Source organism: Lutra lutra, chromosome 12, assembly GCF_902655055.1.
Source record: "Lutra lutra chromosome 12, mLutLut1.2, whole genome shotgun sequence".
NCBI classification, from domain to species: domain Eukaryota; kingdom Metazoa; phylum Chordata; class Mammalia; order Carnivora; family Mustelidae; genus Lutra; species Lutra lutra.
This window is the reverse complement of record NC_062289.1, coordinates 70,994,679-71,524,327: the sequence shown is the minus strand read 5'-3', so window position 1 is coordinate 71,524,327 and position 529,649 is coordinate 70,994,679. Positions and strand designations below refer to the sequence as shown.

The following is a 529,649-nucleotide window of genomic DNA, read 5'->3' as shown; positions in this document are numbered from 1 at the left end:
AAGCATCATAACTAACATTTATTGGGCATTTAGTATGTGCCAGATAATGTTCTAAGAGGTTTTTTTTATTAAGATTTTATTTATTTGAGAGAGCGAGAATGAGTGAGAGAGAAGGAGAGGGCGAAGCAGACACCCCGCTGAGCAGGGAGCCCAATGCAGGGCTCAATCACAGAACCCTGGGATCTTTTTTTTTTTTTAAGATTTTATTTATTTGACAGAGAGAGATCACAAGTAGGCAGAGAGGCAGGCAGAGAGAGAGAGCAGAGAAGCAGGCTCTTTGCTGAGCAGAGAGCCCGATGTGGGTCTCGATCCCAAGACCCTGAGATCATGACCTGAGCCGAAGGCAGAGGCCTAACCCACTGAGCCACCCAGGCACCCCGAACCCTGGGATCTTTACCTGAACTGAAGGCAGATGCTTAACCTCCTAAGCCACTCAGATGCCCCATAAGTATTTTTTTATATACATCCCATCTATTCTCCATAAAACCCTATGTACAAGCACAATTATAATCCTCGTTTTATAGATGAAGAAAGGATCATAGGTTAAGTGATTTGCCTAAAGCAAAGGATAGTAAGTGGAAGAGCCAGGATATGTACCCAGGCAGTCTCTTCCCATAGCCTGTGCTAAAACCTGCCTCACTGCACTGACAGAAGCCTGGAATTGCACAGAAGCCCAGTTCTGATCTCAACCCCTCTACTCCATCACTTAACAAATCTAATGATCTTGGGAAAGTTACTCAACATTTCTTAGCCTGCCTATTCATCTGTAAAATGGGGATGGTAATATATACTTTACAGGATGGTTGTAAAGATTATTTGTTATATACTCTGCACTAATGGGCATTCCATCAGTGTTGGTTTCTTCTCTTCCTACTCTGTTCTAAACACTAAACTGGTGGTAGAGATGGAATAGGAAAGCTGTGCCTCCTCAGGGTCTTTGTCTGAAGTGAAGAGGGAGGAGGAAGGAAAAAGGAAAGACATGGCACTAAACCATTACAATAGAATATAAGAAATGCCACTATAGAGAAAACATACAGAGAGAGGTACAGAGAAAGTACATTTTCTGAGTTGGGGTTAGGGCAAAGTTGGAGGAGTTTCAAGGCACCAGGGACATTTGTGTTAGGTATTGAAAGACAAGATACGATTGGATGAGGTAGACCTAGGACGTGAGTGTCCAGACAAAGGAGCATCATGAGCACAGGTGCTAAAGAATGAAAGACCTTGGCAGTCTGTGTTCTATAATGGCTAGGGGTTTGGTACGCAGTTGTGGATCAGGGATGAGATGGAAAATGATGATGACAAATGAGTTGCAAAGAGATGGACGCAAGCCTTCAGATTTCAGCATATTCCTGCACCATTAAGACCAACGACACATTTAAAACACATTTAGGGATGCCTGGTTGGCTCAGTCCGTTAAGTGTTAGCTTTTAGCTAAGGTCACGATCTCAGGGTCCTGGGATCAAGCCCCACATCAGGTTCCCCACTCAGCAGGGAGTCTGCTTCTCCCTCTCTATCTCCTTCAGTTCCTCCCTTCCCCAGCTCATTCTCGCTCTCTCTCAAATAAATGAAATCTTTTTTAAAAAATGTAATGAACTTTAGGAAAATTTATCAAAAAACTTATGAATGCTCTACTTGTTAAAATTGAGCTATAATTCACATACTATAAAATTCAATTTACAGCTACAATTGAGCAGTTTTTAATATATTAACAAGGTCATGCAACTATCATCACCATCTTATTTCCAGCATATTGTCACCACTCCAAAAAGAAACCTACTATCTGTTAGCATTCACTCTCCATTCTCCTTGATCTACTTTCCCTTTCTAGGGATTTGCCTATTCCGGACATTTCATATCAATGGGATCATACTATTTGACCTTTTGTGTCTGGCTTCTTTTCCTAGAAGTAATGTGTTTGAGATTCATCTGTGTCGCAGCATGTATCAGTAATTCATTCCTTTTTGTGGCTGAATAATAATATCCCTTGTATGGGTATACCACATTTTCTTGATCCATTAATCAGTTGGTGGTTTTTTCCACATTTGGCTATTATGAGTAATGCTGCTATGAACATTCATGTACAGGTTCTTGTTCAATATTTGTTTTAATTTGGGAGGGGGGATATATTCCCAGGAGTGGAATTCCTGGGTAATTCTGTGTTTAACTTTTTGAGGAACTGCCAATCCACAGTGACTGCTCCTTTACATTTTTATCAGCAATGTGGGAGTGTTAAAATTTCTCCACATCCTTGCTAACACTTGTTATTCCCACTCACCCCCCCACCCTATTTTATTATTGTCATCTTAGTGGGGTAAAGTGGTATCTTATTGTGGTTTTGATTTGCATTTTCCTAATAACTAATAACAAGATGTTGAGTGTCTTTTCACGTGCTTGTTGGCCATTTATCTTCTTTTTTTTTTTTAAGATTTTATTTATTTATTTATTTGACAGACAGAGATCACAAGTAGGCAGAGAGGCAGGCAGAGAGAGAGGGGAAGCAGGCTCCCCGCTGAGCAGAGAGCCCAATGTGGGGCTCGATCCCAGGACCCTGGGATCACGACCTGAGCCGAAGGCAGAGGCTTAACCCACTGAGCCACCCAGGTGCCCCCATTTATCTTCTTTGAAGCAGTGTTTATTACAGTCATTTGCCCATTTTTAAATTGGGTTGTTTGTCTTGTTTTTGAGTTGTAAGGGTTCTTTATACATTCTGAATAGATTTTTATCAAATATGAGATATTTTCTCCCAATCTATGGGTTATGCTTTCACTTAAAAATTTTTTTAAAGACTTAAAAAAAATAAATAAAGATTTATTTATTGATACAAGAGAGAAGCAGAGAGAGTGTGTGAGCAGGGAGAGAGGGAGAGAAATAATCTCAAGCAGACTCCCCACTGAGGGAAGAACCCAACATGCTGCTCGATCCCAGGACCCTGAGAGCATGACCTGAGCCCAAATCAAGAATTGGACACTCAACCCACTGAGCCACCCAGACGCCCCTTTTAAGTTTTTATTTATTTATTTGTTTATTTATTTATTTTAAAAATAAATTTTTAAAAGATTTTGTTTATGTATTTGACAAAGAGAGGGAGAGAGAGAGAGAGAGAGCACAAGTAGGCAGAGCGGCAGGCAGGGGAAGAGAGAGAAGCAGGCTTTCCACTGAGCAGGGAGCCTAATGGGGCTGGATTTTAGGACCCTGGGATCATGACCTGAGCTGAGGGCAGATGCTTAATGACTGAGCCACCCAGGCGCCCCTAAAATAATTGATTTTTTTAAAGTAATCTCTATACCCAACGTGGGGCTTGAACTCATGACCCTGAGATCAAGACACATTCTCTACTGACTGAGCCAGCCAGGCACTCCAGTGCTCTCATTGTCTTTTTTTTTTTTTTAAGACTTTATTTAATTATTTATTTACTTGAGAGAGAGAGAGGGAGAGAGAGAATCTCAAGCAGATTCCACATTGAGTGTGGAATCTCACATGGGGTTCAGTGTGGGCCTTGATCCCAGGACCCTGAAATCATGACTTGAACCAAAACAAAGAGTTGGACACTGAACCCACTGAGCCTCACAGGTGCCCCCTACTTTTATTTTGAAGATTTATTTATTGGGCCCCTGGGTGGCTCAGCCGGTTAAGCATCTGCCTTCAGCTCAGATCATGATCCCAGGGTCCTGGAACAAGTCCCGGATTGGGCTCCCTGCAGAGTCTGCTTTTCCCTCTATCCCTCCCTCGAACTGGTGCTCTCTCTCTCTCTCTCTCTCAAATAAATAAATAAAATCTGATTTTTTTAAAAAAGATTTTTATTTATTTGACAGAGAGAGAGAGAGAGAGACCACAAGTAGGCAGAGAGGCAGGCAGAGAGACGGGGGGAAGCAGTCTCCTTGCTGAGCAGAAAGCCCAATGTGGGGCTCAATCCCAGGACCCTGAGATCATGACTTGAGCCGAAGGCAGAGGCTTAACCCACTGAGCCACCCAGGCACCCCTAAAATCTGATTTTAAAAAAAAGATTATTTATTTATTTGAGAGAAAGAGCACAAGCAGGGGGAGGGGCAGGCTCGCTACTGAGCAGGGAGCCCAGTGCAGGGCTCCATCCCAGGATCTTGGGGTCATGACCCAAGCCAAAGGCAGATGCCCAACTGACTGAGCCACCACCACCACCCCTTTTTTTTTTAAAGATTTTATTTATTTATTTGACAGACAGAGATCACAAGTAGGCAGAGAGGCAGGCAGAGAGAGAGGAGGAAGCAGGCTCCCCACTGAGCAGAGAGCCCGATGCAGGGCTCGATCTCAGGACCCTGGGATCATGACCTGAGCCGAAGGCAGAGGCTTTAACCCACTGAGCCACCCAGGCGCCCCAGGTGTCACAACCCCCCCTTTTTAAAAAGGTTTTATTTTTAAGTACTCTCTACACCCAACATGGAACTCAAACTCATAACCCCAAGTTCAAGAGTCCCAAGCTCCATCCATCAACTGAATCAGCCAGGCACCCCTGCTTTCACTTTCTTGATAGCTTTTGACGCATGCTAGTTTTAAATTTTGATGAAATCTAGTTATTTTTTTCTTTGGTTGCTTATACTTTTAGTGTCATATTTTGCATATGTCTATCCAACTGTCCCAGTACCATTTGTTGAAAGACTATCTTTTCCCCCATTAAATGGTCTTGGTACCTTGTGGAAAATCAATTATCCATAGATGTATTATTTTATTTCTGGATTCTCAGTTCTATTCCATTGATATAAATATTTATTATCCTTACCGTGTTGTTTTGATTACTGTAGCTTTGTGACTTCTCTATGTTTATTACTGCAAGCATGCTTCTGAGTACATTTGTGTATTGTGATCAGTATTTTGTATTTTTCTTCTCACTTTTTTTGGAACACAAATTTCTGTGTGGATCATTTGTATAATCAGTACTCTTGTCATTTAAAATAATTATGAAGTGTTTGTTTTATTTCCTCGCTCTGCTGTGCATTTTTGTTAAGCTCTTATTTCACCCTGTTTTCTGGGTTGCTTTTAACTTTTCTAGATAACCTTGTTTTTGCACTGTTTCTTCTGGACCCAGACTCATTAGCTATCAAGCCTCATCCCCCTAATGTAGGAGAATGCTGGCTGCTGTTTTTAGGTCATGCTCATAGAAACACAGACCACTCCCATCTGCCTCAGCTCAGACCCAATACTTCCTGCCAGTTGTGAGTTGAGTCTCTGGGGTAGGAGGCCTGCTAAGAAAACCTCTTTCTTAAAGCAGAGCTCTCCAGAGATCAAGAGTGGCACCAACCTTACAATCTACTGTAGGCTTATTTGTAAATAACCATTCCTGAGATGTCATACTGATGAGACACATGGGAAAGAACCGGTCTTTTGAATTTTTCTCATGCTGCCAAAACAAACATCCACAAGTACGGTTTCCATATGTAATATGTCCTTGTCTTGAGAAAGGAGGAGTTTCCAGAGATTATGGGATTTGTTCAAGGTTGTCCAGTGACCTTACATTGCTACTGGGAACAGAATTAATCCCTGACTCCCACTGATCCCCTTCTCTTCATCATTACCACACAACTCCTTCCTTATTGGGCAACAGAAGATAGAATTTACTTCTCAGTATTTTTCCCAAGGGAGGATTTGAGTTTCTTCTTCCCCGCTTTGGTAAATAACACAGGTAAGGAGCCTCAGTGAATAATTTGCATTCATTGTGCCATTCTTTGAAGGATCAGAATCCTGGGCTCTGGCAACAGACCTATGAGAGAAGTGGGGACAAGAGAGAAAATGTCCACAGCCTCAGTGTGTTCTGTACTCTTCAAAAGTTTTGGATGAACAGAGATGTGTCTTCTGTGAAACTTGTCTGTAGAGGTTATTGACCAAGTTGTGGGTACATATGAACTTTTCCTATGAGAGTTTTCAAAGATATGCAAAAGACAGAATAATATAATGAACTAGCAGGTACCTACCTGCCACCCAGCTTGTGGAATCATCAGCATGTGGCCAATCTTGTTTTATCTCTACTTCCATCTACTCCTTATCCCCACTGGATTATTTTGAAACAAAGTCAGTATATTGACCAAGTTTTCAGTTTCTACTTGTTGAAGCAATTTCCCTTAGATACTGGGATGTGTGCTGTCATTCAGATTGCTATTGGCAGTTTTACTGGGCCTCACATTCTTTCTCTGGCAGTTTTTTGCATTGGTAGAATCAAAGGAGTTTTCTGGCCTTAAACTGTTCTTTTGTCTCTCCCACTCCCAGAGTTCTATAAAACTGGCCTGCATCTTCACTTTGATCCAAGTGCCTAGACCTCTACTTACCTATTCTTCCTCCTAGTTCACTAACCCTAACATATGAGGTTAGGGACTTCCAGCAGTCTTTGTCATTAATTACTGTATATGCAGTACCTAGGCTGGCATGTAGTAGATGCTTAATAAACAGTTGTTGATGACCGAATGGATGTATTCCCTTTGGCTTTCCACTCACCTGAATGTCACAATCAGTTGTTTTAACAGTGCACTTGGTTCTGTGTATCTTAAATGAGGAGAAAATTACCTGAACCTCTTGAGAAGTAGCTTTTGTCCTTGACCCCTTTTGTCTCACTGAAGAATCCGGATTTTCCTGGCTCCCCCTGCTGGTCTCTCCTGGGTAGTTGCATACAGGTGCCTCTGGTGGCAAAGGATTGGAGCCAGAGCCAGGTTCTGCCAAGGGAAAATAGAACATTGTTGTGGAGTGCCCTAGCCAGTCCAGGCAGGTCTGAGGAGGAAGAGAACAGCTTGTTGAAAACAGTTCAGGGAAGTGCAGCTTTCTGTATAAGGGGCAGGGACGGTAACCCAAAGCCAGCTAAAGTCAGAAGAGCGGGGTTGGGGCCTGTAGCACCTGAAGACAGGAGTACCATGATCACGTGTACCCATAAATGAGCTGGTCATTATGTGGGGATCAGCCTCTATGTTAAAGAGAATAGAGACATGCTCCTTCTCCCCTTAAGACAAAGCTCCCTGAGGTCAGACATAGTTATCACGCAAGTTGAATGGCTACTGAGTTTTCTTCTGGCCTCCTGTGAAAGTTGAACCAAGTGGGGTGGCAAATGTAGATGGGAGCGTCCCTAGAGTTCATGGTCTTATGTGACCTCCATCTCCCAACTCTTAAGACCAGTAACATCTCTGTGGATCTCCGGGTGTATGCTCTGCTGGGTCCTCCTCCCTCCACCCTCTGTAAATACAATAAATGCCCCACACCTACCCACTTCTTAAGTCACATTTCTCGGTTATTTACGTGTATTTGTCTTTACCACAGTGCAACTTCCCAGAAAGTGGGCTGTGGCAGAATGCATCCTGCCAGACTCCAGCCAGTTATAGACATCAGGAAGAGCATCAGAGATGGTCAGACACTATGGGCGAATCCCCTCCTCTTCTCTCCAACCCAAAACTCCAAGTGCCAGGATAATTACCACTTAAAGTTGAACATAGAAATGGGCTTTGTTACCCTTCAGGACCTAGAAGGAAGCATGTGATTTTCCCCAATACACAAAGAAGGGAACCCAATCCAGAAGAACCCAAGGGAATGAAAATTGCCACCGGACTTGGGCAGGTTTATCTATGAAATGGTCATTATAAAGAAATGCTTCGAAGGAATTCATTTCTTTATTTGGTATTAGGGATATAACACTGGTCAAAGTCCTGCATTTTAGTGGGAGAAAGCAGACCATAAGCAGATAAATATGTAACATGTCAGGGGTACTAACTGCTAAGAAAGGGGAAAAGGCAGAAAAGAGGGATAGGGCAAGAGTGTGTTGTTCTAAATTTGGTGATCAGGGAAAACAACTCTGTTGAGGTGAGGGAGCAAGCCCTGTGATCATCTGGAGAAGGACTATTCATGCCAGAGGAACGAGGGAGTACAAAGGATCATGCTTGGCTTGTGGGAGGAACATCGAGAAGATGGAGCAGCTGGGGCTAATTGAGTGAAGGAGAGAGTGGTAGGAGCATGGTCAGAGAGGAGACTAGTGCCCAGATCATAGACCTTGTACACCTTGGCAAGGGCTTTGGGTTTTACTTTGAGTGAGATGGAAAGCCACTGAAGGGTTTGGAAGCAAAAGTAATCTGAACCAACTTAGGTTTGACAAGGCTTACTCTGGCTGCACTGTGGAGCTGATCACAGGGAAGCAAGGGTAGAGAAGGAAGACCAATTAGAGGACAGTTGCCCGAGAGAGGTGAGATGGCTTGGACGGGTAGTAGCAGAAGTGGGAAGAAGCTATTGACTTGTAGTTTTGGTTTTAAAAGTCAGCACGGTCAGCTGAGGGATTGGATGTGAGTGGGGTGTGAGAGAAGGAGAGGGCCACAGCTACTCGCAAAGGTTTGGCCTGCATCACTGGAAGGATGGAGTTGCTCTTTAACTGAGACGGGGAAGACTGGATGAAGAGCTGGGAGGGGTTGGGGAGGGTGATATTCACCAGTTCTGTTTCTACCTATTAAGTGAAATACCTATTTGATCTCTAAGTGGAGGTATCCATTTCAAATAATAGTAGACATTCCGAATAATAGGCTCCTCAAAGTAATAATAATAGAGAATATTGTTTACGTAGTTTCAGCTTTACATGTTGAACTTTACATATTCAACTTTGCAGTTGATAGTGCTCCCACATATATTATTTTATTCCGTTTCCACACCACCCACATAACAGCATCTGTTTTCTTTCTATTTTACAGGTAAGGAAGGTGAGATTCAGAAAGTTCTGCACAAGAGAGCCAGTGTTTTGATGGTGCCAGACAGAGGAAGATGGAAACCAGCAGCCAGTTAGCCTTGAAGAGCAGCGGCCAACCATGAGAGAGACCATGGCTTCCCCATGGCTGTCAGATAGGAAGACCTGGGCCTCCCTAGCCCTTTCCCCAGTCCTCCCACGGAGAGGAACCAGCAGGGAAGTCGAGGACAGCCTGTGTTCCTCCACCCTTGCCTCAAACCACCAGAGCCACGGCCACGTCTGGGGAGGCTGTGGGGAGGCGGTGGGGCAGGAGCTTTGAAGGGGAACTTGAGACGGACATTTCAAAAATGAGTATTTTTATTGTGTAAACATTTAAAATTAATCTTAAACACCAGAAGGAGACTGACTATTCTAATTCCTGGAAGTAGCGTCCATCATTAAAGCCTACCCAGTGAGAAAAGGGCGGGTGACATTCTGTCACTGAGGGCAGCTATTGAAAAAGATCCAAAACCTTCAGGTTTATACCGGAGAAGATGCTGGAATAAACCAGTAGCAACTGCATTTCTTTCCAGTCTTTTCCCATATATCTTTTTAACATTGTTCACATCTTACCACATAGGTAATTTTGTTTTTCCATAACCTGCTGTTATCGCATCACTACTTTTGACACAAACATTTCCCCCCATGGTACTAAACATTTTTTGTAATAATCATTTTCAAATGACTGTTTATTAACCAGCCATTTAGGCTGCTTCCACAGTTTATATACACCGTTGTACATTAAGCTGGTGAAGCTTACTTTGTTAGGTATCTCCCCAAAAGTAGAAGTACCATTTTAAGAGATATAAACATTTTTAGGCTCTTGATAAATTCTAATGATTTGCCAGAAAAGTTTTGCTGTTGGTATAGAAAAGTAAGAGTGAGCCTTCTGATTCTAAATCTCAGGCTGTTTCAATTTTTTCTGAGCTGGATTTATGAACTTTGGTTTTCTTCTTGTGAAATGGAGACAAGTACATGTGTCATGGTCAGAAGCCTCAAAACTATGTCGTCAATAAATAGCAGTAGTTCTTGTTATAATGAAAGGAGATTTGCAGAATTCCCCTAGGAAATTGTCTTTGTTCAGTCACCCACACTGGCCCCCACACTGGAGCAGTCTGCCTTGACAAGCTCTTCTTCCCAATCTGACGGCTGGCTGACTTTCCCCAGCAGCTCCTTCCCAGTCTGAAATAGCCCTTTTCTCCCTCAACGGCATGAGGGGATTTGTCACTTTGATTATCAGCTGGTATCTGGACTTCAGATACTTCTGGGCTGGTATCTGCCCGTGCCCTTCCTTTTCTGAGCCCCCTTGCTCCTCCACCCGTCCTCCATCTTCAAGTCCCAAGGCTATGGCAGGGTCGTGCTCTAACAGCGTCTTCTCAGACCTGGCTGGAACATCATCCTTCTCCAAATCTGGAGAGGAGGGAGAACCCTCACCTCTCATGTTATATTGTCTCTAGTGGTACCGACGTCTGTTTATGGGTACATCCCATGTCCTGTACTACTCTGTATGCTTAAGCTCCTTAAGAACAGGAATTCAGTCTTTCTTTGAACACAGACAGATTATCTGTCGGATGAATCAGTGGTTGCTCAGTACCAAGCATTGTTCTAGGTATTGGAGATACAGAAATGAATTATGTTTGCATGAATCCCATTTTCAAAAAAGCCTGGTCTCATATGGGGAGATAGAGTCATAAAAACGTGACGCCAGAGTAGAAATATGTGCAGAACGGGGAGATGGCACAGAGGGAAACATAGTGATGGAGCTCTGGGCTCTACAGTCTGAGCAGGTCAGGATTCCAGTCGGCTCTGCCAGCTTCACAGCTAAGTGACATTGGTAGTTACTTGGTATCTCTGGGCCTCAGTGAGAACAAAACAGTAGCTACCCCTCAGGGCGGTTGATATACATAAGGCCTCTGGCTCATCGCGTGGGACATAGTAGTGAGGATAATAATTGAAAACTCTCGGGGCGCCTGGGTGGCTCAGTGGGTTAAGCCGCTGCCTTCGACTCGGGTCATGGTCTCAGAGTCCTGGGATCGAGCCCCGCTTCGGGCTCTCTGCTCAGCAGGGAGCCTGCTTCCTCCTCTCTCTCTGCCTGCCTCTCTGCCTGCTTGTGATCTCTCTGTCGAATAAATAAATAAAATCTTTTAAAAAAAAAATAAAATAATTGAAAACTCTCTTTCTTCTGGAGGAAGCAGAGAAAGCTGTACAGACCAAGGGGGCTATGTGAACTGAGCTTCTGAATAAAAATTCCTCAGGCACACAAGAGATAAGGACTTTATAGGCAGAGGAAACCACGTGAATGAGCATTTCTTTCCAAAAAGAAAAAAAAAAATGAACACAGGCCCTGCCACTTGCGGAGCTTGAGCTCCTTACCACGGGCGCCAAAGCATTCTGCAGTCTCAGGGCACAGATTTTGACTCAGAAAAGGAGAAAGTCAGAAGAGAATGCCCTTGAAGGAGGAAGGGAGATGTCAATAATCACACAGTTTCCTCTTCAGCGCTGCCACGGGCTTTGACCTCTGCCTGGTGTGGACTGCCCATGGGGTAGGGCACAGGATTTAGGGAGGGCAGCAGATTTTCCCCGAAGCAAAAATAAGTTGTTTTCCTGTTGTACCCATCCACAGTGATACAAAGAAGCTTTATTCAGAGGCACCTACCTCCACACTGCCCTGTCCTCAAAGGAAACATGTTTTGTTAGGACAGATTTCTTCTCTTAGATAAATATTTGGCATTTCCCGTCACAGCAGTTTAGCAAGAGATGCAGATCCAGACACTTACTGCTCTGCCCTCCTCCTCTCGAGCCCCAGTGAGAGCGGCTTCGCAGGGTCTAAAGGCAGCCTACACTCCAGGAGAGGTCCAGAGGAGGGTCAGAGGAGGCCGTGAGTAGGGGAAAGGAGTGTGCAAGGACTAGAATTCTGGAGGCTCTGCTGCCAGGCACTCAGTGGTCAGGCACCATTGTGTAAATTGGAGGAAATCCCACCAGCCTGCTTTTTCCAAGGCCCAGAATGGATTTTAGAGATGCTAGTAATAACTTCAGGCAAGTTTTTGGTAACTGCAAGGTGAGTGCTGACTACTGTCATTCAAACATAAGAGGGGGCATGACATGGAATTTCCTCCTGCAAGGGGCACTCAGGAGAACTGTGAATTTTGAATTCCAAGCTAGCAGCCTGGGGCTTCTTCATCTTCAGTCTTTTGGAGTCCAGACCTTTCAGAAAAGCCAGGAAGCAGAGACAAATAAGCCCCAAGGAAGAACTGGGGCAGGCAATAACACGGCTCTCTACAACTCCTTCCTCTTGCCTGCTCCCTGCCTACCTTCCTCCCTTGATCCTCCTGTTCTCCTTCTACCCCCTGGAGACATAATTGAAAACAAAGGGACCAGAAAACAGGGTAGGTGACCTGGGCAGGCCGTTCTTGTTCTGAGCACATTAGGCCCTTCTTTGCGTGGGCTCTGGAGTTCTTGGAATGACCTTGGTTGGGGATGTGGCATTGTACTCTGAGGGGATCGATGGATTGATCGGCAGACCAAGAAATCACAAGCCCTGGGTGTCAGAGCAGCTTAATTCACACGAACCATGAGCCCATGGTAGGCTGGGACCCCAGTCTGGGTAAAATCAAACATTTGCAATCCAGGGAGGGCGGAGAAATGGCCCTGGGCAGTAGTCAGTAACTAACTGTGGACGGGGAGCCAAGTCAGGCCTGCCAACCTGTTTCTGTACAGCCTGTAACCTATGAATGGTTTTTACATTTTTTTAAAAAGATTTTATTCATTTATTTGACACACAGAGATCACAAGTAGGCAGAGAGGCAGGCAGAGAGAGTGAGGGGGAAGCAGGCTCCCACTGAGCAGAGAGCCCGATTCGGAGCTCGATCCCAGGACCCTGAGATCATGACCTGAGCGAAGGCAATGACTTTAACCCACTGAGCCACCCAGGCGCCCCAGTTTTTACATTTTTTTAATGGTTGGGGGGAAATCAAAAGAAGAATATTCTGTAACATGTAAAAATTACATGAAATTCAAATTTCAGCGTCCATCAGTGAAGTTTATGTCCATCCATCTACCTATTGTCTGTGCTGGACTGCTCTCACACCAAGGGGCGGACGTCAGTAGCTTTGACAGAGACCATAGGGCCCACAAAGCTGAAAATGTTTACCCTCTGGCTATTTACAGAAAAAGTTTGCTGATGTTCATTCTTAAGAAGGTGTAGTTTGATGACGGAGATAGTACAGGTCAACTAAAAGGGAGCTTTTTGAGTGTTTCCTAACGCGCTCACAGGTATCAGTCCATGTAATCCTCACAGCGGCCATGTGAATGGGGAACTGTTATCCTTGTTTTCCACACCAGGAAAAGGAGACGTACCTGTCAAAGGTCACCCAGTTGGAAAGTGGTGGCACTGGGATCTGCACCCAGCTGGCTGTCCCTGGAGACTACCATGAACCAGGGCACAGTGGTGACGACCCAGGAGAGCAGCGCCAACAAAGGCTGTGAAAAGGGTTAGATTCAGACGCCCAGAGCTGCAGAGGAAGAGCCTTCCAGGCAGAGGGTGTTCCGTGGGTAAAGGCCCGGCCCTGGGAATGAATGGTGTGTGCTGAGAACGGAAGGCGCTGAGTGGGAGCTCCCAGGGCCGCTGGGGTCAAGCCATGGCACTCTTGCGTGCAGGGCAGGAATGACAGACTCTGGGCCTAAGTTCAGGTCCTCAATGTACCACTTAAAGCTATGTGTTTTGGGTGAGTTTCTTAACTGCAAAAATAGTGTCTACCTCTGTGGGCAGTTGTACAGACAGACTGAATTAATATATGTGAAGTATTCAGAAGGGTACCTGGCACTTGGTAAACACGACATATGTTGTTATTAAGGTTATTATTGTCAGAAACTGGATGTGACTTGAAGGTTGGCATAAGTAAAGGCCTGATACGGGAAAAATGAAAGCGCAAGTGGGGACATGTGCTTTGGGCATACCAAGCAGGGAAAGTGTGATTGGAGGCAGGGAAATACAGAGGAGCAAGTTGCTGTGGAGAGTCAGTTTTAGGGGGTCCCCCAAGGCTCTAGTGGGAGAATGGTAGAGAGCAGGAACGGGGGGGCCGGGCAAGGGACCAAAGTTCATTCTCACTCGTGGGGAGCCTGGCTTTGTGCCCAGCACCTGCTATACGTTATTAATCCTCACTACAACCCTTCCAAGGCAATCCTCCATCATCCCCACTTTACAGACAAAGAAGCCAAGCCTTGGAGAACTGCTGGAATTTAAAAGTATCTCAAAGTATATCCTGGGACTGGCCACAGCCCCAGACCTGCCAGGCCCCCAGTCCCAGCCACTTCTGCCCGTCAGTGGTCAGATTTCTCAGTAGCCCGTGCACCAGGGTTCCTTGGTGCCATGGGGCTTCCTTAATCTCTGCCAGGGGCAGAGATGGGTGATCATTGCTGAAGGGAAGTGGGACCAGTGCCCAGTCTTTGCCCAGGCTATCAGATAGTGGCTGGATGGGTTCCTGGTGTCACAGCTCTGCCCGGAGCAAGTGATCTGGAGTGGGGTGCAAGTTACCTCAGAGGGTCACCTAAGCATGAAGAGAGCTTACCCACAAAGCATCTCTGGGCACTCCTTCTGGCACGGGCCTGACTTTCTCCACGGCTTTCTTCTGCTGCACTGTGCAAACCCTTGACCTGAGGGCCTGGCCAGGTAAGGGCTTGCTCTGTGCCCAACATAGTAGTGGGTATTTACCTGTGTGTAAAGGCACTGTCACGGGAGCTTGGGAATAAAGATTCTGGATTCAGAGGGGACCTGAATTTGTATATGGGCTCCAACACTCACTATGCGACCATGGGGCAGAGGTGGGAGGGCTGCCTCTACTTCTCTGAGCCTGTTTGCTGATCTACAGGAGGGGAATGGTAATGGAACCAACTTAACAGGTTGTGCTGAGAATAAGGCACAGAAAATGTTAGCTCACAATGATCTCCCTTACTCTTCATGCCTATAGTACTGATGAGGAAACTGAGGCTCAGAGATCTGCCCAGGTTTGACGGCAGATGGTAGAGCCAGACAGCCTAAGCTCAAGCTCTTTACCCTTGACCATGGCAAAGTCATTCCATCTTTACGCACCCATGTTCTGCACAGCGTTCTTCCATGTGGCCTGATGGGTACAGGTATACAGAGGAGACAGAGGTTGGGGAGCAGGCAGGGGACTACTTCTTGCTGCTCGGGCCTCCAGGTGAGTAGTGCTTTTTAAGAAGCATCCTGCTTGCTTTGTAGTTCCCCTCCTGCCATGCACAGATACTGCTACCTAACTGTGGTCCCTGCCCGAACATGACATGATCAGGGGTTAGGAGGGGGGCAGGACTGATAATGTTTCAGTTCAAGGCCAAGTTCTCTGCTCTAATGCTTGACGGGTGCTACCCCTAGCTGGCAGACCTTGTGGTAGTCACAAGGCCACATTCACAGGGCCTCAGCATTTTAGGGTCACCCTTTCCTCTAATACTACTACCAAGTGACCTGAGCCTCCATCCCACACACTACATAGAACCCAGCAACTTACCCAAGATTTCATGTAGATGGCTTACAGGTTGTTATTTTTTTTTTTTTAAATCCAGCTCAGAGTCTTTGCCTTAAACCAGAGCAATGTAATTAATAATATAAATGTGGGTCTAAATCATTTTATGCCGTTTATCCTTCCTGGTCTATATCGAGTTTTCTCTCCTTTATCACTTTTTCCCCTACTTGTTGGGAGGTTAGATGTTGTTTCACCGAGTTGAGGAGTTTGCTTCTTCCTCAAGGTTTCTCAAGATGACCAGACTGCTTCAAGCTGGCCAGTTCCCTCTTGCTGTAATTCTTGCTCCCACTGCTCCCTTGTGTTCATTTCTTGCCTCCTGTTTGCTGTCCTCTTCCCCCTTCTCTTCATACACTCACCACAAAGGGTGCAGCAACCTTTTACTTAACCATGCAGGTAACAGAGGGTGGAGGGGGTTTCACATTGCTGAACTTCTTAGAGCCCCTTGGCCATGAGAATTCTCTCCGTGCCCGTGTCCCTCCTTAGTTCCTAGCGGGTTGCTACACTGGGTCCTCTCTAAGTCCAGATCTTCTCTCCCAGAGCCCCACTCCCTGCCCCTCACCCTCCTGGACCACTTACCTACCCTTCCTCTGTCACTGTTCTCACCTTGCCCGGTTTTTCTCCCTGGACTTCTTGTTACCTGAACTCATGGTTAAATCTGCTTACTTGTTAACAGTCTCTTTCCCAGTAAACTCCACAAAGGTGTCCTGCTCACCAAGGTGATCTGAGGCTGGGGCTGGCGCACAGCAGTGAGGACAACAAGGAGTGAGTATTTGTCGAACAAACGGGTGAATGCTGGCAGCTGGGTCCTCAGTGGGAACATCTACCTATCAGTCCCATTGCAGCTGATGCAAAGAGGAGGAAGAGAGGTCTCCTGGGATCCCAGCTCCACCCCAGGTGCCCTCCCTCTGGATTCCGAAGGGCCCCCCACCTATGGCTGAAAAACTGGACTCAGGGGAGCACGTAGATTAACGTACTAATGTTTTTAATACAGTCTGATCAGATCAATTCACATCACCAGGTCAACCTGGGCCTGCTCACATGTGACACAGCCGAGGTACACGATGTCCCCACCTGCCAGCTCTCCTGCCTTCCTGGCTACCAACAACATTGAAACCCCCTATATCTCCCTGATCAGACTGGCATTTTTAAAATTTTGCATAAAACTATTTCTTCCATAGACTTCAAACAATCAACTAGCCAAGTTAATTATGGTACATCTAAACAGAGTTTAATACTAACCCTAACGTGTGACTGCGGTTTACAAAGAGCTCTGTATCACCTGGGATAGCTTTCAGTAGCAATTCACTACAACTGGTCCTAAAAAATAATAACAATAATAATAATAATTAGAGAATTAAAACCCAACAGCAAGTTGAATGGTGAAAATCACATAAGAACTGGAATTTGGGGTGGGGGTGTCCTCAATAGCTGAGCTTGTCCTAGTAGCAAAATGCTAGCCTCCATGTAGGGCTCAGAGAAAGGTCTGGGGCCCTCCAGGTCAAGAGTCAAGCTCAGGGGCTCTCAGAGGGCATTCACCCCATGGTCCATGGGATGCTGTAGGCTTCCAGCTTCCTTGAAAACAGTTGGGCATCTGTATTTGTGTAAGTGGGTGGAGACCCTAGATGTGGTTTCTCTTGAAGGATGTGAGAAGGGGGAGGGGACCCAAATCACCGCGGTCCCAGAATGCCATCAGGTGTGGGTTTGGGATTGGGGTCACTAAGAACTGAGCACCAGAAATTCCAGCTTCCGCCCATTAGAGAAACCGGGACTGGTGTTGCCCTGGAGGCCTATGTAGTGTTTTCTGCCCTTATCCCATACCAGGTCTCGCAGATATTCCTGCAGAGTATCAGATGAGAATCTATTTCTAAAGACCACTGAGGGGGATGGGTGGTGGAGGGGAAGTGGGGGGTGATAGGCTGGGGGGAAGGGGGAGTTAAAAACGAATAAAAATCTCTCAGCTACAGAACCCAAAGACATTACTTCCCTCCGCATTCACAGCATTTCTCAGCAGTCCCCGGTGGCCATTTCCGTGGGGACACAGCATCTGCCTCACTTCCCCTCAGGCCCCATGGGTTGCTGGTCAACCTCAGGATCTACTAAAGATGACGCAAACGCTGACTGAACAATCTGAAACCCAAAGGACTCGAGGAGAGACATGTTCTGCTGGGGAGAGAAAGGTGAGCCGAGGGCAGGACCCAGGTCCCCCAGGGGGCCCCCAAGGGCCCGCACATGCACCTTCTGGATGTGTTTGTTCAAGTAGGACTTAGAGCGGAAGAAGCTCCCGCATTCAGGGCAGGGGTACTTCTTCTCCCCATCAGACTCCATTTTGTTTTTGGGGACTGCCATGTCACAGGAGAAGGAGCCATTGGTGCTCTGCTTCTCGGGCGTCTTCAGGTCACTGGCGTCCGAGAGGTCACCATAGGAGTCGGAGCTCTCAATCGGATCCTGATGTGAGCATTTCTGGCCTTCTAGGAAAAAACAAAACACATAGGAGAGATGAGGCCGGGCTTTGGAGATGCCCCCTCCTGGAGGGGTCGGGAAGGGCCAGCTCACAGGCCTGTGGAGGGCAGCGGATGGCCAGCCACCACCCTGGCAGAACCCCCGGAGGTTCAGCTGGTCAGTCTGGGAGCCTGGTGTGCCTACAGGGGTGAGACAGCAGGGCCCTGGGGCTGCCAGCCTCCCTCGCCGCGGACTCTTCATGCAGGTGCACGTGTATCGCTCACCACCATCTCAGCCTGCTTCAAGGAAGAGGGTACGGAGAGGGGACCTCCACTGCTTCCACCCAGAACAACTCAGAGACCCCCCCAGTTCCTAGGTGCTCTGTTGGCTGCCCTTGGGGGTAAGACGGCTGTTCTGAGGATGCTGAGCAGGTACAGCAATGGCCTGACCTCCACACCAGACTAGCTGCGCCCTAGCAAGGCAGAACCAGAGCCTAGAGGTCCTCAACCCGGCAGACCCCCCTGGTGGCTGAGACCAAAGCCAGTCCTTTTCCCAATGCTGCAAACACAAGCCCTGCCCTCACCGCCTTCCTGCTGCCAAAACCTACCCAAGGCCAAGCGGCCAAAGCATAGAGATTAAAAAGCAACTCTGAACAACTCAGTCAGCTGACTCTCCCCACGCATGGCTCAGGACAAGCTGGGCCTCGAGACAATCGTCATTGCTCTGCCCTGCCCTGCCCACACTGCAGTCCACCGATCAGCAGCTTCCTGCCTGGGTTCAAAGAGCCATGCCGGGAAGGGAGGTCTGTGATGGGAGCGTGGAGCATGCCATCTCTGCCATCTGCCAAGCCCCTGGCATCATCCCCAAGGCGACAACGTGAAATACCACAGAACAACCTGAGACAACAAGTGAAGGTGGGGCCTGGGGAGCTCTCTGCAGACCAGTTCCAAGTCAGAGGCAGTCACGTAGCTCATTTATCGCCATGCATCTCAAAAACGCAGCCAGAGGCCCTCCAGAAAGGGCCGCTCACAGCAACCAGTCACCTCTACAGAGGGGGAAGCCAGTCCTTGGCTCCCCCTTGCCCACAGGGTAGAAGGAAAAGAAAGCATTCAGCCACAGCTCCACACCATCCTTAAAGGCCACAGGCTACGGACAGGCCCAGAGTGACTCATCATGCAGGGCTTGTCTTCAGCCTTGGGCCCGGGGCATCCCTGCAGGGCTCCAGATGGTGGGGGCTGGCCAGGAGCAAGGGAGGAGGGCTGGGGAAGAGGAGGCGGGGGCTGGATCTTGGCAGTGCCCTAAAGCTTCACTCACGGCCCTGGAGTGAGATACCCACTGTGACTTTCGTCCTGGAGGCCACTGCCACTCAGATCTCAGAGCCTCCTTGAGGCGGCCAGCAAGCCGGCAGCCTTCCCGCCTCCCCACGCCCGGCCCAGCGCCCCCACAACACAGTCTGCGCAGAGAAGCAAAGTGCAGAGCAAGGGGTCGCTTGCCTTTGTTGCCATAGGTCCTGGCGCAGTGGAACGCTGCTCCCCCATTCGGGATGGGCTCCTGGTGCCTGGAGACCTGGGGAAGGGGAACACCGTGGTGGGTTTTAACATGGACCTTTAAGTAGGAGGCAGAGGAGAAACCTAAACAAGACAAAAGGAGATGAGATCCCGCGGCCAGCACAGAGATACCTCTCTGCTTCCCCCATGCCTCTCCTCTGGCCGCTCTGGCTAGCACTCCCAGGTCAGCTGCACCTAGAAGGGGCCCCCTTGTTGGTTCAAAGACGGATGCAACCACAGAAGCCACCTGGCTCAGGATAGGTGGCACTGTCCTCTGATCGGCTTCTCTGCAGAGCCCGCTCTGCAAGGTTGCGGTGGAGGACTGAGGCCGGCTGGAAGCGTGGCCTGAGATCCTGCTCCTGCCAGGGCTAGAGGCCAAACGCCTCTAGGCTTGCTTGGTGCCTCAGTAGTGAGTGGCTGGAGAAGATGTCTCACAGCCCCAGGTCAGCTGCAGAGACCACGGCTAGAAATGTCGTCAGAAAAGTCATGAGGCTCAAGGGCAGCCACAGGATGCCAGCCAAGAGAATGCCTGCGCGACACGTGTAAGGTAAACTGCACAACAGACCAGACGGAGGTAAGAGGAAATCCCGAAGGATGGCCTCCAGAAGTCTCCCTTCTTCTAGCTAGCAGGACATGTTCTATTTTGCTACTTTCTCACTTTCAGAATAACTGGATTTAATAACTCTTCAGACCTTCCGAGGAACAACAGAAATAGCAAGTTACGCTAAAGGGACTCAGTCAGATCTTATTCGTGGTCATCTTTCTGGTTGGGTTTTGGAGCAGCCGTCGGGATCGTCTTTGTCTTTACTTTGGAGGAGGCGCCGTCTAGCCCTCTTGAGGCTGCAGCAGCCCAACCCAGAGGCTCCGGTCAGTTGGAGCCGGGTGGCGTCTCAGGCAGAGTAGATCTTGGGCCAATTTCCACACCAGCCACAGGTCTGAGGGCATGAAACCAGGTAGGCCAGTCAAAGGATACGGACTTGGGTTTTGCAGAAAGTTGTGTCCTCCAGCTCCACCGTGGTCGAGGCTCAGAACATGCCTTCAGCAGGAACTGAAGCATTTTAGCATAAGGTCCGCCTGGAGCGCTAGGGCCCTTTAATCTACTCCAGATGTGGCTGACACATTCTCAAGTGCTTTTATTCCCCTTGAAAATTACAGTTCTAGGATAACAGTGGGATCCACTCTTAACAGGTCAGAGGCTGCGGAGTACTGTATAATGTCTGCATAAGACTTATTTTTTAAAAATCCGATTTGTCATGGCCTTTCAAATGCTGCTGGAACAGTAATAAAGGTTCACTTTCAGTAAGTGCTAATGGTGTGCCAGGGCCCAGCACACTGCATGCATTCTTCCGTAGAACTCCCCCAGCCACCCTATGAGCTAGAAATTGTGAGTACACCTATTTCGTGGATGAAGAAACAAGAGGGCTGGTGAGGTTAAGTAACTTGCAGTCACACGTGCAGCTACTAGACGGCAGAACCTGGGCTCCAACCCCAGGACCCTGTGCCACCATGTCCTTAAGCCGAGCAGACTCTTCAGTGGGCCCTGGCCCTGGAACCATCCCTTGAATTTCAGCGGTAGGTTTGTTATCATCATTTACACTTCTGTGCTTCTCTGCCATATTGGTGGGTTAGAACGGCAGCTGCTAGCAGACAGGAGCTAACCTGTGGAAATCTTATTCAACAAATACTCCCCTGGTGATGGCAGCTGGTGGTTTTGGAGGAAGGGGGGACTGAGTGAATTTTCCTTTCATTCCTGATGCAGCTACTTTATAGATTAGGCTGGTCCAGTTGCTGGTGTCCTGCCCTGCCTAGCACAGCGAGTTGTCCTGTGCTGGGACCAAGTAGTCTGCCTTGGGCCAATCACGGGGGACAGACTGGCTTAAAAGGGTCCCATACAAGCATCCCTAAGAGGGAGGCTTCAGTCAGGAATGAAGGGACAAGCCAACAGGAAAGGGGACCTTAGCACTGCCCCTGGGACTGGTGCTATGACCCCTGGCAATCAGCATAAGGTATCACAACTTTCCAGTGACACCATGACACCACTTTGGAAGGGATTTTCTTTTGCTTTTGAATCCCTGTGGAGCTTCTGAAGTGGTGTGAGGCCCTCTCCACGGTGTACCAGGGCAGGTCCACTGAGATTAAAGGGAACGGGAAAGGAGGGAAGGGGCACCAGGAATTATTATATTTACTCCCTGTGGGAAGAGATCTACTAGGGGAACAGAGCAGATGCTCAATGAAAATTTGCTGTGTTTTCCTGAAAAACAGTCTGAGGAACACATGGCTGGGTCCTCCTGACTTTACCCCAGCTGCAGACTGTACTAACTATAGCAAAACCACATGGCAGGGTGGTACGAGTGGATCCACAGCTGCCACTTAAAGCCCAGAACTTAAACACAGAGCCACTCAGCAGCCAAATGTTAGGCTAAAACAGTAGTCGAAATTCTGAGAAGAATGTATCTTTGAAGCCAGAAATGTTTAGCCGGAATTCTGAACTCGCCTGCCCATTCACCAGATTAACCACGAACCAAAGAGGCAGCGTGATCCAGGCACCAGAACAACGAAGACAGTGAGCACACACGTGACTTCACTACAGCCAACAAGTCGCCCTCCCTCGCACTCCAAAGATGAAGAATTTACAACCAAAGCTACTATTCCTGCACTGCATTTTCTTGCTCGGCACACTGCAATTTGCACTCCAGAAGCAAATCTCCTCTTACAAGTTTCACATCCACCCAGGGGTCAGGGACTGCTTTCTTCTTGTCCAAACCCTGACGGAGTCATGCCCAACAGAGCTGTGCTGGAGGGAGGCACTAAGCAGGTTTGTATCAGCTCAGTCCAGGGCGGTGGCAGGCTGTCTGTGTCTGTGACTGCCACAGGTAACAACTTGTGTGCTCACCTCTGACCGTGGAGAAGGCTTCTTCTACCTTTAAGCGTTGATGTTTGAGTCCTTTTTTTTTTTTTTTTTTAAAGATTTTATTTTATTATTTATTTGACAGAGAGAAATCACAAGTAGGCAGAGAGGCAGGCAGAGAGAGAGGAGGAAGCAGGCTCCCCGCCGAGCAGAGAGCCCGATGTGGGGCTCTAACCCAGGACCTGGGATCATGACCTGAGCCGAAGGCAGCGGCTCAACCCACTGAGCCACCCAGGCGCCCCGATGTTTGAGTTCTAATGTTGTCTCCATCAAAGGCAGATTTCCAACAAGCCATCCCTCTTTCTCATACCAGTACATGTGCACATACAAAGACCCTGCTATGGAAATTTAGAAAGTAAGGAAGAAAATCATGGCGCTCAACCAGGTCTTTCTCTCCTTCCCACCGTTCAACTCAACTCATTTCCTGATTTGCAAATGAGACAAGCTTTTCTAGCCATCAGAACTCCTTCCACTGCAAATAATCTTCCTCTATGGATGGTATGCCCCACAGTCCGGTACGTCTCTAGGACAAAGACAAGGTCATCTGTCTCAAATGTGTGGTTAAGAGCCAGCAGGTTGCCTCTGTTCTCTCTCGTGCTTCATGGCGAAGAGTCATTTGTGTGGCGAAGAATGGCAGATCTGCAGTAGTGAAGTTGTTGCTACTGAAGGGGTTCAAAAGGCACTAGATCCAGCCGCAACCATCTCACCATCTGGCCGACACCAGCCTTTGCTGGAACCCTTATGGAGACAAGTACATTCATTTATTTTGGCACCTTGTCCTGTATCACAGCCTTGGTGGTGGACAGGATGAAGGATGACCCAGAGTTTTCTGCATTCTGATTCTGGGGTCTTGATGTCTTTGGTATCCCTATCCTCTTCCTGGATAAACCACCTTCCTCTTCCTCTTTTTCTTTTTTTCCTTAGGAGTCATCTCCTCCTACTTCTGCCCAATAAATGAGTCTTGAAGTAGAATCCTGTTCCTTCTCTTCTGATACAGACCAAAATTGTTTTCTCTTCCTTCTGTATGCCTAGGGAGGGCCGGACCAGAGCTCTCTTTTTGTTTTCTTGGAGGAATGGGACTTCCCATTCTGACTCTGGGACCCAAAGGGGTTTAGCCTATGATCCAGATCAAGGCTTGGCTTTACTGAGAAAAGGTGGGCTCTGGTTTGACTCTTCTGGCTCCCCCAGCCCAGTCACATGGCCTATGGCTGCTGCCCAAGTCATGACGTACGACAGTAGTTGGCTTTGCCACATCAGCTGTCTCCTAACTGGGTCGACTTTCCCTGCTGTTCCCTGCTGTTCCCTGCTGTTCCCTGCTGCTCTCAGCTCCTCTTTCCTCCTGAGCTGGGCCCCCCCGGGCTGTGGCCCTGGGTCTCCCATCCAGTTTTTGCCCCACTCTGCAATCTGAGCTAGGCTCTGAGTTTCACCATTAACATCCTTCTCCACTCTCACTGGTTTCCTGCCTCTGGTCTCTGACCTCAGTTCTCAGATGGAGAACCTCAGGCTTGAAAACTTGACCAAGCGCCTGTGGACAGCATGTTGCCAGTTTAGTTATTTATGAGGCATGGGGGCGGGGGATGCTCTCAGGAAGCCAGGTTAGGATGAAGCAAGATAAGAAACCATTTTTTTCTAGAGCTGGGGCAGCCACGGTCAAGATGGTCAGCCACAGCCTGGTAATTCCCTGTGCGCACAACCTCGTTGCTCACTCAGGGGAAGCTCCTGCCAGAAAGGGTCCGACTGACACGTCAGAAAATAGGACAGACGCTTCAGAAGTTTTTATGACTGCCTCCCCGCTCTCACAGCAGGTTTCCTGGTGGTACAAATACCAATATCCAGTGGACTTCGTGGCAAACCCCAGGTGTGCAGTCCCAAGAAAGGCCCCAGCTCCAGGGCACCAAGGACACCCAGCGACCCTGCAGTCTCTCTCCACCAGTGGCCTCAGGCCACATGGAGACAGCACAGGCCCCCAAAGGTGCCAGCCAAGGACTGCAGGGGTGTTGTGCTCCAAACCAGAGTCAGTGAGCTGTGTCTTTCCTAACATGGTTATAGAGTGTAAGGACGGGACCTCCCAAGTGTGCAGCTCCTTGTGGGGAGTTCAGAGAACTTTCACCTACCTTGTCTCCTGGGATCATCACAACAACCCCATGAGGCGGGCAAGGTGCGGGTGTTCTTAACCCCTTTTAAGTGATGAAGAAACTGAGGCTTAGAAAGGGGAAGGGAGAGCTCAAGGTCACAGAGTGTAGGGCAAGGCAGGAGGGCAAGTTAGGAGGGGTGTGGACTAAACCCTGGGTCCCCTGACTCCAGTTCAGTACTCAGTCCACTAAGCCATACCCAAGACTTCCAGAGGCATCGGGACAAGACTGTCCCAGGAGAAAGGACTTCCCAGCAACGTCCGCACCTGGCCAAAGCAAGCGCACCGTGCAGAAGCATCTTCGCACCCACCACAGACGGCTGCCCCGACCACCTTCAGCATAGATCCGGCGCAAGCCTCCTCCGCAGACACTGTGCTTGCACGGCACAAACCTTAGCCCTCCAACCACCAACAAGCCCTGGCGGCAGCTCAGGGTTAGGCCTGACTTCATCAACACAGCACTGGGGCCACAGAGCCAGACTCCACCTAGGCCAACCTCGGCCTCAAGCACGCTGTCCTGCTCAGAGCACATTCCACTTTCCTGTCTCATCAAGGCCATAGTCTACTTGGGTTTGGGCTCTTTTCTGACCGTCTGTTAGAAACTTTCTGCCCCTTGTCCATCTCCAGACTCAACCTCCTTCCTTGGTTGTTGAATTTCACATGCCAGTGAATCAGCCAGCAAAAGCTCTCAAGCAGGACCCCCTTTTTCCCCACCTCTTGGGGCCTAACGACTCTCCCACTGACCTCAGGAGTTCAGTGGTGTCTACGAAATGTATCCATCATGCCATCTGTATAGCACATGTGTTAACGAGCCCAGGCTTGGAAACCGTGCTCTCTCCTTCCATTCCCACTTGCTGTTCTCCTGGGAACTCCTATTCCAAGCATCCCAAGGACGGGAAGGAAGAGGTGGGGCTAGCTGGGCGATGAAGGTGTTTATCGTTCAGTGGGAAGGGAGGGCCAGCCGTGCAAGGAGTGGAGTCTGAGGCAAGGTGATCAAGACACCCCTGGCCTCCCACACAAGCTCAGGCCCAGCCCCTGGAAGTGAGGAAATAGCAGGGAGATTACCTCGGTTACAGATACTGCAGAAGTTGCTGGGCCCCTCGCTGTGCTTCTTCAGGTGGTCTGCCATGTACGCTGCCCGCAAGTACTTCCCACACACCTGGCAGGGCACCTTATCTTCATGACAGGCCAGGTGGGAGCGCAGACGGTCTCGAGTGGCAAAAGACGCATTGCAGGTCTGAGGGCAGAAAGGAAAACAAGATGAGGTGAAAATGGGCATCACATTCCTGACTCCCCACCGAGCACACCAGGAAACAGAATCTGTTTCCCGCCAACGCAGGGAATCTCTGTGTAAAGAGAGCTTCACATGTGGCCCACGCTTCCTCCCCAGAAGGCAAGTAAGCTGCTCTTATTTCCAATGATGCCTCCTCATGAGACCCCTGAGTTGGCCACCACAACGTGCCCAGAACATGGCACACTAGGTGTCATGCTCCTTTACAAAATGAGGATGAGGCATTTGCTCACTCTTAAACAAGAAGAACTGACTTCAGTAGCACCGACTGTGAGTGAACGTATAGAAGGTAAGTAGGCATATGAATAGACTCCTGTCCTCCGTCCTGGGTTTTCCCTATTTGCTTTGTACAAAGAATTCAATTTCTCCACTTTATTCAAAAGTGATGTTAGAAAACAAAATCAAAAATCAAACGTGAGGGTGCCTGGGTGGCTCAGTTGGTTAGGCGACTGCTTTCAGCTCAGGTCATGATCCTGGAGTCCCGGGATCAAGTCCCTCATCGGGCTCCCAGTTCCATGGGGAATCTGCTTCTCTCTCTGATCTTCTTGCTCATACTCTCTCTCACTGTCTCTCTCTCAAATAAATAAATAAAATATTAAAAAAAAAATCAAACGTGCCATTAGTCTTGGCCACAGGGAAACGGAAAGGAAAGGCAGGACAAAGCACAGAGATAGCTCCTTATAATATTCTGGTGTTTGTACTGAGAAAGCAGCCTATAAAATGATAATGTCAATTCTGCTAACGTGAGAATTAGCAGAGAGAAGGAAGGCCACATGATTCAGGAGCATTTGTGGGACATTAAGCTGGGGAATTGCTGGTAATAACAAGAATGATACCACCCCACATTGATCGAGCGTGCATTCTACGCCTGCCTGGCATACGGGCACTCATCCTTAAGTCCATCCTTACAGGGGCCCTCCGAGACAGGCCGTGTTATTACCCTCCAAGAGAACGTGGCCATAGAAAACCATGGTGTGATCTCAGCCAGATCCCAGGAGCGGATGACTCAGGAGCTGAGGGTCAGCACCGGCATCCTAGGAGGCAGCCTCAGGTCCCCAGGCATTTCCTGTCCCTGAGGCCCTGACTCAGTCTCAGTCCATAACCTCTCCCCCAACAGCCCTTCTTCATCTGAGGGCTTGCCCAGGCACCCTAGCCCTGGAGGTCACAGAATGTCAGGGAAGTTGTTGGGGGAGTTCAGTCTGGAGACTTTCAAAACTATTTTGGTTCCATGGAGATGTTTCAGAGGTTCATGTCAAATTTGACTCCTTTCTCTGTGTGTGTGTGTGCTTACTATTTTAGAACTCCTACAAGAAAGCAACATTCACCTTTAAATGCGTTACAGCGCGAATATCAACCCACTGAAGAAGACCCACCACCCCATTTACTCAGTAGAATGGAGGTGCACCTGCCGTCTGTTTGACAGAGGCACCTCCTAAGATCCCAGGACCTCAGGGTAAATGTCTGATCACCGTCACCATGTACAAATGTTTATATCCTTACCGTATACAGTCAAAGCAAGTAGCCGGTATATGGGATACTGTCTTTGAGGCTAAAGACGCTGCGGTTCCTACTCCAGTCCCAAATGTCTGTGTGCATCAGGATATGCTCTGCTGCTTTCAGTCATCATCTCTAAGTAACTGCTACCCATTTGAACCAAACACCTTACTGCTAATGAAATACTGGCTTTATCTGTTTTATCCACTGAGTTGATTCATTTGACAAATGAGGAAGCTGAGTTTGGAGAATGATTGGCCCCAAGCACATGACTCAGCTACTAGATGAAGCTGTGGTCAAAACCTTGTCGCTGCCAGGCCAGCAGCCAACATACCCTCCCGGCTTCCCTGAGGTCTTCCTCCCTTCCCCACTCCACAGCTGGGCAGACAGAGGCCTGAGGAGATCCAGGCTGGCTGGGAGGTGAACCAGCCCCTGAGCCAGTGCTCTTCCCATCTCCAGACTCAGCTGGGATATAGCTTCTGGTGACGGAAAGGTACTGATGCTTCTTAACAGTGTGTGCGGTGGCCAGGACTCCCCTGAAAGGGAGAGGTGACAGCATTTGTGCAGAGAAACTGGAGCACTCAGGTGACTCAGGAAGCATCATGGGCCCTTGGTCTCCTGGCCACGGGTGGTCCCCTCCTCAGTCAGGGACCTCTTGACCCAATCACAGATGACAGTGGGGGAAAAGTTCCATCTTCCACCCAGCCCACCAGCCCTGTAAACCAGAGCAAGGGCTTCCAAAAACACCCCAAGGGAGGGGGATGCACCTGACAAGTTATCTGGGGATAATCTGCCAGCTTTGCCAACCAGTGACCTGAGGACGAGCCTTCCAACGAGAGGCAGTGTGGGCTATGCCTAAGAAGTCAAAGGAACCAAACATGGGCCAGGTTTAAGAAAATGCGGTGAAGGCACACATTCAGAATTTTCGGCGGTCCCTGGGAGAGGCACCACTAGGGGAATGTGAAAGCAACGCCTTGTTTCTCCTGCCAACCTCCTTTTGGGGTCTATCCCTTAGCACTGCCTGTCATACTGTGCTACCTAAAGATAACAGACAGACAAACCTCAATTATCCACAAGTGTATTATCCATTTGAGGGATTAGCTAGGCAAAATTAAAATCCCAGACCAAGCCGACTCCCTCCCCCCATTGATTATTTCTCAAGGAATGAAAGCTAACTTTAGCCTGAACAAACATAATTAGGAATGTAAATCTGCCACTCGGAGGGGGGAAAAAAAAACCAAAACCCACAAACACAACAAAAACTTTCACTGTATTACAATGCCAAGCTGGAGTTGGCTTCTCTGAGCCAGAACTGACCTTTCATGGCTAAGTCCCCAAGGTTTTCTGGGGGGGAATTGTTGAAGTGTACAAGCCCGAGTCTAGGCCTGTCAGAAGCTCAAACAACACAGAACATGAAGAGCCTGGTCACACGACACAGAAGAGTGGCCAAAGGAGAGACAGATCTCAAAGGGGACACTTAGAATCTGTATAGCGGGACCACTCAGGAGAAAGGCACTTCTCATCCTGGAGACAGAGAGAAGACACAGCGACCCTGATGGGACAAGAGTGAGCCAGGACAGCATGCTCTGATCACCCTTGATATTTGGAATGGCTGCCATCTTGGCCTCGGCCCTGTGCCCAGGCATTGTTGTTAGAAGCACACCTGCCAGGTCCCAGCCCAGCAACCCTGAGCTTGGGTCTCCTCTGGTCTTCCCCACTCAATACTGAGTCTCAGCCATGCTCTCTTCACCCCCTAACAATTTCTCCCCATCCCAGAATGCCTAAAGCTTTCTTCCCTAAGAGTTGAACAGCTCAGAAATGGGGCCCAAATGGTATTGGGGACACTAGCGTACACCCAACCTTTGGTGGCCTTTGAAGTCTGGCAGCCTGGAGGTGGGGGGAGGGGGTGTGTTCTCAAGCGGTCTTTTTTATAGCCCTGGAAAAGTCCAAGGGCAATACATGGAGGCCCAGTGCCATTGGCCTCACTGGCCCCTTTCTTCTTGGGAGTGTCAGGCCCCTTGTCCTCACTTCAATTCACTCCTTCTCTAATGAGCTATCCTCCAGCCCAAACCACCCCAACTAGCCCTTGAGAGGTGGGGTCACTAAAAGTATGGGAGAGGTCTTGAGTTGCTCTAGTCTCTTGGCTTCAGGCTGAACTCCATGTGGGGGAAATGTCCCAGCCCCACTGTGGCCATTAAGCCAGCAGCGGCGCCTGAGGCATCTGAGCCGGTTAAGGACACTCAGGCCAAGCCCCGAGGAGATTTGTGTGTCACTGACAAGCCTGAGGCTTCATACCCCAACATTCAGATGGTCTTTTCACTCAAGCTGTGGCACCAGTCTCTTTTACTGGCCCCTTCTGTCATCTGTGGCATCAGGAAAGGTGGAGAGGTATAACCTGGGCCCAGCTCTTGTCCAGGGAACCAACTCCCATAGAGCCATCTCTTCACCTCTCATGCTTTCAGAATATACACCATGCCAAACAGATGCCCCCGCTGTTTAACCAAGCGCTGACACACTGGCCAGCCTGCCCAGAGCAGGACAGCCAGCGTATCTTCACCTGCTGGGTCATCATTACGGGAGTTCTGGCTAATGGGGCTGGAGGTGGGGCCAGCAGGTCTGTGTACTGGAGGGGCAGGGTAGGGCGGGGGCGGGGCAGGAGTAGGCTCCCTACGTACACCGAGGGACAATGATGTCAGTGTTATGACAGAGACCAAGGACAAAACACACAAAGCCTCAAATGTTAGAATGAAAACTTTTATCATCACTCCTGTTATCCCCGCGGAGGCAGCAGGGGCTAAAGGGCATCTCACTGGGATCCGGGAAGGGGCAGGGGGAATCTACATCTGCTTTATCAGCCCCCAAAGCCATATATTGGGGTGACCCAGTATAAAGCTACTGGTTAGTCTAGTTCCTGAGCAGACCTGCTAGTAAACCTCAAAAACAAAGAAGTTGAATTCACTAGCCAGAAATGAAAGCGGGACCTGTCTGAGTGGGAAGGGAAGAGGGCAGCATGGGCTGACCCAGCTGGAGTTGCTCCATTCTCCTCTGGAGGGGAATTCACCCCTAGAGTTGGGGAAGGGGTGGCCAAGCCCCATTCTAGAAACCCCACACCTTACAGGACGTGATGCTAGGAGAGGGGAAGCTCGTAAGCCCATGACTTGGTTGTTGGGAAAGCACCAACCTCTACAATCACCCAGGCAAGGACAGATACCCAGGGGTGCCATCTGTTAAAGGGGGAGAAAAAGGCAAGAGAACCCAGAAAGAAACCTGGAGGGTGTGGGGGGGCCCAGAAAGGAGCTCCTTACTACCCCTGGGGTCCCTGAGCTGGGAAAGACTCCAAATCACACAGGAAGGAGCTGGGCACGGTGGGCAGGAACCATTTTGCTGGCCTCTCCCAAAAGCAGGGGTCTCAGAGCAACCGCCATTCCCATTCCCCTCCACAGAAAAACCTTCTCTGGGGAGGTCCAGGCTAGCCTACAGGCCACTGGGTAAAGGCCCGGCTGCCCTCTGAGGCAGTCCAGCCCTGCCTCAGATATCCCGGCGGGGCTGGGCAGAAGAGAGCGCTGCTGGAGTGTGCTGGGCCCAGGTTTTCGAGGGCTGGGAATGATTTTTTTAGAGAAAGGGAAAAGGCGGTGTCAGGAACCGAATGGGACGACCTCCACAAAGCAGGCTGGGCAAAGTCCCATGATGGCAGGTCGCTAGGAAGAGATTCCAGGGGCGGCAGGCCGCTGCTGCTCCCAACCCACACCTGGAAAAAGGGCAGAGAGTGCAGGTTACCCCCCTAGGCCACCGGGCACGACCCCACTGCCCTCTGGGCTCCTCCTACTCTGCCAGGCTGCTCAGCACACTACCTGGGAGTCAGAATGTGCTCTGTGATTAGAGAATCAGAGACAGAGAGAAGGCAGCGAGGCACAGATGGATCCCAGCATGCCCACCCAGGGTCGTCGTCCTTGGGGGGAGGCCACCTAGCCTGGCTGGCTGTGAACACTGTCCACACCAGGCCCCCTCGATGCCCGACTTACAGCACGTCCATTCCTCCCTGCAGGTCTCCCTGAACCCTCCCTCCTTGCCACCAACAGGACAAGAGAAGCAGGTTACCCTACCAGAGGCTATACCAGAACCCCACCACTGTTTCCCCCTCAGACGGCAGGAACTTGGCACTGGAAGGGGGATGGTCAAGGAGAAGATAGAGGTGTTTTCCATCCACACAGGAACGCTCAGTGGCCAGGAGAGGACATGCAATTTTCTGGGTACCACAAGGCCCCCAGATATTGCTGAAGCAGACAAACCAAGGGTAAGAATCTTGCCCAGCCTTCCCTACCCACTGCTACACAAAGAGCTCAAAAGGAGAGGAAGCCACCTTCTTCCCCAGTCCTCAGAAGTCCTGGCTGTTTGCACACATGGCTCGGGATGGGTTAAACAGGTGCCAGTGCTCAAAGAATGAGACCGTCCACTCTCGTCCTCCTACACTGTCATTCCTACTGCCATCCCTCGTGCCCTAAGCTCAAGGAACCCAGGTCAGGCTGCCTGGCAGACAAGGGGAAGCACTATTAGTTGGACCACCAGGAGCTCTTCACAAACACTTCCCGCTTCCCGCACCACGGTGGCTCCTGCAAACTGCTGGGAACCAGAACCTAGGCCCAATGGGGAGACAGTGCCCCCAGGACGACACTCGTGCAATGTGGCCCACCATCCAAGGAACTGGCAAATGCCAGGAGAGGAAAGCCAAGCAAAAGAGCAAAGACAGAGACAGGGTGGGAACCAGGACCCAGCAACCAGGAGGGAGGGGACATCAGCGGTGGGGGGGAGGGGGCTGGGGGGAAGAACAAAGGAGAAAAGCAGACGGAGGGTGGAGGGACAGAGGGGGAGGTGTGCAAAGCGGTGGTGGTCAGTCAGCCGGCCCAGCACACATATCAGCTGGCTTGTGGCTGGGCTGTGAGAACAGCAACATTCTCTTTCAGCCCATCTCTGCTCTGGCCCCGACCCCTACCTGACACTTGTGAGGCCGCTCAGAAGTGTGCACCTGCTTGATATGTCCGTTCAAGTGATCAGGCCTGGAAAAGAGAACCGAGAGAGACTTTTAAAAAAAGAATTCAAAAGATGGGACCACAAACTTGGCGAGACTCCCCACCTATACCTGCACACATCAATGGAGAGGACTCCCTCTTTCCCATCCCAGCATGACAAAGACAAAGTCACCACCCAGCTCCATAGGCCCAGGCCTCTCTACCCCGGTTTTTTTCTAGAGGGGGAAGGGAAGTGAGTGTTTGTCTCTGACCTTGCCTACCCATTCCCCCCCCTCCCCTGCCCCAGCTCAAATGATTTCTAGGACCAGAAGAGGTGGCTTTAGAATGAGACAAGGCTGCCTTACTGAAGCCTTTCTGGGAGGGGATATGTGTGACTCATTGTCCTTACTAAAGCCCCTTAGAAACTCAGTATTCCCCTCCCCCAGCCTCTCCCACCAGGGCAGCCAATGAATGCCACCCGGATGGAATTCACTCCCCAGAGGCCAAGGGATAGAGCCTTAAGTCCCCAGCTGGGCTGGTAAACCAGATGCCCGCCAGAGCAGGTGGGCAGGGGCTGCCTGACCGGTAAGACTGGTTTCTGGTTGGGGCCCCTCCAAGGGAGTTCTCCATCCGTAGGTTCACATACCCACAAGGTCCTCAGTATCCAGGCAAGTTAAAACCAGCCTTTTATTCTGAATATTCTCTTAAGAGGAAAAACAAAACAATCTTCTGCTCCCAGGCAAGTTCTCAGTTCCCTAGCAGGCTCACTAATAAGTGAATCTAAAAAGACATTCTGGCCCCCTCCTCTCTGTCCTAAAAACATAGAGGGTATCTGTGGGTCCAGTTAGGCTCTGGAGCCACCAAGTCAGAGCAAATCAAAGATTCTGGCGCTAAGAGATTCTGGGTACAGAACTCTGTGCCCCCTGATCCCATGAGGGTGTGTGTGAGGGACGAATCTTGAGTCTGCCCATCCAGGATAGCTAGTGCTCTGTGGGTGGGGGTGGGGGGATTTGGTGGCACGGAGCATAAGGAGTCCCAGATACACTTGTTTCAGTCCCTCCCTCAGCAGCCATTCAAGCAGGGAAAGTCGCTGGAGGAAAAGCCTCCCGCCCCCAAAGGGGGCCCCACGCCTGGTGCCGGAAACACAAAGGGAGCCCAGGGAGAAGAATGGTGAGGCCCGGTGGCTGTGGCCTGAGGAATCCAGCCCCTTCCCAAAAGGCCCAAAGGAAGACAGACAGTAGGGCACGCCTAGTGCCACAGAACTTCCCTGTGGGAAGAGAAAGCAGCTCTTGGCCACAAAACCAGGGCCATTAAAATTCTCTTCCCAAACCTGTTATAGCCCTAGAGGGTCAAGTGACTCCCACAAATCCCACACCCCCGATCTCAGCAAGAAACTGTCCTATGAGGCAGAAATAGGATAAGTCATGGGGTAGGGAGCACCATTCCTCACCTGGAGAAGCCTTTCCCACAGCTCTGGCAGATGTAGGGCTTGCCCACCGACCCGTCGTGGGATCGCACATGATAGGACATGCGATCTTTTCTCTTGAACCGCAGCCCACACACTGGGCAGGAATAGGGCTTCTCCCCCGAATGGGAAAGCTTGTGCCGATTGAGATGGTACACGTCACGGAAGATCTTGCCGCAGATCTCACATGCCACCTGCTTCCTGGTCCGGCTCCTCTTTCGGGGGCCGTCGGGGTCCTCAGAGATGGGTAGCCCATTCTCACCCAGCCTCGGTGGAGGAAGGTCGATATAGCCCAGCTGGAGGCTGGTGACACCATGCTGGGCCTCATGCTGCCGGAGCCGGTTGGCATCAGTGAACACCTTCCCACACAGGCCACATGGAAGGATGCCCGCCTCCCTCAGGCCCCCTGGGGACCCGAACATTGAGTCCAGCAGGTTGGCCTTCCTTGGGCGGCCCCGGCCTCGCTTGCCAGTCAGGGGAGGGGCACTGGATGCCACATTGGGGAATGGGGAAGTCAGCAGTTGGGGGGATAGGGGTCCGGCCACCATGGGCAAGCGGTCCACCCCAGGTAACACAGGCAGGGAGGCTTGGCTCGCAATCGCTGCACCAGCAGCCCGGGCTGCCTCCTCCTCGGGCTGCATGCTGCCTGCGATGCCATTGCTGTTGGCTGCCAAGGCTGCCCCGTTGGTCATGTCCAAAGGGAAGCCCAAGTCCGAGGTTCCAGGGGGACGAAAGAGCATGATGTCTGCCCGGGCAGGGGGCACCAGGATCTGCACATTAGACTGTTTGATGACTTCCTGGCAGATCTCAATGACCGACCTCATCAGTAGGAACTTGGCAGCCGTCATGAGCTCGGGGAAGCTCTCCAGGCGAACCACGATGCGGGAAGTGTAAGCGAAGTCCAGGATGTCCCCGAACACCTTGGAGCTGATGGTGTGCATCTCCAGCTCCCGGCTACCCCCAGCCCCGCCGCCTGGGGCTGCCGCTGCGCCCCCCACGTCAGCGGGACCCCCGTCTGCAGCTCCGCCGTCGCCCAACTGGGCGCTGAACACCGACTCAAAGTACTCGCTGCAGGCGGCCAGCACCGCGCGGTGCGCTGGGAAGCTCTCGTCGCCCACCCGCAGGAGCACGTCGCAGAAGCGCCCGCCGTTTTTGCGCTGCTGGTTCAGGTTGTGCAGCATCTCCGTGCTGTGCCTGCTCACCTGGTAGGTGTAGCAGCCCGATGGGCCGCAGGAAGCGTCGTTCACCCGCTCCATGGCCGCCGCCCCCTCCCCACAAACCGGGCCGCGGCACTTGCCCGCCCCCCTCCCTTCCCCTAGGCAGCGAAAAGCGGGGCGCAACGGACGTATCTACACTCCCCACACGTGCCGGCCCGGGGCTCTGTAGTCTCGCAGGTGCGCCGAGCGCACACGCACCCTGCCCGGATCGGACTGTCTAGACGGCAGGGCGCACCACCTCCCACATAGCTGCCCCCACCCCTGCTGGACTGAGCGCTCCTCTCTCTTCTCCGCCTGCCCGCCTCCCCTCCCAGGTCTACCTCCGGGGGGGTACGCGAGCAAAGAGGTGCGCCCCTCCTGCAAACGCGCCTGCCACCTCCCCTCCCGCCCGCCAGGCGGCGCCGGCGCGCAGCCAAAAGGAGCGCGCGCGCGCGGGGAGGAGGCGGAGGGGTCTGCCGCGCAGGCGTGCGCGCGCGCGCCGCAGCTTTTCCCGGGCCCGCTGGGGGCGCGCGCTGCGTCCCCTGCAAAGCGCGAGCCGGGGCGGGGGCGCCGGAGCGGAGGAAACAAAAGGCGAAGGCGGCGGCGGTGGGGCGCGCACGGGGGCGGCAGCGCGGGCCTGGTCCCGGAGCCTGGCGGGCGGTGGCGACGGCGAACGCTGGAGCGAGCGGGCGGTGGCAGCGGCAGGGTGGGCCCTTCCCCGGGCCGGGCGAAGGCGGCGGCGGAGCGGCGGCGCTGCGGCCCCGGCCTCCGTGTGTTCGGAGCGGAGGAAAGATGGCAGCGGCTGCACTTCCTCTTGCACTTTCACCCCTGGGGGGAGGAGAAGGAGGGGGCGATACCAACAACACCCCCCCCTCTCGCTTGCAGGGGAAAAAAAAAAGAAACGGCGAGCTCGGCGTGGGGGGCCCCCGGCGCCCCCGGCCCTGCACGTGCGCACCCGGATCCCTGGCCCGGGCCGCCCCGCACTGCAAACTTTCCACTTTCTTTGTGCCGAGCGCCCCCCCCCTCACCCAGCCGAGGATGCACGTCCCCCCTTCCCTATTTATACACCCCCCCCGCAGCTCCGCTCCCCCCGCTTCCTGCCCCCCCTCCCCATTCCCCAGCTCCGCCAATGCTGGCGCAGACTGAGCCCCCGTCCGGCCCCCGCCTCCCCACCCCGCCCGCGGGGCCGGGGGCTGCAGTCTCAGCCCCCCCGGACCAATGCAAACGAAGCACCAAGCCAGCAAACCAGCTCCCACTGTCCCTCCCTCCCCGCCGAGAGTGGCGGCGAGCGGACGAGAGGGAGGGGTGAGCGACCGAGGGGTGCAGATCTGAGCCCCCCCAGCCTTTGCTGTGCGCCCGTAAGTCGAGCGGGCGTCGGTTTACCTCCGGAGCCCCACTTTGATGCGCGGAATCCCCAGAAGTCGCCTGCGACCGCCTCCCTGCTCGCAACCCCAGCGAGGGCCCGGGGTCCTGGCTGGGGGCAGGCCGAACCGAAGGGGCTGCGTGCCTGGAAGAGCTGGGCAGATGAGGCCATCGTCCAGCCTTTCTCCCAAACCGCCACACGCTGAGCTTTGTGCCCCAGGGAGCGGGAAGTCACTAGCTCAGGGAGGCGACAACATAGAGGCAAGGGCGATGGACAGGAATACAAGGGTCTCCGCGCACCCCAGCAAGCCCCCGGGAACCGGGGATACTGGCGGTTCCGGGGAGCGCCGTAAAACCTCCTGGGGCCGGGAGCATCCCTAGCGCCCGCAGCCCAGAGAGTCGCCAAGCGCTCAAGCCACGGGCTCCGCCGGCAGGGCCAGGGTGCTTTGTCCCCGGCGGGCCTGGGGATGCTGCCGCGCGCGGCTTGGATACGGAGGTTCGCCGGCCCGGGAGGCGCGGGCGGCCACCAGCGGCCAGCCCGACTTGGAGCCCGGGACTGCAGGCACCGCGTGTGCGGAAAGGAAGTTCCCACAGTTGCAAAGAGGGAGCGAAGTATGTGTTCCAAACTTTCCACGGTTCCAAACTGAGCGCTTCCATTAAGAGAAGCGGTGTGCGGGGAAAAGCATTCTGGGTATTAGCATGCAAATGAACGGTCCCGGCTTCCAACTTCGCTCGGGATTCCCACAGCCGCTCTCCGGGACTGCACCGAGCCACGCGCGCCGTGGGGGGCTTCCAGGCGAGGCGCGGTGGCGAGACCCGAGTTCGAATTCGAGACCTCGGCTTTCTGGTTGTGTGTTCTGGTGTCACTTGGCTGCTCTGAAGCTTCTGTTAAACAGAGTCAGTTTCCTAATATAAACACCCGGGACAGCAACACCTGTCTCATGAATTGATGAGGATTCGAAGGTCACGTCTACACAGCACTTAATTCTATGGTGGATCTCTCTCCTTACACACCTCCGCCCTTTCTTTGGCGTAGCAGTTGCCAAACGCCTGTTGGAGAGAACATGTGAACTTAAGAGGCAGGCGATCTGTGTTCTAAGGCCAAATGAGTTGTGTGACCTCGGACTAGATTCCTTATCCTCTCTGAGCTACAGCTCAGAGATTCTTGGGCGGATCGCAGTAGCTGGCAGTATTTGTGTTCAAGAGCCATAAAAAGGAGAGGGATCTGATTATTGAGAGCTAAGGGTACACACACATCGTCTCTCTGAGGTGGCTGTAAGTACATTCTACTGCTGAAGAAACGGGGAGATGTGTGACTCGCCCAGGGCCCCACAAATCCAACCAGTTAACCCGCGTGTGCTCTTTCCACACGAGTACCTCATGAACTGGAGCCAGAAACTGGCTCCCATTGTACCGGGCTTCGGAGACTGTCCTGTGATTGCCTTCATCTCAGAGGGTTCGCCCAATGAAGATGGAATCAGAGTGCTCTCAGGACCCTCATGCACAGTGCAGTGAGGGTAACTGAAGATGCATCAGCCCCTTTCTGCAGATAGGAAGCCTGAGACTCAGGGAGCTTGAGTCAGTGACCCAGGATCCCACCGTGGAAAAGTGGCCAGAGACAGATCCAGATCTCAGTCCTGGCCCCAGCTGCATGTCACCTTGGCAGTATAATTGGGATGCGGGCAAGGCTGCTGTGATGATCTCTCAAATTCATCTCTAACTCATCCTTCAGTTTTGTTCATCTTTTAGGCTCCCAAGATTCCATTCTGTAACCAGGCAACAGGGTGTGCTTACAGGACAATTTTTTTTTTCCTTTTTTTGTAGTTGAGGCAAAATTCACCTAACAAAAATAAATCACTTTAGAGTGTGTAATTCAGGAGCACATACTATATTCATAATGTTATGCGACAATACCTCTATCAAGTTCCAAAACATGTCATTACACTGAAAGAAAATTGTGTATCCATTAGGCAGTCCCTCCCCACTTCCAGCCCCTGTCAATGACCAAGCTACGTTACGTCTCTATGGATTTACCTGTTGTCAATATTTTATTTAATACACATGGGATCATACAACATCTGATCTTTTGAGTTGGGCTTCTTTCACTTAGCATGTTTTTGAGGTTCATCTACACCAAACCAAAGTATGTCATAACTTTTAATGGCTGAATTCCATTGTATGGATATACCATCTTTATCCATTCATACACTAATGGTCTTTTGGCTATTGTGAATAGCACTGCTATGAATATTCATAGGCAAGTATTTGTTTTAATACCTGTTTTCGATTCTCCTGGGTATTTACCTACTGATAGGCGTGTTGGGTCATATGATAATTCTGTGTTTAACTTTTTGAGAAACCAAACTGTTTCACAGCTGTTGTACCATTTTACAGTCTTACCACACACATCTTTTTATAAGTAATTCTAGAGTTGGTCAAACCTATTTTATAAATGAACATGAGGCTCAGAGAGGTTAAGTAACCTGTCCAAGGTCACGCAGCAGGGTCCAGACTAGAACCAAACTTTCCTGAGTCCCTAGCCTTCCACCTGTTTCAAGACCCTCCCAACCTGTTTCAAAGACCCAAACTACCCATTCATTGATATTTTTGACGGGCCTATACAGTGAAGAACTGAGTTAACCATATTTATGAAGCTCCTTCCTTTCCCTCAACATTTGTTGAGAGAGCCCACTGCATGTTCCCAGTTTCCAGGCTGTACCTCGAAAAGATGCAGAGCTCACAATTCCTGCATCTGCCTCCTGCTGCTGGCCTGCAGCCCCTCTTCTGTTGCCATGGAAACCACGCACCTCAGTTTTGGCAGTGCACCAGCTGGACAGGGAACTGAGAGCACCCTTGTCTCCTAGGCTAAGTGGAGCTGTTAAAGTTATTCGCTCACCAGATCCGTATTTACTGAGCACCTACTAAGCACCAGGTTTGGGAGTTCTTTGCTTTAGATGCTAGAGATACAGCAGTGAGCAAGCTAGACCATGCATGGTGCCCCTGGGAGCCCACAGCCTAGGGAAGGAAACAGACAAAACACAAAGAAATAAAAAAATGTTGTTCTGGCTCCCATCCCCAGTTCTTTAAATTCTCCCATCTTTTCAAGGCCAGCTCAAATCCCACTTCCCCTGGGGCATCCTTGCAAGCTCAGATCCAAGTGATAGCTCTTCTCAACTCTCACAAAGCATTTTTCTTTTTCTTGGATTACAAATAATATGTCCATTGCAGAAATATGTAGAGAAGACATGAGAACACAAAGAAAAATAAAGCTCTCCTGTAATTTTACCACCAAGAGTTAAGCACTGTCAACATTTCCTTCTGTTTTTTTTCCCTTTCGACATATGTATAATATTTTGGGGTTTTTAAAAATACAATTGGCTCTGATTTTAGTGCTTTGTAATCTTGTCTCATAATAATATATTTTCTTCCCATCACATTTTGAAGTACCCTGAGGACAGGGACAGGGTGTTGATAATAACAGAGAACATTCATTGTGCCGTGGTTCTGAGTGCATTACTGAGTTGACCCTCTGTAATTCTCAAAACACCCTTATGAGATGCCTACTGTAGGATTCTCATTTTACAGATGGAGAAACTGAGGACTGGCCACATAAGGAAGGGAAAGTAATGGCCAAAAGCGTGCATGAGACAGAGTGGCCCCTGGACCTTGGTTTGCTTCTGGGGTCTTCCCCCATGTACCCCTGCTGCCAGGCTTTGTTGAATGATTGGCCATGAGCCAGGGACCCTACGGCTGGAGATAATAGAGTAAAGTGCAGAAGAGAGGCACTGTCGTTTCTGCAGGATAACAAGAAACCACCCCACTCACCTTTAATTTTTTAAGGTTCTCAATTTTTTTGGTAATCTCTACACCCAACGTGGGACTCGAACTCACAACCCTGACATCAAGCGTCCCATGCTCTTCCAACTGAGCCAGTTGGGCACTTCCCAACTTGGCTTTATTGGCCTTGCTTAGAAGGTATGGGAGGATAACCCACCTTCATGCGCTCTTTTCAATGTGGACCTGTATCTGGTTCTTTCTGGTTGTGGTGGTGTTGTTGTTGTTATTGTTTGTTTGTTTGTTAAGATTTTATTTATTTATTTGACAGATAGAGACCAGAAGTGGGCAGAGAGGCAGGCAGGGAGAGAGAGAGGGGGAAGCAGGCTCCTACAAGCAGAGAGCCCGATATGGGTCTTGATCCCAGGACCCTGAGATCATGACCCGAGCTGAAGGCAGAGGCTTTAACCCACTGAGTCACCCAGGCGCCCCTGTTTGTTTGTTTTTTAAGGGGGGGAGGAGGAGCAGAGAGAGAGAGCGGTACAAGCAGAATGCGCGTGCGCACTGAGGGCGGAGCCAAACACAGGGCTTGATCCCATGACCCTGAGATCTTGGCCGGAGGCAAAATCGAGTGTCAAACTTGAAACCAACTGAGCCACCCAAGTGCGGCTGTGTCCGGCTCTCTAACAATAGCGAGATTATTCGTGGTACAATCACAGTACCTTGTACAATGCAGAGCTCTGGGTTTGGAGCCAAACAGACGTGAGTTCAAGTTCCAGCTCTGCTTCTTGCCCAGTGTAGCTCTGGGTGAATGGTGCCAATGTATCTAGTCCTGCCAGCCTCCCTCTGAGGCTAAGATGACTGCCCCCCCTTTTAGAGGTAACTGGGAAGTTAGGTGGTTCATCCAAGCCTGCAGCAGTGAGGGATAGGGGCCAAATTGAGTGCAGGCCTCCCTAACTCTAACAGCCAGGCTCTTCCCACTGAACCCTGGGCCTCTTTTCTTTCTCTTGACAATTAGGGTTTCCTTTGTGACTGGAAGGAGTGTGCAAATCATCTGCCTGTTGTGTTCTTCCTGTTCTCTTTGATCCTCACCACGGATCCTGCAAGACCTACAGGCTCAGAAGCTCCTGCCTCCTGCCCCCACCAGGGTTATCTAGGGCCCTCTGTGCTGTGGTCTTAGGGGGTGACAGTGCTCTTGTGGGCCATGGCTTATCATCAGCACTATTTCCTGCCTCTGTGTCACCAGCAGGACCTTAACTCTTTTTCAGTTAATCAGGAACAAGAAAGGGGGAAAAAAATCCTCCTATACAATTGTTCTAGATTTTCTTTCTTTCTTTTTTATTTAATTTAATTTATTTATTTGAGAGAGAGAGCACGCAAGAGAGAGCAGGAGCAGGGAGGAGAGGGAGAAGCAGGCTCCCCAGGGGCAGGGAACCCGATGTGGGGCTCGATCCCAGGACCCTAAGATCATGACCTGAGCCGAAGGCCAATGCTTAACTGACTGAGCCACCCAAGCACCCTGTTCTAGATGGTCTATACTCAAATTTTTGAAGATTTTCCTTTTTTGTCCCTAAAGGAGAGTTAAGGTGCTGTGGGTGACATGGAAAAAGTTAATATCCTAAATGTCAACAGAGCTATTAAAGATGGGTTAAAAAAAAAAATCAAGATATTTCTTTTAATCTTTTTTTTTTTTTAAGATTTTATTTATTTATTTGACAGAGAGATCACAAGCAGGCAGAGAGGCAGGCAGAGAGAGAGGAGGAAGCAGGCTCCCTGCTGAGCAGAGAGCCCGATGCGGGGCTCGATCCCAGGACTCTGAGATCATGACCTGAGCCGAAGGCAGCGGCTTAACCCACTGAGCCACCCAGGCGCCCCTCAAGATAATTCTTTTACTGCTTTTTAGGCATTTTTCAAAATAAATTGTGAAAATTGTGAATGAACTTAAATGTCACTGAATTGTTCAGTTTTTTTTTTTTTTTAAGATTTTATTTATTTATTTGACAGGCAGAGATCACAAGTAGGCAGAGAGGCAGACAGAGAGAGGGGGAAGCAGTCTCCCTGCTGAGCAGAGAGCCCGATGCGGGGCTCGATCCCAGGACCCTGAGATCATGACCTGAGCTGAAGGCAGAGGCTTTAACCCACTGAACCACCCAGGTGCCCCAGTTTATTTTTTTTTAAGATTTAATTTATTTGTCAGAGAGAGAGTGTGCGTGTGCTTGCGCACACAAGTGGGGAGAGGGGAAGAGGGAGAGGGAGAAGCAGGTTCTCTACTGAACAGGGAGCCTGATGCAGGGCTTGATTCCAGGACCCTAGGTTCATGACCTGAGCCGAAGGCAGCTGCTTAACTACAGAGCCACCCAGGCACTCTGATATGCACACTTTAAGATGGTTACAATGGTGACTTTTTTTTATATGTGCATTTTACCTCAACTTAAAATTTCTTTTAAAAAAAAAAAAAAGAATGCCCTAGGGGCGCCAGGGTGCTCAATCAGTTAAGTGACTACCTTCAGATCAGGTCATGATCTCAGGGTCCTGGGATCAAGCTGCACTTGGGGCTCCCTGTTAAGTGGAATGTCTGCTTCTCCCTAGTCCTCTGCCCCTCCTCCCACTCATGCATGCTCTCTTTCTCAAATAAATAAAATCTTTTTTTTAAAAATAAATAAAATCTAGGGGCGCCTGGGTGGCTCAGTGGGTTAAGCCGCTGCCTTCGGCTCAGGTCATGATCCCAGGTCCTGGGTTCGAGCCCCGCATCGGGCTTTCTGCTCAGCAGGGAGCCTGCTTCCTCCTCTCTCTCTGCCTGCCTCTCTGCCTGCTTGTGATTTCTCTCTGTCAAATAAATAAATAAAATCTTAAAAAAAAATAAATAAATAAATAAAATCTTAATAAATAAATAAATAAATAAAATCTTAAAAAAAAAATTGGGATCCCTAGGTGGCTCAGTGGGTTAAGCGGCTGCCTTGGCCCAGGTCCTGATCCCAGCATGCTCAGTGGGAAGCCTGCTTCTCTTTCCCGCTGCCTGCCACTCCCCGTGCAGTCTCTCAGTCAAATAAATAAATAAGATCCTTAAAAAAGAAAGAAAGCAAGCCCAAAGGAAAAAAAATGTGCAAAGGACACCAGTAGACAACTCACAAAAGAGGAAATACAAATGGCCTACAAAAGCTAAATACTATTCCCAACGTACTAATTGGTCTCTGCTTAAATGCAGCTTCCTCAAAGAGGCTGCTCCAGACACACTCCTAGTTAAGTCCTACTGCATTTCCAGCAGAGCCCCGAGCTCCCCCAACACTGACACCACTACTCCTTATAATAATTATAATATATAGCATATATTATAATATAAATAATATAAATATAATATATAATAAATATATAATAATAAGCAGTAATAATGACCACTTAAGTTGTGTTCCCTCCCACTAGACTGAGTCTCCAAAGGCAATGTCTCCTACTATCTTGATCCCATAGCATCTCCATTGCTTAGCACGGTGTGTGACTCTCATAAATATTTGTTGCATGAACACAAGAAAAATCATTTTTGGCTGTCAAGGTATCAAATATTTTGCGACCTGTCACTCTGGCTGGCGATGGCCTAGAAGGAAGGACCCAGTGTTCTCATATCACGCTGCTCGTAGGGTACACTGGGGCAACTTTCTGGAAAGTGGTCTGGAGACATTTTAAAAGTCTAAGAAATACACTTAAACTTTTGACCCAGCAATTTCTCTTGTAGGAATCTGATGAAATAAGCACAGTTGTGCTTCACGACGTCGTAGGTTCAAGAGTGTTCACTGGAGCACTGTTTCTACTGATGAAAACCGGAAACCAGGGGCGCCTGGGTGGCTCAGTCATAAGTGTCTGCCTTTGGCTCAGGTCATGATCCCAGAGTCCTGGGATTGAGCCCCGTGTTGGGCTCCCTGCTCAGTGGGGAGTCTGCTTCTTCTCTTTCCGACTTTTCCTGCTGGTGCTCTCTCTCTCTCTCTCTCTGTCAAATAAATAAAATAAAATAAAATTTAAAAAACCAGAAACCATCTAAATGTCCAACAGGGCGGGCCATTTGCATCAACAAAGGTGATGGTGCTTGGATTAAGCTTTTAGCCGAGGATTTGGGGTGCTGTGTGATCCAACTAGCGGCTCCTTCTGAGCTCATTGTATGAGCACAACCACACCATGAAAAGGCAGAATGGTCCCTGGCATAGACTTTGGCTTAGGAGTTTGGGGTGTTAATCCAAACCAGTTAACGGTCACCCAGCTCAATCCCACGCTGGGACAAGGATAGGTGAGGGTACAAGCAGAAGTTTGTGATTCATGGTTCACATTTACAAAAATATTGCCAAGCCTTTTGAGATTCCTTCCTGGGATGACTTCCCAGCCCCGATCTATACAAACCTGACATTTCAAGATTCACGTGGGGAACTTGGAAAGCCAAGGTAATAGAGTAAACCCACATCCTCAGGACTTCAGGTCTCACTTGGTTCTGAAAATCCATTTCTAGTAACTGAGGGATCGAAAATAGGAAGAGCATCAGTTTCCTGTCAGACAGGAAGGTCTGAACCCACTTCCAGCTGTGGGATTTGGGGTAAATTTACTTTACTTCCCAGAACCTGGGGATTTTTATGGGGAATTAATGAGAATATTACTATGCACATTGTAAATGGGTAAGCAAATGATAGCCATTTTGTTGTTATTGCTTGCAATTCAGTGTTAAGTTCTTTGATGAAGGAAGCCAGGATTAAAACTCACGTCAGGAGTGAAAAAAACCCAGTCTAGGGAAGAGGGCAAGCTTCCTACAGGATGCCATTGACACATTCCGAATGGTAAAGGAGAAAGCCCAGGATATTTCTTTTCTAAACCATTCTGAGTGAGAATGTAGCATATTCTAATGCCAGGTGATTCCCAAACCTGGGTGGGTTAGGGGTGAAGAGGTGGAGGGTTTGGGGTGGTGGGTTATAGAGGGAACTGTTGTTCCATTCTCTCTGAGGCCCGTGGCATAATAGTAGGCTTTCGACCTTCACCTCAAGCCTGAGGAGTCCTGGTTTTCTGGTTCATAGCTTGTTCTCCTAAAGAAACACAGAACTGGGGCGCCTGGGTGGCTCAGTGGGTTAAGCCGCTGCCTTCAGCTCAGGTCATGATCTCAGGGTCCTGGGATCGAGTCCCGCATCGGGCTCTCTGCTCAGCAGGGAGCCTGCTCCCCCCCCCCTCTCTCTGCCTGCCTCTCCATCTACTTGTGATCTCTCTCTGTCAAATAAATAAATAAAATCTTAAAAAAAAATTAAAAAAAAAAAAAAGAAAAAGAAACACAGAACCGGGAGTTGTACCCCGGAAACTAGCTTGAGTCTCCAGTCTTTGTGACCCCAGCTGAATCCCTTCTTGTCTCTAGGATTTAGTTTCCTCATCTTGTAAAACATTGTGGGCAAACTCACATTCCTCCAGGCCCCAAGGGAACCTGGCGAAGTGTGTGGGCCCACTGGGGACTCCAGGGCTTAGGAAGGTACCACAGAAAAGGGCAGCCAGAGTCTAGCCAACCATGGGAATGTAGGCCCACTATTGTCAAGTCTTCCTGTTTTTCATGAAAATCTATAAATCTGAAAATCTCTCATTTTTAAATGTTTGGTAACTAGTCCAAACTTTTCAATAAACATTGTGCTGGCCAAATGAAACAGGTCTCTGGGCCAAAGTGGGCCTCCAGCTCCCAATTTATCATCTCTGGGATGACTCTTCTCACAGTCCTCTCACTCAGTTTGCCATTTTATGTGCCTGGAAATTGCTCCCGGGATTCCCAGGTGGGCCTTTCTCTGACAATAGTATGTAATATATGACCTTGGGCAGTGAGGTCAAGTGCTTTGAGCCTGCAGGCTGTACTCCCACCATAGAAGTGCTCTAAGATGGGGCTTGGGCCTTCAGATAAGTCCCCGGTAACCTCACGCAAACTCAGATCTTTCTTAGAAATTTCTAGAAGTTCTGGCAGAGTCCTCCAGCTTTGGAAGACTTATCTAATCCATTAGACCCAGGTGGCAGGTCAGAACTTGGATTCATGGGTAGCCTTATTCAGTCATCTAGTTCAATGTCACCATTTTGCAGACCCAGAGTGGTCTGTAAAGGGATAGTGGTTACTAGTGAGCACTCAGACAGGTCTGGGTTCAAATTCTGGCTTTGTCACTTGCCAGCTCCTGATGTTAACCTTTTTCAAGATAAATAAATCTGTCCCCTGATCCACTTGTGTTTCTCACCTTTGCCTTGCTTGATTTCCTATAGGAACTCCACTTTCCTTCCATTTTTCTCTTCTTTAAAAAAAAAAAACAAACCTTTTTTTTTAATAGTTGGCTCAGATTTCAACTCCACTCTGAAAACATTCGTCCATCTATTCATTTGAATAGGCAAGATATTCACAAACACACTCAAAATTCAAATGCGTGAAGTCCTTCTTGATCTCTATCTTCTATCCCAGTAGCTTTGACCTCTCCCACCATTAAGCTGCCTCAGTGTCCAGGATGGGGTCTTGCAATGAAAGGCGAATGGTTGTGAAAATAAGATTCAGCTGTGGGAGGAAATCCCATGCAGCTGTTAAAGACGAAGTAGAAGAATTCTGGAAAATACTTAAAATCGTTGCTGAGCTGAAAGAGTAGGTTATCCTTTCCTTTTTTTTTTTTTTTTCCTTAAGGTTTTATTTATGTATTTGAGAGTACGAGCAGAGCAGACAGGGGCAGAGGAAGAAGCAGATTCCCCACTGAGCAGGGAGCCAGGTGCCGAAGCTCCAGCCCAGGACCCCTGATCATGATCTGAGCCAAAGGCAGTTGCTTAACAGACTGAGTCACCCAGGTGCCCTTAGGTTACCCCTTCCCACAAAACAGTAGGATCCTAATTTTGTCAGGCAAAAAGAAAAAAAAAAAAAAAAGACCTAACTTAGGGCATTTAGTCAGGGGCAGAATTACAGGCAAAATTTCTTTTCTACTCCCCCCCCCCTTTTTTTAAGATTTTATTTATTTATTGACAGAGGGAGAGAACACAAGCAGGGAGGAAGGGCAGAGGCAGAGGGAGAAACAGACCCTTCCCTCAGTGAGCAGGGAGCTCCACTTGGGCCTTGATCCCAGGACCCTGGGATCATGACTGAGCTGGAGGCAGATGCTTAACCGACTGAACCACCCAGGTGCCCCTCTACTTCTCTTTTCAGGTTATTCTTTATTTTCAGAATTTTCTACATAATCATGTATTCATTTTGTGGTCATTATAAAATAACTTCTTTATACCATTGAATCGTTAATACTCTGTTATCACCCAACAACTGCTGTGATCAGTAAAGTGAGGACTGTTATTCCCATTTTACAGATGCACAGACTAAGATTAGAAGGGGACCTGGGGCTTGCCCAAAGCCTAAAGCTAAGAAGCAAACCCAGATCCTCCCAAGTCCTGTTCTTTGCTTTCTTAAGGGAAACCTCTCAGTCACTTCCTGCATTCCCCTAGCTGTGCACATGCGGCGTCTAAAGATTGTGCAAGGTGCAGAGAGGCCAGTGAAAACAGACTTGAGGCAACATCTTGTAATAGGGCAGGGGGAGTTTTGTCCAAAATTGATTTCCACAAACATATGGGCATATGTCAATACCTACATTGATACAAATGTGTTGTTTTAGTCAAGCTCTTTTGGAAGCAAAGATCTATTTTTTTTTAAAGATTTTATTTATTTGTTTGACAGAGAGAGAGAGATAAAGCGAGAGAGGGAACACAGGCGGGGGAGTGGGAGAGGGAGAAGCCCCCTCTCCGCTGAGCAGAGAGCCCAATGCGGGGCTTGATCCCAGGACTCTGGGATCATGACCCGAGCCAAAGGCAGACACTTAATGACTGAGCCACCCAGGTGCCCCCAAATATCTATTTTAAAAAGCTTAAGTGAACAGAATAGGAATTTACTGGAAGGGCACTGTCATGTCTTACTGAACCCAAAAGTAATGGGGCCTCAGAGGGCTGGAATGAGACAGGGGTAGAGCTCTTTTGGGTGCAGGTAACAAAGTCAACTCAAACTTGGTAAATAAAAAAACTCTATTGGAAGACTCTATTTGGAAGACACCAGGGTGTTTCCTAGAACAAAACGGGAATCTCAGAAGGTCCAGAAGGAGGGACAAGAACACTCTGGGGACTGAGGTAGTCCTTTCTCTCTGGCATTTATCTCCAACATGCTTTTCTCAGGCTGCAGACCAGTTACTCTGTTTCTCTTGTCTCTTTGCGGGGAAGAGAGCATGTCTGCCCCCAGCTTCCCAGTGTCACACGTGTAGTTCTAGCACACAGAGAGATGGGACCTCTCACCAAATTCCTAGGGGAAAGACTAACTGGCCAGACTTGGATCTGCTGCCACATGGGTCCAGTCAGCTGGGGTCAAAGGCAGGATGGTACTAACAAAGCTGCCAGGAGCTGGTTCTCATTTCTTCTTTCCCCTTGAGCATCCTTGCCCTCTAGAGATCGACTTCTCAAAAATTTCCTGGATTTTGCTATGTTCCCCATCCCAGCCACACTAGTAACTGACTAGAACTGCCGAGCCCAATGCTGAATCCCTTGGACAGAGAATTGGATGGGTCCAGCTCAGATCCGTCATGCAGCAGTGTGTGGCTAGGAGACAGGGGAAGGATCATGTCCTATCACATATTCGCCCTGGCTCACACGTGGGGAGAGGGCAGTTCTTGGAAAATGTGGATTGTTATGAGCTGGTCAGATGCCTCACAAGATGATGGTTCTTCCCGATGCAATTATATCACGATGGCGCGACTAAGCCTGAAAGCATCTTCATAAATGAGGCGCTTGCTTCATTATCTTCTCTGGAAGCCCCAGAAAAACCAGGGCATCTTTTCATTTCAAGGACACCAGGATTAGGAACCTTTGCGCACAGCGACTAATTCAATTTGGCCAACATACTGAACATCTACCTTGAGCGAGGCGCCGTGCCAGGGCCTGACCGTCCAAAGACGATCGAAGATCATCTCTGCTCAGGAGATCCGCCCCCCTGCCCCCATTATGGTGTTTATATCCGTCAGGCTCATCTAGAAATCTGTTATTTCCGACACAGCTGCTTTGGAACTTCCATCTGACTGCATTAGGAGACACTAAATTGCATGAATTCATCTGAGAGGCAAGATTACAGGAACTAATAATGTACTTGATCTCCTTACTCTGAATCATCATTTTTTAAAGCAAAAATCTTACGAAGGCCATTGACAGTGGTGAAATTAATATCCGGTTGGGATTTCCCAAGCAGCCATGGAAACCTGTCATTACGGAGTGGAATCTAGGCCAGACACACTCGTGATGCTCTCCGGGGTCTGTGTTAGCTTGTCGTGGAATTAATGGTTCGGCTGAAGGCATGAGGGGAGCACACACACATTACGGGAGACAGACCTCTCTTGATGTAAGTCCTGACTCTTCCCTGTACCAGCTGGGTCAGTGTGGACAGCTCACATCCTCTCTCTGAGCCTCAGTCACCCCCTCTCTGGAAAAGGTCCCAGAACCACAGGATAGCTGCTGATTCTTCTGGGAGGAGTGGGAATTCCAGTGAGCAGCAAAGGGACATTTTCTCATATTACTTCATCAGATATTGTCTGAGTTAACTACAGAGAGCGTGTGTTTCTGTTCAGATTTTCAAAACACATTTTAAAAACTCAGAGGAAAATAGACAAAGGCGGATTTTAAAAAGTTGCACATCAGCTTTTTTGTTGTTGTTTTCTCATGAATCGGGCAGCATCCCATGTAGTAAGCAAAGAGGTGCTCCCTACCTCTCAGCTTTTAATATGTCTAGGCACAGGTTGCTGCTAATCTCGGCTTGTACTCAAGCCAGGTAAATGGTGCTGGTGTCTCAGCTCGGTTGTTTGTTTGCTCTGTGTGTGTGTGTTTACTTTGAGCGCCTCGCTCAGAGACAGAGATCCTAGGATTTCTTGGATCTTGGCTGCCCCAGGGCTGGCTATATAATTTGTGGGATCCCATGCAAAAAGAAAATGTGGGTTCTCTTGGACAAAAAGCAGAGAAAAGGGTTGTTAAAAGTAGTAACAGGTACAGGTTTTTCCTTTCTTCTGCAATCTCTCGCCACTTCTCATTGCTTAGGTGTTATTTATTTGTTAGTTATGGCCTCCTCAGAAAAGAAAAAATAAAATGTTGTCATTAGCATGAATTTAACCGTTGAAATTTATCATGTGCTAAGCCTGTTTCAAATGCAAAAGATATAAAAGAATTAAAAAAAAAAGATTTTATTTATTTGTTTGAGAGAGAGCACAAGCAGGGGGAGCAGCAGAGAGAGAGGGAGAAGCAGGATCCCTGCTGAGCAGGGAACCTGACCTGGGGCTCGATCCCAGGACCCTGGGATCACGACCCGAGCCAAAGGCAGATGCTTAACCCACTAAGCCACCCAGGCGCCCCAATATAAGAGAATTGAACTCATGTGTGGAATCCCCAGATTTATACAGTTTGCATTTTGTAACAAGTAGGTGCATTTGTGTTTTGTTCTTGCTGCTGCCGGAAAATGCTGCACAAATCAAATTCTACTGTTTTTATCTCAGTTCTTGATACATGTCCATTTTACCAGTACTCTCAGCTCACCCGTGAGTGGGGACAGACTAAAAGGAAAAGCAGCCATCTGTTATCCTATCTTTCCCTTTTGTTCTGGCATTTGGGGCATAAGTAGTTTGTTGATGTGGAGAAGGCATGTGAGTAAGAATACGACAGGGTTCTTTGGTCATTTGTATTGGTCTATTTTTTTTTCTTAAGATTTTATTTATTTGAGAGAGAGAGCAAGCATGTGAGTGCGAGGAGGGGGAGGGGCAGAGACAGAAGCGGACTGACTCCCTGCCCAGTGGGGAGCCTGAAGTGGATCTCAATCCCAGGATCATGACCTGAGCCAAAGGCAGATGCTTAACGCACCGCACCGAGCCACCCAGGCGTCCCAGTCATTCATGTTTCTCAGAACATTAGTGACTTCTTTCTGTGTTCTTCTGATTCAAATGGAAGGCTTGTCCTCCAGAGCTGTGCCTCCACTTACTCAGTCTGTGAGTACCCCATCTTGTACTTGCTTTGAGTCTTGCTGAACTCCCATGCTGTGGGGGTGGGGGGGCAGTTCACTGGAATTCTATGAATTGATCAATGCAAAGATAAAATTATTAAAAATTTCAAGATGGTGGGGCACCTGGGTGGCTCAGTGGGTTAAGCCTCTGCCTTCGGCTCAGGTCATGATCCCAGGGTCCTGGGATCGAACCCCACATTGGGCTCTCTGCTCAGCAGGGAGCCTGCTTCCTCCTCTCTCTCTGCCTGCCTTTCTGCCTACTCTCTCTCTCTGTTGAATAAATAAAATCTTAAAAAAAAAAGAATTTCAAGATGGTGACAGCAGGGCCTTACATTTCAAGCTCAAGGCCCTTCTGGATGAGGAGCCCTGTGGGACTACATGGGTGGCACATCCATGATGCCAGCCTTGGCTGTCCCTTCCTCAGCACAGCAGAGGCCACAGGCAGAGAGGTCAAAGGCAGAGAGCTTTGGGTGGGGAGTTAGGAGTTATGTTCTGGCTCCAGAGATGCTGCTTTTGGCAGGAACTTGGATTACATATCTTTACTTCACTGGCTTCCAGATATACCTAGAAAGTTATTCCCTTGCTAGCTCCAAAACCTACCCCTGCCTCCTCTTGGTTTCAGGTCTCAGCTTAAAATTCATGTCCTTACATAGCTTCCCTGGACTAGCCAAACAAATTGTACCCTGACTGTTGTTTTTATCACTACACCCTCTTTATCTCCTTCAGAACATGTTCTCCAAATTGTGATCATACATTGATTTGTGTGTTTGGTTTTTTCTGTCTCCCCTACCAAAGTGTAAACTCTATCCGGCCAGGTAATATGTTGGGTTGGTTTCTGATAATAGCACAGACGAAGTGCTCAGTTAGTAACTGCTTGAATGAGAGTTGAACTCCAGAAGTGTTTCCCCACAGGGATTCTAATGAACCAAAATTGTTAACGAAGAGAAAAAGTGTTCATGACGTAATATTGAGTTCAAAGAAATAGGGGTACAAAATTGGTTTTGAAGAATGATTCCCTGGTGGTTGCCAGAGAGAAAGGGGTTAAGAGGTACAAACTTCCAGTTATAAAATAAGTAAGTCATGGCAAAGAAACTACAGCGTAGGGAATATAGTCAATAATACTGTAATAACTTTGGCAATAGGCAGTAATTACAATTCATAACGTATGGAATCGTTGAATTACTGCGTTGTATATCTGCAATGAATATAATATTGTACGTGAACTATATTTTAACTAAAAGTTCCAACCCCCCCCAAAACCCCAATGATCTCCAGTTTGGTGTAGAGAAAAATTAAATTCAGAAGAAAATGTCTGTAGGCTACATATGATCTTCATTTTCTTCTTTTTGTGTATCTGTTTTCTAAAGTTTCTGTAATGAATATTTATTACTTTTGTAATAAGAAAAAAATTAAATATAAACTAATACATGTGCATTGAAAGAAGACCCATAAGGAAACAGATAAAAATGATGATAGTGGATGGTGGGGTTGTGGGTGTTTTATGTTGTTTTCCTTATAGTTTTTGTTTGTTCCAAACTGTCTACAAGGAGACATTTTTATTTTTTAGTTTGGTTTTTGTGATCTTTTTTTTTTTTTAAGATTTTATTTATTTATTTGACAGGCAGAGATCACAAGTAGGCAGAGAGGAGGAGGCAGAGAGAGAGGAGGAAGCAGGCTCTTTGCTGAGCAGAGAGCCCGATACGGGACTCGATCCCAGGACGCTGGGATCATGACCTGAGCCGAAGGCAGAGGCTTTAGCCCACTGAGCCACCCAGGCGCCCCTAGTTTTGTTATCTTTTACAAGATTTTTTATTTTTAAGTGATCTCTACACCCAACATGGGCCCCGAAATCTAGAGTTGCACGTTCTACCAACTGAGCCAGCCAGGTGCCCCAAGATATTTTTAGTAATAATACTGTAAGTATAATTCTAACACTTACAAATAAATACAATTTTTATTTATTTTATTTTAAAGATTTTATTTATTTATTTATTTGACAGAGAAAGAGATCACAAGTAGGCAGAGCAGGCAGGTTTGGGGGGGGAAGCAGGCTCCCTGCTGAGCAGAGAGACCGATGTAGGGCTCGATCTCAGGACACTGAGATCATGACTTGAGCAGAGGCTTAACCCACTGAGCCACCCAGGGGTCCCCAAATAAATGCAATTTTTAAAAGCAGACAAAGAACTGAAGAGTCCCACCTTTATAAGGGATGCCTTTCTTTTCCTGACTCTAGGTTCAGTGAAATGTTCTTTTACCAAGATAAATTTCCAAAAGAGAATGGTGAGGTGACTATCATGTGATTTACACACTTGGCACAGAAGGGCAACATGGGAGCATCCATAGAGCCATTGAGACAAAATCCCTCGTTTTAACAGATTTCTTAAGGTGTATACACCATATATATATATATGATATATATAGATGTATGTATGGTATTACTATTTTAAAATATGTATTTCTAAATTTCAGAAGCACTACTGTACATACTTGTTTCAACAAGTGAAACAAATCTGGGGCATGCGAGTGGCTCAGTCAGTTAAGCGTCCGACTCTTGTTTTCCACTCAGATCGTGATGTCAGGGTCCTGAGATTAAGCCCAGCCTTAGGCTCCATGCTCAGGAGGGACTTTGTCAAAGCCTCTCTTTTCCCCCTCCCTTTGCCCCCTCCGCCTGCACACATGCTCTCTCTCTCTCAAATAAATAAATAAATAAATATAAATCTCAAAAAAAACAAAAACCCACAAATGAAACAAATCTAAATAATCTCTTCCCATCTGCCTCCATTTCCACCCCCTTGATGTGACCAGGATCCACCTCTTTCTCAACACTCATACCCATATCTATGGATAAATATAACTATATGTATACATATAGGATTTTTGAAAAATAGACTTTAATTTTTAGGACCACTTACTTTTTTTTTTTTTAAGTGAATGCTACACCCCATGTGGGGCCTGAACTCATGACCTTGAGATAGAGTCACATGTTCTACCAACTGAGCCCTATTTATTTTTTCTTCTTTATATTGAAGTATAATTAACATACAGTGTTATGTTAGTTTCAGGTGTACAATATAATGATTGAAAAAGTCTATACATTACTCAGAGCTTATCAGGATAAGTGTACTCAATACTCTTTATCTTTATACTTCACCCCTCCCCCAACATCTCCCTCTCGTATCCACAAATTTGTTCTCTGTATTTAAAAGTCTGTTTTCGGTCGCCTGGGTGGCTCCGTGGGTTAAAGCCTCTGCCTTCAGCTTAGGTCATGATCCCAGGGTCCTGGGATCGAGCCCCACATCGGGCTCTCTGCTTGGCAGAGAGCCTGCTTCCCCTCCTTCTCTCTCTGCCTGCCTTTCTGTGTGCTTGTGATCTCTGTCTGTCAAATAAATAAAAATCTTAAAAAAAAGTCTGTTTTCTTCTTCCTCTTTTTCTTTGTTTTGTTTCTTAAATTCCACATATGAGCAAAATTATATGGTATTTGTCTTTTTCTGATTGACTTATTTCCCTTAATATTATACCCTCTAGTTCCATCCATGTTGTTACAAATGGCAAGATCTCATTTTTTTAATGGCTAGTATTCCATTACACACACACTCACACACACACACCCCTATCATCTTTATCCATTCATCTGTGAATAGAATGGACACTTGGATTGCTTCCATATCTTGGCTATTGTAAATAATTGTAAATAATGCTGCAGTAGGGATGCCTAGGTGTCTCGGTTGGTTAAGCCTCTGCCTCCAGCTCAAGTCATAATCCCAGGATCCTGGGATTGAGCCGCACATCGGGCTCTCTGCCTCAATAGGGAGCCTGCTTCTCCCTCTCCCTCTGCCTGCCACTCCCCCTGCTTGTGTGCTCTCTCCCTCTCTCCATCAAATACATAATTAAAATCTTTTTAAAAATGCTCTAATAAATGTAGGGGTGCACATATCTTTTCAAACTAGCATTTTAGTTTTCTTTGGGTAAATACCCAGTAGTGGAATTACTGATTAAATGGTAATTCTATTTTTTTAATAACCATTTTATTTATTTATTTGACAGAGAGAGAGAGACAGTGAGAGCAGGAACACAAGCAGTGGGAGTGGGAGAGGGAGAACCAGGCTTCCCCGCTGAGCAGGGATTCCCAATGCAGGGCTCGATCCCAGGACTCTGGGAACATGACCTGAGCTGAAGGCAGACGCTTAGTGGCTGAGCCACCCAGGCACCCCAGTAATTCAAAAATTTTTAAAAGATTTATTTGTTTGTTTGAGAGAGAGAACGGGCCCAAGAGCAGTGGGGGGTGGGGGCGTTGGGATTGGGGGGGAGGGCAGAGGGGCAAAGGGAGAGAATCTCAAGCAGACTCCCCACTAAGTATAGAGTCAAACATGGGGTTTGATCCCACGACACTGAGACATGACTTGAGCTGAACTCAAGTGTCCGATGCTCAATGGACTGAGCTGCCCAGACACCCCATTCTAAAATAGAATTAAAATTCTATTTTAATTTTTTGAGGAATCTCCATACTGTTTTCCATATTGGCTGCACCAGTTTGCATTTCCCACCAACAGTGCACGAGGGTTCCTTTTTCTCTACATCCTTGCCAACACTTGTTGTTTCTTGTGTATTTGATTTTAGTCATTCTGACTGAGGTAAGGTGATAGCTCATTGTGGTTTTGATTTGCATTTCCCTGATGATTAATGATACTGAGCATGTTTTCATGAGTGTATTGGCTGGGACTCATAGATTTACAGAAAATCCGAGGAGATGGTATAGAGAGTTCGCATATATTACACATCCAGTTTCCCCTATTATTAACATCTTACATTGGGAGGCTACATTTATTACAATTAATGAGCAATAGCAAATACATTAGCAAAGGTCCATAATTTATTTAAGATTTTCTTGTTTTATTTTTTTTTGTTTTGTTTTTTACCTAATATCCTAGATCCCATCCAGGATACCATGTTACATTTAATTGTCAGGTTTTCTTAGGCTCTTCTTGGCTGTGACAATTTCTCAGACTTCCCATGCTTTTGATAACCTTGACAGTTTTGGGGGTGTACTTCTCAGGTGTTTTGTAGAATGTCTCTCTGTTGTGATCTGTCTGATGTTTCCCTCATAATCAGACTGGGGTTATTGGTTTAGGGGAGGAAGACTGCGGAGGTAAAATGTCATTTTCATCACATCCTATCAAGGGCACATATTATCTGCATGACTTACTGTTGATGATATTGACTTCAATCACCCGGCTAAGACAGTGTTTCTCAAGGTTCTCTGCCAAGGTACTCCCACCCACACCCACCCCCATACACTGTACTCTTCAGAAGAGTCACCATGTAAAGCCCACACCTAAGTACTGGGGACTTATGTTCTTTTTCCTTGTTGATGGAGTGTGTCCTTATAAATCATCTGGAATTCTAGGCAGATTTGGCTCTTCTCCCCCATGGATATATTTATTCAATCATTTATATCAGTAAGGACTTGTGGATACTTCTTACTTCTAATTCGGGTTATAATCCAATATTTCTATATTTATCTTGTTGCCCAATTGGTTTCAGCTTTGGCCATTGGAAACTTGTATAGGATTTTATGTGAGGTTTTTTGTTTTATTTTTACAAAAATTAGGTTAGCTGTACATATTACTCTATAAATTGGCTTTATATGCTGTATACCATGTATATAGCTCCTAGGAAAAATAACAAAGACCTTACCCATTCTTTTTTAGTAGCTATGTAACATACCTTATTGTTCATGTATGTAGTGGATTCTACTGTTCCTCTACTGATGGACACCGGATTGTTTCAGGCGTTTTCCTTTTCTTTTGTAACTACAAACAATACAGCCACAAATATTCTTGTGCTTATTCAGGAATTATAGGATAGATTCTCCAAAGTGGGAATGCTGGGTCAAAGGGTATGTATGTTTTACATGTTAGTAAATATTATCATTTTTATTTCCTGAAAGGATTGTTATCAATTCACCTTTTTAGTAGCAAGGAATGAGGGTGCCCTTTTTTATACATTCTTATTAACACTGGATGTCATTTTTTAAAAAGATTTTTAATTAAGTAATTAATTAGTTAATTAATTTATTTTAAAATATTTTATTTATTTATTTGACAGAGAGAGACAGCAAGAGAGGGAGCACAAGCAGGGGGAGTGGGAGAGGGAGAAGCAGACTTCCTGCTGAGCAAGGAGCCTGATAATGAGCTCCATCCCAGGACCCTGGGATTATGACCTGAGCAGAAAGACAGACACTTAATGACTGAGCCACCCACGTGTCCCATAAGATTTTCTTTTTTAAAGTAATCTCTGCACCCAGTGTGAGGCTCGAACTCATAACCCTGAGATCAAGAATTGCACGTTCCACCGACTGAGCCAGCCAGGCGCCCCTGGATGTGGTTTCTGTGTCTTCATTGGTATGATAGCAGCAGTATGCTCTCTCGTTGTTTCCTTAACTGGAATTTCCTGGTCAGTAGACAGGGTAAGCAGTTTTTCGTGTTTATTGACCATTTGAGTTTCTTCTTCTTGGAATCTCTTGTTCATATCCTTTGCTCACTTCTCCATTGGAATATTTTATCTTTTTTTGCAACAATTTATAGAAGGTTTTTTTTTTTATAAGATTTTTATTTATTTATTTGACAGAGATTACAAGTAGGCAGAGAGGCAGGCAGAGAGAGAGAGAGAGGAAGCAGGCTCCCTGCTGAGCAGAGAGCCCGATGTGGGGCTCGATCCCAGGACCCTGGGATCATGACCTGAGCCGAAGGCAGAGGCTTTAACCCGCTGAGCCACCCAGGCGCCCCGGTTTTTTTTTTTTTTTTTTTTTTGTAGGAATTGTAGGAATTGTAGTAGTAGTAGGAATTGTAAACTCTTGTCTTATGTGTTGCAAAAAAATTTTTTTTTTTTTACCAATTGGTCATTTATTTTTTACTTTGTTTTGGTGTCTTCTGCAGTCCAAAAATACATATTTTTTTAGTTAAATTTGCCAGTCATTTCCTTAAAGGCCTCTGGGTTTGCCTTATTTTAGAAGGTTTCTCTCACCCACAGTTTTATAAATGTTTTCAAACAGTTTCTTCTAGTACTTTAAATTGTGGTCATTTTTAAAAAGATTTAATATTGTACCATTTCATGTGAAATGTGAGACTGTTACAGCAATGTACAACTGACCCTCAAACAATGCAAGGGTTTAGGGATGTTGACCCCATGAGTGGTCAAAAATCTATGTGTAACTTTTGACTCCCTAAGAACTTAACTATTAGCCTATTCTTCATCAGAAGCTTACCAATAACAAGAACACCTGATTAACACATATTTTGTATGTTGTCTATGTATAATATATCGTATTCTTATAATAAAGTAAGCTAGAGAGAAGAAAATGTCATTAAGAAAATTGTAAGACACTCTTTCTACACCTGAAACTAATATTAAATGGTATGCTAGCTGGAATTTAAATAAAAACTTGGAAATAAAAGGAAAACAGTGTAAGAAAGAGAAAACACATTTACAGTATTATACTGTATTTATGGAAAAAATTCTGTGCATAAATGGACCTACTCCATTCCAATCTATGTTGCTAAAGGGTCAACTGTAATTCCATTTACACCCCCAGTATTATCTTTCATCCCATTAGTCTTATATTTCATGTATATATACAAACCTTGCAATACAATAGTACTGTTTTTGCTTCAAACAGTTGTCTTTCAAAGAAAATAAGAAGACAGGGGTGCCTGACTGACTCAGTGGGTAGAGCAAACGACAGTCTTGGGGTTGTGAGTTCGAACTCCAAGCTGTGTGTAGAGATTTAATAAAATAATAATAATAATAACAATAACAACAAGAAAGTGCCTTGTTGGCTCCCTTGGGAGAGCCTGCGACTCCTGATCTCTGGGTACTGAGTTCAAGCCCCACGCTGGGTTTGGATCCTACTTAAAATAAAAAAGTAGAAAAGGAAACATAAATAACAAAATTTCCAGTTTCACTGAGATGTGATTAACCTATAATTGAGAAGATAATACTTTTTAGAGATTTTGTTTATTTGAGGGGCGCCTGGGTGGCTCAGTGGGTTAAGCCTCTCCCTTTGGCTCAGGTCATGATCTCAGGGTCCTGGGATTGAGCCCCGCATGGGGCTCTCTGCTGGGGAGAGAGCCTGCTCCCCCCTCTCTCTGTGCCTGCCTCTCTGCCTACTTGTGCTCTCTCTCTGTTAAATAAATAAATAAATCTTAAAAAAAAAAAAAAAGATTTTGTTTGAAAGAGCACAAGCAGAGAGAGGAGCAGAAGCCCAGGGAGAAGCAGGCTCCCCACCGAGCAGGGAGCCTGATGTGGGGCTCAAACCCAGATCCCAGAACACTGGGATCATGACCGGAGCAGAAGGCCGATGCTTCGACTGAGCCACGCGTGCACCCTGAGAAGATAATTTTTGAAATATTTATCTACATATTTCTCATTTCCAGTGCTCTTCATTCCTTACTGCAGATCTGAGTTTTATCTGGTATTATTTTCATTCAGCCCAGAGGATTTTTCAGTTCAGATATTGTATTTACCTGTTCTATAGATCTCCTTTTTTACGTTCTCCATTTCTGTGTTGAGTGGTTCTCTCATTATGTTCATTTTTTTTTTACTTTAAATCATTGAACATGTTTATTATAGTTGTGTTAAATCCTTTTCTAATTCTATTATAGTTGTGTTAAATCCTTTTCTAATTCCAACATCTAGGTCCTCTTGGGGTCTTTTTCCACTGACTTTCTCTAGACTATTGATCTCATTTTCCTTCATCTTGCATATGTAAGAACTTTATTGTATGGTAGACATGAATGACATATTCTAGGGAGCTGCATTTTACTAAATTCTTTTCAAGGGCTTTGAGTTTTGTTCTTAATATATTTCATTTGTTTATTTGAGAGAGAGTGAGAGCGAGAGCGATCTCAGAGGGGGATGGAGAAGCAGACTCACTGCTGAGCAGAGAGCACAATGCGGGACTCAATCCCAGGACCCTGAGATCATGACCTGAGCCGAAGGCAGATGCTTAACCAACTGAGCCATCCGGGTGCCCCAGTTTTGAGTTTTGTTCTGATAAGTGGTTAAATTACTGGTGGAGTTTCTCATACCTATCAGGTTTGGTTTTAAGTTCTGTTTGGTACAGTCTCTTGGCTTTGTCTTTGGTTCTAGGGCATGGTCTTTACTCTAGGGTGTAGTCCTTAGTTCTGTAGCATGGCCTTTTGGGGTCTCAGCTGAATGCTCAAAATGTTCAGCATGTCTACTCTGGTTGGCCTTGAATTCTAACATGTTCTAGCATTGAGCAAACTCTGGTATTTCTGGTCAGTTCTCAGCCCTGAGAGAGCAGTCATTCTCTGCTAAGCCTCACGAAGTCTCCCTCTAAATCCCTCAGATTTGCCTACTCTGAACATTTCATACAAGTGGAATCATATAATATGTGATCTTTTGGGGCACCTGGGTGGCTCAGTTGTTAAGCATCTGCCTTCGGCTTGGGTCATGATCCAGGGTTCTGGCCAAAGACTCAAGAATTCCTGTGTGGACTTCTGCCTCCTCCCACCTCCTGTTGTGTTATTCCCTGCTTTTCTGTATACCCTGACCTGCAAATCCTGCTGCTTCAGCAGCCCCAAATACTGATTTCTCCCTCTCAAGTTCAGGAAGACCACTTCTTTGGGATTCACTGTAGTTGGGAAATTGTCCCCAGTAGAAAGCCAGGACAAACAGGGGACCCAGCTATATTGTTCTTTTCTCAAGAATTATAATGTATTTGCCCATTTTCCAGTGCCTGAAAACAATCATCTCCAGTTTTATAGTTGTTTAGAATTAGAGGATTAGAGATTAGGATTAGAGGATTACCAGAAGTGGAAATCCTACTGTCTCTGTCTTTTCATGAGTATCTTTTTAGAGGTATCATTGACATGCAATACATTGTACATATTTAAAGTGTACAATTGATGAGTTTTGATTTATGCGTGTACCCATGGAACCATCACCACAATGAAGAAATGAAGATAATGAACATATCTATTACTCCCAAGTTTCCTCTTGTTCTTCAAAATTGAAGATATCTCAGTTGTAAAACCGTCTGTACCTGGGGCCTTCTAAGATGATTGATACTTACCTTTTCAGTCTCTTTTATAGTTAGTTTACTTAGGCCTTCTTTCTCCTCTTAGAGGAATTATAGGTTGTATTTTTGTTGTTGTTTGGGATTTTTTTTTTTTTTTTTGCCAGGAAGTCATTTCCCCAAAATTTTCTAATTATTTGGCAGAGAGTTACAAATAGTAACATCTTTTAATTCCTATTATTGGTGGTTATATTACCTTTCTTATTCATGATTACTGTTTATTATTATTTTTTCTTTTTTTATTATTATTTTTTCTATACTTTACCCGTTATTAGGCTTGCCAAGATATTTTTCTCTTCTGTCTTATTGGTCCTTTCAAATCCTTTAAAATATTTTTTAAAAGATTTTATTTTTTTATTTGACAGAGAGAGAGAGAGAGAGCACATGTGAGCACAAGCAGGGGGAGAGGCAGAGTGAGAGGGAGAAGCAGGCTACCCGCTGAGCAGGGATCCCAACATGAGGCTTGATCCCAGGACCCCGGGATCATCACCTGAACCAAAGGCAGACACTTAACCAACGGAGTCACCCAGGTGCCCCTCAAATTCTTTGAAATATTTTTGACAAATAGTTATTTTATTTAATTTTAGATTTTAATTGTTTTGACTTTCCTTTTTCTTTTATTTTGGTTTATATGGCTCTTATACTATTTTAGATTTTGAATATTTAATTAATTCATTTTTTTTCAAATAATAAAACCTTTAAGCCTATACAATTTCCTCTGAGTACAGCTTTAGCAGTATTCCTATGTTAGGGATGAAGTGTTTTGCTGTTGTTTCATTTTGTTTCACTTTTAAGATTTTATTTATTTATTTATTTGAGAGAGAGAGAGAGGGAGAGCAAGCAGGGGGAGGAGAAGAGGGAGAGGGACAAACAGACTCCATGTTGAGCCTGGAGCCCTATGCAGGGCTCGACATGGGATTTGATCCCACAACTCTGAGATCATGACCAAAGCTGAAACCAAGAGTCAGACTCTTAAGCTACCTGAGTAATTACATATTACCTATGTAATTAATCTCTACTGTTTGGTGTATGTAATCTCTAATACTTGGACTATTTGAAAGATTTTAAAATATTCTTACTTTTTTTTTTTTACTACAGTGGCTTTTAGTATATTCACAAGTTTATGCAGCTATCATTACAATCAATTTTATAATACTGTCATCAAACCTTATATCCTTTAGCCGTCATTCCCCCAGCCCTCATTCACCAAAGTCCTAGGCAGCCACTGGTTTACTTCTTGTCGCTATAGATTTGCCTATTCTGAACATTTCATACAAGTGGAATCATATAATATGTGATCTTTTGGGGCACCTGGGTGGCTCAGTTGTTAAGCATCTGCCTTCGGCTTGGGTCGTGATCTAGGGTTCTGGGGTTGAGCCCCGCATCGGGCTTCCTGCTCAGTGGGAAGCCTGCTTCTCCCTCTCCCACAACCCCTGCTTGTGTTTCCTCCCTTGCTGTGTCTGGCTATGTCAAATAAATAAACAAAATCTCAAAAAAAATTTTGTGGGCCCCTGGGTGACTCAGTGGGTTAAGCCTCTGCCTTTGGCTCAGGTCATGATCTCATGGTCCTGGGGTTGAGCCCCGCATTGGGCCCCCTGCTCTGCAGGGAGCCTGCTTCCCCACCTCTCTCTGCCTGCCTCCCTTGTGATCTCTCTCTGTCAAATAAATAAATAAAATCTTTTAAAAAAATGTAATCTTTGGGACGCCTGGGTGGCTCAGTTGGTTGAGCGGCTGCCTTCGGCTCAGGTCATGATCCCAGCATCCCGCATGGGGCTCCTTGCTCAGCGGGGGACCTGCTTCTCCCTCTGCTTCTCAGCCTACTTGTGATTTCTCTCTCTCTGACAAATAAATAAAAAATCTTTAAAAAAAATGTAATCTTTTGTGGTTGGCTTTTTTCATTCAACATAATGTTTTTAAGGTTATGCATATTATAGCATGTATCAGTACTTCATTCCTTTTTCATTTTTGAAAAATCCATTCATGGATATACTACAGTTTATCCATTCATCTGTTAATACCCATTTGACTTATTTCCACTTTTTACCCATTATGAATAATGCTGTTTGCTTTTTGTTTGCATTGATTTGGCATATATTTGACCACATATACACCTATTTTCATTCATTCATTTTTTAAAATAATTTCTACACCCAATATGGGGCTTGAACTGAACAACCCTGAGATCAAGAATCACATGCTCTACAGTCAGGCACTCACATTTGTTTATTTTTAACCTTTCCTTGTCACATTGTTTAAATGGGTTTTCTCTCTCTCTCTGCATATATATATTTAAAATTCAGCTAGGGGTGCCTGGCTGGCTCAGTTGGTAGAGCATGTGACTCTTGACCTCAAGGTTGTAAGTTCAAGCTCCATGTTGGGTGCAGAGATCACTTAAAAATAAAAGTCTTAAAAAAATGAAATAAAAAATAAAATCCAGCTAGATATAAGAAATCCAATTTGCCAATATCTGTTTGAAAAGAGAACTCAGCGTGTTTATTGTATAACAGACGTACTGAGTGTTAGTCCTTTCATTCTATTTAATTCTTACTATTTATTCTACTTTATTATTTCCCTTTTGTCTTTTTCCTTACTTTTTCTGCCTTAATCCCATTTCCTTATGTCCCTGTTATTTTAGAAATCTCTACACCCAAAATGGGGCTCAAACTCACGACTTTGAGATCAAGAATCTCATGCTCTTCCAACTGAGCCAGCCAGAAGCCCCCATTCTCCGTTATTTTATTTTTATTATTTTTTTATTAACATACAATGTATTATTTGGCCCAGGGGTACAGGTCTGTGAATCATCAGACTTACACATTTCACAGCACTCACCATTGCACATACCCTCCCTATTATTTTAGAAGCTCTATTATGCTTTTCAATTCTAACATGGTTACCTTCCCATTGCTAATCAATGTGTATTTCTTTAATAACATCACAATTAAATAATCACTAAGACTTTAGGGGACATTTATTTCTCAATTTTTTCCCCACTGTCAATGTCTCCATTTTGCTACACTAGATTAACATTTCTAGTCAAAGTTTTTTGTTTACTTTTCATAGTCCAGGGTTTTTTGCCTTTTTTTTTTTTTTAGGATTTTATTTATTTATTTGACAGAGAGACAGCGAGAGAGGGAACACAAGCCGGGGGAGTGGGAGAGGGAGAAGCAGGGTTCCTGCCAAGCATCAGGCTTGATGCGGGGCTTGATCCTAGGACCTTTGGGATCAGACGCTTAACGACTGAGCCACCCAGGCACCCCAAGTCCAGGGCTTTTATCTTTAGTTAATTTCTTCTGTTTTGAGCATACTTAAGAACAAATCATTTTTTTACGTTTTTACAACTTTCTCAGAAGGCGGCTATGGAAGGAAGTGAATTATTTTTTTGGCAAAGTAGTATTTTGCTTTTTCAAAAAAAAAAAAAAAAAAAAGACTGCCTATGTGACCATATTGACAATCTTAGGTGAGCAAGATGTGTGCTGATGTTCAAGAATAATTTTCTGGTGTGTCCAGGTGGCTTAGTCAGTTAAGCAACTGGCTCTTGATTTCAGTTTAGGTCACGACCTCAGGGTTGTGAGATCGAGCCCCATGTTGGGCTCCATGCTGAGTGAAGAGTCTGCTTAAGATTCTCTCTCTCCCTCTCCCTCTGGACCCCTCCCCACACGCCACTCCCTGTCTAAAAAATAATAATGAAAATAATCTTCTGTTTTGGAAAGTCAGCATATACACTCTGACCCAGCCTAGTGACATTTACAGAGAATGCAGATGTGTGCCATGTCTCCCTTGGCCCTGCCCTAATTTGTCTACCTGAAATGTTTCCTTTCTACCACTTCCACTTCTATCTTCCAAGGCTAGCCCTTTTCTGACCCAAACCAGATGTGGGCGCTTCTTCCTCTGAACTCAAGATTTACCTTCCTTCCTCTCTCTCTCCTTCTTCTTTCCTTCCTTCCTTCCTTCCTTTCCTTCTTTCTTTCCCCCTTCCTTCCTTTCTTTTCTTTTCTTTTCTTTTCTTTTGTTATTTATTTATCCGAGAGAGAGCAAGAGAGATCAAAAGCAGGGGGGAGGGGTAGAGGGAGAATCAGACTTTGCTGAGCAGGGAGCCTAATGTGGAACTCCATCCCAGAACCCTGGGATCTTGACCCAAGCCGAAGGCAGACGCTTAACGGACTGAACCACCCAGAAGTCTTCTTGTTTATATCTCTTCTGACACCTCCCTCACTGGGCCTTGTATTACTGAGGTTTGGGTATCTACATACCTGCACCTCTCCCCTCCACTCTTCCAAGGAGGAAAAACAAAGTATCCTGTCTTTGTAACCCCACTGCCTACCACAGTCCCTGGCACATAATACATACTGAACTGAAATGACCAGAACATATTATATGGGTCAAGGAATCACCCACCCACTTGGGGAAAAAAAAAAAACAAAAAACAGACTCTGATTTAGTGAAGACTTTTTTGTACTTTTGTTGTTTGCATCTAAGAAAAAAGTGTTTGTAGAGAATTATCTTCATCATGCCCTAAATGACCACATTCTCCAGAAACCTCCTTCTAAAAGCAAAACATTTATCACTTACTAATGATATGAATAACTATCCTTCATCAAGGGCTTCCTACTCTCTATTGCTACAGTATCCTGGCAATTTTGATCTATTTAGAAGCTTGGCTTAAAAACGTGGTAGCATGGATTTTTCATGTGTCATCCTGTTACTTCTCACTCTATGAATGAGAACCAGGTGTTTAGCTCTTAATTACTATGGTGTCTGTAATAAGATTTAAGTGCTCATTTAGGGGGAAAAATCATTTAAATACCTCTTCTGCTTCTTAACATTTTTTCCCCTGTCTCTTTGTTTTTATTCCCATTCTTGAAACATATGTTTCAAGAGCTAGGGAGAGCGGTCTACATGCTGGTGCTGGAGATATATATCGCTTCTCCCTCATGAGGACATGGGTTAGAGCAGAATCAGACAAAATCAAACAAGCAGAGTGATTGTGCTCTGATGGAGTGAGCACCTGTGACTGGAGAACCTAGAGATGGACCAAGGATGTTTCTCAAGGACTACAAATCTCAGAAGGCTGTAAGGTTGAGGATGAGTTAGCCAGACATGGGTGGTAGAAGAAGAAAAGGGTGGGCAAGTAGGATACTGAGCAGAAAAAACAAGTGCCAGAGAACACCTGCACATTGGAAGAAGTGCAATTATTTCAGAATGGTTGGAGTGTTCTGGCAAGAGATGAAGCTTTTTTGTCTGTCTTGTTTCATTATTATTATTATTATTTTTAAAGAAATATAGTGCCAAGGCACTGGTGGTTTAGCCATATGGCAAAACATTTGCAGTTAGTACAAAGCAGACCTGGGCTAACTATGGCTCTTAGGAGCTGAGCTTCAAGGTTTGGCCTTGGCCTCCTAACCTAGATACTTCCTAAGTGCAGAAACAGTGTCTGATTCACTCGGCTCTGTCCCCAGCCCTGGTATGGTGCCAGCTAGCAGTCAGAGCTCAGTAAATATTCTGACTGGGATGAATAAGATGGTCACCCAGAGAACCCTGGGGGAGATATTACCTTTTGGTACAGCTTGGGGCCCCTGAGGTGGGTTCTGGGGTGTCCTTGAGCAATGAAGTTTTTAACTACAGGCCTTCTATGACAGATTTGCTAAGGAGAACCTACTCATGGAGCAGTGATGCCCTTGATACTGTCAGCCAATTAATTCCTTAAGTACTTCAAATTAGGAAAGGCCTGCTGATTTGATTTTATCTGTCCTTAAGATTGATCTATCATCATATTCCATTCCAGCTGGACTTCCTCTCCTCTTCTTCCTCCTCCATTACTGATGGTACAGGATCTAATTACCTCACCACCCCTTAATTTATTTATGAAAAGGCTGAGGTTAAAGACAAGAATGAAACTCCTGGGTCCTATGGGGACCTTCTGTAAAAGCCTTCCTTTCCCCATTCCTTCCCTTAAGCCTGATAAAACCACCTTTTCTGTTACTGGCAAGTTGGAATTGTTCTTACTTACAAATTTAAATAAATAAACTTCCCTCCCAGGGCTGAGTGGAGGCCAGCCACGTGGGTTAAGCCTAGCCTGCAGACTCCCGGTGGATCAATCAATCTATCATCAAGAATTTATTGATCCCACAGGAAGCAGCTTTCAAAACCAGCATGTAGCTCCTAATGTCCTGGCTTCCTCTTCACAAGACACTTGGGGAAGAGGAGTCTTTTGAAATGTTCAATTTTATTATTACACAAGTAATACAGGGACAACATTCATCTTTTAAAAAATTCAAGACACAGATACCTAGAATAACAAGTGAAAAGTCTTTCTCCTTCTTTCCTTGCATCCCACTGTTAAGAGCTTGAGACCATATGCTTTTATTCAGACTTTTAAACAATGCACTTTCATACAAGCACACCTATGTAAACAACTCATTTAAAAAATAAAATAAATGGGATCACAGCATAGGTGCAGTTATTCTCTTTTAAACGATATGTCCTGGACATTCTTACAGTCAGAACACACAGATCTATGTTTTAATGGCTGCAACAGTATTTTACAGCATAGAGGTACCATTATTTATCCATTCCCTACTGATGGGCCTTAACATGCTTCAGATTTTTCAGTATTACAAGCTATGTTTCGAGTCCTGGTTCTCTGGCAATTATCCAATCAATCACCCATTTACTACAGGCTCACCACCTGCCACGCTGTTCTGGGGTTGGGGATAAACAAAACATACACTTAAATATAGTTTTGAGTGATTGAAAGGGGGCATTTTCTTTTTTCAAGTGAGCCAGTGAGGCTGAAGATTAGTCTCTATTCAATCCAGAAGGCTGAGGAGTCCGCCAGGGTGTGTCCCTGGCTGTGAAAAGGGGGCCTTAGTGTTGCAGAAGTTCTGAGGTGACCGAGAAACTCAAGCAGCAGCGGAGAGCTGGGAGAACACAGTTTTATTTATTTATTTTTTAAAGATTTTACTTATTTATTTGACAGAGATCACAAGTAGGCAGAGAGGCAGGCAGAGAGAGAGAGGAAGGGAAGCGGGCTTTCCGCCTAGCAGGGAGCCCGATGCAGGGCTCGATCCCAGCACCCTGGGATCATGCCCTGAGCGGAAGGCAGAGGCTTTAACCCACTGAGCCACCCAGGAGCCCCAAGAACACAGCTTTATTAACGCCAGCGGGCTCAGCAGGATCGTTCCCAAAGTCTGAGCACCTGGCTATGATTGGGGCAGATATTTATAGGCAAACTAGGGATTTTTCGCTGGGTCTCATAGCTGATTGGCTCGGGGTCACGCAGCAGTTCTTAAAGCTATGTGGAAGTGACTGGGTGGAGAAGTGCCAAGTCAAGTCATCCGCGGGGGGTTCCTTATCTCAGTGAGGCGGCCATTTTGGGCTTTTCCGCCTCATGTCCCCCCCCTCTCTTTTTTTTTTTTTTTAAAGATTTTATTTATTTATTTGACAGACAGAGATCACAAGTAGGCAGAGAGGAAGGCGGGGGTGGGGGGAAGCAGGCCCCCCACTGAGCAGACAGCCTGATGTGGGACAAAAATACAAGTATGCATCCAGAGCTGGTGTCATCTTTGTCACAGCACCTAAAGAGAAGGTTGTCCTTGCAGGAGAGAAAGATGCTGGGGGGAACGCAGTAAGGAAGGGGAGCTGTAAAGTTAAGGCAGCGGTCATCTGGGGGTTGAGAAAGGCCTGGGGGTAGTAAGCAAGTAAGACTGGGTGCTGGGGCCAGGGGAATAGGATTGCTCAGAGGTCTGATGGTTACAGAAGAGTTGGTGACATTTGGTAGTGGCCTGCTGGGCAGAACAGGAATCACGAACACAGCTGACCGGGTGAGGGGGAGACAGACCCAACAGGCTTTGTTGGTGGGATCCTGAGAAAAAAATTAACCATAGTTGATAGCTGGCGTTGATGAGTTGTTTTGTGAGTCTCTGGGTGTCTGGAAGTTGAGTGAGGTCAGGTTGATTCCTCGGTAATGAGGCTGGGGTGCTGGGGTTCGGCTGGCTAGATCCTTTAGTTGAGTCATACCCTGCTCTCAGAGGGCAAGATCTTGGCCACCGCCCCCATCCGAAGAACCAGCCTGGGCTAGATAGGTCCTACATACTGGACTCAATTTTGGATATATTGTACAGGGGGACCAAGAGGTCTGTGTCAAGGTTGCCATCCAGAAAGTCTGGCCAGGACCTTGGGAGGAGGTGCAAGTAGTCGGAGTTCTCCCCCAGTAACAGGCCTGAGGCATAGGGTAAAGGATTGAAAGTATCAAGACCTTCCAGAGCCTCTCACACAGTTATATTTGGTGTAGGTCCCTGGCAGGAAAAGGCAGGAGAAACTTAATAGCCCTAGTATGAGGCCCCAGCTGGGTCAAGGAAAGAGAAGATGTATTGTAAAGTTTAGGGGCCCTTCTTTAAAGTGACCTTCAGAAAGTTGGATAGTGATGGATGTGGAGTCCAGGTAGCTTGGTCTGGATTTGTCTTTTTCACTCTCGAGTGGTGGATCCATGGTGTGATGTTGGAGACCTTGAGGGTGGTAAGGGTCATAAGGATTACTGTATGTGAACTGGTCCAGGTCGGGTGCAGGGGTTCATGTTTCCAATCTTTTACCCAGACCTCATCCCCAGGGTGGAAGGAATGGATGGGAGTTCCTAGAGATCCGGGGGCTTTAACAGGTGGGCATGTAGCTTTGTGAGGACTTGTCCTAGGGATTTTATTTGACTCTGGAGGTGTACATCTCCTAGGACATTGAGATTGCCTGGGATGGGAATTAACGGGGTGGGGGGTGGTCTGCCATAAAGCACTTCAAATGGAGAGAACCCATGTTTTTGTGGAGTACAGTGGGAGCAGAGGAGGGCTAAGGGGAACAATTCTGTCCACCCCAGAGTGGTTTTGGCGTGTAATTTGGAGAGGGTTTTCTTTAGGGTATGGTTCATGTGTTCTACTTTCCCTGAACTGAGGTAGATAGGCCATATGGAGTTTCCAGAAGATGTTAAGGGGCTAAGTTAGTCCTCGTAGAACTTCTGAGATGAAAGCAGGGCTGTTGTGACTGTGAATGGTGAGCGGGATCCCATATCAGGGAACAATTTCCCGGAGCAGTACCCTGGTGACCTCTTTGGCTCTCTCAGTTTGGGTGGGAAACGCTTTGACCCATCCCGAGAAGGTGCAGATTAAGACCAAAAGATACTTGATACCTTGGTAAGGGTCATCTTGGTAAAGTCCATTTCTATGTCTTCAAAGGGAGTTGCCCCTATGCGTTGTATCCCTGGGGGTGGACCGGGTCCAGTTTTTGGGTTATGTTTTGCACAAGTGACACAACGTTCCCTGACTGACTTACATAGATTTGTGAGTCTGGCAATGTAGAAGTGTTTTGCCAGAAGTTTTTCCAAGTCCTGTTTTTCCTAAGTTGAGTGTTGTTCCATGACCACATGAGGGGTGAGGGCTGCCGGAAGGAACAATCACTCGTCAGGGAGGATCCACCACCCTGCGGGTGCTGGATTGCTCCTTCGGTCTTGGCCCAGCTATTCTCGGCAGCTGTGTACGTGGGATTTTGTAGGGAGGGAGTGACGGATGCTATGATGGCTAGTTGCCCATTCTGTGCAGCTTCTCTGGCCGCCTGATCAGCCAGGCCATTTCCAGTAGCAGGCTCGTTATCCCCTTTCTGGTGTCCCTGACGGTGAATGACAGCTAGGCTCCGGGGCGCCCATACCGCCTCTAGCAATTGGAGAATTTCCCTTTTATTTTTGATGTCTTTCCATGTTAGGATGTTAGGAGCTCCCTTTCTTTGTAATTGCCCCGTGTACATGTTAGGTGGCGAAGGCATACTTGAGTCTGTGTATATGTTGACCTTTTTGTTTCTTGATAACATAAGCGCCCGTACTAAGGTCCAGAGCTCAGCTTTTTTTTTTTTTTTAAGATTTTATTTATTTATTTGTCAGAGAGAGAGAGAGAGAGTGAGCATAGGCAGACAGAGCGGTAGAGGGAGAAGCAGGCTCCCTGTGGAGCAAGGAGCCCGACACGGGACTCGATCCCAGGACGCTGGGATCATGACCTGAGCCGAAGGCAGCCGCTTAACCAACTGAGCCACCCAGGTGTTCCCAGAGCTCAGTTCTTTGAGCAGGGAGGGCTTCAGCTTCCAGGACCTCCGTGGCTGTGGTGACCACATAGCCCGCTTTTCTTGAACCGTTACTCAGGAAGCTGCTGCCATCAGTGTATAGGGTGAGGTTGGCATTTGAGGTCCATCCTTGAGGTCTGGACCCAGTGCATACACTTCAGTAATGATTTCCAGGCAGTTATGTTCTGGTTCTCCTTCTGCTGTCAGAAGGTATGTGGCTGGGTTGAGAGCCTGTACAGTCTGCAAGGTAATGCGGGGCTTCTCCAGGAGTATCCTTGATACTGAGTGAGCTTGGTGTTCGGTACCCATTTTTGACCTTGGCAATTCATTAGAGTTACTACTGAGTGGGGAATCTTTACGGTTAGCTGCTGTCCAAGGGTGAGCTTTTCAGCTTCTTTGATAAGGAGTATGGTGGCTGCCAGGGCTCGCAGGCAAGGGGGACATCCAGAAGCGACAAGATCTAATTTCTTGGACAGGTACGCCATGGGCTTTCCCCAGGGGCCTAAAGGTTGAGTTAGAAGCCCTAAAGCTGTTTTATCCTCTTCGTGGACATATAGGCAGAAAGGTTTTCCAGTGTCAGGTAGGCCCAGGACTGGAGCCTTTCCAAGTAGGACCTTAAGTTGGTTAAAGGCTTTTTCTTGTGTGTTTTTCCACTGTAAAGATTGTGTCTCCGGTCCCACTAGTAGATCGTGTAGGGGTCTGGCTATGACTGAGAACCCTGGTATCCAGATCCGGCAGAATCCTGTGGCTCCCAGGAGCTCATGTAGGGCCCTTCTAGTAGTTGGCCATGGAAGGCTATTTATTATAGCCTTCCGTTGTACGCTGAGGGCTCGTTTTGAGTTATTATGAACCCTAAATACTTGACTTCTTGTCTGCATAGCTGAGCTTTCTTCCAAGAGACTTGATATCCTCTTTTTGACAAGTGATGTAGGAGGTCGAGTGTTGCTCGGTGGCAGGTCTCTGCAGTTGAGCTGGCGATGAGGAGGTCATCGATGTACTGGAGGACCGTGCATTCAGTCTGGTCCTGGGGAAAATTGGCTATGTCAGAGGCTAGGGCTTCACTGAATATTGCGGTAAGTTTTTAAATCCTTGTGGGAGCCAGGTCCAAGTGAGTTGCATTTGGCGCCCTGAGTTGGTGTCTGTCCATTCAAAAGCAAAAAAGGGGCTGGCCTACTGGGGCCAAGCAGATGCAGAAAAAGGCGTCTTTCAAGTAGAGGCAGGTGAACCAGGCAGCGCCCGGTGGGATCTGGCTTAAATAGGGGTTGGGCACCATTGGGTGTAGGGTTTCCATTGGGAACAAGGACTTTATTTATTTTTTTTAAAGATTTTATTTATTTATTTGTCAGAGAGAGAGAGGGAGAGAGAGCAAGCACAGGCAGACAGAATGGCAGGCAGAGGCAGAGGGAGAAGCAGGCTCCCTGATGAGCAAGGAGCCCGATGTGGGACTCGATCCCAGGACGCTGGGATCATGACCTGAGCCGAAGGCAGCTGTTTAACCAACCGAGCCACCCAGGCGTCCCGGGAACAAGGACTTTAAAAGACCCTTTGCCCCCAGTTGATTCACAGCATGCAAGCCCTGGATGGGTCGGTAGTCACCATTGGGTTTTTTGACTGGGAGCAGCAGGGTGTTCCAGGGGGACTGGCACTCAATTAGGATGCCTGCCTCTTTCAGCCGCCCCAGATGAGCCTGTATGCCCAACTGAGCTTTCTGTGAGATCGGATATTGTCTCTGACGCTGAAGTTGAATTCCAATTTTTAGTTCTATAATAACTGGGGCTCGCTGGACGTGAGCCTGGGTGGGTTATCTTCTGCCCATACATTGGGAACTGTGGTCTGGAAGGCTTCAGGGTTGGTTTCAGGATGATCTTGTCCAAATAGTCTCCATTCCTCATCTCAGGGTGTGTTTAAGGACATGATTAATCCCAGGCTTGGTGGGGCTTAGATTCATGGTGGCCCGTCTCGACTGCTCAAAAGAAATCTCTGACCCTAATTTTGAAAGTAAGTCTCTTCCCAATAGTGGTAGTGGGCAGTCTGGAACATATAGGAATTCATGGGAGACTACATGTCCTCCCAGTTTACAGGTCTGAGATTGACAGAAGGGTTGACTTGTGGCCCAATCCCCTCTGGTCCCCATGATGATTATGGTGCGTCCTGTTAGGGGTGCCACTGGTGTGGTCACTACTGAGTGTTCTGTTCCGGTGTTGACTATGAAAGTGATCTTTTGGCCTCCAAAGTTCATATCAACCATGAGCTCCCGGGGGCCTAACATCACAGCCCGGTCCCTGTCAGTCTGGATCTATATTGGCTAGCCCAATGAAGTCAGGATCTTGGTTTGCCTGAGCCTTGGGTTGGGTGGAGGGCTTGTTTGATCTGGGCTTCTGATTCCGGCATTCATTTTTCCAGTGTCCCATTTCCTTGCAATATGCACATTGATCCTTTTTGAGGGTTCTGCACTGCTGAGGTCATGCCTCTGACCATCCTGTTGTTCCACGTAGTTGGGAGTCTTGTTGGAGGGCCGCAGCTAGCAAAGTGACTTTCTGTTTCATTTTCTTTTCAGCCTCTGGTTTGGATATGTTGTCTTGGTTGCGGTAGACCTTGTTTGCTATTTCTAGTAGTTGGGTGATGTTCATCCTGGTGAAACCCTCAAGTTTTTGGAGTTTGTGGCGGATATCAGCGGCTGACTGAGCCATGAAGGCTGCATTCACCATCCATTGATTCTCTGGTGCCTCTGGATCAAATGGAGTGTATATGTGGAAAGCCTTGCGGAGCGGCTCATAATTACCAGGCATCTCTTCTCCGTCCTGAGTCACATGAGGCATTTTTGACATGTTAGTAGGCCTTTTGGCACCTTGGTGGAGGCCCCACAGGATAGCATCTTGGTAGCGGTTGATGGCATTCCAGCCTTCCTCTGTGTTGAAGTCACAGCCAGGCCGGTTGTCCGGGGCAGACTCTTGGGACCATCCCTCAGGGTTTAAGGTGCCGACTGGTGCCACCTCTTCGAGCCATTTACGTGTCTCCTGGAGAATTATTCTTTCCTCAGTGTTGAACACAGTGCAAAGGAGCTGTTGGCAGTCTTCCCAGGTTGCTCAGTGGATTTGGAAGATGGATTCTATGAGGTTGATCACTGCCTGTGGTTTTTCCGAATAGGCGGGAGTATGATTTTTCCAATTTAGGAAGTCTGTGGTGGTGAAGGGATGGTAGTAGATAATGGGTCTGCCTGGTTGGGGGTGCCATCTACTCCAATTTTGTCAGGATCTCAAGTTTCTCAGAGGGGCACTGGGTAAGCAGGGATTTCTCGCGTTTGGAGGTGGTGTGTGATGTTCCATGGCTCGCTTTCTGGGGAGGGGTCCCTCTCAGGAACAGTTGGCGAGGAAACTGGTGCTGGCTGAGGGGTCACCGGCATCTGGGGAGTTGGAGGCGGTGGGGAAACAGTTGTCATTGGCAGGGCTGGGGACACCAGAAGAGGTATTGATGGTGTTGGGAGCGAGAGGAGGTGGGGAGGGTATGTCTGGTGGTGAAACAGAAGGTGGCGGTGTGCTGGGTCCCATCTCAGGTGCAGTCAGGAGGGCCAATGCAGTCGGGAGGGTTGGAGGTCCATAGGGCGGTGGGAGTTCATCGTCTGGGTCCCCTTGGCTTATGGCCTTACTTCGGATGCCCTTGGTCGGTTGTGCGATGAGAATCCTGCACTGTCCCTTGCCATTGGCAGAGAACGAGGGTCCTGGCTATTTCTAACCAGGAATCAATTTATGGGAACTGGTCCAGATGTCTTGGGTTTCCCATGACTACACAATAAACTTGCCAGACGGTGGGGAGGTCTAAGGTTCCTTCTGAGGGCCAGCCAACTTCAAAAGCGGGTCACTCTAGCTCACAGAGAGTCCTCAGTTTTCCCGGGGTCATATGTACCCCGTATTCGGCACTAAAGACTTTCCTTAAGTTTTTAAGCATACAATCTAAGGCAGTGTGGTTTACTGGGTTTCCCACCCATTGTGAACAGTGTTGCAAACGAAGGGTGGGGTATTTTCCGGTGCTGTCCTGCTCACATCCCTCGCAGGAACTTAGGAGCGTCTTAGCTAAGGTCTATTGGTATAAGCTTCGGAACAGGCTACTCGGTGGAGTAGATGACCGTTATGCCCTATGCCGCTCCGTGAGACTCAGGGTGCAGCCCACTCCGTAGCTGAAGCAGTGGAGCCATACAGACACACTCATACACTCAAACGTTCCTCAGATTCAAACAGGTTGGATAACCCCCCCTCTGGGTGTCTCTGGCTAATGGGAGGTGATCAGTCTCCCCTCCCGTCCTGACGGACGGGTCTGACTCGGACAGTGGCCCTGGGGCTTACCTGGTCCAACGGGTGGATCTGGCCAGCTGTCCCCGGTCTCCTATCGCTGGTCCAGCAGGGCGGAGACGAGCCGCAGCTGTCAGGGAGAACCCAGCCTCGGGTCCCTCGAAATCAGTGGGGCGCACCCAAACCCTATGCTAGGCACTCCGCTGCCCATCATGGCCCATCTCCGGTCCCACACCGGTGGCACAATGGGCTAGCGGGATTCCGTTTCCCGATCAGGGAACCAAATGTTGCGGAAGTTCTGAGGCGACGGAGAAACTCAAGCGGCACGCAGAGAAGTGGGACACAACACAGCTTTATTAACACCGGCGGGCTCAGCGGGATGGTTCCCAATGTCTGAGCATCCAGCTATGACTGGGGCGGATATTTATAGGCAAACTAGGGATTTTTCGCGGTATCGCATAGCTGATTGGCTCGGGGGTCACACTGCAGTTCTTAAAGCTATGCGGAAGTGACTGAGTGGAGAAGTGCCAAGTCATTCTGGGGGGTTCCTTATCTCAGTGAGGCGGCCATTTTGGGCTTTTCCGCCTCATCAGGACCCAACGCTGCTGGCGAGGAAGAGGAGTAGATGGCCTGAAAGCGCTTATTGCTCACGCCCTCGGTCCTAGGGCTGCGGGTCTAGCTGTCAGTAGGGAGAAACCACTGCTCACACACCAGGCGCTGGGCGGGGAACAGTGCGTGGGCGCAGGTCCGGCGGGGCGGGACCGAGCGGCGCGCGACCCTCCGCGCGCTCAGGGAGTTACAGACCCGGGCGGCCTCTCTGGCCCCCACTCCCGTGGGCTCTATGACACCGCGCTGGTTCGCGGGACGGGGCGGGGTTGGTTGAGGGGGAGGAGACCTCTTCAAGCTGTACATCTCGCGGTGAGTCTCGAGCGGAACTATCTCGCGAGACGTAGAAAGTACCGCGCTTGCGCGTTGCAGTAGCGCCTGGTAGCCTTGGCCGGTACTCCGACCGTTGTGTGAGGAGAGGTAATCAGTTCGGAGGATACTGCGTTTTCTCCACAAGTACCCGTGACTCGCTACCATGAGCAGCACCTTAGCCAAGATCGCGGAGATTGAAGCCGAGGTAATGGGCACAGGTGGCGCTTCACTCTCCTTCAGAGTGTTCCTCTTTAGGTAGTGTTTCTCTTACCTATACTCCCTTCAGCGGCGTCAGGACCGGCCCAGCGTTCTTCGACTCCGCTTTTCCCGATCCTGCGTTCCCCGACTCCCCTCCGCCTTCGCTGGATCCCCCCGACTCTCTCAGCCGCGTTCCACACCCCTGCTCCTTGGTTGGTACCCCGTTCCGTGTTCGGCTCCTGTCCGAACATCGATCCTCTCAGTCTTCCTTTTTTGAGAGCAACACCTCTCCTCTCCTCTCCGCCCCCCTGCTCCAGCCCTGGCCCGCTCACGCATTCAGTATCTTTGATCATCACCCAAAACCCATCCCCCTTTCCCAATCTTTGAAGACAGCGTTTCCCAGAGTATTGGTCCCAGGAATGGATCTGGGATAACATCTGCAGTAGATGTTGATTCAACCTGAATTACTATGTGATTCTGTTGTTTGAAATGCTCAGAGCATTTTAAAATTCCGAAAAGTGGTGACCTTACATCAGATCGTGCATGCCAGGTACAAGCAGTAGAAGAGGACTTGGCATCTGAGTTTTAGTCTGATCTGTGGGCGCTGATTGCAGTGACCGTGGTCATGTCTCTTCTGTTTGGGCCTCAGTTGTTTACTTTGTAATGAGGGAAATGGGGTGGGTAATGAAGAGGATGACTTTTACTCTTTTTTATGTCTGACTAAAATGGGTATATTGGCATCAGGTAGGATCTAGAAAAAAATCATTCCCAGCTCGGGGGTGGGGGTTCATTCTGGGTATTTTACCCTGTAGGAACTGCTTCTGATTTATGGCTGTGATTTCCTTCCTTACAGATGGCTCGGACTCAAAAGAACAAGGCCACAGCACACCACCTAGGGCTGCTTAAGGCTCGCCTTGCTAAGCTTCGTAGAGAGCTCATTACCCCAAAAGGTGGTGGTGGTGGTGGGCCAGGAGAAGGTTTGTGTTTTTCTTCAAAAAAAAAATTTTTTTTGGTGTAATTTCTGGCAAAATAATATAGGTGTATCGTTTAAGGTAATTTTAAAATTTCTATGATAGTAGATCTGATTTTCTAATCCTTAATTCATGATTTCAAATCTGATTTCATTTTTAATTCTGCTGATTTCAAAGGCAAATGAATATTGTCTGTGATAAACTGAGTTTTATGTATATACTGTATTTTTTTTTTAATTTATTTTTTTAAATAATCTCTGCACCCAAGGTGTGTCCCGAACTCAAGATCTTGAGATCAAGAGTTCCATGGTCTTCCAACTAAGCCAGCTGGGCATCCTTAAGAATATCCTCTATTGATCCAAAATAGGTTTTCATTGACTTACATGAATACGTAAATACATCAACGAGGTAAAAAATAAGAAAGAAATTGATACAAAGAGAAGTGAAGGTAGGAAGAATAATTTGAAGCCAAGGGAGATAAGGTAGGACCAAAAATAATGTCATAAAATCTATATACTTCCCAGAGGAGGGCCATGAATTTGGCTTCATTTGCAGACATTTAAAAAGAAAAATAAATGAAAAAGAAGGAAAATCCAGTCAGTCATACAGTTCTTAGAGTTTGTAAGACAAAAAAAGAAACCCATTTTTATTTTATTTATTTTATTTTATTTTAAAAGAACTTTAGCTTATTTTTTTACTTAAAATTAGTTTGTAATTCTAGTAACATTAACAAACAGTGTTATATTAGTTTTAGGTATACAATATAGTGATTCATCAATTCTATACTTACTCAGTGAGCATCACAATACATGGGATTTTAATCCCCTTCACCTATTTCACCCATCCCCCCCACCTTCCTTCTAGTGACCATCTGTTCTCTATGTTTAAGAGTCTAATTTTTTGTTTCTCTTTTTGCATTTGTTTTGTTAGTCCACATATGAAGAAACTCATTTTTAAAAGATTTTATTTATTTGAGAGAGAGAACACATGTGCATACACACACAAACGGGGGTGGAGGAAATAAGGATAAGCAGACTGCGCTGAGGGCAGAGCTCTGTGTTGGGCTTGATCTCTTAGCCCTGAGATCATGACCTGAGCCAGAATTAAGAGTTGGCCGGGCGCCCCACCCATTTTTACATCCATTATAATAAAATGTTTGTTAAATACTGTGGGTACCAGAAAGGTGTATAACTGTAAGTGGTAGAGGAATAAAGTTTCTAAATAAATACTCCACTAAACAGTGTTAGGGGCACCTGGGTGGTTTAGTCAGTTAGGCATCTGCCTTTGGCTCAGGTCATGATCTCAGAGTCCTGAGATCCAGCCCTTTCTGGGTCCCTGCTTCTCCCTTTACCCCCCGGCCCCCCGCACTTGTGTTCTCCCTCTCTCTGTGTCAAATAAATAGATAAAATCTAGAAATAAATAAGCAATGTTCTTGCTATTTTGTGTGGTTAAGCTCTGGAGAGGTAAACTGTAGAAAGTTGGAGAAATATGTTCTAGATGGATAGACTGCCAGAATGTGAAAGGAATTTCATGAATCTCAACACTTTCTTCTTTTTGATATTTATTGATGTTTTAGGTTTTGATGTGGCCAAGACAGGTGATGCTCGAATTGGGTTTGTGGGTTTTCCATCAGTGGGGAAGTCAACACTGCTTAGTAACCTGGCAGGGGTATATTCTGAGGTGGCAGCCTATGAGTTCACTACTCTGACCACTGTGCCTGGTGTCATCAGATACAAAGGTGCCAAGATCCAGGTGAGTCAGGCCTCAGGCCACAGATGGAAAGAAATCCATTCTTTCATTCATGTAAAAAGCACTTTTGGAAGCTCTCTTTATGGCAGACCTGATCTTTGATCTACGAGGCCCTTCCTGTCTAGCAAGGAAGATAGAACAGTACATAAAGACAGTAACGCAGTGGGATAGTGTTTGTGAAAACACAGAGAAAGAAGGAACTATTTTTTCACCCGAGGATATTGGGGCAAGGTCTGGTAAGAGTTAAAATAAGCTTCATGTAGAAAATAACAGTGCAGGTGGGTCTTGAAATTCAGGTAGGATTTCATCAGCCAGAGAAGGTAAAGGGCAATTTCAGGCAGCCATAATGGTAAATAGCTTGCTGTGGTACAAGCTGAGGCATGGGACAGGAATGGTAGAAACTGAATCTGGAGAAGTAGGTTGGAGCTGAATTATGAAGGGCCTTGTGTGCCTGCTAAGGCAATTGAATTTTCTCTTACCTGTAGCTAGGGACCATTAGAAACTTTTTAATAAAAGAAATAATGTAAGATCCTTTGTATTTTTTGATGAGATCCTTTTTAGAAGATAATTCTTGTCTGTGAGGCCTAATGAAGTTATGTCCTGAGAAGTTTTTCTTAGGTGATGGATTTAGGGGTAGCAAATAAAGAGTCCCTTTGGGTATAAAAGAAGGTATATGTGGGGCACCTGGGTGGCTCAGTGGGTTAAGCCTCTGCTTTTGGCTCAGGTCATGATCTCGGGGTCCTGGGATGGAGCCCTGCATCGGGCTCTCTGTTCAGCAGGGAACCTGCCTCCCCCCCCTCTGCCTGCCTCTCTGTCTACGTGTGATCTCTCTCTCCTTGTCAAATAAACAAATAAAATCTTTAAAAATAAATTAAAAAAAAAGAAGTTAAAAAAAAAGGTATATGTAAATGTAAGCTTTAATGGGTCATATTCTTACTGGCTGCATAGCTGAGAAGGCAAGATTCTGAATTCCATGACATTTGAGTTTAGGCCAGAGGTTCCCAGACTTTCTTCGCTCACAGCACCCTTAGTGTCTCAGCAGTTATTTCCTGACACCTTTTCTTGTCCCAGTAATTTTTTTTATCATGCTCCAGGCCAAAAGAAATACCTAATGTTTCTGTTTGTTAGGTCCAGACAACTTAAGTATTTATGTCCTTACAGCCACAGTTATTTATTTACCAATGGGGTGTGTGCACTGTTGGGTACCACATAATTTCTCAAACTTTGGAATCAGACTGGATACAATCACATTTGTTAACCTTTTCCACATTGATTTTTGTATGGTGCTTTTTTACCATAGCGACTAATGAAAAATCTTAACTTCTCAAAGATTTGGATATGACAGCTGAAAGCAATGTAGTTCGATGTAGTGTTGAAATTGTGAGCTATGTGGAGCTAGTAGTTCCTTCATTGTGTGACATATATCAAGAATTACTGATTCTCTTGGAAATTTAGAATATCCCGTGCCACCCTTAAGTTCCATGTGGTGCTCCAGAGTCCCTTGGCTCATTATTTGGGAACTGTTGGTGTAAGCATTTGTTTTCCCCCCTACTGAGCTACACAGTGAGTTGTGAGGTACATTTGTGCTTCTTTATTGATCTGAAGTAGGAAGGGACCAATGTCCTGGTGTTACTTCCTTTTTTTTTTAAAGATTTTTTTTTTTTTAATTTTTTTTTATTTGACAGAGATCGCAAGCAGGCAGAGAGGCAGGCAGAGAGAGAGGGGGAAGCAGGCTCCTCGCTGAGCAGAGAGCCCGATGTGGGGCTCGATCCCAGGACCCTGAGATCATGACCTGAGCCAAAGGCAGAGGCTTGACCCGCTGAGCCACCCAGGCGCCCCCTTGGTGTTCTTTTCAATGGCTTTTTTTCCTGGCAATGCAAAGACCGTGGTGGGACATGGACCTTTCAGGGACTCCATGTCCAAATGTATATAACAAGAATGAGGATGCTTGAGCATATCTGGACCACTTCTTGATGCCATCTGGTTTTAGAGTCTTGGTGATAATCACAGTTTTAGCAGCTCATAGAATAACTTCTTCCTTGATGAGATGTTCTTGACACCTCTTTCAGAGCTTTTGAGTATATCAGAATAAAAAAACTATTTAACCCTCTCTTTCCTTTTCTTTCCCACGAAGCATTCCTTTCATTGTCTCCTGACCTGTTAGGTTCTCCCCCCCCCCTTTTTTGCATGATGCTTGCTTTTCTGCCTGTGCACTTTCCTTCTCCCACAGCCCCCACCGACTTTAGAAACCAAGTTAAGGTGTGCATGACAGGATGAAAATGAACACCTTTGAATTTTTTTTTTAATGTTTTTTAAATAGCTGTTTTGTGGCAGAGTACTCATTATCTGTGACATGGATGAAGAGGTATACAAAACTAGAACCATTTAATAAGAATTATAAGGAGGGAAATTTCTGGTTTTTTGTTAGGAAGGATGATGGTTTTAACAGTAAAGTTGCCTAAAAATGGAATGGTACCTCTTGAGGTAATAAATTACTCTGTGTAGAGGTCTTTTAGGTAGTGACTGAACCACCACTCACTGGGGATGTTATAAAGCAAACTGATGTTATCACATAGGCAGATACTAGCCTGCAGAATGGATGTTCAGTTTTAAAAATTATGGGGCTTATTTTCACCTTCCTAGGGTCCCTAGGACTCCTCTTGTCCTGTATAAATAATTGACTTGTATATGTATCTGCTTTAACCGCTAAAGGCATTTGAGTTTGAGTTAGTTTAATATTGAATTCTTAAAATCCTACAGTTTCATGATTAAAAAAAAAAACTACTCTTGTCTCTTGGTTGTAATATGAAATTCAGATGTGTAAAGCATGGGTTATTTTTTGAATGAAACTTAGTTGCCATGTCTACAGCCATAGCATCCTGATATTGTCTGAAATTTAGTCGCCATGTTTAAATAGTTTGCTGTGGGGTGCCTGGGTTGCTCAGTCATTAAGTATCTGCCTTTGGCTCAGCCCGCATCAGGCTCCTTGCTCAGTGGGAAGCCTGCTGCTCCCTTTCCCACTCCACCTGCTTGTGTTCCCTCTCTCTTTTTCTCTGTCAAATAAATAAAATCTTAAAAAAAAAAAGTTTGATGTAATTTTAAAAATAATTTCTGTCAAGAAAAGTTAAATTAGGTTGTATTTTTACTTTTGTAGGGGCTTCAATGAATTTCCCCGTGTTCAGTTACGATAGTTAGAAAGGCTGTGCTCTTTTCTCTTAGCTTAATATTTTCTCTTTCAGATGGCCTTTTATAGCCGTATTCTAGGTTTCAGAGTTTTAGATTATCCGATGGATTTTCTTTTTTGTGTTTTTGAGAACATTAGCTAGGCTCAGTATACACTTTTTTTTTTTTAAATTTTTAAAAAAGATTTTAATTTATTTATTTGACAGAGATCACAAGTAGACAGAGAGGCAGAGAGAGAGAGAGAAGGAAGCAGGCTCCCTACTGAGCAGAGAGCCCGATGCGGGGCTTGATCCCAGGACCCTAGGATCGTGACCTGAGCCGAAGGCAGAGGCTTTAACCCACTGAGCCGCGCAGGTGCCCCATCAGTATACACTTTTAAAGCCTTTTGCTGATATATGTGTGTATATATGTATTTTTTTAAGCAGAAGTAATATATATATTTTTTTTAGTAGACTGGGATTTACTGAGTGTTAGAAATAGATGGGAGTGGGGCGCCTGGGTGGCTCAGTGGGTTAAGCTGCTGCCTTCGGCTCAGGTCATGATCCCAGGTCCTGGGTTCGAGCCCCACATCGGGCTTTCTGCTCAGCAGGGAGCCTGCTTCCTCCTCTCTCTCTGCCTGCCTCTCTGCTTACTTGTGATTTCTCTCTGTCAAATAAATAAATAAAAATCTTAAAAAAAAAAAAAAAAGAAATAGATGGGAGAATCTTTGGGAGAGTTGAAGTAGACTCTAGACTTAATTTCTAGGAACAACTGATAATGTTCAAACATCTTTATTGAGGTATAATTCACATACAATAAACTACAGATAAAGCATACAGTTTGCTAAGTTTTGACATAGCTATATACTAGTGAAAATATCACCACAATCAAGATCATAAACACACCATCCCCAAAAGTTTCTGTATGCCGCTTCCCTCCTGATGCCCTTTATCTCCAAGCCAATTACTTATCTACATTTTATCACTACAGATTAGTTTACATGTTGAGTTTTACATAATTAAGACCATGTGTAAATATAAATGTACTCTGTTTTAGGTGGCTTCTTTCATTCAGCATCATTATTTTGAGGTTTATTATATCATTCATGTTGCTGCCGCTTATGTGAACATCCTACCTAATTACAGGAGAATTAGCAGGAATAGATTAAACTACAGACCTTATTCAAATTTTTACCAATTTTCCCACCAATGTCCCTTTCTAAGATTTTATCTGGGATCATCCTGTGTTGTGTTTATTCTTCCTTATTCTCCTGCCATGTGTGATAGTTACTCAGTCCTATCCTTTAAGACCTTGACACTTAAAGAGTATTGATTAGTTGTTTTGTAGAATGTCCCTTAGTTTGGGTTTATCAGATGTTTTCTCACAATTAGATTGAGGTATTATGTATTTTGTCAAGAATACAATGAAATGATGGTGTGTCCTCAATGCATCTTACAGGATTCATGATGTTATATGTCTTAATTGGTGATGTTGACATCCATCAGTTGGTGGTATCTGCAGGATTTCTCTACTGTAAATCTATTATCTTTCTTTTTAAAAAAAGTTATTATCTTTCAGGGCACCTGGGTGGCTCAGTGGGTTGAGGCCTCTGCCTTTGTCTCAGGTCATGATCCCAGGGTCCTGGGATTGAGCCCCGCATCCGGCTCTCTTCTCGGTGGGGAGCCTGCTTCCTCCTCTCTCACTCTGCCTGTGTCTCTGCATACTTGTGATCTCTGTCAAATCAATAAATAAAATCTTTAAAAAAAAAATATTATCTTGGGCGCCTGGGTGGCTCAGTGGGTTAAGCCGCTGCCTTCGGCTCAGGTCATGATCTCAGGGTCCTGGGATCGAGGCCCGCATCGGGCTCTCTGCTCAGCAGGGAGCCTGCTTCCCTCTCTCTCTCTCTCTGCCTGCCTCTCCGTCTACTTGTGATCTCTCTCTGTCAAATAAATAAATAAAATCTTTAAAAAAAAAAAAATTATCTTTCTGGGGTGCCTGAGTGGCTCAGTCAGTTAAAGAGGCTGCCTTCGGCTTGGGTTATGATCACAGGGTCATGGGATCTAGCCCCATATCTTGCTCCCTGCTCAATGGAGAGTCTGTTTCTCCCTCTCCCTCTGTCGCTGCTCTGCCTGTGTGCTCGCTCTCTCTCTCTCTGTCAAATAAAATCTTTAAAAAAAATTAAATTATTTTTCTTTTTATAGGCAAATATCTTGGGAGAGGTACTTTGAGAAGATACAAATCCTCTCTCTCAAACTTGCCCACTCATTTTAGCATCCATCTGGATCCTATCTGTAGCAGTTATTACTCTGCTTTTTGCCTAACGCTGATTCTTTATTTTTCTTTCTTACTACATGTTATTAATTAGGATTCTGTTTGGAAGAGCTGTTTTTTCTTTCATTTATTTATTCAATAATATGTATCAGTGTGGGCTTGTGGATATTTTATTTTATGGGTTATAATCAAGTACTACCATTATTTGTTACTCATTTTGTTCCAGTTTTGACAATTAGGAACTCCTTCAGGTTGGCTCCTGTGTACTTTTCATAAGCCCCCATCTTTTTGTGAGTACTTTATTTTTTGGCATGACACGATGTTCCATGCTAATCTTTGATTTTTTCCTGCTCCAGGACCGAAATCAACCACTTCTGAAGGAGCTCTAGTTTCTTTTATTGGAAAATGGTATTTAGAAATCAAGAACTGGTGTGCTCATTACTTCACATGTAACCTTGTAAATCAGCATAATTAAAGTTCCCAAGTCAGGGCTGATTTAGTCAACATAAATTATAAAAGAGTAGTTCAGTTTGGTGTGTTGTATTAGTCTTAGAGGTGTAACATTATTTAGCGAAGAATAGGGAAGAGCTTTGAGTAGGAAGGAAAAGTTGAACTAAGAGCCTCCTGAATTAGTTCTTTTTCATTTTGGTTTATTTAGCTATTTTAAAAATTTATTCATTGTAAGTTATCTCTACACCCATCATGGGGCTTATTAAGACTCAGAGATCAAGAGTTTTAATGCTTTTCAAACTGAGCTAGCCAGGCACCCCCATGTGGTTTATTTAATGTGAAATATATTTTTAGAATGTCAGATAGGCTTATAGCAAAGGCTGGTTTTAAATGTTTTGATAAGCTGCCACTCTGTTTCTGGTCCATTTATGTGGATAATTCAATATTGGCCATATAGATGACCCTTGATATTTCCATTTTATATATGCTCTTAACTGTTTTCAGTGGACTCTTTAAGGGTTTATAAATAATAGTTTTAATTTTGCTGAGATGTGCATGTGATTTGTGTGCTATGAAGTTGGCTTTTATGTTCTTATGTACATACACTATGACTTCTGTGAAGTTTTACCTTTACTGCGTTTTCTGGGCTTAAACAGTCATTTTTCAACTGGGACACATCAGAGTCACCTGTGGAACCTTTTGAGGTACAGATTAATATCTGAACCCTACATTGCCCTTTTAAATTAGAATTTATAAGGATGGGGCTTGGATATCTGCATTTTTAATAGTTTTACAGGTGATTATTATGTGCTCACCTGGTTAAGAATGACTGCAGACCCCTGGGGCTAATAATACATTATATGTTAACAAAAAAAATTTAAAAATTAACAAATTGAAGAACAACAACAAAAAAAGAATGCAGAAATTTTTGTAAATTGGAGGATTTGCAAAGCTCTCAGTATGTATCACGTGAATATCAAGATTCAACTATTATCCACAGTAAGGAATTGGTGTGGAGGCTCAGCCTTCTGAAAAGAAGTGGTGTATATATATATATGTATGTATTTAATATATAAAATATAAATATAAAAATATATATTATATATATAAAATATTAAATATATATATTTATTTATTTATTTTAGAGAGGTGGTGGGGAGCAGAGGGAGAAAGACAGTCTTAAGTAGGCTCCACACCCAGCATGGAGCCCAACATGGGGCTGGATCTTACAACCCTGAGGTGACCTGAGCCAAAATCAAGAATCAGACACTTAACTAACTGAGCCACCCAGGCGCCCCTAGAAAATGATAATGTAGAATAATGGGTTTGGCCTTCAAAATGTGAGTTATAATCTTACTTGATTTATTAGGATTGTGATTTTGGGCAAATCACTTAACCTCTGTGAATCTCAGCTAATATCCTTATCTCAGGGTTGTTAGGCATTTTAAACTAGGTAAAATACATAAAAAACTTACTAAAAAGTATATAAAAGAACTGACATTTAAGTGCATAGTACACTCATAAAGAAGGTTGGATTTGGATCTTTTATACTTTGGATACTTGAAATCATTCTGTTTGTTCAGATTTATGACTTCTTTTTCTCTTCTCTTCTTTATCCTGTCCTTAATCTTGCAGCTCCTGGATCTTCCAGGTATCATTGAGGGTGCCAAGGATGGGAAAGGTAGAGGCCGTCAGGTCATTGCAGGTGAGTGGTCCAGAGCCACCATCCTGGGATATCATCCCTTTATTGGGTACTGTTCCTTTAGTTGGGGATTCTTGGACTTAACATGGTTTTACCTGACTTCTTACTGGAGTAGGATGTCAGAACTTGAAGGGACTTCAGAAAGTAAGTCCACATCTCCATTTGAGGAGAAACACTAAGGACGAGAGAAGTGAAGTGCTTCAGTCCATTGTTGCCCTAGTTGTGGCCAATTCAGAACTAGAACTTGGGTTTTCTGACTCCCACTCATGCCTTTTCCTTCTTTTCTTCTTTTACTTGAAGTAAAGTATTATAAAAGGGCCATCATTAATTGCAACAATCTGCTTTTCCACTTTTCCTCACCTCCACAGTCATTCCCCATTGGCAACTGTTATCAACTCTTCAGCTGTTCCTTCTGTTACTCATTTCATATTTTCATATATTATGCTTATATTGCTATTTCATGATTAATTAATTTTAGATGTCATTTATTAGTTTCATGTTATGGTGGAGAATTAGCTCTCTTCTATACCTTTTTTTCTTATTTCTTTTTTGAAGATTTTATTTAATTATTGAGAGAGCATGAGCAGGGGGAGGGGCAGAAGGAGAAGCAGGCTCCCTGCCACGCAGGGTGTCCAATGCAATGCGGGGCTCTATCCCAGGATCCTGGGACCATGACCTGAGCCAAAGGCAGTTGCTTGACTGGTTGAGACACCCAGGTCCCCCCATTTTTTTAATTTTAATTTTAAGTAATCTCTGCACCCAACATGAGGCTCAAACTAGCAACCCCTAGGTCAAGAGTCACATGCTCCACTGACTGAGCCAGACCCTCCTTTCAAATAAATTATATCACAGTTTTTAGTTAACTTACCAGTCATAGTTTACATTATTATCTAATGAATATGTAACTTTTGTTCAATGCTAATTCTTTTCTCTTGAAGTCTGTTTTTAAAATTTTCATGGAGGGGCGCCTGGGTGGCTCAGAGGGTTAAAGCCTCTGCCTTCGGCTCAGGTCATGATCCCAGGGTCCTGGGATCGAGCCCCACATCGGGCTCTTTCCTTGGTGGGGAGCCTGCTTCCTCCTCTCTCTCTCTGCCTGCCTCTCTGCCTACTTGTGATCTCTCTCTGTCCAATAAACAAATAAAATCTTTAAAAAAATTTTTTTTCATGGAATTAATGATTGTTTCTTTTTTTGTTTAATTTACTTTTCTGTGTTTGCTAATATTTTTTAAATGTTCTAACAGATCAAATGCCTATTAGTATTTTCCTAGATAGTTAAATATAGCTCCAAATAAGTCTTACTGAATCCGTTCTTTCCCCACAACCCTGACAGTACCCTTGTATACCCTGTCTTCTTGCTTTAATCTGGATTGGTTGCAGCACTGTCCAATAGAGGAAATGGTCTGACTCTGTGCTCTCCACAGTGGTAGCCCCTAGGCATGTGTGGTTATTGGGAGTGCTTTAAATGAGACTAGTGTGATTGAGAAACTGAATTTCAAATTTTATTTTATTTTAATTAGTTTAAGTAGCCCCAGGTGGCTAGGGAGTCTGTATTGCACAGTGCAGCTGTAGATTTTTTGCATGGCTATCAATCTGAGGCTTTCTTCTATGTCTTTGTGTGGGCTCCCCTATTTCCTGGAGTCAGTGTCTTTTTTGGGGTCATTTTCATGTTTTTCTGAAGCACAATCTTTAGTAAACTTCCAGGAAAAGGATAAATGATAGGTAAATTTTTGTCTTTGCATGTTTGAATGTATTGTATCCTTATATTAAATTATTCATTTAGCTATTTATAGAATTATGTATTAGGATAATTCATGGATGAATATCAGAAACATTATGCTAAATTAAAAGAGCCAGGCACACAAGACTATATTTTGCATAATTCCATTTATATGAAATTTTTTAAAATGTAAACTAACCTGTGGTGACCGCAGATCAGTGATTGGGAATCAAGGGGAAGATTGATTTCAGAGGTGATGGAAATGTTCTCTTACTTCCCTGTGGTGGTTATATAGGTGTATACATTTGTCATTAAACCATATGCTTAACATGGATACAATTTGGTTTTTTGTAAATTACACTGATAATATATATGTAATATGTATATGATATATATGTGTGTGTGTATATATATAATTACACTGATAATAAAGTTGGTTAAGAATTTGCCAAGCATACAGTCTTATGTTTTTAGAATCTGTTTTAAATCTTTCTAAACTTTTTCAGGGATTTAGGTTAGTGCTCGGTTCTTACCTTCATTCTGACTTGTTTTTCAGCTAGTGTATCTAGAAGTTAACACATCTTCTAGATATACCAGTGGAAAAATGAGGCACACATTGCAAATTGATTTCTGGCGTAGACTTTGTAACCTTAAGAACTTCATGTATATCTGTGTATTTATAAAAAAAAAAAATCCTTTGTCTTAATGGAACTCCACTGCCCGCCACCCTCGCCAGCTTTTGAGTATTTGGCTTAGTTTTCAGTGAGCTTTGCTTGGATATAAATTATTTTTTCCATTCTTCAGTGGCCCGAACATGTAACTTGATCCTGATTGTTCTGGATGTCTTGAAACCCTTGGGACATAAAAAGATAATTGAAAATGAGCTGGAAGGTTTCGGCATTCGCTTGAACAGCAAACCTCCCAACATTGGCTTTAAGAAGAAGGATAAAGGAGGCATTAATCTCACGGCCACTGTAAGTGGAGATGATATGGGGCAGGCTGCTGAAGGGACTGGGGTCAAGAGTGGATTGAGGCACAGGGATATTGACCTTTGGAAATCACCTGGCTTCTGCCAGCCCTAACAGAGGTAACACAGTGACCTTCTAACTTTCAGAGTAGGACAAGAATCAGTCTCAGACTTAACTTCATTTCTTCTTTTGGGTTATTTATTTGGTGTGATATGGGAGTATAGACCAGTTTTATTTTTATTTTATTTTTTTTATTTTTATTTTTTTTTTTTAAAGATTTTTATTTATTTATTTATTTGACAGAGAGAGATCACAAGCAGACGGAGAGGCAGAGAGAGAGAGAGAGGGAAGCAGGCTTCTTGCTGAGCAGAGAGCCCGATGTGGGGACTCGATCCCAGGACCCTGAGATCATGACCTGAGCCGAAGGCAGCGGCTTAACCACTGAGCCACCCAGGCGCTCTATTTTTATTTTTATTTTTTTTTTCTTTATAGACCAGTTTTAATGCTTACATGAAGTAGGTGGCTGCTAATGTGTTTTCATTCATTCAGTGCAGGTTTATAGGGTGCCCACCATGAACCAAGCATTGTTTTAGGCTCTTCTTGGACAGAGGGATAGGTTGGAAGAAAGAGCAAAATAGGCAAAAATCTCTTTCCTTACATTCTATGTGGAAAAGTAGTGAACAAAATTAATGAGTTAATACAATATATTAGATGATGTTAAATCTAAGGACAAAAATAAACTAGGAAAAGGGATGGAGAGTTTTGGTGGGAGAATTGGCTAGAGAAGTCTTCACTAAGGTGAAGTGAAGGTGTGAACAGAAGGTCTGTCTTGGGATAGAGCATTCCAGATAGAGGGAATATCTAAGCGCAAGGCCCTGAGATAGAGCATGCCTTTGTATGTTTGAGGAACAGCAGAGTGAGCAAGTAGGACAGTGGTAGGAGATAAAGTCAGAACATATGTGCTTTTACTTTGTAGGAGATGGTTAATTCTTGGTTGGGTTCCTTCAATGGAGTGTACATGATTTGATTTAGGTTTTGGTGGAATCAGTCTAGCTGTTTGTTGAGAATAGATTGGATTGGGTTAAGAACAGAAAGAAGAACAGAAGCAAAGAAGCCATTTAAGAGTTTATTGCAATAAGCCAGTCAAGAAGTGATGTTTCTCAGACCAGAGTTGTAATAGTGGGAGAGATGAAAAGTAGTTGATTATCAAAAGATTTTGAAAGTAGCTGGTAGGACTTACAATTACTAAACTGGTAAGACTTTGAATAGGATAAGATTGGAGGGGCGGGGAAGATAAGGGTATTCAGTTTGAGATGTTAGACACCCAAGTATTAGGATCAGACAGGCATATGAGGAATTATCTAGGCTGGAGGTATAAATTTGGTGTATAGTAACTCTAGAGCCATGAACTCATCTGAGATAACTAGGAAATGAGTATAAATAGAAAAAGAGGTTCAAAGATTGAGTCTTATGGTCCCCCTCCAGTGATTATAGGTTGAGAGTTGGGAAGAATCAGCAAATAAGGTTTTTTTAGACAAAGAAGGAGGAAAACCAGGAGAGTTTGGAATCTTGGAAGTCAAGTAAAAAAACTGTTTTAGATTGGAGGAGTGATCAACTCTATCCACTTCTGCTTGCTTCTCATTATAGAACATTTAACATTCAGAGGTCCAGGTGATATGACTAGCACAGAGTTAAGCTGTCCTGCCCAGAAGATCTTTCTCGTTATCCTGTTATAATGGTTGAATTTGACCATTTAGTATTCTTTCGTGTGTGTGTGTAAACATTTAGTATTCTTTATTTGTTTGCTAAGGCTATCATAATAAAGTATCATAGATCGGGTGGCTTAAACAACAGAAATTTAATATGTCTTAATTCTGGAGGCAGTAGGTATCTGAGATCAAGGTATGAGCAGAGTTGGTTTCTTCTGAGGCCTCTACTTGGTTTGTAGATGGCTATCATCTCCCTGTGTCTTCACATGGTCTTCCTCTATGTGTCTGTATCCTAATCTCCCTTTCTTCTAAGGATGTCAGTCACTTGAATTAGGGTTCATCCATATGACCTCACTTTAACTTAGTTGCTTCTTTCAAGATGCTATCTTTAATCCTAACAGTCACATTCTGAGATAACTGGGGTTAGGAGTTCAACATATGAATTTGGGTGGGAGTGATTCAGTCCAAGGCACCTTCACTTGAGTTTGGAAAGATTATTAGTTTTCAGGTATTTCTTGATGAAAGTCAGTTACTCTCATCCAGAATAACAGATTTTAGAAATGAATTTGTACTTTAGGATTATCCAGGTATGATGATAGATACTTTTGGGAGATTTTTTTTTGCTCTGTGACCAGTTACTGTCTTCTGTGCACATGCAGTGCCCTCAGAGTGAGCTGGATGCTGAAACTGTGAAGAGCATTCTGGCCGAATACAAAATTCACAATGCTGATGTGACGCTGCGTAGTGATGCCACTGCAGACGACCTCATCGATGTGGTGGAAGGAAACAGGTATGACTAAGTGTACAGTCTGGTGCCCAGGTTTGAATTTGAAGTCTTGTAGTGGAAACAGTATTGGATTATTAAGCTGGAAGACATTGATACTGTCTATGCTATCTCAAATAATAGTGGGCCTTGGTTTTGTTAGCTGTAAATCAAAGGGTTGGTTTTGATTTCTAACATTCTTCTTTGGTCTGAGATTTGATTATGATGGTCAAATTCTCCACTTCTGTTACTTGCTATGAAGTAGGCCGTTCCCTAAGCTGTGTCATATGATAGTGGAAGAGAGCAGTTCTCAGTCTGCTCTCTCAGAATTAATCCATCTGAGAAATCCTATATGCTGTTGTATAGCACTCAGAGCTTGCTGGGCTGTATCTGTTCTTTCTAAGGGTAACCTAAAAGTATGTAGCTGAAGCCCTATTCCATGAAAAATTACTATTAGTATTTTAAATCAAATAATTAAGCCACTGTTAAAATTTTTTGGCATTTGAGCATAATATTCTTCAGTTGCTTTCCTATTCATTTGTTCTTTTTTATTTGATAGATTTATTTGATTCTCATTTGAAAACAAAGGCAGTTCTTTGTGTTAGGCATCGTATAAGTGGAGGCAATTGAAGCCTGAAAAGTTGTGGCTTGCTATAAATTATTAGTATCCTTAGCTGCCGTATTGATATGGACATTAGGATGGGACATTGTTAGTTATTTTTATTTTAAAAATTTTCATGAAATATATTGTTAAAATATATTTACACTTATAGTTTATAAAACAACTTTGTGGGAAATTGACTCTCAGACTTGCCCAAGGGATTTAGATCTAGGAAGTGACAGAGCTGGGAGTAGGTTGAGTCTGTGATTCCAAAGCTTGTGTTCCTTATGATACCTCTCAATTAGCTGCATGGCTGAGACTTGGGCCTGAGTTTTGTTACTTCTCAACTCATGGTTCACTTTTTGGATATTCTACCTTACTTTGATAGGAAGCCTTTTGGGGGGTGGGGTTGAGGGGTTGATCTGATGTTTTTCAAGTCTATGATTTGGGGTCCTGGGTCAGGGGATGCTGATATTCACAGAGAGTCTTGTCAACAGATCCAGACTAATGTCCTGTTTTTCTTTTACTTCTGTAGAGTTTATATACCTTGTATCTACGTGTTGAATAAGATAGATCAGATTTCCATTGAGGAATTGGATATCATCTATAAGGTGCCTCACTGTGTACCCATTTCTGCCCATCATCGCTGGAATTTTGATGACCTATTAGAAAAGATCTGGGACTATCTGAAACTAGTGAGGATGTAAGTCTTAGTAGAAAGGGTCATATTGCTGTAGGAATTAAACCAGACTATCCTAAAAAGATACTGTCTGGAGCTCATTAACATAATTTGTCTCTTTTCGGAGATATAAATAAGTAAATTTCTGTTATCTGCTAGGCCATATTGAGGACACTTTCTTCCTTAATTGGAGGTTATCTATGTCTGATCTTTTCAGGGGTGATGGAGGGTTGATTTGCATTTAATACATGGAACATTCTAAGAAGTAGGCAACCTCTGCTTCCTCTCTGTTCTAGTTACACCAAACCCAAAGGCCAGTTGCCAGATTATACATCTCCAGTGGTGCTGCCTTACTCTAGGACGACAGTGGAAGATTTTTGCATGAAGATTCACAAAAACCTTATCAAAGAATTTAAATAGTAAGTATCATGGACAAGTAGTGCCTTCTTTTCACTATGAGCTCCTGATTCCAATAACTAGCAATTCTTGGGGTACCGTTAAAGAAAATGGCTTCAGAGGAGCTGCAAAAATGCTTGCTTGGGTAGAACTCTGCAGTGTCTTCCCAAAAACATGCCAGGTTGGAGCAGGAAGTGCTCTAGAAGCCTTGTCAGGTCAGGTGGGCTGACGGGAATGAACAAATGTTAATTCTTTCTGCCAGCATCTTACTGGCCTCCAGTGGGTACTGAGACCCCTTCTAAACCTTAAGCATGCTTTAATGCCCCTAAATCTCTTTCATATACTTTCATTGCTGATATAGGCTGAAAAAAAAAAAGTTCTGACACCTTATTTTGAGCTCATTGAGCTAATTTTATTTACCTTAATTTATTTTTCTAAAGGTTTATCTGTGAGAGAGTGTGCGTGTACATATGTGTGGGTACAGGGCAAAGAGAGAGAGAATCTCAAATAGACTCCTTACTGAGTATGGAGCCTGACACAGGGCTTGATCCCACGACCTTGAGACCATGACCCGAGCCTAAACCAAGAGTTGGATGCTCAACCAGCTGAGCCACCCAGGCACCCCTGAGCTAATTTTAGACTTACAGAAAAGTTGAAAAAATAGTACAAGGAGTTTCCTTATATCCCTTAACCACTCTTCTGACATTATCAGCTCACATAACCACTGTAGAACAATTTTTGTCTATCGGTTGGTGAATGGATAGAAAGATGTGGTGTTTGTACACACAATAGGATATTATTCAGCCCTAAAAAAATGAAATCTTGTTATTTGCAACGACATGGAGGGAGCTAGAGAGTATAATGCTGAGTGAAATCAGTCAGAGAAAGACAAATACCATATGATTTCACTCATATGTGGACAGGGGGATAAAAAGAGGAAGTAAGAAACAGACTCTTTAACTATAGAGGACAAACTGATGGTTACCAGAGGGGAGGTGGTTGGGGGAATGAGTGAAAGGGGTGATGGGGATCACACTTGATATGAACAGAGGGTGATACATGTTGAATCACTATATTGTACACCTGAAACTGGTATAACACTGTTACCTGGAATTAAGATAAAAACTTTAAAAAAATACTTGTTTCTGATCCTAAGAAAGATTGAAGACCTTTATCTTACATTTCTTTTATCCAAAACAACTGTATTCCACGTGCAGCTGCTAATTTCCACTAACCTTAGACCTTTACATTTTGGCATATACTTGAATCAGCAAAGGAGAGTCTTGTGAAGTTAGATTAGTTTCCTTTTTCAAACTTCATAGATTTCTATATAAGTCTTGCCTTCCATGGTGGCAGAACACTTTTCTAAGCCTCTAGAACTGTAAGTTAATGAAGGAATTAAATGAGAAGGGAGAAAAATATTTTGAAGAAAAGACATTTCAAAGCAAATGGAATTTTATTTGGTAACTATTTTCCTGTTTTTTTGTTTTTTTTTTTAAATTATGGAACAAATAACCTTTTAACCATCTTAATAGAAAAAAATTTCAGCTTTAGACCTGCTAATTACAACATTTGTCCTTGTTGCATTCTGTTTGTGTCGAATACAGGCACATGTCCTTTGATCATTTACTATGTGTTTTCTCTGTTACAAGATTCACGTCATTTTTATAATCCCGTTTTTCCTATTTATTGCTACTTTAAATAGTTTTCTTGTCTTCACGCACAGACCTTTCCCTTTTAATTTCTTTAATCCAGGATTAATGATAATATGGTCTTTGATATATTTTGCTGCATTGCTCCAAAAGGGCTGGACCTATTTACATTGTCATCAACAAAATGGGAGGCACTGATGTTAACTGCAGGCATTGAATATGATTGCTAAAAACTAGTTTTTTGGGTGCCTGGGTGGCTCAGTCGGTAGTGTCTGCCTTCAGCTTGAGTCATGATCCGAGGGTCCTGGGACTAAGTCCCGAATCGGGCTCCCTGCTCAGCAGGAAGTCTGCTTCTCCCTCTCCCCTCCCCCTGCTCATATGCTCATGTTCTCTCTCTAGCTTGCTGTCTCTTTCTTAAGTAAATAAATATTCTTGGAGTGCCTGGGTGGTTATGTGTTTTCTGTGTTAAAAGATTCACATCATTTTGGTTGGTTGAGCAGCTGCCTTCAGCTCAGGTTATGATCCTGGAGTCCTGGGATTGTGTCCTGCATCAGTCTCCTGGCTCAGCAGGGAGCCTGCTTCTCCCTCTGACCCTCTCCCCTCTCATGCTGTCTCTCTCTCTCTCAAATAAATAAATAAAATCTTTAAAAAATAATAATCTTTATAATTAAAAAAAAAAAGACAAAAAACTAGGGCGCCTCGGTGGCTCAAATGGTTAAGCATCTGTCTTTGGCTTAGGTCAAGATCCCAGGGTCCTGGGATCAAGCCCTACATCGGGCTCCCTGGGAGCCTGCTTCTCCCTCTCCTTTTACTGCTACCCCTGCTTGTGCTCTCTCGCTCTGTCAAATAAATAAATAAAATCTTTTAAAAAAACAACTAGTTTCCTGGTTTAAGATTATAAAATAGTGACATTGCATTTACCTTGTTAGTGCATTGAAAATTTTATGTCTTATAAATGCTTTTGTATTTCTTCCTGTTACCTATTTTTTGTTTTTTGTTTTTGTTTTTTGCAAAGTGAAATCTTACTCAATGATTTCTTTTTGGAACATAGGTTATTATTATTTTTTTAGATTTATTTCTTTTAGAGATTGGGAGAGAGAGCACATGCTTGGGGGTGGAGGGGCACGGAGCCCTATGTGGGGCTCTATCCTACATCCCTGAGATCATGACCTGAGCCAAAATCAAGAGTTGGACACTTAACCAACTGTGCCACCCAGATGCCCCAGAGCATAAGTTTTTAAAGATGTTTTGTTGCAAAGGCAACAAATGGTGTGGCCACCATTTTCTATCCCTTGGTACATAGTTCTTAGCCTTTGTGAGGCAGGCCTCAGTGTCCATCACTAACATAACATATTTTTAGTATTGGAGGCCTATAGATAAAAAAAAAATTTGCTGGCTCAGTCTGCTTCTCCCTCCCCCTGCTCCTGTGTTCTTATTTACTTTCTATCTTTCTCCCTCTCAAATAAATAAATAAAATCTTTAAAAAAATTACTTTCATAAATTCCAAAAAAAAAAAAAAAAAAAAAAATCTGGAGAATATACCAGTTATGGTATCTTGGAAGGGAGAGAGATTCTTCCTAGCAAGGCTAAGGAGAGAGGTCCTATATTTCTTAGTACCCACTGATGGCTTAAATAGATCCAATAAAAATTGGTGTTCTGTAGCAATCTATAACTGACACCATAAGAATTTCTAATCTGAATTATTTCAGAGTATTTTTCTACAATCCATGCTTTCTTCTTTTAATTTTAAGCAGTCTTGTTACATTTCTCATTTGTGTTTTTTCTCTTTGACTTTCCTAAATTGACTCTGGAACAAGAGGAACCACACAACTTCCAGAAATCTTTGCCATTTTGTATGTGAAGGCTCCATTGTGCCATACTGCTGGGGAAGCTAATGCCTATGGGCTTTGAATGTAGTCATTGACTGGGGTGAGGGCATGTTGCACGCCTAGGGTTCTTTTAAGAGGTGGAATGCTAAATCTAAGCAGAAAGGTGGCACCCTGGTAGCTAGGGTAGAAGCTAGGTGATTATTTACACTGACTTTTTTTTTTTTCCCCCTTCCATACAGCGCTCTGGTCTGGGGTCTCTCTGTGAAACACAATCCTCAAAAAGTGGGTAAAGATCATACGTTGGAGGACGAGGATGTCATTCAGATTGTGAAGAAGTGAAACCTTCCCCCTGCCCATCTGCTGGGCCAACCATAGCAGCTATTCCCATAACCAAGCTATTCCCTACCCCAAACCCTTTTAAGCTTTGGCATCCAGTGGATCAGGATTTAGGGGAGGGAGATGAAGGCATCCAAGCTGGAACTTTACTTGTCTTAACTTGGTGTCACCTTGTAAATTAACTGCATAAAGGACCTGGTAGGCCAAGCCAGCCATGTGCAGTTCATGTGTCGTCAGAATTTGTTTTGGGTTGGACTGAATGAGGACGGGTATGTACTGTGAGGCATCTGCAGAAGGGGTGCTTGGGAGCTTGGTCTGAAGTGTGGAATGGATCAGAATGTGACTACAACATCTTATTTGATGTTTAGTCATGAGAAACCCTTCCAACTGGATGTGGCCTTCATTCTTTTCAAGTGGTCTTTTGCAGGTGATACTGGAAAGAGGAAGGACATGATGTAAGTTAACTGGTAATTCCCTGCAAGGCTGGTCAATTTGGGATATAGTGTCATGTGAGAGTTGAGTAAAGTACTCTAACCAGATGCATTGAGTTTGAATTGCATGGCCACTTCTAATTAGCTGTGAAACCCTGCATAAATTACACAACCTTTATAACTGTCCCATTTCCTTATGTAACACGGAGATGGTGATAGCACTTACCTTCTAGAGTGGAGACTGTTAGTATTAAGGGAGAGATGGTAGTTGTAAAATTATTTAGTGTAGATCTGGCACAGAAGTACTTAGTGAATGTTGGCTGTTACCACTGGTCACTTTCCTTTACCTGAGCGGAGCAGGTTTGTGTATATGTGTATGTATGGAGGTGGGATGTTATAAGGGATGGTGGGGTCGGGACTACTTGAGAGGGTACTGAGGACATAATGAGAGGTTTTGGGCTGGGAATACAGGAATATAAAGGGATCATCCTGGTACTAGGAAATTCATAGGCAAAAATCTTTGTGGTAGACTGGGTTGGTGGTAATAATGGCAGAGGGAGGGTGTGGTTATGTAGGTAGGTACACAGAAGTCTAAACTTGGTAATTGACTGACTTCCTCTTTGGTGAAAAAGAAGTCAAAAATTATTTCAGTATGGATTACAGGGATGATAGAGAAGGGTAGTCCCTGAGAAAATGAGGAATGGAAACAGATTTGCAGGAAGACAGTTTGATTTTTAGATGAAGTGAGCTAGAGCTTCTAGCAGGTTGTGAGGGATGGGGATGTGGGATTATCCACATCAGACTCAGCCTTTTCCAGTACAGTACTTGTTATTCATGCTACCTTAGTAACAGTTGCTTCTCTGATCATCTTTCTGGAGCTTGGGGTTAGCATTGTCTCCAGACCCAGGAGATATGCCTGGTATCCCAGTGACTTTGCAGGATATAAACTTTGATATCACTGTTGCATTCATGATAGGTATCAGACCAAAATCTGGACCTACCCCCAGCTCTTTAGAGAAACATTGGCTTTCTGAGCTATGGGATTTCCAGCAAGGTTTGCTCTCCAACCAGAGCAAATACTGGATTTCAGAGAAATCCTCATGTTCAAAGTCACGTCATTGAGCAAGGATTTAGCACTGCCAGGATTTGTGTAGAAGAGGTTGCTGAAATCTAGTTCGTCAAAGACCTCAGGATGTGCTTTGAACAGGCCTTGCTTCCATCATTCAGCATCCTCCTCTCTGCCTGTCAGTGACCCCGATGCTTAAGGAGAGCATTACCCTACCATTTTCCTTTCTTTCCCTTTTGGGCTTAGACTTGAGAGTTCTGGGAGAGGAATCCTGTCAGGGGTAGGGCTGCTAAGGAGAGGCATTCCTTTAGTAAAGGCTTTCTCTTCATGGACTCCCAAGATTACAATGGTTTGGCTGTCACAGCATGGCTCGAATTTCCTATATGGTTACACATTCCATTTCTTTTGTGATTTTTTAAAAAAGTTCATTTATTTAAGCAATCTCTGCACCCAGTGTGGGCCTCTACCTCATGACCCTGAGATCGAGAGCTACATGTTCTACCCACTGAGCCAGCCATGTGCCCCTTTCCTGATTTTTTTGTAGCACAATGTAACAGAGTCACTGTTCTGTGCCATTAGTTAGAATGCCTTTAACTGTGTTCAACAGCAAACACTAACTTAACAAGCTGAAGTGGAAGGAAACTTGATCTCTCATCTAAGTTGTAACAGTGCTCAGATGGGCTCACAGTAGCTGTGGTGCCATTGAAGATCCAAATTTTTTCATCAGTCAACTCTGTCCACTGCAGTTTATTGGCTTTGCTGAGCAGCTGGGTCCCCTCACAATCAGAATGTCTGCTGCAGTCCCAGGCTTTACATCCAGCATCCAGAGGATAGTAATGAGGACTGATTCTTACTGTTGTGGGAAGCTGTTTGCCAGAAACTGCCCAGTTTGTCCTTGTGTCTTATGTCCTAAATTGGGCACAAGCCTGTGCTTGAATCAGCTGTTGAAGAGAATAGAATTATTGAAGAGTTTACTCCTGTAAGTTATCTTCATTCCTGGATTTTTTTTTTTTTTTTTAAGATTTTATTTGACAGAGATCACAAGTAGGCAGAGAGGCAGGCAGAGAGAGGCGGAAGCAGGCTCCCTGCTGAGCAGAGCAGAGAGCCTGATGCGGGGCTCGATCCCAGGACCCCAAGATCATGACCTGAGCCGAAGGCAGAGGCTTAACCCACTGAGCCACCCAGGTACCCCCATTCCTGGATTTTGTTTGCTCATCTTACTCATTTAAAAGAAGGGCCGGTGACCCTGCTGCTCCTCTTAGTAGAACCTCTTAAAGATACTCAATAGCTGTCTCCTGAAAGAAGGGCTGGCTATACTAGCCTATTTTTTCCCCACTTCTTACTGGTTACCCTGACTTCCTATGTACTCGCTGCTCAGCTGCTTCCTTTGGGAGGCATTTTCTTTGCTCCTACCTGACCCACCCTCAAAGGCAGGTCTTCCATGAGGCTCTTTGTGGCATTCCTTTTTTATTTTGAGGCTGCCTTCCACATCCTGATTTAATTGTAGTTGACACACAGTGTTACATTAATTTCAGGTATACAACACTGATCCAACAAGTCCACATGTTAAGCTCACAAGTGTAGCTGTCACCATGCAGTACCATTGCCTATATTCCCTCTGCTGCATCTTTTATTCCCATGATTCTCTTGACCTTTGTGTTGTACATCTTTCTAGTCCTGATTGCTTCTAAACACCTCAGGCCTGCTAGACTTCCCAAAGTTGTTACATATATGATGACCCCTCCTGTTAGCAGAGACATCATTTCCTCCTGCCCTGACCCTTTTATCAGGCTCTTAGCTCCTGAAGACTGCAATAGCTTCCTCTTCTGCTTCCATTCCCTCCCCTGCACCAAAATAATTTTAAAATCCACCTTCTGCTGTGCTAGTGTTTGCAACATTCCCTTACTTCCTTCTGGCTCTATCTCACCAACCACTGGCAAATGGCTTTGCCCATTGCTTGGTGCCTACATTGTTCATTTCAGTCGTATCAGCTTCTGGTCTGAAAATTGGCAACTCAAGCCCAATTCTTCCGCCAAACACCTATAACTCTTGGTTCAACATGAAGCGGGGGAAGGAAGTCAAAGAAGATACAGGAAAGGTGGAACTGGATTCAGGCATCTGTTTTCTATTGTCTTTAGACTGCTTTCCAGCTTCTGTTTGTGGAAACAAAGCATTTGCAAGAATTCTAAACAAAGGCTTTATTTCTAAAGCTAAGAATTCCCAAGAGCAAATCCCATGAGGGCCTGGGGAGTGGGAGGACTGATGAAGTACAAGACAGACCTCATGCTCAGTCTATAAAGCTAGGTTTTGCTGAAAGGCAATCTAGTTTCTTGTGTTCCTGGAAGTAACAAGTCATGGTGGGCAGCTCCAGGCTCATAGGCAACACTCCTTAACACTGACGACTCAGGCTATTTTTTACCCTTGTAATCAGTCACCTTGGCCTTCATCTGTGAATCAGAGAACTACCTCATTATTTGACCCTCTGGCATGAAGTCAGAGTAGTGTTGATGGCCCTACATGGACAAGTATTGAGAACTAGGGCAGATGGATTCAAGTTTGAGAAATAAAAGTTATCACTTCAGAGAGTAGGACTGAAAAACCTTCAGTCAGGAAAGGGGGCTCAAGACCATAGCTAAAGTATTCTGGTAGAATACTGTTTTCTAATGCTGTGCATACAGTTAAGATGAATAATGAAAATAATTATGAGCTGAGGAATGAGACACAAAACACAAAGTCTGTTGACACAGTCTTGAGGGCAGTTTCATATGAAAAAGACTAATTAATGGATTGAGTGAGAACTCTCCGGTCCTATTTTTCTTTTATAGGGGGCTTATGAGCTGGAGAACAGGATGTTGACAGACTATTCACTTTTGCCCGAGTAAACATGGATTTGTTTGGGAGAAGCTACCATATACATGATTACCCAATACATTGTTTTCACTGGGTGGTTTTAATCGAAGACTGTACATGTTATAATCTGGTGTTAACTGCAAGGTTTCCTATTGGGTCATTCCAGCCTAAGCTGGCCCATTAGGGTCTTTAAGGCTCAAAAAAGATGGCCAGTGCTTCTCCCTTCTAAATGAGGTAGAGTTTAATTCTTAAGTTTAAGAAAAATTAAAACTTCAGATCATTTCCCTTGGGGAACCTACTGAACCTCATAGGTTAGCTGGCTGTAAATGAGAAGGAATGAATTCAGAAAGAAATACAACAATGTCATTCACTTCATTCACACACTTAGCATATGCAACTTTAATCAACCAAAAGAAAAAGTCCCAAATGTACAAGTGGAAAAAATCAAATTGTTGACACAGGCTTAACTAATATCAGCTACTTTTATGTACAGCTGTATAAGTTCAAAAAAGCTATCCTATATGTATATACAAAAGTTGTTTATACACAAGTCTGTACATAGGGTCTATACATTTATTTCCTCAGAACCCTTAGGTGCCACCTCTTGGTGAAGACACCAACACTTCATTCACATATCTTACAAAAAAAGACTACTGCCAGGATTGACAACAATGTGCATCCTGTATTCAGACCACATAGGCTCCATTCGATTGGTTAAGATACTTCCCTCTGCAGACCACACCAGGTGCCTGGGCTTCCCTAAATAGCTTCACAGAGTGCTCCAAAGTAAAACTCCATAAACCAACCCGCAATGAGGAAGCAGAGTCCTAATCAAGGTGCCACCGTAGGTCCAGGCACAGGTTAGTCTGCCTGCCCTGTTCATTGACGATACTCCAATTCATCTACACTGATGACTTTGGCAGGCATGGAGGGCAGGGGCTGCTGTAGCACATCTGAGCCAAACCATTTGGCAAGGCCCACGGGGGAGCTGCTCCTCTGGCTGGGGCGATGCTCCAGCTGGGAGTGCACGTGGGGCAGGCCTGACCTGGTGGGCACATTCTGAGGGGTCGTCTGAACGCTGACAGCTGCTGCCTGGGAACCAGAGCCTGGAGGATGAAGAACTATGGGGATAAGAGAGAAGGTTATCATTCAGAGCATGTAGGGGAACACAATTCTGTATCAGGCCTTGCCTCCCTCAAATCCTTACAAAATGCCAGAAGACCGCACCTTGGAAAGCACAACTATTCAGAAGCCATCATAAATGACATGACCACTACTGCCCATAACAAGCAGCCCTATCACAGAAGTAATAACATTAGCTGCTGAGAGGGCATCTACTCTGGATAATCTCCATGCTAAATCTGTCAGCCTCCTCTCCTTAAGAGGCAGAGGACCAAAAAAAATGCCAAAAGCATAGTCGGCTCTCTGTCTATAGGAATAGGAGTTCCAAATCCCATAGAGGTTGGTTTACTTCATCCTATTCTCTGGTTATCTCCTTATCCTACTCTTGCTAGGATAAGTTAAAGAATGAATCACATAATTCATCCCCTCACTGGAAACTGGTCCAAAAGCTTGAAGCCTACTCAGGCCATCCCCTGCTCCCCTGGCCCAATCCTGAGCCTACCTGAGCGCTGTAGCTGCTGCTGCATCATTGCCAGATGCAGAGGTGTCCCAGGGCGAGGGTTTAGGAGAGGGTGACTAGCTGCAGGTAAAGGGTAAAAGGGTTGACCCAGGATTGGGCCAGATATTCCCTGTAAATGAGTCAGGTCCATCCCAGGAGGAAGTACACCTGTTGGGCAAGGGCGGGAAAAAAAAACTGTAAGACGTAATCTGCCTGGAAATTTTCAAGCTTTGCTGATCCACAAGTTGATCAGTGAGCAATGCTTAAGCTAGCTTCTTCATTTTTCAATAGACTAAGGGATAGTTTGGATTGGACCCACTACCCACCAGTTAGATGGAAAAATCTAGCAACATTTTTCTAGGGATAAAAAAACCTCTCAAAACTATAGTACTTCATCAGTTCTGGCAACTGCTGTCATGCAAGGTCAGAAACTCACCAGCTTGGAGCAAACTTGGAAGATGCTGTGGATGTACTCCCTGGGCCAGCATCCTTTGGACCAATCCTGGGTGAAGCTGGTGAGCAGGCCGCACGATCGGGACATGGGGGACAAGGGGAACTTGGTGGACAGGGCGGAGAAAAGGTGTTCCTGGAACTGGGGATGCCAAGGTGGGTGTTTTTCTCCCAGTTGCTTTAGGTCGATAATCTTGCTCTTTGGTGTAACGGTTAGTCTGAGACAGTGGGGTAGAACATGAAGACCGCTGCAATGTTGGAAGTTTGGGATTTGTAGTGGGAGAAGAGTCCCGATCAGCACTGGGCACAGAGTTCGATGACAGCAAGTTCTCTGTAAGGACCCAGAGAATATTTTGGTATTGGCAAACTTCACCCAAACATGGCCTTCCCAACAATCTAGCAAATCTCATTTCTTAGAAAGTTTACAGTCCTTAATTGATCCCCTCAGCAGATTTAGAGGATTGTATAAAAACCGTCATTTTTGCCTTATGAGTAGGCCTAGTCAAGGTAACAGGAGTAGTTAGAACAGAGCTGGAACTACACCCCAGGACTGCTAGTCTCCAAATACCTTGCTGGAACAGAGTTTATTTTTCTTACAATCCTCCCAACCCAGAAACCGCTATGGGCAAGTGAAGCTGGGTTAAGGTCTGGCTGTCTAACTTAGGCACCTTGCTCTGCCTGCCCATATGGCTGTGGTTCAGATCTGTGTGGGAACTAGTACTGTCCTAGTCAAGTGCTTGGGATTAACACGCTTTTTTTTAGCCCAAGGAGAAAATCAAATGAAAGTAAAATTATACAAATCCATCACAACAGAAATAGAGTCCAGTGATGGAATCTGAACTGCCTTTTAGTAGAACCAATAGGATTTCCTTTTTCCCAGAAGCTTTCTCACAGGCAAAAAGCTCTCAAACCAATACTGTAGACTTGTGTAAACCTAACTTACTAGAATCTATTTCACCACATCCTTGACAGTCCCAACTGTGCAACATTTTCTATATACTTTTTTTTTTTTTAAGATTTTATTTATTTAGTGAGCAAGTGAAAGAGCATTGCACACAAACAATCAGAGGCAGAATCTCAAGCAGACTTCGAGCTGAGCAGACAGCCGGGGCTCCATCTCATGACCCTGAGGGCATGACCTGAGCCAGAATCAAGAGTCAAGACGGTTAGCCAACTAAACCGCTCAGTTGCCCCTTCTACATACTTTTAAAAGGCTCTCCACACCTTATGCTTCACCCATTCCTGGGTGAGGAATCTGCCTGGAAATTTTCCTGGGTGAGTCTCCATAGACTAGAGAGAACATTTCAGAAGTAAAATGGGTTGTACCATATTAATTTGCCAAATAAATGTACTAATAATTCAACTTTGAAGCCTCAATAGCATTCGAAACTAGGGGCACCTGGGTGGTTTAGTCGGCTAACTGTCTTGACTCTTGATTCAGGTCATGATCCTAGAGTCCCAGGATGGAGCCCTGCATCCAGGTCCCTGCTCAGCAGGGAGTCTGCTTCTTCCTTTGCTCCTCCCACAAGTTCATGTTCTCTCTCCCTCTCTCTCAAATAAATAAAGTTCTTAAAAAATGATTCTAAACTAAAACTCACTCTTCCTCATACTAGCACTCATACCACTATTAGGTTGGTCAGAATTTCAGAGGGCTAAGCAATTGTGAACTGGTACAGTGCTTTTCCCACTGTCAGACACTGAACTATGGTCCAAAGCAGCAGGAGTTTTGTGTAGGGATTTGCCAAGAATCAGATCAGCTGGTGAACACTCAACCCTGTGCTCCGTCACATACTTTCTTGGGCAGTACACACTCAAGAGCTCTGCATTACCTTCACTGGCCTTCTGAGTGTCGTCTTTACTGTCACCAAGAGCTGCTTTTCCGGATGCTGGCTCCTCCTTGCTTTTCTCTTTGCTCTCATACATCTTACGAATCACTGAGGTAGGGGTGAAGGAAGGAGAAAGCTGCAGAGAAAAACAGTATTAGCGTGTTCTCTAAATGTCTTTCCTAATCAAGCCAGGCTTAACTCGTCAAGCTGCTCAACAAGCTGAAGAGCCAGTCCCCTGATTAGCTACACGTGGCAGAGACCAACTCCAACCTTCTGGTGTCTAGCTGCTGGAGGAAGAGAAACAGGATGGACCAGACAGGTGGTGCACCAAGTGCACCGTCGCTTGTTCACATCGCATTTTCATCAAAACCTAGATTTAGCTCTAGCACAAAGGTAGTTAAAGCATGGAGCTTCAACCTATCCACCTGTCTGTGTCTGTGGTGATAGGGGCCTACCTATGGTAGCCCTGCTTCAACCATCTCCCACGCCTGGGATTAGGCTGAGAACAGGGAAGAACATGGCCAGAAGTATACCCTAGAGCAAGAGCTTTACCAGCTGGGGAAGTTCAAAGATAACCTCAGAACCTAAATTTTTCTATACTCTTAACATATCCCATCTTAACTTGGCTACCAGAAAATTCACAATTGTGTTAACAGTCTCCTCACCCCTTAGGATTCACCTTTTGGGTTCATTTCTTCCCATCTCTTCAATATCCATTTTAACTTTGATCATTGTGCATGTGCCTTTTCTCATTAACCCTAACTCCTTAATGGCAGGGGACAGGGCATGAATTATGAATAGAGAACCCCTTCTAGACCCTGTCTTCAGAGTGCTTGGTGCAAAGACCCACTTGGGGTCCAGAAGCAGAGTAACAGTTTTTCCCCTTCTCTATCAGCTTTGATGGTGATAGAAGTTTCTGGGGGATAAAACTTAAAAAAAGAAAACGAAAAGCTAATATATGAATGAGTCAGTTGTAAAACTAGATTTAACAACACAAATAAGCAAACTCCTTTGTCCTAGCTTTAATTCATATCACAGACCTGAATCTGTGAAGTCCCCAACATGTTTCACTTGATTCCCCATGATCCAACCCATTCACCCCATCCATCTCACCACCTATCTTTCACCCTATCATCCTCTACTCCCTACTCCAACTATTCATTTGTTTGAACATATAGTATCACTTGGTATGTTTTAGTCCATACTCCTCCACCTGCTGGAACATACCTTCCCCAATGTAGGGGCTTCACTAGAACCCCAAGAGTTAAGACTGCATCCTGAAAGGGGAAGATCAAATAAATAAGCAGGTATGATAGACTATTAAGCCAGTTATTCCTATGAAGGCACTTAAGGATATTTTGGGGTACACGGCGATATAATATAAGCACAATCAAACGGAGAAGCCTTCACGTCATTTACAAAAGCAGAGGTCACTGACCATGCTTGTGATGGAGGCAGCGGGGGCAGGGGAAGAGGAATTCCCTCGGTGCACGGGTGCTGGTGACTTGGTCACTCGCTGTTGCCTGTGAACAAACCAAGTAGCAGTATGAGCTTCAAGCTGCTCGAACTCCAAATCCTAAAACCAAAGAATACTCAAGACCAGCATAGGACTTGGATATCCCATTTTCCTCATCCATTTAAACTTTCCAAGCATTTATTAAGTGCCTAACATATGTAAAACCACATGCTAAGTTCTGAAGGAAGACAAAAGATTAAACATGGTCCTGGGCCTTGCAAGAATTCTTCTTGTCTAGTGGGGAGACACTAACGAGGGCAAACTAAGGCACGTAGATATTAGATAACAGTAAAGTGAAATGGAAAATGAAGTAGAGAAGGAGTGACACAATACTCCTACTGGAAAGACTCCGGGAAAGCGTCTCTGGGAAGGAGCTGCATTAAACTGAGTGGGACCAATGAGAAAGCTGTAACATGGAGAACAACAATTCAAGCAAAAGGATTAGGTACAAAGCCTTGGGAATGCAGGGTTATCCAGGACTGGCGTGTAGTTGATTTGTAGGTTATGTCAGTGGGAAGCTTATGAGTGAGTCTTCATTCTGTGGGCCAGGCTGTGCTGAGAGTAGGGAGCAATACTGACGCGAACAGGGCCTGGTGTAGAACTGCTGCTATGTAAGACACTGCTTTAAATCAGAGCACCAAGAGTTTCAGCTATCTCAAGACCCAAGAACATGCAGCATCCCCCATTACTCCTGGTCCACAGACAAGGTTGATCCCAGGCCTCCCAAAGTTCAAAAGAAGAGACTTCCCTTTACTCCCCATTCTACTCATTCTCCCTTCACTTGGAGAAAACAGGAAACAACTGATGAAGATATACAAAGGCTGAGAGAAGAATGAATTATATGAGCTCCCTGGCTAATGAGAGTTTCACTCACTTGAGCTATCAGACCTTGTACCATGAGGGCCAAAGCCTTAGTGATTCTGGGAGTTCCTAAATCATAAACAGAGAAACCCATGGCTTCTTTCCAGTCTGTACCAGGTAAGCTGCACTGCTGCCACACTGTGAATCTGAGCAGGACAATGAGGGAGAAACAGATCGGTAGTACTCTGGAGTGATCAGGGGGAAAACCCCAAGTCTGGTGGTTCTGCACACCTATCATTTATTCCTTCTGATGAACATATTTGAGCATCTGCTATGTGCTAGACACTGGGCTGACGTGTGGGAGATACAGCAATAAATGAAACAGACAAAAAAATCTCTGGCCTCATTACATTCTTTTGGTTGTAGGGTAAAGGGGTTACTATGGGGAGAAAGATAGACAAAAAAAAAAAAAAAAAAAAAACAAACAAAACAAAAACTCAGAAGGTGGTAAGTACAATAAAAAAAATAAAGTCTGCTGGGGGACACAGTGTACACAGGGTGTTCAGGTAGGGCCTGAGAGACTGACATTTGATTCGAACAACATGAAGGCTCTGTGGACAATGACTTAGGTCTACTTATTAGTTTTGAGGAACTTGCATTTAAAAAAAAAAATCTAAGTTTCTGTATCTGTAAAATGCAGTTATTTATACCATCTCCCTCACAGGGTTGTTACCAAAAGCACATAAAGTTCTGGATATCAAAAGTGCTTTCAAGGTCAATAAATCAAGTCAATGAGTTAATGAGAAACTACGTTACAGAGAGAAATACAGTGAGCAGGCCAGTCCTGAGCTCTCTGTTTAGGCTGAGGGCTACTATATAAAGATAGAATACTTATGTAAGAATACAGGGTACTTACTGGTTTCAATGTTTTCTAAAAGTGTCAACATATAAAACCAGCTGAAGCAAGACGAGACACTGATATGACAATTTTAAGAATCACATAAAAATATAAGTTTTTTTTTTTTTTAAAGATTTTATTTATTTATTTGACAGAGATCACAAGTAGGCAGAGAGGCAGGCAGAGAATGAGAGAGGGAGGCAGTCTCCCCACGGAGCAGAGAGCCCGATGTGGGGCTTGATCCTAAGACTCTAGGATCATGACCTGAGCCGAAGGCAGAAGCTTAATCCACTGAGCCACCCAGGGGCCCCAAAATATAAGTACTTTTTAACTACCAAATATGCTGTATGGGCAGGACTTAACGTTCAGGGATAAAAATATTGGTGATAAAACTGAAAAAATTAAAGTGGTATTTACTTTATTTTTTTTTTTTAAAAGTAATCTGTACACCCAACGTGGGGCATGTACTTATAACTTGGAAATCAAGAGTCTGCAAGCTCTTCTGACTGAGCCAGCCAGGCACCCCGGTATTTACTTTTTTTTTCCTCCCGCCCCCCGGTATTTACTTTTAAAGGCTGGATGGAATCTGAGAGAGGGAAGAGGTATTACCGGAAGAAGACACATAGGGAGCTTCTGGGTAGCTAACAAAGGAGTCTATCTTGTAATAAGCTACACATTTGTTTAGTGCAGTTTTCTGTTTTATTTTATAACAAAAAAGAATGGTATTGCTGCCCCTTTTCCCTAATTTATTGTTCATATTACTACTTATTGCAATTATTGGAGGAAACAGGAGGAAACTGAAATCAGTAATCATTTGTTTATAGCTTTGGTCAACAAACCCATTACCTCTGACCAACAAATAATGGATCAGCAAACCTGTATCAAAGGACAATTTGGTAACTCAACAAGGACTCTGTAGGGGTGGAAGCTAGGGGAAGTTTTACTTTTCATCATCTTGTAACAACAAGTAAGAGCTATGCCCACTAGCTACATTTGTAAAAATGATTCCTTTAAATCAAGAATATAAATAAAATTATATAGAATGAAAAGCCTATGCCCCTGCAGAATTCTATCATTTCACTTCCTCTACAGCACATTTGGAGATGGAATTCTCACCATATATTGTACAAACCTATCAGTGTGTACCACAGAATTTCACTGTGGATAACTAATTGCTTATCTGTGGAAAAGTGATTTGCAAATTCCCACAAGGGTAGGATTAGTTAGTAAACTTACCTGTTTCTGAATCCGTCTCTGGTTCTGTCCACCTGTGGTTTGCCAAAACCAGGCTGGTAGAAGTTGGCTGCCTGCACTGCAAGGTCATGTGGCAGGGCCAGCCCCTCCAAAGCTGCCTGTTGCAATTCTAGCTGGCTCATCTGCTGAACAAGGCGGTAGAGGAAGATCAGCAGAAAAATGAGGATAGTCCATGCACTTTCTATGGAGGCTCTCTTCACTTTCAGAAAGGTATGTTTAAGCAGCAGCTGAAAGGGGGCACTGCAAACCTGACTAAATTGTGCTGCCAACCTCTGAACAGGACTTTATTTATTTATTTTTTTAAGATTTATTTATTTATTTGATAGAGATCACAAGTAGGCAGAGAGGCAGGCAGAGAGAGGGGGAAGCAGGCTCCCCACTGAGCGGAGAGCCCAATGCGGGGCTTCATCCCAGGACCCTGGGATCATGACCTGAGCCGAAGGCAGAGGCTTAACCCACTGAGCCACCCAGGCGCCCCTGAACAGGATTTTAATGAAGTAGGCCTTTAATTGTTCACCAATCTTCTAGCCTTTGCTGAGCTCAAATTGTCGTTCAAAACCACTTCTAGGCATTGCAACGATTCTCCATCCCACAGTCAATAATAAGGTTGAAAAGCAAGCAAGTAACTTAGAGAAAAAGCTCAGACAGACCTGGGCCGTGACGGGGCTCATGGGCTTGCGCACGCCTTGGAATGGATCTCCGAGTAGCTGCTGTGGTCCTGGTGTGAAACCTGATGGGAAAGTTGTGTACCAGTGTCAAGAGAGCACACACCCATGGCCGCAAGTCTGCTTGTTTAACGCCATCTCTTTCAGGCAAGTACTGGCTCCTGGGCTGACCATGTCCCTGTTCTTCTGTGCCTCCACACTGGGCTATGTGGACCTAATCAGAGCACTTAATGACCCAAATTGCTGGTATATTCATCTACCCCACTAAGCTGTCAGCTTTGTCCCTTTCAGAGCTGAGACCTCTATCTGAGAAAGAAGCGCTTTTCTAGTCAGTGATTTGGCTCATTATCACTGAGCCAGCTGGTAAGTAGAGTCAAGTCCAGGGCTTTGAGGTTTATACTCTTTCTATTCTATCTAACTAATTGGGGAAGAACAGGACAAAAACTTACTCTCAAGGTATGACTGGCAGCAGCCTGAAGTGGTCCAGGGTGACAGAACACTGAGATTTTGCGCAACACTCATGTTAAGACAGCTTTTAGCCACAAGACCTCACAGTTGATTATGTACCAACTTCATTAAGTTGGTGGAGAGCCACTACCCTGACGTCTACTCTAACAAGGAAAAATCAAATTAACTTCTTTGAATTCCCAAAATAAGGAATAAGACTAAAAAGCTGGATCAAATTTATACAATTTTGATCAGTCTTAGGAGAAAAAGCTATGAGTGTATTTATCTAGAAGGGCAGCCAGATAAATTATCTTCTAACTTTGTGCCTCACCATCCCCCCAAAAAAGCATAATAGATTCACTCATTTCTTTGTAAACTCTTCAGGGATGCCCATGAAAAAGACTGCAAGTTCTAGGGGACAAGTATAACCTTTGTGGGAGGCTGGGGGAGAATGGGCAGACATCTATGCACAAAGGGTTTACCAATTGGTGATGGTATTCTAGGACGAAGGTAGTCTGCCGAGGCTGCTCGTGTCTGAAACACCTGTGACAAGGGAGGAGAGGGTGCTCTTTGCCCCAGTAAAGATGCTGTAGGCTCCAAACTCCCCATAAGGCCACTCAGAAGATTGGAAGAAGCAGGTCTCTGAACTGGCGGACCCAGAAGTTCCTAAGGGCAAAAAAAGTCATCCTTGTGAACAAACCTCATTCTTCCTCCTAGTCAGAGGCTGTGAATTATGGATTAACTTTTGGAAGCCAAGGATGAATCTCCCTCATGCTCCACTGAAGGACTTGGCACATGTACATGCAACACATTTCTGTCACTGTGCAGCTAGCAACATTTGCTTTAAATTAGTGCATAAATATAGGTGAGATACTTCTAATTTCCATAGAAATTGCAAACCTGTAAGCTGGAAATCAAGGGCTTACTTTGTCATCTTCAACCACCTCCCCACCCCACGATGAGATTAAAAGCAACACAGAACTACGTCAGGTAGCAGCACTGTATCCTCGATTGCCAGGCCCCACGGATCCTTCTCTAAGGCCCAAAGCTGGACCACTACACAAAACCGGTTCAAGGGACTAGTGTTCAGGACTCCGAGGCCTTGGTATAAGATGGTGAAGTACCTGCAGGATGTTCTTAGGGACAGGCTGGCCTGGAATCTCAGCAGGGGACATCAAATGGCTTTCAAGGTTTCGCTAAAAAAGTCAAAGGAAAACTGGTTTTAACCTTCTTACACACTTGACTCACACGTTCATTGGGGACCACAAGAAAGCATTAAAAACTCCCCAGGGAGTTGGCACTTAAGCGGAATGATATCTAAGGCACAGAAAACTAACTTAGATCCACTTGCTCAACTTGCTCATTACATGGTCCCAAAGATCTGGACATGGAAAGAATCTTCACATGTATATGCAAAGTCCACTCAGAGACTCTCAGATGGTGTTTCCTCCCTGTGGTAACCCTAGTGCATTTAACTGTTTCTAACACTGTGACCAAAATAAGGGAGAAAGAATATGGTGAAATACAGGAGCACTTCGTAAGAAGCCGTAATTTATAGATTTTATCAAGGCAACCTTTGCTACCCATTATCTTTGAAACAAGATTTACAGATCACAGATCAGTAGTTTTAAAAAACCTAGTAAACAACATGAAAGTTTGGCTGGAATTGTTATATTTCAGAGTTTCACATTTCAGGAAATTTTAACTTTATTTTTAAACAAGCTGTTCCAAAATGGCTCTCATATACAAGGCAAAATTCAGACCCTCCACTCTTTGTTCTTTCAGTGAAGCAGCAGTTATCCCTCCTGCACTCCAGGACATTCTTGTGCCCATTTAGCTTTGCCTGAAGTGCTTTCTCTGGTACAGCTTCCCTCTACTAGGTGAAGATGCAGAGGCGTGACAAGAGCCCAAAGATAGCCCAGTCTTTTATTGTCGGTTTAGGAATTGGGACTGCCTTTTTTTTTTTTTTTTTTTTTTTTTTAAATAGGCTCTGTATCTAGCTGGAGCCCAACTCCAGGCTTGAACTCAGGACTCTGAGATCAAGAGTTAGATGCTCAAACAACTGAGCCATCCAGGTGTCCCTAACTGTAGATGCTTTTAGTAAGAGATCTTGAGAGTCATTTAATTCCATCTAACAAAAATGGGCAACTTTACACTACACATGTGGCTTACTATATTTGGAAGACAGAGCCTCTATAATCAGTTTGAAATGGAGTTTAGATTGAAGCTAAAAGATGGCGGCAGATCAGAAGTAGTATACATCACACATACAGCCATAGTAATTGAAGACTTGATTTTGGAATGGACCATAACTTGACAACATGCAAATTAAGCAATATTTTGGGATAATATCTGGTGTGCTTATTACATTACTTTCCTTGTTGATTTCTTTCCTAGGTTAGTGTTACTTTTTGTGTAGCAACTTGAATTATATTATCCATCCCTTTACACAGGTGTCTGAGGCTCCCTCCCTTGTCCAGATATATTTCAGAGCACCGAAACCTCAACATCAAACCAGTTACCTTCATACAACACAGGGTCAACTACATCATATCAAGCCCTAGCCTCATATCTGAAACAAAATGTTCAAAACATCAGGTAAACTACTGAATCCCCCTGCTCCCACTTTTTACTCATTCACACTAAAAGAAACTACTTACAAGACTGAGTGCTTATACATAGCTTGGGTCCAATCACCAAGATCCAAATGAATAGGAAGAAAGGACAGTTTGCAATCTTTTAATCTAGTCCTCACTCGAAAAGATGTATATCTAATAATTCATTGTATGGAAATAACTCTTAAGTAATTTATTATGACAGCGGTTTAAGAGAAACATTCTCCTATAATTGGCATGGTGTGGTCAGATTCAAAGAAATAAGTCTGCCTGAGATGGCTCCTTTCAGAGGTAGAGTCAGTCCTGGCGATAAGGCCAGGAATAAACGGCACCTCTGTTGGAATCTACTGCCAGCTTCTGGTCAGATAAAAAAACACCAGTTTCCTTCCCTTGGTACAAGGCACAGTGAATCATGAAAAACTACTGATATCATGACCAACTTGTAGTTCCCAGAAAAGATGATGTCAGGAGAAAACAAGAGGCAAAATTCAATTAAATAAATTTGCTGCAACTGAGCAACAAGAAGAAATCTATGTTTATGTTTTTATTATTCAGGTTTGTCAGGCATCCTGTATCACCTTTATTATCAAGGGATGGCAATACTGACACAGAGGTCATGGCGGAGAGCCACCGCTAATGTGTTATGACAAAGACCAGTATGTGCTACGCACCTGCATTTACTGACCTACAGTCACGACACGCACAACCCAAATTCATGCCCCAAAATGTTTTTACGAGTCACAGCTTTTTCTATTTAGTAAGTTGACAGAATGCAATGGTCTTGAAAAATCCATCTTGGACGTTTTACAAATGACATGTACAACAGCCAACTGCCTAATCAAGAAAGCAGGTAATTCCAGGTATATGGGGTGATTAAAATATGTGAAAAGACTCTACTATAAAAAAATGGTGAGTTATTTTCGCTTAAGTAGCTGAATAAACAAAAAAACCTCTGGAGTGCATCCAAAAAATATTTTTTCCAACCCCCCCTTTCTTTTTTAGCAGTCACTTAAAGTTATATCCAAATCTTTTAATCGTTACACTGTCACCCATAAAACATACAGATTAGCCACAAGCCTTCTTTTTCTAGTAACAAATAGCACAGTGATAATTAAAGAACACACAAAAGCATCAAGGACCAAATGACTATTAAAGAACTTCCAACTTACTCAGAATACCATTTTTTAAGTCCATTTATTATAGTGGGAAGTGGAATAGAAAGGGAAAAGGAGAAAAGGCTGGGGATTGTGCCAAATACTTACGCTAACTTTGGGCTGAGAAGGCAAAGTCCCACTTGCCTTCATGGTGCTCACTAGTTTGTTGAATGCGGTCATATCTCCATCTTTCTTGAGCTGTCGATTACTGGTTACAGCATTCAGGGTCTCCTCTAAGTGTTCTGCCATGAAGGGAGTCGAATTCTTCACTGGCTGGTCAACCTTCAAGCCCTTGAGCCCCGCTTCTACCTCTTCCACTGACAGCACAACTCCTGAATGCGCTGAAAGATTCAGAAAATCCAGATCAAGCCAAGCCAGGGTGTATGTGTTGGGAATGCTCTTTGGCAACCATGATGGTCAACGTGAAAATAATTTATTTCACAGTTGAACTGAGTTCAGAAAAGGTTGATACCAAAACCAAACAAACTGAAGACTCTTAAAACCATGGTTGCTCAAGTGGAAGTAAGGCCATAATTATATACTTAGGAAGAGGGCATAAAACTAAGGTCTATGTTGAGGGTGCATAACCTAAACAAGAACATGGCAGACTGAGGCAAAGGTGTGAGAAGCTGCCAACATATCCCCAGGAGGACTACAGCATTAACTGGAGTATAATGATCAAGCTCCAGGTAAGGAGGAGGACTTGGAGGAAAAGCCCATGAACCACCAACTAATAGCTTCTCAAGGAGGTGGTACTGTTTGATAAAAATTTTTGAAATACATTAAATAAAAACCACTCACTATCTGACTTTTGATGAAACAGCAGTATGTTAGAACCAACTGCCCTAAGACTGAGATCCACACTTTTTCAATGCATAAAGGAGACTCTAATAAACACTTACAGCTCTCCTTAAGCTTTTCTTTATTTGCAGAAAGACTGGAAAGAAGAGGTTTTAAATCCACTTTGGCTTTCTGTAGCATTTCTAAAATATCCACTTTATTTTCAGCATGGTCTTCCAGTGGGATAGGAGCAAAATAATTCCCCGAGTTTTGCCCAGGAGAGAGGATGGCTTGTTCCAGACCTAATATTGTAAGTAAATATATTCATTAATTAACTGGTCCCAATAAAGCACAGAAACAGATCTTCAACAGTTATTAAAAGGGCACAAATTGAAGTTTTTTTTGTTTTGTTTTAAGTACCCAGAGACTCTTTAACCCTACTGTACCCTAACGAAGACAGAATGAACCATGTCAGAGAAGGCTCAAAACCACATTCAAAGTCAGAATCTGAAGCCATTTTACCTGCTAGTCTCTCCAGTTCTTCATGTGGTGTTGACCCAAGACTGCTGGATCGGCTTCCTGACCGGCTTGGGTTAGAGAACCACCTACTGAACCTACTGGCGGAGACTGACCCTTCTCCCAAAACATCTTCTATCATCTAAAAAGAAAGACAAGGAGCTAAAATAATGGTTTCTAGGTGAAAAGAACAACAAGGTTCAAATTTTTAGAAAAGTTCACTTACTTTGAAACTTCCTTTGATGCTGCTGACCTGAAGGTAAATACCCTCAGAATTTATGATTTTCATTATCTTTAATTTTTCTTCCCCTCCAGAGTCATCTCTGAGTAACCCAAAGGTAGGCATTACTGACCATGTACTTTCTGATCATACAATGAAAAACCTCTGTGTCACAGAATATGTTTTGGTTTTCTATCCTTTGCCTCTGTAGAAAATTCATGATCTACTTAATAATCTCAGAGGACACAGTTTCAAAATCAAAATCAGCACCACAGTAAAGCATTCCATTGCCAAGCTGCTGGGTGCCCTTCAACTAAATATCAAGTATGGAGAGATGATGAAAGAAAGCCCTTGCTTCAAATTCCAACTTTTTGTTTCTTTTATGAAGATCATAAAATTCAATGGTGATAATTTCAGAAGCTAAGAAGTAGAGCTTGTAGAGATCATAATTCCAGTCCAAGTTTACAAAGTGTCAGAAAGTAAAAGATGAACTTTTAATGGATCTCTAGTATGTTTGAACTTAATAAGGAGTTTGCAGGTTTTGTTTTCTTTGAAATCCAGCCGCAGTAGTTTTCAGTTAACAAGAATAATTGATGTGCTACAATCAGATATAATTTCTCAACACTGTTTCATAACAGTAATTTCCATTATCAATCCTTAAAAACTAGATTGACACATTAAAAAAAAATTTAATTCTATTCTATCCTAAGTCCAGTTAAATATCCAAACTGGTTTTTATACAGTGTTCTTATCCATATTTAGAAAAGACAAGGTAAAGCAAATGTCAATCCAAAAAATGAGGCACACTTTGAAAGGCATAAACTTTCATTTCTATACCAATGATAAAGCAAAAACAGGTTTTCCCCCAAACTAGCATGAGGATGGCAAAGCAGGACACTGTTTTATCTAAAGACAGGAACCCACCATTTCCAGTCAAAATTCAGTGACAACAGGTTAGATTTCTTATTTTATTCTCATCTAGAAAAATCTTCTCATAATGTACCCAAACTAAGCCATGAAATACTTCTCTTGAGCACAAGAATGAGAGATTTTAATTCATGATGCTAAGTTATTATTTGTGGTACTTCTGTTTTCTGGAGTATTATTCAGTTTCAATCACTCACTTGTAGACTAGCAACTTTGCCATAATTAGAAGAGAAGCATGTAAGAAGTAAATGTTTCATTGTGGAAAATTGAGAATTGTACCTCAAATATAAAGGATATAATATAAGGGATAAAATATAAGGGATATCCTTAGGGATAAATAGGAATTATTTTAAAACTAAAAGCTATAGCCATTAAAAAGGTTTTAATGTTGAAAAGAATGTGAAATTTTACAAGTAGCCAAAAATCTCTTCGCATTTTAATCCTCTTATTTCCTCTGATCATAGTGTATCCGAAAATAGAAGATACACAAGAGCAACATGAAAAAGCAAAGGACATGAATATAAAGTATCTGGACATTTTTTAAAGCCATGACAGTAAGAAACTCATTTCCATATTTTGATCAGTGACCAACTTTGTTTCTGTTAGAGCTGTTTTATTACAGCTACAACATAAAAAGTAGAACAAAAGTTACTCTTACACACATTTACTAGAAATGTCAATTTCAAGAAGCTAAAGTATTTTAAGCCCAAAAGGAATCCTAAGAGGATTTATCTAGTCAGTCATTTTTACCACACAGCAAGCAGGGACGATCTAACAGCAGTGAGATTTCCTGAACCTTGGTACAGGAAATGGAGAGGTGGTACAGGCTGCTCTAACTTCTTAGTCAAGACATCCTCTGCTACCTTCTTGTCAGCCATCAGCTGGTCAAGATTAGCCTATGGACTGCAATCTGGCATGTTTAAACTGTTACTCCTGCATTTTTAACAACATTTAAAAAAAAGATTTTATTTATTTATTTGACAGAGACAGACACAGCAAGAGAGGAAACACAAGCAGGGAGAGTGGGGGAGGGAGAAGCAGGTTTCCCACAGAGCAAGGAGCCCGATGTTAGGCTTGATCCCAGGACCCTTGGGATCACAACCCAAGCTGAAGGTAAGTGTTTAACGACTGAGCCACCCAGGCGCCCCTTTTAATAACATTTTAAGGTAACTTATGACTGTTAGTCTGGCTCTTCAAACAAGGTCATTTAGACAAGTCATATCTTAAGATTCATATTATTCTGATTGTCAAACAGACACTGTAAAATATTTTCTCTTTATAAAAAATATTTTCTCTTTGACAATTACTAGGTTTTACTGATCAATGCTCTTCTTCTAGTACTTTCCACTTTTATGGAAATTTCTATCATTTTGAATTTTTTTCACTCCAGTATGATTTTTGGGATTTGTAACAAAGATATACATTTTCTTCTGAGTACACTTTTGATTATAACACTAAGGTTCTTCTATGTCATGGTCCTTGTTCATCACTCTAAATAGTTTACTATTTCCACTCCGAATTCCTTTTTCTTCATTCAACATAAGTAAGCACCTATTATGTGTCATGCGCTGTAGTAAGACTTCTATCATATCTAAAATAAACTTATTTTTAATTATTTAACTGAAATTACTTGCACATGTGATCCAAATTTTCAGTTTGAGTAGATTTTTTTATGACTTTCAATTTCCAATGTGTTGTAATGGCAGTAAATATAGCCTACAAATATAGGTATAATTCTGTTTTTATCTATTAATACTTAACACTGGTGGAGCTTACTGAGTGCCATGTACTATTTCAAGCACTTTTTTATAACATTTCTCAGTTGACACTCAAATCCTACATAGTTCTTATTTTTCCTAATTGGTCATTTATTGAGCATAATATTAGAATTACATGGCACAATCAGGGCATTTGTTTTTAACTGATCCCAGTTTTGTTTTTAAGTAAACATATTATATACACCTTAATGAGCAGGACCTTTATGAAAAACATGGAGAACTCCTAGCCTAGTAGCAACTACTGCTCAGCTTTAGCCAAATTTTGATTGAGGGTAAGGGCCGAAAGATAAGATATCGTGAAGCTCCCACAGTGCCTGTTATGCTTCAGAGGCAGTATACTTGTGGGGCATTAAAAACAAAGACCCTTAACTGAAACTGCTAGGAGTCAAAGTTCAGTGTCTACCACTTACTGGATGTGTGACTTTGGGCAAGTTACTTCAGCCTCTGTGCTTGTTTCCTCATCTGTAAAATGGAAATAGTAGTAATCTAATTTACAAGGGTTTATGAGCATTAAATGATTTACTATATGTGAAGGTTAAAGCAATCAGCACTCTAATGAATGTTACCTGTAAGTAAAAGTTTAGTTTTGAACTCTTCTGTGCAAGCGCATGGGTTAAGTTTCACAGGTGTTCACATTTGGAGTCAAGAATAGGCCTATAAATTTTGACCTTTTGTGGTGAAAACTTTTACAGTAAGATTTCCACCTAAGGGGGGAAAGAAAAAGCGACTAATGTCCCCTTAAAAGCTAAGAATTTTCCACCAAGGAAATTAAGCTCCTGTCTGAATGCCACGCTTCTGCTCAGTGAGCCGAAGGACTACTGCCGACTAGCTGATTGGAAGCGAGGTGTCTGACTGGAGACTTACAGCTACAACTGCTGCTAGAACTTAAGGAACAGAACCAGCCACACAGTTGCCAGTTGATTTAGAGCCACACTCCACAAGCTCCCGAAGGGCACTCTAGACAAGTGTGCTCTTGGACCACATGGAGAGAAGTTCAGAAAGTCAAAGTAAATGTTTAGATACTTTTATAGCAATAGAGCACTGCTGTGACTTTTGTACTTTATACGAAAGCATGGTCCTCATGGACTGGAAATACAACTTGACCCCCATCATGGAGAACTTCAGAAGTGCTGCTCTAGAACTCACCTGCAACCCTGTACCTATCAGTGCTATGCAGTGTCTGCTTGCCTATTCTGGGTGGCCATCTTCTGGGGACAGGGGCTGCACATGACAAAGGTTCTCCTTTGTCATGCACAGTTCTCTCTACTCATGCAATAATCAAGCAAGGAGCCGCTACAGTTACGAAGTAGAGTCATTTAAATTCCATGAACCACCAATTTTAAAGGACAGGTTGAATGTATTTGCTGTATTTGGTGCTATAAATGAGATGTCTAGATCATACAGATGCTTTTGGGCAAATGTGGGTTTTGGTTTTAAGAGAGAGAGGTCGGGGAGGGGCAGAGGGCGAGAGAATCTTAAGCAGGTTCCATGCCCAGCATGAAGCCCGATTCAGGGCTCAATCTCACAACCCTGAGATCATGACCTGAGCCAAAATCAAGAGTCAGATGCTTAACCAACAGAGCCACCAGGTGCTCCAAATGTTTTTTAGGATTCTGTTTCATCATGGAGTGCCTTGGTGGCTCCACTAGTTAAGCATCCGCCTTCAGCTCAGGTCATGATCCCAGTGTCCTGGGATGGAGCCCTGTATCGGGCTCCCTGCTCAGCGGAGAGTCTGCTTTTTCCCTTTCTCTCTCCCTCTGCCCCTCCCCCTCCTTGTGCTTACTCTAGCTCTCTCTCAAACAAAATCTTTTTTTTTTTTTTTTTTTAATACTTTATTTCTTTGAGAGAGCTAGTGAGAGACAGCATGAGCCGGAAGGAGCGGGAGAAGCAGAATCCCCACCAAGCAGGGAGCCCGATGCGGGGCTTGATCCCAGGACACTGGGATCACGACCAGAACTGAAGGCAGACACCTACCAACTGAACCATCCAGGCACCCCTCAAATAAAATTTTTTAAAAAATTGTTTCATCGTGATTCTATACACTCTTTCAATAACCACAGAAGAAACTCGTTTCTGTGTGCACAGGTCCGAGTTCTATCTTTTATCCAACTTGTGAAGCTACAGTAATCCCTGAAGGACCAAAGACGACAGGAGCAAGGGCTGGTAGCAAGTGAAGATTTGGGATGTCTTACTGCTTCTACTTTGAAAGTCAAGAAAGACTGGACCTCAACAGTTTAACAGCAACACTGATAATATTTCAAGGTGCTTTTCACCAGGTTTTCAGAACTATCACACCACAAAGTTACCACCTAACTAGTCAACCTTACGCAAGGATACACATCAGCATGATGCTAATCACCAGTTATAAAAATCTACCTCCACAGCAAGTCTATAACGAACACTTAACTATTTAAAAATAAAAGCAGACAATGTTCTTAACATCTGAAGAATTCTTAGTCTAATGCTGCCAGCCTAGAAAAAGAGGGTAACTGGTAAATTCTCATTTGGTCATTTCCACTAGGCCTCTCAAAACAAAGCCATGAAAACTCAAATAATATTTACGAATAAAAGCCTAAATCCCCAAACATCTAGCAAAACAATACTTTAAAAAGAGTATCCTAAATATTCAGGTCAAATTTAACCATACAGTTGCTCCATCTCGTTTGTAAGTGTGCTGCTGCACTCACCGAAGCCAAGCCTGGCACCTTATCAAGGTTAAAGAACTCATTAAAGTCAAATTCTCCTGGGGACTGCTCAGGCAAGACGGCGTCCCTTGGCACTTCCTGATCAGCAGCAGGCTCCTGTGCGAGGATGACCTCCACCTCATCCTCTTCGGCCACTCCTCCATTGCATTCGACTATGCCTGAAAGCAAAACCAGGACAAAAAATGATCTGATCAAGTGAACCGCTCTAGGCTTAATCTGTGGCCTCAGCCATCAGCACACGTGCAAAAGAGCCACAGATAACTTTAAAGGCAAATCTCGTGTGCTGAGACAGCATCTGCAACAGCAAAACCATTCCTTTCCTATGGGAGCTAGGGAAGAAAAAAGCCTTACTCACAAGCCAGAACACCAACACAATGCAGGAAGGATGATGGTCACTCCGCCACCCATTCTTTAGGTTTTTTTTTTTTTAAGGATAATTTTTGCAAGTCTCTTACTGCTTAAAAATGGAACCACATTAATTTGGCTCTGCCTTCATCCAGGTATCTGCACCATCACTTTAAGTCAGAGTTTGGCAATCTAAGGTGTTCCTGTGAACCTAGCATGAGGGCAATTTACACATGCCTACAGGTTGGCTGTAACTCATCCTTCAAGGTGAAGCTCAAATGTGACCTCTTCTGGGAAGCCTGACCTGCCTACCCATTTTTACCATGCCCAGAAACATCAATCACTGCCTTCTCTGTAACCCTTGTGTTGTCTCTCAGAGTACTTATCACACCGTCTAGTTAGATAATTGTCTAGGGATACTGAGCTCTCTGAAGAGAGGTAACCTGCTTTACTCAGTTCTGTCCTACTCTGTGGTGCCAGGTAAATTTAAAACTAAGTATTGTTCAGCTGTTGTCAGGATGTGAAGGCAGGATCTAAGTGAAGCTACCAAGTGTTAACATTTAAGGAATCTAATACCTTCGTTTTAGCTGGAATATGGGAAAAGGCAAAATCCTTAGGATAAAAATTTTTTTTTCTTTTAAGTAAGTAAGTAAGACATTCAACTTTTTTATCTGAAGAACAGGACACCCAAAGGCCTAGCCTGCAAAATCACCTAGTAAGAGCTGCTTATAGTTTCAAGATCTATGGCAGACAGAAGTCCTCCTGGGGGTGGGGGGTGGGGGGGGAAGAAGCCACCTCCTGGGCACATCCCTTCTTAAAAGTCCCCAATAGTTACTTCAGTCTCGTTATTAATCAGACCAAGAGACACTAAACGCGATCATCTGCTTTCATTCTAGTAATGCTTCAGAAGCTAGCCAGCAAAGCAGGGGACTCCAACTGAAGGATTAAGTGGTTTCCTGACCCAAAGTCTCAATCCCAGCCAAGTGGCAGAAGCTTCAACCTAAGATGGCCACCAATGCTGTTCCACACCAAGCCGTGTGTATCAAGGTGGCACCGCTCCTCCATAGGGGTGACTACCACAGGACTACCCCGAGCTCTCAGAGGGCCTAGAGCAATCAGTGAAACAGAAAGTTAGTGAGCCATGGGCAAGGCAATCAGCAGTCTCTCCAGTGGGTTGACACATACTTCCTGCCAAACAGAAGCAAATACTGTTCCTCCCAGACTGACATTTAAACTAAAATGACTGCTTTGGTAGAGATATTGCCCTCACTCTACAAAGAAAGGGAGCCCTAGAAAAATGACCAACTCAACAGCCTAATCAATGCCCAGACTAGAGCACTAGAGCAGTACTTCTTCCTGACCCATTTTATCCAGCAGAACCTGCCTGCCCCTCAGGACTGACCAGTGACATTTTGCTGCAGTTTTGGCTCCCAACTTAAGGATGAAAAGTAGAAACAAGAGTCTGTACTTGGCTCATACATTAACAAAAGAAACTTTAATACTTCTCCTACCCCTTTTATTTTGTGTCAATATGGCAATATCTCTTAACAGATAAATAGCTTTTGCAGGCAGCAGGAGTGTCTCATGCAATTTTATGCCATTGTCAAGCTCTCTTGAAAGCAGATGGGGTCAACTGAGAGTGGGTATGAGTGGGCAGAGATGTGCACCAGCAGACAAACACAACTGGCCATTTATTATGACAGACTCAAAAGGTAAAGACTTCGGAAAGAGAACTAGGGGGATGTTTTATCACATTCAGAAGGACCATATACCTTCATTAGAGAGGGTGCAATTTAAAATGTTTTTTGGTTTTTTTTTTTTGAGAGAGAGCACATGTGAGCTATGCAGGGAAGGGCAGAGGAAGAAAGAGAATCTTAAGCAGGCTCCATACCCCAGCATGGAGCCCAAAACGGGGTTCGATCTCACGACCGTGAGATCATGCCTAAGCCAAAACCAAGAGTTGGATGCTAAACTGACTGAGCCACCCAGCCACTCCTAAAATGTTCTTTTCTATCAATGGAGGGTTTTGTCCATCTCTAACTTCTACATTTTTTTCAGGTTACAGGTGTAATGCGTATTCAAACTGTTCCAATTACTATTTACATATCACTTAGGACTGGGCCCTGTTTAGAACAACAGCTCATTACACATCAGTCTTAAAATCAAACAGGCAAGGAATAGACTTGTCTTGCTCACTGCTACATTCCCAGCACTATGAGGCCTGCAGAGAAGAGCTATATAAAATAATTCTGTGGAGGGATGCCTGGGTGGCTCAGCACGTTAAGCGTCGACTCTGATTTTGGCTCAGGTCACAATCTTGGGGTTGTGACACTGAGACTTGAGTCAGGCTCCGTGTTCAGTGGGGACCCTGCCTGAGTTTCTGTCTCTTACTCTGCCCCTCACCACCCTCCCCCAACTCTCTCTAAACAAACAAGAAATCATGGAAAGCTAGAGTACAGATATAAACATGGACTAAAAGGTACTCACCATCCCTCCCCTCCTTTCATTCTTGCAGCCAAGATGAAATTACGGGGTACCTGTTGATCCTAAATACAGTAGCTAGGACGGCCTAGGGACCTTCAGCAATTAACTTTTGTTTGTTTGTTTAAGATTTTATTTATTTGAGAGAGAGAGATCGAGCAAGAGAGGAAGCACAAACAGGGGGAATGGGAGAGGGAGAGGCAGGCTTCCCACTGAGCCTGGAGCCAAACTCGGGGCTCAATCTCACATCCCCAAGATCATGACCTGAGCCAAAGGCAGACATTTAATGACTGAGCCACCCAGGCATCCCTGCAATTAACTACTGGGATGAGTGAGCTAGGACCCCTGGATTCCACTCAAGGGGCTGCCATGAAATCCATGTGACAGGGTCTTGGGTTGTTCTTTCTTTCCAGGACTGTCTCTCTTTGTATTTTTAAGGTAAGGAGGTGACACTCACTCCATCTGGCTCATACATTTGTTGACACAAGAACGGGTAAAATTCAGATTGTACCAGTTATGAAAAACACGTGTTTTTCACCAGAAGCCTTATCTTTATCTTATGTAAAAAGACCACACTTGGCTGGTGCTGCTTTAGTGTGCGAATGACACAAGGGCATGTCTCAAAGACTATTTTAGAGCAATGTCTCCCAAGTTACCCATCAATTTCCTGCACCGCCCCAGGGAACAATGTGTAACAGCATAAAAATAATGATAATGTCTACTGTATTTCAAAGATATTACAAAAAAAGGGCAAGTGATTTCTACTTTCTCCTAAATAAATTCCACTAGCTTATTTTTTGTTGAGATTTATCTTAGCCTCAAAATATTAAGATGCCATTGATTAAACACATATTAAGACAGATTTCTACTTTTGTTAACTAGTACCTGCCAAAAGGTGTTTTTCAATTAAACCTGAAAGCTGAAGAGAACTAGAACTTATTCAAGAAGTGCCCACAAGAGGCTGAGCTCTGATTTCCTCTGATTTCACATCTGTTCTTTAATGCTAAAAGTAACACTTAAAGTTATGGAGTAAGCAGTGTCTTCACCTTATAAAGAAACAGACCCACCTCAAGAGTTTTATCAAAGATTATCCCTTCGTAACAGCAGCCCCAATACTTAAACCCAGGCTAGCTAGCCTGGCTCTTCACCACCAATTCTCCGGATCATCAGCCCAGGACTGGCCACCTTGGAGCCAGGCTACTGCCCTGAAAATAATGGGCCTCCAACCCTACACCAGGCAATCTCACATTAGCTCTGGCTTCTTCAGTTTAGCAAAGGAGATACCTCACCTCATCTCACAGCTGAGTCTGGGAGAAGCTAAGTCATAAACAACTCCTGTAGGAAGGTCTAACCATGGTGACGAAGGTGGGCTCTGAAGCACAAAAGGACTCGTTCAACTCCCAACTTCACTACTTACTTCATCAGTGTCCACAGAGAAGTCCCTCAGCCTCCTGCTCTCCATTCACTCATCCATAAAAGCCCCGACCTCATAGGGCTGTTAGAAGTGGGATTATACACACAAAATGCTTACCACTATGCAGAGTGCTCAAAAAGAAGACTCCTTCACTATTTCTACTATGTTTCTTATCTCTAGGGAACCCTTTTGTGTACACAGTGCTCCTATAGGGTAATGTGAGACTTCTGCTTAGCTCCGCGGGCAGAACAAGTTGAGGATAGAGTATGATATACACCTAGGAATTCACACTGAGGAAGCAGTTTCAAAATCTGGCTGCAACGTTAGAAACTTGCAACTGGTACATCTCATATTAGAACAGTTAGCTTCCCTCTCAAAGTCTTTGCTTACCTTCCTTCATGGAAGCTGTCCGTCGCCTTGTTCTTTTTCTCCCCTTGTGATCTTCTTCTAGTATTTTATCATCAAAGCCAGTCAGCTCAATGGTCTCAGACTGACTTGTGGGTCCAGCTGAGAACCATTCTGGTTCTTCTTCTGTGTAGGAATCATTTCTTCTTCGCTCACCAAAGACGCGCTTACTATCCCCAAACTCCCTCTGGAAAAATACACAATGCAAGATAAAAAAATAAGGTTCTAGTTAAGGCATTTCTACCTCAGTTAAGGTCCTGATGAATTAAGTAGTGCTCAACACAATGAAGATATGATGCTGCAGACTTGAAGTCCCTCCCCGCCCCCTCAGCACACACTCTGTTCTTCTCTATCTGAAGAATGGGGTGTGTTCATCCAGCACCTCAAAATAACCTGGTATAAATGAAGAGCATATCATGTCCCTAAGTACACGAAGGGCCAAAGGATCTAGAAGACAAACCCTAAATCGCTTGTCCTTATAGTCCCTCTCTCGATCTCGGTCTCTCAAGTCCCGCAGGTCCTTATCACTAAGGCGGTGATCCTTCTCAAAGGTCCGAGCAGAGATTATCCTCCCACTGCCAATCCTCCGTCCGCCAAGCAGGCGAAGCCCATCACTGTCTTTTTCCAGTGGGCTTCCTGAGTGCCGGGAACTAACAGCAGCCGTCACGTGGCAGCCCCCCCCAAAGCTTCGTCTCTGTGGGCTGAGAACAACATCTAAGTCATCTTCTTTCACACGCTCCCGTGGATCTGGAAAGATGCCAGAAAAAGAAAGGTAAGCAAACCGGCAGGATATTCTTCCTTTCTCAGTGGTTATGTCCACAACTAGTGGTGGTGAGGGTATTGAAAAAAAAGAGTCACGGGACGCCTGAGTGGCTCAGCTGGTTAAGTGGCTGCCTTCAGCTCAGGTCATGATCTTGGGGTCCTGGGATTGAGTCCTGCATGGGGCTCCTTGCTCAACAGAGAGCCTGCTTCTCCCTCTGCCTGCTATGTCTGCTGCTCCCCTTGCTTGTGCTCTGACAAATACATAAAATCTTAAAAAAAAAAAAAAAAAAAAAAAAAAAGGAAAAGTCACCACTGAAACAGCTACAGAGTGACATGAACATTACATATTTAAATAAGACTGACTCTTTTGCTCTTTCTCCTTGGAGCAATAAATGTATTTCATAATCAACGATTTTCCATGATCAGTCTCCATAACCCCTTATTATTTTTTTTAAGATTTTTATTTATTTGACAGAAAGAGAGATGATGAGAGAGGAACAGAATCGGGGGAGTGGGAGAGGGAGAAGCAGGCTTCCTGCCATGCGGGGAGGCTGATGCAGGACTCGATCCCAGGCCCCTGGGATCATGACCTGAGCCAAAGGCAGACGCCTAACTGTGCTGCAAAACAGGTTGGCAGTTTCTCAAAATGTGGAACATACATTTACTATAGGACTCAGTCATTCTACTCTTAGGTATTTACTCAAGAGAAAAGAAAGCGTATGCCTATATAGAAACTTGTACCTGAATATTCATAGTAGTTTTACTTAATAGTCAGAAACTAGAAACAACCCAAATGTCCATCAACAGATAAATGGATAAACTGTGGCAAATTCATACAACGGACTACTAATAGGCAATAAAAAGGGACTATTTATACACGCAACATCATGACTGAATCTTAAAACTATTCAAAGTGAGAGAAGAAGCTACCCAAAGAGTGCACATTATAAGATTCCATTTATACTGAATTCTAGAAAATGTAAACTAATCTGTAGTGACAGAAAGCAAATCAGTGCTTGGTGGGAGGTGGTGGGGGGAATGGGGGAGTATGAGGAAGGACTCAGAGGTACCAGGAACTTTTGGGGGTAATGGAAATGCTTGTTACTTTGACCATGGTAATGGGTTCACAGGTGTATACACCTGCCAAAACATCAAATGGTACACTTTACGTGCAGTCTATTCTTTGTCAATTATATCTCGATAAAGAGCTGAGGAAACCAAACATGTCACCACACAAAAATTCTTCCTAGAAAAACCAGAAAACTGAAGTCCAAGTGAGAAAAAGTTCCTTTAATCTTCTCACCAGGAACAGTACCTAAAACATATGTACTTTTCCAGAATTTCCATGGGGTGTCTCCATGTTTTCTAAAAACAAGACATAGTATAGACAAGTTTCCAATTTACAGCTGAACAATTTAATACTCCTACCTATAGACGTACCAAAGTTTATGTAACCCATTTCTACCCCTGGACATTTAGGCTGCTTACTAGTTTTTGTCATTTAATACAGTTTCTGTGTAATCTTTAATGATTCTCCTAAAATCTGTTCGAGGGACATTACTGCACTAAGTGTACTGTAAGCTGTGTAGAGGGATCTCATATCTCATATCTCAAACTAGAGTCACCCCTATCTTCTTTGCCAAGTGCCAAATTTGTTTTATGATGGGTTTTCACTTATCTCAAAAGAAGTCCCTCTTGCAACAAGTTCCTTGACTACTTTCTCCACTGCCAGCTCTCTACTTCACTCCTCAATCTCTTATTGCATTTAAAGAGTAAAGGTATAGAAAACCAAAAGCCAAACTTTAGTCCAGTCTCAAACTATATCCAAACCCTGTATTCAGACCATAATCCACTATTAAGAACTGCCAGAACCAATTTATACCTGAGGACTACTTTCATATAGCAGACTAAGTATAAGTGGATTTCCAGCATTGTTTTATGCTCACTACCATTCTGCCCATCACATCTCACTCAGTTATGCCGAATGATGAAGGGTAGCAGTACTTTTAATTCCAAAAGCACACAGTCTAATGCAGCTACTTGCCACTGCTATATAGGAAAGCTGATTTTTCTCTGCTAATCAGATAAGCCCAGTTAATAAATCAGCTTCCTGAAAATGACATTTTTCCCTGAATGCATAAAACTCTCAGCTAAGAAACCAGCAGCAAACAAATTTGTTGCTCCAAAATCGGTGCCCTGACTTCTACCCACTCACCTACTATCCTGCGCACAAGGGAAGGCCGGTCTGGATCCAACTCTTTCTTCAGACTTTCCACTGGTGAATTCCGCCCTGAAGCTGGGTAGAGAGAGGCATGCCACTTTTCCGGGTCCCAAACGCCATCACTACGAGTCAAAGGGTACACACAGTTAGCACTTGAACCTGCGGACCACATATGTGGTCTAAATTCTAAATTTCTTCGGGTGGTAAGTTATGAAAACCCCTTTCCAATATAAAACTCCATGGTTGCCATCAGAATGGTTAGCTCTTTTTTTTTTTTTTTTTTAAAGATTTTATTTATTTATTTGACAGAGAGAAATCACAAGTAGGCAGAGAGGCAGGCAGAGAGAGAGGAGGAAGCAGGCTCCCCGCTGAGCAGAAAGCCCGATGCGGGGCTCGAACCCAGGACCTGGGATCATGACCTGAGCCGAAGGCAGCGGCTTAACCCACTGAGCCACCCAGGCGCCCCGATTAGCTCTTTTAACGGGAAAACGAACAGCTACAGATGGTCCCTGACTTACTATGGTTCAAATCAAGAGGGGTCTACTTGGCGGCAGTGCACATTTAATAGAAACTGTGCTTCAAACTGTAGACGTCTGATCATTGCTCAGGCTAGCTATGTGTGACATAATGACCTCCTGAGATGCTGTGCAGCGAGCGGCAGTGAGCACAGCCACAGCTCCCGGTTGGCCAGTGTGAACACAAGCGTAAACCACACCATTCTGTGTTTTACTTTCAATACAGCATTCAATAGGTTATGAGATATTCAATACTGTATTATATAATAGGCTTCGTGGTAGCTGATTTTGCCCAACTATAGGCGAGCAGAAGTGTTCTGAACACTTTAACATAGCTAGGCTAAGCTAAGATGTTCAGCAGGCCAGATGTTTTATATGCATTTTCGACTAACAGTATTTTCAACTTACGATGGGTTTATTGGAACATACCCCATTGTACACTCAGGAAGATCTGTATTAATTCAGTAATATTTTGTTGTCTTTGTTTTTGTTTTTCATAGAGCACCAACAGTCACTTGAAAACCAGTGGTCTGGGGCACCTGGGAGGCTCAGTGGGTTAAAGCCTCTGCCTTCAGCTCAGGTCATGATCCCAGGGTCCTAGGATTGAGCCTTGCATCGGGCTCTCTGCTCAGCTGGGAGCCTGCGTCCCCCTCTCTATCTGCCTGCCTCATTGCCTACTTGTGATCTCTGTCAAATAAATAAATAAAATCTTTAAAAAAAAAAAAAAAAAGGAAACCAGTGGTCTGTTATAAATGAAACATCAGACACACACCTTGTGGTGCATGGGGATTACAGTAACCATGCTGTCCTACACAAAGAAGATGCTCCATAAATACTTAAGTTTACTGGAGGAAAACACCCATTTGACTGAAGATCAGTATATGGCAGAGAAAAAGCTCTCACTTGAAGTAGTTCTTGGAATGCCTGGTATGTACTTTTCCAGAATTTTGATGCATACTGTTTCAGTTTTTCTCCACAGGCAGGACAGAAAGCTCTTAAGAACATAAAATGTGTGATCTGGGTTCTAGTTTGATACTCCCTCTCTATTGATAAGGTGGTAGAGTGTGCAGAGCAGGAGCTCTAGAGTCCAACGATCTGGGACAGAATTCTAGTTTTGCCATTACCACTAGGGACATCCTGGATAAGTTAATAAGCTATGCCCTTTACTCTTCTTTTGAAAGGACTTCCCAACCCCTAGATCAGACCAGACTGTGCTAAACACGAGTAGCAGGGTACTCTGCACTTGTCCTTCACTGCCTGTAATGGTGGTAATGATAAACTCCGGAGTACCTCACTATATCCTTCCACTGACCAATGCTCCATTAAGGCAGTATCTGATAGCACCTGACATAGTATTTGCCACACAGCAGCAGGTACCAACTAAGCATTTCTTGAATAAGTGAGTCAACCTGTCAATCTCAAACTCCTCACACTAAAGAAAATATTACCTATCTTCTGGTGGTGTTGTGAGGATTACCTGGAATTTAAGAATCAAATAAGTTTTAATTCTGAGAAGAGAAATACCAGGATGGGAAGGTCTTTTCTCTTTCTCTTTATTTTTATTATTATTATTAGCACATTTCCAGGTGAGAATAAAAGTATGTGTACCCTCATAATTTTATGCCAAGAACAGTTGTTGTTGTTGTTTTTTTTTTTAAGATTTTATTTCTTTATTTGACAGAGAGAGATCACAAGTAGGTAGAGCAGCAGGCAGAGAGAGAGGGAAGCAGGGCTCCCACTGAGCAGAAAGCCCAATGCGGGGCTTGATCCCAGGACCCTGGGATCATGACCTGAGCCAAAGGCAGAGACTTAACCCACTGAGCCACCCAGGTGCCCCATACCAAGAACAGGTTTTTTTTTTAATTTTTTAAAAAATATTTTATTTATTTATTCAACAGAGAGAGAGATCACAAGTAGGCAGAGAGGCAGGCAGAGAGAGAGAGAGAGGAGGGGAAGCAGGCTTCCTGCTGAGCAGAGAGCCCGATGCGGGGCTCGATCCCAGGACCCTGGGATCATGACCTGAGCCGAAGGCAGAGGCTTAACCCACTGAGCCACCCAGGTGCCCCCATACCAAGAACAGTTTTAACAAGAAAATTCAACTTGAGGCATAAAAAAGATTGACAGCTTTAATGAAAAACAAACAAAAAACAGCTTATCTGAGACCTATTAAAAAAATCCTAACCAACTAGAACAGCCATTGTTCGAGTACCACCTTCATCAGGGGAAAGTGGTGAGGAATTGAGACTTAGCAACATTCTGAAGAGTAGACATACAAATAAAAATAGTATGTCCTATTCAACCAATTAAACATAATACACTTTGTATATTAAAACTGAGGGCCATATGAACCATCTACCTTGATATTTAAGAAGTGACCTTAAAGTCCTAAAGTGGCCATAAGGAGTGCAATGCAGGGTTATTACAAAGATTTTCAGACCATTATTTAGCTCTAGTCTTCTCAGACCAAAGCCTTCTACCTTTTAGGAAGGAGCCCAAGATGCAAGAGGGCTAACCTAAACAGCTGAATGGTTTTTCTGGCTGGGGGCAAGGAGCGAGGTGGACCAGTACTGCAAGGGTCAGAGTCCTCCTGATCAGCTTCCTCAAGGCAGGCCCTTGAAGGACCCCCAAAGCACAGTGCAAAAACAACCACCAACAGCAAAAGCCCTGGAGAGGACTCCTGTGTTCAAATCTTAATCCTGCTTTCCGACTATGTGCCTCTGACCAAGTCATTTTCTAACTTTAGTTTCATCATTAGTTCTTTGAAAGGGAATTGGTTTAATAGTCCTTAGTCCCATGAAGCTCAACTCTGAATAGTTTAAAGCTAATTAATAATAAAACTGATGAAGACAATGCAGTAAGATGTTACATCGCCCACAGTTTATCTGTGATGTATATGAGCAGAAGCCCAACTTCATTACCCTTGAAATCTCCCCACTCACCATTCCACCAAAAAAACTCAAACAATTCTTAAATTACCAAGTTTGGTGTAACAAGAAGTTGACTAGAGGGAGCACACCCCTCCCCCTGCCCCCATACCTGTCATATTTTTCTGAGAGGCATGATGGCCTTTGTTTGGAATGAGGGCGTTCTTTTATATCCAAGAGTTCCTCCTAGAAAGAGAAACCAAATGGTGATTTTTGAATATTTCTCATACCATGTATTTTCAACTTATATTTGTTCTCAGTAATGACTGGAGTGCCTATCTTATGGATGTCACACAATTATTTATTTACACCTGGGCTTATTCCAGAAAGGACTGGAGTTAGCTCATCTTACAAGAAGAAGCTCAAGCAGAATTGGCAAATAACTTCATAGTGATCAGTTTCTTGCTAAAAAGACAATTCTCTCACAAACTGCCATTCAAAAATATAGTTGGAGTCTACAACACTGAACGCTTATCGAGATATGGAAGCTTCAGGCTTAAATAAAACCTCCAGTTAATTAATATTCTTAAATGCATTCGATTTACAAGCAGATAGATTTTGTCATGTAAAGTTGCAAGAAAACAAAGCACTGAAAACATCCATTTACCATTTCTCTGATTTGCCTGTTAACATTTTCTCCCATTTAATTTAGCATTTGGGCTCTCTATACCTTTTTTTTTTTTTAAACCACAGAAGAGTAAATTGCATACTCATGGTCCTTAACCCTCAATACTTCAGTGTTTATTTCCCAAGAATAAGGATATTCTTTCACAGTCTCTTATCCAGTTCCATGAGAGAATGAAGCCCTACAGAAAATAATTTAAGTGACTAGTTTTCCATTCTTCCACAGACTGTATTTGGCCAGTATCACTGTAGATGCATAAAAGAGAACCAAACCCATTACATGTAACAGATGCCTTAGGGCATAAGGGCTTACCTTCTACAAAACCTGGTTGAGAAGGGCTGCCTGTTTTATACAATCAGTTGTCAATAATACTTTTATTTAACAATCCCTCCCAGATTCCAATTTGTCAACTAACCCAAAATGTCCTTTATATTGTTTTAGCCTCCAAAGCAGGATACAGTCTAGCATCAGATATTGACTGTCATATTTCTTTGGGACATTTCTACAACTGGAACATCACTATAATATCTTCTTTTAGGACACGGACATTTCTAAAGAATACAGCCTACTTTCCCTCGCCCCCAAAAGAACATTATTCATTTGAGGTTTATCCAATGTTTCCTTGTGATTACACTGAGGCTAAGCATCCACGGAAGAGAATACTAACATTAGAAATGTTGTGTCCATCTCAGACCATCACCTATAGATACTGTGATGTCCATCTGCCCCTTAGTAGTGATCCTGATTTTGATCACCTGGTCAAGGTCAAGGTATTCTCCAGTTTTTCTACAGTTCAGTTACTACTTTCCCACTTAAAACTAGTGTGCAGGGACGCCTGAGTGGCTCAGTGGGTTGGGCCGCTGCCTTCGGCTCAGGTCATGATCTCAGGATCCTGGGATAGAGTCCCGCATCGGGCTCTCTGCTCAGCTGGGAGCCTGCTTCCCTCTCTCTCTCTCTGCCTGCCTCTGTCTACTGTGATCTCTGTCAAATAAATAAATAAAATCTTTAAAAACAAAAACAAAAAAAACTAGTGTGCAGATTGCGAGAAGACTGCACATATCCTGGTCTTCGTCAAAATTTCCCCCTGAACTTAGCATCTATTGATGAATCTTGCCCAAACCAATTCTGATTTCCCAACTCTAGGCCTCTGTCCATATCTACCAGTCAGCAGGTGGCATTTCATTGGGAGGGAAAACACAAACCATCCCTCTTCCCCCATGTATTTACCTATTATTGGCATGGACTCATAGATTCCTAGTTTTTCCAATGGTTTAGAATTCATTCATGTCCTTAATTATTTGGGGCTTTTTGGGAGCCTCCTCAAGCTGGTTCCTGTGTCTTCTGACATGCCCCATCATTTTTTAAAAAGCACTTCCTCACTTTGTTTTATCTTGTACCCATCCTAGCCCTTGTGTCAGTCACCTAACTCAGAGAAATCTGAGTTCCTTTAAGTGAGGAATGGTATCAGGACCCAAGGTCTGGGAATTAGATATCCTCACCAGCTTCTCAGTCCTTTCGCCAGAGCTAGGTAGTAAGTGCAATTACACATGCACACGTATACCATGCACATATGCGTTAACATACACACATCTGCTTGTACACATGCAGAGACACAAAAAACCATTGCCTTCTTGTTATTTACATTCCAACATTTTCTTAACAAAGTAAGAAAGGCAATTCCCAACCTTTCACTGCATAAAATGCTACAACTGCCTTGCATAAAACTATATACATACCACTGTGCATGACCTCAGTAATACCCCCATCTCAGGCCTCATAATAGAATGCCTGCTGCTTCTCTGATCACTGCTTCCCATATCCTGGGGTAAACATGGAGGAATAGATTTACTCTCTCAGCCTATAAGGAATCATTGCACACAAGCATGCCATGAGTTCACTCAGTGTCTTTAGACACTTCAATCATCTAAATATTTTCTTCATGATAGCAAAATGCCCTAGGACCAGATGACATTTTGGTTTTAAAACCAGCATATCCATCATTTGATCATCTGTCTCTTTGATAGAGAGAGTGAACGAGCAAGTGAGTGTAAGAGCACAAGCAGGTGGAATGGGAGGGAGTGGAAGAAGCAAGGACCCCACTGAGCAGATGATCCCAGAATGCTGGGATCATGATCTGAACCAAAGGCAAACACTTAACTGACTGAGCCACCCAGGCACCCCTATCATTTGCATCTTCTTAGGATTTATTAATGTCTTTTTAATTGGGAAAAAATACCTAGAAAAACCTAGAAGGCTGAGATCAACAAAATTCCAAATAAAAGAAAATATCTAAAAACTGCCCAATATTCTGAAAAAAACTGTCAAAGCAATGACTTACAACCCAGAAATCACCAGTAAAGACTGGAGTCCAGGGAGATCATTAGGACACTGTGTCAGTGATGCAGGGTGCATTCAGTGGTGGGTGAAGGGTGGCTGGACCAACAGTAGTTATGATGATAGTAAACATCACAGTACAGAAATCCTGAGGACAGGAAGGCTTAAAACATATTCCAGTAGAAACAGAAGGACCTTATAATATAGGAAATACTTATACTACAGGAAAAAAATGCTGCAAAGCAATTGTCTGCTATTAGAAGAAACCCACAGATTATTTCATATTTCTTTACCACCCTCAAATCCAAACATTAAACTAAGAACCCTAGTACACTATTAAACCAAGAGAAACATATCTTATACTTAAATATGTATACTCTCAATATACTAAAGTTTCTATGTAATAAGGCTTTATTTGAAACTTTTAACTGCCAAAGATAATAGGGAGCCCAGGTGATAGGTGTTTTCTCTTACTACCACACCTGTTGGCTGAATCTAATGATTTTACTTATTTATTTAGGAGTCAACTGGAAGAGATTAACATTTTAACATACCCACAAAACATGCAGGAGGACCAAAAGTTCTATTTGTGGGGATCAAAAAAATGTTTTCACCAAGGTAACAATCTTACAAAAAGGGAAATGGGGAGATTAAGGAAATATGATGATTCTAATTAATGTGGAATCCCAAATGGGATTCTGGAACAGAAAAAGGACATTAGATAAAGAAAGGAAGGACAGATGAATAAAGTATGGATTTTAGTTAATAACAATGTATTAACATTGCTAATTGTAACAAATATACCTACTAACATATTAACAGGGAGAACTCTATGATCCCAATTTTTCTACTAATCTCACACTATTCTAAAAAATAAAATTTCTACTTCATACCATATACAAAAATAACTCAAAATGTATCAAAGACCTAGTCATAAGAGTTGTAACTATAAAACTCTTAAGAAGAAAATGCAGGTGTAAAAAGTTCATGACCACAGATTAAGCAATGTTTCTTAGCTGGGACATGGAAAAAGCATAAACAACCAAAGGAAAAAAGCAGGTATGTTGGTCTTTAAGTTTAGGAACTTTTGAGCTTCAAATGACTATCAAAGTAAAAAGGCAATCCACAGAACAAGAAAAGATATTTATAAATCATGCATCTGGTAAGGTCTAGTGTCCAGAATATGGACAGAATGTGTATAATTCAACAACAAAAAGACACCCAACGACCCAACTTACAAATAGGTAAAAGGTTTCAAGAGATTTTTCTCCAAAGAAGATACACAAATGGCCAACAAGCACATAAAGAATGCTCAAAATCATTAGTCATTAAGGAAATGCAAGTCAAAACCACAGTGAGATGCCACTTCACACGTACTAAGATGGCTATTAAAAAAGGGAAAATAACCAGTGGCAAGGACGTGGAGAAACTGAAACCCTCGTGCATTGTTGATGGGAATGTAAAACGGTACAGCTGCTGTGGAAAAACAGTGGCAGTTTCTCAAAAAGTTAAGCACGGTTACTCTATGACCCAGCAATTCCATGCCCAGGTATTTATCAAAAGGAACTGAAAAGATTATATCCACACAAAAACTTGTACACAAATGCTCAGAGCAGCATTATCCACAAAAGCAAAAAAATGGACACAACCCCATATGCCCATCAACTGATGAACAGAAAAAATGTGGTAAGCCCATACAATGAATCCATTTTTATTTGGCAACAAAAAGGAATAAAGTATTGAAACATGCTATAACACAGACCTTGAAAAGATTAAAAGAAGCCAGACCAGGGGCCCCAGGGTGGCTCAGTGGGTTAAGGCCTCTGCCTTCGGCTCGGGTCGTGATCCCAGGGTCCTGGGATCGAGCCCCGCATCTGGCTCGCTGCTCAGCAGGGAGCCTGCTTCCTCCTCTCTCTCTGCCTGCCTCTCTGCCTACTTGTGATCTCTGTCAAATAAATAAATAAAATCTCTTAAAAAAAAAAAAAAAAAAAGAAGCCAGACCAAAAAAGCCACATACAGTATGATTCTGTTTACATCCAACATCTAGAATAGGTAAATCCATGGAGTCAAAAAGAGTAGATTAATGCTTGCCAGGGACTGGGGAAAGAGGATAATGGAGAGACTACTAATGGGTACAGAGTTTCTGTATGGGGTGATGAAAATATTCAAGAATTAGGTAATAGTGATGATTATACAACTTCGTGAATTTACTGAAAACCACTGAATGGTACACTTTCAAAGGGATGAATTTTATTATGTGAATTATTTCTCAATAAAAATTATTATTTTTTTAATTTTTATTTTTTTAAAGATTTTTATTTATTTATTTGACAGAGAGAGATCACAAGCAGGCAGAGAGGCAGGTAGGGAGAGAGGAGGAAGCAGGCTCCCTGCTGAGCAGAGAGCCCGATGCGGGGCTCGATCCCAGGACCCTGAGATCATGACCTGAGCCGAAGGCAGCGGCTTAACCCACTGAGCCACCCAGGCGCCCCTCAATAAAAATTATTTTTAATAAATCAAACTAAGGTGCTGTTACCAGAGATTAATACTTTAATTTCTTTTCTTACAGACTTACTGCCCTAATCACAGACTGATAAATGCCAACAACCCTCAGATACGAGAGTTGCTCAGGTTGGTAAAAATGGTTTAACTTTCCCTCCCATATTATTCCAGTTGACTTTACTATGCCTGGCTTATATGAGGTGTGAATAAACACTCTGGCAACCGACTACACAACCTGATGGGGTTCCAAGAGCACAGGCAGAGCAAATAGCCAGTTATTACACTGGCATTAACTATGTCAGCCGCAAACGGGGCTGCTGACCAAGCGGCTAAGACATAGCTCACCTGTCTAGAGAGGATGAAGAGCTATTTTCTTTGGTAGTAGGTTGTTAATTGGGAAATCAAAACAACGGTTCTTGGATAGTAAAAGTTGCTGGCCATAACTTCAAACATCTAGTAAAATTATACTGTTCTTGAAAGCAGGGCTTCTTAAACCAATTTCATGGCTCCAAGGAAACCCCTATGCAAAACCGTGCATTTCTGCGATTCCTGCAGTGAGTATTCATACCTTCAAAAGATCTCCAATGGACCCCAAAGAAGTTAAGAAGTAGTACTTTTTTTTTTTAAGATTTTATTTATTTATTTGACAGAAATCACAAGTAGGCAGAGAGGCAGGCAGAGAGAGAGGGAGAAGCAGGCTTCCCGCTGAGGAGAGAGCCCGACGCGGGGCTCGATCCCAGGACCCTGGGATCATGACCCAAGCCAAAGGCAGAGGCTTTAACCCACTGAGCCACCCAGGCGCCCCAAGAAGTAGCACTTTAAATGGATGTTTCTGAAAATGTGGTCCAAAGTCCACCTGGATATTTAGGGACAACGAGAGGCCCTCTTCATGGGGTTTAAAGAGTTAAATCTGTTACTTTCCACCAATGTCTTTTAAGTTGCAAAAGATAGTATTCCAGCCTACAAGGTCCCCCACATAAGTGGGGAGGGGAGAAACCATGAGCTAAGTCAATACAAAAATTGCTCTCTTCATAGCTGTCCCGAAAACATTTCCTGTGTGCCAGGCTTAGTATCTAGCCATATGCAGATGACTCATGGCCCTGGCCCCATGGCTCTCCAGTCTCTCAAGAGAAGTGTTCTTGAACTTGCCATCTCATCAAGGGCCCTTAAGAATAATATTCCTGAAAAGGCACCCTTTTGGGGTATTTTCAAAGAAAATCTTCAACTTTGGCTAAAGGCAAAATACTTGGAAAGTGCCTACTCTAAGCTGGGAATACTCTCTCCGTATGATTATTACAGGAGGAAATAGGAGAGTACCCTTTTGCAGAGTCCTAAGAGCCCACAGGAACTTACTAATTATAAACAAATTCACTACAATCACCATCTGGACAGGAAGAGTTAATATCTGAAAACATTTTTGCACAGGTTTTAAAACCTGACTAAGCAAGAAATAAGCCGCTAATGGCCCAAGAGCCATACAGCCAAAATAGTATAAACACATTTTCTTAGTTTTAGCAGCCTTCCTCAAAGAAAATTTGTCAAGCTTCCCAAAACAATCTATTTGGGAATTACTAATATGGATACCCACTTATGGTGATCAGTTTTGAAGGAGAAAGCAAATGAATGTGAATATAAGCCCAAAACAACAGTGGTTAAAACCCACATCCAGTTTCTTGTTGCAGAAATCCCATGTAGAAGCAGTTATGCATTTTGATGACATTCTGACATTACAAATTTCAGAGAAGTCCCTTACATAAGATGAAAAGGAAATATTCTTTACCTTTGTAAGCTAAATTTAATTCTTAAGAGTAAAAAACACAACTTTTAAAAAACTAACATATATATTTTGTAAAAAAACCCAGAGTTTTATTTCATTGTTAGTGGTCAAAAGACTCTAGAAGTGACCCAGTACCTTACCTGTGTGTGTGCCTGGCTCTTCCTAAAGAAGGCAAATGTCCCCAGAGCAGTATTTGGGTTGGGTCATCTGCCTTTGACCTCCTGTCCCAGTCCCCACCCTCCACACACCCACTAGCATTGGGGTTGGTCATCAAGCTCTTAGACAGTTGCTGACTGACCAGATATTCATTCTGCCAAGTCAGATGACTTTTCTGAAAGGATCAGAAAGCTGTTAAAAATAGATCACAACATAAAAAATTTAAAAATGTTAACTAAAAAAAAAAAAATAAAAAAAAAATAGATCACAACAGAGTAAGGGTACCCAAAGATGATAGCCAATGAAACGGTGAACTAACAACATAGAGGGTACATGGGATACATTCCACCATTTACCACCTATGAAGTCTGTTGCTGGAGGCATCATTTACAGCACTTCTTACAGGCAGGTCAGGATTTCAACAGTCCTGCAGAGCTGTTAAGCAGGACTCCGCACCTGGATTCATCTAAGCATCTAATGGTGGCTGATCTGATGCAAAGACTTTCTTCTACTGAAAGATCTGAAACTAAGGAAATGGGGGGAAACTAAGGGTCTGGGGGAAAAAACCCAGAAAAGTCTGTTTTCTCTGTTGATCTGGCCAACACAATAAAAATAAACTTTGGCTTCTAAAAGTGTTCATACAACTGATTAAAACAATGTAAAACTTTACGTAGGTAAAGACTAGAAGGAAACTTAAAATCATTTTCAGGGTGGTGGCATTATGTATTCAACAGGACTTTCCGGTTTCATATTAAAATGGAAATGGTTACTGTGACATTTAAAAAATAAGCATCTTGATCTAAAGTTGGGACCTAAAGAAGGTACCTTGAGTATGCCTGTCAGTACATCATAAACAGTTTTCATATTTCCTGTGTGCCAGCCACTTTTCTAAGCACTTGACATGCATTTTTCTCATTTATTCCCCATAAAAATCCTATGAAGTAGACGGTATTCCACCCACATTTTATGGAGGAAAAGGATGAGAATCAGAGAAGCTAAGTATATAGCTGAAGACCGCACAGGGTAAGTAAGTGGTAAAGCAGAGGATCCTAAACCAGGCAGTGGGGCTCAACACCCTAATCCTTCTCTCCTCATTGCTCCTCTTGAGAGGACAAGGGAAGGGGCATGACACCTCCCAGCAACTGTCACTCAGTGTCGGGTTTGTCTCTGCTCAGTGGACTACTGGGAACTCTGAATCAAAATGCCTCATCCTTAGGCAGGATTCCCTTAAGCCTGCCTCCACTCACAGCACCTTTTCCTGAATCAAAGGCCCTAGCCACAAATTTCTATGTTAAATGACCGGTTCTTTATCTAGCTAGAAGTTCCCACCATGAGCAAATAGGAGAGGATACTCATGGGCAACAGCCCCGAATTCCAACTTTTCAAGATGACTGTTCCAAGAATGAGAACTGGTACGAAAGAATAATCAGAAGACAGTGTTGGTGGTGGTGCCAGCTGACACGCCCTAAGAACTTCCAGTTAGCTAGATTTTCTGAACAGCTGAAACTTTAAGATTATATAATAATTTCTCATACCATAATTTTGCCTTCCCAAAAGACATCCTTATTTTTATATTAGCTTAAGAAGTTTGTAGCAAAACATGTCCCTGAAATGCCACCTGTCAGAGGTTACTTCTCAACTCAGTTTTTGGAAAATATCTATCAAGTTACCAAATGAGATCTCTTGTAGAGTTAAACTTGACCATCTGACTGCTGACTTCAACCCAAGATTTAAATCCTACTTCCTCTCTTCTCAGAGGCTGGACTCCAGTCTTGCAACTGATTCTCTCCAAGAAGGCTAGAAGGATTCAAATCAGTCCATTTTAGGTGCTTGTCTATTTTTTTTAATGGTTTTTTAAATGGTTTTAAAGCAAAGACACAGGGGCGCCTGGGTGGCTCAGCTCAGGTCATGATCTCAGGGTCCTGGGATCAAGCTCCATGGGCTCCCTGCTCAGTGGGGAGATTGCTTCTCCCTCTTCCTCTGCCCCTCCCCCGACTCATGCTCTCGCTCTCAAATAAATCTTAAAAAAAAAAAAAAAAAAAAAAAAAAAAGCAAAGACATAAACATGGCTGTATCACTGCGACTAACTGCCCATCAGCTGCAAATTAGGGTGGACTCCTTTGAAGAGCCGTATAGACACTGATTAAAATGGTGCCAATTTATAACTAATCAAAGCAACACAAGAAACTAAGCTCAGATAATCCAATGTCTACTTTTTAGCCGGTAGATTTAAGGTAGATGATTAACACTGCTCAGTATCAAGCTGAAGGTTATGGGTATTCCCTGCTTTTTATTTATTTATTTATTTAAAGATTTTATTTGACACACAGAGAGAGAGATCACAGGTAGGCAGAGAGGCAGGCAGAGGGCGGGTGGTGGAAACAGGCTCTCCGCTGAGCAGAGAGCCCAATGCAGGGCTCCATCCCAGGACCCTGAGATTATGACCTGAGCCAAAGGCAGAGGCTTAATCCTCTGAGCCACCCAGGTGTCCCTCCCTGCTTTTATATACTGCTCAACTGCTAGGTGATAATACTTTATAAGTAATCAGTGGCAAGATACAGGAGCAAAGGAGGAACAGCACCAAGTATGTATACTCTAAAATCAGTCTGTCCACTCAAAGAAAAAGAACACGGATCTGAATAGTGGAACAGTCCAAAGCATTTTTACTCTGTATTTGACGAAGTAAATGGTATCACTAATAGCAGGTACTACACAAGAACTGGTAAAACAAGGAACTCTGATGAAGGTAAGCTGGTGGGTCCCAAAGTTTTTCCATTAATAAACATGACCACCTCATATTGTTTTCTAAACTGATGGTCCTCAAGCTTGAATCAGTCAAAATTCCCTAAAAGACTTAATACATGTGGATGTCTGGGTCCTACCCCTAAAATCTGATTTAATACCACTGAAATGGGACCTGAGATTTTGTATTTCTAACTGGTTACTAGGCGGTATTAAATGCTAGTTTAGGGACTACTCTTTGAGAACCACTGTCTAAAAACACTTTCAATCCATGATTTTGCGCTGAGGTCCCACTCCGTAGCCTCCAAAAGTCCTTCAACATAATTCGGTCTCTTTATAAATGCCACATTTAAGTATCACCAGAAAGAATTTTTGGTCTTAGCAACTTGACCTGGCAAAATGGACCTGAGTGGGCTTTTATATTAAGAGCTCAGACTCTCAGGATAACAGGTGCCTATGATAAATCCACTTATAACCATCCCAACTAATCATCACTAAGGTCTAGGGGTAGGCCTGAAAGTATCTAATGTGATTCTAACTTGACTTCCTGAGACATTCATGGAAACACAACAGATACCAATGGAAACCTAGAGAGTAATTATGCATCTGAGTTGCTTGACAACATCAAGACCATATACCAAGTTTTCCAAGGAAGACTAAAGCCTTGCTACTCAAAGTATGGTCAGTGGACCAGCAGTATGGGCACCACCTGCAAGCAGGTTAAAAAGCTAGATTTTGAAGCCCACTCATGATCTAACAACCAGAACTCACACTTCACAAGGGTTCATAGATAATCTCCAAACATATCAACATTTAGGAAGCTGGAGTAAAGAATGCCACAACACACAGGAGACTCTGATGTTACCTGAAAAGCACGAAGCCAAACTCCTGGACTACTCCACCCTCATAGAAAAAAAACCCCTAGAATTCTGAACAGACTATTAATGTTATCTCATAAAACAAATGGATGCTAAACTAAGAAAGGTCAAAGTTTAAGAAGCCCTCTCATCTGGTGAATGTATTTTTTTGATCTTGTAGTAAACATCCTATGTTTACCAGTTTTTACAAAGCACATAACTTATTAAAAAAAATCACTGAGGACAATTTCCTTCTCTTCTAAACTTTCTAGCCCATGAACTTGAAGCAGCAGAAACATTACTAAATGCCTTTTTTTACACCAATAGTCTAATCTCAATATGGAGATAAGGAGTAGGATGGCTCAAGTATTATTCTAGTTGTGCAACAGACCATTTATTATAGTTCTCAGAACACAGGGTTGTTTCAAGCTTTCTTCAAAGAGAAAGGCTTAGTTTGCCTCAAGTACCACATTACTAGAGTATAAGAAACGTATGTATGAAAGCACCACCCAAACACTGCCTAAACATGATTCTAAAATTGCCATTAACTAAATCTTCTCTAATGGAGTGGACAGTAAACCAACTTCCAACTAAATCTGGTAGAGAAGACCATTAAATCTAAGCTGCACTGTCATTAATTTAAAAGATCCTTTTCTTAATCATTTCTTTGAGGCACATTTATCTAAGTATGACAGAATTCTGAGACTAGATTATCAAAAATGGACAATATTGAGCTTCTTAATCTTTAGACACACGTAAGTTCTAGCCTAAGAAAGACCAGTATTATCTTCCCCCAAAATGACTTAAGCTAAATATGGTTATACAGAAAGATGACATATACATGCCATCCTCTGATCAGTATGAAAGTGACACAAAAGTCTCTCTGTGTGGACTCTACAAGCAGAATACCAGTAAGAACTTTTATTCAAAAAGTGCTAAGAGAACTAAAATCACAAAAGCTTATGAAAGCATTTCAAATTAGTTCCCCTTCATTTAATAAGCTTTTCTCCATTCAGAATTCACCTGTCAACCTTTTAGACAGTGAATTTAAGTTGTGAAACATTATTCAAGTACTCTCAGGTTTGAGAAAAACTACATTTGTGGAGATCAAATCTGAATAAAATGCCATCTTTTTTTTTTAATGCTAAAAATGAATATTGCTCTGATAGCACTAGACACTTTATCAAGTAGGTCTGAGCAGTGGCATTAGTACACAAACAAGGCCTGACTTCAAATATTAACCAGTCAGTATTGTGGTAAGTCAGGGACAATAACCACATCAGAACCCCTGATTAGGTCCACACTTAGGAAACAGAGATAAGAGACCAACTAGAATATGACTCTTCCCATCAGAAGTCCCAAGCACATTTTTTGTACTCTGCCCAATACATTTCAAGGAATGAGAAATGAATTCACACCTCAAGGAGTCCTGTCAACCCCTTCAGAAATACCCAGAGGCCCACAAGATACTGAAGCAACAACTTCAGTAAGTACAGGACCTTGAGTGATTTGCATGCCAGAACTGGAATTCTTATTCTAGAGCATAAAAGTCAGTAACATACCAGTTACACACAGTTGTTACAGAACATGTGTGCTAACATATGCTGATCCACAAATTCATATGCCATATGAGCCAATATTTCCTCTACCCAAAAGCTAATTAGAAGCAAATCCTAGTTTAAATTGCATATTCACACTTGCAGAAGAAATTCAAAGCAATGCTTTATTAAATCTAGTTAATATTTAGTCTATATAGTCAGAATGAGACTTCCACTTTAAATAACACTAATGAAATACCTACATAATGTTACTAATCTCCCCACCTATAAAGAAACACTATTTCACTAGTAACAATACTTACTTTTGTATAGCGATGTGGGGATTTGGAGGCTGGTTGCTTCTTCAGGTCAAGGAAAGCATCTCCATTTTCTGTTTCACCCAAACTTCTCCTATCCATGGCTCCTTGGTCTACAATTCTTTGCACCTGGAAGATCAATCAGCAAAACTGTCAGGGGGAACAATATATTTTGAGAAGTCTTGACCGTTTAAGACACCGAAACTCTTTAATCTCTTAAAATGACTACCTTTAAAAAACAAAGCCTCACCCAACAAAACCAGAACCCATTTGGAAATAGAATGATTGTTTTTTTTATCTCTTCTAGTAACGTGCTCTAATAATCAAAAAGGTTAAGGAAAGCCTAAGTGGAAGGTACCCAATCAGGGCACAGTCTTTAAGTAGCTTTAAGACAAAAAGAAACCAAAATTAGTCATTGCCACCCATGAGGACCGTTCAGACAGTAGTGGGGAAGTTTCCCAAGTGGGGGCAGGTAGGAGACTGGTTGGGGATCCGGGAAGTCGGACTGTGGTATAGTGCCTGTCACTTGCCAATGGACGCCGCCAGCTGCCCCTTGTTATCCAGGGGCCAGGGGCTGGGGCCCGAGCGCCCCTCACCCGGCCCGCGGCACCTGTGGCCATGTCAGGGGCGCCGGTGGCAAGGAAAGGGCGAATGCCGGCTCCAGCTCGGAAACTCGGCTTTCCCGGGCCGCGACCCCAACCCCCGGCCTCTCGCGCAGGCCCCAGCCCAGCGGCCTCCTTCGGAGGAAGGGCGGGGACTGTACTCACGGAGGGGAGGCGGGCCGGAGGGAGCGAGGAGGCCGAATCCCCCGGCCCAGCCGCTCCGAGCTGGAGCCGGCGCAGGCCCGCCGAGGTCCGCCCCGGCCCGGCGGCTCGGGCCCCGCCAGCCCGCCCGCCTGCTGCCCGCCGGCCGCCCCGCTGGCCTCGCGCCCCAGCCCGCCCCCCGCGCGCACCCCGGCGCTCGCGCTCACGCACGCGACCCCAGGAGCAGCGCGCCCGCGCCCCTGCCCTCCTTGCGGCCCTGGGCGCGAGGCGCCCCGGCTCCCGCTGCCGCCGGGCCCTTACTCGGTGCCTCCGCCGCTCGGCGGCCTTTCGCCTCGGCCGCCGCTCCCCTCCCTGCCGCCGGTGCCGGTCCGAGGGCTGCTCCGCGCGGCCTTCGCTCTCGCCCCCCCACCCGTTCGAACTGTCTCTCTTCAGCCGCCGTAACCACGGCCCAGCCCTCAGCCCCTCCTCCCAGGCCCCCTCCCCCTTAATAACTCCCTCCACGCACCCGGGCCCCAGCACCGCCTTCGCCGCTGCGCGCCCGGAAGTGAGGTGACCGCGGCGGTGCCGGGCGGAAAAAAGACACATTGCGGCGCGCTCCCCGGGCGCCGGCCCCAGCGTGCGCCCGGCGGCGGGGAGGCGGAGGCGGGAAGGAGATGGCGGCGGCGGAGAGGGGGCTGGGGCGGCGGCGGCGGAAGCCTTTCCCGATGCGCGCAGGCGGTCGTCCCGGGCAGCCCTGGGAAGGACGCAGCGTTCCCACGCGTGCTTCGGGGCGGGGCAGAACGGGGCGGGCGGTGCTGGAGCCTGCGGTCCGCGCCTGGCAGCTGTCTCTGGAAGGCGGTGGTACCAGCCAAAGTCGGGGTCTGGGGTCCTGGTCCGGGTTCGACCTGGGAAGCGCGTTGACTGCTGCGTTTGCATGGTTCGCGACGGCGGGAAACGTGGGGCTTCGGCGGTGGCAGTCTAAGGCGAGCCTGGGGGCTTTTGAGCCTGGCGTTTGTGGGCTCGAGTCTCTGGTTTTATCATTAATGGTGTGATGTTGGGCAAAGCCCTGACTTGAGTTTTCTCTCTTCTCCTTTCTAAAATGGCCCCTCTTTAAGTGTGTGTGATTCTGTTTTGTTGCATTAACAAATTTGCCACGATTGCTTTTGATTGAGCTAAAAGTGACTGACAAGTCATTGAAAGGGGTTTTTTTGTTTTTTGTTTTTTTGTTTTTTCCCCACTCATAACCGGAATCTTTCCATAGCCTGCACGGGAAGGGGAAGTACGAGTGTATTTGGGTGAAAATGAGACAGCGAATGTGAAGTGCATAGTACACATTGGCGAGACTGGCAAATGAGAGCACAGCAGTGCAAACATACTTTCCCTACTCTGAGAAATGAGAGTAACTGCCGGGCTGGAGAGGAACCCTCTGTAAAGGTTTGACGAAGATCACCTGTGAGCCCCGTCTGCAGGAATATCCCCAGCCCCAGTTTCCGTCCCGTGCTTCCTCCCGGGGTTGGTGTGAAGTGATACCTGGGTGTAGAGGGAAACGCAATTTTTTTCGCTAAAGGGTAGTGAAGTCTACATTTCTTTGAAGGGGCCTGCTTTCTTTGAGCTTCACTAATAGAATAAGGGGATTGGGCATTGAGTGATCGCTGAGTTCCCTTCCTGTAAGCCTTGGCAACCGAGATAATTAAGAAAACGTTTTTCTTTTTGTCTGTAATATTGAATAAAAAAAATTTTTTTTTAAATAAAATGTGTTAACTATCTGCGGGCAAGAGGCAGAGGGAAACATTTGCAACCCAGCTCTGCCACATCCTACAGACTGGGGCAAATTAGGCCAGTTCTTTATCCTTAGCCTTGGTTTTCTAATCTGTAAAATTGGAAAGATGATAATCCAACTTGATAACAGGGGCTGTTATCAAGATTAAAAAGGATAAGGTGGGTAAAAAGCCTTATACAACCTTCGTGAAGCTGCTGGTTTTTTGTTTTTGTTTTTGTTCTTGTAAGGCCTATTCAGAGGCACATGGTAGGTAATCACACCATGCTCATCTTAATATTTTAGAAATCAAGCTGCTTTTGGAATCAGGGTCTTCCTAAGATTGAGGATAATGGTATAATCCTTTCGCTCTCAGGTGTAATGAAGAAGGCCCATTGCTTGAAGCTCTTATATTCTGGTTCTGCCACTTGGCGTGAAATCTGAGCCAGTCATTTCATTTCTCTGGACCTGTTTACTCCTCTGTCAAAAAGGGATAGCAGTACCTACTTTTCAGGCTTGTAGTGGGAATTAGTCATCTATTGCTGTGTGATAAACCACCCCAAAACTTAGTGGTTTAACTCAATATGTATTTTGCACCTAAACTTGCACTTTAGGCCACTTCTAGCTGGGATACCTGGTTTCTGCTGCATTCAGATGGGTAGAAGGCTTGCGCCTAGGGTCATTTAATGGCTCGCTTACATATTTGGTGCTTGATGGCGGCTCTCAGCTGGGTCTTCTGGAGCTGTTGGCTGGAACGTTTATACATGCGCTCTCTCTGGGGCTTGAGCTTTTTTTCACACATGGTGGCAGGATTTTGCAGCAGCCAGTTGCTGAATTGTCCTTTCCAACCTAGCCTTGGAGTCCGTGTTCTTCCACATGCCATATTCTATTAGAAAAAAGTCACTAAGGGACGCCTGGTTGGCTCAGTTGTTAATCGGCTGCCTTCTGCTCAGGTCATGATCCCAGCTCCTCTGGTCAAGTCCTACATTGAGCTCCTTGCTTGGTGGGGAGCCTGCTTCTTCCTCTACCTCTGCCAGCTGCTCCCCTGCTTGTGCTCTCCTTTTCTCTGACAAGTAACTAAAATCTTAAAAAAAAAAAAAAAGAAAGAAAGGAAGAGGGGTGCCTGGGTGGCTCAGTGGGTTAAAGCCTCTGCCTTCGGCTCAGGTCATGATCCCAGGGTCCTGGGATCGAGCCCCACATCAGGCTCTCTGCTCCGTGGGGAGCCTGCTTCCTCCTCTCTCTCTACCTACTTGTGATCTCTGTCAAATAAATAAAATATTAAAGAAAGAAGTCATAAGGGAAGGAGACTTAGACTACTTTTATATAAAAGTGTCAAAGAATTCATGGACATATTTTTAAATGACCGCAAGTACACAAAATCTGCTCAAGGCATTGTAGCTACCATGAGAGAGGCCTGGCCGGAGCTAATTTCCCGGGTCCTCAGGTCTCTCCTAGTTGGGATGCACGCTTCCACCAAGCTGTCCTTTAGTGTCGTGTAGAAACTTGGTCTCAACTCACTTATCTCTCAGAGACTCAATTTGTCCTGTGAAAGGAGATGCAAATTAGCACCTGAGAATAAAGGTAATAATTTACTAAGGGAGGGTATCTATGAATGTCTTTCTCCTGTATCATGCAAAACTTAGATGCTTGCAAATCCTTGTTTCATTGTAGCTTTTGAGTATTCTCAGTAAGAATGATAATTTGTAATTCTAAATGCCCATTTTGGAATTAATGAATTTTCAAATACCAGTATGAGAAGCTTCTTTGAGAGAATAAGAGAAATTATTGACTCTTGTTCTTTACTAAATATTTCTAAGATCTTAGTTTAGGTTCAGTTGTTCGTTCAAAGTTTGGCATAAGGGGACTCAAAAGTTCAGTCAGTTGAGGAGTCCAAGAGCAGTAGAAAAGCAAATGAAAATATGAGAAACCTAGTAATTCTGAGAGCAGCCTCATCTCAGAAAGTTGGGATTACACCTCAACTAGTCAGTGTCTCCCTAAATGGGCTTTTTTCCTATTCATTTTTTCTTGCTCTAAGGGTAATCCCTGGTTCTAAGAAAAGATTTCAACAGTTTCACAGGTGTGTGGCATCATGTACTCAGTTTAAGGACTGTAAAGAAATTAAGGGACCTTTAGAACCACACAAATTCTTCAAAGAGCCTCTACCCTTTCTGGTGCTTTACATGCTTGCTTTCATTTATGGGAAGTACTTAAGACAAAACCAACTGAAATCATTAAGTGCTGCTGCTCTAGCTGTTGTTAATCTATACTGTTCTAATCTTTACTGACAGGAATAATTATTTGCATTATAACTCAAATGAAAATGCCTTTCATCCCTTCCCAAATCAGTCAAAGTTGATGGTAGTAAAGGTACATGACAGGAATAAAGCATCAGCAAATCACCTAGAAAGCATAAAGTACTTATAAGACTAATTTGACAGTAAGTATTAGTGCTAATTAGGGCTTTAAAACTCACTAAATTAGTCATCCCTAAAAGATTGGTTCCTGTGTCCCGCTAAAGTGGAACTTTTCCTTTTAAACACCTGGTGTGTTTTTTTTTTTTAGAACAAAAATTAGCATATGTAGAAAATGGAAAATGCAAACTACCTGTGTCACTTTAATCCTGGGACACCCAACAAATTATTTTACCTCATAATTGTAGTATAAAAATTGTAGTATAAAAGTCTTTCGGGGTGCCTGGGTGGCTCAGTTGGTTAAGCGTCTGCCTTAGCTCAGGTCATGATCCCAGGGTTCTGGGATCCAGTCCCACATTGCGCTCCTTGCTCTTTGGGGAGCCTGCTTCTCCGTCTTCCTGCCTTTCCCCCTGCTTGTGTGCGCTCGCTCACTCTCTGACAAATAAGTAAATAAAATGTTTAAAAATAAAAATAAAAAATCTTTCAAGCATTTAAGTACATAATGCTTGCCTTTACTCTCTACCAGAAGTCTTGTGTGCTTTCAGATGTTTTACAAAGCACAGGAGAAAAGTATATAAAAATGCCTCACCTACCTTCCCTTACCCCTATTTTCTAAAAGATGTTCAGAGATTTTAAAAAATTTATCGACCATTTACTAACAATTAGTGCTTGTTAACTATATTTTTAAAGGGAGGCTTCAGAGAAGATCCCAGCCTGGGGTAATTCAAATTCGGGGACACGAAACGACAACTTCCTTGCCCCTCCGATTGACAGCTTCTCTGGTCCCTGCGTGCGCGTGTTCCACGCTTGCACCGGCTGGGAACCATGGAGAACCAAGAGCCAGAGAGGCTCACGCGTGAGCCTGGAAATGGGGCTAAGGAGGACCTTCGTCTGCATGGGCCTCCAGACAGGAATCTCATCCCTAGTCCTTGCCGCGCGAGGCGTAGCTCGGAAATTCGATTCGAAATGACTCCTACTCCTCTTGTCTAAGAGTGGCTGTAGGAAGCTAAGCTCTGAGAGGAGCTAGTGGGCCAAGGAGGCCTAGAGCCCTCCTCGGGGTTGCCCAGTTCATCCGCGGACTTTGGGGCCAACTCCGTTTAGCCAGCCCCCCTCGGCTGCCGGAGGCGGGGGCGTGTCACCTACCGGACTGAGGCTGCGCGAACTCCAGAGTCCGGGGAGGGGCGTCTCACACGCTCGCCGAGTCGCCGTGGAGACGGGGGCGGGGCCGGCGCGAGACTTGTGCGCAGAGACGCTGGAAGCGCTGAGGCAGGTGTGGGTCCCGCGGGTCAGAGGAGCGCTAGCGGCGCGTGTGCCTACTCCCGCCGGGACTTCGCGAGGCGGGAGGCCGGAGTGCTCGGCTTGTCAGGTATGAGGCCCAGTATATTGTTTCCAGTCTGTGAGTGGCTCGGCCTCCTCGGTTTGGAGTCCAGCGGCGAGCGGACGTCCCTCGAGCTGGACCCCGTGACTCTTTTCTCCAAGCCTCCGCTTCCTTGTCCAGGAGTGCAGGCGAAACTGCCTACCCACAGACTGTGATCTGGGAGTGGAAGAGGTGTGAGTGCTTGCGTCCTTCTTGCCGGGTGCTGCTTCCCTTCAGCGTCTAGTCGCCCGGGGGCCACTGGGCACCGCTTACTCCCGCGCGTCTGGTGCTGCAGGCGGGTACCGGTGCGTGCGTCGATGCAAGGCTCGTGCGCGGATCCGAATCAGGAGTTTCTGGATCTCTCCTGCGTGGCCAGCTAGGGGCGAGTGTGCACAAATCTCGGGGGCCTCATCTGAACCCAGAGGGCCAACAAGGCAACAACAGCGAAGCCTCCCCAGCAGCGGGACATAAATGCTTCGTTTTTATCTCATGGGTAGCGGTTCAGGTTTCTGGTCAGCCTGTGCAGATGCATAGTAAATATTTGTTGAACGAATGGTCTTAGGGACCTGCATACTGGTCCCAACCCTACCACTTAGCTAATGACCTCAACTAGATACTTCGTCTCTTTGACCCCTGTTTAGGTGGTTGTTAAAAGGCAGCTTATTAATGAAAAATGCTTAGTACTATCTATACCTGACACAGAGTAGTATCCTCTCCATAAGTGGTTTTTTGTTTTTTTTAATCTATTCGTTTTAGATTTCATGGTACCCGCCTAAATGCCATGAAAGTATGAGGCTTGGAGGTGTCAGAGAAGGATTCCTGGAAGAAGTAGTTGAAACTGTTTGGGGGCTTAAAGATATAAATTTAGGTCTTTCCTTGCTTTTCTTTACTAGGATCGTTGATTTCTCAGTCATTGTTAGCAGCTGCAAAATGCTGTAGAAACTTCTTTAATTTTTCAAGTTACCATACATGATTTTAAGAGCCAGTATTAAAAGCTTATAATAGAAAATAGCCCCATGCCCCAGTTATAATTTACATTATGCCAGCTGTTTCTCCTGATCTTCTTTACAAGTTGGAAGTAAATATCCTTATGGGCGATATTTCCTGATTTTTTTAGTTTTACACATAAAGTGTCCACTGTTATTCGTGGAAGATAAATACTTCGCTCACAGTTTTCCTTCCATCCTCTCACCAGTGTGATTATGTATTAATTTATTTTTAAATTAGTGGCCAGTGGTTTATAACATTTCACAGCTATACCAAGCAGAGTATAGCAACTGTTCTTTCTTGTACATCCTATTATTCTATTATTTTCTCATTTGCCTAGTATTCATTCAGGCCCAGATTAAATTTTCTTCCTGAATGTAACAGCATTTCTCATATGCCCGTCTAATTTTTTTTTTGCAAAATGACTCTCAAAACTGTCCATTTCATCTTTTTCTTGGAGATACTTCTCTGCTCTAAAATGATCTGGTGGCATAGAGCCACCATCCATCTGAAGACAGATCTGCTGTTCTCAGTTCTAATCCTGAAACTTCTTTTCTCATCTATCATGGGATTTGCTTCTTTTTGCTATTCCCTTATGTTGAATTCGCTTTTGCCTGGGTTCCTTTTTTTCCCCTCAATTTGCTTCCTTGGTTTTTGGGATACATTTTCCTTTAATAACTACTGCTTCTACTTTTTCATCTCTTCCTTTTCTTCTTTTAACAGTTTTATTATAAAATAATTCACATAGAATACAATTCACCAATTGAAAGTGTTCATTGGTTTTTAGTCAGTTTTGCAACCATGACCATAATCAATTTTAGAACATTTTCTTCACCCTGAAAAGAAACCCTTAATGTTAGGAGTCACTCCCCATTTCCCTTCAATCTTTCGTAGGCCCTAGGCAGCCAGGAATTTACTTTATGACTCCGTAGATTTATCTGTTCTGGACATTTCATATAAGTGGAATCATATGCTGTATGGTCTTTGTGATTGGCTTCTTTCTCTTAGCATGTGCCAGTATGCATCCATGTTTTAACATGTAATAGTACTGCATTGCTTTTTATGGTTGTGTGATATTTAATTGTATGGATTGTATGGATATGCATATTTTGTTCATCCATGAGTTGGTGAACATTTGGGCTTTCACTTTTTTTGGCTATTATTAATAGCCAAATTATTATTATTATTAATAATGCTGTTAACATCCATATACAAGTTTTTTTAAAAGATTTTATTTATTTGACTGAGAGAAAGAATGAGAGACAGAACACAAGTAGGGCGAGTGGGAGAGAGAGGAGCAGGCTTCCGGCCAAGCAAGAAGCCTGATGGCAGGGCTTGATCCCAGGACCCTGAGATCATGACCTGAGCTGAAGGCAGATGCTTAATGACTGAGACACCCAGGTGCCCCCATATACAAATTTTTGTATAGACATTTGTTTTAAGTTCTCTTGGCTCAGTTGTGGGTATCCAACTCTTGATCCAGCTCAGGTCTTGATCTCAGGGTTGTGAGATTGAGCCCTGTCTTGGGCAACGAACTCAGTGTGGAGTCTGCTCGAAATTCTCTCTCTCCCTCTCCCCTGAGCTGAGATCAAGAGTCTGACACCCAACCAACTGAGCCACCCATGCACCCCCCCCCAAATAGGAATTCTTTAATAACTCATTAAAATATTTTTTATTTATTTTTTTAAAGATCTATTTATTTATTTATTTGACAGGCAGAGATCACAAGTAGGCAGAGAGGCAGGCAGAGGAGAGAGGAGGAAGCAGGCTCCCTGCTGAGCAGAGAGCCCGATGCTGCGGGCTCGATCCCAGAACCCCGGGATCATGACCTGAGCCAAAGGCAGAGGCTTAACCCACTGAGCCACCCAGGCAACCCTAAAATATTTTTTAGATTAGAAAAATTTTTAAGTTTAAGTTTCCCTGATTGTTTAGCATTTTTTTGAGAGTTGGTTTGTAGTTAGTTAAAACGAAGATCCAAGATCCATACATAGCCTTTGATTGATCTACATCTTAAGTGTCTTTTAATGTGTAAGTTTCCCCCTCTTTCTTTTGCAGTTTATTTGTTGAGGGAACTGGGTTATTAGTCCTGTGTCATTTCCTACATCATCAATTTTGCTGATTGCAGAACCATTTTTTTTTTTTAAAGATTTTATTTATTTATTTGACAGAGAGAAATCACAAGCAGGCAGAGAGGCAGGCAGAGAGAGAGGAGGAAGGAGGCTCCCCGCTGAGCAGAAAGCCCGATGCGGGGCTCGAACCCAGGACCTGGGATCATGACCTGAGCCGAAGGCAGCGGCTCAACCCACTGAGCCACCCAGACGCCCCAGAACCATTTTTATTTGTTCCCTGTATTTTTTATAAGTTGATACTTAGTTGTGGATGAGGTCTGATGATATTTAGATTCAAGTTCTTGGTAGGAGTACATTACAGGTTGTGGATTTCCTCAGATTTCTTTGGTCGCTTTGGTCTTTTTTTTTTTTTTTTTTTAAGATTTTATTTATTTATTTGACAGACAGAGATCACAAGCAGGCAGAGAGAGAGAAGGAAAAGCAGGCTCCCCGCCAAGCAGAGAGCTCGATGCGGGGCTCGATCCCAGGACCCTGGGATCATGACCTGAGCCGAAGGCCGAGGCTTCAACCCACTGAGCCACCCACGTGCCCCTGCTTTGGTCTCTTTTTTGCTGGAGGTCACATCTAAATGTCTTGTGAGTCTTGATTATCCATTCATACTTAAGTGTCAGCAACTGAGAAATTAGTTAGAAGCTCCCAGTGTCAGAGCAGGACTAGTAGATTTGTGAGCTGCTCTTTAGGGACAAGCCTGATTTTTCACTGAGGGAGATGGGGCACAGATGTGAGAATCTTGAGGCTTTTAGTTCTTGGCTTCTTCTGCAAAGATACTTCCAGTCTCCTGATGGAGATACCAGTTAAGCTGCCAGAATTCTGGAAGCAGGGTGTGGAGAAGGAGCTGGATACCCTGCCTGGCAGGGTTGGGAAGGAGACCAGAAGCCCCAAATGCTTACCATGTAGACTTCCATTCAGTCCCCTCCTCTGTGGCCTGTGGCTACAATTCTAGGAGCCATTCTTTGTTCCTTCTAGTTCTGAGCTCTTCTGCGATTCTGTGGGCCTGCTTCTCATTCGTATCCCACTCTAGGTATTCCAGAGAATCATTATAACAAGACATAAATCCAAGACAGTGACCCATTTATTATAGCAGTATTTAATAAAAAATCCCAGTTTGAATTATCCTTTAATTTATTTACCGAAATTGGGGCGCCTGGGTGGCTCAGTGGGTTGGGCCGCTGCCTTCGGCTCAGGTCATGATCTCAGGGTCCTGGGATCGAGTCCCGCATTGGGCTCTCTGCTCAGCAGGAAGCCTGCTTCCCTCTCTCTCTCTCTCTGCCTTCCTCTCCGTCTACTTGTGATCTCTCTCTGTCAAATAAATAAATAAAATCTTTAAAAAAAAAAAATTTATTTACCGAAATAGTCACTAATGGCGACCTTTGTTACTTAGAGTGTGATACCAGAAGGAGGAGGACAAATGTTTGATCTCAATAAGGATTATTCATTTTGTATGGATTAACTCTATTTTCTGGCTAATTCTTTCTCTGATTGTCATTGAAATATGTGACCTTAGTTATGAAGGGTGATTTCATTCTTTTAGAATAAATGTCTTACTATAAATGCCTCACAGTTACGCACAATTACACATAGGACAAGTCCACCGTATTAGCCTTCTTCCACCATGTACTTACTCCTTTTTCTTTCTACTTGAATTTGTTTCCAAAGACTGCTCTGACAAAGTAGTATACACTTGGTAGCTTATAAACAACAGAAATGTATTGTCTTATAGTTCTGGAAACTAGAAATCTGACATCAAGATGTCAACAGGGCCATCCTCTTTCTGGAGGCTCTGGAGGAAGATCTGTTCTGTGCATTTCTCTTAGCTTCTGGTGTTGCCAGCAGTCCTTGGTGTTCCTTGGCTTGTGGACACATCATTCTAGTCTCTGCTTTCATTATCACATGCTGTTTTACCTGTATGTCTGTCTTCACATGGCATTCTCCTTTCTGTGTGTATCTGTCCCTGTGTCTCATCTCTCCTTCTTTTTTTTTTTTTAAAGATTTTATTTATTTGAGAGAGAGAGAGAGAGCCCACAGAGGAAGAATGAGAGGTAGAAGCAGACTCCCTGCTGAGCAGGGATCCTGATGTGGGTCTTGATCCCAGGACACCCGCAGCAAGACATCGTTGCCCAACCACATTGCGCAGTCCCTCTTCAACAGAATCTTCATGAACTTGTGCTTTCTAGGCCTCATGGCATTCACCTACTGCATGACCCAAGCAGAAGGCAGCCGCTTAACTGACTGAGCCACCCAGGTGGCCCTCATCTCCTCTTTTTATAAAGATGTCAATCATATTGGATTAAGGGCCCACTTTACTCCAGTGTGACCTCATCTTAATTACATCTTCAAAGAATTTCCAAGTCAGGTCAATTCATAGGTACTCGGGGTTGGGGGACACGATTCAACCCACAACATTGCTATTCTTTGCACTAAGAAATAAATAAAAACTATGTTGCTTATTTGGTTCATGATGAAAATTACTGGTAGAAATTATCACCAAATGCAAATGGAAACTGTACACAGTAATTTACTATTGACCAAAACTGCCCAGAGATTCTTAGAGGTAACATTGACAACCAAAAAAATTAATCTAGGCAAAAAAATAGGAAATCTAGGCGTCTCCTAGTGTTCTTACAAAGGGAAGTTGGAGGTCTTAGAGCATCACTGGGACAAGAAAAATGAGCCAGTTATAGCCTTTTGAGTGTCATCCTCTCTCCTCCCAGTTTCCTTTCTTATAAAATAACTTTTTAAAAATGCATTAAAACATTTCAGAGACTTGCCATGTTCATCTAGTGTTGAATTAAGAGGAGATTAGGAGCTAGCATGTAGCTGTTTGGAAATATGGCTCAGATAATTTACTCCCCTTTTCCCTCTTTCTCTTACAGTTAGTAGGGGAAGATAAAAGATTTTGATTAATGAAGAACCTGCTCACTAAGAAGTGTTTATCAAGACGCTGCCGAATTTCCATCAGAAAAGAAGTAAGCAGAGAATGCAGAGGAAGATAGATTCCAGGTGAGTGATAGGATTTGATAAAAAAAGGTAACTGAAATTGTGGCCCATATAAAAACCTGTAAACATTTTGTGTGTAAAATGATAATTAAAAAAAAGTAGTTTCTGCCTCAATCATGAGTGGTGAGAAAGGAACTTTGGGTAAGGATTTTTTTGTTGATATTTTGGGTTTCTCATCTAGAGTATAATGTACATTTCATACCTAATATTACAGTTCAAAACGATTTTGTTCCATTTTGAGAGTGTGGGAATATCCATCATTAAAATTACGATTTTGAGCAAGAATGGGGGTGATTTTGCTGAGATTGGAAGTTCCTTTTTTTCCCCCACCCACAAATGCTTTATTGAATTCAGTTGCAGATGTGTATATAAAATGCTGTGAAAGGAGTGACAGCTTCAGACCATGGGCAGCTGCTAATAGCTTCCATAATATTTTATGTTCTCTGAAATTGCTTAGAAAATTATAAGTGAGCCAGTGGCAAAATTAATGATGACTGTCGGGCTCCCTTCTTAGTGGGGAGTCTGCTTCTCACTCTGCCCCTACCTCCTGCTCATGCTCACTCACTCTCTGTCATAAATAAATAAAATCTTTATTTTTTATTTTTTAAAAGATTTTATTTGTCAGAGAGAGAGAGAGAGAGTACATAAATAGGGGGAGCAGCAGGCAGAGGGAGAAGCAGGTTCCCCGCTGAGCAGGGAGCTGGATATGGGACTCGATCCCAGAACCCTGGGGTCATGGATGACCTGAGCCTAAGGCACACGCCTAACTGACTGAGCCACTCAGGCATCCCTACATAAAATCTTTAAAAAGGAAATACTGATGAACATAATGATCAGAAGGGGGCCGAAGACCATGGCCTAGAAGTTCAGGCACTTGGTGGTGGAGGCATAGGCCTGGGTCCTGGTCACATCACCCACCATCTGGTCATTAGACTTCATGGAGTAGGTGCATACCATGAAGCCCAGGAAGCACAAGTTCATGAAGATTCTGTTGAAGACGGACTGGGTAGTGTGGTTGGGCAATGACATCTTGCTGTGGGTGTTGATCATGGTGGTTGCCATGGGAGCTAATCTCTAGGACTCCCAGAGTACAGCCACCTTATGTTCCTCCTTGAGCATCTCATAGGTTGTGGGTATGCCAGTGTGGCGCCAGGAAAGAAGCACTGGGAATTGCGGTTTGTGGTGCATGGTGGAGCAGCTGTGAGCCCTCCGTTTCCCCAGTTGTTTTGATTTCTCCAAAGATTCCTTTTTTGGTGTTTGGGACATCCTGAGGTTGGAAGTTCTAACACCAAAGGCTGACTGGATGTTGGATCTTTCTCCTGCTTTTGACCATGGTTACTTTCAGCCTAGATGAAAGTTCTTTTGATTCCAAATAGCAGAATCCAATTCTAGCTAGCCTTGACAGAAGGAAGGAATTTAGAAGAAAGAGTGCAGTTTACTAACAGACCTCAGACTCACAGAGGTGGGTATATGGCTTGTAGCTGGCCAGTCATGAGTGTCCCACTGCCCTGGGCATGGTGATTGGTTCAGGTGTGGGCACATGACTGGCATTAGCAGAGGCTAATCAGGGTTTGTTTGTTTGTTTGTTTGTCTCCCCACCCCTCCCCGAAAGCTGAGACAGCCATTTAAAGAGAGGGTTGCTCTCTATTGCTGAGGTTGCTGGGGAAGCTGTTATAGCATCCACCAAGCAGAAGCAACAGAACCTTGTGCTGGTAAGCAGGTCAGCACATTGAGAGAAGCAGGAAGATCTAACAATGCTGAGACACCAGTTCTAGTTCTTAAATATCTACTGCAGAATTCTTCCAGAGTGCAAGAGCTAGGGAATTACCTCTTTGTGCTGGATATCTAATCTCCACTCAGTGTAAGAAATTAGCCAAAGAGGAGCTCAGCAGGAGGTATGAGGGAGGGAGAAGAATGAGGCCAGAGTATTTATTCCCTTGGCTCCCTCCTTGGAAGATATTTTGGGTTGGCTGTATCCCTTCACTGAAGCTCACAGAGCACCTCATAAGGCAACAGACTCTGACTCTCCTTCTTTGTTCTGGTAGTTATTTCCTTTTCTATCCCTTTGGGCCTAGAGGTGGCACCAGCTTAGCCTCTACTAGCTTCAGGTTCCTGCACTTTCCCTTGTGGTTCCTCTATACCCACACCTTTGTAAATATGCCATCCTCAGATTATCCTGTTTTTAGTATATCATCAGTTTTCTTTGGGAATCTTGGGAATTTTTATCATGACCAGTGTTGGATTTTGTCAAATGGTGTTTCGCATCTCAAAATGATCTTATGGTTTTTGTCCTTTATGAATAGGGTATATTACATTGATTTTCAGATGTTAAACTCACCTTGCATTCCTAGGATAAATCCAATTAGTGCATGGTGTTTTTTGTATGGTTCTTTTACGTTGGATTTGGTTTACTAATATAGTTTGAGGAATTTTGTGCTAACAGTTCTGTTTATTAGCTATTGGTGTGTGTGTGTGTGATTTTTTTCTTTAAGATTTATTTGAGAGAGAACACCAGTGGGGAGGAGCAGAGGGAGAGGAAGAAGAAGACTCCCCGGTGAGCTGGAGCCTGGCATGGGGCTTGATCCCGGGACTCCAGGATCATGACCTGAGGCTGAAGGCAGACACTCAACCGACTGAGCCACCCATGTGCCCCATTGTGTGTGTATTTTTGTCTGTCTTTGGTATCAGGGTCTAATACTGGCTCAAAGAATGAATTTGGAAGTGTTCCTTCCACCATTTTTTTCTGGAAGAATTTATAGAATATTGTCATCATATATTTTTTAAATATTTGATAGAGGGACACCTGGGTGGCTCAGTTGGTTAAGCGGCTGCCTTCGGCTCAGGTCATGATCCCAGCGTCCTGGGATTGAGTCCCGCATCGGGCTCCTTGCTCAGCAGGGAGCCTGCTTCTCCCTCTGCCTCTGCTGCCCCTCTGCCTGCCTGCCTGTGCGTGTGCTCTCTCTCTCTCTCTCTCTGACAAATAAATAAATAAATAAAATCTTTAAAATATTTGATAGAATTCATCAGTGAAGCCATCTGGACCTGGGCTTTTCTTTGTAGGAAACATTTTAATTACTAACTCAATTTCTTCACTTGTTATAGGTCTGTTCCGAGTTTCTACTTCTTTTTTTTTTTTAAAGATTTTATTTATTTATTTGACAGACAGAGATCACAAGTAGGCAGAGAGGCAGGCAGAGAGAGAGAGAGGAGAAAGCAGGCTCCCTGCTGAGCAGAGAGCCCGACTCGGGGCTCGATCCCAGGATCCTGGGATCATGACCTAAGCCGAAGGCAGAGGCTTTAACCCACTGAGCCACCCAGGAGCCCCCCGAGTTTCTACTTCTTGAGCCAATTTTAGTAATTTGTGTTTTTCTGAGAATGCGTTCATTTCATCTCAGTTATTTAATTTGTTGGCAGAGAGTTCATAGTATTCCTTTATATTTTTTTTCTAATAAAATAGACTTTATTTCAATTTATGAAAAATTGGTGGTAATGTCCTCTCTTTCATTCCTATTGTTAGTAACTTGCTAAAGGGTTGTCAGTTTTGTTGAATGACCCTTACTGTTGTTACACTCTTTTTTTCTTATTCCAATTTGAATTGGATTCTTATTGCTTACAATAAGAATTTATTGAATTATTCCAATTAAGAATTATTATAATATGTAAGAATTATATTATTATGCATGTAAAAAATTTTAATATTTTATTATATTACAATATATAAGAATTATTCCAATTTGAGTTGGATTCTTATTGCTTGCAACCTATGATACTAACACAGAAATTTTTTGTGGAACCTACTATTCCTTGGGCAATGTAGAAGCCAGGGTATAGTGGGAGGGACCTATCTAGCAGTTGTTTGGACCCTTCCTTCTGAGTGGTGCCATATTGGTGCTTCAGCCCAACTCCTGTTCAGTCTGTGTCTCAGCTCCAAATTCAGTCCTGGGTAGATGAATCTGGTTGGTCCAGCGTGAGTCAGATTTCTCCTCCTGCTCCAATCCATCAGGGATTTGGAGAAAGGTCATGGAGTTCCAGCATGGCTGCTGCGGTCTGCCCCTGCTGATCCCATGGAAAAGGGATCCTTGAAAGCTGAATCAGCACCCTGACGGTGTTTCCAGTGTGATCTGTAAAGTACCCTTCAGGCCTGCCTCATTATATCCTCCAAAGCAAATTAACCATGGCTTAAAATGAAGCTCTGTAGCCTCTAACTCTGGTTTATTTTCCCCAATTGCTTTACGGCTTTAGATGTGGGACCTAGAGAAGAAAATGTATTTGCTTAAAAAAAAATTTAAACTGTTAGCACAGTTTAGATTCAGAAAGGTACATAAAATATACTGTTTATTATATCATTTTGAAACAAACATGGAACCATCACACCGTAAAGAAATAGTGTATTGTCAACACCTCAGAAATCCCTTTTTCTGTATTCTTTCCTAATCACACCCACTTCTTCTTCTCTAGAGTAAACCAGTGTCCTACCTTAATAGTAATCACTTTTGCAAATTTCTTTATATTTTTACCAGTTAAGTATGCGTTCCAAAACAATATAGTTTAGTTTTCCCTCTTTGCCTTTATATAAACGGAATCATATTGTATGTATGTCTTGATTCTTTCTCTCAATATTTTAAGATTTCTTCACGTGATAGTCCATAGTTGTGGTTTGCTCATTTTCCTTGCTCTGTGATACATTCTAAGAATATTACACAGTTTATCAATTCTGTTGTTGAGCATTTGGGTTGTTTCCAGTTTTTGAATGTGATGGACATTCTCATGTGCATAGTTTGGCACACAGTGGTTCTCAAGTTTGAGCCTGCAGCAGAATGCCCTGGAGGGTTTGGTAAACACAGATTGCTGGACTCCACCATCAGAGTTCTGATTCAGTAGATCTGGGGTCACGCCCAATGATTTGTATTTCTAGTAAGTTCTCAGTTGATGCTGATGCTGTTTTGGGAATCACACTTTGATAACCACTATTTTGGGTATATAATTAGGAATAGGTTGCAGGACCAAAAGAGAAGAGAATCTTCAATTTTTCTAGGTAACGGTTTTCTAAATTGGTTGTACCAGCTTGTGCTCTCACTGGCCATGTATGGGTGTGCTGTTGGGTTTTAATTGGGATTAAACAAAAGCCGTTGGGGTTTTAATTGGGATTACTTTGAAGCTATAGATCAGGTTGGGAAAAATAACAATTTTGGTGAGTCCTAAAATTTTCCCTATAAAAATGTTTACAGGGACACCTGGGTGGCTCAATAGGTTGGGCCTCTGCCTTTGGCTTGGGTCATGGTCTTGGGGTCCTGTGATTGAGCCCCGCGTCATGCTCTCTGCTTGGTGGGGAGCCTGCTGCCCCCTCTCCCTCTGCCTACCTCTCTGCCTACTTGTGATCTCTCTCTCTGTCGAATAAATAAATAAAATCTTAAAAAAAAAAAAAAAGTTGTGAACTTTTTTTTTTTGGGTGAAGGTAAGCCCTTCACCCAACATGGTGCTTGAATTCACAATCCCAAGATAAGAGTTGCACGCTCTACTGACTGAGCTAGCCAGACAACCCAAATGTTTACAACTTTAAAAAAAAAAGATTTATTTATTTATTTGAGAGAGACAGAGAGTGAGCAGGGGAAGGGGGAGGGGCAAAGGGAGAGGTAGACAAGCAGACTTCCCATTGAGCAGGGAGGCCGACACAGGGCTCCATTCTAGAGTCAGACGCTTAACCGACGGAGCCGCTCAGGTACCCCTGGAACTTTTGTTAGATTTACTCCTGTGCTTGGTGTTTGTGGTTTGAAAACGGTATATAAATAGCTTTATTTTTTGTTTATTGTCAGTCTATAGAAATATATAGAGATGATCCTCATTCGTAGATTCTGAATTTGTGAATTCACATAATTTCTGCCCCAATTTCCAGAATTTATTTTAACCCCCAGATCTCTCAGCTCTCAGGGTCGTTCTCAGACATGTGTAGAGCCTTATAAAATTTGAGTTTCTTTTTTAATTTTTTTTTAAAGATTTTATTTATTTATTTGAAACAGAGAGAGAGATCACAAGTATGCAGAGAGGCAGGCATAGAGAGAGAGAGGAGAAAGCAGGCTCCCCGCTGAGCAGAGAGCCCGATGTGGGCCTCGATCCCAGGACCCTGAGATCATGACCTGAGCCGAAGGCAGAGGCTTAACCCACTGAACCACCCAGGCGCCCTAAAATTTGAGTTTCTTGACAGGCACATTCTCAGCTGAGATGAAACAAGGAATGCTAGGCCCTTTTTTTTTTTTTTCTTAAGTTTTTATTGTGGCATAATTGAGGTACAATGTTATGTTAGTTTCAGGTGTTCAGCATAATGATTCTGTATTTGTGTGTATCAGGAACTGCTCACCATATAAGTCTAGTTAACATCTTTCACCATACATAGTTACAGAATTTTTTTCTTGTGATGTGAACTTTTAAGATTTACTTTCCTAGCAACTTTTAAATATGCAGTACAATTATTAACTATATCATCACATGACCTACTTCTTTTATAACTGGCAGTTTGTAGCATTTGACTTCTTCACCCATTTTGATCACCCACCCCCATCCCTGCCTTTGGCAACCACCAGTCTGTTCTCTGTGCCTGTAAGCTTGTTATTTTGTTCTGTTTTAAACTTCTACATATAAGGGAGAACATAATGATATTTGTCTTTCTCTATCTGACTTGTTTCATTTAGCACAGTGCCCTCAAGGTCATTCATGTTGTTGCAAATGGCAAGATTTCATTCCTTTTTATGGCTGAAGAATATGCTATTGTATATATATACCACATTTTCTTTATCCATTCACTTGTCAGCGGACACTTAGGTTGTTTGTCTTGGCTATTGTAAATAATGCTGCAGTGAACATGGGCATGTGTATATCTTTTAGAGTTAGTATTTTTTTTTCTTCTTCAGGTAAATCCCCAGAAGTGTGGACCATATGGTAGGTCTCTTTTTAATTTTTGAGAAGCCTCCTTATTATTTTCCATGGTGCCTACACCAGTTTGCATTCCCATGAATAGTGTATAAGGGCTCTCTTTTCCCCACATCCTTGCCAACAGTTGTTATTGCTTGTGTTTTTGATATAGCCATTCTCACAGGTGTGAGGTGGTATCTCCTTGTGGTTTTGATGTGCATTTCTCTGATGATTAGGGATAGTGAGCATCTCTTCACGTACGTACCTTTTTACCCTGTGTATGTCTTCTTTGGAAACATGTCTATTCAGATTCTCTGCCCATTTTTAAATTGGATTATTTGTGCTTTTTTGTTATTAAGTTGTAAGAATTCTTTATATTGTTTGGATATTAACCCCTTATCAGAATGATTTGCAAATATTTTCTTTCATTCAGTAGATGGCTTTTTCATTTTGTTGATTGTTTCCTTCACTGTGCAGAAGCTTTTTAGTATTAGTTCCCTGTGTTGATCTTTGCTTTTGTTGTCTTTGCTTTGGTGTCAAATCCAAAAAAATCAGCACTGAGACCAATGTCAAGGAGCTTACTATCTATGTTTTCTTCTAGGAGTTTTATGGTTCCAGGTCTTACATTCAAGTCTTTAATTTCTTTTGAGTTAATTTTTGTGTATGATGTAAGATAGTGGTCCAGTGTTATTCTTTTGCATGTAGCTGTCCAATTTTCTCAATACCATTTATTGAAGAGACTGTCCTTTCCCCACTGTGTATTACTCTTGGTTCCTTTATTATAAATTTAATTGACTACAAACTTGAGTTGATTTCTAGGCTCTCTATTCTGTTTCATTGGTTTGTGTATCTTTTTATGCCAATGCCATACTGTTTTGATAACTATAGCTTTGTAATATAGTTTGAAATCAGGGAAAATGGTGCCTCCAGCTTTGTTTTTTCTCAAGATTGCTTTGGCTCTCCAGGGTCTTGGTTCTACACATACTTTAGGATTATTTGTTCTATTTCTGTGAAAAATACCACTGGAATTTTCATAAGGGTTACATTGAATCTGTAGATGGCTTTGGGTAGTTTGGATATTTTAACAATATTGATTCTTCTAATCCATGATGTGGAATATTTGAGGTGACTTTATAGAATATAATCTGTGAATAATAAGAATCGACTGTATATAAATATTAATTTTTTAAAATTTGTATTAAGGGGCACCTGGGTGGCTCAGTGGGTTAAGCCGCTGCCTTCGGCTCAGGTCATGATCCCAGGTCCTGGGTTCGAGCCCCACATCGGGCTTTCTGCTCAGCGGGAAGCCTGCTTCCTCCTCTCTCTCTCTGCCTGCCTCTCTGCCTACTTGTGATTTCTCTCTGTCAAATAAATAAATAAAATCTTTAAAAAAAAATAAAAAATAAAATAAAATTTGTATTAATTTATTAGACAGAGATCACAAGTAGGCAGAGAGGCAGGCAGAGAGAGGAAGGGAAGCAGGCTCCCTGCTGAGCAGAGAGTCCGATGTGGGGCTCGATCCCAGGACCCTGGGATCATGACCTGAGCCAAAGGCAGAGGCTTTAACCCACTGAGCCACCCAGGCGTCCTGTATATATATTTTTGATACTGCTTTTGTATAGAATAGTTTTGCTAGATTCTTACAAATTTTTTTTTTAAGATTGTATTTATTTATTTGACAGAGAGAAATCACAAGTAGGCAGAGAGGCAGGCAGAGAGAGAGGAGGAAGCAGGCTCCATGCTGAGCAGAAAGCCCGATGCGGGGCTCGAACCCAGGACCTGGGATCATGACCTGAGCCGAAGGCAGGGGCTTAACCCACTGAGCCACCCGGGTGCCCCGATTCTTACAAATTTTGATAACTTACCTGTAGATTCTTTGGGATTTTCCACATGCATAATCATGTCATATGCAAAATGACACTTTATTCCCCCTTCGCCAATCTTTAGGACTATAATTTCTCTTTTTTGTTTTGCTCTGCCAGCCAGGACCTTCAGTACATTGTATAGAAGTGGTCTTACATGTCCTGTTCATAATCTCAAAGGGGAAAGCTATGAGTTTCAGTTGGTACCTGCATATTCATATATTGATTCATATGAATATATTTATATTCTATATTCAGTATGGTATTTGCGTAAGTTTTTCTTAGATAGCCCTTATCAGATTAAGGTTTCTCTTCCTAGTTTAAGACTTTTTGTCATGAATGGATATTGAATATTTTTTAATCAACTGTCTTTTCTGCATCTATTGAAATGATTATTTGTCTTTATGGCTGATTTTTCTAATGGTAACCTTCCCTTTCTGGAATTAAGCCTCCATTATATTGTATTATACTTTTTCTATGTTGCTGACTTGAGTTAGCTAATATTTTGTTTAGATTTTTACATCTGTATTCATTAGTGAGATATAAATTTTTCTTTCTTAAAATTTCCTGGTTAGGTTTTGATTAAGGTTATGGCTAGTCTCCTAAAGCCATGTGGTTTTAAACAGATTTGGGTGGGTAGTGTTCTTTTTTAAAAAAGCAGTCTCAGGGGAGTGCCTTAGTTGTTTGAGTGTCTGACTCTTGATTTTTGGCTCAGGTCATGATCTCAGGGTTGTGAGATTAAGTCCCATGTCAGGCTCCATGCTGAGTGCTGTGTGCAGAGCGTCCTTGAGGTTCTCTCTCCCTCCCTCTGCTCCTCCCCTGTTCTCTCTGTGTCTCTTTCTCTCAAATAGAATAGAACAGAATAGAAAAAGAATTCCTTTGATAGTTTATGTGAGATTGGCATGAATTTTTCCTATCATTTTGGTGGAACTTGACAGGAGGACCATCAAGGCCTGGATATTTCATTGCAAGAAGGTTTTTACTATTGTTTATTTTTGCTAATGGTTATTGGACTGTTCACATTTTATACTTCTTGTGCAGTTTTTGGTAAGTTTTGTTTTTCTAGCTACTTATCCATTTTATCTATATCTTCAAATTTATTTTTATCGAGTTATTTACAATATCTCTTTGCATTTCTAATGATGTGTTTCCTTTTCCCCCCTAATATTGGTTTTTGGCCTTCTTTTTAAGAAGAGATTCTTGATCAGTTTCATTGACTATTTGTCAGCTTTATTAGTGTTTTTAAAAAACTCACTTTCCTTTTTGCTCTTCTCTGCTATGTTTTCCATTCATGTGAAAAAGAATGAACATTGCAGGCCTGAGACTGCTATTCTTAGAAAGTCCTGCTTACAAGGTTGGTCCTTGACTGGTGTCTAGAGACTTAGATTTCAGGATGATTCTCACCATTCCCTGACTGATAAGGGTAGTTAACTGTGCTAACAATGTAGTTTATACTGAGCACCAGCTTTTTTTTTTTTTTATTTTTTTTTTTATAATTTTTTTTTATTTTTTTCAGCATAACAGTATTCATTATTTTTGCACCACACCCAGTGCTCCATGCAATCCGTGCCCTCTACAATACCCACCACCTGGTGCCCCCAACCTCCCACCCCCCACCCCTTCAAAATTCTCAGATCGTTTTTCAGAGTCCATAGTCTCTCATGGTTCACCTCCCCTTCCAATTTCCCTCAACTCCCTTCTCCTCTCCATCTCCCCTTGTCCTCCATGCTATTGAGCACCAGCTTTCTTAATAGGAATCTAGAATTTTGGTATGTGATAGGAAGAGGGTGCCAATAGGACCAGCCCCCATAAGAACTTTGGCGACTGAGTCTCTGATAAACTTCCCTGGTAGATGACATTTTACATGTGTTCACATAATTCAGTGCTGGGGGAATTAAGGGTATTCTTTTTTTTTTTTTAACGTTTGTTCCTGCATTTTATTTTTTTTTTCCTGTTTTAAAAATTTTTTTATTTTTTTATTAACATATAATGTATTATTAGCCCCAGGGGTACAGGTCTGTGAATCACCAGGTTTACACACTTCACAGCACTCACCATAGCACATACCCTCCCCGTTGTCCATAACCCCACCACCCTCTCCCTATCCCCCTACCCCCAACCCCCCTCAGTTTGTTTTGTGACATTAAGAGTCTCTTATGGTTTGTCTCCTTCCTGATCCCATCTTGTTTCATTTATTCTTTTCCTACCCCCAAGTCCCCCAAGTTGCCCCTCAACTTCCTCATATCAGGGAGATCATATGATAATTGTCTTTCTCTGATTGACTTATTTCGCTAAGCATAATGCCCTCTAGTTCCATCCATGTTGTTGCAAATGGTAAGATTTCATTTCTTTTGATGGCTGCATAGTATTCCATTGTGTATATATACCACATCTTCTTTATCCATTCATCTGTTGATGGACATATAGGTTCTTTCCATAGTTTGGCTATTGTGGACATTGCTGCTATAAACATTCGGGTGCACGTGCCCCTTCGGATCACTACATTTGTATCTTTAGGGTAAATACCCAGTAGTGCAATTGCTGGGTCGTAAGGTAGCTCTATTTTCAACTTTTTGAGGAACCTCCATGCTGTTTTCCAGAGTGGTTGCACCAGCTTGCATTCCCACCAACAGTGCAGGAGGGTTCCCCTTTCTCCACATTCTTGCCAGCATCTGTCATTTCCTGACTTGTTAATTTTAGCCATTCTGACTGGTGTGAGGTGGTATCTCATTGTGGTTTTGATTTGTATTTCCCTGATGCCGAGTGATGTGGAGCACTTTTTCATGTGACTGTTGGCCATGTGGATGTCTTCTTTGCAGAAATGTCTGTTCATGTTCTCTGCCCATTTCTTGATTGGATTATTTGTTCTTTGGGTGTTGAGTTTGCTAAGCTCTTTATAGATTTTGGATACTAGCCCTTTATCTGATATGCCCTTTGCAAATATCTTCTCCCATTCTGTCAGTTGTCTTTTGGTTTTGTTAACTGTTTGCTTTACTGTGCAAAAGCTTTTGATCTTGATGAAGTCCCAATAGTTCATTTTTGCCCTTGCTTCCCTTGCCTTTGACGATGTTCCTAGGAAGAAGTTGTTGCGGCTGAGGTGGAAGAGGTTGCTGCCTGTGTTCTCCTCAAGGATTTTGATGGATTCCTTTCTCACATTGAGGTCCTTCATCCATTTGAGTCTGTTTTCATGTGTAGTGTAAGGAAATGGTCCAATTTTATTTTTCTGCATGTGGCTGTCCAATTTTCCTAACACCATTTGTTGAAGAGGCTGTCTTTTTTCCATTGGACATTCTTTCCTGCTTTGTCAAAGATTAGTTGACCATAGAGTTGATCTATTTCTGGGCTTTCTATTCTGTTCCATTGATATACATATCTGTTTTTGTGCCAGTACCATGCAGTCTTGATGATGAATTAAGGGTATTCTATGTGGCCACTGGGAGAGGACTCTTGGAAGCATGCACCTGATTTCTGGCAGTCTTTGTCCCCTCCCCCTTTTCTCTTTACTGATTTTGCTTTGTGCCCTCTTGCTGTGAAAATCATAGCTGTGAGGGCAATTATATGCTGAGTTCTGTGAGTCCTTCTATCTAATCATCACTGAATCTAGGGGGTAGCCTTGGGGATGTTTGGCTGACCATTGTGAATGGGAGGTATTTTTGTCAGAGATTGGGCTACTTATTGTTCTTGAAGCATAGTTACTCTCAGCCAGTCTCATTTTGCTTATCTATTTAATTTCCCTTGTGCATCAAAAGGGAATGCAGAGATAATTTGATTCTCTCCTTGCAGAGATAATTTGATTATGCAGAGATAATTTGATTCTCTCCTTTCCCCATTGCTCCTCAAATTTAAGGTCTCTTAAGGATGGTGCAGTTAAGAAAACTTACCCTCCAAAGGTACTGGCCAACCAGAAGTCTTCTGCCTTCTCTGGGATCCGGAGTGAGAAACCTTGTGCCACTCATCCAGTTCAGTATCCTGCCTCACATGGTTGGACCCGAAGGAACCGGTTACGAGAATTGCGTATCAGGTGAGCTTGCACGTTGTCACCTGCCTGCAGTGGCTTTTCCACTGTTCACTCTTCTTGGTTAAAATGAGGGGATAATTCTTATTCTCCTATCTCAATTAGTCGGAGACTTTGACGCTTATTCTTTGTGGCAGAATGTTAAGAAGAAAAGGATATTTAGGAATCTACAGACTTAAAGTCTGTCATTCTGTGTTTTCATTCCCATTCTCTAGTTGTTCCCACAATGTGTAAGCTATAAAGAGTCTTCCAGAAAAAGTCTAAACATAGTCTAAGAAAAATCATCATTTTCCACTCCTCTTGATTAGGTCTATCAAAGGCATTTATTCATTCAGCAAAAAATTTTTTAAAAGATTTTTATTTATTTGAGGGGGAGAGAGAGAAAGAGCAAGAAAGCAGGAGCAAGGGGGAAGGGATGGAGGGAGAGGGAGAAGCAGACTCCTCACTGAGCAGGGAGCCCAATTCGGGGCTCGATTCCAGGACTCTGGGATCATAACCTGAGCCAAAGGCAGACACTTAACCAACTGAGCCACTCAGGTGCCCTCAACCAAAATTTATCAAGCTTTTTCTTCTTGAGGACGTGGCAGGCATCTCCTATTCAGCATCATGGCCTTTCTCTGACCTCTGGTGAAGCCCAAGATTGTTACAAAGAGGACCAAGAAATTTATCCGGCACCAGATATGTCAAAATTAAGCACAACTGGAAGAAACCCAGAGGCATTGACAGTAGGGTGCACAGAAGATTCAAGGGCCAGATCTTGATGCCCAGCATATGTTACAGGAACAACAGGAATACCAAGCACATGCTGCCCATTGGTTTCCGGAAGTTCCTAGCCCACAGTGTCAGGGAGGCTGAAGCTCTGCGATGTGCAACAAATCTTACTGTGTAGAGATTACTCACAGTGTCTTCTCTAAGAAGCACAAAGCCACTGTGGAAAGAGCAGCCCAGCTGGCCATCAGAGCCACCGATCCCAATACCAAGCTGCACAATGAAGAAAATGAATAGATAGCTTATGTGCATATTTGTGTTAATAAAACCATAAAACTACCAAAAAAATTTATCAGGTGCCTACTTGGCCAGGTGTTGTGCTAGATGGTGAGCATATAAGGTGAATAAACATTCATAGTCCATGACCTCCCGAAGGCTTAAAATCATGTAGGCTTGACTGACTGTTGAGTCCCACCAAGAAAGCAGGATAAATACTAGAAGACGAGAGGATGTGGTGCTGCAGGCCCATGTGGGTAGAACAGCCCCACTAGTGTAGCCAGAGGAACTTCCTGGAGGAAGTGGGGTTTAAGATGAGCCTTAAAGGATAATGTATGAATAAGCCACATAACGAGTAGGAAGAAGAAGAGTGTTCCAAGCTGAACCTGGAGACTAACTGGCCAAGACAAGCCACCTTTTTTGCATGTGTATCAGGCGCTGTCCTAGGTACTTGAGATACTATAAGACTTGGTCGCCATTCTCAAGGGCTTACTTAGAGTGCAGAGGGAACAACAGGTCCCCTGTGAGCCGATTACTGTGATTTGGTGTCATAACATTATATTATACTAAGGGTTGAATCAGGGTGTTGAGGGTACAAGGCTACTCACCGTGTTTGGATTGGGGAAGGTCCGGGAAGGCTTCACTTAGGAGCAGGCATTGAAGGTGAGCCTTGATAGGTAAGTGGGCATTTGCTAGGTGTTTTAGACAGTAAGAATAACGTGAATAAAAGCATTTTCATGTACTTGCTTCCTTTTCCTCGACTCTGAAGTCTTCATTGACAAAAGACTTTATATTGAAAGTATTTTTCAAAAATAATCGGCTTGGGGGTCGCCTGGCTGGCTCAGTTGGTAAAGCATATGACTCTTGATCTCAAGGTTGTGAGTTAGAGCCCCACAATGAGGGTAGAGATGACTTATAAAAATAAAAATAATAAAACAATCTGATCTTGGCTTTATAAATCTGTCCATCCTATGCTCTATTTGATGCAAGAATAGCTGTGATTCACCTTTTGACTCATGCTAGCGTATCTCCCCGTGGGACATTAATTTCCCTCTGCTTTCCAGAAAATTGATGAAATAAGTCAAATGGAATTTTAAAATGTGTATGTATATATCCTTTCTTTCCTTCTTTCAGATGCGTGACCAGAAAGTTCTTATATTTGTGGATTCGAATGACTTTTGGAAGAGTATTTCCCTCTAAAGCCAGGTAGTATTAGCTCAGAAAACCAAATTCCTCTGAGTTTATTCTAGGTTTTTGTTTTGTAGTAAGTCCATACGTAACCTTTGTTATGGCATGTGTTACATTCTCCTTACCTCTCCCCCAGCCTCTAGCAGGCATATGATATAATAGTAACCTAACACGCCCTCGTTTGACCCAATGAGTGTATGAAGGAATCCTAAGTAAACCAGGGTAGCTAAGACCCTCTCTGAAAAAAAGGATTTGCCCAGAAGTAAATAATCTCTTTCACGGACTGACCACATTGACTTGATCTAGGACAGAACCTAGGGGGAAAAGTTGGCATTGGCAAGGGGAGTGAAATTTTAGTATAGAAAGTCCCTGTGCCCCCCACTTCACTTTGTATGGGGCACTCCCCCCTGCTGCGGGTTTGGTTAAAAGAGCTTCAGCTGCAGCACAAAGAGCGAAGAGCGGATTGCAGTGGGGGCCACCAGGGTCAGGGACCCATGGAGGAGCCGGTGGGTTTGGAGACAAGGGGCCAGTGTAGGATATATTGCAGAGGAAAAATTTACAGCCATTGAGATGTAAGCATTTTTTTAAAAACAGAAATGTTGTGGGCTCTTAACCCCTCTACTCTTCCCTTATTACAACTTTTCTTGTTTCATTTTTCTGATGTTGTGGCTTTCCTAATCTGGAACATCATCCAAGTCTCTTAAACAAATTTGGCCTGTGGGTGTCCTCTGAAATCTTTGCATATACCCGGTGGGGAGCCATGTTCTTCCCATCTCCTGTGTGTGTCTTTACCAGTCCCAACCTCACAGGTTAGGCAGAGTTCTCCTCTGCTTTTCCTTCTTCTCCTGGACCTTGGCCCTGTCCTTTTTCACTTGCTTGGTAGCTTTTCAGTACCTTCAAATAAAGTTGTTGTTGTTGTTTTTAATTCAGTTGAATATTTTATTTATTACCCCACCCAAACTTTTATTCTTCTTTTAGTGACTGTCCTAAAGCATAAAATATATATGTTTAATTTATCAGTGTCTAATGTTAATAGGCCCTTTTGCCCTCTTCCCAAACAAGGCAAGGTCCTTAAAGCAACCTTTAACTCTGTCTGTCCCCCCTCCTGACTTATATGCCGTTTCTATAAGGTATTTTAATTCTGTTTATATTTGAAAATCTGTAAAACATTATTTTTTTCTTGTTTTATACAGCTAATATTCACTTAGATTTATTCACATATTTATCCTTCCTGTTTTTTTCCCCTGTGTCTCCAGTTTTCCATCTGTGATTATTTTGCTTATGTCATTGGAACAGCCTGATCATTTGCTTCAGAATAGATCTGCTTGTGATGAATTCTCTCAGATTTTGTCTAAAAATGTTTTTATTTCACTTTCGTTTTTGAGGGATATTTCACTGCATAGAGAAATCTAGGTTGCCAGTTTCTTCCCCAGCATTTTGAAGATAGTTCATTGTCTTATGGCTTCCATTTGTAAGTTGTTAGTCTAACTATTGCTGTTTTGAAGATTCATTATCTTATTTTTCGGAGTTTTAATATGATATGCCTAGGTATGGATTTATTTTCTTAAAGTCCTTTAGTTCATTCTGAGATAATAGCTGACAGGGTTTTGTATTTTTGCTTTGTTTTGTGGACACAGCTTTCTGGCATATTTTCTTAGTCTATAAGCATGTTATTCTCCTTTTGCTTTCCCATAAAATAACTTTGTGGAGGATTTGACCTCATATTTTGTTGCTCCTTTTTATGTGGAATTGATCTTTCTGGACTTTTTAGAATGAGGCAAGATCAGTTAACTTTCCTATTTCACAGAGCTCCCACTTCTGTCTCATTTGTAGTATTGAAAAATATGGCAGCTTGCTCTATGGGATATCCTGGTTCTGTTCCCCTAAAACACTTGGTCTGATCCTCTTTTTCTTCATCTCTCATATATCTCCTGCTCAATTTCTATTCTACTTCCAACAGGTTTTCCTCATTCTGAAGCTCTGGCCTAAAAGGGAGCCTGGCATGTTGGTTCTGAGACTAGGAGCAGGACTGCTCCAACTGTTTCAGTTCTGTCTACATGAGCCCTGGCAGTGGAGTGGAGAAAACTCCTCTCAGGTTCAGCTGCGGGGCTCAGATGGAGCCTTTGCAATTTGTAGTGACCACTTAATGGCTGTTTTGGGTCCCCCCCCCCATTCTCAGGTTCCTTAGATGCCAACCTCCTTGTTCCTTCTTCTCCTGTAGAAATGTTAAAACCATGCAGGTCTTTTGACTATGGATGTTTGTCTTCATCTGCTTGCATTTTGATTTTATGGGATAACTTGTCCCATGGTTTTGTTGTAATTGGTACGTGAATTTTTGGTTTTGCTACATGGTTGCTGTTTGTGTTTTATGGGGAATTAGAGACTGGAAACCTCTGTTGTCCCCTCCACTATCTTCCCCAAGTTCTTTTCCTCTTCACTTTTATTTAACTTATTATTTGACCCTACTTAACTAGAAATGTTTGTTTAAGTAATGCCCATTTATAGTCCTAGTACTTGGGAAATGCTGATTATATTAGAAATGCATTCAGGGGTGCCTGGGTGGCTCAGTGGGTTAAGCCTCTTTGGCTCCGGTCGTGATCTCAGGGTCCTGGGATTGGGCCCTGTATCAGGCTCTCCATCGGCAGGGAGCCTGCTCCCCCCGCCCCCGCCTACTTGTAATCTCTGTCTGTCAAATAAATAAATAAAATCTTAAAAAAGAAAAGAAAAGAAATGCATTCAACTCTAAGTAAGAGAAAGTCTGACAGTGTCTTTAACAAATTGGGATTTGCTTTTTCTTGTAAGCAGTCTGGAGGTTGGTGTTCATTTAGCTGCTCAGGGAGCCCATCGGAGACTCAGGCTCTTAGTACCTTTCGAGTTCACCATTTTTAACGTATTGGCCCTTTTTCCTCAGAGGTGACACTACATTGTTGCAAAATGACTGTTCTGTTTTACACAGGAAGGAGTAGGGAAGGGTAGCGTCAGATCTCTCTTTTACTCAGGAAAATAAAACTTTCCTGGAAGCCTTCAGTTGCATTCTGCTTTTTTTTTTTTTTTTAAAGATTTTATTTATTTATTTGATAGACAGAGATCGCAAGTAGGCAGAGAGGCAGGCAGAGTGAGAGGAAGGGAAGCAGGCTCCCTGCTCAGCAGGGAGCCCGACGTGGGGCTCAATTCCAGGACCCTGGGATCATGACCTGAGCTGAATGAAGGCAGAGGCTTTACACTGAGTCCCCCAAGTACCCCTCTGCTTCTGCCTCATTGTCTGAGCTATGTTACTGACTGCCTTGTGCTACAGAGGAGGCTGGGAAAGAAAACTTTCCAGCTTCTGCACCAGATGCCCGTGAGGAGGCAGAGGCTTGATAGTGGGTGTTGTGTTAGCCGGTGACTGATGTCTGTTATACTGCTTTAAAATCATCCTGTTAGGGTGCTTGGGTGGCTCAGTGGGTTAAAGCCTCTGCCTTCGGCTCAGGTCTTGATCCCAGGTCCTGGGATCGGGTCCCCAATCGGGTTCTCTGCTCAGCAGGGAGCCTGATTCCCTCTCTCTCTGCCTGCCTCTCTGCCTGCTTGTGATCTCTCTGTCAAATAAAAAAATAAAATCTTTTAAAAAAATAAAATCATCCTATTACAATCTTTATTTTCTTTGCTCATGAGTGGTAGCAGGGTCTGGAGGAATGATACTGGACTGGAATTTGGGAGACCTGAGTCTGGGGCCTAGTCCAGGCCCTAGCTAATTATTTGACCTGGGGAAAGTTATGGCTCTGGGCCTTAGCTTCTCAGATTGTAGAATGAGAGAGTAAGAATACTGCTTGTTCTCTAACATCCACCAGAATTAGAATTCTGATACTGTGTTGACTTAGAAATTTAGGGTCGGATGTTTTTGTTTTTTTTTTCTTTAAGTTCTAATCTCTTTTTATTTTTTTATTATTATTTTTTTCATTTTGTAATCTCTTTTTATTTTTTATATTTTTTATTTTTTTAAAGATTTTATTTATTTATTTGACAGAGAGAGATCACAAGTAGACGGAGAGGCAGGCAGAGAGAGAGAGAGAGGGAAGCAGGCTTCTTGCTGAGCAGAGAGCCCGATGTGGGACTCGATCCCAGGACCCTGAGATCATGACCCGAGCCGAAGGCAGCGGCTTAACCCACTGAGCCACCCAGGCGCCCCTGTAATCTCTTTTTAAATCAAGTGAGTTGTTTGTTACTTTGGGGAAGATTGGACATATTGATTTTTGCTTTTTTTTGTTTGTTTTCTTCGTTTTTCATGTTTTTCCTCACTTTTAAGAATATTAGAGGAGAATTAATTCATACCGGAAAAATGCAGAATAATGCCTTTATGTTCTTGGAGATTGTTTTAACTTTTACTAACTGGCGTTGTTTTATCATTAATAAACTGAACCAAAATGACCAAAAATAATACAGTATATGTCCATATATAAGGTACTCTTAAATGTGAGGTAGTCACTTACTTTCCTGAAGAGAAGATCTGAACAGTTTTGTGTTGTTGTTTTTTTAAGATTTTATTTATTTATTTGACAGAGAGAGAAAGATCAGAAGTAGGCAGAGAGGCAGGCAGAGAGAGGGGAAGGGAAGCAGGCTCCCCACTGAGCAGAGAGCCCAATGAGGGGCTCGATCCCAGCACCCAGGATCATGACCTGAGCAGAAGGCAGAGGCTTTAACCCACTGAGCCACCCAGGTGCCCCCTGAACAGTTTTTTTGACTAACTTGAGAAGTAGGTAAAACAGTCATGTCCTTCTATAGTATTTAATTCATCAAGCTTTCTTCCTAAGATTTTTTAGCTAATGGCCTTGCTTCCTACTTTCTTGATAGAAACAACAGAAGAGGGGCACCTGGGTGGCTCAGTGGGTTAAGCCTCTGCCTTCGGCTTAGGTCATGATCCCAGGATCCTGGGATTGAGCTCTGCATCAGGCTCCCTGCTCAGCAGGGAGTCTGCTTCTCCCTCTCCCTCTCCCACTGCTCATGTGCTTTCTGTCTCACTCACTTTTTCTCTCAAAATAAATAAATAAAATTAAGAAAGAAAGAAAAGACACAGAGGAGAACAGCCTAAGCTCCCTCCACCATATCCACCCACCGTCAACATCTTTCACTGTGCAAGCTGCTTTCCCTACCGTTAGGCAGGTGAATTGTCCTTGCTCTCATCTGTGGCAAAATCCTTGGCTTTTCACCGTTTTCTTTGTGCCTACTCAAGGCCATTACCCAAGCAGTTTTTTTCTCTTTTCTGCATCAGTTTTTTGCCATTTACTGGGTCATTTGCACCAGCATATACCCTTATTTCTCTCAACCTGAAAAAAAAATCTCTTTGACCATATGTCCTCCTGCATCTAGCACCTCGTCTCTTTGCTCCCCTTTACCTCAACTCCCCTGGCCTTACTCTGTCTCCAACACAGAGTATGGATTTGTAGTCTCTCTCAAATCCATCCTACTAGGCTTTAGACTGGCCCTCCACCAGAACCGTTTTTGTTTAGGTCATTACATCATCTTTGCACTGCTTCTGTGGAACCTCACAACCGTGACAGTCTTATCAGCTCTCAGGATGATTCCCAAATATATACACCCCACCCAGACCTCCCCCTTGTCCAAACTGCTACATACGTAACAATCCATTGTGTCTAGTAGATGTCACAATTTAGTATGTTCAAATCCAAAATCTAGATCATCCCCACAAACATCTATCCCAAGTTTTCTCCTGTTAATGGAAACTCCCATCTTTCCAGAAACTCAGGTCAGAAGCCTGGGAGTCACCTCTGACCTCTCTTACTCTCTCACACCCCAATCTGCAATGCCAGTGCCGTAATTGTGGTGACTCAGTTTTCAAAATGTGTTCAAACTCCACCTCTCTTCAGAACCTCCAGTTATCATTGTGTCTCCCCTGAATGACCCCGGTGACCGCACTGGTCTCCTGCTTCCAGCCCTGCTCCAGTCAGTCTCTTCACGACAGGTATTCTGAGTAGATCAAGTCCTGTCTCTCCTGTGCTCATGTGGCAGGTGGCTTCCCTAGAGGCTGAGAGAGCATAAAACCGTAGTCCTTACTTGGTGTATAAGGCCAATCACCTTTTTGTTGCACCCATCTGTGGATTTTTTTTTTTAAATTTCTGTTGTCCTGTTTTAAATTTCCTGCATCTCATTTTGTTCTCTGAATATTTTTAAAAACATAGCACCCTGAAGGTTCTTAATTTTTTTAGGTTAATGTAGCAATTTATTTTTAAGATTTTGCTTATATTGTCTGTTTCTCCTGCGCCCCCTTTTCTCTGTTCTTTTGGTCACTGTCTCATATGGGAGCCTTTCCCTAAATGTCAAAAGACCCTTTTGTTGTCTGTTCATATTTAAGAGTTAAGCACTAAAATATTAATTTTGGAGGCTTTTCTGTGTATGCACAGGGACTTGTAAATTGAAGGCTTCACTTTAGGTTTTTGAGGCAGAGACAAGACAGTTTCACGGGGGAACCTCCAGCTGTCAGTATCTAAAAGCCTTTTCCCTGGGAGCACTTGTGGGGGCTCAGTCGGTTAAGTGTCTGCCTTTGACTCAGTTCATGATCCCAGGGTCCTGGGATCAAGCCCTGCTCTGCGGTGAGCCTTTTCTGTCTCCCTCCGCTGCTCCCCCTGCTTGTGTGCATTCGCTTTCTCTCTCGCTCAAATAAAGAAATGAAATCTTAAAAAAATAATAATAATAAAAGCCTTTCCCTTAAATTGATCAATTTTCCCCAGAGGAGAGGAATCCTCCAAACTCCTTCTAGGGTTGAGTAGCTTGGCGGCGGTTGGTGGTAGTTATAAGTTTGGCTCTAGGCAGAGGAGAGGGAATGGGGGTCTCACTGTTGTGTATGTAGACTCCGTTGAAGACCCTCTCCAGAGCTCTGCCTGGTATTCTGCAGTCCAGTGGTGCTCTGTTCAGCCTCTCCAGAGAGAAACCTGAGTCTCTGCTTGGGTAAATAACAGGACCTGGGGCCTAATTGATTATGCCTGTCTACCATCCAATGTTTCCATCTCCAGCTGGGCTCCCCTGTTCCTGATGCCTCATGTTCCCTGCTTTTCTGTCTGTGCCACCAGCTGGGTGCGCCTCGATTCCTCTGCTTTCTCTGATCTGTTGATTCAGTTGCCCCTCGCCTGCCTGCTCTCTATCATGTAAAATTTGTTGACATCTCTTGTCTATCATCGTTGCTCCTATTCTCTGTCTTCGTGGGCTTACCCCTCAAAATATATGGGCTGTTATTTTAGTAGGGTTTGGGGAAGGAAGGAGGTAGGTGGACAGTAGTAGTTGGTAGAAGGAAGTACATATACAAATGGAAGTGGTTCATTCCCATTAAAATTTTTCTAAATCACCGATGCCTGGGTGGCTCAGTTGGTTAAGCGGCTGCCTTCGGCTCAGGTCATGATCCCAGCATCCTGGGATCGAGTCCCACATCGGGCTCCTTGCTTGGCGGGGAGCCTGCTTCTCCCTCTGCCTCTACCTACCACTCTGTCTGCCTGTGCTCGTGCACATGCTCTCTCTCTCTCTAACAAATAAATAAATAAAATCTTTAAAAAAAATTTTTTTTTCTGTATCATGAACAGAGTTGTTGTTTAAAAAATTTTTAGATATAGACATGTGTAATAGGAAGCAGCGGTCTCCTGTAATCAATCTCTCCCTGAGAGATAACCACTGGTAATAGTTGGGTATATTGGAAACCTTTTCAGGCTTTTAATATGTATAATATAATCATTTATATATGTACACACAATGCATGCATGTACACATAGATGTTTTTATGTATGTATGCAAATATGTGTACATACATATTTATATGTAGATATATGTAAATTTAGTATGTATTAATTCCAACATACGGGTACTGGAAGTAAAAAAATTAATTTTTAAAAATGGTGTCATACATACTTTATGAGGTAGCTTTATCTTTTCACCTCACACCTTTCCTGGAACATCTCTCCATTTCAGTTGTACTTAGCTCTACTTCATTAAAAAATGACTAGATGGCATTGATTGAATTTAACCTATCCCTTTTTGAGGGGCATTTCTTATAATTTTCTTTTTTTTTTTTTAATTTTTATCACGAACAATAGTGAAGTGAATTTCCCTGTTTTTGCTAGCTAGAAGAAGCCATGAGTGGCGAGGAGGAAGGACATGTTAGTTAAAGGACACAGTTCTGCAGAACCGTGAATAGAAATTCAGAGTGACCGACAGGCACAGAGTTCTTGAGTTCTCAGTCACCTCACAGTGCCTGTTAGCATCAACGCAGTGTGCCGTTGCTCTTACTTTCTTTCTAATCGACTTTTGCCCCTTTATTTCCTCTGCCTCTCTTTGGCTGTTTTTATAACTCCTCTGGCTAAATTTCAGTTAAACTAATATGCTGTGTTCCTGTAAGTACTAGGAATACCATTAGGCATTTGCTTATAATTTTTAATCTCCTGTATATGTAAATGGGAAGTGTAGCTACAGCTTTTTACTAATAAAAAATATTTTTTAGTTTGATGAAGGAAAACAAAAACTGGAGAATAATTCTTAACTTGGAAACTTGGAAAGTCAGATTTTTATTTTACCTTAACCTCTCTAATTGGTAAGATCTGTAGTATAACATTTTTTAGTTTTCTTTCTGATTTAAATAGTTCAAAGATTTTGATCTAAAAAATGTGTTTTTATTCTATTCTGGTGTTGTCAAATAATGAGCCACACTTTTCTATGAGATAGTAAAGGCAATATGAAACTAATTTGGAAATAAATATCATAATCATGGATCTCTGATTTTCGTTTATTGCTGAAGGTTTTACTATGAGCAAAGAATACTTCGGAAGACCTTTGAAGAATGGAAAGAAGAGTGGTGGGTTTTCCAGCGAGAGTGGAAACTCTGTGTTCGAGCAGACTGTCACTACAGGTCAGGTTTCATGTTATATTACTTGAATTTTATTGATACACATTATTAAGTAGTTAATTGTTAGCATGTTTCTGGTCAAAAGGTGAGAGATTTTTGGTGTTCGTTTTCCAAAGATTCACTTATTTATTTGAGAGAGAGAAAAAGTGTGAGCAGAGAGAGAGAGGGAGAGAATCTCAAGCAGATTCCCCATTGAGCAGGGAGCCTGACATAGGACCCGATCCCATGACCTGAGTCAAAGTCAAGAGTTGGACACTCAGCCGATTTCCCCAAGAGGAAAAAGTTTTTTGCCCCCAGTATTATAACATATAATTGACATATTATCACTGTATGAGTTTTAGATGTACAGTGTAAAGGTTTGACTTGTGGAATGATTACTAGAGTAATTTTAATTAACATCCATCATCTCATACAGACACAATAAAAAGAAATGGGAAAAAAAGAAAAGAGCTGGGTGGCTTATTCTGTTAAGCATCTGACTTCAGCTCAGGTCATGATCTCAGGGTCATGGGATCCCACTTGCACTGGGCTCCCTGTTCAGCAGGGAGTCTGTTTGTCCTTCTCCCTCTGCCCCTGCCCCCACTCATTTTCTCTCTCTCTCTCTCTCTCTGTCTCTCTCAAATAAATAAATACAGTTTTTTATATAAAACTTTTTTAGTTATAATAGAAAGTCTTAGGAGTTATTCTTTTTTTAAAAATATTATTTATTTATTTATTGGAGAGAGAGAGAGAGAGAATGAGAGTGAGCTCAAGCAGGTAGAAGAGCAGAAGGAGAGAGAGAAGCAGACCACCACCTAGCAGGGACCCCAACGCGGGGCCCGATCCCAGGATCCTGGGACCATGACCCGAGCCGAACGCAGACACCCAACCAACTGAGCCACCCAGGCATCCCAGGAGTTATTCTCTTAACAACTTTCATACATATCATACAGCAGTGGTAACTATAGGCATCATGTTGTACATTTCATCTCCAGTACTTCTCTATTTTATAATTAGAAGTTTATGCCTTTGACCACTTTCCTCCAGTTCCCTCTCCCACCCCTGCCTCTGGTACTACAAATACGATCTTTTTCTATAAGTTTTTTGTGTTTGCTTTTAGACTCCACATGTAAGTGAGATCATAGAGTATTTGTCTTTATATGACTTAGTCACTCAGTATCATGCCTTCAGGGTTCATCCATGTTGTCAAAAATGGCAGGATTTCTTTGCTTTTTATTCCATTGTATGTATATATATGTGTGTGTATATATATATATATATATATATATATATATATATATATTTATATACACACACCACAACTGCTTCCATTCACCCATCCGTGGACACTTAGGTATTTATGTTAACTTGTGTCTTGACTATAAATAATGCTGCTGTGAACATGGGAGTACAAATACCTTTTCAAGTTAGTGTCTTCATTTATATCAAATATATTCCCAGAAGTGAAATTGCCAGATCATATGGTAGTTCTACTTTTAAATCAATACTTCTTTTTTTAATTTTTAATTTTTTATTAACATATAATCTATTATTAGCCCCAGGGGTACAGGTCTGTGAATCGCTAGGTTTACACACTTGGTAGTTCTACTTTTAATTTTTTGTGGATCCTCCATACTGTTTTCCATAGTAGCTACAGCAATTTACAGTCCCACCAACAGTGCACAAGGCTCCCTTTTCTCTGCATTCATGCCAGCATTTGTTATCTCTTGTCTTTTTGATGATGTGACGGGTGTGAGATATGAGGTGATAGTTGGTTCTAACAGGTACGAGGTGATAGCTCCTTGTGGTTTTGATTTGCATTTCCCCTATGACGGGTGATGTTGAGCATCTTTTCATGAACCTGTTGGCCTTTCACATATCCTGTTTGGAAAAATGTCTATATTCAGTTTCTTTGCCTATTTTTTTTTTAAGATTTTATTTATTTATTTGACAGACAGAGATCACAAATAGGCAGAGAGGCAGGCAGAGAGAGAGGGAATCAGGCTCTCTGCTGAGCAGAGAGCCGATGCGGGACCCGATCCCAGGACACTGGGATCATGACCTGAGCCAAAGGCAGAGGCTTTTAACCCACTGAGCCACCCAGGTGCCCCTCTTTGCCTATTTTTTAATTGGAATATTTGGGGGTTTTTTTGCTCTCAAGTTGTATGAGTTCTTTATATATTTTGGATATTAATCCTTTATCAAATCCTATGGTTTGCAAATATTTTTTTCCCCATTCCATAGGTTATCTTATTCACTTTGTTTTGTTTTGCTGTGCAGAAGTTTTTTTGGTTTGGTGGAGTCCCATTTGTTTATGTTCGATTTCGTTGTTTGTGCTTTGGGTGTCATATCAAAAAAATCATTGCTAAGACCCATGTGAAGGAGCTCTTTTCCTGTATTTTCTTTTAGGGGTTTCATGGTTTCAGGTTATATTTAAGTCTTTAATCCCCTGTGAGTTAATTTTTGTGAGTGGTTTAAGATGGGGTCTAGTATCATTCTTTTATACGTGCATATTGAATTTTCCCAGCACCATTTTTTGAAAAGATTGTCATTTTTCCATTGAGTAGTCTTTGCTCCTTTGTCAAATATTAGTTGACCATTTATACTTGGGTTTATTTCTGGGCTTTTGATTCTGTTCCATTGGTTTGTTTTTATGCCAGTACCATACTGCTTTGATTACTAGAGCTTTATAGCATAGCTTTAAATCAGGAATTGTGATGCTTCCTGCTTTGTTCTTCTTTCTCAGAATTGCTTTGGATATTTTGAGTCTTTTGTGGGTCCATGGAAATTTTTGGATTGTTCTACTTCTGTAGAAAATGCTACTGGAATTTGATAGAATTTACATTGAACCTATAGATGGATTTTGGTAGTATCATTTTAATAATTTTAATAATATTAACACTTAATTATGTAATTAAATGACATAATTTAATAACATTTTAATAATATTAATTCTACCTATCCATAAATATGGGATACCTTTCCATTTATTTGTGTCTTTGATTTCTTTCGTCAGTGTTGTATAGTTTTCAGAATAGAGATCTTTCACCTCCTTGGTTAAATTTATTACAGTGTTTTATTGTTTTTGATGTTATTATAAATGGAATTGATTTGTCAGATAGTTCACTGTTCGTATATGGAAATGATACTGATTTCTGTGTGTTAATATTCTATCCTGCTAAGTTTAGCTTTTTATTAAATAGTTTTAGGTCTGAGTCTTTAGGATTTTCTGTATATAAAATCATGTCGCCTACAAATAGAGATAATTTCACTTCTTCCTTTCCAATTCTGATGCCTTTTATTTGTTTTTCTTTCCTGATTGCTTTGACTGGGACTTCAAATACTATGTTGAGTAGGAATGGTGAGAGAGGACACTTTTGTCTTGTTCCTCATCTTAGAGGAAAAACTCTCATCCTTTCTCCTTTTGAGTATGATGTTAGCTGTGGGCATGTCATATATGGCCTTTATTATATTGAGATATGTCTGGTCTATCCATAATTTGTTAAATATCTTTATCATTAGTGATTATTGAGTTTTGTCAAATGCTTTTTCTGTGTCTGTTGAGGTTACCCTATGATCCTTTTTTTTCATTCTGTTAATGTGATGGATCGCATTGGTTGGAGAAACGTTTTGAATCCTATTTCTGTTTTTCTTCAAACTCTTTTTAGAATAAGATCAAAGTCCTAAATTAAACCCAAGCACATGTGCACATGGGCACACACACACAGAAATACCTCTTTAAGTAACCATTATGTGTTGCTCTTGTTAATGATTTGAATAGGGTTTTCTTTTTTTTTTTTTAAGATTTTATTTATTTATTTGACAAAGAGAGAGATCACAAGTAGGCAGAGAGACAGGCAGAGAGAGGAGGAAGCAGGCTCCTCACTGAGCAGAGAGCCCGATCCCAGGACCCTGGGACCATGATCTGAGCCGAAGGCAGAGGCCCAGCCCACTGAGCCACCCAGGTGCCCCTGAATAGGGTTTTCTCACTGACTCTCACTTACGTATAATTTCTAATTCTGAGAGTGTTCCATGTTTTTAAAATAATAAGTTGTTTTAAATTTTATTGATTATAGGAGAAAATATGTGCCCGATATGGAACATTAAGAAAGTAGAAATAGAAAGAAAAAACTAAATCTTTACATTGGTACTCCCAGGGATAAGTAGAGGAAAAAGTAAAAATTGGAATTCTATCAAATACACATTTTATACCTTTTTTATACAATAAAAAATTGATGTATCTTACACATTGCATCTTTTAAAAATAGTATTTACTCTCATAATCACTTCTTTATTTAGGTTCTTTGGGTCAGGGTTTCTGATTTGTGGATATTTCAGATAAAATAAAGACAATGTTGAATCATTCTAATAAGCTTGTAGAGTACGAAATCAAGTCTTGCGGGGCGACTGCCTTTGGCTTAAGTCATGATCCCAGGGTCCTGGGATTGAGGCCTGGATCAGGCTTCCTGCTCAGTGGGAAGCCTGCTTCTCCCTCTCCCACTCCCCTTGCATGTGTTCGCTCTCTTGCTGTGCTGATCTCAAATAAATAAGTAAAATCTTAAGAAAAAAGAAATCAAGTCTTAGGAAATGGGATAGAAAATACGGAGGGACTGACAGTCTTAATGTGTATAGTGTATGTATTGAGAAGGAAAAGACAAAGGAAAAGTGTCATTGACCATGTTTAGTGCAGAAGAGAGGTAATGTTTTATATTAATAATGTGGATGATTAAGGTGATAAAGGTATGACTGTCACTCCAAATGTCACAACTTTGTGATGCTGAGGGTGAAGTTATTCTCATATAATTCAAAGCCCATTTTTTTTTCTTAGTGATACTTTAAGGTAAGGAGAATGTGAAGTTATTCGCATATAATTCAAAGTCTATTTTTCCTTAGTGATACTGTAAGGTGAGGAGAACGACTCTCCATCAAGGAGAATAAGTTTCACTGTGACTATGGGAAATAAAATTTTAACTTAAGATACAGATATGTGGGATGCCTGGGTGGCTCAGTGGGTTAAGCCTCTGCCTTCAGCTCGGATCATGATCTCAGGGTTCTAGGATCGAGCCCCGCATAGGGCTCTCTGCTCCATGGGGAGCCTGCTTCTCCCCCGCTTCTGCCTTCCTCTTTGCCTACTTGTGATCTCTGTCTGTCAAATAAATAAAATCTTCTAAAAAAATTAAAAAGATATAGATATGGCTTTTTTGTATTAGAAGTATCCGTGTTACTTTCTGAGTACAGAATGGACTGGGTATATTGAATTAGGAGTTTTGTTTGTTTGTTTTTTGTTTTTTTTTTTTTAAAGATCGTATTTATTTATTTATTTATTTGTCAGAGAGAGAGAGAGAGAGAGAGAGAGAGAGAGAGCACAAGCAGGCAGAGTGGCAGGTAGAGGCAGAGTGGCAGGTAGAGGCAGAGAGAGAAGTAGGGTCCCCACTGATCAAGGAGCCCAATGTGGGATTCGATCCCAGGACCCTGGGATCATGACCTGAGCTGAAGGCAGCGGCTTAACCAACTAAGCCACCCAGGCGTCCCAAGAGTTTTTTTGGTTTAAAGAAATGCCACTTGGGGCACCTGAGTAGCTCAGTCAATGGAGCATGCGACTCTTGATCTCAGGGTTGTGAGTTCAAGCCCCATATTGTGTATAGAGATTATAAATAAATAAACATTTTTTAAAATGTTTTACTTTTTTTTTTCCCCTCCTCAGATATTACTTGTACAACCTGATGTTCCAGACCTGGAGGACCTACGTGCATCAGCAGCACGAGATGAGGATCAAGTACATTAGAGCTGAGAATCATGGTGAGAAAAGGGAGTACATGTTTAAAGAAAATGCCTTCATTTATATGATTTTCTTATATGAAGACTTAATTTTTTGAGAGCAGTTTTAGTTAGGTTCATAGCGCAAAATTAAGGGGCCGATCGAGTGATTACCCATATACCTCTTTCCCCAAACATTCCTAGTCTCTCCCACTATCAACATCACTCACCAAGTGGTACGTTTGTTACAGTGAACCCACATCAACACATTATAATCACTCAAAGTCCATAGTTTATACTAGGGCTCACTCTCTTAGTGTTGTTCCCTCCCCCTTTTTTTTTTAAGATTTTATTTATTTATTTGACAGATAGAGATCACAGGTAGGCAGAGAGAGAGGAGGAGGCAGGCTCCCTGCCGAGCAGAGAGCCCGATGCGGGGCTCGATCCCAGGCCCCTGGGATCATGACCTGAGCTGAAGGCAGAGGCTTAACCCACTGAGCCACCCAGGCACCCCAGTGTTGTCCCTTTTATACACATGTATTGATCATTATGGTATCATGCAGAGTATTTTCAGTGCTCTAAAAATCTTCTGTGCTCTACCTGTTTAGCTCATCTCCCCTTGGCAACTTTTTTTTTTTTTTTAAGATTTATTTATTTGAGAGAGAGAACATGAATGGGAGGGGCAGAAGAAGAGGGAGAGAGAATCTCAAGCAGACTCCGTGCAAAGCATGGAGCCCAATGTGGGGCTCGATCCCACAACCCCGAGATCATGGCCTGAGCCAAAACCAAGAGTTGGATGATCATTCAACATACCACCTAGGTGCCCATCCAAGCACCCATCTTCCCTGTGCCCAGCAACTTTTTACTGTCTTCATAGTTTTGCCTTTTCCAGAATGTCATATGATTGAAATCATATAGTATATAGCCCTTTCAGATTGGCTTCTTTTACTTAGTAATTGCACTTAAGTTTCCTCCTTATCTTTTATGGTTTGATAGTTCATTTCTTTTTAGTGCTGAATAATATTCCCTTGTCTGGATGTACCACAATTTCTTTATCCATTTCTGAGAAGGACATCTTGGTTGCTTCTAAATTTTGGCAGTTACAAATAAAACTTTCCAAGTGCAGGTTTTTGTATGGACATAAATTTTCATCTCCTTTGGATAAATTCCAAGGATTGCAATTGCTGGGTCATATGATAAGAGTATGTTTAGTATTGTAAGAAACTGCCAAACTGTCTACCAGAGTGGCTGTGCTATTGTGCATTCCCACCAGCAATGAATATGAGTGTCTGTTGCTCCATATCCTCACCAGCATTTGGTGTTGACAGTGTTTTGGGTTTTGGCCATTCTAATAGGTGTGTAGTGGTATCTTGTTTTTAATTTTTATTTTCTGATGACATATGACCGGGAGCATCTTTTCATGTGCTTATTTGCCAGCTGTATACTTTTGCTGAGGTATCTTTTGTCCATTTTTTAAGTTGGATTATTTTCTTGTTGAGTTTTTAGAAATCTTTGTATATTTTGTAACAATCTTTTATCAAATGTGTCTTTTGCTAATATTTTCTCCCAGTCTGTGGCTTGTCTTCTCATTCTCTTTACATTGTCTTTTGCAAAACAGACATTTTTAATTTTTTTTCAAAGATTTTATTTATTTGACAGAGAGACACACAGTGAGAGAGGAAACACAAGCATGGAGTGTGGGAAAGGGAGAGGCAGACTTCCCACCCAGCAGGGAGCCTGATGCAGGGCTTGAATCCCAGTACCCTGAGATCATGACCTGAGCTGAAGGTAGACGCTTAATGACTGAGCCACCCAGGCACCCCAAAACGATTTCATTAAAATCCAGCTCATCAAATTTTTCTTTCATGCATCATGCTTTTTGTGTTGTATCACTCCCAAGGTCATCTGAGTTTTCAACCTTTGTTATTGTCAAGGAGTTTTATTGTTTTGTGTTTTACATTTAGGCTAGTAATCCATTTTGAGTTAATTTTTCTGAAGAATGTAAGATCTGTGTCTAGATTCTTTTTTTTTTTTTTTTTGCATGTCTAAGTCCAGTTGTTTTTGCACTATTTGTTGAAAAGACTGTTTTTGCTCCATTGTATTGCTCCTGATCCTTTGTCAAAGGTAAGTTGTCAACAACCTGGTATTTACATGGGTCTGCTTCTGGGCCCTCTCTTCTGTTCCATTGATCAGTTTGTCAGTTCCTTCACCAATATCATTTTGTTCTGATTACTGTAGCTTTATAATAAGTCTTGAGGTCTGATAATATCATTCCTTCAACCTTGTTCTTCTTTAATATTGTGTTGGCTTGGGGTGCCTGGGTGGCTCAGTGGGTTAAAGCCTCTGCCTTCAGCTCAGGTCATGATCCCACGGTCCTGGGATCTGGTCCTGCATCAGGCTCTCTGCTCAGCAGGGAGCCTGCTTCCTCCTCTCTCTCTGCCTGCCTCTCTGCCTGCTTGTGATCTCTGTCTGTCAAATAAATAAATAAAATCTTTAAAAAAAAATTATTGTGTTGACTATTCTAGGTCTTCTGTCTCTCCATGTAAACTTTTAATCAGTTTGTTGATACCCACAAAATAACCTGCTGGGATTTTGTTTAGGATTGCTTTGAATCTATAGATCAAGTTGGGAAGAACTGACATTTTGATAATATTGAGTCTGCCTATCCATGAAAATGGAATATTCCTCCATTTATGTAGTTCTTCGATTTTGTTTGTCAGAGTTTTGCAGTTTTCCTCATATTGACATTGTATATATTTTGTTAGATTTATACTTGATGATTTCATTTTTGAGGGTGCTAATGTAAATGTTATTATGCTTTCAATTCCAAATTCCATTTGTTCATTGCTGGTACATAGGAAGGCAATTAACTTTTTTTTATTAACTTTGTATCTCAGCCTTGCTATGAATTGCTTATTAGTTCAGGAATTTTGTTTGTTTGTCATTTCTTTTGGATTTTCTATACAGACAATTTTACTGTGAACAAAGACAATTTTACTTCTTTCTTCCCAATCTTTATACTTTTTTTTTTTTTTTTTAATTTTTTTTTTTGACAGAGAGATCACAAGCAGGCAGAGAGGCAGGCAGAGAGAGAGGAGGAAGCAGGCTCCCCGAGAGAGCAGAGAGCCCGATGCGGGGCTCGATCCCAGGACTCCGAGATCATGACCTGAGCCAAAGGCAGCGGCTTAACCCACTGAGCCACCCAGGCGCCCCAATCTTTATACTTTTATTGCTTTTTCTTGTTGTATTAGTTATAACTTTAAGTATGATGTTGGAAAGCAGTAGTTGAGGGGACCTGGGTGGCATAGTCAGTTAAGTGTCCAACTCTTGGTTTCAGCTTAGGTCTGATCTCACCGTTGGTCTTGAGATTGAGCCCTGTATTGGGCTCTGCCCTCAGCACAGAGTCTGCTTGTGTTTCTCTCTTCCTCTCCATCTGTGCCTTTACCCACCCCCCACCCCCCCGCCCCTCTCTTTCTCTCTCTTTCTCTAAAATAAGTGAAATAAATCTTTGAAAAAAAGAAAGGTAGTTGAGAGGGGTCATTTCTGCCTTGTACCTGATCTTAGTGGGAAAATTTTGAGTTTCTTATCATTAAGTATGATATAGGCTTTTTGTAGATATTCTTTATCAAGTTGAGGAAGGCCCCTCTCTTTTTCCTAGTTTCCGGAGAGCCCACATTTACTTTTACAGAAGCTCTTGGGGAAGACAAGTACATTACCTCTGAGAGAAAATAACTCCAGGTCAAAGGGAACATTTGTTTGATCCCCTTTCCTATTATCCAGAATCTTTATCTCCGAGCAAGAACTCCTCTACGGTCATATCCCTCTGGTTTTCTCCATATGGCATGGTTTTGGCACCTACAGCTCATTTAAGCATGATTTCTTGAACTGGCTCTTCTTGCCCTCCCACAGCACCTGGGTGGTTGTCTAGCTGGTCATGTGTCAAGTTGCAGTGCTCACTTCTAGTCTTCTTTGTCCAGGTTGCCCTTTAGTGATCTTATGGCCAGTTTAGCTCTGGTCAGTATCTGGTTCCTCTGTGAGTTGAGTCCAGAGACCCATATTGGGAGTCTAAGAGAAAAAGGCACTGAGTTTCAGAAAGATAGTTCTGCCTGCATTAGCAGTTGTCTCATACCCATTTCACGTGAATGCTTTGCAGCCACCTCCAACTCAGCAAGTTACAAATAAAACTTAACTGCCCCACATTTAGATCTGCTTTTCCTCCTACTTTTCCTAGCTAAGTGAGAAACCTTACTGAGGCATGGCCTATCCATTCTTCATGCCTCATGTCATTCATTTATCTGTGTTTATAATACGGCTCTCCGACGTGTCACTTGCATTCATCTTTTCTTCACTACTGCCCGATTCATCCTCTCCTTTCCCCCAAAGTTTTATAAGTTCCTCTTCCTTCATCTCTCTGCATTTATTTTCTTTCCCTTCTCATTGTCCACACGGCTATAATAGTGGTAAGACATAGGTAAGATCATGTCACTCCTGGGCATATAAATTCATTTGGCTCCTCTTGGCTAATAAAGTCAGCACTCCTTGGTATAGCATACAAGGTCTTCACCTTTTCTCTTTTTTACCTTCCATACACCGTATGCCCTTGCCACACTGGATATGTACTTTGATATCTTTCCGTGTTTGCCCCTGCAGTTCTTCCAGCGGGCCCATTTCTTTTTTTTTTTTTTAAGATTTATTTTTTATTTATTTGACAGAGAGAGAGATCAGAAGTAGGCAGAGAGGCAGGCAGAGAGAGAGAGAGAGGCAGAAGCAGGCTCCCTGCCTAGCAGAAAGCCCAATGCGGGGCTCAATCCCAGGACCCTGAGATCATGACCCGAGCCGAAGGCAGAGGCTTAACCCACTGAGCCACTCAGTCGCCCCCAGCGGGCCCATTTCAAGTATCATCTTCTCCATGTAGTGTTCCCTTCTGTCCCATGGGTTCTTCCTTCCCTTGTCTATTTTCCCAAAATGTGAGAAGCTGTTCCTGAGGCAGGTGCATTCAGTATTTAGCTGGTAAGTTGCTCATGTTGTGTTGTGTCCTTTTTAATTTATACAAAGTAAGAATCACTCTTTTTGGTATGCAGGTCTTTGAGTTTTGAGGAATGCATAGCTGTGTAGCCACCACCACAATCAAGTGACAGAAAATTCCATTACTCCTGACCTTGTGCTAACCTTCTATGACACCTGCCCTCCGCACTTGATTCCTGGCAACCACTGATCAGTTATCACCATAGACTTTCCTTTTCTAGAAGGCCATATAAAGGGAAACATTTAGTAGGTAGTATTTTGGCACTGCCTTTTTTCAACTAGCATAATGCATTGGACATTCATCTGAGTTGTTGCATGTTTCAGTAGTTGGTTCCTTTATACTGCATAGTAGGTGTGTATGAAAGTTTGTTTATCCATTCCCTGATTGAAGGACATCTGAGTTGTTTCCATTTTAGACAACTATGAATTATAAATCATAAATATTTGTGTATAGTTTCCTATGTGAATACTTTTCTTGGGTAGATTACCTAGGCATAATTATCTAGTGTGATTGGGTGTAAGATTGCCGGGATCTTACAGTAGGTGTATATTTAACTTTATAAGAAGCTGCCAAACTGTTTCCCAAATGGTACTGATTGTACCATTTTGCATTCCTACCAGCAATTGATGAGAGTTCTACTTGTTTTGCATCTTACCAGCACTTGGTATTAACATTTAAAATAAAATTTTAACTATACATATAGGTGTGTGGAAATACTTCATTTAGGCTGTAATTTGTGTTTAACAATTAATGATGTTGAGTATCTTTTCCTATGCTTACTTGCTTTTTATATCTCTTTTTGGTGAAGAGTCTGTTCAAGAGCTTTTGTCCTTTCAAATTGGTTGTTTTCTTGTTGAGTTTTGTTAAAAACATGTTCTGATTACTACAAGTCTTTTGTGAAAAGCATGATTGGCAAATACTTTCTTCCAGAATGTGGCTTGTTTTTTTATTCTCTCTCTCTCTTTGTCTTTTCATTCATTTAACAGTGTCTTTGCAGATCAAAAATTTTTAATTTTAGTAAAACCCAATTTTTTTAATGGATTGTTTTTGATACATATTGGATTGTTTTTGATATGGATGTTTTTTGGTATAGGAACTCCACCTGCTTCAAAGTCACAAAGATTTTTTCCAATGTTTTCCAACCTTGCTAAGTTCATTAGTTATAGAAGCTTTTTTGTAGAGTCCATGGGATTTTTTTAAAAAGATCTTATTTATTTATTTGACAAAGAGAGATCACAAGTAGGCAGAGAGGCAGGCAGAGAGAGAAAGAGAGGGAAGTAGGCTCCCTGCTGAGCAGAGAGCCTGATGCGGGGCTCGATCCCAGGACCCTGAGATCATGACCTGAGCCCAAGGCAGCGGCTTAATCCACTGAGCCACCCAGGCACCTGTCCATGGGATTTTTTTTTTTAAAGATTTTATTTATTTATTTGAGGAGAGTGAGCACAAGAAAGCACAGGCTGGGAGAAGGGCAGAGGGAGACTCCTTGCAGGACCTTGGGATCATGACCTGAGCCAAAGGTAGATACTTAACTCACTCTGTGGGATTTTCTATGCAGATAGTTAAGTGATGTATGAACAGAGACAGTTTTTTCCTTCCTTTGCAGATTATTTTTATTACATTGGCTAGAGCTTCTAATAGAATAGGAGTGGTCAGAATGGACATCCTTGCCTTGTTCCTGATCTTAAGGGAAAAGCATTCAGTGTTTAATCATTAAATATGTTGTTAGCTCTATGTTTTGTATAGATGTCCTTTGTCAGGTTAAGTTCTATTTCTGGTTTTCTGAGTATTTTTATCAGTAAGAGGCATTAAATTTTGTCAAATGATTTTTTCCAGTATCTATTGAGATGATCTACTGCTCTTCCTTTTTAGTCCATTAATATGGTGAAACAGAGCAATTTTCAGATTTTGAACCAGCCTTATATTCCTCAGATTAATGCCATTCTTCATATATTGCTGGATTCAATTTGCTAACTTTTTTGTTAAGATTTTTACATCTGTGTTCATGAGGATATTGGCCTGTACTTTTCTCTTGTTATAATGTCTTTGTCTGATTTTGGTTTGTGGTAATACTGGCTTCATAGAATGAGTTAGGGAGTGTTTCATTGTCTTCTATTTTCTAAAAAGGATTTGTAGAATTCATAGTATTTCTTTCTTAAATATTTGGTAAAATTCTTTAGTGAATTCATCTGGGTCTGGAGTTTTCTTTTGTTGAAGAAGTTTGAACTTTGAATTCAAGTTTTTGAGTAGATGTAAGACTGTTTAGGTTACCTCTTCTTTCTTGAATGAGTTTTGGTAATTTGTTTTTCAAGGAATTGGTCCATTTTATTTTATTTTATTTCACTTTTTTTTTTAAAGATTTTGTTTATTTATTTGACAGACAGAAATCACAAGTAGGCAGAAAGGCAGACAGAGAAAGAGGGGGAAGCAGGCTCCCTGCTGAGCAGAGAGCCCGATGCGGGACTTGATCCCAGGACCCTGAGATCATGACCTGAGCTGAAGGCAGAGGCTTAACCCACTGAGCCACCCAAGCGCCCCGGAATTAGTCCATTTTAAATATGTTGTTGGATTTATGGTATAGAGTCATTTGAAGTATTTGTTCCATTATTATAATGTTAATGTTTGCAGGATTTGTAGTGATAGCTCCTCTCATTCCTAATATTGATCATTGATGTCTTTAGCCTTCAATTTTTGTAAGTGTGGCTAGAGCTTTATCCGTTTTATCCACCTTGTCAAATAAACAGCTTCTATATTCGTTTTCTGTTGATTTTCTGTTTTCAAGTTCCTTGATTTTTGTTCCTGTTTTTATATTCTCTCACTTCTGCAAGGTTTGGTTTTAATTTGCTCTTTTCTTTTCTAGTTTCTTAAGATGCAAGCTGAGATTGATTTGAGGCCTTTCCTTTGTTCTAACACAAACATTTACTGTAATTAAGTTACCTTTAAGCACAGCTTTAACTGCACCCCTCTGATTTTAATATTTACAATTCTGTTTCATTCAGTGAGAAATGTTTTCTTTTCTTTCCTTTTTTTTTTTTTTTTTTTTTAGATTTTATTTATTTATTGGCCAGAGGGAGAAAGAGGGAGAGAGCAAGAGAGCACACAAGTAGGGGGAGTGGCAGGTAGAGGGAGAATCAGGCTCCCTGCGGGACTCAATCCCAGGACCCTGAGCCAAAGGGAGATGCTTAACTGACTGAGCCACCAGGCATCTCTGAGAAATGTTTTCTAATTTCCATTCCTTTTTGACCCACAGATTATCTAGAAGTGTGTTTAGTCCTATATTGGGGACTTTCTAATATCTATCTATATTTATAGTAATAGTTCAAAATATTTTTTTTTAAGATTTTATTTATTTATTTGACAGAGAGAAATCACAAGTAGGCAGAGAGGCAGAGAGAGAGGAGGAAGCAGGCTCCCTGCTGAGCAGAAAGCCCGATGTGGGGCTTGAACCCAAGACCTGGGATCATGACCTGAGCCGAAGGCATCGGCTTAACCCACTGAGCCACCCAGGCGCCCCTAGTTCAAAATATTTTTATTAATTTTCTAGTTTACCCCAATAGGAATGAGAGAACAGACTTAGTGTGATTTCAGTTCTCTTAAATTTGTTAAGTTTTTTTTTTATTTATTTCAGGAATAGGCATTTTGCTATCATATTATTATTTGCAGTTATAATAAATAAAGCTATATTATGGAGTAGAAAGAAAGATCATTTTAATTCTTCAGGTAAAAAGAGTTCTTTCTGGGGGTGCCTGGGTGGTGCAGTCTGTTAAGTGTCCAGCTCTTTGTTGTGGCTCAGCTTGTGATCTCAGGGGTCATGATCTCAGGGTCATGAGAGGGTGGAGTCTGCTTAAGACTGTCCACCCCCCCGCCAATGCTTGTGTGTGTGTGTGTGTGCATGCGTGGGCACTCTCTCTCTCTCTAAAATAAATATTTTTTAAAAAGAAGAGTTCTTTCTGATGTATGACAATTGTCTCGGGCCATGCCCACTGACCTCAGGGAGTGTTACTTCATTCTTGCACTGTTCTTTTAAATTAAATTTTTTTAAATTCAGTTAATTAATACAGTGTATTATTAGTTTCAGAGGTAGAGTTCAGTGATTTATCAGCTGTATATAACACCTAGTGCTCATTATATCACATGCCCTCCTTAATGCCCGTCACCCACTTACCCCATCACCCCACTCATCTCCCCTCCAGCAACCCTCAGTTTGTTTCCTATGGTTAAGAGTCTCTTCCAGTTTGTCTCCCTCTCTGATTTCATCTTGTTTTACCCACCCCTTCCTCTGTGTTCCTCTGTTTTGTTTCTTAAATTCTACATATGAGTGAAATTATATGATAATTGTCTTTCTCTATTAACTTACTTCGCTTAGCACAATACCCTCTGGTTCCATCTACATCATTGCAAATGGCAAGATTTCATTTTTTGATGGCTGAATAATATTCCATTGTATCTATACACCACATTTTCTTTAGCCATTCATCTGTCAATGGACATCTGGACTCTTTCCAGCTATTATGGACACTGCTGCTTTAACATTGAGGTGCAGGTGCCCCTTTTGTATCTTTGGGATAAATACCTAGTAGTGCAGTTGTTGGGTCATAGGGTAGCTCTATTTTTAACTTTTTAAGGAACCTCCATACTGTTTTCCAGAGTGGCTGCAATAGCTTGCATTCCTACCAGCAGTATAAGAGTTTTCTCCTTCCTCTACATCCTGGCCAACACTTGTTTCCTGACTTGTTAATTTTAGCCATTCTGACTGGTGTGAGGTGGTATCTCATTGTGGTTTTGATTTTTACTTATTCCCTAATGCTGAGTGATGTGGAGCATTTTTTCAAGTGTCTGCTGGCCAGTTGTATGTCTTCTTTGGAGAAATGTCTGTTCTTATCTTTTGCCCATTTCTTTATTGGATTACTTGTTCTTTGGGTGTTCAGTTTGGTAATTTCTTTATAGATTCTGGATACTAAGCCTGTATCTGAAACATAGGCAAATATATTCTCCCATTCTATAAGTTGTCTTTTGGTTTTGTTGACTATTTCCTGTGTGCAAACGCTTTTTATCTTGATGAAGTCCTGATAGCCCATTTTTGCCTTTATTTCCCTTGCTTTTGGAGACATATCTAGCTAGAAGTTGCTGCGGCCGTGGTCAAAGAGATTGCTGCTTGTGTTCTTTTCCAGGATTTTGTTGGATTACTGGCTCATGTTTAGGTCTTCCATCAATTTTGAGTGTATTTTTGTATATAGTGTAAGAAAATGGTCCGGTTTCATTCTTCTACGTGTGGCTGCCCATTTTTCCCAACACCATTTATTGAAAAGGCTGTTTTTTCCATTGGATAGTCTTTCCTACTTTGTTGAAGATTAGTTGATCATAGAGCTGAGGATCCATTTCTTGTTTCTTTGTTTTGTTCCTTTGATCTACGTGTATGTTTTTGTGCCAGCACCGTAATGTCTTGATGATTACAGCTTTGTAATAGAGCTTGAAGTCTGGGATTGTGATGCTTCCAACATTGGTTTTCTTTTTCAACTTTCCTTTGGCTATTCAGGGTCTTTCTGGTTCCATACAAATTTTAGGATTATTTGTTCCAGCTCTGTGAAAAATGTTGATGATTTTTTTTTTTAATTTATTTATTTGTCAGAGAGAGAGGGAGAGAGAGCAAGCACAGGCAGACAGAATGGCAGGCAGAGGCAGAGGGAGAAGCAGGCTCCCCGCCAAGCAAGGAGCCCGATGTGGGACTCGATCCCAGGACGCTGGGATCATGACCTGAGCCGAAGGCAGCTGCTTAACCAACTGAGCCACCCAGGTGTCCCGTTGATGATATTTTGATAGGGATTGCATTGAATGTATATATTGCTCTGGGAAGCATAGACAGTTTAATAATATTTGTTCTTCTAATCCATGAGCATGAGATGTTTTTCCATTTCTTTGTGTCTTCCTCAATTTCTTTCATGAGTATTCTGTAGTTTTCAGTCACTCTTGTACTGTTAGATAAAAACGTAGCAAGTACTTTCAGGCCTTAGGGAAGTGTGGTTCTCAGATTGTCCAGAATCAGGGCAGAGAACATTAATGCAGATTCTTGGGTACCACCCTCAGAAAATAACAGCTTGTATTTATCGGAGACACTTTTTATCAGTGACCTCATTTACTCTTGGCAAATACACCTTTAAGGAAGGTACCATTTTGGAGATGTGGAACTTCTGCGAGGTTACTCAGCTCAGTGGCAAGTTCATATTAAAACCTGGTTTGTCTCACTCAGGAACCCAAACTCTAAACCACAACAGCATTGCCCAAGGGGCCTGAGGAAGCTACATGTTAAGTTCTCTATGTTTTGACTTGACTTGTCAATTGCTATGAAATATAAATATAGTTCTCATCCTGCTAATCACATTTTGGAGAATCTCCTGAAAATGGTTGACATAATTTTGCTTTCTCCTTTTTGTTGTAAAAAGAACAGAAATTTATTTCATTAGTGATTACTTTGATAATGAAAGATTTACCGCCAAGGGAGACCTATGGACCTTTGCAGTTCCCATATCTAGTAAAGTCTCTTTTCTCCAGGATCATTACTGGTCCCTTTTATTCTGTTTTTTCAAGCAGATATAGATGGTATCACGTTCTTTTGTCTTGCTTATTCTACTTTACAGTTATCGTTTCAAACAGTAGGTTTTATGACATGATTTCTTCTTCTCCTTTAACTTTGTACTGTGTAAAATCTCAAATATCTACAAAATTAAAAGATGGAATAATGAACCTCCATGTACCTGTCATCCAGCTTCAACAGTTACCAACTCAGACCAGTCTCATTTCTCTGCTTTTTGTTATTCACATTATTTTATCTTTAAATATTATAGAACATATCTCTAAAAATAAGGGCTTTAAAACAAAAGATTTCTGAACAGTGCAGTATATTGATTTTCCTGTTTTATAAATGTCATCCCTCATAGAGCCATTCTTCACGTGTGTTTGCATCCTTATTTATTTTGTAGAGCTTCACAACTTTTCCACCAGGGGGCACTTGAAGTCCAGAGGAATTTAGAACTTCGAAAGGAGGGATGAATACAGAATGCCCATGAGCTTTTATCATAACCCAGAGTAATGTATCTCTCCCTACTCCTTTTTAAAAATCTTTTTGGTGCATCTAGATGCAAGGCAAAAGATGCGGCAGGCCTGGAAGTCGTGGCTGATCTACGTGGTTTTTCGTAGAACCAAACTTCAGATGCAGACCACCGCCCATGAGTTTAGGCAGCGGAGTATTTTGTGGTGAGTGCGCTCCTTCGCCCTACAGATTAGCAGCCATCATCTTACCTTAGCCTTGTCTCACGAAGCATAAAAACCCACCTTAAAAACAGTGCTTCAGACATAATTGATGCTTAATAAATATTTATTGACAACTTGTTCAACTATACAATCAGAAGTAACACTAATTGAGTACTCGCTGTGTTCTAAACCTGTGTTGAGTTTGTGTGTGTTAATTTTTCTAATGTAAATTCTCATATAATCGTCACTGTAAACTAAACTACTGTTTTTTTGAAGATGAAGATACACACGAGTCTCAGAAAGGTTGAGTAACTTGCCCAAGCTCATATAAGCTGTATTTGGCAAAATAGGGCTCACCTACCCATCTTTCTGATGCCAGAGCCCATGCTCTTAACTGCCTTGCCCAGCCTTTCATCAGCTCTGTGCACACCTCGGAGGGACATGAGTTAGATGACTTCGAAAGCCAGACATGTGTAACAATGAACTACTTTATAATGGGACTGATCCCGCTGCGTGTTACCTCTGGTGGTCCTTTGGTGTCCTGAATGGCAGCATATTAAAATCTCAAAAGAGCTGGATCCTCTATGTAGTATGGAAAAGGGCAGAAACTTTGACTTTAGACCCCTAGACTGACACGGTCAAATCCATGTTAATGCAGTGTTGGGTCCTTTCACCTCTCCACAGTACACTTTCCTCATGTGTGAGACAGGCTCACCAGTAAGTGTCTTTCAGGGTTGCCATGGGAAATAAATATGGTAATATCTAAAGTATTTAACACAGTGTCCAGAACATCAGTACACCTAAAAAATCTTTATTTTAAATAACTTATTTAAAATTTATTTGGCAAATTTTTAAAAAGATATTTATTAGAGGGAGAGTGAACATGAGTTGGGGAGAGGGGCAGAGAAGAGAGGGAGGAACAGATTCCCCGCTGAACAGGGAGCCCGACTTGGGGGAGCTCGATCCCAGGATCCTGAGATCATGACTTGAGCTGAAATCAAGAGTCACACGCTTAACCGACCAAACCATCCAGGCATCCTGGCAAATATTTTTAAATGTTTAATAAGTATGCATTTCTATTAGAGCCTGTGGGAGATATTTTTACATAATTTTATTTATTCAGTGTGTATTTATTGGGAGCTTAAAATTTCCTAGTACTGTACTGGGTGCTGGGGCTGCATCCAGGGAACTTGTAATTCTCTAAATGCTTAAAAAAATAAGTAGTAATGTAAGATTGTTTGAGATTTTGAAGTGAGTGTTGCAGCTATGCCTGGCCCAGATTAGGAGGACTGAAAGATTTTCCTAGGTTAGAGTAACTGAGCAAAGTGAGTGTTTCTGTGGGAAAAAAAAAAAAGTTGCAAACTCTCATTTCCTCACTACTATTTTCCTACAGCTAATTAGAAAATAAGCAGAAAAGAAGCCAAGACTGAAAATCTAAAAGCCATGTGTTTTGCAGATTATTCTGCAAAATCTCCTGTTTTTTTAATGTTGGCAATAATTTATAAATACATTTTTCAAACCTGTGTAGTTCCAAATAGAGCATGTCTATAGTTTCTAAGGCTGGAACCTTAGGAACCATCAGTTTCCAAGCCTTAACTGGCTATTCTAGATCTACTTCTCTATTTTTTTTTTTTCCAATGGTGGTTCCAGCAGATGTCAGTCAAGATGACTGGCACAGAGAGGGATAGGGACTTGAGCCGAGGATCCTTCGCTGCCCTTCTCTTTTCTGGGTGGCTTTTTTTTGACTGGTTCCATCTTTGATTTGCTCTTTGGCAGGCTGTGGTGGAGCCAGTGGAGGCAGCAACTGGGACAGGTGCGTGTGGGCCACACCCTGCTTGCGTCAGCTGTGAAGCACAGGGCCCTGAGCCTCCAGCTGCAGGTGAGTGCAGCCGACTGTGGTTTTGGTATATTCTGTCCATGTGGTCAAGCCCTACAACCACGGAAGGTGGGGTTGGACTCCCAAGCAGAGGGCTGGCTGTCATGCTGCTGCCTCTGTCCTGGGCCCTCCCTGCAGCGAAGGGAGCTGGGCAGGAGGTGGAGGGCAGAAGCAACACAGAAGGCTGGGGTTCAACGGAAAGAAGCTGCTAATGGGAAGATGCTGAATGGGATTCCAGTTGGTTTGCACAGTGTGTCTGCTGATCATGGTGCTGGGAAGGGATTTATGAATTAGTTATAAATACGATTAAAGAAAGAGCAGTATATTCTTTATTTCCTTGTTACTGTTTTCCTGCAGCAAGTTGGAAAATAATGAGGGCAGAAAAGAAACTAAGACAATAAAGAAAACCTGGCTGCTAAATATAATTTTGCTTATATTAGAGGAAACCTCTAGTTTTTGGTCAGTAATAAAGGCCTAACATCTGTACCAAGACGATGCTGTAGTGAAACTTTCTTATGACCTTTGATAGACTGAGTTTCTGTTACTTTTGGGGTCTTCTGGGTATTCTGAGTCTGCCAAGTCATTTATAGAGAATATAACAGGAAATAGGGGGAAAAAAGGAAGTGTCTGTTACTATACTAAATCTCTTTTTAATCTGATAACGTTTCATAGGCTATGCGAACGTATGCAGTATGTGGAAATCACATGCAATTCACATATGCAATCATCTAGGCTAGGGGTCCACAAACTGGCCCGCAGGTCATATTTGGTGTGCTGTCTGTTGTTATAAATAAAATTTTATTGGGATACAGTTGTACCTTTTCATTTATGTATTGTCCAGTGCGGCTTTTAGGCTACAAGGGCAGAGTTGAATAGTTCCCACAGAGAGACCATGTGGTATGCAAAGCCTAAAATGTTATTATCTAACTTTTTTTTTAAAAGATTTTATTTATTTATTTGACAGAGATCACAAGTAGGCAGAGAGGCAGGCAGAGAGAGGGGGAAGCAGGCTCCCCACTGAGCAGAGAGCCTGATGTGGGGCTCGATCCCAGGACCCTGAGACCATAACCTGAGCCGAAGGCAGAGGCTTAACCCACTGAGCCACCCAGGCGCCCCTATTATCTAACTTTTAAGAGAAAAGAAGTTGCTTACCTCTGAACTCATGAGGTCTTCAGAGGTAAAAAGAGGCAAGGAAATAAGATATTTTTTGACAGTGATAATAATAGTAACAAGAACAGCAGCAATGGCAAATAGCATTTGTGATGGTCTAACTGAACCCTAGGTGTTGGACTAAGTGCTTTACATGCATTATTTCAATTAGTTTTCATAATTCCTTTTTTTCCTTTTGTTTATTTATTTATTTTTTTAGCAATCTCTACATCCAATGTGGGGCTCAAACTCATGACCCTGAGATCAAGGGATGCATGCTCTTCTGACTGGGCCAGCCAGGTGCCCCTCAGTTATTTTTTAAAGTCCCATATTATTAATTATGGAAACTAAGGAGGTTAAATAACTTGAATGCTAGTCAGACACCTAGCAAAGGTCAGATCTAGGGTTTAAACCCAAGCAGCCTGACAGCTGCAGAGCCATTCTTTTACCCATCCTGCTGGATTGTTCTTAATAAACTTGTGATCTCAGGAAGGAGAGGAAACTGACAAATGTGAAAATGCCATCAACATGGAAACATAGACTGACTTTCTGTTCCTGGGGGACTACAACTGTGTGAGTGTTCTTTCTTTCAAAGAGCCACTCTGAGGGCCTATAAATTCATTCTGCTGGTGCTACTATTGCTTAGAACACTTTCAGAATTCCCTTTGGACTGTTGTTTTCAAAGCTTGCTACAGATTTGATTGAATATTTTTAGTGATAGCAGGTTTTCATGGTTAGCAGTTGGATTTAACATATAAAACAGCCAGGAGTCACTTAGAATCAAATCCAGTGAAAAATGTGATGATCAAGATCATACTGATGTGGACCAAAAGCTGTGTGAGAATCTAAGACCAAATTTTAATTGTGTGGATTATGAGCAATGATGCCTTGTGTCTAATAAGTACCATACAGCTTACCAAGAAGTTCCGCTTAAGGCATTTCTTTGAACCCTCAAAACATCTCTGAACTAGACAGGGTAGAGCATCCTGAGATACAGGAAATTTTTATAAATGTACTTAAAACATAGAAAACTAAATATAAGACATTGATAAAAACATGAACAGGTACCCAAGTACCCACCACCTAGATTAAAAGGTGTTAGCACGCTCCACACCTGCCCAGACATGGCTCAAACCCTACCTTTCCCCCTTTCTGCCACCGTTCCACCTCAGAGGTGGGCCCTGCACGGATACAAGGTCATCATTCTCTTGTGGTCTTTTGCACTTGTAGAAGTACGCGCATACGTACCCACAAAGAAGAAATGTTCCGGTTTCGTGTCTTTAGGAGATCTATGGATGATGTCATCCTGTACATTTCCTCTGCAGTTTCCTTTTTAGAAGCAGCAATGTGTTTGTGAGGCTTACCCTTGTAGGGACGTAGATACCTGTTAACCGTGTGCACTGTGCCGTTGTATGGGTGGGCACAGTTGATCTCGTTCAGTAGTGGTACCACTACTAATGATGAACTACGGATTACTTCTACATTTTTGCAATTACAGACGCTGCTGCGGAGAGCATTCTTAAACATAGATCCTTGTGCAAGAGTCTGAGAGATTTTCCAGTCTGGTTCCTAGAAGTGACATGGTTGGGTCATTGCTTATTCATCTCTCCATCCTTACTACAGATTGTCCAGTGCTTTCCAGTGCCAGTTTACGTGGTTATGTTTCAGTTCCCCTTTCTTCCAGTCTCCTCAGCACTTTGCATAGTCAGACTTGGTCCTCCTCAGCAGTGGGATGTGTGTGGAGTGGTAATTTCATTGTCGCTTTAACTTGTATCTCACTGATTCCCAGTGAGGCCCGGCATCTTTACAGATGCTTGTTTGCATTTGGGTTTCAGAAGGGTTGGTTCACATCCCTCCATCTTTTTTTTTTTTTTTTCTTCTTCTTTGGGTTATTTGGCTTTTTCTTTTTGAACACTGATTTGTGGACATTGTTGTAGACTCTGCTTACTCATCTTTTGAGTGTTCTGTACTTTCCAGGAGCTTTCTTCCAATCTGTAGTAGCTTGTTTTTTTGCTTTGCTTATGGTACCTTTTTTTTTTCATGCAGATATTATTAATCTCAATCTATTATTAATCTCAATCTAGCCTAATTTATTCTTGTATCAGTTTGGTCTTTAATATATTTTGGGTTTAATTTTATAAATTGTGTGAAAAAGGTCTCAGTTTGTCATCTTCCATATGGGTAATTAATTGCTGTAGCACTGTTTGCTCATTCATCCATCCTTTATCTTTTTTATACCGGTTATTAATCTACCTTCATTATAGAGCCAGGGTCTCATTTCTTCATGGGTCTGTTCTGGGCTCTCCATTCCATTGCTCTGTATTGCTGTCTCTGAGCCAATACCACACTGTTTTAGTTGTGATTTAATGAAGCAGGTGTTTATTTAAGCAATCTCCATACCCAACATGCGGCTGAAACTCACTATCAAGAGTCCCATGCTCCTCTGACTGAGCCAGCTGGGCACCCTTATTTCTTAAGTTCTTATATATGGAAAAGGATGATCTTTTTTATTTTTGTTCTTTTTCAAATCCTTTTGGCTATTCTTCTTTACTCTTTCTCATTAATTTTGGGATCAACTTTCAAGTTCCACATCAAAGCCTACTAGGATTTTTATTACAATGCACCGACTTTTTACATTAGATTGGGGAAAATTGTTAGGTTTATGATACTGTGAGTCATCCCATCCACAAACTTGATATATCTTATGACATGTTGATGAGCATGAGAGAGAGAATAGGAAGGATTAGGTCATGAGGTAACAACGCAGGAGACCCTTGCGCCCATAAAGGCTTTACGTTCTTGTTCCAGTGGAGGTGAGAAGCTGCTGGCTTTGAGTGAGGGTGATACGATCACATCTCCTTCTTAATGGGATCCCTCTGGTTCATTGTGTGCTGCCTTTGGGGAGGAAAGGGGGTGTATGTTTATGTGTGTGGGTGTGTTTGTGTGCACTTAAATTTTAAAGAAGTAATTTTAAAGTAAGTAAATTTTAAAGAAGTAATTTTAAAGTAAGTAAATTTTAAAGATGTAATGGAAAAAATAAATCCAAAACTAACAAAAAGTGGTTACACATAGTGGGATGGAGGGAACAAAATATTTTTGTGAATTTACTTTGTTATACAGTTTTAACTTTGGAACCATATAAATATTTTATATAATTAAAAAAATACAAGCAAATCAAAAAGGAGAGACATCAATCCCCAGAATTTTAAAACACGCTGAAACAGGGGCGCCTGGGTGGCTCAGTGGGTTAAGCCGCTGCCTTCGGCTCAGGTCATGATCTCACGGTCCTGGGATCGAGCCCTGCATCGGGCTCTCTGCTCAGCAGGGAGCCTGCTTCCTCCTCTCTCTCTACCTGCCTCTCTGCCTGCTTGTGATCTCTCTCTGTCAAATAAATAAAATCTTTAAAAAAAAAAAAAAACACGCTGAAACAAACCTAAGCTCGTAGCCATGACTACACAGAGAAAATAATTACTGCAAGTAACTTTAAAATGCAATATTTTGGCTCTTCATCCCTAGTGGAATGCATTCTAAGGACACAAAGAACTGCTAGGAAATCTGAAACCTACATTCAGTAGTCTTATTGTTAGTGGCAGGTTTAGAATAGTCATGTTGAAACTATTATAGCTACATTGTGAGATAAAACAAGTAACTTACGGCAGTGTCATTAGGAATCATGATTTTTAGTGTCAAGGAAAAGATTACAAATATAAAAGAAAGGAAATAAAAGCCCTATAATCTGAGATTGGAAATGTTAATATCGGTAGGGACTTAAGATGTTTTTTAACGTTAAGAAATGTATTTCTCATTTTATTTATGGAAAAGTTAGAAGGAGTGAGCAGCAAAGAATATATGGCATTTAGTATTCCCAGTGCCCAAGTCATGGGCTCTGTTATTTCGTGGCTAAAAGAAACAGAGGCTTTTTGGAGAAATGGCTGATTCCTGGTCTGCAGCAAGATATGCATATCACCCACGTCATAGGCCTAGAATACACTTTGCTGGAGAGTGAGGAAATGAACAAAGGTTAATGGGCTTGTGTCAGAAGGACTCAGGAGCCAAAGGACTTTCCTAGACTAATGATAAATCAGTTGGGACATCCAGAAGAATAATGACTGCAGTGAATTGAAAGCGCATCAAATATATAAAAATTCATGCATGTATAATGAGGGGAGAAGAAGGAACTCACTGGTCACATATTGGGGTTGTTAGAGCATTAACTCAGTTTGAAAATTAGTGAAGTCAAAAATCAAGCATTTATCCTGCCTTTCCTATATAAGCTATATCTTTCAAATCCTGAGGGTTAATGAGAGTAGGCTTCTTTATAGAATTCTAGTTAGTAGCTACAGGAGTACTGGAATGAGAAAATTGCTGTTCTGCAACCCCTATTGAGAAAATGGATCTAAGCAGCAACCACAGAGTGGGAGGACAGTGAGAAAATAAAATGGAGGGATCAGGTTGACATCTGAAGCCACGGATCGTCTTGACATTGTTAAAACTGTGGCAGCCAGCTGTGATGTGCCTCATGATGGCGAGGTAATGGGCAGTCCCCAGCACCATGTGAGAAGTGTTCTTGCCTAGAAATTTGAACATGATTCCAACCAAACCTAACATGAATCTTTCTATCAGTTTCCAGGAAATACAGGAATCAGGGGAACAAGGCAAAGACACCTTGAGACAATCAGCCGGACCTAAAGTGTGGGACATTTTATGGGATAAATGACCTAGTTTCTCAAAGAAATTGGTGGCCTGAAAGAGGAAAAAGGGCAGGGAGGAAAATTGTCCTATAAAAAGGAGAGATTGAAGTGACATAATCAAAACAAACCAAAAAGGATTGCTGTGGCTTTGTAGCAAGCCACACGAGAGTTCATGTGTCCAGTGTGCCGCAAGCCAGTAACAACTGACACAGGCTTTTGCAGGGAAGAAAGATAGACTATTTGCTGGTGTGGTGCCACCCAAGAGAACAGGGAGTTAATGCTCAAGAGTCCAAGACTCCCTTATGGCTTACAAGCAGGGGTGGGGGTGTTAAAGGGTGAAATTCAGAGTAAGGGTCTCAGGGTCTTGGATCATGCTGATTGATTAGGGTTAGGTCAGCTGTAACATTTTTTCCTTCTTGTTCATCTTCTCCCTTCTGGCATGTCCCTGTCTGGTTTCATTGTGATTGTAGTGAGGTGGTTGTTCTGTTTCAAGGACCCACTTGTTCCAGGGGTCCAGAACTGTAAAACAAAACTGTAAAACATTCTTAGCAGAAGACATTAGCAGTATCCTCTCTAGAGTATAAAGGCAAAAGTTCCACATCCTGTGATTATCACTAACCTGCACGCTATTACTATTTTTTCATGCAAACACAGCACATTGTGTCTGTTATCTCAGGTGGAACAGCATCCCACAGACTTTTCAAAAGGCAAGTTTCTGTTATTCCCGAAGGCATTTTTACAGGTGTTTTGTTTTGTTTTGTTAAACAATAAGTAAGGGCTCTGTGACTCTGGTCAGAGGTAGTTAGGAGCCGTATGGCTAAATTGTGGGGTCTAAGAGGGGCTTGCATCCCTGGTTTTGGCTCTTGTGTTAGGAAAAGACCATAGAGGATCAAGGATGAAAGCAGGGAGAACAGTCAAGAAGCTATTAGAAAATCCCAAGTGAGGGGCACCTGGGTGGCTCAGTGGGTTAAAGCCTCTACCTTCGGCTCAGGTCATGATCCCAGGGATCAAGCCGTGCATCGGGCTCTCTGCTCAGCAAGGAGCCTGCTTCCTCCTCTCTCTCTGCCTGCCTCTCTGCCTACTTGTGATCTCTGTCTGTCAAATAAATAAATAAAATCTTTTAAAAATAGAAAAAGAAAGAAAGAAAATCCCAAGTGAGATTCTACACAAGGATGGTAGCAAGATGGTGTTGGATTCTGGGTGTACATTGAAGGTAGTGCTGACAAGACTTGCTAATAGATAGTTAAGACCTGAAGTTTCAGAGAAAGAATCCAAGGTGACTCCAGGTTTCTGGCCTGAGTAACTGGAACAGTGGAATGGCCATTTAGTAAAATGGGGAAGAAGGAGGGAGAAGCAGTTTTGTCCGGAAAGATGAGCTCGATTCTGAGCGCCACATCTTCAGCCTGATAGGCCTTTTGAATATCCCCCAAGGAACTATACAGGAAGCAGTTGGATATTTGGGGAGTATGGAGGATGGGTCGAGACCTGAACTGTAAATTTGGGAGTCCTGAGATTGCAGTTGGTATTTAAAGTCATGAGACTGCGTGAAAGCACACAGGGAGTAAGCATAGCTAGAAGAGGGGTTGCAGGACCCAGCCTGGGAGGAATAAAGGTGAGACTACAGGTAGCCTGGAGAATCCACAGGCATGACTGGCCTCATCACATGCTTCTGGCAGGTCAGGGAGGGTGAGGAGTGGGATTTGACCTTTGGATTGAACAATGTGGAGATCACTGATGGGATTGGGAAGAATAGATCATTGATGGGCTTGGGAAGAATAGTTTCAGTAGGCCTGAAGGGGAGAGGGTTCATGAGAGCCTGCCTGGGGGAAGAGAAATTAGAAAATAGACCACTCTTTTGAGGAGTCTGGAAAGGAAAGAACTCGAGAATTAGCTGGATGCCAAAGTGGTCTAGTGGTGGCTTGCTCAAAAATCTGATTTATTCCTTTCAGAAAGCATTTCTGTGACCCTAATCTTTTCCACCCAACTTTTTATTTTTGACAAATACCAAATGACGGAAAAGGTAGATACTGTAGTCACTAGTTTAACCCATTGCTAACATCTTGCCACATTTGCTTTCTCTAAGTATATCAATACATTTCTCACATTTCCTGAGTGGCTTTAAAGTTGCAGACATAAAAGTTAACTCTAAATACTTCAGCTTCTGTCTCCTAAAATTAAGGCGTTCTCCTACATAATCACAATATCATCTTATCCACGACATTGAATATTGATCTAATATCTAAAGTACAGTTCATATTCAAACCATAGATTATTGCTATTTTACGGGCAGGTCTAGGGTCCAATCAGAGGTTGTATCCCTGAAGAGATTTGCTTTTGAGGATGGGAGAAATAGTAGCACATTCATATGCTGCTTTAGAAAACCTAGTAGAGGGTGAAAATCTATGTGCAGAAGGGGGAATTTGCCAGTGATAAGCTTGAGAAGGTCAGAGACGATGGGATGTGTCCATCGTTGGGAGTGACTTCTGATTGAAGAGAGCGCGGACACTTTATTCAAAGTAGCCAGAGAGAAGGCAGAGCCTGTGGGCAGGTGGGTGGGTAGATGGGGAAGGAGCTTGGGAAAATTCTCTTTTGATCGCTTTTATTTTCTTGGTGAAATAGGAAGAATGGTATTCAGCTGAGAGGAAGGAAAGGAGAAGAGGTGTTACAGGTTTAAGGAAAGAAGGTAATGAGGTCGTCATCTGAGACTTTCCACTTCAGACTAGGGATGCATATTGCCAAGCGCACACAAAGACTTTGCTAAGGGTGCACATTTATAGATAGTCCTGAGGGAATCCTTCTGTAGGCCCTCAGCTTCCATAGCTAACTCTTCGCAGAAACTAATGTGCTTGAGACAGTAGGCTTCCTCCCACTTGGAAGGAAAAGGTAGACCCTCCCCTGTCTCAGATCAGATTTAAGTATATCACCCCTTAGGTTTTCCCTGCCTCTTGTCTACTAGTTGATTTTATTATTCCTCTTTCCCTTGTTGCTCTTTCATTCATTGTTCTTTCATCCATCCTGCTTCCAGAAGTAGAATGCCCTTCTTAAAGAGCCCTTCACTGCAAATTCCCGTAGATCATGATCCTCCTTGAGCATTGCCACGTCGTTGTTTCCAGTTTTAGCTTCTCCAGTGTGTCTCTATTTCTCTTTTCCCTGACCCATACCTCCCATCTGTTTTCCTGCCTCTTCTCTGATTGTCTCCTTTTCTCTGGTTTTCAGGTTTGGTCACAGTGGCGGGAACAGCTCCTACAGGTCCAGAGGGAGAGACGGAAAATGGTCTTGGCAGTGAAACACCATCAGCACTGGCAAAAGTGTAAATCCCTGAAGGCCTGGCTCAAATACTTGGGGGCCCGAAGAGTGAAGAGACAGCGGAGGGGTGAGCAGAAGGTCCCAGGCTCTAGAGATAGAGGGGCACGTCACAATTTCCACTCTTGCTCTGCCAGTGTTGCAAATTTATTTAGAAGAGATACAATCATATTATGCCACAAATTTGGCGGGGTGGGGGGAAGAGATCAAGGAGAAACATACATCATCTTCAATTCACATTTAAGTTATTTCCTTCTGGCCTTCTCTTCCACACATATTTTTTTCCTTTTTTTTTTATTTTCTTTTTCTTTTTCTTTTCTTTTCTTTTTTTTTAAGATTTTATTTATTTATTTATTTATTTATTTATTTATTTATTAGAGAGATAGAGAAGGGGAGGGAGGGAGCAGGAGCTGGAGGAAAGGCAGAAGGACTGGGAGAAGCAGTCTCCCCTCCCCACTGAGCCGGGAGCCTGACGCAGCTCCATCCCAGGACCTGAGCCAAAAACAGATATTAAACTGACTGAGCCACCCAGGCACCCCCCCCTTGTTTTTTAAGATTTTATTTATTACGTATATTTTCTCAATAGGATTTAATTCTCCTATAAGTAGTGTGATTATTATGATTAATATGATACTTAAAACTTTGTATCTTGCTTTTTTTCCTCCACAACTAACAATATTTCCTATATTTTTAAGTAGTCTTCATAAATTTTTTTTTATTGTCTGCATTTTGTGGAATGGTCTACCTTAATATGCTATCTAGCCATCCTTCTATTGACATTTGGATTGTTTCTGTGTCTCCCCAGTGATGCAATCCATGTGATTTATGATGTTGATTTTTTTTTTTTTAAGATTTTATTTATTTGTCAGTGAGTGCAAGCACAGCAGAGGGAGAAGCAGACTCCCTGCTGACCAAGAAGCCCAATGGAATTTAATCCCAGGACCCTGGGATCATGACCCGAACCCAAGGCAGAGGTTTAACCAACTGAGCCATCGAGGCATCCCTGATTTTTTTTTTTTTAACACTATTCTTACAGCTTAGTTTCCTAGTTAGTGTTTGTACGTGATAATACATAGGTCACAATTGTTGGTACTTTTTGTACTTTGGTTTCTGGAGCCCACACAGAAGTGAGTGAAGCGGTGTGCTAGACGCTGGCTGGCTTTCACCTCCGCCTCCCTGCAGAAACCTCCTGGGTTGCCAGGCCAGCACTGTCTCTTGGGAGAGTTTGAATGTGTCTGTTTGAAGATAATGGCCAAAGACCCACTGTCTGGTTGCCCAAGCCTGGAAGCTGAAGACCTTAAGCTCTTTAGTGTGATAAGCTGTAGACTAATGTGCCTCTCATTTCAGCATCGAATTCCAGGACCAATTCCTCCCACTTCCTGGACTTAAGTTAGTTCATCAGACCATTGGCTAATTAGTGTTAAAAGCAGGGGACCCTGGCAGCCAGGATCAGCCTGGCTGAAAGCTAGCAAACACCTTTGCCAGCATGGTGACCAAGTTGTGTCATTGACCTCACTCCCCAAAGTCCTACCCGAGAGACAAAGAGTAAGAGTCAAAAGTAAGAGTCATCTTTGAAAGCAGCAGCTGCCATTCCGGCTCCTCAGTAGCTAACTAGAAGCCTCAACTCTTTGCTATAACTGATTTTATAGCATCTCTTCCCTAAAATAACAGACCTTTTCTCTTGGAAAGAAGAGGTATAACTAAGAGCTTCCAAATAGCCCTCCCATGCCTAAACAGACTCTGATTTTAGGATGCTTTGTAAGAACAGCCTTGAATCCCTGCTGTCCGCTGGTAGTAGGGTACAGCTTATCTGAAAGATGCTTCCAGCTCATCTCAACCTTGCAGGGGGCTGCACGTGGTGATTTTCTTTGTTGCAGAGATGGCTGAGCGATTCTACCGGGTCACTGTGCTCCAGACACGCTTCTGTGACTGGCAGTGGGCCTGGGAGCGGAAGGAGAGCTTGTACGCCCAGCAAGCCAGGGTGGAGGGGCTGGCCCGGAGGATGGCTCTGAGGCGGGCATTCACTCACTGGAAACACTGTATCCTTTTCATCTGTCCCTCCCCCCACCCCCTAGCCTCTTCAGCCACCACAGCAGGGCCTCCCTGGAGCTCAGCAGCCTGTAAAACAAAGGGCTGGGGATATGTAGGAAACCATTACTGAACAATGGAAGGTGGTCCTGATGTCTGTTGATTTCTTTTTAAAATGTTTCTGTTTAACTGGAAGTATACTTTCAAAACAGTATGTATAACATACATTTACAGTTTAACGAATAGTAATAAAATGAACACCCATATACTCACCACCCAACGTAAAAATTAGAACATTGCTAATACCCTATCTGCTCATTCCTGATTGCATTCCCTTTTCTCCCCTTCGGAGAGGTAATCCCACTGTCCTGAATTTTACATTGTCATTTCGTTGCTTTTCTCTACCCACTAGGTGGTCTTTTTTTTTTCAGCCCTAACGTTATGACCGTAGCTTCCATTGTCTTTTACCACATGCGGACGTTACGCGTTATCTCTTTAATCCTCAAAATAACCCGGTGGAGTAGATGACACTATCCCCGTTTTACAGATGAGGAAACAGAGATTCAGGGGTTTAAATGATTGCCAAAGTCATGGGTGATCATTGGCCGAGCTGGGAGTTTTGGACCTGGGCCTTTGGCACTAGACACGTGCTACACTAGGTGCCCAGCTATGCAGATTTGGACCACCCTCGATGTCCATCCACACGTTCATCTGTTCTGCAGACTCTTGCTTTGTTTTAGCCTCCTGCCTAAGTTCTGAAATATAAGGAAGCTCAGAGGTAAATGGTAGTTGGTTGTCTGTGGGGTAAAGAGACATGAAAACAGGGCTTCACAATGTGGTGCAGAAAGTGCTGTCATAAAGGTCCGTATCACGTCCTGCGGGAGCTACTGTGCAGATTCGAGCTTTGTCCTAGAGGGTGACAAGGTCACCTAGCAGAGAAGTTGGGGAGGGTGTTGCAGGTGGAAGGAATGGCATTTACGCAGGTAGAGGTGAGGAAAAGACCCAGGGACAGCGAGGGGGGGGGGTCTGTTGTGAGTCGAGGGGCATAGATGGCGGTAGGGCAGCGCGGGCGGAGGCGGGCTGGGGCAGCTTGTAGCACCCTGTGTACGGTGGTTGGAAGCTTGGGCTTTCTCCTAATGGCACTGGGGAACCCCTGGAGGTGTGTAAGAAGAGAAGTGGTGTGGCAGGTTTGTACGTGAGGGGACAGACTGGGTTACAGGGGCAAAGCCAGCTCAGGGGGAGCAGTTACGCAAGGCTCTCACCAGTCTGTGTGAGGGGCAAGTCGGATGTCCTGCGGGGCACTGGGCACGGGAACAGAAGAGCCGGAGATACTTCAGAGGGGAGCTGATGGACTTGGCAGCCCAGTAGATGGAGGGAGTGGAGTAAAAACTACACGGTTTTTACCTGAAACATTGGACTGGGTTGTGGCACCCAACAGAGGCTGCAGGAAGACAGGAATGCTTTAGATGGCATGATTTGGAAATGTTTACTGTAATCTGTGGCAATTTATCTTAACTGTTTTTGCCTGTCATCAAATGGGCATCAGTGGGGAGAAAGGCAAGGACAACTCTTCGATAAGCAACTCAATTTCCCTTTGCTTCCTCTTCTCTGGGTCATCAGGAGGAGACAGGTGGACGGCAGCCCACCTGTTATCCCCCACAGCCAAGACCCTTCTGCTGGGTCCCTAGGATTGCAGTGTGTGGGGATGGGGACATTTTTGAGATGAGGGGCCTTCACTCCCTGCCAGACATGCTGCTGTGTGCTGAAGAAGCATCCCAGTGGAAGGTGGCGGAAGAACACAGGAGGCACAGCTTGCTGGTAAGTGTGTGAAAGCCTCCTGAGGCTCTTTTTTCTTTGCAGGAACTGCCAAAATTTGAGTGGTTAATATTTAACAGCACAACTGGCCAAAGTCCTAAGATGTGAAGGTACCATGTTCAAGAAGCTGGGGGGAGAAATCACTCTATGAACTATAAAGTATGTGATAAGGAGAATGCAACCTTTTAATAGAAAGCCTGTCTACACAGAGTAGCCATACTTAGCAGCCTTGCTCAGGCCTTCACGTTTGGAGGACCCAGGCACACAGCGGGCTGTTCAGGTGTATCTGGTTGTGGGATTAGCTTCACTCATGAAGCCCTGCTCTATTCCAAGTGTCCCTGTTTTCATGGGTGGGATCAGAAGGTTCTGGAGATATAAGGGAATCTTGGAGGTGATCTAGTCCTGCATTTTTTTTTTTTATCCACATGGTCGGCCTCCTTTTTATTTATTTATTTATTTTTGAAGATTTTATGTTTAATTGATCTCTACACCCAACATGGGACTTGAACTCACAACTCTCAGATCAAGGGTCACATGCTCTACTGACTGAGCCAGCCAGGTCCCCCTTCATTTTTTTTTTTTAAGTAACCTCTACCCCCAACATGGAGCTCGAACTCATCACCCCCAGGGCAGACTCCCTTTTTATTTTTATTTTTTTTAATCAATTTTTAAAATTTATTTTCAGCATAACAGTATTCACTGTTTTTTGTACCACACCCAGTGCTCCATGCAGTCCGTGCCCTCTCTAATACCCACCACCTGGTTCCCCCAACCTCCCACCCCCCACCTCTTCAAACCCTTCAGATTGTTTTTCAGAGTCCATAGTCTCTCATTGTTCACCTCCCCTTCCAATTTCCCCCAACTGCCTTCTCCTAACTCCCCATGTCCTCCATGCTATTTGTTATGCTCCCTTTTTAATGTTGGGAGCCTCATCTGTAAAATTGATCAAAGTAGATGCTGTGGGTGAAGCATCTACTGCTGCTTTTCCCGACCCTTACCACATGAGGAGGTCTTCAGACACATTCAGGGGCCTTGGGTTCTACAAAGCACAATATGGAAACCCCTGATCGCTTCACTTCTGTCTCAGAAGACTGGAACCCAGGGCACTGGAGAAAAGGCTTTACTTAGGTCACATGCGAGGCAGTGTAGATGGAGCTGGAGGCAGTCCCACGCGTCTTGCCACTGCCCCAACCCCCCCTACTGACTCAACCCCCCCTACTCAGCACTTCCTTCTCTACCTTCTATTCTGCTCGTGCAAAACTACATTTGGAATTGCATAAGTGTGCACACTGGACACCCCCACCCCACTGCCAACATGGCTTTAAAAAGAAAACAAACAAAAAAACCCCCACCATAATCTAAAAGTCTTTTCCTGAGAGGCAGAGTTGATATCTTTAACCTTTGTCTGTCGTGTTCTTGTCTGGGCCACGGGGATCTCTCCTGGTCAGAGGTGATGGTGTGTTTGTCCCAGGGCAGTATCGGTGGATAGCCAGGGAGCAGTTCAACAGCTACTTATTAAGTGCCTACTGTGTATCAGACTCCCAGGTGAATCCTAAAGCAGAGAAACATTCCAGGATCCAGGAGCAGCTGTGAATATCCGTGCCCGGGCCTCTCCCTACTGTACTCGGGTTCTGCTCTTACTGGTACACACGCTGCTGATTTGTAACTGCTTGTGTCCTTCCTTCTATTCACAGCACTTCTGTTTTCGAGCCCTGAAAGATAATGTGACGCATGCCCATCTCCAGCAAATAAGAAAGAACCTCGCTCACCAGCAGCATGACATCATGGTGAGGGTCATCTGTATGGAGGAAGCTCATGTCCATTATCTTTTCTTTTTTAACCTTTGTGCCTCAAGGTTTGCCCAAACCTTTCAGACTCCAAAACCTTAGTGTCCATTTTCTCTGGCTACCCCTACCAGCTGGTAGAGGAACCCTTGGTTTTTCCTAGTTTAATCCGTTTTTTAATCTGTTTGCTAAGAAACTTGATAGTTGACTCAGAGGTCAGGGACTGTGGATTCCAACCCTGACCTGGGGAGTACACATTGAGTTTTGCATTCCAGGCGGCTTTGGTTGTATTTGCACTACTATAAGTCTCTTGTCTTCAGTGGTTGATTTACCTGAGGGCAGCAAACATTCTATCTCTACTTATAGATCATGTTTTTGGGTGTAGGAGGATGTTTTTTTTGTTTTGCTTTGTTTTTCATTATGAAAATGTTCAAATGTGGGGCGCCTGGGTGGCTCAGTGGATTAAGCCGCTGCCTTCGGCTCAGGTCATGATCTCAGGGTCCTGGGATCGAGTCCCGCATCGGGCTCTCTGCTCAGCAGGGTGCCTGCTTCCCTCTCTCTCTCTCTGCCTGCCTCTCCGTCTACTTGTGATCTCTCTCTGTCAAATAAATAAATAAAATCTTAAAAAAAAAAAAAAGAAAGAAAATGTTCAAATGTATGGAAAAATTTAAGAATAGTAGAATAAACACCTTATACTTACCATCTCAATTCAAATATTAGCCAATTGTTAATATTTACTCCTTTTTTTTTTTTGCTGAATCATTTCAAAGTAAGTGACAGACATCGTGACACATTATGCCTAAACATCTCAGCCTGCGTTGTCCAAAAATCACATTTTCCTTCATAACCACAGTATCGTTACCATCCCTAACAAAATGAACAGTAATTCCCTAATCTTATCCAATACCCTGCCCATATCCAAATTTTCACAGTTCCCCCCGAAATGTTCCGTTTTAAACCAGGACTCAGCCAAAGGCTGATTACTTACTGTATCTGGTTATGTCTTATGAGGCTCTTAATAACAGTGTCCCCTCTCCACTTCTTTTGTTTAATACGTTTATTCTTTAATTGTGGCAAAATACACATAACAATTTATCATCTTAACCATCGTTAAGAGGACAGTTCGGTGACACAAAGCACATGCACATTGTGCAATCCTCACCACCATCCATCTCCAGAACCTGTTTCATCTTGCAAAACTGAAACTCTGTCCCCATTAAACAATAACTTCTCATTCTCCTCCTCTCCCCTGCCCCCCAGCAGCTGGCTGTCACCTTTCTCCTTTCTGTCTCTGTGAACCTGACCACTTCAGGGATCTCATATTTACATGCCCTTTTGTGCGTGGCTTATTCCACTTAATGTACTGTATACTTCTTTTTTTCAGTGACACTGATTTTTGGAAAAGGAAGGCCAGCTATTTGGCATTATATAATATTCCATATTCTCAGTTTATCTGTTTCCATTTGATGTCATTTGATTTTTCCTTTTTTAAATGTCATTCCTATAAATTAGAAGTTTGATCTAAGGGCTTGATTAGATTGAAGTTAAGCACTTTTTTTTTTGGCAAGACTACATCAGGAGCAGTCAGAGGTGATAAGATCAGTTTTAAGTTTTAAAATGGCATCATTGGGGCGCCTGGGTGGCTCAGTCGTTGGGCGTCTCCCTTCAGCTCAGGTCATGACCCCGGGGTCCTGAGATCGAGCCCCGCATCGGGCTTCTTGCTCCTTGGGGGGGCCTGCTTCTCCCTCTCCCACTCTACCTGCTTGTGTTCCCTCTCTTGCTATGTCTCTCTCTGTCAAATGAATAAATAACATCTTTAAAAAATAAAAATAAAATGGCATTGTCGGGGTGCCTGAGTGGCTTAGTGGGTTAAAGCCTCTGCCTTTGGCTCGGGTCATGATCCCAGGGTCCTGGGATTGAGCCCTGCGTCGGGCTCTCTGCTCAGCATGGAGCCTGCTTCGCCCCCTCTCTTTGCCTGCCTCTCTGCCTACTTGTGATTTCTCTCTCTGTGTGTCAAATGAATAAATAAAATCTTTTTAAAAAAAATTAAAAAGGGGCGCCTGGGTGGCTCAGTGGGTTAAAGCCTCTGCCTTCAGCTCAGGTCGTGGTCTCAGGGTCCTGGGATCGAGCCCCACATCAGGCTCTCTGCTCAGCAGGGAGTCTGCTTCCCCCTCTCTCTCTGCCTGCCTCTCTGCCTACTTGTGCTCTCTGTGTCAAATAAATAAATAAAATCTTTAGGAAAAAAAAAAGTAAAAAATAAAAAATAAACAAAATGGCATTGTCTTCTATGAGGCCCAGATGAGGAATAGCTTGAGCATCTTGATTCTGATTTCCGTAGATGGGGAAATTCATCTTTTTGCCTTTTATGTTGGCCTAGAATAGCTCCATATAACTTAGCCACAATTATTTTGTAAGCCTGTTATATGTCGGTTACTCTAAATTGAGGTATAATTCCTCCTCTGTCAGAGCTAATAGTCTCTCGGTGCAAGGATTTGCTAATAGGTTAGGAGAGATCATTTCACCTTTTGCCTTAATAATTAAACTTCCATTTCCTTTCTGTCTTGCTTCAGCTGCTGCACAGATTCTGGGACCTCTGGCAGTCTCGGATTGAGCAGAGGGAAGAGAGAGCACAGCTTCCCTCACTGTGTGCTGCCCAGGACCACTGCAGGTAGGGGCTTGGCCTTCTCCTTGTGCTCTCCAGGGACTGACTGTTCTGTAGGAGAGAGCACTTACCCTTCTGTGCGGTGCTGGCGAGCTTCAGAAAGGCCCTGCTATAGAGCAGTGGTTCCTAAGCTTGTGTTTCCCTTTTGACTGATTAGATGAGAGGTAGAATAGAGATGTTTGTACTGGTTCTTGGTCACCATAGTTCGGAATATGTGCCAGCTAGCTCCCTGCCTCAGAGTTTCAGGCTTTAGTGACATTCACATCTTAGAATTCAAGCACTGATAGTGTTAAAAAGCGGGCTCAGGCAAGTGGCTTATTCTGGAAGAGTGGAGAGTGCCCCAAATTTTAAATAAAAGCACCACATGTCTATAAGGAAAACTCAATGTATAGGAAGGTAGGTATAAAGTGAAAAATAAAAGTTGCTTGGATCCCTCCCTCTGATCCCTTAGTCTTATTTCAGAAGTAACTACGCTTCACTTTTCTCCCTGCCGGAAATATTCAGTATACCCTCCCTGCAGCCAATAAGTCAATCAATTGAATTCACATAGAGGTCCCGTTTTGGAGCATTTTTTTAATGAGTCGGTGAGAATCTCCGTATTTAACTATATTTGGAGTTACTAGGGTCAATCATTATTTTAAATCCTGGTTTACAGAACTGAAGGCAGTTCTCACTCTGGATATCACTTTGGTGGAAGGAGCTTGTCACAGACCCAGGTGGTCCTAACACAAGCCCCAGAGTTTGGTCATAAAACCAGAAAGTTCATGATAGGGGATTTCGTACATATTACCTAGGTTCCAGAGACACTGTGCTTGGTGGTCTAATTAGGTTTATAAGAAAATTGTCAAAATTTGGGGGCAAGCCATAGTCCGAAATCAGTGGCTGACAGATATTGTGTTGAATGATAGGTTCTTTTTCCCCCTGTCCTAGAATGAAACTGACAGGATGCCTTCAACGCTGAAGATGTAACTACACCCAGATTTTTTGGCCTTAAAAACAAACAACATTTTTAAAACCCACACCTGGACATGCAGTAGGCAGTATGTGTTATGTTATGTGTTTTATTTCAGAATAACATTGCTACGCAAGTGTATCAAATCATGGTCACAGTATATTCAGAAGAGAAGATACAAGCAGGTATGGAGTAAGTTCATAGTGAGTAACTCCACAGGCTTACGTTGTCGGAGCCATTTACTTTGGAAAGATTCTTGGAAAAGACCTTTGCTAAGAGGTCTTGGTGCTGCTGTGAAAAACTCAAAGATATTTCCCCCAGTTCCCTCTAGTGATACTGGAAAGTCTGCGTCAGCCCCCTTCCTTCACGTGCTGTGAATACGCAGCCATTCCATTCACATCGTTACTCATTTACTCTATTAGTTAGCCAGCCTTTAGGAAATACTGGGGAAAGTGTAGAACATAGTGCCACGTTCTCAGTGCTGAACGGTGTGAGGCCGGTACCCATAGCAGGCGGGAGGACATGGGGATCAGGCTGGCGAGTTAGGAAAAGGCAGATTGAGGAAGGATGCAGTTCCATTTTTTAGAAAAGCTTTATTTAAGTGATGTCTACATCTGACATGGGGCTCCAGCTCACAACCCTGAGATCAGGAGTCACATCCTCTTCTGACTGAGCCAGCCAGGAGCCCTGGCTTCAGTTCCGTTTAAGACTCACTGAGGAGCGTCTGGGTGGCTCAGTCGGTTAAGCATCTGTCTTTGGCTCAGGTCGTGATCCTAGGGTCCTGGGCTCGAGCCCTGTATCTAGCTCCCTGCTCCACAGGGAGTCTGCTTCTCCCTCTGCCTGCTGCTCCCCCTGCTTGTGCTCTTTCTCTCTCTCTCTCTCTGACAAATAAAAAAATAAAGAAAAGAAAAAAAGAAGGAAAGACTCACTGAGCAGCTGCTGTGCCTCAGATACTGTGCTAAGCACTGGGGCTTAGCTGTGATGGAAAGCAGACAAAATTCCTCCTCCCACAGGCCTTGTAATTTAGCCCCAGGATGGCAATTAAGTGCAATATTGCAGGCCAGCTCAAATGATGGCCGCAGCTGTCTAGAGTGCTGAACCGAGAAGGGTTTGGAGGCCACCTTTAGGCTTGGGGGCATTTGTGTTCAACTGGTAGTGTCTGCACGGGCCTTGTAGGGGTTAGCGTGCTGCCTGGGCCTGGTTTTGGCCCTCCCTGGTGAAACAGGGAGATGAAAGCCAAACTCCTGCCTCCCCCACCCCCACCTCCATCTGTCGCTTAGAGTCTAACATGAGAATCTAAAGAATTTGGCTGTTTACTCATAGTGTTGAGAGAGAATCTGAATTTTCTAGTAAGGTGTATAAAATCCTGTGGGAGGCGGCCTCTGGTTAATTTCTGTACCCTTCCCTGTTACCTACTTCTTCGTTCCTTCACAGCTGTGCTCTGGCCAGTTAAGCTGCCAGTCCTTCCCTGAATGTGCTTCTCACTGTACATGCGGTTCTCTGTCCCTCTTGGCCCTTTTGGCTCTGGTGTTACCCCATCCCCCGGCCCCCTGTGTGGCTTTGTCAGTGTATTCTGTGCCTAGGTGTTCTCAGCCCCTCTCCCTGCCAGTCTGTGAGCTACTTGAGGGTAGACCCTGTCTCTCTCTTCTCCTTAGCACTGTGTGGACAGAGGGTAGGTGCCACTAATACTTACATGACTGAATGAACGAACGAGTGAACAGCCAGATAAACTGCCATGGGTTGCTACTGAGTTTTTCTGAAGGATCATCTCTGTTCTTGGCATCTGGGCGGTGCCAACCCAGGACATGGCTTGCCTTCCACACCTGGAAAATGGTTAGAATTGCTGCGTTCTTTGACATTCCTTTGGATGACGTGACTCTTTCTGAAAGGACGTTGCTACTTGGTTTCTTAAACCCATTTAATGTAAGCTCAGCAGAAGGTAGAGACCATTTAGAAAAGGAAACTGAGTGCCAGGGTCAAAAGATTGTGTTTATTCAAGGTGGAAAAGAAGCAGAGTCTCTTAATTTCCCCCTGGAAAAAGAGCCCCTGACCCTGGGGCCCAGCAGTGGTGGAAGGTCAAAGGTCAGTGTTCTTATCTCTCCACACTGCTCTTGCATGGCCTGCATCATATAGAAGGTCTGAAAAATAGTAAGAGCCCTGTTTACTTCTGGGAGGTTTTTTTTGTTTTTTGGGTTTTTTTCCCAGATCTTTTGCTAAGCTTCTGACTGTCATCTAAGGAGATGACATCAGAGAACATCAAGTTCGCTAAAGAGAACATCAGTTCTTTCTATTTCAGGAAAAGATAAAGATATTTTTTATTGTGGGTCTCTTTCTTTTTAAAAAGTAATACGTAGAGAATGGCAAAACGTTTGCCAGTTATTGAAGCTGGATGTTAAGTTCATGGGGATTCGTTATACTGTTGCTTCTACTTTTATTTACATTTGAAAATGTAAATGCCCAAAAGCAATATATAGACATTGTAATTTGAGATGTGTAGGAAGAGATAAAAGAAAAAAATTATAACACCCGTAATCTTAAATTACATTTGGTGAGTAAATTTGGTATCTTTTTTCCTCCATGTGCGTGGGAGTATGTATACCATATGTTCACACACACACAGATGCTTACTGTTCAGTTATCTGTTGCTATGTGAAAAAAATCACCCCGAACTCAGTAGCTTAAAACAACAAGCGTGTTATTATGCTTATGGGTTCTGGGGCGCCTGGGTGGCTCAGTGAGTTAAAGCCTCTGCCTTTGGCTCAGGTCATGATCCCAGGGTCCTGGGATCGAGCCCCACATCAGGCTCTTTGCTCAGCAGGGAGCCTGCTTCCCCCCCCCCCTCTCTCCCTGCCTCTCTGCCTACTTGTGATTGGTGTCTGTCAAATAAATGAATAAAATCTTAAAAAAAATAAAATAAAAACAGATGACCCTTTATACTTATGGGTTCTGTGGGTCAGAAATTGAAACAAGACATCACAATAATGGCTGGTCTCTGCTCCATGATTATTGGGGCCTCAGCTGGGAAGATTCTAATGGCAGGAGGTTAGCATTCTCTAGAAGTTTCTTCACTCACATGGCTGGTTCCTGGACTGGAATAACTCGCGAAGAGTGGGCACATCTGGGACTATTAACCAGAGAACCTACATTGGGCCTCTCCAAGAGGCTTGGATTGCCTTTGAGCATAGTGGCCTCAGGGTAGTCAGACTTACTGTGTTGCTGCTCACTCCAAAAGTGTCTCAGTGAACATACAGAGCTGTATGGCCCTTTATGACCCAGTAGCTCATATGGTCACTTTCACCATTCTCTACTGGTCAAAGCAATCACTGTCCTGCCCAGATTCAAGGGGAAGGGACTTCTCAGGGAAGGAGGAAATCCAAAGAATTTGAGGTCCTATTTTAAAAAGCACCGCCATATATATATGCTTTTATCCCCACAAAGTTTTGGATCATGGAAGCATGTATATATTTTTATGTCAGTTGTCTATCTTCCTACTGATAAACAGTAAAATAGTAGTAGCCTTTTGTAATTACAGCAAAATCAAAAGATATATTACAGCATGGGAACAATGTTGATAATACACATGAGAAAGGATTGATAAATTTCTTAAGATTCAAAAAGCCTATGTATATCACTGAGTCAAACACTAGCAGTCAGAGAGTGAAACAGGCAGTGGGTATGAACACTTAGTTCATAGGACAAAACACTTAGATACATCCATGTATATACACATGTGTATACACACACACAAATAGGTAGAGATGCTTAAACTTTTTAATTAGAGTAAAAATTTCTTACCCATCATATTTCATTTTTCACCTATCATGTAGATAAAGATTAAAAATAATGATTTTAATCATTTTCTCAGTTTAGTGTAGAAAACAACCCTCCCTCTAGAATGTGACCCTGAAAGGTTTTTTTTTTTTTTTTTTAAACTTTATTTATTTATTTGACAGATCACAAGTAGGCAGAGAGGCAGGCAAAGAGAGAGGGGGAAGCAGGCTCCTCACTGAGCAGAGAGCCTGAAGTGGGGCTCGATCCCAGGACCCTGCAATCATGACCTCAGCCGAAGGCAGAGGCTTAACCCACTGAGCCACCCAGGGCCGCCACCCTCTCCCCCACTTTTTTTTTTTTTTAATAATGTAAAGTACAAATAAAGGTCATTCTGTTCACTGTAGTGGCTGCGGTCCAGAGCAGACAGTCACTTCCAGCAGAGAGCCCTTCCTGCAGCCTTCCACGCATGGAGAAGATTCTGGCGATGGCACCATCAGGAAAGTGTTCTCATTGCGAGAGCAGCACGCTTTCACAGGTATGCCATGCCACTCCTGTCTGGGCAGGCTTCTCGGGCTTCTGCTCCCCACACAGCCATTGGTGGTGGTGTTCAGCCTCCCAGCCTCCCAGGCCCTGGTTCTTCCTGGTTTTTCAATTATGTGGGCTCATTGATTTCATCTAGCAGGAAAAGCCAGCCAGTATTTCCCCTGGGAAAGCTTTTGCTCAACTTTATTGCAAATGCTTTCAGAGCAGCCTGAGTTCTATGCCCCTGTCCTCAGTGCAAGCCAGTGTGAGCTCCATGAATGCTGCCCATTAGCGTTCTGGATCAGAGCGTGGTTGGACCTTGCATTGCCCTGGCAGGCATTCTTGAGTGTGATTTCCCTGAAATGCTTGCTTCCTGTTCTGCTAGACCTGGCTTTTTGAAGTCTTGAAATACAGTTGTCAACAAAATTAAGACGGGCAAGGAGCAGAGCTATGTCTTTTTAGCTCCCACAGAGCCAAACTTGCCCAAAGCAGGTCCTTGCTGCGTGTTGGCAGAAAGCAACAAAGAAATTACTCATCGCCAACTGTATGTCTGCCCCTGTGGTGGGCATGCTGTGATGGGAGAAGGGAAACAAATACATAAGCTCATTCGCCTGTGACGTCAGCAACTTCATTAATAATTTCCTTCTCATAGCAGTCCCGAGAGAACAGGTTCAAGATGACTAATGACTCCCCCATGTAAAGCAACCAGTAAGTGGCAGAGCCAGAGTTTAAATTCAGATCTCCTTGACACCAGGGACTTTCTGCTAGATGAAAAGGAAGATCTTTTTGATGACTCTGTAGAAACTTTGAATCTTTGTGAGGAAGTAAAACTGATACACAAGAAACAATTGAAGGACACTTCCAGAGAAGGGATCCTCATGTCCTCACTTAGGTCAGCCCTGAGTTCTTCTAGAGCTACTGAGGAAAGTCCCTGGAGGAAGGCATGCTGTGAGCCTGGGGATGAGGATGGATGGCAGGAGTGGGCAGGATGAGGAGGGCCAGGCTGAGGGGCTTGCCTGAGCCTATAAAAAAGATAACAGATAAATGTTTGAGCAAGTGCACGTAACTAGTAAACTGATGGTTTTGGAGATTGGCTGAGAACAGTTCCCATCAATTTAGGACAGAGACGAGAGGGAGGGACGTGGGAGGCACGCTGGGAGAAGTTGCAGTGGTCTTGACTTCGAAAGAGTGTGAATGCTAATCTGAGGGGATCAGCCAGAACTCTGAGAGTCCTTCACACAAAATCCAAGGAGAAGCTTTTACAGGGTAGCTGTGGGGAATTGGAGGCTGGCAAAGAGAGTGACTTCACCTTTACCTACTTTCTGTACTGAGGTCTGGTTTAAGATTCCATTGGAAAAATGGCTTTACTACTTAACACACACGCACTCCTTCATTTCTTCTGCAAAGTCATGATTGACTCTGTTACTTCTTTTATTTTTTTGGCATGCCATAGGGATTTTCAAAAGTTGAGGGTTCTCATAACAGACTCAATCTCAGAGAACAAACTGAGGGTTGCTGGAGGGGAGGGGAGGGGAAGGCTGGGTGGGAGGGATAGGGCGGTTGGGTGATGGCCATTGGGGAGGGTATGTGCTATGGTGAGAGCTGTGAATTGTGTAAGACTGATGAATCACAGACCTGTACCCCTGAAACAAATAATGCATTATATGTTAAAAAAATATTAAGGGCTCTTTCAAAATAGCCAAGAGGTGTTTCCAAGAGGATTTTTGTTGGGGATCATTCTTGAGACAAAAGGGTGGTGGGTGGGGTACTTGGGTGGCTCAGTGGGTTGAGTCTCTGCCTTCAGGTCAGATCATGATCTTGGGGTCCTGGGATCAAGCCCCGCATTGGGCTCCCTGCTCAGCGGGGAGCCTGCTCCCCCCTTCTCTCTCTGCCTGCCTCTCTGCCTACTTGTAATCTCTGTCAAATAAATAAAATCTGTAAAAAAAAAAAAAAAAGGGTGGTGGGTGAATTGGAGACAGGGTGTAGCCAGGAGGTTTGAGGGAGAACCAGGGCCTGATCTGGATTTGGCCTGATCTGGATTTTATCTTGTTTTGGTTGAGTTGGCTCTTTTTAGAAAACTGAAGTTTTTTTAGGTTCCTGCCTTCAGCTCATGAGGGAGCAGAGTGATGGGGAGCCTGGCTTGGAAGCTGGAGAGCCCTGAGTTCAGACCCTTGCTCCACATTGCTGGCTCCCTAACCCAGAGCAGGCCACTTGGTCTCTCTGAGCCTGTTTCCTCAGATGTAAAATGGAGATGGGTTGATGTAATAGTCCTGTTTCATAGGGTTGTCATGAAAAGTGAAATAATGCCTGTGGAATACAAGCAGAACGGCAGTACAGAATATCAGCCTTCCCCACCAATCCCTAGTGATTTGTGACTCTTAAAGTAAATGAATATTCATAGGTTCGGTTTGGAGTTTAGCAAATCAGAGTTCCCCCAAAATATATATGTTCTATCTTTCCATAATTCTTAGGGTATTTGTTTAATATTTTAGGAATGTGGACAGAATTTATAGTGGGGTCTCATGAATTATGACCAAAAATGGTAGTTTCTTAACCTACCAGTAAAATAGTATACTGAGAATGTCTTTTAGTATGCTGATTTGTCTTTTGTTTTTTTTAATTGAGCCTGAAGTTCATAGTGAAAGGCACAGGTGTTAAGTAAACAGTTTGGTGAGTTTTTACAAATTGGATACCTGGATAATCAACAGCCCAGTCAAGGTCTTAGAACATTTCTATCACCCCAGAAAGTTCCCTCATGCCCCCTTCCAGTCAATTTGCTCCTCCCCCCATCCACCACCATAGGTAACCACTGCTTTGGTTACTGTCATCCATCCCAGGTTAATTTTGCCTGTTTTTGAACTTTAAGTGATGGGATCATACAGTAGGTGTTCTGTCGTGTCTGGCTTCTTCTGAAGTTCAGCATAATGTTTTTGAGATTGACCCCTGTTGTTGGGTAGGAGTTCAGTCTTCGCTGAGTTGTATTGAATGAATATAAGGCAATATTTTCACCCCTTTTAACGTGGGTTGTTTCCAGTTTGAGGCCATTATGAGTAAATCTGCAATGAACATTTAAGCGGGTTATGTTTTCATTTCTCTTGGGTGGAAACCTAGAAGCGGACTCTGGCTCTCAGGTGGGGACATGCTTCCTCTTACAGGGGGTCACATCATTTTACACCCACCAGCAGATAGAATGCTGGTTGTTCCACCTCCTCATCAACATCTGGTTTTGACTGTCTTTTTTTTTTAATTATTTTTATTAACATATAATGTATTATTTTCTCCAGGGTACAGGTTTATGAATCATCAGTCTTACACAGTTCACAGCACTCACCGTAGCACATACCCTCCCCAATGTCCACAACCCAGCCACCTTCTCCCTACCCCCCCGCCCAGCAACCCTCAGTTTGTTTTGTGAGATTAAGAGTCTCTTATGGTTGGTTTTGTTTTTTTTTTAAGATTTTATTTATTTATTTGACAGAGAGAGCACAAGTAGGCAGAACAGCAGGCAGAGAGAGAGGGGGAAGCAGGCTCCCTGCTGAGCAGAGAGCCCGATGCAATGTGGGGCTTGATCCCAAGACCCTGAGATCATGACCTGAGCGGAAGGCAGAGGCTTAACCCACTGAGCCACCCAGGTGCCCCGAGTCTCTTACGGTTTTTGACTGTCTTTTTAACTGAGCCATTCTGGTGGATGTGGAGTTCCATCTCATTTCCCTGCTGACTAATAATATGGAGCATTTTTTTTTTTTTAAAGATTTTATTTATTTATTTGACAGAGAGAGATCACAAGTAGACAGAGAGGCAGGCAGAGAGAGAGAGAGAGAGGGAAGCAGGCTCCCCGCCGAGCAGAGAGCCCGATGCGGGACTCGATCCCAGGACCCTGAGATCATGACCTGAGCCAAAGGCAGCGGCTTAACCCACTGAGCCACTCAGGCGCCCCCAAATATGGAGCATTTTTTAAGGCCTAATCAGCCAGGATCAAAATCCTGTAGTTGGTAGTACCAAGTCAGATTGATTGCCTTGAAGGAAGGAATTCCAGAGGAATTCTGGATTGGTGCTGTTCCTGAGGGAAAGGAATTTGTAGAGTTTGAATCCTACGAAAGGATTCTGAAGGGGGGGAAGAGAAACAGGGATTGGTTTTGGATTGCTTGCTATTTCTGAGGCAAAGGTAGGAGGGATGAGAAATGGGGTTCACTAGGGAGTACAGTTATGTGTACCCTCAGGAATAAGTGAAAACAGCAAAGCTTGTCTGGGGCATCGTTGGCAAAGAAGCAGTAACCACTCCGAAGGTATTTTACAGCTGTTGCCTGGCATTTTACAGCTGCTGCCTGGCCTTTGGAGAAACCATGTTTCCTCGTAGCTGGCTTTATCAGTGTCTGTCCTGATCTAACAAATGGTTAGGCTGCTTTTCCTCTTTTCTGAGTGAAATCAGTTTGAGCTAATTTTCTTTCTTTGAATTCCAGACAGATTTTGACTGATTCAACCTTTACCATGTGCTTATTGACCATTTGTATATCTTCTTTTGTGAAGTGTCTATTTAGTTCTTTCCGCTACCTTTTAAAAAAATTGGGTTTTGTGTCTTTTTAAAAAATTATTGATTTTTCAAAGTTCTTTATATATTCTTTGTTGGATATATGTATTGAAATATTTTCTTCCAGGGTCGCCTGGGTGGCTCAGTGAGTTAAGCATCTGACTCTTGGTTTTGGCTCAGATCATCATCTCAGGGTCTTGAGATCAAGTCCAGTGTTGTGCTCTGAGCTCAGTGGGGAGTCTGCTTGAGATTCTCTCTTCCTCCCCCACTCTCCCTCCCCATGTTAGCATGCTCTCTCTGTGTCTCTCTCTCAAATAATAAATCTTTAAAAAAAGGAAAAAGAAGAACATTTTCTTTTGGTAATGTGGCTTACATTTTCATTTTCTCACAGTATTTTTTTCGAGAGCAAAGTGGTTTTATATATATATATATGGAAATGATCACGAGGTGGGGATCTATATATTAGCTAATATATATATTGAAATAAATTAACAGTATTTTTTTGGTGAGCAGAAATGTTTAGTTTGGTTACAGTCCAGTTCATCACATTTTTTTCTAATCATAAAAGATTAGTGATTTGGGGGTTTTCTCTAAAATATATTTGCCTACAGCCAGGATCTTGAAAGATATTTTCCAATATTTTCTCTGGAAGCTTTATATTAAGTTTTACCATTTACATTTAGGTCTGTGATCATCCTGAATTTTTTCCATATATGGTATGAGGTAAGAGCCAAGGATTGTTTTTTTCTGTTTTTCAGGTTTTTCCTTTTTGTTGAAAAGACTTTTTTCATCCCCCCCATTGAATTGCCTTGGCATCTTTACTGAAAATCAGTTGTCCTTCTAAGTTTGTATCTATGTTTGGACAACTTTCTCTTCTGTTTCATTTATCTGTTTGTTTATCCTTATGCCATTATCACACTCTCCTGATTTTTGTATCTTGATAGCAAGTTTTGAAATTGGTTCTTCAACTTTATTCCTCCTGGGATTTTCTTTTATTTGTTTGGGATTGCACTTAATCTGTATAGACATTTAGGGGAGATCGGACATCTCAGACTTACTGAGTCTTCCATAAATGAACATACACTTCTCCATTTATGCAGTTTTTCTTTAATTTTTCTCAGTGTTTTATAACTTTGCATAGAAGTTTTGTATATATATTGTTCAATTTATTCCTAAAGACCTTTTTTTTGATACTCTTGTGAATAGAATTATTTTTTAAATCCATTCACTGTTTGTCCTAGTATATAGAAATACAGCTGAAACTTTTGTTCTGTGACCTTTCTAAATTTACTTAATGGTTTGAGTTTTTTTTTTAATGACATAGAGTTTTCTGCATAAATAATCCTGTCATATGCAAATAAGGACAACTTACTTTATCCTTTCCAGTCTGTAGGCTTTTATTTCTGTCTTCATTAGCTAGCATCTCTAATGAAGTATTGAATGGAGGTAATGAGAGGATACATACTTGTCTTTTTTCCAATCTGAGGGGGAAAACAAAAGCAGTCAGTATTTCACATTGAGTATTTTTGTAGATAACCCTTTATCGGATTGAGAATGTTGCCCTCTATTCATAGTTTGTTGAGAATTTTTATTATGAAGGGTGGTTAAATTTTGTCAGATGCTTTTTCTGCATTTATTAAGATGATCATATGGTTTTCCTGATTTCACATATTAGATCAGCCCTGTATTCCTGAGATAAACCCCACTTGGCCATGATATATTATCTTTTTCACATGTTGTTGATTTTTATTTTAAGATCTTATTTATTTATTTGACAGAGAGGGATCACAAGTAGGCAGAGAGGCAGGCAGAGAGAGAGGAGGAAGCAGGATCCTGGCCCAGCAGAGAGCCCGATGTGGGGCTCAATTCCAGGACCCTGAGACCATGACCTGAGCCGAAGGCAGAAGCTTAACCCACTGAGCCACCCAGGCACCCCAAGTGTTGCTGATTTTGATCTGTTAATGTTTTCTTAAAAATTTTTTACATGTATTTTCATGAGGGATAGTGGTTTTAGTTTTCTGGTATTTAAATTTGTTATGGAATTTGCTAGTGAAATTATCTGGACCTAGAGTTTCCTTTACGGAAAGGTTTTTGATTACAGATATAATTTTGAAAATAGATACAGAGGGGGTGCCTGGGTGGCTCAGTGGGTTAGGCCTCTGCCTTCAGCTCAGGTCTTGATCTCAGGGTCCTGGGATCGAGCCCTGCATCAGGCTCTCTGCTCCGCTTGGAGCCTGCTTCCAGCCCCCTCTCTCTCTGCCTGCTGTTCTACCTATTGGTGATCTCTTTCTCTGTCAAATAAATTAATAAAATCTTAAAAAAAAAAAAAAAGAAAAGAAAATAGATACAGAGCTACCAAGAGTTTCTTTTCATGTTAGTTTTGGTAAGCTCTGTTTTTCAAGGAATTTTTCATTCTATCCAAGGTGTTAAATATATTGGCAAAAAGCTTTCATGAAAGTGCCTTAATATACTTTTAATGTCTGTAGAATCTCTGATGATACCTCCTTGTACATTCCTGATTTTGGTAATTTGTATCTTTTTCTCTTTATTCTTTAAATTTTATTTATTTATTTCCCAGAGAGAGAGGGAGTGAGAGAGGGAACACAAGCAGGGGTAGCAGAAGAGGGAGAAACAGGCTTCCTGCCAAGCAGGGAGCCTGATGCAGGGCTCGATCCCAGGACCCTGGAATTATGACCTGAGACTGAGCCACCCAGGTGCCCTTTTCTCTTTATGCTTGATCAGTCTTGCAAGGAGTTATCATGGGTTATTTTTTTTAACTTTTGCTTTGCTAATTTTCTTATTGTATATTTTTCTTACATTGATTCTAGCTCTTTATTTTGTATCTTTCTACTTACTTTGGATTTAATATGCCTTCCTTTTTTTTTTTTTTAATATTAAGACGGAAGCACAAGGACGCCTGGGTGGCTCAGTGGGTTAAGCCTCTGCCTTCAGCTCAGATCATGATCCCAGGGTCCTGGGATCGAGTCTCGCATTGGGCTCTCTGCTCACCGGGGAGCCTGCTTCCCCCCGCCCCCCGACCCCGTCTGTCTCTCTGCCTACTTGTGAACTCTCTCTCTGTCAAATAAATTAAAAAAAAAAAAAAAAAAAGATGGAAGCACAAATCACCCATTTTATTTTTAGAGTTTATTTTATTTTATTTTATTTTATTTTTAGCAATCTTTATACCCAACATGGGGCATGAACTCACAACCCTAGATCAAGAGATTCTGCTCCTACAGCTGAGCCAACCAGCATGCCCACCCATTCTTTTGTTATTGGCAGTAAATTATGAATTTTAAATCTTTCTCTTGTGAAAATTTTAAGCTGTAAGGTTTCCCTCCGCTTTAGCTTTATCCCACAAATTCTGACATGCTGTATTTTTATTATCATTCAACTAAAAATATATTCTGATTTCCTTTGTGACTTCTTTCTTGACCTGTGGTTTATTTAGAGATATGTTATTTGAGGGGCACCTAGGTGGCTCAGTGGGTTAAGCCTCTGCCTTCAGCTCAGGTCATGGTCTCAGGGTTCTGGGATTGAGCCCCACATCGGGCTCTCTGCTCAGTGGGGAGCCTACTTCCCCCCGCCCCTGCCTGCCTCTCTGCCTGCTTGTGATCTCTCTCCCTCTCTGTCAAATAAATAAATAAAATCTTTTAAAAAAAGAAATCTGTTATTTAATATTCAAATAGGAATTTTCTTGATACATTATTGTTTTTAATTATTACTTAATCCATTGTGGCTAGAAAGCACCTTATATAACTTTAGTTTTTGAAATATATTAACATGTTTTACAGCCGAATATATGTGGTCTGTTTTGGTGCACCTTCCATGTGTACTTTATTTTTTCCCGTGTGTATTTTAAAAGGATATTTATACTATACTTGTTGGATACAGTGTTCTATAAATGTCTGTTAGGACAAGTTGGTTGGTAGTCATCTTCAAATTTTCTGTATCCTTATAGGTTTTTGTTTGTTGTTGGGTTTTGTTTGTTTTTTTTCCTGGTTATTTCGTATTTTATTGGACTTATTACATTTCACCATTTGAGACATAAAGCTAACATAAGACTAAGAATGTAGAATAGGAAAGTGGGAGAAACCATCCACAAATTTGAGTCAACTTGAAAAGTCCATAAATCTTTGTGTTTGAATTGAAGGAAAAATCTGTTCAGAGCTGAAGGGAGGTCCTTGGTTTTTAACAAAAATCTCCTAAAGCCTTTATTAATACAAGAGTCAGTTTATGGAAAAACTCCAAATTGTGCAAAATCCCATTAGGCAGGAGAAATGGGCAGGATAGAAGGACATGGGCAGTGGGGGCAACCAGGCTGGAAGAGAACTGTAGAGGCAGAGGTTAGTGTGTTCACTCAGTCAAAGCCCTGGCTTTCCAGTCAGTCTCCAGGATGCAGATGCTTTCCTCAGGCAAGGTATTTGTTTGTTTTTTAAATATTTTATTTATTTATTTGAGAGAGAGAGATAGCAAGAGTGAGCATAAAGCAGGGTGGGAGAGAGAGAAGCAGGCTCCCAACTGAGCAGGGAGCCCTATGTGGGACTCGATCCCAGGACCCCAGGATCATGACCTGAGCTGAAGGCAGACAGTCAACCAACTGAACCACCCCCCACCTTAGTTTTTTTGTTTGTCTATTTTTTCTGTCGATTACTAGAGAGAAGTGTTAAAATTCTCTAGCTATGATTATGGGTTTTCTATTTTTCCTGGTAATACTACCAGTTTTACTTCATGTGTTTGGAATCTCTGTTAATTGGTCCATGTACAGTTTAGATTGTTATGTTTTCCTCATGAACTGTCCCTTTTTATCATTTTGAAATGAACCTCCTTATTTTTGGTAATATTTCGTTTCTCAAAGCCTGCTTTGACTTTTATTAAAATATCCTCAGCAGCTTTGTTTGTATTTATAGTTTATGTGGTTTACCTTTCCCTCTATTTGTCTTCATATTTAATAAAGCTTTCCTCCTGTGTCTTTTTTTTTTTATCTAGTCTGACAATCTCTGTTTTTTTCTTTTATTTATTTATTTATTTATTTGAGAGAGAGTGAGCAAGTGAGCATGAATGGGTTGGGATGGGTAGAGAGAGAGGGAGAGCCTCCCAGGCAGTCTCCACACCAAGCATGGAGCCCAGCTTGGGGCAGATCCCGTAACACTGAGCTCACAACCCAAGCCAAAGCTGAGTCAGATGCTCAACTGACTGCACCACCTAGGCATTCCTGAAATCTCTGCTTTTTAATTAAAGTGTGTGGTTCATTTACATTTAATGTAATTGGTGTGGTTGGGCTGAAGCCTACATCTGTTTTTTGTTCTCTGTTTCCCCTTTTCTGCCCTATTTATTTAGAATCTTTTAATATTACATTTTATTTCCTGCATTGGCTTTTTTTGCCTTTTGTATTTTGTATTTATCATTATTTTATTTTATTTTTAAACGTTTTATTTATTTGATAGAGCAGGGAGAGAGAGAGAGAGCACAAGCAGCGGGAGCAACAGGCAGAGAGAGGAAGAAGCAGACTCCCCACTGAGCAGGGAGCCCAATGCAGGGCTTGATCCCAGGACCCCAGGATCTTGACCTCAGCTGAAGGCAGACACTCAGCTGACTGAATCACCCAGGTGCCCCTCTTTTGTATTTTTTTTTCTAAAGATTTTATTTATTTATTTGACACAGAGAGAGATCACAAGTAGGCAGAGCAGTAGACAGAGGGAGAGGGAGAAGCAGGCTCCCTACTGAGCAGAGCCTGATGTGGGGCTTGATCCCAGGACTCTGGGATCATGACATGAGCCGCAGGCAGACACTTAACCGACTTAGCCACCCAGGCACCCTTCTTTTGTATAGAAATTAACAATACACATTGTTAGACTTACTACAGTTCTATTCAGTTCTGTTGCACCACTTCATATTAAATATAAGAACATAAAAACTGTAGAATTCCTTTCCTCCCCATCATTTTTTTTTAAGATTTTATTTATTTATTTGACAGAGATCATAAGCAGACAGAGAGGCAGGCAGAGAGAGAAGCAGGCTCCCTGCTGAGCAGAGAGCCCGATGTGGGGCTGGATCCCACCCATGAGACCATGACCTGAGCCGAAGGCAGAGGTTTAACCCACTGAGCCACCCAGGTGCCCTGTCTTTTCGCATTTTTATACTATAAGTCAGCTGGAGAGAAATTATCTCAGCTTTTGTTCATAGTTGTTTCACTCTTGGTCTCATTTTTAAAGGACCTTTTCCTGGATATAAAACAATGAGTTTCTCTACCCCTCACTCCTGAATCAGTCAATCTATCTGTCTAGCTTTCTTCTCATATATATATATATATATATATATATATATATATATATATATATATATAATTTTTTTTTTTTAAAGATTCATTCAGGAGCGAGAAAGTGAATGAGCATAGGAGGGGCAGAAGGAGAGGGAGAAGCAGACTCCCCACTGAACAGGGATCCCTATGTGGGGCTTGATCCGAGGACTCTGAACCAAAGGCAGACCCTTAACCATCTGAGCCACTCAGAAGCCCTCCTAAGTCTTTTAAAGACATTCTTCCCTTGTCTTCTGGCCTCCATTATTTCTGGTATAAAGGCACCCATCATTTGTATCATTGGGGTATCATCATTACCCTAAATGTAATCTGTCTCTCTTCTTTTGCTTTTAAGATGTTTTTGTTTATCTTTGGGTTTTTGTTTTGTTTTATTTTAAAGATTTTATTTACTTAGGAGCACCTGGGTGGCTCAGTGGGTTAAGCCTCTGCCTTCAGCTTAGGTCATGATCCCGTGGTCCTGGGATTGAGTCCTGCATCGGGCTCCCTGCTCATCGGGGAGCCTGCTTCCTCCTCTCTCTCTGCCTGCCTCTCTGACTACTTGTGATCTCTCTCTCCTTGTCAAATAAATAATTAATATCTTTTTTAAAAAAGAGAGGGAGAGAGGGAACACAAGTAGGGGGAGTGAATTTCCAGAATTTTTTCATCATCCCTAACAGAAATTTCGTATCCATTAAACACTAACTTTTCATTTCCATCTATTCCCAGCCCTGGGAACCTCTAAACTACTTTCTGTCTCTGAATTTGGCTATTCTAGATGTCTCATATATGTGGAATTGTGTAATATTAGACCTTTTGTGTCTGGCTTATTTTACTTGGCATAATGTTTTCAAGGTTTATCCATGTCATAGCATGTATCAGAATTTCATTCCTTTTTATGGATGAATAATATTTCATTGTATGGATATACCACAGTTTGTTCATCTGTATGTTGATGGACACGTGAGTTTTTACCTTTTAGCTATTGTGAATAATGCTGCTGTGAACACTGGTGTACATACATCTGTCTAAGTCTCTGTTTTTCATTCTTTTGGTTGTATACCTAGAAGTAGAATTACTGAATCAAATAATTCTGTGTTTACTTTTTGAGAAGCCACCAAATCATTTGGTTCTTTTTTGCTTTTGGTTCTATTTCTCTGCCAAGATTCCCTGTCTTGGTAACTAATTTTGTTCATCCTTCATTTAAGTACACACACTTTAATAACTCTTTCTAAGTGTTTGCTGATTCCAACATTTGGGTCATTGTTTTTGTAGACCGCTGTTTTTCCTTTAAAGGGTTTTGCCTTTTATTCTGGTAGACAGTGATTGCTCTTTATTCTCCTGATTCCTGTTGATCCTATCAAGTGTGGTTCTGTTCATTCTTTGTGTGGGTTGTGTGTGTGTGTGTGTTTTAAGATATTTTTTAAGTAATTTCTACACCAAGTGCAGTGCTTCAGCTTACAACCCTGATATCAGAGTTGCACGCTGTACCATGTGCCCCATGTATGGGTCTTTTTTGATTTTTGTCTTCAGAGTTAGGGCATGGCGCTTATTCCTGAGGCCACCCTTTCTGAATTCTGGGGTTCCCAGCAAAGTCTCTTCATTCAGACTAGGCTAGAACTCCCATCTCTCAGCGCTTTCCAGCTTCTGGTAATCTCCATCCAGCAGTCAGCCCTGAAGAGGCCACTCTGCTAGGTCTCTCAGAGCCTGCTTGTATAGCCTTACTTGTGGACCGGGCAGACTCACAGAGAAAGTGAGGTACACACTTGCAGAGTGTGCAGGGTATGTGTGAGAGTGCCTCTGAGGTCTCTACAGGTTCTAGAAAGCCACAGATGCATACAGTCCTTCCCCTGCAGTCTTGAACTCTATTCTCTGCCCCAGCTGAGTGAGACTGTCCTGTTCTGCTTGGACTCGGTGGCCCTGCCCCCGGTGTTCAGAACATGCCCTCAAGGCAGAAAGCCTGGGCGGCCACGGGGCTCACCTTACTTGCTTCTCAACTCTAAGGATCACAGTCTATGTTGCCTCTTGTCCAGGGCCTGAAAACAGTTGCCTCGTGTATTTTGTCCCATGCTTTTGCCAACGCATGGGTCCTAGTGGCTGTTGACCAGTTGTCCCAGTGCTGCGTTTGCGGGCCTTCACATCATTGCGCTAAGTGGGGAGGCCGAGGCAGAGGTGATAGAGCAGTGGTTCTCAAATCTGTCTCCCTGTCTACCTCACGTGGAATGCTTCTTTTAAATATTCTTTCCTGGGGCCCACTTCAGACTTGCTTGGTCAGCCCTGGAGACCTGGCCTCTGTTTTTAACCACTTCCCCTAAGGATTTGTGTAACAGCAACCAGGCCGGTCAGCCCGGACTAGAAAGGATTTCACTACTGACCATTGAGCACTGTTGGTATTTCAGTGTGGAACTGAACTAATGAAGAGCCAGCATCTCGAAGTCAGTCTTATTCATACTGTGCAAATGCTTGGCTGACACTGGAAACAACTTGGAGAGTACTGGGTCGTTCATGGGGCTTTTTGGCCACTGCTGTCTGCTTTCCTTCTCTTTCCTTCCTCTCCTGTCTCAACTTATTCACCTCTTAATAGCCTAAGAAAAAAAAACCCAATTATTTGGAACTTCTCATTCTTTTTCATAGTGATTTTGTTTTATCTTCAGTGCTTTGTTTCCCATTATTGTTATTATTTATCTTTTTAGGGAGACGTTGGAGAAGCAAGTATTTGCTATTTGGTGGCAAAAGATGTTTCAGCATCGAGAAAACCGCTTAGCGGAGAGGATGGTAAGTGGCCGTCCCTGAGGAGGTGCCTGGAACGGGCAGGACTTGCTTCGGACTTCGCGCTCACTGTCTCCTCTGCTCAGGACATCACCCAGACCCACATTGCGGGGCGTCCTGCCTGTGACCAGGACTCACAAGGCAGGGCAGGGCCTGGGGCATTTGTTGCCCTTGTCAGTGGAGTTTACATATGACTTCTGGGCCAGGGCAGCTCGTTAATGCCCATCTCTTTGCCTTGGTCAGTAATTGTGGCCTATAGACTCTTCCTGGCTTCTATGACCCCCGCGGCTGGACCGACTGTTCTTTCCCTGCCATCCTGCCCCAGGCCATCCTTCACTCAGAGCGGCAGCTCCTGCAGAGGTCCTGGTCCGTGTGGCACCAGCGGACAGCAGCACAGCACCGGGAGCGGCAGCGGACAGCAGTGGCCTGGGCCCACCGCCGCCACCGCCAGCTCAGGAGGGCTTTCTGCATCTGGAGAGACAGTGCCCGAGGGCTCAGAACAGAGTGAGGGGCTGCTTCTGCCCCTGAAGCTCTTCCCCTCTCAGGCCAGCTTCGACCATAGTGGTAGACTCTCAGCTCTGAGTGCCTGTTGGAGGGTTGTGTTAGCCTAGATCCTGGTTTTAAGTTCCAGAAATTTTGCCTAATTCAGTCTATATAGAACCAGGGCTGTAGTGGGAGGATCCTGGGGTACCTCATGGAGATCCCAGCCTCAGGAACTCGACTAGGGACAGACATGCTCCATGAATCTGAGGTCCTACCCACTGGATGCATCCCGCTCACTGGGTGGGGCCCAGTGTGACCACATCCAGAAAATAGACTGATGAGCCCGTTTTAGGATAGCTGAGCACCAGGACCAGCAGCTGTGGCCTAGGGGCAGGTGGTGGCAGTTTTTACCACACTATATGGTTGGAGACAGGGAGGGGCAGACAGCCCACATGGACATGGCAGACACTGTCCCGCTTTAATGCTGTTTTGTATCCACTTTGTGCTGTGAGGATCTCCCCACTCTCAGATTCTGGCCACATTTAATCTCCTGAGTCACCAGTACATGAGTGTACTTCAGTGTACTTGAACCCTGTCAGGTTGGCTCCGAGAATTTGAGTAGATGCTCACTTTCCTGAGGGGAGAGCCCAAATCCTTTGGCAGCTCTTCAGAGGTCTATTTATTTATTTATTTATTTATTTATTTATTTGAGAGCATGAGTGAGAGAGCGTGCACACAAGCAGGGGCAAAGAGAGAGAGAGAATCAGGCTCCTTGCTGAGTAGGGAGCCCAACCCAGGGCTTGATCCCAGGACCCTGCGATCATGACCTTTAGCCAAAGGCAGACACGTAACTGAATGAGCCATCCAGGCGCCCCCAGAGAAGGTCTTGATTCCTCCCTCCCCACTAATTTAAGAACCACTAGGCAGGGCCCCAGGACCGTGAGGGGTGTGGGTGGAAAGAGCCCTGGCTGGGTCCAGGCTGCAGTGCTGACTCCAGCCCTCCCCACAGGAAGATGGGCCTAGTGCTGGCTGCAGAGTTCCACTCCGCACGGCTTCTGCACTGGGCCTGGAACAGGTGGAAGGAGGTGAGGCTTAGCCCAGATGCCACCACGTATGGTTGTGGACAGGTGGAGCTGGGTGTCAGCGTGACTCGGAACGGGCATGTGGGCTTGTCTTCTGCCCCTCAGCAGCCACCTGCCTCTGAGCATGGGAGACAGGCTGGGCAGCAGAGGTGCCTGAGGTGATTGGCTCAAACTCCCATGTTCTTTGGTTCCGGTCTGAACTCACTGAACCTAAAATTCTTGGTCTCACCATTTGCAGGCATCCTGCTCAGGGTAAAAAGTGTGTCAACTGCCACATGGCTTGAGCGTTTACCCTGAGTCAGGCTCTTGCCCCATCTGATCCCCACAAAGCCCCTGAGAGATACCTAGTCATAGATGAGGCCTTGGCGGGGTGGGTGGGGCAGGTGAGAACCCCACGGGTGAAGATGGCGGCATGGCTGAGCCCCTCCTGGCCCCCCCTCTGTCCGCAGGGCCTGGCTCTGTGCACTGCCGAGCGGGGGAAGCTGACGCGCGCCCGCCTGCACCACCGGTGCACCTCGCTGCGGGGGGCGCTGCGCTCCTGGGTGGTAGGGGCTTCTGCTGGTCCCTGGATCGCCCCTTGCTTCGGGCGGGATGGGGGGGTGGGGATCTTGTGTCCCTCCCTCGGCCTCCCTGCCCCTCCCGGAGGAGTCCCGCAAGCCTCCGCATGCCCAGGACGGTGGGTCTCTCGGCCACAGGGCTGAGCTCTGGCATCCTTGCTTGGCAAAGTAAAAACGAGTGCCCTCTGGGGGGCCAGCCTCCACATCAAAGTGACCCCTTGTCCAGGAGGCCAGTGGCCTGACTTGCTCGGTGAGGACTTAGCAAGACCATCCTCTCTGTTGTCCGGGCGCTCTACTGGCGTGGGACTCGGAGCTCTAGGCCAGTGCCCACCTCCAGCATCGCACCCCCTGGAGGGAGGGCCCCGGTTGAGGGAGGGACAAAGGAGGGAACTGGGCTCTGCACCCGCCAGTCCTCTCGGTCTCCCACAGACTTATCAGAGCCAGGTTCGGAGTATCCTCCAGGAGGTGGCGACCAGGGAGAGGCAGCACAAGGGGCAGCTACTGCGGTGAGTCTCCACGGCATCTCCCACAGGGCCTGAGGATCAGGGCTCCCGCTCCAGCCCCAGGCAGGGCCAGGTGTCCGGACTGGTGTGGAGCGAGGGCAGCCCAGCTCCTTGCACTGCTCACAGCGTTGTTGGGCTTTGCCATAGCAAGGACTCCATTCATTGGGTCACCCCGGGTCTGGAAGCTTCTGTGTGCAGACTGGGGCCTTGAGGAGGCAGCAGTCAACCTGGGCATCTGGGAGAGCTCCCCCTTGTCTTGCTCCTGTCGACACTCTTCCCTCCCCTGCGAGATTCTGTGTCTCCTGCTCCAGAGCTGCAGGGACCCCCTGTGCCTCAGCCTCCACTCAGTTGCCCCCCTGCTTGGCTCTCCAGGCCTTCCGCGGATTTCAGAGGCATCTCTCACGGTCTTGGAGGTCACTCGCTCTCTCTGTTCCAGCTCCTGCTAAACCAACCTCTAACACTCTCCTTCCCGGCAGGCCTCCCTCATTCCACTCTTTTTCCTCCCTCTGTATTTGTTCAGCACATGGTATTCCAGGCCGCCTGTGGGAGGTGGGCCTTGTGGACTTACCACTTCTACCCTCCCTCAGGGAGGTCCTCATCCAGCCCCTCAGGCAGAGGGAGTGAGAAAGATGGAGTCACTGAGCGAACTCTGCAGCAACTGCGGGACTGGGGCCGATGGCCCTCCACCACCTCCTGTCTCTCTGTGCCTTACTGTGGCATGACTCACCTGTACTGTCACTGCCTGGTCACCACTGTGTGTCACGTACATGCACGAGGACGTAGTATTTGGTCTTGTTCACCGTGGTGCCCCTGGGGCTCCCCCAGTGCCTGGCACAGAGCAGGGGCTCACCAGCCCTGTGTCGAGTGTGTCACCATAAATATGGCTGTTGGTGAGACTGATATTCTTAGGTACTAGAAGTCCTCAATTGAGGAGTGGGCTGAAGAAGCGGGAATGACTCACAGGAACCTCCCCCATCTCATTCCCACTGGTGACACCCTCATCTCCCGGGCCTGTGTTCCTGCAGGAGTGTGTTCCGTCGCTGGAGAGAGAACACCCTGGCCCGTGTGCATGAAGCCCAGCAAAGCTCCCAAGCACACGCTCACTACCGGCGAACCTTGTGTTCCAAGGTGAGGCCTCAGGAGACCAGCTGGTCGCCCAGGAGGGTTTGGGACCTTGCTCCTGTGAGGGGGTCACCCCAAAGCTAGGCTCTGAACAAGGAACCCAGGACATGGGCTCACTCACCCTCCTCCATGCAGGTTTCATTTTTTTTTTTTTTTTTTTTTTTTACTGGATTATAAACCAATATCCGTTAAAACAAAAACACAGTGAGCAAACTGGTTCTTGTCAGAACCAGTACTTCCTACACATGTGGAATTTTCCACTGGGACAAACTATGTCAATGTGGCCCTCCTTCTCTTCATCTGTCGGAGGATGTTCATTGTGGCTGATTTTATGGCTGCAGAGGCTTTCTCGAAAGTGTCGAGCACCCCGGGAATGTGAGATTGTTGGTCATCGTCCGTGGGAAGTGGCCCCAAAATGCCACCTGGTGGGGCCTGTCCTATGTGCTGCAAGAGGGAGGGCGTGCCAGCTCACGACCCTGGGAGGAAGGCGTATTACACAACAGGGTAGTTCAGAAATGAAGGGACAGGGGCGCCTGGGTGGCTCAGTGGGTTAAGCCGCTGCCTTCGGCTCAGGTCATGATCTCAGAGTCCTGGGATCGAGCCCCACATCGGGCTCTCTGCTCAGCAGGGAGCCTGCTTCCTCCTCTCTCTCTGCCTGCCTCTCTGCCTGCTTGTGATCTCTCTGTCAAATAAATAAATAAAATCTTTAAAAAAAAAAAAAAAAAAGAAATGAAGGGACGGCAGTAGTCCCGGCACTGGGGGCTGTTTTAGAGAGAAGGATTTTTGCCAGGAGCTCTGAACAGCAGTGGTTCTCCCACTGGAAGGCCGGGGGAGACTGGTCCTGACAACTCGGAAGCCTCCAGAGGGTGAAGAACTGTGACAAAGTCAAGGCCTAGTCTGCTGTCAGACTTGCTTGGCTTCCGGCTGGGAAGGGAGGCCTTTTTTTGCAGAGAATGGAATTTGTGCCTAAGGAGCTGGGGAGCAGGCAACCCCGGCTGCTTGACTTCTTTGTAAAGTGCTCTGCTAGTGTGATTTCATGTGTGTCTCAGTTTGAAAGGCTGCAACACATCTAATGTACAGCTTCGTTCAACACCTAATAATGGAACAGATGCCCATGGGATGCCTTGACTTGTTGATGGCGTGCTCGGAAGTTGAACTCCTATAGTATAGAACAGTCCATCGCCTGGGATACTTTGCTTCCTGTGGGGACTAGGGCTTTGGTCTGTGGCCTGGGGTCTGTGCTGCTGGCCGGTGTTTTCCGGAATGTGTGTGGGTGCCATGTCCCCGCTCAGTCCCACAGCGCTGGGCGTCCCGGGAAGTCAGGCTCTGCTCTTCATCTGTCCCTTAGGTCCTGGTGCAGTGGCGGGAGGCTGCATCCGTGCAGATATACTACCGACAGCAGGAGGACTGTGCCATTAAGGAGGCCCAGAAGGTGCTGGATAGGGGTGAGTGGAGTTCCTGGCAGCTGGGGAGAGGGCTCTGAAGGACATAGAACTGTCTCGTGTTCCATCTCCTCCCCCTCAGTCTTTGGATTCTTCTACCCTGTGTGAGGTTCCTGTTGCTGAGATAACAGTACCGCAGACTGGGAGGTTTCCACCAGCAGAAGATTGTTCTCTTGGCCTTCTGGAGGCCATGTCTGAAACTGGGGTGTTGGCGGGGCCATGGTTCCTGTGAAGGCTGGAGGGGAGAATCCTTCCTTGCCTCTTCCAGCCTCTGACAGCCCCAGCAGTCCTTGGTGTTTATTGGCTCGCAGACCCATCCCTCCAGCCTCGGCCTCTGCGGGCACAGGGCTATCTGCCCTGCGACTATGTCTCTCAGAAGGACGCCAGTCCTCCTGGGTTAAGGGCCCGCCCTGCTCCAGGGTGGTGTCGGCTGACTGCACTGACCATCTTGCCGAGTCACAGCAGTTCGGAGGTTCAGGATGAGGTTCCGGGTTTGGGAGGAGGGGTAACCATTCAACCCAGCGCGTCACAGCGTTCTCTTCCCAGCCAGTTGCCAACCAGTTGATGTTCAGGTGTAACACCGAGGCTTAGTATCTGATTCGCATGAAGGAATCAAGGAGAGGGAGTCCGCGTCCTTGTGTCACTGGACCCATGTGTGTTCAGGGAGTATGGCCTTGGGCAGCCTGACTCCCTGCTGTACAGAGAGCCTGGAGAAGATGGTCAGACAGGAGCACAGATAAGATGCAGGGAAACTGAGGCCCATGGCCCTACAGTAGGGACATGAGCGGTGGTTAGAATAAATGACAATACAACTGGAAATGAAAACACACAGAAATTGTTTAAATCGGAATGTAGGGAAGACAGGTCAAGTTGTTGGTTTGCTCCAGGACAAAAACTGATAAACTGGTTTGGTTCTGACTGCACTCTTTATGTGGATAAACACACATCTCTGCTTTCCTCTGGACAGAACCCTGGGGGTCAAACATCCCGCATGTACTCCACCCCAGTATGCTTCTCTGTGTCCTCAAACTGCCCCCCCACCCCAGAAACCAGTGCTGTGTTTCCAGGTGTCTCCCAAGAAAGAAGCTGAGGGGTTTGGCCCATTCTGGGGCCTCTGTTTGGGCAGAGCTTTGGCATCAGTGCTGCAGAGGCCTTGCCAGTGGGGGTCAGGTGGCCACAGCAGGTGTTAGAGGGGACAGGCACAGGCTGCACCCTGGACTGCAGGACCGAGGGGCAAGCAGCTTTCCGTGGAAAGTGTTGGGTGGCACACGGTGGGCCCTGGGATTGCTGTGTCCTTTACAGGTGCTACAAGGATTTGGGAGACCCACAAGACAAGACACTGTGTTCTCGGCACATAGCAGATGCGCACTCAGTGCCTGCGGAACCATTTCTGGGCTTAGTTAAGGCCTCGAGTCTCAGGTACACCTTGGCAGCCCGAGCAGGGCTGAGTGCTGGAGGAGGATGAGTTCAGGGTAACGTGTCATAAGACACAGTCAAGGGCGCCTGGGTGGCTCAGTGGGTTAAGCCGCTGCCTTCGGCTCAGGTCATGATCTCAGGGTCCTGGGATCGAGGCCCGCATCGGGCTCTCTGCTCAGCAGGGAGCCTGCTTCCTCCTCTCTCTCTGCCTGCCTCTCTGCCTGCTTGTGATCTTTCTGTCAAATAAATAAATAAAATCTTAAAAAAAAAAAAAAAAAGACACAGTCAACAGAGTGTCTGATACGGGCAGGGTCAGGTGCTGGCTGTGTGGCCCCATGAAGGCCTCTCTGAGCCTCAGTTTCCCCATCTGCAAAATGGAATAATAGTAGCTGCCTCGTGGGGTTGTCGTGAGGACCCAGTGAGAGGTACACCCTGGAAGCAGTATGCAGGAGGTATCAGCACTTGGTCCTAAGGCTTCGCCTCCAGGCCTGCAAACCTGCCCTCCCTGCCCCCTACAACAGTTCCCAGAGGACACCCCCATCTTGGCATCAGTGCCTTAGTATCTGTTGTCTATAAAAGAAATTGTCTCAGGGCTTAAGAAAAGGGAAAGACCTAAAAGGAAAAAAAAAAAAAGAAGGAAGTGCTTGCTCCCCCTTGAGAGAGAATCTGGTGACACAGAAACAAAACGCGTGCGGTAGCCTCCGCCTGCCTGCAGCACCCAGAACAGCGGACGCTGTGCCTCCTCCCAGGCCTGGTTGGAGCAGCTTAGACTCTCTGAGCCTGGGTTTCCTCCCAGGCCAAACAGGGCCATGGCCCCCCATTCCTTCAGACACAGGGTCTTGTCCTCCACGTGTCCAGTGGCCTTCCGTGGGCCGCTCCATGGGGGTACTGCAGACACGTGGCCACCGTGGACAGGCGGGTGGTTCTGGCTGACCCTTTGGGGGCACAATAGTAAACGGCACACCAGGTTCTGGTCCCCAGGGTGCTCATGGCCACTGAAGGTGGCCACAGCTGTTGACAAACAGCGGCCACCGTCCCCATGTGGCAGTTTCACCGAGTGGGGGCTGACACCCCAGCTCTACCCCGACACAACCTTTTCAGCTCTCTGAACCTTGCAGATTGGCTTGTAGAAACCTCCAAAAGAGTAAACTCTGACTTGGATCTGCCTTAGGTTGTCTCAGGATGTGGTTTCGGCGCTGGCGGGACCGAGGCCAGAGGGCGGCCCAGCAGAGAGCCCTGCTCAGAAGGGCGGCTGCACACCACGGCCGGCGGCTGCTGCTGCGAGCTCTGGCCCAGTGGAAGGCGCACCATCTGGGCTCCATCAGGAAGCGGGTGAGGCAAGCGGCGCCTCCCGGGCCAGGAGACCACCACCTGGGGAAGAGGCGGGCTCTGTGGCAGAACCCACGACCGCCAGGATGGGTGCTGGGTGGTTGGGGTCCTGCAGGCACAAGGCTGCAGGGACCTTTCTGGGAAGGCTGAGGGAAGCCAGCCTCTGGGTCGGGTCTCCCCCAGGCACCAGATGCCCCAGGGGGGAAACCTGGCCCATCCTGAAGCGTGGGGTGTCAGAGCTCCATGCTCCTGCCTGGTAGAGGAAGCCTTGGCTTCATCCAAGACTCTTCTTGGAGATGGGAGGACAGTTCTCTTGGGCCGAGAGCCTCTCACCACAAGGCTGCGCCCAGATGATTGGGATGCAGGGCCCTGACTGCTTTTAGCTGCTCTCTCCCCAGCTCCTGCAAAGGCAGGGTGCCCAGCTCCTGGCCCAGACCCGCAGCCGGGCCTGCTTCCATCAGTGGAAACAACAGGTGGGAGCCAATGAGAAGCCCCTTCCCCCTCCCACTGCCTCCTCAACCCACATTTATTATTTTTATTTATTTAATCTCTATACCCAACATGGGGCTCAAACTCATGACCCCAAGATCAAGAGTCACATACTCCATGGCACCCCCACATTTTAAATTTTAAAATTCCACCCTTGTCTGAGGGCTTCCCCAACCCTGGTCATTTCCCGGCACTGCCCAGTTCCTTCCATCTGTGACCTATACAAGCCCATCACTTCAGGGCCCTGTTTCTACAGTGTCACATTAGGGTAATATCCAAAAATTAATATGAATGCATTTTAAGTCTTCACCAAGGACATGCTAAAACACCAGGCAGGGTTGCATCATGCCCAGCAGACCTTCATGTGCCCAGCACTCTGCCCCCACTTGCTCCCTTCCCCCAGAGCTCTGCCTTTGTTCTTCCCAGAGGATCACTCCTTGGTCCACCAACTCAGGGCCAGGCAGCGCTGGGCCTTTCCCAGTGGAGGGAGGGCAGCCTTACTAGAAAAGGGTCTCAGAGTGACCAGGTCCCTGTGGTCAGAGTGGCCTCCCTGACTTCCATAATCTTCTTTTTCTGGCCCATAGCTGGCGAACAGGAGGCAGGAGCAGCAGGGCACAGCCCGGGCCCTGTGGTTCTGGTCCTTCTCACTACAGGCAAAGGTAATGGGGCACCACACCCAGCTGTCCCTGTACGCCTTGGTGGAGGCCAGGGTGGGTCATGGGCACAGCCCTGGGGGGACCCTTAAGCAGGGAGAACTGGGCCTCCTTGCCTTCTCTCTCTGGAGGTGTGGGCCTCGTGGCTGGGCTTTGTGCTGGAGAGGAGAAGAAAGAAGGCGCGTCAGGAGCAGGCCATACAGGCCTACCACCGGCAGCTCCTCCGGGAGGGCACCACACGCCTTTTACGGTTCGCGGGCGGCATGAAGGCCCTCCGGCAGCAGCTGCATGCCCAGCAGCGGGTGCAGGTGAGGGTCCCCCGCTTTCTCGTGGGGGAGCGGGTCAGACACAGCGCGACTTGACCAGACTTGTTGCAGGCGGCTCACAGTCTCCACCGTGCGGTCCATCGCTGCGCCATGCTCTGGAAACAGAAGGTTCTGGGCCGGGACAGGGAGACTCGTCCTCCCACATCCACCATGACCAGCAGGAGAGTGACATTTGACAGTCCCCTTTCCACCTATGTTGCGGCTGGGGCTGGGGATGCTGCTCCGGAGACCAAGAAGCCACCAGTTCCTCATGAGCCCTGGGGGGCTCGGAGCAGCCTGTCCCTGGCTGCTTGGGACCCCCACCTCCTAGAGCTGTGAGTAGCCCATCTCTCGCCGCTTCCTCCTTGCTTTTTGCCTGGAGCAGAAATTTGCACTATACAAGGAGGGAGGTCCCAGCTGAACCGTGTGGACCCCTAGCAGGATCCTGTCCCTCCCATTCCATCAGCCCCAAATAAAGGGACCGCAGCCTCTGTTCCTGCAGAACGTGGGGGAGAGAACATGTAGTTTTTAAAAAAGGAATCGGCTGTCGGGCAGCTCCGCCTCACGCCCCCAGACCTGCCAGTCACCCTCCTCCTCCCCTTCCGACCAGGAAACCCCACTGTTTGTAACCTGGCCCATCCCTGCACACTGGGCTCCCAGAGTGACCGGCACTGCCTGAGCCTCAGTCTGCTTCCCTTGGCACCAGATCCCAACAGGGCCTGACCCGGAAGAGTGTGCTCCCCCTCTGATGTGGGAGGGGCACCTGTGTCACTGGGTAGCTGCAGAGGTCAAATGAAATGAGGCAGGTGAGGCACCCCCACGATATCAGGCTCACTACATTGGAATTACTGAAAGGACTCTGTGGCCCAGGCCCACTCCCCGTCACCTGCAGACCTTAGGCCAGCAGTTTGTTTCCCTGTAAGACTGGAGGGGTGGGACTGGATGCCCTGGGTAGGCGAGAGGAATAGGCCTGTTTTTCTTCCCAGCAATGATGCCCGCTTGGCAAGAAAGCAGCCTCGACGCCCACATTTCCTGCTGGAGCCGGTGCCGAGCCAGAGGCCCCTGGGGTGTGGCACCCTTGGGGGGAAAGGGTATTTGGTGTGGTCCTAGGGTGGGTGGCTTCCTTTCCTTCCTGCTTCTCAGGCAGGTACCAGGGCCTAACTAGCTCCTGTCGTCCCTCTGCTTAGGCCCAAGGCACCACAGGAATGTGACTCAGGCATGGCCCAGCCAGCAGGCCCTGCCCTGATGAGGCCTTTCCTGCCAGCAGCCTGGACAGCCCTGGTCCCAAGCAGCCCCCTGCCCCAGCCCAAGGTGCTGCTGAGTCACTCTGGCCCAGAGCTGCCCCCCGCGTTGAGTACAGGACCAGAGCTGCTGCCTCCTTCATCCTTTATGCCATGTGTGGTAGAAGTCCCTGCCAGGGTAAGTCCTCCTGTCACCTGGGGTCTTGTTCTTTGGTCTGGCCTTCAGTGCTCTTCTCACGCTCTCAGTGCTATAGCCACACTCACTGCTTCCAGAGCACTACCGGCTCAGGGAGATGGAGGGAGGCCACTCATGCCTTCACCAAGTAGAGGTGCCCCTGCCCTAGGGACACAGTAGGGAAAGGCTGCTGGGCCCCTGCTTGTGAAGCTCATGTCGCAGAGGTGGGAACCAAAGAAGAGCCCTGGACATGGATGAAGACACTGCAGATCACAAGGGTCCTGCAGGCCCAGGGGAAATACCTGGATTTTCAGTAGAAAGCGATGGGGGCCGGTTGGCAGCTGTGATCCCATGGGCCAGCACAGGGTGCCAGGTGCCAGGATTAGGTGGTGACTGTGGCTGTGGGCAGAGCCCATCGTGGGAGGCAGGCTAGGCAGGACCTGCTCCGATGGGTTTGATAAGGGTGAGGAAGGAATCCAGGATGGCTTTTGGACTTCTGGCTTGAATAACTTCAAGAATAATGAGTTCCTTACTGAAAGAGGGAAAATGGGGGGTGGGTGGGGGGAGAGGCCTGCTTGGGATAAAGCCTGAACAGTCTGTCGTGAACCTGTTAAATTTGAGATAAAGCAACAAGATTCTGAGTGTGGCCCTCGGGAAGGTGGTCAGGGCTGGGGAGCAAAACTGAGAGTCTGCAATGTAGTTGTTGAAGGTAAACCCCTGGGAACCAAAGAGGTCGCCTTGGAGAAGGCAGCGGCTCCCTGGGGCATATGACAGCCAGATGGAGGAGTCTGGGCAGGGACAGCAAGGGGATGCAAGAAGGCACAAGTGCTCAGTAATAGAGGAGACAGCAGCAGAGTTGGGGCCCCCCAAGAGTTGGTGCCCAGAGAGCTGGTCGAAGGTCACCAGTAGAGGAAGGGAGGGTTGGGGATGTGTGGTCTGACCAGGACAACTGCCCTGGACCACTTTTCCTCACTGAAGTGCAGGGGCACAGCTCAGAATGGGGTAGGGGTCAAACAGCTGCTCAGGATGGGCTGAACCAGGCCCTAGGGTAGGGGTGGGACTGGACTGCACAGGTGTAGGGTGTTCCTTGCACTGCTTGTGCAACTTCCTCATGTCAGGTCTGAAGAAAGGGGCAGGGCCAGGCCCGGCCTGGGTGAGCTGGTCAAGTCCAAGACCTCACCCGCCCCCCATACCCCTGCAGTGGGCGACCTGGTGCCTCTCCCCCAGCCTTCCTCCCTGCTTCTGTGTTCATCTGTTCTCCCTTTACAGGTGTCTGCACAACCCACCACCCCTGGGCTGACACGCCAGGCCTCGCCATCCCCAGCCAGTGTCCCTCACTCCTGCCTCCTGCTTCCTGGGGACTTCACAGGCACGGGGCCTGGGGCTGGCTCCACAGCCACGTGGGTGCACCTGAAGCCTGACAGCACTGTAAGTGCTCAGGCCACTCCCAGTACCTGGGATCCCTCCACTCAGCCTTGGCCTAGCCGCAAGGGTGGTCAAGATCCAGCTTGTTCTGTCACCAAGAGCCACATGGACCTGGAGGCTGAGCTTGAGAGCATCCAGAAGCAACTGCAGGATTACCAGACCATGAAGCAGAACCTCTCGTAAGACCCAGAACTCTCCCTAGCTGTTTCCCCAGATCTGGCTGTGAGGGTCCTTGGGCCCACCCAAGGTGCTTGCACAGCTGGGTGGGGGAGGGTGGGGGAGGCTGGCAAGGGAACAGCTCTACCCTCCTCGAGCCTCCCACCCCCAGAAGTAGCAGATAGGCTGCTTCCCTACCTGGAGGGAAACAAAGCCAAGGGCCTGGACAGGCTGGCAGCATGTGTCTCCCTCTGGCAGGTCCTGCCAGCGACAAGCAAAAAGCCTGCGCCGGTGGCTGGAGCTGAGCCAGGAGGAGCCCAGGCCTGAGGACCAGGAAGCAGAGCGGCAGGTGCAGGAAGAATTACAGGAGGTGAGGCCCCAGGCAGCCCTGGCACAGCTTCCCCCCTCCCCTCCCCTGGTCCCCCACACAGCCTCCGCGCCCCCTCTCCCCAGGTGGAGCGGCAGATCCAGCAGCTGGCCTCTGAGGTCCAGGCCCAACGCCAACCCATCCGTGCCTGCATCGCCCGGGTCCAGGCCCTGCGGCAGGCTCTGTGCTAGTCATTGCCCCAGGGAGGCCTCAACCCACCTCCAGGAACAGAACGCAAAGCTGCAATGAGTTTTATTTTTTATTTCAAAAGGTTGCAATTAAATGAATTACTGTTCAGAAGTCTCCCACTTTTCATACAAAAATACTGTGCTACTGATACAGTTGAAAGAGTTCAAATGGCTTCTCCTGCAGGAGAAATTCACAGCGTCCCCGGGGAAACCTGAACCCCGCCCCCCCCCCCCCCCCCCCCGTCAGTGGCTCCCTAAGGACTGTGTACCTGTTACCTGGGGACAGGTGTTGTAGGCACTGACACCCCCCCACACACACACACCACGGCTCTTCTGCTGCCAACACAAGCTCCTGAATCAATAGCAGCAACTTACCGTGTTTCTGTGGGTCTGGATATGTGGAGGGGGGGCATCCCCCCCACACCAGGCCACCACTACCTGCCTGTCCATTCACTCTGGACCCATTCGGGGGTTGGGGGTTCAATAACTGGCCTTGCCTACTAGAACGATGTCTCACCAGCTCTGGAAGGTCACTCACTGGGGCGTGTCGAGCGCCACCCCCTCAGTCCCCCTCAGAAGATGCTGGCGGAGTCAAAGATGATGTGTTCACAGCCACAAATGCAAGGAGAAAGCTCTTCCCAAACAAGTGGGGGGTGAATTGGGAACAGAAAGCGGTTGTGTTAAAGGCCACATGGCGCTGCTCTGGGGGCAGCACAGCCTGGTCAGTGCAGGGGAGGCAGTGGGGAGGCTGAAAAGCAATTATGAGAGCAGCAAGAACAGATACAACCACTTCTGTCTTACAACAGAAATCAAGACCAACTGAACACCCAGCCAGGAGACGTAGGGTCTCCAGTTTATACAATAGGTTAAAAAGAGTCTCCAAAAGGGAATCTGAGATCATCTTGACCTGCATGTTCTCTTTAGATGGGAAGAGGGACGATACAGGTCCAGGCCAACAAGGGCTCTGACCTCACCCACACCTCAGGACGGTAGGAACTAGTGACCCAGGTCCCGCCTGGTCGGGCTCCATAGCCCTGAGACTGTCCCCTCCCTATACAGCCGTGGAGGCTCCCCAAAAAGACCCTCCCGTTTCTGTTGAGAAAGCTCCTTCAGCAGCCGACGTCAGGAAGAAGGCTCTAGAGGGAGCCCAGAGCCTCTCCGAACCGGATCTTCTGTCCCGCTTTCAGCTTAAAGTTGAAGTCCTTGGGGGCCTCAAAGATGAGCACGATGGTGGAGCCCAGGTTGAACTCGCCCAGGTGCTCGCCCTTGCGCATAGGGATGCCCTCCTTGTTGGTATGTGTCACGAAGCTGAAGTCATTGTAGGAGCCCTTGCTGTAGCGTGGGCTATTCGTGTGCAGGTCCTGCAGGAGGCCCAGGGTAGAGCATGTGGAGTCTGCTGCTCGACCCCAAACACCTCTGTGCTGCCTGTCCCTAACCCAGCCTGGAAAGGGAGCTGGGCACAGCGACTTGGCCCACAAGCCTAACCAGAGAGTCGCCAGTAGAAGCTGTGAACTGGGACTGGGGGGGACACAGAGGATTCAGATCCCACCCTTCTCTAGCACCCAGAACAGGTAAAGGGCAGCCATAAGCTGATACCGAGAAAGGCAGCCCTGCCCCCCGCTTCTCAGGGAGGGATGGCCACTAGCCACCCCCTCAGACACTGCCTTCTGGTCAGCATGCTCCACTCTGAGCTCCATATTCCCCTTGGGTTCCCAGCAGAAGCAAAGTACAGGCTGGAAGGTGAACCCCCTCCCTCTCCAGCCATTTCCAGATAAGCAATGATAGCATATAGGGGTGGGGGCTGGCAGAGCGGGGCCAAGCCCCTCCTTGGGGCAACTGTTCCACAGAGCCAGGCCTGGCCAGGAACACGCTCTTCTAGAACTTAGTCTTAACAGATCTGGCTCCATGGGAGAAGGGGTGGGGGAGACACCAAGTGGCCCAGCCCTTGGACCTGACTCTGCTTACCCTGTCAAAGTAGATGCGTATGGAGCCCACGTTGGTAGCCCCCACAGCTGTCAGCGAGAAGAAGCCGTGTTTCCAGTCCCCAGTGAGGACCACCCGCTCGTTGTGGCAGAAGAGCTCTTTGATCCAGCGTGCCATACCAGGGTTCACAGACATCAGGGAGCCTGTGGGAGCAGAGACACTGCCATTCCCCACCCAGCAAGACCAGCCTCCCAAAGCCCCCTGTCCACCTATATCCTTCCAAATGCAGAGTGGGCTAGACCCCAGACTGCCCCCTGCTGCCCTCATGCAGCCAGACTAAAGCAGTCACCTCACAGCCTCAGCACTCCAAGTGTGGAGCCTCGGTCCCCTGACACCAAAAAGCTTAGGACACCAAAAAAATTGTAAGGCTCTGTCCAACCTGGGAAATGGCGCCGGTGGGAAACGGTCCAGTCAGTGGGGGAGTGGAAGCAGTGGTAGTCCCCGGGGGCCAGGTAGATGACACAGTGGTAAAGCTCATTCCCTTCTCTAGTGACCAGCTGGTTCCTGAAGGAGCCGCAGGGGGTTGCTGCAGGAGGCAGACATGAGGGCCAGCTGTCAGACAAGCACCTGAGCCTGTGCAGTCTGGACATGGGCTTCAGGGAGGCCCCAAAGCTCCACGAAGCGATTCCTAGCCCTTCCCTCCCCGATGACCAGCCCAGTCACACTGCCACAGGGTCTCAAGGCTGCCACCAGGCAACAACCCACCTGGTGGAAAGGACAGATCATCTGTGGAAGTACGTGGACCCAGGAACGACTCCAGCGAGTAGGTGACCCCCTTAACCTGCTCCACCTCACAGTTCTTCACCTGCCCGAAGTTCAGGATCTTCCCATCTGAGGGGCTGATCTGGAAAGGCCAAGAGAGGCTTGCTACCAGGGAAGCAGGGAGACTGGGGGCAGGGTCTCTACCTCCCTGGGGGCCCCAGCCTGGGAGGAGTACTCATGGGCCACCTGAGGGGACTGCTGGGACTGGTTGCCAAAGGCAAGGGCAAGAGTCCCATTTCCGGGGGAGGGATGGAGGGCAGGGCCAGGCCTCACCACGCTGTGCAAGCCACAGACAGGCCGGGCCTGCGGCTTCAGCTTGCGCCGGAAGAACTCGCTAAGGTTGCGGTAGTGGTGCAGGTCCTCCACGGCGGCCTCCTTCATGTTCACCCCAAAGGTCCAGATGTACAGACTATAGACAGGCCGGCGCAGCCAGTGCGGCAGCTCCACCTGGTTGAGGCGGCCCCAGGCCCGCGACAGCAGGCGCGTGGGCACCGACTTGTACAGGGCCACCTGTGGGCCACAGGCAGACAGATAAGCAGATGGCCCCGCGTGCCCCCCAGTCAGCCACCCACCACCCCCAGAGACGTGGGCACCCTGCCATGGCTTTGTGATGTGGTTGTTGCCCATTAGGAACCAGACTGAGCTTCCCAAACACTCCCACAAACTGAGTACTGGCCAAGACTGACACAGTGACTTAAACCCAGCGGTTTCAGTCACTCAATGCACCAGTAGCAACTGCCCCCATCCCCAAGAACAGACTGGCCGACGAAGTCTGGTCTTCCCTCTTTAGGAAAGGTGGGGGGTGAACAGCTCTGCTACCTGCACCAAGAGGCTGTGGCAGAAAGGGGCAGGAGGGCCCGGGGGCATGGGAAGGTCTACAGCCCAAAGCACACGTTCTAATCTGAAGAGGAGGCAGAGGAAACCCCCCACAGCAGGTGCTCTGGACAACGGTCACCAGGGGCGGGCTGCTAGGGCTCTGAGGCACTTTACTGTGAGGGCACCGGGGGCTGCTTCCTGGAGGCAGAGGGGACTGGGCCCTGGCCTCCCCCAGCACCCCCGCTATCTGCTGGTACCCCCAGCCAAACCCTCAGGGCCAGGCGACCTGGAAGGGGATGCCTTTCAAGTCTCAGGTGCGGCTGCCACAGCAGAACCCGCCTCTAACTGGCAGCTGCTGCTTGTCAGCCCAGCCCAGACACCAAGTCCCTAGGGTGTAAAGGCAATTTCATTCCAACTTTAAACACCTCTACAGTGTAGTGAGTGAGTGGTGCCCCAAACTCTTCCCAGCTGACGCCCATGAGAGTCCAAGGTTCCCTGCCTGGGGTCAGCCCGCCCAGAGAGCCCAGGGCTAGGGAGCCGGGCAGCCCTCGAGGGTGCCGCGGCCAGGTCGCTCAGTCACCCAGCACTGCCTGGGGCTCCCAAGTCCATCCACACCCTAAGGGGCCCAAACAGGCATCAGTCCTCCTCAATCACCCTCTGGCACCCAGGAATTAATTTGCATTCTTCTCAAAATCACCTCTAAGCTCTCCTCTGCCCAAACACAGGAAATCAGACACCATTTTCTGAATTCCCAGTGTGGGTTCCTTCCAGAAGCAGAGCCCCCAAATGGCACAAGTGCAGGCAAGAACAGGCAGTGCAGAGCAGGCCATCAGGGCCACCAGCCTGCCTGGTCTTCCCAACCAACTTGCCTGTCAAAATGACCATCCCGGAGGGCTCAGCACCCACACCATCAGCTCTAATCTGACAAATGTCTCCTCTGTTTCTGTGGGCAGGGTCCCAACCTTAGGCCTACCCCTGGAGAGTGGGGAGAGGGAGCTGGGCCAGCAGCCTGTGCACACTTACCCTGCTCACGGGCCTCCATCCCACCCGGCTGAGCGGTCTGAGGGCACCGAAGGGCAGGAGGTAGTAGAGGACCGTCAGGGGCCAGGAGCGCAGTTTCAGGGCAGGTCTGGACATACAGCTCAGCTGTCCCAGCCTCCGCCTCAGAGCCAGCTGGGGGAAGTGCAACCTGCAGAGCAGATGTCCATGCACAGCCAGGTCAGCCGGCAGGGTCTGGGAGGCCCCACCCCGCCCTCAGCAAGCCTGCCTTGAGGTCCCTCAACCCAACCCCAGGCTGAGGTGGGGGCTCATCTGCCTCTGTTCGGCAGACTCCCATCCCAGTCTCACCCACCTGCCTACCAGCTAAGGAGGACTAGGAATTGGGGGCAGCACAGGAAAGATGGGGTGCACAGCCTGCATGCCAGCCCCCCACTCCTGGGCACTCCTGGGGCCGGCTGTGGCCACAGGGGCACCAGGGGGAGACGGTTGGAGTCAGAGCCCCAGTGGTGCAGCAGCACACAGCAGTGGGGTGCAACTGCAACCACTGCGCGGTAGCATCTTGGAGAATCTTTTCCTGGCGCTAGGCCTCGTTTCCTTATCTGATAAATGAAGGGATTGGGCCTGACAAGATCCCAAAGGAAAAGCCTAGGAACATGCACCTGCACACACGCATACCCTGAACAGCTAAAGCTCCATCCACCTGCCTGGTCTTTCTACATCAGATCAGGTTCTCCAAAGGAGACGCAGAGGCTGTGGGGGGAACCCCCCTACCAGCCCTCAGAACACCTCCCAGGTCTGCTGGGGACACACACCTGAGCCAGCCCCCTCCTTTCGACAAAGGTCCCCACCAGCCAAATTCAGTGCATTTTGCACAGGCTCAGCCTCGTGGGGAGCTTAGAGGCGGGGTGGACATTTCCACCAGAACCCTGGTTTCCTGAGACACAGCAGACCCAAGTCCCCTGGTCTCATGCCTCGGCACTAGAAAATGCTCCTGAGGCCCAGTGCAGCCACCAGGCAACCACATTCCCATCCATTCTGGGAAGGTTCCCAGGCCTCAGTTTCCTCATCTGCGCAAAGACTGCATTCAACTGGATAATCTAAGGCTCCCATCTGCGCCTTTGTGCTCTCAGAGAAGCGTGTCCTGTGCCTCCAGTTGCTGAACAAAGCAAGGAACAAAGAGGCATCTCAGCTGACACTAAAAAGAAAAAGTGGGAGAACCAAGCTGATGGCTGGGATGGCAATGGAAGATGCTTCTTTCCACAGCTCGCCCGGCTCCCTGTGTTCCTCTTCTCCCAGCCGACCCCACCCCACCCCACAGTATTTTCAAAAGGTCTGTTAAGGGGGTAGGGACCAAACAAAGCTGAACAAATCCCTGCTGTCCCCAGGGCTTCCCCCACCCGCCCTGATCACTGCAGAAGCCAAGGGACCAATCCCAGAAGAGCAGCCCCTCTCCGGGAGCTGGGGGGTGGGAGGACAATCGGGGTAGGGGGGCCTGGGAGCAGCAATTAGGGTGCAGCAGACACAAGGCCACCAGCCCACTCCGCCTCCCCCAGGTACCTGAAGCGGGCTCTCCGACTCAGGCCCCCCGGGCCGGGCCCCTCCAGCCTCGGGGGCTGATGCCCTGGCCCCCGGCTGCCACCTCCACCACGGGGCCGCTGGACATGAACTCTGACCTTCCGGAGGTTGTGGCGGGGCACAGAGGGGTTAGGACGGGGCCGGCAGCATCTCACCATTTCGCCGCTGCTCGGAGCTCAGGTCCTCGCCGTGCCTCTGACTGACACATGGTGGGCGGCGCCAGGCACACTCGCCTTTGTTTCTCCTCCTTCCTCCCTTCCCCCCAGCCAGGAGCTCCTGTGCTGTCACCACTCCTCTGGCTGGCCGCCTGGTGGCTGGTGGGCCTCTTCCCAGCTTGGTTGGGTCCCGCTGGCTCACGGGGCGCAGGTTAGAGGCTGGGGCTATTGCAAAGACAGGCACTGGTCACACCAGCTCAGGAAGCGGCAGAGACCTACCGCCTGGGACACAAGCCCCTGCCTTCTGCCCACTCTGTCCCTAGGCTTGGCCAACTGCCTGCTCCAGTGAGCTGATGGCAGGGAAGGGACCAGACGGTTATGAGCCCAAGAAGCACAAGTGGGAATCTGAGAGCCCTGTGCTCCAGGCGGGCGCCCAGCGTCGGCCTGTCTGCAGCTTGGGCAACCCCTCCCTCCCCAGGACCTGACCCATTTTCCATTCAGGTGATGAAGTAACATCTGAGGAATGAGAGAGCAGGAAGGCAAGAGAGGCACAATGGGTGAGACGCTGGACATCTGACCTGCTACAGCTCTTTCTTTGCTGCCCCCCAGGCCTCAGAGCCTCCCATCCCTGATACCAACCCCCACAAGCCCTCCTCTGCAGATGAGCACGAACATGACCTGACCTGAAGGAAAACCAACTAGCACTGAAGCCGGAACCAGCTCCCCCACCAGCAATCTTTGCTTTGGACAGCACTTTGACTCTGCCTGGCGATCTGGGAGGACACGCCCAGCCTCCACAAGGCCCTCACAGATAACAGGGAAGGAGAACAAACATTCCACAGTTGTTGCTGTCTAAACCCTAGAGGAGTCAAGGCCCCACCCAGCCTGGCCTCCAATCCCAACGGCAGGCTACAGGGGACGGTGCCGGCCACCATGGTTAGATGCAGAGATGCGGGCCCCAAGAGAAGCTCCCAAGGCGGAGAACTGACCCGGCCGTGGATGCAGTCCCAGGCCAGTGCTGACCACCCCGCCCCCGCCACATCCAATGGACTCACAGAGCAAGAGGCCCCACTTAGACATGGCTCCACCCACACTAGTGTGAAATGTCTGATGCCCCAGCAAAGCCACCTTAGCCAGAGGTGAAAAGGCTAGGCCCTGGAGGTTCGCGCTGAATCCCTGGGAGCATAGTATGCAGAGGGAGACTGCACTGGGTCAAGACTGACGGAGGTCTGAAAGCAAAGCATGGATTTCCAGCCCCAACCAAGGAAGTGGCAAAGCCTGGGCAACCCCAGGCCCAGACCCCTCCAGCAGAGATCATCTTCCCAGGCCACTTGTCTGGGTGGGCAGAACAGCTCACTGAGGGTGAGCCAGGTGGGATGGTGCCCACCACCCAGTCTCACCAAAAAGCCGACTTGGACACAAGCCTCCTCCGCCCCAAAGGCCAGGCCCAGGGACCCATGGACACCCCCGTGTCTATCCCCCGCCAAGGCTCAGCCTCCTAACTTTCCCATCCACAACAGTCAGATCACCTCAACTATACTGCCCACGTACTGAGCACACACCCCGCCCCTCCATGACCCACCAGGCCATGGGGGCCCCACACTAGTTCTCTGTCAGCTCCCCAGGAAAACAGGCCCCGAGGGGTGACAGGCAGGTTGGGTTGGGCACAGTGCTTGGCTTCCCAGCACTCTTTCCCCCACCCCCCACTCTAGAAAGCTCGGAATGAATGCACACCTGGGGTTCACAGTGAGGCCTTGTGGGAGAGGACGGGAGCCCCCATCTCCTCTTACCCATTTTCCTCTCTATCCTATCACACAAGGCAGCAGCCACTGCAGCATGAGGCTAGAAAGGCACCTACCAGGACCCAAACACAAACCTAGCTTGGCCCCAAACCTCCAGTCCTCAAAGCAGATTCCTGTCTGTGCCTCTCCCATTTCATTCATCCCAGAGCCTCCGGCCTAGGGACTTGGCTAGGCCACACAGCCCGCCACGGCAGTGCAGGGTGTTCAAGGGGGCCAGCTCAAGTTGTTGCTATCTTAGAGACTCTAGAAACTGCCCCAAAGGTCTGGCAGAATGTCTTCTGCCCTCCATTCTGTCTCCATCACCACTCTACTTACTCTCTGGAAATGGGACAGGGACCAGACTGTCAGGCTTCTTCCAAATCACCATGCATGGGCAAGAAAAGTTCCCCAGAAAACAGACATGAATTCACCAGTCCCCCAGGGAACAGGCCTGGCACCCTCTGTTCAGTTCAAAGCTGCAAGATGGAGGGAAGGGGGTCCCTAAGGGTCATTCCTTCCTTCCTGATTCCCAAAGGCTAAGCGCCACTTCCTAGGCCAACAGTGCTCTTGCCCTCCCCATTTCAGTGCCTTCCCCCCACACCTGCAATGACCTTGGAGCCCAAGCCAGAACTTTGTTGCTCTCCAGCGTGCTCTCTGGCTCCCTGGAGTGGGACTAGGGGCTCAGGCCCAGATGAGGAATCTGCCAGGAGCGTACCCTGAGGCGAGGAAGTACAGACACCCTCCCTCACTCCCTAGTCTCAAGAACACTCTGTGGAGAAGAGCTGTGAGCTGTGACCAGTAGGAGTTTAAAGTTATCATAAGGCCTAAGGGCCAGCCACAATGAGCAGGAGAGCTCAGAGGCTTTGGTAGGGGAGGGGGACAACTCAATTACTGCAATCCTAGCTGTCCAGCTAGCCCTGAGCTGGGAGAGGCCTTGCAAGTCACAGGTGCTCTGAGGCTATCAGTTTCCTCATCTAGAAAATGGGAAGGGTCACTCCTTCTGCTCATCCCCTCCAGGCTCAGATCATAGCAGCGACCCTGGTCCAGAACTCTGCTCTGTTCAGAAACACCACGCCTCACTTCTACCCAAGACCTTGGTGCAGCCTCATCCCCTGGACCTGAATCCCAACCCCTCACCTCTGTTTCCAAACTCACACTCTGGAGGAAGGAGGTTCACTCCCACTGGCGAGATGAAGGCACAGGGTAGAGGTAGCAGTTCTGAAAGAGCCCAAACCACAGTAACACTGGCTGCCCCTCTGAGGAGAAGCAACGGCCCAAGAGGACCAGGTGGGGGGGGGGGGTGTCACCTTTGTCTGGATGTCCCATTCTGGGGGTTCTCCTTGAGCAGTGCTCAATGTCCCCATCTACCCCTCACAGCCTGTGATGAAGGCAACACTACCCCCTCAGTGGAATGGAACATTCCAACTGAAGTCAGATGGACAGACCCAGGCCAGTTACCCTTGCTAGAGGTGTGGGGGCAGGGGACTGCAGGAGGCAGGCTCCTGCCTGGTTCCCTTGGACTTTGGTGGATTCAGGTTTGAGTTTTGGCAAGTCCAGGAAGGCAGGGACAGAGTCAGGACTGTCTGCCCCCAACAAGCACTCCCTGAGCTCCAAAGGCCTTGCAGCTAGGCACAGGTCCTGCCAGAGACACTGAGAAATTTGCTCTTGCTCCCTGAGTGGAACTCTCACTAGGTGCCAGGGTCACTCCTCCTGAAGCCTCAGCAGAGAGCGAGCCTCAGAGGCCTCACGTCCTAGATCTACCTGCCTGCCTTTCTGAGCCCACTTTCACCCCAGAAGGCAGGTCAGGGTGGCTGTCGTCCTGCAGCTCACCTGAAGCACATACAGGCAGCTGTGTTCAGGGGGGCCACCAACCCTTCCTCCCTGTGTTCCAAGGCTAGAAGCAGACAAAACTTCAAGAACTGGGAACAGGGAAAATGGATTCTTGCCAGGTGAAACGGGCGAGCCATCTTGGGGAAGCTTTGGGCAAGAGAAGAGGAAGCAAAGAGAAGGGCCCAGAGATGCTTCTTTAAAGCCAAAGGCCAGGAAAAGGGGGTGGGGGGTGGGAAGCTACTCCCCACAGCGTAGGGCTTCCTTAAATCTCCCAAATGAAAGGAACCCTGACGCGGGGATGGGGCTCTGCGAAGGGCAGCATGTCACCCCCTCTCCGCCCCTTGGGTGAGGAACTGAGAACACCTCGGGTCCCACCCAGGAACAGGGCCGCACTGAGGAAATCACCCGGAGCTCCCCGCACGGAAGAGGACACAGAGCCCTAGCCCAGCGTTTCCCCTTTCGGCTGGAGGGCCAGGAGATGCTACCAGACGCGGCGGAAATGAGCTCATCCCGCGCGGCCCGTGACCCACCATGTGGGGCAGGAGAAGCCCACAACGGGATGGAGACTGTGGGGTGGGCTCTCCGGCCCAGGGTTCCGCAGTTCCATGGGGCGACGGGCACCCATGACGCCCGCTCCAGGGAGCCCACCGCTCCCTGGCTCACTCACCCGCAGGTGGTCCTGTCCGGCGGGGCTTCAGGGACCGACTCTCAGGGAGGTGCCGCTCCTGGGAGGAAGCCTCAGTGGGCAGGGACTCGGCTCCGGCCACTGAGGCCGCCAGGGGCGGGGACAGAGGGCGGACATGGACAACGGCAGACAGACGGCTCCTCCCTCCCGCCGGGCGCAGCCACCGCGCCCAGGGCCCCTTTAAGGGGAGGGGCTGCGGCCCAGGGACCAACCCCTCCGGTCACGGGATTTCCCAGGCAACACCTCCTGGGCCTGGCTGAGGGCCTTCCTCCCTGCCCACCCCCATCTGGGTAGTCTCAGGCCTCCACGTGCGGCTCCCCTCACCCAGGGCCGGCTTTCCAAGACTGAGAATGCCACCCCCAGCCACCTTTTCTGGCCCTTGAAGCACACACAAGGCATCTAAGTCTGGCTCTTTCTCACACCCCATCCTGAAGGTACAAGCTGCCCCTACTCCCACCCCTGCCCCCTCTTCTCCACTATCATACAAAACACCTGCCACACAAAATCTGGCACAGGCCACGGAACCAGACCCAGTAAGCAAGGTCCCCTCTGGCCTCGGGCTGTTTAGAACCTGTGCTGCCGGCGGGGACAGAGGGGAATGCGGGGAGAGATTCCTACAGTTGCCTTTCTACCCCATTAGATAGCAGGGCCCAGCCTGGGGAGGTCAGCACCTTATCCCCATGCCCACCAAGCACTTGCTCCACAAGGGATGGAGAGAAGGAACCAGCTTAACATTTTCTAGGCGAGACAGAGTGTCTGACAGGAACACCGAGGAAAGGGTGTGGCATTCGGGAGCCAGATTAGCATCTGGTAGGTCAGCACCCCCTTCAATGGTCAGACTGCCTCTGAAGGCTCAGTCTTACCACTCTAGGGTACTGATCAAAGGTACATACCCTAGGGTCGCCTGGGTGGCTCAGTGGGTTAAAGCCTCTGCCTTCGGCTCAGGTCATGATCCCAGGGTCCTAGGATCAAGCCCCACATCAGGCTCTTAGCTCCACACGGAGCCTGCTTCCCTTCCTCTCTCTCTCTGCCTGCCTCCCCGCCTACTTGTGATCTCTGTCTGTGAAATAAATAAAGAAAAAAATCTTTACAAAAATTGTAAAATAAAAAGGTACATCCCTAGCTTCTTATGACCATGGAGAATTTGTTTTTTTTTTTTATATTTTTCATTTTTATTTATTTATTTGACAGAGATCACAAGTAGGCAGAGAGGCAGGCAGAGAGAGAGGAGGAAGCAGGCCCCCCACCGAGCAGAGAACCCAACTCAGGGCTCCATCCCAGGACCCCAGGACCACGACCAGAGCCGAAGGCAGAGGCCTCAACCCACTGAGCCACCCAGCCGCCCGCAGAGAATTTGATTTCTAAAGCAACATTTGGAACACAAAGAAAGAGCCTTCTGGCTTATGAGATGGGCGGCTGGGCCCAGGCAGCCTGGAAAAGGACATGGTGCTGGGCAGACAAAGCCCCACACACCTGTCCTCCTCATCTGGCTCTATCCCAGCAAGTGCTCTGTGAAAAGCTACAGGCCTGGAATGCTGCAGTGGGGAAGCCAGAAGACAGTTAGGGTTCCTCCTCATGGACTTCCATAACATTGGAATACCACAATGCACAGCAGTAACAGGCCAGCAGGGATGCCCTATGTTGAGTTCCAGCACCCTGGGGCTCAGGTTCCAGCACAAGGCTGGTGAATACCCAACATGGGCTGTACCTGGCAGCTCCTAGTCTAGACCCACAGCTTTCTCTGAGCCTCAGTGAGACTTAAGAGACCCTCTTCTCACCCCAGAGCTCTAAGCAAACACACCATGAAGCCTGGATAAAAAGCAGTTAAAGCACAAGAGGATAACACAGAATCGTGGCAACACTAAATTCCAGAACCAGAAAGATCCTGGAGGACCATTCTGACTTCCCCAAAGCTGCCACTACTTCCAGACCAGGTCTAGTCCAAGTTACACTCGGGGGAGGAAAACAAAAGCCCGGGTTCTCATTTGCTGAGCAGCCTTTGAAGCACCAATGCTCTCCCTGTAAAATGAGGAACACTGCTCCTCCATGTCTACCAGAGCTCCTTTAAAACCATTCTAAGCCTCTTGGGCAGACTGGTATTTAGAAAACTCATAAACCAGCCCACAGGTCTGTCCTGAGATCAGCCTTCAAGCATGACTTTCACCTCATACGTTTCAGTAAGGAAATGCCTTCTAGATTCCAGACAATAGTTAATAATGATTTCTGGGAAAAACAAAAACCCTTTGGTAAGTTTGTGTTCCCACCCCGAACCAGGTCCCTTCCAACCACCCTGCTGGGACTCCCCTGTGTGAGAGTGCCACCTAGTGCCACTTCAAGGCTCTGCAGGCCTTAGGCCTTTTGGCCATAAGCACCTGAGGACAGGCGTCCCAGGTGAGTCAAGCCACTGGAGCTCCCTACAGACTGAACTTCATGCACTGCTGTGCCAGGCGATGAGTAATGGTGGGGCAAGGGTGCCAGGTGTTCTTGCTAGTTCTCATTTCCTGCGGGCCAGGAGAGGCCTCCTGAGGAAGACCTAATGGCTGGTGTCTCACGGCTGGCACAAGGAGTCATGGACAGCGCCCTCATAAAAGTCTGGCCAAGGAGCCAGGACAAGCATGAGGTGCCCTAGGAGATCTCTTCATCTGAAAGCTTCTCCCAGCCCTGCCAAACTCCCCCCTCAAACGTGAAAATGTTTCTTAGCAGTCCCACCAGCAGCTCCTAGAAGAGGGGGCCCAGAAGAGGGGTGGTCTGCAGCATGATAAAGGAAACAAAGTGATTTTGGAAGAACAGCCTAGCAGAAAGCTCCACACAGGGCCCTGAAGATGTCTGAGTCAGCCACCCTGGACTCCTTCCAGTCCCGAAGCTCAGCTTTGTCTTGTTCCTCATCTTCTTCAGGCAGAGTCCTGGGCTCTTCCACACATTGGCTGCTCAAAGCCTCAGGAGCCAGGCAGTTCCCAAATGGTGAGTGGTACAGGCACAGAGCTGTCCCAGAGGCGGGGGAGGCAGGGAAGAGGCAAAGGCTGGAGCGGGGGGCGGGGGGGGAGTGCAGCAACACTCTGTCACAGCCTGAGCAACCTGGGGGAGAGGCTGCCACAGCCCCTCCCAGGTAGGGGCCCTGAAGCCACTGATACACCCTCCTGCCCTTGAATGAGCCCAAGACTCTGAGGACAGAGCTGGGCTGTAAAGTAAACTGTATTTGAGTGGGCGAGGGGGATCTACTTCCCTGCCAACTTGACTGTTTGTCCACTTCAACATCCACATTTCCTCAACACCTATTAGGCAAGAAGTATAACAGTCTAGGCATACCTCAGAGATGGTTTGGTTCCAGCCTACTGCAACAAAACAAGTATCACAATAAAGCAAGTCAAATGAATTTTTTTATTTCCCAGTGCATATAAAAGTTCTGTTTATGCTATACTATATATTAGTATATTAAATATGCAATAGGATTATATCTAAAAAAGCAATGTATACGGGGTGCCCGGATGGCTCAGCTGTCTAAGTGTCTGCCTTGGGCTCAGGTCATGATCTAGGGGTCCTGGGATCAAGCCCCACATTGGGCTCCCTGCTCAGTGGGGAGTCTGCTTCTCCCTCTCCCTCTACCCCCGTCCCCAGCTCGTGCTCTCGCTCTCTCAAATTAATAAAATCTTTTTTTTTTTAAAAAGCAATGTATTTAATTTAGAAATACTGCTAAAAAATGTTAGCTATCATCTGTACTTTCAGCAAGTTGTAGTCACTGATCATAGATCACCATAACAAATATAATAATGAAAATGTTTGAAATATTGCAAGTATTACCAAAATATGACACCGGGACACAAACTGAGCAAATGCTGTTGGACAAATGGCACTGACAGACTTCCTGGACATAGGGTTGGCACCAACCTTCTATTTGTAAAATGAATGCAATTATCTCTGGAGCACAATAAAGCAAAACACAATAAAATAGGAGTGCCCAGATGTACTGACTCTACTCCCTGCCGGCATGGGACAAGGTATTTATACATACATCCTTCTCATTTAACAACCTTATGAGGAACTTAACAGCAGCCTGTTTACAGAAGATAAGAATAAAGCTATAGTGACTACATAAAGTTGTAAAAAGTGCAGATCGTGCTCAATACTGTCCAGGGTCCCAGACACCACAGCACAGCCAATGGGGCTCCGGGTGCGTGGGCAGGAGCAAGGACACAGGGCAATTGTGTGGGCACAGGCTGCTCTGTCCTCATTCCTTTTCACAAACTGGAATGCTGTACCATACATTTTTTAAGGTTCTGAACTAAGGCTAGAAATCAGAAAGCAGTGCTAACACAGTAAGTGAGCGTGGATGCGGCTCCAGCTGATCCTGACTGCGGCCTATTGTCTACGTTGCTGGTCCTATACACCTCAACCTTGCCCAAGCCCCCATGGCCAGGCCAAAATTGAACAACAAAACCAAGTTGTTGTTATGCTCAGATACGAACTAAAGTATTTAGAGTTGGAAGTTCCACAATGACTGTAATGTACTTTCAAATGGTTCAGAGAAAAATAAAATATCTATGTGTGTGTGTGTGTGTGTGTGTGTGTGTGTATATATATATATTTAGAAAGAGAGAGATAAAGCAGATATGATAAAACATTAACTGTTCAATCAAGAGGTGTGTATGTGGGTATATGTCTATTCTCTCAACTTTTCTACTCTGTTCAAAAATGTTCATGGGGCGCCTGGGTGGCTCAGTGGGTTAAAGCCTCTGCCTTCGGCTCAGGTCATGATCCCAGGGTCCTGAGATCGAGCCCCATATGGGGCTCTCTGCTCCGCGGGGAGCCTGCTTCCTCCTCTCTCTCTGCCTGCCTCTCTGCCTACTTGTGATCTCTCTCTGTCAAATAAATAAATAAAATATTTAAAAAAAAATGTTCACAATGTGAGAGTTGGAACAGTTTGCTTTAAACCACAGAAAATTCTGGGAAGCCTGGGTGGCTCAGTTTGTTAAGTGGCTGCCTGTGGCTCAGGTTGTGATCCTAGTGTCCTGGGATCGAGTCCCACATCTGGCTCCTGGCTCAGCAGAGAGCTTGCTTCTCCCTCCCACTCTGCCTGCTGTTCTTCCTGCTTGTACTCTCCCTCTTTGTTAAATGAATAAATAAAACCTTAAAAAAAATTCTTTTGAAAAAAGGAGGGGGGGCGCCTGGGTGGCTCAGTGGGTTAAAGCCTCTGCCTTCGGCTCAGGTCATGATCCCAGGGTCCTGGGATCGAGCCCCACATTGGGCTCTCTGCTCAGCAGGGAGCCTGCTTCCTCCTCTCTCTGCCTGCTTCTCTGCCTACTTGTGATCTCTGTCAACTAAATAAATAAAATCTTAAAAAAAAAATAAACTACAGAAAATTCTCTAAATTCTGTACTGGGGAGAAAAACCCAAGACCACATTCCATCTGCAGAGCTGCTCCTGCTCTTCAGTGAGGCAGGACAGCCAGGCCTGCCCTCAGCACCCACTGCTGCCACTTCACACGGAGGGCCTCAGGTCCGAACCACTTATTTGCTGTCCATACAGCCCGGGTATATTCACACCCGCAAAGCCAGGCTCCAGGCTGGAGACAGCCCTTTGCACCTGATAGGATATGTCAGGTGCCAATCACATAGGCCCAGCCCTCTCTGTGGAGTCACATCAGAGGCCAGCAGGGAGAGGGACAGGAGGACAGCTTCCTCCCTAAAGAGCCCACCATGTCCACCAGTCCAGTTTTCCCACCACACTGATTTCTGTCCTTAGGTCCAGTGGTCAAGGAAGAAAGGACAGCCTGGAAATGCTGGAGACTGAAGGGAGTCTGTCACTGGATGTCATCCTGCATGGAGCTCAAATCACCTAGGTGTTCACAGGAAACCCTGGAGTCAGCAGGCTGCAGAGCTATGTGCACGACCAACTTCCACCCCACCTTGTTAAGAAGTGCCCATGAAGGTTTTGGTTCCCTTATTGACAACAAGGACAAAAGGACAACAAGGACACAAAAACAGAGTATCTGGAATCACAAATGCCACACAAACTCAGAACATGTGACAGCTCCAGGCACACCTGGTTGCCTTCTATCCCCGTGCTGTTCACTCAAAGCCAGCTCTCTGCAGAGACCCGTGTCAACCACCCTCATTTCTAAGGCCAAACACTAAGGCCTAGGCAGCCTAATTGAAGAGGCACTTTGACCACAAACCCAGAGCTTTTCCATCATCGTGGATTTCTGAAAAGAAACTCCTGGAAGCAGCCATACTACCGGTGCCCTGACTGCCTTGGCTCCTGCTCTAAGGGCAGGGCATCTTCATGGCTTGACAAGGCTGGGAGCCCTGTTTTTGGAGCAGCATGGATTCCTTGCTCCATCCCATTCAGTGTAAATGTAAAAATTACAAATACTCTGAGCCAATATTAACAGAACAAACGTGAAAAATGCTGAGGTCGACTCACATTTAAAGAAAAGCTTAAGTTACAACCTGAATTAACATACCAGGGTCTAGCTGTTCCCTATTTTTCCCACAGCTCTATGTGAAGAGCTACTCCACCCCTCCCTCTGCTCAAGTCAGAAATCCTGAATCCCTTCCCACCTCCCTGCATTCAAATCCTTCATTATATCCTGTCCACTTTCCCCTCAAAACACACCCAGAATCAAGGCCTTCCCCACCCCAAGCTCCCACTCTGACCCAAGTAACCCCCGTTTGCACTTTCTCTCTCTCCCTCTAAAATAAAATGAAATAAAATAAAATAGTAGATGTCCACAAGGGTGCCATGACCATCCAATGGGAAAATGACAGTCTTTCCTACTAATGGTGCAGGGAAAACTGATAACCACATTCAAAGGAATAAAGTTGGACACTTACCTTACACCATTAAAAAAGAAACCCTTAACTAGGGGCCACTGGGTGGCTCAGTTGGTTAAGCATTTGCCTTCGGCTCAGGTCATGATCCCGGGGTCCTGGGATTGAGCCCCACAAATGTATCAAAAACCTAAACATAAGACCTAAAACTTTTTAAATATTTTGCTTATTTGACAGAAAGAGACACAGTGAGAGAGGGAACACAAGCAGGGGGAGTGGGAGAGGGAGAAGCAGGCTTCCTGCCAAGCAGGGAGCCCGATGTGGAGGTTCGATCCCAGGACCCTGGGATCATGACCTAAGCTGAAGGCAGACACCTAATGACTGAGCCACCCAGGCGCCCTAAAATTTTTCTTAAAAAAAAAAAAGAAAAAAAAAAAAAAGAGAAAAAAAAAAAAAAAAAAAAAAAAAAAAAAAGACCTAAAAATTCCTTAGAAGAAAACAGGAAAAAAATCTTCACAATATCGGATTCAGCAATGACTTCTGGGATAGGACACCAAAAACAAAGGCAATAAATGTAAAAACAAATAAACTAGACTTCATTAAAATTAAAAACTTTTGTATATCAAAACATACTATTAAGAGAGTGAAAGCACAATTTATGGGAAAAAAATATCTGCAAACACATATATCTGGTAAGGGTCTAACATCCAGAATATACGAAGAACTCCTACAACTCAACAACAAAAAAACCAACCACCCAATGTAAAAATTAGCAAAGAAGTTGAAGAAACAAACATTTATTCAAAGCAGCTATATAAATAGCCAATAAGCACGTGAAAAAGATGCACAACATCATTACTCATTAGAGAATGCAAATCAAAACCACACTGAGATGCCAACTCACAGCCAATAAAAGCTATCATCAAAGTGAGTAAGTGTCGGCAGGGATATGGAGAAACTGGAATCCTCCGTACTGCTAGTGGAAACGTAAAATGGCATGGCCGCTGTGGGAAAGTCCAGCAATCCTTCTAAAAGTTAAACACTTATGACCATGTGATCCAGGAATTCTACTCCTAGGTACACACCCAAAAGAGCTGAGAGCAATGACTCCAGTGTGCTCTTGTACACGCAGTGTTCACAGCGGCACTATTCACAACAGCCAACAACCCAGTAGAAACAAGCCAGTATCTATCAACAGATGACTGGATAAATGAAATGTGGTATACATCCATACAATGGAATATTACTCAACCTTAAAAAGAAGTGAAACTCCAATAGATGCTACAACATGTATACCTCTTGAAAAATACAGGGCAAATGTTGTCTGATTCCACTTATATGAAGTACCTAAAATAGGCAAATTCACAGAGACAGAACCGGTGGTGACTAAGGGTGGCAGAAGCCGGGGGCAGAAAAAAAAAACAGTATTGTTTAATGAGTACAAAAGTTTCTGTTTGGGACAATGAAAATGTTCTAGAAATAGACAGTGGTAATGGAAAGTACTACGAATGTACTTACTACCACTGAATTGTGTACACTTAGAAGTGGTTAAAATGGTGAATTTTAACCACCCAAATTCATATGTTGAAGTCCTAATTCTTAAAGCAAAGGCATCTGGAGATGGGGCCTTTGGGAGATAATGAGGTCATGAGGGTAGTTTATCAAAAAGTGAAAAAAGAAAATAAAAAGATCAAGACTGTGGGTAAGTATATAACACCAAAATATTCTGGGAGGAGAGGAAGAGAGTTGCTGTTAGAACAAAGAGCAAAATGACTTAGAGAAGGTGAGGAGAAGGGAAAGATGCAGGAGGGGTTTGGAGAGAGCACACCAATGAACACAAAGCCGGAGACACAGAGAATGTAGAGACAATGAGAAGAGTGTACAACAGAAGTGAGGCGAGAAAGGGTATCTCCACGTCCCTCTCCTCAGTCCCTCTCCTCATTCCTCTCCTCAAGCTGCACTCCCCAGAGATTATGGATCAACAGTTTCATGTTAATGTGACCTGTGACCTCTCCTTTCCTCCCAAACACTTCTCTCAGCCAGTGAGGAAAGTGAAATCACTGGTTAACACCTGTAAAGGACATGCTGGAAGGCTGCAGCATACAGAAGGGGGCTCTGGCTAAACTCAAAGCACAAGGGCAAAAGGGCAGCCAGTGCCTTACCACTGTAACAAAGGGGTAGAAGAGTCTTAAATGGTGGTGACAGCTTCTATAAGCAGTCATTCCTGATATACAACTGTAATATTGTGGTTTGTAAAAAATATGTATTTGGTCATTCATCTGAGCAGAGCACATTTCTCATAAATAATTGGTCGCTGTTCCTGGCTCTCAGCTCCCAAAACCCTTGGAATTTCCTGAGTGACAAGAGCAATGGAAGCATCTTTTGTTATACTGTGTGGTCTTCTGTCTTCGGCTCCTAAAATCATTTGACAGCCATAAAACTGAAATGGGTGTTTTGTTAATCGTAACAACTCTCTCTCCATCACTACTGGATTTATATTAATGAGTTGACTTCTCGAAATCCTGTAAGGATAGGGAACTGACCACAAAAGAGAGGGGGAACTTTCAGACCCACCCCCTGACCTCGGGGGAGGGGAGAGGGACTAGAGGCTGAATCAATCACCACTGACCAGTGGCTTAATTAATCATTCATACCTATGTAATGAAACCTCCATAAAAACCAAAAAAGATGGGGTTCGAAGTGCTTCCAGGCTAGGGAACCAGAAGGCTTTTATGTGCCACAGTACAGAGCCCCATACTCCATGAGAACCGAAGTTCCTTCTTTTAGGACCTCACCCTAGATATCTCTATCCGGCCGTTGATCAGTATCCTTCAATATCCTTTGTAATAAACTGGTAATCTAGCAAGTAAAATGTTTCTCTGAGCCCTGTGAGCTGCTCTAGCAAATTAGCTGAACCTTAAAAAAAAGGTTATGGAGACCTGCGATTTATAGCCATTCAATCAGAAGCACCTGGACTTGCAACTGGCATCTGAAGAGTTAGGAAGGCAGTCTTGTAGGACTGAGTTCTTAACCAGTAACTCAAAGCTGGGGGGGGGGGGGGACCTCCAACCTATAGCTAGTCAGTCAGAAGCACAAGTAACAACTTCTGAAAGCACCTGGGGTGGAGGGACAGTCTTGTGGGACTTGAGCCCTTAATCTGCAAAATAGGATGCTATCTCTGGGCAGATAGTGTCAGAACGGAGCTGAACTGTAGGACACCCAGTTGGTGTCAAGGGCCCTGCTTATTGGTGTAGTGAAACACAACCTCCCCCACCCCACAAGCACACACATTGAAATTGGTTCTAGAACCTTTAAAGATAAAACAGACCCCTTCAAGTGTCCCTGTTGAAATGAGTTCTGCTTGTTTGTAATGAAACCCAAATGACTACATCAATAAAGAGCTAGGTTCTCGAAGGCAGAGAACCAGAAAGGAGGAAGCCATGCAGAAAACTCCGAAAGGGATGCCTGGGTGGCTTATTTGGGTAAGCATCTGCCTTTGGCTCAAGGTCATGATCTCAGGGTCCTGGGACAGAAGACTGCATTCTCCCTTTTCTGCTCCCCCTGCTTGTACGTGCTCTCTCACTCTCTGACAAATAAATTTTTTTTTAAAAATCTATGAATAAATAAATAAGTATATCCCATCTGTTAAAATCTCTTAAACGACAAATCTAATTCATAGTGACAGAAAGCAGATCAGTGATTGCCTTGGAGCCATGGGTAGATACTGACTACAAAGGGGCACATGTTCCCTATCTTGAGTGAGGTACTGATTACACAGGTATATATATTTACCAAAAAAACCCCAATGAAATGATACACAGATGAATGGAACAGAATAGAGTCCAGAAATAAACCCACACACAATCTGTAATAAAGGAGGTGAGAATAGACAATGGAGAAAATGCCAACTCTTTAAATAGTTCTGGGAAAACTCAACAGCCACATGAAAAAGAATGAAATTGGTCCACTTTATTACACCATATACAAAAATAAACTCAAAATGAATTAAAGTCCTAAAAGTAAGACCTGAAACCATAAAACTCCTAAAAGAAAGCATAGGCATAAACTCTAAGGTTGATCTTGGCAATATTCTTTTGAATCTGTCTCCTCAGGCCAGGGCAACAAAAGCAAAATTAAACAACTGGGACTACATCAAACTAAAAAGTTTTTGCACAGCAAAAGAAAACCATCAACAAAAAAGAAAAGCCAACCTATTGAATGGGAGAAGACAGTTGCAAATGTTACATCTGGTAAGGGGTTAATATCCAAAATACATAAAGAATTTCTACAACTTGACACCAAAAGAAGTCAGTCAATTAAAAAGTGGGCAGAAATTAACATCATTAATCATCAGGGACATGCAAATCAAAACCACAACTTGTTATCACCTCACACCTGTCAGAATGGCTAATATCAAAAAGACAAGAAATAATAAGTGTTGGCAAGGATGTGGAAAATAGGGAACCCTCATGCACTATTGGTAGAAATGTAAATTGTTGCAGTCACTGTGGAAAACAGTCTGAGAATTCCTCAAAAAATTAAAACTAGAACTGTCATACAACCCAGCAATTCCACTCCTGGGTATTTATCTGAAGAAAATGAAAAACCTAATTCAAAAAGATACATGCACCCCTATATTCACTGCAACAGTATTTACAATAGCCAAAATATGGAAGCCACCTAAATGTCCACAGAGAAATGAATGGATAAAGAAAATGTAGTATATACACATGGTGGAATATTATTTAGCCACAAAAAAGAATGAAATCTTGCCATTTGTGACAACATGGATGTACATGCAAGGTACTATGCTAAGTGAAATAAAGACAAATACTGTATGATTTCACTTATATGTAGAATCTAAAAACCAAAAAAAAAAGCAAAACAGAAACAGACTGGGGCACCTGGATGGCTCAGTTGGTTGAGTGTCTGACCTCCAGGTCATGAACTCGAGGTCCTGGGATTGAGGCCCAAGTCAGGCTACCTGCTCAGCGGGGAGTCTGCTTCTCCCTCTGCCCCTCCCCCTACTCTCTCTCTCTCTCTCTTCTCCCTCTCTCTCTCAAATAAAAATCTTTAAAAGAAATTTTTTTAAATAAAAAAATAAAATAAAATAAAAAGCAACAATGAACTATATGCTTAAAAAGGGTATGTTTTACTATATGGAAATAATACCTCAGTAAAGTTAACTTAAAAAATTAAATCATCGGGGTGCCTGGGTGGCTGGCTCAGTCAGTTAAGCATCTGCCTTCCACTCGGGTCAAGATCCCAGGGTCCTCCCTGTTTAGTGGGGAGCCTACTTTCCCCTCCCATTCCCCCTGCTTATGCTCTCTCTCTGTCAAATAAAAATGTTTTTAAAAAATTAAATCATCAGGGGCGCCTGGGTGGCTCAGTCGGTTAAAGCCTCTGCCTTCGGCTCAGGTCATGATCTCAGGGTCCTGGGATCGAGCCCCGCATCGGGCTCTCCGCTCAGCGGGGAGCTTGATTCCCCCTCTCTCTGCCTGCCTCTCTGCCTACTTGTGATCTCTCTCTGTCAAATAAATAAATAAAATCTTTTAAATAAATAAATAAAATCTTTTAAAAAAAAATTAAATCATAGCAACATTATTTACAATGGCCAAGACATCGAAATAACCTAAGTGTCCAACGGATAACACACACACACACACACACTCTGTATATATGTACATACATACAATAGAATATATTATTCGGCCAGAAAAAATGAGGAAATCCTATACTTGCAACAACATGGATGAACCCTGTAAGCATTACACTAAGTGAATTAAGTCAGAAAAAGAAAGACAAATACTGCATGATTTCATTTATATGTGGAATCTAAAAAAACAAAAGGTTAAAAAAAAAAGAAAGAAAGAAAAGAAAAAGGACAAGAAAAAGGAAAAGAAAAAGAAAAAACCAAACTTGGAGGAAAAGAAATCGGGACTCCAGGGAGTGGAAGGACACAGGGAATTGGAAGAAGGTCAAAAAGTATAAACTTCCAATTACAAGAGAAATAAGTACTAGTGATGGAACGTACAACCTGAAGCCTAGAGCCAACACTGCTGTCTATCACAGAGGAAAGTACAGCGAGGTAATCCTAAGAGTTTGGGAAAAGTTTTTTTTTTTTTCTCTCTTCTTTTTTTTAAATTCTATCTAGAGAGATGACGGATGTTTGCTGAATCTATTCTGACAATCATTTCGCAATATATGTAAATCAAACCATCATGCTATATACTTTAAACTTACATAGCGATGCATGTCAAAATTAAATCATCTTTGAATAGCCAAAAAATATGTAAGTAGAAACATTCTGTAAAGATGCGCTAATGTTAAAAATGCTTGTCTGCTTCTGAAGAGTGGAGATGAAATTAGTAGAAGGGGCAGAGAGTGGAAGACATCTTCATATGTAACCCTTCATTAGTATTTGAATTTGTACATGATTGTGTTTTATTTAAAAATTTTAAAACTATCTCATTTAAAATAAAAATTAACAATACATATTCCTAAATACCCTAAACCCCAAAAGGGCTAAGTTCCCCAAAATGTGAACTGTGGTTTCCTGTGAGTTGTACAATCCTGGGTCATCACTGTTTCGTCTTCACATTTTATAATGCTTTCTAATTTTAAAAAAAGTGAGCTATTGGGGCGCCTGGGTGGCTCAGTGGGTTGGGCCGCTGCCTTCGGCTCGGGTCATGATCCCAGGTCCTGGGTTCGAGCCCCGCATCGGGCTTTCTGCTCGGCAGGGAGCCTGCTTCCTCCTCTCTCTCTGCCTGCCTCTCTGCTTACTTGTGATTTCTCTCTGTCAAATAAATAAATAAATAAAATCTTAAAAAAAAAAAAAGTGAGCTATTTCCCCATTGGGGAAAGTGATGCCATATAAATATAAAGACAGAGCGGAGCTGCTGGAACCTGGATGCTTCTGAACACTCTCAACAGGCTACTCACTTTGCTGCTCGTTACAGAGTTTCCTCATCCCATCAAGCAAACACATAGGCTTCATTTCTACTCAGCCAACTGCATGAGCTTTTTTTGCGTACATGACTCTTAGAGCAAGCAAAGATTTTCTTAGACCTATAAAAACAGAACCTAGTGGGCGCCTGGGTGGTTCAGTTGGTTAAGCACCTGCCTTTGGCTCAAGTCATGATCCCCGGGTCCTGGGATCAAGTCCCACATCAGGATCCCTGCTCAGCGGGGAACCTGCTTCTCTCTCTACCCTTCCCTTATGCTCATGATCTCACTCTCAAACAAATAAGATCTTTTAAAAAAATGAAGGAAGGGGGTGCCTGGGTGGGTCAGTCATTAAGCTTCTGCCTTTGGCTCAGGTATGATCCCAGGGTCCTGGGATTGAGTCCCATGTCAGGATCCCTACTCAGTGGAAAGCCGGCTTCTCCCTCTCCCACGCCCCCTGCTTGTGTTCACTCTCTCGCAGTGTCTGTCTCTGTCAAATAAATAAATAAAGTCTTAAAAAAAAAAAAAAAAAACGAACCCAGGAAGATGAAACAGGCTGTCAAGGTGCTACAGCTGAGCTCAAGTCTTCAACTGTGTCTGACACCTGCCTTCCCGCTGCCCCTCTGCAAGAGCTGTGCCCTCTCCCCACACCCCCGAGCGGAGTTTGCAGTGAATGAGGCGGCGGCAGTTTGGAGTTATGGTTTCTTCTATACTGTTGGAAAGGGAAGTGAAGGGAGAAGGGAGGACAAGGGAGGGAGGAAGGAAGGGAGGGAGGCAGGAAGGAAGGACAGACAGACTTAAATTGAAATAAAGGAAAGATATGGGGGAGGGGGTTGGAAAGATATGGGTATAAATCCTTAAAGAGTCCCAGGGGCTCATCTTGGCATAAGTACCAGCCAGTCCTCTTTCAAGCGCTAGAGATGCCACACTTGACCCAGGGATATGAAGAGATTATATTCCAGCAAAATTAGCAGCAGCAGTTTTCATCTGCCATTCAAAAAAAGAGCCCTGAAGGGAAACTTACAGCTCATCTGCCCATGATTCCTAAATCTGGCTTATCATCAGAATCACTGAAGGGACTTTTTAAAAACAAAGATCTTGAGCTTACCCAAACTTTCTAAATTTCCAGGGGTGAGATCAAAGAATCCGTATTTTTTAAAGCTCCCCAACAATTCTGATGATCGACCAGATTAGGGTACTCTCATTTTTCATGAGCTGACAGTGATTAGATGGGGCAGGGGCAGAACTAGGATCCAGTTCGAGACTGCCAGTCAGCACTCTCCCTTCTCACAACCTACTGTCTCTCCTGAAATCCTACAATGTCTACTCAGAGTCCAGACCATTTCCCCTTCAATGAAGTGAAATGCTGGCATCCTGCCTGTAAACCCAACAGTCCTGTGCCCATTTTACTCCACCAGAAGAACAGTATCTAACTGAAACCCAGCCCTTAACCAATAGGGGCTTCAGATCTCACACTCCACGGGGCCACTTGGATCCAGGCCCTAGAACTTATAAGCCAATCAAACCTGTCCTCCCTACAAATGGTTGTCTTTCAGGTATTGGCTCCTACATGGCAGTAATACTAATTATGCAAATGGTGAATGCTAAAAAAAAATACTACTGACATTAGTCTTTATGATTTTGGAAGTCACAGATTTCTTCCAAATGTAGATTCTCTTGGAAGACCTTTGAAATGGGTGGGAATTTGCTGAACAAGCATGCAAAGTTTGTCACAGCGTGACTCAGTCTGCAAACACATGGCGTCAGAGGGAAGCTACCTTGGGTCGAACACGTAAGTGGCGTCATATGATCACAATCTAACAAGTAGTTTATTAGCATAAAGGAAAAGGTATATTTACAGAGGAAACCACCAATGTCATGGGAAATAGAGTACAGCAAATTTTAAAAGTGTGACTCACATACTACACAATTATCCTTTGACAAAAGGATTTTGTCATATACTACCAGAAGACAAAAAACCTTTTTTCATTTTTGGTCTGAGATAGGCTACTATAAAGTCCAAGATGTACGAACAAGCCAAAAAAAGGGTAGATATACATGGGCAAGCAAAAAGGTACCTCTTGGGGTAACACCCACATCTGGATCTGTAGGGCCGGCTGACTAAGTCACAGTTTTACAGCTCTGTTGGAAATCAGAGGAAATCTTTACACTGTATTCTACTGGAGGAAGAGGGTCTAAACCAAAATTCAAAATAGGATTGTGGGAGGAAGCCTGTAATGCAGCATGTAATGCCAATGCCAACAAATATTCCTAGATAAACTCTGCTAGAGCTAGAAGGAATCTCAGAGGGGTTCCAATCCAGCCTGCCTTATAGTTGTTTATACTACTTATAGCAGAGTCACACAGAGGACCGGACGGCAAGTGACATGTTCACACAGCTATTGAGGGACATGGTTGGGACTAGCCTTCAGAACCCACATGCCCTGGCCACTGGATTCAAACGAGCTGAATTACCAATATAGAGAGGCTCATGAAGAAACCCAAATGCATCATTCCAAATGCCATAAAGTCTCTACTTTCACTCCCCTCACTTTTGCCCAGGCTACGAGATCTACTGATGTTTCAGATTTTTCATTTATTACATTCTGGCTGAAAAGAAGGCATTTTTAAATTTACACCTTAACGTTCAATTTCAACATTTACTGAATGTCTGCTCCGAGTTAGGTATCATCCGGGGCCACCAGAGCGCAACTGAATAAGACAGTTCATTGTACGTCACGCGTGGCTCAACAACATCAAAGCCTGCCCTGTTGTGGGGGAAGCATTTCAAGCAGTAACAATAAAGTAATTTGATTCTTTCAGTCTGGTTCCTGGTAAGAACTTAACCACATCACAAAAGTCCCACCGTTTCAGCTTATCCTCAGATAGAGCAGGGCATAAACGACTAGGATGTCAGGCCCCACACAAGGCATGAACTCTGAGGACTGCAACTGCAGGTAATTGCTACTCAGAGCCCCTGGAGAGACCAGGGGTAGGTGTGGACGCCGAAAAGAAGCCCAACATGACGCCAAAGGCATAACCTCTGTGTCTGACCAAAAGCCCACTGGAGACACAAGCTCCAAAGAAGCACATTTCATTTTTTCAAACATTTCAACTTTGAGGCAATTTAAAAAGTGACAGACAGTTGTGCTAAATGAGAACTCAAGGTGGTTCCACCTTTATTCCTACCTCCCAGTGACCAGCAAGTTTGGGTGGAATCTCCAACCCCAACTTCTCCAGCTCTCGCTCCCTGTATTTCTCATATTGCCGGTAACCTGCATACCCGCCGCCTGTCACCAACAGAATGGGCAGGGGACGCAGCAGAAATAAGGTACGAGCAGGGGCAGTGTGGACTCTTCTGGCATCTGTAACAAAAAAAAAAAAAAAATAGGAAAATTTTGAGACTGGGAGAAGCAACAAGGATGAGTCATGCAAACGGCACTAAAACGAGGTCCAGGAAACACCAGCACATCTTTGATAGGCAGGTGCGACCTTGAGTCACTATTGAGACCCTTCTGGGGCCGCCTGTGGCTCAGTCTGTTGGGCAGCTGCCTTTGACTCAGGTCATGATCCCAGGGTTCTGGGATTGAGCCCCACATCTCTGCTCAGTGAGAAGCCTGCTTCCCCACTCTCCTTCTGCCCCTCCTCCAGCTTGTGCTCTCTCTCGTTCACTCTGTTTCTCAAATAAGTAAAATTAAAAAAAAAAAAAAAAGGAATAAAAAAAAAGACCTTCTGAGGGGCGCCTGGGTGGCTCAGTGGGTTAAGCCGCTGCCTTCGGCTCAGGTCATGATCCCAGGTCCTGGGTTCGAGCCCCACATCGGGCTTTCTGCTCAGCAGGGAGCCTGCTTCCTCCTCTCTCTCTGCCTGCCTCTCTGCCTACTTGTGATTTCTCTCTGTCAAATAAATAAATAAAATCTAAAAAAAAAAAAAAAAAAAAAAAAGACCTTCTGTCTCCAAATTCTACCAATATGTAAGGGACAAACGTCTTTGGGCGTGCGTGCGTGTGTGTGTGTGTGTTTTATTTTTTATTTTTTAGATTTTAGATCTTATTTATTTTACAGAGAGAAAGAGAGAAAACAAGCAGGGGGAGCAGCAGAGGGAAAAGGAGAAGCAGACTATCCGCCAAGCAGGGAGCCCAATGCAGGGCTCAATTCTAGGACCCTGGGATCATGACCTGAGCAGAAGGCAGACACTTAAGTGACTGAGCTACCCAGGTGCCCAAGGGACAAGCATCTTTCCTATGAAACTACAATGCACCTCAATTGCGACCACAGCCAGAGAATGTAAGATGAAAATACTGAATTACAAAGAGGTCAAGAAACTAATCAAGGTTGCCAGGCTGGCTACCACCAGATCCAGAACTGGGAATCGGGCACCATTTCTCACCCAGGACTCTCTGACCTTACTTCTACAATCCAGACCCAAATCTGACTAGACACAAGTATTCTCAAATGCAAACTCCCATAAGATCTTATGATTCAGGGGCGCCTGGGTGGCTCAGTGGGTTAAGCCACTGCCTTCGGCTCAGGTCATGATCTCAGAGTCCTGGGATCGAGCCCCGCATCAAGCTCTCTGCTCAGCGGGGAGCCTGCTTCCTCCTCTCTCTCTGCCTGCCTCTCTGCCTGCTTGTGATCTCTCTCTGTCAAATAAATAAATAAAATCTTTAAAAAAAAAATGTTAAACATAAAATTATCATTGTGACCAGCAATTCTGTTATTAGGGATATTTCTGAGAGAAATGAAGCCTACATCTACACAAAAATTATACAAAAATGTTCAGTAGCAGCCAAAAAGTAGAAACAACCCAAATGTCCATCAACTGGTAAATGAATTAAAATGTGGCATATCCATACAATGGAGTATTATGTGATAACACAAAGGAATAAAGTACCAACACATGATATAACATGAACCTTAAAAACCTTATGTGAAAGAAGCCAACCACAAAAGGCTGCATATTGTCCAGTATAGGACATGAAGTGTCCAGTATAGGAAACATACTAGAGAGACATAAAGTAGGTTAATGGTTGCCAGGGGCTGGGGCCAGGGAGAAATGGGGAGTGATAGTTTAAAGAGTCAAGTGTTGTTACTGGCTTGGGGAAAGTGGGGGAGGGGGGGATGAAATTCTAAAATTAATAGTGGTGATGGTTGCACAATTCTGAATATACTCAAAGCCACTGAACTGTACTTTAAAAAGACGAATTTTATGGTATATGGATTATACCTCAATAATGCTGTTATTAAAACAAAATCTCAAGAGCGGAATCACCAGGAGCCTATATAAAACCAGAGAATACCCTTCTTACCACGTGTAAGCCCTCCTTCTCCTGACATCACCAGCTCCCCTGACCGTGTTTTGGGTGTTGCTGTTTCTTCTTTTAATGGAAAGTGTGGGTGTCATTAATCTCTTCCATCTTCTAATTATTCCTAATGAACCCTTACTAGTTCACAACTAAATATTCTGCCTCTGACCAAGAAAGACTGACCATAAAGCAACTTTTTTCCCTCTTTCTGAAATTACTGATGACAAGCGAAGTGCTATTCCCTCCTCACTGCAGTGAGCCCCCACCCTAGATGGACTAGTCACGTTCCTCTGAATGCTGCCTGCTACACTAGCCCTTTGACTACGTGTCTTGCCTTCTTAGGGGCTTACTTTGCCTCCCCAAAAAGAAGTTGTTAAGTAGAGACAGCCCTCCACTACTGACCACCTCTCTGCTGGACTTGTCACTTTATAAAAGCACAGCTTCTCTGCAGATCCAAGATCATGGCTCAGGTACTGTGGCTCCCCTTCTATTCTTCTCATGATTCCCATGTGGTCCAGCTTGCAAGTCTTAACTAAATAAGGAACACCCAGATGTGCTGCTATTAACTACTGTTATAAATGTTTTGTTTTCATTATTCATTCTCATTAACAAATGTGTTTTATTCCCAAGGTCCTCTCATGGTCAGTTCAAAATGGCTTCTGGTATGATCGAATAAAAACGATATCTTACAGAATCAAGCTCCTTACAAAATCAAAAGTCCATAATCTAGTTTTGATGAGGGTGTGGGGAACTGAGGTACTCATGAGCACCTCATGCTCATATGCACACAAGCTGGAACAACCCTCCTTGAAGAACAATTTGGCCTAAATGCCATCTTGTAAAATACATAAATCTTCTGCTCCAGCGATTCTAGCTCTACAGATTTATCCTGAAGCTGCACCAAGATATGTTACCACAGAAATGTCTATAGTAGAAAAAGCCTAGAAACAACCTAAAGGTCCAACACCAAATGGTAGTCTTCAACAGAATACTATTCAGCCAGTAAAGATGATGAGTTAATAATCACTAGGGCTCCAGTGATGACTACCTACCAGACACTCTAAGCACCCCACAGATATAAGCTCAGTTAATTCTACTAACAACGCAATGAAATAGGAGCTGTTTATCCCAGTGTACTGATAAGCAAACTGAAGCACAGAGAGGCCAGCCACCACCTCTAACTGCCCACTTACTTGTGTAGAAGGCTCTGACAGGCAGCTTCCTTAAGGACTGCAGGAAGTGGCTCACGGCAGTGTTCTCACAGTGAAGGAGGCTATAATCAAGCAAAAATGAACCATTAAACATTTATTTTTTATAAAATGTTTTTTTAAAGATTTTACTTATTTATTTGACAGAGAGCGATCACAAGTAGACAGAGAGGCAGGCAGAGAGAGTGAGGGAAGCAGGCTCCCTGCTGAGCAGAGAGCCCGATGCGGGACTCGATCCCAGGACCCTGAAATCATGACCTGAGCCGAAGGCAGCGGCTTAACCCACTGAGCCACCCAGGCGCCCTATTTTTTTTTTTTTTTAGAGATTTTATTTATTTATTTGACAGAGAGAAATCACAAGTAGGCAGAGAGGCAGGCAGAGAGAGAGGAGGAAGCAGGCTCCCTTCCGAGCAGAAAGCCCGATGTGGGGCTCGAACCCAGGACCTGGGATCATGACCCGAGCCGAAGGCAGCGGCTCAACCCACTGAGCCACCCAGGCGCCCCTGGGTGCCCTATTTTTTAAAAATTAAAAAAAAAAAATTTTTTTTTTAAGAAGGCTCCTTGTCCAGCATAGAGCCCAACATGGGGCTTAAATTCACAACCCTGAGGATCAAGACCTGAGCTGAGTTTAAAAGTCAGCCACTTAACTGACCGAGCCATGTAGGAGCTCCTATTTAAAAAAAATTTTTAAGATTTTATTTATTTATTTGAGAGAGACAGAGAGAGAGAGAGAATGAGAGAGTACAGGGATGCCTGGGTGGCTTAGTCAATTAAGCGTCTACCTTTAGCTTAGGTCATGATCAAATCCCACGTCAGGCTCCCAGGGAGCCCATTTCTCCCTCTACCTGCTGCTCCCTCTGCCTATCGCTCCCCTTGCTTGTGTTCTATCTCTGACAAATAAATATTTTTTAAAAATTACTTTAAAAAAGGGGCGCCTGGGTGGCTCAGTGGGTTAATGCCTCTGCCTTCGGCTCAGGTCATGATCCCAGGGTCCTGGGATCGAGCCCCGAATCAAGCTCTCTGCTCAGCGGGGAGCCTGCTTCCTCTTCTCTCTCTGCCTGCCTCTCTGCCTACTTGTGATCTTTGTCTGTCAAATAAATAATAAAATCTTTAAAAAAAAAATTACTTTAAAAAATGTTGGAGCACCTGGGTGGCTCAGTTGGTTAAGTGACTGACTCATGTCATGATCCCAGGGTCCTGGGAATGAACCCCACATCAAACTCGCCATTCAGCAGGGAGTCTACTTTCCCCTCTCCTTCTGCCCCTTCCCCCTGCTCATGCTCACAGGCTCCCTGGTACATGCATGCTCTCTCTCTCTCTCAAATAAATAAATAATATCTTTTAAAAAGTTTTTTTAAACGTGGATCGATTGGCAAAACTTGAATACAATGTATAGATTCAATAAGTCTTATATCAATCTTAATTTCTTAGTTTTGACCACTGTACAGTGGTTGTGTGAGAAGATGATCTTATAGGAAAAAAAGCTGAAAAGTTCATAGTAAAGAAGTACCAAATCTGTAATTTTCTCTCAAGCATTTTACAAAAAAAAAAAAAAAAATATATATATATATATATATATATATATACACACACACACACACATACATGTGTATATAGAGAGAAGAGGAAGGGAGAATAGTAAAGCAAACGCAGTTGACATTTGGGAAATCTGGGTGAACGGTTTTCGGGAATTCTATTCATTATTTTTATAACTTTTCTGTTAAGTCTGAAACTATTTCACAATAAAGTTATTTTTTTCTTAATTAACATAAGGTCATAATAGACAGTAAACCCAGCACTCTTACAGAAAGCCTTCTATTTCCATACCACAAAAGAACAACTGTACTTGTAAACCTATAACTCCTACTCATTAAGGAATCTAATACTGGTAGCTGAAACTTTAAATTTTAAATGTCTGGCCTGGAAAAAAAATGGCACAATCAACCACGTGAACTATTCTAATATACTTCATGTCTGGAAGGCTCACTTAATTTAGAATTTTTGAATTCTCTTTTGTGGCTACTTTGCTATTTTGTCAAGCTAGTTTGACAGAGTAAAAAAAAATTACCAACAACTTTTCACAGCTTTCCACTCTAAGAAAACATTATTTCTTTTTTTTTTTAAAGATTTTATTTATTTATTTACTTGACACAGAGAGAGAGAGAGAGAGCGTGATCACAAGTAGGCAGAGAGGCAGGCAGAGAGAGGAGGAAGCAGGCTCCCTGCTGAGCAGAGAGCCTGATGTGGGGCTCGATCGCAGGACCCTGAGATCATGACCTGAGCCGAAGGCAAAGGCTTAACCCACTGAGCCACCCAGGTGCCCCAATAAGTAAAATCTTTTTTTTTTTTAAGATTTTATTTATTTGACAGAGATCACAAGTAGGCAGAGAGGCAGGCAGAGAGAGAGGAAGAAGCAGGCTCCCAGCTGAGCAGAGAGCCCAATGTGGGGCTTGATCCCAGGACCCTGGGATCATGACCCGAGCCTAAGGCAGAGGCTTCAACCCACTGAGCCACCCAGGCGCCTGATAAGTAAAATCTTAAAAAAAAAAAAAAAAAAAAAAGGAAAGCATTCATCCACTTTTAAAAATTGGATCTCCCCTAATCAAAGAGGAAATATTTCCCTTTCAATTCAGATAGCACTTCGGTTTCACCCTAATTTGACCTGAAATCTGAAGTAAAGAAACTCCTTGCCAGTAAGTGCTTCTTTCTCTGCTGGAGCCCTTTATGATAGAAGCAGTAATTTAATAAACATCTACATTGGCACTTTTGTGGAAAACAGAACTCTGTGTATGGTCTTCCTACAATAATATTTAGTTTCAAGGATATTTAGTATTTACATCTTATATAGATAGTCTGCAAACATGATCAGAATTGACTTAAAAACACCCTCACAGCATGGTGCTAATATGGCTAATGTGATGAACCTGATACTCCAATAGGCGAGTCAGGTTTGTATGAAGATAAAATATGGGACCATGATAATCACCACCACAAAGGCCAGAGAGAAGTACAGCTACTAACACAAAAAAGGGTGAGGTTCACGGGCTCTCTTCTCAGCGGGGAGCCTGCTTCCCTCCCCCCACTGCCCGCCTGTCTGTCTGCTTGTCATCTCTGTCAAATAAATAAATAAAATCTCTAAAAAAAAAAAAAAAAAAAAGAAGGGCGATGTTTCAGTATATGAATGTTCTTTCAGCATTGAACAATGCTCATTTCTTAGACTAAAATCTCCCACTACAAAAGCTAAACGCCTCAAACCCTGCTTTCCAAAAAGAATTAGAACAAGAAGTATAAATCTGACTAAAGGTACACTGTTGTCTTCTATACACTGCTGTGTTATGTGTCCCAGAATGAATGCTGAACCCCCCAACTAAAGGATTTCTGTATACTGTTGAATAAGGCTTCTTTTTTCCCTCCCTTAGCTGGGGGAGGTATGAATCAGAGAGAATCGTCTATCCACTGGAACCAGACACACGGCACACAGGTGGTTTCTCTTGCATGTAGGTCTTCCCCCTTGGCAGCCCTACTCCAGAACACAAAGCTCGGCTCTCTTGTATACCGCCTTAGCCTCAGCTCCTAGAAAAAATGCCCAGCAAATGCGCCATTACACCAGTTTGTCTTTTATTACTGGACTGTTTCTATCCTTATATAAACCCTATACTTTCTCTAATCTTACATAAACACTGTCCACCATGCATCCTGGTCTAGCTTCCACCCCACCCCACTTTTCTTCTCTCCTTCGTAACAAGCTCTTAAAAAGAGCTAGGTTCACTCTCAACCATAAAAATCCTAGAAGAGAACACAGGCAATAATTTCTCTGACATCAGCTGTAGCAACTTTGTTCTAGATAGGCCAAAAGCAAAAATAAACTACTGGGAATACGTCAAAATAAAAAGCTTCTGCACATGGGTGCCTGGGTGGCTCCGAGGGCTGAGCCTCTGCCTTTGGCTCAGGTCATGATCTCAGGGTCCTGGGACTGAGCCCCACATTGGGCTCTCTGCTCAACGGGGAGTCTGCCGCTCCCTCTGTCTGCCTCTCTGTCTACTTATGATCTATCAAATAAATAAATAAAATCTTAAAAAAAAAGTGAAGGAAACAATCAACAAAACTAAAAGGCAGGAGGTAGGAGGATGGGGTGGCTGGGTGATGGACACTGGGAGGGTATGTGCTATAGTGAGTGCTGTGAATTGTGTTAAGACTGATGAATCACAGACATGTACCCCTGAAACAAATAATACATTATATGTTAATTAAAAAAAAAAAAAAACAACTGGGGCGCCTGGGTGGCTCAGTGGGTTAAGCCTCTGCCTTCGGCTCAGGTCATGATCCCAGAGTCCTGGGATTGAGCCCCACGTCGGGCTCTCTGCTCAGCGGGGAGCCTGCTTCCCTCTCTCTCTCTGTGCCTGCCTCTCTGCCTACTTGTGATCTCTGTCTGTCAAATAAATAAATAAAAATCTTTAAAAAAATAAAAAATAAAAAAAAATTTAAAAAACAACTAAAAAGCAACCTATGGAATGAGTTGGGAGAAGATATTTGCAAATGATATACCCAATAAAGGGTTAGTATCTAAAATATATAAAGAACTTATAAAACTCAACACCCAAAAAACTAATAATCCAAATAAAATATTGGCAGAAGACATGAGCAGACGTTTCTCTAAAGAAGACATCCAGATGGCCAACAGTCATATGAAAAGGTGCTCATGATCTGTGATCAGGAAATACAAATCAAAACTACAATACAAAAAATATACAAATACAAAAAAAATACAATACAAAAAAATACAAATCACCTCACACCTGTCAGAATGGCTAAAATCAACATAAGAAACAACAGGTTTCTTCTGACAAGGTTGTTAAGAAAAAGGAACCCTCTTGCACTGTTGGTGGGAATGCAAACTGGTGCAGCTACTGGGGTATGGAGGTTCCTCAAAAAGTTAAAAACTTATGATCCAGTAATCACACTTATGGATATTTACTCAAAAAATACAGAAACACTGGGGCACCTGGGTGGCTCAGTGGGTTAAAGCCCCTGCCTTCAGCTCAGGTCATGATCTCGGGGTCTTGGGATCAAGGCCCGTGTCGGGCTCTCTGCTTGGCGGGGAGCCTGCTTCCTTCCCTCTCTGCCTGCCTCTCTGCCTAATTGTGATCTCTCTGTCAAATAAATAAATAAAATCTTAAAAAAAAAATACAAAAACACTAATTCAAAGTAATACTTGTACCCCTGTTTATAACAGGATTATTTACAATAGCCAAGATATGGAAGCAGCTCAAGTATCCACCTGATGAATGGTTAAAGATGATGTGGTGTGTGTATAGACATATGTATGTATATATACACACACGCCATACACAGGCAATGGAATATTATTCAGCCATAAAAAAGAATGAATCTTGCCATTTGCAATGACATGGATGGAGCTAGAGAGTATAATGCTAAGTGAGATAGGTCAGAGAAGGACAAATAACAAATGATTTAACTCATACGTGGAATTTAAGAATCAAAAAAATGAAAAGAGGGCAAAAAAGAAAAAACGGGAGAGACAAAACAAGAAACAGACTCTTTATAACTACAGAGAACAAAAACTGATAGGTACCAGAGGGGAGGGGAGTAGAGGGATGAGTTAAATACGTGATGGGGATTAAGGAGCACACTTGTGATGAGCATTGTGTGTCGTATGGAATTGCTGAATCAGTATATTGTTGAAACTAATATAACACTGTAACACTGAAACTAATATAACACTGTATGTTAACTAACTGGAATTAAAATAAAAGCTTAAAAAGGGCACCCCGGGTGGCTCAGTCAGTTAAGCGTCTGCCTTTGGCTCAGGTCATGATCCTAGAGTCCTGGGATGGAGCCCCACATCTGCTCCCTGCTCAGTGGGAATTTGCTTCTCTGCCCTTCCCCTGGCTCACACATATTCTCTCTCTCACTCTCACTTAATAAGTAACATCTTGAAGTAAAATAAAATAAAAAATAAAAACTTAACCAAAAAAAGACCTAGGTTCACTTCCCACCCTCTCTTAATCCTGCTCAACCAGGCTTTTGTTCCTATCCTGTCACCTCTTGTCAAGGTCACCAACAACCTCTGTGTTGCCAGCACACAATGCATGTTTCTTGGGTCTCATATTATTTGACCTCTCACAGCAGCATCTGCCACAACTAATCCCTTTCTTTTTTTAATTGAGGTATGACTGTCATATAACATTGTTAGTCTCAGGTGTACAACATGAGTCAGTATTTGTATACATTGCGGGGCGCCTGGGTGGCTCTGTAGTTAGGGGTCTGCCTTTGCCTCGGGTCATGGTGCCAGTATCCTGTGCCAGCCCCAAATTAGGTTCCCAGCTCAGCGGAGAGCCTGTTCCTCCCTCTCCAGCCCTGCTGTTTGTGTTCCCTCTCTTGCTATCTCTCTCTCATAAATAATAAAATCTTTTTAAAATTTTGCATATATTGCAAAATGATCACCACAGTAAGTCTAGTTAACATACGTCGCTATGCAGCTACAAAACTTTTTTATGATTAACTACACATCCCCATCACTTAATTATTTTACAACTAGAAGTTTGTACCTCTTGACCTCTTCACCCTTTCTCCTTCCTGAAACACAACTCTCACATGGCTCTAGGACGCTGATTTTCCTCCTAACTTTCTGGCCTCTCCCTGCCTTCAAACTGTTGCCATGCCCACGTTCAGATCTCATCTCTATCTACACTCTTCCTAGAGTTGCTCATCTAGTCCCCTGCCTTTACTTTTTAAAATTTTAATTCCAATATAATTAACATACAGTATTATATTAGTTTCAGGTGTATGATACAGTGATTCAACAATTCCACACGTCACTCAATGCGCATCACAATAAATGCATGGCTTAATCCCCATCACCTATTTCACTCAGGCCCCAGGCACCTGTCTTTAAATAGCCAGACACTGATGATTCCCTCACTGCTCCTTCAGAGATGTCCAGATCCATTTTTTTTCAACTGGCTACTCAACATCCCCACTCTTCATCATCTCAAATTGAGTTTGTCCAAAACACAACTCTTAACCCTCCCTAACTCCCCTTCAACCTGCTCCCCACCACCCCCAGAGGTGTCCACCTGCTGTGTGACTAGTCTGTGCTTATCAAATCCATGTCTTCTTCTCCCTGGACACCCAAAACATGGAGTTTCCCAGCTTCCTCTGCAGTAGGGTGTGACCACAAAACTGCGTTCTAACCAATGTGAAGACCATTCAGGTTTTCCAGGAATCCACCTCCAGGCTTTCCCCTTCAGCTGGCTCACTGCAGACAAAAGTGCAGAACTTGGGGAGCCATGTGCTAAAGACAGCGGGAGCACCTTTGAATTACTGTTGTCCCACTAATCAGAAGGACCCACTGGGACTTTATAAGATCAAGACATAAACTTACTGTGTTAAGTTAGAGATCCTGGGGTTTACCTGCTACTATAGCAACATTTCTATTAATACACAATCTCAGCAAAAGGTACCACCCCTCACACAGCTACACAAATCAAAACCCTAAGACTCATTCTTATAGAAGTCCGTCCTAGCTTTGCGCAGTGGCAGTATCGTAGCCAATGAGGTTTATCCGAGGCGCAATTATTGCTAATAGAAGTCCGTCCTTTCTCACTATCCATATTCAGTACACTAGCAAGACAGGAAAACTTCCTTTAAAATATATTTATCTGGGGCACCTGGGTGGCTCAGTTGTTAAGCATCTGCCTTCGGCTCAGGTCATGATCCCAGGGTTCTGGGATCATGCCCTGCATCAGGCTTCTTGCTCAGTGGGGAGTCTACTTCTCCCTCTCCCTCTGCCTACTTGTGCTCTATCTCTGTCAAGTAAATAATTTTTTAAAAAAATTAAATAAAATGGGCGCCTGGGTGGCTCGGTGGGTTGGGCCGCTGCCTTCGGCTCGGGTCATGATCTCAGGGTCCTGGGATCGAGTCCCACATCGGGCTCTCTGCTCAGCGAGAGGCCTGCTTCCCTCTCTCTCTCTCTCTGCCTGCCTCTCTGTCTACTTGTGATCTCTCTCTGTCAAATAAATAAATAAAATCTTAAAAAAAAAAATTAAATAAAATATATCTTTATCTGCCAAGGGGCATTTGGCTGGCTCAGCTGGAAGAGCATGCAACTTGTTCCCATGGTCTTAAGTTCAAGACCCACGTTGAGTGTAGAGATTACGTAAAAAATAAACTTAAGGGGCGCCTGGGTGGCTCAGTGGGTTAAGCCGCTGCCTTCAGCTCAGGTCATGATCTCAGGGTCCTGGGATCGAGTCCCGAGTCGGGCTCTCTGCTCAGCAGGGAGCCTGCTTCCCCCCCCCACCCTCTCTCTCTACTTGTGATCTCTCTGAGCAGAGAGCCCGATATGGAGCTCAATCCCAGGACCCTGAGATCATGACCCGAGCCAAAGGGAGAGGCTTAATCCACTGAGCCACCCAGGTGACCCTATTTTTTTTTTTTTCATAGCACTTCTTGCTACCTAAAATGAACAGATTACATATATACGTGTGAGTATGTATGTGTGTGTGTGTGTGTATCTATATATATAGATAGATATAGATATATCTCCACCTATTTGTTTATTGTCCATGAACCTTTTTTTAAAAGATTTTATTTTTTTGACAGAGAGAGAGCGAGAGAGAGCACAAGCGGGGAGGGGGGGAGCAGTAGGAAGAGGGAAAGGGAGAAGTAGGCTCCCCGCTGAGCAAGGAGCCTGATGCAGGGCTTGATCCCAGAACTCTGGGATCATCACCTGAGCCAAAGGCAGACACTTAACTGTCTGAGCCACCTAGGCGCCCCAACTGTCCATATTTCTTGATGAACATAGGGGTCTGCCCTCTTACTGAACTCCAATCTCAGTGGCGAGATTAAGCCCAGAGGGATGAATAGATAAGTTTAATCAGATGTCTCTTCTGAAGCTGGTTACTCATGTGGGTATCCTGCAAACAGGTGATTAAAGCCCATGACTGAGCATACAAGTCTGATTGTATGGCTCACTGCCACTCACTAGCAGTGTGACTTTAAAAACGTAATTAATTCTAAGCCTCAATTTCTCCACCTGTAAAAACAGGACCTACCTCAATAAGATTACCTGAGACAATCATGAAAAACCGGCACCTAGTTACATATACTATTATTTAAAGCAACAGAGTTTAGGGGCTCCTGGGTGGTTCAGCTGGTTAAGCGTCTGCCTTCAGCTCAGGTCATGGTCCTGGGGTCCTGGGATGGATCCCTGGGTTGGCCTCCCTGCTCAGCAGGGAACCAGCTTCTCCCTCTCCTCCCCCATTCGTGCGAACACGCTCGCTCTCACTCTCTCTCTCTCACACTATCTCTGTCTCCCTCTCTCTAACGGATGGGTAAAACCTTTAAAAATAAATAAATAAATAAATAAATAAATAAATAAAATAGCAGTTTATGGGGCGCCTGGGTGGCTCAGTGGGTTAAGCCGCTACCTTCGGCTCAGGTCATGATCTCAGGGTCCTGGGATCGAGTCCCACATCGGGCTCTCTGCTCAGCAAGAAGCCTGCTTCCCTCTCTCTCTCTCTCTGCCTGCCTCTCTGTCTACTTGTGATCTCTCTCTGTCAAATAAATAAATAAAATCTTTAAAAAAAAAAAATAGCAGGGGCGCCTGGGTGGCTCAGTGGGTTAAGCCGCTGCCTTCGGCTCAGGTCATGATCTCAGAGTCCTGGGATCGAGCCCCGCATCGGGCTCTCTGCTCGGCAGGGAGCCTGCTTCCTCCTCTCTTTCTGCCTGCCTCTCTGCCTACTTGTGATCTCTCTGTCAAATAAATAAATAAAATCTTTAAAAAAAAAAATAGCAGTTTATATTCATTACCAATTGTCTATGACCAGGGGCTCAATCAGTGGAACATGTGACATGTGACCTCAGGGTTGCAAATTCATGCCCCACGTTGGGAGTAAAAATTACTTAAAAAAAAAAAAATTGCCTATGACCAATGTCCATGCTGATTGGTCTGTGCCCATACCGTCACGGTTATAAAATCCTTTAAAATTGGGGCGCCTGGGTGGCTCAGTGGGTTAAGCCACTGCCTTCAGCTCAGGTCAGGATCCCAGGTCCTGGGTTCGAGCCCCGCATCGGGCTTTCTGCTCAGCGGGGAGCCTGCTTCCTCCTCTCTCTCTCTCTGCCTCTCTGCCTACTTGTGATTTCTCTCTGTCAAATAAATGGGTAAAATCTTTAAAAAAAAAAATAAATAAATAAAATAAAATAAAATCATCTATGGTGGTGATGCTTGAACTGTAGTCCTTCTATCACCCCTTTCCGAAGTTATGAAAACTCTCCTAAAAACGGACTGGCAGGCCTTCTGAAGGCCTTATTCCACATTCTATCTTGTATTAGTGTTGAGTGTTTTCTCTCTCTTCTACTAAACTGCAAAGTTCCTTAAAAACAAAGCTTATTCCAAATACTGTATCTTATAATTTGTTTCTTTCCTCCCTTCCCCCATGGTTCTTGGCACTATGGTTTGCAGTGGTAGGAATATTATAAATATTTCTGAATCAAAGTCTTGCATAAGCAACCACTACCTAGTTACTAAGTCCATACTTACCTAAACCTGAGAATCATCTGAAGCACTTTCAGCCCCAAGCTACTACACCTACTGAATCTGAATTTGGCAGCAAGGTGGGGAGATATCTGGGAATCTCAATTTCTAATAAACATCCACCCTATTATTTTATCAAATAAGTTTGGAAAACATGGCCATTAATTATCACCCAAGATGTTGCTTTCTCTTTGTTCTATCACCTGCCACACATCACCCAGTTACCAAAAACTCCCCTGCAATACGAGGCTTTCATCTATATGTCTCACAGACATACTTTACTTAAAACCTAAGAAAATACTGTTTTTTTGGTTTTTGTGTGTATTAATATATAATACCTTTGAAAATTAAAAATTCTTATTGTGTTCAAATCCTCATCCCTTCCAACCCCCGCACCTAAATCCAGTCTCATTTAATATCCATTGATACTAAAGTATGACTCCTCCCGCCTCCAACCCTTTTTTTTAAATGATGGTGAGTAATGTTCCCCATCAGCATTTTTTTTTAAATATCTGAAGAGTGTCATTTTTAGCGTTCTAACTCATGACACAGTTTAGCTGAATTCATGGCTGGTATCAATATCAAATCAGCACAGATGGTATCAATATCAAATCAGAGACCCTCAGTCCAAATCCCAATAGTTACCCCACACTGCAGAGCCTTCTCCTAAGAGAACTACACCATTTCTGAATAGTCAGTGAGAGCAGAGTAAAGCTTTCATGGTAAAGCCAATGACAGTTTCTGTTCCCTCTCAGTCCAAATCCAGTGTCCTTTTACTTGCCAAATTACAATGACAGGTCACCATCTCTGGTCACAGAGCAAGTTTTGGTTAACGCTGACAAAATTAACCCTGCTGGAAAAACAAAAATCACTGTGCATCTCTCAAACCCTCACTCTCTGAAATGACACCAAGCAGACAACTCTGAGTCATAGCTACCAACATTTTAATCCATTTTCCGGGAGTCCAAATGCTCCCAAGCTATTTCTGAATAATAACTGCCCTGATGTTGGGCAGTCTGGGGGAAAGGTCCATGCATGAGGCTGGTCAGGGTCCTGGCTCAGCTACTAACTGGCTGGGTAAACTGAGCAAGTCTCTCCCACACTCAAGGCCTCAATTCTGCGAATTCGAAAAACAGCTGGATTTAGATGATCCCTCAGATCTCTTTCCAATTCTAAGAACCTAAGAGGTGGGAGTTAGTCCCCAGAGTAAACAAGACCCTAATTCCTTACAGTTTATTTGGGATCACCCAAATTTGGGATCACCTCTTTGCTTCAAAAACCAAGAATTCGAGATGAAAGTCCCCGACTTCCAATCCAAAGCTCTTCCCACATCGTACTGCCCTTCCAGGAACACAAACCCCGAAAGAGATGTCCAGCCTAGCCTCGACTCTAGTGACGGCACCCTATTCCATCTGTTTTGTTTGTTTGTTTTGTCCCTTCTGCACTTTCACTTAGCTGGAAAGGGCAAAGCGAGAGCGCTCAGGCCAGACCCTAAATAAATCCGGACCTCCCTAAGCACCGGCAGTCGCACCTGCTCCCGAGCTCTACGTGAAGGTGGATGGCTGTCTTTACCCGACCCTTTCTTAGCGAGCCCGCAAAAGAGAAACGGTTTTTCCCTCCCGACACTCCGGCTCGGACCAGGCCGCCTCCCACCCGAGACAGCCTCTCCAGGCAGCTGTACCTGCTCCGCCACGGTGCGACCACGCGTAGCAACCTCAGGTACCTCGACCTCACGGACGTCGCCATCTTGTGTCCTCCTTCTTGGTGGGCCACGCCCCCTTTCCACACTTGTGGCGCATGCGTGTGACGTTACGCACATAGAGCTCACGAGACCAATGAAGAACGCGGTGGGCTGTGGGCGGAGACGGCTAAGCTCCACCCTATGGCTGCTCCCAGCCGCCTCAGCCAGGCTCTTTGGCACCTCCAGAAGCAGGTTGGGTAGTTTGCTGCTGTGCTGTATTGGGGCCTGGGTGCAAAGTCCGCAGTCTTTCTTCCTACTGGCGTGCGATTCCTCGTGCGCCTGGAGGATGAGTCACCCAAGCAAGCTCTGAGAATGTATCAGCTTAGCCAATACCCTTAATTACAAATGGAGAAGCTAAGAGCACCCATCACTCCTTTTATTCCGTGCTTCCTAAGTGCCAGGCCCTGTTCTGAGCACTTTGCGTGCACGGTGTGTCGTTCTTACTTTCCCAAACTGAAGAAGCACAGATCCACTTTTTCCTCCCCCAGCCTGCTAATCACAGTTGTCTTCACTGGACATTTGACACAAGAGGATATATTGCCTGATGTCTGCAATTATTTCTGTGCGGTTATTTAAGCACAGATCAACTGGTGCCCAACCAGCCCTTCCAGGGAGCCTAACAGGCATCAGGTTTCCTGTTGGAGGAAAGACACCTCCTTCCATAGGCCTTTAGAATATGAGATGGGAAAAAGAAGTATAGAATTGGTTTTACTATTCAACTGAGACAACTCAAAAGGAGAGACTTAATGACTGAGCCACCCAGGCGCCCCTAAAATTAAAATTTTAGTGCACCAAAGGACACTGTCAAGAGAATTCAAAGACAACCCACAGAAAGAAAACATTTGTATATCCTGTATCTGATAAATATCTAATATCCAGGATACAAAAAGAACTTCTAAAACTCGGGGTGGCCTGGGTGGCTCAGTGGGTAAAACCTCTGCCGTCAGCTCAGGTCATGATCTCAGGGTCCGGAGATCGGGCCCCACATAGGGCTCTCTGCTCAGGGGGAAGCCTGCTCTCCCCCCCCCCCCCAACCCCCCCCCCCCCCCCCCCCGCCACCTGCCTCTCTACCTACTTGCGATCTCTTTTTAAATATTTTTTTAAAAAGAACTTCTAAAACTCAATTAAAAAAAAAAATTAAAAACTGGGCAAAAGGGGCGCCTGGGTGGCTCAGTGGCTTAAACCTCTGCCTTCGGCTCGGGTCATGATCTCAGGGTCCTGGAATCGAGCCCCGCATCGGGCTCTCTGCTCAGCAGGATGCCTGCTTCCCCCTCTCTCTCTCTCTGCCTGCCTCTCTGCCTACTTGTGATCTCTGTCAAATAAATAAATAAAATCTTAAAAAAAAAAAACTGGGCAAAAATGGCCAGTCATTTCTCAAAAAAAAAAAAAAAATCATACAAATGGCTAATAAGATGCTCAACATCACTAGTCATTAGGGAAATGCACATCAAAACCATAATTAGATACCAACTTCACATCCATTAGGATGATTATAAATTTTTTTTTAAATGGAAAGTAACAAGTATTGGTAAGGATGTGGAAAACCTAGAATCCTTGTACATTGCTAGTGGTAAGGTAAAATGGTACAGCCACTATGGAAACCAATTTGATAATTCCTCAAAAAGTTAAACACAGGGGCGCCTGGGTGGCTCAGTGGGTTAAGCCGCTGCCTTCGGCTCAGGTCATGATCTCCGAGTCCTGGGATAGAGCCCTGCATCGGGCTCTCTGCTCAGCAGGGAGCCTGCTTCCTCCTCTCTCTCTCTCTGCCTGCCTCTCTGCCTGCTTGTGATCTCTCTGTCAAATAAATAAATAAAATCTTTAAAAAAAAAAAAAAGTTAAACACAGAGCTATGATATGATCCGGCAATTTCACTCCTACATATACACCCAAAGGAACTGAAAGCAGGGACTCAGATATTTGTACACCAATGTTTATAGCAGCGGTATTCACAATAGCCAGAAAGTGTATTTATAGAAGAACGGATAAACAAAATGTGATCCATCCATATAGTGGAATATTATTCAGCTATGTAAAGGGGTGACGTATAGATACATGTTATATCATGTATAAACTTTAAAAACATTGTGACAAGTAAATTACCCAGACACAAAAGTACAAATATTGTATGATGCCATATGAAGTACCTAGAATGGCAAATTTATAAACAGAAAGTAGAACAGAGGCTACCAGAAGCTGGGCGGAGGGGAGACTGGGGAGTTGATGGGTACAAGTTTCTGTTCCGGATGATGAAAAAGTTCTGGAAATAGTGGCAACTGTTGTCTAACATTGTGAATATACTTGATGTCACTGAATTATACACTTAAAAATGTTATGTATATTTTATCACAATTTTTGAAAACAAAGTCAGTTCTCCCTCTCCCTCTGCCTCCTCTCCTCCTCCATCACTTGCACTTTCTCTTCTCAAATAAATAAAATCTTAAAAAATACATAAAAAAGTAAAAGTTAGTTGATAACAAATATTGAGAAGAATATGTGTGGAGAAATCACAACCTTCATACTCTGCTGGTGGGAATGTGAAAAGATGCACCTTCTTTGGAAAACAATCTGTCAGTCTCTCAACAATTAACCATGGACTTACCACCATATATCCCAGTACTTCTACTTGTAGGCATATAACCAAGAGAAATGAAAGTGTATGTCCACACAAAAATCTGTACACAAGTGCTTATAGCAGCATTGTTCATAAAATCCAAAAGGCACAAATGTCCATCAAATGACATAGACATGGTATGGATAAGCAAAATACGGTGCATCTGTACAACGGAATACTATTTGGCTATAAAAAGGAATGAAGTACTCATTCATGTTACAACACTGGTGAACCTTGGAAACTTTATGCTAAGTGAAAGAGCCCACTCACAAAATATTGTATTATTCTAGTCATAAGAAATATCCAGAACAGAGAAATCTGCAGAGACAGGAAACAGATTAGTAATCGCCTAGGGCTGGGGAAGAGGGAATGAAGGGATGGGGATAACTAAAGGGATGAGATTTTTCAGGGGTTGATGAAAATGTTCTAAACTTGGCTGTGGTGATGATATACATATCTGTGAGTATACTAAAAACCATTGAAGTGTCACCTTAAAATGGGTGAATTTGGGGGTGTTTGGCTGGCTCAATCGGTAGAGCATCTGACTCTTGATCTCAGTTCAGGTCTTGATCTCAGGGTTGTGAGTTCAAGCCTCACATTGGGCTCCACACCCAGCATGGAGCCTACTTAAAAAAAAAAAAAATAATAATAATAATAATAAAATAAAATGGGCGAATTATATGGTATGTGAATATCTCAATAAAGCTGTTTAAAATTTTTATTTCTGTTTATTGCTAGAATATAGAAATATACTTTATAAATACTTTATTTATACTTTATAAATGAGCTTGTATCTAGTAGGATGTTTGGTTTTTGGTATTTATAATAGATATTTTTCTGATTAAAAGTCTTCCCTTCTAGGGGCGCCTGGGTGGCTCAGTGGGTTAAGCCTCTGCCTTCAGCTCAGGTCATGATCTCAGGGTCCTGGAATCGAGCCACACATCGGGCTCTCTGCTCAGTGGGGAGCCTGCTTCCCCCTCTCCCTGCCTGCCTCTCTGCCTACTTGTGATCTCTCTCTCTCTCTCTCTCTCTCTCTCTCGTCAAATAAATAAATAAATAATATTTTTTAAAAAGTCTTCCCTTCTAATCCTACTATTGTGCAAAATTTTTATCATAAGTGAGAGTATACAAATGTACATTTTGGCATATATTAAGATGAGCATATATTAGCTTTTTTCCTTCTCAATTCTGTTTATGTGGTGACTTACATTGATTTTTTTTTATTTTTTAAGACAAATGTATTGAGATATAGTTCACATACCATACAATTCCCTCATTTTAAGTGCACAACTCAATGGCTTTTAATATATCTACAAGGATTGTGCAACCATCACCATAATGAATTACATTTCATCACCCCAAAGAGAAACCCCACACCCTTTAGCTATCACCTCTATGTCCCCTATTTCTACTTCCCCAGACGTAAGTAAAGAGTTCCCTATTCTGGATTTTCCTATGAAAGGAATCAAAATAATATGTAGACTTTTTAAAAGAATTTATTTCTTTATTTGAGAGAGAGGGCAAGAGAGAACACAAACAGGGTGAGTGGAGAGAGAGAAGGAGAAGCAGGCTTCCCTCTGAACAGAAAGTCCAATGTGGGGCTTGATCCCCGGACTCTGGGATCATGACTTGAGCCAAAGGCAGATGCCTAAACAACTGAACTACAGAGGTGTCCATAGACTGTTTTTGGTTTTTTAGATTTTTATTTATTTATTTGAGAGAGAGACAGAGAAAGCACAAGCAGGGGAGGGGCAGAAGGAGATGGAAAAGCAGACTTCTCACTGAGCAGGGAGCCTGAAGCAGGGCTGGATCCCAGGACCCCAAGATTGTGACCTGAGACAAAGTCAAACATTTAAGCGACAGAGCCACCGAGGCACCCCTAATGTGTGGATTTTTGTAACTGGCTTTTTCACTTAGCATAATGTTTTCAAGATTCAACCATGTTGTAATATCTATTGGTACTTCATTTCTTTTTATTTTATTTTAGGAGTGGAATTCCTGGCTTGTATGTTGATTGAATTGTTAATTGTTTGAGGAACTGCCAGATTGTTTCCCAAGATGGCTGTACCGTTTTAGGTTCCCACCAGCAGTGCATGAGGGTTTTGATCTCTTCACATCTCATCAACACTTGTTATTTTCTGTTTTTTTTTTTAATTATCATTATTACATCCATCCTAATGCCTATGAAGTGGTATCTCATTTAGCTTTGATTTGTATTTCTCTGATGACTAATAATGTTTAGCATCTTTTCCTGTGTTTATTAGCTATTTGCATATCTCCCTTGAAGAAGTGTCTATTCAGATCCATTTTTATTTTTTATTTTTTTAAAGATTTTATTTATTCACTTGACAGAGAGAGACACAGTGAGAGAGGAAACACAGGCATGGGAAGTGGGAGAGGGAGAAGCAGGCTTCCTGCTAGAGCCGGGAGCCCTATGTGGGGCTCCATCCCAAGATTCTGGGATCATGACCTGAGCCGAAGGCAGATGCCTAATGACTGAGCCACCTGGCGCCCCAGATCTTTTCCATTTTTAAATTGCATTGTCTTTTTATTAAGTTGTAAGAGTTCTTTATATATATTCTCGTATAATTCCTTAATCAGATATGTGATTTCTCCCATTCTGCGAGTTATCTTTTCATTTTTTGATGGTGTCCTTTGAAATATGAACGTTCTTAATTTTGATGAAGTTAAATTTATCTACTTTTTCTTTTGTTGCTTATGTTTTTGATGTCATATCTAAGAATCATTCACCAAAATCAAGGTCATGAAGATTTACACCTATGCTTTCTTCTAAGAGTTTTATAGTTTAAGACTCATTTTAAGTTTAAGATTCATTTTTTTTAAAGATTTTATTTATTTATTTGACAGAGAGAAATCACAAGTAGGCAGAGAGGCAGGCAGAGAGAGAGGAGGAAGCAGGCTCCCCGCCGAGCAGAAAGCCCGATGTGGGGCTTGAACCCAGGACCTGGGATCATGACCCGAGCCGAAGGCAGTGGCTTAACCCACTGAGCCACCCAGGTGCCCCTAAGATTCATTTTTTTAAGATTTATTTTTATTTATTTATTTGACAGAAATCACAAGTAAGCAGAGAGGCAGGCAGAGAGAGAGGGGAAGCAGGATCCCCATTGAGCAGAGAGCCTGATGCAGGGCTCGATCCTAGGACCCTGGGATCATGACCTGAGCTGAAGGCAGAGGCTTAACCCACTGAGCCACCCGGGCACTCCGAGGTGCATTTTGAGTTAAGTTTTGTACAAGTTGTGAAGTAAGGATCCAACCTCATTCTTTTGCCTGTGGCTATTCATTTGTCCATTGATTGATTTTCGTAGTTAAATCAACCTTGTGTTGCTGGTCATGGTGTGTTATCCTTTTAAATATATCGCTAGATTAAATTTGCTAATATTTCGTTTAGGTTTTTTGTATCTACATAGAGAGAGAATGGACTATTATTCTTTCTTACGTTCTTGTCAGGTTTTTGTTATCATAAATGAAAGTGCCCTTCTCTTCTTTATTTCTCTGGAAAGTGTAAGATTGGTGCTACATCTTCCTTAAAATTTGGAAGGATTCATCCGCAAAGCTACATGGACAAGGAAGGAGATTCAATCACAGATTGAATACATTTAATCATTGTGGGGCACCTGGCTGACTCAGTCAGTGGGGCATGCAACTCTAGATCTCAGGGTTGTGAGTTTGAGCCCCACTTGGGTGTAGAAAGTATTTAGAAATAAAATCTTTTTTAAAAAGTTTAACAGATGTGGTATTTGTTCAGGTTTCCTATTCTTGTGTTGGGTTTTTAATAAAGATTTTATTTATTTATTTGACAGACAGAGATCACAAGTAGGCAGAGAGGCAGGCAGAGAGAGGAGGAAGCAGGCTCCCCGCTGAACAGAGAGCCTGATGCAGGGCTCAATCCCAGGACCCTGGGACCATGACCTGAGCCCAAGGCAGAGGCTTTAACCCACTGAGCCACCCAGGTGCCCCCAGGTGCCCTATTCTTGTGTTGGTTTGATAAGTTGTCCTTCTTCTAGGAATTTGTTCATTTTATCTAAAATTTCAGTTAATTGGCACAAACTTGTTCTTAACATTCTTTTTTAAAAGATTATTTATTTATTTATTTATTTGAGAAAGAGAGTGAGTGAGAGAGAGAGAGAGAGAAACCATGAACGGGGGCATGGGACAGAGAGAGAGGGAGAAGCAGACTCCCTGCTGAGCAGAGAACCCAATGTGGAGTTTGATCCCTGTACTCCAGGATCATGAGCTGAGCTGAAGGCAGATGCTTAACCTACTGAGCCACCCAGGTGCCCCCTAACATTATTTTGTATTCTTTCTCATGTTTATAGGATTTTTAGTGATGTATTCATGTTCTTTTCTGACATAGGTGAATTTATGAAGTGTCTCTTTTGTTTTTCTTCTCTTGGTCAATCTTGCTAGATGTTTATTAACATTTTTTTTTCAAAGGACTCATTTAACTTTGACTATTTGATCAATTATACATTTGTTTTCTTATTTTATTAGTACCTACTTAACTGTATTATTTTTTCTACTTTCTTTGGGTTCAATGTGCTGTCCTTTTCTAAATTTCTCAGAATACTTAGAGGATTTGTTTTTCACCAATCTTTTCTAATATATGCATTTTAGGCTGCAACTTATTTCTTTTTTTTTTTAAGATTTTTATTTATTTATTTGACAGAGAGAGATCGCAGGTAGGCAGAGAGAGAGAGGAGGAAGCAGGCTCCCTGTGGAACAGAGAGCCAGATGCGGGGCTCGATCCCAGGACCCTGGGATCATGACCTGAGCCGAAGGCAGAGGCTTTAACCCACTGAGTCACCCAGATGCCCCTATAACTTATTTCTAAGTAGAGCCTTAGCTATACATTCTATTTTGAGCTACCATGTTTTCAATATTACTCAGTTCAAAATACTTTTTTGAAAAAAGATTTTATCTGTAAGTAATCTCTACACCCAATGTGGGGCTTGAACTTACAACCCTGAGATCAAGAATCACATGCTCCACCCACTGAGCCAGTCAGGCAATCCCAAAATACTTTTTATTTTAAAAAGTTTATTTAAGGGGTGCCTGGGTGGCTTAGTGGGTTAAAGCCTCTGCCTTTGGCTCAGGTCATGATCTCAGGGTCCTGGGATTGAGCCCTGCATCGGGCTCTCTGCTCTGTGGGGAGCCTGCTTCCTTCTCTCTCTCTGCCTGACTCTCTGCCTACTTGCGATCTCTCTGTGTCAAATAAATAAATAAAATCTTAAAAAAGAAAGAAAGGAAGGAAGAAAATGCAGCCTCCTTAGAAGACTCATATTAACTTAAGTTGCATTCAGCGATGATCCCCATCACAGCCTTAAGCACAGTGTCTGGCTCTAAGTAAATGCAGACAGCACGAAAGATGCTGGCTGTGCAAAACTCTCCAAAAGTTCTGTTCTGTCTCCAAACTGGGAAACCTAGAGCATTACTGTAATTCTCACTGCTGGAGTCCCCCATCCCAACAATGGGAGATCTGGATAAACGGGGTTCTTCCATAGTGTTGGGCCATGGCTGGAAACCAACTGTCCAACTAGTCATGTGACCCTGGTTAAAGGTCTTAAGCGCCTTGAGTCTCGGTGACTTTTCTGGACATTGAATATCACTAAGTGCATGGGATTGTGAAGATGAAACGATACAGGACAATTTCAAAGCACCTGGAAGGTGTGAATTATCCAACAGCTACTGCACATTCATTTCTTTTTTTTTTTTTTAAGATTTTATTTATTAATTTATTTGACAGATCAGAAGTAGGCAGAGAGGCAGGCAGAGAGAGAGAGTGGGGGAAGCAGGCTCCCTGCTGAGCAGAGAGACCGATGCAGGGCTTGATCCCAGGATCCTGGGATCATGACCTGAGCGGAAGGCAGAGCTTTAACCCACTGAGCCACCCAGGCGCCCCATGCACATTCATTTCTTCTGAAATTTCTCTACTACCACTAGGGGGCAGAGGTGGCCTAGGATTTAAGAACGAATTTGCAATCCCCCTGAGATTTAATATTTTTTCTTTCTTTCTTTCTCTTTCTTTCTTTCTCTCTTTCTTTCTTTCTTTCTTTCTTTCTTTCTTTCTTTCTTTCTTTCTTTCTTTCTTTCTTTTTTCTTTCTTCCTTCCTTCCTTTCTTTCTTCCTTTTTTAAAGATTTTATTTTTAAGGGGCATCTGGGTGGCTCAGTCCTTAAGCGTCGGCCTTCGGCTCAGGTCATGATCTCAGGGTCCTGAGATGGAGCCCTGCATCCAGCTCTCTGCTCAATGGAGAGCCTGGTTCTCGCTCTCTCTCTCTGGCTCCCCCTGCTTGTGCTGTCTCTCTCTGTCAAATAAATAAATTACATCTTTTTTAAAAAAAATATTCTATTTTTAAGTAATCTCTGCACCTAATAGGGGGCTCAAACTCACAACCCCGGAATCAAGAGTCACATGTTCCCCCAACTGAGCTAGCCAGCCAGGCACTCCTCATTTTTCAACTTTTAAAGATGTTTTGCAAACTGTGGATGGTGGTGGCCATAGTGCATTATAGCTTTTGTGAGTCCTAAGCACTTCTGCCTTAATGGAACCCTTCCTCCATAAAAAATAAATAAATAAAAATAAAAAATAAAAATCGCATTTTACAACTGTATTTATAGAAATACAAAGGAATCCAGGCCTGGTTCGTTATTACAATTATATATATTCCCCTATTTTAAATAAATTAATATTAGAACATTGCTGTGGGCCCCTAGCAACATCACAGTCCCTACATTTTTTTTCTGTTTTTGTGCCTAGTGATCAAGTTGGCCTAGGGTGGTAATGGAGAGGGTATGCCATCACTCCTGATAAAATGAGCGAAGCTTGGGCTTTGAGAATGTCAGAGTCCTCACTGGGCTTCCTATAAGTGATGTGTACCAGCCAGCTAATGCTGACATAACAAAATGCCACAGATGTGCTGGCTTAAACAACATAAACTAATTTTTTCCCAGTTCTGGAGGCCAGAAGTCCAAGATCACGTTATCAGTAGGTTTGACTTCTTCTGCTGCTTCTCTCCTTGGCTTATACAGATGGCTGCCTTCTCACAGTGTCCTCACATGGTCTTTCCTCTGTGTGTGCAAATTCTTGGCATCCCTTTGTGTGTTTTTATAAGAAGAGGTTCTTATAAAACACCTCTCAGATGGGATTAGAGCCCACCCTAACATCTCATTTTACCTTTCATCTTTTTTTTTCTTTTTTTTTTCTTTTTTAGTAACCTCTATACCCAACATGGGGCTCCAACTCATGACCCAAGACTGAGTCGTATGCTCTACCCACTGAGCCAGCCCTAACAGTCTCATTTTAACTGAGTCACCTCTTTAAAGTTTCATTTTAGGGGCGCCTGGGTGGCTAAGTAGGTTAAAGCCTCTGCTTTCGGCTCGGGTCATGATCCCAGGGTCCTGGAATCAAGGCCCGAGTTGGGTTCTCTGCTCGGCGGGAAGCCTACTTCTTCCTCTCTCTCTGCCTGCCTCTCTACCTACTTGTGATCTCTGTCTGTCAAATAAATAAATAAAAAATCTTTAAAAAAAAAAGTTTCATTTTATTTTTTTTAAGATTTTATTTATTTATTTGAGAGGAAGAGAGAGATATAACAAAAGAGAGAGCTGAGCAGGAGGGAGAGGAAGAAGCAAGCTCCCTGTTGAGCAGGGAGCTCGATGTGGGACTCCATCCCAGGACCCTGGGATCATGATCTGACCTGAAGGCAGGTGCTTAACTGACTGAGCCACCCAGTGCCCCTAAAGTCTAATTTTAACTGAGTCACCTCTTTAAATACAGTCACATCTTGAAGGCCCTGGGGGTTAGGACTTCAACATATGAACTCTGGGGGGAGGAGGCACAATTTAGTCCATAACACAGTGTGACCTTGAGCAGTTGGTTAATGTCTCAAAGTTTGTCCTTCCATCTGTTAAAATGGGGCCACATCCGGTAACTGCTTATGCACATTATTGTATTCTGGGGTGATGAAAATGTTCCTGAATTAGGTAGAGATGATGGTTGTACAACATTGTGAATATACTAAATGCCACTGAATTGTTCACTTCAAATGGCTGGGTTTAACAACCAAAAAAACCAAACAACCCAATTTAAAAAGAGACAAAGCAGGTGCCTAGGTGTCTCTGTCCGTTAAGTGTTTGCCTTTGGCTCAGGTCATGATCCCAGGCTTCTAGAATTGAGCCCTATATCCGGCTCCCTGCTCAGCAGAGAGCCTGCCTCTCCCTCTCCCTCTGCCAGCCACTCTGCCTACTTGTGCTCTCGGTTTCTCTGTCAAATAAATAAATAAAATCTTAAAAAACGTTAAAAAATGGGGCACCTGGGTGGCTCAGTGGGTTGAGCCGCTGCCTTCGGCTCAGGTCATGATCCCGGGTCCTGGGTTCGAGCTCCACGTCGGGCTTTCTGCTCAGCGGGGAGCCTGCTTCCTCCTCTCTCTCTGCCTGCCTCTCTGCCTACTTGTGATTTCTCTCTGTCAAATAAATAAATAAAATCTTAAAAAAAAAACGTTAAAAAATAAAAATGGACAAAGAACTTAAACACCTCTTCACCCCCATTAAGATGACTATAATTAAACAAACACACCAACAGAAAACTAGTGTTAGAGAGGATGTGGAGAAATTAGACCTCTCGTACAATGCTGGTGGGAATGTAAAATGATGCAGCCGCTGTAGAAACCAGTCTGGCAGTTCTCAAGAAACTCAAACATAGAATTACCTTATGATCCAACAATTTCACTCCTAGGCATCTACCCAAATTAAGTAAAAGCGGGGACTCAAACCAATACTTGTACCCTAACCTTAACCCTAACCCTCTGCTTCCAGCTTGATCTGGGTGGGCATGCTCCAGCTCACAGCTGATGGAGAAGCTGCCTACCTGGAAACCTACCTGCTTGTCTGCTTTCAGTGGCTGTCTGGTCTAGTGGCACCTCTGTGTCACTCTGTTCCATCTGTTTTATTATTATTCATAAGCCCCATCACTACCCGACATGACATCATGTGCATTATCTCTTTATTATACATATTTCCCACTAGAATATAAATTCCATAAGAGGAAAAATATTTATTAAACAGATGCCCAGGGGTGCCTGGGTGGCTCAGTCGTTAAGCGTCTGCCTTCGGCTCAGGTCATGATCTCAGGGTCCTGGGATTGAACCCCACATAGGGCTCCCTGCTTGGCGAGAAGACTGCTTATCCCTTTCCCACTCCTCCTGCTTGTGTTCCCTTTCTCTCTGTGTTTCTCTCTGTCAAACAAATAACACAACTTAAAAATCTTAAAAAAAAACAAAAAACAAAAATGGATGCCCAGACCTCATCTCCATAGGTAGCATACTCATGGACCAGGGCTCCCATTAAACATTCTCTGTTTAGGTCTGAATATTCTTGCCTGTTCAGATATTTTACTTCTGAGTGTGTGTGTGTGTGTGTGTAGGGAGGGAGAGGGAGAGGCAGGCTCTCTGCTGAGCAGGGAGCCAGATATGGGGCTCAATTCTAGAAGCCTGGGATCATGACCTGAGAGAGAGAGAGGGAAAAAATATATAATAGGAAAGAAGAAAGGGATATATATATATATAAATATTATATAAATATTAATATATAATATATATACATATATACATATACACATACATATATGTTTTTTCTTCTTTATGTAATAGTGAGGGAAGGAAGCACTTAAGAGTCAGAACCCACCTTAGACACTGGGGAGAGGAAAATTCAGTTATTTTTTAAAAAGATTTTACTTACTTATTTGACACAGAGAGAGAGAAGGAGAGAGGGAGAGAACGGTCACAAGCAGGGGAAGGGGCAGAGGGATGGAGAGAAGCAGGCTCCCGGCTGAGCAGGGAGCCCAACACAGGCTCCATCCCAGGACGCCAAGATCATGACCTGAGCCAAAGGCAGATATTTAACCAACTGAGCCACCCAGGTGCCCCTTTTTGGAAAAAAAAAAAAATTAAGATTTTATTTATTTATTTGATACAGGGGGTGGAGAAAAGTCAAGCTAAATCAACAAGGGGAATCAGCATGTATAATATGAGTTCAGTAGACTTTTTGGTGGTAAAGCAAAGGCTGTTTAGATTGAAGAACCAAAAATCAATATTAAGTGTGTTTGAATAACCCAAGTACAACTAACTCTATGAGAAAACTTCTGTTTTTTGACATTATACTCAACACTCACTAAAAACAGTGACTTGGCAGTTTGTGAGAACCTTTATCAACTCCCTGTGTTTTCCTTCCTAGCACTCATCACTTTGTCATTGTCTCACTACTTGCTACAATTTAAAAATTACCACTTAGCTCTGTCTCCTTCCCCCAGAAGGCAGAATTTGAACCTCTGTTTGCTCATTAAGTCCCTAACACCTGCTACACTGGGACATAGGACAAGGGAGGTGCTGAACAAATACTTGTAGAATGAATGATTCAAAGCAAGTTGTGCATAATTAAGTGATCCTAAACTGGGGCCCAAGTGCTGGGAAAGTTGAAACAACTGCTCTCTGAGCACCATGCTTGGGGACCCTGGGTGGCTCCGTTGGTTAAGCATCTGTCTTGGCTCAGGTAGTGATCGCAGGATCCTAGGATTGAGTACATCATCGGGCTCCCTGCTCAGAGGGGAGCCTGTTTCTTCCTCTCCTCCCCACTTGTGCTCTCTCTTTCTCACTATCTCTGTGTTATTCTCTCAAATAAATAAATAAAGTCTTTAAAGAAAGAGAGGAAGGGAGGGAGGGGGGGAGGGAGGGAAAGAAAGAAAGAATCATGCTGTGGGTACCTGGGTGGCTCAGTGTGTTGGGTGTCTGACTCTTGGTTTTGGCTCGAGCCCTGACTTTGTGGGTTGTGGGATCCAGCTCTGCATCGGTCTCTGCGCTCACCTGAGAGTCTGCTTGAAGATTCTCTCTCACTACCCATTCTGCCACTCACTCTCTCTCTCTCAAATAAGTAAACAAATATTTAAGAAAAAAAAAATAGGGGTGCCTGTGTGGCTCAGTGAGTTAACCATCTGCCTTTGGCTCAGTTCATGATCTTGGGATCATGGGGTCCTGGGATTGAGCCCCAAGTCATGCTCCCTGCTTGTGGGGAGCTTGCTTATTCCTCTCCTCCTTCTACCCTCCCCCTAACCCTGCTCATGTTCTGTCTCTCGCTCTCACTCAAATTAAAAAAATAAGTGAATAAATCTATAAAGAAATAAAAAGTGAGCCATGCTTTTGGGTAGTGGTCCATTGAACATGAGGAATTTATCCCATTTCTGTTGCTGTCTTCCTAGCAGTCTTTCTTCAAGGTCTCCTGATAGCCCCCTGACCTGCGACAGCCCCTGAGGCCAAGGAAAGGAGTAGAGAGGGTGATGCCCCTTTGTTCATTCAAATACAGCTTCTTCAGAGACCCAGGACTGTTGGGTCTAAAAGGCTTCTCTGGATACTCCCTACCCCCACCCATTGCAGCAAACCCCCAAGGAGCAGTCCACCCTGTCCACTGTGTTGATCCCTACTCCCCAGGACAGCGCTTCAAACCAGATCTGAGCATATATATAAAATACAAAAAGACTCCAAAAGGTAGAAAGAGGCAGACTGTTTAGGTAATAACTCAGGGTACGAGTAACACATAGTGGTGAGTTCCCTGGGTTGGGTGTTTTTTTTTTTCTTTTTGCCTCATATACCTCAGACCTGGAGCTGAAAATGCTGGCAACTAGAAAATGCCAGTGGGTTCAGACAAAAAATAAACAAACAACAACAAGTCTGTGGTCTCTGGCCAAAGGACCAGGAAAGGGGGAGCCTTTCAGAAAAAGATGGACAATAGCCATTCTACTCCAGCCAAACACCATAGATAAAACTATGGTCACACTCCCACCAGCAGAGGCTGAATGGGGAGCCTAGACTCCCATCTTCAATAGACCATTATGAAGCCTCTCAACCTTCCTACTGGGTTGGTGTCAGAGAAGACCAGGCCAAGTAGGGAGCTAGGACTTCCATCTCCATCAGGAGGTAACCAAGCTCACTTTCTTCACCCCCACAGTATCATGGGGACCACATGGGGAGCCTGACTTTCACCTATCTGGCAGGATCAAGGCACCCTTTCCCTTCCCATTGGGCTGGTGTCACAGGAGATTTAGTGGGGAGTCAGAACTCTCAACCACTGACCAGCAATAACAAGGCCCCCCTGCCCCCAACTCTGTGGTATCGGTGGAAGCCACATGGGGGCCAGTAATGAAGCACTCTTACCCCTCCCAGCTAGGGAGGTGTCCATAGGGTCCTCATGGGGAGCCAGAACTCCCACCCCAATCCAGTAGTAGTGAGGAGGACCCCTTCAGGTAGTGACAGAGGCTGGTTAATGGGAAACCTGGCCTTCCCCTTAAGTGGCAGTAATCACTAGAAATTAGCTAAAACAGAAGTTTTCATAAGATGCAGGGTCTCATAACACCCAAAATGTCAAAGTTTCAGTGAAAAATCACTTGCCATACCAAGAACCAAGAAAATCTCAAAATGAATTTAAAAACAAAATGAAACAAAACTGATCAATATATACCAACACAAAATGGCAGAGATGTTAGGATTATCTGACAAAGAGGAAAATTTTTTTTTTTATTTTTAAAGATTTTTATTTATTTATTTGACAGAGAGAGATCACAAGTAAGCAGAGAGGCAGGCAGAGGGAGAGGGGGAAGCAGGCTCCCCGCTGAGCAGAGAGTCCCATGCGGGGCTCGATCCCAGAATCCTGAGATCATGACCTGAGCTGAAGGCAGAGGCTTAACCCACTAAACCACCCAGGCGACCCAGGTGAAAATATTTTAAAAGCAATCATCATAAAAATGTTTCAGTGAACAATTACAAACACTTTTGAAACAAATGAAGAAAATAGTAAGTCCTCACAATGAAAAAGAAAGTCCTAGCGGGATGCCTGGGTGGCTCAGTGGGTTAAGCCTCTGCCTTCAGCTCAGGTCATGATCCCAGAGTCCTGGAATAGAGCCCTGCATTGGGCTCTCTGCAAGCAAGGGGCCTGCTTCCCCCTCTCTCTCTGCTTGCCTCTCTGCCTACTTGTGATCTCTCTCTGTCAAATAAATAAATAAAATCTTTAAAAGAAAAGAAAAAAAAAAGTCCTAGCAGAGAGGGGGGCCTGGGTGGCTCAGTCAGTTAAGCATCTGCCTTCAGCTCGGGTCATGATCCCAAGGTCCTGGGATCCAGGCTCCCTGCTCAGAGGAGAGCCTGTTCTCCCTCTCCCACTCCCCTGCTTTTGTTTCCTCTCTCACTGTGTCTCTCTCTGTCAAGTAAATAAATAAAATATTTTTTTTAAAAAAAGAAAAGAAAGTCCTAGCAAAGAGAAGAACCAGAGGTGCCTGGGTGGCTCAGTTGGTCCAGCATCTGACTCTTGATTTCAGCTCATGATACCAGAGTCTCATCAGGCTCCACGCTCAGCAGGAGTCTGCTTGGGATTCTTTCTTCCTCTTTTCACTCCTCCCCCTTGCATGTGTGTACTCACACTCTCTCTTTCTCAAATAAATAAATATTTAAGAAAGAAGACCCAAATGAACATTTTAGAACTAAAAAATATACTAACATAAATTAAAACAAAACAAAACAAAACAAATCTCAGTGCATGAGCTCAGCAGGAGAATGGAGGAACAGAGGCAATAACGAACGTGAGATGGAACGATAGAAATGACCCAATCTGAAAGAAATGTACTGTATCTTGATAGAAATTATCTTGCTTATTCAGACTGTTATAACAAAATATAGACTAGATTTTATTTATTTTTTTATTTTAAAAGATTTTTTAAATTAATTAATTTATTTATTTATTTGGCAGAGAGATAGAGCACAGTAGGCAGAACGGCCGGTAGAGGGAGAGGGAGAAGCAGGTTCTCTGCTGAGCAGGGAGCCCCAGGTAGGGCTCATCCCAGGATCCCTGGACCCTGGGGTCACAACCTGGGCAGACATTTAACTGTCTGAGCCATCCATGCACCCCCAGACTGGGCAATTAATAAAAAATGGAAATTTATTTTCTAAAGTTCTGGACACTGGTAAATCCAAGCTCAAGATGCCAGTTCGGTCAAGGTCAAGTGAAGGCATCTTCTGGGTTTCAGACTTCCCATTGTGTCCTCACATGGTAGAAGGGGTTTGAGATCTCTCGAGCCTCTTTGATAACGTACTAATCCCATTCATGAGGGCTCCACCCTCATAATTTAAGCAGATCTCCAAAGTCCCACCTCTTAATACCATCACTTTTAGGGGTTAGTACTTCAATATATGAATTTTGGGGGACGCGTTCAGACCATAGCAGAAATGCATTGTTTTGCAAGATGTTACATTGGGAAACTGGCTTCCTCTGTATTATTTCTTGCAGAATGTGCATGTGAATCTACAATTATCTCAAAATCAAAATGTTTTATTTAGAAAATCTCATTTCAGGGGTGCCTGGCTGGCTCAGTCTCTTGATCTCAGGGTTGTGAGTTCGAGCCCCAAGTTGGGCATAGAGATCACTTAAAAAAATAATAATAAAAATAAAGATTTTTTTTTAATCTTTAAAGATTTCATTATTTATTTAAAAAAAAAATAGGGGCGCCTGGGTGGCTCAGTGGGTTAAACTTCTGTCTTCCACTCAGGGTCGAAGGGTCCTGGGATCGAGCCCTGCACTGGGAATCTCTGCTCAGCAGGGAGCCTGCTTCCCCCTCTCTCTCTGCCTGCTTCTCTGCCTACTTGTGACCTCTCTGTGTCAAATCAATAAAATCTTTTTTTTTTTTTATTTTTTTTATTTGACAGAGAGATCACAAGCAGGCAGAGAGGCAGGCAGAGAGAGAGGAGGAAGCAGGCTCCCCGCTGAGCAGAGAGCCCGACGTGGGGCTCGATCCCAGGACTCCGAGATCATGACCCGAGCCGAAGGCAGCGGCTTAACCCACTGAGCCACCCAGGCGCCCCTCAATAAAATCTTTTTTTTTTTTTTTTTTTTAAGATTTTTATTTATTTATTTGTCAGAATGAGAGAGGGAGAGCGAGCGAGCACAGGCAGACAGAGTGGCAGGCAGAGGCAGAGGGAGAAGCAGGCTCCCTGCTGAGCAAGGAGCCCGATGTGGGACTCGATCCCAGGACGCTGGGATCATGACCTGAGCCGAAGGCAGCCGCCCAACCAACTGAGCCACCCAGGCGTCCCTCAATAAAATCTTTTAATAAATAAACAAATAAATCTCATTCCGGACAGATTTGAGCCGGACTTCTGTCCCCTCATTCAAGCTACGTCTGGAATAAAACCTTTCCTTGATGCCTTAAGAAAAAAAAAAAAAAAATCTCATTCTGGCTGCTGTGTAGAGTTGGATTTTCGGGGGAGGAGGGTGAGAAAGAGTGGATGTGGGTAGATCGCTCTTGTGCAAGTCTTTCATTTTTTAGAGAGGTCATGTGACTTTCTAAGATTCACGGGGTCAGTAAATGAAATGGCTGGCTATTACACCCAGATTGTCCAAAAATTTTCCAGGATGACTTTTTATGAATCCTATGCCTTCCAAAGAATACTGAGACAATGGGGGTTCTGAAGGGTAACAATAGAACTCTGTTGCTGGTAACTGAATCCTGAGCTAAGGTAGCCGGGTGGGTGAGGAATGCCAAAGGCATTTAACCCCATTCAGCAAACACAAGTTTTGTTACATTGTTGTGGGAGCTTTAACATCTGAGTGATTTGCAGCATACAGTCCTGAGAAGAAATTCCAAGGGTTCCTGCTGAGATTTTCATTTTTGTGACTTTGAAGCTGGGGCAAAAACTTGTTTGGTAAAGCAGATTTTTTTTTTTTTTTGCTGTTCATAAGATTACTTCTCAGAGCAAGTTTTTGGCTATTTCTGCCCATGATTGTTATCAATTTTGTTTTCTTATTCACACTCTGGTAGGTTGAATTTTTACCCATTTGCCCCAGTTCTTTATACTTCCCTGTATTACACTCATGTTCTTTCCCTTGTGGCTTTGTGATTGATTCGTCCTACTATGGGTAGAATATTTTCCCCTGCTTTGTTGATACTGAGGTTGGCCATATGACTTGCTTTGGTCAATGGAGCATGGAATGATGTGAGGAGAGTGGAGAGGCTTTCAACGTACTTGTGTGGTTTGGCTTGGTTCTCTTGCTCTGGGAAGCTATTGGTGCAAGGAATGTGAGAGATACTTGGACCAGACTAAAACCTAAACTATAGCCAAACCCTGCTGACCTGGAGTCTGAAGCTGATCCCCTGAACTGAGCCCACTCTAGATCAGCCAAACCACAGTTGACCTATACAGATCTAAGAGCAGGATAGTAGGGGCACCTGGGTGGCTTAGTGGGTTAAAGCAGAGGGCCCAGAGCATTCCTGCTCTTTTCCAATAGACTGCACCATCTCTCTGAATCCCTACTGATGCAGAAATTCTCCAATTATGCTTCTATGATGGTCTATTCTATAGTAAGGGAGAGCAATGACCCATATCTACATATATCAATCCGAGTAGGTCTCCAAAATAAAATGTCATTTGAAAATAACCAAGACGCTAAATGACACATACTCAGTAGACAATTGGTGCACTTTAAAAAGAAAATAACATTGAGTGTGCCTAGGTGGCTCAGTTGGTTAGGTGACTGCTTTTGGATCAGGTCATGATCCTGGAGTCCTGGCATTGAGTCCGGCACTGGGCTCCCAGCTCAGCAGGGAGTCTGCTTCTCCCTCTGCCCCTCACCCCTCTCATGCTCTCTCTTTCTCTCTCAAACAAATAAATAATATCTTAAAAAAAAAAAAAATACAGGGCGCCTGCATAGCTCAGTCGGTTAGGCACTGTACTCTTGATCTTAGTTCAGGTCTTGTTCTCAGGGTTGTGAGTTCGGCCTCCACATTGGGCTCCATTCTGGCTGTGGCACCTATTCAAGAATAAAAAAAAATAGGGGCACCGTGGCTCAGTGGGTTAAAGCCTCTGCCTTCGGCTCAGGTCATGATCCCAGGGTCCTGGGATCGAGCCCTGAATGGGGTTCTCTGCTCATCGGGGAGCCTGCTTCCCTTCCTCTTTCTCTGCCTGCTTGTGGTCTCTGTCTGTCAAATAAATAAATAAAATATATAAGTAAATAAAATTTATAAAAAAATAAAAACAATAAAACCAAAATACATATCCTTTCTATCTGTGAATGCTGGCAAGTAAGCACTGTTCAAGTTTCTCCTCCTGCTGGCATGTCGAAGTCAGTCTCCCAAAGATTCTGAGCAGCTGCAGAGTTCTTCATGGGAGCTTTCAAACAGCTGATGAGTCTGAGCCATTTTGAGCAATGCAGAAAGCTCACGGACTATGTGGTATAATAAGAGAGCCAAACACTAAGTGCTTCAGGGGGCGGGTGGATTGGAGAGTTGTGGAACCAAAGAGAAGATTCTCAAAGACCTGGTGCCCACTTACCTGTGAAAAAGATTTTTTGTTGGTGACATTAGAGAAGACGCTGAAGAACATCACTTAAGAGATTATTCTGAACACTATGGGGAAATTGAAGTCATTGAAATCATGGCTGACTGAGGTGGTGTCAGGAAGAGAGTTTTTGCTTTTGGGACCTTTGATGACCATGACAAACTGTTGTGGTCAAACTGTCATTCAGGAATACCACACTATGGGGTGCCTGAGTAGTTTAGTTGGTTAAGTTTCTGCCTTCAGCTCAGGTCATGATCCCAGGGTCCTGATATTGAGCCCCACATCAGGTTCCCTGCTCAGTGGGGAGCCTGATTCTCCTTCTCCCTCTGCTTGCTGCTCTGCCTACCGGCACTCTCTATATCTCTCTGTCAGAAAAATAAAAATTTTTTTTAAAGATTTTGTTTATTTATTTGACAGAGAGAGATCACAGGTAGGCAGAGAGGCAGGGAGAGAGAGAGAGAGAGAGAGGAGGAAGCAGGCTCCCCAGTGAGCAGAGAGCCCAATGCGGGGCTCGATCCCAGGACCCTGGGATCATGACCTGAGCCGAAGGCAGAGGCTTTAACCCACTGAGCCACCCAGGCACCCCAGAAAAATAAAATCTTAAAAAAAAAGAAAAAAAGAAAGAAAGAAAGAAATACCGTACTATGAATGGCCACAACTGTGAAGTGAGGAAAGCCCTATCTAGCAGGAGATGGGTAGTGCTTTGACCAACCAAAGAGGTTGAAGTGACTCTGGAAACATTGGTGGTGGTCATGGAAATGGTTTTGATGGGAATGACAACTTTGGTCATGGAGTAGTTAGTGGTTGAGGTGACTTTGGTGGCTGCCATAGTAGTGGTTGCATATGGTGGCAGTGAGGATGGCTGGTAATAATGGAAGCCACTATGGAGGTGGCAGAAGCTATGATGATTTTGGCAATTACAACAATCACTCTTCAAAATCTGGATCCATGAAAGGAAAACACTTTGGAGGCAGAAGCTCTGGGCCCTGTGGTGTTGGAGGCCAATACTCTGCCAAACCACAAAACCAAGCTAGTGATGGTGTTAGGGTCTGTGATTAAAGGAATGAGACTGATATAAAGCGAAAATCAAACAAAGCTTTATTTCATGCCAAGCATCAAAAGTCAAACTGACCGGTCAGGGCTGTCTTTTACGAAAAGATGACGATGATGATTCCAACAAGGTCACTCCCAAGAAGGCCGCTCCGGACGAGGCTGCTCCGCAGATGAGGCCGCTCCCCAGTTGGAGCCGCTCCCAAGAAGAGGCCACTCCCAAGAAGGCCACTGCTGGTGAGGTCGCTCCCCAGGCAGGGCCGCTCCCAAGAAGAGGCGATGACGACAGCAACCATGACAGGGAGGACAACACTGATGACACAGATTCTGCTCCCCATGATGCCACTCTGACAAGGCTGCTCTGGCGAGGCTGCTCCCCAGACAAGGCTGCTGCGGTGAGGCTGCTCTGGAGGAAGCCTCTTCCTGACCATGCTGCTTCCGCAGGGCCATTCACCGAGGAGGCCTCTTCCCAGACGAAGCCGGTCCCCGGAATGACACAGCTCTGGCGAGGCAGCGGCTCAGGGTTCCCGGCGAGGTTGCTGCCATCTAGGCCGTTCCCCTGGCGCCGCTGCCAAGGGTCGCAGTGTGTGGGCGGGGCCGCTGGCATTGGGGCCACTGGCTTCTCGGTGCCGCAGGCATCTCGGGGCTACAGGCGTCGGTGCGCTGGTGGCACGGGACCGCCAGTGTCAGGACCGCTGGCATCTGGACCGCTGGCGGCTAGGGGCCACTGGCGGCATGGGACCGCCAGTGTCGGGATGGCTGGTGGCTCAGGGCCGCCGGCGGCACTTATACCTCTTACAAGAGCTGTTACAGCTCTTCTTCTTCTCCCGTGGACTTTTCTCTCTGCTGCTCCTGCTGACTCTTCTGCTGCTCCTGCTCCCCCGACTCTTCTCCTGCTTCTTCTTCCTTCTTCTTCTGACAGCTCTCCTCCTCTTCTTCGCCAGCCTCACAGACCAACCTTTATGGGGGTGGTTGAGCCCCGCCCCTACACAGGTAGCCAATTGAATCCTAATTCACCCCGTGGATATACCCACACCACACCGATTGGACGTCTCCACCCAGCCTGCCCCGCCCCTACTTCCGGGGTCCACAAGCTAGTTCCTGGGGGGGGCAGGCCCTTACAATGGCAGTGGCAGAAGGTTTCAATTATTGCCAAGAAATAAAGCTTAGAGAGAGAGGAGAGCCAGAGAAGGAACAGGGAAGCTACAATAGATTTATTTGTGAAACCCCCCCAAACACCATGGTGGCAGAACCTAACTGCTATAAAGAAGACAAGTTTTGGGGCACCTGTCTGGCTCAGTCAGTGAAGCATCTGCCTTCAGCTCAGGTCATGATCTCAGGGTCTTGGGGTTGAGCCTCGCATTGGGCTCTCAGCTCAGAGAAGAGCCTCCTTCTCCCTCTCCCTCTGCTAGCTGCTCCCCCTGCTTGTGCTCTCTCCCTGTGTCAAATAAATAAATAAAATCTAAAAAAAAAATAGGGTAAGTTTTAGATAATATTCATGTGTATGGACAAAAAACATAAGGACTGTATTTGTGACTAATTTTATAATAGAGGTTTTTTGTTTGTTTCTGTCGGTAAAAAGTTGAAGCATTCCAATAAAGTCTTTTTTTTTTTAAGATTTTATTTATTTATTTGAGAGAGAGAGACAGAGATAGCCATAGAGAGCAGGAACTGTGGAGAAGGAGAAGCAGGTTCCCCACTAAGCAGGGAGCCTGATGCAGGACTGGATCCCAGGACCCTGGGATCATGACCTGAGCTGAGGCAGAAACTTAACCCACTAAACTGTTAGGGTCCGTAATCAAAGGAGCAAGACTGATACAAAGCGAAGGTCAAGCAAAGCTTTATTTCGCGCCAAGCATCGAGAATCAAACTGACTGGTCAGGGCCGTCTCTTGCAGAGAGGCGACCCCTCCCCACCTCACAGACTAACTTTTATAGAGGTAGTTTAGCCGGGCTATACACGCCAATGAGATTGCAATACACAGAGAAAACTGCACAGTCATGCTAGGTCTGCCACACACAGAAAAAACTGCTGGGTAACACACAGGTGGCCAATTGAATTTCAATTTACCCTAGTAGATATATGCATGCCCCACTGATTGGATGTCTTCACCTGGCCTGACCTGTCCTTGTAGCTAGGCTTTGCAAGTAAATTCCTCTGGGAGGGGCGGGGTCAATCTAAGTTCACTGTGTAAACACAAAATGACTCCCTCTGGCCAAGCAGGCCCTTACAAAACCACCCAGGCACCCCCCAATAAAGAGTCTTAATATAGATTTTCTTTTTGCATCCATACTTTTCATTGCTAAATGTAATCATCTGATCATGATGCTGAATAAATGTGTCTTAAAGCCAATACAGAGGCACTTAGCGGCCTAGTCGGTAGAGAATGTGACTCTTGTCATGAGCTCAAGCTCCACACTGGGCACAGAGCTTACAAAACAAAATAATATAAAAATAATATTGTAAGTTGCTTATAGAGAGAGAGAGACAGGAGTTAGGGGACTGAAGGACAAATACTAACCTTCTGACAGTGGCTGTCTCTAAAGAGTGGAGCAGGGATGTAATAGGGACTGATCGTCTCTTTGGACTTTGGTGATATCCATAATGGTTTATTTCTTTTAAACATGACTGGAAGCAATTTGAAAAATACTAACCCTTGTTAATTCTGGATGGTGGAAATATGGGTGCTTATTATGTTCTTTATTTTTTTTCCCCTGCAACTTTTATATTTCTTAAAAAAAAATATATATATATTTTTTTTTCTCTCCCCACAGCACTCCTACCTATATCCTAAAACTTGCCAGTCTGCCTCCTATCAGTTCCTGATCTATGTGTCTCTCTCCCCTACCTGTCCATGACCTTCCAGAGGACTGGCTATTTTGTGTCCCATGGTGCTCAGGCAAGCCATGATACATTGATCTGTTCAATAAGCAGTTATTGAGCACGTGTGTGCCAGGGATGTGCACGGGGCTGGGGATGGCAAACAAGACCTGCTCTCCTGAAGCTCACAGGGGAGGAGGATCCTGGGGAGTGAGAAGGCAGCTCAGAGAGTGGGGGAGTATATGCACTGAGGAAGCATGTAAGAGGGGTGCCTACTAGGCAGTGGTGGGGACAGAGCCGGAAGGGGCTGGGGGAAACCTTCAGAGATCTGAAGTACAGGCAGTTCAACGAAGGGGTGGAAGAAAGAATATTTCCAGCCAATGTGACAGCTTTCCTGCAAAAGCTTCAAGGGAAGAGACAGCATGGAGGATCTGAGAAACTAGAAGAAATTCAGGGTGCTGATTCAAAAGGGAATGAGGCTGGAGAGGATGATGTGGGCAGAAATGCTGATTTTGATAACACAGCCTCACAGTCAGGAGGAGGCCCATTTCCTCATCTACAAAATGGGGATTACAATGATTTACTCCAAGTTGCTGTGAGAATTCAAGGAGAACATAAGCACAAACTGCTTGGCCCTTGGGCAGGGCTCAGTAAATGGCAGTTATTATCTTTATTTGGGTGTGAGGACAAAGCCATGAAGAGATTTTAAGAGGTGGTTCTGACAAGGGCGAAATTGTGTTTCACAAAGATGGCTTTTGTAGGCAGCAGTAGGGGAAGGCAGCCAGACTCATCAACTGCTGCAATGCTTTGGGAATTTACTTCTCTGTTTGCACTATTTCAGGAACCATTTCACCATCTTCAAGATTCTGAGATTAAAAATGCAAAAGAATGGGGCGCCGGAGTGGCTCAGTCAGTCAAGTGTAGGCCTTCAGTTCAGGTCGTGATATCAGAGTCCTGGGATCGGGTCCCATATCAGGCTTTCTGCACAGCGGGGAGTCTGATTCTGCCTCTCCCTCCGCCTCCTCCCCGCTTGTGTTCTCTCAAATAAATCTTTAAAAAAAAATGCAAAAGAAAAAGGAGAAAAATTCCCAAGACGATTCCTATGCATGGGATTTTCTGCCTTCCAGCACCCCACACTTATGTCCTTGGGCCAGGGATGCAGTCTCCAGGTTGGGTTGCAGGTACCAGCTCCCAGATTGTTGACCCCACTGCCTGCTGCCTCCGCAATGGGTAACTCAACTGGCCCCTCCCCGCTTATGAGCTACAGCCAATCAGAAGGCGTGAGACCAGCCGTAGGTGTGGCTGCAGCTGGAGCTGGGCAGAGCTGGGCAGAGCTGGGCATCAGAAGAGTTGACCAGGGGTGCCTGGGTGGCTCAGTCAGTTAAGCATCTGCCTTGGGTTCAGGTCATGATCCCAGGGTCCTGGGATGGAGTCCCACAGCGGGCTCCCTGCTCAATGGAGTCTGCTTTTCCTTCTTCGCCTGTCACTGCCCATGCTTGTGCGCTCTGTCAAATAAATAAAATCTTAACAACAACAACAACAACAAAAAAAAAAAAAAAAAAAAAAAAGAAAAGGAAAAGTTGATCAGTTCTACCCTTTGTATCTGGGTAGCCACAGGCTGGGTCCCTTGAAGAGTCACTGAAGGGAAGAATTACAGGGCCTTCACATAGCCAGAGTCAGGGGGTTGAAAAGGACTTCACCAGGTCTGTGCGACAAGAAGTTTTGTGAAAGCAGCTTATTCCTTCACCCATGACATGTTTACACAGCTCCTCCCATAATATGTGAGGGGCTGTTTAAGGTGCTTCAGGAGCCAGGAGAGCCCAGGGTGAATAAAACAAAGTTCCTGATCTCAAGGAGCTTACCTTACAGGAATGAATATGTACAAAGTTATAGTAAGTGCTGTAGAGTATAAAGTACATAATGGTGATGCAGAATGGGTGGGGATACACCTTTAGGAAGGGTGATCTGGGAAGGCAAAGCTCTGAGGGAACATATAGAAACATGGGAGACACCCCTTCCACACGATCACGCTGAGCTAGTACCCGCACCTGGAATCGGGTCGCAACCTCAGCTGCGCCTGCCGCCTGCCACTGCCTCCAGACCATGGACCCCTGCAAAGTGAGCGAGCTTCGGGCTTTCGTGAAAATGTGTAAGCAGGATCCGAGCGTTCTACACACCGAGGAAATGCGTTTCCTGCGGGAGTGGGTGGAGAGCATGGGGGGTAAAATACCACCTGCCACTCATAAAACTAAATCAGAAGACAGTATCAAGGAAGAAAAAACCAGATAGTAAGAAGGCGGAGGAAAACATAAAGAAAGATGAACCATCAAGTGAGGAGAGTGATCTAGAAATTGACAATGAAGGTGTGATTGAACCAGATACCGATGCCCCTCAAGAAATGGGAGATGAAAATGTAGAGATAACCGAGGAAATGATGGATCAGGCAAATGATAAAAAAGTGGCTGCCATTGATGCCCTAAATGATGGTGAACTACAGAAAGCCATTGACTTGTTCACAGATGCCATCAAACTAAATCCTTGCTTGGCCATTCTGTATGCCAAGAGAGCCAGTGTCTTCATCAAATTACAGAAGCCAAATGCTGCCATTCGAGACTGTGACAGAGCTATTGAAATAAATCCTGATTCAGCTCAGCCTTAAAAGTGGCGCGGGAAAGCACATAGACTTCTGGGCCATTGGGAAGAAGCAGCACATGATCTTGCCCTTGCTTGTAAACTGGATTATGATGAAGATGCTAGTGCAATGCTGAAAGAAGTTCAACCGAGTGCCCAGAAAATTGCTGAACATCGGAGAAAATATGAGCGAAAACGTGAAGATCGAGAGATCAAAGAAAGAATAGAAAGGGTTAAGAAGGCCCAGGAAGAACATGAGAGAGCCCAGAGGGAGGAAGAAGCCAGACGACAATCAGGAGCTCAATATGGCTCTTTCCCAGGTGGCTTTCCTGGGGGAATGCCTGGAATGGCAGGGGGGATGCCTGGAATGGCGGGAATGTCTGGGCTCAATGAAACTCTTAGTGATCCGGAAGTTCTTGCAGCCATGCAGGATCCAGAAGTTATGGTGGCCTTCCAGGATGTGGCCCAGAACCCAGCGAATATGTCAAAATATCAGAGCAACCCAAAGGTTATGAATCTCATCAGTAAATTGTCAGCCAAATTTGGAGGTCAAGCATAATGCCCTTGTGACAAATAAAGCCCTTGCTGAAGGAAAAGCAACTTCGATCACCTAATGGATGTCGCAATAATACAAACCAGTGTACTTCCGACCTTCTCATGAAGAAAGCTGGGGTGCTGTGAAGAGAATCCCTACCCCTCTGCTCCCCATGCAACTGAAACATTCTACAATTGTTGCCATTAGGATATTCATTCAGATAATGTTTTCCTACTAGGAACTACAAACTTTAAACACTTTTTAAACCTTAAAAATATTTAAAAACATATTAAAAGGGTGTGTTAGTCCCTACATTTTTCTTTAAAAAAAAAAAAAAAAAACATGGGAGAACATTCTGGGCCCTGGAGATAGCAAATCAAGTGAATGTATCATACAGTAGGAGCATGCCTGGTCTGTATGTAAGTTCTATTCAAACTGCTTCTATCTCCTCAGTTTAAAGGGAGAAGACACTGGAAGTGTAAGATGTTATGACTCATCCATGACCTTGGAAGTTGCTTAAAAATTAGAATTTTCTGGGGCACCTGGGTGGCTCAGTGGGTTGGGCCTTTGCCTTTGGCTCAGGTCATGGTCTCTGGGTCCTGGGATCGAGCCCCACATGGGGAATCTCTGCTCAGCAGGGAGCCTGCTTCCCCCTGCCCTCCGCCTGCTTCTCTGCCTATTTGCGGTCTCTGTCAAATAAATAAATTTTTTAAAAAAATCTTAAAAAAAAATTAGAATTTTCTATAACACTTCTCGAGAAAAGTCCCAGAAGCAACTGCAGAGATGAGGTGTCTGTCACTGCAACAGGGCAAGACACCACAGAGGATTCTTAATCGGCATGGACCAGTCCTTATTCTCAGGAGGCCCTACCAACCTAAGATTCTGTAATGGGATTCGCTAAAGAAAGAACACTTAATAGATGATTAGTCTCTCCCTTCTAAACAAAGAAAATGTGTAGGAGTACTCTTCTCAAGTGATTGTGAAAACTATCAGAAGCACAGCTGCAAGGCAGAATGTTCCCCAAATGTAGAAGACTACATGGATGGAATTGTGTTGTAGAAGCCCAAGAATTAGAAAAAGCTAAGAAGGGACACTGGGCACTGCTTTTCCTCTGGACAGAGGAAGAACATCCTCAGAAATCATGCTTCTCTCTGGGACATGTCGGTGTGTTAGAGAGCCATGTTTTCAGTCATCTGCTAGCTGCCATTGGAGGAAAGAGGGAGCTGAGAATGGAGGACTCACAGCCTAACTCATGGATGGATAGGAGGATGCGATAAAAGGCAAGACCCTTTTTACAGTAAATGAACGAACTTATTTATAGTCTATCTAGTTTCATTAGCAAGTCAAGCTCTTACCCGAATAGGCTAGTATTTGAAACATATTTGACTTGAATTTGTAACTACTTTCTTGCCCCTCTGCCAAATGAGAAAATAAGGTGCACTATTTAAAAATCATACCTAGGGGCGCCTGGGTGGCTCAGTGGGTTAAGCCTCTGCCTTCGGCTCAGGTCATGCATGATCCGAGTCCTGGAATCGAGCCCTCCATCGGGCTCTCTGCAAGCAGGGAGCCTGCTTCCCCCCCTCTCTCTCTGCTTGCCTCTCTGCCTACTTGTGATCTCTCTCTGTCAAATAAATAAATAAAATCTTTCAAAAAAATAAATGAAAAATAAATAAAAATCATACCTAATGAGTGCTGTGAATTGTGTAAGACTGACGATTCACATACCTGCCCCCTGAAGCAAATAATACATTATATATTAATTAAAAAACCCATCACACCTAAAATACTGCTCAGCAACCCTACCCCACTTGGTATGACTCAGATATGAGAGTCTCAGTGGTTTCCAAATACCAAATTCTCTCACAAGATAATTTGTTACTACTGAGTAAATTTTATTTTATTTTATTTAAGACTTTTTTATTTACTTCAGAGAGAAAGAGTGAGAATGAGCTCAAGGAGGGAGGGGCAGAGGGAGAGAGAAAGAAGTAGACTACTGGCTTAGCACAGAGCCTGATGCAGGGTTTGATCCCACCACCCCAAGATCATGATCCGAGCCAAAACCAAGAGTTGGATGCTCAACCAATTGTGCCACCCAGGTGTCCCCCACTGAGTAAAATTTCAAAGGTTCACTGCAGGATCAGAAGGTCACCCAAAGCAAGAGTCCTTGGGGCAGTCTTCAGAAAATGGTGAAAACTCACGACATTAGAGGTAAAATTTTAATCTATTACCAAGCTGTAAGAATAAAATAAGAGGGGTGCCTGGCAGTCTCAGCCGGTAGAGCATGTGACTCTTGATCTTGGGGTTTGAAGTTTGAGCCTCAAGCTGGGTGTAGAGATTACTAAAAAAAAAATTTTTTTTAAAAGATTTTATTTATTTTGGGAGAGCGAGTGAGCAGAGGCAGAGGGAGAAAGAGCATCTCAAGCATACTCCATGCTGAGCACAGAGCCCCACGTGGGGTTTGATCTCACAACCCTGAAATCATGACCCAAGCCAAAAATCAAGAGTCAGACACTTAACCAACTGAGCCGCCCAAGTGTGCCCCCCCCTTTTTTTTTCCCCAAAAGGATGAAATAACAGCCTTGAGAGTTATTTGAAAGGTTTTCAAAAAAAAATTTTATTTTCATAAATTAACACACATAACAGTGGGAATTTTAGAGTCACAAACTACCAAACAGAAAAGGAACTGCAGGGGCATCTTGTATGCCAATGTTACCGAAAATGTACAAATTTCACTGAACTATTGACCATGATAATATATAAACACTTCAGGCAGCGATTTACTGGCCCAGACCAGCCCAAGGAGATGCTGAGGCCTCTCACCAGGAATTCAAAGCCAATTCAGCACCAGGGAGGGGCTCATGAAGACACACAATGAACAAGCATCAAATCTGAGAATATGCTGTGCTAGACGGAGGGCTTTATGGGGGGACCCTCACTTTATAATCAAATTAGCATTTGCTGCTCAATTTCTGGTTAAATGATAATGTGAAACTTTGATTTTTGTGAAACTAAGCCTTCCTCCAAAGTCAGCTGTTTACATTAAGAAGTGCAGTTGTGGTAAGGGGCCCTTCCCGTGGATGAATCCAGGAAAGGCTATTCTATACCTCTGGCCAATTATTTAGACTTTGGATACCGCTACCCACCATGTGGTGTTTAAGAGGTCCTTTCCATGATACCAGGGGAAAAGCTTCCAGAAACAAAACAAAACAAGGGAATTAAAGAAAGCACCAACTGGGTACTTCTCCCTCGGGTGGTGGGAGAAAAGTATCACTGACTAAAAGTTGGTCTTTCGCAGATCTTACTATACATGGAATTATGAGATGGAATCCCAGCCTGGGGATGGAGCGCTGGCTGTGCGTTCCATTAGGCTGTGCCAATGCCTTGGCTCTGCTGCCCTAGTCCCGCACACTCCACAGGCTCTCAGTCTGGTGGGCAGGGAGTGAACCCTGGGGGGAGGGATCATGCCCAGATGGTAGGATCTGGAATTTAGCTCAGGTTGGCTCTGGTGCCCACGCAAAAGACCCTTTCAGGCAAAACTGTGACAAAGTGTCATGATTTTCACAGCTCGTGAAGGAGCACTGAGTTTTGGGATTCACAGCATGAGTTTCTAAGCTCTTCAGGCTCCAAGTAAGGCAAACGCTACATGTCTTTCCATTGTACCTCCCTCAGCTGTAGCTCTTAGAGTAAGGTCACTAAGAAAAAGTGGACATAATCTGCTTGAATAAGTGATGAGGTACATTTAAACGAATGGAGAAATGAAGCTGGAAAGGTGATCAAAAGAGAAGGGGAAAGTGGGTGGGGAGCAGATGAGAGGAAAATGTAGCTATAAACTGAAAGATGGGGAAAACAAAAACAAAAACAAAAACCCAAAAAACAAAACAACCACCCATCTTTGAAGTTTCAGTGAAAAGCTGATGGGCAGAACCCTGATTGGACCTGAGATTTCTCCTCTCTTTCCCGTATTAAAAACACTAAACCTCTGGAGTTGAGTTATAGCTGAGTAAATCATAGTTAATTGTAACTTCCCACCACTTGGGGTAGGAAGTCCCCATACTCAGAAGTTGTACCAGCCTCCAACCCAGGAGACCTCCAGTAGCTCTGGCTAGGTGGTGTGCCAGCAACCGACTAATGCCTCCCATTGCAGGCAGCTTCCACAGGCTCCGAGGACCACAGAAAGCATTGAAGCTGGCCAGGCCAATGATGAAAATGGATGCTAAGACAGGCTGGCTGAGCGTGGTTAGAAGTTGATGTGTTGACTTCAGGCAAGCAATTTCAAGTTTGCAATGGGGGCCCCTTCTTAACTTTGGAGCAGGGGAAAGCCCCTAGTCAGGGGTCAGGCCAAGATTTTCAAGGATAGGCAGGGCTGCCTCAGAGCTGCTTCTCTCCCACACGGCCAGGACAAGGAGAGAGCCCAGGCCTCACTTCCTCCATCCCTCCAGTGTTCCAAATCACTGCTCCTGGCTCTTCTAAGTGCCATGCCTATAAAGGGCAAACTTGAAATTGTGTTTCTGTAATGGTGGTGATGCCACAGCTGTGCCCACTCAACTTCAGTCTGGTGGATGACATGGCTGCCACATTACTAACTTGTCTACACTGGCAATGGAGCTGGCAAACAGGGCTCTGTTGAGTTGCTGGGAGTTTACACGCTGTCCAGCAGCACTCCCTAAAAACATCTGTTGGAGGATGCAATGGATTACTAATCCCACTCCTTTAGGCAAAAAGACAGAGAGAAGCATTTAGTGTCCAAGGACCTTGTCCCAGGAAGGGAGAGGTACTGAGGTGAAACACAGGTCGTGTCTATACAGTCTGGGCAAAGCGGATGTAGAACGACAGAATCTGGTTCACATCATTCAGAGCCAGTGTGGAAGTGTGGCCCTCTTCTAATGCTATTTGGCCAAGGCCTTAGAAGCCTCCGTGGTCACCAGGTATGTATCTCACTTACTAAATGCTATGTCTGAGGCAGTGGGCCTAGAAGACAGACGTGGCACTTTTTTTTTTCTTGCTCATGTCAGTTCTTCTGCTCCAGTGCGGCATAGACTGTCAACCTGCAAAGGAAAGGCACATAGAGACCCCCCGCCCCCACCCATCTCCCCATCCACTCACAAATGGGGAGACAAAGGAACCCTAGGAGACACACTCCAGGACGGCACCACTCATTCTTCTCTAACAGACTGGCTTTGAAAATATCTCTGGAGTTCTGACAGTCTCGAGGGGCGGATGCTTCCCAGCAGAGGCTCCTAGGAGAACGGGAAGAGGTGACCAGTGTCCTGAGGCTGGGTGTCGCATCTCACTCACCAGCCAAGGAATGTTAATTCTCTGAACTTTAGTTTTGAGAGCAAGAGAGAAAGAAAGATAAAACACAAGGGAAGGAGGTAGGGGGAAGCAGGGCAAGGGCACACAGGAGTTAAGTGGAAAAGGAATGACACCTCTGGGCCTGGCTGACCCACATAGTGTCCTTCTAAGCCACGGACTCCCGCAGGCCCACATAAAGGACTCTGCTAACTCTGGCACTCCACAAAATTTCCAGTAGGTTTGACACAGCCCCAAATACGATGGTGTCCTCAGTGAGGGCTGGTGGTAGAATTTCATGATCCCACCACAAGGATGCATCACTGGGTCTGAACCATGCCCTGTCTCACTCCCCACTTCTGGAGCACACTCTGGGTTGACCTCTATCACAGCCTGAGCTGTTATGCCCAATTTTGTTATATACTACCACTTCGGATATAACCCATTAAGACCAACATTCATATTTTTTAAAATGGCTGGGAGGAAAACCTGCTCTTCCTCCCATCATTAAAATAAACACATCAACTTAACGAGCAAGAATGAGAACCCAGATGAAAAAGTACTCCCTCTAATGAGTTACACTGGAAGGTAGAGATGGGGAAGGGGCTGCTTGAAACACATGATGGAAAAATGTCTCTCCATTGTCCCAAACCATGCACTGATACACTGGGTCAAATGCCTGTCATATATTCTGAAGACGTGTATTGTCTTTCTCCTTGATGTCTTAAAAATTTTGTTTTAAAATCACATTTAAAGGCTCCAAACATGCAGCAATAATACAAAAAAAAAAAAAAAAAAGAAATAAAACAAATGAAAATAATCAACACCACAACATTAAAAAGTGCAACTTACTTCGAATGGGGCCTGGACGGGCTCCTCTGGCACTAGTGACCCACAGTCACAGAGGGGAGAAAATGATGGGAAAAAGCCACACACACGCACACGCACGCACGCACGCACACATGGTTCTAGGCAGACAGACTCAGAGGATTAGGAAACACAACAGCTCATCTTTCCTCAACTACTGAAATGAGCCGGTGTGACCACACAAGACAGGACGCCAGGTCCCCCTCCCTAGGCCATGTCTCTAAATAATCTTGGTCTAGCACCACCGTAAACAATGAAGAACTTTCACACGGACGTGCAAATGCTGTGAGTCCTTGGAATCCTAGTGTTACTGAAGGTGTGCTGTGTCCTCCTCCTGAGGATGGCGAGTGGGGGGGGGGGAGGAGGCCAGATGTCATTCAGGACCATTTCTAGGATAAAGGGAGCATTCCTGAGGTTCAATACTCAGCAGTAGAAGTAGAGGACCCTCCTTCACCATTTCCTAAAAAGGTTGCACCTTAAAATAGGTAAAAATCCATGGACTGCATCTTGAGTAGTTTGGGTGGTAGGGCAAAATTAGGCAACTTCTTCCAAGGAGCCTGGAAAACCTAAAATTGAGACCCCCAAACTGAATTGCTTCTCAACAACCAGATGGTCGCTCCTGATCCTCCTCTTCCTTGGCAAAAAATGTCTCCAATTCCATGAGTTTCTGTATCAACAGAGCATCGAGCTCCCGACTCTGCAGAGCTGCCTTCTGCGCCCTGGTAAAGCTGCCTGCCACCTTGACCTTACCACGAGCTCTCCTCTTTCGTGGGACGGTAAAATCCTGAAATTCTAGAACTCGTTTTCTCTTCTGTTGGCTGATTGAGATTAGCGTACCATTTCGTTCCTTAGGTTCCTCAAAGATGGTCTCCAAACACCTGAGAGCAAAGCACAAAAAACAATCAACACGCTGACTCATGTGGCACGTCTCCTGGGCCACCAACCCTTCTGGTTAACCGGGGCTAAAACAACTAACAACTACTTACTCAACTGTCTCCTCTGGCCAATATTTCTCTCTTTTGTCTGAAAATATGTATATATGGGTATGTAATATATGAACACATAGTGAAAAAACTGCAGCTGGACAAAAGGGTAAAGAATAAAAGGCCAGCCCTTGTCAGCAACACCAGCAAATTTTTTTGTGTATCCTCCCAAAAGTCATTCAATGCACAGACACACATAAATAAGCATTTATTATCAGAGGTGAGCTCTTTTACGTAAAATGCCAGAGTAAACATTTTAAAATTAATAAGCCACATAGGACTCTACTACATACTCTTCTTTTTGTTTTTAAACAACTCTTTAAAAATGTAGAAACCAAAAAAAAAAAAAATGTAGAAACCATTCTTTGCTCATAGACTATAATAAAAAAAAAAAAAGGAAAGAAAAGAAACAGGCCATTGGCTGAATTTGGCCTGTAGCCTGTTGACCCATGACATTTATCTTCCACTTTGAGTTTTTTCCCTCTTACTCAAATGGTAGCAAATTACGTACACTATCTTATGCACTGTGCCTCTCTGACTTGCTAATAACTTTTTTTTTAAAGAAAGATTTTATCTATTTGACGAAAAGAGACAGAGAGCACAAGCAGGGGGAGCAGCAGAGGGAGAGGGAGAAGCAGCCTCCTCACTGAGCAGCTCGATCCCGATTCATCTTTTTTGTTGTTGTTGTTTTTAAATAATTTTTTATTTTTTAATTAACATACAATGTATTATTAGCCCCAGCGGTACAGGTCTGTGAATCGCCAGGTTTACACACTTCACAGCATTCACCATAGCACATACCTTCCCCAATGTCCATAACCCAACCATCCTCTCCCTCCCTCCCTCCCTCCGGGCAACCCTCAGTTTGTTTCTGATTTATCTTTTTAATGACTATACAGTACATTCCATTATAAGGCTGGATTACAGTTTAATCAAAACTAGATTAGTGGATATTTTCAGTTGTTTCCAATCCTTTCCTATTATTTAGTAATGCTGCAATGAATAATCTGTACAAACGTCTTAGAGCAAATGTTCAATTTACAGGATAAAATCCTAGAAACTCTCTTGCTACAACCTGAACACAACAGGAATTTAAAAAATGTTCCCTGACTTAAACTGAATTCAGACTCAAAGGCAGCCAATGAAATCTGTTCTGTATTTGGAATCATATCTGAAGACTGACCATTATTAGTCCTGAAGAAGAGAGCTGGCATGTTTGCTAAGAACACAAGTACAAATTGAAATAAGACGTTTTCTGTACCTACATCACTCAACACACATTCTTGTCCCATCCTACCACCAACCCCAGTCCAAATGCTGGGAAGTAAAATAACTGAACATAAAACCCTTTCTGAAGTGAAAGGATTGGAGATTTGCATTGATCATTTCAGAAGCCCTCCCAGTCTATTAACTCCTACTCATGTACCCACCTGTTTGCAGGAGGAGACTTATAATTTTTATTGGTATAGATTTCTTCTAAACTAAACTCCTTTTTCTTTAACCTGAAAAGAGAACAAAGTAAGTCCTTCATGCTTTTTTTTTTTTTTTTTTTAAGATTTTATTTATTTATGAGAGACAGAGAGTGAGAGCACAAGCAGGGGAGAGGGGAGGAATAGACTCCCCATTGAGCAGAGGATCCTGGGAGCATGACCTGAGCTTAAGGCAGATTCTCAACCAAGTAAGCCGCCCAGACGCCCCTCTCCACTGAAAGATAAACTCCTCAACGTGAGGCAGGAATCCATCAGAATCCTAGAGGAGAACATAGGCAGTAACCTCTTCGACATCGGCCACTTCAACTTCTTTCAAGATATGTCTCCAAAGGCAAAGGAAACAAAAGTGAAAATGAACTTTTGGGACTTCATCAAGATCAAAAGCTTCTGCGCAGCAAAGGAAACAGTCAACAAAACAAAGAGGCAACCCATGGAATGGGAGAAGATATTTGCAAATGACAGTACAAAGGGCTGATATCCAAGATCTATAAGGAACTCCTCAAACTCAACACCCAAAACACAGATAATCATGTCAAAAAATGGGCAGAAGACATGAACAGACACTTATCCAATGAAGACATACAAGTGGCTAACAGGCACATGAAAAAATGTTCATCATCACTAGCCATTAGGGAGATTCAAATCAAAACCACATTGAGATACCACGTTACACCAGATAGAATGGCCAAAATTAATGAGACAGTAAACAACGTGTGTTGGAGAGGATGTGGAGAAAGGGGAACCCTCTTACACTGTTGGTGGAAATGTAAGTTGGTGCAGCCACTTTGGAAAACAGTGTGGAGATTCCTCAAGAAATTAAAAATAGAGCTTCCCTATGACCCTGCCATTGCACTACTGGATATTTACCCCAAAGATACAGATGGAGTGAAAAGAAGGGCCACCTGTACCCTAATGTTCATAGCAGCAATGGCCACAGTCACCAAAATTGTGCAAAGAAGCAAGATGCCCTTCAACGGATGAATGGATAAAGAAGATGTGGTCCATATATACTATGGAGTATTATGCCTCCAACAGAAAGGATGAATACCCAACTTTTGTATCAACATGGACGGGACTGGAAGAGATTATGCTGAGTGAAATAAGTCAAACAGAGTCAATTATCATATGGTTTCACTTATTTGTGGAGCATAAGGAATGACATGGAGGACATGGGGAGATGGAGAAGAGAAGGGAGTTGGGGAAAATCAGAGGGGGAGACGAACCATGAGAGACTATGGACTGTGAGGAACAAACTGAGGGTTTTGGAGGAGGTCTTTCAGCCCTTCTGCAATGAGTTTTAGATGGCTCATCTGCACAGCACAAGCTAGATTTTTCTTTTCTAGGCTGCCAATTTTCAGCTTTATGAAATTTTGTCCATTTATACTTACTGGCAATGATATAACTGTATTTGTATCTATTATTATATTTTACAGCTTCTTTTAATCCTACCTTTTCAATGTTTTTCTTCTCCTTGACTGTTTACTTTCTCTTTTTTATCCCCCCCTTACTGGCTTGGAAATTATACATTCTTCTTTTAGTGGTTGGCAAGAATTTCAGTAAGTATTTTTAACTTAGAAAATGAAGTATATCATTTTTACCCTTTTCCCAAACACAGGTCCCTGGAATTTTTTTTTTTTAATATTTTATTTATTTGTCAGAGAGAGAGGGAGAGAGAGCGAGCACAGGCAGACAGAATGGCAGGCAGAGGCAGAGGGAGAAGCAGGCTCCCCGCCGAGCAAGGAGCCCAATGTGGGACTCGATCCCAGGACGCTGGGATCATGACCTGAGCCGAAGTCAGCTGCTTAACCAACTGAGCCAACCAGACATCCCAGGTCCCTGGATTTTTTTTTTTTTTTAAATTTTTTTTTTTAAAGATTTTATTTATTTATTTGACAGAGAGAAATCACAAGTAGGCAGAGAGGCAGGCAGAGAGAGAGGAGGAAACAGGCTCCCTGGCTGAGCAGAAAGCCCGATGCGGGGCCTGAACCCAGGACCTGGGATCATGACCTGAGCCGAAGGCAGTGGCTTAACCCACTGAGCCACCCAGGCGCCCCTCCCTGGAATTTTTAATCCCAATCAAACCCATCTCAATTTGTATGTTACTCGTGTTCTATTTTGTCTGTCTCCCTTTTCATTTTGTAATTTATTTGGTGAAGAAACCAGGTTGTTTGACCTGTGGCTTCCCCAGTCTAGATTTTCTCGATTACACCTACACAGTATCATTTAACCTGTTCCTCTGACCCAAACATATGGGAACTACTATAGGTATTTCCTACAGACCGACGATTAGATACAAATGATATAGATGCATAATCAGATTTAGGTGTTTTGATAGGAAGATTTTTAGATGGTGGTATATACTTAAATCATGAGGGACCTGTTGTTGACTTTTTTTGCAATACTAATAGCCACTGAAAAAGGTTGACTACACTTATTACTTCTTTAGGGTCATACATGGTGATAGTCTATCACTCCTCCAATCATTAGGTAGAATTCTTCTGTCTAAATTGAAAAACCTCATGCTCATCAATTACTTGGTAATCCTGAGGTACAACATATGCAGGAAAAACAAATCATACCTGGTTCTTTCCCCTTATTTACTGATTTCCAAAACAATTAATTGGTTCTCTAATCTCATCCAAATATGGCCAATGGATTGTAGGGGCATCTGGGTGGCTCAGTCAGTTAAGTGTCTGACTTTGGCTTGGGTAATGATCTCAGGGTTTTGGGATCGAGCCCACACAGGGCTCCCTCCTCGGCTGGGAGTCTGTTTCTTCCTTTCCCTCTGTGGTCTCTCAAATAAATAAAATCTTTTTTTAAAAGTGTCATTATAGGGGCACCTGGGTGGCTCAGTGGTTAAGCCTCTGCCTTCAGCTCAGGTCATGATCTCAGGGTCCTGGGATCGAGTCCCACATCGGGCTCTCTGCTCTGCAGGGAGCCTGCTTCCTCCTCTCTCTCTCTCTGCTTGCCTGTCTGCCCACTTGTGATCTCTCTCTGTCAGATAAATAAAATCTTAAAAAAAAAAAAAATTTAAAAGTGTCATTATAAACTATAGCACTTAAACATATTTCTTGTGCTTTAATCTTTTCAATGCTCAGACCATTTCATCTGTGGCCAATGGGAGTTCCAAACTGGTTCCTGATCTATTACCTTAGTAGTCTTTGAGAGCTTTAGCACTTCCTGGTAAGAAAAGATATTCTATATGCATCTTAAAAAAAAAAAAAACACATTTTATTTACTTATTTGAGAGAGACAATGAGCGAGCAGGAGCAGCAGCAAAGGGAGAGGGACAAGCAGACTCCATGCTGAGCACGGAGCCCAGTGTGGGACCCAATCTCACAACCTGGCGATCATGATCTGAGCCAAAATCAAGAACGGGATGCTTAACTGATTGAGCCCGCCAGGCGTCCCTACACTCATTTTGTACATTTTCTGCTACAGAACTTTAATCAGTCCTTGAGAAGTCTTGGTTCATATACCATAAAATTCACTCTTTTATTCATTTGCTTGAGTATACTCAGTTCATTTTGGCTACTATGTGGAAGAGGATAGCTGCAGGTCACCACACTTATCTAAGTAGAAACTTATTTTCAGAGAGCATAACTTTTACATTAACTATTATGAAAGAGCAAATCACCACAATGTTTCTGTATATTTTAAACCTGTCATTCAGATAAGAAAAATAGTCTGCAGAGCATGTCAATTAACTCTGGCATCATGTTTTAGTTTCTGAAAATCTTATGAGGTTTTGTTTGGTTCAATTTCAATTCAGCAAAGAACATGCTCAATGGAAGGTACACATAAATAACAACACATATATAATTTTTAATAGTGATTAAGCACTGGCATTCCAACAGACAGCAGCTACTCTGCTTCTTACTGGTAGCAACTGCTACATTAAAGATGTCCGATGGGCAGTCTGAAAGTGAAAGTCATTCTGACTGGCAAATCAGGGCAGTATGCGTCATTTCTGCGCTGAGGTGAAAGATGGTAAACAGAGCTCAGATTCTGGAATTTCTGGCCCTTAACAAACTCTGCCTTCTTCAGAGAGGCTTCACTCACTGTGATGGTGCAGTCTGCCTCAAAAGCCCATGCTCTGTGGAGGAGAGACCACCTTGCCCAGAGTGGTTTTGGCGAGAGTCTACATTTGAGTATCTTCCCATCTGGTGGGTCCTCTCTCCCTCATCACTTGATTTGTTTTTATGACTTGCACCAGGAGGAAGGCAATTTCAGAGAAAACTCTCTGCGTAAAGTGTGGTCTTGGGGCTGAGATGTGCTGATACATATGCTAAGCAGAATACAGCAACAACTTTTGATGGCACCTGTTTTCTGGCCTAGAAAATGACTAGGGACATTAAATCCCTAAGGTGACCAAACTGCTTGAGTAACAATGACTTTTATATTCTGAGGCAGAGAGAACAAATCTCTATATACAGCCAAAGACAAAACATCAGGCATTTGGGGGGCAGGTTCAAATTCTCATTTTGAGCAATTACATCCCTCATTTATAAATGTTTATAGAGGACATGGCTGCAGAAATGGCCTATATAAAACACAGAATTCTTAAGAATTCCTATTTCCCTGTTTTATACAATACAGTACAATACAATACAATTCCTATTTCCTGTTTTATACAAATGGCAGCATTCCACAGACAATTTTTGTTCTAGCTAACATTACCTTAAGACACTGATTATTTAAAATGGTACATCTTGGTTTTTTGAAAGATTATATGGCATTCTGTTCTTTTGAATAGATGTACCATAAATTATTTGATCAGGCCCATATTTTTCTTAGTCTTCTGACATTATTATGATGTTGAGTTTTATACACGTCATTTCCTATACATGGAAGTGTATCTGTATCAGAAATTCCTAGATATCCAAAGGGTCTGCACATTTCTAATTTTGATACAGCCCTCCAAACAAGCAATGTGGTGTTATGATCATTTGTTCCATTTGGGTAAGAGCTATTTTCACTTCCTTACCTGTGGGCCGTCTATCTAGTCACATCCTTTGCCCAGTTTTCTGTGGGGATTTTCATTTTCTCTTATCAATTTGTAGAATTCTGGTGTGTTTGTATGCACAAGCATGTGTATGTATGTAAATTAGCCTTTTGATAGGAGTTCATGGTTTCTTAAAATTTTTAAGTTTTACTGCTTTTTTTTTCAGCTTTATGACATATAACTGACAAATAAAATTGTAAGACATTTAAAGTGTACATCTTGAGGCTCTGTTATGTGTATACATTGTGAAAGGCCTCCTCCCATCTAGTCAATTAGAAGTTGTGGATTTTTGGGCACCTGGGTGACTCAGTGGGTTAAGCCTCTGCCTTCGGCTCAGGTCATGATCTCAGGGTCCTGGGATCGAGTCAGGCATCGGGCTCTCTGCTTAGCAGGGAGCCTGCTTCCTCCTCTCTCTCTCTGCCTGCCTCTCTGCCTACTTGTGATCTCTGTCTGTCAAATAAATAAATAAAATCTTAAAAAAAAAAAAGTTGTGGATTTTTTTTTTTTTAAGTTTTTATTTGAGACAGAGCGTACGTGTGCAAAAGGGCAGGGGGGGGGTGCAGTCTCACCAAGTGCAGAGCCCGTAACCGAGGCTGTCTTAGGACCTAAGATCATGACCTGGGCTGAAACAGAGTTAGGCACTTAACTGACTAAGCCACCCAGGTGCCCCACAAATTGTGTTTTGACTTTGTTTATGGTATTTCTTTTTCTAGCAGAAGTGCTAGATTTTTATGAAATATATTTCTCAGACTTTTATTTTATGGCTCTGGACTTTGTATTCTAGGCAGTCACTCCAGTTAGAAATTTCCTATGGGCAGGGGCACCTGGCTGGCTCAGTCAGTGAAGCATGTGACTCTTGATCTTGGGGCCATGCTGTGGGGAGAGTTTATGTTAAAAAAAAAAAAAAATTCCTATGGTTTCCTCAAGTATTCTTACAGTCTGATTTGTTTCCATTTAAATCTGATTCATTTGGAATTTCTTCTGGTAAAAGGTCTAAGATACAGATTCAACTTTATTATTTTTTTGAAGATTTTATTTATTTTTGTAAGATTTTATTTTTTGAGAGAGAGTGAGTGAGCGAGAGAGAACATGAGAAAGAGGAGAGACAGATAGAGGAGAGAGAGACTACCCACTGAGCAGGGAGCCCTACAAGGGGGTCAATATTCCAGGACTCTGGGATCATGACCTAAGCCACCCAGGTGATCCCAAAATTTTACTTTTAAGTAATCTTTACACCCAACATATGGCTTGAACTTACAGCCCCGAGAACAAAAGTTGCATGTTCTACTGACAGCCAGGCAACACTCCCCACCAAGTTTATTACTTTTTTTTTCCAAGATTTTATTTATTTATTTGACAGAGAGAGATCACAAGTAGGCAGAGAGGCAGGCAGAGAGAGAGGGAGGGAAGCAGGCTCCCTGCTGAGCAGAGAGCCCAAATTGGGACTTGATCCCAGGACCCTGAGACCATGACCTGAGCCGAAGGCATCGGCTTAACCCACTGAGCCATCCAGGTGCCCCAGGTTTATTACTTTTAAAATGGCTACCCAGTTGCCACTGATTTGAGGGGACACCTTGATCACATACTAAATCTGTGTTTGTGTCTAGTTCTGGACTTTCTATTTTATCAATTTGTATGTTTATGATCTGGCACTACACCATTCTTATTTACTGAGACTTTACAATATATTTAATATCTCTCAGGATTAGTACCTCTCTTATTTCACTCCTTTTCTGAATTTTCCTCTCTATTCTTGCTTCTTTATTCTTCCATGTGACTGTGTTAAATACCACTTTTCCATTTATTCAAATCTCTCCTTAAAAGGACAGTCTCTTGGTCAAGTGAACTGCATTCATATTTCTGGTGTATACTGGCATGTACCAGCTATCAAATTATTGCTTCTTAGATTAAAATGTACCTTTTAGTACCTACTCTGTGAAAATGGAATCTTGGACTTTCAACGCATTTCTTCTTTACAGTAAGTGTGACGCTAAAAGCTTTGGCAGAAGAGGGCAGTGAGGCAACACTGTAGGAGGAAAGGAGCTTCTCTTCCTGGTTCTGGTAAACTCCCCCCAGTCCCCGTCACTGTGCGTGCTTGTTGGGATGTCAAGGAGGGGCATCTGGAGTAGGCTCAGCCCTAGCTGTGTGGACAGAGCATGTAGTCCTTCAGTGCTCTGGCAACCCTAGCCTGGTGATCATGTCACATGTTTCCGTGTCAGGAAATACGTGGCACTCCAGGCTATAAGCTTGCACTCCAACTTCCTGAGGGCTGTTTCCTGTGGCCCTCCTGAAAGAAATACCACATGTTCCAGGACTTACATCCAAAGCAGTATCCCCTTCCCCTGCATGCCCACCTACATCAGCTTGTCTGCACCCTGCAAAGTTGCTATTTCCTGCTTGCCTAGCTCTGGCCTTAGCAACCCAGACATCCAATGGGTTGCAACTATACCCTCTCCAACAAAGTCTAAATGGCAACTTAAGGAGGTGTCCCCTCTTCCAAGTTTGTCCTTCTTTGATTACTTGCCCTCAGTCTTTGGGTACCCTCAGAATTCTCTGTACATCTTGTGGTTACTCTCCTATTATAGTTTAAGATTTTATTTTACCATTTCCCTATTTAACATACTGTGTAGTTTGTCTGGTTGGACTGACAGACACATGAACTCCCAAGAGCTAAATAAGGTTGCTGTTAAATACCCTACACCAGTGGCATTCACACCAGTGTACCAGAAGACATGCCACAGAGTACATGAATACCCTGTTTTAGTGGAATCTATCCCCCAATCTTTATTTTTTTTTAATTTCTTTTCAGCGTAACAGTATTCATTGTTTTTGCACCACACCCAGTGCTCCATGCAATACGTGCCCTCTCTAATACCCACCACCTGGTTCCCCCAACCTCCCATCCCCTGCCCCTTCAAAACCCTCAGATTGTTTTTCAGAGTCGATAGTCTCTCATGGTTCACCTCCCCTTCCAATTTCCCTCAACTCCCTTCTCCTCTCCATCTCCCCTTGTCCTCCATGCTATTTGTTATGCTCCACAAATAAGTGAAACCATATGATAACTGACTCTCTCTGCTTGACTTATTTCACTCAGCATAATCTCTTCCAGTCCCGTCCATGTTGATACAAAAGTTGGGTATTCATCCTTTCTGATGGAGGCATAATACTCCATAGTGTATATGGACCACATTTTCCTTATCCATTCGTCCGTTGAAGGGATCTTGGCTCTTTCCACAGTTTGGCGACTGTGGCCATTGCTGCTATAAACATTGGGGTACAGGTGGCCCTTCTTTTCACTCCATCTGTATCTTTGGGGTAAATACCCAGGAGTGCAATGGCAGGGTCATAGGGAAGCTCTATTTTTAATTTCTTGAGGAATCTCCACACTGTTTTCCAAAGTGGCTGCACCAACTTGCATTCCCACCAACAGTGTAAGAGGGTTCCCCTTTCTCCACATCCTCTCCAACACATGTTGTTTCCTGTCTTGCTAATTTTGGCCATTCTAACTGGTATAAGGTGGTATCTCAATGTGGTTTTAATTTGAATCTCCCTGATGGCTAGGGATGATGAACATTTTTTCATGTGTCTGATAGCCATTTGTATGTCTTCATTGGAGAAGTGTCTGTTCATATCTTCTGCCCATTTTTTTATATGATTGTCTGCTTTGTGTGTGTTGAGTTTGAGGAGTTCTTTATAGATCCTGGATATCAACTTTCTGTCTGTACTGTCATTTGCAAATATCTTCTCCCATTCCGTGGGTTGCCTCTCCCAATCTTTAATTTCCTAGAACTTCTAGTCATATGTTTGAGAAGTGTCCTTGAATGTTTATGCAGATTTCTCCATCCCCACGAATTCTTTCAGAACAGCACCTACCCATCCCGAATGTTACTTCAGTAAATGAGTCAAATCAGTGATCTTGCTGAGTCCCCTTCAGTAATTAATGAAATCACAGTAAACTTGTATTGGATTGGTATTTCCCTATCACATATAGTTCCAGTAAGAGAGGAGTGGTTTTAGAAATAGGGTACTTTGGCTGGTGTCAGAATATTCAGGTTTCATATATGCTGCAGAATGGGATTGTCAGGGTGACCCTACGTCATGTGTCTCCTGATTATTATCAAACAATGCCTCCTTAAGAAGAAGGGTCTACTTAACAGTCAATTCTTCTTTCTTAAAATATACCACTGAAATGTTTACCAAGACTATCAAACATTATTAGATGAAGTGTGTAAAATCCACAAACAAAAATTTTAAGTAATTTCCTTCAGTTAAAGAATAAACTTAACAAATCACATTAAGAAAAATTTATTTCGATTATTTAATCCTCATCTTATTTTAGCTTATAAAACGTTGTAACTTCGGGGCACCTGGGTGGCTCAGTGGGTTAAAGCCTCTGCCTTCAGCTCAGGTCATGGTCCCAGAGTCCTGGGATCGAGCCCCGTGCATCGGGCTCTCTGCTCAGCAGGGAGCCTGCTTTCTCTTCTCTCTCTGCCTGCCTCTCTGCCTGCCTCTCTGCCTACTTGCGATCTGTCAAATAAATAAATAAATAAATAAATCTTTAAAAAAAAAAAATGTTGTAACTTCTACACCTGTTAACAGCAGCAAAAATTACAGAATACTGCCATGCAAGTTGGTTTCATAGTACATTTTCTCCTACATTAAATATTGAAGCAGTCCTAAGATTTACATAAGTAGGTTTATTTGATGTTTTACATGACTCTTAATTGTTCCTAAAAGTCCAATAACATTGTTTGATTCATGTATGCATACACATTTACTGAAGCAAGTATCACGCTTTTACCACACTCCTCACTTCATTATTTATTTATTTATTAAAAAAATATTTAATTTATTTATTTGAGAGAGACACAGCGAGAGAGGGAACACAAGCAGAGTGAGCGGGAGAGGGAGAAGCAGGCTTCCCGCCAAGCAGGGAGCTGAATTCGGGGCTTAATCCCAGCACCCTGGGATCATGACCTGAGCAGAAGGCAGATGCTTAATGATTGAGCCACGCAGGTGCCCCCTCACGTCATAATTTATTATTCTAACTACACATTACCTTAGTTTATTACAAATCCAGTAATGACAAACAGCATTACCATGTTATTTTAATAATGTGCTACTAAAATAAATTATATATTTGTTATATATGATTTTAATTTTGACTTACAGCTTTTACAAGTAGGATATTTTCAGAACTTATATCTATATATAAATGCAAGATATTTTACTGGTAAGATATGTTCCATAATTTATTTCTCAATGGTTTGCATAATTTTCTTAAGTGTGAATTAATACATTTACTTGAATTGGAAAACAAAAGTTAGGGAGTAAGAATGATTTGGCTGATGGGCTTGAATAATAAAACCTGTTTGCCAATTTAGTTATAGGTTAAGGGGTGGGGGAATGTGCAAAATGGGTAAAAGGGAGTGGGAGATTAGGATTTCCTGTTATGGAATGAACAAGTCACAGGGATAAAAGGTATAGCACAGGGAATATAGTCAACGGTATTATAACAGCATTGTATGGTGACAGATAAGAGTTACAACTGTGGTGAGCACAGCATAATGTGTAGTCTTGTTGAACCACTGTACTGCACATGGGAAACTAATGTAACATTGTGTCAAGTGTATTAAAAAAAGTTGAATGTCTTTTCCATACATTTACTACACTAAAATCTGTAACTTCAAGGTTTTTTGACAAAAGAGGATGGGAATAAAAAGCACTTTATCAAAAGGCATCTTAGACGAAGGCTTGTTAAAAATCTTATTTTTTCAACCTCTTTCATTATACTGACTTAAATAAAGTATCTCTAACTGAAAGACCAGCATACAAATTATTGGGCATCTGACACTTACTGGTCAGATCTTTTTGGTGTGTTGCTTGTACAATGAAACACTCACTGCTTCAATGCCTGGTAACAGAACCTATATGAATCAGCACTTGTCAATTCTTTGCTTTCAATAAAATTAGGTGATAAATCATTAAATATAATTTGATGATAGATCACTCTGTGATTTTTGGGCTAATAATATTACTTGAAAGAAGTTTAAAGGACTGAATGTCATTACTATATTAACTGTCTCTACTCCAAACTACTTATTTATCATAAAAAGGTTTTTCAGAACTTATATCTATATACAAATGCAAGATAGAATACATCTGATTTTGAATCCTATTTCATTCTAGTAATAAGTACTATTCAACCTAGGATATCTGAAATATTTAAAATATTCTCTTATAAAGACATATGGTAGGATGATCAATAAAAGAACAGTAAGATAAAAATACATTAAGACAAAACCATGTGGGAAAAGTAGGTCAATTATGATTATAGTAATAATTATTGCATTTGTGTTGTGTGAAGCAATGTAACAGGCACAGTACACATTTTTTCCTCAACTGGACTGTACAGCAATCTTAAGTGTTAGGAATTCTTACTACACTTTATAGACACATTCTTAAAGTTCAGGAAGGTTTAATAACTTACCTGGAGTCACTTAAGGGACTACTGTTAGGCTTCTATTTGCCAGTGAGAAATGAAGGAATGAAATCTACCACAAGAAAATGTAACTCTGGAGATCTTTTATAAAATGTTATTTTCCTAGTGTGTCTGTATAATGTACAGTACACCAAACACCTAATTTGGTAATCTGTTTTTTCTTTCCACTTCCTGTTTCAGGGTTAGCAATTATCTCTGTCATAAAAAATAAATCTTTAGAAACCAAGTTTTTAAAGGCCATGATATAGACCATAGCATGGATCTGGCATTTTCTTAAAAAAAAAAAAGAGAGAGAGAGAAAGAAAAAAAAAATTCAACTTCTTTCTCTCATGACATTAGGTCCCTTGTCAATTTGCACCAGCATGTTGTGAGCTTGGGCTGTGGGTTCAGGTAAAAACCATGTGAGAGAAAAGCCGCCTGAGCCACGACTGACACCAAGGCCTAAAACAGGTGTCTTAAACATTAAGCCCTGGCATCCTCAACTAAACCTGGGAGCGACAATTGCGCTGACCTCTCAGCACCACTGGGGGACAAACAGACTATGTACACAAAGGGAGAGAATAATATCTGGCATAGTGAGCTTGATAAAAATGATTAAGAATACAGAACAATATCCCTGGCACATAAATCTCTGGTTATATTACCAATTAACTGTTTTGGATAAATTCCTAGAAGTATAATAAATAGAGTATATGACCATTTAAAAGGTCATTATATTCTACCAAACAATTTTCCAAAACAGTGGACCTATGTGTATTAGAGAAGGAGCTCACCTTTTGGGTCGAGGAAGGCCCATAGGGGTAAGATTAGGGTCTGGCTTAGGAATGGTTTTCCGGATACGAATCTGTGAGACTTTCTTTGGCCTCTTCTCTGGCTCAGCCTATTTTTAAAGATTAAGAAGAAAGATGGTCAAGTTGTAAGACATTTTAAATACATAAAGTCCTTTTTCTTGACACTCTAAGATTTTGCTTCCTCAGTTTATAGATGACTCTAACTCATAGTTTATGACAAAGCTCTACTTACTCCTGCTGACAGTGTTCTCAGCAACCACTCCCTTTATATTATTAGAAGAGAATCCGTACATTCAGCTCAGATATTGAGATTAGCAATATGAAAGCCTGTTAACTGTTGGAGACAGAGAGAGATTGCAAAATTGAAGAATACCATTGTTCACTCATCTTTGAATGCATGAAGCAGCTCTTTGGTCTAATACTCTAAATACTGTTAAATGCTATCATCGAAAAAAAGGGACCTGGAAAACAATGCTGATTCAGAGATCCAGAGTAGCCTTCAGTGGACAAGGAGAAAAACCCCTGCTTTGGTAATCTCCAGCACTCAGCTGAAGCTAACAGTGATAAGCAAAGACACCCAGGGGCCTGTGTACCCATCATGTGATCTGCGGACCTCAACGGATGCTTCCAGTACTGCCCCCGACTCTATCAGCTCTTTACATTTACCTCCTTCTCTTCTGGAGGGCTGCTCTGTGGATGGGGGCATGACGCTGCCACACTATCCAGCTCATCAAATTCAGGAACCTGGAACTCGGAGGCTGAAAGCAGGAGCTTGCTGACAGCTGAGTCTGTTACCAAGCAAGACTTTGGTACCAAGGCAGGGAATGGAGGCTCTAGTCTAGCACCATGGAAAGAAAAACGGAAAAGGAACATATGAGACAGGTTTTGCTTTCTACCTGGGCAAATACAACTCCTTAACATCAGACTAAGGTTAAAGATATTCCTTTTTCTAGCAATGATGTTTCCAGCCAAGGGATTCTCTAGTTATTTCTGGACAGAGCCTGTGTCTACATACTTAAAAAAATTATGTGGATGTGGCCAATCCTTTCCTTGGTGTAGAAGAGTTTTATAAGGAAAAATATAAAAAGGAACAGACTCTTTGGAGGAAAAAGGCATTTAGTGAACTGAACAAAAGAACTGTGCTCAGATAAGATCAATCCCATCAAGGCTATGAAGATGGCTCTATGACCAAGAGACAGCTTGACAGGGAATCTGTGGTTGAATGATCTGGCTAATGATTTTGACTTTTTTTCAGTAAATGGTACTGATTACACATCCTTAGGTGCTACTTAGGATAAAAGATATCTGAATCTCAGATCACGTCTGGAAGGAAAAGATGTCAGAATCATGCTGTGCTCAAGGTACACCATCTGGCAGCACATCCTCTCAGGTGCTGTGTTTGCTTGCACATTCACTCTTTCCTTGGTCTCCCACACATGCACACACACTCGTTGCAAGCCCTCTGTACCAGGTGCTGCTGGAGGCTTACCTCATCTGACTGCCACTGGTGTTATAAGAAGCTTCCATGCCTGGAAGAGGCACATATGGTAACATGGTGTGGCTGAGGTGGAGCAAAAGTACAAAAGCAACAGGTTAGGGCAGTGGAACAAGAGGAAAGTTTTGATGCCACTGTGGTACTCAAAGGTTTTGACACCGTGATGGCACATGATATGCAATTAGGCCCCAGGAAGACAAGAAATGTCAGTCACTCAGAAAGAAGAAAAACCGCCTCCAGTTATGAGAATTACATTTGCGTGCCCACCACTGGAATGGAGGCAGGCTGATGGGAAGATATTTTCTAACTTATATGGGAAGAAGATAGAGAGAGTAACGAAGAGAGGACAGTAAGAGAATGGAGGGGAACAAGGATGACTTTGAGTCTTACACCTTCTGTTGTTAAATATATATCTCAAAAGATTTCAAAAAACGATTCACAGATAAAAAATCTTATATTATTCATCTCTTTATTAATGCTATTAAAATAAAATCTAATTTTTAAAAAAAGATTTTATTTATTTGACAGAGAGAGAGGGAGCGAGAGAGATCACAAGTAGGCAGAGAGGCAGGCAGAGAGAGAAAGGGGAAAGCAGGTTCCTTGCTGAGCAGAAAGTCTGATGCTGGCCTTGATCCCGTGACCCTGGAATCATGACCTGAGCCGAAGGCAGAGGCTTAACCCACTGAGCCACCCAGGCACCCAAAATAAAATCTAATTTCTATACCCTTAGAGAAGATTATGAAGAAACCTTGTTTTCTTTAAAGCCAAGTTCCACAGAAAACATGGTTATGTAGAAGAACACCACTAACAGGGTTAGCTCCTTTGTAATTAAGCTTTTATTTTTATAAATGAAGCAATGGTATTCATCACTTATAGACACATCAATACGTGATGGTGGAGAGCTTTTTGTGCCTCTCAAAGTAAAACCTGTATCAGTTTCTACTGAATTTGGAACACAGTACAGGTTTAATTAACAAGGTGTTTGTATGGCCATAAAACAATTCATCTTCTCTTAGAAGTAGATTTGTTCAATGTCTAGAAAATAAAGATAATTCAGATTTTTAGAAGGTTTAGCACTAACTCAGGATTCCTTGACAGGTACTGATAAAAGGAAAGAGGCAGGGTGTATACTGGAAAAGGAGCAGACCAAATCAGAAATCAGGAGACCCTGCGTCCAGGTCTAGTTCAGCTGAAACACTAACCTGATCTGGGTTAGAAAAAAACATGTGCCTCAAGATCATCATCTATAAAAACAGCGAAAAAGAGGCCCATTCAACCTATATTATTGAGTGCTTAAGGTTCAAATAAAATCTTATGGGGGTGCCTGGCTGGCTCAGTCAGAAGAGCAGGCAAGCTCTTGGTCTTAGGGTCGTGAGTTCAAGCCCCACACTGGATGTAGATTAAATAAATACAACTTAAAAAAAAAAAAGAAATCCTATGGGCTGCCTGGGTGGCTCAGTTGGTTGAGCATCTGCCTTTGGCTTGGGTCATGATCCCTGGGGTCCAGGGATTGAGGCCCACATTGGGCTCCATGCTCAGCAGGAGCATGCTACTGCCTGCCTCTCCCTCTGCTGCCTCACCCTCCTTGTGCACTTGCTCTCTCTCTGTCAAATTAAAAAAAAAAAAAAAAAAAATCCTACAAAAACAAATTAATTTAACATTTGTTAAGTCCTGCTTTCTTGGATTACCCAATTTATCATGCTTAATATTTCTAAGTGTGTTTAGAAAAACAGCCAACTTCTAAACTTAAAGTCAAGGCATATGATGTTAAGTCACTTCTAGAACCAACAAGAAGGAAAAGTCCCTACAAACAGCCCCCACCCCCACATTACGCTTGAACTGAACTAAAATAAAACAAAGTAAAATGCTAGACAAAGGAAGGGAGGGAGAGAAAAAATATCCCACACCAGGAAACAGAAGTCAGGAGGGAAAAGAGTTCTGGATGAAGGAAAAGGCCAAAGGCCACACATCTTCACATGGTACAACAAAGAACTGGCCTGCATTCGAACCTCAGGCATGAACATAGCGTAGAGAAGGTACAATTTAAAGCTGTGTGTCAAAAATAAATAAATAAAGCTACATGTCAGACACTGAGCAAAGTGTGGTTATGAGATCATAGAGGCATACTGACAAACCAGACAAAATAAAAGGAGTACACTATCATTTAAAACAATCTGAGTCAGGGGTGCCTGGGTGGCTCAGTCAGTTAAGAGTCTGCCTTTGGCTCAGGTCACCATCTCAGGGTCCTGGGATTGAGCCCCGTGTCAGGCTCCCTACTCAGTGCGGAGTCTGCTTCTCTCTCTCCCTCTGCCCTCCTGCTTGTGCTCTCTCTCTCTTGCTATCGCTCTTTCTCTCAAATAAATAAATAAAATCTTTGAAAAAAGTTAAATAAAAAAATAAAACAATTTGATTCATTGCAGTGTATTTTTTGTGACTACACTATACGAACATTTTCCTATTAACTACAAGACAAGTACTTAGAAGAGCATTCATCTCTCAATTTCCATCAGCCACATTCAGGTTCTGGGGTGTTTTTCTGAAACCCTTTGATTTAGTTAGTTTTCTGCTAAGACGCTCAGGGAACTTTGAAATATACGCCAGATAGCATTTTAGTGACACAGAATGATTCTGCACAAGAGACTGCATAGACACACAAAAAACAAGGCCTCTTCCAGGCTATTTATAATTTTAAGGCTTTGATGGTGCTGAGTTTTTAAGTTATAGCAATGATGAAGGCTAATTAAAAAAATGTTCAGTTTCTGTTGAGGGATTACAAATAGGATTTATTATGTCTGAGACAGATCTTTGGGAATTTAACTCTCAAATTCTTTTTCCTCTTATTTTTATAAGGAGGTAAAATGAGGGGCACCTGGGAAGCTCAGTCGGTTAAGTGTCCAAATCTCAATTTCAGCTCAGGTCATGATCTCAGGGTTGTGGGACTGATCCCCGTATACGGACTGGGATCAGCAGGGAGTCTGCTTGAGATTCTCTCTCTCCATCTCCCTCTTGCCCCAACTCCCTCTCTAAAATAAATAAATGAAATCTAAAAAAAAAAAAAAGAAAAAAAAAAGAAGGTAAAATGATATTGGTGAAATTATTTACAACTATTCTAAGTGGTCAAACCCCTCTTCTCTGGCTCACTTAAAATTCTATAAATTGTACAACTATAGTATGTAAATGTCAATCTTTGAAGCCTCTCTGCTCCAGGGAGAAATCCAAAGGTTTGTGAACTAGATTTGGTGATGCCTACATAATTAGTTTATTTACTTAAGAAGTACTTATTCTGAGGGTGCCTGGGTGGCTCAGTCGGTTAAGTTGTCTGCCTTCAGCCCAGTTCATGATCCCAGAGTCTTGGGACTGAGCCCTGCGTTGGGCTCTCTGCTCAGTGGGGAGCCTGCTTCTCCCTTCCCTTCTGCCTACTGCTCCCTATGCTGTGCTCTCTCTGTGTCAAATAAATAAATAACATCTTAAGAAAAAAAAGTACTTACTCTGTATCCTTTAGACTCTGTATCAAACATCAAATCAGTTGCTGACTGAATAACACTTTTTCAGTAAGATATAGTTAGAAGCCATTGTTTGTCACTATTTTCTTTTTTAAAAGATTTTATTTATTTGACACAGAAAGAGAGAGATCACAAGTAGGCAGAGAGGCTGGCAGAGAGAAAGGGTGAAGCAGGCTCCCTGCTGAGCAGAGAACCTGACACAGGGCTCGATCCCAGGATCCCATGATCATGATCTGAGCCTAAGGCAGAGGCTTAACCCACTGAGCCACCCAGGCGCCCCTGTTTGTCACTATTTTTAAGTCTTTGACCTGTAATGGTGTTTGCTCTTTGCAAGGCAGGGGCATGGATAGAAGAGATTCAAAAAATCTGATGGTTTGCGAATGACATGGACAGAACATAGAATGGTAAAAAATGCTTAAGACTTACAGGTACATTTTCTCAGCAGAGATTTGTCAAGGTAAACAGAAAATGCAGACACAAGAACTCTAAATAGCCTTCCATTTCCAGCCCCCTCAACTTTCCCCAGAGGTTGAAAAGCAAACATGGATTTTACCTGCTCGTGGTGCTCAGAGTTGGCTGCTGCTTGCTGTGAGTGGAATGAAGAGTAGAGATTTCGAAGGGGCAAGCAGAAGGCCCATGCTGGCTCCAAATGGAAAGTACTCGGCCCACCGAGTAGGGAAGAGAACAGAAGACCTTGTCTGCTATGGAGGCTGGAGATCTTAACCCTTTTAAGCCCTGTGTAAACTGGGTCATGAAGAGCCTCTGCATGGTAGGCATGTGACTAGAGAAGCTCCGTTTTTTTGTCCAGATTCGGTAACATCCAGGAGAACAAAGTGCTAGAAGTGTGTGAAGGCCAAGGACAGAGCAGCCTGCTCTGGTCTGGACTATGGCAGTGCCTCCATAGTCTTGGAGAGGACCTGGAGACTGTGAAGGAGCCTGGGCATATGCCTGACCATGGAGGCCAGTGTCTTCCCTGAATGTGGCCATCCCAGGACAACTGTGGGACAAGAAAAAAGAAAAGGTCCACTTGGGAGGTTGAGACAGGCACCTGGGGGCCTCTCCTAAGGCGAGCCTGGCTGGAGCACAGTGCTCAGGAAAAGTCCTTGGGGACTCGGTCATGCACTCAGAGCCCGATTTCATGTGAAAAGATACCGGGAAAACTCCCGAACCAAACAGCAGTGATGGCACCTTGTTGCTCAAATCTATGAAGCTCATTTTGAGGGCTTCGAGTGAATAAAGTGTCAAGGACTTACTGTTAGGTCTCTTATCCCATCCACCAGCTGCCAAATAGGGATTCAGCTGCATTGTATTGTATGAAAATCCATCCAGAAGCCTTTTGTATCTGAGCCGCTTGTAGCTTTTAGCCACTGGAAGAAGTTCAGAGGAACACCGCCGATATCTTAGTTTCTGGGTCTTTGTGGTTGGGACCAGTTTGGAGGCAAGAATGGACAGCTTGCTAAGTAAGGCTGATTCTTTGGTAGGCTTCCTAACATTCAGGCTCCTCAAGGGATGGCATGGAGTCGCCTTCTGCTTTGGTATGTGGCTCGTTAAGCTCCTGGTTGGTTCTCTTTCAGGTTCCAATTGTTCAGGTGCAGGCACGGCACATGAACTGAGAAATCTGTGTGCTTTTGTGGGGACGGTTTCAGAGGAACTCTTGAAAAAGGCAGAGCTTCTGATTTTACTTATTTTTTTCCCCATGTTGACTTGCTCCTGATAGGAAACTTTCTTACATGTTCGATGGGGCTGCTTCTTTAAGGGAAGCACTCTTTTCTGATATGAAGTGTTCCCAAAGGCACCGTGTATTTCATCACACCCAGCAAAATTGGGGTCTTGTGCTTTCTGAGGGGCACCATGAAGGCAAGGACCTGTGCACGACTCCATGGCCCTTTTTAATGGATGACACAAGCTTTCCTCCTTTGGATCTTCCAACTTCTGGAACTGTGCAGCTCTGCTGCCCTGGGCCAGCTTTGCTAGGGTGATTTCCTTCATCATGGTGGACCCACCTCTGCAATCTTTAGCTTGGTTCTTATCTTGCAACTCATCTGATAACATGTTAGATGATGTGTATTGTTCCAATATCGTGTGTACTTCTTTTTGACATATACATTCCTCTTCATTCTGCAACATATAGTCCAAAGCCCTCTGCCTTTGCTGCTCTTCATCACCAAGCATCTTCTGGGACTTAGAGGGGGTCTCTCTTATTTTATCACCATGACCAGCTTCTCTGGTAATCATCTCCTCAGACTCTACGCTGACAGTTAAGTGACCCACGGGTCCCCTCCGATGTTCTTCAGTTTTTTCTCCTCTCAATTTAGTTCCTGTTTCTATTATCAAAGGCAAATTTTGCACACCAATGTCTATTCTGACTCCTTCACTAGAATTACTCCCATCTCCTGGTGCTCTTTCCTTCGTCTCAAGCAGGACGGTGTGATGCCCCACGTTTTCACAAAGCATTTCACCATCTTTTGGTTTAAAAAGATTTTCCAGGTCAGTTTCTTCACTATTAACATTACTTTCTGAATTTTTGTGAGAAGACAGATACGAAGGCATTATCTCAATGGATTTCAGGCTCCCTATGGGAGCAGGGTTCTCATCTGGACATCCAGAAGATAGCAACTCTTTCGAGGAAATTCCAAAGGTACTGTCCTTATCAAACTCAGAATTTATTTCCAGTCTTGATCCTTTAATCATTCCTTGTGTTTCTCTAAGAAATGTTTCTTTAGCTTGCTCTTCATGATGAATATAATTTAAGGACACATTTACTCTATCCAGTGTTCTTGTATTTGGTTCATGATCTGCAACAGACTCTATATCATGGGCACAAGAGTCTGGACACACTTCCATTTCACAATCTTTTAATGATCTGCTTACTTTCTCTTCACATGATTTTTTAATTTCCAGAGGCTGCCCTGTAGAGGACGTAGCATCTGGGAAATCTGAGTCCTGGCCAATCATTCCGATAAATGCAGCATTCAGTTCACCTCTCTGAGACAGAGTACTCACCAAGGTTTCCTGTAACATCAGTCTATCTTGCCCTGCACCACTATCAAGAGTACTAGATGCTCTGAAGTCTAATATGCCTTCTGTAGACTTTTTACTGCAGTTCATGTAGATGATGTCTATCATGTCATCTGCGGACTCCTCACTACCAGAAATACATTGAGAGTCTCCTTTCAAACTGCCTTTCTTTGAACTACCACTGGACAATGGGTTGTTACTGGCTGAACCAACTAGCAGATCCTTTTGGTTGTGGCTTACGTCTGTGTTAGGTGCTATGACAGTCTCTCTCTCTTCACCATCTAGTGTCTCCTTAGCTGGTTTATCTTCATTTTTGCATTCATCTGGTCCATTTTGATTACGCTGGCAGTTAAGGACTTCATCAAGATTACGCTGGCAGTTAAGGACTTTCTGATCAAGAGTTTCAACTGCTTGGCTCCTGTTTTTGAAACTGGAGAACATAATAGTAAGAGACTGGTCCAACAATTTTTCAGGGCTTGGAATGTTTGCAGGTACGTTTAGTTCTGGTGTGGCACAGTCAGAGATGTTATACTTGCAAAACACAGTCTCTTTAGATACATCCTGTTCCTTTTCTTCTAGCCACTCCTCACTGGGCTGGGTGTGACTAGTGGGGGGAATGGCCTTGTCTAAAGCTTCACTATTTAACATGCCTGCTGCCATTCTGTTTCTCATCTTATCTCCTTTAGTTTCTTCCCCAGAAAGTTCACTTCCCTCCAAAGTATATCTCACTTTGTGGGTGCTACTTTCTGTGGAGTCTTCTCTTCCTTGTGAGTGGTGACTGCTGAGCTGAAATGCATCTTCACACTTGGTTATCAAAGAGTTTTCAACTTTTGTGATGATTCTGCGGGACTCAAAAGCAGCACAAGCAGAACACATACTCTTTTCTTGTGCATTTTTACTTACACAAGGACAGCTAGAGAGATCCTGAGATTGAACACTTTGACATTCCATAATAGTGACCTCTTGAGGCAACCCTGCTGCTTCTTTCTTCCTTGAGGGAAGTCTGGAATGTAGATCGACTATTCCAGAATCAGTCACTTTTTTTCTTTCTAGGCTTCCTGGTTTGATGTTTAAGGTGGGGTTGTTTGAAGAGGCACCACAGGTTTTGTCACCTGATGGAGAGACATCTTTCATTTTTGTCTTCATGGAAATGGTTTGGGTATCAGCAATGACATCTGCTCCATCCTCTAATGGAGGGTGATGGCTCTGTTGGGAATCCTCGCTTGTTGCTAAAGGCATCTTTTTTCGAGCTGGCAACTTAGCGTGGTCTTGAGAATTAAGGGGCACTTGATTTAAAACACATTCACTTTCTATTTTGTTTACAACCAGTTCATTGGTACAAGGAAGTTCATTCATCTCACAGGCAATGTTCTGTTCATCTAAATGTGAACTATCGTCCTGTGCGGTCTGTATAGCTTGTTCTGACTTGGGTTTGTAATCAAATTCTAGGGATGGTGGTAACTGAGCAGTATCTTTCTTGGGTTTTGATACCTCATTCACAGGACTTATCTGGTCCTCACGCATTAAACTCACAAGGGATTTTCTTTCAATCAGAAATTCATTATATGATGCTTCACTTAACTGGGTGTCACCTTCCAGATTTCTCTGGGAGCGGAATGAGTTAGAGTCTTTACTGTAAATCTTTTCAGTTATCATACTGGGCTCTATAGTGGTTGTCTGTTCTGGCTCTTTAATCGGCATTAAGGAGGAAAAGCTGCTCTCTTCAGAGTGTTTGCCTAAATGGCTCATATCAGTAGAAGTTTCTCTATGGTCCTCATGGTTTTTCAAGCTATCTTGAACGTCTAGAGTGATTTTCAGATCATTTTTTTTAAACATTTGTTCCGTGGCTTCAGTGAAAGAACCGGGCATTGAAGAACTAGAGCTGTCTGTCTGGATACTGCCTTGAACACAAGAGTTACCATGGATATTCTCTTTGGGGGAGGCAACAGTCTCTTTTTCACCAGGACAATGACTGCTAGCACCCTCTTCTGGTTGCCTGGCGTTAACAAGAAAGAGTTCCCCTCTTTCACTCCTGGGGTTCAAAAACTGTTCATTTTCTTCTCTAGTAGCCAAGTTCTTGCTTTGATCGTCCCCAACAAAACAGGAACTGCCTGTCTTTTCAGCAGATCCCTTTGGCAAGCCATCACCTTTAAAACCACATGTTTCTAAGGATGGTGTTCTGGATTGTGAACCAGACAAACTTGAAGAGAAATAGGAAATGCCAGAGTTTTCTCCTAAGGGTTCTGTAACAACTACATTTCTTGTGGCTTTGGGACTGCCATGGGCAGAACTGTGTTTTTCATTATGGTGGCTGAGAATCTGTTGGTGATTGTCATCTGCTTCACAGACAAGGTTTAACTTACACACCTCTTCCTTCCCACTGTCCACTTTGGAAATGGCACTGCTCCCTGGTAACAATGACAACCAAGAAGGACAAGTTTTTAATTCTTCACATTCTTTTTCTTTAGAAGTTGCTTCTGTTAATCCAGGGTCCACAAAGATTAAAGGCTCTAGGGAAACTAATGTGCTGGTTTCTGAAACCTCACCACTGGCCATGATTTTGTCTATTTCTGGGTATTCGCTGCACCCAGCTGAGAGACCTTTACTCACATTGCCATTCTTGTGTCCTTCATTATAATCCGTCTTAGTACCATTGACCTTTATACCTTGTACTTCAGTAGATTTTAGAAGAGTTCCAGTTGTAATTTGTACATTTCCTTCTGCACGAGAGAAATAAATCCAAATCAGTATGCAATTAACAAAAAACTTAGCTACACATTCATAAATTTAATTATGTGACCAATAGCAACAAAAAAGACCCAACTCAAAAAGCAAATTATAAAATTAGTGCATTGTACCACTGGTTTTGTTCTTTTATGCAAAATACGACACAGGGCCAAAAGTATACTCACCTAAGTTTGAACAACTGCCTTTCTCTAAGTATTACTTATTTAAATGTACTTACTTAGCTGGACAATTGAATATGGAGACATACATGTAATCCAGAGTCTTAAGAAGCTTCCATTTTAAAACATGAATAAAGCAGACCCACAATACAACATCTCATTATTCAATGAGCATCTTCTTATTACTTGAATAATACTGAGTCATAAATAAATTACCTCTTTGTAAAAGAACAGTTTTACACAAAACCTATGTAAAAGATAAATGTATAAGTTGAATATTAGTTTTGAACTGAATTACTTAGAGTAACTGCTTCCCTACAAGACTAGTTATGAAGCTGAGTGACAGATACATGTGGGTTTAGTATACTCGCCACTTTTCAATAAATTAAAAATTTTCTATTATGAAACATTAAAAAACAAAAAACCTTTTTAAGCAGAAGGTAAATGCAATTCATAAAGAAGTATTACTATGCAGTGTCCCTGAAATCCTAGGTAAAAGACGCAGTATAAACAAGTTCCCCAAACTTGTTAATATACAAAAAGTTTTTCATCCTTACTTTCTTTTTAGAAAACACAGATATATTCATACATGTGCATATATGTATATTATATTTGCATGCACACATATATATAACAAAATACGAGCACTCAACAGATAAAGCTAAAACCAAATCAACCTAAAGATCTAATTCTCACTAGAATATAAACTCCATAAGTAAGGATCATGTTTGTCTTGGTCTCTTCCTTTCCCTATTGCCCAGCATAATACCCAGTACAAAATAGCATTCAATAAATCTGGGAATTAATAAATGAATAGTTAGGTCAAATCAACAAATGCTATGAATACTGTCTTTCTAGAGCTTCCCTCTCCATTTCTCAACTGGTACTGAGAGCAGCAATTCTGAGAGAAAGAACAGCAACTCTGAAGGCAGGTGGGCTCTGTGATCTTACTTACCTCTCTGTTTCAGTTTCCTCCTCTGAAAAAGAGGGTATGAAATACACTTACCTCAGTGCTACTTTGAGGATTAAATTAAACAATACATGTAAAACACCACCTGGTACAGTGCCTGCCATTTAAAGAAAAAGTGTTTTTCCTTTGTTCTGCTTTCTTTCTTATCTTACTGGACCTGAGAACAGTTAAAATGATAAACTTAATAACTATGCTAGGACAGGACACAGTGTTTAAAAATACTGGGAGTCAACAAATACTAGATGGATAAATACATACGGATTCCACAAGCCTGCACAAATTCCAATTATTGATGTATTATGGCCTTGAAATCCTAATGGCCAACACAGTATTTATCTTTTTGAAACTAGCTTACTTTCCACATCATAGCAGATAACCCTACCTATTCATGAATTTCTAAGTGCATTTACCCCAAATGGTTTAGTGTATCTCTTCACTGGACAGTATGACATTAAGCCATTCCTGTAAACTCCGGTCCTTTCCACGCTGGTCTAGCACCATCCTAGTCAAATCCTTCGTTTTATCTGCTCAGGAAAACTGCAAAACTCTTCACCCATCCCCAATCTATTCACTACTGTGCAAGGCACTTAAGGCAAGATTCCACCTCAGAGCCCTTACCTGCTAGAAGAACACCTGTTCTCAACTTAGCTAAGAATCTTAGGGGAAAGCAGGGGAACAGCTGCTTCCCAGGTGGCATTAACACTGAAGGCTGGGAAACAGGGGTTGCGTACAGCTTGAAAGCAAAAGGATACTCTACCAATCTTTTACTTGATTATAATTAACCACGCTGACTTAGAAATGTCAAAGAATTTTAAAGGAGAGTTTGAGGCAATTATGTTTATTAGAAAGTTCTCTAAAGGCTATGGAACACTGACCCAGTCCTCTCCTTTAATATGGGGAGAAAGATGGTATCCCCTTGCAGGACTTGTAAAGGTGAGTCAAGTGCCAGAGTTCACACTTGGTTAGGGCTAGGAACTCCTTTGGGTTTCCACTCCCTTGTATAGGATCTCTACTAAAACCTCAGTGATACTGTTTCTCAAATATTTGTTTAATATATCACCTCTGTGAGACTGGAGCTATCTGAGGGCAGAAACAGGACCTTAATGATCACTGTGGACTGAGTACCCAACACTGACCTTGGCACATAGCAGGTACATCACATTTGTTGTCTGAATGAAGAATAACAAGGTTAGGGAAGCTGTTCAAAGTATTAGATATACTGCATCCAGCAACTCCACTTCTGGGTATATATCTAAAGGAAATGAATTCACTATTCTGAAAAGATATCTGCACCCCCATGTTCATTCCAGCATTATTTACGGTGGATGAGACATGGAAACAACCCTAAGTATCCATTAATGAATGAATGGATAAAGAAAATGTGGCATATTAAAAAGCAGTATTTAGGTATACTGGAGGGTAAAACATGTATTTTGTGAGGTATGGGTCTATTTTTATTTATTTATTTTTAAAGATTTTATTGTATTTATTTAGTTGACAGAGACAGAGACAGCAAGAGCACAAGCCTGGAGGCAAGAGCCCAATGCAGGCTTAGATCCCTGGACCCTTGGATCATGACCTGAGTTGAAGGCAGCTGCTTAACCAACTGAGCCACTCAGGTGCCCCAGTCCGGGCCTATTTTTACAAGCATTGGGATTTCATGACCTCAGCTGAAGGCCCTAGATTTGTTGTTTTATTAAATGGTTATTATCCATTTAAAAAGTGCTTACATTTGCAGAAACTGACAAACTAATCCTAAAACTCAATGAAAATGCAAGGGACACATAACAACTGAAATGCTCTTGAAAGAGAACAAAGATGGGGTACCTGGGTGGCTCAGTCATTAAGTGTCTGCCTTCGGGTCAGGTCATGATCCCAGGGTTCTGGGATCAAGTTCCGCATTGGGCTCCCTGCTCGGAGGGAAGCCTGTTTCTCCCTCTCCTACTCCCCCTGCTTGTGCTCCCTTTGTCAAATAAATAAATAAAATCTTAAAAAAAAAAAGAAAGAAAGAAATAAAGAGAAAGAACAAAGATGGTAGACTCACACTTCCTGATTTCAAAAACAAAGTTGCAGTAATAGAGATAGTGTGGCACTGACACAGGATGGATTTAATGAAGAGCAAGGAAATCGGAACTGAGAATCCAGAAAGAAAATCAAACATTTGGGGCGCCTGGGTGGCTCAGTGGGTTAAGCCGCTGCCTTCGGCTCAGGTCATGATCTCAGGGTCCTGGGATCGAGTCCCGCATCGGGCTCTCTGCTCAGCAAGAAGCCTGCTTCCCTCTCTCTCTCTCTCTGCCTGCCTCTCCGTCTGCTTGTGATCTCTCTCTGTCAAATAAATAAATAAAATCTTTAAAAAAAAAAAAAAAAAAAAAAGAAAATCAAACATTTATAGCCAGTCGACTGATTTTTGACAAAGAGACCAAGAAGAACGGCTTTTCAACAAATGGTGCCAGGACAACTGGACATCCACATGCAAATGAATACATATGGACGCTGTCTCACGCCATACAAAAAAATTAACTCAAAGTAGATCAGAGACCTTAATATAAGAACTGAGAGTATAAAAGCCTTACAAGGAAACACAAGAGTAAATTTTCATGATTTTGGTAATGATTTCTTAGCTAAGATACTGAAACAGTGATAAAAAGAAGACTGGTAAACTGGACTTCATCAAAACTAAAATCTCGGGGAACCTGGGTGGCTCAGTTGGTTAAGCCAGCCGATATATATCCAACTCTTTTTTAAAAAGATTTATTTATTGGGGCACCTGGGTTGCTCAGTGGTTAAAGCCTCTGCCTTTGGCTGGGGTCATGATCCCAGGGTCCTGGGATCGAGCCCCACATCGGGCTCTCTGCTCGGCAGCAAGCCTGTTTCCCCCACCTCTCTCTATGCCTGCCTCTCTGCCTACCTAGGATCTCTGTCAAATAAATAAATAAAATTAAAAAGAAAAAAGAAAAAGAAAAAGGATTCAACTCCTTAACTGGAACTCATATACTATTGGTCCCAAAGGGTACAACCACTCTGGAAAACTGTCAGTTTCTTATAAAATAAACACACTTTCTAAGTGACCCAGCAGTGTCACGCCTAGGTATTTGCCCAGGTGAAATGACAACTCATGTTCACACAAAACCTTGTACACAAGCGTTCACTGCAGCTTTATTCCTAACTGCCCAAACTGGAAACTCAAATTTCCCTCAATGGGAAATAAACAAGCTGTGATACAACCAGACAACAGCATACTCTTCAGCAAGAAGAAGCAATGAAGTACTGATACACATAGCTGTAGGGATGAATCTTGAACGCACTATGCTAAATGAAAGAAGCCAGACTCAAAATCTTCTCCTCTATGATTACATTTAGGGACGTTTTGGGAAACATAAAACTATACGGACAGAAAAAGATCAGTGGCTGCTAATGACTGAGGCTGGCCAGAGGGATGCACTATAAAAGAAATGCGAGAAATCACTGGGGTGATGGAAATGTTCTGTATCTTGATTGTGGTGAGTCACACAACTGTGTTTGTCAAAACTCATAGGGCTGTACACACACACACACACACACACACACACACACACAAAAGGGTGAATTTTAGTGTAGGTTAAGTTATACCTTAATTTTTAAAAACAATTTTATTTATCTATTTGACAGAGGGCAAAAAAATACAAGCAGGAGAAGTGGTAGAGGGAGAGGAGAAAGTAGGCTCCTCACTGAGCAGGAAGCCTGATGCAGGGCTTGATCCCAGAACTCTGGGATTATGACCTGAACCGAAGGCAGACACTTAACTGAATGAACCACTCAAGGGCTCCTACACCTTAATCTTAAAAAAGAAAAAAAAAAAAAAAAAGTAAAAAAAAAATTTTCAGTTCCCTAAAGGTCTGTACTTCTTTCATGTTGTCTATTAAATGGGAGTGGTACTGGCTGATTTTTCAACTTTCCCCCCACTAAAATATAAATTATAGGAGGACAATGACATAAATAGGGAATATAAACAGGAAATATTCTTTCCAAATTATATATATATATATATATATATATATATATATACACACACACATATATATATTTAAAAAAGAATCAATAAACTCCAAGAATCTAGATGAATATAAAGCATAAGAAGTTTATTGATAGGGTTCTTTCCATCTACTTAAAATGCTTAACTGAAACGTATGACAGACACAGAGGGCTTTGAAAGATAGTTTCAACTTGAATTCTTTTAAATAGTTCAAACTATCTAGTTCCAAAAATTATATAAGGTATCTTTTCCCTCCTTGACTGCTTTTACCTCTGCATCATCATGTATTCCCTCAAATGCTTTTCCTATTTCTTATGACTCTCCTACTTCAAAGAATGCCCAAATAAGCCTTCATGGAGACTGCTACTCTGGGAATTAAGTCATAAACTTCGCAAGCCAAGCCTGTCACGGGGAACCACAACAGAAACAAACAAACAAAAACTTGATAATGTCAATTCTATAAAATACTAAACAGAATTATGGTGAAAAAGCCACATTAGAAAAGCCACACTGGGGACGCCTGGGTGGCTCAGTTGGTTGGACGACTGCCTTCGGCTCAGGTCATGATCCTGGAGTCCCGGGATCGAGTCCCGCATCGGGCTTCCAGCTCCACGGGGAGTCTGCTTCTCTCTCTGACCTTCTCCTCGCTCATGCTCTCTCTCACTGTCTCTCTCTCTCAAATAAATAAATAAAATCTTAAAAAAAAAAAAAAAAAAAAAAAAAAAAAAAAAAAAAGCCACACTGGTAGAAAGGGAGAGGCAGCAGAGTGCCTGACAGGAGGACACCCTCCCTTTGTGAAATGGTCCCTCAACCAACATCCATCACTGCTCCACCATGGCCATTTTTCACAGGCCTGCCCTACAGCAATCAAGAAATAAGGAATGATCTGCAAGATAACATCCTACCAATTAAAGATGACTTTTGGTTAACACAAATGTCCTTTTAAAGCATTAAGCTTGTTCTAATTTTACCTACCTAAGTCACAGCAGACATGACTGTAAAGAACCTAAAAATTCTGAATACCACACTAACTTGGAAGTACTGTGAATGGGACATTTACTTAGAGAAGGAAGAACAACACACCAAGGGGAGTGTGGCAGCCTTAGGTTCTCTTGCTGAACACCTCCATGCAGGGGACCCAAATTCATTCCTCAGCAAATCTATAAATTCACACAGCCCTAACCTCTGAGGTGGCCTCATTCAGAATAAGCAAAACTGAATAGAGCAAACATTTAAAACAAAAGTAGGAAGGGTATACTAGTTTTTATCAGGAAGATCTACATCTAAAATGTGTGGGACCAGGATCTGGGGCAGAGTGAAAATTCTGCAGCTGGGGACCCCAGAGGCAATGCATCACTAAATCTCCAAGAAATAGTAAATGACAGGTTGCCAGATGCTTTACTTTAAACCTGGCAAAGTGAACTGAGATGCTGGCCACATGACAGTACAGCACGTACACTTGTTTAATTGAAATCCGTGGCGGCAGCCTGTGTGTTCATTTCTTTCACAGACCTGCCTTCATAGAACTTCCTTTCTGCCTTGCATGATTGGTTGGGCGGAGCCTGTTTCCTCCTGTGCAACAAAGGGACACCTTGCGTGGGTCTTTGGGGACTGAACGGATGAACACACCACAGTCAGGCACTCTAGGTCACTGCTACTAAAAACTCTAGTAGAGCTGCTGTTTTCAAGTTCCTCCATCCTCCATCTAAAATCTTTTTTTCAAGTTCCTCCATCTAAAACTGAGAACCCTGCACATGACTTTGGGGAAAGAAAAATAAACCATTTCCCCAATTTAAGTCATTAAAGAATGGTATTAGCTCAGGAAGAAAAATGCCACAAAGCAGTTTATCTGTGAGTACTTTTCAGAAGAGCTCATCTTATCCATGTCCAATGTAGACCAGATTTTTTCGTGGACAGTAACCAGGTAAGTCTGAGAAGGCAGATTTCCTCACTGAAAAGAATTCTCTTTTCTTCTCTTGTTTTTGTTTGTTTTTATTTTTTTCCCAAGATTTTTATTTATTTTTTTAAGATTTTTATTTTTTTAAGTAATCTCTACACCCAACGTGGGGATCGAACCTGCAACCCCGAGATCAAGAGTTACTTACTCTACCAACCAAGTCAGCCAGGCACCCATTTTTTTTGTTTATTTTTTAATTTATTTATCTTCATTAAGTAATCTCTATGTCCAACATGGGGCTCAAACTCATGACCCTGAAATCAAGAGCTGTATGCACTACCAAATAAACCAGTCAGGCACCCCCTAATTCTGTTTAAAGGTCAGTTCAGTTGTTAAGTGAAAGTGTCGTTCAATAAACAGATGCTAAACTTGTGATAAGATGTGGGTGAAAATATACCAAATATACCAAAGACTCTATACAGCAATACTGGAGCCCTCCTGAAAAGATATTTGAGGTGGGGGGTGGGAGGGCAGCTCAAATGGTCCCAAGTAAGGCCCTAGGAAGTGGGTGAGACATGTACAAAAGGACATTTCTCATCTTCAGAGTTTTTTGTTTTTTTTTTTTTTAAAGATTTTATTTATTTATTTGACAGAGAGAGAGATCACAAGTAGACAGAGAGGCAGGCAGAGAGAGAGAGAGAGAGAGAGAGGGAAGCAGGCTCCCTGCTGAGCAGAGAGCCCGATGCGGGACTCGATCCCAGGACCCTGAGATCATGACCTGAGCCGAAGGCAGCGGCTTAACCCACTGAGCCACCCAGGCGCCCCATTCAGAGTTTTAATCTATACTGGACAGCCAAGCCTTTGAGCCACAGAGGAAATCTCCAGCAGCAGGAAGCAGGGTGATAAACTGGGACAAGTGCCCTTTCTCATAAGGACAATTTGTGCTTCCTTTTCTGTCTGGGCTGCCAAGAAGCAGAGAGTCAAATATGATGTTTTATCATAGTAACAAAATGTTCATATAATTAAACATACTTGCTATATTTTCCTTTTTTTTGTAGTTTTGATTACTCCGTATTTTTAACTTTAATTGCATAATACATACACAGAGTCCTCTCTAAAGTTACATGTGATTATTTTCAGCCTGAGGAGAAAATCTTGGCTCAGCATTCTCTTTCTTTGGGTCTCAGCTTTCTCCTCCATCAATCAATCTAAAGGTGGTATCTCAGATGCCTATATCTATTCATTATTTTGAGGAGCAATACAAAGCAATGGAAATGAAAATGCTTTGACGGTTTTCAAGATGACCTGGAGTGAACACTTTTTCCCATTCCTGCCCAGGGGGAACAGGAACAGTATGCACTCCACAGTGCTGAACGGGACTGGGTCAATTCCTACCCATTCATGTTAACCTTTCCGAACAGGCAGTTTAGTTTTATAAAATCAAAGATTTCACATCAATAGGGGTTCATTATATAAAAGGGAGAAGAAAACTATTGTCAAAACTAAGGCTCTGCTTGGTTCTGCTTGGTGGCTATCTGGCTCAATTGGAAGAGCATGTGACTCTTGATCTCAGGGTCATGAGTTCAAGCCCCACACTGGGAGTAGAGTTTACTTAGAAACAAAAACAAAAGATGGGTGCCTGAATGGCTCAGTTGGTTTAGTGTCTACCTTCAGTTCAGATCATGATCCCAGGGTCCTGGAATCCAGTTCCACACTGGGCCCCCTATTCAGAGGGGAATCTGCTTTGCCCTCTGTCTTTCCTCTTCCCCATGCTTGCTTGCATGCTCTCTCTCTCAAATAAATAAATAAAATATTTTTTTAAAAAGTTGAAAAAATTAAAACAAAAACCAAAAAACCACAAGAAAACCTCAGGCACTACTCAATAATATTAAGTGTCTTTAAGTATGTTGGTGGACAAGATCAAGAATTTCTACAGTTAAGTCCATCTTGCAAGGCAGGGACTTGCATTCCCAATGCGAAATAGAAACCGTGAACTAAAACAGTGTGTGTAATAAGTAGAAAAAGGAAAAGACTGGAGAAAAATAAATACCTTTACTTCTCAGACAGTCTTCAGGGAGGCCCGTGCATAAACATTCTTTGCTTGACTGCATCAGGAGGTCTTCCTGGAGGAAGAAAGTCCAGTGGTCAGGGAGGATTCAGAGATACCTGAACTCATGAATGCAAATTACCATCTGAGAAACTTCTTTATGACTCCTGGAAATTTGCTAGCAGCCACAAAGATTGGCAACTGAAGGAAACCTCAAATTTAAAGAAATAAAATCAATAAAAACTGCTCTTCTCTAGAATCTGAGCTTGAAAAGCCAAGTTTCCCAAGGTCTGGACAATAACAGAGGCTTAAAATGCTGACCCTATTAAATACCTTCTGAATCAAGAAACACATTGCTGCAACGTAACCTTAATTTCATCCATTTACATCCAAAGTGGAAGTATCTCAATCCTCAACCACTCTAGAGATCATGTATGCATTTTCTTTCCAAACTTCTTAGAAGGGCTATTTTTTCTTTTCATCTCCCTTCACTGGAGGAAGAGCATGCAAAGAAGAACACCATCAATGACAACCAGTTTTCTCCTACAGAACAAATTCAGAAAAATGGGAGGGGTCAGTGACAGCAGAACGTGCACGTCATGGCAGCAAATGGCTTCAAGCCCCATGAAGGAAAGTTTACCAGCTAGGAGATGCTGAAAGAACGAAGATCGCTGCTTATGCTAAGCTCTTCTTCTGAGTCACCTCTCTTACCCTACCCCAAGATTTAAGTTTTTTTTTTCATACTGATTTAATTGCTAAGTGCAAGATACTGACATGGTAAGCATCTAAATCCATGGATAGTGGTATCATTACTATAACTTGATAATTTTTATAGCACTTCAAACAAACTCAAAACTAGCAAAAGCCATTTGTACCCTAAGCAAAGTTCTCTCATGGAAACAGAACCCAGGATGGAGAGGGAAGATAAAAGCAGTGGCAAGAACCGGTGGAGACAGGCGGAAATAAAACATTACCACTGAAATTGACAGCATGGACTATCTTATATGAAGGACTATTTTTTCATTTTCTTAGTGTGGAATACTTTTGCAAGGCATGAACTTAAAAACAAGTATCTCCCAGATAATTCACAGTAACACTACCATGTTTGACAAAGTATGAGTTCTAAGCATGATGCCAGACTGAACTTATTTGCAAAGGAGGAGAAGAGAAAGCTCTTACTTACCGTAAAAGGAATCATGGAATTAGAAAATCACTACTGGGCGACCATGACAGTAATAATAATCTCAACCAACAATCATCAATGGATGTTAAAACTAGTGGCTAAAAGTTTGAATGAGAAGCAGAAATATTTACATAGCCTCAAAGTATCTTTCCATGAGATAACTAATAATTTCATAAGGGAAAATAGTAACTGCAGTGGAGAAAGCTGGCAGCCCCCACCTGAACCAAGTGATAGACTTGACCTCCCAGGAATGAAGCAACCCAAAGCCATGTGCCTCCTAAGAGGATGGACCAAGAAGAACCAGCATCACTTCTGTGGGATTCCTGCTGCCAAAATGCATAATCAGAATCTAATCATGAAAAGTCCAGACAAATCCAAATAGAGGGAAATTCTACAAGATAAATGGCCTGTATTCTTCAAAAGTGTCAAGGTCATGGGCTGAGAAACTGTTATGCATTATAGGAGGTTAAAGAGACACTCCAACTGAATGCTACAAGTGACCCTAGATTTTTCCTAGACCAAACAAACAAACAAACAAACAAAAAACCATTTTCTTTTGCTTCAAAAGACATCAGTGCAACAACTGGCCAAACTTGAATATAGTCTGTAGATTAAATAAAAATACATAGATCAGTGTTAACTACTTGATTTTGACTAAGGTACTGTGTGATCATGTATCACAATGTCTTTTTTTGCTAGGAAATACTCACTGAAATATTTAGGCATCATGTCTGCAACTATACTCCCAAATTATTCAGGGGAAAAAAAAAAGCAAAAGTGGAAAAATGTTAACATGTGAGGAATTTGCATGAAGGGTATATGGGAATTCTTTGTACTATTTGTGCAACTTTTCTGTAAGTCTCAAATTATTTCAGAATAAGAAATTATAGAAACATCTTTATTTGTAGTTACATTTGCTTCTTTTTCCAAAATGGTATTTCTCTTGCTGTTCCAGTTCTCAGGCTGAATGTTTGGGATGTGACATGAGATGCTATTTAGAATTATTTTTTCAGGTTAATACTTTATGGAAAAGGCAGAATGTTGGAGTAAAAGATTATGGGATGAGGAGTTAGACAGGGCTCTGTTCCAACCTCAGGACTCCTATATACTAGCACTAAGAACAAGCTTGTACAATTAACCATACTGACTCCTGCTCCTGGAGGGGCTCCTGGAATTTTAGTTTTGCTCCACCTGCTGCTCTAAGGTTCTTAGCTGGAGGACTCAAAATACCCTGGTGGAGTGCCAAGCCAACTGCTTCAACCATGTCCCCTTCTTCTTGGTTAGTTATGATTTGTAATAGGGAAGGAGAGAAGCAGAAGCTAAGAGGAAGTGACTCCCCTCTCCCTCTGCCTTGCTGATTTCTCTTAAAAGGTTCTGAGTTAAGAAGACCCTATAAAGTCTGAAGTCTCAAATATGATCAGAAGTTGACTGGGTTGAAAAGAAAACAGAGTGTGAGGCTAAGGTCAGATGTGAGACGCCTCCCACCCCCAACAACCACCACCACAGTGGTGGGTCATCTCCATATCAGACGGGAACTCTACCAAGTATGGGCCTCAAGCACAGCTGACAGAACAGAACAGCCCACCTGCAAGCAGTACACATGGAGCATAATGATCCTGTCATTCTCCCAACCCCATCACGGTCAGCTAGTCATATAATAAACACTTGCAGAAATTTATCAATTCCTTTTCCTATAATATTTTATAGGCTAAATGTTCTAACGTTCAGGATTTTTAGAGGTGGAGTCTAAACATTTTCTCTTCTACCTAGATTCTGCAAAATCTGTTTTGAATGAATTAACTTCTAAGATGAAAGTTCACATGGTTCCTTCCCTCTGCTATAGTTTATAATATGCTGTTAGCTGTATAGAGTAAGAATTGCCACAGTACAGTACCAATTCATTTTTCAAATCAACAGTAAACATTCTTTGCCTTGCATATCCAATATACCATGCTCCTGACAAATGCTTAGAATCAAAATCAACTTTTGATACTTCAAAGTTGTGGCAGATTAGAAAGGTCTTGAAAAACCATTCTTACTGCTCATCTGTGATCTTATTTCCCATTAAAAGTTTATGTCCTGGAAAGGATGCAATTCTCTGATTCATTCTTGTGAGACTAGTTTAGAGTAGGAGAACAACACAAATGTTTCAAAGAAGAAAATGAATATAAATCAGATTCTTCAGCTTTTTACACATGGTAAGTTACAAGCTCTTCAGGGCCTGATTTATCTCTGAGCTGTGAGCCCCACTTGTAACCAGACTCCACTGAGCTCTTCTAAACCTGAGCTTCCTGAGCTGGAGGCAGAGCCAGATGAGTAAGGACGGTCAGTGACTGCCCCATCTTCAGATGGGACTGTCTGTACACTGAAGTGTGCAATGACAGGGCAACAATATGGAGCAAATGAGATTCTTCCTACTACCTGACCTTTGTGGAAACAGCCATGATTATGTTCATAGTGAAAAATACTTTGAAAATAAAAGAAACTTTTGTATCTCTAGGTGGATCTTTGAGTTTCCTGTCTCTTGCATATTTAGAAAGGAACAGCTGTTGAACAGTAACTGTAAATCATCCTTACAGAGCTTAAAAAGGAATTTTCCTTCATGTATTTCAATTCAGGGAAACAACTGGTGACTTTAAATAAGGCACTGATCACCTTAGCTGGGAGAGGCATTTGATAATAATCCCCCTCCACCCCCCAATAACTATCTGAGAACTCTTCTAATAATTAGGAGAAAGTTCTATCTTAGTCTCAGCAATATGCCCTTTGTGTTTAGGGCAATTTTCTGTCACTTTTAACATCATAAGATATCAGAGGGCAAACCATCACTGTGGGGACAAGAGTGCCCTGGCAGACCTGGAAAACAGGTTATGGCCACCAGCTTTACTAGTAACAGCATGAAGTTCAGACTTTTTCCATCTTTAAATCACCAAAAGTGAATTCTTTCCACCAAGATATCCTTTCAAGCAAATAGCAAGCTCCTACACTCAACTGTAAACTTCGTGTAGGATCACAGACTCTTAGAGTAAGATGTAAATAAGCTTAATGGGCATTTACTTCAGTGGGCTTTCATTTAAGTGAAGTCACACAAATTGCACAAGTTTGGGTTTGATGAACATGCCATTAAAAAACAAGTTTCTTGGGGCACGTGGGTGGCTCAGTGGGTTAAGCCTCTGCCTTTGGCTCAGGTCATGATCCCGGGGTCCTGGGATCAAGCCCCGCATCGGGCTCTCTGCTCAGTGGAGACCTGCTTCCCCCTCTCTCTCTGCCTGCCTCTTTGCCTGCTTGTGATCTCTCTCTCTCTGTCAAATATATAAATAAAATCTTAAAAAAAAAACAAAAACAAAAACAAGTTTCTCCAACAGCATAACATGGTTCAAGTGATCAATAGCCATTGTGCATCCTTATTTGATGTCCCCTGTCCAGACAGCTTCAAATATCTGTCAAAAGTGTATACTGACTCTTCATGTGTACAGATAACAGATGATCAGAACTTTTTTCTGTGTCTGTGTTGAGCACAAATAAAGTATCATATCCTGGAACTAAAGCTTTTATAACATATTCAACCCAGGCACCTCAACCACTATGAGAGGAAAAAAAAAGTAAAATACATAAAAACTTAAACACCCGGGGTGCCTGGGTGGCTCAGTCATTAAGCATCTGCTTTCAGCTGGCGTTGTGATCCTGGGGTCCTGGGATCCAGTCCCGCATTGGGCTCCCTGCTTGACAGGAAGCCTGCTTCTCCCTCTCCCATTCCCCCAGCTTGTGTTTCTTCTCTTGCTGTCTCTCTCTCTCTGTCAAATAAATAAATAAAATCTTAAAAAAACAACAACAACCCTTAAACACCCTACAGCTTATATCTAAGCACCAGGAAAAACAAAGAACAAGCATATGTTGGGGGGCGGGGGAACCAACCACACACTGAATAAAGAGTTTTCAAGGTTAAAAAATCATCTACATGGAGTATCACATACTCATCTCTATCTTACTCTTAAATAACACTAACATTGTCCACATCCTCGCTGTGCACCAGAGTTGTCGACCTTTGTCCTACAACTGAGTTCAGAACTGAATTCTCTCTTTCACCATTCAGTCTGGCTCTTGCAGCTGTCCCTGCCACTGAGTCTGTTCTGATACTTTCCCCTCCTTCCTTTTTGTCTTTCTTTTCTCCTCCTCAATAACAGAGTGGTTTCCTGATCAAAGCATCAAATTATTAGTTGTAAGCTTTTATGCCTTTTTGACAGAATCCTAAGTTAGGAAAGAATTATTTTTTGTTGGTTTCCCTTCACATGACTGAAGCATTTCTATGATTGGAAGTATTTCATGGTTAGAATATTTATTTTAATTTTTTTAAGTGGATCTTAAAAAAAAATGTTAAGTGCAGTCACAGAAGGACCTGTGACACAAAAGAAGACTGTGTAATTCCACTTAGATGAGGTCCCTAGAGTAGACAGATTCATAGAAAGGAGAATGATGGTAGCCAGGGATTGAGGGGAGGGTGTAATGGGGAGTTAGCATTTAATGGGTAGAGTTCCAGCTTGGGAAGATGAAAACAGTTCTGGAGATGGATGGCGTTGATGGTTATCTAACAGTGTGAATGTGCTTAATGCCACTGAACTGTACCTGCACAAATGATTAAAATGGTAAATTTTATGTTATGTGCATTTATCACAATTTAAAAAAGGCAAAAAAAAAGTTAACACCAACATTTAAAAATATCCCACTTCATAAAATAACATATTTTGTTTTTTTCTTTTAACAACAACAAAAACCTGTAATGACTTTAAATGTGATTAAACAAGTCAATGAATTAAACAAGTGAATTAAAACCAGTGCAAACTTCTAATTATAAAAATGAGTGCTGTCCTTCTCCTTGAACTGGGAAGTTCACCAAGCAAACTGGACTCTGTTATATTCATTTGATTCATACAATGCATGCCCTGGAAGCCTAGGTGGCTGAAGCCACTACTTTTCCCGTCGTGATGGATTTTGGTCCAGAGGGAACAGAGAGGAGTGGGTAAGTGGTAATCTTTGAGTATTCACTGTGCTACAAACCTGTGGCAGTGCCCAGCTTGGCCTCTTTGCTGGTATGAGATGAAGAACAGCCGAAGGAAAAGAACTTTGTGGAATGCTACTGAAGGCTATTAGAAATAAATCACAGAACCTTGGGATGGGAAAAGAACAGCTCTCAGGTTGCCTGTCCAAACTAGATCCCCCCTCTCCTATATTCTTGACATTGTCATTCTGTCTCTTCATAAACAGGACTTCCCCACACAACCTAACCTATTTCTAAACTGGCCTAGATGTGAAAAAGTACCTTTCCTATTGATTTAAATTCTGTTTCCCTTAAACAAGAAGAGTTTTTTTGGTTGTTTTTACTATTATTATATTTAAAATTTTAAAATGTTTTTAAGCAATTCAGAGGTAATTTCCCTCAGATATGTAAAAAAAATTTTTTAAAAAGTTGGCAAATACTGTTCAAAAATTTTTCTGTAGTCTTCATCCAGCTTTCCTTAATGCTACTATCTTACACATAACCACCATACAGTTATTAAGACCAGTAAACTACTATTAATATTTACAGAATTTACTCAAATCTTATTAATGGCTTCCCAAGTCCTTTTTCAGAACCTGGATCCAATCCAGGCTCTCATGATACAGTTATCACGTCTCCTTAAGCTCTCCCTTAAACTGAGATAGTTCTTTAGATATTCATCTTTGTGACTTTGACACTTTTGAAAAGAAAGTCCCTTGATTTGGGTTTGATGTTTCATCAGGAGATTCTGGTTATGTATTTTGGGGGCAGGAATCTCACAGAAGTGATGCTGGTTCTTGGTGGATTCTCTCAAAAGTAACATGGCTTTGGAGGGGGGTGTTCTCAATTCTTTGGAAGCGAACTTCCAACACTTGGTTCAGGTGGTGTCTGTCAGGTTTCTCCACTGTGATTATTTTCTCCTTTGTATACCTTGTAATGATTCTATTACTATAAAATTACTAAGTATCTTATGGGGGAGGTATCTGGAGACAATGTAAATACTTGTTTCTCATTTAAACTTCTAGCCACTAGTTTTAACATCCATTGAGGATTCTTACTTGAGATGATTATTACTGTGATGGTTGCCCAATGGAGATTTATTTCCATGATTCCTTTTATATTTATGAATTAGAATTCTTTAAGAGCTTTCTTTTTCCAAGTTATTTATTCAATTATTTTATATCAACACAGGCTCATGATACTTGCTTTATTCTCCAGGTTATAATTCATTATCATCATTATTTAAGCTCAAATTGTCCCAGTCTTAGTCACTGGGAGTTCTTTCAAGTTGGCTCCTGGGTCCTTTTGTTATGTCTCCTAATTTTCTGAGCAATTAACCATAAATCGTTCTTAGCTCATCTTGTATTTCCCCCTGTGCCAGTCTCTAAAACATTTCCCCAAATAGTCCTGGTCCCTTTAATTGGAAAATGTTACTTAGGAACCAAGAACTGGGTGCTCACTGCTATGAGGTGTCACTAGATCTAGATCCTACCTCACATATCCAAATATATATAAGTACTTTTCTTTATCTATCTATCTATCTATCTATATTAAAAACTGGAAGTTCATACTGATAGCTCCAATTCTAGTTTCACACCATAGGATTCATTCTAGCCCTCAACCCACCCCCATCTATAATTTCATTTTGTTAGTGAGAAACCTGGTTCACTCTCATTATTCACAATATTTACCTATTTGTTCAATCCCAGAACATAACTATAGCAGTTCAGGAATTGCTAAGCCTCACCCCTGTGAAAAACAAATTACTAAAATTAGGGCAACTGGGTGGCTCAGTTGGTTAAGTGTCTGACTCTTGATTTTGTCTCAGGTCATGATCTCAGGTCAGGAGATTGAGCCCCACATTGGGCTCTGCGCTGGGCATGAAGCCTGCTTAAGATTCTCTCTCTCTCCCTCTAGCTCTGCCCACCCTCCCCACATGCCTGTCTGCTTGTTCTCTCACTCTTTTTTTTTTTTTAAAGATTTTATTTATTTATTTGACAGAGAGAGATCACAAGTAGGCAGAGAGGCAGGCAGAGAGAGAGGAACGGAAGCAGGCCTCCCGCTGAGCAGAGAGCCCGATGCCGGGCTCGATCCCAGGACCCCGAGATCATGACCTGAGCCGAAGGCAGTGGCTTAACCCACTGAGCCACCCAGGCGCCCCTGTTCTCTCACTCTTTAAAAAAAAAAAAAAAAAAAAAGTTTGGCCTTATTGGATTTAGATTTAAAAGTACAGTTAAAATACTGTTTCCTAAAGGTACTGGGGTTACTTTTCTTTTTCATCCCCCCTCCCTTAATGTGGTTTCATTATTCATTTGTAATATAGTTAAGAGTTATTTGTTAAGAGTTTTTATTCAATTCTGGGTTCCCCTCACACCCAGGTTGTCTAATTAGTTATTTTTCAAGAACAGACTCAAAACTATACAAAAAGATGTATTCAGAGAAGTGTCACTTCCTCTTGTTCCTTCTATCCTATTCCTACACTCTCTACCCTGCTCCCACTGGCTTCTTATAAGTAGCCAATCCCATTCATTTCTGCTTTATTCTTCCTACGTGTACATGTGTGTGTTTTATACAAACCAGTAGATACCTGTACATACCTATCTCCCCTTATTTCTTGAATGAAAGTGAGGATACAATTATTTACTTGCCCTTTGCTCTTTTCATTAACCAGTATATCCTAGTTTGCAGAAGAGAGTTAACATAGCAGGCCTGTTATCCTTAGAAAGGCCTGCTTGCAAGGGTGGCCTTGGCTCATCTGGGAACTTAGATTTTGGGAGAGTTTCCAACATTCCCTAGTGGGAAGAGTGGCTTGGTGTACCCATATAACAATGGGGTTTATGCTGAACACCTGCTTTCCTTCTGGAAGTCTGGAATTTTGGTATGTGCCAGCCAGAGGATGCCCGCATGACCAGCCCAGTAAAAACCCTGGGTTCTAAAAAGTTTCCATGGTAGACATTACACATGTGTTGTCACAGTTTGTTCCTGGAGAAGGCTGTGTATATGTGTTTGTGTGTGTGTGACTACAGTGGGAGAGGACTCTTGGAAGCTACCACCTGATATCTTCTGGACTTTGTACCATGCTCCCCCACCCCTTGCTGATTGGCTTATATTCTTTGTTATAATTAAACTTAGCTACAAATATGACCATGTACTGAGTCCTGTGAGTTCCAGTGAATACTGAAACCTGGAGGTGGTCTTAGGGAGCCATGGTACTTCTAGAAATCCCTCCATATCAGTACAAAGAGATCCTCCTTGACTCTTTATTACAGGTGCATAGTGCTTCATGTTTAAATGTACCATATACATACTATGGTTTAGTCAAACTTTCTCCTATATGTGGACATTTAGGTTGCTTCTAACATTTTGCAATGCTGCAAATAGTAACTATACATATATGTATTTCCATAATTTGGGAGTGTATATTCAGGGTAAATTCCTAGAAATGAGAGTGTTAGGTCAACAGGTCAGAGTATGTGCTTTCTAGTTAGGTGCAGCCAAATGCCTTTTCTGAAAGGTTGTATCAGTATGCATTCCCACCAGAAACGGGTAAGAACACTTTCTCACCGCCTTGCCAACCAGATGTGTTGCCATAATTTTTCATTTTCTCCAGCCTTACAGGTAAAAAAGTGGTATTTCAACCATTTAAAATTACACTTCTCTAATTATAACTGAGGTTGACCATCTCTTCATGTGTTTAAGAACACACACAGGAACACACACACACGCACACATACTAATCATCTATTCAAGTCTTTCCTTCATTTCTCTATTGGGTTTTCCATTTCCTCAATCTAAGAGTTCTTTATATATTAGTGGGGTGCCTGGTTGGCTTGGTCAGTAGAGCATGACTCTTGACTGAACCTCAACTTAAAAAAATCTTTAAGGGGTGCCTGGGTGGCTTAGCGGGTTAAAGCCTCTGCCTTTGGCTCAGGTCATGATCTCGGGGTCTTGGGATCGAGCCCCACCTCAGGCTCTCTGCTCAGTGGGGAGCCTGCTTCCTACTCTCTCTGCCTGCTTGTGATTTCTGTCTGTCAAATAAATAAAATCTTAAAAAAAAATCTTAAAAAAAAAAAGTTTTTTTTTTTTTTAAGATTTTATTTATTTATTTGACAGAGAGAGATCACAAGTAGACAGAGAGGCAGGCAGAGAGAGAGAGAGAGAGAGGAAAGCAGGCTCCCTGCCGAGCAGAGAGCCCAATGCGGGACTCAATCCCAGGACCCTGAGATCATGACCTGAGCCGAAGGCAGCGGCTTAACCCACTGAGCCCCCCAGGCGCCCAAAGAGAGAGTTCTTTATGGGATGCCTGGGTGGCTCAGTCAGTTAAGCATCTGCCTTTGGCTCAGGTCATGATCCTAGGGCCCTGGGATGAAGTCCTGCCATGGGCTCCCTGCTCAGCAGGGAGCCTGCATATTCTTCTCCTTCTGCCCCACCTCTTGCTTGTGCACTCTCTCTCATATAAAATATTTTTTAAAAAAGAGAGTTTTTTATATATTAGAGAGATAAATCCTTATCTGTGATATATGTTGCAAAATGTTTTCCTAATTCATCAGTTGTGTTTTGTCTGTTTGTGGTGTTTTGCCAATCTAGCAAGAATTCTTATCTTGATGTCAAAGATGTCTGGGCTCTGCAAACCTTCTGAAACAGCAGTCTACTTTTATGAAAGATATGCAGCATTCATTCAGATTTTCAAAGGGTCCTATAACCTGAGAATGAGCTACCACTGTCTTCTACAGAGCCTAACTGTGCCCAACAGAACCATTTCTGCTTCACAGCTTTGCAAATTTTTAAGGCTTCTCTTGATTCTTTTTTCATAGGACACATCCGGAAATATGGAGATCGCTCTAGGGTATCCATCCTATGAAGCGCAACCTGGGTCAACAGAGTTTCTCAGAGAGATTTCTGTGACATGTCCCTCCATCCTATTTGTGATGCTACCAGAACTTAAGGAATGAGTACCCATCATTTCTTAAAACCAGATGCAGAAGTATCACAACTACCATAAGACTCAACATTCCACATACGGTAGCTGCTTCAGAGAAGTGACACTTTTTCATTAGATAAGCACTTTCTCTATTCAAGTGTCTGATGTGACACAAATGTTTTTAAAAAATCATTAAAAGAAAATTAACATCAAACTCAACTTTTTGGAAATATTTCAAGAGCAAATCATAAGCTACCTGTCAGCATCTGTACTTTACCATGTGAAGTGTTACTCTGGAAAGCTGTCATTCACACTCATCTGAATTGAGATCTCATGTCTTACCTGACTTAAGCTGATCTTTTCTTCAGCAGCTGTGGAATGCTGATGTGGGTCTTCCTTTGCTCCCTCACAGGGGTCTCTTACAATTTCCGCCTGGTCCCCTTGATCTCTGAAGACCTTTAGCTCCATGCTCTTGGTTTTCTCTTCCCTATCCAAGATCCCAGAAGCCACAGAACCTCCTGCTGTGGAGTCCACCAGCCCACACCGCCCAGGTTCACCCCCATGATCCAAGGTGCCAGAAGTTTCTTCATAACAACTTTCCACGTGAGTCCTCTGCAGCTCCAAGGGCACTGCCCTACTCTGACTTATAAGAGAGCTTGAGGCTCCAGGTTTTACATCTGGAATCACACTTGGCTCAGGGTCAGCATGAAGCTCTTTGGAGACACTCACAGGGAGTTCAGAGTATAATTCCTGTACCACGGCAGACATGGAGGAATCAAGTGGAACTGGCTGAGTCTCTACTCCGGATGACAGCATTAGGGCAGATGGAAGATTATGGAGTCAAGTCTTTTACATCAAACGGTTCACCCTGACACAAATCAAAGGAAGGGATAAAAGTTTAAAAGCTTGCAGGGTAGAAGAAAGCTGTTTCAGCTAAAACTGGCTAAAATAAGGACAAAAAAAAATCCACCTCAAATGCTGACAACATCTGGCACCAAAACATCTTCCTTAAAGACTGTGAATTAGTGGAAAAATAAATAGCTTACACCTTTAACAGACATCTGTCTAATCTCAATTGAAATACTGCCTTATGAACAATTCTCAATTGTGGGTGAGGTAGGGAGAGCAATGTGGATGAGAATAAGACATGTTTTAAGCATCCAAGGATAGAAATGATGTAAGTTAGAAGATAAATATAATTTTCTACCTGTTTTCAGGGCATGAACCCTGTTGTGTTCATTGCAGGATCCCCACTGCCTGGGAGAAGTGCTTGGCACATAGAAGGTACTCAGGAAATACTTGCTGAATGAACATATACCGAGAGATTCTGAGGAATTTAATATACTGACTTTTCCTCAAGAATAATTCTCTGTAAAGGAGAGTTTATAGACAACAGAATTCCATTCCTTTATTGCTTACCAAACACTTGAGCTGGGTCTACCCATACTGGCACAAGACACTACTAAACCAGAACTTTAGCAGAGTCCTCTCTGACTTCCATTCAGCATCTTGAAATTTTCCAAGTGCCTTCACAGACACAACTAATTCGATTCTCACAACCCTGTGAGCAAAGTAGAGCAGCTATCACTTCCCATTATAGATCCTAACATCACAATGAAGAGGTAAAAGTGACCTGCCTAAAATATTACAGGATTATCTGAGGAGAGATGCGGGGATACAAGAGGCTTCCACAGTGTTGGGAATGTTTCACCTTTTGCACTGGAGAGTGGAAACAAGAGTTATTTGCTAAAATATGTGTATTTGTGTAATTCATAAAACTACATTACTAAAGTTACACACACACACACACACACACACACACACACACACACACACACTTGGACCTAAGGTTTCCTGATTGGTAACTTTTCCATTTTAGTCTACCAAATGTGGGCAGTTTCCACAACAAAATTCACTTTGACCTGACCAAGGTGGAAACTGGCTAACCAAGTAAGATACTACATGCCTTCATTCTTGATGCTTTCCCTAATCTAAACAAAGGAAGAGAAAACGTGAGAAATTTCTGGCAACGAGTTCATAACAAGGATTTACCTGAGGCTATTGAGGGCAAATCCCTTTGGCCAAAATGCACACAGGAAAGGATATTTCAGAAAGCCAGAAGATTTCTACTCCTACCACTTTCTAACATCCATCTCTTCCCCAAATAAACATATTACATACAAGCAAAATCCATTGCTGGCTACCAAACTGTTTTGACTACTAAGTTGTCTCACCTTCTCTCTCTCAATTGACCACATTCAGATTTCTGAGCAGGAGGGACTCTCCAATACACCATGTAAATCTTTACAACTCAATTTCCTTGGACACTGTCTCTATTCCTGCCCTGATTTTCTGGGGGAGCCCACACATGTCACTTATACAAAAGGCACTTGCTCTGCCTCCTGGTCAAGAAGCACCTACTCCTCGAATAGTCCTGGGTTTACAACCTTTCCTCCTTCCACAGAAGATCCCATCCATTGACCTGAGCTATCAAGACTGAAGCTGGGGGATGAGTCAGGACCAAAGACAGGTCCTTTCATTTTGGACCATTCTGCCTTTCTGGTTTTCCAACCTGTGGTGAATAAATTTACTTAATCACATTCCTATGTTTCATCCACTGGGTGTCCTTAATGTTTTGAAGGACTTCTCCCCAAAAGTAAAAGTACATAACATGACACTACTAATTTAAATACTAGAAATTATAGGAAATCAGACTGCTGGTCCATTAAGTTCAGAGAACACAAGAGGGCTGATGAAAAAAAATGAATCAAAAAAAGCAGCAAGGAGAGATAAACTGTTGTGTCCAGGAGTATGGTGAGAATCAAATGAGACACTTTAATAAATGGTGCTGACAGAAACATATCCTTTTTGGAGCTACAATCTTCCCCTTTCTCCTCTAGCTCCTGGATATTTTTAGAGGCACTTTAGATTTTAGGCCACTGAGAGAGAGAAAGAGAGAGAGAGAGAGAGTGTGTGTGTGTGTGGGGGGGGGTTAACGGCTCAAGTAGAATTGCTATTGGATGCCAAAAAAGGGAGGAGGTGCTCAATTTTCATTTGGCTCAGTTTCCTTTCCCAACAACAGATACAATCCAGTTTTTGGTTATCACACCACATACAGACCAGAAGAGTAAGTGCAGGAAAGGATCCCGTAGAAAAGCAGATTTGTTGATGGAGATCAGCTCCCTGGGTCTCTTGCCCCCATGTGCTCAAGAGCTCCTCTCCCTTACCGCCACTAAGGTGTGAGTATTCTCAAAAGTTTAATCCTTGATATGCCTTGCATTCCAGGCTTCACTTTTTTTTTTTTTTTAAAGATTATTTATTTATTTATTTGTCAGAGAGAGAGGGAGAGAGAGAGAGCACAGGCAGACAGAATGGCAGGCAGAGGCAGAGGGAGAAGCAGGCTCCCCGACGAGCAAGGAGCCCGATGCGGGACTCGATCCCAGGACGCTGGGATCATGATCTGAGCCGAAGGCAGCTGCTTAACCAACTGAGCCACCCAGGTGTCCCCAGGCTTCACTTTTTTGATGCCCCCACCTTTTTTGCAGCCTTTCTGCTATGTGGATGACTCAAAACTCTCCCTTTAAGTACAGGTAATCACATGAACCAAAAGTTCCACTCCTAGGTATGCACACACAAAAACTAGTACACAAATGTTCACAGCAGCACTATTCACAATAACCAGAAAGTGGAAACAGCTTATATGTCCATCAACTGATTAATGGATAAGCAACGTGGTACACCCATACAATGGAATATCACTTGGCTGGGAGAAGGAAGTAAATACTAATTTGTGATACAATATGGATGAACCTTGAAGACATTACAGTAAATAAAAGACACCAGTCAAAAAGAACCATATAAGATCTCATATATATAAAATATCCAGAGTCAGCAAATCTGTGGAATTGGAAAGTGAATTAACGGTTCCTTAGTGAGGGCTCGAAAAACTGGGAGTGACTGCTAATAGTTTTTTTGTGGGGCATAAAAATGTTCTAAAATCGATTGTGGTGATGGTTACACAACTCTGTGACTATGCTAAAAACCACTAAATTGTACAGTTTAAGTTGCTGAATTGTATGATATGCAAATTATATCTGAAAACTGATTTAAAACAAAAACAAAAGCACCTATCCCCAGCTCCCATGTTTTCTCAAATTCCTGACCTATGTTTCACTTATAAGGATGGTACCTCTCCCAAACTTAACATTTCCAAGATAGAACCCACTCAACCCAATAAATAATTGGGTCTCACTACACACAAACAACAACCAGAAATGAAGGTAAGTAAGATGTTCTCAGTAAATTTACATACTTATTTTTTAACCCATTGCCTCTCTGAGTAACAACACCCCCACTATTCTAGAGCTCAGACTTGAAGCCCAGACACAACTATATCTGACCTTCACCTGTTTTTCCATTAGCACCTGAAGTCCACAAACTCAACTCCCATGGTGTCTCTAACAAATCCCACTCCTTCCATCCCCATGGTCCTAATTCAAGATTTGTTTCAAACTCAGGATCATACACAAATACACATTTACTAACAGATCCATATCATGAAGAGGCAATATTGATAATCACACAGAATGGTTCAAAATATTCATCAAGGAAAACAGAGCTGTTATGTTTCTTGTACATGCTTCTGTGCTATAAACTGGCATTGGCCAAAACAGAATTTTAAAGCTTTGGTCACTCCCAAATAACCTCCAGTTTACAAAAGCCAAACACCACAAAGCTATCACCTCTTGAATCTTCTGTTTGGAAAAGGTACAATTCTAAGAATTTTCAATCTGTAAATCACCTAAGCACATTGGCTGTTTAAGCAAAACAGACTTCTCTCCTTTTCTCCTTGCTCCATCCTGGGTCCTCGAGTTTCTGAACAGTATCTGCAGTTGAGTCACCCAGGACAGGGGAGTGTCTCAGCTGGAACCCTCAGAGTTGAAGTAATATTTAGATGTAAGCCTAGAGTAGCAGATTAAAATTATTTCTCAGCTCACTAGCTTGCATCATCAAATATTGGTAATGCCACAGATTGCAGGAACAGAACAAAATTTTAAGAAGACATTCAAATTCTTTAAAACTAAATTTCTAAATACACTAGAACAATTAAAGATGATGGTGTAGAGAAACAACTCTACAAAGGAGGCTGCCTGGGATAGTTGATCAAACTAAACATCAATACTCTTTTATTTTGGTAAAATATACACATAAGAAAACTGTCTGAAAGAATATAGTCCAAATATTAACAGTATTACCCTAGGTGAGATGATCACCAATAATTTATATGTTGTACTTTTTTTTTTTTAACAGTAAGTATGTATTACTTCTGTTAAAACATTTTAAACATTGTTTCCCAAGATCCAAACAGGAATAAAGAATAACTGGTATATGCTTTCACTTATTTGTGGAGCATAACAAATAACATGGAGGACATAGGGAGATGGAGAGGAGAAAGGAGTTGAGGGAAATTGGAAGGGGAGGTGAACCATGAGAGACTATGGACTCTGAAAAACAACCTGAGGGTTTTGAAGGGGCGGGGGTGGGGTGGGAGGTTGGGGGAGCCAGGTGGTGGGTATTAAGGAGGGCATGTATTACATGGAGCACTGGGTGTGGTGCAAAAACAATGAATACTGTTACGCTGAAAAGAAATTTAAAAAAAAAAAAAAAAAAAAAAAAAGAATAACTGGTAAGTGGGATGCCTGGGTTGTTTAGCTCAACCCAGGCTCAGTTGTTTAGCATCTTCCTTCGGCTCAGGTCATGATCCCAGGATCCCGGGATTGAGTACGGCATTGGGCTCTCTGCTCGGTGGGAAGCCTGCTTCTCCCTCTCCAAATCCCCCTGCTTGTGTGTGTCTCTCTCTCTCAAATAAATTTAAAAAAAAAAATTATTTTATTTTTTTAAATATTTTTTTAAATTTTATTTATTTGATAGAGATCACAAGTAGTCAGAGATGTAGGGAGAGAGGGAGGGAAGGAGGCTCCCCGCTGAGCAGAGAGCCCATTTCGGGGCTCGATCCCAGGACCCCGGGATCATGACCTGAGCTGAAGGCAGAGGCTTTAATCCACTGAGCCACCCAGGCACCCCCCCACCAAAAAAAATAACTGGTAAGTGTATTATCCCTTTATTTTTATCAGTATCTTTCCAAATGTCAGCTCTCTGCCTCAACCATAAAAATTTTTACATTAAAGCGTTAAGTAAACTTGAAGAGAAAACAGTGAGTTACACAGGCTCATAAAATGAAGGCAGGGATTTATAGCTTAATCCTTACTAATGACTTATAACCAACCTACTGGGTTAGCACACTGGGTAATTATCTAGTTTGAGGTATAAGCAAAAAATAAATAATAGATTCACAAACTCTTAACAGCTGCTACTGGCTTGTCATCTTTACCATGACACAAATGAGAATTAGACTGCTTAGGGAATGGACTTAGCCCTGAAAAAAGACCCATATTTATAGGGAGTATGCAGTAAAGTCCTTCCCAATAAAGGAAGAAATTCTTTTGAATTGAGAATAATCATCTCAAAACCTTTCCATGTCAACTGCAACAGCAATGCTGGGAAGCAGTCTAGTTGCTGGTCTTCAAACTGGGAGATCAGGGTCCCTACCCTGCTGCCTGTATGGTCTTGAATGTCACTTAACTTTTCTTCCATGTTTTTCACATGTAAAATGAACAAGTTAAACAAAGTAACCTCAAAGGGTCCTGCCACCCGTAAGAATTCCATGATTCTAAATGATAACTTTTCTATTTCTCTTTGTTTCTCAAAGTACATCTATAGATATCAATAATGGTGATAGAATTCCAACTAAGCCCCACTGCGGCACTCAGGGTTTACACACAGAAAGTTTTTTCTTAGTGGCAACGTTAATTCCTATCCTACCGAATAACAAAAACATGAAAAAAAGAAAATAAACTACCAGTGAAAGATTAAGACTGCAGCTCTCAATCTCATTAGAATACATTTTATAATATAAAAAACCTGACAAAGTGGCCCTTTCAGTTTAGTAGTTCAAACACTCCCTAAAACAAAAGTTCTGGGAGTACAAAGTTTACAGCAGTAAGTAAAACGTAGAAAAAAGAATCAAACAAAGAAAAAAGCGGAACAGAAAACCATGTGCCCAATAATCCCCAGTCTGAAGGTCTCCCCTCCCTTTAATTCCAACGCAAAAGGGCTGCTCAAAACGAGAACAGTTAACACTGGGCGCTGCCACACTTATGTCAAGGGACAATACTCACAATATTGATCAGGCCCTCAGAAGTTCACAACACTCCTTTCACCTTGAGAAAGGGGCTTTCTTTTCCAAGATTCGGACACTGTAGCCAATGCCTCCATGAGGGCATTCGTAGAAGGGGCCTCTTCTTGAGGGACAGAGAAAGAAGAATCTTTTAACAAGATCTCTAGACAAACAGAAAGTAGGGTAGGGAAGTCTGTATACTAAACAGGGCCTAGCTCTTCAACATGGGAGTGTGCAGGAAATCTCCAAAGCATCAAGCACTGTTTCCCTTTTCCTTCCTTTATTAGCATGCAGAAAAAGGATCCCATCCACTCCACATGGGGAGTGAAACAGCGAAAATGCTCCTGATTTCTGACAAAGGCTTTCTGCATAAAATATTTTCGTTTCTTTTTCAAAGGATGAGGAGAAGGAAACCATCTGTGCCACTCTAAATACACTGCAAGAAAGACTCCTCCTCTCAAAGGTAGAGTCTTATTTTCCTTGGGAGAGAAAGAGAAAAGAAGTTGGAACTCCCTCTTTGAGGAGGGGGAGGTGTGTGGATAGCAGGAAGCTTTTAAATCACTACAGCAGGTAGGGGGAGTGGGTGAGGACATCTCTAACCAGTCAGGAAGTGATAGCTTCTGTGGACAAAGGGAAAGCTGGCTTTTAGTATCTGTCCTCCCTCCCTCTTGGAGTACAGACCTGTTTCCAAAAACAAAGTCTTTTCTCTTGATTATTCTGAGGCCCTCTTTGTTAATCTGGGGAGCATGGAAGAATCTAAAGGGAGTAGAAATGCCTCTTTCTCCACCCCAGGATGGGGAAAAGTCTCCTTTCCAGTGAGAAAGGATGGATTGAACACCTGTGATGTGGGGGTGGGGACGGGAGGCGGCATGCATGGAAAAATCTGGGTCTCTATGGAAGATACTAGTTTTCTTTAAAAACAACAATAACAGTAGCAGCAAATTTAGTAACAATGACAGCAACAGTCTACCAAAAGCTTATTATGTCCTAAGCACTTACACGAATTCTCCCTTAGCCCTGAAGACAATGCTTTCTACAGAGAGGACCCAAATTAGAGATGGGCTAATTGAGACTCAGGAAGATTGAACAACTAACCAAGGTCACGAAGATGGGAAATGGGAGACAGACTTGAAACTACCACATTCTAGACGCCATGCTCTTAACTGTGCAAGGGAAAGAGCTCATTGCACACCAAGAGACTTGCGGAAAGAGAAGAGAGCCTCCTTCTGGGGACGTGATTGGGGGAGGGGGGAAGAGACTGACTTCTAATACCACAAAGTAAATTCAGGGTCTTCCTCTCTATATCTAGGGGTAAAGGTGAAAAAAGAAAGAAGTCTCTCTTTTACAGGGAAGGAAGACACCCCCCTCCCCAACACTTTTAGGCAAGTTGAATCTCGCTCTTCATCGAGAGCGCTGACCAAATCGGGGGAAAGGTCTTGTTGAGGGGTTATCTACTACCGCTCCTATTGAAATAAGTTTAGAATCGTCCTCTCGCACCCCTGGAGCGGGTGTCGCATGGCTGACAAACGCACAGGAGCTGGGGAAAAGCGTACGCTCACAACAAGGGGCGTCGCCCTCCTCGAGAAGTTGGGGGTCCCCCGCCGTATCGAGGTTGAAGAGGAATATCTCTCCCCCGTCGGAGCCATGACTCGGAGAAGCCGTTTCCCCTTCGCGACGCGGGGCCTGGTCTCCTCCCTCTCCCCAGGTCGTTCCGCCGCCCGCAGAGCAGCCTCCGTTCCCGTCGACACCCCAAGAGAGAGGGGAGCCCGGGCTCCCCCTCAGCCTGCAACGCCCGGTGGAGGGTACCCTCGGGATGGAGTGAGGCGGGGCGGCTGCGCCCGAAGCCTTCCCGCCCCCGGCCTCTTACCCTGAGGCCTGCTCCGCGGCCCGCGCTCGCCCCGCCAGGCCGGCCTTTGCAGCCGCAGCCCCGCCGCCGCCAAAGCTACCTGAGCCTACCGAGCGGAGAGAGCCCGGGGGCGCTCCAGCCGCCACCGCCTCTTCGTCTCTATGGTTTTCTTCCTCCTCACCCCCCCTCCACCCCGCACTTCCTCATCCGGGACCCGAGCCAGCCATGCGGGCTCACCCAAGTCCCGCCCCCGCATGGCGCGCGCGCAATCCTAGGGGCGGCTCTTCCCGCGTCCAGTCACGGCCCTGGGCCGGCCCCAGCAGGCTTCTGCCCCGCCCCTGCGGCCAGGATTCTTAAAGGGGAAGGCACCTTTTGCCTCAGCTCCTATTGAACGTTAGGGCCTATTGTCTGCCCTGCTGCTACCCTGGCCTATTCCACTGTTTTCCTGGCCCTAATGGCTGCAATTCTAGGGGACTCTCACTGGCAGTCCAGGAGATCTTTTTATAACTCGAATCAGTGTGTTAGGTCATGTCAGTCCCCTGCTCCTTCCAATCACATTGAACGCTAAATCTAAAGGGCACCTCTGCTTCCAGTCCTGCAGGGCATCTTGTTTTAATTTCTTCAAGGCTTAAAGACTGGTTGAAATTGCCACGTTGCAACTGTTTATTGATTCATTCATCATCCATCCCTTCCCATGCTTGTTCATCATTCTATGGTCAGCGCCTAGCATTGGTATTAGGCACAAGTAAATGTTCAACAGATATTTGAAGGAAGAAAGATGGTTTATTCAAAAGGGATCAAAGGGGTGCCTGGGTGGCTCAGTTGATAAAGTGTCCAACTCTTGATTTGGGCTCAGGTCATGATCTCAGGGTCATGAGATCAAGCTGGTGTTGAGCTCCATATGGGGCTCTGTGCTTGGTGGGGAATCTGCTTAAGATTCTCTCTGTCTCCCTCTGCCCCTTCCTCCTGCTTGCACACACTCTCAGATAAATAAACAAATCTTGGGACACCTGGGTGGCTCAGTCCGTTAAGCGTCTGCCTTTGGCTGATGTTGTGATCCCAAGGTCCTGAGCTCCAGACCTGCACTGGGCTCTCTGCTCAGTGGGGGGCCTGCTTCTCCCTCTGCCTGTTCTGTCTACTGCTTCCCCTTCTGGTGCTCTTTCTGACAAATAAATAAATAAAATCTTAAAAAAAAAAAAAGGTTAAAAATAAATAAATAAACAAATCTTGAGAAAAAATGGGGAGGATTAAGGAAGTTCAGAGAATGGAGTCAACTTGATCCAAATCACACAGCCTTATATTAAACACAGAAATCTGTTGCTTTTTGGAACTTAATAACCTGGCTGCCTATAGAACTAGAGATTTGGAGGTTTATGGGAGATTTTAATGCTCTTTTCTCTGATCAGGATATCTTTGAGCCAGTCAAATGGTCCAAAATGTGGACCATTTTGGCCAAGACAGTGGTTTTCCCACTTTTGGTCAGGGCTGGAGATAGATAAACCCAAATGCCAGCTCTGTTATTTTACAGCCTGTGAGTGCAAAGATCATCTGTATATATGTATAATTCATACGTAGGCTACTACAAAAGGTATTGTGATGATTTTTTTTTAAGATTTTATTTATTTATTTGACAGAGAGAGAGATCCCAAGTAGGCAGAGAGGTGGGCAGAGAGAGAGGGGGAAGCAGGCTCCCTGCTGAGCAGAGAACCCGATTCGGGGCTGGATCCCAGTACTCCAAGATCATGACCTGAGCCGAAGGCAAAGGCTTAACACACTGAGCTACCCAGGCGTCCCGGTATTGTGATAATTTAACTAGAAATTCATGGCTGCCTTTACACAGTATCCACATTGTCCAGTACTTTCTCAGGCAACTACCTGCCTATAGAAGGGGAATCTGAGAAATCCAGTATTACTGGTTTGTCTTTTTTTTTTTTTTTAAGATTTATTTATTTGACAGAGATCACAAGTAGGCAGAGGCAGGCAGAGAGAGAGGGGGAAGCAGGCTCCCCACTGAGCAGAGAGCCCGATGCGGGGCTCGATCCCAGGACCCCGAGATCATGACCTGAGCTGAAGGCAGAGGCTTTAACCCACTGAGCCACCCAGGTGCCCCATACTGGTTTGTCTTTTTGCCTCAGGATCTAGCATGACTGCCTGGCATCACTATTGATCTTGTCTTTATTTTATTTTAAAAGAGTTATTTATTTATTTATTTATTTATTTATTTAAGGTGGGGAGGGGCAAAGGGAGAGGGACAGAGAATCCTCAAGCAGATTCCCTGCTGAGTGTGGAGCCTGACACAAAAGGCTCAATCCCACAACCCTGAGATCATGACCTGAGCCAAAGTCAAGGGTTGGATGCCCAACTGACTGAGCCATCCAGGTGCCCTGACTTTGTCTTTATTTTAAAATGTGATATTTTGGGGGCTCCTGGGTGGCTCAGTTGGTTAAGTGTCTGCCTTCAGCTTGGGTCATGATCCCAGGGTCCTGGGATCAAGCCACACATCAGGCTCTCTCCTCAGTAGAGGGCCTGTTTCTCTCTCTCCCTCTGCTGCTCTCCCTGCTTGTCCTCTCTCTCTGTCAAATAAACACACACACACACACACACACACACACACACACACACCTTTAAAATGTGATATTTTGGAGACACCTGGGTGGCTCAGTTGGTTAAGCCTCTGCCTCTGGCTCAGGTTATGAACTCAAGGTTCTGGGATCTAGCCCCACATTGGGCTCCCTGCTCAGCCACGAGCCAGCTTCTCTCTCTGCCCCTCTTCCTCACTCCTGCTCTCTCTCTCTGTCTGAAATAAATAAATAGATAAACAAATCATTTTAAAAATGTGATATTTTGGGGTGCCTGGGTGGCTCCATCAGTTCAGTGGCTGTCTTCAGCTCAGGTCATGATCCCAGGGTCCTGGGATCAAGCCCTGCATCAGGATCCCTGCTCAGTGGAGAGCCTACTTCTCCCTCTCTCTCTGCCTGCTGCTCTGCCTACTTGTGTTTTCTCTCTCTGTCAAATAAATAAAATCTTTTAAAAATGTGATATTTTGTTAATAGTGGGCTTTTGTATTAATTTTTATTTTAAAAATTATATTAAATATTATTTAGCTTGTTCCCTGAGCTTTTTTGACATCTTCTTAACATTTTGTGCCATAAGATAAGTGTCTCACTAGCCTTACCCAACTCTGCTCCTAGCTTTCTATTAGGCACAAAGAAGTTCAAAGGAAGGAGCATATATATCATTCAATCCCCTGAAAGTCGAGGAAAGCCAGTTTCCTAGTCAATTCCATGCTTGCCAATAATACTCTGCATTTATATATAGTATTTTAAATTATTTTAATTTGAAAGACTTAATATAACATGCTGATCATTTCATTTTGTCCTCAAACACCTTGTGAACAAGGAAATACAGGTACTTCTTATCTCCATCTGGCAAGGGAGAAAATTGAGAAAAGAGAATTTGATATAAAGCCACACTTCCCAAAACAGGCTGTTGTGCAGGTGGTTGTAGCACAGTGATCTTAGAATCATGAACCCCCTAGACTAGATCCCTAGTCCAGGAACTAACTGCTCCAGCTGTCCCTAACCTTGACCAGGTTTGACAATTTTTTAAAAGCTCAAAACCTATTAAGTTTTTTTTTTTTAAAGACTTTATTTATTTGACACAGACAGCAAGAGAGAACAAGTAGGCAGAGTGGCAGGCAGAGGGAAAGGGAGAAGCAGACTCCTCACTGAGCAGAGCAGAGTCTGGAACCCCGACTCTGGGATCATGACCTGGATGGAAGGCAGGTACTTAACTAACTGAGCCACCCAGGCGCCCCCGTTAAGATTTTATTTGTTTATTTGTTTTTTTACAAGTTTTTGCCAAATTAAAACATGAAATATTTGCAGTTCTAAGATATGACACCAATTATAGACATCTCTCAGGAGATGGAATCAAATTTCAATGAGGGCCAGTGAGAGAGAATCCCATTAGTCCCTCTGGAATGAAAGACTTCCCACCAGCCACTGCTGCTAACAAAACAGTCAGGGGGATCTGAATGTGTCCGCTGAATTAGCAACATTAAAGTCTTTTATAGTCAACATTTTATCCCTGAAGTTTTTGCAACTGTTGCAGTTGATTACATGTTTTTACTTATATAAAAAATCACAATTATTTTATAGTTTTAACTTCTGAATCCTAAAGCAAAAGTATGGATACCGAAAAGAAGCTCCTCTCTTCACAGACCACCCCCACCCCCGCCTTCTCCCAATCAGGTCTCCTTTGTGCCACGCGACGTTTTCATCTTTAAACATTCAGAAAATTTCCCAAACCGTTGTCAGTTAAATGGAACTGGCAACTTGTCAGAAGTCCTTGGCGAGTTTCTGGAACAGCCCACACAGCTCTAATTTTCTTCTGGAGAACAGAAAGATGTCCTGAAAGGGTCTTAGGCTGAGCTCCTCGGTATGTGAGGAGGATGCTCGTTAGAAGCTCAGCCTTCAGAGCCAAGCTGGACTCGACTGGGTCAGGATCCATCCTTGCTTCCTTCTGAGGAGTTTCGTGTCCCCTGCCTCTTTACCTATATGTGAAATACAATGTACCTGCCACCTAATAGGGAAGTGACCATTTAATAAGGATGTCTGTGAGAGTTAGGGTAGCTATTAACCAGGGAGGCACGCAATTCATTTGGGGTTTCGAGGGATTTGAAAAGTACACCCCAAAGTGAATGCTTTTCAGCAGAATCCGTCGCTCTATCGCAAGACCTGAGCCCTTTGCATTTTACAAAAGTTCTCCCAGAAACTATTTTGTGCTTCTCAGTAGCCCCGTGAGGCCAGGCGAGGGTCCGCAACACCGTTTACAGATCCGAGGAGACTCGTCTGTGTTTGCCCTGTTGGGGGGGGGGGGGGCGTTCACTAAATAGGAAACGAAGCTCTTGGGCATGGATCTATGTGATACTGTCTGGAATAAAAACAATTTCCTTCCCACAGCCGGCTACCGCCCGGCCTCCAAGCGGAAAACACAGCAAGCAGCCAGAGCTAGAAGCCACACGCAACGCCCCGCCCCCGGCGGGAGCCCCGGATGGGGAAGTGGCGCGGACACCGAGATGAGGCGGAGGCCGGGCCAGAGCGGCCCGGGGCGTGTGGGCGGGAAGGGGGCGGGGCTCCGGGGCGGAGCCACCAGAGCTGCGCGGGTTCTCAGGTGAGCACACTGTGGCCGGGGCGGGCGGACAGGAACCTTGAGCTTGGGCACGGAAGCCGCAAGGGCTGTGGGGGCGTAGGCGGGGCGTCCAGAGGAGGCGCGGGGGACCGTGGGAGGGTCCGGCCCTCGGAGTCCGGGCTTGAAGAGGGAAGGGGCTCCGGAGCTGCGGGTGAGTGGGGCTGCTCGCCGGGCCCGGGTTTGTGGAGTGTGAGGGAGGGGGTGGTGGCCCAGGTTCGAGTCCTGACCCCACTCCCCATGCTGCTGTGTGATCTTAGACAAGTCTCCGAGCCTCTCTGAGCTTTAGTGGCCGCAGCTGTGAAATGAGAGTGGGGAGGAGGAGTCGCTGAGAGTTTGTACAAATGGACATTAAGGGAACGAAGCCCAGCCTTCCTCCTGTTTATCCTCTCCTAGCCCAGGACACTGACTGCGAAACGTGAATGGTGGGAGTATCTCAGTGTCTGAGTGACCTTGGGCAAGTCCCTTGCTCTGGCCAACCCTTTTTTCATCCACAAAATGAGTGCGCTAACCTGTTTCAAGATCTCTTTAGTATTTGGGTGTTTTTGCTTTAGATAGAGACAAGGTAGTGAGTGCCCAATTGACTACAAGTTTTCCATTTAGGGGGTGATAGAATATCTTTTTGGAGGTTGGAATAGACCCTGGGCCAAATTTCCTTTAGTTTCCAGATTCTCCGTTTTGCCCTCTAACCCTCCTTGTAATTGGAGGAGTGATTTCATCCAAGGGTTGGTGCTACCTCTTCTCTGAACAGTACCAGTATATTCAGTGGCCTAAAATCAAAGAGCAGTTGCAAAGAAAAGTCTGACATTCTAGCCTTTTTGTGTTTCAGTGGCAGAGAGGCAAGATGACTTCTCTCCCCCAAGCTTGCAACAGCTGAAGGAAAAACAACAGTACAAGATGAGAACAACAAAGGTCTACAAACTTGTCATCCACAAGAAGGGCTTTGGGGGCAGTGGTCAGTATTGATTGGTCTTTGGGGGTTGTGTAAGTTGGCTGAGGTTCTTGGTGTGTCCAGTGCCTTGAAAATGATACACTGACTCACATGACCATAGCGGCTAGAGGCAACTTAACTGAGTGAGACAGCAAGTATTAAATAGTTGCAGGGAGGACAGTAGCACCAGAGAGCATAGGCCCCTGCTAAAAGTATTTGTATTCTGACTTTTAAGGAACATGGTGAATGTTGCCAGTCTACTACCCTTCATTTATTTGTATTTTATTATTTATTTATTTAAATTTTAAAAGATTAATTTATTTATTTGACAGGAAGAGAGAGAACAAGCAGAGGGAGCTGGAGGGGGAGAAGCAGGCTTCCTGTTGATCAGGGAGCCAATGTGGGGCTTGATCCCAGGACCCTGAGATCATGACCTGAGCCAAAGGCAGATGCTGAGTTGACTGAGCCACCCAGGCGCCCCTATTTGTATTTTATGTTACACATTTATTGCATATATCTTATAAAATCCTAGTATGCACTGGTTTGGCAGATAAAAGAAACCTACATTATATGAGAGCAGTAGTAAACACACATTAGACAGGTCTGATCAAAGCATGAAACTTTGCCTGGCTGAGAGGCATAGCGAGGAGGGGCAGGACAAAGCATATTGTTCTGTACTAAACCAGATTTTTCAGCTCTGCCTCTAACTTTCCCTGTGACCTCAGGCAAGCCCCTAGTTTATCTTATCTACAACTTCAAGCACATTAGAACAGTTTCTCTGTTTTTCTTAGCACATTGTGTCTATTAATCTGCAGAATAGGATGGCGATTAGTAATATGATTTTTTTTCTTTTTGTAAAGAAATTATTTTCCTTTTTGTCCTAACAATCTTATTTGCTTCAGAAATTGGAATTAACAACACAATGAGGTTTTTTTTTTTAAGATTTTATTTATTTATTTATTTGACAGACAGAGATCACAAGTAGGCAGAGAGGCAGGCAGAGAGAGAGGAGGAAGCAGGTTCCCTGCTGAGCAGAGAGCCTGATGCGGGGCTCGATCCCAGGACCCTGGGATCATGACCTGAGCCAAAGACAGAGGCTTTAACCCACTGAGCCACCCAGGCGCCCCACAATGAGTCTTTTTAAAAATGTATTTTACTATGCATTTGCTCTTGTATATGTGTAAGCCTCCCAAGGGCAAGGATTCCCCAAAAAGGAAAACACTAGTTTGGATATCATAAAGTATGTGAGGATTGAGTAAGATGATATATGGAAGGTATTAGGTAGAGTATCAGACTCAGTGCCGCTCAGTAAATGTAACCATTATAATTACCAGGGCAAGGATATACCAGGTATTGCTGTATTTAAAACACAATTTCTGCTAAAATGCAGAGTCTGTTGTTAATACTAGATTTTGTATTCAGTTGATGCTGCCTGAACACCTGTGGGTAGAATTGAGTAGAAAACGTCTGTCTTTTGACAGACGGAAGAATAAAAAGATACAGTATATATAGTGTATATACAATGTATACATATCTACTTTTTCACCTGTATAAGAGAAAGACAGCTAGGCGTTATACCCGGTCTCCTGTAGGGCTATAAATAAAAACACATCAAATGAAATTAGGTGCATATCTGTGCTAAACGTAAAGGTTATGAATATGACAAGGTCCCTTGTCCCTAAGGAGCTTTTAGCTTGATGAGACAGATATGCAAAAAGGAAATGGTAAAATGAAACAGTGGAATTAGTGATCAGGGAGTTTAAATCAGAATATGGAAGTTAGGGGAAGGCATCATAGTGGATTTGGCATAAAACTATCAATGGAAGCAATATACCAAATAAAATTTGGGATTAACCCAATGCTTTGCTTTCCTAGGCTGAATTTTTGTGGAATCTGATTATATTTGAAATTTAGATATACGTATTTGTCATGGTTTTAGCATAATTAAAGGCTGTAGCTTTTCCTCAAAATCAAAACAACAAAAAAATCACTCCTTCTTTATGATTTTGAGTTTGTTATACATGAAAGGATTCTCTCCACTCCCAGTGAGTGTGGAGGTGGGGGTAGATAAACATATGAAACATATGTCCTCCCTATATTTTAAGAGTTTCATTGGACCCTAATGTGAACTAGTATCCAAAATTTTTCCCTGATCAAGTGCTGCCTTCCAAAGTGTAAGGTATTTTACTTGGCTTGTGGGATTTTGTTTTGTTTTGTTTTATGACATGTGGAAGGTGGTGGGCTTTAGGCAGAAGGAATCCCGGGCTAAGGGTGCCTGGGTGGCTCTGTTGTTAAGTGTCTGCCTTCAGCTCAGGGGATCAGGCCCTGCATCAGGCTTCCTGCTCAGCGAGAGGTCTGCTTCTTCCTTTCCCACTCCCCCTGCTTGGGTTCCCTCTCTTGCTGTGTCTCTCTCTGTCAAATAAATAAAATCTTAAAAAAAAAAAAAAAAAAAGAGAGAGAGAGAGAGAGAATGAATCCTGGGCTAGTAATCAATCTTGGCTGTGCTGTTATTAGCTGTCTACCTTTAGGCAGGTCACGTTATCCCCTCGGTCATTTCTTCACTTATGTTAGATCCAAAGATTTATTGTGAGGATCACATTAAAGACAGTATTTTTGGAAATTCTTTGAACGCTGTATAAATATCAGGGATTGTGCTGCATTTGTGGGATCAGGCTGTTTTGTTTCTGGTATAGGCCAGGTATGTGATAATTCAAGGAAGTAAAGTGTTAATCCCAGAGGTTTAAGTTCTGGAGAGCAAGGGCTTCTTTTTCCCAGTGGGGTGGTAATAGAGCATGGGCTCTGAGGACAAAGGCCCCGAACACTGTCCAACTCAGCTACTCACTAGTTTTATGTCTCTCTGTGAATCCTTTAGTTCACCTGAATTGCAATTTAAAATGGAACCTCACCTTCGAGATGGGGTAGTGATACTAACCAATGAGGTCACAAGGACCCAACATGAGAATGTATACCATAGCTTGTCGCCCAAGTTAGTCCATTTTCTACTTGAGATTGCTGACTTGTCTTTCAGATGATGAGCTAGTCATGAACCCTAAAGTGTTTCCTCACATCAAGCTTGGAGACATTGTGGAGATTGCTCACCCCAATGATGAATACAGGTAAACATCTCATTAGGATCAAGGGGACTAACTGGGCAGCCTACTGTTTCCAAATATTTTAAGGGGCTTGCAAGGCAGGACAGCTCTTAGCCTTTACATGAAACTGTTCCTGCCCTTTGGGATTTGATAAAGCAATAATCTTTTAAAAAGTAGTCTATTCTTTCTGATTTTAAAGTCAGGATGACAACTCTGAAAAATTGTGTAGCATTTAGCTGTTTCCTGGAAGGCAAATGCAGAGTTTCTTTGTTTCTAAGAGAACTTCTCCCCCTTGTTGTGCTGTCGGTTACAATATATCCAGAGGGATCTGTTTGCCTTTTGTAGGGGGTGAAGAAAGCTGGTTAATTACAGTTTACAACATCCTATCTCTTTGTTGCTTTCTCCCGCAGCCCTCTGCTTTTGCAAGTCAAGTCACTTAAGGAAGATTTGCAGAAAGGTAAGAATTTCATCTCTCTTCTCTAAGGTTTTTATTTTTACACTTAGAGAAACTGTTCCAGAAACTGTAAGGAACGTGTCTCTTCATAATCTCAGGGAGTGAGGGCATAGTACTTCTTTCCTTGTCAAAATGTGTGCCCCTAAAAAAATTGTCAGATTTCAAAACTGCCAAGGAATCTCATTTGTCAGCATCCTGAGGGCACTGAAGAAGCTGTCTTTATTGTTAGGAGGAAAGTTAATCTGACTAGGTAAAGCTTTATTCTTAACTTAAAAAAAAAATTGTTGGCAAAGCATGCTTTCCTAAATACTGTATTTTTTCACAAGATGTTTGTTAGGTGCCTACTCTAGGTGAGAGAAGATAACCTATCACAAATGTAGGACAGTATACTGGGAGCTTTTTGTCTTATTTATTTATTTAAATTTTATTTTTTCAGTGTTCCAAGATTCATTGTTTATGCACCACATCCAGTGCTCCATGCAATACGTGCCCTCCTCAATACCCACCATCAGGCTCACCCAACCCCCTCCCCCCCTCCCCTCCAAAACTCTCAGTTTGTTTCTCAGAGTCCACAGTCTCTCACTGTTCATCTCCCCCTCTGATTTCCCACAACTCACTTCTCCCTTCTCCCAAGGTCCTCCATGTTATTATTTATACTCCATAAGTAAGTGAAACTGGGAGCTTTTTGTAATGTCTCTTTTTATCTTCCCACACAACTCTTGATTGAGGGAGGGAACTTAGTCTCACTGAGGTGAATTGGCTTGCCTGACGTCAGTAAGTAGAGGAGCCAGAGCAGCCATTCTACTTACTCATTCTGGATCTGATCCTTTCTTTTTTCCTCTAATGAGTGTACCTCCAGTGAGCTGTTCAAGGAACCAAAATGTTAATTGATAGCAAATAAGGTAATTTCTTAAATGGTACTTCAAAGAAAAAAAAATTCTGATTTGCTCTAAAGGGTGGTGATGCTCACTACTTTTATAATTCAGTATGATGGGGAAGCATTTTTTAAAACCCAAATCATGGGGTGCCTGGGTGGCTTAGTTGTTCAGTGTCTTCATTTGGCTCAGGTCATGATCCCAGTGTGCTGGGATCGAGCCCTGCATCGGGCTCCCTGCTTAGCAGGAAGCCTGCTTCTCCCTCACCAACTCCCCCTGCTTCTCCCTCACCAACTCCCCCTGCTTCTCTTCCCTCTCTTGCTTGTGTCTCTCTGTCAAATAAATAAATAAAATCTTTAAAAAAAAAAAAAGACCAAAACCCAAATCCTAAGAGTTTTCTCCTTGCTCTCACCACCCCATCTCCTGCCATCTGGTATGTTTCTTACTTACCAGCTGTAAGGGCTCATTGAAAAGTTTGTTTCTCCCTTAACTACCTCGGCTACTTTCATTCCAAATGAGAAATGGTCTCCTTCTGAATTTTCACAGTTCTTTGAACTTTTTTATGTTGCTCCTTGGTTTCTTTAATTTTCTCCCTCTGTCTCCATTTCTGTTTCTCTCGTTTTTAATTGCTGAAGGCTTGGGTCTTATTTCACATGCTTGTTTCACCTAAAAAGCTTTCAGATGCTGGAAGGCAGAGAATTTTTCTTGCCCATGGCCAGCAGTCATTTGTGTTGCTTGTCAAATGACTACAGATTAGAATATATTTGCCTGTTTTTTCAGAATATGTTACCTGATCCAGATTTCTTCTTTTTCAGAAACTATTAGTGTGGACCAGACTGTGACTCAAGTGTTCCGATTAAGACCTTATCAAGATGTTTATGTGAATGTTGTAGACCCTAAGGTATGTGTTTGTTCTAGACTTGAGTATCTTTTGGGAATGATTAATACTGTTCCCAAGAGGTTGGGTCTCTAAGGAAATAATGAGTTACTTAAGTATAGTGTTGGATTATTAAATATGTGGTCATATATAGGTCATTTAGATTGTAGGTATATATAGGTTGCACTTAAAGCCCTCACTTTTTTATAAAAGCTTTCCTAAAAAGATTCTGTATATATAGGTACGTGTCAAGCTCAATGTAAAATTTGCTATTAAAATACTGTAATTTCTCTAGGTGTTCTTATTTTTTTTTTTTTTGAAATGAGAAATGGTGCTATAATAGGTAAAATCATTGTTTAAAAGATACCACTGACATTATCTAGGGAAATAAAACACAGAGCTCAATGTCCTGTGTAAGTGCCGGAATCAAGACTAAACACAGAATTATTATTTTGGTACTCTTTGCACTTAGTCATGATCCAGCTGCTGTAGCATCTGTTGTAGACTTATCGCCTGTACTCAGAAGCCTTTTCTGGCAGGATGAAATGCTGTTTGTCAGTGTTCTGTTATCAAATGTTCTTCCAGTAGTTTTCTTGTTTGCTAAAAAGTTTCTCCATGCTGAGTGTGCCTTATTTTAAGATGAAGTGTGGCAGAGTAATACAGAGAGATATATTTGATTATCTCTTTTAGGATGTGACCCTTGACCTAGTGGAATTAACCTTTAAGGATCAGTATATAGGCCGTGGAGATATGTGGCGACTAAAGAAAAGTTTGGTAAGATGTGATAAAAAAAAAAAAAGTCTGTTACTTTTCATGTTATATTAAATAATCCATTTTCCTTGTAGAGTTTTAATAGGGAGAAGGGTATAAAATCATTTCTAAAACCAGCTTCACAAATAATTGTTGTAAACCCTTTGTGTATCTTCTTCCATTCTCTCTGTGGTTTTTTTGAGCTTTGTTTTTGCTTGTTTATAGATTTTTACTCCACATTTTTGGTTCAAATGGGAAATTATAATATTACCTTACATTTGAGTGGAACTTTAGCTTTCGCACGTTCATGTCATTCCCATGGATAGCTATTTATTACCCTTCATTTATAGATGTGAAAATTGAGATTGAGAAGATAAGTGATTACCCAAGACTAAAAAACTATAGTCAGCAGTTGACACCAGGCTAGAATCCAGATCTTGTCGTTTCCTGGTTAAACTGCTTTTTGCCATACCCTCCCATTTTCCTGATCTACTTATTTTGAGTTAACATTTTCCACTTAAAATGATCAATTCATTGTGAGCTGGTGCTGAAAATTTTTCTTATTGGGCATTTTGAGCATTGTGAAGCAACGAATTATAGATGGAATTTCCATAACAGTGAATATTTTCAGAAAAAAATATGTTTGTTCATTTTTTATTGGACAGGGAAGGGTTCCATTCTATAAAATGAGAGCTAAAATGAGAAATGAATGTTGTGTAATTAAATAAGCATGTAAATAGAGATATGTATGCAGACATATGTGAAGATAGCGTGTTAGTGAAGCTGGGCACTTATTTTCCACCTGGTCTTTATTATTGTCTATACTTGTCACACTCTTAAGAACCTACAGTTATACTTGCCCCAGCAGGTTTGCCTATAGGGTAAATCTATTACTCCCTTGTTAATTGAACCTTTGGTTGTTAGAAGAAATTAAAAAGGCAGGAGACCTTCTTTGTGACCTTGATGTGTTGTTGAATCTCATATTCTCTCTGTCTATCTTCCTTAGGTCAGCACATGTGCCTATATCACTCAAAAGGTGGAATTTGCTGGCATCAGGTAGGTATGACATCACTCTTGACTTATCAGTTAATATCTAGGAGTAGGATCTAGTGCAGTAACTGTAGGGATACGTACTGCATTTGAGGTGTGCGGTGTCCATATAATAAAATACATAATAGCTTAAACGATTAGACTGTTGTTGCTAAAACAAACCAAAAAATCCCGAAGTACACTACAGTAGTTTTAAGTTGAGTGGAAGTTGCTGAAGCCACATGGTATTCTGTAACAAAGGAGGCATAGCCTCATAATTTCAGAACAAGAAAAAGCCTTAGATGAATGTATTAATCAAACCTTCTCATTTTACAGATTCAGAAACATACTTGGAGATACAAAAAGACTAGCCCAGTAGTTCCTGATTTGCTGCCTTTTTTTTTTTTTAAATTTTTAAAGATTTTATTTATCTATTTGACAGAGATCACAAGTAGGCAAAAAGGCAGGCAGAGAGAGAAGGAAGCAGGCTCCCCACTTAGCAGAGAGCCCGATGCGGGGCTCGATCCCAGGACCCTGAGATCATGACCTGAGCTGAAGGCAGGGGCTTTAACCCACTGAGCCACCCAGGTGCCCCGATTTGCTGCCTTTTTAACCATATTGCACTGCCCTTGATTTATTAAAATGATTCCTAAATTTAAGTTTGTAAAGAAGAGAGAAAAAGGGATTTTTTTTTTTTTTAAAGATTTTATTTATTTATTTGTCATAGAGAGAGAAGCGAGAGTGAGCACAGGCAGACAGAGTGGCAGGCAGAGGCAGAGGGAGAAGCAGGCTCGCCGCCAAACAAGGAGCCCGATGTGGGACTCGATCCCAGGATGCTGGGATCATGACCTGAGCCGAAGGCAGCTGCTTAACCAACTGAGCCACCCAGGCGTCCCTTTTTTTTTTTTTTTTAAAGATTTTATTTATTTGACAGACAGATCACAAGCAGGCAGAGAGGCAGGCAGAGAGAAAGGAAGGGAAGCAGACTCCCCGCTGAGCAGAGAGCCCAATGTGGGGCTCGATCCCAGGACCCCGGGACCACGACCCGAGCCGAAGGCAGCGGCCCCAACCCACTGAGCCACCCAGGCACCCCAGAAAAAGGGATTTTTTGAAAGCCCTTTTAATTTGAAAAGCACAACATCCACAGAGTAAAGCCTTCAAACAGGGCAAAAAGGTATATAATGAAAAACAAATCCTTCTCCTTAGAAGAGATGTTATGTTATGTTATACATAACAAATTCTTAGAAGAATTTGTTATGTATAACACAAGCATGTTTACATCTGGTTGACTCACATTTTTTTTTTTAAAGATTTTATTTATTTATTTGAGAGAGCGAGAGTTTACACGTGAGCGAGTGGGAGCAAAGGGAGAGGGAGAGAGAGAATCTCAAGCAGACTCCCTGCTGAGCATGGAACCCAAAGTGGGGCTCAATCTCAGGACCCAAGACCATGACCTGAGCCAGAATCAAAAGTCAGACACTCAATCCACTGAGATACCCAGGTGCCCCTGGTTGACTCACTTTTAATGGCACTAGGATTGATCAGTGGGTTCCAGTGAGGTACTGGAGGTACTGGAGGTACTGAGGTTCTGGTCCTCCATTATGAAGTTCCTCATCAACTTTTCACCTAATGGTATCACCCATTGATGATCGTTGCATGTTAGTGATTTTCTGATTCAGTCATTTCTCCTACCTTTGTTAGCCAGAATCCATTCATTCATCCATCCATTAATCCATCCATTCATTTCCCTTTTTCTTTCTTTCTTTCTTTCTTTCTTTCTTTCTTTCTTTCTTTCTTTCTTTCCTTCCTTCTTTCTTCTTAAGATTTATTTATTTATTAAAGAGAGAGAGATAGTGCATGCATGCAAGCACACAGAGGGAGAGGGAGAAGCAGACTCCCCACGGAGCAGGGAGCCTGATGTGGGACTTGATCCCAGGACCCTGGGGATCATGACCTGAGCTGAAGGCAGACACTTAACTGACTGAGCCACCCAGGCACCCTCAGAATCCCTTTTGTAAAGAGCATTTCATCATCAACTAGGGCTAATTGGTTAGTCAGAACTACTGATCCTAAAGGAAAGAAAGGATAAAGGATTAATTTTTTTTTTCCCAAAAAGGGGATGGTTTAAAAATTGGAGGGTCAAGATTCTTTGAGAAATTTTAGTAAAAGATTATAAAGCACAGCCCAAGAAGTGACTAAGCCTTGAGCTAAACAAGAAATGTAACCTAGATTCATGCTTTCCGGTACAACTTAGTCTCTCTGAGGTGGTGGACCAGGAGTCAGGAAACCTATAATCTGTTCCTGTACTGCCAGTGATTAGTGGAGTGATGTTGGGCAGGTCAGGGAGACTCTGAGTCTACTCCTCTGCAAAATGAAATGGTTGGTTTAGAATCTTTTTCCATAAAGGACCAGAGAGTAAATATTTTACGCTTTGGGCTACATGGTTCTCAGGTCTCTGTTGCAAATTTTTTGTTTTTTGGGTTGTTTTTTTTTTTAGCACTTAAAAATATAAAATCCATTCTTAACTGTAAGCCACATAAAAATAGGAGATGGACTGGATTTGGCCTGCGGGCTATAGTTAGCTGAGCCCTGGTTTAGAAACCCACTCAGATACCTTTCATTCTTAAATTTCTTGTTTTTCTGTGCAAGTGCCCATATCCACATGGTGCCAGATACAGAAATGAGAACCCTGACATAATGTCAGGCTTAGACTTTTAAAGATCTGTCCTAATATTTTGCTCATTCATGGTTAAATGTAAACCACAGTCTTCTACTATTTCTCCAGAATACTTACTTATAATCTTCCTACACTGAATCAAAAGTCACTTTCTTTCCTACAAGGAGGCATGCAAATTAAGAAGACAAAAAGAAAAAAAGAAGGAAAGAAAGAAACTAAAAAAAAGATACTCTGGGCCTCACATAACAAAAGGTAGTTGTTATTTACATAAAGTCATAATTATTGAAGTTTTCCGTAACTTAGCTTCTTTACTTGGTAATTTAGTTAATTCTTAAGGACATATGAGACAATTTCATTACCTTGAGACCTTGCCTTTGAGGCATCATTTTTCCTTCAAAGGTAAACATTTTGATTTTCTCAGACTAAATTCCCAATGTATTATTCAAAATATTAAAAATAAACCCTGCAATCGATAATTTTAAAAAAATTAAAATTTTATTTTATTTTATTTTTTTTTTAAAGATTTTATTTATTTATTTGACAGAGAGAGATCACAAGTAGGCAGAGAGGCAGGCAGAGAGAGAGGAAGAAGCAGGCTCCCCACCGAGCAGAGAGCCCGATGCGGGGCTCGATCCCAGGACCCTGAGATCATGACCTGAGCCGAAGGCAGCGGCTTAACCCACTGAGCCACCCAGGTGCCCCCCAAAAATTAAAATTTTAAAAGAAAAATACTGCACTAAAATCCTATCTCCTAAAAATTAGCATTTTGCTTTTTTAAAAATATGGAACTTAAAAACCTAGTCCATTTGATTTCATCGTGAAGTTTTTCCAGGTAGTTTTGGGACAGCTGACTAGCTAAGGTATCTTTTTTTTACTGAAAAAAAGATTTTTTTTCTGATCAGACTCCAGAGGGAGCAACACCAAATAATTTCTGGCCTTGACTTCTCAGCTGTCCAGAAGCAGACAGAGCAGTGTGGAGAGTCATAGTTAAACCCCCTTGAAATACCCAGTTTGGGTGTTTTCCTGCTAGATCTGTTGTATCGCCGATCTGGAATCTTCTCTGACTTGAGTCTTCTATGGTGGCCATTCTCTTAGAATGTTTTCTCTAACTATAGTATTAGTACTAAGTACCACTTTTTATCACATGTTAGATACCAGGCATATGCTAAGTATTTTTTATATATAATATGTGTTCAATATAGGCAGTTTGAAAAATGGAAAAAAGAAGCAGAGAAGAGAAACATAACATTACTACTCAGAATCAACCACTATTAACATTTTGACATAGTTCTGTCAAAATATTCTGCTTTTTGGCTTGAGACCATGTAGTATACGTGATTTTACATTCTGTGGAAAAAAAAAAAAAACCCTGAAAACTTTGCTTTCATAATTTGAAAAAAAAACATTTATTCTAGAAAATTTGGGTAGTACAGAGAGTATAAAGAAAAAAAAATTGGGGTACCTGGGTCTCAGTTGGTTATGCTTTTGCCTTCAGCTCAGGCCCTGTCTGAGATCAAGCCACTCATCAGGCTCCTAGCTCAGTGGGGTTCTCTTCCTCCCTTTCCCTCTACCGCTACCCCAACTCATGCTTATGTGTGCATGTTTTCTCTGTCTCAAATAAATAAATAAAATCTTTTAAAAAAAGGTGGGGTGCCTGGTGGCTCAGGTAGTAAAGTGTCTGAATTCAGCTCAGGTCATAATCCCAGGGTCCTCGGATCAAGCCCCACATCAGGCTCGCTGCTGAGTAGGGATTGTGCTTCTACCTCTTCCTTTGCTGATCCCCCTGCTTGTGCTCTGTCTTTCTCAAATAAATAAATAAAATCTTAAAAAAAAAAAGTAGAAAACTTCCAGTGGAATATAAGCTAACTATGTATAGGTAACCACTATTAAATTTTAGTGTGACCTTTCAGTATTTCTTTTCTTTTATTTAAAAAAATCTTTTTTAACAGTGAATTATCCTTTTAATGTATTGTTGAATGCTGTTTGCTAATATCGTTTTAAAAAAATTTTTATTAACATATAACGCATTATTAGCCCCATAGTACAGGTCTGTGAATCGTCAGGTTAACATACTTCACAGAACTCTCCATAGCACATACCCTCCCCAATGTCCATAACCCAGCCACCCTCTCCCTGCCCCCTTCCCCTGGCAACCCTCAGTTTGTTTTGTGAGATTAAGCGTCTCTTATGGTTTGTCTCCCTCCCAATCCCATCTTGTTTCATTTTTTCCTTCCCTACCCCTTAAACCCTCCACTTTGCCTCTTAAATTCCTCATATCAGGGAGATCATATGATAATTGTCTTTCTCTGATTGACTTATTTCACTCAGTATAATACCCTCTAGTTCCATCCATGTCATTACAAATGGGAAGATTTCGTTTCTTTTGATGGCTGCCTAGTATTCCATTGTATATATATATACACCACATCTTCTTTATCCATTCCTCTGTTGATGGACGTCTAGGTTCTTTCCATAATTTGGCTATTGTGGACACTTGCTATAAATATTCGGGTGCATGTGCCCCTTCAGATCACTACATTTGTATCTTTAGGGTAAATACCCAGTAGTGCGATTGCTGGGTCATAGGGTAGCTCTATTTTCAGCTTTTTGAGGAACCTCCATACTGTTTTCCAGAGTGGCTGTACCAGCTTGCATTCCCACTAGCAGTGAGGAGCGTTCCCCTTTCTCCCCATCCTCACCATTATCTGTCGTTTCCTGACTCATTAATTTTAGCCATTCTGACTGGTGTGAGGTGGTATCTCATTGTGGTTTTAATTTGTATCTCCCTGATGCTGAGTGATGTGGAGCACTTTTTCATGTGTCTCTTGGCCATCTGGATGTCTTTGCAGAATTGTCTGTTCATGTCCTCTGCCCATTTCTTGATTGGATTATTTGTTCTTTGGGTGTTGAGTTTGCTAAGTTCTTTATAGATTTTGGATACTAGCCCTTTATCTGATATGTCGTTTGCAAATATCTTCTCCCATTCTGTCAGGTGTCTTTTGGTTTTGTTGATTGTTTCCTTTGCTGTGCAAAAGCTTTTGATCTTGATGAAGTCCCAATAGTTCGTTTTTGCCCTTGCTTCCCTTGCCTGTGGTGATGTTTCTAGGGAGAAGTTGCTGCGGTTGAGGTCGAAGAGGTTGCTGCCTGTGTTCTCCTCAAGGATTTTGATGGATTCCTATCTCATATTGAGGTCTTTCATTATGAGTCTGTTTTTATGTGTGGTGTAAGGAAATGGTCCAGTTTCATTTTTCTGCATATGGCTATCCAGTTTTCCCAATACCATTTGTTGAAGAGACTATTTTTTTCCATTGGACTTTCTTTTTTTTTTTTTTAAAGATTTTATTTATTTATTTGACAGAGAGAGATCACAAGTAGATGGAGAGGAAGGCAGAGAGAGAGAGAGGGAAGCAGGCTTCCTGCTGAGCAGAAAGCCCGATGTGAGACTCGATTCCAGGACCCCGAGATCATGACCCGAGCCGAAGGCAGCGGCTTAACCCACTGAGCCACCCAGGCGCCCCTCCATTGGACATTCTTTACTGCGTTGTCAAAGATCAGTTGACCATAGAGTTGAGGGTCTATTTCTGGGCTCTCTATTCCATTCCATTGATCTATGTGTTTGTTTTTGTGCCAGTATCATACTATTTTGATGATGACAGCTTTGTAATAGAGCTTGAAGTCTGGAATTGTGATGCCACCAATTTTGGCTTTCTATTTCAATACTCCTCTGGCTATTCGAGGTCTTTTCTGGTTCCATATAAATTTTAGGATTATTTGTTCCATTTCTTTGAAAAAAATGGATGGGATTTTTTTTTTTTTGATGGGATTTTGATAGGAATTGCATTAAACATGTAGATTGCTTTAGGTAGCATAGACATTTTCACAATATTTGTTCTTCCAATCCATGAGCATGGAGCATTTTTCCATTTCTTTGTGTCTTCCTCAATTTCTTTCATGAGTACTTTATAGTTTTCTGAATATAGATTCTTTGCCTCTTTGGTTAGGTATCTTATGGTTTTGGGTGCAATTGAAATGGGATCAACTCCTTAATTTCTCTTTCTTCTGTCTTGTTGGTGGTATATAGAAATGCAACTGATTTCTGTGCATTGATTTTATATCCTGGCACTTAACTGAATTCCTGTACAAGTTCTAGCAGATTTGGAGTGGAGTCTTTTGGGTTTTCCACATATAGTATCATATCATCTGCAAAGAGTGATAGTTTGATGACTTCTTTGCCGATTTGGATGCCTTTAATTTCTTTTTGTTGTCTGATTGCTGAGGCTAGGACTTCTAGTACATGTTGAATAGCAGTGGTGATAATGGACATCCCTGCTGTGTTCCTGACCTTAGTGGAAAAGCTCTCAGTTTTTCTCTATTGAGAATGATATTTGCTGTGGGTTTTTCATAGATGGCTTTGATGATATTGAGGAATGTTCCCTCTATCCCTACACTCTGAAGAGTTTTGATCAAGAAAGGATGCTGTACTTTGTCAAATGCTTTTTCAGCATCTATTGAGAGGATCATATGGTTCTTGTTCTTTCTTTTGTTAATGTATTGTACCACATTGATTGATTTGCGGACGTTGAACCAACCGTGCAGTCCTGGAATAAATCCCACTTGGTTGTGGTAAATAATCCTTTTAATGTAATGTTGGATCCTATTGGCCAGTATTTTGGTGAGAATTTTCACATTTGTGTACATCAAGGATATTGGTCTGTGATTCTCTTTTTTGATGGGGTCTTTGTCTAGTTTTGGGATCAAGGTAATGCTGGCCTCATAAAATGAGTTTGGAAGTTTTCCTTCCATTTCTATTTTTTGGAACAGTCTCAGGAGAATAGGAATGAATTCTTCTTTAAATGTTTGGTAGAGGGGCACTTGGGTGGCTCAGTGGGTTAAAGCCTCTGCCTTCAGCTCAGGTCATGATCCCAGGGTGCTGGGATCGAGCCCCACATCGGGCTCTCTGCTCAGCAGGGAGCCTGTTTCCTCCTCTCTCTCTGCCTGCCTCTCTGCCTACTTGTGATCTCTGTCTGTCAAATAAATAAGTAAAATCTTAAAAAAAAAGAAATGGTAGAATTACCCTGGAAAGCCGTCTGGCCCGGGCTCTTGTTTGTTGGGAGATTTTTTGATCACTGCTTCAATCTCCTTACTGGTTATGAGTCTGCTCAGGTTTTCTATTTACTCCTGGTTCAGTTTTGATAGTTTATATGTCTCTAGGAATGCATTCATTTCTTCCAGATTGTCAAATTTGCTGGTGTATAGTTGCTAGTAATATGTTCTTATCATTGTTTGTATTTCTTTGATGTTGGTTGTGATCTCTCCTCTTTCATTCATGATTTTATTTATTTGGGTCCTTTCTCTTTTCTTTTTGATAAGTCTAGTTGGGGATTTATCAATCTTATTACTTCTTTCAAAGAACCAGTTCCTAGTTTCGTTGATTGGTTCTACCGTTTTTGTTTTTGTTTGTTTGTTTCATTTTCATTGATTTCTGCTCTGATCTTTATTACTTCTCTTCTCCTACTGGGTTTAGGCTTTCTTTGTTGTTCTTTCTCCAGCTCCTTTAGGTGGAGGGTTAGGTTGTGTATTTGAGACCTTTCTTGTTTCTTGAGAAAGGCTTGTATCGCTATATATTTTCCTCTCAGGACTGCCTTTGCTGTGTCCCACAGATTTTGAATAGTTGTGTTTTCATTTTCATTTGTTTCCATGAATTTTTTCAATTCTTTAATTTCCTGGTTGACCCATTCATTCTTTAGTAGGATGCTCTTTAGCCTCCATGTAATTTGGGTTCTTTCCAACTTTCCACTTGTGATTGAGTTCTAGCTTCAGCGCATGATTGTTTGAGAATATGCAGGGAATGATCCCAGTCTTTTGGTACTGGTTGAGACCTATTTGTGACCCAGGATGTGTTCTATTCTGGAGAATGTTCCATGTGCACTAGAGAAGAATGTGTGTTCTGTTGCTTTGGGATGGAATGTTCTGAATATATCCGTGATGTCCATCTGTTCCAGTGTGTCATTTAAGGTTTATTTTCTTGTTGATCTTTTGCTTGGATGATTTGTCCATTTCAGTGAGGAGGGCGTTAAAATCCCCCACTATTATTGTATTATTATTATTTTTTTTTTAAAGATTTTATTTATTTATTTGAGAGAGAGCATGAGCGAGGAGAAGGTCAGAGAGAGAAGCAGTCTCCCTGCGAGCTGGGAGCCGATGCAGGACTTGATCCCGGGACTCCAGGATCATGACCTGAGCCTAAGGCAGTCGTCCAACCAACTGAGCCACCCAGGTGTCCCTATTGTATTATTTTTGATGTGTTTCTTTGATTTTGTTATTAATTGGTTTATATAATTGGCTGCTCCCATGTTAGGGGCATAGATATTTAAAATTGTTAGGTCTTCTTATTGGACAGACCCTTTGAGTATGATATAGTGTCCTTCCTCATCTCTTATTATAGTCTTTGGCTTAAAATCTAATTTATCTCATATAAGGATTGCCACCCCAGCTTTCTTTTGATGTCCATTAGCATGGTAAATGGTTTTCCACCCCCTCACTTTAAATCTGGAGGTGTCTTTGGGTCTAAAATGAGTTTCTTGTAGACAGCATATTGATGGGTTTTGTTTTTTTATCATTCTGATACCCTGTGTCTTTTGATTGGGGCATTTAACCCATTTACATGCAGGGTAATTGTTGACAGATACGAATTTAATGCCAGTGTATTGCCTCTAAGGTGAGTGTTACTGTATATTGTTTCTATTCCTTTCCAGTCTAGTAGTTCTAGGCTCTCTCTTTGCTTAGAGGACCCCTTTCAATATTTCCTGTAGGGCTGGTTTGGTGTTTACAATGTTTTTTAGTTTTTGTTTGTCCTGGAAGCTTTTTATCTCTCCTTCTATTTTCAATGATAGCCTAGCTGGATATAGTATTCTTGGCTGCATGTTTTTCTCATTTAGTGCTTTGAATATATTATGCCAGTTCTTTCTGGCCTGCCAGGTCTTTGTGGACAAGTCTGCTGCCAATCTAATATTTTTACCATTGAATGTTACAGACTTCTTGTCCCAGTCTGCTTTCAGGATTTTCTTTTTGTCACTAAGACTTGTAAGTTTTACTATTAGGTGATGGGGTGTGGACCTATTTTTATCGATTTTGAGGGGGGTTCTCTGCACCTCCTGGATTTCGATGCTTGTTCCCTTAGCCATATTAGGGAAATTCTATACAATAATTTCCTCCAATATACCTTCTGCTCCCCTCTCTCTTTCTTCATCTTCTGGAATCCCAATTATTCTAAGGTTGTTTCATCTTATAGTATCACTCACTTATCTCAAATTCTCCCCTCATGGTCCAGTAGTTGTTTGTCTTTCTTTTGCTCAGCTTCTTTGTTCTCTGTCATTTGGTTTTCTATATCACAATTCTCACTTCTGCCTCATTTATCCTAGCAGTAAGAGCCTCCATTTTTTATTGCCCCTCATTAATAGGTTTTTTGATATCAACTTGGTTAGATTTTAGTTCTTTTATTTCTCCAGAGAGGGTTTTTATTTCTCCAGACAGGGTTTCTCTAATATCTTCCATGCCTTTTTTGAGCCTGGCTAGCACCTTGAGAATCATCATTCTGAATTCTAGATTTGACATATTACCAATATCTGTATTGATTAGGTCCCTAGCCTTTGGTACTGCCTCTTATTCTTTTTTTTTTGTGGTTAGTTTTTCCACCTTGTCATTTTATCCAGATATGAACGAGAGAATAAAATAACTAATAGGGTGGCAAAGACCCTAGATACATGTATGCTATCCAAATCAGAAGAGACCCCAAATCAAGGGGTGAAGAAAGGAGTAAAAGGGAGTTTAAAAAAAATTTAAAAAGAAATAAAAAAAATACATGTGTGTGTGTGTGTATATATATATATATTAGACTGGTGAATAGAACAGAGCCACCCACTTGATTTTGGGTGTATTTTGGTCTCTTAGAAGAAACCACTTCCCAGAATTTTAATGAAAGAAAAACTTACATATATATAAAATTAAAGGTAAACACAATGAAGGAATAGAATAACTGTAAAGATGAAAATTAAAAAAAAATTTCTAAAAAAGAATTGGTAAGATACATTGGTCGGTAAAAGAAAGAAAAAGAAGGTGGAGAGAATTTGGTCAGGCTGGAGACTAGAACAAAGCCCTGTGCTAGATTTAGGGTATATTTTGATCTATTAGAAGAAATTTTATCCCAAAATTTTTTTAGAAGAAAAAGCCTATATGTATACAAGAAATAAAGTTAGATACAATGAAGGTTAAAATGTGACTATAATAATGAAGGTTTAAAAACATTTTTTTAAAGAAAGGTATTGTTAAGATAAACTAGTTAAAAAAATGTTGAAAGAGGAAAGAGGAAAAGTTAAAAAAATTAGCATAAGAAAAAAATTAAATTAAAAAAATTTAATTAACCTTGCAAGACTAAAGAATCATGGGGAGAATGCCATGCATTGCATGCTTTGCTTTCCCCTCCTCTGGAATTCCACTGTTTTCCTTGATCAGTTAGCTTGGTCTTGGCTGGATGTTCCTGCTGATCATCTGGGGGAGGGGCCTGTCATAGTGATTCTCAAAATGTCTTTGCCCAGGCGGAATTGCACCGCCCTTGCCAGGGTTTGGGCTAAGTAATCATCTTGGTTAGCTCTATGGAGTCTTTGTTCTGCTAACACTTTCTGTAGAGCTCTGGAGGACAGGAATTAAAATGGCGGCCTCCCACTCTCCGGCCCGGAATAGCCAAGAGCTTGAACCCCACTCCTCAGTGCGTTCTTGGAGAAAAGTGCTCGGTCACTCCCCTCTCCCTGGTCTCCGGCCGCAATCCTAGCTCATCCGGCCTCCAACCAAGCGTTTCTGTCTCTGGCACACAAATCCAGTAGATTCCTGCTGTTCTGCTTTTCTGGCAAATGAAGGTGGGTTTGTCTGGATCTGCCACTTGTGGAGTCCCTGCTCAAATAGCAGTGGCCTCTCTGTGCCATGGATCACGGTTTAAGGTAACCCCGAGCTGAGAGCTCACTCCTTGGCTCTGTCTCTGTAGCCATCTTCCCCGCTCTGATACCTGCGAGTTCTGCTACACTCAGACACTCCCAATCCTTCTGTGACCTTGCAGGACCTGAGAGCACACTCTCCCTGTGAGGGCTCCACCCCTGCTTAGCCTCTGGAGCAATGTTCCTCAGTGGAGCAGACTTCTAAGGGTTCAAATTTTGTGCTCTGTTGCTCCACTGCTTGCCAGGAGCCGGCCTGTCCCTCCACGGTCTATCTTTCTGTTGCTTCATATTCATTTCTCTGCATGTCGTACCTTTCAGAAAGTGGTCGATTTTCTGTTTCTAGAGTTGCTGCTCTTCTCTTCGATCTCCTGTTGTGTTTGTAGGTGTTCGGAATGGTTTGATAACTATCTAGCTGAACTCCTGCGACCTGATGTCATCTCACTCTGCTATTCCTCTACCATCTTGACTCTTTCTTTTATTTTTTTTAAAAGATTTATTTAAGTATTTGAGAGAGAGAGAGAGAGCGCATGAATGAGAGGCAGAGGGAGAAGCAGACTCTCTACTGGGCAGGGAGCCCAATGTGGGTCTCAATCCCACAACTCCAAGATCATGACCTGAGCCAAAGGCAGGTGCTTAACTGACTGAGCCACCCAGGTGCCCCTTCTTTCCTTCCTTCCTTCCTTTCTTTTTTAATTTTTGATTAAGTAATCTCCATGTCCAAAGTGTGGCTTGAGCTCACAACCCAGAGATCAAGAGTTGCATGCATGACCTCCTGTTTGAATCGGGTACCCCTCAATGTTTTTTTCATGCATACACATGCATGCATATATTTTTATATAGATGATGATACTGTGTGTACTATTTTGTATCCCTTTTTTCTACTTAAAAGCTTATAAACACTTGTGGTGAAGTTAAAACTCCTTGTAAACATGAGTTTAATGGTTGCATGATATTCTGTTGTCTGGCTACATCATAATTTACTTAACCTGTCTGCCATTGTTGGACATTCAGGTTGTTCAAAGCTGTGTTACAGAGATAACAGGATAGTGACCATACTTTGCATTTATTTTAACTTCGTATTCACAGAAGGATGAAGTTTAGTTGTAAAGGATAGTGGAAGTCACTGATCCCCAACAGCTCACTCGATAGAAAAGGGAGGGGAAGTGCCCTGCCTAAGCTTCTACATAAATCAAGGGCTAGTACCCCCTGGGTTACCTTCATCCTCAAGGCTTGGCAGTGTGCCCTTTTGTCTTGTCGTAAGCCATGTGAGCTCTTAGGTTCTGTCCTGGGGGATGATGGATTTTGTGTTTGCATTGGTCAGTGGCAGTTTTTCTTCCCTTGAACCAGCAGAAAAGAGAAGAAAATCTACCTCAGGGCCATTCTCAGTTCCTGTTTGGCAAAGGGCAGATTTTAGGTTTAGGAGCAAAGGTCAATACTGCATTTTCTATGTGTGTTTTATTTTTATGTTTATTTTTTAAAATTTATTTGACAGACAGAGATCACAAGTAGGCAGAAAGGCAGGCAGAGAGAGAGGAAGGGAAGCAGGCTCCCAGCTGAGCAGAGAGCCTGATGCAGGGCTCAATCCCAAGACCCTGGGATCATGACTCGAGCTGAAAGCAAAAGCTTTAACCCACTGAGCCACCCAGGCGCCCCTCTATGTGTGTTTTATAAGGAACCATTTACATTGGAATAATAACTGTTTCACAGTACACCAAGTACTCTCATTTACAGTGATCTCATTTACTGGATCTTCTCAAGAGCTGTAGAAGATGGATGAGGCAGTGTTCTTATTAATCACATTTATTGATTTAAAAAAAAAATGGCTCAGAAAGATTGTGACTGGGGGTGCCTGTGTGGCTCAGTCTGTTGAGTGTCTGCCTTGGGCTCAGGTTGTGATCCCAGGGTTCTGGGATCAAGTCCCTCATCAGGCTCCTTGCTCAGCAGAGATCCTGCTTCTACCTCTACCTGCTGCTCCTCCTGCTTATGCACTCACACACACACTCTCTTTTTGGCAAATAAATAAATAAAATCTTAAAAAAAATGATTACCATTGTTACGGTTCCTGCTAATACAAGTAGCTACTAGTACTCTTAACTCTGACACCTCCTATCCCAGCACTGTCCTGAACAGTTTACCCACAGTATGTGGTTTAATTCTCTGAATAGCTCTATAAAGTAGACGTCATTATTTCCTTTTTTAAGATAAGGGTGCTGGGCTTCAGAGTTATTTCCCTGTGGCCGTTCATCTACTTAAGGACACTCAGAACTGTGATTCCTGCCGAGAGTAGTTCCACTCAAGGCTGGTCATCTCAGAAGGACATACTCTTTGAACTATGCTATCCATTTCACGCCCTTAATAAGTTGCAGAGCAAAAGACATTAAGCCCCAAAGTGCAATATCAAGTTGCCATGAAAATTTTTCAGAGTGGCCTCCATTGAATAGGGACTCTGTCCCATGCCTCCTAATGGCTTGTCTTCTAATCCTGATATTAAGATGGATTTTTGTTTTTGTTGAAACTCATCATATCAAAGCTGGGATTAGCAAAATTGTTTGTCAGTTCTTCCTAATTATTTTTGTGACATGGACCCTCTAGAGATTTGACAAGAACTGTAATTCTTTGCCTAGAAATCTTTGCATGATTTCAGAGGATTCATGGATTTCCTGAAGCCCTTCCTGAGACTTGCATGTTGCCTATGGATTCCCAGATTAAGAACTGTCATATACATTCAGTATACTCTGAGAATTATCTTTTTTTCCCTTCTATTTTTAATGACAAAACAGATCTAAAACTGGAGCTTCTGGAAGAACCACTTGTTCTTGCTTGTCTCATACTTCTCCTCGAACTTGACCTTGGCCTCTCTTCGGGCCTTGCGTTTAAGAGTAGGGTCTCTGAAGATGTCCTGTTGATGACAGTTTTGTCTAAGGGGGTATCCACAGAGTACCTTGTGGGTATGAAGTTGTTTGTAGTTACCAACTTTCACAAAAAACTTGATCTTTGATCTCTTGGTGATTTTCTTCTTACCCATGGCAGCTGTCACATTGTGGGGATAGTGGTCAATTCCAATCACTAAAGTATGGCTGTAGGGACAGTTTGAGGTGTCATCATCAATGCTTTGCGTCTGGAGCAGTGTCTGGCCAGGACCAGCACCACCTTCCTGGGTTTCATGAACTTGTCCATCTTGACACCAGCCACTCCAGCCCATAGCAGAAAGGAAGAAAGGGCACTTCCACTCCATTCTGAGAATTCTTTATGTTGCATAATCTGTTCATGGCATTCTCTCTGGAAATCGGTAACTGGGCAGGTCATTTAGGGATAAGTATCAGAGTACAGGGAGGCACCCTGAACTTATCCCTGTTTCTTTGTGTTTTATGTAAGACTTGCAATAACCCTGTGTGTCTATCTTTTCAGGGCACAGGCTGGTGAGCTGTGGGTCAAGAATGAGAAGGTCATGTGTGGTTATATCAGCGAAGATACCAGGGTGAGACTGATAAAATGCCTTTTGGTTTTGTTTCTTCATAACATTATGTCTGAGTCCTGAAACCAAAAACAAATCAGAAACAATAAAAAACTTCATTATCTCCTGATGGGTACTGTTCACCCTGGTAAGTAATATTGTAATATTGTTAAGGACTCCCGGAATTCTTTTTTTCTATTTTTAAGGACTTTATTTATTCATTTGACACAGAGAAAGAGAGATCACAAGTAGGCAGAAAAGCAGGCAGACGGGGAGGGGGAAGCAGGCTCCCCGCTGAGCAGAGCGTTGGATGCGGGGCTCAATCCCAGGACCCTGGGATCATGACCCGAGCCAAAGGCAGAGACTTAACCCACTGAGCCACCCAGGCGCCCCAAGGACTCCTGGAATTCTAATGTTTTATAGTTGGAGCTCTCCAGTTTGGGGTCAATCTTTGTTTTCTCTGCTTATTTATTTATTTATTTATTTATGAGAGAGAGAGAGAGAGAGCGCGTGCAAACGTGCGGGCATAAATGGAGGGAGGGGCACAGGGAGAAGCAGACTCCCCCCTGAGCAGGGAGCCTGGTGGAGGACTCAATCTCAGGACCCTGGGATCATGACCTGACTAGAAGGCAGATGCTTAGCTGACTGAGGCACCCAGGTGCCCCTTTGTTTTCTCTTCTGAAAGAGGTCTAAACATGGAAATGCAGTGTCTAGTTTGGAGGCTTTGATGCCTGCTAGTATATAGCAAAGGTTAAACTCAGTAGAAGACTGCAGTTGGTAAACATCAACAGAGACTTTTGTGAAGGAATTTCCTTCTTTGGTTCTCTATTCTAGTTGGAAAAATCCAAACTGAAGAGCTGTAAACATTACCCATGCTGGTGAAGCCACCTTTCTGCTCTTCCTTGTTCTCATCCCCTGCCTCCTTTGGGAGTGGTGGTTTGACCGGAGGGTGATCTTGCCTCCACTGGGGTCTTTTGGCAATGTCTGGAGACATTTTTTTGTGTCACAGCCAGGATTTTGTGAAGAAGGGTGGTAAACATGATTATAATGTATAAGACAGATCTCCAGAACAACGAATTACCTGGTCCAACATAGCAGTGATGTGATGGGGGGCTGTCTCATGCATTATGGGACGTTTAGCAGCATCCCTAATTTCTGTGCACAAGATATCAGTAGTACCCTGTAAGTCATGACAACCAGAAACATCTTCAGATATTACTGAGTGTCCCCTTGGGGAGCAAAATTGCCTCTAGTTGAGAACCAGTGCCTTTATAGGTAACTGCTATCTGAATTCTATTTTTGTGTATTTTTCTTGTTTACTTAGTAACAAATACATATGTGTTTTACTCTTAACAGTATATTATTTGTTTCACTAATTTTTGAGCTTTATGTAAGTATTTATTTATTTATTTTAATCAGAGAGAAAGAGGGAGAGAGAGAGCAAGCGAGAACAGGCAGACAGAGTGGCAGACAGAGGGAGAAGCAGGCTCCCTGCCGAGCAAGGAGCCCGATGTGGGACTCAATCCCAGGATGCTGGGATCATGACCTGAGCCCAAGGCAGCCGCTTAACCAACTGAGCCACCCAGGCGTCCCTTGAGCTTTATTAAGGCAAAAAAAATACAGTCCTTTTTAGCTAGCTTTTTGTACCTAATACTAATATATATATACTTTTAAGATTTATTTATTTGAGAGAGGGCAAGCGCAGGTGTGCGAGCAAGGGGAGGGTCAGAGGGAGAAGGAGAGGAAGAGAATTTCAAGCAGATTACCACTGAGTGCAGAACTCGATTCAGGGCTTGATCTAACAACCCTGAGATCATGACCTGAGCTAAAATGAAGACTTGGACACTTAACTGACTGAACCACCTGGGAGCCCCTTTTTATATATTTTTAAAGATTTGGGGTGCCTGGGTGGCTCAGTGGGTTAAACCTCTGCCTTCAGCTCGGGTCATGGTCTCGGGTTCCTGGGATCAAACTTTGCGTCAGGCTATCTGCTCAGTGGGGATCCTGCTTCCCCCTCTCTCTCTGCCTGCCTCTCTGCCTGATTGTGATATCTCTCTCTGTCAAATAAATAAATAAAATCTTAAAAAAAAAGATTTATTTATTTAAAAGAGAGAGTGTGCAGAGGGGAGGGACAGAGGGAGAGGGAGAGAGAGTCCCAAGCAGACTCTGCACTGAGCACAGAGCCCAACACAGGGCTGGGCTGGATCTCACGACTCAGATCATGACCTCAGCTGAAACCAGGAGTCAGACACTCAACTGACTCTGCCCCCCCCAGGTGCTCTCTTAATACTATATTTTTAATCTATAATTAGGAGTGTATAGGCCATAGGTAAGATAATGGAAAATTATTTTTCAAAATCTTTGGACCAGGTAATATTCCTAATAGCAATATATAAAATCTCCTGTTATTTTTCATTTTTTCCTACATTTGGTATTAGATTTTTATTTTTATTTATTTATTTATTCATTTATTTTTTAAAGATTTTATTTATTTATTTGACAGAGAGAGATCACAAGTAGGCAGAAGGGAGACAGAGAGAGAGGGAGGCAGGCTCCCCGCTGAGCAGAAAGCCCAGATGTGGGGCTCGATCCCAGGATCCTGAGATCACGACCGGAGCTGAAGGCAGAGGCTTAACCCACTGAGCCACCCAGGCGCCCCAGTATTAGATTTTTAAAGTTTTTGCAGCTCTAATGGGCACAAATTGTTATTTGATAGTGATCTTGATTTGCTTGTCCCCACTTTTCTAGAAATTCACTCTTAAGCATAATTTACAAAGACCACAATAATTTGGCATATGCTTGTTTACCTCTTCAACCTCATTCATTCACATATTTAAAGATTTTTTAAGATTTTATTTATTTATTTGTCATAAAGAGAGCACAAGCAGGCAGAGTGGCAGTCAGAGGCAGAGAGAGAAGCAGGCTCCCCACTGGACAAGGAGCCCGATGCAGGGTTCTATCCCAGGACCCCAGGATCATGATGGAGCCAAAGGCAGCGGCCTAACCGACTGAGCCACCCAGGCATCCCTCATTCACATATTTAATAAATAATATGGAAGCACCTTCTGAGTGCTACTGTGCTTTTCTTTCTTTTTTTTTTTTAAACACATAATTTGGAAAAAAAAAAATTGGTAGATGGGTACCTGGCTCGCTCAGTTGGTAGGCATGTAGCTCTTCATCTTGTGATGAGTTCAAGCCCATGTTGGGTATAGAGATTAGCTCTTAAAAAAAACCAAACTGGTATAGAATGTTATTCATGAACATCCTTCATTCTAATGATTTTATTTATTTATTTGTCAGAGAGAGTGTGCACAAGGAGGGGGAGCGCTAGGGAGAAGGAGAAGCAGGCTCCCTGCTAAGCAAGGAGCCTGATGCAGGACTCGATCCCAGGACTCTGGGATCATGACCTGAGCAAGGCAGACACTTCACTGACTGAGCCACTCAGGTGTCCCTATGAACATCCTTCATTCTAGAGGGGAATTCAGAGTGGAGCACTGCCACTCAGTGGGGGGGCATGAGTGAACAGCACAGATGAGATCCCTCCTGGTAAAGAGCTTACACACCCTAGTCGGGAGACAGATGTAAGTAGACACCCAGTTCATAAATGTAATTATAGATTATGATGAGTAGTCCAAAGGAAACTAGTTGGGTAATGAGAAAGACTAATTGAAGGTGGCCTTCTTAGTAAACAAATGAGATAAATTAAACATTCATAGGGAAACAGAGCATTGTGAGAGAGAGTAACAGATCTTCTTTACAAAGATGGTCAAGGAGGTATCTCTGAAAGACACCAGAAAAGTGAAACTTAGCCAGTGTATAGAGGTTGAGGCAAAGAGCTTTCCAGGCAGAGGGAACAATTGTGAGAGGCCAGTGTGGCAGAAGCATAAGAGGTGAATAGGAAGAATGATGTCAGTGGGAAGGTGGACTGGTTGCAGCCAGTTCACACAGGTCCTTGTAACTGGGGTAGAAGGACAACTGGAATCTATTGAAGGATTTTAAGTGGTTGAGTGATTCCCGAATTATGCTTTCAAAAGATCACTTATTCATCCAATTGTTTTTTTTTTTCTTTAGTTGTTGTGTTGTTGTTATATTAGTTAACCTATTTATTATAGGCTAGAGGTGTTTCAAATGATGGAGCTTCTGCTGGTCTCTGAATTCCTTTCCTGCACTGATGGCCGCCTTCGCTGTGATGGCAGAAGGGGTTGTGTAGGTCCAGGCACCACTGGCTACTGTTTTCATGTAGGAACCATAGTGCCAGATGCCCACAGCTCATCTTTTCATCTTAGTTTTGCCACAGAAGGAGCATGTGTACTTGGTGTGCTGACTTTTTCAATTTTCTTCATCATTTTCCTGAGGGAGACCCTGTAATGGGTGCTGTTATTTACCGACAGTTCTGACCTTCATGGTGCATTTAGCCATGTCACCACACTGAGGTCCAAGTTCAGAGCCATTCAGTTAGATTTTGTTGAACAAAAAAACCCCAAAGTAACAGCATCAAATTGATGTTCCAGAATCAACTTTTTTCTCTCTGATAAAGGAAGTCCATGAGAAGACCATTCCTGGCTGGTATGGCAGTGTCACAATTATTGGTGAGCTAAGGCTCTATTTGTCTTCCTGTTTTGCTATCCTCAGGACTGGGCTTCCATGGTGCAGCTGGAGCTGCTGTAACCACATTCATATTCCAGGTTGAGGAGAGAGGAAGGGAAGAAAGTCAGGAGGGATTCACCTTCCAGCCATGTCAGCTTCCGGATGTGACATTTTGTTTACATCTTATTGGCCAGAATTTAGTCACATATAGCTACTCAGGAAGCTGGGAGGTTTAGTCTTTTGACTGGGTGCCTCAACTCTTGGAATAGAATCAGCTTCCCATTACTTAGGAAGAAAGGTTGTGGCATATGCACCCATAGTATTCTAAAGATTTTTTTTTTTTTAATTTATTTATTTGACAGAGAGAGATCACAAGTAGACAGAGAGGCAGGCAGAGAGAGAGAGAGAGAGAGAGAGGGAGGGAAGCAGGCTCCCTGCTGAGCAGAGAACCCGATGTGGGACTCGATCTCAGGACCCTGAGATCATGACCTGAGCCGAAGGCAGCGGCTTAACCCACTGAGCCACCCAGGCGCCCCTGCACCCATAGTATTCTGCTCTGTGTAGAGCATTGTTTGTAGGGGCAAGAGTAGAAGCAGAGAAACAAGTCAGGAAGATAGAAGACTATGGTATGGACTAAGGTAGGAGCCCTAGCAATGGAGGGATGTGGGCAGACTTGAGATGCATTTTGGAGTAGAGTTCACAAAACTTAATGGTGGATTGGGTATGAGGAGTGAAGGAAAGAGAAGAATTGATCAGCTTGATGGACAGACGGTGATGTCTTTTATGAGGTGGGGAAGACTGGGAAGGAGACATTTGGGAGCAGTTGAAAAAAGTTGTTTGTGAAATACCTGTTGGACTTCTGAGAGGAGAAATCTGCGGAGACATTGGAATCTGGAGCTCATTTTTAAATTTCTCCCATAAGTGCCTCTATTGCATGCTGTCCTGCCCTTGGGAACCATTTGCTGTTCCTCAAACATGCCATGTTCTCTCTTGTGTCTGTGTCTTTGCACATACTTCTCTTCTTCTCTCTCCTGTCTGGAGCGTTTAGCTCCTGCCTTCTCCCCCTTACAAGCTACTCATTCATCTCTCTGTACTTGTCTCAGGCTCCCTTACTTTTGGAAAGCCTTCCTGGTTCCTTGAGGCAGTCTAGGTATGTAGGGTGTGTCCGATGTGAATTATAATTAATAATTTTTAGACTGGCAGCTCATCAACTGGCATGTCTCACCCCAAGTTCTATATTCATAATGAGGTTTTCTTGACTATCCTAGGTAGATTTACTGCCCCTCCTACATTTCTTATGAGAACCTTCATGGAATGTTTGTATATTGTTGCAGTCTTTTGTGTGTTTTAATCCTCTACTCTAAGCTCCTAGAGGGCAAGGACAAGATCTTTTCTTAGTGGCTTTATGATTCCAGGGGTGAAGCTTGCTTTTAGAAGTTCCATGTCACAATTAAGAAAAATATTCCATCATTGCTTTTTTTTTCTTTTGTGGTAAAAAACATGTAAAATATACCATCTTAACCATTTTATTTTGTTTTATATATTTTTTTAAGATTTTATTTTAAGTAATCTATACACCCGGTGTGGGGTTCGAACTTACAACCCTGAGATCAAAAGTTGCATGCAGGGTGCCCGGGTGGCTCAATTGGTTAAGTGTCTGCCTTTGTCTCGAGTTCAGCATTGGTCTCCTTGCTCAGCGGGGAGCCTGCTTCTCTCTTTGCCTGCCCCACACCCTGCTTGTGCTCTCTCTCTCTGACAAATAAAATCTTTTTTTTTGTTTTTTAAATGTATTTTTTTTTTAAAGATTTTATTTATTTATTTCACAGAGAGATCACAAGTAGGCAGAGAGAGAGAGGAAGGGAAGCAGGCTCCCCGCCGAACAGAGAGCCCAATGCGGGGTTCGATCCCAGGACCCTGAGACCATGACCCGAGCCGAAGGCAGAGCCTCAACCCACTGAGCCACCCAGGTGCCCCTGACAAATAAAATCTTAAAAAAAAAAGTCACATGCTCTACTGATTGAGCCAGCTGGGCCCCCCGATCCTATCTTAACCATTTTATTTTATTTTTATTTTTTTAAGAGAGAATGAGAGTGAGTGGGGGCCAGGGGCAGAAGGAGAAGAAGAGAGAGTCTTAAGCAGGCTCCACATCCAGTTCAAAGTCCAACACTGGGCAAGATCTCATGACCCTGAGATCAGGATCTGAGCTGAAATGAGAGTCAGATACTTAACTGACTGAGCCACTCAGATCCCCCGTCTAAACCATTTTAAAATGTACAGTTCAGCAGGGTTAAGTACATTTACATTTAATTGTTGTGAAATGGATCTCCAGAACTTTTTCATCTTGCACAACTGAAACTCCATACATCATTGCTTTTTAACGCAATTAACATTTTTGTTTATTTCAGGTGGTGTTTCGTTCTACGTCGGCTATGGTTTACATATTTATTCAGATGAGCTGTGAAATGTGGGATTTCGATATTTATGGTACTGTTCCTAAGTGCTGGTTGTAGCTGCCATTGGGTTGACATTTCTGGTTTCTCCCAAGTTGGTATCATTTTACAGTAAGCTATTGACATTCTCTAAAAATCTGTCTTGAGATCTTTACAAATCATCAAATGCCAAAATAAACAAATTGAAAGGAAATATTTTACATATGTATATTTATATGGTGAATTCCATGAAATGCTATAAAGTATTAATGGAAAATCTGACTTCTCAGATCTTTAATTATCCTACAAGTATGGGTTGAAAAGACATAAAATCACTTTATGGCTAGGAACAAACTTTCTTTGATATCATTCATTTCTCTTCGTGTCACTCAGAACTCTCCATGTTTGTCTCATTTTTTTTTTTTTAAAGATTTTATTTATTTATTTATTTGACAGAGAGAAATCACAAGTAGGCAGAGAGGCAGACAGAGAGAGAGGGGGAAGCAGGCTCCCTGCTGAGCAGAGAGCCCGATGTGGGGCTCGATCCCAGAACCCTAAGATCATGATCTGAGCTGAAGGCAGAGGCTTTAACCCACTGAGCCACCCAGGTGCCTCTGTTTGTCTCATTTTATTAGAGTTATTATGTAGGGGTGCCTGGGTGGCTCAGTGGGTTAAAGCCTCTTCCTTCGGCTCAGGTCATGGTCCCAGTGTCCTGGGATCGAGCCCCGCATCGGGCTCTCTGCTCAGCGGGGAACCTGCCTCCTCCTCTCTCTCTGCCTGCCTCTCTGCCTACTTGTGATCTCTATCTGTCAAATAAATAAATAAAATCTTAAAAAAAAAATAGAGTTATTATGTAATGAGTAGAGGGCAATAAAGCTGCTACGAGGTGTGGCTATTGTGTCCAATACACCAGCCCTATGGTACATGTATTTCAAGTTTGTGTTTAGCAAAATTACAAATTAATTTCTTTTTAAAAACTTTTTATTTAAATTGAATTAATTAACATATAGTGTATTATTAGTTTCAGAGGTATGGTTCAGTGATTCATCAGTCTTATGTAACACCCATTGCTCATTATATCACATGCCCTCCATAATGCCCATCACCCTATTACCCTATCCTCCCAAACCCCTTCCCTCTAGCAACCCTAAGTTTATTTCCTGTGATTAAGAGTCTCTTATGGTTTGTCTTCCTCTCTGGTTTTGTCTTGTTTTATTTTTCCATCCCTTCCCCTATGATCTTCTGTTTTGTTTCTTAAATTTCACATATGAGTGAGATCATATGATAATTGTCTTTCTCTGATTGACTTATTTCATATAACATAATACTCTCTAGTTCCATCCATGTCTATAAACGAAATTCTTTTATGGGTCATCAAAGTCATTCAAGAACAGTAGGAACTGCAACTGATAATTCAGTGGGTGCCCAGGGTCATCTTCCAACCAGCTTTAAGCATCATTGTGAGAATACTCACATTTGGAGGTTAAGATGGACCTCTCATTCTGAAGGTAACACTGCATTTTTCAGTCATCAAAGCATTTTCAATCTTGGCTTTTTTACCTTAGAGCCACAGCTTCTTACTGAGTGAGGCAAATATTAAATTTGGCTCTGTGGAAAGTCTAGATCGAAGCTACTTTTATACACTTGGCTTTTATAATCTTGTTTTAAGATATAGCAGAACCCACCTTGTCTTTGGTCCCATTCCTGCTACTTTACTGAGAGCAGATACTGTAAACAAGAAATAAAGATAATCTTCACCCTTTTCTCATTGTTGCTTTTCAGGGGATCTATATTTTGAGAAAGCTGTGAATGGTTTCCTTGCTGATCTCTTTACCAAGTGGAAGGTATGTTTCTTACACACTAAATCTCATTGCATAAACATTACTATTGTGGATTTTAGAAATACACCATTTTCATTAAGCTACCTTTAATTAAAGTTATCATAGCTAAAGCCTAAATTGATAAAACTCTAGATTTACATTACTTTAACCACCTCAACATGATAAAGTATTTATGAGAAACCCATAGGTGACATCAGATTTAATGGTGAAAGACTAAAAACTTTCCCCTTTAAGATTTAGGAACATTAGGGTGCCTGGGTGGCTCAGTTGGTTAGGCATCTGCCTTTGGCTCAGGTCATGATTCCGGGATCGAGTCCTGCATTGGCTTCCCAGCTTCACGAGAGTCTGCTTCTACTTCTGACCTTCTCCCCGCTTATGCTGTCTCTCACTTTCTCTCTCTCTCAAATAAATAAATAAAATCTTAAAAAAAAAGAGAGAGAGATTTAGGAACACAGTAAGGATGCCTGCCTTCACCATTAGTATTCAGTGTTGTACTAGAAGTTCTAACCGCAGCAATTAGGCAAGAAAAAGAAATAGAATGCACCCTTATTGGAAAAGAAGAGGTAAAACTACCTCTATTCACAGATGAACTCTTATATGTAGGAAATCCTAAAAAATCTACAAAAAAACTATTAGAACTAATGTAAATGGATTCAGCAAAGTTCAGGGTACAAAATCAACACACACCATCATTTGTGTTTCATTGGCAATGAATAGTTTGAATAGGAAATATGAAAACATAGAAGTAAATCTTAAAAAGAGAATTAAATTAAAAACAATTCCATTTACAAGAGCATCAGAGAGAATCAAATACTTTGGAGTAATTTAGCCAAGGAGGTACACAATTTCTATACTAAAATCTACAGAATTTGCTGAGATAGATTAATAAAGATCTAAAAAATGAAAAACAACCCATGAGAATAGATTGGGAAACTTAATAGTGTTAAAGTGGCAGTACTACTCAAAACAAACTATAGTTCAGGGCGCTGGGTGGCTTAGTTGGTTGGGCGACTGCCTTTGGCTTAGGTCATGATCCCAGAGTCCTGGGATTGAGTCCCACATCAGGCTCCCAGCTCCATGGGGAGTCTCCTTCTCCCTCTGACCTTCTCCCCTCTCATGCTCTCTCTCACTCTCTCTTGCTCTCTCAAATAAATAAATAAAATCTTAAACAAACAAACAAACAAACTATGGTTCAGTCCCTATCAAAATCCCAGTGGCCTTTTTCTTGGCAGAAACAGAAAAGCTGATTCTAAAATTTATATGCAATTGCAAGGGATCCTGCATAGTCAAAACAACCTTGAGGAAGAGCAACAAAGTTGGAAAGCTCTTACTTCCTAATTTCAAAACTTACTACAAAGTTAAAGTAGTCAAAACAGCATGGTATTGGCATAAAGATAAATGATATAAGTCAATGGAATAGAATTGAGAGTGTAGAAATCAATCCATACATCTATGATCAATTGATTTTAGACAAAGATGTGAAGTCCATTCAATGAGGGAAAGAATAGTCTCTACAACAAATGGTTTTGAGCCAAATATCCACATGCAAAAGAATGAGTTTGGACTCTCACTACACATCCATATTTAAAACTTAACTCAAATTAGGGTGCCTGGGTGTCTCAGTTGGTTAAGCATCCGACTCATGATTTCGGCTCAGGTCATAACCTCAGGCTTGTAAGATCAAGCCCTGTTTCCGGGCTCCCTGCTCAGCAGGGAGTCTGCCTCTCTCCCTTTCCCTCTCCCTCTGCCCCTCCCCACGCTCGAGTGCTCTCTTTCTCTCTCTAAAATAAATAAATACATCTTTAAAAAAATTAACTCAAGGTGGATCAAAGACTTAAATAGGAGAGCTATGTTTGAAGTTATATTATGTAGTGGGAAAGAGCATGGAGTTTGGATAAAGACCGACTGGGTTTAAAATTATGGTTCTACTTTGATTCAGTTTTTTATCTTGGAGAAGTAGTCAGTCTCCTGCGCCTCTATTCTCTTTTCTGCAAAATGGAGTTGATAATAGTTCCTGCCTCACAAGGCGTTTTAAAGATTTATTTTTATTTATTTATTTGACAGACAGAGATCACAAGCAGGCAGAGAGACAGGCAGAGAGAGAGGAGGAAGCAGGCTCCCCGCCGAGCAGAGAGCCCGATGTGGGGCTCGATCCCAGGACCCTGAGATCATGACCCGAGCCGAAGGCAGCGGCTTAACCCACTGAGCCACCCAGGCACCCCTCACAAGGTGTTTTAAAGCATCTATACATTGTATGGTCTCAGTAGGATCCTGGTCTCAACTGAATCTAAGTCCCATCTTCCTCAGCAACACAGAAGCAATATCCTTCAGCTGTGAAGTGTATAGACATAGAAGTACAATGCTTGCACCCAGAGAACTTACAGATCTGCTGGGAGCTTGCATCTGTGTATTTGAAGCAATAGCAAACTGTATGTTTTAGGGGTTGAAACTTTATTTACTTTTGAATTTGGGCCTGGAAGGCAGAGGAAGGTTTGGATGTTGGAAAGGAAGATGGAGAGGGTATGTCAGATGAACAGTTCGAGCAAAAGGATGTAGACAGGTGTGAGAGGGGGTGTGGTCTAGGCAACTTCACAGAGGGTTTAATATGGGGAATAATTAAGTAATGAGGTGGATTAGAAAGATAGGGTCCCATTGAGCCAGGTAGTTTTGGACTTGATAGGAAGTATGGGAGCTATTACAGGTTCTCAACCAAGACATCACTATGATCAAAGCCAGGGAGAATTTGAGGAAAGACGAGTCCAGTGGCCAGGAGCAGTTTGGTGAAGGGACACACTGAAATTAAGCAGACCAGCCAGGAGGCTTCTGCAGTCATGTGGCTTAACCATGATCAGGCCTTGGTGTCTGCCTAAGTACTGAGCCTAAAGTTTGGGGTCGGCTGAATAATGGTTACCTTGGACCTCATAATGGTCATTTCATTATTGGGTCTGTGAAAACCTTCATTTCAGGTCTGGCTCAGTTGTGTCTTAGATGTGGACTAACCCAAGATTCTGTAAGTGGATATGTGATTAGCTATAGGGGCAGAATTTGGCATAGGCCCAGTCATTAGTTTACAGGATTTTGTTCTTAGGATTTGTTTATTTTTTTAAAGATTTTATTTATTCATTTATTTTTATTTGACAGAGAGGGAGAGAGAGAGTGGGAGGGGCAGAGGGAGAAGCAGACTCCCCACCGAGCAGGGAGACCGATGCAGGGCTCCATCCCAGGACCCTGGCATCATGACCTGAGCGAAAGCAGTTGCTTAACTGACTGAGCCAACCAGGCACCCCATGAATTAGTTCATTTTTTAAATTCAAGAACTTGATTTTTTTTTTTAATTTTTAAACATTTAAATTTATTTAAATTTATTTATTATTTGACAGAGAGAGAAGGGGAAACAGGCTCCCCACTGAGCCTGATGCGGGGCTTGATCCCAGGACCCTGAGATCATGATCTGGGCCAAAGGCAGAGGCTTAACCCACTGAGCCACCCAGGCGCCCCTTGGTTTTATTTTTTTAAAGAATTTTATTTCTTTGTGAAAAAGAATGTGAGAGAGAAAGAGAGCACGAGCTGGGGGAAGGCAAAGGCAGAGGGAGAAGCAGACTCCCCCTTGACCAGGAGCCCAATGTGGGACTCCATCCCAGTACCCTGGGATCATAACCTGAGCTGAAGGCAGATGCTTAATGCCTGAACCACCCAGGCGCTCAAGAACTTGGTTTTAAAGCAGGAGCTTGAAAATGAATTAAAATAACTTTACGTAACCACTCTGTATTGATTTAATGATGTTTAGTGAAGGTTGTTTATTCCTCTTGTTTAATAACTTAAAATTTAGCACTGTGGACAGAAGGATTGAGCATGAGATTCATGAATTCATTTCAGAGCCCAAAATACAGTGGTGGTGGGAGTAGTAGTAGTAATCCGAGTTAACATTTATTGAGTATTTTTGACATAGCAGGTATTTTGATAAGTGTTTTATCCACATTATCTCAGTAAACTCTTGCCACTATTTTACAGGTAGGGAAAGTACAGCTCAAAGGGGCTGGGTAATTTGCTCATGATCAACAGCATGTAAAAGCAGAACGAGGATTCTAATTGGTGCCTTCCATTCACCCAGAGGTAGCCTGAGATCATAACCTCTGTGCTATCCTGTCTGTATTATTATAGTCCCAGGTCATGTCACCTGTCATATATTATCCCCATCATCACATGAGTTGAGAGGCTCATATGGCCACACCAGCCCATTGTAAGGCATTTTTTTCTGTATATCACTTATATCAAAATCAGATAAATCAGGAGTTGAGTTTGGAGCACTGGGCATCTAATAAATTTGTTGGTGGCTAATGAAGATGTGCTCTTTCCTAGCACTCTGCTCTGGGTGCTGTGGCTTGTATTTAGGAATTTCTGTCCACTTGAGGTATATCCATGGGGATGTATAAGGTGGCATGTAACGTGCATCATGTTGTATATATACCTTACATGGTGAATGGTGAATTGTGTAGTCAGTGAGTATGGTTGGTTAGAGATGGGTCATTGTAAGCTCTCCTCTTCGAAGATTGGGAGGAACTGAAACTGGGCTTGCTGGCTCACTGGTGCAAGCCAAATTTCATGCCATCTGTGAACAGCCTATTTCCAGAACGTTGATCTCCAGACTCTGTGGAAATGATAATTCTCACCAAAACCCGTCCCCATACAAAGGTACTTCATTGCCTTGGCTTCGACTCCTGCATCTCAAGTAGCTCCCAAGCCTCATCTTTATGGCAGTGGTAGGATGTTGGGATGTGTTTGATTCTCACATCTACCACCATGGGTTTTCTTCTTGTTTCCTAAGCTACTTTTCTGAAGAAATTTTAAAAACACCATGAAACAGGTACAGATACCATAATCCTTTGACACTGGGCTAATCTAGTTCATGCCAAATCAAGAGCTGGGAGATAGCGACCCATACTTATTGGTAATTTGCTGTTTTTAAGCACTTTGTGCACTTCTGGGACAATAGGTAATTTGCCCAAGGTCATGTGGTGGTAAATTTCAGAGCCAGGACTCAGTGCAGATCTTCTCACTCCAGCAGTGCTGTGTTCACTGCATTATGCAACCTCAGTTATATGATATCATCTAAGCCACTGAGCCTCCTAAAATTGAGACTATTATGTTCATGCAGGCTCCTTCATTGTGAAGTAAATGAAATAACCGTAAGCTTTTTTTCTCTACTCATTCTAGGAGAAGAACTGTAGTCATGAAGTGACAGTGGTCCTATTTTCTAGAACTTTCTATGATGCAAAATCTCTTGGTGAGTAAGTGTTTCTCCTCTAGTTTTTTTTTTTTTTTTGTTAAGCTTCCCACCCATTCCTTACATCTTTCCCTTCACAATGCTCATCTTTCATACTTTTTCTGTTAAGAGCCCAGGGTAAAATGGAAAATCTTATTGTCTATTAGTGGATGCAGAAGGTCTGCAGGCTGTGATTAGCCAACTTGATTTATAATTTTATTCATTCATTTATTTTGGTGATGCAAATTTTCAACCCAGAAGAGTGAGCAGAGAAACTGAATTTCTCTTCTCACTCTGATTTATGTGTGTTGTTTCTCTTTTTCAGATGAATTTCCTGAAATAAACCGAGCCTCAATTCGACAGGATCACAAGGGACGGTACTATGAAGACTTTTATAAGTATGTTTGAGTGGTTTGCTATGCCTTTTTTAAAAAAGATTTTATTTATTTTATTGAGATAGAGAGCAAGAGTTGGGGGGAGGGCCGGGGGGGCAGAGGGAAAGGTAGAAGCAGGCTCCCCATTGAGCAGGGTGGCTGATGTGGGGATTGATCCCAGGACCCTGAGATCATGTCCTGAGCCAAAGGCAGATGCTTAACCGACTAAGCCACCCAGGTGCCCTCTATGCTCTGTTTGTTTGTTTGGTTGGTTGTTTCTTTCCTAACTTAAAAAAAAATTAACCTTTTCATTTTGGAATAATTCTGGGTTTACAGAGAAGTTACAAAGATAGCCCAGAGAGAGAGTTCCCATATACCCTTTACCCAGTTTCCCCTGTTAACATTTCATAACCAAAGTCCATTTGTCAAAACTGCGAGATTAGCCCTGATATATTACTATTAACTAAATTTCAGGTGGTTTTCAGATTTCATTAGTTTTTCTACTTTATGTTCCAGGATCTAATCCAGGATACCACACTGCATTTAGACTTTACAAACTTTGTATTGTGAAAACTGTCAAACTCCCAGAAAAGAAGAATAAATAATATAATGAATTCACATAGCCAACAGCTAGATTGAACAGTTATTATTATGCCATATTTGCTTCCTCTGTTTTGTTTGTTTCTTTGTTTTGCTTCATCTTGTTTTTTTAGCTTTTATTTTAGCGTAAATTAGAGATGTTGTGACATTTTTGTTCTTTGGTATATCTAAAAAATAAGGGCATTTTTACATATAACCACAATGTCATGGTCATGTTGAACAAAGTTAATTCTAATATCTAATATCTAGTATATATTCAGATGTCATTAATTATCTCTGAAATAATTTATGTTTGATTTGCTTGTTAAGTCTAAATCTAAAGCAGTTTCACCCTTCCTTTTTGCCCCGAAACATTTGATGTGTTGAAGAATCTCAGTTGTACTGTGTGCTTCCCCAACTTCCATGCGCAGGTGAACCTGGGGATCATGCCGATTCCATTAAGTTCAGGAGTCCTGGGGTGGGTCTGAGATTCTGCTCAGTCTAGCTAGCTCCTTTGCTTGCGTAGGTTGGTCTTTGTATCCCGTTTTGAGTAGGGAGGCTGTAGGAGACGCCTTCTGGATTGGTCTAAGTGCATCCTTATGGTGGTATAGGCTTATTTTCTGTAAACCAGAGGCTCTACTGGGGCAATTTCCCTGCCGCCTCTACTTACCCAGCACATTTGGCACTGTCGAGAGATTTTTTTTTTTTTTAATCGTCAAAATAGTGTGAGGGAGGTAAGAAGGGGAAGTTATACAGCTGATATCTCCTGCAGAGAGGCCAGTGATGCTGCTAAGTGTCCTACAGTGTGCATAGGACAGCCTGCACAGCAAAGTTACTTAGCCCACGATACCAGTAGTGCTGAGGTTGAGAAGCCCTCTGGAAAGACTTGATTGGACCTTTTTAGTTAAGACTTAACCTCGTTGCTGATGCCCTGTATTTCTCATTCCATCAGCACAGAATTCACATCAGTCCAGATGTCCTGACAGTGCCACTGAATAAGGGGACGCTTTGTGAGATGCTAGAAGCATAGCAGATACAGTCGGATGGGGATTGCTCAATGGGCTGGAGCTGAAGGGCTTTGATCTTTTAAATTCTCAGATCCTTGGAGAAGTTTATCACATGACTGTTGGCACTTCAGGTGGACGATAGAATAGATCTTGAGGCTTTAGAAAGCCTTTCGCTTTGTTTAAATGGATTGTTTAATTTTTGCCTGAGGTACCAAGATTTTTTTTTAAAGACTTTATTTATTTATCTGACAGAGAAAGAGAGAGCTAGCAGAAGCAGGAGGAGCAGCAGGCAGAGGGAAGAGGGAGAAGTAGGCTCCCCACCAAGCAGAGAGAACCCTATGCGGGGCAATCCCAGGACTCTGGGATCATGACCTGAGCCAAAGGCAGATGCTCAACTGACTGAGCCACCCAGGCGCCCCCCAAAAATTTATGTTTAGGTAAAAAGGAACTCTTTTGATACGAAGTGTGTTTCCTCACCTTACTACACTTCTTAAAGCCGGTAGAGACTGCTTCTCTCAAGCACATGACTCTGTTACTGGTTCATTCTTGCTGCCTCAGACTATTTATTTCCTTCTGTAACTAAGGGGAGGAACCCTTTGCTCATTTCCCTTACCACCTCAGACTGGGAAATCAATGTCTGTCTCTTTTGCAGAAACAGTTTACTATGTGGGTTTAGTTTTTGTCTCAGATGGCCATTCTTCTCCCCTACCCCCAACCTGGAGCCTTAAACATTTCTTTGTAGCTAGTTCCTTCCTAAGTCCCAAGCCAGCACCAAATGCCAATTTGTAGAGTATTCCCCCTGCCGCCCCCATTCTCAACTTTGTCATAACATTCCTAAAGAAGAAATTTTTTGTTCTTTTATAACTGTGTGTGTGTGTATATATATGTATATATATGTGTGTGTATATATGTATATATGTATGTGTATATGTATAATGTGTATGTGTATATGTATAATGTGTGTATACACACACACACATATTATCATTTGTATTCTGGACTTACTATGTGTATGTATATGTGTGTGTGTGTTATACACACACATAGTTATATTTTAAACTGTGGTTGTGGATAAGCCCCAAAGAATGACAGAAGTTACGGACACTTTCTAGGCAGTTTTTTGGGCAACTTTTTAAAATTTCTATCTCAAAAAATTTTAAGTTATGAGAAAGTGGAAGGAGGAATATAATGAATATCTGTATACTTTTCACCAGATTTATCAATTATTAATTTAATAGACACATGGTTATCTTATACTTCATTATCTCCTTAGAGCAAGGACATTGTAACAGTGCTAGTTGTCCTAATATTCCTTCTTGAGATGCTTTTCCTGATCCAGATTTCTTTCTAGGATCATGTATCATTTTTAGCTTAGGTAATTTTCTATTTGTTTTTACAGTATGTTACTGTGAAAATTTTCAAACAGAGAGACAAGTTGAAAGAATTGTATAGTGAACACTCATACACCTACCACCTGGGTTCTATAATTAACACTTTGCTATACTGTTGACCCTTGAACAACATGACTTTGAACTGCATGGTTCCACCTATATGTGGATTTTTTTGACAGACACAATACAGCATGTAAAGGTATTTTCCTTATGATTTCTTTTTAAGATTTATTTATTTGAGAGAGCAGGAGCACTCATGCATGTGAGCAGGGGGAAAGGCAGAGGAAGGGACAGAGAGAGAGAATCTCTCTCTCTGTGCTGAGCACAGAGTAGGACACAGGGCTCTATCCCACAACCCTGAGATCATGACCTGAGCTGAAATTGAGTCAGACACTCAACTGACAGAGCCACCCAGGTGCCCCCGTTTATGAGTTTCTTAATAACGCTTTATTTTGTCCAGCTTATTTTATTGTGAGACTATAGTATAAAATATCTATAACATACAAAATACATTAATGGACTATGTCATCAGTAAGGCTTCTGGTCAGCAGTCGGCTATTAGTAGTTAAGTTTTTGGGTCAAAACATACACAGATTTTCAGTTGCACAGGGCAGGGGCGTTAGTGCCTCCAACCCCCATGTTGTTCAAAAGTCAACTCTATTTCCTTTATCACTTACCAGATTACCTTTTTCTGTCATTTAAGAAATAATGCATCTTCATTGTAGAAATTATGAAAAATCTATAGAGGAGCGTAAGATAGAATATAAGAGTGGCTCCACTTTCCTATTGAGATGGTAATAAGATGATAATATTTATCATTTGTATTCTGGACTTACTATGTATGGGACACTCGCTAAGCACTTTAGTATCTTGATTTCATTTAAATATCATAGCATTCCTTGTGATGCTTGCTGTTATCCCATTTTACACATGCAGAAACTTGGACACAGAGTTTAAGTGACATATCCAAAGTCCATGGAGGATTAAGTGATGGAGAATGCACTTGATTCAGACAGTGTGGTTCAGAGTCTGTGCTTTTGACCACTGTATTCTTCAACCCCATACTGATCATACTTTAAATTATTTGTCGATTTTCTTCTGGGTCCTGTATTGTAATGGGCCATTTCTTCCCCCAACGTCACCATTTATCCCTTCATGCTGTTAAATTCTTCATACCACTTCAGTGGATCCTAGAACTTTTTTATTTGATTTTTTTTTTTAAGATTTTATTTTTAAGTAATCTCTACATGTAACATGGGGTTTGAACTCATGACCCTGAGGTCAAGAGTTCTATGCTCTTCCAATTGAGCCAGCTGATTCCTAGAACCTGAGAACCTCTTTTGGCCTAAGAATATATGAAGTTATTTCTACATAATGAATATGAATGAGTATGAATTCACTTGAGGATAATTTTGGACATATTAAAACAGATTGTAGAAAGCATGAATGAGTTACAAGTATAGATTTACATGTGTAATATATCATTAATATATCATTATACATTATCATAAATATATCATTAAGATAATATATCATTAATATATTAAAATTTCCTCACATTATTAAAAAATCAGCCCCAACATTTTTTAAATTAAAAAAAGCTTTGGTTGTATTTTTCTTACTATAAAAACAATACAGTTTTTTTTTAGGAAAATCATGAAATATAGTTAGGTACAGGGTAATACAATATAGGACACCCTCAATTCCACTTCCCAGGTGCAGTCATCATCACTTGGGTTTATCAAGCCCTGTTCTTTGTTTGTAGAGACAGAGTAGTTTTCACAGAGATGTGTTCACAGACTCCCCTGCTTTTTTCACATGATGTTTTAAACCAGCATTTTCTTTTTAAGATTTTATTTATTTATTTATTTGACAGAGAGAGAGAGAGAGAGAGCGCGAGAGAGGGAACACGAGCAGGAGGAGTAGGAGAGGGAGAAGCAGGCTTCCTGCTGAGCAGGGAGCCCAGTGCAGGGCTTGATCCCAGGACCCTGGGATCATGACCTGAGCTGAAGGCAGATGCTTAACAACTGAGCCACCCAGGCACCCTAAAACCAGCATTTTCCACTTACTTCATCACAAATGCCATTCCATGTCAAATACTCTGTTTCCACAGCATCATTTTTATTGCTCTGCAGACATTTCATTTGATTGCTAACTATTATTGAACCCAAGTAATTTTCAACTTTCCACTACTGTCAGAAGTTCTACCAGTAAATGGTCTTACCGTGTTTAAGCATAAGCTTAGTTATAACCTTAGCATAACCTTATAACTTAGCATAACCTTAAGCATAAACTTAGGATAAGTTCCCAGAAACGGAGTTATTGGGTCAAAGATACTCTGTTTCTGTTAAGGCTTTTCTTTTCTTTTTTTTTTTTTTTTAAAGATTTTATTTATTTATTTGACAGAGAGAAATCACAAGTAGGCAGAGAAGCAGGCAGAGAGAGAGGAGGAAGCAGGCTCCCTGCTGAGCAGAAAGCCCGATGCGGGGCTCGAACCCAAGACCTGGGATCATGACCTGAGCCGAAGGCAGCGGCTTAACCCACTGAACCACCCAGGCGCCCCTCTGTTAAGGCTTTTCATTTGTGTTGCCAAATTGCCCTGCAAAACCACTGAAGTTAAAAAAAAAAAAATCTGTTTTCCCAGTAGTCATGTTATTTCTCTGTCCTTTCCAGCACTGAATACTATTTTCTTTCTTCACAGTTAGAGTGGAAGAGCAGTTACCTCACTAAGTCTTAATAGTCATTTCTTTTATTACCAAGAGTATATGTTTTCTCATGCTGATTGGCCTTCGTTATTTCTCTTTTGCAAATTGTATATTCATCGTCTTAGCTAATTTTTTCATCTTTTTTGTTTTTTGTCTTATCCCTGGTTTGACTTTGTAATCCAGAGGGAAGTACTTTTAATCCTGTGGTATGTTTCTCTAGATCTTTTTCTATTTGGCCCACTTTATTTTATTTTTTAAAGATTTTATTTTATTTTTTAAGTAATCTCTACACTGAGTGTGGGGCTTAAACCTATAATCCTGAGATCAAGAGTTGCATGGTCCACTGACTGAGCCAGCCAGGTGCCCCTATTTAGCCTGTTTTAAAATTGGATGATTTTTTTGGCTTGCCTTTTTTTTTTTTTTAAAGATTTTATTTATTTATTTGACAGAGAGAGATCACAAGTAGACAGAGAGGCAGGCAGAGAGAGAGAGAGAGGGAAGCAGGTTTCCTGCTGAGCAGAGAGCCCGATGCGGGACTCAATCCCAGGACCCTGAGATCATGACCTGAGCCAAAGGCAGTGGCTTAACCCACTGAGCCACGCAGGTGCCCGGCTTGCTTTGTTTTTAATAAAATCAAATATACTTGGGTGAGAATAGCATTGTGGACCTTCATTACTCATATTAAATGGCTATCAAAGAGGATTTCATTTTTGATAGTTATATATCTATTGTAGCCTGAAATTTTATCATAATTTAATTCCTTATTGTTATATATTTAATCTTTTTCTAATTTTTATTTTTTCCAAATTTTTATTTATTTATTAAAGATTTTATTTCTTTATTTGACAGAGGGAGAGAGAGCACAAGTAGGCAGAGCAGCAGGCAGAGGCAGAGGGAGAGGGAGAAGCAGGCTCTCCTGTAAGCAGGGAGCCTGATGTGGGGCTCTATCCTAGGACCCTGGGATCATGACCTGAGCCGAAGGTAGCTGCTTAACTGACTGAGCTACCCAGGCACCCCTCTCATTTTTAAAAAGATTTATTTATTTATTTGAAAGAGAGGGAGAATGAGCAGGAGGGGCAGAGGGAGAGGGAATCTCAAGCAGACTGTGCTGAGTGCAGGGCCCAACACGGGGCTCAATCTCACAACCCTGAGATCACGACGTGAGCCAAAACCAAGAGTTGGATTCCCAATCAACTGCACCACCCAGGCACCCCAATCTTTTTCTAATTTTTAAATTAATCAATGTCCACTGTGATATACAGTTATATAGTTATGCATTCCTGAATGTTTCTTGCTTTTTTTTTTTAAAGATTTTATTTATTTATTTGATAGAGATCACAAGTAGGCAGAGAGGCAAGCAGAGAGGGGAGGCTCCCTGCTGAGCAGAGATCCTGATGCGGGGCTCAATCCCAGGACCCTGGGATCATGGCCTGAGCCGAAGGCAGAGGCTTTAACCCACTGAGCCATCCAGTTGCCCCTATTTTTAAGATTATTTATTTATTTATTTATTTGACAGAGAAATCACAAGTAGGCAGAAGTAGGCAGAGAGGCAGGCAGAGAGAGAGGGAGAAGCAGGCTCCCTGCTGAGCAGAGAGCCCAATGTGGGGCTCAATCCCAGGACCCTGGGATCATGACCCGAGCCGAAGCCAGAGGCTTAACCCACTGAGCCACCCAGGCCCCCCCCCCCCCTTTTTTTTTTTCTTAAATTAAGACTTCTAATTTTTTTAGAGCAATTTCGGGTTCCCAGCAAAATTGAGAGAAGGTACAGGGATTTCCCATACACTTTCTCTACCCACACCTACATAATGCCCTTCTCATATTATCAACATCCTTTACTAGAGTGATGCCATTGTTAGAACTAATGAACCTACACAGATACACCATAATCACTGAAAATCCATAGTTCACCTTAGGACTCACTCTTGGTATTGTACACTCTGTGGGCTTAGACAAATATTTAATGATCTGTCTCCATCATTATAGTATCTTGCAGAGTATTTTTACTGCCCTAAAAATCCTCAGTGTACTGCTATTCATCCCTTTCCCCAAAGCCCTAACCCTTGGCGACCACTGATCTTTTTAGAGTCTGTACAGTTTTGCCTTTTCCAGAAAGTCATATAGTTGGAATCATACAGTATATAACCTTTTCAGATTGGCTTCTTTCACTTAGTAATATGCTCTTAAGGTTCCTTCAGGTCTTGTCATGGCTCATTTCTTTTTAGCACTCAGTAGTATTCCATTGTCTGGATATACCACAATTTATTTATCCATTCATCTACTGAAGGACATCTTGGTTGCTTTCAAGCTTTGGCAGTTATAAATTAGGCTTCTATAAACATCTGTATGTAGGTTTTGGTGTGGACTGAAGTTTTCATCTCTTTTAGGCAAATATGAAGGTGTATGATTTCTAGATCATATGATGGGAGTATGTTTAAGAAACCACCAAACTGTCTTCCAAAGTGGCTGCATTATTTTGCATTCCCACCAGCAATGAATGACAGTTTCTATTGCTCCACATCCTTACCAACATTTGGTGTTGTCAATATCCTGGATTTTGGCCATTCTGATAGGTATATAGTAGTCCCTTATTGTTGTTTTAATTTGCATTTCCCCGTATGACATGATGTGGAACATCTTTTCATATACTTATTTGCTATGTGTGTATCATCTGAGGTGTCTTTTCAGGTGTTCTGCCTATTTTGAATCAGATTGTTTGTTTCTTATTGTTGAGTTTTAAGAGTTTTTTGTGTATTTTGGATGATAGTCCTTTATCAAATGTGTCTTTTGCCAGCATTTTCTTCTAGTCTGTGGCTTGTCTTCTCATTCTCTTAACATTGTCTCAGAGCAGAAGTTTTTGTATTTTAATAAGATCTAGCTTATTAGTTTTTTTGTTTGTGACTTTGGTGTTGAATCTAAAAAGTCATCATCCTACCCAGGATTATCTAGGTTTTGTGGTACGTTATCTTTTAGGAGTTTTATAGTGTTATTTTTTTTTAAAGATTTTATTTATTTTATTTTATTATTTGAGAGAGAGAGAGAGAGAGAGATTGATGAGTAGGAGGAGGAGCAGGGAGCCCAATGTGCGACTCAGTCCCAGGACCCTGGGACCATGACCTGAGCTGAAGGCAGACGCCAACCGATTGGGCCACCCGGATGCCCAATATAGTTCTACATTTTATATTTAGATCTATAATCTACTTTGAGTTGGTTTTTCTTAAAAACTTTTCTGCCAAAACCCAGGATCAAAGCATATTTTTTAGTTAATTTTTAATGAAGAGTGTAAAGTCCATGTCTGGCTTTCTTTCTTTCTTTCTCTTTTTTGGCATGTGGATGTCCGGTTGTTCCAGCACCATTTGTTGAAAAGAATATCTTTGTTCCGTTGTGTTATCTTTGCTTCTTTGTCAAAGATCTATTGATATATTTTGGGGATTCTATTTCTAGGTCCTCAATTCTGTTCCATTAATCTGTTTGTCTCCTCTTTCACCAGTGCCACACTGTGTTGATTACTGTAGCTTCTTGAAGCTTCAAAGGTGTCCAACTTTGTTCTCTTTCAATATTGGGTTGGCTATTCTGGGTCCTGTGTGTTTCTTTTCTTTCTTTTTTTTTTTTTTTTTAAGATTTATTTATCTTGGAGGATAAGAGCTGGGGAGATAGGGGCATAGGATGAGGGAGAGAGAGTTTGTTTTTTTTTTTTTTAAAGATTTTATTTATTTATTTATTTGAGAGAGATTAAGAGAGAGAGCATGAGAGGGGAGAGGTCAGAGGGAGAAGCAGATTCCTCGCCGAGCAGGGAGCCCAATGTGAGACTTGATCCCAGGACTCTAGGATGATTACCTGAACCTAAGGCAGTTGCTTAACCAACTGAGCCACCCAGGTGCCAAGGGAGAGAGAGTCTTAAGCGGACTCAGCACTGAGTGTGGAGCCCAACTTGAGATCATGACCTGATCCAAAACCAAGAGTCAGACACCAACTGGGGCACCTGGGTGGCTCAGTGGGTTAAAGCCTCTGCCTTTGGCTCAGGTCATGATCCCAGGGTCCTGGGATCAAGCCCCGCATTGGGCTCTCTGCTTGGCAGGGAGCCTGCTTCCTCCTCTGTCTCTCTGCCTGCCTCTCTGCCTACTTGTGATCTCTGTCTGTCAAATAAATAAATAAAATCTTAAAAAAAAAAAAAGAGTCAGACACTAACTGACTCTGCTACCCAGACACTCCCTTTGTCTGCCTGCCTTCCTTCCTTCTTTCTTTCCCTCCCTCCCATTTCCCTCCCTCCCTCTATCCTTTCCTTTCTCCCCTCTCTCTCTTTCTTTCTCTCCTCCTCTCTTACTTTTAAAAAAGATCTTATTTATTTATTTGAGAGATATATCAAGAGAGAGCATGTGCAGAGGCAGGGGAGAGGGGGAAAGAAGCAGGCTACCCACTGAGCAGGGAGCCCAATTCAGGGCTCCATCCCAGGACCCCAAGATCATGACCTGAGCTGAAGGCAGATGCTTAACCAGCTGAGCCACTCGGGCACCCACTGCTGTGTGTTTCTTTAGGATAAGTTCCTAGCATTAAAATTGCTAGGTTAGGGGCACCTGGGTGGCTCAGTCAGTTTAGCTACTGCTCAGGTCATGATCCCAGGGTCCTAGGGTGGAGCTCTGCATCAGGCTCCCTGCTCAGCTGGGAGCCTGCTTCTCCTCCCCTGCCACTCCCCCTGCTTGTATTCTCTGACTCTCTCTATCCCTCTGTCAAATAAATAGATAAATAAAATCTTTAAAAAAAATTGCTAATTTAATGCAAATGTATATATTTTCATTTAAATTTAAATTTTACTTTTTGTGATACATTCACATGGTTCAGAAGGTCTATAGTAAACAGATTGCCACCTATCACTTCTTTCTTTCCTTTCTTTTTTTAAAGATTTTATTTATTTATTTATTTGACAGACAGAGATCACAAGTAGGCTGAGAGGCAGGCAGAGAGAGAGGAGGAAGCAGGCTCCCCGCTGAGCAGAGAGCCCGATGAGGGGCTTGATCCCAGGACCCTGAGATCATGACCTGAGCCCAAGTCAGAGGCTTTAACCCACTGAGCCACCCAGGCGCCCCCCCTTTTTTTTTTTTTTTTTTAAAGACTTTATTTTTAAGGAACACCTGGGTGGCTTAGTTGGTTAAGTATCTGCTGTCGGGTCAGGTCATGATCTCAGGTTCCTGGGATCAAGCCTTGAATTAGGATTCCTGCTCAGCTGCTCAGCCCCTCTCTCTCTCTCTCAAATAAATAAATACAATTTAAAAAAAAAGATTTTATTTTTAAGTAATCTCCATGCCCAAAGTAGAGCTCCAGCTTACAACCCTGAGGTCAAGAGTTGCAAGCTCTACTGACTGAGGCAGCCAGGTGCCCCATTTGTATTATTTATTTATTTAGATTTTATTTATTTGAGAGAGAGAGAGCAGGAAAGCATGAGCAGGTGAGGGGCATAGGGAAAGGTGAACTCCCTGCCAAGTAGGGATCCCGACGTGGTGCTCGATCCTGGGATTCCAGGATCATGACCTGAGCTGCAGACAGACGCTTAACCGACTGAACCGCCCAGGTGTCCGTTCTTACTTGTTTTTTTTTTTTTTAAATATTTTATTTATTTATTTGAGAGAGAGGCAGTGAGAGAGAGCATGAACGAGGAGAAGGTCAGAGGGAGAAGCAGACTCCCCATGGAGCTGGGAGCCCGATGCGGGACTCCGGGATCATGACCTGAGCCGAAAGCAGTCGTCCAACCAACTGAGCCACCCAGGCGTCCCGTTCTTACTTGTTTTTAAAGATTTTATTTTTAAGTAATCTCTATGCCCAACATGAGGCTCAAACTCACAACCCTAGATCAAGAGTCTCATGCTCTACTGGGTGAGCCAGCGAGGCTCACCCCAACCCATCCCTTTCTATTAATCTAGTTTCCTGACCTAGACATGTTTATTGGATATATATGTAAAACATACATATGGATATTTTCTTTTAGGGTTTTTATATATTCCCTAATTGTAATTCATTATGTGAAAATTGCATATTCCTACTCAATGCTAGGCATTAATACAATCTCAAGGCAGTTTTAAAATATTTTATTTTTGTTTTCAATCTGTGTGACTGTTTATGTGATTACATTTCTTTGTTAATGTTTGTTATGTGCATTTGACTTTAATACTTGTTATTATATGGTAAATTACCCTAACCTTGGGAATCCCATCTTCTCCTTTCCTTCAAAGCCCTGTGAAGGACCTGATGTAAATAATAAGCTCTTCAGTATTTTTGACAATATTCCTTTCAGAGTGGTGGTGCAGAATGAGAGGAGAGAAGAGTGGACTTCACTCCTTGTGACCATTAAAAAACTCTTCATCCAGTATCCAGTGTTGGTGCGACTGGAACAGGCAGGTACTGCATACATATGATAGGAGGTACGACAGGGAAAGGAGGATGGAGAGATGAATGAGGGGAGATGAAGAGGTTCATGCTTGCTTCCCTCCCAGTGCTGGGCATAGTTTCTGCTTCTGGTCAGGTTTCTATTTGTGGTTGTGTCCACTTGTTCATTAGGTATGCAGTAAGTTCAGTAATGTTCCTACTACAGGGTTGGGGGGCCCCGTTCAACCACTTTCCGTTTGTTCTTTTAGCGTTCATCTTTCATGAGATACTTTTCCTTCTCTTGTGTTTTTTTGCTTCAGAGGGTTTTCCTCAAGGAGACAATTCTACCTCAGCACAAGGAAACTACCTAGAGGCCATCAATCTGTCATTCAATGGTGAGTAAAGACACTAGCCATGGTGAGCTGGCATCTTGTTTACCACATGGCTATGAACGTCTTCTTTTTTTTTTTTTTAATTTTATTTATTTATTTGACAGAAATCACAAGTAGGCAGAGAGGCAGGCAGAGAGAGAGAGGAGGAAGCAGGCTCCCCACTGAGCAGAGAGCCCAGTGTGGGGCTCGATCCCAGGACCCTGAAATCATGACCTGAGCCAAAGGCAGCCACCCAGGCACCCAGGCTATGAACTTCTTTTTACTATCATCCAAAGTCCCAGATCCAGTTGATAATCTCCCTACCCACCTACCTCAAAGATTAATTGAAAGCAGTAACTTCTAATTGGATGGTTTTAATGGCCAACATTTAGCTTTTGGGTCTGCTGTTCTCATCTGCTTCTCATGGTAACCTGAGAGTAAAGAGCTGGAAGGAATCTTCCTTGGGCTGTTTTACTAAAACTGTGTTCTTGCTATTTTCTACCTCATCCCTCAATTGCTTCTAGGGAATTAAAAAAAGATTTTTTTTTTAAATTACAAAAGGAACTCATGTTCCTAGAATTCAAATAATCAGAGGTATATCAAGTAAAAAGGAAGATCTCCCCCCTCCCTCTACTGTCAGTTCCCTTCTAAGAGGGAACCTTGTTAACAGTGTGGTGTGATTTCTTCCGAAGGTTTGTTCCAGCATATATGTGTGAGGTGATACGCTCTGTTTTCAAATAACTGAACCTACTGAATTGGTTTACACAAAAAGGAAAATTTACTCTCAGGATATAGAGACCTGGTGAGGCCACCAGGGAAGGCTTGAACATCATGCAGAAGGAGGTGGGGACCAAGGTGGCTCTAAGAACTGTAAGAGCAGGTATTCCTAGAACAGTGTTCAGCTCCCAGCTCTGCTGTCAGCTTTCTCCTCTCTGTCCAGAATTCCATGTTCCCAGCACAGTCTCATCAGCCCAGCTCTGGTTAGGCATCCCTTGGCAGTGGCTAGTGGTGGAAGTGATGATGTGTGGTCACTTCACTGCATATAACCTGCCCATGGGTCTACACCCATGGGGATTCTAAAGCACAGGGTCTTGTGTTAGTCAGTCTTTTAGTCATATTGGAACATCTTTGGTTTTCTAAAGTCAGGATTGTATAGGACAGAAAGAAAAATTAACTTGCCAGATACACAAAGTCCACTCTTTTAAATATTGTCTTAGATTAATATTCGATTTTTATCAATTTCAATACAGACTCATTTATGGATTGTTTAAATTAATGACATAAAATTTGAGCATTTAATGCTGCAAAAGGCAAGTATTAGGCATCAATGATGGAGTGTTAGCAAAGGCAAATGTGACATAGTCTTGTGTTCAAACAGTTCTTAATGTAGATGGGGAGAGGCAGATGTACACATGACTAACTAGAATTCAGGTCAGAATGTTGCTGCAAAGAAGCATGGACAAAATACCCTGAGGGCACAGAGAGGCTCGTCAGTGGCTGGTTTCTGAGAAGCTGTAACCTCTTCATTTGAGAACTTTTGCTTTCTTTCAAGTGTTTGACAAGCACTACATCAACCGCAACTTTGACCGAACTGGACAAATGTCTGTGGTGATCACGCCTGGGGTGGGTGTGTTTGAAGTGGACCGTCTACTCATGATCTTGACCAAGCAGCGGATGATAGATAATGGTAATGTTCCTTGGTTTGTGCTGTCTCTGAGGGTTTATAGCCTGACTTACCCATAGAACTCTGAGCTTTCCCTGGTTCTGTGTGTCAGAGATCCTGGAGATGTGAATAGTGTTAGGGGACAAAAAAAGTTCCGTGGTCAAATTGGTTTGGGAAATGCTGGGTCATACACAGTTTAGGCAGATTCCCTAATTGCAGGTTTTAATATGTTAGTGTATCTTGTCTATCTCTAATGGTACTCAGGGTTTTGCAAATATATATGACACTGGAGAACTCTTTTTGGGGGGATTGTTTCAAGGAACTGGTGTGCCATCAGTCTGCCTTGGGGAGGACCATCAGATCCTCTGATCCTGTCCTCCCTCCATGATGTGCCCTGCTACCCCAGCTTGTACCCCTGGCCTCATTAAATTTGTGCTTCAACAACAAGATGGAGGTGGAATGTAGATCCTGATTGCCAGTGAAGAAGCTCCATTAAATGATATGGATTGTTTTGCTTTTTTACTGAAATAACAAGGTTCCTGTTCCTTTCTGGCCGTGAAACTTGAGTAATGGGGGCCTGGGTTGTCTTTTTGACTAATCATGATTTACAAAGCAGTCAAAGGCTAATTGTCAAGGATTTAATAATTGCAGGAAAGAGGAAAAGAGACAAATCGCATCTATTTATTTCTCTGCTGTGTAGGCAAATGAGGTTATAAATCATAGGATGGGAAGTCAGCTTTGCCTCATACCCTGACCCGCTTAAATAGTATTGTTAATAGATTAGGACACTTATCTCTACTTCTTCCCACCTCTACCCCAAACTCTTTTTGTCTTCTGTCATTTTTAGGAATTGGTGTGGACTTGGTATGCATGGGGGAGCAACCATTACATGCTGTCCCGTTGTTCAAGGTAATTCGATTTTGGAGTGCTTCCTAAACCTAGTTCCTAGTACTAGGGTGGTCTTGAGAATACTGCTGAATAGGGGCGCCTGGTGGCTCAGTTGTTAAGCATTTGCCTTTGGTTCAGGTCATGATCCTGGGGTCCTGGGATCGAGCCCCACATCTGGCTCCCTGCTTGGTGGGAAGTCTGCTTTTCCCTCTCCCATTCCACCTGCTTGTGTTCCCTCTCTCACTGTGTCTCACTCTGTCAAATAAATAAAATCTTGAAAACAATAAAAGAGCGAATACTTCAGAACAGAAAAGTTGAAGTGAGTTGGGGGAAATTGGAGGGGGAGATGAACCATGAGAGACTGTGGACTCTGAGAAACAAACTGAGAGTTTTGGAGGGGAGAGGCATGAGGGGTTGGGTGAGCCTGGTGGTGGGTATTAAGGAGGGCACGTATTGCATGGAGCATTGGGTGTGGTGCATAAACAGTGAGTGCTGGAACACGGAAAAGAAATAAAATAAAATAAAATGGAAAAAAAAACCCTTAAAAAAAAAAAGAAAAGTTGGAGCAGTTCCATAGCCTCCTTGTTTTCTAGCTGATCTGTGACCTCGCTTTTTTCTTCTAGCTACATAATCGAAGTGCTCCTCGTGATTCTTGTCTGGGTGATGACTATAATATTCCTCACTGGATAAACCACAGGTAGGTGTGACCTTGATTCATAGTAGGTGATGTTTTGAGTAACTTCCTTGCCATTTTCTCTTCCCATCTATAAAGTTCTTCTTCTTTTTTTTTTTTAAAGATTTTTTTTATTTATTTGACAGAGACATAGCGAGAGAGGGAACACAGCAGGGGGAGTGGGAGAGGAAGAAGCAGGTCTCCCTTTGAGCAGGGAGCTGGATGCGGGGCTCAATCTCAGGACCCCAGAATCATGACCTGAGCCAAAGGCAGCCGCCTAACAACTGAGCCACCCAGGGCCCCCCCCTCCCTCCGCCAATCTGTAAAGTTCTTACTGTAGAAACTTCTGTCCAGAAAATGCGGAGACCAAAGTTCACTGTTTGCTTAGAGCTTCTGTACGTGCAAAGCGGTGGCAGTAACATAAGAACAGTCTAGAGTGAAAAAATAAAGGCAAATTTGAAGGACTTATTTTTATTATTAGCCCTAGCTATTACAATTCCCAGCTCCCACAGATTATAGCAGATGAACATTCTGCCATTCTCTGTTTGTAGAAAAATCCCCAAGCCTCTTCTTCACATGGGACAAGGCCTCAGTGTTTCTGCTGACAGAGACTCAGTGGGGTTATCTCTCTGCCTCTCTCAGTGCTACTGCCTTCTCCCATCCTCATCTTTTTGAATATCTTCAATAATCTTTTTATTTTTTTTTTAAAGATTTTATTTACTTGATAGTGTAAGCAGGGGGGAGTGGGAGAGGGAGAAGCAGGTCGCTCGCTGAGCAGAAAGTCTACTGTGGGGTCCTGGGATCATGATCTGAGCCCAAGGCAGATGCTCAACCGACTGAGTCCCTCAAGTGCCCTGGATAACTGCAGTAGTCTTTTTTTTTTTTTTTTTTTTAAAGATTTTATTTATTTGATAGAGAGATCAAAATAGCAGAGAGGCAGACAGAGAGAGAGAGCAGGGAAGCACGCTCTTTGCTGAGCAGAGAGCCCGATGTGGGTCTCCATCCCAGGACCCTGAGATCATGACCTGAGCCGAAGGCAGAGGCTTTAACCCACTGAGCCACCCAGGCGCCCTGCAGTAGTCTTAATAGTGTGTCTATTTCTGATCTCTCTCCTTCAGTCCATCCTTTAGATCAGGGTTTTTCAACCTCAGCACTACTGACATTTTGGGCCAGATCATGTTTGTTGTTGGGGGGCTGCCCCATGCCTTGTAGGAAGTTGAGCAGCATCCCTGATCTCTACCCACCAGATGCCAGCAGCACCCACCCCCAGTGTGACAACCAAAATGTCTATAAGAACTGTGGCTAAGTGAATTGTCCTATCAAAAAACCTGGAGCGAGTTAACTGTTCCTTTGAAATCTGCCAGTAGAGCTCATAACCTCCTGGAAACTAACTATGAGAACTAGATATCCTCAGACCTGCCAAAAGTGAAAAGACTTGAGCTATTATTTCTTTTTAGTGTTTTATGATTTTTTAAAAAAAATGCCTGCAGGTTTTTGGAAAGTGCAGTTGAAACCATTGGAAACTGGAAAGGGAAATCATTTAGACTAAAAAACAACAAAACTAAAAAAATCCAATGTCTCCTGCACTGCCCCATGCCTCCTGGGTGGCAGAATCCCACCTCATTCCCCATTCCCCATTTTGAGAATCAGTTCTTTAGGCCAGTGGTTTCTTCTTTTCAATTTTTTTCTTAAGTAACAGCCTCCCCACCTTTTTTTTTTTTAAGTATAAGTCTTACTTGCAACCAAGTATACAGTAGTGAGAAAGTACTCTTTTCACTTTTCTATAAGGAAAAGTTCACTTTTCCTGATGTAGTAGGCCCATATGTCACCCCAAGGAACCCTGGGGGTCTGGGGGCCAGCATCTGTCAACTACTATTCTACCTGGTTACCAGAGTCATTCATTTCATGAAAACTAAATCCTGTTGCTCTTCTTCTCTGATTGCTCGTACCAGCTTTAGTGTCAAACACTAAAGTGTTTGACATCTGAGGCCTCCTTTCCCCCTTTTGCCCTCTTTTATTCTACACAACAGATGCATACTTCCCCCTCTTCTGAGTCTTTCTACCTAGAGGGCCTCTCCACCTGCCCTCTTACTCACAAATGCCTATTTATCCTCTAAGACCCGACCTCAACATCTCTCTTATGCGAATTTTTCCTGTGCTGTTCTGGAGAGCCAATAGCCACCTTCTCTTGAGTGCTTCTAGACCATTCTGCCCTTCCCTGGGTTGTCTGTTTTAAGGCAGCACTATTTGAGGGGCAGAAGACTGCTTGGCTGTTTCCCAAGCTAAACAGAACCTGTAATTTTGTCTTCTGTTTAGTTACAAGTCTTTGCTGGAGACCAGCTTGAAAATTGATCACAAATGCTGATTTTGGCCTTCTGGTTTTTCCTCTACCTTTGTTATGGGCCAGGTTGCCCTTGTATGGTAGTTGCTCCCAGTCAGCTGTAATCATTCATAGGTGAAGAACCAAGAAGGAATAGTGGTTTGGCCATCTGTGTAAATATGGTCTGGTCACTCAGTAATTATCCTGTTCTGAGTATGCCTCTCCCTTCTCAGCCCAGTGACGGACTCTCTGGCTGGTCATCCATGTGATTCCGTTATGTACATGTGTGTGTAACTGTTCGGTGATGTTCAGTTTTGTATGTTGTCATTGCATTGCTTGACGAAGTCACTTTAAGAAAAAGTGCGTGCTTTCCAAGAGGTTGCCTTCAGAATCTTCCTCATCTTGTATTTATGTTCTGTCATTTTAAAAACTTGGTCCAAGTGAAATAGTATTTTGAACTTTTTTAATTTTTTTTTATTATTATTAATTTTATTTTTTATAAACATATAATATATTTTTATCCCCAGGGGTACAGGTCTGTGAATCACCAGGTTTACACACTTCACAGCACTCACCATAGCACATACCCTCCCAGTGTCCATAATCCCACCCCCCTCCCAACCCCCCTCCCCCATCAACCCTCAGTTTGTTTTGTGAGATTAAGAGTCACTTATGGTTTGTCTCCCTCCCAATCCCATCTTGTTTCATTTACTCTTCTCCTACCCCCTTAACCCCCCATGTTGCATCTCCTCTCCCTCATATCAGGGAGATCATATGATAGTTGTCTTTCTCCGATTGACTTATTTCGCTAAGCATGATACCCTCTAGTTCCGTCCACGTCGTCGCAAATGGCAAGATTTCATTTCTTTTGATGGCTGCATAGTATTCCATTGTGTATATATACCACATCTTCTTTATCCATTCGTCTGTTGATGGACATCTAGGTTCTTTCCATAGTTTGGCTATTGTAGACATTGCTGCTATAAACATTCGGGTGCATGTGCCCCTTCGGATCACTACATTTGTATCTTTAGGGTAAATACCCAGCAGTGCAATTGCAGGGTCATAGGGTAGTTCTATTTTCAACATTTTGAGGAACCTCCATGCTGTTTTCCAGAGTGGTTGCACCAGCTTGCATTCCCACCAACAGTGTAGGAGGGTTCCCCTTTCTCCGCATCCTCGCCAGCATCTGTCATTTCCTGACTTGTTAATTTTAGCCATTCTGACTGGTGTGAGGTGATATCTCATGGTGGTTTTGATTTGTATTTCCCTGATGCCGAGTGATGTGGAGCACTTTTTCATGTGTCTGTTGGCCATCTGGATGTCTTCTTTGCAGAAATGTCTGTTCATGTTTTCTGCCCATTTCTTGATTGGATTATTTGTTCTTTGGGTGTTGAGTTTGCTAAGTTCTTTATAGATTTTGGACACTAGCCCTTTATCTGATATGTCATTTGCAAATATCTTCTCCCATTCTGTCAGTTGTCTTTTGGTTTTGTTAACTGTTTCCTTTGCTGTGCAAAAGCTTTTGATCTTGATGAAATCCCAATAGTTCATTTTTGCCCTTGCTTCCCTTGCTTTTGGCGATGTTCCTAGGAAAATGTTGCTGCGGCTGAGGTCAAAGAGGTTGTTGCCTGTGTTCTCCTCAAGGATTTGGATGGATTCCTTTCTCACATTGAGATCCTTCATCCATTTTGAGTCTATTTTCGTGTGTGGTGTAAGGAAATGATCCAATTTCATTTTTCTGCATGTGGCTGTCCAATTTTCCCAACACCATTTATTGAAGAGGCTGTCTTTTTTCCATTGGACATTCTTTCCTGCTTTGTCAAAGATTAGTTGACCATAGAGTTGAGGGTCTATTTCTGGGCTCTCTATTCTGTTCCATTGATCTATGTGTCTGTTTTTGTGCCAGTGCCATGCTGTCTTGATGATGACAGCTTTGTAATAGAGCTTGAAGTCCGGAATTGTGATGCCACCAACTTTGGCTTTCTTTTTCAATATTCCTTTGGCTATTCGAGGTCTTTTCTGGTTCCATATAAATTTTAGGATTATTTGTTCCATTTCTTTGAAAAAAATGGATGGTACTTTGATAGGAATTGCATTAAATGTGTAGATTGCTTTAGGTAGCATAGACATTTTCACAATATTTATTCTTCCAATCCAGGAGCATGGAACATTTTTCCATTTCTTTGTGTCTTCCTCAATTTCTTTCATGAGTACTTTATAGTTTTCTGTGTATAGATTCTTAGTCTCTTTGGTTAGGTTTATTCCTAGGTATCTTATAGTTTTGGGTGCAATTGTAAATGGGATGGACTCCTTAATTTCTCTTTCTTCTGTCTTGTTGTTGGTGTAGAGAAATGCAACTGATTTCTGTGCATTGATTTTATATCCTGACACTTTACTGAATTCCTGTACAAGTTCTAGCAGTTTTGGAGTGGAGTCTTTTGGGTTTTCCACATAGAGTATCATATCATCTGCAAAGAGTGATAGTTTGACTTCTTCTTTGCCGATTTGGATGCCTTTAATTTCCTTTTGTTGTCTGATTGCTGAGGCTAGGACTTCTAGTACTATGTTGAATAGCAGTGGTGATAACTAACATCCCTGCCGTGTTCCTGACCTTAGCGGAAAAACTTTCAGTTTTTCTCCATTGAGAATGATATTTGCGGTGGGTTTTTCATAGATGGCTTTGATAATATTGAGGTATGTGCCCTCTATCCCTACACTTTGAAGGGTTTTGATCAGGAAGGGATGCTGTACTTTGTCAAATGCTTTTTCAGCATCTATGGAGAGTATCATATGGTTCTTGTTCTTTCTTTTATTAATGTGTTATATCACATTGATTGATTTGCGGATGTTGAACCAGCCTTGCAGCCCTGGAATAAATCCCACTTGGTCGTGGTGAATAATCCTTTTAATGTACTGTTGAATCCTATTGGCTAGTATTTTGGCGAGAATTTTTGCATCTGTGTTCATCAAGGATATTGGTCTGTAGTTCTCTTTTTTGATGGGATCCTTGTCTGGTTTTGGGATCAAGGTGATGCTGGCCTCATAAAATGAGTTTGGAAGTTTTCCTTCCATTTCTATTTTTTGGAACAGTTTCAGGAGAATAGGAATTAGTTCTTCTTTAAATGTTTGGTAGAATTCCCCCGGGAAGCCGTCTGGCCCTGGGCTTTTGTTCGTTTGGAGATTTTTGATGACTGTTTAAATCTCCTTACTGGTTATGGGTCTGTTCAGGCTTTCTATTTCTTCCTGGTTCAGTTGTGGTAGTTTATATGTCTCTAGGAATGCATCCATTTCTTCCAGATTGTCAAATTTGTTGGCGTAGAGTTGCTCATAGTATGTTCTTATAATTGTCTGTATTTCTTTGGTATTTCTTTGTATTTCGTTATGATCTCTCCTCTTTCATTCATGATTTTATTTATTTGGGTCCTCTCTCTTTTCTTTTTGATAAGTCTGGCCAGGGGTTTATCAATCTTATTAATTCTTTCAAAGAACCAGCTCCTAGTTTTGTTGATTTGTTCTATTGTTTTTTTGGTTTCTATTTCATTGATTTCTGCTCTGATCTTTATGATTTCTCTTCTCCTGCTGGGTTTAGGGTTTCTTTCTTGTTCTTTCTCCAGCTCCTTTAGGTGTAGGGTTAGGTTGTGTACCTGAGACCTTTCTTGTTTCTTGAGAAAGGCTTGTACCGCTATATATTTTCCTCTCAGGACTGCCTTTGTTGTGTCCCACAGATTCTGAACCGTTGTGTTTTCATTATCATTTGTTTCCATGAATTTTTTCAATTCTTCTTTAATTTCCTGGTTGACCCATTCATTCTTTAGAAGGATGCTGTTTAGTCTCCATGTATTTGGGTTCTTTCCAAATTTCCTCTTGTGATTGAGTTCTAGCTTCAGAGCATTGTGGTCTGAAAATATGCAGGGAATGATTCCAATCTTTTGATAACGGTTGAGACCTGATTTAGGACCAAGAATGTGATCTATTCTGGAGAATGTTCCATGTGCACTAGAGAAGAATGTGTATTCTGTTGCTTTGGGATGAAAAGTTCTGAATATATCTGTGATGTCCATCTGGTCCAGTGTGTCATTTAAGGCCTTTATTTCCTTGTTGATCTTTTGCTTGGATGATCTGTCCATTTCAGTGAGGGGAGTGTTAAAGTCCCCTACTATTATTGTATTATTGTCGATATGTTTCTTTGATTTTGTTATTAATTGGTTTATATAGTTGGCTGCTCCCATGTTAGGGGCATAGATATTTAAAATTGTTAGATCTTCTTGTTGGATAGTTCCTTGAGTATGATATAGTATCCTTCCTCATCTCTTATTATAGTCTTTGGCTTAAAATCTAATTGATCTGATATAAGGATTGCCACTCCTGCTTTCTTCTGATGTCCATTAGCATGGTAAATTCTTTTCCACCCCCTCACTTTAAATCTGGAGGTGTCTTCAGGTTTAAGATGAGTTTCTTGTAGGCAACATATAGATGGTTTTTGTTTTTTTATCCATTCTGATACCCTGTGTCTTTTGATTGGGGCATTTAGCCCATTAACATTCAGGGTAAGTATTGAGAGATATGAATTTAGTGCCATTGTATTGCCTGTAAGGTGACTGTTATTGTATATTGTCTCTGTTTCTTTCTGATCTACTACTTTTAGGGTCTCTCTTTGCTTAGAGGACCCCTTTCAATATTTCCTGTAGAGCTGGTTTGGTATTTGCAAATTCTTTCAGTTTTTGTTTGTCCTGGAAGCTTTTAATCTCTCCTTCTATTTTCAATGATAGCCTAGCTGGATATAGTATTCTTGGCTGCATGTTTTTCTCATTTAGTACTCTGAATATATCATGCCAGCTCTTTCTGGCCTGCCAGGTCTCTGTGGATAAGTCTGCTGCCAATCTAATATTTTTACCATTGTATGTTACAGACTTCTTTTCCCGGGCTGCTTTCAGGATCTTCTCTTTGTCACTAAGACTTGTTAATTTTACTATTAGGTGACGGGGTGTGGACCTATTCTTATTGATCTTGAGGGGGGTTCTCTGAACCTCCTGGATTTTGATGCTTGTTCCCTTTGCCATATTGGGGAAATTCTCTCCAATAATTCTCTCCAATATACCTTCTGCTCCCCTCTCTGTTTCCTCTTCTTCTGGAATCCCAATTATTCTAATGTTGTTTCGTCTTATGGTGTCACTTATCTCTCGAATTCTCCCCTCGTGATCCAGTAGCTGTTTGTCCCTCTTTTGCTCAGCTTCTTTATTCTCTGTCATTTGGTCCTCTATATCGCTAATTCTTTCTTCTGCCTCATTTATCCTAGCCGTCAGAGCCTCCATTTTTGTTTGCACCTCATTAATAGCTTTTTTGATTTCAACTTGGTTAGATTTTAGTTCTTTTATTTCTCCAGAAAGGGCTTTTATGTCTCCCGAGAGGGTTTCTCTAATATCTTCCATGCCTTTTTCGAGCCCAGCTAGAACCTTGAGAATCGTCATTCTGAACTCTGGATCTGACATATTACCAATGTCTGTATTGATTAGGTCCCTAGCCTTTGGTATTGCCTCTTGTTCTTTTTTTTGTGGTGAATTTTTCCACCTCGTCATTTTGTCCCGATAAGAGTATATGAAGGAGCAAGTAAAATACTAAAAGGGTGGCAACAACCCCAGGAAAATATGCTTTAGCCAAATCAGAAGAGATCCCAAATCGTGGGGGGGAGAAAGGGGATAAAAATAGGTTCAGAAAGAAAGAAAAAAAAAATTAAAAAAAGAAAACCAATAATGAAAAAGTATAAAAAGGAGAAAAAATATATATATATATTAGATAAACTAGTTTAAAAATGTTAAAAAAGAAAAGGGTAAAAGTTAAAAAAATTTAGCAGAAGAAGAAAAAAAAATTGAAAAAGAAAAGAAAAAAAAACTAATTTAACTGCAAGGCTAAAGAATCATGGGGAGAAAGCCATGAGTTCCGTGCTTTGCTTTCTCCTCCTCTGGAATTCCACCGCTCTCCTTGGTATTGATTATGAGACTGACGTGCTGCCTACTGCGCTAAGGAGGCACCTCTCCTTGGTATTGAAACTACACTCCTTGGTAGGTGAACTTCGTCCTGGCTGGGTTTCTTGCTGATCTTCTGGGGGAGGGGCCTGCTGTAGTGATTCTCAAGCGTCTTTGCCCCAGGCGGAGTTGCACCGCCCTTACCCGGGCCACGCTGAAGAGCTGAGTAGTCGCTCGGGTTTGCTTTCGGGGCTTTTGTTCCCTGAGCGCTTGCCGTAGAGTTCCGGAGGGCGGGAATGAAGATGGCGGCCTCCCGGTCTCTGGCCCAGAGGAGCTGAGAGCCCGGGGCCCCACTCCTCAGTGCGCCCCCAGAGAACAGCGCCCAATGACTCCCGCCACCCTGGCCTCCGGCCGCGCTCCGAGCTGACCGAGCCTGCAACCGGTTCAAGGTAACCCCGAGCTGAGAGTCACTCCTCGGCTCTGTCTCTGTAGCCGGCTTCCCCGTTCTAATACCTGTGAGCTCTGCGACACTCAGACACCCCCGATCCTTCTGTGACCCTGAGGGACCTGAGGCCACGCTGACCCCGCGTGGGCTTCACCCCAGTTAAGCCTCTGGAGCGATGTCCCTCAGCGGAACAGACTTTTAAAAGGCCCGATTTTGTGCTCCTTTGCTCTGCCGCTTGCCGGGAGCCGGCCCCTCCCCCTGCGGTCTATCTTCCCGTCGCTTTGGATTCACTTCTCCGCCAGTCCTACCGTGTAGAAAGTGATTGATTTTCTGTTTCTAGAGTTGGTGTTCTTCTTCTCTTTGATCTCCCGTTGGATTTGTAGGTGTTTGCAATCTTTAGATAAGCTATCTAGCTGATCTCCCGCTACCTGAAGTAGTCTCAGCCTGCTACTTCTCCGCCATCTTGACTCCTCCCCCCTGAACTTTTTTGATTTTTCACTTATTTCAGGGAGCAATGTATCTTCTTTTTTGTCAGCCCTTTAATTAGTTTTGGCTTTGTAATCTTTAAATAGACATTCAGATTCTTTGCCCATAAGAAAATAGCTACTGTTTAATTATACACCATATTTCATGGTTTTATGTTTAGTTTAGGAAATAATTAAAGGACAGAGTAGCTGTAGCACACAAAAAATTATATAAGAATTTTAGCACTGTAATTTCCTCAAATTTTAATTAATAACTTGAAGGTTTCCTGATGCATCACTTTATTTTTCATGCCAAATTGGCTCTCTGATGCCATTTAAGATGGATGATAGATTCACATAGGTGGGGCTTCAGAATTTGAGAGCTGGGATGGCCTGAGGCCTGCTTTTCACTTCTCATTGTGAGTCTTACTTGCTTGAGCCATCCAGGGACAGGAGCAAAGAGGGCTGGCTGCCTGGGCTACATGGCCGCTCATAGGGGCCATTGATCTCATTCTGTCTGCAGCCTCTTCAAAAGCATCCCACAAGGCCAGAGAGCTTACCTGAAGCATAATCAAATTGTCTTCAGTGAAAACTTATCACTCCCCAAGTATTGCTGGTTAGTAATGAAAATAGATCCAAAAAGTAAATTAATAGCAGATGTTACGAAGTTACGAAGAGTTACGAAGGTGGGGGATATCACCGACTATCTCCAGAGACTGTTTTGGAGATCATAGAGACCTCCAGTCACACTGTATAGCTGAGGAACCTGAGTTCCAGAGAGGGAAAGTGGCTTGCGAGGGTTGAACAACAAGTTCATGGCAAAGCTGAAACTGTTGGTTTAAACCATTTGAAATTGTGATAGGAGACTGGTTTTGACTTTCAAACACAGCAATTTCATGTGGATAAATCTAGTGGAAACCCATTGTTGTGGCTAACATCACTTTGCCACACAAATTTTTTAAATTTTTATTTATTTATATTTTTTCAAATTTTTATTTAAATTTGATTTAGTTAACATATAGTGTAATATTGGTTTCAGGAGTAGAATTTAGTGATTCATCACTTCCCTCAGATCTTTTGTAATTAATATCTGGAAACAGAGCTACATCTTCTACATGGCACTTTTCCTTGGTACCACTTGGAGTGGCCAAGTGCCAGGGGCTGGTTGGACTCCAGGTCTCACTGCAGTTAGTATTCTTATGTTCTTGTGCACATAAGTGTTAGTTACTATGTTTGCCCTAATGTCTGCTGGTTATCTATTGATCCTGCCTTTTTTTTTTTCTTATGATCAGAGTTATGATGGAAGGTAGGGATTGGTTAGTATTCAGAACATCCTTCCCATAAATTAATTATAGATTAAAGAGGATACAGAGACATGCCTGAGAAATGGAAAAGGCTGTATAGCCTCTATTTACTCATTCATTCAGTATACCCAGGGCCAGCTTGGGTCTCCCAGTGACTGACATGACAAATGTGATTTTCAAAGGGGTAGGAATTTGATGGTTTGTGTCTTCTTTTTTTCCCTTTCCTTTTTTCTTTTTTTTTTTTTTTCCCTTTTCTCTTCCTTTCTTTTCTTTTCTTTCTTCTTAAGTAGATTCCATGGCCAGGATGGAGCCCAGTGCAGGGCTTGAACTTACAACCCTGAGATCAAGATGTGAGCTAAGATCAAGAGTCAGATGCTCAACAGACTGAGCCACCCCTGTGCTATCTTTTCATGAGACCACTTTTTTCTTTCCTTGCATGATTTATTCTTGCTTACCAAATACTATTCAACCAATAAGGAGCACCCTTGGGCCCAGCATCATGCCAAGTATCAAGATGCAAAAGTATCATGGTATAAATAGATTTAAGGAGGAGATTCTCATCCAGTTAGCATGAAACAGTTTATGGAGAATGAAAGAACAATAATTAAAACCATATTTAATGTTTTACAGTAATTACAGAACAAGTTAGAATTGGGGGAATGAGTGAACCCTGAGACACAGGCAGTCACAAGAGGGCTAATCCATGGCTTGCGTTTTAATTGTGTCTTGAAGTTTAAAATGAAAGGAGCTTAGATTAATGACCCTTTCTTCTTTCACAGTTTCTATACATCCAAAAGCCAGCTCTTTTGTAACAGTTTCACCCCACGAATAAAACTGGCAGGAAAGAAGGTAGGTGTCACCAACCTCCAGACCCTTCAGGGATAGTTGCTCACCAACATGGTTATTTTGGTCCCGAGATATGCCCTTCTCCCTTACGGTCATTAATAAGTTTAAGATACTCGTCTTAGAGCTTTGTAATTTTCCACATTAAATACATCAATAACAAGGCAAACCCTCCCAGACCATAAGAAATATCTTTGGGAAAAGTATGACAATTATTTGTAGTGCCTTAATAATGAAAAGAATTATTTTAGTTATGATGTGACTGGTTTATTCAGATACTGTGACCTCTCAGATACCTTTGGGGACAAAGACATGGGCATGCATTGCAGCAAAGGGGAAATATGAAAAGATCAAATCTTAGTGGTAAAGAAATGCAAATTCAAACAAGAATAGGATTATTTTTTGCTCACCAAATGGGTTTATTTTATTTAACTTTATATTTAAACATTTCATTTTTAAGTAATTGCTACACCCAGACTTAACAACCCGAAGATCAAGAGTCACATGCTGTACGGACTAAGCCAGCCAGGCACCCCTGCTTACCAGATAGCCTTAAAACAAAATAATTATACCAAGTCCTAGAAAAAGTGGTGAAGTTGGTACTTGAGTACCTGGTTGGTGTACCATACTTATGAAAAGCATTCAGCCATGTATATCAACAGCAGTGCAAATGTTCATGCTACTTAATCAGATAATTCCATTTTGGCCATGTGGTCTAAGGAAATAACTGAGCTTTATTGAATGCAAGTGAAGTCTTGGTCCTGTATTATTTATAATAGTGACAAGTTGAAGATAATAGGGAAATGACTAAGTAAACCATGAGATATCCACTCAATGGAATATATTCATAGCCAATAAAAATGCCAGTTTTAAGAATCTTAAAGGGTGTTTTTGATGTAATATGAAGAGAAGAACAGACTGTTAGGTTTGTAGATGGTATACCAGTGTGCTCTCACCCAGCTGTCTGTTTGTACCAGAGCTGAACTCTGAAAGTTGTCCCATTGTTGCTGTGTTGGTAGTATCAGGGCCATTTCTTCCTTTCTGGGGGAGTATGGGGGGTTAATGTTACTTGTCTAATAAGGAAAATGTTAATTTCAAGGACTACAAGGATTCCTACTAAAATAGGCCATGTCAAGTAGTGAAGTGATGGGAGAAGGGACTCTGCCCAGAAAGGGCCACCTCCTGTCCTCTGAGGTTTTATGCCTTCATCACAACCCTTCTGGGCAAAGAGGAACACAGAGGAACTTCTCTGCAACATGACCATTTTTGTCTTTTTCTTTTTCCCCCACAAGATTTATTATTTGAGAGAGAGAGAACGAGGGCACTCATGCTGCATGTAAGCGGGGGGGAGGGGGCACAGAGAGAGAGAGAATCTCCAACAGATTCTCTGCTGAGCATGGAGCCTGACGTGGGGCTTGATCTCACGACCCTGAGGTCATGAACTGAGCTGAAATTGAGAGGTGGACACCTAACTGAGCCACTCAGGTGCCCCTGCAAAACAATTATTTTATTTTATTTTGAAGATTTTTTTTTATATATTTGAGAGAGGGATCGAGAGAAAACAAGTGGGGTGAGAGGGTGAGGGGCGAAGGGAGAAGCAGGGTCTCCACTGAGCAGGGAGCCCAATGTAGGGCTCAATCCCAGGACTCTGGGATCATGACCTGAGCCAAAGGCAGATGCTTAACTGACTGAGCCACTCAGGCATCCCAACATGATCATTTTAAAGAAGAAACAATGAGTATTGTTACGAAAGTTTAAAGGGTCCTGAAAAATATTTGTGGGAAAAAAAAAGCTCCCTCTGTTTTCTATCTCTGTATGCCATTTCAGCATACTGGGTGATCCACTGAGTGCTGAGCTCTTGTGGGGGTAGGCAGACCGGTTGAGAGTACCATGGGGAAGGGGGAGGCATGCATGCAGGGCTTAGGGTCAGGTAGGAGCAAGCCACGGTAGGACATACAATCCAGTGGACTGACCAAGAGCATGAAGGACTGGGCTTGGATTTTGGCTCTGCCAGCTGCTAACCATGTGACTTTGAGCAAGTCCCTTTTTCTCTTTAGAATTGAATATCCTTTCCTGAAGGTGGGGTGCATATCCCTATTGGATAGAGTTTTGAGGGTGACCAAGGTGTGAAGTGGGCCGGGTAGGGCCTGATACTGAGGTAGGTGGGCCTCAAGTGTTCCCTCCTGCCTTTTCGTCAGTTTCAGTGAGGGGGAAGGCATGGTCCCTTCCCTGGGGAGCAGCCACCTACGTGTGTGCCTTGTGATAAGTTCTGTTCTGGCAGAGGAGACAGTGATTAATTATCTATTTAATTTTACAGCCTGCCTCTGAGAAAGCAAAAAATGGCCGTGATACATGTGAGTATTTTTGTGACCTCCTTTCATCCCTTTTAGAAAGAGTCAGCTAAGCCATGGCAACAAGATCATGTGAGGTCGCATAAACCACCAAGTTGGGAAACTGGAGTTCCCTTTGGAAGGTCCCTTAACCACCTTGTATATTTTTGTCCCATCACTTACAAAATGGATGGTGACAAACCTTGTTTTTCTTTTCCTTAGATCAGTCGTAGGGATTGGGTAGAAAATTTTAAAGTACTAACTGTGTTACATATTAAGATGATCTTTTTTTTTTTTTTTTTTTTTTTAAAGATTTTTATTTATTTATTTGAAACAGAGAGAGAGATCACAAGTATGCAGAGAGGCAGGCATAGAGAGAGAGAGGAGAAAGCAGGCTCCCCGCTGAGCAGAGAGCCCGATGCGGGCCTCGATCCCAGGACCCTGAGATCATGACCTGAGCCGAAGGCAGAGGCTTAACCCACTGAGCCACCCAGGCGCCCTAAGATGATCTTTTTTAAGTGGAATCACAGAAGAATGAAATATTGCCAAAACTTTCTCTTTAGTGCTATATTCTTTTCTTTTTCTTTTTTTAATATTTTAAAATTTATTTTGAGAGAGAGAGAGATTGAGAGATAGAGAGCAGGTGGGTGGGGGAGAGGCAGAGGGAGAGAAAGAATGTAAAGTAGACTCTACGCTGAGCACAGAGCCCTATGCAGGGTTCGATCTCACAATCATGACATCATGACCTGAGCCAAAATCAAGAATTTGATGCTTAACTGAGCCACCTATGTACCTTAGTGCTAGTGTTATTTTCTGTATCACTTTGACATGTAAGTCATTTAATTTCAACAACCTGATGAATGGATTATTATCTTGCTTTTCTTTTTTCTTTTTTTTTTTTTTTTAAGATTTTATTTATTTATTTGTCAGAGAGAGAGAGAGAGAGAGACAGCATGAGCGAGCACAGGCAGACAGAGCGGCAGGCAGAGGCAGAGGGAGAAGCAGGCTTTCTGCCAAGCTAGGAGCCCGATGTGGGACTCGATCCCAGGACACTGGGATCATGACCTGAGCCGAAGGCAGCTGCTTAACCAACTGAGCCACCCAGGCGTCCCTTATCTCACTTTTCTTGGGCGGTCATGACGGTGATCATCTCTGCCTTGCGGATTTTGACGACGACCCTCCGAAGGCATCTGGTTGAAATGTGTTTTAATGACTATTTGTGTGATTTATGCATTTCAGCTCTTGGGACACCAAAAGAACCTGAGAACGCCCTTCCCATCCAAGTAGATTATGATGCCTACGACGCCCAAGTTTTCAGGCTACCAGGCCCATCCCGGGCTCAGCGCCTCGCCACCTGCAGGTTTTTTGCCAGATTCACTTTGGGGTGTATATAAAAGTTGCTTGGAAAAAATCTGAGGGCCTGTAGGAACCTTCATGAGTACAACCCTGAAATTGTTTTAAATTAAAATCAGCCAATGGAAGCTATACCATGTAGTTCATTGGGGATTTTGTTTCCAGGTTCTCTGGCCCACCCATTTTGTTAGCTATATTTGCAGGAAGTATTTTTTCCAAATAAAGAGAGCGTTCTGCTTTTTCTAACCAAGAGAAACAATTCACAGATTCTAGAATCTTTTTCTCACTGGGCTGCTACTAATACGTATAGATCCTATAGATCCACAGTTCCTTTTGGCTTTTTTATTCCCAGAGGGCAAGAGGCTTCTCTTTAATTGCTCTTTTTTTAAATAAGATTTTATTTATTTATTTGTCAGAGAGATAGAGAGAGTACAGGCAGGCAGGCAGAGGCAGAGGGAGAAACAGGCTCCCTGCGGAGTAAGGAGCCCTATGTGGGACTCGATCCCAGGGCGCTGGGATCATGACCTGAGCCAAAGGTAGCTGCTTAACCGACCGAGCCACCCAGGCATCCCTCTTTAATTGCTTTTTAAATTGCTCCATGGTGTTTGGTCATAAGATAGTCTTTAAGAGTGATGTAGTTAGATTTACCAATATATTAATTTCTGAGTATTATGTTAAAAAAAAAGCCATCTCTATCCCAGGGCTTCCTCCCGCCCTTGTGAACCAAGTACCACAAGCCCATTTTCCAGATTTCTTAAATATGCAAGTTTATTTAAGCACAAGTGGGTGATTGGAAAAATAATGCATCCCTTCACATTGGTAAATGAGCTTATAGTGGCCACATGATTATCTTCTGTCCTTTTTCCTCATCCCCAAGATGAAAACATTTAGAGCTCAGACAAAACATTTCCTAAATGTTGAGAACATTCAGTGCCATTAACTACAGCTCTCCCACACATAGATGCTGCTTAGGGGCTCGGTCATGCTTTCATTTGGAGTATTTTAAAATGCTTTCATGGTCCAAGATCCTTGGTTTTCCTTTTTCTAATGAAAGGTGGCAAGACCTGGTATTTCAGAGACCTAGGTTATATGTTCCCTGAGGGAGCAGACCATGTTTTGGTGCTCTGTACCCTGTGCAGGACTGAGCATACACTAGTGTCCATATATATTTACTGTTGCAATAATGTACATATGGTCAGCCCAGGGGATCTGTTTTCAGGCTGTTTAAGCTCTGACTTAAGGCAAAATCCTTCCAGGTGGAAAGCAAACAGCTCTGATGCCAGAGGGCAAGCCTTATCTATAGTTGCTAACTTTTCCTTTTTGTCTCCCCATTGGGCTTCTCCCCTTTTGATCCTTCCTCCTACTGCTTTCAGAGATTTCCCCCTTAGGGAGTTTTATGTTTTAATAAGAGTATACTGTTTTTTAAACCTTTATTAAGGACATGTTCAAACATGCTCAAATGGAGTAGTATAATGAAGAGTGCTCAGTGTCTTGAGAGACTCATTTCATTACTTTCCCCACATTTTGCATTTTGCTTGAGTGTTCTAAAGCAAATCCTTTTTTAAAAACCTGTAAATACTATAGTGTATGTCTCTAACAGATAAGAATAAGTAATCACAAGTACCAAAATTAGCACTAATTCTTTCATATCTTCTACTAGCTAGTCTATAATTAGATTTCCCAGTTGTTTCAAAAATGTATTTTTAGTTTGAATTGGGATCTAAAAGAGATGTAGACATTGCATTTGATTGGAATGTCTTTTTTTCTCTAAATGTAGTTGTGTTGCTTTCTTCATTTGGCTGTTATGTTATAATGTTTAACTTCTCCTCTCTTTTCTGGATTTCCTATAAACCAGCAATGACCTCCAGAGGCTTGATTAGATTTAGGCTCAATTTTTCATGCAGGAAGCCTCTTGAGGTGGCACCGTGTACTTTTCTCTTGCATCATATCATATGCTGCTTAGTTGTCCCATTTTCAGGGATATGAGATGGATCAGTGGGGATTAAGCAGGGTCAGACTGGACCAGTCACTGCTTGACAGCGATGACTCTAAGACTTGGGCCATTTGAAAACAGTCAGTTCTTACATAGCATCTCAAGCTGGTCAAGGCAGAATACTTCCTACATTATTTCACACTCATAGATCACATTGGGGATTTTTGTTATTGGTTTCCCAAGTATCTTGGGGTGGCGACTAGTTTTGTGTTTTCAGTTCTGGGTGGGGCAGCATCGCTTGTTGGTTGGTAACTCATTGTCTCTCATCTGTCAGGTCTGTGCGAGAGCGGGAGAGTCACAATCGGAAGAGCGCCAGCTCCTGTGATGTCTCATCCAGCCCTTCCTTGCCCAGCCGCGCACTGCCCACTGAGGAAGTGAGGAGCCAGGCTTCTGATGACAGCTCCCTGGGCAGGAGTGCCAACATCCTGATGATCCCACACCCCCACCTGCACCAGTATGAAGTCAGCAGCTCCTTGGGCTATACCAGCACTCGAGGTCAGAGAGCTGAAGCATGGGCACAGCTAGGGACAGATGGGGACAGCTCCCTTCCTATAGCAGGGGCTGGGGGGCACGGGATGTGACCAGGTGTGGGGTGTCAGTCCCATATCTTAATTATTTCCATGCCAGTGCATTGAGCTGTATGTATGTGCCTCTGACACCTTTTCCCCCTTCACTGTAACTGTATACCTTTCCTTATGTTAATGTAGAGACTTTCTTAGGCCCAGAGTCAAAGATGTTTGCTCATTTCCTTTTTTAAAACATTTTTAAATTTTTTGAAGACTTTATTTACTTGAGAGAGAATAAGAGAGAGAGAGAGAACACAGAGGTAGAGGGAGAAGCATACTCACTGCTGAGCAGGGAGGCCAACATGGGACTCAATCCCAGGACCCTGAAATCATGACCTGAGCTGAAGAAGACACTTAACCGACTGAGCCATCCAGGCACCCCTGTTTATTTATTTCCTTATCACTGCCATTTGTGCCATCCCTAAAACAGCCTCTACCTCATATTCTACTGTAAGATTTCTTGCAGTCACCTGCTAACCTGGCTTGCAGTAACGAGTGTGGGTGCTGCTTTTTCTGTATCTCATCCTGCCATTCGACAGCACCTGCAGCTGGAGTCTACAGGCTCCTCCTGAAAAAACTTCTATTTGAAATCATTATGGATTCATGGAAAACTGCAAATTACACACGCATGTACACACACAGGGAGGTCCTATGTACCTTTCATTCATTTCCCCATGGAGACATGTTGTACAATTGTAGACAACCTCACAGTCACAGAAACTGACATTGGTACAAGCCACAGAGCTTATTCAGATTTCACCAGCTTTACATGTACTCATTTGTGCATGTGTATGTCTATGCAGGTTTTTTTTTTTTTTTAAGTACCATGCCCAGCATGGGTCTTGAACTCATGACTCTGAGATCAAGAGTCATATGCTCTACCAACTGAGCCAGCCAGGCACCTCCTATGCAGTTTTATCATGTGTGTAGATTTATTTATTTGTGAGTATCATCATAATTAAGATACCAAACTATTCCATCATCACAAGGCTGTCTTGTGCTACCCCTTTATAACCACACACTGTCACTAATCATTCTCTTTCTCTATAATTTTGTTAATTTTGAAGATGTTCTATAAATGTAAGCATAGCCCTTCTGACTTTTGACCAGTGACTTAGGAATGTTGTATACATGCAGCTGCCCTCTGTTGCCCTCCTGGAAGGATTCCTGAAGGGTGAGGACTGTTTTCTGTGTGCCAGGACATTGAAAGGGAAGGCATTAGCTCCAGCATCATATACACTGTGCCAAAGACCTAGGACATTTTTGGTTTTAATTTTATTTATTTATTTGTAAGACAGAGAGAGCATGAGAAAGGAGAGGGTCAGAGGGAGAAGCAGAGTGCCTGCTGAGCAGGGAGCCTGATGCAGGACTTGATCCTGGGACTCCAGGATCATGACCTGAGCTGAAGGCAGTTACTTAAGCAACTGAGCCACCCAGGTGCTCCAGGCCTAGGAAAATTTTTGACCACAGGAAAAAGTTTGTTTGTTTTTTAACTGGCTCAAAGTATAAAAAGGAAATGCTGAAAGAGAAAGGAGCAGATATTTAATTGCATGACTGTAGTATATAACCTATGTCACATTAGTTAGTTTTAGCATTCAAAGGAATTTTAATACATTTGAAATTTTCTAGGTTATCTTTTTCCCACTTTATGGAAATATCTAAGTTTACATGACAGGTACTCCCATTTTGCTGAAAATATTCTTGGTAGGGTCTGTAACAAAAGCTAAATTAAACGTTAATTCTTTCAAAACGCTTTTTTACTCTAAAATCCAGCTCTCTGGGGAAATAACATTGTAGCTTTGAAAATAGCTTTGAAAGTAGCTTTGAAAATAGTTTTCTTAAAAATTATCTGAATAGTAGAATGGATTTCAATGTCCTTTAGTGATATTTGGGAGTTTATTGAGAAAGCCAAAAACCAATTCACCGGAATATTGTAAGGCAGTACAATCTATAGGCCCTTAGTTTACTATTTCTCTGCTATGCTCAGGGGGCCTTATCTATTTACCTACCCAACATAGCATAAAAAACATTTCCCCATTCCTCTACATGTATTTTTGACCCATTTTATCCCTTAGTCATATTTCTTATCCTTTTCAAAGCATGAACTTACCTTCTTAAAAAATTGGGTTTTCTCCTTTTACTTTCATGATAACTAACTAGACCATATTCTTCTTTACTTGGTAAACCAGATTATCGGTTCATTAACTAACTGTGAAAAATACAGCTTTCACGGAGATCTGAATGTTCTCTTCTTGCATGCAAATCAGCTTTGAGGAATTAACTATTACTGTATACCAGGTTCTTTGGTAGGCATTGGCTAAATATTGGTGGACAAGACAGATTCCTTGATGCCATGGAATTTGCATCTGTTGGATTCCCCTTTCTAACGTGGGTGATTGCTTAGTGAACATGGGATGCACACCAGGGATGCTGGTTGTGGGTTTTAACTCTCTGATCCAATTCGGTTATGTGGCCTGTGGCCTCCATCTCTATAATAGGGACCTGTCTGCCATTGGATGGGGGACAGGTTGAGTCTAAATATCATGCCACCTCCTTGCCAGGTCAGCACTGGATGCATCCGTTTCTTCATTCTTTTCTCCCAAGAATTTTTTTTTTTAAACACAGTGGCATTTGATTGCTTTCTTATGTCCAGGTCACTGAGTTAGAAGGAAGGGGTTCTGATCCACCCAATCATTAGGGCCCCAGGATCCTTCCATCCTGGGATGCCATGATCATTAGCACTGGTCCTCAAAGTTGGCACAGTAGGGGAAAAGAGAAGGGATAATTATGAGTGGAGATATTTGTGGTCTAGGCCTTCAAATGGAGCATGTCACTTATACCTGTGTGCTCTTGGCTAGAACAAAGTTTTTTATTTTATTTATTTTTATTTTATTATTTCCAGTATAGTTAACATGCAGTGTTATATCAGTTTCAGGTATATAGTAGAGTGATTTAACAATTCTGTACATCACCCATTGCTCATCAACAAGTATACTCCTTAATCCCCATGCCTCTACCCACCTCCCCTCTGGTAACTATCAGTTTGTTCTCTATAGTTAAGAGTCTGTTTCTTGGTTTGTTCCTCTTTCTCTTTATCTCCTTTGCTCATTTGTTTTACATTTTGCTTACTGTAATACTCTCTGGCTCCACTCATGTCATTGCAAATGATAAGTTTTCATTCTTTTTCATGGCTGAATAATTTATCATTGTATTTATATACCACATCTTTTTCTGTTCATGTATTGATGGATGCTTGGGCTGCTTCCATAATTTGGCTATTGTAAATAATCCTGCTATAAACATAGGGGTGCATGTATCCCTTTGAATTAGTGTTTTTGTATTCTTTGGGTAAATACCTGGTAGTGTGATTACTATATCATAGGGTAATTCTATTTTTAATTTTTTGAGGAACCTCCTTACTCTTCTCCACAGTGTCTGCACCAGTTTACATTCCTACCAATAGTGCAAGGGGTGGAATGAAGTTATTTGGCCCTAGCACAAAGGGGCTGTAGTCTTGTGTGCCTACACATTTGCTCTCTCTGCCAGGACCTGCACTTCTAGGCACCAAATACCTATTTTTTAAAAATTTTTAAAAGATTTTATTTATTTGACAGAGAGGGACATACAGCGAGAGAGGGAACACAAGCAGGGGGAGTAGGAGAGGGAGAAGCAGGCTTCCTGCCACGTAGGGAGCCCAATGCGGGGCTTGATCCCAGGACTCTGGGATCATGACCTGAGCTGAAGGCAGACGCTTAACAGACTGAGCCATCCAGGTGCCCCTCAAATATCTATTTTTATTGTTCCTTCCATATAGAATATACTCACCCTATCTCCCAGGGAATTGTTGCATTCAGCTCAAAAGTATAAGGTCTCCGGCAGATGTGTGTATGGTCCTCCCCATCAGGTTGTGGTGTGACTTCATTGGGCCAGTAATTTAGGAACCAGAATACCCTTCTTTCAGGTATTTCTTTATTGAGAAAGCATGGGGGAGGGGCAATGGGAGAGGGAGAGAGAATTGCCCCACACAGGGCTCAACTCTGAGGACCCTAGGGTCATGACCCGAGCTGAAATCAAGAGTCAGACCCCTTAAGTGACTGAGCCACCCAGGTGCCCCTCTCGCGGGTATTTAAAAAGTGAATCAGGGCACCTAGGTGGCTCAGTGGGTTAAAGCCTCTGCCTTCGGCTCAGGTCATGGTCCCAGGGTCCTGGGATCGAGGCCTGCATCGGGCTCTCTGCTCGGCAGGGAGCCTGCTTCCTCCTCTCTCTCTGCCTGCCTCTCTGCCTACTTGTGATCACTCTCTCTGTCAAATAAATAAATAAAATCTTTAAAAAAAATAAATAAAAATAAAAAATAAAAAGTGAATCAAATTTTCATTTCATTATATAGTTCAGTGATTTTATGTATTTCTCTCACTCCCAACATGTATGATATCCAAGATTCTGGTCAGCTTGGCTGATTGCCTGCCCATTCCTGGTTTCACCATGATCTGTGGTTTCTCTTTGTGCCCCTACCATCACTGACAGATGTCCTGGAAAACATGATGGAGCCACCACAGCGAGACTCAAGCGCACCAGGGAGGTTCCACGTAGGCAGTGCGGAATCCATGCTGCATGTTCGACCCGGGGGATACACACCCCAGCGGGCACTCATTAACCCCTTTGCCCCCTCACGAATGCCCATGAAGCTCACCTCCAACAGAAGGCGCTGGATGCACACTTTTCCTGTGGGTAAGTTGGTTGCTTGGGAAAGAGCCTAGACTGGGAGCTGCTGGTCCTGGTCCTTGTCACTAACCAATCATGTGGCTTGATCAAGTATTTCAACTTGTCTACACCTCTGGTGCCCCACGCATGAGATGGGGATAACCATGGCCATTCTGCCTACCCCAAAGTTTCTTGTGAGAATTCTTGAGGGCACGCTTGGAAAGGGCCTTGTAATGACCGAGCTATGTAAACCTAAGGGCTTCTCATTTTTGTTTGCAAAGGACTGTACTTTGTCACCCGCCTTCTTTCTTAAGATGATTGCCCCTCATTCCTTGTTCATTCCTTCCTCTCCTAGCTCTCTCTCTGGATAGTGATATTATTGTCCTGCTTACACAGAAGTTAGGTTACTCTGTGTTCTCTCAGGGGTCTCTGACAACTGAAAAAAAGAAAACAGGACATTTTTTGAGAAATGGGTGAACCTTTTTTTTTGTTTGTTTTTTGTGTGTTTTTGTTTTGTTTTGTTTTGTTTTTTAGTTCAAATAAGTAAGAAAAAAAGTGTAAAATAAGTGGGTTCTATTTTTTATAATGAGATGCTATACAGAAATAAAATTGAACTACAACCATATACAAACCTATGTTGAAATTTACAAACATAATGAAAGAAGCCTGACATAAAGAAGTACATTCTGTATGATTCCATTTAAATTAAGTTCAAAAGCAATCAAAACTTAAGAAAATTTTTTTCTTCAAATTCACTGTTTTTCCTAGCCTGTCCTCTTTGATCTGTGTTCTGTCCTACAGAGGATGACAGTAAGATTTTATAAAGCTGTGGCTAAAATTAAACTTCGGCTTAATGGGCTCTGACTGGGCTGGGAGGGAACAGATACATTAAACTCCAGGGTTTTTTCATGGAGGTGATCCTGCTGAATGCCTGCACATGTCTAGTTATTTCCTTTTCCACTTGCTTTTAGTGTTAAAAGTTGAATAAGTGAGAAATGAATCTGGTTGTTTGGGCTGTAATGGGGGTTTACTCCCAAACTCGTCTTTGACCTCCTTCTCCCTGCCATAATCAGTCGCATGATTTGTTTCTTCCCGATGTCTCTTTCCCTACATTGTTATCCCCATGGGCTCCCTTCAGATTCTCTTATGAGAACTGTTGATGTTTGTTGTGTGACCTCTAGCTTTTCTTGCTCCCAACCATCAGGTGCACTTTCCTAATACAGGACTGTCTGGCCCCACTTCCTCTGTTTCCTCCTCCTGCCCACCCAGCCTGCTCATAGCTGAGGCCCTCCTTTGCCCAACTCCCCTACTTGGCGTCTCCTTGCTCCCATCCTCAGAGGTTCTGTTCTTCCCTAAGCCCATCTGGTGGTCTCCTGCTTGTCTTTTGGCTCCTCCACATTTGCAATTTCATACACATTGTTTCTTCTGCCCAGGTACCCACCCTCTCTTTCAGTTCCTGCTAACCTTGCTGAACACTCACCTCTGAAGCTTCTTCCCCAGGAAGCATTTTTTAGTAGATTTCACCCATGGTGATTTCTTTTCCGCCTACCCGATGTCTTTTCTGCACTTGCTCATCCTCTGCTGCTTAGAGTTACAGTTGTCACTGCCTTATGTGTTAACAGAGTCATTGGCATTTTACTTGTTGTGTTCCTTGTTTAGTTTGTGTTAGCCCTCCTGGGAGGGGCCCTCTATTCCTATACGTCAGTATTTCTCCATGGTGTCTCAGCTTGACATGCATGAGACAGAGGCTCCTAATGTATTCTGAGGCTGAACAGGATGACAAGTGTGAGGCCCCACAGGAGGGTGAGTCCTGCTCAGAAGAGGAGATGTCCTTTTGGGAAGCTGGAGGGTCATGTGTGTAATGTTCCCCTTGGTGTGCTCTCTTGACGGTCTCTCCCAGCACCCATGTCCCAGCAGCTGGCAAGAAGGAAGAATCAAGCTAAGTACAAAGCACTGGCTGTTGGGTGGGAATGATGCTCAGTGGATCTTTGTCTGGGTAGGACCATCCGGAGAGGCCATCCAGATCCATCACCAGACCCGGCAGAATATGGAGGAGCTGCAGGGCAGCGGGCAGAGGGACCCAACTCACTCCTCTGCAGAGCTGCTGGAGTTAGCGTATCATGAAGCAGCTGGAAGGTGAGGATGTGCGTAGGGCTCCAGAAGGTACCTTGAGAAACTCCCCAACACCCAGGACCATGGCTGAACAGTCTGCTGACCAAATGTTATGTTTCTGTGACTTGAAGGGGCAGGATGAGATCAAGCCATTCCTTTGTCAGTGCCATTCCTTTCACTGGGCCAAGTGCAAAGCAAATAGCCTGACACTGTTGCCACATGTGTTACCCAGGCCCTGCTGTAGCTTTCATTCAAAGCATACTTTGTAAACCTCAAACATGAGCTTCGTCTAAACCTTAGCCAAGGGTGAGACCGAGTGCTGAGGCAGGTGGTTCATGCTGCATGTTTCAGGCAATCTGTCTATGACTTTTGTCGTTTTGGTCACTGAGAAATTCCACTGTTGAGTTTAGAAGTTGTTTATGCTAAAAGCAGTGAAAATCAAGGCTTGCATTTATAGAGACAACTCTTCTGAACCCGGGCTATGAACGCGGTACAAGGCAGCCAAGAGAGTCAGTGCAGGAATAAAGTCAGTTAAGCCTTGGCAAACATGAGCTGGGGTGACCTCCAGCCTCACTGTTCCTGTGATGCTTTAGGAGACACTTGGCAAAGGGCAGTCTTCGGCCCCCTTTTCAATCACCTCGACATGCCATGGGTTGGATGAGATAGGGCAGGGCCTGACCCTCTTTATCAGCTTAAGTTGGTACCTCCTTTCAGTCACCTTACATCCTCCTGTCCATGTGAGCAGGGGAAGGCTGAGGACAAGAAAGGGCAGACTGCTCTGTATGGCAGTGGGAGAGTAGTTTTGAGGGGGCGAGGGCAGGACAAACAGGCCACGGGGGAGGCCAGAGCTGGCCCACATACCAAGCACGGCAGCCTGGTAGCCTGTGATAATGGCTCCCAGTTGTTGCCAGCCCATGTGGCCAGATATTCAGAGCTGTTTTTGATGAAAACTCCTGGGATACAGGGTAAGCAGGATGAAAGAGGTGATGGTCTGCATTAAGCCAGGTGGCTGGGCTCTGTTCTCTGCAGGCACAGCACTTCCCGTCAGCCTGGTGACAGCATGTCCTTCTTGAACTTCAGTGGAACAGAAGAGCTTTCTGTCAGCCTGCTTAGCAGCAGTGGTGCAGGTAACCAATCCAAGAGGTAACTTGGGATGCTCAGAGTTGCAAGCTCACATTAGAAAAGACACAGGGAACCAGAGAAGCAGGGCCAAGTCTATTCTGGGATCATTTCAGCCACGATTTTGGGTGACCTATTTAGAAGCAGCGCTGTATAATGCATGGAATTAGAAATGGGCCGCACATTACGTTTTGAGCCAAGAACACATTGGTCAAGCCGCATTCATCATTGGCCTGTCAGTGAGTCGTGACCAAGGGCTGCATATGAGCTTGGTGTGGAGGGTAACACCAGGGACAGCAGGAGTAGCCTCTGCTCTCAAGGAGCTTCCAGATCTGGGAGTAGGGGCCTCACCCAGCAGCGTAAAAATAATCAGAAGAGGCCCAAAGTGAAACAGTGTGATTCCAGTTGTGCAATCAGAAAAGAGAAGGGTGGCATTTTTGCTTCGAGAAGTGGGCAAGCACCTCAGAGTTGAAGGCATAGAATTTGGTTACCTAGAGAGTTAGCAGGTGAGGGTTCTAGGTGGAAGTGGGGAGAGGATAAACTTACACAGGTTATATGATTTCCGGAAGTACTTGTATATCTCCCCTGTCATGCAGTCATCCTAGGAGGACATATGCTATTAAATATTTTTTGCACATGGGGCAACTTAATGCCCAGAGGTGTAGAGATATTACTTGAATCTCTCAAGCCCATGGCCAGGTATCCTGACTCAGACTGCTGTTCATCATTTCGACCACACTTTTCAGAGTACCATTAGGATGTAGGGGAGTAGGAGTTGGGATGGGTGAGCACAGATTTTGGAAAGCCTCACAGGAGCTGTTGTTCAACATGAGTGTGAAAAACATTAAAACTTGGGAGGCAGGGTGGAAATGGGCTGCTCTTAGTTTTCTGTAACTAACTGCATTTCTATAACTTAGCTTAAAGAAGGTATAGTGAAAGTGAAATTGTATGAGATTGGTTGTATGAAGTGTTATTTCCATTCGTTGGCTGCTTTATCCAACAATATTTCTAGAGGTCTGTGGCTAAGCATTGAAAAGCAGTTGGTAGTAAATGAATCCCTAAAGGATTATAATTAATTCATTTTCTTCCCTTCTTCCCTCCTTCCTTTCTTCTCTCTCTCTCTCTCTTTTATTCTTTCTCTTTAAATGAGAAAATGAACTGAATAACAGTTTGGGGATAAGATATTTTTTATGCGTGCACTCAGGGTTCTGAAAATGTCACTGGGCTACCAGATTCCTGTAAAGTGCCTTTAGAACATCATAAGGCAACCTTTCCATTTTGCTAAGCTAAGGGGCCATTTTTATAGGAACCTAGACTTTGAACTTCCCAGGCTGTTTGGAGTGGGTTGTACCAATGAGGACTGCTCTAGGGCTCACAGGACTATAGTTTGACCTAGTTTTACTGGTGACCTGAAGCAAGGGGATTCTGGGTTCCAACTGCAACAGCACCAAGATTTACCCTGACTAGTCTTGGAGTGGTTCTGGGCCTGGGATAGAAAAGGTAGACCAGATGATTTCTCAGAAGATGAATCTTTTGGAAATTTGAAATCTACTTTGAGGAAAAAAGGAAGTTTCAAAGAGTCCTTATTTGGGGATGGTTGTGGAAGATCCTCTAATGACACCATCATGCTTGCACCATACATCCATGCACCTGATGGGCCTCTCTGCTTGGATGACTCCCGAGTTCCTCATCCTTAGTGTACTGACAACGAAAATCATGTCTTGAGGTTCCCCTACCCCCTCTCCCTCTTCTGTTCCCTCCTTCTTCTGACTCTGGCCCCTCCCCTCCATTTTCAACTGCCACTGCTTTGGTTCAGAAATGACCCCTGTCATTTCTGGCCAGGATTATGATAGCAGCCTTCTAAGTGATCTTCCTGATCCTGTTCCTGTCCCCTCTGATTCATCTTCCGTGCTGTCACCAAGGACATAGTTCCAAATGCAAATCTGAACAGCCAACCCTTTCCATGTATGAAACCCTCCCATGGTTCATGGCCTGTAATGCTGGTCATTACCTGTCTCCTGCCTGCCTTGTGTCCTCATTTGTCACCACGTCCGCACATCACTGCATGGAGAAAGAACTCAGGCTGTCGACTTTTCGGATGTGAGTCCTGACTCCACTTCTAATGAGCAATGAGCCCTCAGGCCAGGTAACCTCCATATGTCTCACTTTCATCTATATCATTCAGTGTGATAATCCACATAAGGCAGTTGGAATAGCACCTGGCATGCATGGGGCATGCTCAGTGAATGAGAGCTGCCATTATTGGGTATGTTATGAGATGTGCATATGTTATATTCCAGCCATTGCTTGTGGCTCCTCCAAAGATCCTTGTCCTCTTATTCCTTTACATGGACTAGTCTGCCTGCAGAATGCTTTTCCTCTATCTTCAGCACTCATTCTCCCTGGCAGACATGAGCTCAGTCTTTATGATTCAAGCCCAACAATACCTTCTCTTTGAAGCCCCCCCCCCCAGTGGTTCGCTCTCATCCCCAGGACTTCCCAGGAGATGATAGACATGTTTCCACAGAGCTCCATATGCATAATGCAATTGTACTACTTGGCATATCATGATCCCGCTGTTTGTTTCTATGTCTGTCTCTGCACTAGACTGAGAGAACTTATCTTTATTCATTTTCTCCCCACAGTATTTAGCACATTTATTGACAAATGAATTTGTGCTTCCATGATCAAGCTGCCATATGTGAGAAGCATTTGAACAGCCCATGAAATTATTTTCTTTAATTGGTATGCAAGTGCGCAATTACATAAATATGTTCTAGAATGTGTAGCTTCTTAGAGTAGGTGTGGGCTCCTTGGAGTCTTTTTCTAGTCAGGGTGAGAACGTTAGGTAGGATCATCCTTACCTTTGCCTGGTCTCTTTATGACTGGTAGCGTGTGTTTTCAAAGAGGCAAGAGGTCATTAGGAGGTAGGCTGAAGGATTGGGCTCCTAGAGGAATTGAATTCCCATCTTTGATCTTGTGCTTCCTGATCAATTATGTCAGCCAGCCACAGAAAGGATTAGGTAAAAATCATTCTAATTTTTATTACCATGTATAATAACCAATTAATGTCAGACCTATCAGGATATATCTTGAATCTTCCCATATGGTATCACTGCCACCAGTCCCAGCCCTGTCCAAGGTACCTCCGTATTTTGCTTGACTGTTGCAGTATCCCACTAGCTGCTCTCCCAGCTTCCTCCTTTTGTCCTTTCATGTAGCTTATTTCCAGCCCGGCAATGCTGAGGGACCCTCTGAAAATAGAAGTTAGATCACGAAACTTCTGTGCACAAAACCCCCTGGGGCTTCCCAGTGCACTCAGATTAAAAGCCCAGGGTGTTACGGTAGCCAACAGAGCCCCCTGCCTCTTGCGACCCCTTTGTTACTCCCAGACCTCATCTCCTCATTTCCCCTTGCACTTCAGTAAAGAGGTTTCCCAAATGTGTGAGGCACACTCTGCATCTGAGGCACACTCTTGCTCATCCCTCTGCTCTGCTGTCACACTGAAGAGCTCTATGGGTAAGGTCCGCATGTCTGAGTTTGCCCAGGTCAGTCCTGGTTTGAATTCACTGTCTTGTATAATTATTAATAGTGTCTCCTTTCACTCTTGAAGGTGTCCTGGATTGGATGATAAATGATATGGCCATCCTACCCACAGCTTTTTCTATTCCTTCCATTAGGTCTTACCCAAATTGCCTCTCTCTACCCTGGCACTCCCCATCCATCTTCCATGCCTATTATTTCTCTAGAATACCACCTGTTATACTAGATCTTTTAATTTTGTATTTTTTATTGTAAGCTCCAACAAGGCAAGGATTGTTTCCCTCATGGCTGTATCTTCAGAACTTAAAACAGTTCCTGGCACATATCAGGTAGTTGAATGGATATTAAAAGCTTTCTGAGGTTAGCTTTTCCTCCACTGGAGAGTGCTTTTCTTTCCTGTCTTATAACCTTGTTGAACAATGAACTGGATGCCTTTTATTAAAGGCTTGGATAGTGTTTTTCTGCCTTGCTTGTTTTTGAAGTGATTTTCCTTTCAAGCCATCCTCAATCTTCCTGGAATTTGGTTTGCTTTCTCAAAACCCACTATACTCTTACCTATTCCAGAAATGTTTATTGAACTGTAGGCACTGTGCTAAGGCCTGAGAAGAAACAAAATAATTAAGGCACCAGTTCTCTTCACCTCAGGGAGCTCTGGCTCGCCATTCACTTGCAATTCTGTTTGAAGCAGTTTTGTGCAAGATAACAACCATGAAAGGGAAGCCCTCTTGTGGGGAGCTAGACCTAGTGGTTTACTGTGCAGTTTGAACATGTGACCTCTGCTACATTATGATATGATAGATGAAGGAGTGCCCCAGCCCTGTCTGGGTCTTTAGAGTTTAGCCTTCCACCTTTGCTGATGCTCAGGTTCATCATCTGTGTAATGGACATAAAAATCTTCACCTTCATGCCTGCCTCACAGGGTTATTGTAAGGAGCAAAGGTAGATTGGGCTCCTTAAGGGCAAAATTGTTACAATAGGTTCTCATCTGGGGACAAAGTGGGGTCTAACTAAACAACTAGTTATCTTTTTATTCATTAAAAGGTAGAAAAGAAACAGAACCTCATATGTGACCCCACCTTTACCTCCTGGGCTTGACAGTTTGCACCATCTGCAGGCACTCAAGCGTGACTCAGATTTTCTCCTGCCTTTGGACATGATTCATCTGCAAGTCACGATTCACAGGAGTGGTGCCTCTGTGGGTTTCCCTCTTGGCCCTTTAGAATTTCATTTCAAGCATTGTTGGCAGGGGCTCATACCTGTACACTTCACTTGTTTTTCACCATGCTCCCCAGCAGGGACCAGGTGGTTGATGAGGTTGGGGAGACCATCTTTTTTTTTTTTTTTTTAAGATTTTATTTATTTGAGAGAGAGAGCAAGACAGTGTGAATGAGCATAAGCAGGGGGCGGGGCAAAGGGAAGGGTAGAAGCAGACTCCCTGCTGAGCTGGGAGCCCACTGCAAGGCTTGATTCCAGGACCCTGGGATCATGACCTGAGCCAAAGGCAGATGCTTAACCGACTGAGCCACCCAGGCAGCCTGGGGAGATCATTTTTATCCCTTTTGTTTCTTTAACTGGGCACCCATTTATAAGACTTGTCAGTCACTGTCATTCCCTTCCTTGGGGATAAGTGCTCTAGATGATTTTGGAAAAGAAAACAACTGGATGCCATGCTTTCTTTCCCTGTGGTATTGGGACTCAGAATCTGCAACTTGGTATTTGTGTTGAGTATTAGGTACATGTGGCAGCCTGATAGCTGAAGTAAAGAGGAAATCGTAGCATGCTGAGGCTGGAGAAAAGGCCCTCAGAGTCATTCACCCAGGCCAGGTTGGGATTTTTGTGGGTAAGTTCCATCTCTGTACCCCAGAGAGGAGAAATGAGCCCCACTCACAGGTTTCTAGATGTCACCAGGGACCAGTTCCGAAGGCTCCACACTGATTACCCATTTTGGCCTAAGGTTAGCAAGCAAAGGATATGTTCATACTTCTTCTTTTTAAAGATTTATTTATTTAATTTTGAGAGAGCGAGAGCAAGCATGTGTGTGCCTACGAGCAGGCTGAGGGGCAGACAGAGAGGGAGAGAGAGACTCTTAAGCAGGCTCCCCGACGAGCGTAGAGCCCAGTGTGGGGCTCTATCTTACGACCCTGAGATCATGACCCAAGCCAAAATCGAGAGTTGGATGCTCAACTGACTATGCCACCGACATGCCCCAAAATTCAGATTTCTTGACTTTGAAGAGTTGTCAAAAGACAAAGCTAAGGTGGCGATTTTCAGCATTGTTTCCGCAAGTTGAGTGAATATTTGACTTTGAATGTTGAGCGTAAGGTCTCATTCACAAATGTTAGGTTGGAGCAGAGCTAACTGACCATGAGGTGTCACCTTGGCCACCTCAAGTTGTGAGGCTGTCACATGCCAATAACCAGTCCATTTTACTGAAAGTAAAATCTTAAAGGTAGAGCTGGTGGGAGCAGCAGTTCGTTGGGCTTGAACTGCAAGAAAACTGTGTATAAAGAGCCTCATAAAAGAGCACAAAATATCTTTCTTTTAATGTTTTTCATTGCTGTTTTTTAAAAGTAAAGTGTGTGTGTGTATGTGTGTGTGTGTCATAAAAGGCTGGTGGCCTTAAATGTGCTTTTGTCCATTAGAGATGGCACAGTTCTACTTTTGGCCTAGAAGCCAGAGCTGCTCTGAGACTCCTTATTGGTTTGCCTCTTTGCACTCAAAGAATTGCCCACATAGTTATAAGTTGAACTGTTTATTAGTGTAAGAATTTCAGTTCTCATAGACCCAGTCTGGATTTGGGTTTTCTTAAAAAAAAAAAAAAAAATGCTTTAATGACAAAAATTTAGCATCTAAATCTGTGAGGTAATGTATTTAATAATTTCCTGTTGCTCAGAATACTTTGAGGAGGCTGGTTTTATACCAGTTGCCTTTATACTGGTTCTCAGGCTGAACAAGAACATCCACTTTGTGGCTTTTTAAAAAAATATTTTATTTATTTATTTGAGAGACAGAGTGAACACGAGCAGGAAGAAGTGTAGAGGGAGAGGGAAAAGCAGGCTTCCCACTGAGCAGGGAGTCCAACTTGTAGCTTGATCTCAGGACCCTAGGATCACGACCTGAGCCAGAGGCAGACATTTAGCTGTCTGAGCCATTCAGGTGTCCCCACCTCTTTGCTTTTTAAGAGCCATGCTTTGTGTTGCATGAAGATGGATGTTATCAGCCAAGATCGCTTTTTCAGAAAATTTAGCTTAAGATGGCTTTTGGCTGTTGACAAAGAACAGCTAACATTTTCAATAGCCGAAAACTGGTGCCCCAGATGGAGAGTCAGGAAATGAAGCATCTGTAGAGTTGAGCAGAGTCTAAATGCATCTTTCCCCTATTTACTGTGTGATCTTCCCTAAGTTAATTCTCTTCTCTGAGCTTCAGTTTGTCCGTACAAAAGGAATAGTACCTTCTTCATACCTGCCTCATAGCAGGGGTTTGAATAAAATGAAACACTGAATTTGTCTGACTTAGTAAGTTTTATCTCCTTATTCTGATGACTAGAAATTAAAAAAACGAAAAATCTGCTGAAGGCAGTTCCAAAAAAAGAAGTCCTAAAACTGTTTTGGCCAAGTGCCATCTTCTTTCTAAATTAAAAAAAAATTTTTAATTTTAGAGGCGCCTGGGTGGCTCAGTCAGTTAAGCATCTGTCTCCTGCTCAGGTCATGATCCCAGGGTCCTGGGATTGAGCCCCAGGAGCCTGCTTCTCCCTCTCTCTCTGCCATTCCCCCTGCTCGTGTGCACTGTCAAATAAATTTTTTGAAAGTATTAATTTTAAAATTCATACAGTAGAATTCACTCTTTTTAGTGTACAGTTCTGTGAGTTTTTAACAAATGTATACAGTCATAAAACTACTAACAAACATATCAAGCAAGATACAGAACACTTCCATTACCGCCCCCCCCCCACCGATTCTTTTGTGTGTGGCCCCTTTGTATACAACCCCACTGATCTGTTCTCTGTCCCTCTAGTTTGGTCTTGTCCCAGCATGTCATGCACATGGAATCATACAGTATGTAGCTTTTTGAGCCTTGCTGCTTTTATTCAGTGTATAATGATTTGAGATTCATCCAAGTTGTTAAATGTTCATTACTTTTTATTGCTGAATTGCATTCCATTGTATGAATGTATTAATTTGTTTATCCCTTCACTAGTTGCAAGATATTTGGGATGTTTCCAGGTTTTGGCAACTATGAATAAAGCCACCATAAACATTTACAGAACAGGTTTTTGTAAACATTGGTTTTTATTTCTCTTGAGTAATTTCCTAGGCATGAATTGCTGGGTCAGATGGTAAATATCTTTTTAACTTTTATTATTATTATTTTTGAAATATTTTATTTATTTATCTTTAGAGAGCATGTGTATGCCTGCAAGCAGGGGTGGAGCAGGGGAGGGAGTAGAAGGGGAAAAGAATCTCAAGCTGATTCTGCACTGAGTGTGGAGCCTCATGTGGGGCTCGATCTCACAACCCTGAAATCACAACCTGAGCTAAAACTCAAGAGTCCAGCACTCAACTGACTGAGTCATCCAGGTGCCCCATTAATTTTACTTGTTTTTTTATTTGCCAAATTTTCTTTGTTCATTCATTCATTCAATTTTTTTTCTTTTTTTTATTAATTATTTTTATTAACATATAATGTATTATTTGTTTAGTGAGATTGAGTCTCTTATGGTTTGTCTCCCTCCTGATCCCATTTTGTTTCATTTTTTCCTTCCCTACCCCCCAAACCTCCCACCTTGCCTCTCAAATTCCTCATATCAGAGAGATTAATTTTACTTTTTTTTAAAGTTTATTTATTTTAGTAATCTCTACACCCAACATGGGACTCAGACTCAGGACCCCGAGATCAAGAGTTGCGTGCTTCTCCAGTTGAGCCAGCCAGGAGCCCATGTCTGTTTTAATTTTTTTTTTTTTTTTTTGGTCTGTTTAACTTTTAAAGAAACCAACTGTTTCCCAAAGTGGTGCACCATTCTGCATTCCTACCATCAATGTGTAGGGTTTTCCATAGCTCCACATCCATATTCACACTTGGCATGACTTGTCATTCTAGACATTGTGAGAGGTCTGTAGAGGTAATTTCTCTCGTGGCTGAGGATGTTGAGCATCTTCTCCTGTGCTTTTTTGCCTTCTGAATATGTTTGGTGAAGTCTTCAAATCTTTGGCCCAATTTCTCTTCAGATTATTTTATTCTTGTTCTTGAGTTTTGAGGTCTCTATACATTCAGGGTCAGGTCCTTTGCCAGGTAAGTGATTTGCAGATGCTCTCTCCCATGTCGTGGCTTGTCTTTTCAAAGATTCCACAAGGACTTATACATATTTATTCTTGTTATAAAAGAGTCACATGACACACAATATCTAGAATAAAAACTATGCGTTCTGGTTTACCTCCCAGTACCTCCTCCACCTTTTCTTGCAGATAGTCACTGTTGACAGTTGGGTGAGGATTTTTTCAATCTTTTTTATAGTATCATAATTTTCTAGTAAATACATATTTAGAAAGGGACCTTTAAATATTGATATGTACTTTAAAATTAGTTCTGTTACTTTTCAGGCAATAAGTTGCATTTCAAAGAATCTTTCTGTTTTTCCTTTCAGACCACCTATAGGGAAAATCATTGTTTTTCCTTAAAGTGGTGAGTTTTGATGTGTCCTAGGTCATATTCCAGAAAACCAAGATTTGGAGAAGAAAAATCCAGATGATAAGGATGACTGATGAGTGAAATGAACTTTAAGTGGGTCATTTTGTATTTGCTAAAGTTTTCTCCAGTTAGTTGAAATGACTGAAATGTGTCCATTTTCTTAAAATAAGTGCTGGGTTGCTTTTTGCTGGTGCATGTGTGTGTGTCTGTGTGTGTGCATGCACATGTATGTGAATGCTAACTGTCATTGGGCAAAGAGTGGTATTGATAACCTCGGAGTAAAGTTTTGGCTTATTCTCAAGTTTTAGATTGTTCATTTTTCTTGGATTGACTCTTTTATGCTATTTGAAATATTCAGCATAGAACTTGTACTTGATTCACATTTTTATTTTTAGCTATGATTTTGGGCTCTTTCAACCATAACTGGCCATAACTTTTTTTCTGCAGAATGAGCCTTATTAAAACAACCTGTTTCCATCTTTCCATAGGTATGAATCCTAGGACTCAGAATAAGGATTCCCTAGAGGACAGTGTTTCTACCTCTCCAGATCCAAGTAAGAGGGGGCAGCTGATTAGGGTGGGGTCAGGGTGGAGGTGGTCAGAGCATAAGGAAACAAGGGGGAACCCTGTGGGCAGTCTGCACATCTCTGGGGTACCAGAAGGCAGTGTGGTAAGGGAATACTCTTCAGCCTCTCCAATGGAAAGTGAGAGGGGCCAGATAACCTGTTCTGGAATGTGATTCAGGGCATGTGGGAAGGGTAATGGAATTCCCATGAGGTCCTTATGCTGGTCCAGAGCTGGCCTTAGCCCTTAAAGGCTCTGTGATGGCTCTGGGGAACAAAGGAATAAGAGGGACTAGAATTGTTTACATACCTGTAGTTGAAATTGTTTGACCGGGTTGCGTTTTTTAAAAATCATCTTTATCTGTTGAAACATCTATGCAGGAAGAGCACATCTCAATATCTGTAACAGCATAAATCCTACCACCTGATAGACTTTATTTTTCTTAGCTATAACCAGTAGAGATATATCATTGAGTCTTTTTCCCCTGGCTTATGATTAACATAATAATCCTTTTGCTATTTCTTCAGCTCCCCCTCCCACCCCCCACTGCCCTTTTTTGAAGATTTTATTTCTTTGTTTGTCAGAGAGAGAGAGAGCAAGCACACGCAGGGGGAGAGGCAGGCAGAACAGGCAGAGGGAGAAGCAGGCTCCTGGCTGAGCAAGGAGCCCCATGTGGGACTCAATCACAGGACTCTAGGATCATGATCTGAGCCGAAGGCAGTGGATTAACCAACTGAGCCACCCAGTCATCCCTCTTCAGGCCCCCCCCCTTTTTTTTTTAATATTTTATTTATTTATATAACAGAGAGAGAGAGAGATCACAAGTAGGCAGAGAGGCAGGCAGAGAGAGAGGGGGGGAAGCAGGCTCCCCGCTGAGCAGAGAGCCCGACGCAGGGCTCGATCCCAGGACCCTGAGACCATGACCTGAGCTGAAGGCAGAGGCTTTAACCAACTGAGCCACCCAGGTGCCCCTTCAGGCCCCTTTTTAATAGCAGTGTTAAACACATTACATCCCAGTTTGAATAATCATTCATTATTGGTGACCATCTGGGTGGTTTCTAGTTTCTTAGCAATAATGTAGAATGCAGGTGTAATGCATGATGCAGTGGGTATAGCTTTTCTTTCCCTTCACATCCTTGGAATTTATTTTCCCCAAAGTACAGTTGGCAGGCTGATTATTTTCCAGAAAGCTTCCAGCAATGAATAGATGAGCCTGTTACTTCTGTACAACCCTAGGACTGGATTTTGTAATCCATGTTTATCATTGTTGATGGTTTTGATGTGGGTCCTCCTCAAAGGCCCTCTTTATAGGGCCTGAAGATGATGGAATTAGAAAAGAGGCCACAGTCTTTTCCCAAGGAAAGAACACCATTAAACTAAGAATCAGGAGCTTTCTCACCATAGGATTTGGGACCACGCATTTGAATTCTCTGTGTCTTGGTGTGCGCCCAGCAGAAAACATTTCTGAAAGATGTTCATGATCCTGAGGGATAGGATGCTAATGAGAGCCAGAACAATCTAAGAGGACATGAAGATACAACTGTCTTGTGCTTCTGGCTTCCCACTGTGGTTTTGATCTGGTGTCTTCCTTCTGCTCCTGGTCCTAACAAGGAAGTAGGAACAAGCTCACCCCTTCATCTGCCTTTTAGGGAAATTGGCGTGATCAGTTAGGCTCTTTTGGGTTGTGTTTTCAATTCTTGAAGTGTTAATAAGTTAACGAGGCCTGTGTATAGTCAGACTTGTAGAATGAGTGTGGAATGGTAGTTACTAGGGGCTTGAGGAGAGGCAGACATGGGGAGGTGCTGATCAGGTGTAAAGTTCCAGTTATGCATGATGAATAATTCTAGAGACCCATACAGCACTGTGCCCAAGTTAACAATATTGTGTTGTACATTTAAACATTTGTTAAGAGAGTTCTCATGTTAAGTGAGCTTACCACAGTAAGATAGAATTCAAACACACAAAATACTCAGACCTGTGTAGACCATGGAGTTAGGCCTTTTGCAGGTCAAATCATCTTTCCCAAGGCGGTGGCTACATGGGGCATGTCTCCCACTATGACTTAGCATACGGGTCCTTTTCTTGTCCTTTAACTCTGCTTAAGTGGGACTCTGTTGTATTGGGTAGTATGTGTGTCTCTGTCACTGCATGGTGGGAAGATCCCCAAGCAGAGAGGCTTCTGATCAAGTAACCTCTGGGAGGTTTGGCTTGGCCAGGTGTTTAAAGGGGTTGATGATGTTGCAGTCCCTGCTCCAGGGTGGCCATGTGAGGGCTGATGAGACAACAGGGGTGTGTCGCTCTGTGAGCCACATTAGCACTGTGCAAAAGATAGAGTGTTGAAGGCATACCTTGCTTGAGACTCAGAGGCAAAGAAAGGCATGGAGTGTTTCTGTTTCCTATTGCTCCCTTGTCTAGAGATTTGAAAAATAATCTTTGCTTAAATTACTTAAAGAGATAACTGCCCTATTACCTTTAGTGATTCTCAACTAGGGAAGGATTTTTGCTCCCCAGGGGGACATGTGGCAACAACTGCGGACATTCTCGGTATTTACACCCAGGAGATGCCACTGGCATCTAGTAAGTACGGTCCAGGAATGCTATCCGACATCCTGTAATACAAAGCACAGCCCCCCACGACAAGGGATTACCCAGTCCAAAATGTCAGTGGTGCCAAGGTGAAGAAACCCTGCTTTAACCAAAGAGCAGGCAATTCAGGGCAGACCCACATGATTGGGCCCGCTCTGCTGATTGCAGCTTTCCTCTCTAGATCATTAAGCTCTGTCCCTTGAAGTCCTGGCCTTGTAACTTTCCCAGACATCCTTCTTTGACTTCTCCTACCCTTTTGGGATCTGTGGCTTACTTTTGCAATTCTGGAAGTATTCTTCAATTCTGCTACCATGTGCTCTTCGCTCCCAAATCAGGCTGAGCTCTTCTTTCCCCACCAGCCACTCTGTAGTCCTCCAGAGAGACTCTGGCTGGAACTCTTGGAATGTTGATTTGCTTTGACATGTAACTCTGCCTGCGCTGCCCTGCAGTAACCTCACTGGCCTTGTGGCTGTAGCTTAAGATCAGCAGAAAATGAGTACCAGCTGTGAATCCATTTGCATGATGGGATTGGATGAGCACGTGCACTGCATTGTCTAACAAACTCTGTTTCTCTCTTTCTCCCTCCCCCCTCACCCCCTTCTTTCTTCATCCCCTTTCCTGGCCATTTTGTCACTGTTCACTGTGAACTCCTTCCCCTCCTGCCCCGCCCACGTCCCACACCTGCCCTGGTGACCACACGTGCCTTTCTCCCCTGTTACACGAGGCAGTTCTGACACTGTCTGCTCCCCCTGTAGTGCCAGGCTTCTGTTGCACAGTTGGAGTGGACTGGAAATCTCTCACTACTCCGGCGTGCCTCCCCCTCACCACCGACTACTTCCCCGATCGCCAGGGCCTGCAGAACGACTACACGGAGGGCTGTTACGATCTCCTTCCAGAAGCAGACATCGACAGGTCGGTGTCAGAGGAGGGTTTTGGATGCGTGTCCAAACACTGCATTCTCAAACCTGTATCTTCCTTTTCTGTTCAGAGAATTTCATGAAGCAAGAACTGTCCGTTTTTTCTTTAGGGTTCTGTGTACATGCCTTCTCTAACCGTTTCTCCTCATGGGTGCTTTCTCACATTTTTCTGTGGCAGTTGCTCTGGACCACTAGATAGGATCTTTTTTTTCTAAGATTAGCTATCTGAGCTATTCTAGGAACAGCTGTTAGCTATTCCCTGCCTTCTTCCTCTGCCTCTTTGAACTGATCATTTCTCCCCAAACTGGCTTATAGATTGTTAGCTTTATGAACCACCATGGAATGCTTATCAGGGCTGGCTTGTGGAGTCAAAGCAAAACAGAGGTTGGGACTGTGTACTCTTTGAGTGTCACTTCGCCCTGGACCAAGCATGTCCATGTGAACAACCGTCTGTTTTCTCAGGAGGGACGAGGAGGGTGTGCAGATGACGGCCCAGCAGGTGTTTGAAGAATTCATCTGCCAGCGTCTCATGCAGGGCTACCAAATCATAGTGCAGCCCAAGGCACCGAAGCCCAACCCCGCTGTCCCACCCCCACTGAGCAGCAGCCCGCTCTATAGCCGAGGTGAGTTGTTCTCCTTGGACTTGGATTTTTTTCTTTTCTACTAAATTCATGTAAGTAGGTTCTCAAGTTGGTAGGGAATAGATAAATCCAGGAGAATTACTTTTCAACACAACATTTTTTCTTTCTGAATTTTACTTTTACAAGGAGAATAAAGTCTCTGCTACACTCAGATTTATCTTAAAGCTCTCTTTACCGCTCTCCTTTTAAGGAAGAGGTGTGACCCAGTTCAGGAATGTCACAGCCTGGCTTTGGCACCACCTAGGAGTAGCCAGCAGCTGAGCCAGGCCTGAACTATCAACGCACGTTGTGAGTATTTTAGACCCGATATTTATTTCTAGCACAAGTCCTGGACACACAGCAGGTTCTCAGATGTTACTTAAACCTGGAATTTATACTCCTGCACCCCATTCTGGCTGCATCTTTCTCTTGTTTGCCACTGAAGCTTAGCATGATGAAGTAATAATGGATCATCTGTGAGTGGTAGAGACTAATAAGTGACAGAGACTCAGTGAGGCCAGCTGAGGTTCAGCCAGGCTCTGGAGAGTTTTTCTAAAATAAGTCAGGTAGAGAGAATAAAGTGTGGGTGCTTAGGATCAGAAAGTAGTGATCACTTCCCAGGACAATCCATTACTCTCCTGCTTCCTTTAGCTACTGAGCCTTCCCACTCTCCTAAACTCCCAGTTCAAAGCCTCAGATCATCTTTGGCCCCATTAAAGTGCTTCGGGCCAGAGGATCAAAGCAGTGTGATGGGGAGCCTGGTGGTCCTAGATGGACCAGTTGTTGCTTACGATGAAGCTTTGGACTCCCTCTGGATATTGTTTGAAAACCCATTATGATATTTATCACTTGTTGCCTTCATTTCATGTTCTAGACTGCACTGAATAGTAATCTTCCTGAGTGCCAGGACTCTTTCGTCTTCATGTTTTTATCTCCTACAATGGAAATGATTGTGCCTGGTATACAACAATATGGGTCGATAAATATATGAATGAATGAATCACCATTCATTCATTCATTCATTCAAGTGTATCCTTGTACTTACAGCCCAGTGAGGAAAATAACATTCCCAGTGAGGAAAAATAACATTAGTCAAACTCGAAATATAATTCTTCATTGTGATAAAGATTGTGAGGGAAAAACCAAAGGGCTATGAGTATATTTAATACAAGACTTAATCTGGTCTAGAGGGTCAGGGATGGCTTCCTTGAGGAGGTGATGTTTGAGGTGAGACCTAAACTATGTGCAGGAGTTACTCGGAAGAGAAGCAGTTTGAGAGTGGTGGGCAGGAGTAGGTAGGAAGAGCATGCCAGGCAGAGGGAATAGTATGTGCAAAGGCCGAGTGGTGGGAGGCACTGTGACACTTTCTGGGCACCAAAACGAAGACTGGTGGGGTGGAGCACAGGAAGTAAGCTAGAGATAAATCCAGACATGTCAGGAGACCGAGGCCTCACAAGGCCACATGATTTTGTCCTTTATCTCAAGAATAGTGGAATGAATTCACCTTTAGTGTCAATGGCCCTGTCCAGCCTTCCTACCTACTTTTCTCTAGAGTAGCTGGTGAGTGTCCCTTAATGGTTCATAATTCCTCTGGCATCCAGTTCTGCTCTGGCTGATAAATGAATCTTGTGTCATGGCTAGTTAGCCAGAGTCTACTTACCCCATCTGGCTACTTTTCTCCTTCAATAAATTTAATCCTTTTATTTCTGTAGTAACAGAAATGGTATCATTGTTGTTATAATTACTGGAAAAGTAATTATAAGTGACATTGTGTCTGATTGAAGATTTGTTGACTACCAGTTATGAGAGGGACGCTGTTCCGGTAGTGAATAGAACAGCCCTGTCCTCAAAGTTTATTGTCTACTGGATGAGACAATCGTTGAACTAATAAACCACAAGTATTTATTTGATCACAGGTTGTAAAGAGTGCTGTGCAGAATAAAAACAGGAACTAATTTAGAGTGGGGTCGGTACTGTGCTAGGTTCTCGTGAACATTGTTCCATGACTTCCTGACAGCAAGCAGGGGATTGCAAGAAGGAAGGATGCAGGGATGGGGGGCAAGGCCTCTTTCTTCCTTTCTTCCTTCCTTCCTTCCTTTCTTTCTTTTTTATTAAAGATTTTATTTATTTTATTTATTTGAGAGAGAGGGAGAAAGAGAGTGTGTGGTTGGGGGGAGGGGCAGAGGGACAAGCATTCTCCCTGCTTGACGTGGGGCTTGATCCCAGGACCCTGAGATCATGACCTGAACTGAAGTCAGACGCAAGCCCACTTTCTAGTTCCAGAAAGGGAGACTTGGAGACTTGACATCCAAGGTCACACCGCTGGCAAATGGAAGTGCTGATGTTTAACCCAGGGTCCTCTGAGTCAAAGCCTGATCTCTTTTAGACAGCCTGCCCCTCACTGCTATCACCTAGAAAATTTTCCACAGCCTCTGCTGTCTTCTCTTGTCCTAACAATTCCCATGCTGCCTGCGCTGCGTGACTGTCTCTCAGAACTACACAAGGGGAGTCTTTAATTTCGAGATCATGGGAATCTTGTCTTGGCTCCGTTGTCCATCAAAGCACTAGTTTTACTCTCTTGAAAGCTCGTATTTTTCTTGATTCCTCATAATTTCCCTCTTTCTGATGCCCAACGCAGTTCAACTAATATTTTTCAAATACCTGCTTTGGGCATGGCACTTTGCCAGGTGCTCTGGAAAATTTAAAGACAAACAAGATTTGGACCCCGGCCTTGTGGAACTTCCAGTTTGCAGGGTGTGAGACACACACATGGGGAGCCACATCCAGGGTAGAATTCAGACAGTGGATGGAATCTGCTAGCTTTCTGGAAGAAGTGGCATTTGACCTTAAATGACCCATATGATCTTGATTGTGGCTCAGGAAGAGAAGGCAGAAAAAAAGCAATAGGAGCCAATGTTTGGAGAAGAAAGTCCTTTAAGACTGAAGCAGGGTTAGTGTGGTATGGGAGTCATTGAAGTTGATGCCAGGTTGGCCGCCACCCTGGGGTGAAGACCTCAACTGCCAGGGTGGCAGCTTGTGCTGGAGCGGAGTGGAGCTCCATTTCAGTCCTGGAGTTGACTCTTGGCCCGTTAACATCTAATCCAGAACTTTCCTTCTCAGAGGCTGAGGAGTCAGGCTGTTCACCTTTGAGTGTGTCTTCTGGATGCTGTCAGCACTTCTGGGCTCTGTCTGCTGCTGGCTGGCTTAGTAACAGAAAATTCTGCCAACTTCAGGACTTTTTTTTTTTTTTAACCAAGAATAAGTCTTTTCCAGGAAACTGTTCCTCAAGAGAAAGAGTTGCTTCTTTTGTTTTTCCTTTTCTGACTGTATATGGAAGAGAAGTTATTGCCTGTTAAAGGAATGATCCTCAACCAGATAGAGGAAATGATTCCACCCCCTCCCTCTATTAGGCCTTGTGTCCCGAAACCGACCTGAGGAGGAGGATCAGTACTGGCTGAGTATGGGCAGAACATTCCACAAAGTGACGCTGAAGGATAAGATGATCACAGTGACACGTTACCTTCCCAAGTGAGTCCTTGGAAATCTCAGGTTTTCCGCTATTGTCCTGAATTGTGTCCATATCCTAACTTCTGTTTATAACATCTGCTGTGCACCTAGTGAATTCTGTGACACATTATTAAAACCAAGACAGGTTGAGTGGTTGGTTTTCCTGTTCTTGGAATTACTATTTTGTTTTCTGGGGTTATTTTACTGTTGTAGTTTACCTGCCTCTAAAAGGGATTTGACTCAGCTTGTAATGTTTAGCTTGATTCTTAGCAAACCCCTTAGAAATAAAGAATGGGAGGATTAAAGAATGACAGAGTTTAAGAAATGAGAAATTTCCATTACCAGTTCCCCCAGGATGACTTGGTTATCACACTTGAGGATTGAATGCCAAGGATGGTGCTAACTGTATTGAGATGGAAAGGGGTGGGAGGGTAGTGATTTTCTTTTGGACTTCTGGGCATGTCCTTTGTTTTTCAGGTACCCTTATGAATCTGCCCAGATCCACTATACCTACAGCCTCTGCCCTTCCCACTCGGACTCAGAGTTTGTCTCTTGTTGGGTGGAATTCTCCCATGAGCGGCTAGAGGAGTACAAGTGGAATTACTTAGATCAGTATATCTGTTCTGCCGGCTCTGAGGACTTCAGGTCAGAGAACATACTTTGGCTTTCCATCCAGCTACCTTGTGTGTGCCTGACTTTGAACATGTCTGTCCTTTTTTTTCTGATTACAAGATGATGTTTGTTTTAGAAAACATGGAAGAACAAAAGCACATCTGCATTAGTTAAGAAACTCGGCAACAAGGTGGGTGGTGGTGTTGATTGCACAATAGTGTGGATGTACTTAATGGCATAGAATTGTACACTGAAGGATTGTTAAAATAGTACATTTTGTTATGCACATTTTACCATGAAATGACAGAAACCTCAGTGATGAAGTCCTCTTCGATGGAATGTCAGTGTAGATCATGTTCTTAACCTTTTCCTAACTACCTGTGGTATCTCATTTTTGATCTTTAATTTTTATGTGTGATTTATGATTGTGGTGATAAAAAGCCACAACTCCATTGGGTCTGGGTGTAGAGAACTGTCCTGACATCTCTGGGATGTAAATTAAAAGTACCCTTTGTGATCTTTCTCTAGAGCTGTGTTTCAAATGAAGCCATGAGATGTAATATCAGACAAACACGTACTCAAGGGGAGAGGACCCCTCACATACATGCTCCAAGGACAGGCTAGAGATGGTACCTTCACTGGGAGTGCTTTTTTTTTTTTTAATTTTTTTTTTTTTTAAGATTTTATTTATTTATTTGACAGACAGAGATCACAGTAGGCGGAGAGGCAGGCAAAGAGAGAGAGAGGAGGAAGCAGGCTCCCCGATGAGCAGAGAGCCCGATGCGGGGCTCGATCCCAGGACCCTGGGATCATGACCTGAGCCGAAGGCAGAGGCTTTAACTCACTGAGCCACCCAGGCGCCCCTTAATTTTTTTTTAGAGAGGCAGAGGGAGAGAAGCAGACTCCCCACTGGATACAGGGCTTAATCTCATGACCATGAGATCAGGACCTGAGTGGAAGCCAAGGGTCAGACACTCAACCGACTGAGCCACCCCAGTGTTCTGAGAGTGCTCACATTACCTGCTTTTGTTCACCACCACCCCCTTTTCTCCCTTTGGCCCTTCCCAGCTTAATTGAGTCTCTGAAGTTCTGGAGGACCCGTTTTCTGCTGCTACCAGCCTGTGTCACTGCCACAAAGCGCATCACAGAAGGGGAAGCCCACTGCGACATCTATGGGGACAGGCCCCGGGCAGACGAGGAGGAATGGCAGCTCTTGGATGGGTTTATCCGCTTCGTGGAGGGTTTGAACCGAATCCGCAGGAGACATCGCTCAGATCGCATGATGCGGGTAGGGCTTTGTGGGCCCCTTGGGGACTGTGCTTGGTCTCTTCCTATCTTAGGGGCCTCTCTCTGGCCAGTTTATTTACTCTACAATTTATCTTAAATCCAGAACAGTGTGTTCTCCAGTGTAGGGTGAAGGAGGGAGGGATAGGGTACCAGGCGGCCAATGGCAGTGTTCTGTGGCCCTGAGGACACACAGCTCCTTCATGTGCTTCCCAGGTGAGACCTCATGTCAAGTCCAGCTGCTTCTGCTGGGTTACTGAGTAAAAGTCACTCAAGAGTGTAATGGCAGCAATACTTGCTTACTGTTGTATCACTTTTAGGAATTTCCAGCACCTTGGGCATTCATTCACCCACACACTACCCAGGGAGGACACTGAAGCCCATGGGGTGGGGATATGTCTGAGGACACCATCCAATAAAGGGCAGAGCTGGAATTCTGGGTGTGTGTATGTATAGTTCTATAAATTTTAACAGATATATAGACTCACATAATCAGGATACAGAGCAGTTCTATCACTTCCCCAAAAAACCCCTCATCCTACCCTTTATCTCACACTTTGCCCCTGTCTCTAACCCATGGCAGCCACTGATCTGTTCTCTGTCACTGTACTGTTGTCTTTTCCAAAAGTCATATGCTTAGAATCACATAATATAATCTTTTGGGAAGCTGCCTTCTTTAACTCAGCACAATGCCTCTGGGATTCATCCAAGTTGTCCCTCATCTCAGTAGTTCATTCCTTTTTAGTGTGAGTAGAATTGCATCATCAATTATGTTTTTAACCCCAAGTTCAGTGTTCTTCCCCATACACCGGCTACCCTTTGTCCACAGCCTTGCCTATGATGGGAAACATTTCAAAAAAAAAAAGAAAGAAAGAAAGAAAAGATTTCCCAAAGACCATGCATGGTGGAAAGAGCTCTGGTCTTGAAACCAGATGATTAGAGCTTGACCTCCAGCTCCAGTGGGATTCACTATAAGTCACTTAACTTCTCTGGGACTCAGTTTCTTCTTCTGTGAGTTAGATAAAACATTATTTACTTCCTAGATCCAGGACAAGGGTAAAAAAATCTGTGGAATCCACCTCAAAGAGGCAGTTTATTTTGAGTCAATAGGCATTCAAACCTTCAGCTTAAGCAAAAAGCAGTTTTCAGCATTTACCGAATAACAAGGGTCTGTGTTGCTTGCCTCTGTAAATTGGATTCCCAGAGGGCCTGATGCACAGCAGTTGCAGGAGGCACTTTCTGGGCTGTGAGTGGCATCCACTGAGGGAGCCCCCTTGGGCTGATGGCCTTATTTCCTCTTCTCTGCCTTAGAAAGGGACCGCCATGAAAGGCTTACAGATGACCGGGCCCATTGCCACACACTCCCTTGAGTCGACCGGCCCCCCGGTTGGGAAGAAGGGAACCTCAGCTCTGTCCGCCTTGTTGGAGATGGAGGCCAGTCAGAAGTAAGTGCCTGCTTGGGAAGAGACTCATCCCCACCCCGCAGGCTCCACAGGTTTTCAGTGCCCCACCTTGTGAGTGGGGGTGAAATATGATTTCTATCTGCAAGGAACCTGAACTTAAGAAAAAGATGCATACATGAGCCAGAAAGCTGGGTTAATACCTGGTGAGTGTCAAATAACATGAAATATGCCAGACATTATAAACTTGCAGTTTGGGCCTTAATTTGAGCTACAGATACATTTGCTTTGGCCCACAAAGTGAGGTTTCTGTTTGTTTCTTTGTTCTTTTTTAATAGATTTTATTTTTTAGAGCAGTTGTAGGTTCAAAGCAAACGTGAATGGAAGGAACAGAGATTTCTCACATACACCCTGACTCCCACACCTGCATTGATTTCTCCATTGTCAACACTACCCTCCAGAGTGGTCCCTTTGTTAGAATTGACAAAGCTGCGTTGACACATCATCATCATCCAGTGTATATGCTGTGGATTTCAGACAAATTTATAATGACATGTAGCTACCGTTAGAGAGTAGTTTCACTGCCCTAAAGGTCCAAAATACTTTTAAAATAGCTGAGCCACATTTTTTAGTTTGGAGATTTTGAATACAAATCTGGATTTTACAGGAAATTATATAGTATACACAACATGATACATGATTATATTATATATAAAACCATATATTATAGACAATATACACAACACTGTATTATAGATAATAGATAAAATCCAATCTTTTGAGAAATAGAAGAGCCTCAGTTATAGTGCTGCATGCATACTCACGTGCCTACCCAGCCATGGGAGGACTGGTCTTTTAGAATGGGCACATGCCCCCTGGTTTATTGGAAAACCAGCACACCCTCTGGTCTTGGACTTGCCCTGTTCCCTCAGGCATGTGACCTGGCTAGCTTCTCTAGGCATTTGTGTGGTCCCTTCATAAACAGTAAGCACTCCATTTCACAGGATGCCAGTGGGGCCCACATCTTGCCTGGGAAGGCAGTGACAGCATCACAGGAGGGGGGATTTGAGTTGGCCTTGCAGGAAAGGAAGTATCTATACAGAGGGACAAGGGGGGAACTTGGGCAAGAGGAGAAAATACCTCTGTGTGCAGGTGGCACCCACTCTAGGAGCCTTTCCTGCCCCTCTGTCCTCCCAGCCAACTCAGATTCTGTGCTTCCCAGCATCTCGGGCCAACACGCATCAGAGCCCTTACCAGAATTCTACCGGGGTTTACTCATGTTCCCCCTGGCTTGCCTGTGCTCTGAGAGTAGAGGCTGTTTGTTGTGCCTGGAATATAGGACGTGCACAGTAAATAGTCATGGAATGATAGAGGAAGGGATGCTGAGGGTCCCTGTACAGATGTTAGGGGAGGCTAGACCTTGTCTCTCTGGTGTGAGAGGCCACGTGGTGTCCAGCAGGTACCTGTGTCCATTAGGCTTTCCACACATCACGTCAAGTGACCTTGAGGCATAGTGGAGTTGGACAGACAGGTGGGAACTTGGATGCCAAGCTATCCTTGCATGTTCTCATAGCAAGAGGGATCCTTGGCAAGTTTTTTTGTTTTATTTTAATGGAAAATTTCAAACAGATAAAGTAGACTAGTATAATAAATCCCTGTTTACCTGTCATGGCAACTTTGATGATTATCAACTCATGGCCAGTCTTATTTATATCTCGCTTGTTCTCACCTTCCCTTTTTATTCTTTATTAAATTTCAAGCATCATATCTCTTTATTTATAATATTTCAGTATATATCACTGAAAGAGAAGTACCCCTTTAAAAAAAAGTCCCAATACTGTAATTTGTCTACAAGATTATAGTCATTCCTTAATAGCATGAAATATCCAGTCAGTGTCTTTGACAGAAGTGTTTTCAGAGATGAGCCCCATGTATGGGAAGGTCTGGGACGTGGGGCTCAAGAGATAGAGACTCTTTGGCAGGCTCTCAGTAGTCAGGCAAAAGGCCACAGAAGATGGAGAGACGGTGATAAAAAATGGAAAGGAAGGGACACAGGGAGAGAAGGGAACCTGGTGGGGACACTGGGGTGGCAGATGAGAGGAAGAGAGCAAATGTAGGTTGGGCTCATTACTGAGGGAACTGGGTCCTCTTACCTTCGTCTGACCAAGGGAAGAGCTCAGAACTCCGCCTGGCAGGTCCTCCCTGTAACTAATCACAGATCTTTCCTGCTGGAAAAAAGAACAAGGAACATATGTTGCTGGGAGGGGTGTGAAGCTGGGGGTGGGGGTGGGGATCTTATTTTAATTTGTTAGTGAATCACCATTTAGTATGCTCCAAGGAGCATCTTTCTGCTTAGACTGGAAGAAGCAGGGTAGTTGGGGTGGGAATGTCCCCCCCCCCATGTGTAGGGAGAGACTCTCAGCTAACCCCCCAGGAATAGGCAGGACAGAGAAACCCAAGACTTATTCTCTCCCCAGATGACTGCTCTTGGGTGACTTGCTGCGTTTTCTCAGTGCAGGAGGTAGAGCAGAGGGAGCCAGACCTTTATATAATGTTTGCTCACATAGCGTTTTTTATTTGTGCGCTTTTCTTTTGCTTTTGCTGCACTAAGCAGATCCAATTTTGTTTATTATGAAAAACAATGCAATAGCGATATGGAAAAGAATTTTTAAAAATTTCACCTATAGTCCTGCCATCTTACCATAAACTGTGTTTCTTCCGATTCTCTTCTAGTCTGTATCTGGGGTCAATGTTTAGTCAGACTCTCGTGGAAGATAGAGGCCCCAAAAGTCTCAGCCTTCTGCCCATTGTCTACATAACTGGGACCAGTCTGGGCAGCTGGTGCTGGCTCAGCTGCTCCTAATAGATGAGCATAACCTGATGATAGCTAAGTCAGGACAGAAACCACCAAAAAGCAGTTGTCACTGCTTCCGTAGAGGCTTGGCCGGCAACCCCATCCCAGCAGAAGGCAGTGTGTCTCTGTGTACGCTTTCACATATACATATGTATAGTAGAACTGCTCGTTTTCGGGCAGGTCCCCTTCTTCTGAGCCATCAGACAAGGAGCCTCCAAACAGGGTTTTACTCTCCTCTGAATCCCTGATTCCTAGTCCACGGGTCCCCACAAGGAAGACACCTCAGTAAATGGGAATTGTCATGTGCATCTGAGGGGACACGGGAGGGGGTGGGGAGGTGGTAACCAGGGCTTCCTGTCCCTGCAGCCTTGGGGAAGTATGAGAGAATGTCACAGTGTGCATTTGTGAATGAAGCTCAGAGGAAAACACACTTCAGTGTGATAGAGACAGTGTGGTGTAGGGACATGGGAAAGAATTGAGCATTAGTTCTGTTTTTCCTCTATGAATTACACCTCAGAGTAACAAAGTAATTGGTGTAGGGAGGTTTGTGCTTTTTCAGTATTACAGCTCATAGGTACAGGAGGAATGATAGACTATTACCATGTGTGATCTTTAACGAACTTCTGGATCTAACAGCGTTCACCAGTGGCCATTAATACCACCAGAGAGAGAGGGCCAGACATTACAGGCCTCCAGATAGAAGTACACAAGACCACTTAAGAGTTCTTGCCCAAAATTGAACCTGAATCTGCTCAAGCCATTAGATAAAACTTCTAGTTCTCAGGAGGTAGAAGGCACAGAGGAACATGATAAACAGTAAAGGGAGAAAATCAGCCCATCCAGGCTATGTGAATTTACAGGACAAATGAGCTACTTTCTTCTATAAATAAATTGTAAAGACATAAAGAGAAATGAAGAGGAACTTACACCTTAAAAGAGAGTTAAGAAACATAACTTACTGCAACGTAGGGACCTTAGTTGAAACCTGCTTTGAACAAACAAACTGTACAAGTGATTTTTGGGAGATAGTTGAGGAAATACTTGATATTAGAAAATTAAAAATTTTCAAGTGTATTGGAGTTGTGGTTGTGTTTTTTCACAAGTTATTTCCTTTTAGGGATACAGTGCATACTGAAGTTCTTATGGGTGATATAATATGTTTGAGTTTTGCTTCAAAATAATTGGGATGTATAGCTAAAGGGTATAGATGAGTCATAATTGGCCCTAAGTATATAATTTGTAGGGACTCATTATCTTAGCCCTTTTACTTGTGTTTGTGTTTGAAATTTTTCCATAATAAAAACTAGAAAAAAAAGTGTAACAGGTTACCGTGGAAACTGATTTTTAATCTCTGGTATGAGATTACTTGACAATCTGTAACAAACATGTCAGAATTTGAGAGTAGGGAAGTCTTACAGACTGGGTTCTTGGGGAGGCAGACTGTGATGGAGTTCAACATGCAGGATTTTTTTTTTTCCATGCAGGATGTTTATTAAGGAGAGTCAGTGGAATCAGCATGTGTGGGAGGGAGGAGGAAGCAAGAGTGGACAGAGGGAGAAGCCCAGGTGCAGCACAGCCCCAGGGACAGCTTTGGGCCACCTCTGGAGCTAGAACAGCCTTCAGAGATGAGCCCAGGTGGACCAACATGGCCACACCTTCACATTCCTTCATGGATCATTCACTGTCTGTGGGCTGCTGGGGGTGGTGTGGCAAGAGCCTGAACAAGGCTGCTGTGCAGTTGGGGCTGTCCCCGAAGGGGCTGACAGGTGAGCTGGCTGGACAGTATGCCCAGCTACCATGATAGCAAGGCCACAGCACAAGGATCTGGGCGGTGCCTCAGAGTGCCCACTGCAGGAAGTATATTTTGCAATAATAATGAAGATTTAAGACTATATATAATGTGAGACTTCTGGAATCTTCCAAACAAAAATTCAGTGATGTGTTGAAGCAGTCTAATTTGGGGGAACATTTAAGTTATGATAGCTCATAGTTATTTTTAGTACAGAATGAAGGAAAATAAACGTGGAAGTATGCTTTTATGTACATCAGAGCTGAGAGGGATAAGATGTTCTAAGAAACCATTGTTGTCTCGGGTTATGAGATAGTGTCTTTAGATTTGTGTGGCTGGGGGGCAGGGCAAGGATATTAAGTGTGTGCATTTGAAAAATTAACATGTAAACCTTCAAAATGTATGGGGAGTCAGTGCATTTCCCCATCTAGTTTATGCCATGTTAATGCAGCCCTAATTTTCAGAATGTGCTTCTGCTGGTATATTTAATACAAATAGAACAAGTCTTCCCAGTGGATTAAAAAAATGGTGTTCTCCGATGGAGCCACTCACACCATGTTACTTCACTTTTCAGAGTAATAGGTACTGCCATAGTGCTTCTTAAATTGGGCTCTTTTCTTATTTACCTTGGGGGACCGGTGATTGTTCAGGAAAATGAATGCAGTTAAGGGTATTGTGTTGGGCCTGAAAGAGAAACAAAGCAGAAGTCTGTATTTCAGAGGTGACAGCTGACCTGTCTTCATTTCATCTTGGCTGACATGGCCCCATTACCAGGGCCTTTCAGCAAGCTACAGGCGTGTTTTTCCATCTTTCAGGTGTCTAGGAGAACAGCAGGCAGCTGTGCATGGTGCCAAGAGCTCCTCCCAGCCAGCTGAGAGCAGCAACGTTGCCATGACTCCCACCTACGTGGACAGCCCACGAAAGGTAAAGGGGGCCACTCCAGCAGGGAGCTGCCTCGTGCTCTCAGGGACCCGAATTGGAGAGGAAAATGAAGAGTGGTTCGAATCCAGGGATGAACGTGCTGAGGATTTGGATGAATTCTACCGTGAACGCTCTTAAGCATTTCCATTTCTATAGAAACCGTTTCTGCTCGAAGTTGTGCGGAAGTTAGCTGCTAGATAAATGCAGATATAACACAGTCAGGCTAAACTATATTGGTCAGGTCCCAAGATCTGGCTTGAGCTGTGAAATTGGCCATCTGGTTTTCCTTCAGCTACGTCTTTGGCTCTCCCAGACAGGAGGTAGAAAGCTAGTGGGGTAGCTCCTATGAGAGCTCACTCTTTGATAAAGAAATTCCTATCTGTTTGCTTAAACTCCTGAGAAATATAGTCAAATGGAGGCATCCTGTGGGGGAAAAGATCAAAATGTGGGGCCTTGGGCCTCTCATATAGAATAGCAAGTATAAAACTCCATAGGTCAGGCTTTTTGTATCCTTTAAGACCGATACACTTGGTTCTGTCTACTCATTCAGGGAAATTCAGAATGTGAGATCATCTGGTATGGGAGTCAAGGTGAGCTGACTATGTATGCATTGTCTTATCTAGTCTCTATCACTAGAAGATGAAGGAGATTCAATAGATGTATTTTATTTTTCAAAACTGTGGCCAGCTTGCATACTTGTAAGTCTGTATATGTATTTGTATTTTTAAATTTCGCTTCCATATCTTAAAAATGTTCTAGTCAGTTAACTATTTTTTCAAAACATGATTTAAGGGATGCCTGGGTGGCTCAATTGGTTGAGCGGCTGCCTTAGGCTCAGGTCATGATCCCAGCATCCTGGGATCGAGTCCCACATCGGGCTCCTTGCTCGGCAGGGAACCTGCTTCTCCCTCTGCCTCTGCCTGCCTCTCGGCCTACTTGTGATCTCTCTCTCTCTCTGACAAATAAATAAATAAAATCTTTAAAAAAAAACAAAACAAAACATGATTTAAAAAAAAATACATAATATTTCATCATATAGATAGACCTTCATTTATAACTTACTTTTTTGTTAAAAATGTAGATGGTTTCTGATTTTTAAAAAGAATTTTAGTAATTATTCCTTAAATTTTTACAGTTATTCTGCACTGTATCACAATTATAAATAATACTGCAAACAGCACCCTTGCGCATAATTATTTGACCACATCTCTTTATTTCTTTGGGATAAATATATCCTGTGAGGATGGAGGGATTAAAATCTGAGAAAGAGTATCAGCTGAGATTATAGGCAGCTTATATATTCTCTAGACCAGAGGTTGTCAAATCTAAATAAATATTTTAGGCTTTGTGAGCCAAGAGGCAAGATCAAGGGTATTATGTAGGCATTTTTTTTTAAATGTAGGTACTTCTATATTCATTTAAAATTTTAAAAACCACCCTTAGCTCAGAGACTATAATAAACCAGTAGCCAGATCTGCAGGCTGTAGTTTGCTCACCCAGCTCTAGGAAGTGGCTTTACGTACAGTCCTAAGGATATGCAGTCTCTGCATAAGGAATGATCTGTCAGTCTAGAAAGAATCTTTTCAGCATTAGCAGCAATCTCAGCAGCATTACCCCATCTGCTTCTCTATGTTCTAGCAGAGAAGGGACACGGATGAAACAATGAGATTGCATAAGTGCCCTGCGTGCTGCCCACTGGCTGTTACCCATACTTATTGCCATCTTTGAGGATTAGAACTAGTCCCTGGGAAAGGCCTGAGAAGTAGAGAACTTACAGAACCACAACCAGTTAGGTTAAAATGCACCAATGGCCAAATATTAGATTGCTGTTCAGAACATTCTTCTCATTTTCCAAATGAATGCTAAAAATCCACATGGATGTCATTTGTGGCCGATGTAGATCCCCAAGCAATCAAAGGGAAGCGAAGGTGTTATGAGATGGTCAAAGGGAAGACCTCTGGGTGACATACTCAGAAATGCCAACAGTGTCTCCAGTCAGCATCCTGTGTTAGGAAGCGGAGAGTGGTCCCTGAACTTGCATCTCCACAGCCACACAGTCCTATGATTTATTACTTGACTTCAAAGTGGTTGATGGGGAAATGGCAGCAGTATTGATGAAATGGACCCTTACATAGTTCAGTGATTCTACTTTGAGAATTGGAGAAAAGTTGTAAGAAAGCAAACCTTCAGATTTATCAAGTGCCGTTTCTGAATTTCAGTGATAATGTGTAAAAAGTAAAAGTATTTGGAAGGGACAAGAGGACACTTATTGATTTTAAGAAAGATGGAAGGAGGGGTCTTTGGGAAAGTCATTTTTGTTTCAAATACATGGAATCCTGTACCCCGCAAGGCTAGGGTTCAGCAGGGAAGGCAGCTTGAGAGCTCTCCCACCTCCAGTCTCCCATCCTATGAGTGCTTATGTTTCTGACACTGTATATTTCAGCTTCTTGGTTATTTTGTTATACAACCAGTGGAGGAGAAGGTATTGCTGCTTCTGGATCCCAACTTTGCCTGCACTGAATCCTTTTCTCCCATCTGGCTGCCATGTTTATTAACTGAAGACCTCAAACCTCTGTATCTCCCCAACAGAGCTGCTGGTCACCCAGCCAGGTGGGAGGCCAGGAAGTGACCCCTACAGGCTTTCCCCCACCTCCTCACCAAGCAGCTCTGTGGCCTTTTCCTCTCCCTTGACATAGGTCTGAAGAAAGTTCCGAGCTATGTGGGAGGATGCAACACCCAAGCAAGGCTCTGATGAGACCTCAGGGAGCTTGGACACACCTTCTGTCCCTGTGTTTGCTCCCACACAGATGGGACATTCTGCCTGGGAAGGTGTGCGTTCCTGCTAATGCTTTGCATTTGGATATAGTCTTTCTGGGTGGATCGCTCCCGCCCCCCCCTTCTCTCTCTCTCTTTTTGTTTCCTCTCCATTCCCCTCATGTGCCCTTGTTTCTCTCCTTCCCTCCTCGTTTTTATTTTTATTTTTTTCTTTCATACCCCTCTCCTTCCCCTGATGGTTCACCACGGGTCCACATTTCGTCCCTTCGCTCCCTTGCATTTGCTGCTGCCGCCGCTGCTTCCTCCTCCTCTGACTTCAGGACGGGGCCTTCTTTATGGAGTTTGTCCGCAGCCCGCGCACAGCATCGTCTGCCTTCTATCCACAGGTCAGTCAAACTCTGAGGGCTCTGCAGCCCGTGCATGCCTGTCCCATCAGCTGAAGGCTTCTGCTCAGCTCTGAACAGATAGACTTGGGCTGAAATTGAATTTGAAGAGCAGCTGAAATTGAATTTGGCCTCAGAGGTGTGCACTCCCTTCTGTCGGGTTGGTGGCGACAAAAGGGAATACAAATGATGAATGCAGGAAAGCAGAGGAACCGTCAGCATCCATGCTCGTGTTTCCCGAGTCTGCCTCTCTCTGCCACGTAGTTGCCACCAATTCTCTGCCACATCAGCAGCATCTTCCCTTTCAGGTGTTTTGTCCATCTAATAGAAGCAATGTGAAATATGCTTTCTTAAGAACTGAGCACTTACTTTTTTCCTCCTAATGCAACCTGAGAAATTCATAGCAGTGTGGCAGGAAGTGGTCAAAACCAGCAAACATTTATTAATAGGGCATATGCTTCATCATAGGTTTAACGATGGGTGACACTGGGCAGCTCGCCTCGCCTCTGGACTTCCCTTAACTAAATGAGTCCAAATAAAGGGTTTGGACCAGACCTCCATAGGCCTTCCAAGACTAAACAGTCTTTAGTTGCTCTGTGCCAAACACGTAGTATTCTCTCATCTCATTTTCACTACCTAACCTGTGAGTTAATTTATCGTAAGTTGATAACATGGAGAAATTGAAGGACAAAGAAGTTGTGCTTTACACAGTACAGGGTTGAGCTGGGATTTAAATCCAGGACCAACAGGCTTGACTCGTGACCCCTGCTACTGTTCTGACAGGACCTCGGGGAAGGGAAACCGGACTCTATACTCTTTTTCAAGGCCCCTAAGTATACGAAATTGACTTAGTTACAGAGATTTGAAAGAATTGAGAGGGTTTAGGGATGCCTGGGTGGCTCAGTCGGCTAAGCATCTACCTTCTGCTCTGGTCATGATCCCAGGGTCCTGGGATCGAGTCCCACATCGGGCTCCCTGCTCACCGGGGAGCCTGCTTCTCCCTCTGCCTCTCTGCCTGGCATTCCCCCTGCTTGTGCGTTCTTTCTCTCTCTCTCTCTTTGGCAAATAAATAAAATCTTAAAAAAAATAATTGACAGGGCTTATGCAGAGAGAGAGGTGGACTAAGGAGGACAGGACTTTGGAGGTTCAAAGGCAAAGGTTAAGGGATCCCTATTTGGTGATATTCAGAAAGCCAATATTGATTTAGTCCTCACTCTGCCAGCTACTGTGCAAAGGGTTTTGCACACGCAGTCTTCACAACAGTCTGTGAGGTGTTGGTGTTATCACCCCATTTTCTAGATAAAGATACTGAGACTTAATACATTACCTGGTCAAAGGCACACAAGTCATGAGTGGCTGAGCCCCTGTACCATTTAGCACTCTGACCTGGAGGGAAAGGGGGTAATGAGCATTGGAGTCTTCCCTTTCTTAAGAGGTCAGATGATGCTGTGCCTGTCTCTGCAGGTCTTCAGAGGTCTGCGCTTGCCTCTTCCCAGTGAGTTGTGTCACCCTGGGCAAATCCCGATGGGGATCTCTGAGTTCTAATCAAGAATCTCTGATCTCTGAGTGTGGGAGGCATGCTGCATTTTTGGTTTAAATCAAACTCAGGGTGGACTTATTAACCTTTTACTTTCTAACAAGAGACTCTGTTGTGAAAAGTTTTGGACTTGGATTAGAATTTAACATAAGAAAAATCAGCTGAGCCAGAAGGGAATTATTTATAAGTCCCATAACAATGTAGCAGTCCACACAGCTTCACTTGGCGGATTTCCAGGTGAAACAAAAATGGACAAGTTCCCACAGTTGGAAATCATGTATAAAAATGAGCTGTTGGGAGAGGCACGCGAATAAAGTTTGTATTACTGACCAAGTGTGTTGTTAAGCTTACACATAAATCAAAAGATTGTCTCTGCTCATATATAGTAAGGGATCCTCTATACTGACACAAAATGAGATTGTGCTCAGTTTGTTTTTGTTTGGTTTATTTATTATTGTTGTGTTAAAATATACGTAACATGGAATTTGCTGTGTTTGTTTTCTACCATGATGTGTGGAGAGTGGAGAGGGGCACTGGAGTCAGAGGGCTCCTTTCAGATTTCGTCTTCAGCACTGTACCGGAGAGCTGCTTTAGGCATGTGAATTAACCTCCTGAGCCTCAGTTTCCTCGTTTGAATAAAAATATCTTCCTTGTAGGGTAGTTTTGAGGATTATAAAGAATATGCATTTTTCAACAGACTTCAAGGGAATGAAATCCCATAAAGCATTTTTCTGTTCACTGAGCAGTTAACAGGTCAAGGACAACTAGATAACTAGAAGAGCCCTACATATTTGGAAACTAGGTAACGCCCTTCTAATAATGCCTGAGGCAGGGACAATATCGCAGGCTGCATGGGATGTAGCTGGCTACTGGCTGGGATTAGCATAGGATTCCTACCATGCCAGGTTTCTGTGTTCATTTCGGACAGCTGCTTATTAGAGCCTATTTGCCATTCCAGCAGCCTCTGCTCTCCACCCCAATTCCCAGACCAGGAACTGCAAAGAATGGGTCATGAGCTCCTTAAGAGAATGGTGCTACATGTTAAAAGACTGTCACTCCCTACTGAGCACCTGGGTGACTCGGTTGGACATCTGCCTTCAGCTCAGGTTGTGATCCTGGGGTCTGGGGATCGAGCCCTGCATCGGGCTCTCTGCCCAGTGGGGAGCCTGCTTCTCCCTCTCCCTCTGCTTGCCACACTCTCTTTCTCTCTCAAATAAATAGATTTTTTTAAAAAATCTTAAAAAAAATAAAATAAAAACAGTGTGTAGGCTCTGGCATCAGACTGGTTGTGAGCCTTTTGGCAGCTGCACTAACCTCCCTGAACCTCAGGTGTCTCATCTGTAGAATGGGACTAATCATGTTTTCTTTGTAGGCTTGCTCTGAAAGGGAACTGAGATGAAGCTTCTGTGTGGTTAGTTTGGACCCTGGCACGTAGTACATTCCCCCATACGTGTATTGTGTGTGGGAGAGGGGAGGGAGGACAGGGGCTGAGGGTACCAGATAGTGACCCAGCTTGATCGGGCCATCAGCTGTTTTCCATGAGTGTGTGTGTGTGTGCGTGCATAAAAATGCACTGGCCCTGGGTGACATCTCCTGCGCCTTTTATCTCTGAAATTCGGGATGACCCTGTAGGACCTCGCAATGTAAGTCCTCCAGCTCTGAGTTGCCAGGATGTTGCCTGTGATTTTTGCCCTTCACAACAGCTTTCTACCGACAAAGGGGTTCTTTCTGGCCAAGGGGGTAGGAGGGCATTACCCAGATTCTGACTCTGCTCAGGGAAGAAGGTGCCTATAAAATTAAAACAGACAGCAATGTGCAGAGGGTTCCAGGTAACAGGGCTGTGCACCAGCCTTGGAAACGAGTTTTTTGCCACCAATTCATCATTCTAATGATAATGAACATGTCACTCTATCTGATAACCGGAACAGAGCTACACAGTGCTTTCTGTGCCCTGCTCTCTGGAAATCGATTTTCATCATCACAAACTGACACAAGCATTTGGAAAGCATGAGAAGCCCTTGGTAATGAAATTTTCCTCAGAATTCAGCCGGTATCTTTAGTCTGTGGTTTGGAGCTGGAGGGAATATCATGGTCAAGGGGACAAGCTCCTGCCACCTGAGGCCTGAACTGCTGGTAGGCTTTCTTCCCTCCCGCATCTTCTGACCCCCAGCCAGTTACTCTCAAAGCAGGCATCTGTCGCAGGGGCTCACCCCAGCAAGGACTCACCTCCTTTTCTTCTTCATTTCTATCACCAGTCCTCCACCCCCAGTCCCTGTGACCATTTCTCACGCTGGTCCTGAAGGAGCTTCCAGTGTGGTCTCCTTGCTTCCATCCTGGCTCTTGGCAGTCTGTTTCCCAGCCCAGGGTTTTGCTGTAATGGAACACTATAGACTAGGGGCTTAAGGGGTGCATTGGCTTCTTCAAGTTTTGGAGGCTGAAAAGTCCAAGATCAAGGTGCCAACACATTCGCTTCCTGGTGAGGGTTTCTTTCTGGGTTGCAGATGGCCGCCTTCTCTTATGTCTTCAGGTGGCAGATAAAGAGAGCTGTTGTCTCTCCTCTTTTTACAAAGACATTAATCCCATCATGACTTTACCCTCATGGCCTCATCTAAACCTAATCAGTTCCCAAAGGCCCCACCCCCAAATATAATCACATAGGGTTTAGGGCTTCAACATGTGAATTTTGGGGGGACATATTCAGTCCTTAACATGTGGCTTTTTTTCCTTAAGGATAAAGGCCAAAATCCTTATGATGGCCTGGAAGGGCCTGCATGATCAAGGCTCTCCCTCCCTTTCCAGCCTCATCATGTCATCCTCTTCGACTCCAATGACAAGAGCCTTTCTCCACACTGCTGTAGGCACTAGGTTTCCACCCACAGTGCCTTGGCATGCACTGTTCCCTCTGTGCCTGGTTAACTCCTAGCCATCTAATCAAATCCTACATCTTAAAGATTCATACAGCTCCCGTGCCCGTCCTTTCCGCTCTTCTCCTGGTTCCACTTCTGTGTTTGTATGGCTGGGATTTGATTAGTGCCCAACTTCATGAGACTGTAGGCCTGTAAGCTCCCATAGGGCAGCTGCCATGTCTGTGTTGCTCACCATTGATTCTTCAACACCCTGCCTGGCATTTGGGAGGAGCTCAGTAAGTACTGCCTGAGATACACTAATGGGGGAGATAGACACGAAAATGTTTATTTGAACAATGGAACAACAACAACAACAAAAAAACCCTTTTCTGTGGATAAATTAATTTCTTTTCTGTGGAACCATTTTGGCTTAAGTATGCGGGGGATTGGAAAAGGCTCCTAGTCCCCAGCGGGTATGCCCTGTGATGGCCCCAGAGATGCTCCCATAGGCCCCTAGGCTGTTGCAGAGTGCACTTTGAAGCCACAGCTGTTAGGGCCCCAGTTTTTGGCATGCTTGTGGGAGCCCAGGGAAGTCAGAGTCAGTGACCAAAAGTGGACTTTTTACCCTTTGATCTGTTTTCTCTCTTTGGAGACAAGAGTGAACAAAAGGCTCATGTCCCTGGGGGGTTAGTTCCACCCTCCCTCCAGAGGACCTCGGGGTCATATTAATCAACCGTTGCCCTCACCTAAACTCTTCACCATCAGTCAGGCTCTTATCAGAAATCTCTGTGCAAGGCTTTTGCCATGAGCACAGTTTTACCTGCAGGACATTCCTTTCATTCCCAGCTCCTGAAAACATGTTCAGCCTTGCTGTGCATTTTTAACTCTTGAAGTGGTTGCAAATACTTAAAAATCAGGAAATTTCATACAGATACACAGGTTTCTGTCTTCTATTATAAAATAACCGAGATGTGGGTCCTGGTTTCCTTCCCAGCAGTGTGGCCTTTCCTTTTTTTTTTTTTTTTTTTTTTTTTGGTAATAGCCAGCTGTGCCAATATATATCAATAGTCCCTATACATATTTTCATTTGCTACCTTTGCTGTAGAACAGTGTTGTCCACTAGAACTTTCTGTCATGATGGAAGTGTTCTGTATCCGTGCTGTCCAACACAGATGGTTAGTCACACATGGCTAGTGAGCATTTGACAAGAGGCTGGTGCAACTGAGGAACTGAATTTTACATTTTATTTTAATTTATATTTGAATAGCCACAAATAGCTAGTAGTCACTGTATTGCATGGAACAGGTCTAAACATTTAAAATGTTACCATTGAAGTACTTATGGATACTCTAGAATGTCACATTTTTCCCTACCCTTGTTTACTTTTTCCTCATTTTTTTCTATCCTTGTTCACTGGATTTTCTCATATATTTATTTGATCTTACTGTATGTCTATTTATTGATAACCTCTTCCTTTTTCTTTTTTTTTTTTTTTTTAGAGTGGTGCTGAGATATGAAAATATAAATAACCATTCAGAGTCAGGGGCTAGGATGGACGTATGAAAGAGGGAGGCTGTACCTGTGGAGAAAATGTAGTTCAGTTGAGATCAGAAATCCCGAGCTCCTCCTAGGCATAGGGCTGTCCTAACATGGGCATTCCTTGTCTATTGTCTGTTTTTCCTTCCCACACCCAGATGGCAAGCTCCATGAGGGCAGGGGGGCAGAGGTTTGATTTGGAAGGATATTCCAGGGGCACCTGGGTGGTTGGGTGGTTGCCTTTGGCTCAGGTCATGATCCCAGAGTCCTGGAATCAAGCCCCACACTGGGCTCACTGCTGAGCAGGAAGCCTGCTTCTCCCTCACCCTCGCCCCCTGCTTGTGTTCCGTCTCTTGCTGTGTCTCTCTCTCTCTCTGTCAAATAAATAAAAAAAAATAAAAGATATTCCATCCTTCCCTGATATTATAAACCTTGGGAAACCTGGCTATGGAGCTGAGAGTTATTCCCAAGCTCTCTGAATATGAGATTCTGTCATGGGTCCTTTTATGATGCCTCTAAATGCCCTAAAGGAGCCAGGTGAGGGGAAACCAGGAACGCCACTTAGCCCACTTTGTCTTCAGAAAAGACAAAGCAGTATGTTCTGTCTGCCACCCTCGAGGTACAGTTAGAGAGCTGGGCTGGCAGATGTGGCAGCTTCCTGGTGACTAATGGTCTTCCAGCATCAGAAAGTGGGGCTGTGACAGGCACACGAGTTGGAGGTTCCTTGGGGGTGCCTGTTGTGGATGGTGCGAACCTCTAGGTCATCCCTGATGGAGCTTCATCCCTCATCTTCTCCCACGGCTTCAGGTGTATGGGAAGGGGAATGGGACTGGGGATTGGTGTTGTTGATGAGGGTTGGTTTGTTTAATTAACTAAATACCAGACTTTATTTGGGTTTCACCAGCTTTTCTGTTAATGTCCTTTTTCTGTTCCAGGCTCCAGTCCAGGGGCACCAAGTTGCATTTAGTTTTAGTGTCTCTCCAGTGTCCTCTGATTTGTGACAGTTTCTCAGTCTTTCCTTGTTTTTGTTTTTTTAACAATGTGGAGAGTCTTGAGGAGCCCTGGCTAGATACCCTGTAGAATGCTTCTGAATCTGGGCTGGCTTGATGTTTTTCTTCTGGTGGAGTTATGGATTCTTGACAAGAATAGCTCAGTGGTGAAGTATGCTTCTCCTCACGTCATACTAGGGGGTCCATGGGATCCACACAACATCATTGGTTACAGGAGCCTTCATCACTTGGTGTTGTAGTATTTGTCAGCGATCTCCATTATGAAGTTACTGTTTTTCCCTTCCTATACTCTGTTCTTGAAGCAAGTCCCTAATAGTAGCTTACTCAAAAGAGGATGGAGAGATTCACCTGCAGCTCCTGGAGGTGGGGGTGTCTATGCAGTTTACGTGGAACCCCTCTGTAAGGAGGATTTGGAATAAGGTTCTTAAAATGGAGTTGTCTCTGGGGTGCCTGGCTGGCTCAGTTGGGAGAGCATGTGACTCTTGATCTCCAGGTTGTGAGTTTGAGACCCACTTTGGGTGCAGGGACTACTTTAAAAGTAAAAAAATAATAAAATATATATATATTTTTTTTAATAAATGGAGTTGCATCCAACACCAAGCACCTCCCACCACTTGCCTTTTCTAGGCCTCTGTGCAAATTCTGCCCTTCTGTCCGTCCAACTTTCCTTGTCTTTCTGCTCATTCCAGAAAGGTCCTTCAGGTGGGTTACGGCAATAAATGCAATCTCCAGGATAAAATGTGACTAAATGAGGAAATGTAGGAAAAGAAAAACTTAAGATAGGATATCATCTGAGGTCTTATAAATTATCTAGAGTTTAATGCTAAATTCAGCTCTGAACTATCTGGGAGCCAAAGAAAAGTGGGAAACATCTATTCTAGGATTCAGAGTGGTCATAAGGTAAAGGCAAACCATTTGCCCAGGAGAAGCATAATCTTTCATGGTATTAAGTTCTAAGCAGTCTCCTGAAAGATGGACATTATACGATATAGTGCAAGGGGTCAGGAAACTATGGGGCAAATCTGACCCACATCTGCTTTTGTAAATAATTCTTACTGGAACAAAGCCACACCCATTCATTTACATTATTGGGCTGCTTCTGTCCTTCTTACTGAATTGAGTAGTTTCAACAGGGCCCTATAGCCCACAAAATCTAAAATAATTACTCTCTGCTCCTTTACAAGAAATGTTTGCCAATTTCTGATTCAGAGGGCCTGCTAAAATAAAGCAATAGGAATCATGTAAATTTCCGGCAGTTTAGGCTGGTGAGGCAACTCTCAGGTGCTGTAGATGAGAGTTAACCCCGCTATAGGTGTCTGGAAGGTAGGACCTAAGAGCTGGGTCTAGCCCCCGTCAATTAGCTTCTTCTCTTTTAATTTTTTTAAAAATTTTATTTCTTTGAGAGAAAGAGAGCACATGAGAGGGGAGAAGTCAGAGGGAGAAACAGACTCCCTGCTGAGCAGGGAGCCGGATGTGGGACTTGATCCCAGAACTCTAGGATCATGACCTGAGCCTAAGGCAGTTGCTTAACCAACTGAGCCACCCAGGTGCCCTTCTCATTTAATTTTATGGTCTAGTACCTGTTTCTAAGTCTTGCTGGTTAGAGGCAGATGGTGATTGGTAATTGCAAGCTGCTTCTTGCTGCATTTCTCTGTGTATTTATGGAGCTAGCAAAGTCTGTGCAGTCTTTTTTGGAAATCATTGAGCCTGATGTAGGAGAATGGTTCTTTAAGAACTGGTGGCTACTTTGTTTCCCAGGGTGCATTTGGTTGTATCTGGAGGTATTTTTAATTGTCACAGCTGAAAATGGAGGGGTTGGGGGCTGGTGTTACCAGCATCTAGTAGGTGAAGGCAGGGTTGCTGCTCAACATCTTACAAGGTACAGGACAGTCCACCCAAAGACTCATCTGGCTTTTAGTGGCAATGGTGCCAAGGTTGGGACACCTCATTTTAGAAGGAGTGATTTACAACATCCAACAAAATGTTTGATAATAGAAGGCTCCATTCTGAACTACTTAAGAAACCTATATAAGAGGGACTAGGAGTCAGATTTTTCCTGAAGTGCTCTGGAAGTGCTGTTCTCTCCAGGTATCTGCTGTGGGGTACAGGACAGCCCTTCTAGGTGAACAGGTCATAGTCCTGTGCTCTTAAGATGTTTAAAGGGAATGAGACCAATAAAATATTGCATGAAGCAAAAATTGGCAGCTGCCAGGAGGGGGTTATAGAGATCCAAAGTAGAGAATGAAAGAGATGGTTTTCCTTTGGGAGCTGGGGTGAGAGTGAGTCAGAAGACATTTTACTGAGGGAGCAGCATTTGAAATAGCCCTTAAGATGATGGGTTTTTAGCTTACGGTTGTAGGGAAGGGCACCTCGAGTCGGCGGAGCACACAGACAGGATTAAACACACGGGGTCTGATTTGGCTGGAAATGTGTATGTGGGTGATTAGCCGGCTGTGCAGGGCCATCACCAACCAGGGCTGTTTGTGCTGGACCCACAGGGCTCTGCAAGTTTGGTAGCTCATAGGGAGATCTGAAAGATTTCAGAGTCATGAAGCGATGGGATTAGAACTGGTTTTTTTTTAGGAGGATAAAAATGGAGGTGGCTGGCAGGTAGGGTCTTCAGGGACGAGAGGCTGCAGTTGGTGGAGTCAGGTGGGAGACTGTTACAGCCTCTCCTGGGAGAACAGGCATGATGTGGAAATACACGTGAATCGGCTGAGGCGAGGCTGCAGAACTAGGCCTCTCTTTAGAGGTGAAGCTAGAGAAGGAAGGGAGCTACCAGATGCCCCTGAGGATTGAGCCTGGACACTTAGAAGGTTGATGTCCTGCTGACAGACACAGGAAAGGAAGGTTGGGGTAGCAAAGGGTAAGCCATGGTGAGGGAGGGTGTTTGCTAGGATATTCACCTGTTTGTCTCTAATTGTATTCTCTCTCTCCCACTTCTCAGTCTCACAGGAGTGCTGCCTTTCTTACTATTTCTGTGGAGATTTTTTTTTTAGTGTAAATATGTGACTTGAGTCAGGTGCTGGAGCCATTTTTTTTGGTTCTGGGGATTTACTGTGAATGGCGATTTCCTATCAGCCGTGGTGTGGGGTGCAGGAATTCCCATGGCTCTGATAGAAGGCAGCCCACATAAGACTGGGCTGGGCTCCTTTAGCTCTTCACCAGGAACCACTGAGGGTTACGAAGGAGAGAGGAATGGGGAGGATCACATATATAAATAGCCTTAAAGAATTTCATTGTTTTGTTCATTTTCAAATCTCCTTTAGGTGTCTGTGGACCAGACAGCTACCCCAGTGCTGGACAGCACCAGTTTGGGGGTAAGCACAAGCCAGTCTGTGGACAGAGGCAACAGCCAGGCCTTTGGGAACTCCCAGAACTCAGGGGAACAGAGCTTCCCCTCTGCAAACTCCAGTGACAGCAGGTGAGACTCAGAATGTCCAAACTAATGCACTGGGGAGGTACTGGGGAGGGTCTGGCCTCAGAGGCTGTGGAGGCTGAGAGTCCAGAGTCCCAGGTCCACTATCTGACTCAGCTGTGAGTTCTACCTGGAAACCTGGGGCACTCAGGTCTTAGCGGCACCTCTTTGATGGGGCTGAGGATCTGTGTCCTGCCTTTCTTCCTGGATAGCTGACAGGTGCCTACAGAGACACAGGGAAGTATCAGGCATTGTGTAGGAGTGGGCTTTGGGAAGGGATCCTGGACCCAGTCTATCCTGTTGAGTGTGGCACACCTGGTGCCTGATTATGGACAATCAGTATCTGCAGCTTGAAGAAATGAACAGCAGATGAGTGGCTGGTTGTGCCCCAACCATGGCTGTCCTTTTCCTATTCCTGAGTATCTGAGGAAAAAAGAAGCTGCTTTGGACCTCATTTACTTGAGAAAGTTAGCCCCAGATTTTATTACGATTTGTCACATCTGAAAAACAACTTTTTGATTTCCTTCCCAGCAGTGTTAGCCTTCTAATATTCTGCCCAGTCTGTTCTGGTTGCCTCACTGTCCTGCGACCTGAGCAGTCCTTGGTGCAATGGTTTCAGATGTGACTTTTGCATGCCTTTATCCGAGAGCAAAAGGGCCCCTGTGGCAGCTCACCTGGCTGGCCCCTGCCAGCGGCCACCCACTTTCCTTTCTGTCCCGTGGTCTGCCAGTTTTCCCTGGCTCTGGTACAGGGCACCTCACTCACTCTGACCAGGAGGGCTGAGGATCACTTCAGAGGCAGCAGGCAGCCTGGACTTCTTTAGTCTCTTTTGTCCCTCCAGGCCCATATCCCCATCAAGCCTGGCTGATTTTTCGGCTCTGGACGTGGAGGAGAGTGGAGGGAGTGAATTTCTCTGCTTCCTCATTAAGTGGCAGGTTTTGTTCTGCTTTTGGAAGAAAAGAGGAACTGGGGATTCTTGGGCTGGAGATGAGAAGACCAGAAGTGACACAAATCAGGACCAATGATGAAAATGACAAAGAACAGGTCCCATTTTGTGATGAAGAACTGACTAGCAGTTGGTACTGCCCCTGGGAAATGGGCTGCATAGAGGAGCTAAGTTCTCTGCCATCGAAGATGTTCCTGCAGGCGGGACAGCCTCTTGTTTGGACTCTTGTAGTGGGGACTCAGGACTTAGAAGGAAGTTCACTTCATGGGGGAGTGGGTGGTGTCTTCACAGGCTTTTTTTAACCTGCGATTCTGAAATGCTCCACGGAGTCCTGGTCCCTCCAAATAGGAAGAGGCGGCTGAGACTGAGGAAAGGGAGAGGTTTTATGGACTTGAGGAGCTTCTGGAATAAGCTCCAGGTTTGGTATGGTGGGCGGCTAGGAGTGTCCCCCACCCAGTTATCTGGGCTCAGCTGTCAAGTATTGCACATGTTTAAAGCCAGACCACTGAGGAAGAACTAAGGTGATAGGTGGTAGAAAGTTCTGGGCTTTGGAAACAGGCAGACCTGGATTCAAACCCGGACCCTGATACCTCCCAGCTCTTTAACCTTTACCTGTTCCTTTAACCTCTCTGAGTTTCCAGTTGACATTATTGTTATTATGTTCAGTATTGTTCACCATTTGAGACTTTGTAGGTATCACCCCTACACTTGGTATTTTACACACATTAGCCTCATGACACCCCCAAAAGATAAGGAATAGTATCACCCCCATCTTCAGATGAGGGAACTAGAGTCCCTCTAGCTGGTAAGCGATGATACTGGAATTCTCTCTCTCCTGCTCTTACCAGTTTACCTAGCGTTCTCTGGTGAGATTAAATGGTGGGGAAGGCCTTGGGGGTAAAACCAGAGCTGTCCAGGGAGATCTCTCAGAAGTGGCTGAGGTGTTAATTAAAAGGGGAGATGCTTATTAAGGGAAGCAACTTTGGACACAAAACCACTTTGATTCTTTTTTTTTTTTTTTTATCTTAACATGTACGCTTTTGAAGTAGGAAACCCCCCATGAGATATCCCTAGGATATAGTGACCAGCATTCGCTTGAATGCCTTCAGTATCACTGTCATCCTTGGCCTCCAGCTCTGTAAGAATGGTTCCTGAAGGTCATGCTCTTGACCGCACCTGTATCCCCATGCTTTGCTGACTGGACATTCTGTTTACAGCTCTCAGCAGCTGGCAGCAAGCTCCTTAACTTCATCCTCCACCCTGACGGAGATCCTGGAAGCCATGAAACACCCCTCGTAAGTGGTTTGTTATGTGTATGAGTGCAAGGGTAGGAAGATTTCAGAGCCCTGAGACACAGTGATGCTCGGGCAGTGTGATCTGGTGGATTCAGCTGGCTGTATTGCTCACCAGCTGTGAGACCCTGGATAAATTACTTGACCTCTCTGAGCCTATGTTACCTTGTTTGTAAAATGGGATACTTGTGGTTAAGTTGCAGGCTTAGTGTAAGGATTAAGTGAAATAATTATGTAAATTACCTAGTACAATGCTTGACAGCTATAGGTAATTCTCTTAAGTGTCAGATTCCTCTTCCTTCATATTCTCCTTTTCCCCCTATAACACCTCCTTTTGTCCTATCTTGCAGATTTCTGTGGGTTTAGGAATAGTGAGAGAAATTATTCTGTGAGGAGCCTTACTTCAGAAATTAAATGCTCTAGTGGGAGTCCCTTCCTTTCACCTTCTCTTTTGCTTGTTGCCACCATGCACACATACCCTGCTCCCTGCCTGCTATGTTGAAATTCAGGACGGGAGTCCAGCTGCTCTCAGAACAGAAGGGCCTCTCACCGTGCTGCTTCATCAGCGCAGAGGTGGTACATTGGCTGGTGAACAACGTGGAGGGCGTCCAGACACAGGCGATGGCCATCGATATCATGCAGGTGAGATAGCACGGGCGGGGCCCACAGGACTGTCTGCTCAGGCCCCTGGGAAACCAGAGCTGGTCTCTGAAGCAGCTGTCCTTTCTAGTAATGGGATCTGTGGGTTGCGGTAAGGCTCTGCTTTTAGTAAATATAAGGCCTGTCTGCAGTCAATGAACGTGCAGGTCTTGATTTGAAAGACACTATACCTTGACTTAAAAATCCAGCAGAATTTATCATCTGAACTGAAGTGTTGTGGATGGAGTCTGCACTCTTGAACATTGGAGGAGTCTGTGAAAGATTCCCAGGGAATGCCTTCTCTCTGACCTCCAGCCCCCATTTTGCCTGGGCCACCTCCTGCTTATTCAGGATCCAGGTCTCTGCCTCAGGGACCTTCTGGTGCCCTGGTCTTACTGTGTCAGAGCACTTAGCACAACAGAAGGAAGATGCTGCCTATCTCATTTCATTGTCTCCCACCTTGACTGGGCTCCTTGAGGGCTGAGCTATCTCTTGTCTTCCCATTTCCAAATCACCATGCTGTTTGGCACACAGTAGGCATCCAGCAAACACTTGCTGAATTTAATGACACTGTTTAGAACTGGAATCACACAGGAGAGGAAAAGAGCAGGGAAGGTCAGGTTGGCTGATGGGGTTCATGCTGTCCTGTCCACACAGAGGCCCCCACTGGAAACAGTCCGAGCTAACTTGTCATCCCTGAAACATAAAATCAGTAGCTGATTTGAATAAGCATGCAATCTTCATTTCCCTCTTCGAGGGTCTCATTAGGCAGTTTTACATGACCTTTACCCATCCCTAAGAATCAGATTTTCCTTTTTACATGGTAGAATGCTTCTACAGCCCTTAAAATGAATGAGCATGAAGGATGCATTTAACAACATGGACAATGTCTGAAGCATGATGTTGAGTGAAAATCCAATATGCAAACTGATAATTGTATCATGCCGTTCATTTAAAATTTACAGTCTCACAAAAACACCTCATATTCTCTATCAGTCCTTGTGCATATAATAAAATTATTAAAAACATGCATGAGAATAATGTTACACTAGCCATTTATTTCTGGGGAGAGAGGAAGAGGAATGAGACATGGGAGGGTCCACAGAATATTTTGTTTTGTCTTCTAATCTGAAGTCAGGGGCGCCTGGGTGGCTCAGTGGGTTAAGCCGCTGCCTTCGGCTCAGGTCATGATCTCAGAGTCCTGGGATCGAGCCCCGCATGGGGCTCTCTGCTCGGCAGGGAGCCTGCTTCCTCCTCTCTCTCTGCCTGCCTCTCTGCCTACTTGTGATCTCTCTGTCAAATAAATAAATAAAATCTTAAAAAAAAAAAAAAAAAAGATCTGAAGTCAGTATAGCAAAATGTTAAGTTTGTTGAAGCTGGGTAGGGGTATACCTGGATCTTCTTTATACTTTCCTGTATGTTTGAAGTAATTGATGATACTATAATAAGCCTTTGAATTGTGTAATATAATTTACATCAGGTGCAGCATTTATCCTAGAGCAATCATCATGGCTGATGGGGGGGTGAAGAGTAGGGTCTCCTCAATGTTCCGGTCACTTCCTTGACTCCAGGGAACTGAGGGCTGCACCTCAAGATGTCCTTCCACAGTAATTTCAGAGTTTCAATGTCTCTCCTTCTAGAAAATGCTGGAAGAGCAGCTCATCACACATGCATCTGGTGAAGTCTGGCGGACCTTCATCTATGGCTTCTATTTCTACAAGATAGTCGTGGACAAAGAACCTGACCGAGGTCAGAGATAAGGCGAATGCTCTTGCCCACGGGGGCAAGTATTTTTCCTGGTGGCTTGCTTTGTCAAATGATGGTGGTTCTTGAGTTCCTTGTGTGACTTTGTATTCTAAGTAGACAGATCTGTCAACTTCCCAAGCATTTGTACTTAATTTAAGCATAACCAGAGTGACGAGTATTTCCTAAAGCTCTGGTATGTTCTTGGTCAGAACAGTGTGGATGGAAGATAAACCTACAAGAGGCCAAGGGATCTTGGTGTGAGGAAATTCCCATTAGCCATTTTTTGGTTACTAATTTGAGTTATAGTGCTCCCTCTCCCGCCCCTATCCAGTGCAGATGGTTCTGAGTATAGACAGGGTCTGATCTGTAACTTATAGCACTTTTTACTTGCTAGACTCCCATTTCTTACCCTAGAAAGATTATCAAATCCTAGCAAGTTTTCTAAGATACATTTTAACTTTTTTCTTTTAATGAGAAAACATAATTCCAAGAGGGACCCATTCCAGCAAGGTCAGAGGTAGCTCATGTCGTGCTCAAGGCACCCAGGATTCAGAGCCATGGCTCTAGTCCACCCAGAATCCACCTTGGCTGGAGATGACTGCCATCCTGAAGACAACCGGCTTCTCAGCCTCTGGGTTTTGGGAATCAGATGAAGCGGCGAGCACCCTCACTGTGCTCTTTTATCCAAGAACATGTTGGAAGTGGATCTGTGCAGGGTTTTTCCTGGTACCCAATTGCATGTCCACGGCCACCCCTCCCCTTAAATTCTCACTTGGACTAATACCAATTTTACCTTCAAGTGGGGGGAAAAAAACAAAGCTGGTTACTGTTACCTGCTCTGAAATTAGTGGTATGAAACTGAGGGAAGGAAAATCTTTTTTAATTGAAGAAAAGTTCACGCAACATAAAACGAACCATTCTGATGGGAACACTTCTCTGGCGTTTAGTACATTCCTGGTGTTGTGCAAACCCACCACCTCTGTCTAGGGTTCAGATCGTTTTCTGGACCTGAAATGAACCCTTGTGTCCAGGGACAGTCACTGCCAAACTCCTCCCCCCCCTCCCCCAGGGGGATCTGCCTCCTGTCTCTAGGGAGTGGCCTATTTTGGATATTTCATTCAAGTGGCACCCTATAACATGTGGCCTATTGTGTATGGTTTCCCTCACTTAGCATCGTGTTTTCAAGGTTCAGCCCTGCATCGGTATGAAAATGAGCATTTATACTGAGGGCACTTTCTCTCCCCTTTGCTTTTCCCAGTGGCCATGCAGCAACCCACCACCTGGCACACAACGGCAGTGGAGGACTTTGCCAGCTTCCAGCGCAAGTGGTTTGAGGTGGCCTTTGTAGCCGAAGAGCTCTTGCACTCCGAGATTCCTGCTTTTCTCTTGCCCTGGCTGCCTAGCCGGCCAGCCTCCTATGCAAGCAGGCACAGCTCCTTCAGCCGCAGCTTCGGAGGGCGGAGCCAGGCAGCTGCACTTTTAGGTAGGTGCTCAGCTCAGATGGGGCCTGGGGATGATGCCGGGAGCTGAGGGAGAAGGGCAGTCAGCCAAGGGGACAATGCCACATGGACCAGGATTAGAGCCACTGTGCCTGTCATACTGGTAGTCTGTCCACAAGGTGGACTCTTGTACTAGCTCCCACTGACCTGAGGGGGTCAAGATCGTTATTATCCCAACAAAGAAACAGTGTCCAAGAACTCTCAAATCAGGGCACAGTGCTAAACCTGCATAAACAGGAGAGAATAGACAGCGGGGCCACTTTTCCTGAGAAGCAGCCAGACTACAGGGATTGTGAGCTGCTGCTCACTCCTGGTTTAGGACCTGCCAGAAGCCTTCCCAGGACCTTAGTGTCTTAGGATGTCTGAAGAGGAAGGAATCTCAGAGGTTATCCATTCCAGACACTGAGGCTGAGCATGATGAATCTTTCTTCCAGCTTTCTTCCCCAGATGTTTTCACCATATCAAGGGATGTAAACTAGGAGTCTTCCCTCCTTTCCTTGGTTCCTGCAGCTCCAGGGTAGGGGTGCACATCCACATATTGAATGGTGGTGACCTCTGTTAGGAGATGGGACCTCTGGTCTCAAGGACTGGACTGATGGGTTGGGCTGTAAACGTCTTTAGGCAATGCATGCTCTAGGCAAGCAGTCACAGGATTTACCTCAATGGCAGGTTGGAGAGATCCTAAAAACCCCCTGGAAAGAAGGGAGGAAATGTAACAGAGATCAAACTCCAGAGAAATTCCACCTTCTGCTTAGTTTGCTTGGAAATGCCCAGCTCATTAGAATTCTTACCTAGCTGGTAGAATGGAAATGCTAAGAGTCATGACAGTTTCCAGATCGTCAGATTCACTTGGTTCCAGATGTAGCTTTGAACCTTGCCTTATACCTTCACCCCAGCATGCCCAGCACTGTGTGTGAGAATTGAGGGGGGGGGGCATGGAGAAGACAAAACTATGAAGAGAGTGGCTTCCTTTCCCCCAGTAGTCACGACTTACCCGCTTCCTTGTATTGCATTTTTAACTCTGTCCCTCTTTGAAGTCTTTTGGGAAAAAAAAAGGCCATCTACTCCCTACCTACTAGTTACCAGTAGCACACCACCCCCTCTCCCCTGCCCCCCACACCACCACCCAGTGAGACAAAATATCTCCTGACATTCTCCAATGTCCCCACTTACTCCTGGGTCAGAGTTACTGCTTTGGGAACTGTCCCCCTTGCATCATCATTCTGGTTCTGGAGGCTATCTTGACAATTTCTGCATGCACATCCTCATTAACAAAGTCTCCTCCTTCAGCAGGCTGGTGGAACCCTCTCCTGTCTGCCATAGTCCTAAGCTTAAAGTGAGATTCAGATTATTTCATTTTAGCTTTGGTTCTTAGTTACTTCAGAAAAATTGCACATAAAGAGAAGCAACGTATGGAAAAATAAGTCATCTGCCCAAAACAAAGGGAGAGAGAGTAAGGGGGAAGAGAGGATTTAGGTCTTCATCAGGTGGTTTATTAAGCAGGTGTCCTTCACTTGGGGTTTGCATGTGGGCGTTAGGGTGTTGGCATTGATTCTGAAACCAGAAGGAATTTCACATGTTTGCCTGTTTTCTTGAAGCTGTTCTTTCATTAGTTTTCCAGTGGCTCGCAGGATTATAGTAGAATTTCACTCATCCGCTTCTTTTCCTGTTAACCCCCACTACCCACAGGAAATGTGTTTCTTACCACTGCTAATTCTATCCAGCAACACCCCTCAGACCTCTGTGTTAGGATAGGAGCTACTTCTTCCCAGCCTTTTTTTTTTTTTTCCAGGTTAGAATGTAGACATTTACTTAAGTGAGAAAGATGAGTTCTCTTTGAATTGGACTGTCCTCAGTGTTGGTTTTTTCCCCTCAGGAAAAAAAAAATTAACCTGGTTTATAGGGGGAAGAAGAGGTGTGTATCATTTATGATGTGCTCCCCTTTCTGTTTTTTTTGGCATGTTCCTTTTTAAACCTTTCAGATTCTCAGTTGGAAATCTGCTTTTCTTAGCAGAAAGATGTTCTGATATTCCTGATGGGTGCCACAGTCCTGTCTGCCCTGGCCCATGGTGACTCCCACTTCTCCCCTCGTGTTGTCATTTGTCACCTACTGTGAAACTACAAGGGCATCTGAGACCCGGGGAGAAGCAGCACTGTATCCCTTAAGCCCACTCACACACCCTTGACTTCTCAGTTTTTTCTTTTCTTTTCTTTTCTTTTTTTTTTAAAGATTTTATTTATTTATTTGACAGACAGAGATCACAAGTAGGCAGAGAGACAGGCAGAGAGGGAGAGAGGCGGAAGCAGGCTCACCGCTGAGCAGAGAGCCCAATGTGGGGCTTGATCCCAGGACCCTGAGATCACGACCCGAGCTGAAGGCAGAGGCTTTAATCCCCTGAGCCACCCAGGCGCCCCTCAGTTTTTTCTTGATAACCCCACTGGGTCTCAGGGTCAGAAGAGGCTGCCACACACCTCGGTCCAAACCCTGATGCGTGAATGTTTTCCATCCCACTCCCTAATAAGTGGGGAGCCAGCTACTCCTTGAAAACTACCCCTAACACGGCACTCACTCATGCAACTGACTACTTTTTCCATTTTGGGGCAGCTCTGGGTGTGACTATTGATCTCTGGTGCCCTACCTGAGACTGCAGTCTCTTCTCTAGTCGCACTGATCCCCTCCCAGGATATTGTCAGCCCCCTTGCTGTGACCTGGGTAAAGGACCCTCAGCCTGTTCCTCCTCTGGGTTTGCCCCTATTTACTGCAACTCAGTGTAGCTCACTGTCCCAAGGTGAGTAAGTTTGTTCTTATGGAGCTAAGGAGTGATTCAGAGAACTCGCTGGAAGCTGCAGCACAGCTGGGGCCTAAACCTTTGTCAGCATTGTTAGCCTGCTGGCCATGTCCATACTGTCGAATCTCACCCCTGAAGTAGTGAAAGCTAGTGGTATCTTGAGCCTGTAACCACTTGGCTGAACAGGACACTTCCTTGGGCTTCCTCGGACTAGCCCGTTCTGAACTGAATATGCCAGATGGGAGAGAGGAGATGTGTGAGGTTCTCCGCTGGTGTTTACTGAGTGCCCTTTCTTTTGTGACCCTGGCTTTTCCCCCGGGGAGGACTACCCCATCCAAGACCAGAGAGCAAAGCTTTATTCCTTTGATTGGGGCTATTAAGTAAAAGGCTACTGTGGTTGGGCCATGAATCAGGAACACAAGGCAGAGACAGAAACTAGTTCTGATGAGACTTCTAGCATTGGAGCCACCATGTTCTTTACTCTCAAGCGTCCCAGGTGGCTGAGCAGTGTCCATGAGTCATGGAAAGGCCTCATATTGAGCATTGGTGAGCTTATAGCTTAAATGGGGGAGGAAGGAATAACAGGAGAGTTTCAAGTGGGGTGGCTAAAGGAGAATGAAAGAGGGGGTTAGTCTGCAACCTCCTGGCAGCCATGTTTTCCTTGATCCTCAACCCTCCTCCAGGAAGCAGCTGGGTGGATACCACCTCAGTTTGCAAATGAGGAACTAAACCATTAGAGCTGAAGCCCTGTCCTCAGAGGCACCTGGCTGAATGGCGGAGCATAGACCTTCCAACTCCAGAGGAAGAACATTTTCCATTTTGCACATTCTGGCTATGTGAGCATGATAAGCTATATACCCAGCAGCTGAATATCAGTCCACCCCGGGGCCATTCAGCATCCTGGCTGTAGCTCCACTGCTGCTCAGCAGGAGCTGATTAAAATTGCTGATTCAAGAGCTGTTTTATCCTTGTCGGTGGTAAAAGCCACTCAGGGATTCTACCTGCAAAACCCAGAACTAAGCTGATGGCTTCAGATAAAGGGATATCTTTGGAATCATGGGGCTGAAGAGAATGAGGAGCTGATAATAGTTTGTAGAAACCCTACGTCTGGCACTGCCCAGTCAGGCAGAGCAGAGCCCTGATCTTTCCATTACTTCTGAGCCTCCTTCAGGCCTTCAGTCTGGTCAAGAACTTGATTGATCCATCCTTAAAACATCCCTATCTCGGGTTGAACAGGATTTCTGAGAAAGAATTCCAGATAGGATGAGCTAGTTTGATACCAGCCTAGAATCTGAGCAACATGCAGTTGATGGAACAGGGTGTTGAAATTCATCATGAGGTTTCCTTTCTTGAGAAAAGATTCTAGAACTATTGTCTTCCTGGGCCGAAACCAGAAAAACGAGACTTCCTCCTCCTCACTGTGGTCTGGGCTGTCTGTCCCATGGTGTCCCTTTGTGGGTCACTGGAGGGGGAAGATCTGGGGTTCAGCCTGGCTGAGGTTCTGACTCTGATCTTGGTCAAGGGATTTCTCCTTCATGGGGTGCTGTTTCCTCATCTGCAAATGAAGGAGTTGGAGCCAATGGGGGGAGGCAAACTATGGCTTAACTGGCCAAATCTGGACTACCATCTGTTTGTTTGTTTGTTGTATAATAAACTTTATTTTTAGAGCACTTTTAGGTTCACAGCAAAGTTGAGTGGCAAGTGCGCAGAGTTTTGATATACTCCCTGCCCGAGCACACGCGCAGCCTCCCCCACTATCTATGCCTTGCACCAGAGTGGGGCGTTTATCATCGGTGAACCTACATTAACAAGGATCACCCCGGGCCTCTGGTTTACATGCGAGTTCACTCTTGGTGTTGTATATTTTGAGTTCTGATGTACGTGTAAGGATGTGTATCCACCATGATAGTATCATAAAGAATAGTTTCACTGCCCTAAAAATCTTTCTGGTTTTGTAAATAAAGTTTTACTGGAACACCGCCTGGCCTATTCATTTACGTGTCTCTGGCTGCTAGTGCACTGCAATGGCAGGGTTGAGTGGCTGAAACAGAGACCACAGAGCCTATAAAACCCAACATATTACCAGGCCCTATGTAGGAAAAGTTGACTGACCCCTGAACTAGAAGATTTTCAGGAAGCTTCTAGAATCTGTGATTTTCTAGTAGGTGATTCTGCAGATATGTATCTGGATGCCTAGCTGTTTGTTCTTCCACTTCATCGCACTCTTTCTTCTCCCTCTCTCTCTCTCTTGGGGCCCCTCCAATGTGCTGATGTAGCTGCCACTGTCCCAGAGCAGAGGACGGTGACCCTGGACGTGGACGTGAACAACCGCACAGACCGGCTGGAGTGGTGCAGCTGTTACTATCATGGCAACTTCTCCCTGAATGCGGCCTTTGAGATCAAGCTCCACTGGATGGCAGTGACTGCCGCGGTCCTCTTCGAGATGGTGAGCCTCCTTGTGTTGTGGTCAGGGCCTTGGCTCATGTTACCGAGGGGTACAGTGGATGCTTGGTAGAGATTTGTGTCACTTTTTTTTTTCCCTTTTGTTCAGCTCCAATTACTTTTCACCTGGACTGTTTGGAATATCCTTGTAAAAAATTTAAACACAATAAAAAATCGAGACAGTCAACAAGGAACTAGGTCAGGGTTTCTCAGCCTTGGCACTCTTGACACCTAGAGACGGATAATTCTCTGTTGAGTGGGGCTGTTCTGTGCATCGTAGGATGTTAGGCAATATCTAGGACCTCTACCCTAAATGCCAGGAACATGCCTGCCTTGTGACAACCAAAAATATCTCCAGATAATGCTGCATTTCCCCAGGGAGGAGGAGTATTGCCCTCAATTGAGAATCCCTGGTCTCGAGTGAAAAGTAAATCCTTCCCCCACCCTTACCCCATTCCCAGGGACTTCCATCTAAAAGCAACCACCCAGAGGTGGGTGAGGGTAGGGCTAAATGGGTGTTATGTAGTAAGGAAGTCACTTATGTTGAGCACTGGGTGTTATATGTAAGTGATGAATCACTAAATTCTACTCCGGAAACCAATATTACACTATATGTTAACGAACTAGAATTTTAAATGAAAATTTGAAGAAAAAAATACAGGCAACCCCCTGTTGCACCTGGCTGGCTCACTCAGTAGATTGATCTCAGGGTTGTGGGTTTGAGCCCCACATTGGGTATAGAGATTACTTAAAACAACAACAACAACAAAAAACTTAAAAAACATTTTTTTAATGAATAAATAAAAACAGCCACCCCACCACTTTGTTGAGTGTACTTCCAGAGATAGTATATGCACATACAAAGCCTTGTTACTTTTTTTTTTTTTTAACAGCTATGGTAGCTTGGAATACTGTAGTTCACACTTGAACAACAGGGGTATTAGGGATGCTGACTCTGTGCAGTCAAAAATTCAAGTAAAGCTTTTGACTTCCCCAAAACTTAACTACTAATAGGGTACTGTTAACCTACAGCCTTAAAGGTAACATAAACTGTTGATTAACATGTTTTGTATGTTATATGTATTATATACTGTATTCTTACAATAAAGTAAGCTAGGAAGAAGAAAATGTTATTAAGGAGATCATAAGGAAGAGACAATGCATTTACAGTCCTCTGTTTATAAAAAAAAAAACATATGTAAGTGGACCTATGCAAACCTGTGTTGTTCAAGTGCCAACTGTATTTGCAATGTGTTTTTTGTCCTACTACTATTACTATTACTATTTTTGTCCTGTTACTATATCCTCAGTATCGGTATAAGTAAGTCTGCCTCATTGTGTTTCAAACAATGTGCTTCATTGTTTTTAAGCGCTACAGAATATTCTGTTATTTGTTTGTATCATTGTTTACTTAACCAGCCCCCTAACGGTGACCATCACTGCCTTTAACTCTAGCTCTCAACAGGGGTCGGGTTGGGGGAGAGAGTGTGATTTTGTCCCCGTAGGAGCATTTGGTAACATTTGGAAACATTTTTACTTGGCACTAATGGTAGAAGAGTGCCACTGGTGTCTAGTGGGATAGACACCAGGGATACTGCGCATCACTCTATAACACCTCACACAGGACAGCCTCAACGACAAAGAATTAACCAGCCAAAGTTGAGTGCCAAAGCTGAGAAGCTGTCTTCTAATTGGTCTTCTGTCTTTCGTCCTTCTAGTTGGCCTGGCCGGTCTGTCTAATAGGGTCACTCACTGCTTGCACTGAGAGGCCAGCCTGGCCACTGCCATCCCTGGTCCCAATGTCTCTAGAACAAGCACTCCTTAACCAGGCCGTCAGAATCTTCCAGGTGCCCTCTTGAACCATCTTTGCAGCCTGCCACTCCTTTAATACACTCTCCCCTTCAACCCAGAAGAATGCTTTTCTGTGGCTTTAACAGAGTCCCGCTGTCCTCCTACACTGGCGCAAGCATCTCATTGCTTTGCTGAGAGCAACAGAAGGTTCAGGAAGACTTTACAGAAAGCGAAGAGATGACCAAAGAGAGTGAGCATGGCATCAGCTGGCCATGTATTGTTTTTCTCTGCAGGGCTGAGAAGCCTAGTTTTGTCCCACAGGGCGTGATACCCTGGGGAAGAGATTTGTCTTTTTCTCTGCCTGTCCATCCCCAGTCTGCCTCCGCATGGCATTAGTGCCTCTGTGGACCCCTTCCCTGGAACACGGGAACATTCTCAAGGTCCAAATCAAAAGAGATGCCCAGCGGAATGCTTGGGTGGCTCAGTTGGTTATGCATGTGACTCTTGATGTCAGCTCAGGTCTCAATCTCACGGTCGTGAGTTTAAGCCCCACATTGTGGTCCACACTGGGCAGGGAGCCTACTTAAAAAAAAAAAAGACCCCCAGCCACCTACCTGTCTGGCTCATCTTTCAGAGGACACTGGCTCTTCTCCAGCCAGTTGACACTGGGATAAACCACTCCCTTCAGGCAGAACTAACCCTCTGACCTGGTAAGCTAAGCCTTCTCCTTGGAAGCCCTACCAGATAATCCTATCTCAAACAACATGACCATAACATTCGTAGATGCACGCGTATAGTCACAGTTCCACGGGAAGAAGAGTATTTATCTCCCCCAGGGAATATAGCAACTGTCTTTTCAAAATACACTTTTCACACCAATTCCTGTAAAACCCACTGAAAGCTGCTAATCCCTTTATCATTACAGATTTGACCCTTGAACAACAGGGGTTTGATTTTTAAATCAAATTTTTAAAGTATATACAAATACAGTACTATAAATGTATTTTTTTCTTATGATTTTCTTAATGTTTTCTTTTCTCGAACTTACATTATTCTAAGCATACAGTATATAATACCCATAATATACAAATATATGCTAATCAGCTGCCTGTCTTATTGGTAAGGTCAACAGTAGGCTATTAGTTAAGTTTCTGGGGAGTCAAAAGTTATACTTAGATTTTTTTACTGCATTGAGTGTTAATGCCCCTAACCCCTGTGTTGTTCAAGGGTCAACGGTATTTTTTAAGTTTTTAGAAATCTGTAGCGTAGATTAATTATTATTTTAAGGGAGTGTCCAAATTTGTTATAAATCACATTTTATTATGTAATTTTATAATATGTAATATTTATAATATTGTAATGTATTTTGTAATATTAAAATATGACATATTTTAAAATATGACATAAAATAAAAAGAGCCTTAGAAATTATTTTGGTCAGGGGCACGTGACTGGCTTAGTAGAGCACGCGACTCTTGATCTTGAGGTTGTGGGTATGGGCCCTGTGTTAGGTGTAAAGATTACTTAAAAATAAAATCTTTTCTTTTTTTTCAAGATTTATTTATTTATTTGACAGAGAGAGATCACAAGTAGGCAGAGAGGCAGGCAGAGAAGAGGGGGGGGGAAGCAGGTTCCCCGCTGAGCAGAGAGCCCGATGTGGGGCTCATTCCCAGGACCCTGAGATCATGACCTGAGCCCAAAACAGAGGCTTAATGCACTGAGCCACCCAGGCACCCCTAAAAATAAAATCCATTAAAAAAAAGAAAGAAGAAAGATTATTTTGGTGAAACAGAAATCTTGGTTTTTGTTGTTGATGTATTGTTGTTATGACTCTTTCTGGGGAAAAAAGCTAAGAGTGGTCCCCTTCAATTTTTAACGTAACCATATCTGTTTAAATTAAATTATGGCTCAAAATAAATAACTAAATAAATAAATACACGTGCATGCATTTATATATTTTAAGATTTTATTTATATTAGAAACTGGGAGCACAAGCAGGGGAGGGGCAGAAGGAGAATCAGACACTCTGCTGAGCAGGGAACCTGATGCAGGGCTTGATCCCAAGACCATGGGATCATGACCTAAGCCAAAGGCAGACACTTAAGTGACTGAGCCACCCAGGCGTTCCTTGAAATAACATTTGACACATACCTCATCTGTATGCCAAAGCCACATACATCAGTGTTTTTTTTTTTTTTTAATATATGTAGTTCTATGGTTCAGAAAGCATTTTTTTAAAAGATTTTATTTATTTATTTGACAGCAGAGATCACAAGTAGACTGAGAGGCAGGCACAGAGTAAAGGGAGGAAGCAGGCTCCCCGCTGAGCAAAGCCCGATGTGGGGCTCGATCCCATGACTCTGGCATCATAACCTGAGCTGAAGGCAGAGGCTTTGAGCCACTGAGCCACCCAGGCACCCCTAGAAAGTATCTTAAGATGTAGAAATTTGCCATTGTTCTCTAAGGAAATGGTACTGAGGTGGAGGTTTGTCTCGCTGCCCCAGTTAACTTTGGTTTGGAGTCTTTGGACAGACGGCTTTTGGGAGTTTGCCGGAGAGAAACTTTCATTCCGCCAGGTCAGGGCTTATCGCTTTTGGCCAGAGGCCACCACAGTCATCTTGTGCCCTGCGTCATGTCCCTTCCAGCCAGCCTGAGTGGATTGTTTTCCTATTTGATACTTTGGGCTTAGTAAATTTTTGATAAAGGACAAATTTAGAAGGACTTAACTTATATCCTGTGACCTTCCTCCAACATCCTATAGAATGAGAAGTCCATTTAGGAGGCAAGAAATAGCTCTCTCCAGTCGCTTCCTCCCAGAAGAAACACTGAAGTTGCCGAAGCTCGAACTGGGAGGAGGAGCCGCTTAACTCACAGTTCTTCAAGTATCTGTCAGAGGAGCTTAAACTGTGCTGTTTCCTGACCAGGACCAGTTTGGAGCCAGTGAACATGAATAAATGAACATGCCAATCAATACATATGCCGCCACGGTGGTGGCCTCGCTCCCTGGGAAGTATTTTCTCTTGTCTGAATTCGCTTGGAGATGACTCTGTTTCTGTGCTTTCCACCAGGTCCAGGGTTGGCATCGCAAAGCCACTTCCTGCGGCTTTTTGTTGGTCCCTGTTCTGGAGGGTCCCTTTGCGCTGCCCAGTTACCTGTATGGTGATCCGCTTCGAGCACAGCTCTTCATTCCACTCAACACCAGCTGCCTGCTCAAGGAGGGCAGTGAGCACTTGTTTGATAGTAAGAGACACTCCCCTTGGATGTTATGTCTCCATGAGTAAGACCCCCCTCCCCCAAGGCCACCCCTCTAGGCTAGTGCACATAGGGAGCCTTTGGACAAGGGGACCGAAAAGATCTGGGTCTCATACTGGTTCTTTACTTAGTGTCCGGGTAACCATGCACGAGTCACTTAATGTCTTAAATTCCTTATTCCTCAAATGAGAGCACGTCAAGTTTAACACTGCCTTGCCAACTCAGGAAGACCCTTGTGAGGCCGGGAGCAGATGGTGGGTAGGAGAGAGTGTGAGACACTGTAAATCACGAGCAGCTCTGGTATTCTCCCCACACTCTCCTTTCCGTGCTCCAGCCTAACTGGCTTAAGGCTGTGGGAATTTGAACCTTATGGGAGGCTTGAATCTGCTATTTCATGCAAACGGGCTAAAAAAAGGGTCAGGGGGAGGCATTGAATGCAAAACAGGATCCAGCATCCTATTGTGCAAAGCTGTAGTGTGTCAGCACCTGGTACACGCATGTGGCTCGAGTCCAGTGTCTCAGGGAAGACAGAGCAGAAGGGGGCTCGGAGGAGGACAGCAGGACTCTGAGGACAGCCTTTCCCCTGGGACAGGATTGTCAGTCCAGGGGAAACTGGGAGTGGGCGGAGGCAGGGAGTGGGTGGGGCTGCTCTGCTGCTCCGCCCTTGACCCACAGATCTCTGAGGGTAGGTGTAGGACAGATCGGAGGATGAGTCTTACTTCACGTGGCACATTATTTATCCCCAATTAATTGCTCATTTTGATGAACATATAAATAGCCCCTACAGAGCTCTCGGTGAGCTGACAAATGACCTTTTTGAAAACGAAAAGTTAGAATTGCTGCTAATACGTCGGTAGCCCTTTCGTTTCTCAGATGTAGAAATTATAAATGTGAAATGAAGAATTTTTTGGTGTGAGGGAGCTGATTTCTTCCCGTTCCTATGTAAGTCTGTGTAGTGGTGGAAAGAGAGAAGCAGCCCAGGGGGTGAGAGGTCTCGCTAGGTCAGGGACGCCTCACTAAATGTTGCCACACTTTTCCTGTGACAGGCTGCCCCAGGGTTGCAAACAGCTTGTGTTCCAAAGGCCCATCTGTATATTCTTTGTTTACGTCTCAGAAGACTTTTTTTTTTTTTAAGATTTTATTTATTTATTTGACAGAGATCACAAGTAGGCAGAGAGGCAGGCAGAGAGAGAGGGAGGAGGAAGCAGGCTCCCTGCGGAGCAGAGAGCCCGATGTGGGGCTCGATCCCAGGACCCTGGGATCATGACCTGACCGAAGGCAGAGGCTTTAACCCACTGAGCCACCCAGGTGCCCCTCAGAAGACGTTTTTATACAGACACTGTTTTCAGTGATAGTTAGGGTTTGAGGCAGGTCCCACAGAACCACTGGAGGCCATAGGTCCCATGATCTGTAGAGTTGACACAGTGCTGTACACACACACACACACACACACACACACCCCTTCTCGTGTAATCTCCCAGTGACTGACAGAGGACCACTGCAGTCCTGAAATGCCACATGATTCTATTCGTATCTGATGATTTCAAGCCAGACAACCGCCTCATGCTGCTGTTTTTAATATGCTCAGGAGACACGTCCCCCACCAGCCCTTCTGGGGTTTTCCACCTTCACTGTCATAGCACAGGATTGCTGGCAAGGCTGGCATTGGAGGACATTTTTGTATGAGCTGCTGGTTTTCCCTGCCTGTTGTAACCGAGGCTTCAAGACCAGCATCCTCTGTTGGTTGCCATGGTTACAGCTGAAGAAAGGAGTCCTAGTTTAAAGCAATAAGGGCGTGAATCTAAAAATCAATTTTCTTGCATCCATGCTGCTTCTCTTCCTGTGATCTCCCCTTCCAATAACAGTGGGTTCCAAAGCTTAAAAATCTGACAAGGAATCTGCTCTTTGTTTTTACCTGTTAAGGCTGAAGTCTTTTTTCTTGTTTGCTCTTTAGTTGCCTGCAGCCCTCAAATGTATTTTAGATAGAAAATTCCAAATGTAAAGAGAGTAGAGAGAGCGCCCCTATTCTTCAGGATATCTTGTGCAGTTGCTCCTCCAGCCCTCGGCATCTCAGTCCCAAGAGCAGCGCTGGCCCGTTGCCTGTTGCCGAGCGACAGCCTGCCTTAGCCCTCCACCTCCTCCTCAGCTCTTGGTCCTCATACCAGTGCTGCAGAAGGAGCAAGGCTGGAGCCATGATATGGGCCATGGAGGAAGGCACTTGTCTGCTCTCCTGCCCTCCCCAACCCATCACTTTTCCAAAAATGATTTTTTATATTTATTTACTTCAGTTTCCCCACCCCTAAAATAGAGCTTGTACTGTTGTCTTTCCTTGTAGAGAAATTGAAGATGGGTAATAAAATTTTTTTCTTTTCTCCTTAGAAGCAGATAACATGCATTTAAAGCTTGTCTTTTGTTGGTATTTTTAATGTCATGTTCCTTTCCACTTTGCGCATAAGAAATCATTAGAATGAGGCTTACCTCGAGTTCTGGTAGTTCACACTGATTGCTGAGGACTCCTATTCAGTGCCTTTCTAGACCCTGATAGAGCTTCAGGGAAGTGGTGGTGTGAATGCACCTTTGCTCCTTGGGACAGAGGCTGGTCTCCCAAAAGCAGGTAGTGTGGAAAAGCAGCACTGAAGCTCAGAGGGGAGGAATGGCCAAGAGAAGTGAAGGATACAGAAGGTCAGATCCAGGGAAACTTAAAAACCTTGGGATCACACCCTGGCATTTTTTTTTCTTCTTTCAGGCTTTGAACCGGAAACATACTGGGATCGAATGCACCTTTTCCAGGAAGCCATTGCACACAGGTTTGTCCCTTAGCAGGAGGGCATCGTGGAAGGGCATTAGTGACTGTTGTGAGTAGTCGACCCAAACCCAGTTTGCTTCATTTCTGGGGAAGCGGATCTAGTTCACCGAAGACGGACTCGCTGCCGATACCCTACAGGACCCTTTGCCTTGGTTTCAAAGATAAGCGTTACCCTTCCAGTTCCCGTAGCTATTGTTTCTTAGACCATATTACCATCTTCCAGTTGAGTGGAAAGCATAGAGCTTCCTCCTTAGCTTCCAGCAAGACTTTGAGCCAAGCTGTCAAGCAGATGACATGAGATGAAAAACTATAAAACGCTTCAAGAGCCCCTTGACACATGCTGAGAAGATAATGGGGGTTAAAAAGCAATGGATAAGTCCATGGGTATTTACTGGCACTAAGATATGTGCCAGGGAGGGGCTTCCCTGGGCTTAGCTGCCCTGAGGCCAGTCCAGCTTTGTCTCTAGAATGTGCCACTCAGTGTTCATTTGCTGCTTCATGTTAATCATGGCAGAAGCAAGTCCTCCATTCCCAGTTCCATAATCCTCTCTCTCGGCGCTCTCTGCAATGTCCTGCCATCTCCTTATTCAGCTGTTACCACCCCACCTCACACCCCACTCCCGCCGCTGGCCCACCACAGACTGGCTTCTTCCTTCCAGCAGGAGAGGGTGCTGACTGGGGGCAGAAGGTAGGAAGTGCAGTGGGTCGGTGGCAAAGGGTGTCAATCCAGAAAGCAGAGAGGCCTGGCTATCCTCCGCCTCCACCAGCATGCAGCTAAGGAACCATGAGCAAGTTCTGGAACTGCTTCACCTTCATTTTCTCACCACTCGCTGGGTTGTTGGGAGGATTCTCCAGAGTTCCCTGTACCTAGGAAGCCCTGGGTAGACAGTGGGTATCATTAGGAAGACTCCAGCCAACTGATGAATTTATAAGCAGGTCTGATGCTTCCCTTGGATGATATCATTGGGTGGTGATTGGATTTTGCTGGCTAGATGTCACTCGGGACATGGCCTTTTGATTTTTTCATGTCTTCTGTCCCATCCCCACAAATCACTGCATGGACTCTGCTGGTCCCCTGCACCTAAACATCAAGGTCCCTTCCCCACCTGGACCCACCGACCTCATCTATATCTTACTCCCATGTTCTCCTCTAAACCCCCACCTCCTTCTCCATTTATCAGCCATGTTCTACCACAGATTCCAGGTCCCTGCTCTCTCAATCCCTCCTTCCCTTTTTCCCCAACACCCTCTGTCCATCTGTTACTCTAATGTAGTGGCCCCTGGAGGACAAGGGTATGCATTTTTCTTATTTTTGTTTCCCTTTACAGCACCTAGCAAAGTGCCTTGCCCAGAGTAGCTTTAGCACAGTGGGGAACTCTAGATTGGAATGTGGCTCTGAAATGAAACGTTAGCCCACCCATAAGGTTCATCTCTGAAAGAGTTAGAAACTGGTCCAGTATATAAAATCCTTAAAAAAGGAAGAAGAGGAAGAAACTGGTCCAGCTTCCCTGGACCTTTTCCAGCTTCCCTGCTATGGCTCCCCAGCTCCTTCATATTTTTCTGGGTGGAATGGGTGCCCCCCACCCCACCCCCAGCTTTGCTATAGTCCTTGCTCGAATGTTTCCTAAGTGGACAATGAGGGAGCCAAGTGCTATGTGGTTAAATTGCCGTTTTAAAATTAAAGGTCTTCCCTGGTGACCTAAGGAAGAAATGAGGGAAAATTCTGGTCAGGCTGATCCGTGCTGCGTAAATAAACAGCCTTGGTTGAAAAGTAGAGGGGAAGAAAGTCAAAATCCAGAGCCATTCTTACACATGATAGAATCAGCCTATAGATGATGGGGCTTGCTGTGCATGTTAGCTGATTCATTTAACTTGCATATTTGACTTCATGTGTTCTTGATAAATAGTTATTAAAAGCCGGTGTAAAGCTGGTGGCTTATACAGAGGATGCAATGGAAGGAAACAGGTGCTTTACCTCCTTTAGTTCTGCCCACATCACTGCGTTCGTTACATAAACCTCTCAGACTCAGGGCGGGAGCTACATCTGTTAACACGTCCTTTTCAGCAGTTAACAGGTAGTGCTGTAATAAATGTGTTTGATGGAAATAGAAAAACCCGGAATAGAATAAACCATAGATGGGAAGCAGAATCGAGTAAGTCACAGATGAAAAGTGGCTCCTGCTGCCCATTTCCAGAATGGAGCAGCGAAGTAGAGAGCCCCAGATTTGGTTCCTCATTTTTAAGAAGAGGATTTCAGTTAAGAGGTTTCATTCTATTTCAATTCAGAGCCTTCTTTGAGAACCCACTATGTGCTTAGCTGGGAGAACTAAGGGAAAGAGGTGTGGCTAAGATGAATTAAGATAAGCACCTTCCCCCTGTCGTCCTGTGGGTGGGCACCCAGCACGGTGAAGGACCCAGTGTGGATTCTAGGGAGAGAGAGAGAAGAGGGTTGGGATGGGACAGTGCAACAGCACCCAGAGGAGGGTCTGACTGGACAGGTGGAGGGGCAGAGACAGGGCTGGATGTGGAGTGCAGCTGGTGTGAGGGCTCTTCCCCACCTGGAGATGACAGGAGGCCTGTGGGAGGAGGTCTGGTGAGGGCGAAAACCAGCAGCCTGAGTGTTCAATCTTGGAAGAGATTTTCCCAGGTCCATGTAGCTCAGGCTGTCAGGAAGTCCTATTAGCCACATCTGCTCTCCCTGTCCCTTTAGCTAAGGGGGCCCTAATCTGTGTGTCTTCCTGTGCTTCCCTTAGGTTTGGGTTTGTGCAAGATAAATATTCTGCTTCTGCTTTTAACTTCCCTGCCGAGAACAAGCCTCAATACATCCACGTTACAGGTGAGACACTCTAGGTGAAATGTGGGGTGGGTGGGTTCCTTTGTCAGGAGCCTGTGCATGAGACCCCCTCCCCTTGATTGAGCCTGTGTCTGCAAAGCCCCTGCAGCTGCCCAGGGGTGGGGGAGCCCTCCTGGTGGTGGTGACATGGGGCCTCCCCTTGCTCCTCAGGAACAGTGTTCCTGCAGCTGCCCTACTCCAGGCGCAAGTTCTCAGGACAACAGCGGCGGCGGCGGAACTCCACCAGCTCCACCAACCAGAACATGTTCTGTGAGGAACGGGTTGGCTACAACTGGGCCTATAATACCATGCTGACCAAGACATGGCGCTCTAGTGCCACAGGGGATGAGAAGTTTGCTGATCGGCCTGCTCAGGGATTTCACGGACTTCTGCATCAACCGTGACAACCGGCTGGTTACGTTCTGGACGAGCTGCCTGGAGAAGATGCATGCCAGTGCCCCATGAGGCCAGGCTACACCGAGGGCTGAAGCACTGGGAGGATTCTGTTCTTGCTGTCCAAGTCCAGTAGGGGCAGTGGGGCTCTGGGCGGCAGGTGGCAGTGCCTCCGTCGGTGAGTGGGGGCCATTGCTGCTGCTCTCCGCCCCCTGCCCTGCCAACAAAATGTTCTTCCCCTCGAGGAGAAAGACTCGGGAAGAAACGAGTACTGAGAACAGGTGGGAGGCCCAGATGGTCTGTGGGAGGACCTCAGTACTGGGGAGGGGGGCGAGTAGCCCCCATGAATGTCTTTGGAGAGTGGGTGGCTCCTGGGAGCGTCCTTTCCTTCCCCTAGCCGTGGGCTTTTCGGAGCGGTCTGCTGATTCCCGCCCAAAAGTATGCACAGGATGTAAGATAGTTTTGTGAAATAGTGTACCATAGGCTCACACCAACTGTATATACCTGTACATATCAGAAGCAGGAATAAAGTGCCACATGCAGCATCTCTGGCCCCCCCGCCTTGTTCCTGGCAGCGGCGATCCCATCCTCGGCTGGGCAGTCGGGCCCTGTTGGCAGGGACACGGTGGCAAATGAGGCAGCCACAGAAGGTGAGGAGGACTTTGAATTCACTGTCTTGGAAGAGTCTGGCTGGGGATTTCCTGAAAGATGTCTTTTCATAAGCCCTTGGTCAAGAACAGAATAGTCTCTTTCAGACCTAGTGAGCAGAGCAGATAGTACCACGCACAACTGCAGGCTTGTGCTGTCAGAATGAATCTTGCTAAGTGGGTGAGCCCAGGTGTGGCACGCAGATGTCATGGCATTCTGCAAAAAAAAAGGGGGGGATCTCTATTGATGCCAAGGTTTAGAACCTACTTCTTAAAGGGATAAGATTCAGCATGGGGCCTCAGCCTCAGCACCCTTCCCTAACCTGCTAGTGGCAGGGGTGAGGGGTTGTGGGACAGAGGGGGCATGACTAGGTACTGCCACTGCCTCCCCCTCCATCTCTCCACACAAGCCCTGTTGATTTCTGTCCTCAGTAGCTTGCAAAGCCACCCACTTCTTCCCAGCCTTCTGCTGCTGCGCCCAGCCCTGCGCAGCCCTCCTCCATCTTACTCCTCCTCTTGCATGGCTAGGAGAGCCCCTAAC

The 529,649-nt window shown here is 43.7% G+C and overlaps 7 protein-coding genes, 1 long non-coding RNA gene, 1 other non-coding gene and 4 pseudogenes across 67 annotated transcripts; 7 read left to right on the top strand and 6 right to left on the bottom strand.

Annotated features, from left to right (window-relative positions):
- Positions 1-16,209: 16,209 nt before the first annotated feature.
- On the bottom strand, positions 16,210-34,795 carry PATZ1 (POZ/BTB and AT hook containing zinc finger 1). Of its 6 annotated transcripts, none has more exons than XM_047697465.1 (5): positions 33,513-34,795; positions 32,047-32,110; positions 25,337-25,508; positions 19,179-19,316; positions 16,210-17,714 (listed from the first exon to the last, which is right to left on the bottom strand). In XM_047697465.1, exons 1-5 carry the CDS (start codon positions 34,781-34,783, stop codon positions 17,296-17,298), a joined length of 2,064 nt encoding a protein of 687 aa, XP_047553421.1. In that variant the 5' UTR covers positions 34,784-34,795; the 3' UTR covers positions 16,210-17,295. The 6 variants fall into 6 exon arrangements, with proteins under 6 accessions (XP_047553421.1, XP_047553422.1, XP_047553423.1 ...); XM_047697466.1 differs by having other exon boundaries at positions 16,210-17,711; XM_047697470.1 differs by having other exon boundaries at positions 17,544-17,714; positions 19,179-19,251.
- A 972-nt stretch (positions 34,796-35,767) lies between these two features.
- On the top strand, positions 35,768-39,310 carry LOC125082166 (collagen alpha-1(III) chain-like; annotated as a pseudogene).
- Positions 39,311-76,274: 36,964 nt separating this feature from the next.
- On the top strand, positions 76,275-97,651 carry DRG1 (developmentally regulated GTP binding protein 1). Its single transcript, XM_047696919.1, has 9 exons — positions 76,275-76,482; positions 77,329-77,452; positions 79,023-79,198; positions 86,714-86,783; positions 89,302-89,471; positions 91,834-91,964; positions 93,074-93,241; positions 93,514-93,636; positions 97,334-97,651. Exons 1-9 carry the CDS (start codon positions 76,441-76,443, stop codon positions 97,431-97,433), a joined length of 1,104 nt encoding a protein of 367 aa, XP_047552875.1. The 5' UTR covers positions 76,275-76,440; the 3' UTR covers positions 97,434-97,651.
- A 4,497-nt stretch (positions 97,652-102,148) lies between these two features.
- Positions 102,149-147,153, bottom strand: EIF4ENIF1 (eukaryotic translation initiation factor 4E nuclear import factor 1). Of its 6 annotated transcripts, none has more exons than XM_047696900.1 (19): positions 147,135-147,153; positions 145,872-145,994; positions 133,130-133,203; positions 129,573-129,700; positions 127,056-127,342; positions 126,581-126,782; positions 121,933-122,108; positions 116,327-116,462; positions 115,927-116,106; positions 115,133-115,365; positions 112,380-112,451; positions 111,738-111,921; positions 110,794-110,873; positions 110,126-110,268; positions 107,113-107,197; positions 105,678-105,810; positions 103,835-104,179; positions 103,402-103,566; positions 102,149-102,898 (listed from the first exon to the last, which is right to left on the bottom strand). In XM_047696900.1, the coding sequence occupies exons 2-19, from the start codon at positions 145,965-145,967 to the stop codon at positions 102,657-102,659; spliced, it is 2,961 nt and encodes a 986-aa protein (XP_047552856.1). In that variant the 5' UTR covers positions 145,968-145,994; positions 147,135-147,153; the 3' UTR covers positions 102,149-102,656. The 6 variants fall into 6 exon arrangements, with proteins under 6 accessions (XP_047552856.1, XP_047552854.1, XP_047552858.1 ...); XM_047696898.1 differs by lacking the exon at positions 147,135-147,153 and adding an exon at positions 146,930-147,084; XM_047696902.1 differs by lacking the exon at positions 147,135-147,153 and adding an exon at positions 146,930-147,084 and having other exon boundaries at positions 110,126-110,265.
- Positions 146,289-251,275, top strand: SFI1 (SFI1 centrin binding protein). 16 transcript variants are annotated; one of them, XM_047696893.1, is made up of 33 exons: positions 152,005-152,141; positions 158,122-158,248; positions 170,861-171,034; positions 173,147-173,218; positions 181,971-182,081; positions 187,762-187,856; positions 199,971-200,088; positions 201,862-201,964; positions 211,018-211,174; positions 212,982-213,143; positions 214,880-214,950; positions 216,642-216,734; positions 219,302-219,399; positions 220,464-220,530; positions 224,521-224,651; positions 238,155-238,236; positions 238,556-238,734; positions 239,723-239,798; positions 240,245-240,340; positions 240,782-240,858; positions 241,881-241,983; positions 243,326-243,422; positions 246,007-246,167; positions 246,563-246,637; positions 247,238-247,312; positions 247,438-247,614; positions 247,684-247,946; positions 248,598-248,702; positions 248,799-249,030; positions 250,297-250,455; positions 250,552-250,631; positions 250,867-250,978; positions 251,062-251,275. In XM_047696893.1, the coding sequence occupies exons 2-33, from the start codon at positions 158,226-158,228 to the stop codon at positions 251,164-251,166; spliced, it is 3,729 nt and encodes a 1,242-aa protein (XP_047552849.1). In that variant the 5' UTR covers positions 152,005-152,141; positions 158,122-158,225; the 3' UTR covers positions 251,167-251,275. The 16 variants fall into 16 exon arrangements, with proteins under 16 accessions (XP_047552844.1, XP_047552841.1, XP_047552845.1 ...); XM_047696888.1 differs by lacking the exon at positions 152,005-152,141 and adding an exon at positions 146,289-146,337 and having other exon boundaries at positions 250,297-250,631; XM_047696885.1 differs by lacking the exon at positions 152,005-152,141 and adding an exon at positions 147,414-147,500 and having other exon boundaries at positions 250,297-250,631.
- Positions 171,635-172,043, top strand: LOC125081944 (60S ribosomal protein L32-like; annotated as a pseudogene).
- Positions 251,217-294,323, bottom strand: PISD (phosphatidylserine decarboxylase). 12 transcript variants are annotated; one of them, XM_047696911.1, is made up of 9 exons: positions 261,732-262,123; positions 260,372-260,452; positions 257,454-257,678; positions 255,748-255,913; positions 254,182-254,418; positions 253,852-253,990; positions 253,526-253,672; positions 253,129-253,289; positions 251,217-252,524 (listed from the first exon to the last, which is right to left on the bottom strand). In XM_047696911.1, exons 3-9 carry the CDS (start codon positions 257,504-257,506, stop codon positions 252,300-252,302), a joined length of 1,128 nt encoding a protein of 375 aa, XP_047552867.1. In that variant the 5' UTR covers positions 257,507-257,678; positions 260,372-260,452; positions 261,732-262,123; the 3' UTR covers positions 251,217-252,299. The 12 variants fall into 12 exon arrangements, with proteins under 12 accessions (XP_047552867.1, XP_047552866.1, XP_047552862.1 ...); XM_047696910.1 differs by having other exon boundaries at positions 260,390-260,452; XM_047696906.1 differs by lacking the exons at positions 255,748-255,913; positions 257,454-257,678; positions 260,372-260,452; positions 261,732-262,123 and adding exons at positions 278,651-278,826; positions 281,957-282,036; positions 294,208-294,323.
- Positions 289,517-289,654, top strand: LOC125082727 (U4 spliceosomal RNA). The gene has a single exon (XR_007122055.1). It is a non-coding gene; the product is annotated as a U4 spliceosomal RNA (small nuclear RNA).
- Positions 294,324-320,215: 25,892 nt separating the features above from the next.
- Positions 320,216-321,495, top strand: LOC125081720 (hsc70-interacting protein-like; annotated as a pseudogene).
- A 2,387-nt stretch (positions 321,496-323,882) lies between these two features.
- PRR14L (proline rich 14 like) lies at positions 323,883-382,463 on the bottom strand. Of its 11 annotated transcripts, XM_047696465.1 has the most exons (11): positions 382,312-382,463; positions 380,446-380,568; positions 374,627-374,768; positions 373,550-374,075; positions 362,072-362,144; positions 347,772-352,956; positions 343,710-343,781; positions 342,887-343,058; positions 342,203-342,309; positions 329,863-329,934; positions 323,883-328,327 (listed from the first exon to the last, which is right to left on the bottom strand). In XM_047696465.1, exons 4-11 carry the CDS (start codon positions 374,021-374,023, stop codon positions 328,048-328,050), a joined length of 6,435 nt encoding a protein of 2,144 aa, XP_047552421.1. In that variant the 5' UTR covers positions 374,024-374,075; positions 374,627-374,768; positions 380,446-380,568; positions 382,312-382,463; the 3' UTR covers positions 323,883-328,047. The 11 variants fall into 11 exon arrangements, with proteins under 11 accessions (XP_047552421.1, XP_047552420.1, XP_047552423.1 ...); XM_047696464.1 differs by lacking the exon at positions 374,627-374,768; XM_047696467.1 differs by lacking the exon at positions 374,627-374,768 and having other exon boundaries at positions 380,446-380,565; positions 382,312-382,458.
- Positions 382,464-387,402: 4,939 nt separating this feature from the next.
- Positions 387,403-529,006, top strand: DEPDC5 (DEP domain containing 5, GATOR1 subcomplex subunit). Of its 13 annotated transcripts, none has more exons than XM_047697297.1 (43): positions 387,403-387,465; positions 388,310-388,435; positions 391,440-391,527; positions 391,914-391,960; positions 393,648-393,733; positions 394,400-394,483; positions 395,466-395,515; positions 410,561-410,630; positions 417,599-417,677; positions 419,405-419,466; positions 424,678-424,747; positions 425,052-425,124; positions 437,066-437,169; positions 437,457-437,531; positions 439,060-439,194; positions 440,018-440,079; positions 440,682-440,755; positions 452,010-452,079; positions 454,391-454,427; positions 455,643-455,763; positions 458,024-458,244; positions 462,840-463,043; positions 465,017-465,152; positions 466,158-466,255; positions 475,964-476,029; positions 479,354-479,537; positions 480,005-480,165; positions 483,573-483,690; positions 484,147-484,314; positions 485,350-485,569; positions 486,877-487,010; positions 492,424-492,532; positions 495,625-495,690; positions 505,886-506,040; positions 508,198-508,275; positions 508,782-508,914; positions 510,552-510,660; positions 511,916-512,140; positions 517,222-517,391; positions 522,246-522,417; positions 525,176-525,236; positions 527,989-528,071; positions 528,240-529,006. In XM_047697297.1, exons 2-43 carry the CDS (start codon positions 388,378-388,380, stop codon positions 528,470-528,472), a joined length of 4,749 nt encoding a protein of 1,582 aa, XP_047553253.1. In that variant the 5' UTR covers positions 387,403-387,465; positions 388,310-388,377; the 3' UTR covers positions 528,473-529,006. The 13 variants fall into 13 exon arrangements, 10 of the variants coding, with proteins under 10 accessions (XP_047553253.1, XP_047553254.1, XP_047553252.1 ...); XM_047697298.1 differs by lacking the exon at positions 387,403-387,465 and adding an exon at positions 387,492-387,634 and having other exon boundaries at positions 479,381-479,537; XM_047697296.1 differs by lacking the exon at positions 387,403-387,465 and adding an exon at positions 387,492-387,634.
- On the bottom strand, positions 409,920-410,379 carry LOC125082098 (60S ribosomal protein L27-like; annotated as a pseudogene).
- LOC125082099 (uncharacterized) lies at positions 512,049-513,483 on the bottom strand. Its single transcript, XR_007121890.1, has 3 exons — positions 513,330-513,483; positions 512,948-513,063; positions 512,049-512,848 (listed from the first exon to the last, which is right to left on the bottom strand). It is a non-coding gene; the product is annotated as an uncharacterized LOC125082099 (long non-coding RNA).
- Positions 529,007-529,649: the final 643 nt, after the last annotated feature.

Bases quoted from the DNA above. Each gene is read 5' to 3' on its own strand.
- DEPDC5 (XM_047697297.1), top strand. From the start codon at position 388,378: ATGAGAACAACAAAGGTCTACAAACTTGTCATCCACAAGAAGGGCTTT. The intron at 439,195-440,017 runs GTAATGTTCCTT...TGTCATTTTTAG, and splicing joins GCAGCGGATGATAGATAATG to GAATTGGTGTGGACTTGGTA. The intron at 522,418-525,175 runs GTAAGAGACACT...TTCTTCTTTCAG, and splicing joins CAGTGAGCACTTGTTTGATA to GCTTTGAACCGGAAACATAC.
- SFI1 (XM_047696888.1), top strand. From the start codon at position 158,226: ATGCAGAGGAAGATAGATTCCAG. The intron at 201,965-211,017 runs GTGAGTGCAGCC...TCTGGTTTTCAG, and splicing joins CCCTGAGCCTCCAGCTGCAG to GTTTGGTCACAGTGGCGGGA. The intron at 247,313-247,437 runs GTAATGGGGCAC...CTCTCTCTGGAG, and splicing joins CCTTCTCACTACAGGCAAAG to GTGTGGGCCTCGTGGCTGGG.
- PRR14L (XM_047696465.1), bottom strand. From the start codon at position 374,023: ATGCTGTCATCCGGAGTAGAGACTCAGCCAGTTCCACTTGATTCCTCC. The intron at 352,957-362,071 runs GTATTTATTTTT...TCTCTCGTGCAG, and splicing joins AGACTGTCTGAGAAGTAAAG to AAGGAAATGTACAAATTACA. The intron at 328,328-329,862 runs GTGGGTACATGA...CTTTGCTCTCAG, and splicing joins AAGTCTCCTCCTGCAAACAG to GTGTTTGGAGACCATCTTTG.
- PISD (XM_047696905.1), bottom strand. From the start codon at position 261,201: ATGGCTCGCCCGTTTCACCTGGCAAGAATCCATTTTCCCTGTTCCCAG. The intron at 253,991-254,181 runs GTGAGGCCTGGC...TGGCCTTTCCAG, and splicing joins TCTGTGGCTTGCACAGCGTG to ATCAGCCCCTCAGATGGGAA. The intron at 252,525-253,128 runs GTAAGCAGAGTC...GGCCTCCTGCAG, and splicing joins TACGCATCTACTTTGACAGG to GACCTGCACACGAATAGCCC.
- DRG1 (XM_047696919.1), top strand. From the start codon at position 76,441: ATGAGCAGCACCTTAGCCAAGATCGCGGAGATTGAAGCCGAG. The intron at 86,784-89,301 runs GTGAGTGGTCCA...TCCATTCTTCAG, and splicing joins AGGCCGTCAGGTCATTGCAG to TGGCCCGAACATGTAACTTG. The intron at 93,242-93,513 runs GTAAGTCTTAGT...TCTCTGTTCTAG, and splicing joins TATCTGAAACTAGTGAGGAT to TTACACCAAACCCAAAGGCC.
- PATZ1 (XM_047697465.1), bottom strand. From the start codon at position 34,783: ATGGAGCGGGTGAACGACGCTTCCTGCGGCCCATCGGGCTGCTACACC. The intron at 25,509-32,046 runs GTAGGGGTCGGG...TTCTGCCCTCAG, and splicing joins AGCGGCCTCACAAGTGTCAG to ACCTGCAATGCGTCTTTTGC. The intron at 19,317-25,336 runs GTAATCTCCCTG...TGTCTTGTTTAG, and splicing joins CTGCAGTATCTGTAACCGAG to GTTTCTCCTCTGCCTCCTAC.
- EIF4ENIF1 (XM_047696900.1), bottom strand. From the start codon at position 145,967: ATGGATAGGAGAAGTTTGGGTGAAACAGAAAATGGAGATGCTTTCCTT. The intron at 110,874-111,737 runs GTAAACCCTTTG...CTTTCCCATCAG, and splicing joins TAGAATACCATCACCAATTG to GTTTCACACCAGGACCACAG. The intron at 105,811-107,112 runs GTCAGTGACCTC...TTTTCTCTGCAG, and splicing joins CTGCCTCCATCACAAGCATG to CTTTCTCCTTCCTTCACCCC.